The sequence below is a fragment of the Eubalaena glacialis genome, chromosome 13, assembly GCF_028564815.1.
Source record: "Eubalaena glacialis isolate mEubGla1 chromosome 13, mEubGla1.1.hap2.+ XY, whole genome shotgun sequence".
In the NCBI taxonomy this organism is placed as follows: Eukaryota; Metazoa; Chordata; class Mammalia; order Artiodactyla; family Balaenidae; genus Eubalaena; species Eubalaena glacialis.
This window is the reverse complement of record NC_083728.1, coordinates 19,277,082-19,852,903: the sequence shown is the minus strand read 5'-3', so window position 1 is coordinate 19,852,903 and position 575,822 is coordinate 19,277,082. Positions and strand designations below refer to the sequence as shown.

General features: G+C 46.3%; 5 protein-coding genes, 1 non-coding gene and 2 pseudogenes across 17 annotated transcripts in view; 5 read left to right on the top strand and 3 right to left on the bottom strand.

Annotated features, from left to right (window-relative positions):
* The first annotated feature begins 238,237 nt into the window (after window positions 1-238,237).
* Window positions 238,238-238,665, top strand: LOC133103588 (small ribosomal subunit protein uS8-like; annotated as a pseudogene).
* A 41,583-nt stretch (window positions 238,666-280,248) lies between these two features.
* On the top strand, window positions 280,249-367,947 carry TOP1 (DNA topoisomerase I). The gene is made up of 21 exons (XM_061208138.1): window positions 280,249-280,670; window positions 280,996-281,020; window positions 310,380-310,482; window positions 324,239-324,362; window positions 325,607-325,662; window positions 328,195-328,290; window positions 329,295-329,370; window positions 332,729-332,841; window positions 338,193-338,308; window positions 341,657-341,778; window positions 342,706-342,828; window positions 344,914-345,101; window positions 345,364-345,508; window positions 357,779-357,922; window positions 358,864-359,049; window positions 360,139-360,207; window positions 360,750-360,864; window positions 362,156-362,283; window positions 365,165-365,259; window positions 365,482-365,631; window positions 366,670-367,947. The coding sequence occupies exons 1-21, from the start codon at window positions 280,638-280,640 to the stop codon at window positions 366,770-366,772; spliced, it is 2,310 nt and encodes a 769-aa protein (XP_061064121.1). The 5' UTR covers window positions 280,249-280,637; the 3' UTR covers window positions 366,773-367,947.
* Window positions 367,948-377,301: 9,354 nt separating this feature from the next.
* Window positions 377,302-412,100, top strand: PLCG1 (phospholipase C gamma 1). 4 transcript variants are annotated; one of them, XM_061210075.1, is made up of 33 exons: window positions 377,302-377,603; window positions 377,827-378,148; window positions 397,256-397,408; window positions 397,495-397,588; window positions 397,730-397,777; window positions 399,968-400,052; window positions 400,147-400,230; window positions 400,454-400,488; window positions 400,735-400,807; window positions 400,907-401,008; window positions 401,196-401,314; window positions 401,393-401,478; window positions 401,554-401,674; window positions 402,375-402,543; window positions 402,657-402,779; window positions 402,871-402,972; window positions 403,053-403,240; window positions 403,468-403,668; window positions 403,740-403,859; window positions 403,949-404,129; window positions 404,907-404,984; window positions 405,803-405,906; window positions 406,085-406,181; window positions 406,437-406,506; window positions 406,954-407,111; window positions 408,441-408,537; window positions 408,630-408,854; window positions 408,929-409,077; window positions 409,921-410,035; window positions 410,153-410,314; window positions 410,423-410,511; window positions 410,610-410,794; window positions 410,965-412,100. In XM_061210075.1, exons 2-33 carry the CDS (start codon window positions 377,932-377,934, stop codon window positions 411,005-411,007), a joined length of 3,873 nt encoding a protein of 1,290 aa, XP_061066058.1. In that variant the 5' UTR covers window positions 377,302-377,603; window positions 377,827-377,931; the 3' UTR covers window positions 411,008-412,100. The 4 variants fall into 4 exon arrangements, with proteins under 4 accessions (XP_061066058.1, XP_061066057.1, XP_061066056.1 ...); XM_061210074.1 differs by having other exon boundaries at window positions 410,607-410,794; XM_061210073.1 differs by having other exon boundaries at window positions 397,730-397,810; window positions 406,927-407,111.
* Window positions 411,169-412,792, top strand: LOC133104141 (biogenesis of lysosome-related organelles complex 1 subunit 4-like; annotated as a pseudogene).
* Window positions 412,793-421,659: 8,867 nt separating this feature from the next.
* ZHX3 (zinc fingers and homeoboxes 3) lies at window positions 421,660-555,761 on the bottom strand. 4 transcript variants are annotated; one of them, XM_061210250.1, is made up of 4 exons: window positions 555,639-555,761; window positions 481,718-481,820; window positions 423,923-426,922; window positions 421,660-422,011 (listed from the first exon to the last, which is right to left on the bottom strand). In XM_061210250.1, the coding sequence occupies exons 3-4, from the start codon at window positions 426,768-426,770 to the stop codon at window positions 422,001-422,003; spliced, it is 2,859 nt and encodes a 952-aa protein (XP_061066233.1). In that variant the 5' UTR covers window positions 426,771-426,922; window positions 481,718-481,820; window positions 555,639-555,761; the 3' UTR covers window positions 421,660-422,000. The 4 variants fall into 4 exon arrangements, with proteins under 4 accessions (XP_061066233.1, XP_061066232.1, XP_061066231.1 ...); XM_061210249.1 differs by lacking the exon at window positions 555,639-555,761 and adding an exon at window positions 546,977-547,111; XM_061210248.1 differs by lacking the exon at window positions 555,639-555,761 and adding an exon at window positions 535,210-535,272.
* Window positions 516,116-516,222, bottom strand: LOC133104580 (U6 spliceosomal RNA). Its single transcript, XR_009703642.1, has one exon. It is a non-coding gene; the product is annotated as a U6 spliceosomal RNA (small nuclear RNA).
* A 691-nt stretch (window positions 555,762-556,452) lies between the features above and the next one.
* LPIN3 (lipin 3) lies at window positions 556,453-573,366 on the top strand. 6 transcript variants are annotated; one of them, XM_061209764.1, is made up of 23 exons: window positions 556,454-556,577; window positions 557,241-557,293; window positions 560,153-560,293; window positions 560,384-560,582; window positions 561,458-561,508; window positions 561,697-561,792; window positions 562,743-563,008; window positions 563,214-563,297; window positions 563,823-563,943; window positions 564,111-564,453; window positions 565,350-565,449; window positions 565,590-565,750; window positions 566,158-566,251; window positions 566,322-566,391; window positions 568,009-568,101; window positions 568,178-568,224; window positions 568,947-569,058; window positions 570,035-570,183; window positions 570,379-570,465; window positions 570,916-571,068; window positions 571,301-571,415; window positions 571,504-571,607; window positions 571,800-573,366. In XM_061209764.1, the coding sequence occupies exons 4-23, from the start codon at window positions 560,391-560,393 to the stop codon at window positions 571,942-571,944; spliced, it is 2,583 nt and encodes an 860-aa protein (XP_061065747.1). In that variant the 5' UTR covers window positions 556,454-556,577; window positions 557,241-557,293; window positions 560,153-560,293; window positions 560,384-560,390; the 3' UTR covers window positions 571,945-573,366. The 6 variants fall into 6 exon arrangements, with proteins under 6 accessions (XP_061065749.1, XP_061065747.1, XP_061065748.1 ...); XM_061209765.1 differs by lacking the exon at window positions 557,241-557,293; XM_061209763.1 differs by lacking the exon at window positions 560,153-560,293.
* EMILIN3 (elastin microfibril interfacer 3) overlaps window positions 572,758-575,822 on the bottom strand; it is a 6,222-nt gene continuing 3,157 nt past the window's right edge. The window contains exon 4 of the mRNA XM_061209767.1: window positions 572,758-575,716. Within this exon, the coding sequence (XP_061065750.1) occupies window positions 573,930-575,716 (1,787 nt within the window). The 3' untranslated portion in view covers window positions 572,758-573,929. The remainder of the gene's footprint in view (window positions 575,717-575,822) is intronic.

Genomic DNA, 575,822 nt, shown 5'->3' with positions numbered 1-575,822 from the left:
GTCCCCCTCCTGGCGGGTGTGGTGGCCGAGCCCCGAGACAGGACTCGGCGGGCCCCGCCGCTCCCCGCACACCCCACCCACAAATGCAAAAGATGAAGGGAGTGGGGAAGGAATCGGCCCAAAGGCTCTGAAGCCCTCTCCCCAGCCAAACGCAGTGAACCCTGAGTTCTCCGAGGTTGGGGGCTGAGGCCAGCCCAGGACGGTGCTCCGGGTGGCTCTTGGCTGCTGGGAAACCGGCCCTGTTTTTGTTTGAACGTTTTGTAACGATTAAGCAGATCCCGGCGTCAGCCAGCCGAGGAGAGGCTCAAACAGGCATAAAGTGCGACCCCAAGTGGCCACTGTGCGCAAAGGCGCGCCGAATCGCGGGGCCCGCAACTGGAAGTCTCGGCCGACGACTCGGACCCAGCTGGTTGGGTCTTCCCAACCCGCTCAAACCCAGCCGGCCCGGAACGCAGACTGTGTGTGTACCGGAGCCCAAGACAGGTTCCCCTAGAGCCACGTACAGGTTCTCGGGTCGGTCCTCGGACTCAGCCGCGAGTTCCACGCTGATCTCCCCCCATGAAACTCCGCGCCCCGGCTCCGGGGATCGGGGGGCGGAGGGGCGGGGAGGGGTGCTCGGCGGCGGCTCCCTGCTCGAGAAGATCCTAGGCCGAGTTAGGCGGATGGCCGAAAGCGGAAACGCCACAGCGAGGGGCCCCAGGGCTGTCAGATGAGAAACCTCCCCCGAGCGCAGACGGGGACCCCTGAGCGCACCGCACTACGGCATCTAGACAGTGCTTGGGCGCTGCGCACCTTCCGTATCGGGTACAGGATGGCCCGAAATAAGAGCTTCCTAGACCCCGGCCCGGACGCAGAAACCGGATAAATCGCAAATTCGCTGTACCCGGAGACCCGACCCGCCTCCCGCGTCGGCTTCTGCTCTTCAGCTTTGGGCGCGAGCAGCGAAAAGCAGGAGAAGCGCGCACTGGGTGAGTGTGTCCAGCCGCCGCCTGTGCGAGACCAGCACGACTGACGCAGCGCGTAGGGGTCAGGTGGGCCCACTAATGCGGACGCGGCCAGATGTTTTTTCAAGTGTTAGAAGGTAAAATATTTGCCTCCAATTAATTTTGAAAACTGGATTCTCTTGCGCTCTCGGTAAGGCTCGAGTGAGGTATGATATTGGGCCGCCTATTTTTAATAAAATGAATATATTTGAACTAAAACTTGGCCTGAAAGGTTTGGATCAGCAACTGTAGTGCTGGAAGAGCCCGTCTTCAACCCTCTGCGAGAAGCGTGCTCTCCGCAGAAAGGATCAGGCTGTCTCCAGGGAGAGCTTCCCGGGCGGCCCATGCCGCCGCCCCGCCCCTGCTCGGAGCTGGGCGCTGCGGACCAGCACCCTGCCGGTCCCTGCCGCGTTCTCACGCAGCCGGAGCGTACTCGGATCGCGGCTCAGCAGGGGAACGTTTCGAGGCTACGCTGGGTCGGCCGTCTCGGTTCTACGCAGACTATGGCTGAGGCTACAGGCGGCCAGGTCCGGACAAACGCACTGGCCTCTCCCGGTGCCGCTGAACCCCAGCCGGCAGCGCCCTCCTCCCCGTGGACACTGTGGCCTTCTGCGAGTGCAGTGAGGCGGCCGGGCCGGTCTGTGCCCTCATTGTGTCCCCTCTGGGCTGTCTGACCCGTGATGTCGAGGACCAAACCTGAGTCTCGGGAGTGTGGCCCATCGAGGCCCTAGGGTTCCTTCAGCCCCAGCTCTGAGGGTTCTAGCCTCCTGCTCCCCTGCGGGCAGCCTGCCGCGGTCTCAGAGTCTCTAGCACTCGGGCTTTGTCTGGGCGGCCGCGTTCCTCTGTCCCTGTGCCTCTGTCTCGGGTTTCGGTTGCTGCCTTCCCCTGGGCTCTGACTGAGATATCTGTCCATCCTTAGGTCCACCTTCCCCAATAACCCGTTTCTTTGCCGCCCTCCCAGCCTAGCCAGTCCCTCTTCTACCCACCCTACCCCCAACCACCTCCACCAAAAACTGTTGGAAACTGGGTAAAAGTGAAGCAGACGCTCAGGTTGCTCCGGAGTGAAAGCCGCTGCAAAGCAACCGACCTCACGCTGGGGCCCCGGCCTCGCCTTCCTGGCTCCTGCTGCGCTCCGCCGCGCGGTCGCGGCGTCCCAAACCCCTTGGCATCCCTCTCCCGCCTGCCGACGCCGGCGCCTCCTCTCCGAGCCTGGGGGCTGTAAAGGTCAGCGTGCCGGGCTCCCGGTCGACGCGTACCCGGAGGCTACACCCCATCCCTGAAAGACTAGTGGGGTAATGGGTGGGGGGAAGAAAAGAAGAAAAGAGAAGGGCTGGTGGGAGAAGTGGAGAGTCGAGGAAGAGAAGTGAAAAGGAAGGAGGGCAGGAGACACAGGAGTAGTGCCCCAAGCCTCTTCTGAAGGGAAGCTAAGGAGGACTGGTGGCGGCCAGAGACCTCTTCTGAAGTTTGTTGTCTCTAACCCCCCAAACTCTAATTTGAAATTTTCACCCCTTCTCCCTACCCACCCCAGGTTGAGCCAGAGGCGAGGCATCTGAGCGCACCACCTTGGGATTCTTCAGCTACCGATGGTGATCAAGGAGATGTCCGAGCCACAGCGGAGCCTCGGGGCACCCCGTGTGGGAGTGGGTGAAAAAGTTACTCCCTAAGGGAACGAAGGGTCTACTGCCATTCGCCGGCTTCGAGGTTCGCCGCGCCGCTCCCGGCCGCCCCTGCTCAGCCCTCCCGCTAACCCGAAGAGTGGCGCGCTCTCCCGTGCGCCTCCAGTCTAGCGCGGCGCTCCCAGCAGCCGCGTTCAGCCCCGAGGTGCACCGTACACCCGTCGTTTCCAGAGAGCTGCAGGTGTTTGGTGTGCGAGTGGGCGTCTCTGTGCGTGCATGGGTGCAGTGGGAGGCAGTGCGGGAGGTGTGTGTGGGGTGGTATGGGTGGCGGGTGTTAGGGAAGCACGGCACGCGGAACGCTTCGAATCGCAGAGCCAGCAACTCCCGGCCTCTGCGCCAAGTGCGTTGCAGGATCGTACTATCCCGGGTCGCCAAACGGAAGCCGGTGGTCCCAAGGGCCCCAGGGTGAGTTCTGCCAGGGAGGAACCTGAGTTAGGGGACCCCCAAGAGCCTGCCTTCTGCGTTTGCATCACCCAGATGTCGGATCGCCTGTCTCCTCCAAGGAGCCCTGAAATCTCGGCTACCTGTCCCGAGGCCCTTGGGAGGAGGGGATTCTTTCGCTGCCGCTCCCTCTGAGCTTCCCAAGGTCTTTGGCTTCCAAGAAGAGGCAGAAGATAGTTCTCCCTTCCTCTTCCTCTTTCCCAAAGGCAACTGTCACTTGCAATGTTCCCTGCTTCACACAGTGGCCATCAGATTCTAACCCAATGCTTCTTAATAGGTATTCTTGGGCTTCTGGATCCTGGTGGCCTTAAGCACCCAAAGGATACAGCAGGTCCCAGTAGGGAGCCAGAGTTACCTCAACTCTGCAGAGCCTTTCCCAGCTCCCTCCCTTGAAGACCAGGGACACCCAACGCCCCCCCGCCCCCACGCACACTCACACTGGGAATGGGAATTTATTATTAAAACTATTTTACCCACTTCTTTTTACTTTGTTTTAATGCGAATTCTAGAAATTTTTTGAATGACATATGTGGCTTATATTCTATTCCTATTGGACAGTGCTGTGTTAGACAACCACTGGGCAGTATAGCTTCCAATACAGATGGGATATTTAATAATAATTTCCAGTCCCAACTGTACGGAGATTTTCAAAGCCTTTATCATTCACTTTCTCCTTCAATTCTCACAACTCTATAAGGTAGTGACTATTACTATCTTTATTTTACAGGGATATGTAGGCAGGTAGGCAGGTAGGTAAATACAGATGTATTGCAGTGTCCTAAGAGTTTTATCAACTCATTCAGTCCCACAGCTGCCCTTGGAGGTGGGGAGGATTATCCCCATCTTACACAAAGAAAGAAGCTCTGAGAGGTTAAGTGATTTCTTTTAGTGACACAGTGGCGACAAGCTGGAGCTTCTGGCCCTAAGTCCAGTACTCTGAATACTATGAAGCACGTGGTCTTGATCTCGACTGGGTGGCATCCCAGGGACCCAGGTGTCAGCACAGCACTTCAGCTGCTCTCTGGGTCAGGATCTCCAGCTCTCCGCAGACTTAGTGGTTCCTTTCAGGTCACAGTTGAGCCTCTAGCCTTTGCCAAGTCTCTGCCGAGGGCTCGATTATCAAGGCAGTGATGAACGTGTCCATCCTCTGGTCGATGGCATTCAAACATCCTTGGGCTCACTCTTGTTCTCTTCCCTCTTCCCTGACTGTGTGGGGCTGGAGGGTGGGAGTTAGAAACCAAGGCGGGATGCAAGCCAAGAGAGAAAAAGTTTGCAGAGTCCTCTCCAAGGTCCTGTCCTTTACCCTTGGCCTCAACCTGACCCCTAATCTTGGCCTTGATCCTTGGTCCTGCCTCTGGCCTGAGTTGGAACTTCAGCCCGTTTGACCTTCAGCCCGCATCCAGCCATATGGTGGGGTGGGGGGAGAAGATGGCTCAATGCTGATGAGAAGTTCACTGTCACTCAAGGCCAGTGAGGGATGACCAGCAGGGCTCCCTCCCCCTACTCCCTCCCCATGACCCCAAGGGCAGCATTAGAGACTCTGAAGCCTCATCATTGCTCCCCAGGACTGAGGCCCTCATTCCCCCACAGCTCAACCATCACTTAAGACCGCGGTTTCTCCATCCAATGCCTTCACCCTCATCCAAGCCACCCTCGTCTTTTGCTTGGATGACTACAGAGGCCTTGGTTCAGACTTTCTTCTTCTCCCCAGGACAGTAGAGCCAGTTTTCATGTTATATGAATCTGTTCATTCTACCTTCACCCCCTACTCCTGGGCTTAACTACAGATTCCTTCAATACTTGGACAAAAAACTGAATTCCTTAGCATGGCCTTCAGACCCTGAATGATCTATCTGTTCCTGCCAACTTCTCCCACCTCATCTCTCACTGTACCCCCACCCCCACCCCACACACACACAATGCTCCAAGCACACTGCCTTCTGTAAGTCCTTCCACAGCCCAAGCTCTGTCTTCCACCAGGCATTTGCACATGCCATCCCCCTGCCTAGAATGAGTCAGTCCCTTGGTTCTGAGGACCTTAGACAGAAGAGGTGGTCTGTGGCTCTTCCCAGGCCTCAGAGGGACTTGGGATGTAGCTGGGAGTGGAGGTGGGGAGAAGAGCCCAGGAGCCAGGGTAAGGTCATGGTCACTCTGGGGAAATCACTCACACGAGAGTCATGCGGCAGGGCTCCCCTCCATCCCTTCCCTCTCCAAGCTGCATCAGCGTAGACCTCAGATTTGGGAGAGGGCTTAGGAGATAATACAAGGAGGTCAGGGAAAGGCTTTTGTCGACGAGTCCAAATGTTTTCTGCTTGAGAAAACATGTTGCAAAACAGATTCCTGAGCCACAGTCTGGCTTTATAGGTCTACATGGAGCCTAGGAATCTGCATTTTCATAAGTTCCCTAGGTAATTCTGATGTTTGGGGTCCAAGAAACACACTTTAGGAAATTATATAGAAGTTGACAGTTATCTCTGTATCTCATACCAGGAGGAACAAGATTACAGTTGTGGAATAGTGAATGAATGAATGAATGAATGAATGAAATTAACAACTAGACAAACACGGATGCTGCCTTGCAGTAGATATCTCAGAACCCTCAGGCCTTTCCTGAATACCCTTCAGCCCTCTCCTCTCCCTTAATTAACAATCATTCCTAAACCAATCCTTACCCTTCCTCTTTAGACCAAGGACCAACTCAGGAGAAATCTGGATGATCTGAGTGATTCCATCCCACTGGTCTCCCCTCTTCCCTTCTCCTCTATCTGGATGTTCTTCAGGGGCCCAGGGGTCCAGCTTCCCACCACATTCTCATCACAGCTTGGGGAGCAAGCTTCTGAGTACAGGGAAAGTGGGTGGCACCATCCCACTGCTGGAAACCGCCATCCAGGGCTGATGGAGGGAATAATGTTTGACTGCATCTGAGCCCAGGCTCATTTCAGCCAGGAATTTCTGTGGTTACTTAATCTCTTTCTTCCCCTTCTTCTTTTAAAAATGAATTATACAAGATATACAAGCCTACTTTCTCTTTGTAAAAAAATGCAACAAGGTAGTTTTAACAGATATGTCTAGAGCTACAGCTTTGCTTTTTATTTTTATTCAGCAACTTCTGCGTCCATACGTCGAGATCTACTTCTTGCTTTTTAACTCATGCGCGACAGTTCGTCCAATGGATGCTCTGTAGTTTTTTATCCAGTCTTGTATTTATGGACATTTAAATGCTTTCCCATCTTTCACGATTGCAAACAATGCTACAACAAATCACTTTTTACATGCTCCTTTTTGCGTGTGTACAAGTTATGTCTCTGCAATAGAGAGTAAGGAATGAAATGGCTGGACTGAAGGAAAGATGAACACATTCGTAACGTTAACACTGTCAAATTAGCCTCTAAGAAGATTGGATCTCTTGAAATTTCCACAGGAAATATATGAAAGTAACCTGTTTCCCCACAGCCGTGCCGACAATGGATTTTAACAAGGTTTTTCATTTTTTCGTGTCAATTCTATTTATGTCCATTCTGTGACCAGTACTGGGAGATGAGGCACAGGGGTGGGCATGGCATCTTTCCTCCCCTCCAGAGAATTGCAAACCTTGCCATTGCAGCTGGAGAGGCAGTGTGGTGATGCTGGCAGATCCCCAGCAAAGGAGCCCTTGGTTCTGTTGGAGGGGGTTAGAGGAGGGGTTGGCTGATAAGGCTGCACTTAACTAAGGCTTTGAAGGCTGAGCAGATATGTATGAAACAGAGAAGTACGGGAAGACCCAGGGGTAGGCCCAGCCCAAACAAACACACAGAACAGAGGTACCATCTCAGGCACTTGGGGGTGCTATTTCAAAGAGGCTAGATTTAGAGCTGCAGGAGCCAACACTTGAAGGGCCTTGAATGCCGTGCCAGAGTCAGACCCCATTCTTGACTAGAAGATCATCTCCACTTGGGCAGGCATTTTTCTTTGTTTGTTTCACTGCTGGGCACATAGTAGGCACTCAATAAATATCTGTAGAAATGAAAAGAAGCATCCCAAAGGTATTTAAGCAATGTGCTTAATTTCTCTTTCATCTCTCATGGAGACAAGGTGCCCTCAGAGCCCGGGACTGGGAGGCTGGCTCCATTCTGCACGCTGGAGAAACGGCACAGACAAGCCTGGCTCAGGAATCCATTCCTCGGTCTCAGCCCCCCATCCCGGCCCTGTGCCAGGTCCCTTTCACCTCCGCCCATTAGAGATTGCTTTTGGTTTCTGTGTTGACAACCCCTGTTTCTGTGTTTGGAGCGACTGTTCAGTGCCATTTCCTGATTTAATATCAGAGGCAGCACGGAGCAAGGATGCACACTTAGCAGTTTTTGCTCCAAGTATTTTTCAAGTTCCCTTTTGATGTAAGGGTTGGGTTTGCAGCTTCCCTGATCTTGCTGAGCAGGGAGGGACAGATGGGGGCTGAGGCTGGGAACCGGAGGTGGGAGGAAAGGAGAAGACCCAGAGAAGATTCATCCCGTGCAGCTGAGCTAAGAGACTCCAAGCTCCTTTCTAGAAAGGGGGATGGCGGAGGGCTCAGCAGAGACAGAGGGGCAGGTTAAAGGGTCTGCTGGCAGTTGTGGCCACCATGAAGCAAGGCTGCTATCACCCTTCTGTGTGGGTGTACAGATTTACACGTGTCTATACATTTATGTCTCTGTCACAAAAACAAAGGACTAAAAAGCTTAAGTAAGCTAACGTTATGCAATTCAAAATACCTGAAAATAAAAACAACATTGGTTCAAAGAAAAATTTAAGATAGATACAGCTCCCAGGGGCACTCAGGTTATTTTGACTGAGCATTTACCATACACGAGGTCTTCTGCAGGGCTAAATGTCGGGGACAACCTGAGGAACTCATCTTCTTCAGGTGGAAACTAATTTTCCAACTAATTGACTATGGTCAATGCAGTGATGGAAGCATGCACAGGGCAGCGCGCACACACACACACACACACACACACACACACACACACACACATACACACATACATGCTTGAGGACAGGACGTGGGAAGAGACTGGAGTCTTTGAAGGCCCTGACCCCCCACCTATAGGCACCCGTGTGACCTGCTGTTAGTCGCATATTTATCTCTCTGCCGTCCACCTCTGGGACGCTTCCCCTGACCCTCTGTGTCCTTTGGGGTGTCCTGAGGAACAAATGCCAGGACAAGATTAGACATGCAAGAGGTTTACTGGGGACATGCCTGTGAAGGATAAAGGATGAGGCAGCGAGAGCCTTCGGTCATGGAGGTGGGCCTGACATCTGGGAGAGGGGAGGGGCAAGGAAGGAGGGCAGGAGGGAAGAGTCAAAGACCACAGCAGTGTTCTAGAAAAGTTTCAGCCAGGCTGGTGGGGCATCCCTGGGCCAGTGTCATGCATCCTGTAGGAAAGGGCCAGCCCCGGCATCACGACCCCGTGCTCCATCACTGGCTGAGAGCAATGGAGAGGAAATGTAGCCTCAGCTCAAACACACTGGGGGATCTCGAGGGGTGGTGGCTAGGACTGTCAGTCACCTCTGCTCCCTGCAGCAATTTCTCCTGAAGGAGACTTAAGCCGGGCATTTCTGTGGCCACCACACCCTCCTTTTTCCACCCCATCAGGGCAGACGGCCCCAGGGAGTGAAACTAACACCAGCAAGCATCTTGTTGAGTGTTTGCTACCTGTGAGGGTCCATGCCACATCTAGCTTACAACATCTCAGTAACCCAATGTAATCTTACGAGATAGAAACCGTTATCATTATCCCCCGCCCCCATTTTATAGACAAAGAGGCTGAAGCTCAAATAAATGAAATCACTTCCCAGAGGCCATAGCTAGCAAGTGGCAGAAAGAACATTCAAAGTCGGTTTGACTCTAACCACTGCACTAGACTGCTTCGGCCAGGAGGAGGCTTGGAAAGGGTAAATGGGAGGCTCATTTCTCTCTTTGCACCCATCTCTCTTGCTGCTGATCCCTACGATGTGTTAACCACACAGTCCCCAAGAAAAACCCCTCAGGTCTCATCAGGGCCAATGCCAGCCCATTCCAGGTTAGCACTGGAGTACAAACATCCTGCCAGTCAGCTCCAAACAGAAAACCCAGAATGCTCACCTGAAGTAGGCACTCTCCAGCAGCCACATATGCCTTTTTCTAGAGCATCACCTCCTCCAGGAAGCCTCCCTGACTGACCCATGTTTCCATAGCACCTTATACTGACCTCCATCCGTGCATGTATCACACAGTGTCCAGAGTGTCTATTTTATCTGTTTCTACCACTTAACTGGGCTCCTCCAGGACCCAAACCGGGTCTAAGTCATGTTGTGGTCCCTAGCACCCAGCACATGGGGACCTGGAACTAGAGGGGTGGCAATACATGGCAAGGATGATCTGATAAATGAAGCCTGGTCCAGGGCATCGAGAAGACTCTCTTGGAGGATATGGGCCCCTTTTCCTGAGACCATAGCTTTGTCCTTGAGGGGTACAGCCTGCACTCCCCAGCTTGGCCGCCAGGGGCCTCATCAACCCCCAGGCAGTATTAACCCCCGGGCTTCTTGCATCTCTGCAGCAAATCCATCCCTCCCACTGCAGCCCCAGCATCTCTATAGGGACCAGGCCCTGGCCCTCCAAGACCTCAGCATCTGCTCAGCCGCCACTGGCCCAGTGGGTAGCCCCAGCCAAAGAGGAGAGTTATTTTTATTTATTTCTTCTTAACCATGAACTTAATTTAGCTGCTAATCAGGTTACCATGGTGACTTGCACTGGATTTATAGCAGTTTCCTAAAGTGTCTTTTTCGCACTCTTTGGGTAAATGAATAAAATTTGGGTGATGAGCAAAGCGCATAAATATTGGGTGTCCTAGAAAAAGGTCAGATGCTTCCGTTTTGTATTTGCCTTTTACCCGGCCTGATGTGCTTAAGAGAGATCCATGACTCTGGGCGGTCCCCAGGTTTCTCTCTTCTGCCCTCCCTTTGAGCCCTTCAGTGGATCCTTATTGCCAATCAGGTAGAGTCTAGATTTTTGCCTTGCTTTCAAGGTCTGCCCTTCTAGCCTCACCGCCCTAATGCTCTACATTCCTTTCCCGTGTGCTGCTCCCCGAGTGCTTGTGCCTCTGTTCCTTTGCCTGTGCTGCGCTCAGGACGGCTTTCAGAGATGTCTCCTCTGTCTTGGGAGTGATGGTGGCCTGGCTCACCTTGGGATCACAGTGTGGCATTTGAGGACACCTTTGAGCCCTCTTATTGGTCCCACTACCACCCTGGCAGGTATGCAGAATATCATGCTAGCCAGCCAGGAGCACAGGGCAGGGAGGCAGCAGAGAAAGGAAGTGAGGAGTTGGCATTTTGACAGTTTTCTGCACAGTCTGGAAGGCTCATCTAGTGTTCCAGCCCAGTGGCTGTGGGGTGGAGGGGACACAGTTCATCGCCCCTCACCCCGTGGGCTCAGAGGCACTCCTGCCTTGGAACAACCAGAACCCCTCCTCTCCCGCCTCCCCGTGGCTCCCAGAAGGGACAGTGTCTCCGGGCTGGAGGTCACTATTTCCAGGTTTCCCCTGAGGATCTCGGGGCTGGTTGCCAATCAGTCCCGGGATCAGCCACCGTCCATTAGTGAGCGCCCAGGGCTCAAGGCACCAGTGGAGCCACCAGGCGCTGGCGCCGGATCCTGCTCAAGGAACCCAAAGACACCTTTCATTATTGTCTTGGTCTTTGTTATCGGCCCAACAGGAGACCACTCTGGGGACCTCCCGGGTTGCAGGAGGAACAGTCCAGCCCGTGCTGCCGCCCACACTGTAGGCGAGGCTATGTGAGCTCATTGGGTTACCACCCCTCTCTGAGCCTCACTTCCCTTATCTGGAAGATAGGGCTGTAGTCATGGCAGATGTGCTGGCATCACTTCTGGCCCTCCTGAACTGGGCTCAGGGCTTTTATTTGCTTTGGCTTCAAGACTGAGGCCAAGGGAGAGGAAAGTTCGGTTTCCAGGATGCTTTTGGGAGGATGAGGTTAGCAGGCCTGGACATCTACGATAGTGACCAAGACAGGAAGGTCTGTGATGTGCCAAGAAAGCCCTAAATGGCTACAGTGACTTTGGCAAGCATGTTTGTCCATTTTCCTCCCCACAGGAGTTCTGCCCCAAATGAACATGACTCATGGGGTATCGGTGGGGAGTAGAGAGAGAGCCCCCTCTACGTGGGCATGGAAGGACCTGCGGATTCAGATACAGTGGCCCAAGGCTTGAGAGAGTCTGAGATTCTAATCCTAGCTCAGGGCCAAACTTGCTGTGTGATTTTGGGCAAGTCACTTAACCTCTCCGGGCTTCAGAAGAGTTTTTCTAGGAAAGTCAAATCCCACCCAAATGAGGGTAGGATTTTATACCTCCAGTCCCCTCTCCAGCATGTGACTTTGTCAAGCTGGTTCTGGCCCACGTCAAAGCAGTGGGGGACAGAAATAATGACTTTGTAAAACTCAAAGAGCAAACCCCCTTTGGCCATGGAGGGCTGCCTTACTCCACCCCAGCACACCCCGTAGGGTAGGAACTAACAGCCACCCATTCCCTGCAACGACTCAACAAGCATCGAGCATGGAAGCGCAGGCTCTGGAGCCCAACTGCCTGGGTTCAAATCCCAGTTCTGCCATTTACTAGCTGTGGTGTCCTTGGGCAAGTTAGCTAACCACTCTGTGTCTCCTCTCCCCCGTACATATAATGGAACTAATAGCACATATACCTCAAAGAACTGTTGAGAAGATAAAGCAGGTTAATCCACAGTAAGCATTTAATGTTGTGTGTTGACGTTATCTACCAAACATTTCCCCTGTCAGTTAGTTCTCAAAGCTGCTACTCTTAGCCCCATTTTACAGTCAGGGAAACCGAGATGCAGAGAAATTCAACCTCTTCTCTGGGTCTGCTGCTCTAAATCAGTGCATTTGTCACCAGACCTTGCTGCTCCCACATCTGCTCAATATGATCAATGCTCTCAACTAGCTTGTTTCGCAAAACAAGTTCTTATAGCCATGGAAATAGAGATGGGAGTGGGGAGTTCCTTAAGAAGGGCGGGCTGAGCCACTGATCAATCTTAACATCTTTAAAGGAGAGACAACTAGACATTAGGATGTGATACAACAAGGGTTGCACAACACCATCCACGAAGGCTTCTGGCCACAAATCAAATGCGACTCTGATCAGGCCTCTGGATCTGAGTTTCTGGGAAACACAGGGGACAGAGGAACACGTTAGATCACACTACCAAGAGGCAATCAGCCAGAACGTGAAACAGAATGCAGGATAAGTGACCTGTGTTCATCAAAAAACAAATGGCATTTTAAAAAGAGAAATACATGACATTTTTTAATGTGAGGAGAACAGCGGGACTATTACAGATGAAAAGAAATTTAAGAGACGTATCAGCCAAAAGCAATGTTTGTGGCCTAATTTGAGCAACCTAAATGTAAAAAGACATTTTGAGATAATCGGGAATATCTGAACATTGACCAAATATTAGATATTAAAGGAACTGGGTGTTTTTTTAAAAAAAAACTTTGGGGACTTCCCTGGTGGCACAGTGGTTAAGAATCCACCTGCCAATGCAAGGGACACGGGTTCGATCCCTGGTCTGGGAAGATCCCATGTGCCGCGGAGCAACTAAGCCCGTGCGCCACAACTACTGAAGCCCGCATGCCACAACTACATACCTAGAGTCCATGCTCCGCAACAAGAGAAGCCACCGCAATGAGAAGCCCACTCACCGCAACGAAGACCCAACGCAGCCAAAAATAAATAAATTAAATAAACTAATTTAAAAAAAATTTTTGTTAGGTGTGATAATAGTATTATGGTTACTTTTTAAATTTAAAGTTCATGTCTATTAGCAATGCCCCCTAAAATATTTATGCATGAAATGAGATGATAACTGGATTTATTTTAAATGCTCCAGTGAGGGATAAGGTAAGGAGTACACAAGGGTTTACTATAATTCTCTCTACTTTTGTGTCTGTTTGGAAATTTTCATAATGAAATGTTTAAAAGAAAAAGAATGGCAAAGGACAAAGACACATCACTGTATAGGAAGAGTTACAAGTACAGGTTTCAGAAATTCTGGTTTTGAGTGAGGTTTGGCCCCATAAAGACGGGTGGGACAGGGCAGACTCCCCAGTCCCTTGGACTTCAAAGAAGTGGCATGTCCCTTAAAATGAGCCTTTGCAGGCCACCCTGGAATTCATTCATTCATTCACTCACTTGCTCATTCATTCACTACCTCATTCACTACACAGTTCATTCATTCATTCATTGGCTCACACATTCATTCACTGTCCAGTTCATCCCTCCATCTATCAATTCATTCATTTGTTCCGTCACCACCCCTATTTGTTGAGAGCCTATAATGTGCCAGACTCTGAAATAGACACTGAAACAAAGGTGGTCATCTTTGTCCTTGTAGTGTTGACAGTGGAAAGCAGGGAAGGGATTCAACTTGTTAAATCTGCCATCACACAGATATATCTTCACAAACCATGATGAGTTTGAGGAACAAAGTGAATTGTGTGCCTTCAAGGAGTTTAACGTGGTGGGACATGACGTGGTCTGGGGTGAGGGATGGTCAGGGAAGGACCTTCTGTAACATTTCAGCTGAGACTTGAAGGATAAGAAGGAGATGGCCATGGGAAGAGTCCAGGAATGGGGAAGAGTCCAGGAAGGTGAAAGATATTCAGGCCAAGAGAACAGCAAGAGCAAATGTCCTGGGGCAGGAGGGATGGTCAGGAATGTGAGGTCCAGGAGGGTGGCTGGGGCAGAAGGCCAGAACAAGGAGCTTGTACCAGAGGAGAGCCTGTAGGCTGGGGAATGTCTGGGGTGTTCACCGCTGCTCTTGAACCAAAAGAAACTTCTCCCCCGGAAACAGAACACGTCCTGTCGAGACATAAGCCTTGGGCCAGCGGAGAAAGGCTCCTGCAAGTTACCTAGACAAGCACTGGGGAAGTTTGTGTTAAGTGTCTTCCAGCGAAAATACTCTACTTAAGAATGTTAATCTGGAAGCTGGGTGAGGAGGAAGGGAGGGAGCCTGCCCTGGGGCAGAGAAGAGGCTGCTACAAAGGGAACATTGGAATCGCTGAGTAAGTAAGACTCCCAATTAGAGATTGAAAAACCAGCGGTGAAGAGGTGGCCGGTGCCTCGCTCCAGCCCCTCCCTCCTTCAGCAACCCCACCAGGGGAAGGAAGTCCCAGCCAAGCCAACCGTGGGGACAGTTGCCCAGTGATTTATAGTCCTGAGACAAAGGCTCCCGAGGAAAGGCCCTGTGAACCTCAGACATGTTGTTGGAACAATTAGAGCCCATCCATCTATTTGAGTCAGCACAGTATCTGGAAAACGGGCCTGGGGCAGGGTTGGCATGGGCTGAGCTCCAGCTCTTCACCCAGAACTTTCTACGTGGTGAACAGGCACAAAAGCCTGAGAGATGAGGGACATAAGCCCCATTTTTCAGATGAGGAAAATGATGCTGGGAAAGATGACTTGCTCAAGGTCTCCAGCTAGGAGATTCAAATTCAGGCCCTTTGAGTGCCATCGAAGGCCACACTCTTTTTTGTCATATCTTACTGCCTCCCTGGCAGTTTCTGCAGCTGCCTGGGGTTTACGGTCCCTTGGGGGCTACAGGGCTTTTTCTCCAGTTTTCCAAGATTGGGCTGCTATTCCTCATGCAAGAGGTTTTGGCTCCCAGCTCCCAATTCACCCTAAAAAATCCAAGCTAGGGTATCCAAAGCCAACAGCAGCCTTCTCTCCTGCAGAAGCAGTGCTCACTTTCTCTTTTGGAACTCTGATTCTACAGGGACCTTGGAGGGGTCATGAGTAAGAGTCCCCTGCCTCCAAACCATCTGCAGTGTTTTGGGCCAACATGGGAAATATGGGTGATACAGTCCCCCACAGGGCACAGCCCTGTGAGCTGACCCCAGCACCTCTGCTTCAGGAGCACTGTATCTGATCAGCGATGTGATCCCAGCACAACACAATCTGGCCCAGAGAAAGCCCACAGCAAATGTTCACTGCATCAAAGAATGGACTTTTGGCCCTGGAGACATTGCAACAAACCCAACTTGAGAAAGAAAAATAATAGTGCCTATTAAAATGAAGAAATGGGGAAGTACTTATGGTATAATGTTCATTATAAAAAGAATACAAAGCCATATGATTTTTTTAAAAAGCCCACATAAATCCAGTACGATTTTAATCATGTAAAATAATGTGCGTGTATATGCATATAGCAAAGGTCCTAGATGAAAATGCAAACCAAAATATTAATAGTCATACCACTGTGCATTTGGTTCAGGCATGGTTTTATTTGTTTCTTTAATTTTGTTCCTAAATGTATTAAAGGAACATGTGCAATTTTCCAAATAATAAGGAAAAGCTGTAACTAATTTTTTTTTAGTACCATAGTTCTAAATAATAAAGTTTAGGGCACTGCCTGCCTCTCTGAACCCAGAGCCAGCTGCTGGGTGCCAGACAAGGGTTTGATATCCTTTGAGCTCAAGGAGAACTCCCCTGTGCCTGCAGAACCCAAACCATGGCACCAGGAGCTGCCCGTTCTCTGCCCAGGGCCTCGGGGTTGAGCAGGTAGAGGTCAGTTCTCACAGCCATCTGCCAGACCTCACCACAATCAAGTACATTTCCACGACTCCTTTCCCCAGAAGCAAGTCAGTAAATCAAAGCACGCAAGGTGGGCCCTTTCTGGTAAAACACAAAAAAACTTAATCTTTGGTCCAGAAGCAGTAGATTGCGGCGGCAAGTCAGCAGCCAAAACCATTCATCTTTGCCGCGTTCCCCAACTGGCCCGAGTAGTAAAGAAGATAATACCCCAGCAGAATCAGTGACCCACTACAAATTGGTCCTGAAAGGTCCACCAGCATAAATAGACTTTTGCTGATCCAACACTTGTTAGGAACCCCAACAAAGAGACTATTGGCTCATCTGATGAGCCGCTAGCAATGGGCCCTTGTAATGGCTGGTGATGGATGACCACCCTCCCTTAGAGGGGAAGATGCAGCTCCTGGTGTGGGGCCCTTTCTCATCTTAAATTTGTCCTCAATAAATCACAGGTGCAGAGGAGCCGGCATCAGTTTCATTACACCTACATGCTCCAGTATCAATCACGCCACTATGGTGGCCTGTCTGGGCGCAGTTCATTTCAAGTGGCTTTTTCTGTCCTGATTCTGTTTCCATCGCGATGCGTGCCTCCATGGGCGGGAGAAAGAAGCTTCTCCCTGAAGGCCTCTGCTTCTTGGGCCTCGGTACCTACTCCTTCCTCTTTCTCCATTAACTATTCTCCAGATGAGAGCCATTCTGAGCTCTGCACCCAGTGGCCGTTCAAAGATTTAGAATCAGAAAGATTTGTTTTCACATAATGGCTCAGATATTTGCAGACTTGGAGCAAGTCACCTTACTTGGCTAAGGCTCAGTTTCTTCATCTGGAAAATGGGGCTAATAACACCTATCTGCTGCGACCAAACACAGTGATATGTGTCACAAGCCTAGCGCCGTGCTGGGTCCAAAGTGTTGTTAGTCCCAGCCCATGCTCATTCCTGTCTTGGATGCTGGCTAGAAAGTATCACAGAGATGCCTGATCTTGCTTTCCTTTGGACCCAGACCCATGAGAAAATAGAAACTCCACTGTTCCTCTTCCTTGTATCCACCTGCCTGGACCATTCCTGGTGTCAGCAGAGGTGTGTCAATTACAGCTCAGAATTTATGAAGATGCGGCCACAGCTCGTTTTTTGTCTTGTTCCTTTCATTGTAGGCAGTTAAAATACACTTAAAACTAAGGACACCAGAGAGCTCTCAGACCTCTTCTTAAGGCACATAATCATATACTGTAATGTCGTTAAATGCATGTATAAGGCTCATCATAAAAGCTGTGAACTTCTGTTTTAAAGAATCATAAATGAGAATAAATGGTTTCTTTTTAGGCAGACCCTGTGCCTGTTTCCCACGGCCACCGGAGGCAGGACCGATGCAGCCTCCAAGACGGCCAGCAGCCTCCTCCGGAGGGCGTAGCCCGGCTGCCTCTTCTGTGAGTGGAGTGCTCAAGGCCCAGGGCAATCCTGGAAATCGTTAACCACAGGAGCAGATCTTCTAGCAGAAGGGAGGGGAGCCCAGGACCCTGCTGCTGGGCCGGTCAGGGATGTCAGAACAAGCTTTTCAAAAAGACACTTCCATTCACTCTAAACCTACAAGAGAGATGGAGTGGCAGAGCCATTTATTTGCAGAAGAGCTGGGGAGGGGTGGAAAGGAGAGGCAGAGAGGGAAGGAGGAAGAGAGGAAAAGAGAGAGGCAGGAGAGGCAGGGGGCAGAAGGAGAAGGTTCAGAAAGCAGGTAGGGGAGGGAAAGAGATAGAAAGGGATATGAGGCAGGCTTTACCCAAGCGCACCGTAGTTCATCAGCGCTGCACACTGGCTCAGAGTCTGGAGGAAGATTCTACAGAGCTGAGTGTATATGCGGTACTTCTCAGAGAACAGAATAGAATACAATAGCGATGCTGATGCTGATGATACTGATGCTGATGATGATGATATTGAGCACTCACTGTGTGTCCAGTCTTTGGTTTAAGTTCTTTACAAACACAGCCTCACTTACTTCTCCTAATGACCCTATAAGGTAGCTACTGCGTTTCATCAGTTCTAAGAGGGACACTTTCTTTTCCTCGTTTTAACATCTCTGAAATTGAGATGATTTTACAATCACTGTCAGCCTGGCAGCAGCCTTAATGTCATTGCCACATCAGGGAACACATCAAAACTTGCAGAATGGGTTTCTGTGGCTTAAAATTCTGAGGAAAATAGAGGAGTGGTTCTTAAAGAAATGCTACTAGTGATGTTTGTGATGTTACAGAAGATGCTACTGTGTAGAAAAACATGGACCATGACAATTCTGAGTCAACTTCGGAATATGAAGAAGCTTTAGGAATACCTTCACTTTAAGTGAAGTTGAATTTTTAAAGTGATAAAGGGTGTCCCCACGCCTGATGACAAGTAAAACATGTTTACTTTAGAAAATTTGGAAAATACTTCATAACAAAAAAGATATGATCATACAAAATCCAATTACACAGAGAACACCCCCTGGTTCACATATTTTACACGACTGACATTATACCTACAATTTTATACCCTGCTTTTTTTTCACTCAGCATAACAATTTCCCCATGTTCTTAGAAACTCTTTCACAACATCTTCTTTGTTGTTTTCAGTATTTTATTGAATGAATGGACCATAATCTACTTACCCATTCACCTAATGTGGGACAGTTAGCCAATTTCCAATGCTCTAATGCAGACTTATGTGTATAAAACTTTGCTTACATTTTTATTTCCTTGGGATAAATTACTTACAATGGCTTTGCTGGGTCAGATGAACTCGTATATTTTTGAGACTTTTGATAGAGATTGTCAAATTGCAGTTCATATTTTTAAATGTCTGTTTCAACCCATCCTTGCCAGCATTGAATATTAACATTTTAAAATTCTCTGTTAATTTGACAAATGAAATTTTTCTCTGTTTTAAATTAACATTTTGTTTACTGGTAAACATGAACTTTTTTTCAACCTTATTACATGATTATGTCTGTGAATTTGTGGGATTATAGCAGAGCACTTAAGAGCCTGGGCTAGATCAAGCTGCCTGATCTTGAATCCTGGCTATTTAACTTTTCAAAGCTTTATTGTTCTTCATTTTTTAATAGGGATGAGAAAAATAACACCTACTTCATTGGGTCTTTGTAAAGAATGAATGAGAGATCCCTTGTAAATTACACCTAGTAAATGTTCAATAAATAATAGTTACTTGAATTTCTTCTTTTGTAAGTTCTTTTTCAAACACTTTTTCTCCTAGCATCTTGATGTCTTATCAGTTTGAAAGAGCTCTTTTTATATGAAGGACATCAGCTCTTTGTCACATTTATTGTGACTATTTTTTAACTGGCTTTTAAAGGTATATTTTTTCTGCTTTGATGGTCACTGAAATGATCTTAGTGCCACCCATATCTAGTAAAGCAGCAAGGATGAGTTATTTCTATTAAATAAAGGTTTAGAAATAAGAATGGGGGTTGATTTCCAGCAATGTACCTCAGAAGACATAACTTCAATTCTCAGTGCTGCATCTCTAAGAGATGAGGTAGGAATAGGTGGGATTTATTGTACCCACGAGACAGAGCCCGAGCTGCGTGCCCAGAGAATGTTGCTACAGCTCTGACGTCTTGATGCCTAAACACGGAAACTGGCACTTCATGTCGGGGAAGGAAACAATGGAGCTTTCTGGAGCCCAGCCTTTCTTAGTTCTGAAGCTGTCCTTGTGTTCACAAGAATATTTCAGTTAAACAAAACAAAACAAACAAACAAAAAACCCTCTTACTCCAAGATTTCCATCCGTACTTCCGTGCACTCAGTATTTTTCTGTCAACGAGGGTTTCGAAGAGTAAGAAAGCCTCTGTTTTCATTTTTTATGTCTATTAAAAATAAACATGCTGAGAAGCTGTCTTTTAGTCTCTTTATCAAGCCCCAAACGACGTGTAGCCCTTGTCGACTCAGCATTGACGAAAGCAACCAGCACGATTTATAAGGCGTCAGGAGCAAAACTTAGTTAAAGGCCAGTTTCCCCTCCACTGATTAAAACAGGGTTTAGCCCAATGATAAGCAGCCAATCCCCTGGACTCAGCTACAGCGGACACGTGGGCAGGACGCTGTCCCCAGCCCACCTGCCTGGGCCCAGCTCATGGGACACCTGGTAAGCTCTGCTGCCAGGAGAGCTGGGAAGCCACCTCTTTATGGGTTGGCACAAACCAGACACATTTCATGCTGAGTCAATTTCATCAATACTTTTCTTGCTCTGGAAACTCGGGGCGCTGAGAGAGAGCAATGCCATGATACACAGCAAAGCAGCTTTAAATTCTAATGAGCTTCTCTGTGCTAATTAGTGACTTTGCTAACGGGAAGCTTTCTTTGTTAGAAAACACACCCTTGCCTTGAAGTGACACTAAATGCCAGCTTTTCCTCTCCCAAATGTATCTCCCTTCATCTTTTATTATCAAGCCAAAAAGGGAAGTACTTTGTTCCTCTCGCCCTGTTAGAACTAACAGATTTTTTTTTTTTTTTTTAATTTAAGTGTCTAGCATTGCATTGTGCCTGGTAAAAACTAGAAAGTGCAAATGATCCATTTCTCCTAAATCCCACCTGTCACCCTCTTGGCAGAAAACGGTCCAGGGGAGCTCTGGAGAGTACACGCATCGCCCAGCCACTTCTGGAAGAGACACAACAGGATGCCCCTCCCGCCCCCTCCCATTTCACGGTGAGATTTGGTAATTTGCAAATTGAGTAGCCATCATTATTTTCCAAGGAGGAAGCAGAGTCTCTCCTCCTCACTAGGAGAATGTGACCCAATCATTTGTCTTGGCAACGCATGGATTCTAGAGCACTTGAGAATTCTTAGCCATAAAGCTGATTACTAACACAGGGAGGATGGTTGGAAAGAAAAGTCTTTTTAATCTGGGAAGGAGGGGAGGGGAGGATGAAGGAAAGAAGGAAAAGACATAGAGCTCACTAGCGTGGTTATCAGCCCAAATCGGAGCTTCTTACGACTCAGAATTAGAACTCGGATATGTAAGTGGAATTCTTCTCCCTCTCACTTTTCTGCCTTGTTTTTGTCACTTTCCATCTGGGTCTCTCTGTCACTATCTCCATCTCCGCTCTTCTGTCCTTCCTGAGTACTTGATGAAGATACCCTGCCTGGAAATAATTGCATTCAAACCCCTGAGTCCCACTTAAAAGTCTTTGGGTCTGATCAAGATAAACCCCATCAGGCTTTTGTTTCCACTCAAAGTGCCCCATCATTTATTAGAAGAATTAAAGTATCAGTTTCTGTTTAAACATTAACAGGGTGATGCCAAATATTAGTCAGTTCCTAATAATTTTGAGGGATTAAAAAGATAATAAAAGTAATAGTCCATTACATTACCTACTTCAGCAAGATTGTAATGAACGTAATAAATTCTGGATCAGGGTTATAACAACTTCCATCTATTTAAAATGAATTTGTAGGGTTACTTTCATTAACTATGTATATGGGGGAAATGATCTGACATATTACTTTAAAAGAGCTGTAAAACCGATTAGGAGAAAATATGCTTTCCGGACAGGGATGCCAGCCACCAGGGACAACTGCATCCATGAGAAGAGGGGATCCAGCTGCCGAGACAGCCCGATTTTGTCCTCTCTGTTCTGCCCACTTGCTACTCCAAAGAAATGATGAAAAAATCAGCATTCATCAGAATGAACGAGGGTGAGGCAACTCTTTTTTTTTACCCGTTTCTCCTTTTTTTTTTTTCCTCCCCTGGTTCCCCTTAAGGAACCAGAGCTTGCTCAGGGAAGTTCTCTGGAAGGAAATAAACCCAAGGCCAGCAGCCCAGCCTAGCTCTGGGGCCCCCAGGGGAAAGCTGCCGCATTAAAGGGGCCCATGCCCTCATCGCTGGAGGAGACAGGGAGCGAGCACTTGGCTGCACCACAGAAATTACTGCTGCACCTCCAATGCCCGCTTCATTTATCAATTTCATAGCAGAAAAACCCATATGACTGCCTTGTTCGCTCGCTCGCTAAATCTAGTCACAGAAAGCTCCCCACCGCCAGTCAAGTGTGTTACGCAGGGGGCCTGGATAAAGTAACTTGAAATACCACTAATGATTTATAGTTAATTGAACCTCTAAGTGATTACAGCGGCAGGAATGAATGGCGCACACCCGGTTCGTTCCCTCGCCCACTCAGCCCAGCAACTCTGGACAGCCGGGGCTGGGGCGGGGGATGGGGGCTTCCGCCTGGGGAAGTCAGCGAGGACCACCGGCAGGCTTGAGGCTTCCTCCCTCATCGCATCCCCCAGCCACTCGTCTGGGTCCTGGCTAAATTGCTCTCGCTTGCAGTAAATGACTCCATAAGCACTGTATCAGACCATTGATCCTTTTTATTAGATTACCCAATTGTAAGGTTAATGCATTTGCATTTGGCAAACGAGTGGGCCAGCCTGAATCCCACACGGGGATCAGCGTTTCAATGGACACGCAAGGAGAGCGGCTCTGTCAACAGATTGATTTGTTGGTAGCATCAGCGGATGCTGATGTCCTTCCTCCATCCCACCCCTCCCCAAAAGAAAGTGCCAGGAGCATGCACTTCCAGGGCTGCTTCTTCCTCAGCAGAAGCCCCCCTCACAGCCAGGAGGCTAGCACAGCTGCCCACCCCAGTACTCGTGTTTCTGGAAGAAGGAAGGGTCCTGCAAAGGTTTTCTGTCGCCTCAGAAAGGGACGGAGGTGGGCAGTTCACCTGGGACCAGGAATCTGCCTGCTTCCTCTAAAGGAGGGAGAACCACGACTCAAAGCAGTGACCAAGGACACAGGCTTCAGAGGCCAAATATTCTTCTCTTCTGAACATGACAGAGTCAGACAGGGGCAGCCATTTCTACCTGAGTTTTTATAGGCGACGTGAATTTTTCTTGGTTTTTCTAAATGCATTAACCAAACACCATTGACGTAGTCCACTCTTGTAAGGATTTTCTAGCAAATGAATTTACAAGTTGGAAAAACACACTTTGTTGATCTAACATGAGCTCTACATTGGAGTGTATAGCTATGGTTTGAGGGAATTAAAAGTAACCCAGAGAAATCACCCCCAGAAAACCACATTCTTTTATAGATGGAAAAACAGAGACCCAGAGAGAGAATAAAATTGACCCGAGGTTCCCCAGGAAGTTCATGGAAAAATCTCCCCAGTCCCCCACCTTCCAGATCAGCCTCTGGTAAGAGGTGGCTTTGAGGCTGTGACAGTAAAGAAATAGTCTTTTTATACAAATGGCCTAAGACACAAGCTATATTTCATATTCAGCCGCATAAACTAGGTCTTTGTCTGAATTGTCCTGTGGAGTAAGATTCACTGTAAGTACTGCTTACAATATGGATTTGTTCAGCATCTTGCCTCTGAGGACGAGGAAGCTGGTTTCGCTGTTGCAGTTCAGTTCGCTCTTTCTACCGTTCATGTTCCATAGGTGGCCAGGGGGATGGGAAGCAGCCCATCACGTGGAGTCAGAAATCAGGGGTTCATTCCCAAGCTCAGCCACTTAGGGGCTACATTATCTGTCTGAGCCCCAGTGTCCTCATTTGAAATAATCCTTCCCTTGCCAATTGCTCTGAGATGAAATGGGATAATATGTTTAAAAATGACCAGCATGGATGTGGCCCTTATCCATGTAGAGCTCCTTATCCATAAGCTCCCTCCCTCCCAGTTTCATAGGAAAATGGTAATTTCCTGAGCCTTATAGGCAATAACTGATCGATGACAGGTAGCTGGGGACAGCTCACACCAGTGAACAGAGCTGCTTACCTACCTAGCTCTCTCCTGCTTTGTAAAAGAGACACAGACCCTTGCCCAGACTCTTACCTCCCTCCCCTGCTGGAGGCTAGAGGCTGAGCCCTCTTTGAATTGCCACTCAGATCCTCCCTGAGTCTCAGATGGTAAGGTCATTGTTAAAACAATGGTCTTAGTCACTAACATTTGTAGAGCCCTCTGTCATTTATCAAGTGCTTTTTACAAGCATTTAACCTCATCTAATCCTCCCAACAACCCTGTAAATTTCAAATGGTTATGCCCACTTTACAGACACAGAAACTGAGGCTTACAGAGGCCCAGGGACTGTCCACAGTGACACAGCTGGGAAGGGACAGAGCTGGGGTTTAAGCCTATGCCTGTCAGACTCCACGATCCGTGGTCTGTCGCTGTGCCCCCCTTCTTAGGACTTGGCAGTATCTTTGGGGCAGGGGACAAACCAGAGTTCAGCAGAGACCCTGGCTTTTCTTTCCCTTTCTTGCTTACTATTCCATTAAGCCACCAGCCCAGGGACAGGCTGTTTGTCCCAAGGAAAATTGAAGCTTCAGGTGTCATGGGGAAAAAAATGACTGAGTGAGCAACAGTTGACCTTGGTGAGTTATTGAGAAAGTGCCGAGGTGGCAAGGCAAGGTGGTGACAGGGCCCCAGGAGCCCTTAGGAAGGGAGCTTATCTGATGGTGAGTGTGATGCGGGCAGATGCTCCCTGGAGATAGTTGAGGCTGGTCTATCTGGCAAAGAGGACAAAGACAGGCCCCAGCTGGAATGGGCTATTTGTCCAGAAAGTTCCCAATGTTAGAGTTTGGTGCCCTACAAGCTTTGGGCCTAAGCAGGTCAAATTCCCATTCCCCATAGACCAGAGAATCAGCTGCAGCCTCTGTTCTAAGAGGACACACAGAATACCAGGATAGGGGAGGTGGGTGTCCGGCACAAAGTGGCCTGTACAGACATGGATAGACTCTAAGCGGGCCTGTATTTGTCTGCAGGGCTGTGTGTGTATGTGTGAGTGTGCAGGCACGTGACTGAGTGTGATGTGTGGGACAGTGTTTCTGTGTATAATTGTGTCTCCAGGAGAGGATGAGGTTGGTGAGCATGTGTGTAAGTGACTGTAGCTGGGCACACGGATGTCCACGGGACTGTCTGTGCGTCTATGTAGGTGTTATATCTCCCTGAGAAGTTTAATGGCTGCAGCTCAGCAGAGGTGAGGGACGGTGGGGGAACGGTTGGCCCATTCAATAGAAAGGTGACCATTCAGAGAAGTATGGGCTGCAAGACCAAGGAGGGAAAGGATCCTTTAGGGAAAGGATCCTCCCTAAAGGGAGTTAGGGAGGACTGCCTGGAGGAGGGGGTGTTTGCTAAACAGGACCTTCTTCCTGAGTTTCTGATGGGATAGGTCTGAACCAGAATTTTGAAAACCTCTATTATCAGCCAGAGGCATATTTAGTCTATTGTCCCCAGCACAGAAATGAGGACATCACCCAGGCCACACAGCATGATGAGCTAAAACAGTTAACCAGGCTTCTCCCTGGAAATATAAATGTGTGCTCCCCAGCAGGCTCTGTGTGTATGTGTGAGGAGACAGGTGTACACAGGACAGCCTGCCGGTCGCTTCAGACTCTTGGACTTGGGGTTTTCAAGTATTGTCTTAGGTGTTTCCTAGCCTGGCCTGACCTGGCTTTTCACGTACAACACAGAAGGGAAGACCCTTGCCCAGCACTGGGCACTGGCCTGGACCCTGTGGTGACTGAATCCCACTTCCAGCGCCACCTCTTACGGCCGCAGGATTTGAGACCAGCCCTTTCAGCAACGTGACCCTCAGTTTCCTCATCTGCCAAATGAGGATGATTATTCCTCCCATACCTGAGTTACGCACGTAGAGACTGGAGTCCCGACCTTTAGCGGTTGTGCGACTTCAGGCACATCACTAAGTCCTCTGAGTTTAGGATCCTCATCTGGAAAACAGGGATAATAACAGCAAATGAGATAATGTAAAGGAAAACACTTTACAAAAATTTTTTCAGTAGCATTTGCGAGAAGTCACCTGTGAGATGGAAAACCTCAGCCGGATTCTCAGTTCTCAGCCCCATCTGCCTCCACTGCCTGGACATTTCTCTGAGAATCTGGGCCTCTGAGTGTTGTCTTCAGGAGGTAAAGAGACCTAGACAGGGGCCTGCAGGACCCCAAGGACAGGAACGCCCAGGGATGGAGTCTGCTGGCCAGAAGGCACTGGCCCGTAGCTCCCTGGAGCCGCGCGGCAATGATTCAGGAAAAGGCTGACAAGGATATTAGCAGTGTGGGTTTTTTTTTTTTTTTTAATCCTGAGCCCAGAGAAAATGCACGGTCAGGAATAAAGGCGCCCAAGAGAACAAGGAGAAAGAGAAATAATCAGAATTAGCCAGCGGGCGGGCAGCAGGAGTAGGAGTGACCGAGCCCCACCAAGGGCTGGGAGCCCCTGCAGGACCCCTGGCTCAGGAGGCGTCCAGGGAGTGGGCAGGCCTGGCCAGGCATACAGGAGGGATGTTGGCTGCCCTCGCCAGGACCTGGGCCGACTGGAGCCCAGCGAGCAGGCACAGTGGAAGACAAAGAAGCCAGCGCCAGGTGAGTCCGGCTCCTCCTGGGGCTGCCGTGCACCCTCTCAGACCCCTTCAGCCATAAGGTGGTAGAAAGGGTCCCAGCGAAGGGTTTGAGTTCTGTGCTGGCCATTGTTCACAGGGCTCTGGATGTGGGCATCGGGGTTGGGGGGTAGCCAGGAGGCTGCTCAGATGCTGCAGAAAGGCTGCAGAAGCATCAGCAGGCAGGCCTCCGTGACCCCCTCCTCCGCCAAGGCTAAAATGAGACGACGATGACAGAGACCATGGCCCAAGAAGGTCACTGGGGTGCTTTCCCCGGCAGGTGGACCTTCAGTAACGATATTGCAGGAGGTGGTCCCAGTGCCTGCGTTAGGAGCAGAAAGGAATGGATTTTGATGAGCTGGGGCAGAGACACCCCCTTACATGGGTGGTGAAACTGACTGACGTCTTTCCTAATGGAAACCCGCTCTTCACAAATCATGTTAGACTATCAGATTGCTTAAGAAAAAACCCCGTCCCGAATGTGTGTGTGTGTGTGTGTGTGTGTTGGAGGAAAGGTCAGAATTAATGCTTCCACCCCTGATTCCACTGCAGATTCCAAATGAATGGAGTATAAATTAATGACAAAAGTGTGTGCTGTCCTGGGAGTGAGATGCTTCTCCACACCCCCCCACCCTGTCCTCGGGCAAAACGCTTCCTGACCCCGAGAGTCTTTTCTACAAATGTGATAAGGAAAACAGGACTGCAAGTCCCCAGCTCACCCTTGCCACGGTGGCAACCCAGCCAGCCCAGCCTTTATACCATGAAGACCTTCAAATGGAAGCTTTGGACAGTGTCTGAGTTCATAGCCCCATTATGCAGTATTAAATTTCGCATGTATGAAAAGTGTTCATTTGCCGAATGTAACATTTACTACACCACAATTTTGGTAACATCATTTTGGCCTTTTCTCCCCCAGTATTTTAATACATCAGCAGCCTTGATAAACGAAAGCATCAGGGCCTCTCTCACACTCTGATCTCTGAACCCCATTCCCAGTTCCTATAACGAAGGTTTCCTTCACTCTCAAGTTTCTAGAAGAGAGGTTCCCGTCTGCCAATTTGAGGTAAATCAGGATCTTATAATTCGTGTGAAATATAGAAGGGGAAGAGGGTGTGTTTCCCTGGAGCCTTGCTGATTGTCCAAACCTCTCTGCACAAAGCTCTAAATTACACTTCCTGACACCGGGAGCCCAGCACGCGTTCCCGAGAACCTCTGGGAGCTCTTGACATTACTGTCTCCTGCCAGAGCTGCCCTGTCTCAGGGTCAGTAACTGAGCAAATGCCCTCTTGCTTTTATACTCCTCCCCGGGATGCCAGGTCCTTGCAGCAATCATCTAGACCTCTCACCCCTCGCCCCCGGCAGCCCACTCTCTATGGGTCACCTATGTGAACATCAAACCCAAAGGACAGCCCCCCAAATTTAATTTATTTCTACCTAAACAAGTTCTTTTATCATAAAGCAATAAATTTGTCTTGGTGCTAGCAATTTGTTGCGGGTGACATAACATTGCAAATTGATTAATCGCTACTGTACACAGCAAAATGAGAAAAGCAGGGAATTATTATGAATAGCGTCCGTCTTTTACGGGAGGGATTCATTATTCAAAAGTGCTCACTGGTGCTTACATGTGCCCTCGGTGCAGATTACATCCATTTGCAGACTTCCCACATCATGCTTACACAAATCAACAAACGTGCATTTATTAAGACATAGAATGAAAGCCATTTAAAAGTGAAAAATGGCCTTTTGCATTCCTTTTCTTCAAGGAAGGCAAATCTGGGTGGGACGTTCCTGGGAAGCGGCCCCGCAGTGGTCACGTGAGTGTCTCCGGGTTCTGTGCACCCTGGCTCACGCAGGCGCTGCCAAATCTGCCTGCTCGGCCAGTGTCAGAGCAAGATCAGAAATACCCCACCACTGGTTCTGGAAGCCTTGCTCTGGCTCAGGAGACTTAAGTCATCACTTTTCACTGAGGAAGTGCAGCTGATGGGAGGGCTCAGTTCTCAGAAATGAGCCTCCTTATGTCCCCCACCCCCTGCCCCAAGAAGGAAACAAATATTAATTGAGCACCTGCTCTGTACCAGACACTATCCTGAATGCTTTATTTGCATTTAGTAAGGCAAAGCCCTCCACTTCCCTGAACTTCATACGGTTGTTGTAAAGACCAACTGAAATAACGCATGCACATTAAGTGCACACAGGTTAGCTGTGATTGCTATTATAATTTCATTTTATCACTCTCAAGGTCAGTATTACTGTCACCATTTTACAGGGGGGGAAATTGAGGCTTAGAAAGGCTGCAAGATGTGTCAAGTCACACAGTGAGTAAATGAGCAGGGCTGAGCTTCAATTTAGGATCTGGCTCCAAAGATTCGTGCTCCTTTTCACTAAACCATCCCCACAGCTCTCTCTCCTGGGAGTCGTAATATAGTGTGTTTGCTTCCTCTAATCTAACAGAGGAGGTCACACACCATCCACTTGGCAGCCACTCACTCTTTCCCTTGAGGTGCCCGATGGGATGTTTGAGAGGGTCTGGAGATTTCATGACCTCCCCCATCTCTTCCCCTAACTGTTGTCCACATCCTAGAGCCCGGTCTGTTTCTAAGTCTGGTTCCTTTCTCCTCCATCCAATTGTCCCATCCTCAAGGACTCTTCCTAAAGGAAGCGCATGACTCGTCCCAGTGAAGGCTGACGGGCAGCTCACAGCTCTCGTATTGATTATTCCTGCTGAACTCATACTTTGTTTAAAAATAGCCTGAGATCTCAACTTTCATATTCCAATTAGATTTCAAAGCAACTTTTATAAAATGAGAAAGGCTTCATTATTTCTCTGTTGCTTATAGAGCCATTAACCACTCCCCAGCCAGGCTAAAGGCCCTTCTCATCCCTGTTATCACCCATCAGATGAGAGTAGTTATTCATTCTTTTCCGAGAAACCTGCCCCAAACCACAGACCTGTCTCCGGGCACCCAGGAGCCAGGGGTGGTCAGGTTATAAGCCTGGGCGTGTGGCTGGAGCTGTGAGCCTGTCCCAGTGAACGCATCTCACAAGACAGTGTTTCTCAAAGGGTGTTCCTCAAACTGTTTTGCTGGGGCTTGTAAGAGTTGCCAATTCTGGGCCTCCCCCAAACCTGTGGTAGAATCATCTGGAGGTATGGCCTGGCAGTCTGAACGTTTGATAAACTCCCTGTATGATTTCTTTTGCCTGCTACGATTTGTGAACTGTTGCCCCAAATGCTTCCCAAACTCCCTGCTCAGTTTTTGATGCCATCAGATTGAATCATTGTTTCCTGCAAATTTTGGTTGACTCACTGATACGCCCCATTTTGTGTAGGGGAGACACAACCTAAAAAGTGCTCACTGTCTTCAGGCCCAGCTGACTCCCATCCTAGGTCCCTCAGGGCATCCCTGGGCTCCCAGCAGGACCAGTGTGCCCAGGCTGGGCTAGGCCATGGGTCACCTGCTGGATATATTCCATAAAGCTGCTCAGTCTGGGGCGAGGAGAGATCAGACTTCCAGACAGGATGGAAGTGGAAAGGGCATCTCTATGCAGTCCTGGGCTCTGTTTATAATGATCGGAGCCCCAAAGTTCTCAAGTACTTCTGTTCCTAGCTGTTATTATCACAGCCTGTCATTATTTTACGTGCCCTTGAGTATAGTTCTCACACCGTAGTACACATCAGAATCACCGGAGGGGACTTTGCTAAGACACAGACTGCTGGACCCCCTCCCTGATCTTCTGACTCAATAGGTATGGGGTGGAGCCTGAGAGTTTGCATTTCTAACAAGTTCCCAGGTAATAATGCTGATTCAGGGACCAGATTTTGAGACACTAGACTCTAAGCTCCATGTTAAGCTCCCTGGATCCCCAGGGTCCAGTACATAGTAGGGACGCAATTTCTGTTTGCAGAATGAATGAATGAGTGCGTAACTGATGGAGTAAATGATATGAGTCCTCTAACTGGGACTCCTCACGCCGCTACACTTTGTCTAGGTTACGCAGCATCTGCCAGACATCTGTAGGAGGGCCCAGCAGGAGTATGTGTCCTGGGACAAGGCTGAAAGCTCTTAACTGAAGGCTCTTAACTTCAAAACAGGGTTTGTGGCTTCCCACACCCACAGAAACAAGCCTGGCTCTCCTAAGAGGTCATGAAGCTATGCAGGGGATGAGACAGCGCATCCCAGCCTTGACAAGAGTAACGGTGATTCTCCCCACCTTGAAAAACGGGCCCTTCACTTCCTAGCTGGATGACCCTGGGCTTGGCCCTCAGACTCTAAAGAGTCCCAGTGTCCTCACTGGTGAAATTGGCCCTGATCATTATCTCCAGGCTAATTGTGAGGGTTTAGTGGGGCTGTGCATAAAAAGAGCTTAACAGTATCCTACAGGTTTGGGGAGCTTGGTCAATGTCTGTTCCCTCCCTCATTCCCCACAATCCCCAACCCCTGTGAAATGACTCCCCGAGATGTTTCGGGGAGTAATGAATTCCCTCATTTCAGCTAAATCACCCGTGATCCTGGTTTTGTAGAGACATACGACGGAACATGATAAATTGTTTTAAGCAGAAGCTTCATTCAAATATCCATTTCCCTGTCAAGTTAATTTTGTTTCGATGTATTTTCTAGTGGGTTTTGACTGGGAGCATAGATAGTACATAAACAGGAGAACATTATGTCTTTGGCTCGTTGTCTGAGTAACGGGGAGCTGATGGCATGGGGGAGGGAAGATCTAGAGATTGTAAAGAACCAGAAGCCCCACTCCCCAGCCATGACGGGGTGGTAACCTAGCTCTGAGGGTGCATTTTAGGTAGCCTGTATCTGTGTGCAGGACATAGCAGCACCAATCAAATGGCTGAGTTCCTCCAGCTGGGAGCATATTTCCTGGCAACACCCAAGAAAGTAGCCTTGTATACAGTCTCTGTATCCAGCCAAGGCCTCCAATGCATTGTCTCACTTCCCCTCTTAAACCCTAAAGACTTCAGGGTGTATTTCCGAAGAACAAGGACATTCTCTTACATAATCACAATATAATAGTCAAGATGAGGAAATTTACAGAGATGCCATACTATTATTTAGTTCATGGTCCATATTCAAATGTTGCCAACCCTCCCATTAATGCTGTTTATAGCCGTTTATTTTCTTGTCTCAAGGTCTGGTTCAGGAGCACGTGTTACATTTACTGGTCGTGTCTCTTCAGACTCCTTCGGACAGTTCCCTTCTCTTTGTCTTTCATGACCTTGAAATCTTTTGAAGAGTTTTTACCAGTTATGTTGTAGAAGGTCCCTCAGTTTGCTGCTTCTTGATTAGATTCAGGTTATGAATTTGGGGCTGAAACAACACAGGAGTGATGTGTCCTTCTCAGTGCATCGTATCTGTCCCATTCTTGGTGATCTTGACCTCAATCACTTGGGTAATGTGGTGATCCCAGATTTCTCCACAGTAAAGATATTATTTTCCCTTTGTTATCCATAGGTAATTTGTGGAGCAATGCTTTGACATATGTAAATTTCCTTGTACTCATTCATTTTAGTCTCTATTGATGATTCTTGCCTGAATCAATTATTACTCTGATGGTTGCAAAATGATGGATTTTTCTAAATCCAACACCTTTTTTCCATTTCCCACTTCCCATTCTACTGTAAGAATACAGTAAAAAGAGCTCTCCCTCCTTCCATCTATTTATGAATTCGTTTTTTGATTTCTGACTCTATGGACTCAGAGATTCTTCTTTTATTCGATGTGTTATAATCCATTGCTATCATTATTCGATGCTTGAATTGCATGATCTCTTTTGATCCTCGTGACAATTGGGTGATATTATCAGAGATGCCCATATTTTCACTTTGGGTCTTACAGCTACATCTGCAGGACCCTGCTTCCTGACTCCCAGGCCCAGGCTCTGTCCCTGGATACACTGCTGTTTGGGCAGCTCCCTATCCGCTCAATGTCCTTGCTGGGGAGACAGGAGACCACACATAGCTTCACCAAGCCCTGATTCTCCAACCTCCTTTCCAAGCCCCATGTGAATGGGCATTCAGGGTGGAAGGAAGTCTGATTCCCTCAGCACTCTCTTCCTCTGTTTGAGGCAGCTCAGTCGGAGGCAGGAGGCCTGTTACCTAATCTGTGAAATAGGTCAATCTACTGGGACATCATTGACATCAAGCTCCCAGGAACTCTTGGCATGGGCCGCTTTGTAAATCAGTGAATCTGACTGCCTGAGCTTGGCCACTCCTGAGTTCACCATTCAACAAATATTTGCTGAGCTTCTACTATGTGCCAGGCTCTGGGCTAGCCTGGAGGTACAGCAATGAGCAAGTTAGACAAGGTGCCTGTTTCACAGAGCTCACATTTGACTGGCATAGATAGCAATCAAATCATCCCCCAGGTAAATATCCAATGACGCAGGGATGGGGCCTCTGCGAGGAGGGATCATTATGTTGTGAACATGTCTAACAGAGGACTTTGACCTTGCTTCAGGCGTCAGAGAGAAGTAGTCAAGTTAAAATCAATGGATTACAACACACTTTATCTGAAGCCATTACTCAAAGCAGAGAAGAGGGTGCTGAGACTCAGATTGGTTAAGTAACTTACCCAGGGCTGCACAGTAACAGAATGCAGATTCGCATCCAGGTCCACTGACTCCCCCGCCCATGTTGTGCAGCTGTTTTGCCAAAATGGTTTCCAAAGGGTCTCCAAGGATTCTGGGCAAAGAGCCTGTGTCCATCTGTCCAACTTGGCAAACTTTGTCTTCACTGTGGCTCTGCAGGACCCTGCTAAGTTGCAGCAAGGAGGAACTGACTTTCTGTTAGGCCCAAACGTTCTCTAAATCAGGGGTTTTTTCTTTCTTTTAAGGACTAAAGCTAGGAAGATTGACTAAGCCTAAGTATTAAAACAAGGGGAGTAGGTTCAAGCTTACCACGCAACATCAGAGATCTGTAATTGTGCACCAGGCCGTGAGCTAAGCATAGAGGGAGGCTGAGAGTCACCCAGATGGGTCCAAGGCCAGAACCCATGCTCTTAACCACAGCACAGGGCTGTCTCCCAAGGGATGTCCATCTGTCTGTCTCTCTGAGCCTTCGGAGCAGCCAGGCAAATTCCAGGAGGGAGAAAGGATGCCCACACCTACCCTCACTGCTCAAAGCATCAGGAAGAGTCAAGGTTGGGGCAGCTCAATCTTATAGTCGCACGGTCCTATGCTCAGCACAAACACCCCCAGCCTCCAGGTCTCCTCTGGCTGGCCTTGGCCGGTCCTGGCTTGATACCTGATCCCCATGGAAGCTGACACCTCAGCTTGAGAGGGATCAGGACAGACACAGCTGCCGCCACGGGAGCCTCAGCCGACTTCAGGGAGAGACTCTGAGGACAATGGCCTGTGAGCTGTCCCCCCAGCTCCCTCTTTTATTTTAGCTCCACACCCAGGAAGATGTGTGTATAAATTCTTGCATAGAACAATAATGGCAGAAAAAGAAAAAAATTCAACTCAACTAACTTGGCTAAGTTTATACAGCTGGGAAACTGGGCTCAAAATTCAAGCTATCTATCTGCAGAGCTTATGCATTTAACCTTCTCTTCAATGAACCACCTTCCGATATAATCAGGTGTAATAGACACACGTCCAGTGCCTGACATATAGTAGGTTCCCCATTGTATTTGTTTAATGCATGGGTTCAAATGTGTATATGTCTGTGTTTGTGTGTGAATGAAAGTGTTTGTGTATGTGGGTGTACAAGCTGGATGGCATATAATGCAGATGGCTTGAATTGCCTATAAGGCAGAGGTCCTGAAGTTATTGCAGGAGATGCAGTAAGATCAGGAATAAGGGTTATTTCCTGCATCTCAGTTCTTGTTTTGTCTCATGCTTCTCCCTGTGGGGACAAGGGAAAGCATAAACACTGTTCAAATCAGTTTAGGACAAGGAGGTGATAGCTAAAACCCACCCTGGGCACGGCAAGTTTGGGTCCATTCTCCTAGCACATGCACCTTGAGGAAACTGAAAGATCATAGGATTTGGAACCAGAAAACCCTGCTTCACCTCCCAACCCCATCACTTACTTGGGTTTAAGTGACTCTGAGCAAGTCACTTTGCCCCTCTGAGCTGCTGATCCCACACCTGGAAGCGAAGATGATCATATGTACCTCTCGGCATTGTTATGAAGATGACGTATAAGGAAAATTCCCAGCACAGGTCTGATGCATAGCAAGCACTCAGCTTATGTAAGGTCCCTTCTTGCTCCTTGCAGATAGCAGCAGGGCTGTGATAGTAAAACCCTCAGGCGAGAGAAGGATGACGGTTCTCAACCTCAGCTGAACATTGGAGTCCCTGAAACCTGGACCCCACCCCTCAGAGGCTTTGATTCACTTGGCCTGGGTGGTGGCCTGGGAATCAGGGCTTTTAAAAGCTGCCCAGGTGATCCTAATGGGCAACCAAGGTTGAGAATCTCTCGTCCATAGGGTTTTCCTGCCATTCATTAAATGCCTCGTGGGCTTTGCCACTAGTCTGTCTGGTGTCTGCTTTGTCAGCTCAAGTCAAGGCAGAGGGGAGGAGGAGGAAGGTCATCCCATCCGAGGCTAAAACCCTCTCCCTTGAATTGGGATCTGGATTTCCAAATCAAAACTCAAGTGAAATAAGTCAGACACAGAAAGACAAATATTATATGATATTGCTTGTATATGGAATCTAAAAAAAAGGGTACAGATGAACTTATTTACAAAACAGAATAGAGTCACAGATGTAGAAAACAAACTTATGGTTACCAGGGGATAAACTGGGAGATTGGGATTGACATATACACACTACTATATATAAAATAGATAACTAATAACAACCTACTGTTTAGCACAGGGAACTCTACTCAGTACTCTGTAACGGCCTATATGGGAAAAGAATCTTAAAAGAAAAGAGTGGATATATGTGTATGTATAACTGATTCACTTTGCTGTACAGCAGAAACAAACACAACATTTTAAATCAACTCTACTCCAATAAAAAATTTTTTTACAAATCCAAAAAAAAAAGAAAACCTTAAGTATCTTAACCTAACAATAGAAACTTTTTTGTGTGTGACTGTATGGATATACAAGGTGTTGTAAGATAGAAACATGACGTCTTAGACATACATTAAGCAAACAGACTTTGCTAAAGAAAAAAAAAGACCATTAGACTAAATTATATTTAGTATCTGCTATGTTCCAGACACTTGACCTCCCGTCCTCCCAAATTCTCTCAATAATCATTGTTCACAACACCCTCTTGAGTGTGCTAGGGCCAGTAGGGGTAGTTATGTAGAATATGGGGGTATTCTCACCTCTCAGGCTTAAACTCCTGCTCCTTTATACCTAGGCTTCTCCACAGATTTCTGAGTTGTTTTGGAATTTGCATGTAAAATAAAAGCTTCCTACATAATTGAAATTATGGCCAATTGACCGTGAAATGGAAGAGTGTCCGTGACCAATGAGGTGTTGGGCTGGGGAAGATGTTGTGCTCAGAAACGGGGCCTCCGGAGCCCCAGGGCTTGTTCTCTGGCTCCCGGAGAGGAATCCTCCTGGAACCTTCATGGCTCCCAGCCAGACCCCCACCCTGACCTTGGTTCTTACTCTGGTAAGAAGCAGTTTTGTCTTTAGCACCACATTATTCTGTTATAATCTTTTCTCTCTGGGTTGAGAATCTTTCTAGCGGAGGGAATTTGAAGCAGGAAGGCCCATGTGGAATATCTCCTCTCTCAGGCCATGACTTGGCAAGCCAAGGACTTTCTGAGCCAGACTGGGGTGTGGGGTGCCCAGAGGGAGGGAGTGGGCGATGATGCTAGAAAGGTAGACACAGCCTAGTTACAGATAAAACATTTTAACTTTGAGGAGGCAGTGGAGAGGCATCAAAGATACTGGAAGAGGAGTCATATACAACCTGTGTTTTACAAAGATTGCTCTGCAAAGAGGACTTGAGGGGGTGCAAATAGAGGCAGCGGGTCGAACCAGTCAGCTTCAACAAAAGCCTAGCAAAGTCATCATGTTGGTATGGACAGCATGACGATGATGAAGGGGAAAGGATGGAGGAGACTGGGACATGACTAACGGGAAAATACGAAGGGAAAAACAACAAGTGCTATGTACTAGCCTCACAGCACTGGGAGGAGACACTGTTATCCCCATCTTGTTGAAAGGGACAGTGAGGTTCAAAGAGGTTATGTGTCTTGCTAATAAACGGTAGAGCCAGGAATTAAATACATTTCCATATGCGTTCTAGAAATGTTAACGAATAGATGAGTGAAATACTAAGGCAAGGGAGGGGACAATATTTTACTCTGATCAGACCACACTCAGGGTATTGCATTCAATTCTAGATCCACACTTTAAAGAGGGACTTTGTTTAGCTAATGGAATATATACAAAGAAAGGTGATGTGCGTGGTCAAGGGGCTGAAAACTATGCTGTATAAGATGAAAGTTCTGAGGGTATACAGGCTGAAGAAGAGCAGAGGCGGATGGCATGTGACCCTGCATTCAAATATCCTGGGTCCTCTTGGAGCCCAGGGAGTGGGCAGGAGCAAACTTCTGCAAGGATCAGCAAGGGCCAAAGTGGGCATGTTACAGACTTGGGCCTTTATCTTGAAGGCAATGGAAAACCACTGACAATGTTAAGCAAATGGTAGCACGTTTTCAGTTTCAAAAGATCACTCTAGAGGTGGATCCAAGAACACCTTATTCAATAAAATTGTATGTTTTCTTCATATGTATTCCAGTACATATCTTAGTGAGTTTATTACTCAAGATATCCCATTATTGTTGCTATAGGTGTAAAATCTTTTTGTCCATTATTTTATCTAACTGGTTGTTGGAATTTTGGGCTTTTTTTGTACATTTATTCCATATCCAGCCACCTTAATGAACTCGTTTTATTACTCCCAATAGATATTCTAGTTAATTCTTTTAAGTTTTCTAGGATGGTAAAAACATCTTCTGCAAGTAATGGCAATTCTCTCTTTCAATATTTATAATTTGTAATTTAGAAAATTACATTGCCTCATTGCATTTACTAGATTAAATTCTTATTGCATTTACTAGAACTTCTAAAACAATATTTGATATAACAATTATTTGCATAGTGGACTTTTTCCTTATCTTATTGCATTTGCTAAAACTTCTAGAACAGTGATTCTCAACTGGGGATGATTTTGCCCCCTGGGGGGATATTTGGCAATATGTCTGGAGACATTTTTGGTTATCACAATTAGAGAGATGTTTCTGGCCTCTACTGGGTAGAGGGTCATTCTTATCTTAGTCTTGATTTCAATGAAATGAAATTTCATGGTGTTTCACCATTATGTATGGATTGACTACTTGTTGTTTAAGGCTAAAATTCTGTTGAGTAACGAGTGGTTAAAATTGTGTTAACTAAGATTTTTAAAATCAGAAATAGATATTGAGTCTTATCAAATGTTTTTATAAGATGATAACACTTTTTTTTTACATTTGACCTGTTCTTACAATTATAATAATAGACTCCTTGGCTCCACTGACATTACTTTAGAAAATCATTGACCATTGTTAAATAAGCAAATCCCTGCTGCTTCTCCCACTGCAGCACATTATAAGTAGCTTGGTTGACCATGTGACCATGTGAGAAGTAGCTTGGTTACAAATTAGTGTCAGTAATTTGTAGTGTCTGCCTTTGTGGCTTTCAATGGGAACTCATGTGAAGCCACTATTTGCTTCCTCTGGTTTATAATGACTAAATACAGATACCATGAGCCTCTCATTGGCCTCAGCTCCTCTGAAGGATGACTGCTAACCTCTTTGCAGTCATCTCGGGATCCTCAGTACCACAAAGTGAATTTTTCATATACAAGCATACTTCATTTTACTGAGTTTTGTTTTATTACACTTCACAGACTTTGTATTTTTTACAAATTGAAGGTTTGTGGCAACCATGCCTCAAGCAAATCAACTGACACCATTTTTCTGATAGCATTATTTTTTATTTAAGGTCTGTACATTGCTTTTTTAGACATAGTGCTATTGCATACTTAATAGACTACGGTATAGTGTAAACATAACTTTTATATGAACTGGGAAACCAGAAAATTTGTGTAACTCACTTTAATGCAATATTTGCTTTATTGTGGTGGTCTGGATCTGAACCTGCAATATCTCTCAGGTATAACCATACTATAGAGACAGACAATATTGGGGTAGACAATCTCAAACATTTAGTACATTTAGTACAGTGGTATGTTTATATAATTTTAAAATATGTTCACATTGAAACTGTAGGTTCAAAATGTTTTACATAGAGGAATTCACATTCAAAAAATTTGGAAGAAATTGGATTATCAATGATAATAATTTTCTAAAGAGATAGTAAGGTTTAATTTATCATCATTCTAAAGAAAGTAGGGGAAGCAATTTGGATTCACAGGGGCTGCTAGTCTGGAAAGAACCCACAAAAACAGGAGCTCTATTTCCCAGGGTCATATCGTCTATGGGGAGGATGGGCTTATGCAAAGGAAAATGAAAATAGAAGGTAAGTGATGCACAGAACTGAGCAATGAATTCTGTGATCCTTCCACTTGGCACACCCAAAATCATCTATGGAGCTACAAAATCCAAAATACTTGACTTAAGTGGAGTCTCATGGAAACCTGTGGAAAGATCATACAGACTCGGGAAAGGAAGCCAAGAGGAGGTGAGATTGGTAACTTTTAGGGAGCATCTGACAGACCTAAGACATGGAAATGAGGCTGGAAATATTTTACCTAAATCTCCAAGGGTCAAGGAAGCCTTTACTGCAATAGATTTAAGTGAAATGTACATAAATATATTTATATTTCTGTACTCATCAATATCCTTACTTATATTTTTATCTACATGATCTGTCAAAGAGAAGTGTATGAAATGCCTCTGCCACTACTGTGTTTCATCAGTTTCCTTTGTATTGCTGACAGTTCTTATTTATAAATTTTAATGTTATGTTATTTGGCACATCAAGATTCATGACTATTTTTTCTTATTATGGATTGTTTCCATTTTAAATAAAATTATTTTAGTTTAATGCTTTTTACTTTGAATTTGATCTTGTCTTTCTGTGTCATTTTGATGTAGGGGTAAGTGTACAAAATTTGTAGGTGATTTCTGTTGTTTACTTGCTTGCTTGAATTCAGTCTAAAAGTCTGAATTTTGTATTAAAGTTTATTCTATTTAAAGACTGAGAATTCTAGTTCTTATTGTATTGCTATCTTATACTTTCTGGGTTTTGTGCTTTTCTTGCCATTAGTTATATTTTCCATTGGCCTAATTTTTAAATTTTGAAAAACCTTTAAAATATAGAAAAGCACTAGTAATAATATATCAAAATATTCCCATAAACTCTGTTCTCTTTGTTTTTCTTTTCTCCTCTGGTTAATTGAAGAGTATACCACTTTCTTAAGTGATTGTCTTTTCCTTGTAAAAACTATGCTTGAACCTGTACTTGTCTGTTCATCAGTGTAATGAAGTAAGTCATTTTTGTTGACTCACTCCTAAGAAGAGTGAGTCAGCATTTTAAAATTTACCCCCCATTCCTTCCTAACCCACTTTCATGTTTTCATTGATATGTTCTAGAATTTTTAGACTTTAGGTCATTAATGTTTAATTTTATGTTTGTTTATATTACGTTCCTCTTTTCCAAGAATTGTTTTCAGATAATTGCATTACTAAGTGACTATAGTTATGGTCCTTAAAATAACATAATACATTCAGTTCTATGTTTAACTGGTTTTAATATTTACTACCCTGACTTTATATGTGGATTTACTCATTCTTGTGTCTCCCTCAAAGTGGAGTATATCTTCAAGGATTCTATTTGCTTTGTTTTTGTATTCTAGGATGAGCTCATAAATGATACACTTTTGCACATACATCTTTCTGTTGTCTTCACAAATGAACAACTTGGCTGAGAATAGTGTGGTTTTGAATCATAAACTTTTCCTCTCAAAATTCCATAGATATGGTCTTATTGTCTTGTAGCTTTCAAAGTTACAGCAAAATCTGAAAGCAATCTGATCTTTGTCCTTTATAGTAAACTGTTTTCTTCCTGTATGCCTGTAGAGTTTGTTTATTAGTTCATATATTCAACAAATATTTGTTGAGCACCTACTGTGTATGAAACACTGATCTAGACACAGCAATGAACGGAACAGTTCGAATCTCTGCCTTCAGGGAGCTGACATTCTAGTGAAGGGAGACAGATGATAAACAAAATGAGGTAATAAAATATACAGCATTTCTGAAGATGACACATGCTAGAGGGAGGATAACATTGAGGAAGGGCATAGGGAATTGGACACGTGACAATTTTAATAGGGTCATAGGGAACGCTTTATTAGGGTGATATTCAAGTAAAAACCTGAAGGAAGTGAGGGAGCTAGTCATATGGATATCTGATGAAGCACATTCCAGACAGAAGGAACAGCATATGGAGAGACCCTGAACTGAGAGCATGCCTGGTATGTCCGAGAAATAATAGGAAGTCCACTTTGACTGGAGTAGAATGAGCAAGGGGGGAGAGCAGAAGCTGATGAGATTAGAGTTGCAATGGAGGTCAGATCCTATAGGGTCTAGTTAACTTGTTTATGTACAAGTCAGCCTTTACCAAGCTGGGGTTCCAAGGAAAATATGCACTGGGCATTGCTACTCTCTAAGAGGGAGATGTGGTAAACAAAGTTTCCCAATTAACTTGTCTATGGAATCCCTTTAAGATACTTAGGTTGTTGGGCTTCCCTGGTGGCGCAGCGTTGAGAATCTGCCTGCCAATGCAGGGGACACGGGTTCGAGCCCTGGTCTGGGACGATCCCACATGCCACGGAGCAACCAGGCCCGTGAGCCACAACTACTGAGCCTGCGCGTCTGGAGCCCGTGCTCCGCAACAAGAGAGGCCGCGATAGTGAAGAGGCCCGCGCACCGTGATGAAGAGTGGCCCCTGCTTGCCACAACTAGAGAAAGCCCTCACACAGAAACAAAGACCCAACACAGCCAAAACTAAATAAATTAATTAATAAAAAAAAAAAAGAAAAAAAAGAGATACTTAGGTTGTTCTTACTCTAATTCAAAAAGTTACATGCACCCCAATGTTCATAGCAGCACTATTTACAACTGTCAAGACATAGAAGCAACCTAAATGTCCAACGACAGATGAATGGATAATGAAGATGTGGCGCGCGTGCGCGCACACACACACATACACACACACAGTGGAATATTACTCAGTCATCAAAAACGAAATATTAACATTTGCAGCAACAAGGATGGACCTAGAGATTATCATACTAAGTGAAGTCAGACAGAGAAAGACAAATATTATATATGATATTCCTTATATGAAGAATCTAAAAAATAATAAAAATGAACTTATTTACAAAACAGAAACAGACTCGCAAACATAGAAAACAAACTTATATAGTTACCAAAGAGGAAAGGGAAGAGAGGGATAAATTAGGGGTATGGGATTAACAGATACACACCACTCTATATAAAGTAGATAAATAACAAGGATTTACTGTATAGCACAGGGAACTATATTCAATATCTTGTAATAAACTATAATGAAAAATAATCTGAAAAGAATATATATATAAATATATGTATGACTGAATAACTTTGCTGTACACCTGAAATTAACACAATATTATAAATCAACTATAGTTCAAAAAAAAAAAAAAGGAAAAAAGAAAGAAGATAAAATACTTAGGTTTTTCTTAAGGTTGAGAAAGTCTTCTTCTAATTCACCTTCAGTTGTTACTTTATTTGTTGTTCTGGTCTCTTTTAAAATCTGTTTTTCATTTTGAAAGTTTTTTTTTAATATTTTAAAGTATTTCATATATAGAAAAGAATATACCCAATGATCTCTTCTTTATGAAAAGCAATGATCTCTATGTTGGAGCACTGTTTTCTGCTTTCCATATATTTATTCTCTGCTTTTTTTCTTTATATTTTGCTAGAGTTTTTCAAGTTTATCCAAGAGTTCTAATTCCAAGTCCAATGTCTGCCTCACCTATTATTAGTTCAAATGCACAACTAAAATAAATTTAAAACCATTTATTTTGTGATCATATTTATCTGATCACATATAAATATGTTTTTTATATTAGGTTTTCTATTGTAAAAAATAATGGCTAATATTTATTAAAGGCCTGCCTCACCCCCAGATATTCTGCTCAGAGTTTTGTATGCTTTATTTCATTTACTGCTCAGATTGACTCCTTGAAGCAGGCACTATCTCCACTGAACAGATAACAACACTGAGGCATATAGAGATTAAGTGATTATTGGCTCTACTTTCTGCATTGCCAATTCTGCTTTGTGATACAGCTAATGTTGATGTTAACTTTGTTTCTTTAAATTTAGTCTTTTATTTATTATCTCATCTTCCATTTTATTTCTAACTCCTCTCAGCTTGCTCCCTTCACATCTCATGTTGGTGTACCATCAGCTCATTTTTCATTTCTTGTATCATAAGCTGCACATTTCCCTGCATTTCACTGAAGAGACCAATTTAGAAGTGTTCTAAAATGATCTTCAGTTTACTATAATCAGTGTTTTTCAAGTTCTTTCCCTGCATTGTGCGCACTGTGTTGCCTGTTTTATGATGAAGACTTTCTCAGATTTCATGTGCTTCCTGTTTTTCCTCTGAGTACTCATCCTTGAGCCGAAAAAAAAGAAAAAAAAAAAAAAAGAAAGAAAGAAACAAAAGAGAAGTCAATCCAGACATAAGATTTTTCTGGTAAATAAAATGAGATTTTTCTCTGGTCCCTCTTCACAGTCCAACCGGCTGCTGTTTGAATCACTGGACCCAGTACATATGCCGGAGAGCTGGCTCATATGGCATTCTCTCATCCTCTCTCCAACTTTCCAGTGTTTTCCAGTCTTGTATTTACTATGACTCAGCTCATGGGGAGTGAGACGCTCATGAACTGGCTAACTGGTCGTGAGAAGGTCACGTACTCCTGAAGAATCTATGTAAAGTGTAAATTCAAACTCCCATCCCTGAGCTCCCATGTCTGTCCCAGGGTCCACTCCTTCCCAAAGCCACCGTCACCTCCCAGGATGTCCATCAGCCACCCTCACGCATTTCCACCCTAGTGGCATGACAGCGCTGGGAGCCATACTGGTGGGAGAGTATTGCTGGGGTGGAGTAAAGGCGTTGAGAACTCTGACCTCCTTAGAATAAAATTCCCACGGAGTGAGGATGGGGAATATGAGGCTGCCTTCCACCTTATGTGGCTCCACTTTCTGCCTCAAGACTTTATCTGACTTTTGGTTAGTGGAAATTATATATATTATATATATATACATTTATATATTATATTTATGTGTAAATATATATGTATAATTAACATTCCAGGGTTCTAGTGCTGTTAAACATGGCAATATTTGTGTGTTTTAATAAACATTTCCATGGAAAAGTAGAGAAGACGAAACAGGCATGACCAACTCAAGCAGAAAGAGGCAAGCAAGCTCAGCGTAGGAGATGGCCTGAGCTTGCTCTCTGCCCTGGCCTCCTCCAGCCCTCTGGCCTTGCCCTTCCCTCACCTCAGCCCCAAGCAGGACAAGGAGTCTCTGACTCCCATCAGAGACAGGTGTTGGAGTTATCAGCAGAGTACAGTGGTTGAGAGTATGGACTCTGGAACCAGTCTACCTGGGTTCAAATCCCAGCCCCACCACTTACTAAATAAATGACACAGGACAAATTATTACCAAAAAAAAAAAAAATACTGTGCCTCAGATTTCCCACCTGTAAAAATGGAGATAATGATAAAACATCTTACTTTCATAGGGTCATTGTGAGGAGCAAGTGACGTAATATTTGAAAGGCACTTACACTACCACCTGGCACATAACAAAATGCTATGGACGTAGGTGACGGATTGATTGATGGATGGATTTAGAGTGGCCAGAATTGGTAACCCACGGGTTCCTGAGGTTTGAGCCAACTTTTCATCTCCAGGATCCTTCATGAGTGGGATTTAATGAAAATAACAACCCCCAAGCGCCCAGGATTTCTTTTGTGCCAGACCTTCAGTACTTTACCTGCATAAATCATTTAATCCTCACAACAGCCCAGTGAGATTGGTGCTATTTTTACCCCCATTGTACAAATGAAGCTTGGAGGTTTCACCGCTATTAAGCAGAGGAGCTGGGCTTCAAATGTGAGAAGTCTGAAAGGCAGAGCCACCTCTGTTTGAAGAGGAAAGAGACTTTGGGAGTTCAGAGACAGGCCACTCCTTTATTAAGAAAGTTCCAGGACTTCCCTGGTGGCGCAGTGGTTAAGAATCCGCCTGCCAATGCAGGGAACACGGGTTCGAGCCCTGGTCCGGGAAGATCTCACATGTCGCGGAGCAACTAAGCCCGTGCAACACAACTACTGAGCCTGTGCTCTAGAGCCCGTGAGCCACAACTACTGAGCCCGTGTGCCACAACTACTGAAGCCCACACGCCTAGAGACTGTGCTCTGCAACAAGAGAAGCCACCGCAGTGAGAAGCCCACGCACCACAACAAAGAGTAGCCTCCGCTCGACGCAACTAGAGAAAGTCCGTGTGCAGCAACAAAGACCCAACGCAGTCAAAAATAAATAAATAAATAAATTTTAAAAAAAAGAAAAAGAAAAAGAAAGTTCCAGAGCAACTTAAAGAGCCCAAAACCCAGCACACATCTGGTGCTCTGCAAATATTTGCTGGATATCTGTAGAGGGAGAGACTTGCCCATGATCAATGATTCTCAACTGGGGGCGATTTTGCCCCCCAGAAGCAAATGTCTGGAGACATTTTTGGTTGTCACAGCTAGTGGGGAGCTGGAGGCGCGGGGTGCTACTGGCATCTAATGGGTAGAGGGCAGGGATGTTGCTGAACATCCGTTAGTGCAGAAGGACCGTCCCTCACAGCAAAGAACGATCCAGACCCACGTGTCAATAGAGCTGAGACTGAGAAAAGCAAGGCTTTGGGATCAGCTAGATCTGTTCACCTTCCCCTTCTATCTCTGACGAGGCAAAGGAAACTAGATACCCCCAAATGCTTTAATCCCCCAGAAGGACTCCACACCTTGTAATTTACCTCTGTAAATAGGGCTCTCTGCGTCTCTCAAGAGTTCAGTTCATCGCATTGTTCCATATCTTTGGGACAACCCCAGAACTGCGCTCGGAGACAAGGAATTGTGAATTTCAAGAGTGGGGGCATTAGGAGAGGAATCCTGTCCTTTAGGGAAAAATTGAGCCGCTGAATAAAAAACTCAGCCGGCAAGCCCCTCGGAGCTGACAGAGGATAAAGCCTGGACTATTTTACATTTCAGAGGCTGCCAGAAAGAAGTGACTCTCTGCTGCTTCCACTCAACAGCTTTTGTTTTTGCATTAAAATGACAAGGGAGCTGCTGGGGAGAAGCCGTTGGCCGGGCTCCTGGTCCTTTCCGAGGAGGGAAGCTGGTGCCCCTCTGAAGCGGCTGCGTTAATGTCATGTCATTACACTGTATTGCTGCACAGGTTAATATAATTGGGTGACTATGTGTGAGCAATGATCCGTGCCGTGTTACAGCTCTGAAACAAATGACATTTAACCAGCCGGTCTGGAAGGCTCCTTGTTATCTACGCGGTGAACAATTGGAACGGAGAAGCAGACCTCTGTACGAGCAACTGATGAATTAGTTGTTAGGTTTCCTCGACAGCCGGGATTTATAAGAGCACAATTCTAACATAATTTATTAGATCTATAAACAGACAGATCCGATGTTTTTACTGAGATTACATCTTGTCACCCTCAGATATTGTGTCACTGACAGCCCTATTATAATTTAATTTTATTATTCTGATAAGGTGTGTGGTTTTTTTTTTCCTGAAAAGACATTTTCATTTTAGTTGGAAAGGAATTGGAAACTTTCATGTTGGCTGATTATCTGGTGGCCCCCAAACGCAGCCCCTTGTCCAGGCTGTGACTGCCAGCCTCTCAAGGGCAGGAAGGAAGTTTTAGTGTGAATGAGTGTATGGCCCTAGCCTGGGGTGTGGCAGGAGGAAGGTGAGGAATGGAATTGACCCTGCTGGAGGAGTCAGTGAGGCCAGTGACTGATCTCTTGTCCTAGAGTTTCTCACCTTTGCGGGTGGTCGGTCCCTCTCTGCGCCCACCCGTCAGCCCAGGACACGGGCAAGTCCATCCCACATCCAGTCCCCACTCACCTGAGGTTGAAGCTGGGGCCTCTGGCCATCTGGCCAAGGGGTCTCCCTCAGAGCTATTCTAAGCCCAGTCACAGAAAAGTGGACAACATACCTGCTCTAAAAGGCCCTTCTAGCAAAACCATCACAGCTCTGAGTGACCAGCACCTAACAGTACAGAGACAGCAGCTGTCCCAAGAATTGCAAGGGAAAAAGGATCTGAGGGCTGTGGATCCAGCCCAAACAGTGCAAGAAGGTAGAAAACCACCCCACTTAGAGGCAATCAGATGGGGGTTTATGTCCCTCGGGTAGCTGTGACCTTGGGCATTCCACTTCTCCTTTATGAGCCATTGCCCCAGCTGAAACACAGGAGTAATGACACCTGCCTCATGAGTCCTGGTGAGAATAAAATGAGAAAACGAACAGAGGAGTAAACGTGAAAGCCCTGTGCAAATGAAGGGCAACTTTGTTAGCAACAACATCTTTAAATTCTATTTTTTTTTTCATCTGGAAGGGATATATATATATATTTTTTATTATTGGACCACCAGGGAATTCCCTGTCATTATTTTATAATAATCTACATACAGCTTTAAATTTTACCAGGAACTTATATATGATATAATATAATGTGAGCACATTTTAATCCTCCTAAAAATATGGCAAGGGTGGGTGACTTTATTATCCCCATTTGAGGCATGAAAAAATTGCGGTTTGTGGAGGTTTCCCAGAGTTACTCAACTAGTTACAGGATTCTAACTCAAAACTGAGTAACCGGGCTTCCCTGGTGGTGCAGTGGTTGAGAATCCGCCTGCCAATGCAGGGGACACGGGTTCGAGCCCTGGTCTGGGAAGATCCCACATGCCGCGGAGCAACTGGGCCCGTGAGCCACAACTACTGAGCCTGCGCGTCTGGAGCCTGTGCTCCGCAACAAGAGAGGCCGCGATAGTGAGAGGCCCGCGCACCGCGATGAAGAGTGGCCCCCGCTTGCCACAACTAGAGAAAGCCCTCGCACAGAAACGAAGACCCAACACAGCCAAAAATAAATAAATTAATTAAAAAAAAAAATCACTGCTTTATGCCTTATCAGTTTGGCTGGTAAGAACCAAAGAATCACTTTGGTTCTTTCAACTTTAAAAAAAAAACAAAACAAAACTGAGTAACCCCATGTCCGTGACTTTGTACTTCGGATAAAATCAGGGCTTCCTCTGCTCTGGAAACCTGCTCATTCAGGATTGGAATGGAGCAGATCACGGTTCTGAGGACAATCAGAATGAAAGTTTGTCGCCAGCTTCCTCTTCTCTGGAGTTCGGCCACAACTTGCTCGAAGAGATGATTTTGGTCGGTTCACCAAGAGCCCGGGATGGGGGTACTCTCGGGTTTTAGCTCCATTTGCTTTCAGGACCAGCTTCTGTCCCCAAGGCTGGAAGCAATTCTTGGAGTCATCTGTAAAGACCCCATGCCTCGTGGGGAGAAAAGAAATTAATATCAGAAGTGGCAACATCTGAGTGGCAGCTTCATAACAGGCTTGAACCCTGACCTCTTGGCTACAGCTGGGAGCGGCTCAGTCAAGCACGTCATTGACTCCCAGGGTCCTGGAACCTGAGATGTGCATGTGGGCTTCAAGGTCAACCCAGTCCAGCCCCCTCATTTTACAGATGAGGAAGCTACATTCCAGAGAGGGCAAGGGGCTCACCCAAGGTCACACAGCGGGTAGAGGGGGGGCAAAATCAGGGCTGGAACCAGGCCTCCTGGTTCAGAGCTCTTTTCAACAGGGGTGCCCTAACAGGCACACTCTACTGTTTGATGCTTTTCTGAGATCCAGTAAAACGCAAGGTCCATCAAAGCATTGCGTAAGAAACATGCAGGCCGCACAGATCCATGAAGTCATTGTGTGCAGCAGCGGGAGTCATACTTGGGGCGGTGGAGGGGGGAGGCACACTCTGTCACCCTTCACCACCTTCGCCTCGAACCTCTTGCCTCACCCCTCCTGAGTTCCAGCCCTGTCCCCCTCCTATGTGCAGCCGGGTCCTAATCTTAAATCTTAATGCCAGGACACGCTGATTTTCTGGATCACTTCTCTATTCTCATTACAATTTCCCTTCCAGAAAATTCTGCCTCAGGCCATGCTGGTAAATGTTGTCTGGTCTCACCTGATCCTCAGGACCCTCTCCTAGGGAGTTTGACCCCAGTCCTGAAACGGCAGCTGGATGGGAGCAAAAGCAAAGCTTGCGAAACACAACAATTTCAGCTCAAGCATCACATCCTCAAAGAAGCCTTCCCTGACCCCAGCCAGCCATCTCCACCGAAGACCAGATCGGTTTCCGGCATCCTTGGCCAAGGAGCTCTTTTAGCTGTAAGGAGACATTGGTGTGATTTCTTGATTGGCATGTGTCTTCCCCACGAGAGTGAAGCTCTGAGAGGCCAGGCGATGAGTGTCTCTGTGTGCTGTGCCATCGCCAGTGCTCGGCCCCGTGCCTGTCATGAGGCAGGTGCTCAATAAATACCTACTTGATGAGGGAGGAATGCAGATTAAGCACTTCTTTGCCCACCCCCTAAAGAGAGGGGCTGCCATGGAAGATGGAGGATTCTGGCTGCCTTTGGGGAATCCGACGAGGATGTGTACCTCTGAGCAAAGGAATAAGGTGGCTTGGCTGAGTGGGCTTCAGAGTGGGCTTGCCTGAGAGAGCAAAGAGATAGCATCCCATCCCACTGCGCCCCCTCTCCTTAGGGATGAGTGTCTCCTACCTGCTTCTCAAGGTTGTTCTAGCTTAAAGGGGTTCCTGCTTGGAACCTGGCAACCCATTAAGGTAGAGAAGGTACAAGGCAGGAGAGGGAGTCCTGCGAGTCAGCCAGGGAAGAGCCCAGCCACCATGGGAAGCAGGAAGAGAGGCCACGGCATGCCCAGAGAAGACCCTTTGGAACATGCCTTTGGGTCCAGAGGGAGAAACATGAGCCTTGGGGCCCAGCACAGGGGCTGTGTCTCAATGCTGGAGTGACAGATCAGCGGAAACTGCTCAGAGTCACCGAAGCAGCATCTGCAGCCACTACTCTTGAGAAACAGCTGGCCTGGATCCCTGAGGACCCAGTTTGACTCACATTCCGGTCAAGAGTGGAAGGGATGGGCTGATGCCTCCAGGACCTGGGGGTCCTCAGCAATAAAGGCTACTGGACAAATTTGGCTAAGGACACAGGTACAATGTCATTGAGAATCATATTACAAGGTCTGCCCTCTAGGACAGCACTTTTTTTCCAAAAAAATAGAATGCAAGCCCCATATGTCATTTTACATTTTCTAGTAGCCACATTTTTTTAAAAAGCAGAAAGAAACAGGTGAAATTAATTTTAATAACATTAAATCCTATTTAACCCAATATATCCAAAATGCTATTATTTCAACATGTAACGAATATAAAAATATTATTGAGATATTTTACACTCTTTTTTGCAATGCACTGACTCTTTTACACTTACCATCTATTCCGTTTGGACTAGCCACATTTTAAGTGTTCAGTAACCACATCTGGCTAGTGGCTACTACATACTGGACAGCACCAGCTCTAGAAGCTCAAGTCAGCCTTCAGCCTGACAGTCCCATCTTGCAAGTGGACGTATCTCAAGGTTATCAGGGGTCTGAAGGCACCAAAGGTGAAATGCAGGGTGGCAAGAGCAGGTGCAGAAATAAAGGGTTTCACAAGCCGGAGGATGTTCACTCGGACCCACAATCCCCTGCATCAACAAAACCACGCTTTGCGCAAGGTGCGGTGGAACTTTCTCTGGCTGGGAGCACCCTGGGGGCACTGGCTTGGTGGCTGCCCTCTGGAAATGCTCTGCTTTCAGCTTGGGAAAGGGAGCTGTTTGAAACTGATCCAGGTTTTCGGCTGCCTGGTCCCCGCACCCCATCTGCCAAGCACAAGGAGCGAGGCAGGTGCTGGAAACACATCTGTCAACCTGCCCTGATGGTTTCTGGCACTTCCCCCAGCCTTTTGGAGCTTCTGTCCCCCACTCTGGAAGAAGCCGCACTCTCAGGGTTTAACAGTTCCTGGCACTCTCGCTGGAGGGCGTCCTGAGACACCCCCGGAGGTGGCTGCCCCAGAGGGCGGTCCCCCATTCTCAGGGACTTCTGTCTCAGTCTGCTCTGCCGCTTTGTCAATGCCCATCGCTCTGACAAGCCCCCCTCTGAGACGGCAAGTGTGATGCAGATCCCAGAGGTACCCACCAACACAGTGAAGAGTCCTCAAAGGGGCTCACGGGTGCAGCAAATCCCGACACAGAGCAGGACTGGAGTCTGTATGGCCAGCCACCACTGCCCTGCTTCTGCCTCCGTTTTCGCTTCTAGCACACAAGTTGTTTACGACTGTGATGAGAATATGTAAATACATTTCCTGATAATCAGTATCCATCAGCTGCTGGGTAGAACAAGATGGAGAGCTTACAGGGAAAACAGCGGGTGCGTTTAGCCAGGGTGAGATCAGGGCTCCGGTCCAGGTCAGGTCCATCACTACTTCTCCTGGCCACTAGGAGTCACCATCACTGGAAGTTCCTAAATGATTTTGACATCGTGTACTTTATGGGGGAAAAAGGTGTTCAGACTGGTTGTGCATGTCTGGGTGTGTTTTCTATGCCTGAAAAAAAAACTGCATGGATTAGGCAATCTTGGCGTGTCTGATTCCCCCCAGCCATGCTAACCCCCAGGTCAGAGCCTGGACTCGTGTAGGTGCTCAGTTAATATGCTTAAACAAACAGGTGAAGGAAAGGGGGGAGGAGGGATGGTGAGGGGAGGCAGGGAGAAGCCAAGAAAGTTTGGTCGGGGAGAGGGTGAGTGACAAGGAGACAGAGCTCTGAGGGCGGAGGAGGTGGACCAGAGTAGTTGCCCCACGTGCTGTCCAGTCCTGGGTCTGTATATTCTTCCTCTCTCTCCCTCTCCCTCTCTCTCTCTCTCTCTCTCTCTCTCTCAGCCTCCTTCTCCCAGTGCCAACTGGGTGGCATGGCATAGTGGGTGGGGCACCCTGGCCTGAGCTGAAGAGACTTGCTGACTCTTTGTTTTACCTCTTGAGCCATCTATGATTCTAAACGTGAGCTAAACGCAGACACCATATGCGGAAATATTCATTCCAATATCAGTGTTTTCTGTACAAAAGCATGTTGTTTTATGTGTGGGCAGAACTCCTCCTTGTAAACTGTTAAATATGATGTAAATGCTAATTTCTCTGCATCGCCCCATAAAGGAACCCCCTGTGAAGTGCATCTCATGGAAGGCCATAAAAGAAAATGGTCAAAATAAATTAGGGAGAAATGCGAGTGGAAGCATACGGGGCCTGTTTTGCCAACACGCAGCCATGTGTCCCCTCTCCCCACACTTTGGCCCCCAACAAGAGAGGATTTGCATAACTGCAGTGACAGATGCCCCTGCTTCCCAGCGGCCACCCGGCCTCGACAACTTTCGGAAAACAGTCTGCCAGAATTTGCTTCAAACAAAAACAATTTTTAAAAAAAATCACCAAGCATTTCTCCCTTTTGCAATTCTTTTCTTTTTTTTTTTTTACTCTTTTAAAAAATATTTTTTCTGATTATTTTTTAATTGAAATATAGTTGATTTACAATGTTATGTTAATTTCTGCTGTATAGCAAAGTGATTCAGTTATACATAAATATACATTCTTTTTTTGTATTTTCTTTTCCATTATGGTTTATGACAGAATATTGAATATAGTTCCCTGTGTTATCTTTTGCAATTCTTAATACCACTGTGGTTTTTTAAGGCTTTGGATTTCAGTCCTGAAAAGAAGAGACACCAATGAGAGAAAATGGTTGCAGGTGTGACTGAAAAGCTATCCTAGGTTTTGGGTTGCCCACCCAGGCTTTCAGTAACAACCGCCTTCTTTAAAAACCTCAAATGCATTTTGGCCACATTCAAAGGTGAGCACAGGCTATAATAAAGGATGGCAGGTGTCTAACCAACACAAACCTATTATTTCTCCATCAGTAGCCTTGCAGATACCAGCACTTCATTAACCAAGCCCAGCTCTGGATTTTAACCACAACCCAGATTTTGTCACACACAAAAGAATTCGAAAACCCGGGTCACAGGGCTATTTGTGGAATGAATATTAGTACATTCTTTGCAAATGCATGATGTATGAACTGTATATATTTCTTTGATAAATTGTTTTTAAATATTTCCTCCTTTTTATTAATTGAAGAGGAGCCTCATGTATCAATGCCATTTTTTCCTGTTTTTCACATAAATTATTTTCTTGCAATGTTCGTTTGTATTATTATTGCCGATATTAAGGCAAAGACTTTTTTTGCCTTGTAAACAAGATTTTGCTTACAGCTAAATGGAAAGAAGTGAAGTTAATCACATTGAAATAATAGGTTTAAAAAGGTAATTCAGTGGTATTGGAATGAAGTTTAATCTTCAGCAATAGAAACCGTGCTGAGAAAAATGGCAGAAAAACTTGTTCTGTAATTAAATGGTATTTATCACTGGCAGGTCAGCTTCGCTGGGGAAGAGGCTCCAGGACTCCACAGGGAAGGGGAAAGCAACTCAGGCAGACAACAAGGGCCCAGAGCAGAGCCTAGGGATGCAAGAGACCGCTGGGAGGAAGAGCTGGGTGCAGGGGGTACCTCCTGGGAGCAGGCTGTTTGACCTTGCCCATGTGTATCTCAGCTCACAGCAATGAGTCTAGCAAAAATGCCCAGAGCATCCTCCAAATTCTTCCAGAAAGGTCCCAACTCACAGCCTCCCTGGTCAACATTAACCACATGAGCTTGGAATTGAGACAGCCCTGGCATCAAATCACTCTCTTCATCTGTAAAAGAAGAATAATGAGGCACTAACCTCCTTGAGTTGTCACACCAGTAACCTGGGATGTTATGCGTCATGGACCATGCCTGGTACTGTAGCAATAATCATACTAATTATAGCCAAACGAATGAGCATCTAGACCTCAGGCAAAGCTAGTGCAGGTTGAGAATCTCCAGCCTGGTGAGGAAAAGCTGAGCTTCTCAAACAGATGGTTCTTGGACAGCTTTCTGCAAATGTGGGCAAACCCATCCACAAAGCACTGACCCCAGTGTAAGCTGAGGGCATCCAGCAACCTGCAGCGGAGAAGGCTGAGGGGTGGTTTCAAGATGGTTTCCAAACAGCTCTCGGCAAATGTGGTCAAGCCCAGGAACAAGGCAGGTCACTAGGTTGGACCTCATCCCTGATATCTCTTTCCAGACCCTGATTACCTCCTGAAGCTGGAGGATCCAAGCCCCAGATGGCTTTGTTGGGCTAAAACCATGCCATCCATGCTTTTGGCCTGGGGTCAAGCCCTGATTCTGCCACTTGCAAGGTCATGACTGTGGACAAGTGAGTGTCCTGAAATAGGAGGGAGTGACAGTGGCTGGTGGTGATGAGGATGACATTAGATAATTCAGGGAGAGTCCTTATTGTTCCAGAGACCAAACCTACAGCTTCTCATTCTATAGCTTCTTGCTACTTGGTGGATCTTCACTTGGGGACTTTGGGCCTTTTGACTCAAACTCAAGCTCATGGACACGATGCTCCCACCACTGCCCTGCAGAGTGACAGAAAGATCCAGGGGCAGAGGACGGTCTGGATTTGGGGAAGGACCCTCCAGGTCTTAACTCTGGCCTCTCTGTCTCTTCATCAAGACATTTGCTGGCAGGAAACCCAAGCATTTCTGAAGCCCCGTTTAGTGAATCCCTTTTCCACAGAGTCTGTTTGGTGTTTGTAGGATCCTGGGGCTCATACACTGTTAGAAGATGCTTTAAAAATCAACCTTGTCTTCATCTGGCCCACGTGCAAAAACACATCAGCACATTCTCCAGCATCGGGGCAGCCAAACCTGGCACTGCTCCAGCCTTAATCTCCAAGAAGCTCGAATTCGGGTCCTTTATTAGCTCTCCCATCTTTATCAATGTTCTGGAGCAAAGTGTGTGCAGCCAAAGTTATTGAATTTTCACTAAAACCTAAATACATGCACAACCTTTTTTGTACTTTCATGTTCAAAAAGGGTACAGACTTCTAACTGCCATCTCCTGCCTCTACCCATATTTTTCCTCATTACAGGCTGTGGTCCAAAACCAATACGAATTAAGTAAATACCCCACTGAGAGTTCCACTTTGGAGAATTGCCTTATTACAGTACAGATGTGGGCTATCTCCAAACCGCACCAACATCTTGTATTTTATTTTATACTTTTTTTAAAAAGAAAGAAATTAAAATCTGAATAGTATCCAGGAAGGAAGTGTTTGCACGGGTGAATGTTTGATTTCATTTTTCTCCCAGCACGCCCTCTTCTTTTATCCCATAATGGCCCTTCCCAGTTAATCTGTCTTGAAAACCCGCAGGTAGAGATGTTTATTGATACAAGCCCTACGTGCAACTGGGTTTACAGAGACCATTGAAAAGACATAAATAGTAAATTTCACTTGATGTCTACTTATTAATGCAACACCACTCTGAACATTTCAACAGAAAGAGGTTTTGCCAGATGGGGGATAAGTTTTACGTTATGGAGAGATATGGAAGGTAACATTTGGTTTCCATTCTAAATAACTGATACAGGCTGTCCCGATGATTGCATTTTTCAGGGCAAATCACCAAATTCAACATCAATTACTTTGTCTTTTAGCAGAATTTAAGGAAAAGAAAGTTGTGTGCTTTTGTTTTTAATGACTGAGATTTCATGGAAACATTGCAGCCTTCCATTTCATACAAACACAACAAATGACTTTTATAATTTTACAAAAGCAACTTTAACCATGGTTCACACAGCAACATCCTGTGCCCTGAAACCACAAATCTGACTTCCCAGCAGCTAGTAAATTGGAATCCCTAACGTAATGCCCACAGACATTTCTTCCCTTGGACCCACCCCGGATCTGATGTTGGTGGACAGAAAAGCAGGACAGAGAAACTTACATTTCCTTGATGCAGATCATGGAGAAATAGAGCAGGGGAGACATGCACTCTATAAGGCCTTTATGGTCCATCTATGGAACTGGAATAGGAAATCAATGACTCAGTCCAGACTAGGGCGCTGAATTCTTCCAAGTAATCGTTTTTTCTTTCCTGAAGTCCCCAGCCCCTCCTCTGTTAAAGACTTAATATCGCCTTGCTCATTTAGAGCATAATTGAGACTCCACTTTTATTTCATCATCCTTCCCCTTTCATTGATCATTGCTAATTTTCTGGCTCAGTGCCATCTGGGGAATGGGCTTCCCTAACCCCAACCAGAGGTGTGACCGGAGTCCTTTGGATAAAGTTGGGTTTGTGCTTTCTCTCACAAACCCTCAGCGGAGTAAGGAGCAGACCAGGGATGCAGGGATGCCTTATACCCTCAATCCTTCTACCCCGTTGCCTGCCCACCCAGATTTAAGAAAATATCTGCCCCACCCCAGGAGTCTGCCTAGCATCTCCGAGAACGTGACCTATGCATCCTCCACCACCCCCCACCACCACCGCCCCGTGCAGATAAAAACACCAGCACAATAAAGGAACGGATCCCTTCCCCCAACACAAGTGCAAAAAGAGTGGGTGGCCAAATACAGCTGTACCTCCCAGTAGCCAGATGTGAAAACAGCACATCTGTCTGCAGTTTCTCTGTTCAAACGGAATCACTGGTTCTTCAGAACATGTGCCAAGGAGAGATTTAGAACCAGAAAGTCCCATCTCCCCTCCTCCAGAAGCACCAGGCTAGAGGCAAGGAAAATTCATAGGGTGCACGTGGCAAAGCCTTGAACGTGCACTAACCACAAAGAGGTGGGCTTCCCTGGTGGCGTGGGTTGAGAATCCGCCCGCCAATGCGGGGGACACGGGTTTGAGCCCTGGTCCGGGAAGATCCCACATGCAACTAAGCCCGTGTGCCACAACTACTGAGCCTGTGCTCTAGAGGCTGTAAGCCACAACTACTGAGCCCGCAAGCCACAACTACTGAAGCCCGCATGCTTAGAGCCCCTGCTCCGCAACAAGAGAAGCCACCACAGTGAGAAGCCCGCGCACAGCAACGAAGAGTAGCCCCTGCTCGCCGCAACTAGAGAAAGCCCACGTGCAGCAACAAAGACCCAACACAGCCAAAAATAAATAAATAAAATAAAAATAAATTTAAAAAAAAAACTACAAAGAGGAAGGCAGCCTTACAGAAAGGATCAGAGGGAAGCAATTCCCAATACAGTATCCCAACACGACATTCAGCCATCCCAGGAGGGGAAAAAAAAAATGTTGCTGTGAGAAATGCGATAGAATTGTCAAAATTATATGAAATCAGCTTCATAGATTGTAAACCACAAGTCACACTTCTATTTGTTCTATAACAGGGTAGAAAATGCAATATTTTCGCCAAGATATGAAACAGAGGTAGTGATATCACAGGAAAAGACCTATCAATGAGTCATCCAAGTTATCTGCACAGCTCCACCCACCATTTGTTTCACCATATACCCAGGACAATAGAAGCCTGCTACAAAGTTTAATGAACCGAATCTAGCAAAGTATTTGAAGATTCAAAAGCAACGGGTGTGCTGGAGACAACTTATACCAGCCCACAAGAGCCAAATGTTAAATTTTCAGGAAATTTGCAAGTTGGTTAATATCATGTGGGTAATTTGAAAGTAACTATCATGTACACTGTGGAAATGGGCAAAATGTGTCTGTTTCCAGAAAGCAGGTGGTTAACCATTTACTTACACCACTGGTTGGAAGATTCTTCCTCTGAGTTCAGTCAGCATGATGACTGGAGTTAGTTTAGTCACGTTCTCTTTCAATGTCCCCAAACCGTTTAAGGCCCTCATTTTCTAACTAGCATAGCACATACCTGACCCACACCCCTGATTCAACAGACCACCTTGGCTTTGAGCAATTAGAGTAGATTCCCACTTCAGTTTCCTTTGTGTCAAAAGGTTTCACTGCCCAAAATCTTAGCTTAATAACTGGGACTGCTTCTGTGGATATCTGTCTGTTTCACTCTGCAGAGAGGGGTGACTTATGCAAGCTCACACAGTGAGTCCAAGGCTTGGGGAAAAAGACCCTGGGTCCTGAGCCCAGCTTGCTGTGAACTCGTGCGACCTGAAATAGATCCCTTTCTGCTGGGTGGGGAAGGAAATGAACTTCATGGTTTATCTCTAAGGGCACTGTTGGCTCTGACATTCTGACATGCAACACTGTGTCTTTGTCTAAATGGACTTTTCAGGAAGTATGGATAATTTAGGATCTGGAAGACAAGAGATGGGCAGATGCCATCCAATTTTGCAATAGAAAACATGGAACCCTAGTCATCAACCCTGGACTCCTCCTAAGCCTGAAGATCTCCTTATTTTCTGGATGACCCTCTTTTCCCTCATCTATAAAACGGGTCGTAATAACAACCACTCTACAACACTTTTGCATGAATTAAATGAGATAAACCATGTATAGCACTTAGCATCACACCAGCCCAGACTAAGAACTTAATAAACAGCAGCTATTAATATTACTATTTCCTCAGATAGTGGGGCTAAATTAAGAGACCAGGGGATTGTAACACACTTGGAAATCCCAGCTTTGACCTAAGTTGAGTCTACATTCGGGGCTGAATTGGGCCTGGGTTTCTAAGACAGACTGAGTACACTGGGCTCATAAGGCAAATTTGGGGGTAGACCAGTCAGGAGGTGATGCGTACAAGTCAGTCTGGGCTGAAATCAGTTAAGCCTTTTTGGTTTGGAGTGAAAAGAGCAAAAACATACACTAGAGAGGCCATGATGAGTTAGTTAGTTATTCAGGTCCTGGATCTGGACCAGGAACTCATGGTCAGGTCCTCTGGGGAGAGGTTTCAGGAAGAGGCTGGTGAGGCTGGACTCAAAAGAGACTTGCAACTGCCCTACTGTGAAACCCACATGACAAAGTGTGACACCCCCTAGCCTTCCCCTCACTTCTGCACCAGACCCAGTGTAGCTTAATCAATGGGGATGCCAAGGAATGGTACCCATGTCTGGGATACTGCACACGGGATATGGGCATTTGCATCCTTGCAGGGAGTGCCAGCAGAGGCGGAAGCAGTGAGACGCTCCAGCACTTTCTGATTCATGGGCAGCGGGTGTCAGCAAGAAAGGAGGGGCAGGAGGGAAAGAACTTAGCAAACTCCATCATGTGGGGAATGAGACGTATTCCTAAATACATAAGGGACTCCCCGACAAAACTGGGAGGACTTTTCAGGGGCCCATCGAAGTGGGGCCAGAGCCAGTAAAACATGGGCAAGTTTTGTTAATGTGGTCCCAGGTTTGACCTCAACCTGGGGTGACCTAGATAGATTCGGGCTCCACATCCTGTGTCTGGAATGAAGCAGGCATCCATTCGACAAATGCTTTCGAGATGTCCTTGTGGACAGGCAGGAAAATGTGAGCTGTGCCAGTGCTCTGAGGTGGACCCATGACTGACTGAATGCACCTGAAAGGAGACTGTCACCCTGGCTGCATAATTCAAACCAACTGGAGCACTTCAACAACCACACTGATGTCCTGCCTCTACCTTTGATGAGTTTTACTTAATAAATCTGGAATAAGGTCTGAACTTTGGACAGGTTATGTTGTCATCACAGGTGATGCTCTTAAGAAGCCAGGGTTGAGAACCAGCAGCCTAAAATGAAGTCCCCAGTATATTGGCCTCTATTTCTGATTCTTTCTTGGTCAATATTGAGTCAGTGGCTTCAATGAGGCTCTCAAGGTTTGAGGTTCACACGCTGGATGACCTGAAATTAGGAGAGATAACCAGTGGTCCGGCTAATGTCACCTAGAACCAACTAGATCCCAAAGCTCTACTTTTTAAAGTAGTAAGTTACCCATCACTGGACCAGTTTGAGTAAAGAGTGGATAAGCAGTCCTTATCCAATCCCTATCTACAGAGCACTTATCACATCTTGTCTTCACCATAAACGCATACAGACATGTACGAATAAGGTCCAGAGAAGGCAAATGGCTTGCCCAAAGTCTCCCCAATATGTAGCATCCCAAAAGGCCAGTCCTTTAATGAGTGCTGGGTCTTAACCCAGATGCTCTGACTGTTAGATCATTTCTCCAGACTCCACAGCCCCATGACTGTCTCTGCTGGGTCATAGGATGCTCTAGAGAGGATACCTTCAGTGGAAAAAGGGCCACAGGACCTTGAAGGATGCTGCCAGCCCTGGATGCCTGTGCTGTCGCTGAGGCCGAGGCTGCCCCAGGAATGCACCCTCCCCGGGGCTTGACTCCTGCCAAGGCACACCCACCTCCTGAGGACCTCTTCTCAGGAAGGAAAACCCAGTTATCATAAAAGGAAAATATGGAAATAAAATCTTAAGAGGATTTCATAGATGATATAAAATCCCTACAACTCTGGGTGACAGTAAAAAAGATCATTTAGAGCAAAAAAGCTTTCTAAGACTTCCTGTGGAATTGGTTGTCTCAAGAAGCTCAGATGATGGTCATATATAATGTGGTCAGTTCTGGCTCTCAATGGGAGGCAGCGCCAGCAGGGTCCAGGCTGAATGGGCTGTGGGACCCAGAGAGAGTAACTTGGAACTTCAGACCCAGGAAGCTCACAGAGTCATGAGATAATCCCCAGAACATAGAGTCTTATCTGCCTGACAACCTCCTGCACATCCTTCAAGCCTTAGCTCAGCCGAAGCCTCTTCTGGAAGCCTTCTCAAACCCCAACAGACTGAAGCTCTCCACGTCTTTCCAAGTCCTCCGGGACGTGCTTCCCTCACACAGCAGTGTTTCTCAGAATGTGGCCATGGAACGTCAGCACTGGTGTCAATGGTGGGTATCTTGTTAGAAACAGACTTCTGAGACCCACCCCTAGACCAGCCCTTTCAGAATCTCTGGGGGTGGAGCCCAGGCTTCTGCATCTTTAAGAAGCTCCATAGGTGTAAGTATCATTTCACCTAAGACCTGATGGCAGCAAGGAGCCTGGCATGTGAAGATCTGGGAGCAGTGTGTTACAGACAGAGAGAGTGACAAATGGAAAGGTCTTGAGGTGGAAAAAGAATTTGGATAACTCTTTTTTCCACCTTCTTGGAGGAAGAGCCAAGAAGGCTGCATGACTACAGAGAAATGGGTGAGGGCAAAAGCAATAGAGGTTGAGGTTGGAGATATACCAGGGGCCAGATCCCGGGGGGTTGGAGTTTAGACCATATTCTAAGTTTAGTGGAAAGCCATTAAAAGGCTTTGTTGAAGACTGAGTTATTGGTTGGTCCTAATTCTTTATTCCACTATAGTAAATTACCTCTCTGTACCTTTCCCATGGCCTCATGGTGATGAAGGGCACTTCCTTTCTTCTTGACCTTGGACTTGGCCACATGACTAGCTTTGAGCAATGGGATGGTGTTGGATGTGTTGGGAGAGAGTTCTGAAAGGTTCTTGAACCTTTAGTGTCCTTGTTTTTCACCATGAGAAGAACATGCCTTGAGTAGCCACTGGTCCCAGGAGGACAAGAGACACAGAGTAGACCCAGACCCAACCTACAGTCTGCAGCCAAACTCAGCCTAGGTCAGCCAAGCCTCAGCCAACCCTAAGACACACGAGCAAGAAGTAAATGCTTATTGCTGTGTAGCACTGAGTTTTAGGGTGCACTGCTATGCAGAATTACTGTGAAAATAACCATCTGATCAAGTCTTTAAGCAGGGGAATGTTTTGATTTGATTTCTATTTTATAACAATCACTCTGGTTGCTATAGGGAAATTAGACTGTGGAAGACATGTGGTAACAGGAAAAAAATATTAGAAGCCTGTTGCACTTTCCTGGGTAAGACTCTGCAGTAGGTTAGGCTTTGATGGTCTTGGTGGAGATGGAGAGAATTAAATGGGTTCTGGATGTACTTGGGAGATCAGAACCGACAGGACTTGCTAATGGACTGGATTTGGGGATGTGAGGTCAAGACAATATTGAACAATTCCAGGAGGAACCACATAGGTAAAGTGGTGCAACATGGCACCACTGGATAGAGTGAGGGAGGGAAATAGAGAAATGGGAGGTAAATGTTTTCTAGATCTTTTAGCTTATGGGACTGATTGGACAGTGGTGTCGTTTAAACCTAAGAGAAAGCAGGTTAAGGTAGGGGAACGAGGGGAGGAAGGCGGGGGAGGGGACGAGTAGCTCTGCTTTGGCCATGTTACATTTGAGATGTCCTATAGACACCCAAATGGAGGTGTAAGTGGGCCATTGGATTTACCGGTCTGGAGCTCAGCGGATTACTCAGAGCAGGAGGTGTAAACGAACAAAGCGACATCTGACCCCAGTGTGACATGGCTTTGCCAACGCTGTTCCCTTTGCTCTCTCTTCACTGGCCACCGAGCTCCTATTTCTCCTTTAAGGCCCAACCCAAATTTCACCTCCAGGCAGAGCTGGCACCTCTCTGTCACAGAGTTCGTGGTAAATATCTCGCATGATTCAAAGCAGCCTGCCACCCCCAGTGGCCCGCAAACTGAGGTTCTGTGTATTCCCAGCACCGAACCGAATGCCTGGCACACGGAAGATGCTCAGGGATATCAGCATTCTTCCTTCAAGGCATTGGGTTGGGTACTTTCAGAAGCAATAGTCCATTTAAACATCTCAACGGAGCAGCAGGTGTAACCGTCGTCCCATTTTAAGGTTAGTGAAACTGAGGCCCCTCATGGTGAGGGTCCTGTCCAACGTGTCTGCAAGCGGAAGAAGCCGGCTGTGTCTGATTCCGCCGCTGGGGTCCTTTCTGTGTTGCCTCCGCCCCAGGCCTGCCTCCCCATCCCCTCCCTCCTCCTTGGCAGGGCTCCCACGCTGCCTGTGCCTCCACACAGGATGTGCTTCCTGAAGTTCCTGGTCCAGATGGCCCGCGGAAGTTGCTCCTCATAAATCACCAGGTCTCGCAGAGCTGTGCTCAGCCACTTTCTCCTCTCCGTCTCCCCAGGTCCCGGTGCGTGGGCCCCATCTGCCCAGTCAGCAGAATGGTCTCCTCCAGCCCGGGGAGCACGTCTGTGGTCACCCTCCCCATCAAGGCCAAGAGCCACGGAGCAGACTCCTAGGAGCTGATGAGGGGACGCACAGAGCATCCTTAGGGACTTCGAGGTGACTCCGTGGAATGGGCAGGGGACAGGGAGAGCAGTGCTTGAAGCTTTGCCCCTGGGGGGAGGTGCAGGTGCAAAGGGCCGTCTAACCCACCTGCCAGCCGGCCCGGTCACCACTGGATACTCAGACACAAGACACCAGGAAGACACCATGGCACACCATGCCACCATGCCATCATGCCACACCATGCTTGGCACCGTAGCGTCCCCCCAAAGTATCCAAATCCAGATCAACAGCCTCAGCGATAACCCACTGAAGGGCCAACGCACCTTGGACAAGTCACTTCCTTTCCATGGACTTTAGTTTTCTTACTTTTAAACTGCAGGTAAGAATACCTGCCTCACGGCATTGCTAAGATGTCAGTGGAGATTCATGAGGTGAGTCCTCAGTACGTGGTAGGATGTAAACTGAGGCACCTCAGGGTATTGTCCCATTCAAAACCGGGGCACAAGTGGGGACAGCAGGGACCTGGCCTGACTGAGGTTTTCACAAAACCTCCTTCCTTTCCATTCGACCGCCTTTATCTCCTTTACATCCCTGGAACACGGATTGACCTGATGTTTCACTCTGCTGCCTAAAACCCTTCAGCGGCCCCACAGTTGCTTTTGGCAATAATTCTCCACCTTTTTTAGTGTGTAACTTGAAAATCTTGAATTTGCCGTAGCGTATTTGGTGGGTGTGGCAAAGTTGGCTAGCTGCCCACCACAGATGCCTGCTCCCATGCCATAGTATGGAGTTGCTAGAGCCTGGTTGCCCAGCCAGGATGACATTTTACAGTTCTTCCCACATCCGGATGGAACCAGATGACTACTTCTCACCCGTGGAACATGAATGGAAGTGATGTGCAGCTCCCCTCCAGGCAGAGGTGTTTAAGAAGCGGGCACCACCCCACTCCGCCTTCTCGTCTCCTATCTGCTAGTTGAAAGAGAAGACTAAGACATGAGGACATGGTGGAGCCACACAATGGAAGGTGCTTTGATCCCTGAATAACTCTGTGGAACAGAGCCCCAGCACCGCCAATCAGGAACTCACAGTTTGGACTCCACTCAAGGGAAAATTGTTTTAAGCCAATAATATTGTAGAGTTTTTCTGTTACAGCAGCTAATATTACTTTGAGTAATACAAGGGGGTTAAAAGACTAAAAATAGCATGAAACAAATCAATAATAATGATGATGTGATCGTGGCTACAATGTAACAATATCCCACAGAATCTATGAAGACAAACACCACTATCTGACTATTTAATGGGAGCCTTTCCAGTACCATGAATCCGTTTGATTAGATTTGGTGCCCTGACCATGCCCTCTTATATACGTACGAAGGAACATGCCTGACTATCTGCTACATATGTCCCTTCACATCTTGTCACATGACCCATCCACCCACTGGTAGCATCAGCCCCTGATTTGCATCTGAGCAGCCACCCTACTTATTCTCAGTCTATGGGTTCTACAGGGTGGCACCTAAGCCTGGCCAATCAAAGTTCTACATCCACTGGTGGCAGTGATGGGTTGAAGAGTGGGCACATGACCTACACAAGTCAAATCATCCATCAAGGTAAATATCAAGACATTTCCTGAGTATGCTGGGACAAACACAAGTACTCTTTTCTGCTAGACTCAACCCTAGAAAGAGACTGGCCACCATCTTGCAACCACAAGGAAAGAGCCAAAGGGAGGATGTTGCCAACATGGCAAAAGGCAGGACAAAAGAGAGAGTAAGTGGGTCTTGATTATATCAGACCATGGTCTTTTTATTTATGTAAATCAACAAATTCTCTTTTTTCCTAACTCCAACTTGAAATGGATTCATGACCCTTCCAACCAAAATAATCCTGAGTCTCAGATGGGCCACCATTTGGAGCCCACCTCTGAAGGATTAGAAGCTACTGCAGGGACCTGACCTGAAGGATGCAACTTGGATTCAGAGTCCTGCACACCCAGATCCCTTTCCAGCCCCTTCCCCATCTCCACTCCACTCCCCTATCCCCTGTGCCCTGTTCCCAGTCTCCACACCAATGATGCCAAATTCCCAGAGAACAGCAAGCCTCCTCATACCCTCTCATCTCTACTATTTCTGTTTCCACTGCCCTCACCCACCATCTGTGCCCACCTACCCTTAACCATCTTTTAAGCTTCCCTCAAACCTCACCTCCCCTGTGACCTTTTCTCTGAACAACTCGTTTTTAATTAATCAAATTCATTTTCTCTCTTTTTGGTTGTTATTCAAATCTATGTTAGTTCTCTACCAAAATAAACCTGGCCTTTAAAAAAAAATACCCAAAGAGACCTTGGCCCAGTTTCAGCATGAGGTCTCATGGAAACCACTTCAGGAAGGATGACACCCCCACAGACTTCCTGGGAAGAGGAGATTGAAATCCATCTCAAAAGACCAGAGGAGTGAAGAAAATGGGCATCACAAACTTGTTCCCAAGGTCTGGGCCTGAGAAACACTCAGAAGAGGCCACTTGCTGAAAAAATAATAATAATACCCACAGAGAGGAAGCCTTTTATTCAAGAGGAAGATTGACTCAGGCCCTCTACCCTCATCTCTCCCTCTTCTCCACTTTATACCCACCACTTCAGCCGTATTGCCTCTCTGCAGTTCTTCAAGCAACTGGGCAAGCTCCCACCTCAAGACCTGCAGTGGTTATTTATTGCTGTAAAATAAATTAACCCAATTGTAGCCGCTTAAAATAATTTTAAAATAATTTTTTTTTAATCTCACAGAGCTCCTGTGGACCAGGAATCTAGGAGTGGCTTAGCCAGGTGGTTCTGCCTTGAAGTCTCTCATGAGATTGTAGTCAAGGTGTCAACAGGGCCACAGTCATCTAAAGGCTGTAAGATATGCTTCCAAGGTGGCTTACTCATGGCCCTGCAAGTTAGTGGTGGCTGTTGGCAGGAAGCCTCAGTTCCTCCTCATGTGGACCTCTCTATAGCGCTGCTTGAGTGTCCTCACAACATGGCAACCAGTGATCCAAGAGAAAGCAAGGCCAAAACTGTAATCTCTTTGATGACTCAGTCATGGAAGTCACATTTCCCCAATCTCTTATTAATTACACAGGTCATCCCTATTCCTTGTAGGAGGGGACTACATAAAGGTGTGAATAAGGGGTCCCCCTTGGAGGCTGGGTAACACTGAGACTTTGCAGTTATTTTCTCTAACTGGTGCAGTCTTTTCCCACATATCCCTGTGGCCCATGGCTTGCTCTTTTTTTCCTCCTTCAAATCTTTGCTCAAATGTCACTTTTTCTAAAAGACCAGACTTTTAAAACTACAAGTCTTCCTCCCACCTAAGAGGATCCCCTAATTTCCTATTTCCTTTCTTGATTGACATTTCTTCATAGCACTCATAATCAAATATATATTTTTTTTGTTTGTGTTTTGAGTTTTAATTTTAGACTTACAGAAAAACAGCAAAAATAGTACAGAGAGGGCTCATATACACTTAACCCAATTTCCCCTAATGTTCATTTCAGTTGCATTTTGTTGTTGTTTGGTTTTGGTTTTGATTTTTTTTTTTCCTCTCTTCCCCCATCTGAATGTAAGCTCCATGAGAGCAGAGGCTTCTGTCTATTTTGTTCACTAATGTATCTCCAGTATCCAAAACATTGCCTCACTCACAGTAAACGTTCAATAAATATTTGTTGGATAAATGAAAGGACTATTCTAGCAACTCAAAGGAAAACCAACACTGGACTTTTGACCTTAAAGTTCTTAGCAGAACCACAGAGAATGTTTAGCATTGGCTGATCCATAGGACTTAGATGATTTAAATTCAGCTGGGAAAGGCTGTGAGTGAGAAAGTGAGACCTAACTCACTATAAAACAAAAAAGTAAAACAATAAACCTCATTTATTCATTCATTCTCCCTCTTTACTCTTTTTGGTATGGTTGGCTTTATTGTTGATAAAGTGAATTAGCTTTATATTTGTGTCAATAATCTAGCTCCATTTACCCACATTTCCCGGAAGAGGCTTAATTGGACTAAGCAAGGAGATGACTTCCGGAGAGTCTACGAGAATCACCCACCCTAAGGGTCCCCACTATAGCATAGTCGTCCCAGCACCCTGCTGACCCCTCCTTTGTAGGATTTCCCATCTGGAAAGGCCCTCCTCTCTCTCTTTATTCACTTGAATAATTATCCCGACAAAACCAGTGCAGGATGTGTGCCTTTCTTTCTTCTCCAAGTTCACCTCCACCTGTGTTAGGAAGCCTCAGTGAATTCTCACTGATGGATTGATGTCCTTCCCTGGACTCTGAACCTCTCCAGGCCCTGCAGACCCCATTTCCAGATCCTCAACAGCTCCTAACCCATCCAATACTGGGGTAACTGGCCAGGACAGGGGCAGTGAGTGTTTATCAACCGCCTACTATGAGAACAGTACTGTGCTAGGTACTCTACAGATATTTAACTTCTCTGTGACTAAGCATCACCTTTAAATAAAGGGAGGAGGTGCTTTTGAGTGAGGCTTCCAGAATTTGAAAATGATAGTTCCTGCCTTGAGGACTGTTGTGAAGACCAAATGAGGTGATGCAAAGGGCTAGCCTTATGCCCAGCACTTAGAAAACACTCTGTTGTGTTGGTTTAAAACAAGGACATTTTACAGATGGTAAAAATGGAGTCCAAAAAAGTGAAGGAACACGGCTGAGGTAGCATCACTGATATGATGAAATTTGGGTCCAGGTCTGCCTGGCACTAAGCTCTTGCCATGTCCACTATATTTGTCTCTCAAAGAATGGTATATAGACACCTGCATCCGAATCACCTGGGGAGCTGGTTTAAGAAGCAGAATCCCAGACACCATCCCAGACGTCCAGAACTGGAACATCTGTGTCTTTCACCCACTCCCCTGGTGCCCCGAACTTCATGAAGCCAGCCTGCCTCTCTGGAACCCGACATAAGCTGGGAGTTTGTGATTTTGCCCCTTGGGTAGTTCAAATGCAAGTCATGGGCAGCGTTCTCTGGAGCTTCCTGGGGCCTGGCAAAAGCAGTGACAAAAGTCTAATTGTGCTTCCCTGTGAAACAAGGCCCCTATGTGTCAGAGAAAACATTTTGTCAAGGTACTCGGGGATGCAAAAGAGATTTCTTTGACATGTCTGTCAATAGGATGAGAGTCAGAGCAGAGTGAGGAACATACATCCGTCAAATAGACCAACAGATCGTACCTGCAGAAATTCTGGGGAGCCTTGCAGAGACTCTCGGGAGGGCAGGCCAGGTGAGGGCTGCCCACCTTCCTCACCCTGGATCTCCACCCAGATCTCAGCTTCCTCTTTGAACCAGGGACTGTCCTGGGTGCTTCACAGACAGGACCTCACCTGACCCACATCAACTCTGAAGGACAGCGTGACGCCCATTTGACAGGTTGAGACGTTGAGGCTGGGAGAGATGAGATCACGTGTTCAGCGTCACACAGCAGAGGTGGTGGGACTGGGGATGAATTCCAGGTCTTAAGCGGCACCTTCCCTACACAGGCAGCTGCAAATCATGGACCTGGAGAGGAAGAAAGATGCAATTCTGGTACCTGCCATCACTCCCATTCCCCAGACCAGAAAGCCACACCTTCATCCACTAGGCAGCTGGCTCTTTTATCTCTGGACTCCAGGCTTGTTTGGGGGCACGTTTGGGGATCACGCAGACCCACATCAGTTCCTGGCCTTGGGTGAAGCTGAGGCTCTGTGCCACACAAAGGCATGAAGGTGCTGGATGAAATTCACTCCTGACCCTTAAAACTTTGACCCTTTAAACAGAGATCCTTCTTGTATTAGTTTTCTATGGCTGTTGTAACAGATTACCACTTAACTTAGTGATTTAAAGCAACACGAATTTATTATCTTACAGTTCTGGAGGTGGGAAGTCCAAAATGAGTCTCACCGGGCTAAAATCAAGGTGCCAGCAGGGCTACGATCCCTTTTGGAGGCTGCAGGGAAGAATTATTTCATGGCCTTTTCTAGCTTCTAGAGGCCACCTCCATTCTTAGGTTCGTGATCCCCTTCCATCTTCAAAGCCAGCAATGGAATCGCTCCCACAATGACTCTTCTTCTGCCTCCCTCTTCCATCTTTTTTTTTTAAATTTATTTATTTAATTTATTTATTTTTGGCTGCATTGGGTCTTCTTTGCTGTGCTTGGGCTTTCTCTAGTTGTGGCAAGCGGTGGATACTCTTGGTTGCAGTACGCGGGCTTCTCATCGTGGTGGCTTCTCTTGTTGCGGAGCACAGGCTCTAGGCACGTGGGCTTCAGTAGTTGTGGCACTCGGGTTCAGTAGTTGTGGTTCACGGGCTCTAGAGCACAGGCTCAGTAGTTGTGGCACATGGGCTTAGTTGCTCCGTGGCATGTGGGATCTTCCCGGACTAGGGCTCGAACCCGTGTCCCCTGCATTGGCAGGTGGATTCTTAACCACTGTGCCACCAGGGAAGTCCCCCTCTTCCATCTTTTAAGGACTCTCATGATTACATGAGCCCACCCAGATAATTCAGGATGAGCTCTCAATTTTAAGGCCACTTGATTAGCAACTTTAATCCCGTCTGCAATCTTAATTCTCCTTTTCTATGTAACCTAACATCACACGTTCTTTTTTTTTTTTTTAACGTCACACGTTCTTGAGATTAGAATGTGCACATCTCTGGGGGCGGGGCAGCATTATTCTCCCTGCTACACCCAGGAGACCCCATTCACCTCCCCATTATGCTGGGTGGGGGAAGGCAGGGAATAGGCTGAGGGAACAACTGAGCTACAGGTCAAAACCCTGTCTTTGGGGCCACTAGAAGAATCCCCTGTCACCCCATGCTTGGCCCTGTGCTCCAGCCTCCCAGACTCACCATTCAGTCTCAGCATCTGAATCCTGATCCGCCCCCAAATCTCCCCAGTTGGACCAGCCTCCCTGGCATCCTGACTCGCCCCACTCAGCCCTTGACTGGACAAGGTCCTTTCATATTTTTTTAAAATCTTTATTATTGTTGTTCATGCAAGTTGAATAGTGCAGATTAAGTAAGAAAAAAGTTCTTAATCTCTGCTACTCCAAGGATTTTTTTTTATCTTATTTTTTCATAAAAAGGAGATCATACTATAAACTTTATTTTCTAGTTGTTTATTTTCCGCTTAACCTGTTATGGAATTGTTCACCTGTCTGGCAAGCACCATCTAACTCATTCATAACAGTTGCCTGGGGTTCCAGGGATGGAACCAGATCCTTCTTGATGGACATACAGAATGTTCCAGATGATTTACACTTGCGGGTTCTGAAGTACAGGGAAGTTTCCACACCCCCAGTCCAGCCCTGCGGGGCCCACATAGGTCAGCCTAGCCCCCAATGCCTTCTCTTCTCACTCAAAGAGGATGGGGGGCAGAAGCTAAGGAAAGCAGACGGTGTCTCCAGGAGCAGAGAGAGGGCGGCAGTGTGGATGCTGCTGAGATGTTAAGTAAGATGAAGATTAGCCAATGCCCATTGGGTTTAGTGACCCAGAGTTACCTCTAAGTCCCTCACCTGACCTCAGGGAGTGAGTCCAGCTTCCTGGGGCAGAGGCAGCAGCATGAAAACCCAGAGCCATTTGAATTGGTACCTATCTGGCATGTACACTTGTCCTGATGCCTCATGCCCTTTCTCATTTCCCCTAAAACAGCCCTGCAGGTAGGTTCTGTTATTCCCATTATACAGGCAAGGAAACTGAGGCTCAGGGACATGGCTGCGAAGTCACAGCACCAGGGTTCAAACCCAGATGCTCAGGGCCCAAAGATAGGTCAACCGCCCCGGCTGGAGGGGTGGCCCAGCAGCCCCCTGCAGGCTAAATGGCTACACTGCTGCTTGCAAGTCAGCTGATACCCACCTATCGGCATTCTCCAAACCACTGCTCGTTTCTGCATTGGGTTTCTTGCATATTATCTTTTATTAATGAAAAAATAAAACAGGCCCATGGTTTAAAAATGATTCAAACTGGAGAGAAAAGTAGAAACCCTCAGATCTACTCTCTAGAGGTAACTGATATGAGCAGTTTGGGGGTCATTATGTACATTTTCTATGCATTGTGATGTGTGTGTGTGTGTATACACACGTTATAACTGCTCTGCCCACCCCTTTTATAACCATCCTCTATGCATCGGATGCTTTTAGGAACATTGTCTCATGTCATTCTTATGAGTATCCTGGGGCCTGGACACATTATTACCATCCCCACTTTACAGACGAGGAAACTGAGGCCCAGAGAGGCTAAACCACTTGCTCAGGCTCACACAGCTAGTAAGGGACAGGACTGGGATTCGAACCCAGGCCCACTGACTTCAGAGGGCAGACTTTTCCCAGTACCCTCCCACCTACAAAGAGAGGTGACCAAGAAGAATCATTCCATGTCCTTGAAACAAAAAGGCCCAGGAGGCCCGGGGTTGGGAAGATGAATTCATCTTTCAACATTCAGCAGCTATTAAGTACCTACTGCATGCCAGGCTGTGTGTCCCCGGCACCTCAGGGCTCCCATGGTGACAGCTCCAAGAAAGGACATCCCGATCAAGAGTCACCCCTGGGCCCTCCCCCTCCACACAGAAGGGTGACTTGAATGGTGGTGATGGAGCAGTGAGGGGGAGGGAAACATGTGTCAACTCCGATGGGCACAAGGAAGAACGAGCAGAGCTTCCTCGGGAGGGGGCCCAAGGGATGAGACCCACATGGTGGCTCCCCTTTCACTTATTTCTTCCTTTCAAGCTCCCAAGAAAGTGCTCATGGCAGATCTATCTGGGTCACAGGACCGAAATAAGCATTATTTGAAAAATCTCAGGCTGACAGCCTCGGAGGACGGACAGGAAAATTACCCCCTGGGAAAGGTAAACCTGAGGATGCTGCTGGATGCAGCCAGAGGGTTTGTCAGTCACCTCGATGGCTTCTAGAAGCATTCACTCCCACCCAGGCCCTTAGCGTGATGCCCAGCAGAAAGAGGTAGCAAGATGCAGACTCAGAGGAGCGGGGCCACAGGCCGACACGCTGGTGGCTTCACTCTTGCCACCAAAGGAGGCAGGACTTGAATCCAGGTCTCTCCAACCCCACTCCTCTCCCACCTCCTTAGAGCAGCCATGGGGCATTGGGTGGCCCATCTCTAGAAAGCTGGATGGCTCACTCGAGGTGTCCATGGCAAACAGAGACTCTATCCCCCATAGCAGGATGGTTTACCTGAGCCCAGCCACACTCTCTGGCCGACCCCTTGCTTCACTGGCATCAGAGGTGAGGTCACTCTGCAGGTAACAGGGCTCAGCAATGGCAACCAATGGTAAGGGACAGCATAGTGCTGTAGACCATGTAGATTGGAATCCCAGCCCTGCCACTCGCTAACTGAGAGCCCTTGTCATGTCCATTATCACTCCCTGAGCCCTTGCCATCTGCCAGGCCCTGTGCTTAGTCCCTTATTTGCAGTATCTCATTTTAACCCATGAATCAATCAGTCCTATTATTTTTCCCATCTTACAGATGAAGAAATTGAGGCTCAGAGAAACAAATAGCCTAAGGACACACAGCCAGTGCATAGCAAAGCCTAGACTTCCACCCAGGTCTTTCTGTCTTCCAAGCTCATGCTTGTGTATAACCACTAACTCTATTGCTATTGGAGAAATGAACCAGCACCATACAGCAGAAAACCCAAGTTGCACTTCTGGAAACCCAACCCAGCAGGAAACCCAAGCCCCTCCTGTGTCCACCTGGGCAGATGATCAGATGTCTCTGAGCCTCAGTTGCTTTATCTGTAAAATGGGTAAGCATCATGGCTTCCATGAGGGGCAGATAAGGTGAACCTACATGGAACCACCTCAGTAGTCAGAGACACCCCAAAACCTGTCAGTGCTGGCCGGCGAGCCTCTGCCCGCCCCCCTCCCCTCTTCCCGGCTTCTCCCTGTTTTCAGCACTGGCTGGGCCAGAGGTTGTGCAGGCTGAGTGGACCAGGCGCGGGCATTTTCCCTTCTTGCTGAGCACTGCGGATCGCACCAAGCCATTTCCTCTCCTTTTGTGTGTGTTTTTCATGACCTGCTTCCAACAGCTTTTTGCTGGGCGGCTGCCACCATTTACCCAGCACAAGAAAACTGCCTTTCTTCCCCCATTTAGGGTCTGGTTTTAATTTCTACAGTATTCTCTTTAATAACAATGCCTAATTAAAACATCTGTTAAAAAGTCTGTAACATTAACTTTACAGGGAGAATTTAATAGAATTATATTGGAATTGCAGGCATTTAACAGGCTTCCTAATTAGGCTTTTCATTTAAAAAAAAAAAAAAAGGAAAAAGAAGAAAGAAACATTCCACAAATTAAAATCCAGCCTCTTTTTTTATAGTAACGGAGGCTGATGGTCCAATGGCTGCAGAGGATGGGCAGAAGCTGGCAGAGAGAGGGGAGTCCCAGCCAACTCAGGATATGAAGTCTCTAGAATGGAGAAAGAAAGTGGAGAGGGGGCCTACACTTAATGGCCGTCTTGTGCTAGGAGCTGTCTCATTTATAATCTCCATTATATCCTGACACCAAGCATGGAAAATATTATTAGCCCCACTTTACTGATGGATAAACTGAGGCAGAAAGAGAAGTAATTTGCTCAAAATCTCTCTTTTCTCTCTCTCTCTCTCTCTCTCTCACACACACACACACACACACACACAGAGCCAGAGACTTCTGGTAGAGTCTTCCCTGTGTAATCTCTCTACCACAACACCCAGCCCCCTAACTTTGCATTAGAAGGGTTTTCTAGAGCTCTCTGTGGGGCCCCTATCTCTGATTCAGTCTCTTCTCAGTGGTGAGCATCACACTGCCTCCCATGGCCACACATGCTCTGCCCCCAGGGTCCTTTCCACAAAATCCCTGTCGGCTTGATGCTCCTGCCTGAGCTGCCCTGGCCCTGGCTGTCACCTGCACCCCTTCAACACCAAGCCGGGCGCTGTGCTTGCTAGGAACCCAGCCCAGTGCCAGCAGGAGCAGCCTCCAAGGGAGGAGTCGAGGGAAAAACGTTCCAAGTCATCATTCTGGTCTAAGTGAAAAGTCTGGTCCACGGACCAGCAGCATCAGCATCACCTGGGAGCCGGTTAGAAATGCCAATTCTCAGCCCCTCCCCCCTCCCCCCTCCCTTCCCCCACCTCCTTCAAGATCTTCTGAATGAGAATTTCTGAGGGTAGAGCCCTGAAATCTCTGTTTAAATAAGCTTTCCAGGTGACTCAAATGCCATTAAAGTTTGAGAGCCACTGATCTGAAGACATCAGGGAGCTCTTCTGTCCCCTGATACATACCCTTATCCTTCCCCAGCTGGACCCCAGAGCTTTGGCACCTTAACTGCCCCGTGCCCTTGACCCCAGCCCAGTCCCTTCCTTAGCGTCAGGGGAGTAAACCCTAAGGAGGGCTACTGGCCTAAGGCTGGCCGGCTAGTTACAGAAAACAAAGTGAGATTATGGGATTACCGTCTCCAAGTGAACCCAATGACTTTCCTAGAAAGAGCCCCCATCTTTCTTTCAGCCAAGCCAACTCAGCCAGTGCTCCACTGACCTCAGAAGTCAAGGAAAGGGAGTCCTCTGCAGCGAGGTTTTCAGATTCCAGAACATTCCTGTCTGTTTTCAACTCCTCATCCCACTGACCCACCAGCAGACATTTACCAAAAGCTGCCAGTAGGCCAAGCCCTGGGGTGGATTTGAAGACAAAAGAGACCCAGAGCAGCCACTACACAGCTCCCAGTGCAGTAGGGGTAACGGTCAGACAGACAGACATTGCAGGTTAGTGAGGCGCTGACTGACAGTGCCTTGCGGCCCATCCCCAGTGTGTGAATGGTTTGCTCTTGTCCTGATGCACAGGCAGTGAGTGCAGTGGATAGAGCAGGGATTTGGGAGTCAAAGGGAACTGAGTTCGAAGCCTGACTCAGCCACACTTGAGCCTCGTGATCTTGGGTAAATGGTGTTTCCTTGTTAAGCCTGGGTTTCCCCATCTGCACATGTCCAAGGCACAGAGTCTGTGCCAGAGTGATCTAAATCTACAAAGGCATCAAATCTATGAAGGTGGAAGGTTGACCATCCTTTCTCCCCACTGCAGGGGTCCAGAATACCTGCTGGAAGGATGGGGACAACCAAATACAGCTCGTGATACGGCCGCCTCTGCTCAACACAGAACCGGAACTATGTGGCTTGGGTGTGGACTTAGAGCTTCGGGTGAGGAGAGGCTCCGAGACCACAGCCCTGACTGTGGGCCCTGAGCCTCTTGCCCACACCTTAGGGATTTCACTTGGATTCCTCCCCCATCACCAAGCAGGCTCCCAGGCTCCTTTGTCACTCCAGGCCAGGAATGGCCAGACCCCTTCCCTGCGCTCCTCCAGCACACTTAGGGATTCTGCTAAGGCTTTCCTAACCACCAAGTGAGGACGCCACAAAAGAATAAGAAAACAAGAAGAGGAACTCTGGAGCACTGCTCAGCCACCTCTTCGCTGTGTGTCCTTGAGCAATTTAATTAACCTCTCTGAGCCTCAGTGTCCTCCCTCCATCAAATGGGAATGATGATAATATGTCTAACTCTGGAGTTGCTTTGAGGATTAAAGAAGTTAATATCTGTAATGTACTTAGAATAGTGGCCAGCACATAGTAAATGCTACAGAAGTGTTTGTTCAATAAGTAAGAAATGAAGGCATGAATCCAGTCTGGCTCCCAGCCCTGAAACGCCGGAGGTTATAAGTTCCCAGAACTTGAAGGCCCCTCTCCAGCCCTTTCTCCGTGCCAGACCCTAAGAGCCGGAGGCATCTCCCATGACCTGTCCACACAGAGCCAGTCCCTCACATGGGCCTGGGCAAGGTCCCTGCAGGAGGCAAGGGGCAGCTCCCGCCTGGGCTCCCACCACCCCCCCCCACCCCACCCCCACCCCCCCGCCCCATGACCGCTTTGGGAGGGCTGGAATTCACAGTTCAGCGCGTGGGCAGATTCAATTGGACCATCTCCTTGTGTGATGGCTTCCTCTGTTCAATTACTACTAAAATTCATCAAATGGAACTGAGAGGTTTTAACGCCAGTAATTGTGGTGCAAAACACTCTGTAATTGGTCTCTCAAATGAAAGTGGGGAGAACGCCATTGAAAATGAAGCCGGCTTGGCCTTGAACAACATAAGAGTGATGGCTCAGGCGTGCTCCCCACAGCCAGCTGGTCTCCGCACCCCCAAGCCTAACCCCCCACCCCCCTGCTGCCTCCATTGGGCTCCCTGGTGGGAGCCTCAGGCCTCTTTCTCCCTGCCTGTGTTGGGGTGCAGGCATGGGGTGGGAGGCAGTGGGGATGCTGGCATGCTCCTGCAGATCCATTTCCAGCCTGGTCACCCTTGGAACCGCAGGCCTGCAGACACGGGAAGCCCGCAGGCCTCCCTGGGGTGGCCTTTTTTTTTTCCCTTTAGATGTGGATAACCTCCTGCCTCCGGGCCTTTGCTCTGGTCCCTGGTCTCTCTGCCTGGATTCCGTTCCCCGCCTTCCCACCCATGTTGACTTCTCATTTTATCGATAGAGTGGAGCCTTCCTTACCTTCCCCAAGTAGAGTTAACAAGTTCAGCCTTCTAGGATAGGCCCCTCTATGATAGCCCGGATGCTACAACTAATAATAATAGTTACTCTAGTAAAAAAAGGAGAGACTTTTATTTCAAAAGCTGGCGGTGGAATTCCTATGGGTAGTTTGTCTGCCAACGTGACTGCCAACAATTCCTCCCTTCCCTATACACACCTGTTGCTCCTCCCGTCAAGACAGGAACCTACTTGCCCTCCCCTTGAATCTGGGCTGGCCTTGGGACTAGTTTCCATCAACAGAATGTGGCGGAAGTGATAATGTGCCAGTTCCAGACTAGAAAACTGTTCCCAAGAACTGGCTAGGTGTCAGCTCTCTCAGGGTACTGGCTCAGTTAAAACTTATAACAGCCCCATTTCACAGGTGGGCAAACAAAGGCTTGGAGAAGTTGCCTGTCTAAGGTCACCCAGTTAGCAAAAGGCAGAGGCTGGATCTGAGCCTGGGATGTCTGGTTCCAGGGCCCACGAACTTCAATCCTCTGAGATATCTTCTGTGAGTGAGCTGGACATTCAGCCTTTCTTATTTAATGTCAGAATTAATCCACAGGCCAGAGGACCAGAGCGACACAGCCACAACCTGGTCACATTCACATTGATTGGGTCGTTCCTGATGGCCCAGCTTGTGCCCTTGGGTCACATTATCTTATTTAATTCTCACAACAACCCCAGGGGGTAAACTTTTATTATTCTCTTCATTTTATAGGTTAGGAAATTGAGACCCAGAGAAGTTAATCAATTTGCCCAAAATCACCCAGCTGGTAAGTCATGGAGCCAGGTTGAACCTCGGCCTGGAGTGAGTTCCCTAGACTAGTACGTTAATGTGCATCTGAATCACACCGGGGTCTTGATTAAATGCAGGTTCTGGTTCAACAGATCTGGGGTGAGACCTGAGATTCTGCATCTTATTACTGTGATGATGATTATTATTATTTCTGTTGTTGTTGCATTATAATAACTGAGACCCTCTCAAAGACAGGGATGCTCATACCGCCCCCAACCGTGCCTCATATGTCAGCGGGGAGGCCTGGGAGTTTCTCAATAATGATCTGATGGGGGAAGGGAGGGCAGGAGAAAAGGAAGGATGAAGGACAAGGTGAGAAATGGATGCTGCCCCTTCTTGCCCACCTCCCTGCTGCCACACCTGCATCCTCACATTTCTAGTACTTTCACTATCACTAAAAAAGACTCACATGGCCAGTATTTTCACTACCACTGCTACAGCCCAAGGCAGGAGCCTCAAAGCAGTGAGGTGACCGGCCAGAGGACATAAGCCAGGGCACCCATCCAACCCCACGTCCTGCCCTCCTGTCCCGTGGAGGAGCCCGGGTTTGCTGATTCTCATCCCTCCCCAAGTCAGGGGCCAAGCTGGGATCCCGGGAAAGGACACACCAGGAAGCGCGTGGTTTTCGCCCCCGTGTCCTGCCACGGACCACAGCCCTCCTTTCCCTTGGCTCTGAGGTCCCAACTTCTCCTCTCCACGCGGGGAGACCCAGGTGGTCCATGGCTGGGGAGGCTGAGCCAGCAGAGGGGGCCATGAGAGGTGGGGAGCTGTGCCACCGCAGGCTGAGAACACACAAACACACACAGGCACACACTTTCCCATGGGAACCCAGCAGAGCCACCGCACAACCTACCAGCCGGGACCACCCCCGTGCTACTTTCTCAGGAAACCTGGATGGGCTGAGGACTCAGGGATTGGCGTGAGAGACAATTGGAGGCCTCCAGCGGGTGGGGGGAAACGGGCCGGGGGGCTGGGCAGGAACCACAGTTGGTGTTTTGTGGACAGAATAGGCTTTTGCTGATCCCAGCAGACCAAGTACCTCCTGTCCCTCCAGAGGACCCGGGGGCAGGAGCTGGCAGGAACCAACCAACCCCTGGAGAGAGGGGCTTGCTGGGCGGAAGTCAGAGACAGCAGAGGACAGAGAGCCCCAGACAGGGAGAGACACCAGAAGGGGAGAGACACAGAGGCTGAGCGAGACTCCATAGAGAGGAGAGGTCAGGATGGAGAGTTACAGGCACGGGGGTGGGGACCGGGGGAGGGAGCAGAGAGACTTATCAGGTGGGGAGGGGGGGTGGGGAAGCACCTTCTGGCCAAGCCCCCAGCTCAGCAGGTACAGAAGCCCTAGCCTCCACACCCCAGGCTAATCAATACCTTCTGACGACTCAGTCCAAACTGGCCAGAGGCTGATGGATAAGCCACGTGTCAATTAAGTGATGATATCTGTAGAACCTGGACACAGTGCCTACTAATTTCCTACTAAATGCCTACTAAGCACCTACTAAGCCCTAGTGCAGAGGAGCCGTGGCTCTCATTATTGTCCTTGTTTTTAGGGAGTGACAGGTGGCTGCACCCAAGGGAATGATGAGGTACCCCCAAGAAACCAGCCCAGAACAAGAGCCGACCAGAGCAGAGCCTGTCAGCTCTGAAGGGAGGGCTGCAGGGGTCCCTAGAACTCCAAGGATGTCCTCCTCCTCCCTCCAAGACCCCCACCCAGCTCCTTCCTTCTGCCTGGTCCACACCACCCGGACCTGGGAATCTGGCAGCTGCTCTCTGGCCGGAGGTGGAGCTTGGGGGCACTTCCTCAGGAAACGAGGCCCCGTGGAAAATGGAGCACACGATGGAGTGCTGCCTTCATGGGACCCAGAGGCTTTTTTTTCTCTGCCACTGAAAACACTTCATAATCAAAGGCACTCTGAATGCTTCCCCAGATGTCAGCTCAGATCGGCTCATTATTGTCAAGTAGGCAGAAGAATTTCTCTGTTGAGCCTCTTTCTTCCCTTTTTCTCTGCGACATCCCAATTAGCCCAGCTTGGTAAGCATGCCAGGGGCTTCATGCCTGTCCTGAAAGGCAAAGTGACCCATCTGAGTGTCCGGGCACAGGTCCCAGGCTCAGCACCCATCGCTAACCCTGCAAAAGAATCCAGGGGAAACAGGCCCCAAGGGACATGCTCTTCGCACATCTCCTGCAGCTGCGGCTGGCCTGGTACCCACCCACCAACCCCACCCACAATGGGCTGAGACTTGGCATCCACTTCACGATGAGCTGCCCGCCAAGGCAGAGTCAGGTCAAGGTCACAGAGTCAAGGAGGAGGTTTGAAGTGGTTAAGTGCCCTTCTCCATGACTGAGGACAAGGTTGGTATCTACACGCCCTCCTCATATCACCCCGTCCCCACCATCATCACCACCATCATCATCATCATCATTTATTACACACTTACTATGTGCCAGGAACTCTGTTAAGCCGTTTATATTACTTAGCTCAAGCCTTCTTTAATTAGGAACTATTATTATCCATACTGTACAGATGAGAAACAGAGACACAGAGAGGTTAAGTCACTTGCCCATAGTCACACAGCAGGCTCGTGGTAGAACCAGGATGTGAACTCAGGCATTCTGACTGCAGAGCTCACCCGTTTTACCACATCACCACAATTACACGCCTTCACATGTACACAGCACTTTACAGTTTACTCCTCAAAGTTGATATCCATGACCCTGTGAGGTAGGTGTGGGGTAATTCCCTCCCTACAGAAGGGCAAATTGAGATGCAGGAACCTGCGGGTGTCAGAGCTGGAGCTCTTAACACCTGCCGGTAGATCCCAGAGCCAGAGCGCATGCCTGGGCTTTGCTGTCCTGTATCCTGGGATGGATCTTGTGTCAAGTCCAGGAAGGTCCCTAGTCTTCGAGGATGCAGACGGCAGCCACAGAGCCCAGCCTGTCCTGATCTCTTCATACTTGAGACACCCGGCCCAAGCCCCCACCACCCAGGACTTTTTCACTGGTCAGGCCCCCAGCTGACGCCCAGCACACTGCATCCTTGGTCTCCTGGAGCAGGTTTCTGCTTCGTTCAGCATTCAGCAGATCAGAGGCAGAGCTATGAGGACTTTGCTCCTCTGGTGGTCTGTCCCTGCCACAGTACCTGAGAAGTTTGCAGAGCTCTTAGGAGGAGGATAGCCAGGGCTGGTGGGAGAGGGGCTACAGATGGGGTGCCCCCCCCACCACTGAGCTTTTGAAGGAGGATCTCTTTTGCAACATAGCAAAGGCCCCAAATATAAGTGCAGGAGGAACTGCAGTGACTTTAGCTTGGCCTGGATCCAGCATCCCCAACCTGTGAGGACAGGGGCCAGGGAAGCAGGGCAGTAGGAGTGCAGGATGCAGGGTGCCAGAGCCTGCAGAGGAATTTGATTGTGGCAGAGGCTACTGACTGTGGGACAGTTTGGGGCCAAGATCCCCCTGCCCCTCACTGCCTACTGCTAACAGCAGCAGCAGAGACATTTGGGGAGCCCCAGCCCCCAAAGGCCTGCAGGGAAGCATATACTAGGGAGGGGGAGGAGGGGAGGTGGTGGAAACCAGGATCCCCTATGGTGACAACTGGGCCCACTGCAGCCTTCCACCAAGGTGCCCATATTTCAAAAGAGTTTGTCTAACAACACCCTAAGTATTTTAAGTACTAATTCATTCATTTCCAGTTTTGTCTAGTCATAACCATCCGGAGTTCTCTGTCCAGACGGGTGACCCTATCAAACTGGTATAATCTCTGCCCAAGGCAAAGCTCAGTGTTTTAGGTAACTTGGGTGGCCTGATGGCAGCTTGTTGAAATATTAAATATAGTTTGAGAACACTTCCTGGCCGGTCTGTGACCGGATCTGCCTCATTTAGGGCTATTCCTCCAGGGAACCTGGCACATGCATGGCCTCGATAAATATTTGTGGAACGAATGAATGATCCCTCCGAAGATCCTCACAGTCATCTCAGGGTCTGGAAGCTCCAGATTGTTTCCTCCTGCCAAGATGAGCTCTTCCTTACACTGAAGGGCATCCCTGCTCCTTGCCCAGGAGTTCTCAGCAAAATCTGCCGTGAGTTTGCAGCATCATTAACTCTGCCATGGCCACAGAGAGGCACACGGGGACACGCACGCGCGATATAGCTGGACGCACATGTGCTTGTGCGGGACAAACACACACACACACCAGGAACAGCGCCGAGGGCTGTGAGAGCGACGGCAGCAGAGCCATGGCTCCCAATTAAAATCAGGGTGTAAAAGGGAAGAGAATTTATCTTTAAAACCACAAAGCCACGGAGAGGTCACTGAAAAAAGCCTCTAAACTTGTTTACGAAAATATGCAATTATGTACTAACTGTTCTGTGCTCATCGCACTGAGTACTTGTTTTTAATCTCCTCACTGTTAACCATTTAAAGTCAGAAAGAAAATGGGTCAGGGAGGAAAGCAAGCAAGATACAGAGGACAAGGTCATCGAGTAAATTCTAGCCTCTCAGCCCACTGCTGATGGCGCGTGGTGGGGCCTCAGTTTCCTCCTCCGAAAAATGGGGACAAGAACGCCCACCATTCAGAAAGTAACAAGATGACCTAAACAAACGTTCCTAGCACAGTGCCAGGCACAGAGCAGCCTGCAAACGTTGGTGGTTCAGGTTCTAACAGGAATCCCAATCTCCTCTCCATGAGCTGTCTGCCTCTCAGATGCTTTTACAGCAAGGGTCACAGGACCAAGTAACTCTTCTTTGGGCAAATTATGGGCTCACCTGCCACCCAAGGCCCCCAGTGGCCCCAGGAAAAGAAGTTCCCCAAAGGGAGGAATCTCAGAAAGAGGCCCTCCAAAATGACAGTGTAGGCTGACTAGGTCAGTCTGGCAGTGTATCTAAAAAGAAAAATAAATAACTTTCTCCCTGAGATGAAGTTCCTATTCCCTGGCTGCTCTCTTGGTTCTGTCTGTTTCAGGGGGTCCTTAGGAATTACTAACTCGTAGACCAGGAAGGAGCAAGAAATAAAACTTTTCTGAGTTTCTACTGTTTTCCAGGAATCACGGTATCTCACATCTAAGATCATAGCTTCCATGCCTCAGTTTCCTCATCTCTAAAGTGGGGAGAATGAAAGTAACTTTTTCATAGGGTAGTTATGAAGGTTAAATGAGACCATGCCCTTAACACAGTGCCTGACACAATAATCACTCCATAAATGTTTACTGTCATTATTATTCGTCATTCTCACAACTGCAAAAATAATATGTAAGGGCCCAGAGAGGTTAAGTAACTTGCCCAACTTACACAGCTGGTAAGCAGCAAAGGTGGGATTCGAACTCAGGCAACCAGGGTGCCACCCCCCCTATGCTGCTTCCACTTGATAAATGTCCACTGATCAGCTTCTATTACACTCCAGAGGCCTGAGCCCAGGCAAGAGGTCTGGGAATGGTGACTCGGGATTTTTTCACAGTGGATGACCCAGAGCACACAAATACTCACGGCGTAAGGGGATCAGGTTTTACAAATGGAGAAACGAGGCCCAAGGAGGAGAAAAGACTTTCCAGAACCAAATGGTAAATCTAGACTCAGACCTCTGTCTCCTTTCTTCCAAGCCCTTGCCTCTAAACCATGCCAGGGAGATCACTGTGGCTCTACCAAGGTTTGGCAGACCTTGGGTCATGAGCTCCCACATACTAGAAGAGTGATCTTGAGTGACTTACTTAGCCTCTCTGTACCTCAGTTTTCCCATCTGTAGAGTGGGGATGAAAAGTGACTTACCAGGTTATTGTAAGAAATAATGTAATATATGTAAAAGTTCCAGCAATATTCTAGGAGCTCCATAAAGCTTAGTTTAATTGGGTTAGGTTGGTGGGGGATTACTTTTGTTTTATTTTCTTATCAGGTGGCAGATGCTCACTCCTTGCTGGATAACCACCTCAACATGATTGATTTTTGCCTTCAAATAGATACCTCCCCTCAGCAGGGAAGTCACAGGCACTGGAGGCATCAGGTTGGGCTGTGGCTCACACCCTCTCGGCCTGCCCTTTTCTCCAGCCTTCCCTCTTTTCTTCCTTTTCCCATTGCCGCCTCATTTTTCTCACAAGCAAAGACCTTTTCTCTCCAGGCCCACGGCACGAACCCTGCACTTCCGAAGGAAGCAGGCGCTGAATAGATTTAGCAGGTTCTGATGAATGTCACGTTTATTTTGGTGCCAATGGAGTCACTGCATTTTAATGAAGACCCCGTCCGGCCCCCACCCCGGCCCCAGATGTTGGTGCTGGTGGGAACACCTCACGTTCCCACTGCCGCTGCACAAATGAGGTTGGGATAAGCAGGCGCTGGAAGGTGATGTCGGGTTTGTCCTGCCAGCTCCCTTCCTGGCTCAGGGATGGTGTTTCTTGGGGTTGGCTTTGCCAGCCCGGGACCGTGCAAGCCTCTTTGCCAACCTCAGTTTCCTCATCTGAAGATGATGTATGTACAATAACACTCCCAGCTGAGGGCTGGGCGCCATGGAGACCTTCAGTGCCTGTCTGCTGACGCTAATTGATTCCAAAGATCCAGGCCCAGGGACCGGGCCAGGAATGGATGACTGGGAGAACCGGCTGCATGGGAGGAGCTGAAGTGGGTGGCTGAGCGGGCCATTTTCCCGTGCCTGAGAGTGCGAGCCATAGACTGGACCCCTTCTCCCAAAGGCCCCACCCAGGAGGGGGACGCTGGCCTGGGAGGGAGGAGGGTACCCAGAAGGGCAGAGCCAGAGCGCAGACCTTCCTTTCATCCCAGCCTGAAGTGAAAAGGGAAATGACAAAAGACCCATAGACCTGGCTCCTCCCGTACCCCCACACCCTCATCGCTTTCAAACGCCTCTGGGCTGGAGACTGCTCCAAGGTGATGGAGTGACATTAGGTGGCAGCCCCTTGAGAAAGGCTCCCACACACACTGTAAAATAAAATCCAGCCTTCCTCTGCGTTTTGCTGAGCCTAGGTGTTCTCTGGGTTCCTATTGTCTGTGGGTTTTATGCTCCAGAAGCTTTTTTTGTCATAATCATGAACCAAAGCCTGCATGAAAACACAGAATGGCTAGAGGCAGAGGGGGGAAGTGTGTGAGGGGCAGGAGATGTCAGAGGGAGACACTGGGGAGCAATGCCTGGCGTCTCCAATGGAAACCAGATGTCATGGTTTGGGTCCCCAGGAGGAGACAGGGAGACAAGGATTCGAGGGCAAGTAGTATGTTTAGGAGGTGATCTCAGAAGCATCAGTAGGGGAGGGGGAAGTGAGTCAGGGAGAGGAAGGAGGGCAGTAAAGGGTGCATGGTCGAGAAAGTTGCCACCGTGGGAACTCGGGAAGCCAGTGTAGACTGCGCACCTCTAAGTTATCCCACTTAGGAACAATCCATCACTAGCTGAGGGTCCCCCCTGGGGCACTAACTCCACAGCACCCCTGACTCACCCTCAGCCAATCTGTAAAATGGCCTGGAGGGGTGGTCAGGACACCAGTTATCATGTTTATCTTAGAAGGAAGATCCCTGAGACTCAGTGAGGCAAAGAGCTGGGTCCACTCTTATGTAGCCAGGCAGCTGCTTTAAATGAAAGCTGTTTATCTTCTAAGACCCAACTCAAACCGGCCTTCTCCCTGAAACTTTCCTCTGCTTGCCCCATCCTCCAGAAATCACCTTCCCATAATATCTGGTCTACACGGCAGTTAGGACATTTGTCATGCTACATTGTACTGACCCTTTGCCTGTCTGTCTCCTCTGATACACTGAGGGCCACATGGAGAGTGGCCAGCACGTTGCAGGAATCTAGCAAATGCTCTTCCCTCTCTTCCACGCTCCCTCCAACCTCGTTTCACCAAAAGCTAGCACTGTGCATGAGACATGCCAATGCTTTATTGCATTGTACTGAACAACAAAGTAACTCTAGTAATAAAATTGTCCTCCGCGTTCATACCAGGGGTAAAAAGAGTTAGTCTAGATCTTAATGCATGGAGAGGAAAGAGGCAGTAAATCAACACAGAAAGCGCATTCCAGCGAGAGGAAACTGGTTGTGCAAAGGCCCAAAGGTAGGTTTTGAGGGGACCCCAAGTAATTGTGTGTGTGCAAGTGGGGAGACACGAGAGGTGAAGCTGGAGAGGTGAGCAAGGGCCAGACAATACAGGTTTCCAGGCTGAGGAATGGCGTTGCCATAATGCACACAGAGAAGGACTTTTCCAAAGGCTCCAATAGACCCAGATGAGTCTTTAGGACTTTGAGTGGGAGAGGATGCTTCTGGCCAGAACAAAGTCACAGCAGTTCAGAAGAAGAGACACCGTGCTGGAATCCTGAGCAGATGACAAGACCAAAGCCAGAAGCTTCTGTGATCACTGACCACTATAGGGGGTGGACAAAACACCCACAGTGGCAAATTCTAGGAGGGGAGGGGAAGAATTCAAACCATTTCATGGTCACTCAATGCTCAAAAAAGGAACTAAGGACTAATGAAACTTAAGGACCAATGAAACAGAATCTCTTAAAGGAGGAACCCAGGCCTCAGCAGCCACCCGGGGAGGATTTTAATTCACTGAAAGTGAGGGCAAAGGGCCCAAATCAACTTTGTTCCCAGATTCTAGATCTATAAATGGCAAAAATCAAATCAAAAGAACAGGGAGAAACTTTTTTTTTTTTTTAAATACATTCACTTTGTTTTTCAGACAATTAGGTGATGCATATTCATTGTGGAAGATTTGGAATGTACCAAAAACACATGAAAGAAAATAAAAATCACATGTAATTCCACCAGTAGATTTTCTTCTATTCTTTTTCTAATCATTATAAATAACATATATAATTTTCTCTAAAATGGGGATTATGACATAAACACAGTTTTACTGGCTTCTTTTGCCATTTAGCAATACATCACAAACATCTTACCCATATCTTTAATTATTAATCTATATTAATTTAATAGTTGCACAGTTTCCATCACATGGGCACCATATTTGATGTGTTCAATCCCCTACTGATGGACATTTAGATTATTTCCAGTTTTCATTATTATCCATGACAATGCAGTGAACATTCTTCTACAAACAACTATTCCTTAGGATAAATTTCAGAAAGCAAGATTACTGGGTCAAAGGGTGTAAATAGTTCTAGGGCTTATGACACATGCTTCGAAATCACCCTCCAGAAGACTCCTGCTCTCATGAAACACATAGTCTAAGCCCATATTGTTTAATATGGCAGCCACTGGCCATATGTGACCACTTAAATTTAAACCAATTAAAACTAGACTTGGCGGCTGCAGCCCAAATGATGGAGGCGGTAAAAGTGATTGCATTCTGGAGACAGCTTGAAGCTGGAGCCCACAGGATTTGCAGGTACAGTTGCAAACTATTCTAAATGCTACAAAGAAAAAGCACAGGGGTGGCGTGTATCACCAGTGAATCTGGAGAGGCAACCGCTCTACGAAAGTGACCTTGGGGCCAAGATCTGAGATCTGAATAGGAGTTGATCTGGTGAAGACTTTTACAAGTTCCTTGTCCAGTCGTCCACAGCCTCCTGACAACAAGAAGAGGGAAGGGAAGTTGAGTGGGGGCCGCTTCCTCCTGGGAAAAAGGAGAAACTTTGCCGCAATGAGCTGGAAACAGCCCAAAGAGCCGCGTTGGGTTACGTACGGATCTGCAACCCAAACAGCTTTGCTGTTATGGGCCTGTTTGTCATAGATCAGTTAGTGGGTAGATTGCTTTGGCTGGAAATGGAGATTTAGACAATGCCGTAGCGGATAATGGTGCCCGAACGCTGCCAGGGGCTAATCAGGACTCGGCAATGACTGCGGTTCGGATTGAAGTGCAAGCATTCGGAGTTATTACCCAAGGCTTGTCTCTGCAATTAGATGATTGCATAACCTTAATATGATCAATCTTGCCGGATGTGAATTGTGCAGCTGTAACCACAAAATAAGGTGGCATTTCTGTTTTCTTGTTGAACGCAAACATTATATATGCGCAAGTCATAATTTTATAACGGTCGCTTGTGGCAAGAAAGAGCTTTGTCAGTCAGAAGATGCAATTGAAAACTGTGTGTGTGTGTGTGTGTGCGCGTGTGTGTGTGTGTGTGTGCGTGCACGCAATACAAGTGCTTAAAGAGACAGTCATAATGTCAGGCTTCGCCTCAGGAAATAGTGCTTTGTGGGTTTTGCTTCTTCTCTTTTTTGCCTTGGTACACATCAATTTTGAGGGCAGGAAGTTGGGAAACTTGGACCCCTCTGGAGCCCTCCCGGGACAACACAGCTTGCCTCTCACACATGCATGGCTCAGAGAGTCCTAGGGAATCAGTTTGATATTCATCAGCAATTGCACAGCACACCCCGTTCATCAAGCTTCATTGTTCGGTGGGGACGTGAGCTACGACTTAGGCTCTTCCGATTCAAGATCCTTGCAGAAATCTTAGCCCAGCCCCCGAGGCCCGGCTCGAGGGACTACAGGGACACAGCCCTCAAATGCCCTCTCCACCTCAGCGGCTCTGGGGACCTGGAAGGAGTCGTGATGAGTGGGGAGACCAGTGTTGGTGATGAGGTATCTCCTCTGTCTGCTGGCCCTGTGTCCAGGGGGCACAGACTTCTGAGAAAGGGAAAAGCCTGGAGGCTGGGAGTTGTCTTGTTATGGGTCAGAGCTTACTCACATGGAAAGAGGGAGGGATGGAGAGGAGGAGATGGGGTGGGAGGCATGGCACAAAAAAGATATATTTAAGAAAGAAGTGGTATGATGGGATGTCAGGAAATAAAACCTAGCGGCCAAATGAGTGAATGCCTAAGACGCCTAAGACTCTGTGTGTGTGTGTGTGTGTGTGTGTGTGTGTGTGTGTGTGTGTGTGTTAGAGACATTGAGAGAGAGAGAGAGAGAGAGACCTAAGTGCTTTATCTGACTGGGGCTGTGATTTCATGGCTGGAACTAACAACAAAGCCAAGTGTCACGGGCCGAGTTCCCCGGGAGGCAGACACAGGGGAGGAGACTAGCGTGCAGGAGGTTTATCAGTGAGGACTCTTGGGTCCAGTGGGACCAGTACCCGTGGGAAAAGGAAGGCGGCAGGAGTGGGCAGAGGGAGGAATGGGCTGCGATGCAGTCCCAACAAGATGCCCTCCCCAAGGGGAGCTCTGAAGCTGGGATGACCTTTCAGAGTTGTTTAAAGTTGGGGCCAAGGGACCACGCCTTCATCCCCTGCACTGACCGGTCACTGGCTGTGGGCTGCCCCAGGGAGGGGGCGTGACCTTGAATGAGGCAACACTCCTCAGCCAGGGTAATTCCTGAAGAGGGCTGACAGCCAGCGGAGAGCTATCAGCTGACAACCTCTCCAGCAGCCAGAGGAATAGGTCTTTTGGTCCTGAATACGGGGTCTGGGTGGTGCAGACTATCACCAACACCGAGAATTTAGGAGTAATAAGAACTAAAATTGGGTGGAAGTCAGAAATGGTCCGGTGGGCCAGGAGGCAGGGGTTAACGATGGGCAAGCCGATGAATTGCTGACATCCAAGACGGGGCAGAGTCAGATTGGATCCCTCAATTCCAAGCCTCAATTTCCCCCAAACGACCACCTGTCTCAAACCTTTTCTAAATGGCCAAGCTGGGTGAAAGCAAAAGTCTAGAACCAGAGTGACCCCACCCAAAATCACCCAACCACCCAACCAGCATGATTGTCACACATGTGCAGAGCTCCAAGGTATACACCACACATGTGCCCTCCCTACCAATCTTTAAGACAGGCTTAGGAGCTAGAAACCTCAGGAGGCTCTACTGCAGTCAAAGGCATGGCTGGGCTCCTCCATCACCCGGGAGTGCCCAGCCTCCACCTCCAGCCCACGCCTCTCTCCTGAGTGCCAGACCCACCTACCCATTCCCCTGACGGACACCTCTGCTCAGACGTCCTCAGGACACTCAAACTCACATGTCCTAAACTGTCCTCGTCTTCCACCCTCAAACCTGGGCATCCTCTTCTGTTTCCCATCTCAGTAAATAGCATGGTATCTACCCATTTGGACAGGGCAGGGCACAGCATCCTTGACTCCTGGCCCCCCTTTATCTTCCCACATCCTACAAGTCCTGTGGGCTCTACCTGCTTCTCCAGTCTAGAATCCATCCACCTCTCTCTGTGCCCATCACTCCACCTTACTTTAAACCCCCCTTATTGCCTGGAAGCAATTCTAGTTACGTCTGTCTCCAACCTTGCTTGCCTGCTCAAATACCTTCTCTCTGTCCATCCAGAAGATCTTTCTAAAATGTGAATCTGACCACAACTCTCGTGATGTCTGCTCCGTTGCCTTCAGGATAAAGTCTGCCTGCCTTCCCACAACAAACACTCTTCCTGCTCTCCCTGTGGTTCCTGTATCACTCTAAACCCTCATCTCTAGATACTTCTCTCTCTCTCTCTCTCTCTCTCTCTCTCTCTCTCTCTCTCTCTCCTGCACAAACAGGCATTTTACACAGGCATTTATACTCTACATTTGTACCATCCAACACAGCATCCACTGGTCACACATGACTGTTGGCCACTTAGGAATGTGCCTAATCCAACTTGAGATGTGCTATAAGTGTAAAACCTCCACCAGATTTTGAACACCTAGTATGAAAAGAAAGGAAGTAAAATATCTCACTAAGTTGGTATTGATTCCATGTTCAAACGATGATACTTTAGTTCATTCATAGCAGTTTGGGGCAATTAATTCATTTTACCTGTTTCTCTTTACTTTTTAAATGTGGCTGCTAGAAAAAATTTCATTATACAAGTGGCTCTGATTCTGTTTCCATTAGATGGCCCTGCTCTAGCCCCTTCGGGATGGGAAAAACTTCCTCCCATCCCACTAACACCTAGAAGGTTTTTCAGCTCAGAGGTCAGGGTCAGGGTCTGGTCTTGTCTAAGAATTTTAACTGACCTAAAAAAAAAGATCATTTCAGGTCTTTGGCCTCTGTCTTTGTACCATTAAGAGGTAGCCACCAACAGGGCCTCCATTTTTTGGGTACTGGCAAGCCCTGGGCAGACTAAAAACAGAATAACCAAGAGAAGCTGTAGGCTTCTGCATTTAATGTCAAGGACAGTCCCTCTTACGGGTCGGGGAAGCTGAGCAAAGTGCGCTACAATGGGAAAAAACGAGCCAGTTCTGGCTCTGAGAATGATGTGTTCGGGTAAAATGAGTGTTATGTGGCTGTGGGTTCTGATTGCATTGGGGGGAAGGGAAATCAACCCCTACAGGTCAGAGGCATGGGGTCGCCCAAACATGGGGAGTAGCTGATAGCAGACTCTGGAGAGGATTAAAGAGAATGGCCCTTTCTCCCAGAGAGAAGGAAGAACAGACCTTCAGAAAGAGGGCAAGGCTCCAAAACCCCTTCAGAGTATCTTTTTTCTTATTATTCTTTCTGGGACCCCCTGAACCGTCATACCTTACGGAGTTTTCAATATTTTCTCCTGCATTGTCATTTCTATCAGGTGGCGTCCACACTGCAATCATGTCTGCCACATTCTAATCGCCTTGCATGGTGGGGATGGGGAGGTGGGGGCAGGGAAGGGAAGCCTGGTCTACCCGTCAGGATACTTCCAAGAAGCAGCCTCACGTCTATAGGGCCAGACCTCCCAGGACTCTGGGGATGAGCAGGGGTCCGTGGTGGCACTGGGAACAGCCAGGAGGAACACTGGGCAGGGAGCTGCAAACTGAGGAGAGGTTCAAGAGCAGGTGGGAGACAAATGTTTGTTTCCCCAGTTCACCCTGGAGGAAGATGATCCTGGGAGGGAGACTTGCTCCTATCCCACCTTGCCGCCCCATCTTCCTGGGCTGTGCTTCCCTCCCTGGCCACTGCTTCTCTCACTCATCTTCAGGACCTCCTCCAGGCATCACCTCCTCCAGGAAGTCTTCACAGATGCCCTCAGTCTGGACAAAGTGTCGTTCCTCAGTGTTCCCATAATACCCATTCCTGACTCCAATGTCGCTGTCTGTCTGCTTGACTCAATTCCTCAACAGTGGGCACCCTCCGGGCAGAAAGTTGATGTGATTTATCTTTGTTATATGAATGCCTATCTCCGGCTCTAATACACAGTAGGTGCTCGGTGAATGTTTGCTGAATATATGAAAAATACTAGACAGATCTTGGGTACAAGAAAAACATTCTACACTTGTCCACTCTTCAAGCCCCATCTGAGGTTCAGCACGCTATTGGCTCCAAGCAACTTCCCATCTCCAGCTCGACAATCTTCAGTTTCAAGAAATAAACCCCATTGTCTCCAAAGCTCTAGGACAGGAGGGGATGATGGGCGTATATCTGGAGCCCCTCTGGTGAGAGAGTTTTTCCTAATTCTCCCATCATTTAAACAAACTGGGATCCTGATGGATAGAAGAGCCATCTTTACAAAGACTGGGAAAAATGGCTTTTAATATCAGTTTTTAAGAAAGAAAGTATGGCCCCTATAAACTGTTAAACTTCACTTTATTGACCATAAATCTGTATTTTGCTCAATGCAAAAGTTTTTCATCTTGTACAGAAAAATGCTGAAACAGCGACAACTGCCGAAAACAAGAAGTTTTCTCTTACGGACAATTTATATGAAAAAGTTATTGAATTTCTGGTTAGGCAGGCCAGGCCAGGCATCTCTCGTAGCTCCGCCAACCCAGGTCCCGGCCACCGGGTGCCAGACGTGACCCATTGCTGATCAATGTCAAGAGAAAATTACCCAATTGTAAGTCTATTAAGTTGTGGACTCCAGGGGTTTCAAAGCCCGGAGCAAAGACATGTTCCTCCCTGACGACATTAAACTCAGGCTTTCTTTGCTGAAAGTGCAGCCAGCCTTTCTGCCAAAGGAAGGGAGGGAAAAGCTGATCTGGGGGAGCATCTACTAGCTACGAGGTGCTTTCACAATTATTGTCTCTTTTAATGCTGGGAACGACCCCAAGAGATAGCTTTATCAGGGTGGAGAGGGGAAGAGGAAAGATAGCTTAAGGGGAAAGAGTGAAACTAATTCCATATGCTCAATATTCAGTGAGCAAATATGGTAAAATCTGGAGCAAAACTGTTAGCAGCTTTGAGTTAAGGTGCTGCCTAGGAGGCTGGTCAGAGCAGAGATTTGGATTCAAATCCCTGGTTCATGAATTCACTCAGTAAACACTGGCAGATGTACTTTGTTCTAGGTGATGTGCTCAGAGCTGCCTTTAAAGAGCTCAGGGGCCGGTGGGGAGGCAGAGCTGAAACCCATCCCTGGAGGACATGGTGGTGAGTGCTGATTAAAGCCTGTCAGGAAGGATTTGGAAAGGTTTCCCAGAGCAGATGACAAAGACGCTGCTCCTACAGGATGAACAGAAGCATTTCAAGTGAGCAGAACAGTGGTGAACTGGGGCCACGAGTACAGTGGAGCCAATTATGTGTATCTCTTCCCAACACCACTTCAGGCACCATTTTAGTAGCTTGAGATCGACCGTGGTGGGAGTATTCACACCATGGAAATTGGAAAATGCTACAAATCAGGGTGGTTTTTTCCTAGAGACTGAGGAAGTCAATGGGTCAAGCCTTATGTCTGATTGGACTTGGAGGATGAAAGCCAGGGATGACGGAAAGGCAGGATGTGGAGACCAGAGAGTTCCTGGCTTAAGAGAACAAGTGGATGGTGTTATCATTTGCTATAAGATGAACAGAGGAGGAGAGGCAGGCTTAGAGGGAAAGGCACACTGCTTTGAGGTATCCGTGAGATACCCAAGTGGACGTGTCCAATAGGCAGTCGGAGAGAGCGTAAAAGCTCAGGAGAGAGGGCAGAACTGAAAGCACTTACCTAGGACAAGTTCCCCGGGGACATTTGAGCAGTGCACTCCTGCATCCCACTTATAAATGCTCCTCCATGAAATAACAAGCAGAACCCCAAGAACCTGCTCCCAACACCGTATTCTCTCCTCCTTCCAGATGCCCCATGGAGAACAGCATACATTACCTGAAGCCCCAAGGTCTTACTAAGAAATCTGAGGAAACCCAGAATCCCAGAGGCCACATCTGTGGTACCTTCATTTCCTTGCATCCTCACACACATTTATAGTAATTTCTTTTCCGAAAAAAATAAATCAAGGGGAAGTAATTCAGCAGTTAGCTTATGTAGGGGACCATCCTGGGCATTTCACGTGTGTTAACTCATTCACTCCTTACAACAATCATACAGTCTTACTTTCTCCATTTTGCAGATGAAAAGTTTAAGGGTCAACGAGGTCACTTGGTTCCCCTAAGGCCACAAAGCAAATAAGTTGCTCAAGTATGTTTTGAAGGCACATCTTCTTCCTAGTGCCTAAGCCTTAGCTGAGACTTCATGGCACCTGAATGCCTGTTACAAACTGCTGCTGGCGTGTAATGACATTGTCACTTTTCCACAATAAAATGAGCCTCATAATTTATATCCAGACATAATTGTCAGCTGCCTTGCTTAGGATGGACTGTTCTTTATTTTGAAATCAAGCCTTTCCTATGGACATGGGGTGTTAAAATGATTCTGCGGGAAGATGGTTTTTTGCCTTCTTTTTTCACTATGTCCTCACTTGACAAAATAAAAAGTTGTCAGCCTTGTTCTGGTTCTCCAAACTATTCTTTTCAACATTTCCTGGTCTGTGGGATCCAAAATATTGGGAAGAACTTTAGCACCCCATGCCAAAAACTTGATATTTTAAAAGGCAGGGGCAGAGGTAATTCAACCCATCACTTTTGATACCCTTTGAAGTTGGTGGGAACAGCAGAGACACTTAGGGATCCTTGCTTTCCTCCCAGTGGCCACTTCACACCTGCCATCCCAGGGTTCACACAAGAATGAATAGGCAAACATCTTTACATGCACCAGTGGCTGGCTCTGGACCCCTAACTGAGAGAGAGGAAAGCTTATCTTACAAAGACTGTTTTTTAATTCTTTTTCCAGCTGTTGAAACAAGATAGAGGGAATTAAGAGATGAATACTAATGGTGGAATCTAACAATATACCATTTATATCCTCTCTTCCCCAGACAAGTGCTCTACACAGAGCCCAGGGGAGGGGAGCTTTTCTCTAAAATCTTCGAGATCAACAAACAGAACTGTTTAGGGATCCAGGTCTGCAGGCTGCTTTTCTACCTCCCCAGCCAAAAGGCAGGAGCCCCACAGCACCCTGAGGTCTTCCTCCCTCTGTCTGGTGGTGGCTTTCTGTGCTCAGAGCTTCTCCTCTTCTTCTCCCTCCCTGGAGAAAAGAAGTGTCTGCATCTATGAAAAAAAAAAAAATGTATTGAGTCCTGCTATGTGCCAAGCCTGTGCTGGGCAATTTCAAGCATGCTATTTCGTTTCATCTTGTATGGCCACTGTGGAGAACAGTATGGAGGTTCCTCAAAAAATGAAAAATAGAACGACCATACGATCCAGTAATCGCACTACTGGGTATATATCTGAAAGAAATCTCAAAGACATATTTGTACCCCTGTGTTCATTGCAGTGTTATTTACAATAGGCAAGACATGGAAACCATCTAAGTGTCCATTGGTAGATGAATGGATAAAGAAGATGTGGTACACCTATATAATGGAATATTATTCAGCCATAAAAAAGAAGGAAATCCTGCTATTTGCAACAACATGGATGGACCTTGAGGACATTATGCCAAGTGAAATAAATCAGACAGAGAAAGACAAATACTCTATGATCTCACTTACGTGTGGGATCTTAAAAAAGCGAAACTCATGGAAACAGAGAGTAGAGTGGTGGTTGCCAGGGGCTGGGAGGTGGGTGACATGAGGAGACATCAGTCAAAGGGTACAAACTTCCAATTATACAATGAATAAGCTCTGGAGAGCTAATGTTCAGCACAGTGACTATAGTCAACGACACTGTACTATATATACCTGAGAGTTGCTAAGAGAATAGATTTTAAATGCTCTCACAACAACAACAACAAAAAGTAATTATATGAGGTGAAGGATGTATAAACTAACCTTATTGTGGTAATCATTTCACAATATATATGTGTATCAAATCAACACACCATACCCCTTAAACTTGTACAATGTCATATGTTAATTATACCTCAGCAAAGTTGGGGGGAAAGAATTGAAGTCAGAAAGCCGAGGTTTTAGTACTGACTCTACCACTTCTACTAGTTTATAACCCTGGCTATCTATACAACCTCTCTGAGCCTTAGTTTTCTCTCCTGTAAAATGGGGATAAGAACAGTGGCGTTTCATAGCATTACTCTCAGGGTTGAATTAAAGAATACATGTAAATTGCCTGGCACATTTGAGAAGGTCCTAACAGAGTCTGTGTCATACACTGTGCGAGACTCTGGGGATTCAAAGACAAGTAGGACACAGCTCCTGACCCCAAAGGATTGACAGAGGAGCATCAGTGTTTAACAGAGGGGCACCTATGTGCCTCAAAGTGTCACAAGGGCTGAGGTAGACACTTGGATGGGGATCTTTGGGGGCCACAAAGGAGGGAAAGGTCAGCATCGGGGGAAGGGGTTGGGGCAGGTTTTAGCAAGATGTGTTGAGAAGCACATCTAGCCAACAAATTGCTTTACCTGCTATGAGGAATGCAAATGCTAAGATATACAATAGAAAAAAATATTATTTTCTTTAAATACAATGGCTGAATATAACCTGTAAGTATATTTTCTCACTACAGGTCGCTATTCATCAACTATTCTCAATCACTGCCTAACTAAACAAATTATCTAGGTCTCAGCTAAGTACTCAGACAATGGAAGGACAAAGGCAGCAGAGCTGAGGACCCCAGTCAAAGGACACCAAGGACAGTGGCCCCAGCTGAGGACAGGTACCACAGACCACAGAACAGCCTAGCTCACAAAACCTCAATAAAGAAACCCCAGGCCAAGGTGTTAAGATTAGGTTTGCCTCTGTAAACCTTAATAGCAAACCCAAAACAATGGCAAAGATAGAAATTTCTGTCCCTCTCATAGAAGTCCAGGTAGGTAATGCAGGGCTGGTTTGGCCCTTTACCAAGACAGGGACCTAGGCTTCTCTCTGTTGCTCTGCCATTGAGGACTCATCCTTGTGGCCAGAGATGGAGCTCCAGACATCAGGTGCATGATGCAGGCCGGAGGATAAAGGAAGTGGGGAGAAGAACTAAGAACTTGCCCCACTTCTTTTCCACCTACATCCCATTAGCCAGACCAAGTCACATGACTAAGTCACATGTCTGCATCTAGCTTCAAAGAATGCTGGGAAATGTAGTCTTTCTTCCAGGCAGCCATGTGCCCAGTCAACAGTTCCATTAACTGTTGAAGAAGGGAGAATGAGTTGGGCTCAACTAGCAGTCTCTGCCAGCCAAGGATTTCTTGGCCAAAGAGAGATTTAAGGTCCCAGGCCCAGGAGGGCTCTGGCATACAGGCATCTAGAGGATGGGGTTGCCAGCATTTCTAGAAATGGCCCCCAACATTCCATGCCCCCTAATCCCTGGAACCGGTGAGTGTGATGAGATATCATTCATTATGTTCTATTTTATGGCACAGTTGAATTTACTTTCAAAAGGAAATTATCCAGGTGAAACCTAATCAAATCACATGATTCCTTCAAAGCAGAGAACTTTCTCCAGGTGAGGCCACAAGAGGAAGTCAGATTTCAAGATGGAGGGGCCACATGAGAAGCAAGGTAGATGGTCTTTGGAGCAGACAGCAGTCCCAGCTGGAAGGGGGGACACAACTCAGCCCATAACAAACATACACTCTGCGATAGTGCTTCTGCTGCCTGTTAATCAGAATAGGTTGTCTTTCTGGTCCGTGCCCTCTCTTGCACCTCACTAGCTGTTTTCACCCTCTCTGCCCTCCTTTCCCAACTGAGGCAGTAAGGAACCCTCTACAGAAGATTCCAGGTTTTTTGTTCACTGGCGTCATGGTCCTCCCTGGATCTTCCTAGCACACATCACCCCGCCAAGAAGAAACAGCCCAGACGTCCACTGCTGACACAGGTCACGGCCCTCCGTGTGGCTTCATGATCAGGCAGAGACGTGGATTTGGGGAAGGGGGTTTCAACAGAGCAAAACAGATGCCCTCAGGGAGGGGACTCAAGAGTCCTCAAGCTGGATTATTAGGTAATGGCTCATTGCATCTCAGTAAAATTTCCCGAAACCCAGTTACCAAATACTCTTGGCTACAGTTTTCAGAATAAAATCCAAACTCTTTTTTACCACATCCTCCAAGGCCCCTTCCCATTTCCCCCAAACCCAATCCCTGCCTTGTCTCTCTCCCTGAGCCCATTTTTACAAACACACACTCCAATTTCATCTGAGGGCAAGGACTGTGGCCCCCAGTTTCCTAGCACAGAGAAGGCCATGGTGGGGGATTAAGCGGATGAGTGGACAAATGAATGAATGACAGCAGAGTGAGGTGAGTGGTCCTGGTTTGCCAGTGCTGCAGGTGGTAACTCAGGGCCAAGAGTCCTTCCCTCTGCGTCTCCAGCCTCCCCTAGATCCTTGGAGTCCTCTCTCCGAGCCAGGGGAAGGGGAGAGAGAGAGAGAGAGAGAGAGAGAGGAGAACCTGGCGGGAGGTTTCAAGGCCTGAGCAATGTATATCACCGCCACCCATATTCCATCAGCCAGAATCAGACAACAGCCCACCTGATGGCAAAGAAAGCTGTGAGCCTAGGAGAGAAAGGAAATGGGATTGGGGAGGCACACTGCAGACGCTGGCAAGGCCCCAGAGTTTCCCATCAACACCTAACACTGAAATTCACCGAAACCCCCCTCAAATTGTCACCTGAGTGGACTCTTTTCCTTCCTCCTCTGCACCATTCCTTCAGGCCTCTAGCCCATTTCCCCCACATCTTGACCCTTCTCCATGCAACGCTAGTCTCTTTAGAATAAAGGTGGGAGGGCAGGGAAGGGCGGTGGCACCACTGTCCTTGGAGGGCAGAGCATGGACCCTGCCCCCTCTGGCCCCTCCACCTGCCGCCGCAACGTCGTCAAGCCAGGGGCTGGGCACACGGAGAAGCGGTCTACTTCTCTCACACCAAGGTCCAGACGTGCCTAGGCCATGTCACCAGATTGGCCGTGTCAGCGGAGATCTGGTCTCTGCTCCACAAGAATGTTCATTTTCTCCTAAGAGGCCTGGGAGGTTGGCTCACTCCCTCTCCACGTGCCCTGACAGCCCGGCGGGTGAGGGGAGGGTGGAGAGACTGAAATTTCACTTTCTCAGAAACAGCAGATTCAGCAGCTCTGGCTGCTACAGGAGACGCAGATCTGCACCGGCTGGATTTCTCTGGGTCTTTATCGCCACACAGAGAGCAAGAGCTATTAGGTCCTGTCCGGCGGCCAAGGACTCACCTCGTCTGGCAGGGGTGACATGATACCCCGGCCTCCAGGGTGGGCAAATGCCCCCTGCCCCCAACAGTCACAGCCCTGGGGTCCGCCCTGCCCTGCCCCTGGAAAGCGGTTCTTAGCCACAACAGACCCCCGTCCTGGTCAACCCGGGCTCCCAGAGAATCAAGTCCCTTCCAGAAACTGAGCCAAGTTTGGACCCCATAGGACAGGCTGTCATAGGGGCCCAGGGGTGCCGGAGACTGAGGCTTCCCCTCCACCTTTACCTGAGCGGTGAGAAGGGGAGGGAACCTTTTCCTCTGACTCTCCGCTCCTTCCTCTCATCCGGGGGGATGGGGGGGTGGCAGGGGGTGATGGAGAGTTTGAGCAGCTGCTGAGAAGGAACATCTGAGCAAACTGGAAAAGAATGGCTGCCCTGGGGATGCAGGTCCCGTCTCCAAACTTGGAATCCTTGTGCCAGTGTTAAAAACCCCAGGCTCCGGTCAGAGCTGACCCAGAACCTCTCGGATCCTTCCAGCTCTGGTTGGGACACTGAGGTTGGGTGAAAGGAGGTGGGAAACCAGGGAGATGGGCAGGAAAGAGCTGCTGCTGACCACGGCTGACCTCCTGCCCCCAGGATTCCATCTCCACCTGCAGCTGGGCTTCTGGTTCCTTCTGTCGGGGCTCCATGAACAGTGCTTCTAGCATGTCCAGCTCACCTTTGCCCTGGCCCCTCTGCGCACCTGCAATCCACCCTGCCAACCCGCCCAGCATCTTTTCCCTGCCACCTGAGAAAGGACCCTCAGGTCATCTGGGGCTGAGACAACCTCCTTTCTATACCCTCAGGCAAGGATCCACAGGGTCTGTCTGTTCAACCTACTTGCCAAGTCCACGGAAAGTCCTAGATGTTTTTCCTTCCTTCCTTCCTTTGATAAACTCTGAACACCTGATTTGTATACAATCCCATGCTCAGCTCTTGAGGCAAAAGCTGACCAGCGCTTCCTCTTTGCCCTCCACAAGCTCTTAAACTCCTAGAGAAAAAAGATAAGTGCCAAAATAATGACTATGACAAAGTAGCATTCAACACTTTTTGAGCACCTAGACTCTGTAAAATGTGTGCTATGATACAAAGATGACTATGACCCCCTCCCTAGGAGAGAAAAAGAAATATCAACACAATTTCTCACTCAGCTACAAATTCACCCCAAGAAACTATTGAGAGCAAAGACCCCCTGCTTCAAATCCTTCCAGGAGTTCACTTGGCAGACGAATGAAGGACACATGTACTGATGGTTGGGAGTTTGTAGCAGGTGTGGTTGGTACATTACCCACCTCTGTAAACACTGGAGGCTTCGTACTGCAGGAACTAGAGACGCTCTTCTGGAGCATCTTCTCTGGCCCCAGAGCCCGCTGAGGACCCTGGCGCCAGGTAGGGCAGGCCAGAAACACCAGGAAGCTAACGCTCTCCCACCCCCAGGTAGCCCTCCACAGTGATGGAGGAGAGCTGGTGGCTAGATGCTCCAGCTTCCTCCCTCCTGGGGGCGGGGTGGGGGCAGCAAAACTGGGAGGCGTGTCCCATGTGGTCTCCCAGAGGTTCCCAGAAGGATCGTGCCTCAGCTGCCCAAAGCAACACCCTGCTCATTAGCGCAGCCTGTATAGACCTCCTTCCCTTCCCTAGCTCACACTCAACTCCTGGCCAGAGCCTCCTGGGCCCACCTCCCAAGGTAAAGACTTGCCCCTGATGCCTTGTTTCAAGTGCTGCTTTGGGAGGATTTCAGTCTAAAGCAGCATTCAAAGCCTTCCCCACGTCCTGGTCTCCCATCCTGCTTGGCACCCCAGGAGTCCTCTGCCCAAGCTGGCTATGTCCTCCTCCTCAGACACACCAAGATCACTGCCCTGACCTTGGTCCAGGCCATGGGTGCAACCTGGGACCTCCATCCCAACCCTTCCCTGTGCCCCTCCCAAATGCTGTTCAGAAGATGGCTTTATTTCCTCCAAGGCACATTCGAGTGTCTCTTCCATCCCAGCCGCTCCTGTCCTGGAGCAGTAATGCAGTGTGTGTGTGTGTGTGTGTGTGTGTGTGTGACTGTGTTCATATATATATATATATTCATGTACGCGCATTCACTGGGTCTCCGTCCCTGCCTGCTGAGGGGAACTCTTTCTGTGCCAACTGGGTCCTGAATCCTCGTTGTGTAAATTGAAGAAATGCATGAGCGGGGGTTCAAAAATGCTGAGAAACACATTATTTCTTTATCTCTGAAATCCTTTCTTGAGGAAGAAGAAAGGCTAGATTCAGGAGAAGGATAGAAGTGGCCCGAGTCAGCAACGGCTCAAGTTGGAGAAAGTTGGGAGGTGGTTTGTGAGGGGAGGGAGAGAGAGATGGGGAGAAAGGGAGGGAGAGATGAAGAAGAAGAAGGAGGAGGGGGAGGGGAGGGCGAGGGGGAGAGGGAGAAGAAGAGGGAGGGGGAAGGGGAGGGGCAGGGGGAGAGGTTAGGGCCAATTCTCAACCTGAAATGATTGACTATTGAGGAGAAAATAAATAATAATTCTCTTTTTTGTGAAGTTTTACGTTTTGCCTTGTGGGAAACAAACCTTTCTTTGTTATTTTTTCAGACTTCCAGAAAAAGATTCGTGTTATTTGTGGATATTGGCAACACCACGGCCACAAAACAGGTCAGCTTTATGCAATGCCGCATCTTAAAATCTTAAAACGGAGGTTAAAAATCTCTACTTTAACCCAGAAACAGAGGCCCCCATTTGGCTCCTTTCCTCAGCCCCCAAGGGCAGGGCGGTGTCCATGCCGGGCCCAGGTCCATGGTCCCCAGGCTAGAGCTGGCGACACCCCCACCCACCCCACCCCATGGTCCCAGCCCTCTCCTACCTCAGCCCCCAGTCTGACGAGCCACCCTAATGGATTGACCGTGGCCTTTGCTGGAGGGGCTAAATATAAAACTTTGCTGCGCTCCTCTTGTCAAAGTTAAAAGCTTTTCACGTCTGTGTTAATGTTTTTTTCTGTCTGCTGGCTCCAGTGACAGATGCGGCATCTTGAGCTGAGTAACTGGAGAGTGAATGGCTGGCAGGGGCCGGGGAGGTAGGGCTAATTTATCTCAGAGAGTTTAAGCAGGATGACACGGCTGGGAACAGGAGGGGGCGAGGTTGTCACCTGATTACTGATTCCAAGATTTCTCCTCTGAGAGGGAGAAGGAGTGAGCGAGGATGAAGGGAACAAAAAGCAAATCAATAAACAGGTTAGCGTCTGCGTTATTATTAACTCTCGGCCTGTCAGCGCCCCATTGAAGCAATCGTTCGCTCGGGGCGGCCTCAGATTTAATGGTCAGTGCAATAGATTTACTGTAAATGTTATCAGAGGCAGGGCAGGGGCAGGGGCATGGGGAGGCCTTCATTGACAAATCACTGGATTGCGCCTGGATGCACGAAGCCATTTCTGAACGTGCATAAATAACCCATAGCTTAGGTCCTGGGTGGCAGTTCCTCTGTCTGATGTCAACGCTGCCACCTGCCTTTCTCTACTTCCTTCACTTCTGAAATGTTCCAGCAGCCAGGTTTCCCCTCAGTCTTTCCCAGGGCCTCCTGGTCTGGCCCTGGGCAAATCTGAAAAAGGCCGGGCAGGAGGTCTGCCCCGGGAGCTTCTGGGATCCAAGGAGAGTCAAAGAGCCAGGAACAACCCCAGGCTTCACAAATGGGACCATGGGTCTGAGGCTGCACTCGGGAAGTGAGAGACCTCTGAAAGGTCAGTGCTAAAGAAGCATTCCCTGAGCTCAGCTTCTAGGGGCTGGGGACATCTTCTTGATGTCGCCTTCTGATTACTCTCCCTGCTTCCTCTGATCCTCCCACCTCCAGTACTTACCAACAGCAAATGCTTTAGACCCCAAGGCTCAGGGGAGGACTTTGACTAAGTCCAGTCAGCAGAATGTAAGTTGCTGTCCTATCCTCTTGCCAGGAGCCACGAAGAACAGGTATCCAGGCATAATCAGAGTAGAGATCAGAGCCAGAGAGCACAGTCAAGCAGCCTGCTGTTTTCGAGAGCAGGGGCGCTATGTACAGTTGTTCAGGCTGTACACTGTACAAGTCTAGGGGCTGTCCTTCATGTCACAATCCATGTAAATGGCCCTCTCTGGGGTTGTGCGGCACGCAGACTTCACAGGCCCATGTAACAGTCCTAACAAAGAGGCAGCACCACCATGGAGGGTGCAGTGGAAGGTAGCAGCCACCCACACAAGTGAACTTTGAGCCTCTCCAGTAGATTCCAGCTGGAATCAGAGGGGACAGCCAGGCATGGGTATTTGGGAGGGTTTTAAAAGCCCCCTAGGAACTTGGAGCATTGAGAAGTGTTTCTGCTGACACTTGGATGAGAACAAGCCTGGGAGAACAGTCGCCTTGGGGGATGCAGACTTAAGTTTTAGCTGCACCGACCGTATTCTTTCAGACCAAGCATGGAGACCCAAGTCTAGCAAAGGGGTTTTGTTCTACTGATGAGGACAGAAGCTCGGATGCAAAAATGTTCTACTCTCTCGGGTGTTATTATTCCTAGGACCAGAAGAAGAACACCTGGCATCTGGACACTCAAAAGTAACACAGGGACTTCCCTGGTGGTCCAGTGGTTAGGACTTCGCCTTCCAATGCAGGGGGGCGGGGTGGGATTCAGGTTCAATCCCGGGTCAGGGATGCCTTGTGGCCAAAACACCAAAATATAAAACAGAAGCAATATTGTAACAAATTCAATAAAGACTTTAAAAGTGGTCCACATCAAAAAAAATTATTAAAATTGTTTAAAAAAAGGCAACACAAAGAGAGGGAGTCAAGGGAGGAGCAAACTCAGGACCCCCTCTCTCCTCCCCTCGGACTTGGAGCACAGAAGGCCTGTCTTAGCCTGCGTTCCCCTAAACAGAGTCCCTAAGACAAAGACACACAGAGAAGTTGTTTATCAGGGAGCTGAGCCAAGAAAGCAAAAGTGAGGGAGAAAAACCAGCCCCCCGCATGTCACTGAGCAGATTACTGGACCCTCCAGTTGGAGTGTAGGCTGGTTCCTGTAGTACCAGGGAGAGCCTCAAGCCTAGAAAAAAAGAGATGTGGGGCTTAAGGGACCAAGGAACTGTGTGTGCAGCTGCAGGTGGACTCCGGTAGGCCCATGGGATACGGGGCAGGACATCAATAGCATCCTCTGTAGGACTGGACTTCAGCATCCACCAGACCCCTACTCTTCTCCCATAGAAAAACCAAGTGCCTCAAAAATCCACTGCTCTGTTCAGGTGGACCAGCTTCCATCACCCATGGAAAGAGCCAGGTGACTCCAGAGTCAGAGCTGAGTGTCCCTTGAGGATTTCCACCAAGCTTCTGCCGAGGAAGAGTCTTTATCCAGGACCGTCCCATGGTGGCAAATTCGGGGGGAGGCTAGGGGGCACCTGCCATACCTAAATGGGGTGGGGTACCCTGAAGGTTGATTTTTCTTTTATTCCGGGACACTCTTGGTCGCTGACTGAGAGGACAAATCCCTGATTACATATGCAGAGTTTTATTATTGGTCAAATGGTGCCATTTTCATTCCTCAATTACCTTGAGAGGTTCCCATATCATAATCTAATACAGACATGAGTGATTTGGGCAGGGCACAGCCCAGGGACCTTCAGTCAGTAGCTGGTGGCACCCTCAAGCTTCCTCCAGGAGGAAGGCCACCTGCCGAGCTGGACAGTGAAAGCCACCCCCGGGACAGCTGTCGCCCAGGATGTTCCCTGCAGGCCTGGGGTGTGGCATCTTCCCTCTGTGGCTAATCTCCAGAGGGCCTCACATACCCTGTTGAGTGTCTCAGCTCTTTCCTCGGTGTAACCAATTCCCAATTTCAATTCCCTTAGAGGAGCTGGGAACCAGAGTGCTAGAAACAATTAATGTGGTCTCCGTTCTTCTGTCTGGCCCCTGACTGATCCAGAACGCTGTCGAAAATATTACCCTGGCCCCAACACTTCATGTCTCCGTCCCTGCTCTACGTGTTCTCTTTAGCAATGATCACGGTCCAACAGACTGTTATTTTTCTCTCATTCACTGTCTCCTCCACTAAAACAAGGGCCCAGAGTTTCCTCTTTTCGTTCATCACTATATCCCTAGTGCCTTATCCCTGGCACACAGAAGGTGCTCGATAAACACTTGTCCGTAAATAAATGTAGAACCTGCTGGCCACTCCATCTTGGACCCAGAGGGGGCTTGGGGACGGCTGTGCAAATCCCCAGCTGCCTGGCCAACTGCCCCTCCGCCTCCAGCCTGCATCCAATGCCCAGCCCTGGCCACCCACCCACCGTTAGTCTCCCGACCCCGCCATCTGTGTGCTTGCCCGGCGAGGCTGGATGAGCAGGTACTCACAGGGGGACACCCAGGAGTCTCCCAGGGCAACACCAGTGGCCTTTGCAACCCTGCCCTGAAGGAGACACACAGAAAGTCAGAGAGCAGTGGGGCAGGCAAGGCCTGTGGGAGGTGAACAGCGGGCTGCTAGGCGGTTCCCCAACCCGAGGGGCCCGATGTACACACGCGTGCAGACATACACACACCTCTACATGCAGGCACACCTACACACACACACACACACACACACACAAACCCATCAAGCTCTTTCTCTCTGCTCACCTGTGCCCTCTTCCCTTCTTAGCTGAGCTGGGCTCCACTCCACACACTGGTTTTATCTCTGTCTGCAGTCCCAAGCCCTCCCTGCCCTTGGCTCTGAGAACAAGTGTCCTCGGGCCCCTCCCAAAGCAGTGACCTCAGCCCTCGGCCTTGTCTGCCTGCGGAAGTGGCTGGGAAGAGTCGGAGGCCCCGGAAATGAACCCGTCCTCCCTCCCAGCAGGCCTGGTAGATCTCGTGTTTTGTCCGTGTGTTTGTGTGGCTGGGGAAGGTGTTTAGGTGATATGTATGTGGTGTGTGTGATATACATGTTCACACGTGCATACGTGGTGTGTATTGTATGTGTATTATTGTGTGTTGTGTGTACGTTGTGTATCGTATTGTGTATGTGAGTGGCGTGTGTCTGATCTGTGTGTTTGTGTGGTTTGTGTATGGTATATGGTCTGTGTGTCTGTGTGTTTGTGTGTGTGGTGTTATGTCTGATGTGTATGTTTGTGTGGCTTGGATGTTTGTGTGGTGTGTATGGTGTATGTGTCTGTGTATCTGGTGTGTGTGTTTGGGTGGTTTGGGCGGTATGTGTGGCATGCATAAGTGTGTTTGGTCTGATGCACAGAAGTGTGTGCAACTACCTGCAACTCATAAGATCCCAAGGGGACTCCACTAGGAGAGCCCACCCAGCTGAGGGCAGAACTGGGGTCCCGGAGCATCCCCAAATTGTTCAGTGAGTCCTGGAGCAGCTAAAGCTGTCATGGTGGTCTGGAGCCATGAAGAGAGCTGTTCTCTAAAACGGAGGGAAAGACACTCCGGGGGTGGGGGTGGACAAGCTGGGGTCCCTAAAAGGCAGGTGCAGGGTGCCACGGGGGCCCCAGAAGAAGATGGCTGTCTGGAAGAAGGGCAAGGCCAAGGAGGCCCACGAGACTCCCACTCAGAGGCACTTCTCCTGGCTTCCCCAGGGTTGGCACACAGCCGTGCTTAGTTCACCACCGGCGTGTCCCCACCTGGCCCTGTGGCACAGAGAGTGGGCAGTGCCACCCCGGCTTGCACTGGTGTGTAGGTGAAGGGGGGTGGCAATGGGGAAATGAGGCCTGCCCACAATCCCCTTTGCCGGTCCCCGGGCCAAAGCATCCTTTGGAGGGGATGGTGTCTGGGGGTGTGCAGCATCCAATGAGGGGGCCCATTGCAGAGCTGGGAGGCACAGGGAAAAATGGACACTTGGGTAAGAAGACGTAAGACCCAGGTCTTGGCTGGCACATTGGAGGCAGGCAGTGGCTTCCCAGCGGACAGTGAGCCAGACGGGAGTGCCGGAAGTGCTGGACAAGGTGACCTCCCCCAGCTGGCACTGGGCTCCTTATGGGCCCGTAACCCCCGCCAGCCTCCCAGCCCGAGTGGGGTGGCGCCTGAGCCAGACCATCCGTGGGGGATGTGGCAAACAATTACTTTCCTTATTGAATAACTGATTAATTATTCAGGAGCTGAATCAATTATTCATAGCTCATTTAAGGGAAGGGGGAAAAGCCACTGCCCCTTGACAGAAGCTTCTCAGCGCCTCCCAAGGCCCTGGGGACTGAGTCATCAGCAGGACAAACTGTCACAGCAGGAATGCAGCCCTGCTACGGCTGCTACTGCCACGGCCCTCCTCCTACACACACCCTCACTCGTGCGTGCACACGCCCGATGACACTTTCACATACACATACACACTCTCACACAGCGCCCACTAGATGCCAGCCGGGTACAACTGGAGAAACGGTGAGTGGAGACGGTCACATAGATGTGTAGATATATATCTGACCCTGTGAAAAAAGCAAAGAACATGTGATCACACAGAGGAAGAAGCCAGTTCCTGGGTCCATCAGGGCAGGTCCCAGGTAGGAAAGGACACTTGAGTTGAGTTGACAGACGACAAGGCAAGGAAGTAGGGAAGAGCATTCCAGGCCAAGGGAACTGCAGGAGCAAAAGTATGGGGGTGTGAAAGAACACGGGATGCTCGGGGAACAGGTGGTGGTCCAGAGTGGAGAACTATGGGGATGGTGGAGGGGGTGGGACAGAGACTGCGTGACCCCGAGCCTCGGGTTACCCAATGGGAAGCCACTGAAAGTGTGGGGATGCCTGGACGGATGCAGCTGGAGGGTTTGGAGGTCCACTGGAGGGAAGGGGGTCCCATTCCAGACACTGGTTTACCGACTCCCCCACCCCAGTTTTGTCCAGGTTGCCCCTTGGCAAGAGATGCTTCTAGAGATCCTCTTGGCTGGAGTCATGAGCCATGAGGCTTTTGTAAGTGGGGTTTCCCAGTCAAAGGGGTGGGCATGGCTCCAGAGAACCTTAGATTTTCAGCGCAGGGAGTGGGACTTACAGACCACTTTTAACAGATGGAGAAAGTGAGGCCCAGATCGCGGAGCTGACTGGCCCTTGGTCACCCAGAGCCAGGCCCAGGACTCCAGCCTGCAGCTCTGAGGCTGAGTGGTAGCAATGCCAATGGGGGGTAGGGGGTGGGATGCGGGTGTCTCTGGCTGTCTGTCCCACCTCAATCCAGGCCCTCCCTAAGCCTCGGGGGTGTGGTCTGCCCAGGTGCCTCTGCAGAAAGGTCTGAGCAGAAGACAGGCGGTAGCTGTCTCTCCACTCTGTCCTTCTTGGCCTTTAGCATCTCTGTCTTCCTCTCCCTCATTGTCTCTTGCTCGCTCCTGTGCTCCGTGTGTGCTGTGTGTATCCTTCTCCCTCTCTTTGTCTCTCCCTCCTTCTCATCGTGTCTTTGTCTCTGTCTCTCTCTCTCTCCGTTTCTTCTCTCTATAATGCTCTTTCTCTTTCTCCATCTACTACCCATCTTTGCCTTTCTTCGTCTCTCTCCCGTTCTCTCCTTTTCTCTTTCTTCTCCTTCCCTTTTCCCCTCTCTACCTTTCCCTTGCCTTCTTCTCTCTCCTTCTTTCTCTCCATCCCGAGGTCCGTCCATGGCTGGGACCCAGCCCCTTTCTTCCCCCAGCCCCTCAGCCTGACCACACCCCAGTGCCCCACACCCACTAATCAAATCTGTGACCTGATTCAATTACACCAGCAAAAACGCAGACGTGTAACCTTGTTAATATCACGTTTATTAGAGGGAGGGGAGGAGAAAATTAAGATAGACTTCGTGTTGCTGCTAATTAGAAAAATTGAGACTTTACATCTGCGTAGCACTGAGCAACATGTGGTGGTAACAGATGTGGGCTCGTTACACAGCTGCACGGGGGGGTGGCGTGCAGAAAATATTCCCAAGCCAGCCTCTTTCCTGAGCTGCAGCCCCCGCCGTGCAGCGACCCCAGGCCTGATGACACCCTCAGAAGCAAGAAGCCCAGGACCTGGGGAGAGAGGCGGCACAGCCCAGCAGCTGAGAGCCCAGCCCTGGACTCAGACCTGAATTCAAGCCTCCTCAGCTCTATTACATATCGGCTGTGTGACCTTGGGCCCGCCTTTAACCTCTCTGTGTCTTGATTTCCTAATTTACACAGATACTGTTGGCGCCAGCCTCACAGAACTGGGGTAGGGCGAATGAAATAAGGCAAGTCAAGTGCTGAACGTGAAGTTTGCACAAGCTCAGACCTCCCGTGCTGGCTGCAGTGCGAGGGGTCAGTTGTGCGGTCGTAGCCCCAGAGTCTCTGCAGTGTCCAGCCCCATTCCACAGGCCTCCACCTCCCCTAACCTGACAAAGGCCAATAGGAGCTAGGGCTCAGACTACCAGTCCTGGGGGCTTCGTGCGTCTGAAATGGCCCCATTTCAGAGCTCTTCGACCTTGGATCCTGGACTTCACTTGTAAGGAAACCATGGAGGAAGGGGAGGATGCAGTGAAATCCCTACTTCTGGGGGCCAGTTGGGGAAGGCGAGTAGGCCAGAAATAGTGCGGGGACAGGGTTATCAGATTTAGCAAAACAAACAAACAAACCAAAAAAAAAAAAAAAACCGAACAAACAAAAAAACAGAATACCCAGTTAAATTTGGATTTCAGATAAATAACAAGACATTGTTAAGCATAAATATGTCCCATGCAACATTTGGGATATGCTTATGCTAAACAGTGATTCATTGTTTATCTGAAATCAAATTTAACTTGGCATCCTATATTTTATTCAGCAACACTAGGTGGAAAGTCAGGGCAAGCTGGACCTGGGAGAGTGCCCAGGGCTCCCCGGAGCCCACTAGACACAGGTAACCAGCCATGGGTGGGGTAGGGGTGGGGTGGGGTGGGGTGGGGAGGGGAGAGGACCAGTAATCTTCCCCTCCCTGTGCCAGCCCCAGGAGCAGAGCCCAGGCCCCCCGCCTGCAGTGCCTCTGTCAGAGCTGAGCAGAAAAGGACTCTGGCTCCCGCTCACAGCATCCCCAGATTTCTTCCTGGTGATGGGCCCTGGGACCAGGAGAAGGCTACCTTCCACCTGCAAGGCAACCCGCAGTCAGGGCCACAATGGATGAAGCATGAAAGCTCATGAGATGCTGCCTCCTGTCTCCCTCTGCCCCTCCCTGCTTTTGTGGCACCCCCTTTGGCCCTGGGTGCCTTGAAGGGGTATCCCTGTAGGCAGCTAGGAGCACAGGCCCCACGGGAGCCAAGGTGGGGTTCCCCATCCCGTATCTGCAGGGCTGCACGAAAGGGACTCACAAAAGCAGAGGAAAATCCCTTCAGCGCATCATGAAAACCTCAGAGCCGAGGAAACTGAGGGCAGGTCGGAGGCTGGGTCACCTTTTCCCCAGACAGTGCCTTTCAGGCCTCCCAGGTCCTGGCCTACTTGTAGGGTCAGAGCCAAAGGGAACCAGGGGAGGTGAGGGAGACAGAGCGGGACCGAGGGATGCATGGGTGATCCAGATGGCTGTGCCAGGCACGGGTGCAGAGGCCCAGGCTGAGCTTCCACGGCTGCCTCTGTAACAGGGCTGGGGGTAGGGAGGCAGCCTGGGCTAAAGTCTCCCAAGGAGGGGCCACACCACAGCCAGCCCAGGCTGTCCTCACAGCTCCAAAAGGAAGAGCCTGGGACCCTCCCAGAGGGGAGCCCTGCCCTGGGCCCAGGAGGGGCTGCAGAGATTTATTAAATATGTGTTGGACCCCAGAGTCTAGCACAAGGTTTCATTTAGCAGACACTTACTATGTGCTGAGGACCATCCTAAGGACTTTACAAACATCCATGAGTTCATTTTCCTAACAAGTGTCCTCGCCATCCCCACCCACTGCCCGCATCTAATCTCCGACCTTCCCTGACACGCTCGAGGCCCCAGGAAGCTGACCTCCACCTGCAGCATCACCTCAAGTCCCTTGCCCTCCAGCTGTGGGCTGGTTTCGGGCAACGGGAAGCACCTGCACGAGATTAGGGATTCTAGCTGTGGCCGCATCCATTCCTCTATGGCTACCAATCTAGCTGGGCCCTGGAGTAGGGGTTCCAAGACTCTGACCCTCACAGGCCTCTGGAAACACCTTCCCTCCCTCACCCCTTCACCCTGGTGAGGGAGGAGGGAAAACTCTTTTCTGCTTTTGCTAACCCATGTGACCTCACCATCCCTTACTGCAGGGCTGGGAGTCCAGCTGTCAGGGTTAGAGCTTATCTGATCATTGAATAAATGAGACCTCAGCCCCTGGAGCTGGAAAGACTTGAGGCTGAGATTCCACTGCCTTGTGAAGCTAGGATAATGCAGGCCCAGGCCCCAGGCCTCAGAATGAGATTTATAAGACCCACGACCAAATCCAAGTCTGTTCACTAGGAGAGTCCTGGGAAAACCCCTGGCCAAGGCACGTGGTGAGCTTCAATCATCATTCTAGGCCAGTGGTTCTCAGCCAGGGCAATGTTGTCCCATAAGAGACACTTGGCAAAGTCTAGAGATATTTTTGATGATCAAAATTAAGGGATGGGGTGCTCTGGCATCTAGCGGGTAGAAGCCAGCAATGCTGTTAAACATCCTACAATGCACAAGACAGTCCTCCACAACAAAGAACTATCCAGCCCAGAACACCTGAGAAACCCAGGTTTCCCCACTCAGAGAACCACAGACTCTCAGGACTCTCAGAGAACACTGATCTTATTACAGATGAAGATACTGAGAACCCAAGAAGACCTGAAAGTCACTGCCCAGTTAGAAGTAGCCAGTATTCAAGTCCAATTTTACCTCTAGAGTAAATATTAGAGTAGATACTAGCCAGTATCCAAGGCCAACCTTTTACATCTAGAGCCTAACACGGAACCTGGCACCTGGACCCAGCCTCTCTCTGTTCCAAGTGGGCTCTCAGCTGGTCCTCAGCTGCATGCCCAGGCCAGGATGAGGTGAGATCTAGGATGGTGGGTCCTAGGGACCTCTTTTCCCTGGAAGATGAGTCCAGAGAGCTTTCCTTTGGTGAGTTCTCCCCTTCCTACAAGTGCTCCTGTCAAGAACACACACTCGTGCACTCATGCACACGCACACACACTTTCAGGCACATGTGCACACAAACCACATGAGCCGTAGTTACATCGTCAATAGCCACCAGCTCGTCCACATCCCTGTGTTGGCCTCAAAGGGATCTCCTTGGAAATCCCTGCTCTTTTTCTCCTGTCAGAAAGCCTTGTCAAGGGCAAACATTGATCCTTTGAGGGTAGAAGTGATTTTTGAAACAGTTCCCAGCCAGTAGTATTTATTCTGGTGAGCTCAGACCGGAACGGGCCATCTTAGGAGAGGTCTAAGAGGGAGCTGTATATGGAGGTGAAGGTTTTGCAGAGTGGTTCTGGAGGTGACTGATGGGGAGCCAGGGCCGTTCCCAACTGGGACCACGGGCACGGAATCCCATGCTGGGAATAGGGCTGGAGAACAAGGAGTTGGGTGAGGACTTGGTTGAGGAGAGTCAGTCCCCAGATGGCCAGAGACCGAGCGAGCCCAGGGCCAGCCCCCACCCATGGGAAAGGAGAAGCCAGACCCATGGCTCAGCCTATGGCCAAGAGTGGGACCAGAATATGAAGGACAGTTGAAGCTTTGGGGGCCATCCGGCATCTGTTCTCCTTTATTGGGATAACAACATCAGAATCTCCTTTCAGGCAATTGTGGTCATCCTCCGCTGTGATAACTGGAATCAAAGCCGTAGCACACATGAGGAGTCTTTTTTTTAATACTTATTTATTTATTTATTTGGCTGCGTTGGGTCTTAGTCGCGGCATGCTGGATCTTTCATTGCAGTGCGCGGGCTTCTCTCTAGTCGTGGCACGCGGACTTAGTTGCCCTGTGGCACGTGGGATCTTATTCCCCAGCCAGGGATCAAACCCGCATCCCCTGCATTGGAAGGCGGATTCTTAACCACTGGACCACCAGGGAAGTCCCGAGAAGTCTTTTTTGACAGTTGCCAAGGTACAGACGGTGTAAGGAAACAAACAGGCTGATAAGACAGCAGTGGAATGCCATTCCCCTCCTTAGGGCTGAAGGGAGACCTGGGACTATGGAGAGAGACTGTCCAGCAGGAGACAGAGTCCAGTGGGGAAAGTGACCACCAGAGCCAGTGCAACACCAGAGTGGGAACGGGGCATGGAAGAAAGACCCCAACCTCCCTCTTCTTCTGCCCTCTGATCTCCTCCATTGCTTCCCGTTGGCCAAACCCAATGGGAAGCCCACACGCAAATCTGGGTGTCAGCTTTCTGGGGCCCAGAGAAGGGCAGAGATAGGAACTGGGGAAAGAGAGAGGGCAAATGGAAAATAACCAGTGTACCTGTCCCCTGTGACCGAGAGATGGGCACCAACCCTGAACTAGGCCAATCAGACTTTGCTCTCCCATGACTTTAAATTCCACCGGAAAGAGAAAAACAAGAAAAAAATCCATTCATTCCCATAACGGTGCCTGTACCACAATCACACGCAAACCTCACAGAGGGGCCACAGTGAAGGAACATCAGCCAAAGCCCTCATCCTGTCCCACCCATTCTCCACCTTTAAGACCAGGCAGAGCTTACCAATGAGCCATGGATGTCTCCAAGCAGCTCCTGCTGATGGCTTTATAACGGGGTCACCTGGACACCTTAAAGCACACTAATAAGCCACAAGAACCCCCATGTAGGGTGCTGGCAGGAGACCACGCCATCACAATGGCCAGAGGGGAGTAGTTTCTTTTCCTACTTGAGTAGTTTCTTGAGTAGTTTCTTTTCCCCAGAAACTACTCAATAAATGCTTTTAGCATCTTTTTTAAATAAAAGAGGAATGAAATGTAAGGGGCATATGAACATTGCTCTCATTTTCAATTAGTCCAAATGATTGTGTTAAAAGCTATTAATAAACCACCATGAATGGAGGCCACCAGTGGAGGGATTCATCGGGGGGCAATTGGCAGCCCACAGCGGAGTCTTGCACCACTGCTGAGGACCCCTCCCTCGTCTCACCTCGCCTCCAAAGCCGCAGGGACCCACCACGTTCCCGTGCTGCAGGGAAGGGTAGGATGAGGGACTGCAAGCGTCTGCTAAGATCTGAGAAAAGGAAAGGATCCCCACACCCACAATGCTGCGCAAACCTGGGAAGAAAGGAGAGCCTGGTTTGGGGTTATACGAATAATTGGCCAGTTCTATCAGTCACCATAAGGAAAAATGACCACACGGGCCAAGCTGGATCATCCTGGGTGGTCCTCCCTTGTCTTCCAGGGTTGCTCCAGATTACACACAATTGTTTGCAACTCAGCAATCAATGCAGAACTCTCCCGTGCCCACTCTGGTCCACTAGTGGTGGCTGCCTTCATGCACTGTGCTGAAAGGATCCTAAGGCTTTTGTCTCTCACTGGGAAAAGTGGCTTAACTGGTTAGTGATGTCTGCCAGGGCAATGATTAGTGGATGGAGGCATGCTTGTCATGTATCCAGCATTCCTGTTGGGAGAGTGACTACGCTCTTTGGTCCATTCACCAGCTGGAGGTGGCTTCCCTTCCAACTACGCTCAACTGAACCAAACCCCTCCAACCTGCCCCCTCTCACCCTGTGCCTTGATCCCGGGTAGACAGAGCCCACAGGACAGGGATCCTGGATCATCATTGTCTGTTTTCAGGTCGTCTCCCCCACACAAGTGGCCCATGACGCAAACTAGCATCCAAAACAAAAAGGCCAGTAAATGCCCTGGCTGGACCCCAGAAGCAGGGCCCGTGCTAACCCTCACCCCTGTTATCTCACAGTCTGAATTTCACATCCAAGACTTCCACAGCCAGCCAGCAGAGCCCTCAACAAGAAGAGATGCCAAAGGATCCCGAAAGGTCCAAACAGATGTTTCCAGGATCTCCCTAACCAGGGCGACCAGGGCATTTCACGTGTTGTGCTTTGGCTACATCCCTAAGAAGGAAGAAGTAGCCCCTGCATGCTGCACTCAGACCTCACAGTTCCTGCATCCCTTTCTCCATCCCTCACTCCACTCCTCAAACCAGATTCCAAAACTGAAAGAAGGGCTGGCCACAGGCCAAGGCTTGGGGACCATGATGGAAGTAGACAGCCAAGCAGTGTAGCCCTCTGATGGACCCAGCCCCGGATGAACAAGAGCCCCATCCTTGGTTTCTAATAACTCCCACCTCCACCCCATGATTGATGGTGGGCACATGCATCATGCCCCCCCTTCTTCTCCCACGGAGGTTTTTTTGTTAGGTTTTGCTAAAGCAACCTGCAAATTAATTTAATATCCTCCTTTGGTTGGGAGCTATGAAACCGGGCTCGAGGCTGATGATGCATGAACCATCGGTGGCAAGTATTTAATCTCTGGACAATGGATAGAGATGTTAGTGCACGCCACACTAAATTCTATTTACGCTGCCTATTAAGGGCAGTCAAGCTGAAGGGAATCGGTGCACATTACAGGCCCTAATGGGAGAGGAAGCTCCACAACAGTACATTAAAGGCGGAAAATGAATTAGGAGAGGACTGCGGAGGAGAAGGCAGGCAGGCCGAGGGGCTGTCTGCAGATAACTCTTCCTGTCATCCCAGCGCACACACCCAGCCCCACTGCTCAGATGTGCCAAGGAGAGAAGCCACAGCGGTCCCCCTCAAAGACCTGATCTGTGGGTACCACCCACCCAGGGCTCAGGGATGTGGGAGCCACCATCCTGCGGGTGAAGAAAGAAAAGGGGCTGGAATCATCTCAGGCCACCGACACAGCCTCCCTGCCCATTCCAGGTGGGTCCACTTGGAGGTCTGGGGCACCCTCCGTCCCTCCAGGGTCACTGATACTTAGGGTCCTTCCACAGGCAGGAGGAAGCAGGCAGTGGCTGCTGCTGCTTTTGCTACGACGTTACTGGGCGAACCTTGGGAACGGCGGTTGTTGTGCAGGAGAGGAGACCTACAGGGACTTTGGGTGAGTCACGTGACCTCTTTGAGCCCCAGTTTCCTCTCACTTTCTCAAGTAAGGTGAGGGCTTGAGTCTTCCTGGGCTCACACGGCACCTCGGTCCTCTCCTTTTCTGTCTATCTATTTCCCCTAGAGTGTCTTGTTTCCCCAGAACCCAGCATATAGCTGTGCACAGAGAGGGCATCAGACAACGCTTGCTCGTTAAAGAAAGAATTTGCCCAAGGTCACCCAGCAGATGAGCCCCTCAGCCAGGATTAGCACTAGATCTGTCTGACTCCCATCACACCTCCATTCTCAACACCCCTCTTGTAAACAGGTGACTCCTGGGGTTCTTGGGGAAAAATCTAAGCTGGCCTTCTCTCCCCAAAGCCAGACAGCAGAGTGGGGACTGCAGGGGGTCCCAGCCTCCTGCTTCCTGCAAGGTAGAGAGTGTGGAATGTAATTTAGCCAGCTCAGATGTTGGGGCCTCAGAGAGAGGATACCAGCACGAGGATAATATTTCTGGGCTATCTAGTTAGGGAGGGGAGGCAGGGAGAGGTGGCACAGGCTGCCTCTAACAGGATGAAATGTTAGGACCCCACCATCATTGGAGGATGCCCACAGCCAGCCAAGCCCTATACCTCGGTCAGCTGCAAGATCTCCAGAAAGACATGGGGTACTGGGATGAGGGGTAATGACTCAAGGAACTGCCCAAACTACCAGAAATGGATGGGTTAAGCCTTCAGAACAAGCCCCCAGCTCCTGAATACATCCACAATCCTTAGGGTCAGAGCTTCCAGAATACACTCTGGCATTTCACACTATGCCTCTTCACATGTTGTTTCCTCTATTTGAAATACCCTTCCCCACATCTCCTGGCCTATCCCTACCTGTGCATTAGGACTCAACCTTCTCCTCCAAGAAGTCTTCCATGAACCCCAGAGGCTGAGTTAGATGCCCATCACTTATTCTGCCACAGTGTCCTGTGCTACCTTCATTGTAGCACTTACTGTCCTATGTCATTATAGTCAGGACACATCTCTGATTCATTCTGTATGCCCAGTTCCAGGTACTTGGTAGGGCACAGGGAATATTTGTTGAACTGAACTGAAATGACCCACTGATTCTAGCCAGCCATTCTGTGCAGATGTATTATAGCCCTTGTCATGAAGATTACATTTATACAACACCCTAATCATATACAAAAGCATTGGATTATTATAGGCTGTTACATATGACATACATACCACTATCACTAACTGGCTATATTTATCACAAACAGAAAGGATTACATATTAACTGTGGGGGAGGGGAGGTGGCAAAGCAGTACTCAGAAGTAAATTTGTAGTTTTGACTGCATCTTTAAGAGAACAAAGAGGACTGAAAATAAGTTATCTTGGTTGATTTCTGGGTAAATATGACAGATTAAAAACATATCCAACTTCCGAAACTTTGTTGCTATTGCCTTTCCTATTCTCTCCATCCTCGTGGGTTATGTCTTTTAAGAAAACCCCTTTGCTGTTCTTTTAATGGGGGGTTGGGAGGTAATTAGCACCTCTGATTTGGCTACATGGCAGCAATGAGAATGTGCCTTTCAGATCTCCAACTTCAGGGTAATTGAGCAACTGCCCCAGCTGCTATGCCCAGAATCTATCACCACATTCACTCCTGGCCCCCGGATGAACAGAGCAGAAATACTAAGGCAGATCTATTCCTAGAATATGTATATGTGAGACTCTCTTGACAGTTGATTTAGGCTCAAGAACTCCCCTTGGCTTTGCTGAAACTTTCTACTGCTTTTATCTGCTCAACCATCCTTCCTTCCCTCTCTCCTCCAAAATGGTTAGAACTGCACCATGGTCTGACAGCCCTCCCAGCCTCCTCCTTCATAGGTGCTTTCACCAATAAATCTCTTGTACCTTTAATCCAATCTTGGTGTCTACTTCTTGAAAGAACCAAACTAACACACTTGAGAAAACTAGATCCTAAGCCAGCAGTGGAGAAAACTGAGAATCAACCTGATTCACCTTGGAATTTCCAGAAGACTTCGGAATTGAAGGCATCAAGTACCACTGTGAGTGGGGAGTGAAAGAATATCTAAAAGAAGGGGAATCTGTACAAAGCTTAGAAAAGTACCTGGCTAGGAGTGTAAAATGGTGCAGCCACTATGGAAAACAGTATGGAGGTGTCTCAAAATATTAAACCTAGAACTACAGTATGATCCAGCAATCCCACTTCTGAACGTATTTCCAAAGGAATTAAAATCAGGATCTCGAAGAGATATTAGCGCTCCCATGCAGCACTATTCACCATAGTCAAGATATGGAAACAACCTAAATGTCCATCAATGGATGAATGGATTTTTTTAATGTGATGTACACATACAATGGAATATTATTCAACCTTAAAAAGAGAAGAAAAACCTGCAATATGCAACAAAATGAATGGACCTTGAGAATATTATGCTAAGTGAAATAAGCTAGCCACAGGACAAATACTGCATGATTCCATTTATATGTGGTATATAAAAAAGCCCAATTCATTGACGCAAAGAATAGAACTGTGGTTGCCAGGGGCTGGAGGAAGAGGGAAATGGGCAGTTGCTAACAAATGGGTATAAAATTTCAGTTGTGCAAGATGAGTAAGTTCTAGAGATCTGCTGTACAACATTGTTCCTGCAGATAACAATACTGTATTGTGCATTTCAAATCTGTTAAAAGGGTAGATCTCATGTTAAGTGTTCTTACCACAATCAAAATTTTTTATTTTAAAAATTAAAAGTACCTGGAACATAGTAGTGGTTATATAAATGTTTGTTGAATAAATATAAATAAAACTGGTTTAAAATATCTTTAAGTAGCAGTGAGATTCCCTAGAGCTTCTCCTCTACTCTTCCACAAAGAAGCAATTTCCCCTGCCCTATCTCAGCAGATGAATGGAGAATTTTTCTCCAGAGAGTATAAGACAGAGAATCTCTAGAAAAAGGACACCAGGCACTGCTGAGAGCAAGGTTCCGTACGGAAAATAGGGGGAAAAAAGTGAACTTACACACATTAGATGTTTAGACCTCCCTATGTTGTTCTCCCACTTGGCTCTCGGAACACTGACAGTCAAAACTTTACCTCCAGGTGGGAGACTGAAAGAATCCCCTCTAGGAGTCTACTCATCCCAAAAAGAGAGACCTAAAAATGATGCCCTCTGAGGCTGCTCTACCAAATAAGCCACAGATCACCCAATGGAGAAGCTCAGAGACAAGTCCCACCCAGACACTCAAAGTGTCCAGTCAGCTGGTTAGTTTCCCCTTCTTCAATGAGAATAGACAACTAAGGATCAACAGACATCTGAGAAAGGCCCCTAACATGGAAGATGGAAATAAAAGCAAATACATGCCGGGTGAGAAGCAACGAGGAGAAAACAGAAACTATGCTATTCAAAAAATATATGTTATCCTATTTATATGAAGTGTCCAGAACAGACAAATATAGAGAGACAGAAAGTAGATTAGTGATTGCCTAGTCCTGGGTAGAGATGAGAGGTTGAGGGGTGATAACTAAAGGGTACAGAGTTCCTCTTGGGGGTGATGAAAATGTTCTAAATTTGATTGTGGGGATGATTGCACAACTCTGTGGATATACTAAAAACCCTTGAATTGTATACTTACATGGGTGAATTGTATGTGGTCTGATTTATATCCCAATAAAGCTACTACCAAAAAATTACATATATACTATCTTATATATAATATATACAGAGAGATAAGAAAAGAGATTGCATCAAACAAATGCAGAATAATATAAAAAGGAGCATTCAGAACACATACAAAAGGGCCTTATAAATTTAAAATTCAGCAGTTTAAATAAAATACTCAAAAGAGTTTGAATATAAGAGGGATACTCCTCAGAAAATAGAGCAAAAAGACAAAATGGAAAATAGAAGAGAAAAGATGAGAAAATTAGAGAACCAGCCAAAGATGTCCAGACTCCAAATGATGAGCATTATGAAAAAGCAGGGCAGAGACAATAGAGGAAGAAAGTTACTAAAATTATTCAAGAGAATTTCTGAGCACTGAAGAATATGAGTTTCCATAGAAAGAGTTTAGAGAAAAGATGAAAATAGTCTTACACCAGGCATATTATAATGAAATGTTAAGACAATATCAGGTCTCTGGATACAAAGAGAAGATCCTTCAAGCTCTAGAGGGAAAAAAACAAAGCAGATCCAAAAAAGGATCAGAAATCAGAAATGCTTCAGATGCGTCAACAACTAGAAAACAATGGGACAGAATGTATTAGTTATCTATTGCATACAACAAACTAACCCAAAACTTAGCAGCTTAAAACAACAATAAACATTTGTATCTCACACAGTTTCTGTGGCTCAGGAATTTAGTAGTGGATTAGCTGGGTGGTTCTGGCTCAGGGTCTTTCATGAAGTTATAGTCAAAGTGTTGGCCGGAGTCATAGTCATCAGAAGGCTTGACTGGGGCTGGCGGATCTACTTCCAAGATGGTGCACTCACATGTCTGGCCAGCTGATATTGACCACTGGCAGGAGGTCTCAGTTTCTTATCATGTGAACCTCTCCAAAATGCTGCTTGAGTGTCCTCATGACACAGCAGCTGGCTCCCCTCAGAAAGAGTGATCTTAGGATTAGAAGCCACATGTCTTTTATGACTGTCATTTCCATAATATCCCACTGGTTACAAAGATCATCCCTATTAAATGTGGGAAGGGACCATACGGGGCATGGCTACCAGGAGATGAGAATTATTAGGGGCTGTTTTGGAAGCTGGGTACCAAAGACTTGCTTCAAAATTATGAAGGAAAATGAATTCCAAGCAAAAAAAAAAAAAAAAAAAAAATTGCTCCCAGCCAAATATTCATCAAGTCTGAGAGTAAAATAAGGATATTGTCAGACATGAGAAGTCTTTGTTTTTTTACCTCTCATGTATCTTTTTTTAAGACACAGCTAGAGAAGATGTTCCACCAAAATGAGTATATAAACCAAGAAAGAGGAAGACAAGATTCAGAAAAGGGGATATCCAACCCAGGAGTGAGTGACAAGGAATCCCCAGTAGGATGGGGAAGGGAGAGCCCAGGATGACAGTTGTGTGTCAGGCTTAGAAGGCATTCAGGCCAGATGCGATCAAATCAGAGCCACCAGAGAGACATCTTCCAGAGGAGATTGATAGAATATCTGTCTGTTTGAGTGTCTTCATAGGTGATTTAGGCAATTAGTAAGGAACTAGTGTTGAACCAATGATGAACACATAGCAAACCAAGCCTCAAAAAGACCAAGACAGATATTAACTCCAGCGAAATTAGAAGTTTTGTGGGGAAGGAACAGTAATAATAGTTTACTACCTAGCTCAGACCTGAAGAGTGTTTACATAGACATAATAATGTAAATATTAAATATCAATCTTAACACAATTAAGATATATCTATGCTGGTGGAGGGGCAGGTGAGAAGTATGTATGAGTGTGGAAGGAACGGGTAGAGGAAAGAAAGTTAAATCTTCACCTTCCATGGTGAGAAATCAAGATATAATGCCTACACCTGAAAAAGCAAGAAGTACACGTTTTGTAGAGACACAGAGGTAAATATCTCAATCTGCTGAAAGAGGCTGGTTGCCTCTAGGGGAGGGAACATGGGAGAGAAACTGCTGGAGGGGTTTGCAACACACCTTGTAGAACTTCTTGACTCTTTAAGTACAGGTAAAACTTGGACCAAAAAAAGTAAAACTAAAGAGAAAACTGAAACTACTTTCAGAAAAATAACAACAAACCATATCACAAAAAATCGAGACACAAAAGTAAAACTTGTTCATGGACACCTCCTCCTCCTATACTCTCACCTCGACAGTTCCTCATTTCATTTCCCCCTCCATCAGCCAGGCTTTGGAGTAAGACAGACTGGGATTCAGAGCATGACTTGGCCACTAACTCACTGTGTATTTGTGTATTGTTGGGTTAGGGCAGTTCAGTCCTATTTTCTTAATATATATTTTTTTCTTGTACATAGAAACACATAAACATATATTTTTCTATATATGTATGTAATATATATGTATATAATATATATATATAATATATATGTATGTATTAAGAAAATAGACCTGCCCAAACATAAGAATGTATATATTTATGTATATATTATATAGAAAGAAAATAAAATAAATTTATAAATATATTCTATATATACTATGTATAACCATATATATATATAACTTTATTTACATATATAAAGGTATGCACAGATTTTCAACTGTCTGGTTGAAAGTGCCCCTAACGCCAAAGTTGTTCACGGTGAACTGTATTTGGAGATAGGGCTTTCAGGAGGTAATTAAGGTTAAATGAGATCATAAGAGTAGGGCCCTGATCCAATAGGATTAGTGTCCTCATAAGAAGAGACCCCAGAGATCTTGTTCCTCTCTCTCTACACACATGCAGTATAAAAAAGGTGATCCTTAGATTGAAGAAATCTGGAGTCATCTACCCTTACATGTTAAATGTGAGGAAGCAATGGTAATATCAACATGCTCTGAGATTTTATTCCGTGCACTTTGCATACATTTTCTCACCTAATGTTCAGCAAGATGCTATGAGATTGCCACCATCATTATCTCCATTTCACAGATGAAGAACTGGGGCCTCAGAGATTAAGCAACTTGACTAAGGCCATGCAATGAGTTAGAGGCAGGGAAGGAATTCATGACAATCATAACATGGTAAGAGGTGTCTAAGTGAGAAATCTTACTATCCTGAGACCACAGTGCTGGAGGCCATATGTAGGTCCTTCATGACAGTCCCATCTGAGCCAAGCCTCCAGCCACCCCAGCCCAGGCACCAGACATGGGAGTAAAGACGCTATCTTGGAAATGGATCCCTCAGCCCTGGACAAGTCATCCCAGTTGAAGTTCCAGATGTCATGGAGCAGAGAAGGGCTGTCCCCACTGCTCCCTTCCAAAATTCCTGACCCACGGAACCTGTGAGCTGAATCAAAGGGTGGGTGTTTGACACCAGTAAGTTTGGGGTAAGACTCAGCAATAGAAAGTACAAGCAGCGGGGGTGGTGGTGGTGGGATGAATTGGGAGATTGGGATTGACATATATACACTAATATGTATAAAATAGGTAACTAATAAGAACCTGCTGTATAAAAAAATTAAATTAAATTAAATTTTAAAAAAAAATTGAGGGCTTCCTTGGTGGGGCAGTGGTTGAGAATCTGCCTGCCAATGCAGGGGACACGGGTTCGAGCCCTGGTCTGGGAAGATCCCACATGCCACGGAGCAACTAGGCCCGTGAGCCACAACTACTGAGCCTGCGCGTCTGGAGCCTGTGCTCCGCAACAAGAGAGGCCATGATAATGAGAGGCCCGCGCATCGCGATGAAGAGAGGCCCCCACTTGCCGCAACTAGAGAAAGCCCTCGCACAGAAACGAAGACCCAACACAGCCAAAAATAAATAAATAAATTAATTAATTAATTTTTTTTAAAAATTGAGCTTCCATAGAGAAAACAATGAATAACACAAAAGATAATTTAGACATAGAAGAAAGGAGAAAGTCCTAATAAAAGAGAGAGTAAAAAAAGATGGAGCAAATATGTTTTTCCAGTGATGAAGAGCTTGAACTTTAGGTAATTTTTATAAGATGTTAGTGATGATTTCTTAAAGAAAATAGATCAAAGTATTATTTCAAAGCAATTCAAATTGAATTCATGGAAAAGCAAAATGCCTTCTATCTGATTCTAATATTTTAATTGACTTTGCCTTTAAATAAAATGTTATTAACATTTAAAAAAGAAAGAAAGAAAGAAAGAAAGCACGAGCAGCGTCATGGGAAGAGGGACCAATCAAAGCCAAAAGAAAACGTATGACATCCTCCTGGGTCTATGTGGCTGTGAGGATCTGATCAATCTGCCATGTAAAATCAGGGGCACTGACATGTAAGAGGCTGTGGAGCCCTGTGCTGTGCCTCTGTCCTCATCGGGGGGAAGGGCTAGCTGTCTCAGGAAGCCAGCACTCTCTTGGAACTGAATTCAGGCTCCCTTTGATGTAGACAACTCTAGAGCATCCCAGGGTGACCCAGATGAGGTCAGCAGGCATCCCGGAATCAAGCCACGGGGGGGCGGCAGCAGCTCCCCAAGGCCTGGCTCTCCCTGGCTCCCAGGTGGCATCATCCTCAGGTGGTTTCTCCCCACTCCCACGACCCCATCCTAGCCTACCCCTGACCTTCAGTGCTGACCTTGTTGCCCCATGCTCCCAACTCCCCTCACTCTTCTGGGAAATTAGTAAATCTAGAAATGCCCTGGTCATTTGGACCTTGTCATCCCTGCAGCCATGTCTTTCAGGACTTGGCTCCAAGTGTCCTCCTCTCTGAAGCCCTTCCTCACAGCCCCCAGGGAAACAACCACTCCTCACCTTGCACCTCCTGCTTTCCATCCATCATAGAAATGTAATGTTGAATTAACGCAATTCAACAAATATGTATTGAGCATCAGCTAGATGACAGGCACCATGCTGGGCACTGGGACCCAATCATGGTCCCCACCCCTATAAGGACAGACTCTGACAATAAACATATTATTACATACAGTGTGAACACGCTAACGCCATCAAGTCCTCCATGCTGTCAGCCACCCGAGGGGGTCATAAGTAGCTACAGGGGTCAGGGAGAATACCCTGATCTGATGAAGGGACTTCTGAGACCTACACAGTGGGGAGTGAGACAAGCAAAGGCATCAAGGGATAGATGATGGGCAGCATGGAAAGGGTTCCAAGTGGAAAGGACATCTTGTTCAAAGACCTGAAGGTTTTGTGTTTTTTTTTAATCTGACTGGTTCCAAAAAAATAAAATGCAAAAAAAGAAATTGGTCCCAAAGTATGCAATTGAGAGTGGTAACAAATGGGACTACGGGGCTCAGTGGGGTCTCGTAGACCTTGGGAAGGACTTTTGCCTTTATCTAAAGGAAGTTGAAAGCCACTGGAGAATTTTAAGCAAGGGAGTGACAGAGGTACACTTCAGAAAGATCATGCGGGGTGCTGTGTGGAGAGAGAATTATAGGACCAAGAGTGCCAGTAAAGAGACCCAAAAGATGGTGATCGAGGTCTTCCAGGAGAGAGATGGTGGTGGGCGGCAGCAGGGTTGCTGGAGGAGATGGAGAGACGTGGACAAAGGCAAGGCATAGAATGCTTCAGAGCCTTAAAGGTGGAAGAGATGATGGACATGAGGTTGGGGGAGGTGAGGTGGAGGAAGATGAAAAATAATGATGGAAGTTTCCAGCTTGGGCCTTAAAGGGGATGGAGTGCTCTCCCTGAAATTCCCTTCAAAGAACTTATGGGCATTACTGTTTCACTAAACTGGGGTATTCCCACCCACAAGGCCTGGCCTAGAGAGACAGGGAAGGGACAAAATGGGAAGGGAGAAAAGAACTCACCAGGATGAGGCTCCTGTCTTTGAACCCCCTCCCTGCCCTGTCCCACTTCCAACCACCCATGGCCTGTTCCTTCAAGGACAACCTCTGTCACAGCTGCTGGCAGCTCCCACCCACCAGCTGTAGCCCCACTGCTAGAAATTAAGCTGTAGTGTTTACGGGACTTAATGAACAAAATCACTCATCATCCCAGGAACTCACTGACTATCTGGACATGACAACAGTTGAAATAAATTAGCCCAGTGCCCAGTGAGATCATCTTCAATCCAGTCTGGGGTCCTAGTTTACCCCAGACCCCCTGGCCCTCCTCTGGGGCCTCCCCTCCAACCTCCAGTCCCCAGGAACCCTTGCAATTAATAGCTAATTAACAAACAAAACAAACCTACCAGGTGGAACAACAGAAAGACATTCTCAGCCCACAAAAGCAAGTCATTATTTGGTGTGGGCAGGTCTGGAAAAAAAATCACTTATGAGATAAATCAATGGCTCTCCTCAGTCTTGAGGGTCTGTTAGGGTGGAGGAAGGCCCCTCAAGATCAGGAAAGTGATTTAAAGGAAAAATTAAGCCTCACCCATTTCCTCTACAGCTAATCACAAACCAAGACATTACAAAGTCTTCGTTTTTCCAGGCTTGCTGTAGTCACTTTAAGGATGAAGGTAAAGGGTTTACTTAAACAATACTTACTGTGCACCTATCATGAAACGGGGGCTAGAGAACAAAGCAAGACAGATGTGACCCCTGCTCTCACACATCTTTATATTCCAGTGGTTTGGAGACAAACAATAATCAAGAAAACAAGCAAGATGTTTCAGAGAGTGGTAAGAACTATGAAGATGATGTGATGAGGAATATTGGGCTAAGGGCTACTTCACAGGTAGGATGGTCAGAGAGGGTTCTCCAAAGAGATGACACTTGAACCAAGCCAGCCATGCTAGGAGCAGAGGGAAGAACGTGCGTGACAGGGGGTACAGCTAGTGCAAAGGTCCTGAGGTGGGAAAGATGTCAGCAGGGGGAACAGAGAGAAGGCCAGTGTGGCTAGACATAGAGAGTGAAGAGAAAAGTGGGTAGTGGGTAAGTTTGAAGAGACCGGATCTGGTTGGGCCATATAGGCCACCATAAAGGGTATATTTTTATTCTGAATGAACTGGAAACTTAGAGGGGTTTGATCAGGGAGCAACATGATAGGCAGAAATATAAGTGGAGGGTGCAGCACACACTCAGGGCCTTTCACATCCCTCCACGTTAACTCCTGCCTGACCCTTAAAGTCTCTAGTGTGTCCCAGGCCTTCGTGAACTATGACAGAGTATTCATTTCCAATAGGCATCGCTGTCACGTCCTACTCAAAATTTACTCATTCCACAGGTGGAGAAACTGAGACATGGCCTCTTAGTGAGTACTTTCCCAGTATGAGCCAGGGCTTTACATGCATGGTCTCATAGAAGCCTCACAACAGTCCAATGAGGTGGGTAGTATTGTCTCAGTTTAACACATGAGGAAACTGAGGCACAGAGAGAGAAGTTAAGTAAGTTGCCTAAGAAATTAGAAAGTACTGGAGCTGGGATTCAAACACAGGAAGTCTGAGTCCAGAGTCCAGTTCTGACACTACACCATATAGGCTTCATGGATTAAATCACTTCCCTGAGATTTTGGAGCCCACTCAGGCCTGGAATTCAGTCTCTTCATGGTCACCTGCATGCACCTGTCCAAGATAAGCCTCCCATGTGTCAGGAATTCACCTCTGAATGTCATAGGGTGGCTGTGAGGGTTAAATAAGGAATATATGCAAAGAAGCCAACACAGGGCCCAGCATGATGCCTAGCATTTAGCAGGAACTCCATAGATTTTTTTTTTTTTTTAAGAAAAGAAAAATACTTCTACTAATGTTAAAGTGAAGCCCCATTTTCTCTGAAGTGAACATGGTAGACTGGGCTGGGAGGAAGGGAGCTTATTCTCTAGTGTGGACCAGCAGAATAAACCCATCCCCAAAAATAGACCTTACTTTAACAAATGTTTTAAAGACTTGTTTTTAAAAATATATGCTTAATTTCATGAGTCAGTTGGAAACTGATATTTTTTAAAACCTTTAAACAGGGTCTCTTGTAGTATCTTAAAACTCCAGGGGGCCAAGCATTATGGTGCAGCCAAGTTATTGCCCTCTAGGACCAGAGAGCAAGTGTCCTTCCCACCCCCATCTGTGAGGCAATGCTGGCCCATGACCTTGGAGAAGCAGAGAGCAGCTCTTAAGAAGCAGCGAGAGGCTCTCCTGCTCTGCTAGAAATGTCTTGACAGAGAGCCTGATGGCTTGATGAGACTCATGCCACCAATGAGGTCCAGAGAGAAAAGGAGGAAAAGCTAGGCTCCCAGGGTTCATGACAGAGTGGGGCAAAAGCCGGGCATGGGATGGCTCTTATGTGCCTGGCTCACAGGTTTGCAGAAAAGCCAAGAATCTTCCTGCCAACCTGGCAAAATGAAGAGGTCTGTTTTCTCTCATTTGAAGGCTCTTCTTGCTCATATGATGAGTCCCAATTAAATTGGCACATCCCCCACCTTCCTCCTCCCCTCTGCCCTCCTCCTCCTTCCTTTCACCCCCATCTCTGGGCTCCATTCCCTTCCAGACCCTGCCATCCAGCCCCTGCCTCAATGCCTCCTTAAAAGGTCCTTCGGGGGCTGAACCAGTGCCTGGGTCAGTGGCAGAAGGCACAAGAGGCCACCAGCCCGACTCCCCTACCTCGAGGACAAGTCAGGGACTGTCTCCATATGCAAAACAGCAGGCTCCTGAATTCATAATTGGACTTTCCATAATGTAATTATGAAAGATGAAATGCTCCTCTCAATGAGAAGGCTGTAAATAGAATAATTAATTTTGTGTTTGCTTGAACAATTCTGTATTATGGACCTTACAGTGGAACTGAAATTAATTAAGTGCACCGGGATTTATGGAGGAGGTGAAGAGAGAGGGAAAAAAAGAATTAATCCGAAGTAAAAGATAGATGAGTCTGGGAGTATAATGATGTGTTAGCCTGGGGTATTCTTTAACAAATTTACCAGGCACATTCTGGGTACAAAAGGCATGTGTTGACAGAATTATCTCAACTAATACAGCTGCTGGTCAAAAAGCCAGTAAGCCGGAGGTGGATGGATTGGGCCAGCAGGGTCCCTGAGGGGAACCAGAGACAGGGACAATTTTTGACCTGGCCAGGAGGGGATATGAGCAGAGCGGAAAGAGAGGCACCTAAAGCAGAAGCCACCCCACCCACAACAATGCAGGGGACAGTAGAAAGGTCTTAGCGGTCACAGAGAGGGAAATCAGGAAGGCCAGAATGCAGGGACTAACCAAAGAAGGTCCTCAGCATCCCCAGGGCCCCTAGGTATGTTCACTCCGGCTCAGGTGTACTGGGTGGGCACCTGAATGTTATTCACAATATTGCCTAGAACGAGTTGTTTGCATATGTGTCTCTTCCACTGACCACAAGTTCCCTAAAGGCTGTGACGCAGTGCCTACCTTAATACATGAATGGAGAAAGAATGAACTTGCCTCGTGAGCTTAGGGATGAGGCTGAATTCCACTTCGACAGAGACCTGGCAAGTTAGGTAGTGATTTGACTGTTGATTAATGAATTGATTGGTCTTCAAAATGTCACCTGTGTGTCAGGCCACATGTTATGGGACAGTTTTCTAATTACTCTTTGGAACCCCTGGGTTGCTCAGGGGCTGGAGAGGAAGGAAGGGGGTCAGTTACCCAGCTCCTGGTTCTAGACATGTGGCAAATGGTATTTTCCAAAACCAGCTCCAGCAGTATTTCCAGTCCCACATGCTCTCTACTCCACCTTCTCCCCTTGAACCCAGACAGGAAGGGACATTCTGGGCCAGGTCATAAAAGGCATCGTGGCTTCTGCCTGTCTCTCTCTCTCTTTGGGTGCCTGCTGTTTGAACCCAACCTCCATGCTCCTCCAACTCTTCCTCCATGAGGAAGCCCAAACTAGCTCACAGGGAGAGACCACATGGGGAGGAACTGAGGCCCCCAACTAAAAGCCAGCATCAACTGCCAGACATGAGAGTGAATGACCTTTCAGCCTCCAGCCCCAGCCTTCAAGTCTCCCAACAGATATTGTGGAATAGAAGCAATCTATCCCCTCGGTGCCCTGCCCAAATTCCTGACTCACAAAAACCGTGAGACATAACAAATGATTATTGTGTTTTAAGCCACTACTTTTGGGGATGATTTGTTACACAGCAGTAGGTAACTAGAACAGGCCTCCACTTAACCAGAGTGGCACGCACTTTTATCTGCTCTTTATTTCAGAATCCCAAATCAGATTTTTCCTTTTAGAAAAAAAGAGGGTCTGTGGCTACAAAGGTTTGAAAACACACTGGTCTGATGGGAAAAAAAAAAAACGTACACACACACACACACACACACACACACAATAGTTTGGCATCTCACAGACCTGGGTTGAAGCCCAGCTCTGAGCTTTCCAGCTGTGTGACCTTGCACTACTCCTGTCACCACTCTAAACTTCCTTCTCTTCATAGATAAAATGGGGGGATGACAGTAATTCACAGAGTTATTGGAAGGATTTTAAGAGAACTATGAAAGCAATCAGCCCTGAAGCCAAGAAAGTGTTCCAGTTAAGAGTAAGGCTCCAGAGTCAGACGGACCTGGGCTCAGATTCCAGCTTGGTGTCCTCTGGTTTTGTAATTATATACAATTCACTTCTTTGGACCTCAGTTTGCCATGACACAATGGGAATAATAATTGCACCCAGGGGCTTCCCTGGTGGGGCAGTGGTTGAGAATCTGCCTGCCAATGCAGGGGACACGGGTTCGAGCCCTGGTCTGGGAAGATCCCACATGCCGCGGAGCAACTAGGCCTGTGAGCCACAACTACTGAGCCTGCGTGTCTGGAGCTTGTGCTCTGCAAGAGAGGCCGCGACAGTGAGAGGCCCGCGCACCGCGATGAAGAGCGGCCCCCGCTCGCCGCAACTAGAGAAAGCCCTTGCACGGAAACGAAGACCCAACACAGCCAAAAATAAATAAATTAATTAATTTTTAAAAAATAATAATAATAATTGCACCCAGTTCTTGGTCTAATGCAGGCAAAATGCACACGGTAAGTGCTCAGTAAACAACAGCCTGTCATTTGATTGATGCTCATCAACTCAAGTTCCCTCTTCTGCCTTCCCTGAGCCCAAACAGGCATCAAAGCAGCCACTAGTGCCTCTCAAACGCCTGTCTTTGAACAGCCAGACGTGAGGACTCAATGACTCTCCCAGGGAGCCTGAGAATCCCTGACCCTGTGTCGAGGCAGACGTGTGGGACAGAGCAGCGAGGGCAGTTCTGGGCAGTAGACACCTGTTCCTACGCCAACATTTGTCCTCTGCAAGCATTAAGACAGCAAACGGGAACTTCAGTGCATCTACTCCAGCTGTGTCTTGAAGCTGTTTGTCACACCACAGCCTCACGGCCCACAAGCTAAGTGATCTCACAGAGGCCCAAGCCAGGCAAGCGGAGGCTGGTCCCGGGCTGCGTTTGCATCTGGGCTACAGCAAGGTTCCAAACCACCAGGCAAGTTCCTCCTGTCCTGGACCATGACGCCAGGTGAGCATCGTGTTGCAGGTTCCCACCCCCCAGGGTGGTATTAAGCAGGCATTTAGATACCTGGCGTGGAGAAGGGTGATGGATGGCTTTATTAACCCACTGAGGCGAGGCTGCTGACAGTGAAGGACTCTCCTGTCAGGGGAAGCATCCCTTGCCTGCAGGCTCCCTCAGCAGCCTGCCTGACAGCCTGAGCCCCTGACGGATGGGCAGCTCCTATGAGAACCAATGGGAGAGCAGTGTGGGGACAGGCCAGCATCCCTCCAAATGCCAAGCCTCCTTCCAGGCTTCACCACCATAAAGCTGAGTACCACCAATTCACCTGGTCCTGAAGACCAGGGTCTCCCGACCTTAATGTCTGAATCGAGTATCAGAAAGCAGCAGTCACCTTGTTTTCCATGTAAAAGATGCCCCCTGGAGTTGTGCAATGCAGCAGCCCTGCTGGCATTTCTAAATGGCATCCTAACTCTATGCTAAACGTCTATGCCCCTGACCTCTCCCCACAAGCTCTGGATAATCTCAGTACTATTTTGGGTACCCACTTTGTAGATGAGGAAACTCAGGCTCAGAGAGGTGACTTGATTGACCCAAGGTCCTACAGTGGGATCAGAACCCAGATCTACCCCACTCCTCGAGTCCCTCAGAGGAGAGAACAAGAGTGAGGAAGCTTCTGCCCACTCCTATTTCTCCAGAGCCCCCAGGAACTCCTCCAGCCTCCAAGACCCCCCTTGCCCTAGGCACAACCCCCTCTGAGGCTCCCTCAGGGTCCCAGTAAACTGGCATCTCCCCGCCCAGGCCGGCATCTCTCATCACTGCTGTTCCTGGTCATTTCCGCATGTGTCTGGACTCCAGCAGCAGCTCTAGCTTCCTCACCCCAACTACCTCCACACGGGCACGACCAGAATGGTCCTCCTGTAAAACCCAAATCCATCCTACCCCACCCTCTGACACAGCAGGGCCTTCCCCAGCCCCAAATTAAAGCTCAAACCCCTCAGCCAACCCAATATCCTTCACAAACATGGCCTGCCCCATCCCAGCCCAGTTCCTGCCCTGACACTTCCCCACATCCCAGTCTCACTGACCCTCAGGCCACTTCTCACATTCATGTGGGCCATTCAGACCCTCCCCTCCACTCAGAAGGCCCTTCTCCTTTGGCACCTGCCCTACCCATTCACCTTTCTGACCCAGCTCCCCTCCCCTGGACTCCCACACACCCAGGCACTTCTCCCCCTGCAGGACCCCATATTGTGTCTGCACTTCCCTTCATCACACCCCTCAACATGCACGGTCACTCCCTCGCATCATCCACTACCTCCCCACTTTTCTGTGAGTCCTCCAAGGACAAGGACAATGTCTTTTTTTTAATTGACTTTGTTGGAGTAGAGTTGATTTACAATGTTGTGTTAGTTTCAGGTGTACAGAAAAGTGAATCAATTATACATATACATATATCCACTCTTTTTTAGATTCTTTTCCCATTTGGTCATTACAGAGTATTGAGTAGAGTTCCCTGTGCTATACAGTAGGTTCTTATTAGTTACCTATTTTATATATAGTAATATGTATATGTCAATCCCAATCTCCCACTTTATTCCTCCCCCCCCCACTTTCCCCCTTGGTAACCGTAAATTTGCTTTCTACCTCTGTGACTCTATTTCTATTTTGTATATAAGTTCATTTGTACCATTTTTTTAGATTCCACATATAAGCAATATCATATGATATTTGTCTTTGTCTGACTTACTTCATTCAGTATAACAATCTCTAGGTCCATCCATGTGGCTGCAAATGGCATTATTTTGTTCTTTTTTATGGCTGAGTAATATAAAGACCGTGTCTTATTCTCCATTCCACCACCCAGGAGCAACTAGATACTCAGGTTAGAACTCTCGGGATTTACTATTACGATTATTGTTTCAAATAAAGCCTCTGCTCCTGGCAGGGCAGCTCCAGAGCAAGCCTGGCTGGCCTCTGCCATTTCCTTCAGCCTCATCTTACCCCAAAGCCTCTCTTGCCATGTTCCAGCCATGCTGTCCTGCTTCTAGTTTCTTGACTCTATCCAGTTCGCTCCCACTTTAGAGCTCAGCGAGCACGTGCTCTCCACCTGGAATGTTCTGCCTCTCTCTTCACTTGGCTGACTCCTATTTATCCTGCCTAGCTCAGCTGAAATGTCACATCCTCAGAGGGGCCTCCCGTGACCACAGGGTTTAAATCAAGTGCCTTATTCTACATGAACAGGATAGGCTGCAACAGCTTGATTGCATCAGTGTCCCAATGCTTCATCATCTTCTCTCTCCCTTCATCCATAGCTTTTGCCTATGATTCTGCAGCCACTCTCACTAAAGCGGTGACATCAATGTCCCCACCACTGAAATCTAGGCTGGCCTTGGGACTTACTTTAGCCAGTAAAATAAAGCAGAAGTGATGCATAAACATCAAGAAGCATTGTGTTTTTTCACTTACCCTCTTGCTCATCTACCTTCATCATGAGAATGTGCCCAGGCTGGAGATAAGATATGTGGACAGAAAGGAGCCACCCCTGTCACCCCAGCTTATACCAGCCAGATCAGACAACCCACAGCCAACCACCTGATACAGGAGTGACCGAGGCAAGACCAGAAGGACAATCACACTAAGCTCTAGTTAACTGTAGACTCATGAGCTAAATAAATGCTCATTGTTTTAAGACACCAAATTTTGGGATGATTTGTTACCCAGCACTTTGTGGCAATTGAAAACTGATATCAGGAAACTGATATCTGAAATTTCCCTTCCTAGCAGGTCACAATTATGACTATGTATTAATTTGTGCATTTATCTTATAAATGTTTTTTCTCCATTAGACTATAAGCTTCATGTTGGAATGTAGCATGTCTATCTTTTACATTACTGAATTCCTTGGTCTGACATAGTATCTGGCATATAGGAGGTGCTCCAAAAAAATTCACTGAGTAAATTAATTGAGTTGAATGGGAGAATAAATGAATGCCCCCCATTCACTCCTCCTGTGGTCCTTTATCTTCCACTTCCCTAACAGCCAAGCCAGAGCCGTTTTCCAAAGCAACTCACAGCAGAAGGATTAAGTCAGAGCAGATGATACTTCACCCTTGAGCCCATCAGCCATGAGAACCTGAATCCCTGTGAGCCAATTAGAGCCTCTGACACAAGCTTTTATGATTCTGAAAGTAATGCCCATCTGTGAGAGGGCTCCCTGGAACACCTCGTTTTAGTCTTGGCAGCCACCCCATGCCACCAGCTCCAGGGAGTGGAGGGAGGGGAGATCAGGCAGCACATACTTCCTCCCCTTCAACCATTAAACTAGGGGCATATGGGAGAGAAGCACTCCTTTCCCATCCTCTCAAAGCTGGTATGTAGTGTACCCCTCTCAGGAAGGCTTGTGCAATACCTTCTCCTACATTGTTATCAGAGGTCAACCCCTTCCCTCCTGCCACGCCCACTGAGAAGCTGGTCTCTGCAATCCAAACCACCTTCCTCCCCTCCCAAATCTTTTTTGCCATGTTCAGAGATCTTACACTGAATGATAAGGCACCTCTTTTCATGAATGTCCCCCAACTCCTTTGGCTACAGTTTTAAGTCCTCCATATAAGCTATTCTGGAAGTGGACTGGCCCAGTATGGCTCTCCTGGCACCTGTACAATCAAGCAGGGATCAACAAAGAAAAAAGCAATTTCATTCATTCTTCTTATTCTCTTACTTATGGATATATTCAACAATTATTTTATTAAACACCTACTATGTGCCATGTTCTAGGGATACAATGGTATGTGAGAAAGACATGGGCCACCATGAAGTTTATAATCTAGTAGAAGAAGCAGTCAATGAACAAACAAGCAAATTTTTAAAAGGAAATATCAGATAATAAAGGAATTAAATTTAAGTAAGGTAACATAATAGACAGGACAGAATAGAAAAATAAAATCCAGGTCGGCTGCAGAGACAAGAGTAAATCCACAACCCACTTGGAAAGTCTGTTTGGCAGAATTTTTATCTCCATAAGCCAAAGAGAGAGCTGAGTTTGTCAATGAACCCAAAAGGAAATTATGCTTTCACTCAACATACATTTACAGAGCACCTACCGTGTGCCCGGCTGCTATAAAGTGGCAATGTTAAAACTTAATGTCTTCTGGCTCCAAATGAGGAAGGAAGAAAGAGAATAAAGGGAAATTAGCATTTACTGAGGACTTACTATGTGTCAGAGCTGTGGGATTTCACTCAATCTTCATAAGGCGTCAGGGAGGTAGTGACTAAGGTAATTCCCATTTTCCCACAGCTCAGGTAAGTGGTACAGCTGAGATTTGGACCTATGTGGGTGTGGCTCCTTCCCCCAGGGCATGCTCCTTCCCCAACCTCTTTTTAATTGACTCAAATCATCAGAATGAAAATCTTTATTTTTACCAGAATGGAAGAGCTTTATTCCAAGAAGAATTTATTAACAATAATAAAATAGATGATCGCTCTTAAGAGTTAAAGGAGCTCTCCACGCCCCTCTCCATCACCCAGCCAAATCCCCACCCCCCCCCCCCCCCACACAGTTTCCTCTTCCCCCGACAATATCTAGTCCTCAGGTATGACCAGTCTAGACGCCTTGCCAAATGTCCCCAATCAAGGAGCCAAGGTACATCTTCTACGGGGCACCTGCCTGAGTCTTTGGGGCAGATATTTTTTATGCAATGTTTCGTGCCATAAAGAGAGCAAGATTAAAATATCTTTTACAAAATGCATTAATTCCCAGGCAAAGATAAAAATTCCATTTGACTCAAATAGATTTTCCATGGTGAGTTAGCACTGCAACGAGGGTAATGAATGGGGGAGGTGGAGGCTTCCATCTCATAAATCAAAGGGGGGGTGGACAGGGGGCATGGAGTTGATGCAGGAGGGGAGCGGTGCTAGTGAAACCTCAACCTGCGAGAGGGACGCTCCCACCCCTCCCCCCAGTTCTTAATGATCTCATCACGGGTCCAAGATCAATTCCCAGCCTTGTTCATCTATCCCCTTCTGCATTCATTATTTTAATAGCATCCACATAGGGCCATTCAACATTTGTATCAGGCAAACGTTAATGGGAAGTTTGTTTGGGAAGCTCGGGAATCAAGGAGAAGCAAGCCTCTATGGTTGGGGCCAGGAGAGCCGAAAAGCGAGCAAATGTGGAGATTGGAGAAACATGGGAGGAAGAAAATGACAACCAATGGTTCTGTCCAAATCAGACCAATGTGACTGAGTCTCCCCTTCTCCCTACAGGGCCCCTCCAGCCCCCAGAACTCTTAGCAAACCAATGAGCATAAAACTTAGCCATGTGGGTTTGAATAAAAGGAGTCCAGACCTTTGAGCTGGATCAAAAAAACTGTCACTCTAATTCACCCCACAAATACTTCCCAGATGCTCATCTGAGCCAAGCACTGAGCTAGGCTTGAGGGATGCAGTGTGAACGAAACCAGGCTGGCCCTTAAGGAGCTTCAGTCTAGATAAATGGAGAAGCAGCTTCAGTTCAGGGCAATAAATGTTATGCTAGAAAGAAGCAAGGGAGGACATGGTCAGGGGCTTCCAAGAGGCAGTGATACTTGAGATGAAACTTGAAGGTCAATGGGAATTTTCCAAGCCCCACTAGGGTAGATGCACTTTCTGGGCAGAGAGAAAAGCACATGGAAATACATGCATGAGACAGGCTGGTGTGTTTGGGACCTGCAGGATGTTGGGAGTCCTGGAAGACACAGAACTGGCAAGAGGGTAGGAGAAACTGAAGAAGTTGACCAGAACGTTGTGTGCCAGGCTGTGGGATAAGGCTTCATCCTGTAGGTCCAATAGTGCTTCAAGCAGAGTAGAGACATAAAAAAAGAATTGTGTATTGAGAAGCCTCATACAAAATAGATGAAAGGACAGAGATTCAAGACAGGAGGCAATTGGGACACTTTCAATATTCCTCTTGGGAGAGGATGAGACCTGAACTAAGACAGTGGCTGAAAGATGAGAGAGGAGGGGTGAAGCTCAGGGGTATTCTGGAGGGAGATCTGAGAGTCAGGCCCCACTTGTGCTCTGGCACTCCTCTCTGACCCCCAGGCATCCAGAGGATGAGAAAAAACAGAACAAAGGAGGGGCTGAGGAGTTGAGTCAATGAGCCTGGGGCTGGAAGCTGAGTCCTAGGAGGAGTGATTGAAGAAATGAGGGACATGGCAGACATTTTCAAAGCTTCTTGGGCTTTTGCCTTAGAGTTCCCCCAGAAGCAGAATTTAAGACAAGGACTTAGATGCAGGTAGTTTACTTGGGAGGTGATCCCTGAAATGAAGATTCGGGAGAGTGAAGCACAGAAGGATGGAAAGCCAATACGAGCTGGGTTTGGTTGAGCTGGTTACCACTGTGGGCAAATGGGGTTCATTCCCACTGGGGACCCTCTGGGGATTGTGAGAATGTACCTCAGACCTGTCCCTCCAGAGAACAGGAAGCTGGGTATCTACCCACCGACTCCTGTGGGTTGCCCCCAGTGGTGTTCTCTCTCTTATGCTTGCAGGCTGCACCTGGGCAGGGAATGAAGAGACCCTCCCCTACTCCCCCCACCCCAGGCTTTGGAGAAAGGCCTGAAACCGGAGAGCTGGGAGACACGGTGAGCACTGAAAATGCAACTTTCTCGACAAATATCATATGATATCACTTATGTGTGGAATCTAAAATATGGCATACTTGGGGACTTCCCTGGCGGTCCAGTGGTTAAAACTCCACGCTTCCGCTGCTGGGGGCACAGGTTCGATCCCTGGTCAGGGAACTAAGATCCCTCATGCTATGTGGCACAGCCAAAAATAAATAAATAAAATATGACAAACACAAACTTATTTATGAAACCAAAGCAGACTCACAGACATGGGAAAAATTTATGGTTACAAAAGGGGAAAGGGGGTGGGGAGGGATAAATTAGGAGTTTGGGATTAGCAGATACAAACTACTATATATAAAATAGATAAACAACAAGGTCCTACTGTATATCACAGGGAACTATATTCAATATCCTCTAATAAACCGTAATGGAAAAGAATGTGCATATATATGTATAACTGAATCACTGTGCTGTACACCAGAAGCTAACACAACATTGTAAATATACGTCATTAAAAAGGGGGGGGGGGAGGGGACTTTCTCCACATGCATGGAAACCTCCCACAATATATACAGCTCAAGTCAGAGATGGGATGAAGGGGTATATCATGGGGCATCAATGGCATCTGCCACAGCTGTCCACAGGCAGAGGGAGCAAACAAATAAAGAATGGACCCAGAGGTAGAGTCAAGAGCCTCATTCACCATCCCAAACCTGGAGAAGGCAGAGGCGGTGTCGAATGCCCTTATTGCAATGGATGGCAGTCTACAACAAGGCATCCCTATGCCATCAATAACAAGAGCTACAATTTATTGCATGTGGATTTGCTGCCAGGTACAGGAGTAAGTGCTTTCCATGCATTATCTCACTTAATTCTAAAACAATCTTAAGAGGAAGGTCCTATTGTAATTCCCATTCTATAGAGGAAGAAATCAATGCTTAGGGTGGAATATGTTATTTATCCAAGGTCCCCAGACTAAAAAGGGAAGGAGCTAGGATTGGAACCAGGTCTCTTTAACCCCAGCCCCACAGCTCCATGTTCCTCCTTCAAGGGCACTTTATCCACGTTACTGGACAACTGGTGAGATTTGGATAAGGTTTGTAGATTAGATGATGTACTGTATGAATGCTAATTTCCTGGTTTTGAAAGTTCTACTGCGATTATGGTTATATGAGAATTTCCTCGTTTTTAGGAAATACACACTGATATATTGAAAGCAAGGGGACATCAGGTCCACAACTTATGTCAGACAATTCAGGGAAGTTATATGTTTATACACACACACACACACACACACACACACACAATGATAAAATAAATGTGGTTAAAGGTTAACTGTGAGGGAATCTGGGTAAAAAGTATACAGCAATTATTTGAATTATTTTTATAACTTTCCTGTAAATATGAGATCATTTCAAAATGTTTAAAGTTTTAAAAAAACCACCTAATCCCATGGAGACTCATCTGTCTTATTCTTCAAAAGAAGGATTAAAACAAATTTCAGTCCATTACAATGAGCAACAAAATAAAAGTTATTACTACACAGGAAACGCCTTTGAAGAACTTATCAGAAAAGGGTCTTGGCCCTGAAGGGTTTCTTGGATATTTGGATATTTTCTTCTCCTCAGGATCTTAAACTCCTTTGGTGGTTGAGCCTTGGGAATCAATGCTAACATCATGTCCCTGGCAGGGCAGGAAACAGAGCTGGCAGGCGTGCCAGGCGTGGCCATTGGGAGAATAGAATTTCAACCCACCCTTTCCTGCCTGTCCCATGCATGGGCACTTCAGCTCTTGGAATCTTGTCTCCTGTGGTTCTCAAGGCTGAATTTGGCCTCGAGGTTTCCCAGGTATGGTTTCAAAGGGATGGTAATGCTGAAAATGGCAGAATGCCAAGGGTTTGGAAAAGGGGAAGAAAGGGAATTATTGCTGGAGGGCATTGGGGGTGGAGAGCTGGGCTCCAGCCCTGACTTCACCAAGTGGACAATTCCCTCAGATTCTCTCAGCCTCATTTTCCTCATCTGTGACACGAGGAATCATAATACCTCGCTCACAGCCATCATCTACTCATGCACTCGCTCAATAGCATTTAGTGAGGACCGTCTGTGAGCCAAATGCTGGGCAAGACACTGGGAGTAGAAAAGTTAATTGAGAAGGCATGGTCACCCCCTCCTAGAATTTACCACCCAGAGGGAAGTGATTGACAGCAAGCAAGCAGATAAGTGATATCCTTATAGACTGTGATAAGTGCTGTGGATGAAACAGACTGTGACAAAGTATAAGGGGATGGCGACCTACTTGGTCAGGGAAGGCTTCTCTGACGAGATGACGCTTTACAGAGACTTGAAGGCTGAGGTACCAGCCGGGTGAAAAGGCATTCTTGAGATAATTAGAAATGATCCGGAAATGATCGTGAGATGATTAGCACCCCTTCCTTCCTCTTTTCCCCTTCCTTCCACCTTCATCCAAGGCAGGCAGCTATTCACAGAAGGGCAAGACCTCTTTGTGCAAAAGGTCAGCAGCTCCCTGGGCAGGTTGGGCTGGGCCCTCTGCAGGGACCCCCTCCCCCTCTGTCCCCCCACACACAGGACCTGTGCCAGAATTCGGAGAGAAAAATGTGAAACTCCCTTATCAGATGGTTGTCTGATACTGCCAGTTCCCAGTGGTGACACTGGGAGGATGTCAAGCAAACTGCCTTTACACTCACCCCTCCCACGCCACAGGCAAGGGCACCTCTCTGAATTGTCCCTCCGAGCAACTGACAGGAGTCATTGGATAAATACCCCAGCTCCCTCACCTCCGGGGCAGAGTCAGTCTGAGGTGTATCCTACGCTAACTCAGCACAGTGGGACTGAACCCCAGTTACCCTGCTCATGAACGCTTCCTGTACGAACCTCCTTCCCTTCCCTGTCTCACCTCCCCACTCCCACCACTGTTTGCTGGGATCACCTCCCAAATAAGCGATCTGCATTCACATTCTCGTCTCAGGATCCACCTCAGAGGGAAGCCAACATAACATAGTACCCAAAGATCATTCAGTAATCTGAATGGGATTGTGAGCTATTAACTTTGTGTGCTGCTTAAGGGCTGGGGCAACCTGTCTTTTAGCTCATATCTGTATCCCCAGCCAACATCTCACCTAGGGCCTGGGACAGAAAAGAAGCACAATAAATGAATTGTGACCTTGCAGAACTAGGCAAGTCCCTGCAAGGGCAGGCGCTGGACCCAACCCTTCTTAGGAGAGCCCTGGGGGATGTTTGCCAGCTTCCCCCCGACACCCCAGGGTCTCAGACACCTGGCCTAGGCATGAAGACGACCCCACTAAGGAGACCAAAGCGAGAGACACTGGCAAAAATCAGGAGAGTAACATGGATGGGCAGCACAGAGCCTTTTGTGCTGATGAAGCCCCTACTCTTTTCCCCTCTGCAGAGGCGCCCGGCTCCACCGGGCATGGCTCACCACGGTGAGTGTGCAAGCAGCCACAACATGGGGGCCATCGCAGTTAGTTCGGGAAAGGTACAAGAGCATGACAAATACATGTAATTTGAAAACTGGCCAGTCTTTTGCAATAATTTAGAGGCACTAGTTAGGAGCAATAGAAACCCCCCAATTACTGATGTTTAAGGCTGGCACTGTTGCTGGCTGAATATTTCATGCATAAATGAACTTCCACTAGGCCACCCGCTGCTTCTGATGAGGCTCTTTAGAGCTTTATTGCCCGGCGCCCAGCAGGGTCCCGCCAATGGGCCCCATGACGGATGATGCATCGTTTTGCGGCTTAAATAATGCAGTGCAGGACAGGCTCAGTGCTGGTGCACTTTATTTACATATCAATTGAGTGGCCACTCTGAATATGAAGAAATATGAGAGGGAAAGTCGCTGGCACTGAATATTTCATGGCTATGAGCCCCGCAGGAAGCGAATGTCCCCAGCCCAGAGATGGGCCTGGCCACGTGGGCTAGGGAGTACTGGCATTAATAGTCTGGGAGACGAGGCAAGAACAGTCTCCCCAGCCAGGAGGGGAGCTGCTAACTGGAATTGATGAGCCCCCCTATCATCTGGACACAGCCCACCGCTGCTTTTTCAAGTCAGCAGAATATCTGCTTCCTGCCTCTACCTTCTGGTTCCTGGAAACTTCTACAGAGAGGGAGTTGGTTCAAGCCATCACACACTGACTTCCCAAGCCACGGGGATGGAACAGAAGGAAGCAGGGGGTGGGAAATGGCATGGTCCGCTCGCCCTTTCTGAGGATACACAGGAAGATGAATCAGGAGACCCAGCCCAGCCCCTTCTCCCTCAGAAATGCCTCTGGGAACTCCCACTCCTGCAATCATTCACTTACCAATTATCTTATGATTCTTCGCCATGTGCCAGGCTCCGTGTTAAGTGCTGAGGATACAGCTGTGAAAAAGACACAGCCTCTGCCCTCACGGAGTTCACAGTCAAGCGCGAAAGACAGAAAACAAAATGGAAAATTATATTGATGGGATGTATTAGCTGTCTATTACTACTTAACAGATGACCCTCAAAACTTAATGGCCTAAAACAATAAGCATTTATTATCAATCACAGTTTCTGTAGGTCAGGAATATGGGAGTGGTTTAGCTGTGTGGTTTTCACTCAGGATTTCTCGTGAGGTTGCAGTCAAGATTTCATTAGGGCTAAAGAATCCAATTCTAAGGTGACTCTCTCATGTGTGTGGAAAGATGGTGCTGGCTGTTGGCAGGAGGCCTCAGTTCCTCTCCAAATTGATCTCTCCGTAAGGCTGCTTGAGTCCCCTGATAACATGGCAGCTGGCTTTACCCAGAGTGAGTAACTCAAGAGAACAAGGTGGAAATGGCAATGTCTTTTATGACCCACCCTCAGAGGTTGCAAACCATCATTCCACCATATTCTATTGGTCACAGAATAAACCCGGATACAATGTGGGAGGGCTACACAAAGGCATGGATACCAGGAGGCAGGGATCATTGGGGGCCATCTTGGAGGATGGTTACCACTTAAGGGCAGATGAAAGCATAAAGAGGGGCAGCTAGTCTGCTGCAAGGGAATCCAGTAAGACTTCTTAGAGGCAATGACATGTGGTTAGAGACTTAAAAGACAAAGTTCTCTCAGCAAAGAGGAAGAGAGAAAAGCATTCAGCAGAGGGAACAGCCTATGCAATGACCCAGAGCCATGGGGATGGGGAACCCAGGGAACTCAAACACAAAGTTCAGTTTGGCTGGAGCTCAAAGGGCATTGAATACCAGGCTTCATCTTGAGGGACCTGGGGAGACTTCAACGGGTTTAAGACTCCCCTCTGGGTGTGGTGGGCCCCAAGTCTGCTGCATCCAAGCAATGGTGGTGAGTCTGGGTGGCATTGAGAAGTTGCCCTGGAGACATGGGGACAGAACCCTGAGTCAGCCCCAGGATATAGCATACTCTAGAGGATCCAGCTTAGGGCTAGAGTTAAGTTAGAGTTAGGATTAGAACTGGAGAATTGGACAGAGGTTCTGTTTCAAATGCCAGCCCCTCCCCACCATTCACTTGCTGGCTATGTGATCCCTGGGCAAGTCACTAACCCTTAGTGGGCCTCGGTTTTCTCATCTCTAAAATGGGGATAATAGTAGCACCTACTTCATAAGGTTGTTGTAGATGTTGATTGAGAAAAGGCATCTGGCACATAGTATCCACTCAGTAAATTCTTGTGGAGTGAATTAGGCCTTCACCTGTGTCTATTACCAAAAGCAAGTTCATGTGCCCAACTGCACAGTGAGGCCAAACAATAACGAAACATCGGCGTTTGGAGCAGAGAAAGGTTCATTGCAGGGCCATGCAAGGAGAATTTGTGGCTCATGCCTCCCAAAAAAACCGGAACTCTCCAAAGGGTTTCAGCAAAACATTTTTAAAGGCAAAGTGAGGGAGGCGTGTAGTTGGTTGTTGCAAACTTCTTGGTGTAGGAATCCTTTGCAGCTGTCCACGTAGGTCAGGTCACAGTGTTCCTGTAAACCTCCAACAACACAAATGCTCTTCTCTGTTCTGCAACTTTGTATCTCTATGTGAATAGAAAAGTGTTATACCCTTAAAGGTCAGAGCCTTGAGAATGGGCTATCCTGTATATTTCAGGCTATAGGCAACATTCTTAACTCTAAGCAAAAGCAATAGAATGCAAAGGCTAAAGTAAGAGAAACAGACCTAATACGGAGTCAGATTTGTTCTTCCCTATTACATGTCAAAGTCCTTCTCTCGAGGACTTAGACCGCCCCCCCACACACACACCTCTCTGCACCACCAACCTTCTCCCCAGATTTTAAACATGACCCAATATTCTGCGCCTAAGAGTCTTGCTGCCAGGCTCCCCCACCAAATTAGAAGTCCCCAGGAATGGTCAAAGCCAGACTAACGCCCTGCTTTTGGACTGACCACACCCCAACAGGGCTGTGCTCAGCTAGGTGAGTTTTCTGACTTCCTTATGCTCTTCATTCTGTCAGTTTCCTTCATAGCAATTAACACGACTTGGGAGTTACTAGTTAGTTGTGTAATTATATGGGTTTTGCTGTTGTTTTGCATTGTTTTATATTTTGCTCTTACTCTTCATCTACCCACCAGAATTAAAGCTCCATGAGGTCAGGGACCTGTCTGCCTTGTTCATTGCTGTAACCCTAGTGCTGGCACAGCAAATGACAACAAAGCCTAGCAGATGAAACTGGAGAGTCTGAGCCAGACTGCCTGGGTTTGAATTCCAGCACTGATACTCTCTGGCTGAATAGCTTTGGATAATAGAGCAACATGGTTTTTCCCTCTGTAAAGTGGGGCCAATAATAGTACCTATCTCGCTAGGAGTATTAAATTATAGTATATGTAGAGCGCTCAAGAACAGTTTTGGAACATAGTAAGTGCTGTACAAGGATTTGTTTTCTAAATGGATATAGATAGGTGTAGAGAGAGAGAGACAGAGATACAATAGTAGATGCTCAATAAATATTTGATCAATTAATAATGTGCTGAGTTTAAGAAAGGGACAAAGTCTTAACTGGAGCAGAGTGTGAGATAGGGCTGAAGACCCTCACAAGGGTAAGTTCCTTGATCTGAACAAAGAAACCTTAAACTTGGAAAACTTAGAATTTGGTGACCGTGGGGAAGGGCAGCTGCAAGCATAGGCCTGGTGGGCTGGGGCAGGAGCCAAAACAGAGCCTCGGTGGAGCCTCCACCTGAGATTGCCAGCCTTTGTACAGCTAAATCATACATTATTGATTTGTCAAGCGTATTTGCATATAAATAAGCGTGATCATTCATGGAGGCCCAAACAGCACCGCCTCCCCTCAGTGCCATGATTATAGATGGATGGCCCTAGTTAGACACGAGCCAGGGACGCTGCTACTACCCCTGCCACCAAGTGAGCGGCTGATTTAAAACATTTATTGGAGCATGTAAGTGTGACAGCCTAGTGGTGAGTTTGGGATAACTAGTCTAAAAGACAAGATAAACGACTCCTAAACCTGGTATTGTGACGAAGATGCCACCCCCTGCATCCCCCTCCCCCCCCCCACCAGCTCAGTCCTGATGCCAAAAATATAGCCGATGATAATTAACTGGGAAATGTTCACAGGCGGGATTATGTTTCAAGTGCATTTTCTGAAGGACTTTAGAATTTTACACCCAAGTTGATTGTGTTCCCCTCCCCCTGGTGATTAGACTGGAAGGGGGTGTTTCAACTAGAAGAAAAAGCTGGGAATGCAGGGGGTGGTCAGACAGGCCCAGACAAGGTCTCCAATGCCAGGCAAGCAGGTGGCTGCAGTCAGCCTTCCCCGAGCTTGAAAGGAGACAGATCTGCGGGGTGAAGCATGTTGACCCGGGGAAATTATGCCTGCCATGTTAATTCATTCCACGTGGGAGATCGGCCGGGAGCTTGGAGGCTGGCATGGGCCCCCTCTGATGGATCAAGGGACCCAGCTGCTCAGCTATATACAAAGCTAGATTCTCATCATTGCAGGGAAACATACTACTTGCTAACATTTCATTTTAATTGTCCTAAATTACACTTACAGCCTGGTGGGGCCAGTCAGCAAATATCAAACATTACCTTGAAGATCAGCTTGGCCTAGAGAGGATCCTGTGGTCCCAGGGCTGGGGCTTCAGTGCTGTGCCTTTTTGTTCCTGCCACCCACCTCCCTACTTCCAAGAAAGGGGTGAGAGCTGCCCTGTGACCTCCAACCCATCCTATCAGCAGGTCTGAGGACTTCTTTTCTGAGATTTAAGATATGAGAGGGCCCTTTGGGATTTGCATGGGGCCCTCAAAGAAGAATCCAAAAGGGAGGCAACACAGCAGAGTCTGTGGTCAGCAGAATAATGGGACCCCCAAAGATATCCATCCTAATCTCCAAAACCCTACATGACAAAAGGGACTTTGCAGATATGATTAAAGATATTGAGATGGGGAGATTATTCTGGATCACCCAATGTAATCATAGTGGTCCTTATAACAGCGGCAGGAGTATCAGAGAGAGAGAAAGATTTGAAGATACTACCCTGTTGGCATTGAAGATGGAGGAGGGGCCACAACACAAGGAATGCAGGCAGCCTCTGAAAGCTGGAAAAGGCCAGGAAACAGATTCTCCCCTAGAGCCCCCAAAAGGATGCAACACCTGCCAACACCCAGTAAGACCCATTTCAGACCTCTGACCTTCAGAACTGTAAAATAATAAGTCTGTGTTGTTTTAAGCCACTAAATAATTTTGTTACAGCAGCCATAGGAAACTAATACATAGTCCCAGGTGTTCTCATCCTGGCCTCACCACATCCTGCTGTGTAACTTTGGGTAAGTGACTGAACTTCTCTCAGCCTCACTTTCTTCATCTCTAAAAGAGGGATACTAGAACCTGCTTCCTGGGGCTGTTGCAATTATTAAATGAATAAATACCTGAAAAGGGCTTAGCTCAGTGCCCAGAGTATAATATAAGCTCAATAAAAAACATTGACTCTTGTAACTGTGGTGTCATTATTGTCCCTCACTGCTTGTTCTCCCCAAGACTTTGTCAGTGAGAATAAAGTTGATAAGAAGATGTATATCACCAAACTAAAGATTGATTTATTGATCACCTTCTTTATGCAAACTACTGTGTCAGGAACTGGGAATAAAATAGCAAGCAAAAAGAGACCCAGCCCCTACCCTCATGGAGTTAATAAGATAGCAGGGGAGATGGACCAGATTAGATAATTCAATTATATTATATATCATAATATTATAATTATATGTTATATTTATATTGAATAATCTCCCAAACAAGTGCTGAGATTTAGAAGTGTGAAGAAGTGTTTAAAAGATGTGTCCCATCAGGGAGGTCAAGGAAGGCTTCCCAGAGGAAGCTGATGGGGTTTGAGCATATTTGGTCCTTTGAGACCACAAGAGCGTGGACCCCTCTGAGCTGCAGGAGGAAGGATTCTGCCTATATCCTCAGGGTCATTCTAAGGCCTCTGGGGTATCTGGGAGGAGTTAGGTCCAAGTTGAAGGCCTATAGGTTCCCACCATGGTGGATCCTGGGAAGGTAGAAAGGCCCTGGCCACAGGTAGCCCAAATAGGAGGTGGCCTGATCACAAGTAGCCTTGAGCTCTTTGGGGATGACTCTATCTCTAGGATGCTGGACCCCTATTTGACTCTATATATCAAGCCATATCTTGTCCTTAGGCCCTAACCCTGAATGCACAGGCCCTAGGCTGGCCCACAAACATCCAGGCCTGCCATAGTCATCTTGGGGTAGAGCCACCCTGCAGGCCATCCCTGGGCTCAGCCTGCCTTTAAGGAGGTCATGTCAATGGACTTGCCTCGCTTTGGAAAGTATCCTCAATCTCCTAATATGACTTGATCTCTTGGAAATTTAAAATCTCACCTATTGCTTTTGTAGCATAAACTATAAAAAGTAAAGCTAACCAAAATGCCCTGGCTAGTGAAGATGTCTAGAAGACAGTAATGCTCAATAGGAAAGAAGAGAGCATAGTGCCTCAAGGATGTGTCATCATCTCTGAGCTGGAGTGAGGGGAGTAGGAGATTTGTATACTTATCAAAGGAGGCATGAATTTAAAATCATGTGCAGCCTTTCAGTATAGCCCTTCAAGGAGCTTCTGTGCCTGCCAGATCCTTGTATCAGCCAGCTACTGCTGTGTAACAAACACCCTCAAAAATCTGAGAGGCATACAATAATAATCATTTATGTTTCACTTATGGCCCTACAGATCGTCTGGGATCTGGCTTCTCTAGGCTGCAATTGGCTGGGCTGGCTTCCAGGCCAGAGATTAGATTCTGCTGACATTCCATTGACCAAAGTCAAGCCCAAAGTCAAGGAATAAAGAAATGTATTCCACCCTTCATGAATCCAAAGCAAGGCCTATGGCAAAGTCCAATTCAATGGAGAAGATAACTATACTCCTTCCATGGACATGGGAGGGAAAAAGGGAAGGAGAAAAAATTTGCCTGACCACCATGAAACCGATCATATACGCCAAAACTCTGTCTGGGGATACTGGAATGCTCCTCTCATGGACCTCCCCTCACTCCATGCACAAGAATCTAAGCCTCAGACTTCATTCTGTGTATACACTAGCCTTTCTGCATGCGATCTGATTCCCATGATGACTCAAGTTGGCCATGTCCCAAAGCCCCTGGTCAGTACTTGCTTCCAGGCTTGAAAAGTCATCACATAAAATCCCAGGCCTGATCTGGGATTCCATACACATAGTAAATGTGCAAGAATAATTTACTGAATGAATGAATGAATGGATCAATCAATTAATCAATCCCAAGCCTACCCTTTGAACACTATTCATTGGCCTGTTGGATGTACATAAACTCAATCCCACCACCACTCCTGCCATATACACAGCTTGGCCAGGGACATGCTCCAGAATGCACCCATCCAAACAATGACTGTACAAGCTCCAGACCCTCTCTTTCTCAGCTTTCACAACACTGGCCATGTAGTTGGCAGAAATTCCAAAACAGCCTACAAATGTGGATGTGGGAGACCACATCCCTGGAATATTTTGTAAAAAAGCAAATATCGTGACAAACAATTAGAAATGTGGTGCTTTTATCTGCACTTTCAGTAGCTGTTCATATGTTCACATTAAAACAGTTGAAAATGTATAATTAAAAATCTGTTTCAAAATGCAGAGAACATGTAAAAATAATTTATCCATTCACAGATGAAAAACAAAAATAAATAAGTGTGAGCCATGGAAAAAAATAAAAGAAAGCAAACTCCATCAGGACGCAGACTCCAGTGGGTAGTGACTAGAACGAGTGTCCTATTACACACATGCCCCACATCCCCCAGCATGGAATCCAAAGGGTCTAGGCTGAACCTGCAGACTTTTCAATCCACCCAAATTGATGCTTCAGTTTTTCAGTATGAGAAGAATTGTGGGAACAAACCTCCAGTGACTATTTGGTGAAAAGCCCTATGTATGGGGCTCAGACCCAGATGAATGGGATGAAGAGCCAAACTTGAAGTCCAGCAGTAGAGATAAACAAGCACCAGGGGAAGAATATTAAACTGTAAGTGTTTGCAACCTCCCCACCCAGACTGCTAAAGAGAAGCTTATCCTTGGCTATTCTGACCCTCTTCCTCCTCTGCCACCTGGAAGATTCTGAGTTTGCCAGTAGTTTCCCTGGGATTCTTTTTTCACTCCCATTTGGGGAAATGTAAGGAAAAACCACTTAGGGGGGGGAAAGGACTTGAGAGAGAAAGAGAATTAAGGAAATCAAGAGCCATGAGTGATTTGGCTTAGAGAGACTTAGTTGGGAGTTAATTATGAGGGCAGCTATGAAGGGAGGGAGAAGTTGAAAGCCAGAGGAATGAGGAAAGAGAATTTTAAGTGCTGCTGTGAATTAGGATTTGGATCTTCTCTGGCATTCATTGAGAGACACTAATAGAAGATTTAAATTGCTTTAAATTCCTTTGACTGCTATATGTGATTCTTTAAATGCAACTCCAGGCTGAGACTGGGTCATGTGGGGCCTTGGATTTATTTGGGTTATATGAGTAAATATGCATTTCGTATACCCTGTGGAACAAGCTCCAATAGAGGTGTGGATACAGCATTTTGAGAATATAGAGAAGGGAGCATCCCAGGAGAGGAAGCCAGGCTTCCCAGAGGGGATAATGTTTGAGTTGATCCAGAAGGATATGTTCACCTTATAGGCATGAATTTCAAGGGCATTCCTGGTAGAGGAAATAATATCTGCAAAGATATAGGGTGTTTAGGGTAATGCAAAAAGTCTAGTGGGATGAAGAAGCAGCCAAAAACTCAGTGGGTAGACAGGAGCCACATGGTAAAAACGAATGACCTTGAATGTCATTAGGAGAAGCTCAGCCTTTATCCTGTGGTCAACAGACAGCCATGATTTTGAGTATGGAAGTGGCACGTCTCTGGGGTCACACACACTCAACCCTCTTGCCAGGGAGGCTGCAACCCCTAAAGCAACCTACCCTCTCTCTCCTGGACTCCATCCTCAGAAGAGTAACCAGGGGAAATGGAATCAGGCCTGAAGCTGACTCCAGAGGTTACAAAGGCACTTGCAAGAAGTTCACAGTTCCCAATGAAGAGAAAAATGCACTCTGGAAAATAAAAAAGCCATTTGTCATCTGAATTCATGTGCAGAGAACGCATTTCTTTCCAATGAGCATGTTTCACAAACTTGTTTAAATGGAAATGGATTTGATTTCAATGGCAATGCAGTCTTGGTGGCAATCTGATGTTTTATTTTATTGTTTGCAATTAGTGACAAGTGAGGAAAATATCCAAATCATGCCACATCACACAGGGTGTGTGTTATCCAAGTACTTGGCTCTGGTGCAAGGATGGGGGTTGAGGGATGCAGCCATGAAGAACTTGAACTCCCAGAAAAGAGGCTGAAAGACATGGTGTCATCAAGCTCTTAACAAAAGCAGAGGTGTTCTTTAAAGTCAAGAAGTACATACACACACCCATAAACACACACACATACACACACATATCCATAAACATGCACACATACTCATAAATACACACACAGACATACACACACCCATAAACACACACCTGCCCCTAAACACACACACACACACACACACACACACACAGCTTGCTCACTCACCTTATCTTTCTCCAGGTCTCAGGTTAAAGGTTGCCTCCTCACAGGTGGTTTCCCTGATGCCCTGGACCTTTAGGTTCTGTTGTGTACACTGTACAGCACCCTGTGCTATTCACAGTTAAATAAGTGAGGAGGAGGGAGGGCTGAAGGAAAGGTGGAGAAAGAGAAAAAGAAGTAAGCCTGAGAGTGCAAGGCCAAGACAGAAAGGGACTCAGAGACAAGGGGACAGGGGGAGAAGGAGAGAAAGACTCCACAGTAAATAAAGGGCAAGGCAATGATCACAGTAAGCTTTTCCTCATCCTCTGCCATCTGTGTGTCCACAATTGCTTCCTCTCTGGGATGGCACTAGACTTGCACAACCTTCCAGCTGTACCTGTGGGACAGCATCTACCTCATCACATTTCATCTTTATATCAACCCCAAGTGACGGGGGCCATCATAGTCTTATTTCACAGGCAGGGACACTGAGGCTTAGCAAGTGTATGTAACTTGCCCAGAGCTACATCATTAGTGAGTGGCCAGTGCTCCTGGCCCTCTAGGAGGGAACTGGCCCGATGTGGGCTGGGGCACAAAGCTGATGTTCAGTAAACATTTCCTGAAGGAGTGGGACCAGGAGTGGGATTCACTTCAGAGAAATTTGAATCCAGTCCTGAGCACAGCGGAGCTCGATCCTGCCTGCCCCATCCCACCACCAGCACCTGCCCCCGCTCACTTATCACCGTGTAATTGAAATAATGCCTATCGACAGGGACTCACAAACAACTGCTCAATTTTCCTCAAAATTCAATTAAACTTCGTTTATTTTGGGGATCGATCCAATTAAAAGAAGGAAAATTTCAGATGGTTTGAGCAACACCATCCATCTTCAAACACAGTGTCTACCCCAGTGATGTAATAATTTGCCCAATCAATGCTTTAAAAGCATTTAGCAGTCTTGATAATGAACTTTTGTCAAAACAGCCTTGCAGAGCAATAAGTGCCTGCAGATTAATATGAAGTCATAAAGGGCTAATGCCTCGGGGGGGAAGAGGGAGCATGAATCAGTGGGAGCCATGGCCTGGAGCTTCCACACCATCTCAGAACCAGGCATGGGCAATGCTTCCAGGACCCAGAAAATACCGAATGCACTTCCCCATTTCTGCTGTCTTCAGGTTCCTCTCCCTTCCACGGTCTCGGGTGCCCAATTCCACCAGCAGGGACCTGGGACAGCCTAGATCCAGACCATCACACTCAGGGCATGTAGGGCCACCCACCCTATTGGAAAAAAATGTCCAACGGAAGGATGCTTTGCTTGGAAGGCTTTGCTTGACCATCTCTGAAAGCTCTAGCTTCAAAAATGGTCTTTGAGCTGCAAGAGACTCCTTTTCTATTGTAGTGTCCTCTTTTGGGGTGGGGCAGATATTCAACTGATTCACTGTATGACCTTAAGCAAGTTACTTAAAGTCTCTGAATTTTAGTTTCTTCATCTGTAAAATGGGGATGATAGAATTTATTGATGCTCAGGGGAAAGAGGTTGGGTTGGATTTGTAGGTGATGAGGATGCAAAGAGTAATAAGACCCAGCCTCTGTCTTGAAAGAGTTCAGAAGCCTTGGGGAGAGACAGGTGCAAACAACCACAATGCAAGAAGTTCATGCTGCCAGAGATGTCTGAACCCAGCACTGGAAACACAGTACCTGAGATCAGAGGGGGCTTCACCAAGGCGGTGACCCTTGACCAAAGAGTTGGTATGTGCCAGGAGGAGAAGAGAAAGGAGAGAATCTGGGCTGAGAGGACTGCAGGTCAGAGGCGCGGAGGGCACATGTGAGATGTACAGCATGGCTGAAACGGAACCAGGAAATGGAACAGGATGGGTTGACTAAGCCAGATCCTCAAAGGTCTTATTTGCCAGGCTGAGGACATTATCCTATACTGGAAGGGAAATGAGGAGCCATGGAAGGTCTTAAGCAGGGGATGGGTATGAGGACAATTGCAGTCAGGAAAGTTCCTTCAGGCAAGCCATGAGAGGGATGGGTTGGTGGGCGTGGGACAGTCCTAATGAGTTAGGTAAGATACATGTGCTCATCACACAGCCCCGCTCCTCCAGGAGTCCCCCAACCCCCCTCTCCCCACACTGAACACACCCACCCCAACCTCCCTGGCCCCTGAAATAGTGCCCCCATCTCTCCAGGCAGGAAACCTAGGATTCCTTCTGCACACTTTCCTTTTCCATCCCTCATGATCTCTAGGATCCCTCAGAAAACTTCTACCTGAATGCTGGCTCCTGTGTGAAAGAACAGGCTGGCCCGTCCCCAAAAGGTAAGCTCACTTTAGTCCAACAAGGCATCCTTACCACTCTTAGAGGGAGGCCAGGATGTAAAGTGAGCCCGGCAACCAGGCCTGGATGGGCCCAGAGCTGTCCGTGGTTCTGGCTGCCTTGGTCCAAGGAAGAGGAAGGGAAAGATGATCCCCAAGGCAGGTCAGAAACCCTTGTGCGGGGTCAGGGGAGTTCCCCTCCAGAATCAGGGCTTGGCAAGGGACTTACTGGGGAGCTGGGCCAGTCTGAGCAGGGAGAGCCAGGATGGGCTGAGCTGGGTGAGCGCCTGGGCCCTGGAGTAGTCCAGGATCCCTCAGGGCTGATTCTCCATCTCCCACTCCAGTCCCTGTAGGCTGGCGGCCACCTGGGGTGGTCAATGCTCTCGCCATGGGGAGCCAGGCTGTGGCTCGAGCTCCCAGAACTAGCAACTCCTGCAGCATCTCCTTTCCAGGCCAAAAGCAGAAGAAAATTTCAGAGGTTGGCTAGTGCTTTAAAAGCTGGGGGATCTGGGTGGCCAAGGGAATAAAACTCTTGCTCCATTTGCTGGAAGTCATTGCAGCCCTGGAGGATGCCAGACCCTGACCTGCCGTCACAGAGGCCCAGGATTTGGAAAGAGGAGGATTAAGAATTAAAGGGAAGGGGGTGGGGGAGAAAGAAATGGGTGGTGGGGGGGGGGGAGCTTGTACTGCTAGATCAGCGGGAGTATTAAATGAAGTCCAGAAATGTCTTTTCAAAGACTCCTGCCATTAGGACTTAATATTAAATTTACTCCTTCTGTGCCTTAAAAAATAGCTAATTTTTTTTTCAAAAGTTGCTTTTGATGCCAAAGGTATGGCTTAGGCTGAAAGGCGCCGGCACATCAAACATCATTTGGGGGATTTCAAAAGGCTGTTTCAGCAGGATCCTGTTTTCCTCATCCCCCTCCTCGGCTGATGAAGTTTCTGAGCCCCCTGAAGTCAGACCTTGTGTTCTGGGCTATCAAAGGCCCCCGGCAACATCGAGTCTGTCTGTCTGTCCCAGCAAAACTTTCGCATAGAAAGCCTCCCTTTTACTCAGAGATCTGAGGGGAGAATAAAAAGGATGCTGATTTGCCAGGAAACAGGAGGGAAGCCCTGCTGAGCTGATAGGAATCTTCTGACCAGATTTGAATACACTTGGCCCAGACAAGGGGGTGGGAGAAAAATCCATTACTTTGGGGAAAAGCCTCGCAGGGTTTCAAAAGGAAATATGTAAATGTTGGGAGAAATCATTTGTGTAGGTTTGTGTGTGAGTGTTTCAGCCGTCCCCAAGTTTAACATCGTCAACCAGGAGCAAAAGCAAAAGCAGGGAAATTAAGTCACTGCTGTTCAGCGGAGGCGTGAGGGAGCTGCAGGAGGGCTCTGCAGCCTCCCTGGCCTTGCCCTGGAACTCCACAACCAGCCGGGTCTAGGGTCCAAGATTCAAACAGCTGGAAAATCCCTCACTGGAATCCCACAGGCACAGTGTCTAAAGGGCCTTCCTTTCCTTAAGGCTCCACACAGGATTCTGCAAGCTGATGCTCACAGAGGTACCAGACAATTCCCAGTGTCTAGATGGGAAGACTGAGGCTTGAAAGCAGAAAGGCACTGCCAAAGGGCCTCCTCTGGACACTGGCTGGGCCCTGCCCATAGGCCTTCTCCCCGTAGCCCCTGCACACCCCAGCACCTGGTCTGCTCCCTGAGGACTGCACCTGGGCAACTGTTTACTACCTCTACCCATAGCCTCTGGAGACACCCTACAATGGGATTCCTGCCATACCCGATCCTGGGGACAGGCAGCTCTGTGGCCTGGCCTTGTCCCCGGTCCCATGGGAACTGAACAATTATGTCCAGATAATTAGTCGGAAATCTCCCCCTGTGGCTTCAGGAGATAGTGTGCCTGCATTCAGGAGTCCTGGGTCCTGGGCTCAGCTTGGTGTTTTTTTGGGGGGGAGGGGAGGCCTCACTTTCTTCCTCCATTAAGGATAATTCCATCAGCCCTGTCTCTACTTCACAGGCCCACTATGAAATTCCATTTCGGTCAGGAGTAAAAGCTGTGGACAGGGAGTCCGCAGAACAGGGCAACAGGAGGCCCTCTTACTCCTCCAGCAGTTTCAGGCGCAAGCAGGCAAAAGGGAGGAAGTTGTTCTGAAGGTCGTACTGTGTGGTTGTTGCAAACGCACCTGAGTCCCTTGGACCCCCACCCTTCCACATCACCCCCTGGACCTTCACAGCAGATTTGGGGCTCTCCTCTTCATTAGGAGAACAGTTAAGGAAGAAAAGAACCCTGGGAGCTTGTTTCTTGGGATGGAGGTGAGGGATTCAGGTGGGAGTCAGGATCTGGAGCTGCCTGATCTGGACTCCTATTCTGAACTTATTACACAAGGAATTGGGAGCCAGCAAAGCTCAGCACTGGAAGCTGAGCATTGTCTTCCTGCTAGGAGATGGAGAGGAGAAAAGAGAGACGATAGCTCCTCATTAATGGTCTTGAATTAATATAAATTAGTCAAGCACATCTCGACTGCTGCCAGTCAGGCAGAGCCTGGGGCACTGGGGAGCAGCCCGAGGGTCCCTTTCCCCTCACATTCAGGCGACCATCCATAAAGCCGCTGCTGACCGAGCACTCTTCCCTCCCCCCATCTCGCCCTCCCTCCCCACCTCCACCACCAGCTCCAGGCTCCAGAGGTATAAAATAAGCTGGTGATGGCACCCCTGGGATGAGGGGCGGGGCCCCCCAGAGCCTGCGACCTTTGGAACGACCTTTGGAACATTACCTTCCAGATAATCGCTCTGCCCTTAGGAGTAAGGGGCGTCCTGAACTCAGCCACCACAGAGGCAGCAGACTTGCACATTTGTGCCCAGAGCCAAGATCACAAACAGAACAATGGCTGGTGCCAGAGCCCCGCAACCCTGGGCCACCCAGAGCCTTGGGACCACAGGCTGCCCAGTGCTCCGGCACATTTGTTTGAACACACGGGGCTGTGAATTCTCTCGCTGCAAGGAGCTCAGATCAAGCCACCCCTTTCTCATCCTCAGCAGTTCAGTTATAATTCGGGGCTGCAAACCATCCATCAGGTAGCACAGGGAGGCTTGGTACCAGCCAGGGGCACAGGGGTGAGAATCTGCAGGTAACCTGGGTCTCCTGATGCAGGCCTGACCCACCGAGACACGCTGGGACCACCTGGTTCAGGCCTGACCCACAGGGGCACGCAGGGCCATTCCCAGGACCAAGCAGAGGATGGGCTGCTTAGTCCAAGGCTTAGAGGTCAAAGGACACTCCCAGTATCCCTGGGAGATAGGACTTTTAACTCCATTTACAGATAAGGAAACTGACACTCGGAGAGGTCATGTCACTTGCCAGGAGGTCACACAGCCAGGAAATGGCAAAATTGGGTTTCAAACAGTATTGATAAGAATTAACTTTTATCGGTGTGATGATTAGAGCTTTACACACGATTCATCATACAGTTCTCCCAACTTCGATGAGACAGGACCAATATCGCCCTAGTTTTGTACACACAGAAACTGAAGCTCAGAGAGGCAGAGCTTCATTCCCCACGGTCACACAGCTGGTAAACGATGGAGCTGTGATCCCCACAGCCATCTGGCTCCAGAGCAACATAGCACAGACTCGGGCAGGAGACAGGCCTGCCTTTTCCATTTCAAATCCTGCCTTTTCCATTTCAAATCCTGCCTTTTCCATTTCAAATCCTGCCATTTACTAGCCCTGTGACTTTGGATGAATTGTTCAACAGACTCTCTGGGCCTCAATTTCCCTAACTTTAAAATGGAAATCGTCATGATAATACAGTAGTAGTGAGGTCTAAATAATTGATATCCATGGAACACTTAAAAGAGGGCCCGGTAGATACCAAGCACTGTGTGTCTGTTAGATGAAACTTTCTCCCGCACAACCATAATTCCACTAATTCTACAAGTATTAGCATAAAAACTGGCAACCTGGAGGACCCTCTTCTCCAGCCGGTCCCCTGCCCTCCTAGGTCTGAAGCTGGAGGGAGACACACGCCTGAAACATGCCACGGACCTGGCATCCGTAATGCTTCTGTCAGAGCAAACGAGGCCATTAACTGAGAGCTCTGTGATGAAATTGTCCCACGCGGTATTTATTATAGGGTCCTTTTCCTGACACCTCCCAGGGAGAGAATATTAAATATTTAATGCACACAAGGCTGCTCGTTTTTCATCCCCACTTCAGCACTCGAGTCGGCTCCGGTCTGGGGAAGAGCCAAAGTCCACCAGCTGGTACCCTCATGCCTTCCCTCCACCCCGCCCCAGCCCCTCTTGCCAGGGTGCAGGGCCAGACACAGGCTGGGATGGGAACGTGACAAGGACCCACGCCAGGACTCTGGGATCTGAGGCCCAGGTGGACCCCGGAAGGTTCTCCTCCATCAGCCACTCTCAGTGGGGGTTTGGACATGGTCAGGCGGAATCAGTGTGCCTCATCCAACGACTTGTGATTCAGGGGCCTCTGGAGCCTGGGATCCTTCCCAGCGCCCTGCCCATCTCCCCTCCACGTGCACTCCTGATTCCTCTGCCACCTGCAGCTGCTCCCCGAACCATCAGCCCTTCAGCAGGAGTGAGGGCTTCTCCTGGCTGCAGGAGCCAGCCGGGCCAGCGTGCTGGGAGCAGAAAGTGCCAGGGAGTAAATTCCTCCAAAGCAAACCTCGAACAGTGATGGCCATGAGTTGGTGCATAAAAGCCCCAGCTGCCTCGGTCCTCAGGTGGGCTAACCTAGAGGTACATGTTCTGCGCAGTCTCCCAAAGTCTCCAGTAGAACTGGGCTCCCGTTGCCCACAGAAGTAACCTGCCCAGTAACACATGTGTTTCCTTGTCCTCTCTCTTCTCACACCCCCTCTCTCCTACAAGCACATCTGGGATCACCCCCCAAACAAGCTGCCTGCCCCCTGCAACTCAGAGCCTGCTTCTGTAGACACCTAAACTACAGCCATGCCTTGGCCACGTGGGGTCCAATAAGAGAACGCAGGATGCAAGTCTCACGTATGTGCGTATTCGTCCAGTGAGTACTCACCTGCTCGGGGCCAGGCCCCATGCTGGGGGCTGGGGACGCAGTGAGGACCCCCAAGATCTGGCTCCTGCACCCCCAGGAGCTCCAGGCTATTTGGGGGCACAGTCCCGAGACACTAAGCGCAGTGCAAGGTACTCAGCTGTCACTCCCATCACCCTCAACCCAGCAAGCCCGAGCGAGTGATGCCACCCAGACAAGAAAGTGGCCCTTGTCTCAGCTCTCTCCTTCCTGGAAACATGGAGCTCCTCACCAAGGTGCATCCTGGCCACCCCGGTCCAACCACTGGACGAGAGCTTATCAATCATGTTAGTGTTGATTTCCCAGCATTCCTTCTTCCTCTGTTTCTTTTCCTGGTGATTTGTAGTTATCGGTGTTGCACTTGGGTGTATGTGATCTCTAGTGAGTGGAGGAGTGCCCCGGGAGAAGTGAAAGGCATTTTCCAAGCATCAAGGCATGACAGTGGGGACAGGCACCTGGATTTTCCATCCCCAGAACATTGACCAAAGACATGCTCCCAGGTGTCAGGCCTTCTGCTTTAGGCTTTAATGCCCACTCAGATGGGCTCACCAGACCCCAGGCAGGGGTCTCAGAGCCTGGCGGGGAAGGGGAAGACCTGATCGAGAGCCCACTAAAAGCCAGGCTCAGCATTTTACCTCTAGGATCTCCATCAGTCCTCACAACAACCTAGTGCAGAAGCTGTTTCCTTCCATTTTACAGATGAGGAAGCTGAGTCACAAAGGGATGAGGTGACTTGCCCAAAGCTACTCATGATTTGGGAGCCCCTCACACACCTTCTTCCCACCTCTATAAGCTGAGGAAGGGGGAAAGAGGTCAGTTTGTATTTTGTCCGGAGGGCACTGGGGAGTCAAGGAGGAGTAGAAAGCAGGGGAGGTACAAGAGCAGAGTTGCCTTTGGATCCATCGTGATTGATTCAGCCCATCGCTGCCGCGGTACTGCTGCCAGGCTGGGAGTCTATTTAGACCCATCCACCCCTCCCCCCTGCCCTGGTCAGGCCAGGCTCTAGGTTGAGAGACTGAGGTCTACAGAGGTTGCCACTGGGATGCACAGCACTGGTCCACTCTCCCTGCTGCAGGGCTGGGCTCCTGAGTACTCTTCTCCTGCTCTTTTTTTTTCCTTCCAGTTTTATTGAGATATGACTGACATACAGCACTGGGTAAGTTTAAGGTGTACAGCGTAATGATTTGACTTACATACGTCATGAAACGATGACCACCATAAGTTTAGTGAACATCCATTATCTCATATAGATACAACTTTAAGGAAACAGAGGAAAATGTTTTCTTCCTTCTGATGAGAACTCTTAGGATTTACTCTCAACAACTTTAGTATATAATGCACAGCAGTGTTAATTATATCTATCAGGTTGTACATTGCATCCCTAGTACTTATTTACCTCATAACTGGAAGTTTGTACCTTTTAACTACTTTCATCCAATTCCCCCTCCCTCACCCACTGCCTCCAGTAACCATAGATCTGGTCTCTTCCTCCACTCATAATCCTCTTTTCCTTGGCCAGCCATTCTCCAGTTTCAGTATCAGCTGAAATGTCAGAGAGCTTCCCAGACCCCCTACTGTGGGTTGAATTATGTCCCCGCAAAAGACAGGTTCAAGTTTTAAGCCCCAGGACCTGTGAATGTGACCTTATTTGGAAATAGGGTCTTTGAAGATGTAATCACATTAGGATGGATCATACTGGATTAGGGTGGGCCCTCAGCCAATGACTTCTTATAGTTAGAAGAGGGAAATCTGTCCCCAGAAAGGAGAATGCCAGGCAAAGGTGATGGAGTTATGTGACTACAAGCCAAAGAAGGCCCGGGACCACCAGAAGCTGGAAGAGAGAGCGTGTGGAGCCTTCACTTCAGACTTTTAGTTTCTAGAATGGCGAGAGAATACATTTCTGTTGTTCTAAGTCACATAGCTTGTTATACTGTGTTATAACAGCTCCAGGAAATTGATATACCCTCTAACTAAGGTAAGCCTCACCTGTATTCACCATCACACATCTTCCTTTTTTCCCCCTTTATACCAGTAATTGTGATCAATAGTTACCTTTCATTTCTGTGTTATGTTCATTGCCCATCTCACTCATTAGACTCTTAGTGAGTCCTATGAAGGCAGAGGCTCCCCTGTCTTGTTCTCTGCTATATTCCTGGTGCCTAGTCCAATGCCTATGGTGTCTGGTATACAGGAGGTGCTAAATAAATATTCACTTATTGACAAAGATTTAACAACTGTCTATGATGTACCGGTACTGCTCTAAGTGAACAAAATAAAGAGTCCTCTCTTTATGGAGCTTGTATTCCACTCAACAAGGAGCATTATAAGTAAGTAAATAAGCTATTAGAAGAGGGTAAAATACTCTGGGTAGGGGGAGGGAGAAGGGCAGGGTAAGGGAGATAGGACACTGGGGTGGAAGGGTACAATCTGCAAAATTAAATTAGGTGCTAAAGAAGAGCTCGTTGGCAGGTGACATTTAAGCAAAGTTTGATGGAGGTGAGGGAGTTGACTATGTGAGATTCTGGGGGAAGAACATTCCAGGCAGAGGGCACAGCCAAGGCAAAGGCCCTAAGGCAAGAATATGCTTGGTAGTGCAAGGAACAGAAAAGAAGTCAGTGTCGGTGAAATGGAATGAGGAAAGGGAAGAATAGCAGGAAAGAAAATCAAATATTTGTTGGGTGGATGGATGTGGATAGATACAAATGGATAGAGGGAAGGGGAGAGGGAGGGAAGAATGGAGGAATGGTTCACATCTAGGAATCAAAGACAAGTACTAACTCTATCCTCTGACCATATGTTAGGTTAATAATTGAGAAAAAAGGGAGCCCTTCCACCCAAAAAAGGTGGCCAATAGCAGACCAAATGAAGTCAGCTCTCCACATCCTTTACAGCAATGACACAGCGTCACAGAACAGGATGAGGATCCTAAGAAAGTAAGCTCAAGATTCTAGGGGACCCAAGGTCCCAAGCGAGGGCTCTTCCAAGGCCTATGGTCAGAGCCGCCACATACCAAGCTTCAAGCCCTCCCTTAGAGCTGCAAACCATGAGGCTGAACTGGTCCAGGCCCCTCGTGGCTAAAAGTGGGTCTATCCCAGAGGAATTGCTAATGGGGTGCCTTCTGATATGGAGTCCCTGAAGGGCACCCATAAAATTTATTAGAAATCACTGAACTAGGAAATGAAAGCAAGTTGGTTTATTAATATTAGAAATTTCTTCTTCCTCCCCCACCCCCAGCTCTAGCGGGATCAGATCAGTATCCCCAAGGGGACAGCAGAGGAGGAAACCCAGTGCTGGGAAACTCCTGGGTGAGGGTGTGATCCAGAGCCCCAGCGTCAGCAACATCATGTGAGAAAATCGTCCTGAAATCAGAACCCCTCCCCAGCCCCTTCCAACCTCTTGACACAACCTTATGAGGGATCCTGAGCCTCAACCACCCAGTTAAGGTGCCCCCAAATTCCTCATCTACAAAAACTGTCAGATACTGTGTTTGCTGTTTTAAACCCTTACGATGGGAGGTATTCGTTATGCAGCAGTAGAGGACTAATAGACAAGGAAACAGCTTTCAGTGTCAATGGGAGTTGGGAAGAGCTGCAGAGATGACATCAAAGCCAGGGTTTGAAGAACACAGGCCAAAATGGGGAGAGAGGGCCTTCATTCCAGGCAAAGGGAACAGCATGTGCTAAGGCATAGGTATTGGGGGCTTTGCTGGAAGCACAGGAGGCCCCACAACGGGTGGTTAGAGATGGGGTGGAGGCCAGGTCATGATGGGCAGAGTGGCCATACCTCCCAGTTTGCCCAGGACAGTCTTGATTTATGTCTGTGAACTGGGCATTCCATGCAATTTACTATTTGTCCTGGATAAAATCGTCTCGATTTAGACGATGCTGTTAGATATGGTTACCCTATCTATAACCATAGATGGATGAGCCCAGTGTGCAGGCTGAGGCATTTGGATTTGACCCTGGAGGCAATGCGGAGCCATGGAAGTGTTTTAAGCTGGAGAGTGACCAGATTGAAGTGTGTTCTAGAAAGATCCATTTGCAGAGAATTCACCAGTGTTCAGGATGAGCTCGTATGGAGGGTGGGCTGGTTTGGAGAGTGAGTGTGGACCAGGGTGGAACCAGATGAGAGGCCAAGGAGGAGATGGGGATAGTCCCTTGGTCAGAGCAATCAGTGACCATGACAGCATGCATTGAGGCCAGAAAAGGAATAACAGGGTCAAGGGAAGTTTAGGAACATTTAGGAGACATTAAAGACTTGGCTGCAGTAAGAGCTGGTGGAGAAGCCAGAGGGTGATTCTGGGGCTATCAGGGGGTATGGTCCCCACATTTCAGGGACCAGAGCTTGGTCTAAAAATAGATCTCAAATGAGTCACCTCAATTGCAGCCAACAAGGATTTGGCTGGGTTATTACTGAATTGCAGGGGATTTGGCCAAAGAGACTGAAACCACATGTAGTCTTGGCTCGTGCAGGCCCCACTGGATCCAGTCTCCTGCTAAGGGCAGTCCCGTGGCCCTGACGCATGAGTAATCTCATTTCCCTCTCACAAAAAGTCTGCAAGAATGTTATAATTTCTTTTTTTTTTTTTTTTTTCCATCTTATAGTTAAGGCATCATGCCTGGGAGAAATTGCCAAAGGTTTCTAGGATATAGGCTGTAGGCAGCACAGTCTGAATTCAAACCCACACCTCCCTAGATATTGCATATCAGCTGGAAAGAGATTTTGGGGTGAAATCCCTAGAAACACTCTCTTGCCTCCTCCCAGCTGGGATACCTTGGCTGAACTTGAGTCACCCTCCTAATAAAAATTCCCTGTTCCATCAGCAGAATGCTTCCAGCCCAATTAGATCAATTTTCTCTAAGTAGCAATAAATGTGTTTTCCTTTCAGAGGCCAGCCCGACACATTAAGCAGGCTGGGGGCAGCCATTCCCCAAGCCACTGGCTCCGAGTGCGTGAGGTCAGGGGTCACCGTGCCACCGCCTCCAGCTCATTAGTGGCGCCCATTCATCTTGGCTGGGGACACCAGCACTCAACATGGTGGCAGGACTCGGGGCGGGGGGTATGCAAGCCATTCATCAGGGACTCTGGTTCGCCGGAGACAAGAGCAGAAAAGCTGGCCTGCTCACCAGCCAGCAGGAGCCCCAGGCCCAGCAGCTGAGGCCCGGAGCTGCCTGGTTAAAGGTTAATCTGGTCCAGGATGTCTGTCTGTGGCGGCTGCAGCCTCCATGCAGGGAACGAAGGGGCCCCTTTCAGATGCACCTGGCTCCTGTCTGCTAACCGAGCTTCCCTTCCGGCCACCTCACCGACCCCCAAAACCCATCCAACCAAGGCCTACGGGGGCCTGGAGAATTAAGCTTCACTTGGGCCCCCTGTGGCCCAAAGACCTGCCTGGAATAGGCCCTTTGATTTGCAAATCAGGACTCTAGGAGTGGGCGAGAACTATGGCCCTGCTCGGCCTGGGCCATGGGGCCTCAGGCCTGGGGTTAGCTTGGCAGAAGGAATGAGACCTCCCTACTTTCCTGCATCACCCAGACATCCCCTGCCACCCTGCACCAGGCAGAGGCCCAGCCCTGGATGCAGAATTCCTATAGGGGCGTTGGATGAGTTTGCCAGGGCTGCCCTAAGGAAGTACCACAAAAGAAGTAACTTAAACAACAGATATTTATTGTCTCACAGATCTGGAGGCTAGAAGTCTGCGATCAAGGTGTCAGCAGGGCCAAGGTCCCTCTGAAGGCCCTGGAGAAGGATCTGTTCCAGGCCTCGCTCCTAACTTATGGTAGTTCTTTGGCTTGTGGCCACCTCATTCCAATCTTCCCATAGCATTCGGTACGTGTGTGTGTCTGTGTCCAAATTTTCCCCTTTTTATATGGATAACAGTCATATTGGATGAGGACCCACCCTCATGACCTTATGTTAACTTGATTTCCTCTGAGGTACTGGAGGTTAGGACTTCAACGTATGATGGGGGGACATAATCCGGCCTGTAACACCCTACTTTGGGCTACAGAAGAGGCAAGCCCAGGGGTCCGGATTCACTTGGCAGGTGTGTATGGAGCGCCCACCAGGCTTAGCACAAAGTTCAGGGGTCCAGTGAACATCTGGAGTCGGCCCCGTGAGTTCGCAGGTGGTAGGGAAGGCAGGCATTAATCCATCACACAAGCAAACGTTCAATTACATATGATGGTGGGTGCTTTGAAGCACAAGGGCGATCAGTCAGAAACTCGTGGAACCAGGTGGCACTGCAGGTAAGAAGCCGAGCAGGGGCTGGCATGGCAATGGCACAACCATTCCTGGCGTCGCTGAGCTCTTCATCCATCTGGTCGACCCCTACCTTCACATCCCCCAGCCCCCACCCAGCCTGATGCCTTTCCTGGAAGCCAGATTAATGGCATCTGAGCAAGGCTGGCCAGGAACCACAGCTCGGGGTAACCTTTCCACAGAGCCCAGGGGGTCTGGCAGAGGTCTGCTTGATTTATACCAACCCTGGCCGTGCCACCCTCCTCAGCAACGAGCCCCCCTCCTTTAGCAGTCCAGGCTCTGGCAACTCAAGCTGCTGCTCGGTCTAGACAGTGACCAGCAGGTCCTGGACCCAAATGTCACCTCCTCGGGGAACCTTTGCTGACCTAGCATCCCACTCCCCCCAAAACTTTTCTCAGTGCTCCAACCACAACTGAAACTATATAACGGATTACAAAATTAGCTGTCCGTGTCTGTCTGCCCTGGAGGCTGCTAGCTTTATGACAACTAAGACAATTTTCTCATCCACTTCCACATGCCCCAAATCCAGCCCTATGCCTGTGAACTAGTAGTGGTCTATGAACATTGGTGGAGTAAATAAACAAAACAGTTATTAAATCAACCTCCTACTCCTAAGCCACAAGCTGACCTGCAGGTTTGATGCAAATCTATACCACTCCTGAGGGCACCAGGAGAATGAAGATGAGGAACAAGAGGGGTGTTCGGGATGGAGGGCAGAACTTGAGCAAAAACAAGAGTGAGGAAGTACAAGGTGGGTTTAGAAAACAGTGAGCTTTTCAGCTTGACCAGAACAGAGCCTGAATGCTGGGCTTAGGTGATGCTCATAGGAACCACTGAAAATTGTTGAGTGGTGGTAGGGTCAGAGCCGGGCTGTGCTGATAAGAAGAGCTGGTAGGTCCACAAGACAAGGCAAAGGGTGGGACTGGCGCTCAGGAAAAGAGGTTTTTGTTGACACAAAGTTTTAAGAGCTGGCCCGCAGGAAAGGCAGTTGAGGTCACCGAGGTAGAGCAAAAAAGGAGGCAAAGTCAAACAGAATCTGGAGACACTTGTGGTACAGGGAAAAGGGGTTCAGTAGAGGCAGCATGATCAGGAAAGCAGAGAAGGAGTGATCTGAGAGGCAGCAGGAAAGCCAGGCAGGCCCGGTGTGCGCGGAGGGGGCCGTCACCTTTGCCCATGTCATTTTTGCATCTGCTCACTGCGTGGGGCAGGGGGACCTGATCTCAAAACCTGACCCCCATCAGGGACTAGTTGTAAAGCCTGGGCAAGTGCCTGCACCTTCAATGGTCTGTTTTCTCATTTGCAGATTGGAGTCGGATAAACCCAGTCCTCTGAGGAATAAGGTACATGGCACGTTGAGATGTCTAGAGCAGGTCCCAGCCACAGCCACCTCCTGGGGTTTCCAGCTACTCAGTCTTGGTGTAAACCAGGATGTCCCAACCTCAGCCCTGTAGACATCGGGGCTGGATAAGTTGTTAATGCCCTCGTGCATTGGAGGATGTTTAACAGCATCTCTGGGAATCAAAAATGTCTTCAGACATCATTAAGTGTACCTTGGAGGCAGTCCTGCCCCAGTTAAGTAAACCGTGCAAGACTACAAGCAACTCTTTGAGAAAAGCTGTGGGCAGGTGTCTCCTATCTATTGCCTCTGTCTCCCAGAGGAGGGCCTGTGTGTCCACACCCTTGTGCATTTGATCAATGAACATTCTTTGAACATTTATTCTGTGTCAAGCTTGTGCTGGGCTCTAAAGAGAGCAGTGAACACAACAGTGATTCTCGTCTCAGAGACTTTACAGTCAGTGGAAGAAACGATTTTGATAGAAGGAGATCTCATGGTATCATAGTCAGGATAATGGCCCCCAAAGATGTCCGTGTCCTAAGCCCTGGAACCTGATGCCCTGTTACCTCACATGGCAAAAGGGACTTTGCAAATGCGATTAAATTGAGGATCTTGAGATGAGGAGATTATCCTGGATCATCCAAGTGGGCTAAAGAGGGAGACAGGAGAGTCAGAATCAAAAAAGAGATGTCAGGGGTCAGAGTCAGAGAGAGAGAGATGAAGATGCTTTGTTGCTGCCTTTGAAGATGGAGGAAGGGACCAGGAGCCGAAGAATGCAGGTGGCTTCTAGAAGCCGGAAAAGGCAAGGAAACAGATTTTCCCCTACATCCTCCAGAAGGAATACATCCTTGCCAACACCTTGATTTTAGCCCAGTGAAACCTATTTCAAACTTCAGACCTCCAGAACGATAAGATAATAGACTTGTGTTGTTTTAAGCTACTTAGTTTGGTGGTTTGGTACAGCTGCAATAGGAAACAAATACACATGGTCACACAGTTATGCACAGAGAGATGTAGGATCTCAGATGAAAGAGCAGGGCTGCCATGTGTGGTTGTCCAGGTTGTGCACTACCCAAAAATAGCCAGCTAAGGAGGTCATTGGGGCTGAAATTTAGCCCACACTCCTCTCACCAAACCATAAGCCCTTGTGAGGACTATGGCTGTTGGGGGGTGGGGACAGGGGAAGGACACCTTTTCTAGTTCATACAAAGGCACTTTCTATTTAACAAAAGATGTGACCACGGATGGGGCACGGTTGGTGGTGTCCCTTAAATTGCAGAAAGGGGCTGCATATGTAACTGTGGCCCTGGCAGGAGACTTTGACTCTTCCTGAGGTAATCAGGAAGGCCTTCACAGAGGAGGTGACCCCCGGGCTAGATCTTAAACAACGAATATGGAAGGAAGGGTGAGCCATTCCAAGGAAAGAGATGACACAGAAGTCTGAAAGGGGCTGGTGCGCTTGGAGAACCAAGGAAGAAGCCCCACCTGGCTGGAGTGTTGGGTATGTGAGGGGAGAGGGCCTGGAGCTGTGGGGTTGAGTTTGGGACATTTGTGGAATGGTGTCAGGACGTGGCCGAATGCCCATGTCTGGAGTTCCAGTGCCAGGGCTGGGCTGTTCCACACCAGCCTCCTGATGCCGCTGGACCAGGTTCAGGACCCCCTCCCATCAGCCCAGTCCCAGAGACTTCTGCCCCATGGCCCTGAAGTGACTGTTCCACAACTCGCTTTTAGGGTCTAGTAGTGAGTCCTTTCCTGCAGTGCCCCCCACTTCCCAGCACTTAAGCCCAAGACAGGGATTGATGGTGCCTTGACCTTCCCTAATATATTGCCACAGGGGACGTGGGCCAGTCCTGCTGTCCCCATCAGGCCATGGCCCCTCCCTGGGCCCGAGTCAAAGAACAAGGAAAAACCATCAAGCTGGGAATGATACAAATGGCCGTAAGTAAGTTGTTTTCAGGAGGCAAATGGGCCTCCACAGACTAATGGTCGTCCATGTCTCCCTCCCCCTCCCTCCTCCACTCCCCCCCTCGAGAGCTGGCCCAGCTGGAAAGCTGCAGTAGCTCCAGCTCCCCCTACCCCAGCCCTTTTGCTGACAGTATAACCTTCAGGAACCTGAAATTCCTGAGTGGTCCCCAGAGCTCAATGCATCTCGAAAGAAAATTTGTGTAATGTCATTTCAGGCTGTCCCTAATCCAGAATTATTGAGGGGGGGGCTGGGACCTGGGAATTGCCTCTGACACTTGACAAATACTTGGCTTTGTGTAAATGGACAGGCTCCTGAAATAACTGCCTTTGGATGTCACATGAAGAGAAATTAATTCTTTATTAACTTCCGCAATGATAATCTAATAAACCCATCGGGCCTCCGGGCCCCAGCATTTAAAGTGCTTGGTGGTTTGGATGCAAATGTCTCCAGACCCCATTTTGTCAGGAATGTGCTCATGCAGAGGAGAAATAATCAGCTCTAGAGGTCAGATGTCAGCTCAGGGTCAAAACGGGTGACTTTCACGGCTCCACGCGGACCTGAGATTCAGGAGACCCAGCCCTCCCTGTGACCACCAGCTGTACTGGATTTTCGGGGACAGATCTCCATTTCAGATGTTCTGTCCCTTTGTTCCTAAAAGAGTATTTGTTGTGGTCATATGACTGTCTCCGGTTTGGGCTTAGCTTATGAAGTCACCGTAGCCCTCACGCATAAGTTCCAAAGGACCATTCACTCATTCTTTCCTTCAGCTCCTATGTGCCTGCCATGTGCCAGACGTGGAAATACAAGACCTCTCTCCTTGGAGGCTTACACTCTAGTGGAGAGGCAAACAACACAAGTGACTGTAATTGTAAGTTGGGGCAAATGCTATGAGGACAAAGTATATCTGGGAAAGTGGACAAATCTCATTTCTCCTCAGAGCTGAGCCTAGTCATCCTGTGGGTCCACAGAGTGACCAGCGGGTTGTCCAGCTGAGGGGCCTTCAGGTCCTTCAGGCCAGGCCTCTTTGGTGAGGTCCAGGCTCCACATCCCAGCCATGAGCACGGACAGAAACAGAGTCTGAAGATCCATCCTGTAGGCAGGAAGAACAGGAGAAGGAGGGGGAGGAAGGGAAATCATCATTGCTTCCAGAGCTGATGGAGGGCACACAGGTCCTCCCAGGGCAGGGAAACCAGAAACCTCCAGAATGCCAGGGGTAGAAGATCCCAGCCTGATCTTGTGTTTGACAGGTCCCTGCTTGCATACCTCCCACAACGGGGCCCAGAAAACTGCTGACTGAACAAGTTCTTCTTGAACAGACTAACGTGTGTGTGTGTGTGTGTGTGTGTATAAATGAAATTAGAGTGTGGCAAAAGCATATCACACACTAGTGGAAAAAATAAAGTGTTAAGGTACTAGATCAATGGTCTAACTATATGCGATCTCAGATGGATTTTAAAACTCAGTAAAAAAAAAAATCAAATAAGAACGCTAGGAGAAAAAATGTAGGCGAATGGAATTTAGGGGTAGGGAAAGGATTTTCTGAGCATAAAAACAATGGAAGAATTCACAAAAGAAAAGATAATGAATGTGACTACATAAAAATTTTAAATTTCTCTATGTTATAGACTCAAGCATGATAATCAATCCCCTTTTTTAAAAGGGGCAAAGGTCGAAGGAGATAATTCACAAAAGAAGAAATACAAACAGCTAATATGCATATGGAAAAAATGTTCCATCATGCTCATAATCATAGAAATGCAGGTTAAAGCAGCCATAAGTTGCCATCTTTCACCTATCAAATTGATTTTTTAAAATTTTAATGATATTCAATGCTGAGAATGGAAAATGTTCTCTCTCACGTCTGTGTTCACTGGTGGAGGTGCAAATCGTTACAACCCTCCCAGAAATCGGTCTCTATTACGTATCAAGAACTGTAAAATTCTTTATAGCAGATTCTTTAGTACACAAAGAACACAGTTTCAAAGGAGGAAGAGGTGGTGCAGATTAAGAGAGATTTACAAGATACATCAACCAAATATAAAATGTGGACTTCTGTTTGGATACTGATTCAAACAAGTTGGCTGTGAGAACACATTTTTGAGATCATTGGAGAAAGTTGGACCTAAGCAGATATTAGATGCTATTTAGGAATTATTGTTAATTATTTTAAGTGTGCAAATGGCAGCCTGGTTATGCTTTAAGAAGTTATTTTACCCATTTGAGAAGTAAAACTTAACTTTTACAGGGGAGATGACACAACATCTTGCTTTAAAATATTTCAACCAAAAAAAAAAAAAATGGGAAGGGATAGATAAAACAAGATTGTCAGAATGCTGGTCATTGTTGAAGCTATATAACATACAGGCATGTCTGATATACTATTCCCTCTTGTGTATATTTGAAATTTTTCCATAATAAAAGGTGGTTTAATATAGCACTTGAGCCAATCCTTCTATGAGATTCTATCCTGAGGAAATTATCAAAGATGTGCACAAAGATTTATGTACAGAGACATCAACAAGAAAACTGGTCATGAAAGAAAAAAAATCAGTCATAAGCAAAATGTAACAAGTTATGATACAGCCAAAGAACTGAATATTAGGCCACTATTGTAAAATGATATTTTTAAAAACACATATTGGTCTTTGGAAAATGCTCATGTGTTAAATGAGGGGGTTAAGGAGAAAGAGGATACAAAATTATATATTTACCATGTCCCAATTCTCTTAAAAATGAATATATTTGCACAGGAAAAAAAAAAAAAAAGGCCAGTGTTAACAGTGGTCATCTTTGGGAGGTATAATTACAAATGATTTTTATTTGCTTCTTTAAACTCTTCTGTATGCAACAAGGTGGAAAAATGTAATTATCTTAGGAGCTAGTGCCAAAAGTCCTCAGAGGAAAGAATCTGGCTTTGGAGAAATACCTTGAAAGCACATGGGTTAGAAGCTGAAGCCTTGAGGGCCTGGCCCAAGGGGAAAACTGATGCCAGGCAAGCTGAGTCTCAGGGCAGCATGGTCAAGGTTCTAAGAATCAGGGAAAGCCTGGAGAATTTAAACCAGAGGGAAATGCACAGAACTCCTAGCAAATGCTCTGAATGCCCTCCACTTATGCAACAGAGGGGTCTAGTTCATTTCATCCAGAGCGCTAAAAGATAATGTCTCTCTCCCTGCATCCCACCTGACATCTCCATAACATGTATGTTCCAAGTCCTCTATGATGCACAGCCATTGCTTCTACAATCAGAAGAAAACCATTTTTTTTCTTTTTTAGGGAAAACAGTCTTCTTTATGCCAACCTGGAACCTGCCTTTCTGGAGCCTATTGTTACCCACCTGGAACCATCTAGACCAAGTTGGCTCTGTTTCCCACTTGCAGCCTCAGGGGTGTGAAGATGGCACTTATTCCTCTGTGGGCCCTAGTTCCTCTGACCATGTGTTCCTCATATTGCTTTGGTTCTGAATCTCCTCCCCAGGTTAAGACCCTTGTCTAGGTGGACGCTGGGGGGCCTAGATCCTGTTAAAATTGTTGTACACACACCTGAACACAATGGATCTGACCAGTTCAAGGAAAATTGTGATTATCCCCTCCCTCAGACTAGACTCTGTACTTCTAATAATGCAGCCTATAGCTACGTTAAATTTTTGTTGACTCATATTGGACCACCAGGGAAGTCCCCTGGGTGGTTTTTTGATTAATGATTTGGATGAGGATTCTAGGTTGGTTAATCACACTGGTAAATGGCATGAAACTGAGAGGGAGGGTGAATGGGTTGGAAGACAGTTAGGATTTGACAATCTCTAGACAGGTAGGAGCTATGTTCAAACCTAACAGGAGGCAATGTAACAGTTGTGTCTAGAAAATCACCCATTAGGTACACAGAGGAGGAAGGTAAGATTTAGCAGCAGTCTTCCTGTTGGGGTCCCATCAGGTATTTTAAATACAAGGTATTTTAACTCAGTCGGTTACTAAGATATTGTCTATCAGTATTGAACCTATTCTTCTATACTCCGATTTTGATGCTGGAGCTGGGACTCTGCAAACCACATTTCTCCATGGTCAGAAGAGTCCATGTGACACATACGCCGCTGGGTATGAAATAGATAACTAGTGAGGACCTGCTGTATAGCACGGGGAACTCTACTCGGTGCTCTGTGGTGACCTGGATGGGAGGGAAATCCAAAAGGGAGGGGATATGTGTATACATATGCCTGGATCACGTCGTTGTGCAGCAGGAGCTAGCACAACATTGTAAAGCAACTGTACCCCAGTAAAAAATAAATAAATATTAAAAAAAAAAAAAAAAGAAGAGTCCATGGTAGACTCCAACAATAGGGGCCCTAGAGGGAGAATGGAAGCCTGGAGGAGGAAGAAGGGACATGCTCTTTCATGCTTTCTCTCTGTTCTTGTTTCAGTTGTTGTTCTGGGTAGCATGGCCCCAGCATGCTACTTCACCCTGGCAATGGCATTTCACCCCAGTAACAGAAACAGAATCTGGTTTGTAGTTTTTTCCTAACACTTGCAGAACCAGCCACATCATGTCCCCTCAGAGACACCAGCTGGCGTTTTCTCCTCAGAGGTCTGAGCCCCACCCTTGGGGCTCCTCCACCCAACTTCTAGCTTCTAATAATCTCAGGCTCTTCCCTTGTTCCCTCAGCCCTAGCTGGCTGCTTCTTGCAGTTCCCTGCGATGCCTTAGTGCTCACCTTTTACCCTTTCAGTTTTCTGATGACTGTTTTTTATACAAAATACATCCTGTTAAAATACCTCGTGTGGTTTCTGTCTCTTGATGGGACCCCAACAGGAAGACTGCTGCTAAATCTTACCTTCCTCCTCTGTGTACCTAGTGGGTGATTTTCTAGATGCAACTGTTACATTGCCTCCCGTTAGGTTTGAACATAGCTCCTACCTGTCTAGAGATTGTCGAATCTTAACTGTCTTCCATCCCATTCACTATCCCTCTCAGTTTCATGCCATTTACCAGTGTGATCAACCAACCTAGAACCCTCATCCAAATCACTAATCAAAACACCACCCAGGGGACTTCCCTGGTGGTCCAGTGGTAAAGAATCCGCCTTCCAATGCAGGGGACGTAGGTTCAATCCCTGGTCGGGGAACTAAGATCCCACGTGCTGCGGGGCAACTAAGCCCACATGCCACAACTACAGAGCCCATGCTCTCTGGAGCCCGTGCGCCACAACTAGAGAGAAGCCCGCGCGCCGCAACAAAAGATCCCACATGCCGCAATGAAGATCCCATGTGCTGCAACTAAGACCCGACGCAGCCAAAACAAAAGAAAACAAAAAACAAAAGCAAAACAAACAAAATAAACACCACCAGGACAAGGCCTCTGGGTACCAGTGAAGCATCTCCCAAGAGGCCTTCCTCACAGCTGGGTACTCACGAATCACATCATAGCTGAAACATGTAGAAAGCCATACGTGAATCATCCTGAAACTGAAATCCAGCCCAAGTTGGGTCCTGGCTGGTATCAGCTGGTACTGCCTGGGCTGCTTCTGGGGAGAATGGGCCTCCACAGTAAGAAACTGGTGTATCACCTGGAAAGCCATGCCCAAGATCTGGGACCACTGGGCCTCCTTCCCTTGAAGCACCTTCTCCCAGGTCCTGTGTTTATGCTGTTTACTCATTTCATAGCAAAGCAGCATCACAAATAATAGCAAAGGTTTATTTTGTAAATTGCATGTAAATTATATAATCTTCCCAGGAATGATTTTTACATCTAATTAGCACAAATTGTCTTACCCAAAAAAAAAAAACAAAGTTGCATCCAAGAACAGTATGTGGGTTTCAGTTACCTTAATTAGAAACATTTCTATTAAAATGAAAATAGGCAATCTTGCAAATCAAAGAGACCCCAAGGTCAGGCTGGAGGTCCCTGGCTTCTCTTGGGAAATCCAGGAGCACTTAGAGGAGAGATCTCATTGGGAAGAGGCCTCTGATTTGGAAAAGAGAGGGTCATTCAAGGTGATCTCACCTCTGGTGTTGGGGAGCTGGATCCTAGAAGGAAAAGAGACATAAATAGTGACCAGGCATGTCCTTTATGCCAAGCGCCCTGCACCGGGCTAGACCTTTCCACATGGCTAATGTAGTCCACTCCAAAATCTTCTCCAGGGCAGTTATCCTCCAAGCAAGGACTCCAGGACCCAGGTGTCTTTTATGTCAAGGTTCCATCCTCGGAGTCCCCTCCTTCAGGCAGCAGACAGAAAAGGAGAGGACATGTAGAGAGGGCACACTACCTCTTAACTCCCTCAGCCCACAGGTAGTTCCCATCACTTGTCCTTGCATCCCATTGGCATGAACTAGTCAGAACCAAGGGGCAGAGGGAACAGAGCCAGACCACATTCCCAGCGACCGTTGGTAAGTTCTTGAAAAGCAGAAGAGATAGGCACTGGTGAACCCCAGACATCTTTGCTCCAAAGCCCACCATAAGACCCAGGTCCTACCCATCCCCTTTTCCATGGACTGCAGTCTGCTCCTTCCCCCCTCAACCATTGGCTGGATTCCTGATCCGGACTCAAAAAGAACTCCACAGGTGGCCATTTGCCGGGTAAGCATGTCATTTCTGTTTCAGGACCAGCTGCCACAAGACCGCATTCACTCATTCACAGAGATGGTTGCAAGCTTAGCTCGGGCCAGACCTGCCCCCCACCACTATGCTTTGGACCCTTGTCAGGGCAAGGCTCCTGGTCGCCACCCCGCCGCGGCTCTACTCCCTCTGTCCTGCCTGCTTCCCACCAGTGAGTTCTGTGTTCATTACCTAAGGCTGCCATAAACGGAGTGGCTTAAACAACAGAAATTCATTGTTTCATGGTTTTAGAGTCCATGATCAAGGTATAGGCCAGGTAGGTTCCTCCTGAGGGCTGTGAGGGAGAGTCTGCTCCATGCCTCTCCCCTAGCTTCTGGGGGTTTGCTGACAGTTTTGGGGTTCCTTGGCTTGTAGATACATCACCCCAATCTCTGCCATCAGCTTCATTTGACCTTCTGCCTGTTTCTCTTCTCATCATCCTCCTTCTGTGTATGTCTGTCTCAGTGTCCAAATTCCCTCTTATATAAGGGTACAGTCATACTGGATTAGGGCCCACCCCAATGACTTCATTTTAAGTTGACTATCTACAAAGACCCTATTTCCATATGGGGTCACATTCTCAGGTCCTGGGGATTAGAACTCCAACATCTTTTGGGGGCGGGTACAATCCAACCCATTACGAGGTCTCAGCATGCTTTGAGGCCCTGGCTGAAAATGCCTTGACAGCCCTGGGCAATCTCACCCACCTAATAACCAGAGCGGGGGAAGAACGGGTCCTCTGATGGGAATAGGAGTGGCTGTGAGTGGCGGTCTCAGGAGAAGAGGAGTGGAAGCTACCCAGCTTGGAGCCCTGCAACACCAGTAGCCTCTTGATGATTAATAATTATTAATAAGTTATTAATAAAGATTAATGAGACCCTTCCTAAGAGCTTCAGGGGAGGCTGGCTCCTCACATAGAACGAATGGATGAAAACAACTCAGAGGAGGGACTTCCCTGGCGGTCCAGTAGTTAAGACTCCGCGCTTCCACTGCAGGAGGCATCGGTTCAATCCCTGGTCAGGGAACTAAGATTCCACATGCCGCATGGCGCAGCCAAAGAAAAATTAAAAATTAAAAAAAAAATAAAATAAAGTACTTAAAAAAAAAATTCAGAGGAAACCTACCCACTAGCCTGGGGACCGAGTGGCTCCTTATCACCTCCTGGGGCCTCAGAGGCAGACCTGGGTCTCTTTCCCACTCTGCCACTTTCTGGCTGAGACATCTTGGGCAAGTCCATGTCTTCCTCCCAGGATTGAGTGAGCATTGGTTAAAGGCATTTGCAAAGGTCCATGCAGAATAGATGCTCTCTAAGTGTTGCTGAGTCTTACAGGGAAGGCTGGAGCCTGAGCCCTGAGTCATGGGCACCCCCGGCTTAGCTCAGACTGACCAGCTAGGCACAGGAAGTGAGAGCCAGAGGGAAGGGCAGCCTCAGAGGTTCCCACCCCTTAGAGAAGCTGATGACCATGACGGACCCAATAGGTGAGCTAACAACAGTAAAAATGGTAACTCATCCCATTTGCCAAGAGCTTCTTAGGTGCCAGGGGCTGTGGGGTATAGCTGCTAGCATCACCTCCACTTTACAAAGGAGGAAACTGAGGCCTCAAGAGGTTACAAGACTTCTCCTAGATCACATGGCTGGGGGGTGGTAGAGTCTTAGCAGGTCACTCGGCACAGAGGCTGGACAAGACTTCTTTCTGCTCTCTCACGGCTGCCAAGTCCTGAGCCAATAACACCTAACGGACACAGCATGGCAGAGAAGTTGATAACACACAGAAACAGAGACATAGACAGACCAAACACACACATACAATGCCTGGGTTTCAGAACCCATTTAGGGCATAGGGCCATCACCCCCACTGTGCCCTATTACACTTTTCTCCTGATACTCCCAGAACCTCCCTTTTAGAGGTTCTCAGCAAGTTTATATTTGGGAATAATTGTAATGTAATTCAATACATAATTAGGGCAGAAGAGAAGACTGTGCTTTTAACTACCCATACATCCCCATCTCATTTAAATAATTCCTAATATATCCAAGCAGGCTGCCTTGTGCGGCACTGAAGTGTACTGAACTGAGGATAATGAAATAAGGGATGGGAGAGGGAAAATGCTATTTCAGAGTCTGAAGATCACCAATTAATGACATGAAAAACTGAAAGGGACTCCATTCACTTAATGTCCCTCGTGCAAGGTGCAAACGCAAGCCCCTCGCAGGCTCCCTGTTCAGCTCCTCCAAGGCAATTCAGACAAGCAGAGGGACAAGGACGGAGTAGGGGGTGGGGGGATGGCAGGGGCAGCCCCCAGGGGACTGAGCTGGTGCAAGGGCTGCCTCTGCCCCCACCCACCAACGCGGCCATTCTCACATCCCATCGCCCCTCGGTTCTGACCCAGCTCCCTCCGTAATGCCTCTACTTGCTCCCTAACACATTTATTGAGCACCTACTCTTTTATCCTAACAGAGATCTAGTAATAGACTCACAGGCCCTGCCCTAGTAAAGTAATCCATCCCACAACGCATCTGCTCAGCACAGCCCTCAGCGCCCCAAAGGATCTGGCCGCCAGCTGCCCTTCCATCTTGGTCCACCTGCCACTCACTGGGCTCTAACCTCACAAGCTGTCCTTTAGCTCTTCAAACAGTGCAAGCTCAGGGCCTTTGCACATGTTGTTCCTTCTGCCTGGATTCTGCCCCCACTCCTCCCTGGATGGCTCCTGTCCATCTTTCAGGCTCCACTTACATGTCACCTCCTCCAAGAGGCCTTCCCAGACCCCCCTGTCATTTACTATCTCAGCATCCCATTTATCAACTTCACAATATTAACCACAATATATAACTTACTTGATTCATGTCTGTTTTCTGCCTGGGAATATAAGCTCCATGGGGCAAGGACCATGTCCTATTTTCTCCTGTATACCCTGAGCCTAACACAGAACAAGCACAAAATAGGTGCCAGTGAACACGCTTTGCATGTGTTGAGTGGATGACGCTATAGGAAAGAAAGAAGAGGGAAGCACCACTGGCCCCGGGTTCCTGATTGATGCCTCCCCCTCCAGCCTCCTCCATCACATTTCTCTGAATCCCCCATCTCCTGGTGCTTGAGGAGGTTTACACTTCCTTCTGGTGGGCTTGCTCTCCGCCACCCAAGACCTCTGTGTTCCCATCACTAGTACCCCATCAGCCAGCTCTGGGATGACAATGTGGCTTCCTGATTCTCCAAACCCAGCAAGGTCCCACCACCATCATGAGGAGAGGTGAGGGGTCTGGGCCAGGGCTGTAATGGACCAAGCAGCCAGGCAGAGAGCTTCTGGCAGGAGCTGGGAGAGGATCGCAGAAGACAATAGTCACAGCGATGGGTGGAAGCCCAAGACAGCCAGGCCTCGGTGGCTGGGCTTTGGGGGTAAAGCGGCAGAGAACCTGCTAGCGGTTCCATGCTCCTAGTTGGACTGCTCTCTTAGCAGAAATAAGAGATGCTCCAGCGCCCTCACCCCCTCCCCCCATACACACACATTCCTCTTGTTTTCCCAGGACTGAGACCTCGGCCCACAATGCTAGGAATGAACTGGGTATCCAGAAAATGCTTGCACTGAAAGCCTCCATCAGCACAGTCCACAGGAGAGAGATTTCAAATGGGAGAAGGACGGGGAAGATTTCACTTTGCTTCCAAACGGCATCTCAGCAGCAGATGTGACTCACAGGATCTGGATTAGCATCCTAGCTCTAGAAGGAGCCGGGCGCAGGGATGATGGAGCTGTCCCACAACCCAGGATGGAAAACAGGCCAAAGTTGTCCCTGCCCAGGAACGCTGCTTCACCCCTGTCCTCACTCATCTGCCATCGCCGAGGTGCCACTCGTGGCTGGGGTGTAGGGCCTCTTGGCAAAGTCTCCTGGGCTGCAAGTTTCAACATGTGTGCCTTCCCTGACCTCCTCCTCTGGTCCTCCTTGGCCTGGGAGTTTTGGCAAGGACCTTGGGGGTCGTTAGCTATGTTCCTGGACAAACGCCAGGGCTGCACACACTCAAAGCACTGCCCACCTTGGGGACAGACAGTCTCTGCCCTTGTTGGCCTCTCTGTGGACCAGACAAAGAAGTCAGGGAGGGACAGGTCCATCTCAAGCACTGGGTCCTAAAGACCAGTGGACCCATCAGCCCCCATCATCCTGTTTCTCTGTTTGGAAAACATGTTCATCACACTGGCATCGCCCCCAGGCTCCAGGCAGCAACGGGAAGGGTTGGGAGCTCACACTTGGACACATGACTACTTAACTCCAGACCCAGGCTCACTCAATCCCTGGCTTTGCGGCCTTGGGAACATCACTTTCTCTCCCTGCCTGTTTCCTTATTTGTAAGTGGAGATAAATTCAGTGCTTCTTTCCAAGAGCTACTGTGAAATCAAACAAATTAATATTAGAGGGACCAACCATCCTGCTTTGCCGAGGACTATCCCAGATTTAACACTGAAAGTCCATATCCCAGGAACCCCCCGAGTTCCTGACAGCAAACAGGGATGGTCACCCTAATTAAATATATATATATATGACTAACACATGGTAAGTACTAAATAATATCTTTCCTAAAATCTTGAGCTGGGCACCAGTGACATCGCTTGCCCAGTGTGCCCCTCCCACTTGCCCTCTCCCACACCCGCTGGCAAGCTCACAAGATTGATTTGGGACAGGGTCCTAATTCAGTGCCTGGAGCAGGCCTTTCCAGGCCCGTATATGAGGCAACTCCTTCTCCCAATGGCCAGGGATGCCTGGAGGCGTCTGCCACCCGGAAACATCCTGTCCCATGGCCCCTCTTCTGGTGCCGGAGTCTTTCTGCTCCAAACAGACATGTCCCCAGGGGCCACCCCCGCAGCCCCGGAAGCACCAAGAGCTGTTGTTTGGCCCGCCCCGGCCCCTTTCACACTCAGGTAAAACTTTAACCAGAGGCCTTTGGCGGCAGCGCTGGGGCCCGCACTCCCATTCAGGGCGTGATAAATGACCGCTGTCACTGTGACATGAATGCTCATATTGAAAAGCCCTGCTTTCTGTCTCCCTCCCTTTCAGGCCGCCAACTTCTTCCCTCTTAAGTCACCGGGCGTCACTCACGTGTCACCCTGTCCTGAATGCCCCCCAGTCAGGGACCCTTGCTCCCTCTGCCCCTTGCCTCCCACCTGCCCCTCCCCTCCCCCTTCCTCTATGGTCTCTTTCCTCCCCTCCTCCATCCTCCCTCTTCCCCCTCTTCTCTGCCCGTCTCTTTCCTCTCCTCCCCCACCCTCCCATCCTCCAGCCCTGATTTGTCCCGTCCCAGGCCCTGGACTAAGGAAGCTCACGCTGTCGTCCCCATCATCCCTGTTGTTGTCACCAGGACGGTGGGTCACAGATGTAGGAACTCGTCACCCCTGTGTCTCACCTTCACTCTCTTTCTCAGGCACCGGCACTGCGAATACGGTCCTAAAGAGAAGGAAGGCAACACAAAACAGGGACCCCAAAAAGTAAATGAGAGGAGAACAGACTCGTAGAGCCCTAAACCAAGGGGTTTTACCCCAACAGCCAGGGCTATCATATCTGTGTCAGTCTGGATTGTGTTTCTCTGGGAAGAAGAACCAAAGGTTCCATCTGGTCCCCCAAAATGGGTGAAGAATTGCCACTCAGAGGCTCTGCTCATTCCAAGATGGCCCAGCAGCCCTGGAAATCCCAAACGAACTCCACTCTGAGTGTATTCAAACCACGCAGCTGGGACAGATAAACCCCAAGTCTGAGACCTCAGCCCAAGGGGGTTCCCTTGCCTCACCCCCAGTTTTTTTTTCCTGCATCTGTTGAGATGATCATATTTTGTCTTTTATTCTGTTAATGTGGTAAAATACATTGATTTTTGTTGTTGCTGTTCTCCCCTCCAGCTCTGTCATTTATTTGCATAACTCCTTGGGAGAAGCAGTAATAAGAGACATGTTACATCTTCAAAACAGAGAAGAGCATACTATACTTTAAGCATACCTGTTCAAAGAATTACAAAGAGTTATAATATATTCCACAATGAAGAAATGATGACCTCTGGGATTTCCCCAGTGGTCCAGTGGTTGAGAGTCCGTCCTCCCAATGCAGGGGGACCCGGGTTCGATCCCTGATCAGGGAACTAGATCCCGCATGCCGCAACTAAAAGAGCTCGCATGCCACAAGGAAGAGCCTGCGTGCCTGAACTAAGACCCAGCGCAGCCAAATAAATAAATAAATATTCTTAAAAAGAAAAAAGAAATGATGACCTCCTAATTTTGAAGTTGATCATTAAACTACCAGCCTTTTTATAATAAAACAAGAGTCCATACCAGAGGTTGCAAACTGGTGACCAGCAGGGTAAATATGGCTTGCAGTGTGTTTTGTCTAGCCCATAGTGGGTTTTTTTTTTAATATTTTATTATTTTTTTTACTTTAATTTTACTGGAGTATAATTGATTTACAATGTTGTGTTCATTTCAGGTGTACAGCTCCCTCCATAAGAGGCAGCCACACTGAAACAGCCAAGGACAACATGGGGCCAGAACCCACCACAGAAAGGGCATTACATCACATTCTCTAAGCCAGGAGAAATGACTGTTTTCTTCAGGGGAGGAAAATGGAAATTTGGGAGTAGGAAATGGCCGTGTGCCAACCTATCTTTGTCAGTGACCTCTTCCGCTCTGACGCCCATCAGCCACCCTGGTAGCTGAGGAAGCTAAGGATGGATTCTACGTGACAGGGTCCACTCAGTAAGCTACCTCATTTGGCCTGTGGATTAGAATGGTGCCTTTTATTTGAAGTTGCTCATTGCATCATTGAGGTGACTTTCAAGGGGCTTTTGTTTGGGGAACAAATGGAGCTGCAATGCCCAGGAGGTGAGGAGAGCTTGGGGTGTGCCGGGGGCCCCTCAGGACCACCTGCCGGCTGCATTTCCACAGCCACCCTGGCAGCAGAGTGTCCGGGGCTGTCTTGAGTCTATGTGCATGTTATGAACCCTGTGCATGATTGGAGATGGATGAGGGCATACGTGAGGCCATCGCTAAGTCGACTGTCTCCCAGAATTCACACAAGGCAGGGGCAAAAGAGGGGCTCCACTCACTCTGCATAGTGTCTGCCCCACACCTCAAATAGGAGAGGTTAAAGATGTACCAGATATAGATCTACCATAGGACTCGGGTGGCCACAGGTGGCTTCCCAAATACAGAGCTGAGGCAATGGACACAGGCCCATAAAATGCCCTCCACGGTAGGATTCTATGGAAATATTATTAAGGGAACACAGCTTGATAATATACCTTTCTTAGAGGGCTGCAGTGAAGATTAGCCTGTTACAAGGCTCTGAGGACTCCTACAGCAAACCTACTTGATTAACCCAGGGTTTCCCAAACTTTCTTGACCAACAGCTGAGCCCATTTTTGTGCAGAAGGACCGTCAATGTTCCCAGAAATACTGTCTTCAACAAGGCATGTTACCTACGTGATCTCACTCCCTACTGATAATAACTCTAGGATGTGAGTATAATTATGTTTCCATTAAACAGATGAAGGCCATGAGGTTCTAGAAGAACTTGCATTCAAGGGGAGGGGATTTAGACTCTACCTTCTGAAACGAGGAGTGTCAAAGAATTTCCATTCATATTTTAAAACCACTACATCCTCTCTATGGAGTCTAGCTCCTTCCAGCTTTTCATCTCTTGACATAATTAATTTTCCCATTGAACAAGCCAGTTGGAATTTGATTATTTGTTACTTGCAGCCAAAGGCATTCTGACAGACACAGATATTTTTAACAGATTTTTATGATACAATGTGGCAAGTGCCATAATCAAAATATTCACACAGTGTTCTGCTGAGACAGCAGAAAAAGAGAAAATCGGCTAGCTTGGCCTGGGGTGGGGGGGTGGGGGAGGGGAGGGCGTGGGCCAAGAAAGGTGATCCTTGAGCAGAATCCCCAAAGAAGGTTTGTTTACCAGGCAGCAAGGTGGAGAAGCACGAACTAGAACAGGAACAAAGCACTGTTAAGCATTTACTATATGAGATGTTCAGATACATCTCTCTGATGAGGAAACAGACTGAGACAGGTTATGTACCTTGCCCAAGAGGACATCACTGTTAATTGGCTGAGCCAGAATTTGAGCCTGGGTCTATTTTATTTCAAAGCCCTTATAATTATCCCCACAGCATGCCATCTCATTGCCAACAACCAACAACAAAACGGACATTTTCTGCTTCTGTGAATGAAAACCCCTTCAATGTCCCAAAGCTGGTAACTATTTCCTGGATTTGGTAAGGAGAATCTAACTCCGGTGGCATCAGAGGCTGTGATAGCTGGAGGAAAAGTCCTTAGAACCTTCTGAGATCTACACTTACTTGAGCCTAGAAGGTGTTTTCCACAGGCACAAATTCCTTAGGCTTTTAGGGACTTTGAGATCTTCCATTCCAACTATTACTTAAAGAGCGTCTGTGATTTTTATTACATTCTCAATGCCCAGTCTCAACCTGCCCTCATTGACTTTTACAGTATAATTTCAGTGTTTTCATTTAACTCTTTGTGCTGGAAAAAAGCAGGAAATTTAGAAAAACAAGACCTATGTTGAAATTCTGCACCATCATTTGATAGCCTGAGTAATCTCTCTCACTCCCAATTACTTGGTCATTTGATTCTACACAAATTATTTTAACAGCTCTTGGTTTCCTCAACTGGGAAATGAGGAAATATTCCCAATCTTGTAGGACTTGGAGGATTCAATGAGATAATGGTTGGCCCACAGAAGGCTCTAGATGCATCTCAGTTCCTATTTTCAATCCCTACAGTCTTTTCTTCTTACTTTCTGGAAGAACGTGTCAAATCAAAGGCAAACGATCTTCCCAATTTGACTTATTAGGAGCTCTCCAGACAAGGGCAGTGTTAAAAATATTTAACAACCAATACCACACAGGCATCATCAATCACACTACACATAATCAGTCGAAAGCCAAACTGTTACCGAACATAAGTTTGTGTGCCCCGATGCACAATGAGGCCAAACAAACTGAAATGTCGGAATTTGGAGCAGAGAAAGGTTCATCACAGAGCCATGCAAGCAGACTGGTGGCTCGTGCCCAAAAAGCCCCAAACTCCTCGAAGAGTTTCAGCAACACACTTTTAAAGGCCAGGTGAGGGAGGGGCATGGTTAGTTGTTGCAAACTTCTTGGTGTAGGAATCCTTTGCAGCTGTCCACGTAGATCAGGTCACAATGCTCCTGTAAACCTCCAAAAAGACAAATGTTATTCTCTGTTCTGCAACTTTTTATCTCTATATGAATGGACTCAAAGGTCAGAGCCCTGAGAATAGGCTACCCTGTATCCTTCAGGCTCTAGGCAACATTCTTTTACAAAAGGTACAGAGCCAGCATGACTAAGCACAGGCAACTGAACAGATCTAATATGGAGTCAGATTTGTTCTTCTCTATTACAAAACTACAGTAAAGATTGCTTAAATATTTTCCCTGTTCCTGGGAAAAGAAAGGAATTCTTCCTCCCGACTATACACTCCCCACCTAGAAATGAAAACTGGCCACCGGGGGTGATGATGATGCTAGTATACCAATTACAAATCTGAGATAGAGCTCAAGCCAAAAATTAACAATAGCTTGAACCAAATCATAATCATAGTTAACATTCATTGGGTACTTGCCATTTGCCAGCACGTACTCAGCGCTTTACATGCATGTTCTTTCTTCATTCTCATAAACATCCCAAGGAACAGGTATGACCATTACCTCTATTTTTCAAATGAGAAAACTCAGACCTAGGGAGGTTAAGCAAATTTTCCAAAGCCACAGGAAGCATGTGACAGAGCTGGGACACCAACAAGGGTCTGTCTGACACCAAAGCCTATAACCATAACCATTAGGTTCTATTGTCTAAATTTTTCTATGATTGGAAGCTGAGCTTTTTACTCATCCCGACCCCTGCCCCATGGCTGGATCCCTGCACCTCAAATAACACAAACTCTTCCCAGAGGCAGCCCTAAACCTCCATCGGTGTCTGTGTCTTAGGTCAGGTTCCACACAAGCAGACCTCGAGACAAGGATTTGGGTGCATGTGACTTATTAGAGAGGTACTCCCAGGAGAAACAAGTAAAGGACGGGAAGAAGCAGGTCAGGGAAGGGGAGGAAGCCACACGAGGGTGTGATTGCAGACAAAAGCCCCACCGAGGGTAGCATCAGCCTAATTCTGTAGGGGAGCTCTGGAGCAGAAGTTGCACCTCGGGGCGGTCCTGACCCAAAGCAGGAGACCTCCACCAGCAAAATGATGAGGATGGAAACTGTAGATTCCCAGAAATCTTCTGGCTCTCTGTTCACACGGGCAAAGTGACTCCAGTAGCCTAAAGGCAATTCTCCAAAGAAGAGAAAAGAGACACAAGTGCTGGCCATTGAAAACATACCCAATGGAGACCTCCCTGGCGGTCCAGTGGTTAAGACTCCGAGCTTCCAACGCAGGGGGAGCAGGTTCGATCCCTGGTCGGGGAGCTAAGATCCCACAAGCTGCACAGAGTGGCCAAAAATAAATAAATAAATAATTTTTTTAAAAAAAGAAAACATACCCAGTGGCCTCCAGGGCAGAAGGTCAGGATGAGCAATGAAACAGCAAGAAAGGTCCCAAAGGGATCAGGACAGAGAGTCAAAGTTGCCAGAAGTGGAACATTTTTCTCAGGCTGAGGACAGACCCTGCTCTGTTGAAGTTCGTCAGCATCGTGACCGCATCATCCTTGAGCTGAGCTGGGAACAGTGGGTTGGAGAACAGGCTGAGCTTTCAGGCACCAGGTAGAGTGGTCCTTGTTGGGTAGACAAGGACATCTCCTCTTTCTGAGAAAATGAGGACACTGGGTCAGTGCAGCATCTGGGGCTCCTCAGACAGTGAGTGGATGCTGAAGGACCAGCCAGTGCCAGACTGATAACTGAGTATGCACCCTGCAACTGCAGTCACGGTTAGGGGCCTGGTATTGCTGATTTTGATTTTATTTTACAAGAAGAATTGACTTCTATGTCTAGACTATGGCCTTAAGGTGAAACACTCAGGCAACTCTCTTGATGAGTAGTCCTGGATTTCTATGACAAAAAGAAATCTTCCAGGGCTTCCCTGGTGGCGCAGTGGTTAAGAACCCGCCTGCCAATGCAGGGGACACATGTTCGAGCCCTGGTCCGGGAAGATCCCACATGCCGCGGAGCAACTAAGCCCGTGCGCCACAACTACTGAGCCTGTGAGCCACAACTACTGAGCCTGAGTGGCACACCTACCGAAGCCCGTGCACCTAGAGCCCGTGCTCCGCAATGAGAAGCCACCACAATGAGAAGCCCGCGCACTGCAAGAAAGAGTAGCCCCCGCTCGCCGCAACTAGAGAAAGCCCGCGTGCAGCAACGAAGACCCAACGAAGCCAAAGATAAATAAAATAAATAAATTAATTTTTTTTAAAAAAAGAAATCTATTTTTTTTTAAAAAGTCTTGACAATTCTGCTATGTGATTTCAATATCACATTTCTATGCAATAGGGGTCTCAACTCAATGAAAATCAGATACGAAAGGGGGGAAAACTTTGCAAAATTGAAACTAAACTGAGAATTGCCTCATGATTATTAGTGAAGAATCACCCTCACTTCACATCAGTGACTTAACTTTAAAATATCAAGCATTAACCTTCAATCGACACTTTAAATAAATTTTACCATAGTTACTTTCCAAAGTAAAAATATATTAATAACATATGTTCAATGTTATATATCTTTCATACACCACGATTAACAGAAAGTATTTTGTAATTTTCCAAACTTGCTGTTTTTTAAATATTAAGCCTGGGGATGACGGGGGTGAGTAGAAGTCAGATCACAAATATCCAGCCAGGTCACACTAAGACTGGGCAACGTCCTGAGGGCTGGTGAACCCACAGCAGCGACCCTGCTTGTCCGGCAGAAAAAAACATCTGTCTGGGAGGTGTTAGGTTTAGGGCTCAAACAAGCATCCCTGAGTTCTTCCTGATATCTGCCACAGTGGCCACATGGAAATAGCCAGAGCCCCAAATTCAAATCAGATGGAACAAGGTATCAGCTCACATCCTAGTTACCAAAACCTGAACAACCAGTTATTCTTTCTTCTGTAGAGTGGGGAGGGGATCCTCCACACAATCCTGCATCCCAGCCACTTGGTACATCCCTGAGACCTGGGGCGGCATGGGTGTCTTTATGGAAGAGTTACCATATGCCAGAGCCTCCAAGAAATACTTCCATGATTTTATTGCATCATCATAAAGCCTTTGAGCGATTGGTATGGCAGGGACCGTGAATGCATGCCAATATCCATGTGTTCCTTTACATTTCCCAACCTCCCTTGCAGCTAGTTTGGGGTAATTAGACTGAATTTTAGCCAGTGACTGTAAGTAAAAGTGACAGAAAGCACTTCCAAGCCTACCCCCTAAAACCAAGGTCAGCAAATGCTTCCTGTAAAGGGCCAGGTAGTAAATATGTTACCTTTTGCAGACCTTATAGTCTAGATCACAACTACACAACTCTGCCACAGTAGAACAAAAGCAACCATAAGAAACACATGGGTGTACCTGTTCCAGTAAAACTTTATTGACAAAAACTGGCCAGAGACTACATTTGCCTTAGGAGTGTAGTTTGCCAACAACTGCCCTAAAAGATCCCACTAAATCCTCAGTGTCTGCTGGCTTAATACAGAGGATCCAGCAGAGAAGGCAGCCTTAGGAGATGGCAGAGCCACAACACGGAAGTGCCTGGCTCGCTGAGTCACTGCTGTAAGGGAGTGTGGATCCACCTAACCTGACTTGTACCGTGATGGAAGCAAGAAATAACACATACTGTGTTAAGCCACGGAGCTTTGGGAGTTGTCTGTTATAGCCTCTTGCGTTAATTCACCTAACAAAGTAGGTTTAATTGTTCCTTTTTTAGTATATGATGAATTGTCTGCCCCTTTCTAGCCCAGGTTACTGGCCCTGCCCACTTTTGGAGGAGGCTACGATTCAAGGACAACTCACCCAGTATGGATGCGACTATGTATTATCCCTGAACCGGACAATAGCCATTGCATACACACAACACTATGGCTAGCTCCACACCACTGGCCTTGGATAATTGTTCCTTTTGATAGCTGAAAAAATGAGGTTCAGAGAGGGAAGTGAGCCTCCCAGAATTATAAAGCAAAGAAACAGTAGAGTCAGGTCCAGGATAACCAACTTATCCTGGTTTGCCAGAACTTTCCTGGTTTTACCATTGAAAGTCCCACAACCCAGAAAACTCCTCCATCCTGGACAAACAGGACCAACTGGTCCTCAAGCTAGAACTCCAGCACAGGTCTGTCTGGCTCCAAAGCCCATTCTCACGGCCCATTCGGAAGGGGGTTGCGGGAGGCCCCATCTGGCTTGGCCCGATCCCTGCTGGGAGGCCCCTCACGCCGGTGCCCACTCGGGGTGCGCGAGACCTGTGAGGTGAGCATGGAACCGTGTCAGCTGCCCCCGGGCCTCAGGCCTTCTCCCTGCAGGCAGAAAGTCGGGCATGAATTTTAAATATACACTAGCTTGAGTGTGCAAGTCAGCCTTGACATCTATAAAATGGCAGTAAATCCTGCTTTTATGAGCTCTTGCTGCTCTCTGCTGAGTGTTGTATCACACTCACTGGAAGTTTACTGAGGGGAGTTAATAACCCCGGAATGCTGGGGCCTGCCTGGCTCTGGATTGAGGGGAGGTGGGATGCCAGCCGGTGATTTGGCAGGAGCTGTTAGCACTTGTGCCAGAGACGCCTCTGCCCCTCTGCTTCCCTGGGCCCCGCTCCACCCAGGTCCTGCCCACTCTTCCAACCTCCCCTTCATCCAACTGTCCTACCGGCTGCTCAGCGCCCAACTTCAGGCTGAGCTCAGGCAGTCGGGGAAGGACCGTCTGAGAGGGTGACCTTTGGGCTGAAGGTTGAGAAGAAGTTGGTCATTCCAAAAATGAGGGGAAAAGTGTCTCCAGGAGAGGGAACAGCATAGGCAAAGGCCCTGAAGCCCATGACACTTAACCCAGGCAGAGAAGGTTTTCCAGAGGAAGACAGGAGAAGGCCAGGACAAATCCTCTAACAATCACAGCCTAGAAGAGATGGACAGGGGAGGGACACCCAAAAAGGAGACTGAGGCAGAACAGTCAGAGAGATGAGAGGGAAAGCCAGGCAGAAGGGAACCATAGGTGCTAAGGAAGGAAGCATCTCAAGAAGAATCAGTGGTATCAGACACTACAGAAAAGCTGAGTAAGAAAGCAAAGAAAGGGGTCCCTTGGCCTTGGCAATGTCAAAGTGACAAGTATTTACTGAGTGTGTACCGTGTACCAGGCTTTGTGCCAAGCTCCAGGCCAAGGAAGCAAAGATAAAATAAAACACAGGGATGGGGGAAGACAGAAAAATACACAGATAATTACAGTGACATGTGTTCAGTGCTATGGGATCCCAGAAGAGGGGCAGAGTAACTCTACCTGGAGAGTTGAGGGGACTTCTGAGAGAAGGGCACATCTAAGGTGGGTTGTGAAGGGTGAATAGGAATTTATCAGATAGGTGAGGAGACAGAGGAAACATCATAGGCAAAGGCATCAGAGTGACATCTTTAGGAATGCAGGAAGGTCCCTGACCTGGGAGAGCTGGGTAAATGAGGCTGAGGTGAAAGGGAAGGGATAAAAGACCTCTCAGGCCCTGCCAAGGAGTTTGGGTTTATTCTCCAGGCAACAGGGAGGCGTGGAGGGAGACAGCATCAAATATGCACTTTCAAAACTAGTCACCACCTCCAGCTTTGACACTAACTTCCTGAATGACCTTGGACAAGTCCCTCCCATGCTCTGGGCCTTCGAAGTGAGGAGATGAGACTATCCTCTCCAGTTCTTACAGTCTGAGGGTTCTGTGGTTATTTTCAGAGTCAGCTGTTCTGAGAGGACTTTTTGTCTGTATGCATCTGATACAAATAAATTCATTGATCGGGTTCTGATTTTCAGAGTTGTAACTGGCCTTAAGTTTTTGAGAAAGACTCTCAGGGTCAGACATGCCACCAGCACATGTAAGAGGCTTTTTCCCAATTCCCTGGTGAGGATGAGAAGCAAGGACTCCATCATGGCCCAGGGGAAGGGCTGACATTTGGTGAGATGTCTGTATTTAACTCCCACCACTTGACATCTGTTTCCAATTAATCTGTCTGTGTTAAGAGGGATGCTGCCTGGAGCACAAAATTCAGGCTGAGTTCTGGAGAGGCAGAAGGAAGCAGCCAGAAAGGGTTAGTGCAGACCCTGGTCCACCCACTACCCTCCGTTGTACTGCAGTGGGGCTCTCACGGACCCTCAGGACACCTGGCCTGCAAGGTGCCTGAGGACCTACTCCACTCTCCCTTTGCAACTTACACTTCAGCAATACCAAGTGTGACGTGTTTGAAGAACTAAAAGAAAGCCAAGGTCACTGGACATACTGAGCAGAGGAGAGTGGCATGAAGCTGACGGACAAGTAGGCAAGGGCCAGATCATGCCAGGGTTTGTAGGCTGAAGGGAGGAGTTCTGGTTTATTCTAGGTCTGGTGGGAAATAACATGGCTCAATTTGCCTATTTGAGAGATGCCTCTGATTGCTCAGTGGGGATGGGTTGGACAGAGGCAAGAGTGGGAGAGGTCATCATGTCAAACTGTACTGGAAAAGGCAGAACTACAGAGACAGTAAAAAGATCAGTGGTTGCCAGGGGTTAGGGAGGTGGAAGGGATAAATAGGTGGAGCACAGAGGATTTTTAGGGCAGTGAAGCTCTTCTGTAGGATACTATAATGGTGGGCACAAGTCATTATACACTTGTCAAAACCCACAGAATGTACACCACCAAGAGTGAACCCTAATGGAAACTATGGACTTCAGGTGATGATGTGTCCATGTAGGTCCATCGATTGTAACCAATATGCCACCAGTGGGGGAATGGTTTTGGTTTTTTGTTTTTGTTTTTAATTAATTTGTTGTTTGTTTGTTTTCATGGGGGGTTTTTGGTCACACCATGCGGCATGCGGGATCTTAGTTCCCCAACCAGGGGTCGAACCCGTGCCTCCTGCATTGGAAGCATGGAGGCTTAACCACTGGACCTCCAGGGAAGTCCCGGGGATTTTTGATAGTGGGGGAGTTTGTGCCTGTGTGGAGACAGAGGGTACACAGGAAATCTCTGTACTTGCACTCAATTTCACTATGAACCTAAAACTGCTCTAAAACCTAAGGTTCATTCATTTAAAAACTTAAATTCACCTGTTTCTGTTCACTTTTTTGAATGCGGCCACAAGAAAAGGTAAACTTGACCACATAGCAATTCTGATAAGATAAAGAACTAAATTAAACTCTACATCATTTTAAATATGAAAGGAAGTAACCACGCTCATGACAGACAAATTTGGTTACTTAGGAAAAATTTAATTACTTATTACATTGGTAATGTGCCTGTAAGATTGATGTACAAATATCAATAGTTAAATTCAAATTAAAAATAAAATACAAAAAAATAACAGATCTAAACAGAAGAAAAAAGACAAGGTCATCTTTCCTGTGTGGTGCTCGTTATGTTTCTAGAGGCAAGCACTGAGTGGGAAGGGATGGTGGTTATTGAGACTGGGGTAGTGTTGGTAGAGGGGAAAGGAGAAGGCATAGCTGAGATGTGTTTTGGAGGGAGCTCTGGCAGATCTTGCTGATAAACTGGATGTCGGGGATGAGTGAGAGGAAGGGGAATATCAGAGATGATAGTGTTGGTTCTGGCTTGAGCACTTGGATAGATGATGGTGTCATTGCCTTGAATGGGGAAGACTTAGGGGAGGGAAAACTTCACAGCGGGGAGGGGGGAGCTGCGTCTCTCAAATAGGCAAACTGAACCATGTTATTTCCCACCAGACCTAGAATAAACCAGGACTCCTTTGGGACAAAGTTTGAGATGCTTGTAAGATGCCAAATGGCGATGTCAAGCCAACAGTTGGATGCTCGGGCCTGATACTCAGAAGCAAAGTCTGGGGAGAAGATCTAAATTTGGAAGGAACCACTTGGAAAAACTAGGTCCCTCCTCTGGGTACGAATCTTACCACAAAGAGACAGTCAGACAGACAGATGGACAATACACTCCCCTGCTCTCTCAGTTACAGCAAAACCTTCTGAATATGCAAATGTTCTCTCCAGCTTTGCGTCTTCTCTGCATGTCACAAGTTCTCTCCTCTTCACTCCCCTCCCCCCCCATCAACCCCCTTTCTTGGCTCTCCCACCTCCCAAACTTGCCAGGCAACAACTGTGGCGAAAACACCCACTGCAGACACTCTCCGTCAGTGAGCTGTGGGTCAGGATGTTTGCACAAATGCCTCACAGCATCATTTATCTTGAGGGACGTCAACTCGAAAAATGTTAGTTCATGTCACTGTCGGTGTAAATGCCAAAAATTAGCTTTCTTTCATCATAAAACGGAATAATTAACTTTGCAACTGTTTCCAAAACTGCTAATTAATGGGTTTTACCCACTTGATTTGTCAGGCTGCATCCCGAGCTGAACAGCAGCCGGGGCCCCTGGAGGATTCCCGTCCTCCCTTTCTCTCTGTCCCCGGCAGTTGGAGTTGGAAGAAGTTACGGGAAAACAAGTTGAGGGAAGCAAGGCCAGAGGAAAATGATGCTATTTTGGAGTCAGGAGTTTTCTTTTTCCTTTCAAAATCAGAATCTCCCACACCACTGTCCCCAGTTGATCTAAAAACTGTGGTGCTTAGCCTTAGTTGATGGGCTCACCGAACACTTGTCACCCAAACTTGAAGGTCAAATCAGATGCCGAGTCTCTCCTTCACCCAGGATGGTAGGGCCTGAGGGTTAAAGACTTAGGTCCTGGAGGTAGACAGACGTAGGTTTCAATGCCAGTTTGAGCTCCTACCAGCTGTGAGTCCTAAAGCAAAACACTTCCCTCCCAACTACCTCATCTGTGAAATTGGATTCATAGTAGACATACGTCATCAGGTTGTTGGAAGCTTAAAGGAGATGAAGGATGCAAAGCCATGGGCACAGTGTTTCAGATACAGTAAGTCCTCAACAAAAAGGGCTATTATTACATCTTTTACCCCATCCCCATCTACACTGCCCCTGCCCTGGCTCAAGGCTCCCCCTCTCTCACCCGGATTGTCGACTCTTTGCTGAGGGTCAGTCCAGCCTCCACCGTCATTGCTAAAGAAGTTTTCCCACCATGCAAATCTGAGCATGTGGTGGGTTGGATTACTGGTCCTAATTCGTACTCCACTATATCAGGATTAGGCATCCATACCCTTTGCCTGGTAACCTTGCAGAGCCTCCCACTGTAAATGGAGTGTACTTGCCCGTGCCATTGATTGTGTTAAGTATTTTTAATTTTTAATTGTGGTAAAAATACACATAAAATTTACCACCTTCTCTTTCACCAAGCTTCTACCAAGATTGGTCACTAATAGTTTTCACCTCCACCCTTCTCTAAAAAATTGCCATTGGCTAAACATAATCTGTCAGCTTGTGGCCAGTGATTGATTGACAAGGCAGGGGTCTATCAAAGGACCTGAAGGTGGGACCGATGCAGGGCTGCACTTTTGCCTCTGCATTGAACCAGATTGAAGTCTATCTCCAGCTACCACCACATCCTGACTTAACTTTCTTCATGATCTGCTTTATCCTGTTTCCTTAACTTCCCTTCTCCTAAGAGCAGTCCCCTGGTAAAATACTTTCACAATAAACCCTAGGAGCAGTAATACGTGGTTGTTGTCTTCAGCCACTGAGCTTTGAGGGGTTTTGTTACATGGTATTATGAACTGATACAACTAGAGCATATAATACAGGGAATACTCTTCAGCCATTAAAAACGATGATGGGATATTCATTGCAGCTCTGTTTACAATAGCCAGGACATGGAAGCAACCTAGGTGTCCATCATCGGATGAATGGATAAAGAAGATGTGGCACATATATACAATGGAATATTACTCAGCCATAAAAAGAAATGAAATGGAGGTGTTTGTAATGAGGTGGATGGAGTTAGAGTCTGTCATACAGAGTGAAGTAAGTCAGAAAGAGAAAAACAAATACAGTATGCTAACACATATATATGGAATCTAAGGGAAAAAAAAAAAAAAAAAAGAGGTCATGAAGAACCTAGTGGCAAGATGGGAATAAAGACACAGACCTACTAGAGAATGGACTTGAGGATATGGGGAGGGGGAGGGGTGAGATGTGACAGGGTGAGAGAGTGTCATGGACATATATACACTACCAAATGTAAAATAGATAACTAGTGGGAAGCAGCCGCATAGCACAGGGAGATCAGCTCGGTGCTTTGTGACCACCTAGAGGGGTGGGATAGGGAGGGTGGGAGGGAGGGAGATGCAAGAGGGAAGAGATATGGCAACATATGTATATGTGTAACTGATTCACTTTGTTGTAAAGCAGAAGCTAGCACACCATTGTAAAGCAATTATACTTCAATAAAGATGTTTAAAAAAAAAAAAAAAAAAAAAAAAAAAAAGATGATGGGGAGGTCTACATATTAACTCCAGAAAAAGTCAACAAGGCAATTTTGCTTGAAAAAAAAGTTGGTCAGGATAGAGCACGTATAGCAGCATTCTTTCTGCTAAAGATAGTTAACACATCCTTCCCTGGGATACTCACGTACAGAGAAATATCTGGCAGGGACTTCAGTGGTTAACAGCGTCCATTCTTGTGTGGTAGGATTATAGACACTATATGACTTTTGTCTTTGCACTTATTTTATACCGTTTGGTGTTTAAATTGAATTTTCTTTTTTATTTGAATTAAAGTTGTTTTTTAAAAAGCAACCCCAAAATTTACCAATTTAATCATTTTTAACTGTACAGTTCAGTAGTGTTGTTGTACACATTGTACAACAAAACTCCTGAACTCTTTTCAGCTTGTAAAACTGAAACTTTCTATCAATTAACCAACAATTCCCCATTTCTGTCCCCCCTCCCCCCTAGCAACTACCACCCTACTTTCTGTCTCTATGAATTTGACTACTCTAGGTACCTCACAGAAGTAGAATCACACAGTATTTGTCCTTTCTTATTTCACTTAGAATAATGTCCTCATGGTTCATCCATGGTGTAGCCTGTGTCCAAATCTCCTTCCTTGTTAAGGTTGACTAATATTCCTGTTGGTGTTGGGCTTAGCCATGTGACCTGCTTTGGCCAATGAAATGTTAGCAGAAGGATGTGATGCATGCAGGAGCTTTAAATGTGCTTGCATAGCTTGGCTTCATGTGCTCCAGTGAAATGCCATGTGAAGAGCATGCCCCAGATAGTTGTAAACTCTTCAGCTTGAATCCTGAAATGAAGACACAGAAGACTTGAACCCAACCGGAAGCCTGGAGTTCAGCCTGGCCCAACCAAACCCAGTCAAGGTTAACTAAAAGTCAGATGACCTGTGACCATAAAAATAAATGTTTGAGATTATTTGTTATGCAGCAAAAACTAACTAATGCAAAGCATGTTACTCCCTCTTCCTGCTTCATGCTATGAATACTCATCAAGACCTCCCTACCTCCAAGCACATGGACTTCACATCATAGCCTGGATCTGTGTTTCAAAATAACCCCTGTGGGTGGAGCGTGGGCTAAAGAGGCCAGGCTATGGGCAGAAAGATGGGGAGGAGGCTGGGACAATGATCTAAGTGCGAGTGGAGGAGGCACAAACTAAGGAAGGCCTGGTTAGTATGCATTAATCTTGGATGCATCTTGTTTCAGAATGTTACAGAGCCACAGAGCTGAGGCAGGGGCTCCTGATGACTGCTCCCTGCAACCACCCCCCCACCCCCTGCCCAGAGCCCTCTCTCCCTGGATGCATTAAATGTGTACTTCCAGAACAGAGATGGAGGCTCTTAGCTTAAGAGAGCTCTTGATAACCCATCTTGTCCCTGCCACACGTCTGCCTTCTCCCATCACAAGAGCACCACCAAGCAACTAACTCATAGACCACAGAACAGGAAGGCTCACAGACTAAATCAAGATACTCAAATCATGCTGTTCATTAAACCAATTAAGACACAAAGCAAAAACTCAAGAAAAAAAGATGTGAGGTTGGCTGGCACATTTAAGATGGGGTACAAGTGGATGTAAGGACAAAATGACCCTGGAACCCTGAGGTGTGCAATATCCTCTGTCACATCAGCCTGCCCTGTTGATGTGTGGTTCAGAGGATCAGAGCTGAGGTTTGAGCAAAGGGGTCCAACAGGCAGAAGGTGCCTGGGGTCAATCACACACATGATCTATTGAAGAGACAAAGCCAAGTACATATGCCTAGATACTGCTGCAGCTTGACCACTCACCTCTGAACAGCCATGGGTTTTACCCGCATTTCTTGGACAAACCATATGTGGGGGAAGAATGAGACCAGGATTGGTAATACCAGTGGGTGGCCAATTTAGGCACGACCTAGCTGTCAGACCAGAAGTGGCACAATCATGATTTGGTCTTTCCACCCATTCCTATTTATGGTACTCTTGCTTCTTTGACCATATAAGCCATTTAATTTATGATTAACAGGTTACTAACATTCTTACTATCTGTATTTAACCCATCTTATAAATTTTGCCTGAGTCTCAAAAGTTCATTCATGGTGTATACTTAACAAACCCTCTGAGTTTTGCCTCTGTTGCATAGGCTGTTAGCTTATGTACTATCTATGCCAAGCACTTCTTAGGAGGTTCATCCATCTTATTTGTTTTTCTTGTTCTTTATAGAAGAATTATGTATTCTCAAGTAATACAGTAAATACACATTACATTTCCCAAACCACCCACTTTCCTGTAACTCTACCACCTCCACCTTGGTCCAAGCCACCACCATCTTTCACCCAATCGGCCTCTTAACTGGTCTCCCTGCTGCCACACAGACCACCTACACAGCAACCAGAGGATGGCTTCTGAAAGGGTAATCTCCTCCTGCTCAGCCTGGCCATAAAGTCTAAACTCCTCAGCAGCATTAGCCTATTGTGATGCAGCCATAACAGTCCCTCCGCTCACTTCATGCCCCACCGTGAACACCTCCCCACACCATGCACTCTCAACACCAGCCCTGCCTGGAATGGGCTCCTTCCCACGTACCTGCTCAACTCCTACACTCCAATCCAGACCCAGCCCAGGTATCACCTCCTGTGATGGTTAGTTTTATGTGTCAACTTAACTGGGCTAAGGGATACAGAAAACTGATAAAACATCACTTCTGGGTGTGTCTGTGGGGTGTTTCTGGAAGAGATTAGCATTTGATTCTGTAGATTAAGTAAACAGATCTGCCCTCACCAATGTGGGCAGGACCCAGCTAATCCATTAGAGGACCTGAATCAAACAAAAAGGTAAAAGAAGGATGAATTCTAGCTCTTCCTCTTCCTGAGCTGGGACGTCCATCTTCTCCTGGCCATCAGAGCTTCTGGTTCTGAGGTCTTCAGACTCCAGGACTTACACCAGCAGCCCCTCAGTTCAGGTCTTAGGCCTCAATCTGAATTATACCACTGGTTTTCCTGTTTCTGCAGCTTGCAGATGGCAGACTGTGGGACTTCTCGGCCTCCATAGCCACGTGAGCCAATTCCTGTGATAAATTTCCTCTTATATACATCTATATATATCCTATTCGTTCTGCTTCTCTGGAGAACCATGATTAGTATACTTCCTCTGGGAACCATTTTTTGATTCTCTCCCCAGTAGATATTTGCAAAGGAAAGAAAGATAGGAGAAAGGTAGAGGGAAGGGAGGGTGGAGAGAGAGAAGAAAGAAGAGATGAGAGGGACGTCCCTGGTGGTCCAGTGGTTAGGAATCTGCCTTCCAATGCAGAGGACGTGGGTTCGATCCCTGGTCAGGGAACTAATATCCCACATGCCACGGGGCAACTAAGCCTGCACGCCACAACTACTGAGCCCACACACTCTGGAGCCCATGCACCACAACTAGAGAGCCCCCGTGCTGCAACTACTGAGCCACGCACTCTGCAGCCCGCGCACCACAACTAGAGAGAAGCCTGCGCACCACAATGAAGATCCCACGTGCCGCAACTAAGACCTGGTGCAGATAAATAAATAAATATTGTAAAATATATATATAAATAAATAAGTATTTTTTTAAAAAAAAAGAAGAGATGAGAGCTATAACCATCCCACAATAAGAGGGGCTAATTCCAGAAGTAATCATTGTCCTGCCCCTTTAGGTAATTAAGTAAAAGACTGAATGTCTAGGGGGAAAAAACTGCAGAAATGATTCAAACACAGAATGTGCAGTTGGACCATCTGCCATCTATGATCTTTGATCTTCCCTTGGACTCTCGGTGTTCCAATTATCTCCTGATGCAAAACTATCCCAAAAGTTAGTGCCTGAAAACAACAATCATTTTATTATGTCTCATGATTTTCATGGCAAGGTTCACCTGGACCATTTTATGCTCTATGTGGCATTGGCCGTGGTCACTTGGTGGTATTCATTCAGCTGGGTTGATCTGGAGGGTCCAAGAGGGCATCACTCACATGTCTCGACTTTGTCAAGGACTAGAAGGCTGGGCTCACCTGGGTGCCTCCCCTTCTTCAAGCAGACTCAGGGCCTGTCCATGAAGTGTGTCCAGCAGCGTGGTCAGATTTCTTAGATGGCAGCTCAGGCTCCAGGAGAGCAAGGTGGAAGCTGCCAGTCTTTTTAAAAACTAGACCCAGAACTGGCATAGCATCATTTCTTCCATACTCTTCTATTGGTCAAAATAGTCACAGGCCAGCCCAGAATCAAGGGGAGAAGAAATAGACATCATCTCTTGATGAAGGGAGTGTCAAAAAATTTGCAACTATCCACTAATTCCTGGTGCAGAACTGATAATTACACATCCAGAAAGACTTACCAAGACTGGGAACCATACAGAGAAAACAGCTCCTGAATCCCTGATCCACAGTAACTGTGAGAAAAATGGTATGTTTATTATTGTTTAAAGCCACTTAGTTTGGGGGTAATTTGTTACATAGCAATAATTACGAATATATACACCTTCTTCAAACTGTCTTTCTGTCCAAGACTGGGTCCTGAGTGGGAGGAAACCAGGGACTTAACTTGTGATGTATTTCAGAACAGGAGCTTGAAGAATTTTGGAAGTTATCAGACCAGATCTTCAAAGTCTGCTACCTCGGGGACAATTCTCATTCATGTATTCATTTAGCAAATATTTATGAGTGCCCACCAGGTGCCATGCACTAAGCAAAGTGCTAGAGACAGAAAGATGAGTAAAAGCAGACCTGGTCTCCCAAACTACAGGCCTCTCTAAGAATATCCCATTCTGGGCCCAGTCCTGCTCTGTAACCTGGAAGGTTCACCCCCCGCCAAGGCAGCCACTGTCCGATGAAAGTGGGCCCCATGCACCTTTGATTACTCACAGCCCGTCTTGCACTCTGCTCTTCATTCTGTTCCCTGGCTTCTGGCCCCTGGGTCCTTTTCTTGTTATCTGGCCCACCGCTTGGACTTCTGACTCTCTGACTTCTGGCTTCCCTTGTAAGTTCAAGCCGCAAGCCAGACCCAGGTGTTGCAGTTGATGACCTCAGCATCAGTACCAGGAGCCAGCCCAGGAAGTGCACCCCACCCCTCCGGAAGTAGTTCCAGCCTCACTCTCCCCTGCGCTTCCGTGGACCACTTCCTGCTTTAGATGAACACTGAGAGTTATCCTCGGCTGGGCTGGCTCTTCGCTTCCCTTCGGGCCCGTGAGCCATTGTCCCCAGCCAGCGAGGCGCGTCTCGGAAGCACCATCTCCTCGGGCTCTTTTTCCTGCTCTGTCTGGATTGGGCTCATTTACTAAAAATTAGTTGGGAATGAAAAAAGCCCCTAGTTTATTAGCGTGCTATTATTCCCCTCCTGCCATCCCCCTGCAGCATGATGGATTGCCTGGTGAGGGGACGCAGCCTCAGCCGGGGAGTCAGCAAGCTCCGCGCCGTCCCCGGCGCAGACAGATGGGGAGGCCGAGTCCTGACCGTGATTGATTAGCTCCGCAAAGCCTGTTGAGCGGAGTTCCATCAAGATTGATGCTTTCTCCTCATAACAGCATTTCCAAAAAGTTTCTATTACATTTTGATTATGTTTATAGCATCTCGCTGGTCCGGGGGAAGATGCAATCTTGTTCCCAATGTGTGTCTACGTGGGCCGTTCAGTGCCTTACACGGCCCTGCCTGCTTGGCCTCTGTCGAGGGCCCCTCACTTGCTGGCCAGCAGGAAAGATCTCCGTTGCCTCCCAAAATCAAGTTGGAGGAAGCCAGTGTCCACTCAGCTGGGGCCCAAAGTCCACTGTCATGGCAGCTTTGATATTCGAGGGCCAACCCCACGGTGGTTCTAAGGCCTGGGCCTGAAGGTAAAGAGGAAACCAGAGAGCAGAGGCGTTTCCTGAGACCTGCAGGATACTGGGAAAGGAACTGGGCAGCCCCCATTTGTTTCCCTGGTTCCCATGGGCACAGTACAGGACCTTGTCAAGTGTCTGGTAAACTCCATATTTAAATATTTATTTGTGTGTGTGTGTGTGTGTTTCATAGCTTATCCCACAAGGGATTTGAGTGATTTACAGGACATGGTGAAAAATGAATAAAGAATAAGAATTAGGACCAGGGAAATGCAAATCAGCCAAGAATGTTAAGACCAAAAAGACAAAATAAAATATATGTGCAACAATATATATATTTATCTTATTTGGTACCTATATGAGATGATAGATATACACTAAATTATTGTGAGTCACTTCATGATGTATGTAAATCAAATTATTATGCTGTATACCTTAAACTTATACCATGCTATTTGTCAATCATATCTCAATAAAACTGGAAGAAAAAAATAATATATATATTTGATATATGTATTTTTGATATATATTATGTATATGTTTGATAGATAGATAGATATGTGCATATATATATATCAAGTAAGATCCCACAGTCTTTATGCTGGGGCCTTTAATTAGGTCTGAGTTTCCTAATAGTGAAGGAGAAAAAGGAAACAAAACCAGTTACTTAGGTCTTACTGTCATTAATAAAAGAATGAAAAAAAGTCAGTTCCTCAAGGGACTCTTAGGGTTCCTTCAGTTGTGATTCTAAAAGAAATTTCATACTAGAGAGCTCTTAATTAGAGACTGTGAGAACTGTCTCTTAAGCCAGTTAAAATGTTTCTCAGCCTGACGCTATTGACGTTTTGGGATGGACCATTTTTGTTGAGGCGGGTCTGTCCTGTATGTTGTAGAGTGCTGGCCTCTACCCACTAGATGTCTGTCACACTCCCCTCCTCAGCTGAGATAACCAAAATGCATCCGGACATTGTCAAATACCCCTGGGGGTAGAGTTACTAGATTCAGCAAATAGAAATTCCGGATGCCCAATGAAATTTGAACTTCAGATAAACAACAAATAATATTTAAGTATAAGTATGTCCCGTGCAATATTTGGAACATACTTATACTAAAGAATTGTTCATTTTTTTAATCTGAAATTCAAATATAACTGAGAATCCTGTGTTTTATCAAGTAACCCCCCCACCCCCGCATGAGCAACATCTTTTGATGGGAAGAAGATCCTCAGAAAACTTTCCAACGTAATACACTGCAAGGTGCCCACTCCCTACACCAGATTTTTTTAAGTGTTATAATAGTGCAAATGTTGGGGGGGGGGTTTCCAGTGCTTCTATTTATTTACATGTAACCAGCAGTTTGTCTTCTGTTTCATATCTTTTTTTAACTGTGAAACTCCATTGTGAAATATCTTGCAAATAAGTTATACAAATTTTTTCACCAAAAAAACAAACCAAAACAGACCTCTGATTGATAACCACTGTGTTAATGCCCACAAAATAGCCCTTCGGGTAATGAAGCCAGGGGGTTCCATCAGGCTGTTTCTTGTAGCATCCATACAAGGATTCAAGAAGATAACTCTACAATAAAATTTTTAAAAGCAGTTCTTCAGTGTTCTAAATAATATCATCCTTCCACACCATTTTCTACTTGATGTAAGGTTAAAACCTAGAGATACTTCACTACAACCTGCCCCAAGCCTACCTACCCAGAATCCCTTTGCAAAAAGGCAAACAGGTGCGTTTCACCTGCTGGCCCTGAATGACCCCATGCTGGCTTCCTGTGACCACTGGGATTATCAAATAGACAAAAGCCATCTTTAGAAATAATCCATTCTTGGATTACTCAATCATAAAAACTGGTTAGGCATTTAGAAAAATAGCAAGTTGGATGTCTTCCTCACTCTCCATTCCAAAATAAATTCCAGATGTATCAAAACCCTTCAACATAGAAATGAAATCAGAATAGTACTAGAAAAAAATATGGGATAATTTTTGGAATTTCAGAATGAGAAAAGTCTTTTGGTGTAGCTTTCTGGACACAAGATCCAAGAGACATTGAATAAAAGAAAAGATTGGGAGATTTAACTACATTAAAAAATTTAACTCTCTGTATGGAAAACAGAAAAAAAGAAAAGTTACAAACTCAGGGAAAAAATATAAGCAACATAAAATAGAGACCTAATTTTTCCATTACATAAAGAAGGTTTCAGAAATCAATAAAGGGAAAAAATAGAAAACTAGGCTTGAAAAAAATGAACAGAGAGTTCCCAGAAAAAGAAATATAAATGGCTTTCAAACACATGAAAGAGTGGTCAACCTCTCTCAGATACAAATCAAAACTATAATTTTAAACATTTTTTTAATCTATCAGAAGGGCAAAGATCAAAATATTTAATAACATGCTGTCAGTAAAGGTAGGAGGAAACAGACAAAGACGGTGTTCTTGGGAATATGCATTGGTCCTCACCCTTGGAAGGCATTTTGGCAGTATGTATTCAAATTTTAAATGTCTAAGTCCACTTTCGATATTTACTCCGCAGATATTCTCATATACGGGTGCAAAGATGTACGTACAAGATGATTCTTAAAGCATTCTTTTTACAGCAAAAGTTTGTGAATAAACTAAATGCCCACCACTACAAACATCTTAAATAAATTATGGTACATCCATGAAAAGAAACACAATTTTAAAATATGGGATGGCTGTAGAACATGTAGTGATAAGGAATGATCTCCAAGATATATTGTTAAGTGAAAAAAAGAAGGTGCCAAACATGTTTAGAGGATGGTAAGAAAAAGGAGATGTATGAGCAAATATACCTTTCATATCCATATCTGTATTCTCGTGGAGCTAAGCACAAGAAACTGGTTATATTGAATTTCTCTGGGGAGTGACTATAGGGACCTGGAATGAAAGATGAAAACAAGACATACTTTTTTTTCTTTTTTTTTTTAATTGGGGTATAGTTGTTTTACAATGTTGTGTTTAGTTTCTACTGTACAGCGAAGTAGAGTTCCCTGTGCTATACAGCAGGTTCTCAATAGTTACCTATTTTATACATATTAGTGTATATAACTTAGTCTCAATCTCCCAACTCATCCCACCCCCCCTTCCCCCCTTGGTGTCCATACGCTTGTTCTCTACATCTGTGTCTCTATTTCTGCCTTGCAAACTGATTCATCTCTACCATTTTTCCAGATTCTACATATATGCGTTAATATACGATATTTTTTTTTCTCTTTCTGACTTACTTCACTCTGTATGACTGTCTCTAGGTCCATCCACGTCTCCACAAATGACCCAATTTCGTTCCTTTTTATGGCTGAGTAATATTCCATTGTATATATGTACACATCTTCTTTATCCATTCATCTGTTGATGGGCATTTAGGTTGCTTCCATGACCTGGCTATTGTAAATAGTGCTGCAATGAACATTGGGGTGCATGTGTCTTTTTGAATTATGGTTTTCTCTGGGTATATGTCCAGTAGTGGGATTGCTGGGTCATATGGTAATTCTATTTTTAGTTTTTTAAGGAATTTCCATACTGTTCTCCATCATGGCTGTATCAATTTACATTCCCACCAACAGTGCAAGAGGGTTCCCTTTTCTCCACACCCTCTCCAGCATTTATTGTTTGTAGATTTTCTGATGATGCCCATTCTAACCAGTGTGAGGTGATACCTCATTGTAGTTTTCTTGGACAAAAATCACAGCAAGATCTTTTTTGACCCACCTACTAGAGTAATGGAAATAAAAACAAAAATAAACAAATGGGACCTAATGAAACTTGAAAGCTTTTGCACAGCAAAGGAAACCATAAACAAAACGAAAAGACAACCCTCATAATGGGAGAAAATATTTGCAAATAAATCAATGGACAAAGGATTAATCTCCAAAATATACAAACAGCTCATGCAGTTTGTATGGGCAGAAGACCTAAATAGATATTTTTCCAAAGAAGACACACAGATGGCCAAGAGGCACATGAAAAGATGCTCAACATCACTAATTATTAGAGAAATTCAAATCAAGACATACTTTTTAATGAGCACTCTCTTGAACTGTTTGGCTATTTTTCATCATGTGTATGTATTAAATTTTCAAAATAAAACACTTAAAACAAATTTTAATAAAAATGCCCAATTGCCCTTAAAGAAATTTATCTTATGGAATTAACCAGAGATAGGTGCTGAAATTTATGCTCCAAAATATTTATTATAATATTATTTATAATAATGAAAAATTGGAAACGTCAATGTCCAACAATAAAAAGATTGGTTTAAATAAATTATGGTATATGCATACAGTATTTTTTTTTTTTTGATTTATTTTTGGCTGTGTTGGGTCTTCGTTTCTGTGCGAGGGCTTTCTCTAGTTGCGGCGAGCGGGGGCCACTCTTCATCGCGGTGCGCAGGCCTCTCACCGTCGCGGCCCTCTCTTGTTGCGGAGCACAGGCTCCAGACGCGCAGGCTCAGTAGCTGTGGCGCACGGGCCCAGTTGCTCCGCGGCATGTGGGATCTTCCCAGACCAGGACTCGAAGCCATGTCCCCTGCATTGGCAGGCAGATTCTCAACCACTGCGCCACCAGGGACGCCCCATACAGTATTTTTAATGGCTATTTTATAGCCATTAAAAATCACATTCATAAAAGATGACTTAGGACATGAGAAAATGATCAAGATACGTTATTAAGTGAAAAAAATAGGTACAAAATAATATGTACAGTGTGATCCTGACTTTTTCAAACAGACACACACTGAGAAATGTTTGTGAGATAGGAAGACTATTCTCCAAATGTTAGCAGCCATGTTCTCTGGGTGGTGGATTTGCAGGTAAATTGTATTCTCTTTTTTGTACTTTCTATATATTCCACATTTCCTATGAAAAGATATTAATTTTATAATAAAAAGCATTAAATAATTCCCACTGGCTTATTAATGTTAAATGAAAAAGAAATAAATTCCCACTAAGATGGATACCAATTTCCCTAGATCCTCCATGGAGCTTAGGGTCTGCCTTTATTAAACGAAAGGCTGCTATCTAGTGGGGACCGTTTGGGGACCAGCCTAATCTTGGGTGAAAGACTCAGACTCATCACAGTTGGAGGGCCATGTTTCAGTCCCATGAGATTCACATGAGGATGGAGGGAAGGGGAGGACAGAGATACTGGCCCCATGATATCATCTGAACTCTTCCCCACATGTTTTTGGCTAAAACCACTAACTCTATTTCCAGCAGAAAGCTAGAGCAGCTCCTCCAAATCCAGCAAACCTTCAAAGCCCATCACATCCAGGCAGTCCTCCCTGATACCACCTCCTCTGTTTCTTAGGACCGAGTGTGGCACCATTCCTCCAGTCCCCCGTTATTTACTGTACTGTATTTTATTTAAAAATAAAAATATTTTTAATTTATTAATAACAGCTACCATTTATTTGGCACTTCATTTTGTACCACACACTATACTAAACCCTTTACCTTCATTAGTTCATTCAATCTTCACAACAACCCTGTGATGAACCCTCTATAAATTGTACAGTTGAGCAAACTGACGCACAGAGAGACCCAGTTACTCACTCAGAATCTTGCAGACGATAATGGTGGCACCAGACTTAAACTTGGTTCAGTGATTTCAAAGACCATCATCTCCACTACTATGAAATGCTGAACTCTTTCACGATGTGCTTCTCAGAATCAGAGAGTTTTTCCACTGGGCAGTCCCTGCCAAATATTCACCTCTGACCACAACAACCGAATATTGCCTTGGGAAAGATGCTCCTCATTGCACGCAGCATCTCTCAGACTGTCATTCAAGATGTCCCATCCTTCCTGGTCACATGATCCCAGCTAAGCCAATCATGCTCATTCCCAGGACTTTGAGTCTCCAATGGGTGATGCAAGGATAGAAAGGGCAGGGGCCCCTTGATCCAACAGGTCTTTGATTCCTGATAACTGGACTCCATCCTCAGAGCTGAACCTATTGGCCTCACATGCTCCAGAAAATCCCTGGTTCTGCTTCGGTTAGCCACAGTTTGCTCAATTTAGTTTGTGACCCAATCCTACCTGAAAGGAAAAATTCAAGATTAAGAGACAAAAATTCTCAACAAAATAAAAAGTTAGCAGATCAAATTCAGCTACATGTGACCAAGTGGCATTTATCCCAGAGTGCAAGTTTGGCTTAACATACAAAAATCAATCAATGTAATGCACCTTATTAATAAAATAATGGATAAAAACCATATGATCATCTTAATAGTTGCAGGAAAAGCACTTGAAAAAATACAGTACCCTTTTATTAACAAACTAGAAATATTATTAACAAACTAAAATATATTTGACCGATTAGAAAGCCCATAGTTAGCATCATACATAATGGTGAAAAATAGGATGCTTTCCTCCTAAGATCAGGAACAAGACAAGGATGTCTTCTCTTGCCACTTCTATTCAACATTGTACTAGAGGTTCTACCCAGGGCAATTAAGCAAGAAAAAGAAATAAAAGGCAGACAGAAATAAAAGGAGGATTTTCCAGGTTGGAAAATGAGAAGTAAAATTATCTGTATTCACAGATGTCATGATCTCATATATAGAAAATCCTAAGGAGTCTACTAAAAATTATTAGAAAAAAATAATGAGTTCAGCAGTCTTGCAGGATACATGATCAATATACAAAAATAAATTGTATTTCTATAACTTGCAGTGAACAATCCAAAAATAAAGTTAAGAAAACAATTCCATTTATAGTTCTGTAAGTATTCAAAAAGAATAAAATACTTGGGAATAAATTTAACAAAAGAAATGCAAGACTCATAAGCTGAAAACTACAAGATATCATTGAAAAAAGTTAAAGAAGACCTAAATAAATGGAAAGATATCTGATGTTCAGATATTGTAAGACTTACTATTGTTAATATAGCAATATTCCTCAAGTTGATCTATAGTATCCCTACCCAAAATCTCGGTTGCCTTTTTTGCAGAAATGGACAAAGTGATCCTAAAATATATATGGAAATGCTAAAAGAGAAAAAAACAATAGAATAGACTAAATCATCTTGAAAAAGAAGAAAATTGAAGGACACACACTTCCCAATTTCAAAACTTACTGTACAGCTATAGTAATCAAGTTATTGTAATACTGGCATAAAAATAGAAATATAGATCAAGGGAATAGAATTCAAAAATCCAAAAATAAACCTTGCCATTTATGGTTAATTTATTTTCAAGAAGAGTGCCGATAATTCAATAAAGAAAGAATAGTCTTTTCAAAAAGTTGTGCTGGGACAACTGGATATTCACATGCAAAAAAATGAAGTTGGGCACCTACCTCACACCATATGAAAATTAACTCAAAATTGATCAAAGTCCTAAATGTAAGAGCTAAATCCATGAAAGTCTTAGAAGAAAACATAGGAGTAAATCTTCATGTCTTTGGATTAGGCAATTGTTTCTTAGATGTAACATCAAAAGCACAAACAACAAAAGAAAAATAAAAGTAAAAAGACAAACCACAGAATGGGAGGAAATATTTGCAAATCATATACCTGATAAGGGGCTTATATCTAGAATATATTAAAAACCTCTTACAACTCAATAGCAAAAAAGAACAAATAACTCAATTTTTAAGCGGGCAAAGATTTTGAGTAGGCATTTCTCCAAGTAATATATACAAATGGCCAATAAGCACATGAAAAGATGCTCAACATCATTAGTTATCAGGGAAATGGAAATCAAAGTTACAAAGAGATTCCACTCCGTGTGCACTAGGATGGCTATAACCCAAAAAACGGAATAACAAATGTTAGTGAGGATGGAGAGAAATTGGAGACCTCATATTGCTAGTGGGAATATAAAATGATGCAGCCACTCTGGAAAGCAGTTTGGCATATCCTCAAAACGCAGAGATACCATAAGACCCAGAAATTCCATCCCTACATAAAAACACAAAAGAGATTAAAAAAAAAAAACGTTCACACGAACATTTGTACACAAATGTTCATAGCAGCAATTACTCATCATAGCCAAAAAATGGAAGCAATACAAACATCCATCGACTGTTGAATGGATAAACAAATATGGTATATCCACATAATGGAATATTATTCACCCATTAGAAGGGATGCAGTTCTAAAACATGCTACAACATGGATGAAACTTGAAGATATTATGCTAGGTGAAAGAAGTCAGACACAAAAGGTCAGATAGTGTATGATTCCATTTATATGGAATAGCAAGAATAGGCAAATTCATGGAGACAGAAAATAGATTAGTTTTTGCCAGAGACCAGAGAAAGAAGCGAATTGAAAATGACTGCTAATGGGTATAAGATTTCATTCTGGGGTGATGAAATGTTCTGGAATTAGGTAGTGTTGATCAATGTACAACTTTGTGAATACAGTTGACCCTTGAACAACAAGAGTTTGAACTGCCCAGGTCCACTTATACACAGATATTTTTTAATGAACAAACAGTTTGAATATCTGCAGATTCCACATCCACGGATTCAACCATTCACGATCCAACCAACCGCAGATCACGAACTTAATTCATGGTCCATGGTTGGTTGAATCCAAGGATGCAGAACCCACAGATACACAGGGCCAACTCTGGGACTTGAGTATCTGCAAATTTTGGTATCCACCACGGGCCCTGGAACCAATCCTCCACAGATACTGGGGGATGACTGTATACTACAAACCACTTATACACATTAAAAGAGTGAACTTTACATATGTGAATTATAGCTCAATAAAGCTATTTTTTAAAGAGAGAAACAGCTCAATAAAAAAATCTCAACAGTAAAAAACAAACATTCCAATTAGAAAATGGCCAAAAGATACAAAGAGACATTTCACAGAAGAGGATATACAGGTGGCAAATAAGCACATGAAAAGATGTTTGGTACCATTAGCCACTAGGAAAATGCAAATTAAAACCACAGTGGGATATCACCTATAAGAAGGACTAAAACGAAAAGTAGTAACAACACCAAATGCTGGCAAGCATGCAGAGAAACTGGATCACTCATACATAGCCAGTGGGAATATAAAATGGTTCAGCCACCCTGGAAAACAGTTTGGTAGTTGGTTATAAAAACTAAACTTACAATAACTATATGATCCAGCAATTGTACTCTTGGGTATATGTCCCAGAGAAATGAACATTTATGTTCACATATAAGTGAAACTGTATGAAAACCTGTACATGAATGTTCATAGCAGCTTTATTAGTAATAGCCAAAAACTGGGAACAACCCAGACATCCTTCAGTGGATGAATGGTTAAAAGAACTCTAATGCATCTATATCATGGAATACTACTTAGCAATAAAAAGGAATGAATTACACACACACAAGCTCTGTGAATCTCCCAGGAATTATGCTGAGTATTTTTACAAAAAGCCAATCCCAGAAGGTTATATACTGTATGATTCCATTTATATAAGATTTTAGAAATGAACGGACTGTTGGTTGCCAAGAGTTGGAGACAGGGGCTGGGGGATGGGAGGAGGTGGGTGTGGTTATTTAAGGGCAACAGGAAGGATTCTTATGGTAATAGAAATGTTATCTATCTTGAATGTGGTGGTGAATTAACAAACCTACACATGTGATCAATTACACAGAACTAAATACACACACACACACACACACACACGTACAAGTCGGGAAATATTAGTAAGATCTGTGATCTGTATCAGTGTCAATATCCTGGTTGTGACTTTGTACTATAGTTTTATAAGGTGTCATCACTGTAGGAATACGGGTAAAGTGCACACAGAATCTCTTTATTACTTCTTACAACTGCATATGAATCAACAATTATCTCAAAAATGAAAGTTTAATTTTAAAACCCCTACCAAATATGACGGAAGAAAGAGAGGGAGGGAAGGAAGAAAATTAACGCTTACTATGGATTTACCATGTTCCAAAATCCAGGCTGTTTAATACCTGATTGGAGATAAATATTATCATTATTATTATCCCCATTTTATAGATGAGGAAACTGAGGCTTAGAGAATAACTGTCCCGTTCACAAAGACATGCTTTGAGGAGTCAGGAGTCCAGCCCTGCTCCCTGACTCTCCCTCTGCCTGTCTCCATCCTTTAGGCAAACACAGCCATCAATCACATGTAGGCAATGACTGCATTACTCAAGAGGAAATTGAAGCCAGACAGTAAGATGCAGTCCACAAAATTCATGATTTCTTCCCCCACCCCCTCTCCCTCTATTTGGTCCCTTTTTCATATGGATCGGGTTTTTATTTCTGCGTTTATTGCACACGCAAATTACAGATGAGAGCATCGACTACACAAGTCATTACTCAGAGTAGCATCTCCCCAACTGCCACCGGACGAGGACCGAACAGCTTGTGGTTAATTTGCTATATAATCACTGCCTGTGACAGGGGGGCAGGGCTGAGCCTGTGCTAATATTAGGAAAGGGGAAGCTGAGCGGAGAGAACTCCTGGGGCCTGGGGAGGAGGCACGGTATTGAACCAGGGAGAAAAGAAGAGAGCTGATGGGGAGCAGAGGGAAGGGGCTCTGTCCCAGTTAGAGGCGTTTCCTCCTCTACCAAGGAGTAGAATTGCTCTGTCCCATTAGTCGTGTCTCCATGAAAGAGCTAAGCACAATCTGCATTCTCCAAACCTCCACCACCTCAGCTCAGAGAAGGAATGTCTGTATGCACACACTGCAGCCACAGGGATGGGTCAGAGGCTGGAGGAAATTGACCAACAGGCAAGCTTTACACCCCTATGCTAATGTCCTAACAATTCAGTAAGAAAAAAGACCAACAATCCAATAAAAAATGGGCAAAGGATATGAACAAGCAGTTCTCAGATTAGGAAACTCCGCCCCGAAACATACAAAAAGATGTTCAACTTCAGTCTTAATAAAAAGGAAATGCAAATGAAAGCCACAATGAGATACCATTTATTTACCTATCAGATGGACAAAGATCAAAATGTCTGATCACACACTGAACTGGCTGGAGTGTGGAGAAACCATCGCTCTCAAAGGCTGGTGAGAGTGTAAATTGGCACAGTCTCCGTGGACGGCAATTCGGCACTCTGTCAAAATGTTTGAGGCATGTACCCATTGACCCATAAACCCTACTGCTAGGGCCTCAATGTTCTCTGCCTCTAACCAGGTAGAAGAAGAGGTTGGAGAAGGCAGACCCACTTCCTAACCTCCTTGACTTAAAATTAACACAAAGTATTCCTGTTCATAGCCCACTGGTAAGAATTAGTCATATAGTGCCACCTAGACACAAGGGAGTCTGGGAAAAATTGTTTCTATCTGGACAGCTGCCCCTAAGCACCAACTCTATTCTGTGAAAGAGGAAGCATGAATTCTTGGAGGCCATCTAATAATGCCACCCCTAATAATGATGATGATAGTAATAAGAAGAAGAAGAAATGCTAAGGATAAATAATAACAACTAGCAATCATTAAGCACTTCCTCTGGCCCAGTCATTGGGCTGAGAGCTTGCCAAGCATCATTCCCTTCAGTCCCCCATCCTCCCTATGAGGTTAGAAGACTTCTGCTCTGTGGTCAGATCCTGTTCCTCTCCGGCCCTCTGTAGAGGTCCTCACTGCCATGGTCAACTCTCACATCTATGCAATCCAGGCAGTCATGGTACCTGTGCCCAGAGCCTGAGGAAGGAGCAGGGAGGCCAGCTGAAGGGGGCTTGAGCCCACTTTAATCATAAAAAATGGTACAAATGAACTTATTTACAAAGCAGAAATGGAGTCACAGGTGTAGAAAACAAATTTATGGTTACCAAGGGGGAAAGAGGGGGAGGGATAAATTGGGAGATTGGGATTGACATATATACACTACTATATATAAAATAGATAACTAATAAGGACCTACTGTGTAGCACAGGGAACTCTACTCAATACTCTGTAATGACCTATTTCTACTCTTTTTTAAAAGAATCTAAAAAAGAGTGGATATATGTATATGTATAACTGATTCACTTTGCAAAAACTAACACAACATTGTAAATCAACTATACTCCAGTAAAAATTAATTTAAAAAATAGGTCACAGAGACTAAGACCCCAGCAGGCTGACAAGCTGGGCCTGGGTTCTGGACCTCTCAAAAGCCCCCAATTCAAAAAGGGTCCTCTTCAGTCTGCCTGTGCTGACCCACTATGTGCACATCTGCAACTGAGCCCTTCAACAAGACCTCCCTCCAGCTAGAAGAGAGCAAGCCAGGAAAAGTCATCACCATGTTCACTCTCCATAGCTTCCTATTCCTACAACAGAAAGCCCCCATACGATGGTTGTGAAAATATATCTCCTTATCATTAGGGACTGTAGCTTATCATTAAGGAAATGAATGATGGACCCATGGGATCCAGAGACCTGAAGGCAGGTGGAGGTTTGGCTTTATAATCAAAAGTAAGAGCCGATCCCCATGTCTGAGTTCTCTGGGCCAATGGTACATACAAATATTATCCCATTTTGCAGATGGAGGAACTTGACTATGTTAGGTCAGGAGCTTGCAATTATGGAGCTGGGTGATGGTTCGGGACTGGGGGCTCTCAGGGCACTTTGCAAGGGTACCTGAGCCTCCTGCTTGGAAGTACTGGGTCCAGGCCCAACACACCAGTCTTGATCAAGGGAAGTGGGGGAGTGGTCTGCAGCTACACATACAACAGATGGTAATGGCTGCCTCTCAGATGGTGGGTCGGTTTTTTTTTTTTTAATCGCATAGCTTTTTTTCCTTCACATTAGGAATTTTTTCTAAAAACATGAGTTTTACAACAACAGAGATGGCTGAGTGTTTTTGAGTGATCCAGAGCCCAGACTCAGTCTGTCAGCCTCCTGGAGTCTTGGCCTCTGGAACATATGAATAAAGTAAGTTCAAGCTCACTGCCTGGAAATAGTCCCTGGAGATGGGCTGCCTCCTCTTCCCCTGGGATTCTAGAGAATCTAGCTAGAGGAGCCCTGGGATTCTGGAGAACCATCCCCCTGACCCTCTTGTCCCAAATCCCAAGGACAGGCTGTAAGCCCAGGAGAATAGGGACTCAGGGGAACCAGGCCCCCGGTTAGGGTGAGAGCTCTGGTCTCCAAACATGCTTGAGTCTCCATGGGAAGGAACCAAGAGCAGCATACCCTCAAACAAGTGACTTAACCTCTCTGAGCCTCAGTTTCCTCATCTGTAAAATGGAGATAAAATATTGTCTGCCTCCTGAGGTTGTTGGGAGGATTGGATTAGGCTTGTAGAAGGGCCTAGCACAGGGCCTGGATCCCAGAACATTCCCAGTGAAGGTTAACTTTGATGATTATTTTCAAGCCTCAGGAAAGAGGAAGGATAATCAATGGTACAAAGGCCAGAGAAAATGAGACCTCAAAGCCCAGATGGAAGGGTCATGGATGGACCGGATGGGTCAAAGAAGCCCTTGACCTTACCCAGCAGGAAGGAGGGGCTGCTCTAGGTGGACTGGGGGATAGACTTGGGCAACTAAGCCCGCAACCCTAGCTTTGGTCTCACCTCTGCCCTTGTTGCCACTGCAGAGAAGTCTTCTTGTGCAGCCACTAGGTTGTATTGTCAATAAGAAAAATGGTGGTAGACATCCTTAAAGATGTGACGTTTCCTGTCCTATAAAGATGCCCTTTACTCAGACAGATGCAGATAATACTGAGAAGGACATCCTTCATGCTCCCACACAGCATGTCCGCAGCCTCTACAGAAGGAGCAGGGTAGGACCCACTGAGATGTGGTAATTGGACCATGTGAACAGATGCTCTTCGTGGGGATCAAGACATCAGTTTTGCAGGGGGACCTGGAAGCACTCAGGCTGGGGACACCAACTTCCAGGAGCCTGAATGCAATTCACTGACCTACAGAGGAGCCAGGGTGTGTTTCCTGGTGTGTGGGAATGGGAGATGTGCCGGACCCTTAAAGAGCAAGGTCCCCTGGGTCAGAATGGGACCCTCATCTTGACTGGAACATTGAACTACCAAATCCTAAGGGTCTTCCAGATGACAAAGCCTCACTGACATGGAGTACTTCCAACAACCCAGTGACCTGAGGATTATGATCCTCATTTTATGGATAAGGAAAAGAGGCTGAAAGAAATGAAGTTACTTCATTCATTCATTCATTCAAGCAATTACTTCAATATTGATCACCTAATATATGCCAGGTATAGTGCTAAGCATTGGGGAATACAGTCATACATGGGTCAGGCAGTGCCCTTCCCACATGGGGCAAACAGTCTAGGGGGAGACAAAAAATTTAACAAGTACTCAAATAAAGAAATACATCATTATTAATTATTCGATGTGATTGAGCAAAGGATGTGGGGTAGGTTGGAATGATTGGCTCCACTTCTCTGCCCTCTCTGGATCAAGACTTGTCATACAACATTGCAGTCCCTTCCGCCCATGGACTTTGGCCAATGGAATGTGAGTAGTCATGACATATGCAGGAATTTGGAATATGCTTCACAGTGAGCTTGTGCTCTTTCACTTCAGCCATAGCCATGAGATCATACCTTGGGTAGCCTGGTGATCCCAGGAGATGGATGAGAAGTGGATGACAGCTGAGCCACCAACTTACGAATGAAATAAATATTTACTGTTGAATATCACTGAGATTCTGTGCTTTGTTGTTGTTATTACATAACAATAGCTGATCAATGTAGACCACAGTGATAAATGATGAGATAGGAAGACAGGACATAAAAAAAGACTGGAGTTACCTTTTCTTTTAGAAGCTTTTTTCTTTATTTTTGGTAAAAATATGTAACATAAAGTTTACCATGTTAACCACTTTTAAGTGTACAGTTCAGTAGGATTAAGTATATTCATATCATTGTGAAACAGATCTCAAGAACTTTTTCACCTTGCAAAACTGAAACATAGTCTGTACCCAGTGAACAACTACTCCCCTTTTCCTCCATTACCTGGCCTCTGGTAACCACCATTTTATTTTCTGTTTCCATGAATGTGACTAATTTAAATACTTTATATAAATGAAATCATATAGGATTTGTCTTTTTGTGACTGGCTTATTTCACTTAGCATAACGAAGAAAGACTGGATTTAGATGAGAGAGGGGAAGAGAGTCAAAGTCTCTGGAAAAGTAACATTTAAACAGGAAAATGAGTAACTCCTAGACACACAAGAGCACAAAAGTGGGGAGGAGAGCCTTAAAGCAGCGGGAACGGCATATGCAAAGGCCCTGAGGTGAGAAGGAGCAGAATGCATTTCAAGAAATCAGAGAAGGACAGAAAGCAATGGAAAAGATGGTGGCAGGAGGTGAAATCAGAAAGGAAGTTGAGGAAAAGATCATGCAGACCTGGGGGCCGTGGCAAAAAGTGTGCATTTTATTTAAGGGCAGTGGGAAGCTGATGAAAGGTGTTGAGTGTGGCAGTGACCCAATCAAAATTCTTCCCGGCCTTCAAGTGGAGAATGGATTACAGGGGCAGGAGTGAGGAGAGGGAACCAGGAAGGAGGCTGCTGTTGTCATCCATGTGGCAAGTGGTGGCTCAGATTAGGAAAGTGACTGCAGAGATAGAGAAAAGGGGACAAATGAGAGATATTTTGAACATAAAATCCATAGGACCTGTTCAAAAATAGACCTACACATACATGTCCATTGATTTTTGACAAATGTGCAAGGCAATTCAATGGAGAAAGACTGCAAAAAAAAAAATCTTGATCCATATCTTGTACCATAATCAAAAATTAATTCAAAATGCATCATAGATTATACTTCATCAAAATTTAAAATTTTTCTGCTTCAAAGGACACAATCAAGAAAATGGGAATGTAACCCATAAACTGGGAGAAAGTATTTGAAAATTATATATCTGACAAGGGTCTAGTCTGTAGAATATATAAAGAACTTTTATAACTCAACAATAAAAAGACAACTAACCCAATGTTTAAATGGACAAACGATTTGAATAGACATTATCTAAAGAAGAGATACAAGTAGCCAATAAGCACGTGGAAAGATGCTCAACATCACTGGTCACTAGGCAGATGCAAATCAAAACCACGGTGAGATACCATTGCACACCCACTGGGATGGTTATAATCAAAAAGGTGAACAATAACAAGTGTTGGTGAGTATATACAAAAAATTGGAACCTCATACATTGCTGGTGAAGCCTGTTTGGGAATTCTTCAAAAAGTTAAGCGTAGAGTTACCATATGACCCAGCAATAAGTCCTCGTAACAACTTGTATGCAAATGTTTACAGCAGCACTATTCATAATGGCCAAAACTTGGAAACAACAGGAAGGTCCACCAAATAATGAGTGGATAAACAAAATGTTTACATGGAATATTATACAGCATGTATACAATCCATTCCAATGTGTGCAATGGAATATTATTCAGTAATAAAAAAGAATGAAGTACTGATGCATGCTACAACATGAATAAACTCTGCAAACATTATGCTAAGTGAAAGAAGCCTGTCACAAAGACCACATATTGTATGATTCCATTTCTATGAAATATCCAGAAGGGGCAAATCCATAGAGACAGAAAGTAGATTAGTGGTTTCCAGGGGTTTGGAGAAGAGAGGAATGGGAAGTGACTGCTAATGCATGTGAGGTATTTTTGGGGGTGATGTGAATGTTCTGGAATTAGAGAGTGGTGATGACTGCACAACTCTGTGAATATACTAAAAACCACCAAATTGTATACTTAAAATTGGTGAATTGTATGGTATGTGAATTTTATTTCAACAAAGCTGTAAACCAAAGAAAAGATCATAGAACTAAATATAAAACCTAAAACTATAAAACTTCAGAAGACTTCATAGAAGGAAAATCTGTGTAACTGCAAGTAAGGCAAAGATTCCTTAGATATGCCACCAAAAGCATGATTCATCTAAGACAAACAGTTGATAAACTGGACCTCATTAAAATTAAGAACTTTTGCTCTTTGAAAGATACTGTTAAGAGGATGAAAAGACAAGCCACAGACTGGGGAAATATATTTGCAAATGACATATCTGATAAAGGATTTGTATTCCAAATACGTAAAGCTATCAAAACTCAATAATAAGAAAATGAGCCACCCAATTTTTTCAAGTGGGTAAAAACTGTGGACACTTCACCAAAGAAGTTATATGGATGGCAAATAAACCCAGGAAAAAATGCTCAACATCGTTATTCATGAGAGGAATGCAAATTAAAACCATGATATGATTCCACTCTACTTCTATCAGAATGGAAGACTCACCATATCAAATATGGGCGAGGATATGGAGCATCTGGTACTCTCATACAATGCTGGTGAGTGTGTGTAATGGTAATGCCACTTTGGAAAAAGTTTAGCAGTTTCTTAAAATGTTAAACATATAGCAACACATGATCCAGACATTTGACTCCTAGGTGTTTACCCAAGAGAAACAAAAGCATATGCCCATGCAAATACTTATACAGGAATGTGCATAGCAGCATTAGCTGTAATCACCAAAAACTGGAAATAACCCAAATGTCCATCTACACGTAAATGGATAAACAAAAATCGTGGCACATTCATGGTATTCAATGGAATATTAGTCCACGATAAAAAGAAATGAACTATTAACACATGCAACAACGTGGATGAATTTCAAAATAATTATGCTGAGTGAATGAAGTCAGAAAAAAAGAATGCATTCTGTATACTTCCATTTGTATAAAATTCTAGAAAAGCAAAGTAATCTACAGGGACAGAAAGCAGATCAGTGATTGCCTGGGGATGGGAGGGAGGAGAGATTTAGGAAAGGGCGGGAGGGAGGATTGCCAAGGGACATGAGGAAACTGTTGGGGGTAATGGATATGTTCATTATCTTGAATGTGATGATGGTTCTCCAGGTGTACACATATGTGAAATCTTTTCAAAATACACACTTTCAATATGAGCAGTTTATTGTATATCAATTATACTTCAGTAAAGCTGTAAAAAAAAACAATTAACAGGACTTGTGGATGGATTGGGTGGGGCAGGTGAGGGGGAAAGAAACATCAGGTGTGACCCCCAAGTTCCTGGCTTGAGCCTCTGAGGAGGGATGGAGGTGCCATTTCCTTCTTTTTTTTTTTTTTTTTTGGCCACACCATGTGGTATGTGGGATCTTAGCTCCCCAACCAGGGATTGAACCCCTACCCACTGCAGTGGGAGCACGGAATCTTAACCACTGGACCGCCGGGGAAGTCCCTGGAGGTGCCATTTCCTGATGTGAGAATACTCAGGAGGGGAGAGAGTTGCAGGGCACTGGACAGAGGGATTGAAAGTTTCCCTGAGGATGAGTGCCTTGGCCCAGAAGGAGACTATAGAGGGAGAGAGAGAAAGAAAGAGAAGCAGAAAGCCTGAGAGATAGCGCCTGGAGAGCAAGGGAGGATGGAGACAGCGTCTGGGAAGGGGGGATGTAGGATGAGAACCAGACCCACAAAGTCCCCAGAGACCTTACAGGAGCATCTTGGGCTAAGGGTCCAGAGCAGAGGTATGCCCAGGGCTGGCCCCCAGGCCTGAAAAGGGGGCTGTCTTTGGAAGGACACAGGATGGAATAGGACGTCTCACTCCTCCCGTGGACCTGGCACATACATCTCCACGTTGAGATCAGTGTAATTATCCCCCTTAGACAGACAAGAAAACTGAGGGTCACAGAAGTGAGGGGACGTCTCCCAAAGTCACAGAGTTTGTATCTAACCCACATCTGGGGGCTCAAGTACTACTTTTGGGCAATGAGGTGCCCAGAATAAGGTTCACGGGGGGGCCAGGTTTAAACCCAGCACCCACTAACGCCCCCCAGGGCACAAGCACATCTGAGGCAGTTACCGTGAAGGAGGGAGCACAGCTAATTGCCTGTACAAATTAAGTCTAATGTGGTCGGTATCGACGTACTTATCTTTCTTTAATTACATTAATCAATTAATGAAGAAGATGGCTTCCTCTTATTATGATTTCCAAGGCCCATATGTTCTTGGGAGTCTGGCTGGCTTTCCTCTCGGGCTCTGGCTTCAGTGGACTACAGGGCAGGCATCGGTAGGAGAACCTGCCCCAAGCCTTCTCCACCCTGAAGCTGAGCTCCAAGAGGGGAGAGGCAAGAACGAAGTACTGATCCCGGAAGAGGTAACCAGTGGAAGAAGTCCAGACTCCTTATCCAGCATCCAAAGCCCCTCTCCAGCATTGTTCCCTCAACCCATGTTTACTGGCCTGGGCTGATTGATTTCCTACAAGCTACCCATGCATGCTTCAGCTGCCACACCCACATAAGTGATATTTCCTCCACCAGGAGGGCCAGCTCCCATCAGTCAGGGGTCCAGGGCAGGCCAGGAAGTCACCTCCTTCCCTGTGCCCTGTAGAAAGCTTGCCTGCAAGATCCTCCTTTATTCATTCATTTCTGATTCATCCATTTCTGATTCATCCATTTCTGATTCAACAAATATTTACAGTCCTTGCCATCGGGAAGCTTCCAGCCCTTTGGGACAGACAGACATTAAACAGATCTATGATTACATAGGGCAGTGGTTCTCAACCCATTAGAATCAGCAGGGGAGCTTTTAGGTACGATGCCCAAGCCCCACTCCAGACATGTTAAAGCAGAATCTCTACGGGTGGAGCCTGAGCATCAGTATGCTTTTTAATTCCCCAGGTGATTCTGATGTGCAGGCAGCACTGAGACCATACCTGAAATGCTGCCACCCAGGGTTGCTTTCCCCAGAGGTTTTTGAGAGTGTGATCAGCCAACGGTGCTTTTTGTAATTCTTTGTTTAGATGAGATGAGTTTACATTAGCTACTCTGAAGTGCTTCTCAGCTTCCTACTCACTCTGGTCATTTGTCTTTTTTTTTCATAAAAATAGGGACTTCCCTGGTGGCGCCGTGGTTAAGAATCTGCCTGCCAATGCAGGGGACACGGGTTCGATCCCTGGTCTGGGAAGATCCCGCATGCTGTGGAGTGGCTAGGCCCGTGTGCCACAACTAATGAAGCCCACACGCCTAGAACCCGTGCTCTGCAACAAGCGGGGCCACCACAATGAGAGGCCCGCGCACTGCATCTAAGAGTAGCGCTCGCTCGCTGCAACTGGAGAGAGCCTGCGCACAGCAAGGAAGACCCAACACAGCCAAAAAATTTTTTAAAAATAAAATAAAATAAAATATAAATAAATAAATAAATAAAAATAAAAATAATTAGCTTCTACTCATCAGGCCTTACTATGTGCCAAGAACTGCAGTTTACATTACTGATCTTATTTAATCCTCAGGACAACCCAACACTCATTATATCTCTTTTATAGATGAGGAAACTATGGCTTGGAGAGGTTGAGGATTTTTGCCCCCCTGTTAAGTGGCAAAGCCGAGAAAACACTGCTCTCTGCCCCACTCCAGTCTACCTTTTCCGAACAGTAATATTGAATACCAATCACACTCACGTAGCCATGGTTGAAACCTCCACTGTACTGTTCTTCTTCAATCATAAGATTTTCTTAATACTTCGTCCCTTTTTCCTGCCCAGACACCTGCTTTTTAAATCTAACATTCATTTAAAAAATTGTTTTTTAATTTTTTAAAACCTGATCAGTTTTGAACTGTTTAAAATCATCTCATAACCGCCCTAACATAAATCATGCCTTTTTATTTTTTGGAAATTGTGGAACTCGGTTGAATTGAAGAAATTCAAAGAGCAGACACATGAGTTTCCTCAGAGGAACGAAATTTAGATGGAAAGTGGAATTCAAATATACAACAACCTTAAGGTTCATATGGCCGAAAAAATGGAGCTCAAACTTAAAAGTGTGTGACCTCAAGTTCAACAATAATTCTCCAATATATTTGGAAGCCTGTTGCTCATAGCCAATGATGTCTTCATCAGCCAATCAAGCCAGCCATTCTAAGTGGCCGAACCGGTCAGTTTGGCTCCCCTGGAAATGTGCAACAGAATGGAGGTCATTCAAAGACAAGGTGATAACTAGCTGATGTCTTTAGCAGGAGAAATGTTTGACTGGTCTGTGTTACAGTCACACACAGACAGCCTAGGGTAACCAACGATCCCAGTTTGCCCAGGACTGTCCTGATTTTAGCAAAGGAAGTCTTATGATGCTGAAACGGTTGGTCAGCATCACAACACACGCTCGGCTCATCTCAACATGCACGGAAAGGAGTTGCCATTTCCCTTCAACCAACCATGGGCCTGATCCCAGGGCTCTGAGAGGTGGTCCGTGGCTCCCTGTGGGGCAGGATGTCCTGCCCAGGAATAGCGAAAGGGGTATGTCTTAGTTAAGGCTGCTATAACAGAATACCGTAGACTGGGTAGCTGAAACAACAAACATTTATTTTTCACGGTGATGGAGGCTGAAAGTCCAAGATCAGGATGCCAGCATGGTCAGGATCTTGGTGAGGGCCATTTTCCTGGTTTACAGATGGCCATCCATCGTCTTGTTATATCCTCACATGGTGGAGAGAAGAGAAAGAACTCTGGTCTCTTCATCCCCTTATAAGGGCACTGATCCCATTCATGAGGGCTTCACCCTCATGACCTAATTCCCTCCCAGAGGCCCCACCTGCAAATATCTTCACACTGGGGATTTAGGCGTCAACAAATGAACGTGGGGGGACACGAGCATTCAGTCCATAGCAGGGCACTTGGGGGCAGGAAGGAAACTGGCCTGAGTAGTGACCATGACTTCTGCTGACCACCCTCCCCTCTCCCAGATAAACTTGAGAGAGATTTTGCTCAGATGATTCTGGGGCAGGAACTCTGTGCCAGGCCAAGTTACCCTCTCTGAGCATTGCTTTTCTCATCTACCAAGTAGAAAGAATAATCATAACCTCAAAGAATTGTAGTGAGCAGTAAATGAAACAGAGCACATAAAATATCTCAGACATAGTAAGCACTCAGTAAGTGTTCATCACTGTCATCACTTTCATCCTCCAGGGCACCGAGGTGGTGGGGAGAGGCTGAAGGAGGAAGGGGAGGGGAAGGGTCCCACATCCTCCCTCAGCCAGGGAGCAGGAGACCCAAGTTCCCAATCCTATCTGTTCTCCCTCAAAACCAGCACCGACCTCTCCATCAGGCTCAGAAGCACCATACCTGAGGCCAACAATATTTTACGGATGCCCAACAATGTTTTCATGTCTTTTCATCTTCTTTTACTGTGGTAAGAACACCCACAGTAAGTTGATTTACCCTCCACATATTTTTAAGTGTACAATACATTACTGTCCACTCTCAATACAATGTCGTACAACAGACCTCTAGACCTTATTCATCTTACTTAACTGAAATTTTTTTATTGAATTATATTTGACATATAACATTGTATAAATTTAAGGTGTGCTCACCTGAACCTTTATGCCTGTTGATGAGTAACTCCTCATTTCCTCCTTGCCGCAGCCCCTGGCAACCATTCATTCTATGAATTTGCCTATTTTAGTTACCTCCTATAAGTGGAAGAATTCAGTATTTGTCTTCCTATGACTGGCTTATTTCGCTTAGCAAAATGACCCCGAGGTTTATCCACATTGTTGCATATTGCAGAATGTCCTTCTTTCTTAAGGCTGAATAGTATCCATTGCATGTATATACCATATTTTTAATTTCTTTTAAAATCAAAAGAAAATTAACTTTGAGTAGATCAAAATGTTTCATTTTTTCTCTCATCAGAAACAAATGAAATTTTTAGGGCACCTCCACCCCCGCCGCCGCAAAATCTATTATTTTGGGAGCAACCCAAAACGGCAGAAGTGTCCAGGGTCCACGGAAGTCAGAAGGCAGCCGTGCTCAAAACTTCACCTGTGCCTGCCTTTTTGATCCCCCCAACCCTGTCCTAATTCAGGCCGTGTTTGCCTCACCCCTGGACGGTGGGGGGGGGGGGGGAGCCTCCCAGCAGGTGTCCCAGCCTACTGTCTCAAATCCTCCACAGAGCAGCCAGCACAGTCTGTCGAAATCACAAATGTGACTATGTCTCCTCTCTGCCGAAGACATTCCACGGCTCCCCATTGCCCTTGGGACAAAGTCCAAACTCCCAGGCTTGGCACACAAGGTCTAGGTGGGCAGTCGCATGTAGACCTCCTGCCACTCCCCTCCACGCCCCCAACCTTCTTGCTCTCACACCTCCATGCCTTTGCTCTACCCAGAATGTCTTTCCTCTGCAAACTCCTAGTCATCCTTCAAAGCCCAGCTCCTCTAAAAGAAATTTCACACATTCATCATCTTGTGATTTTGAGTGAATGTCTCCAAGAGGTCAGGACCCATGTTTTCTTGGTCTCATCCCTCCATCCACCACCCCACTGCCTAGTTTAGAGCGGCTGTCCAACAGGGTTTGTAGAGGCAGCCATGACACTCCTGAGGTCACTGCCAGCATCTGGGCCCTCCTCTGCCCCACTGCACCCCTGAGCCCCTGCAGCCCTGCGGTTCCCAAGTGCTGAGGAACACCCCACAGTCCTGCCTACCCCTTCCTGGTCCGGCGTGCTGGGAATGCAGCATCTCAGGTGCATGGTGGCAAAGCAGCCCTAGGTGAGTGGAACTGTGAACTTCACCTACAATACCCGCTCCAGGAGAAGCCGTCAGCCAGCCAGGATTGGAGGGGTGGCTTTCCAAGCCAAGAAAATCCCAGGGGCCATGTTCAGAGAACTGGCCGGGGCCCAAGAGATCTGGTTCAGCCTTTGTCTGCCTGTGCAGCCCTCTGTGCCTCAGTTTCCCCATCTGCTAAGAGTGGATGCGGCTAAAGCCGCGAAAGAAAGGTTTCTTCCAAGTCTGGCTGCAAAAGCTCTCCCAAGGGCCTCCCATCAACCCAGACAGAATTACCAACACAGAGGGAAGAGTGCCACCTACTGACTCCCAGTACTGCGAACCACCAAAGAAATCACCAAAATCTGCAACCCACAACTTGAGGCAATCGCCTGCATCCTCCCCTTGCATGGAGCTAGGCCACACCCCCTCCGCTTGCATGGAGCTAAGGGTCTACCCTCCAGCCTGGCCAAGGAGCTTTGGCCGCACCATCCCCAGCCCCCAAACCCCAGGACAGCCAGGAGCTCCTGTGCCATCCTGCCCCCTGTGTCAGACCCGGCACCAGGGCAGCCCCCGGCTGCACCGCCCACCCTGCCCCCAACCCTGGGCCTGAGGCCGGAGGTGGAGAACAATGATCCCTATTGTGACTAAATTTCTCCCTGAAGATCTCATTCAAGATGTTAGAGGGAACGATCATAAAAGGAATTAATAGTTGATTCGCTGTATAATTTCCTAGTTCAATATACTTTAGTGCAGCAGCTAAATGAGCCGTCCCGGCCATTCGGTGGGGGCCAGAGAGCGACTTTATCACTGGGATCTCAGGCTGAGGAATAAAAGCAATTCTTCTAAAGTAATTGCGTCTAATTAAAAGAAACATTTAAAAAGTGTAACCAAAAGGAATTCATTTCAAATGGAAAATTAATGCTGAAAAATAGCCCTGAGCTCTCTTGTCACAGCTAATAGCCAGGCAGCCGCAGAATAATTAAACTGTTTTGAAATGTCTATACCATCCTCTTCAGGAGAAGATGGGCACGGCTGAGCACGTCGCGGGCATCGGCCAAGGGGGCGGCTTCCAGAGAGGTGGCCGGGACTGGGATTTGGGGTCAGCCACAGGCTTCCAGGCGGGGTGAGGACCCGGCCATCTTGGGCAAAACTGGAAGAGGTTGGTGCCATGGTTGGTCCTTCATAGGAGGAGCCCTGGGCATCTCGAGTGTCTGGGTATCTCATTAAATCCTCAGAAGAACCCTGCACATCAAGTCTTTTTAATTATTATGATGAATACTATCATCGTCAGTTCAAAAAGGGGATTCCCAGTGACAAGATACTTTGTCCAAAATCACAGCTAATATGGAGCAGAGTCAAAATTCAAACCTAGGTCCACATGCTCTGGTGTCCATATCACTCCCACTGCACTGGATGTTAGGACTCAGCTTTGGAAAAGAGGCCTTGTGCTTGCTCATGCTGTCGTTCTCAGCTGAGTCTTCACCTAGGGAGCTTTGGAAAGCCTGCCCCAGGCTCCACTCCCAGACACACTGACTTCATTGGTCTGAGGGCAGCCTGGACATCAGTATTTTTTAAAAGCTGCCCAGGTGACTGTCCAGTGCATTCAGGGTTGAGAACCACTGGTCTAACCCCCAGTTATCTGGCACATTTCACCCAGTGGGCATTCCCTGAAATCTTTTTTTTTCATAAATAATTTTTTTAAATTTTTATTGGAGTAGAGTTGATTTACAATGTCGTGTTAGTTTCAGGTGTACAGCAAAGTGAATCAGTTATACATATACATATATCCACTCTTTTTTAGATTCTTTGTCCATATAGGCCATTACAGAGTATTGAGTAGTGTTCCCTGTGCTATACAGTAGGTCCTTATTAGTTATCTATTTTATAGATAGTAGTGTGTATATGTCAATCCCAATCTTCCAATTTATCCCTCCCTTCCCTTACCCCCTGGTGACCATAAGCTTTATTTCTACATCTGTAACTCTATTTCTGTTTTGTAGATAAGTTCATTTGTACCCTTTTTTTAGATTCCACATATAAGCGATATCATATGATATTTGTCTTTCTCTGTCTGACTTACTTCCCACCCATTTCCACAGGCACGAGTTTGGCTTCAATGCAAAACAGCAGTGAGAATACTCCCTTTCAAGGTTGCAGCCAGGATGAAAAGGGCTAATCCAGAGCCCGGCACTTAATAGATGCTAAGTAAATGTTAGTTTCCAAATGGAGGGCAGCAAGAAGTCAGAAGATGAAATGTCCAGTGAGCCTTAACTATAGCTTCTGGCTCCATTAAAACCTAGGAAGAAAACTAAATCTGAATGATTTAATAGTGAAGATGATCTGGCCAAAAGCGTTTATGTTCCAACTTGAATTCAGACTGGGGAGATCATGCTGGCTTTAGAACCAAACCTGTATTACTGAATATACACAAAACCCACATTTTTTTCAAGTGCTTATAGTTATTCAAACTAAGCTCAGGGTTGCCTGTGATCAGGGATTAGGGGGCATGCTTTAATGAAATAGAAGAATAATTTGTAATAAATGAGTTGTTTATATGCTGACAAGCATTTCTAAAGACCTTGGGAAAGCTTGCAAAGTAGGTTTAAATATGCACCTAAACCTTATTTACACCATTACGATTCTTAGAAAACACCTTCTTTATACATATGCAAAGATCCCCAGCCCTCCTTTCAGAACTGCAAATAGATTCCAATTTTCGAAGATCAACAGCAAAGCACCCATCTGCTCTGCTAATGGTTAAACCCCTTAAAAGGCAACCCAGGATCTCTAAGGATGACAGAGAACTTTGGAACCAGGAGAAGGAAAGCACGACCCTATCTTCTGATGAAACAGGGTGACCCCAGGATTTTTGCAAGTGTGAGGGACCTTCTACAACATTCTGGTATTGCCAGACACACTGACTTCATTGGTCTGAGGGCAGCCTGGACATCAGTACTTTTTAAAAGCTGCCCAGGTGACTGTCCAATGCATTCAGGGTTGAGAACCACTGGTCTAACTCCCAGTTATCTGGCACATCTCACCCAGTGGGCACTCCCTGAAATTTTTTTTTAATTTTCATTGGAGTAGAGTTGCTTTACAATGTCGTGTTAGTTTCAGGTGTACAGCAAAGTGAATCAGTTATACGTATACATATATCCCCTTTTTTTAGATTTCTTTCCCATTTAGGTCACCACAGAGCACTGAGTAGAGTTCCCTGTGCTATACAGTAGGTTCTCATTAGATACCTATTTTATATACAGTAGTGTATATATGTCAATCCCAATCTCCCAGTTCATCCCACTCCCCCTTCCCCTCTTGGTAACCATAAGTTTGTCCTCTACATCTGTGTCTTTATTTCTGCTTTGCAAATAAGTTCAACTGTACCATTTTTCTAAATTCCACATATAAGCCATATTATACAGTCTTTGTTTTTCTCCTTCTGATTTACTTTACCCTCAGTTTCTTCTCCTGTAAAATGGGCTGTACTAACCATCTCACCCTGGCAGCAGCGTCATCCCAAGGGCCAAATTAAAATTCTATGTGAAACCCCCTAGACCAGCACCTTGTCTGGCAGACCCTAGAAGCACAAATAATGTTGACTGAATCTACTTCAGCAATTATGTTGGCCTTTTATCCTCTTAGATCTTTGGGCCCTAGTTGCCCCCTCTCCCCAGTCCATCCTCTGTGATCTCTGTCTCTCTCACATCCTCCTCTCTGCCCACACCTTCAAGCAATCCCTGGGCACTGCACAGATAGAACCAAAGGCTCAAACATGTGGTGGGGTGGGTGGTATTTAGAAGAGTGACTTTCCTGGGCTCCGAGGGGTGATCCTGAAAAACAGATGCCTTTAATGCCTTAATTTAAAGGCATTAAAGTAATATGCCCTTAAATGCATATTACTGACTAAAAGAAGTCCATCTGAAAAGGCTACATCCTGTATGATTCCAACCATATGACTTTCTAGAAAAGGCAAAAAGTATGGAGACAGTAAAAAGATCAGTGGTTAGGGGAAGAAGGAGGGAGGCCTAACCGGAGCACAGGGAATTTTTAGGGCAGTGAAGCTATTCTGTAGGGTACCATAATGGTAGATACAGGTCATTATACATTAGCTCAAACCTATAGCATGTACAACACCATAATGTAAACTATGGACTTTGGGTGATGATGATGTGTCCTTGTAGGTTCACCAGTTATAGCAAATGTACCACACCTTGCGGGACGTTGATAGTGAGAAAGACTCCTTTTGGTGGGAATTGTGTACTTTCCATTCAATTTTTCTATGAATCTAAATCTCCTCTAAAAAATAAAGTCTACATTTTTAAAAAAGGATGGAAGGTCCCTTCAGTACCTTGTTCCTCAGCAGATGCCAACAGCAGTAACCAGATTAGAGGAAGAGCTGTGTTGGGGGCTGGGGGGATGGGAAGGACGGGGGTGAAAAAGGTACACGCCAAGGCATGATGGCAAGAATAAGGATGCAAAACAAAAACGTCCAGCCAGAATGCCAAGGGAGTAGCGTTAGATCCATAGGCTCAGCCTGCCCTGGGCCCTCCCGTCCTTAGCCATCACCAGCCCTGGTCCAGCAAAGTCAAAACTTTCAGGAGGGAATATGCCTAATCCTCTAGCCCTCCCAGTCTCTGCCCGACACCTTCATTTCCCTTTATTTGCTCTTTTTTTTCCCTCTACCACAGTAAGCTCAAGTCATCCAAAACTTTCCCTTTAACACTGAGCCTCCCTAATTAAGCTAACATTATTAGAAGGTTGAAAAAAAAAAAAAACCCTCCCAAATTCTCTTTGCGTTTCAGTAGCTCTTTAATATGCGAGGCAACGAGAGATGAGCTTCTCCTAATTGCCAGTCCCTGGAGTAGCCGGTCAGAAAATGAATTGATGCGTTTTTTTCCTTATGAACAATGCATGTAGCACAAATTGTGGTGGCCGTCACCAGAGATTTAATTACAAAATATCATTACTTTCACACATCATTTCAGATTTGGCCTGATCAAATCAAAGTGAGGGCAAGAGGGAGAGAAAACTGCACTCCTAGCAGGGTCACTCATTCAGGGGTGGCTGGAAAGTGGGCGGGAATTGGCATTGTCGAAATGTCCTCGGGGCCGTTGCAGAGAAAGCAGCTGCCAGAGACACAAACGGAAAAGGAGATTCCTGGGGTTCAGTGTTTCAGCGAAGCAGAGGTTGTGGGCTGTGGGAGGGTCCCCAGGGCATGGAAAGGTCCCCCAAGGGAAGAATCAGGATGAAGAGAGCATCACAATTCTGCAACTCAAAGGTGCTACAGAAATTCCCTTCTGGACTTCCCCACTGGCGCAGTGGTTAAGAATCCGCCTGCCAATGAAGCGGACACGGGTTCAAGCCCTGGTCCAGGAAGATCCCACATGCCACAGAGCAACTAAGCCCGTGTGCCACAACCACTGAGCCTGCGCTCTAGAGCCCGCGAGCCGCAACTATTGCGGCCCGCGTGCCTAGAGCTTGTTCTCCGCAACAAAGAGAAGTCACCGCAATGAGAAGCCCCCGCACGCCGCAAGGAAAAGTAGCCCCCGCTCACCGCAACTAGAGAAAGCTTGCGCACAGCAATGAAGACACAACACAGCAAAAATAAATATATAAATAAATAATTTAGGGCTTCCCTGGTGGCGCAGTGGTTGAGAATCCACCTGCCAATGCAGGGGACACGGGTTCGATGCCTGGTCTGAGAAGATCCCACATGCTGGGGAGCAACTAAGCCCGTGTGCCACAACTATTGAGCCTGCGCTCTAGAGTCCGTGAGCCACAACTACTGAGCCTGCATGCCACAACTACGGAAGCCCACGCGCCTAGAGCCCATGCTCCGCAACAAGAGAAACCACTGCAATAAGAAGCCCACGCACCGCAACAAAGAGTAGCCCCCGCTCACCACAACTAGAGAAAGCCCGCACGCAGCAACAAAGACCCAACACAGCCAAAAATAAATTAAATAAATAATTTTTTTAATTAAAAAATAAACAAATAAATAAATTTTAAAATAGTAATAATACATGGTGTGAGTTTCATACGGTGACATTGCTTCTCCACATCATGTAGGGACTGTTTTACAGCACTGAGAACAAATATCGTATGGCTAACCAAAGTCATGGTAGATCTATTGCAAATATGGTCCCAATTTTCCCTTCCCTGTATCCACATCCCTTGCAGTATGACTTCGTGGCTCCTCCCATTGAGAGATGAAGTCCATTTCTGCACATCTTGAACCTGGGCTGGCCTTGTGACTTGCTTTGCCCATCAAAACGTGCTAGAAGTGACATTGTGCCAGTTCTGAGCCCAGGTCTCAAGCAGCTTTGCATGCTGCTGTTTGTTCCCTTGGAACCCTACTCAGCCACCATGAACACAAGCTTGACCTAGCCTGCTGGAGGATGAGAGACCACAAAGACCAAAATGAGTCATCCCAGCCAAAGCCATTCTAGACCAGCCAACAATCAGCTGACACAGGAGGGGGCCCCAGCCGAGAGGAGGAGAACTGCTCAGCCAAGCCCAGCCGAGATCTGCAGAACCACCAGCTGACCCAGAGAATTATGAGTTAGATCAATAGTTGTTGTTGTAAGCCACTAAGTTTTGGGATGGTTTGTTACATAGCAGTAGCTAATTGATACACACACACTTGCGGAGGGGGTGCCTCGTAAGAAACAAGAGAGAAACCTGTAACACGGTGTGATGCTGACATAGCCAACATGTGTGCAGAGTGATGCAAACGCCTAAGAGGGAGGACTTAGTTCTTCAGGGAAGAAAGAGGGGCCAGTTAGAGGAGGCTTTCTGGAAGAGAAAATATGAGCACGTTTGTCCCAGGAACTCACCAGACAGAAGAAAGAACACGGGCAAAGCATAACATCATGAAGAGAGAGGGGGCTTGGTCAAGAGCAGGGAGCTTCAGGCTCCTCTAGGACATGCAAAGGGGCAGAGCTAAAGGCAGAGCATCAGCTAAGGAGCACCTGGCTGGGAGGAGGTGGGGAGGCTCGTACGAACACCTGCTAGGGCTGCAGAAGATGAGGCGAGGGGCTCGGACGGGGGGGTCCTGGACAGACAGAGTCAGGGCTGGAGAGCCAAGGAAGAAGCACGACTCCTCCACCAGACCCACGCTACTCCTGGACATGATGTAGGTCGCAGGTGTGTCCTGGACCAACCATATGACAAGACCATTTCCCCCACTGTGGGGTCTTGGCAAGTCTGTCCTCTCTGAGCCTGTGGGTGTAGGATTCTCACCCCAGCTTCTCAGAGGTCCTCTCAAGGAGATCAGGAAATGAAGCCTGGGAAGGTGCCTTGTAAACTAGCAGACTCATGCAATTGGATGGGGTGGGAGTTATTCTCATTCCTCATTCTATGTATTTTCTCCAGCTTTATCCAGCAAAGGGAATTTTCCCCCCCAAAAAAAGAAAGGAAAAAAAAAAAAAAAAACACCTGCACATCAGTTGGAATCCCACAGGAAACATACAGCAATTGAGGGGAGTTTAATTTTTTTTAGGTTGAGCGGGACGCAGGAAAACTGACCAGGATGGTGCTGTACCTTAAGGATGACAGCAGTGGGGAGGCCTGCAGGGGAACAGTTACTGGGACAGAGAGGGGGAAGGGGCTACTGGCAGCAGCTGTGGCTCCTGTCACCAATCTGGTAGGGAGGGAGGTGGAAAAATCAATGCCCCAAATCTCACTCTCCTCCCCGCTCCAGTCTCCAGCCAGAACTCCCACTGGTTGGGCCCATCCAGAAGGCAGAAGGCAAGGAAGGTCACGATGCAGTCCTTACAGGTCAGCGGCTCAATGCCAGAGCAGGGTAGGAAAAGTGGACAGTGGACCCAGGGGCACATGGAAGACATCCAGCACCACCTCCTTAGAGGATGTGCAAGTTTCAGGAGGAAAAGAAGGCAGACACTCCAAGACCTGCCATGAAATAGGCCAGGGACAGGACTACCACCCCTGCATCCAACCCCTTCTCCATGCAGCCTTCAATCCAACGGTTCTCAAAGTGTGGCCTGGGGGCACCCCTAGGGGTCCCTGGGATCCTTTCAAGGGGTCCACAAGGTCAAAACATTTTCATAATAATCCTAAGATGTTATTTGCCTTTTTACTCTCCTTCTCTCACAAGTGTACGGTGGGATTTTCTAGAGGCTACTTGAGGCAGCCACAATCCCCTGAAACGACTGTTAATTCCTCCCTCTTCCAACTGCGTATTTCAGTGAGGGCAGATTTTCTTTATACATTTGAACCAAAACAAGTTACCACCAGAATCAAATGCAGAAGCAGATATGAGAATCTAGCAGTTTCTTATTAACCTTAATCTTTTCAAAAAATGTGACGTAAATTTATGTAAAAAGAACTTAATGTAAGACCATGCCCCTCTTCTCACGTATTTTCCCTTGTTTTGGAAAATATAGATATTTTCTGTTAAAAACGTGATTTATGCTGACACGTAATAGGTTGATTATTGTTATTATAAATGAATTAATAAATATTTTTAAGTTTCCATTTTGATTTCTAACACAGTAAATATTGATAGAGACAGCCCACATAAACAAAAGCTCTTTGAGGTATTCGATAATTTTTAGACATGTAAAGGGGTCCTCCGATGAAGAAGTTAGGTACCCACTGCTCTATGGGATGCTCAGAACAACTATCTATACTAACCACCCTGATTGTAACTAACACTGCCCACCTCCTGTTAGGGAGAAGGAAACTAAGGCTCGGAGACAGGACAGGATGACAACTCCCCAGTCTCACACGGCTGGTTGATGGCACAGCCGGGATTCCAATCTGGGCGGTCTGGCACCGCGGCACGCACACTCTCCCCCACGGCCCCACCGCCCATGAAGCAAGACGCCAGGGGAGTAGCACATGATGGTCCAGCACCTGTTCTGCCACCTCCTCCAAGGAGGGAAAATGACAGGGACTGATTGATCTCTATGATCAGCTACAAATGGTCCCTCCGTGTGGCCATGTTAATCAGCTTCTACCAGCCAGGATCTGACCAGTTTGAAAGGTTTATAGCAACAACGTAGTGCTGATTTATTTCACCTTAATAAAAAAGTGATCAAGGGAAACCTGCATCTATCATTCTATTTATCACTCGGAGTGATTTATGAACTAATTACACTTGCAGCGGCCGCAGGCTCTAAGGATGTGCCATGGTGGGGAGGTGAGGTCAGATTGGCCCTCGGCACTGCCTGGGACACACCCGCCCAACCAACCGCCCTTCTCTTCCAGCTTTGCTCCTCACGCCCAAGCAAGACTGAATTCTCCAAGGAGTGTCGAGGCTCTGAGAAGATGGGGGGAGAGGGGAGAAAGGAAGGAGCTGTCCTGTCCCAGCCATTCCCTCCTTCCTCGCTTCCTTGTCCCTGGAGCAAGCAGCTCTGCTACCCCAGCTTCCTCCCAGGTCTCTGGAGGGAAAGGGGGTCTTCAGACAAGATCTGGAGGGTATGGACGGTTTGGGGAGGGAAAAGATGAAAAGCCAACAGCCCAAAAAGGAGATTCCAGGCTAATGGGAACCTGCCAGAGGGCCTCCTTTCCCCTTCCTTGCTGCTCCGGGTAGGGCTGCAGGTAAAACATGGGACACCCAGTTAAGTTTGAATCACAGCTAAACAATGAATCACTTTTTAGTGCCAGAATGTCCCAAATATTGCATGGATGTCCCGTAAAATCTAGCAACCCCGGCTGCAAGGCCGTGAGGGATCTGGTTCAGTGTTCAGCAGACTGGAACCGTCAATACTCCCAGCGTCCATAGCCACGGACAGCCTCACTCTGCCCACCTGTTCTCTGACTGCTGGACCCCTCTGGGTCCTATGGGCTTCCGACGGGGGCCTCCGGGGGGATATGACTTCTCAGAGCTGGTGGGCAAAGACCCTCAAACTCCCTGAGCCTTATCTGTAAAATGGGGGTCCCTACCCTGTCCTTGTCCTTCACCGGCGTGCCACAGGGGTGGGAAAGGGGCTGTCTTGGGGTCGTCATGGTTGGGCTCCCACCCCTCTGTGAAGGTCGGGTTCCCTTTAGTTCTCTTGGGAAAATAACAGCTATCACCCCAAACTTTCTTTTTAATCATCTTCCCTGAAGCCTTGGGTTTGTAGTAGGATAAGTCAGAAGGTAAGCTGGCACGGCCTTTGTGGGAGAGCACGGTACAGTATCTATTGAAATTGAAAGGAAATGTGTGCAACCATCCAGCTCCCAGGCATCCAGAGGAGGGAAACACTGGACTCTTGCAAAAGCTGTAGGAACACGCGTGTCCACCAAGGCATCACTTCCATTAACCCCCAGAAAGATCGGAAGCTGCCTGAAATCCATCAGAAAAGAACTAGGTAAGTGGATGGCGATGCACGCAACCTACGCTGAAGTACAGGAAGGAGGAAGAGAAATTTACTAACCTGTCAAGATTTCCAAGAAACACTGCTTTTAGAAAAGAGCACGTTGAGGAACATTCTATACCAGGGTTTCTTGACCTCAGCTCTACGGACGTTTTAGACCCGATAATCCTTTCTTGTGGGGGCTGCCTTCTGCACTGAAGGATGTTTAGCAGCGTCCTGACCTCTACCCACTGGATGCCAGTAGCACCAACCCCACGAGCTGTGATGATCAAATACCTCTCCAGACATTGCCAAGCGTCTCCAGGGGGTAAAGTCATCCCCCAGGGAGAACCACTGGTCTAGGCGTCATCAGGGATATTTACGTGAGCAAAAGCAAACACCAAAACCAGTCTTTCTGTAGGGACTTGGGTAAGTTTGTGAGAGCACAGAGAAAGTCTGGAGGGCAAGTCTCTGGACAGGGAGCTGGGGTCACCTCTGGGGAGGGAGTGGGGGTGTGGGTGGGGGAAAGAGGAGGAGCACAGGAGGCTGTCACCTCCTTGTATTATCTGCCTGTTTGCCAGGCAGGACGTATGTGTTTCTCCCTTAATTGTATAACAGAGAGGATAGAGAGGGGAGAGAAAAGAGAAAGAAGCAAGGAGAGGGGAGGGCAGAGAAGGGGAAGAAGGAAGGAAGGAAGGGAGGGAGGAAGGAAGGAAGGAAGGGAGGGAGGAAGGAAGGGAGGGAGGGAGGAAGGGAGGGAGGAAGGGAGGGAGGGAGGGAGGAAGGAAGGGAGGGAGGAAGGGAGGGAGGGAGGGAGGAAGGAAGGGAGGGAGGAAGGGAGGGAGGGAGGGAAGGAGAGAAGGAAGGAGGGAGGGAGGGAGGAAGGAAGGAAGGGAGGGAGGGAGGAAGGGAGGGAGGGAGGGAAGGAGAGAAGGAAGGAGGGAGGGAGGGAGGAAGGAAGGAAGGGAGGGAGGGAGGAAGGGAGGGAGGGAGGGAGGAAGGAAGGGAGGGAGGGAGGGAGGAAGGAAGGGAGGGAGGGAGGGAGGGAGAGAAGGAAGGAGGGAGGGAGAGAAGGAGGGAGGGAGAGAAGGAAGGAGGGAGGGAGGGAGGGGGAGGGAACCCCAAAAGCCAGGTCTGGGCCGAGGTGCTGTGGGACCTCTGTGCTGTCTTTTCTTCTCTGGTCCTCAGTGTCCTCAAAGCAAAATAAAGGGGGCTGCACCCACAGGAACTCCTGCCCTGTGCTCAACCCAGGTGAGCCCCAAGGTGACCTCGCCCCTCCCTCGGGCCAGTCCCCTGCACGCAGCCCAGCTGTGACACGGAGAAAACAGGGCTTGGGGCCTCGCTCTCCCTCCCAGCAGCTGGAGCTGATTAGCCTCCTGGGGGAGAGGGGAGGACAGGGTCTGGTCAGCCGCCCAGCTCCACGCCAAGGACTCGGTGGAGGCTTGATTAAATAATTACACAGAACCCACTGAGTAATCACACCGTCTCCAGAAACAAGGAGCACCTTCAGAGGAGGACCCGTTAGTGATTTGGGGGCGTGTGAGTGTGTCTGTCTTCTGCCTATGAGAAAATTATCATCACAAGACCTCATTTGCAAAATGCATCCATCTCCCCCATCTCACTCCATCCCCTCCCAAACCCGGGTGTATAACATAACCCCTGTTCCACGACCGAGGACCCTGAGGCTCGGAGAGGTTTGGAGCTGGTTCAAGGTCCCAGGAGAAGGGTGGGGACAAGCCCAGCTCTGTCTGCCCCAGGGGGCTGGTGCCCAAAGGCGATCAGGAAGTCGGCACAGTCAGGACAAGGTTCACGACTGAAAGATCCTAAGAGAGATTTCCAGTTTTTGTTTGTTGTTTTTTGTTTTGTTTTGTTTCCCCACTGGGATTATTTCTCTCCTTTCAATTTTGGAAAACAAACCTACAATAAAACCGGCCCTGTGAGCCTTCCCAAGGTCAGCTGCTGCCAAGACAACAGCCCAGCGTGTCAGGTGAGAGGTGGGATGCCCCTGCAGCTACCCTGGTCCCCACCTGCCCAGGCCGAGGAGGGGGTGCTGGATGATGGGGAGCCCAGGCGTTCCAGGGGCTCTGCTGTCAGGCTGGGACCTCCTGGTCTTCCCCAGGGTGAGGGCCACGGGTGGCTGGATGGATGGACATGAAGACTCTGGCACCCCTTCCAGCCAAGTGTCTGGTTTAACTGAGCTCTCCGTGGCCCAAAACGGGGGTGCCCACAGCTGACTCTCTGCTGGTCCAGCTACCCGCCAGCCAGCCCCATTGACTGATTTATGCTGGAGCAGCCCAAATTCATTAATAGTGATTAGTCTCTCCTCAAGAAGAGGTTCGCAATCAAAGGGCCATTAAAATTAAGTGCTGGAGGAACGTTGGGGGGGCAGGGGGAGGGGCACGGGAGGGGGAGGGGAGGGGGAGGGGCAGGCAGAGCTGGGCGTCAGTACCCTCAGACTCTGACACCTCCTTGCCGCGGGACCTTGGGTCCGTCACACCTCGGCCTCATTTTCAAGGACTTGAGGCTCAGTTTTGCCATCTCTGAAATGGAGGGGCGGTTGTGACTACATGGTCAGTGATAACACGAGTGGAAGCACCCAGCTTGGGGAATAAGTCTTGGGAGACCCTAGGATGAGGCTCCCAGCACCAGGACCCTGGGGGAGTTAGTGGAAGGGGAGGGGGATGCCCCCTGCCAGGCCGGACCCCTGAAAGTGCCTCTTCTCACCGTCCAGCTGTGCTCACTCTGGTCCCTGGGCACCATACACGCCCCCCTCGCAGTCCCAGCATCCCCAGGGCAGGATCACCGCCCTCTCCTCGTCTCTGGGCTGGAGGAGCAGAGCCATCAACAGTCGTGTGGGAGGGGAGGGGGGGTGGCCAGGACACCCACCCCTAGACCCTGGAGGAGGCTGGACCAGACAGGGCGTCCCTGCCCTCAGCCCCTCACCTGCCCTGTGGTTTCTCGGAAGGCCTCAGGTGCAGCGAGGAGGCCAGGGGCCCACACCCCACTGACCCTCCACCTGCGTGGGTGACAAGAGTCCAAGCCATGGCCCTCAACTGGGCACCAAGGCATCCAAAGTGGAGTCCCACGCACGGGCGGCTGTGAAACGCACCCCCCTCTCAAGGCACAGAATTCAAATAAGAACAAAGAAAAGAAGCAAAAGAAGAAAACAGAATCCTGCAGCCTATCAGGTCTGGCCCTTCCCTGGGAGAAGGGGAGACGCCAAAACTCCAGAAAGGCTGAGCCCCAGGTTGATGTGGCCGCCTGATTCCTCTTGAGGACAGGAAATGGAATGTTACAAAGGCCCCTATTATGTGCCAAGCACTCAACCTTGTTGCTTCATCTAACAACCACAAGGACACCACAAGGTTGGAACTAGTCATTCCCATTTTACAGAGGGGAAAAACTCAGAAGGACAAAACAGCCTGTCCAAAATACCATGTCTGGGACAGTCACAGTGCCAAAGTCAAGATTCAAAGCCAGGAGCATTGGGTTCTGACTCCCTTCTCCTTCCACCCTTCCACTTGGCAACCAGGAGGCTGGTGATGACATCGGCGGTGATTACAGCTGACACTTCCCAAGCCCCTCCGAGACAGGCCAGGCTGCAGCTCCCGCAGATCTGGGTCACCCCATCCTCCCCACAAACCCATCAGGCCTGGACTCTCCTACCATTTCAGAATGAAGACACTGAGGCACAGCGAAGCTAAATGACTCGTCCAAGGTCACGGGATAGGACATGGCAGAGCCAGGACTCCACCTGACTCGCAGGGGCCAGCCTTGCCCTGCACTGGGACCCACTTGCACAGTGCTTGGAACAGAGCCACTGGTCCATAAAGAAATATTGGACAGAAGAGGGGATTGGTAGGGAGAGGGAAGGATGACAGATTAGCACAGCAGTAGAGGGTGATGGTCAAGAGGGGGTACCCAACAGCCAAACGGCTTGGGTTCAGATCCCAGCTTGGCCACTTTTTAAGTACAAGCTTCTTAATTTGTCTCTGTGTCCATTTTCTTATCTGAAAAAATGACTGTAATAATAGTTCTTACCAGCTAGGGTTCTTCAGAGAAACAAGGAAGTTACTCCACAGCCTGGCACCTGCTGAGAGCGCTATTCTACCGTGGATGAGTGGAGGGCAGGCAGCACCAAAGCTTTGGACTGGCTCACAGGCCAGCCCCAGGGTATCCTTATGAGGCCACCAGGGGCGGTCACATTCCACACTGCACAAGCCCAAAAGTGAGCACATCCTTAAATTTTGCACCCCGGGCGCCTGGCTTGCCTCACCCTAGTCCCATCCACCCTCGTCTGCCCACTAGTTTCTCCCTGAGCTCCCCCGGTCTCCTGGGGTCCTGCTGCCTCCACCCAGAGGATAGGTGCTCTCAGACCAGCCCTGCCAGGGTTTCCAGCCTGGTGACAGTAAGCTCCCCATCACTGAGAGGTTAGAACAGAGGCCAAATGGCCACATGGAGCACTTCAAAGCTTTGAGTAAGCTGATGGGGTGAGCATCACCGGAGTGAATGATCACATCGCCACCTGGTGGTCATGTAGGAGATGGGCCAGTTGGCCCGGGGAGGGTGGAACAGAGCCCCCTCCAGCCCCCACCCCCTTGCCCCGCCCAGGTGCTTCTCACAACGGGGGCATTTAGACAGTTAACAAATGTTAATCGAGGTCCTAATACCGAGCACTATTGATGAGTTATTTTCATACATTATATCATTGAATTCCAACAACTCTAAGGCAGGTATCGTTATCCTTTTTACAGATGAGGATGCTGAGGCTCAGAGACTCAAAGTTAGTTGCCCAAGGTCACACAGCCAGCAAGTGGCAGAGCCAGGATTGGAGCTCAGACATTCTGACACCAAAGCCTTCCCTCATAATCGCTAAGCCTCAGGGGATTCAGTGAGAAAGAAAATAGACGCCTCCCCTGGCCTCACAGAGCTTACAGCCTAGTTGGGAGCACAGAAATCACAGATTCATTTATTAGGTGTCCACTGTGCATTAGGTGCCAGGGATGAAGAAAGTAGCCAGGGTCCCTGACCGAATCAAGCTTGTGAGGAAGACGGACATTAATCCAATAATCACACAAATAAATATACAACAGTGTAAAAAGACCTGAAAGAAAGGTATGGGTTCTGAGACTGGACTTCAGGGTGCCTACCTGGCCTGGGGGGTCAGGGGAGTCTTCCCTGAAAAAGTGATGCATTGAGCTGAGATCTGGAAGATGTGCAGGCCTTACCTAGGCAAAGAGGCATGCATTCGTTCATTAGCAAATGAAAGCAGTGTGGCGCGTCCATCTATGTTTGCATTTTTTTGCTGTTGCACATATATAAATCCAGAAATAACACATGGAATATTTGCCTTTGCAACTTGCTTTCTTTTTTTATTTTTATTTTTATTTTTTATTTTTATTGGAGTATAGTTGATTTACATTGTTGTGTTAGTTTCAGGTGTACAGCAAGGTGAATCAGTTATACATATATCCACTCTTTTTTCTTTTTTTTTTTTTAGATTTTTTTCCCATTTAGGCCATTACAGAGTATTGCATAGAGTTCCCTGTGGTATACAACAGGTCCTTATTAGTTATCTATTTAATATATAGTAGTGTGTATACGTCGATCCCAATCTCCCCTTTATCCCTCCCCCACTTTCCCCCAGGTAACCATTGGATTGTTTTCTACATCTGTAACTCTATTCCTGCTTTGTAAATAAGTTCATTTGTACCATTTTTTTAGATTCCACATATAAGCGATATCACACGATATTTGTCCTTCTCTGTCTGACTTACTTCACTCAGTGTGACAATCTCTAGGTCCATCCATGTGGCTGCAAATTTGCAGCTTGCTTTCTTACTCCACATTGTTCTTCAGGTCTTTGCATGTCAACACATAGACCCATTCATTTTAACTAAGGAGGTTGTCATGCCATGGACACCTGCCATATGCACTATGATTTATCTATCCATGGTCCTGCTGATGGCATTTGTGTTGTTTCCAAATTTTCACGCCTAAAAACAGTGCTACAGCCAACATTCTCCAAGCGGATACATCTCAAAGTGCACGTATGTTAGAGTTCCTCTGAAGTAGGGGCCTGTATTCTTTTAAATACTTTTCAACATCATTTTGGTGGGGGTGAGGAGAAAATACATTTCTATTAATAAAAAATGTATCTTTCCACCATCTTTCCGTGCTGCCATAATGGTGTACGTGAGCGTCCTGGCTGATGCTCTCAAGAATATCAACAATGCCAAAAAGAGAGGCAAAGGCCAGGTTCTTATTAGGCCATGCTCCAAAGTCATCGTCAGGTTTCTGTGATGATGAAGCATGGTTACAATGGTGAATTTGAAATCATCGATGATCACAGGGCTGGGAAAATTGTTGTGAACCTCACAGGCAGGCTAAATAAGTGTGGAGTGATCAGCCCCAGATTTGATGTGCAACTCAAAGATCTAGAAAAACCTGCTCCCATCCCACCAGTTTGGTTTCATTGTACTGACAACCTCAGCTGACATCATGGACCATGAAGAAGCAAGACGAAAACACACAGGAGGGAAAATCCTTGGATTCTTTTTCTAGGGATGTTATACATACATGCAAATAAAATGCCTCAGAGGACTCTGAAAAAAAAATAAATAATAAAAAAATAAAATTTAAAACGTATACAAAAACAAATGCATTTACTAGTTCATTTACCCTGGCTGAAGCCACTTTAAGGTTCTGAAACATTTGCCAAAATGTTTCCCAAATTTCTGAAGACTTTGTTCTTTCTTCCCTTTTTTTGTAATATTTTTCCCAGATGGACAGCTCCTTAGAAGACATACTTAAAGGGTTTTAAATGATGTGGGGTTTTTTTTAATCACTCATTTATAAACAGGACTACCTTTTGCAAGCCTGATTTCAAGGTTTCAGCTGAGTGCTCTGTGGCCTTCAGGCTGGCGGGTCTCAGGCAGGTAACACCCCTGTAGTTACACCAGGTCACCGGGAGATGTACATTATCTGAGGTAGGTGGCTCCTTGGAGGTGGGGCTCACGTTTCTATTCAAGCTTTTGCACGTTGGACCAGTGTGTATGCTGCCCGGTCTGTGACGAGCTTCATGGGAAAACCTGAGTTAACCAGCACCCTACTTCCTGCTGACCCCCTTCATGTGTTAGGGTCCCTTCACCTGGCTCCAGGTGTATGTGTAAACTCCACATGAGAGGTTTCTAGAGCATCAGGTCTGACACAGACCTTGAGGTCCATGGTGGTCTGTGTGTGTGTGTGTGTGTGTGAATGTGGGATGTGGGGCGAGGGGTGGCTGCCCAGTTCTCATCAACCCCTTTTCTGGAATTGCCTCTGATTCTCAGAACTATAGCTAGGGAAGGGTGAAAGGGACTCTAAAGCCAGGCCTCACCACCTTCTCTACCAGATTCACTCACCGGGCACTCCCCATGGTCCACTCTGTCAGGACATAAACTGAGCGGAGCAGGGCTGCACAGAAAGTCGCATCCCAGGAGACAGGGTATCTGATCCAGCAGCAGTTCCAAAATCTGCCACCAGGTGGCAGCACAGCTCCTGCTCTAGCTCTCGTCTCTCAGTGGCTTGGGGGTCCACTGGGACCCTCAGATCTGCATCCAGACCCTGTCTTGTGGTTCCTCTGCTTGTCTCAGCTGTGTGACTCACTCTGAGTCCCCCTGCCCCCATAGGAAACCCCTCCAGCTGGCTAAGATACTATAGTCAACTGAGGCACAAGGAATCCTGTGCCCCTGAGAATCTGTGTTCCATTCCATCACACTGGAGGCATAGAGTGGGACTACCAGACAGCCCTGGAAAACCCAGGAGGGGATGTGAGGAGGCTCGGGCCAATGAGCAGCAGAGAGAGGGCTTCCAGAACCCAGTAAAGTAACCCTGGTCCCTGTCCCAGCTTCTGTCCCTTCCTTCACCTGTGGCCATAAGACCCTGAACCAAGGGTGAGTGGTCTGTGGCCACAGGCCAAGCCCGGCCTTCTCTGCCCACCATTCCAGGCAGTGCTGAGCTCACTGGCCTCAGCCCCTTACACGATACGCCTCAGCAAAGGGGGGCCCCATGCGAGGCCCCAGATCTCTGGACCAGCACAGGTCCATCTGATGGCCCCCAAGATGCTGTCTCTAGCCTGGATACTGACCCTTAGTACCCTGATCCCTGGTCAAGGCAGAGCAGCCTATATGGAAAGGTGAGCAAGGACAAGCCATATTGGAGACCCTGCCCAAAGCCTGAGGTCTGAAGCCTGAGGCACGAAGCCTGAGGTCTGGCAGGTTTCCAGCTCCACACTCACAGCTTCCAGGACAATCTGTTCATTCCACACATGGCAATTGTAATTGCATGATATGTGTGTTTGTGTGACCTTTGAATGTCCCACTACCCTCCTAATCTGTAAGTCCCATAAAAGAAGGGGCCAAGTTCACCCCAGTAATCACTGCACTGAGCACAGCGCCTGGCACAGAGTAGGTGCTCAGAAAAAGACTGTGGAATAAGTAAAAGAATAAATGGATATCTTCCCAGAGAGAATGCGAAACACCTGTAAATTGTTTTACAATTGTTAAGGCATGTCCCACAGGGATCTCATTTCATTCTCCCCATCAACCCACAGAGTAGATACTATTATTATCCCACATCACAGTGTATTCCTTTCCTATCACTGTAGTAATAAATTACTATGAACTTAGTGGCTAAAACAACACAGTTTTATGGTCTTACAGTTCTGGAGATCAGAAGTCCAACACAAGTCCCATGGACTAAAATCAAGATGTCTGCAGGGCTGCATTCCTTCTGGAGGCCCTGGGGAGAATCCATTTCCTTGCCTTTTCCAGCTTCTAGAAGCTGCCTGCATTCCTTGGCTCATGGCCCACTTGCTCCATCTTCAAAGTGGACAATGTCCCATCACTCTCACTGAAGCCAGGAAGGGTTCTCTGCCTTTAAGGACTCCTGTGATTAGATTGGGACCACCCGGATAATCCAGAATAATCTCCCCATCTCAAGGTCTATAACCTTAATCATGTCTGCCAAGTCCTTTATTCAATGTGAGGTAACATATTCACAGATTCCAGAGATTAGAGCATCTAATCTCTTTTTTTTTTTTTTTTTTTTTTTTTTTTTTGGTGGGGTTAAGTATTATCCAGCCTAGCACATACAGATTCAAAATCAGAGATGAATTGACCTCCCCCTCCCAGCGTGTGACTAATGAAGTGGGTTCAAACCCAAGTCTTTGGGGCTATAGAATCTGAGTTCTTTCTCCCCTTGTTGCCAATGCAAATACTCAGGGTCTCTGGACCAGTTTTTAGGAGGCAGAAAGGCAGGACACACCAGCCCAGTCCCCTTAAGAGTAAATACAGACTTTTATTTATATTTTTTTTTAAAAGTGCTTGTCTAGACAGTGGGAGAACGTGGGAAAACGTTCTCTTTATTTCCCTTTATTGTCATTGTTTTAACATAAATACAGTTGATCCTTGAACAAGGTGGGTCCAACAGAGTTGAAAATCCTCTAGTAACTTTGTAATAATTGACCCTCAGTAGCCGCAGTTCCACATCTGGGGATTCAACCAACCTCCAATCAGGTAGTATGTTATTTAGTGGAAAAAATCCGCGTGTAAGTGGACCCACGCAGTTCAAACCTGTGTTGTTCAAGGGTCAACTGTGAATCATTTTCAACCAGAGGGAGAAAGGATTAACCCACCTGACTGTCTGGAGTAGGGGAGTGCGTCTGACATTCCCGTCTCTGGACTTAAGGCTGCTCCTCTCTGCAATTAAACAAATGGCCAGCAGATGGCGTGCCAGGCTCACAGCAGGCTTCTCACCCCCGGACCACCCCTTTTCTGGGGGTGCAAAGGCGGCAGGTGTGGAAGAGGTCTTCCCCTTCTCTTCTCCAAAACCGGTGCTAAGAGGAAATGCCCAAGGGGTCCCAACAGGTCAAGTCAAGGGCACAAAATCCAGGGACTCACGCAGCTTCAGGGCAGCCAGTTTGGGGACCTGTGCTACCTCCTGCCCCATCCTCTGAGGCAGGTGCAGGGACCAGAATTCAAGCCTGTGAGTTGAATCAGAGGGTCAGTCTTGGCTTCAGGGCAGCAGAAAGGAGGAGCAGCTAGTTTACAGGACACTTAAGATGGTCAGGCACCTTACATACTTTTATACACATGTATTATTTCATCTCATCTTTCCTGTGGCCCTATAGGGGACCTGGCATTAAAAATAGTGACTTGTGGGGGGGTGGGATGAATTGGGAGATTGGGATTGACATATATACACTACTATGTATCTCAATAGATAATTAATGAGAACCTACCGTATAGCACAGGGGACTCTACTCAGTGCTCTGTGGTGACCTAAATGGGAAGGAAATCTAAAAAAGAGGGGATATACATATACGTATACATATAACTGATTCACTTTGCTGTACAGCAGAAACTAACACAACATTGTAAAACAAATATACTCCAGTAAAAAAAATTTTTTTTAATGGTGACTTGCTGGGGAGATAGTAGCAATGCCAATCTCTCCAGATTCCAACAAAAATAAGCAGAGCAAATTAGCAAAAGCAAAACCCAAGGACAACATTTGTTTCACAGTTAGATGGCAAAGGTATCCCCATGAACACCAAAATAATATGAGTGGAGGAGCTCAACCCCCAGTAACCACCTGTATGTTATCAGATGCCCTGGGGTTTCCCCCACCCTCACCCCCAGGCTGCTCCTAGCTTGGCCTCCAGCCTTTGGCATCCTATCTGTTGCCAGCAGAGGGAAGCAAGGGGCTATCTGAGGGGGAAGAAAACCCCCAAATAGCCAGCAGGTATTCAGTGGAAAGCATGGAGGGACAATTCGAGAAGAGTGACTGAATCTGGGAGGGGTTTTGCCCACTCCCATAGTAAGCGAGGGCAAGAATCCTCAGGAAGGACTACGAACTCTCAAAGATGTTTGGTTCCCTTCCAGGACAAGGTCCCACACTGCAGAGGAAATGCTCTGGAGTGGGATCAAAACGGAGGAGGACTGATTAAGACAATGGAGAGGAAGGAAGAAGATCCAGATCAAAGTGGCTGGAGGAGATGGAGCCGGGAGACCTCAGAAAGCAGGCCACCAATTCTGTGTGCACCACATGCAGACAAGAGGAGCGGGAGCTCTTGAGGTTAGAAATGCATCCCAAACATCACCTTCAAGTTCCGGAAAACTAATTTCACATAAAAATGAGCAACAGAGAAGTCTGGAGGTCAAATCCCATACATAGTTAATTTAAGCAACAGGAGATTCAGGAGCCAAATAGCATCCCTAGAAATAGGATAAAGCATGCCAGCAAGACATTTCTTCAGGACAGATCAAAACCACAGCCTTCTATTTCAAAATGACCTTAAAGACATTTTTTAAGTATGCAAGATGTGAAAGAACAACATAAACTACAATTAGAGAACCTTAATTAGAAAACAGAACTCAGGAAAGAATTAGAAATACAAGGGAAAGAAATCATTTTAGAAATGAAGGCTAAAATAGAAGAAACACAAGAGCAAATTAACCCAACCTTAAGATAATGCCTTAAGAGAAAAAGTTGAAAAGGAAGAAATAGTATAAATCAACAAGAAATGAAGACAGAGGTTTTCTTTAATATTCTAGAGAAAATGACAAATATTGTAATCAGGCAAAGACACTTCAACATACAAGTAATAAAAGTCCCCGAAGAAGAAAACCAAAGCAAGTGAACAAAAAACTAGAAAAACAAAACAAAACAAAACAAAAAACAAGAAAACTTACCGAAATTTTTAAAAATTAAAATGACAAATTGAAGGAGCACACTGCATACCTGAAAATATCAACCCACAATAATCAGACATATTCAAGACATTCTCATAAAATAACTGGACTTCAAGGAAAGAGAAAAAAACTCCTCCAGGCTTCTAGGTAATAATAATAATAATAATAATTGACTTATAAAGAAAAATAAATTAGATTATTATCAGGCTTTTCAAAAATAATGTTTTATGCTAGAAGAAAAAGAAGTCACATACTTAAGATATTCAAGAAAGGAAAATGTAAGTTAATAATTGTATGTCCAGCAAAAGTGATTTGTAAGTAAAATGGACTCAGACAAATAATGATTAACATAAAAGAACTCAGGGAATATTGTTCCCATGAGCCTTTCCTGAAGAATCTGCCAGAGAACAGGTTTCAGACAACCAAAATGACTAGAAAGACGGGAAAAAAGGACTGGTAGTGAACATTAAATATATAGTTACTGGAACAACTAAGACTCAATGGGAATTGAATAGAGATGGTACCGTGTGTAATGTCTATGTGCTCTGACAATGTATCTACAAGACCACTATTAAAATATGGAGAATGGGAAGAGGATATACCAAGAAAAAAAATGTTTTTAACTGTTTCCAATAATTATGTTGGTGGTGGTATTCCTGTCATAATTTTGAGACTGCTGTGTGCGTAATGTGGGATAAAGCATAAGTAATTATGGAATATTCTAATTCTACCATCCACTATACCCTTGCGAATGTGACTCTCAGCATGGAAGAAAGAAGAGATGTAATACAGAAGTGATTAAGTAAAAATCCTAAATGTGAATTGGAAGTATCAGTTTGAACACAGGGTTCTGTCTTCTGGGATTTTGGCTAAGGAGTGTGCATGATAAAATATATTTCTTTGTAATCAAACTAGTAGCAATGTGTATCCCTAGCACCTGGATAGTGGTCATGAAATACCATTTCCCTTTTCTTTCTTTTTTTAATTTTAAATAAAAGGCCTTCTTGGAGAAAGAAGATGCCAGGTCTGGAGCAGAAAATGTAGTAGATGAATCTGGTGCATCTTGTCATACAGAAAGACGGAACCTCTCAGGGACAACTAGGGTTGTATCGAAAAGACTCAAGAGCCAGCTTGAAGAAGCTCTCCCTGGCATGGGACGATGGAACAGGACAAGTTGAGCGTCAAAAAAAATGATACTTGTAAATGATTGTAATCCATCAAATATGCTAAAATCTCAGAGTTCATAATGACATTGAAAAGGAATTAATTGGTCCTCTCCTTCCGAGGATGATAAAGAACCAATTCATTTTCTTGAAAACTGATGAATAATGGGAAAGAAGCAAGCATGTGTCCTGCCTTTCCTATATGACCTGTATCACTGAGCAACAAGAGTAAATGAAAGGAAGCATCCCCTTCTGAAAGTCTCTTTCCAATTGATAAATGAAAAAGAAAGATTGGGATTGGAATGTTGCCACGTGCAACCCCAGTGAATTCAGGGACTAAGACCATTGACAGACAGCTGCTAAGACAGAAAGAGAGAACACCCAACATTGTGTGCCGCCAGAGGAAAGCACACAAGCCCCCCGAGGAGCTAGCCAAAAGGATTGAACCCAGGTCTGATCAAGTCTCTGGATCCAGCTGCCAACTTCCAGGAAGCACAGAGGACCCAGGAACACACTGAACGGTACTGTTCGGATAAAGTCAGCAAAATCCAGACTGTGGGAAACTCTACAAGGCAAACGGTGTTCCTTCAACAAATAGCTTGTAAGGAAAAGAAAGGGTCCAGGAGCATCTCTAGATTAAAGGAGACTTTGAGGATGTATCTTTTTTTTTTTAAGAGGCAAGTCTAACAATGATATCTAGGGATACACACTTGAGTGCTAAAGTGTTGCAAGAAAATGATTACTGTAAAAGTCAGGCTACTCATTCGTTGCAGGGGGGTGAGAGGGCTTAGATTGGAAAGAGGCACCTGGAGAGAGTTGGGGGAGAGGAGTGCTTGCAAAGTTCTATTTATTAACTTGGGAAGTAGTTACAAAGATATTTACCATAAGATGACTCATTAAGCCATATATTTATTTTGTGTGGTTTCTGTATCTGTGTTTACTTTACAATAAAGGGTTTAAAAAAAAAAAAAGGCTGAAATGAATGAATGAATGAACCACCCTAGGAGGTCTCCCTGTTCCCTTTTGATGGATGACAAAGGGACAACTCAGAGAGGAACACAAGTTTGCCCAAAGCCACACAGCTGCTAAGCTGCCCAGCTGGGCTGGAAACCCAAGTGAGATTCTTCTGTTCTTTTGACAAACAGTTGCTGACACCTGCTAAGTTGGTTGCTGGGCAAACAGCTGAGTTAAAACAGTCTGGCTTCAGATCCACCTGCCCTGCACGGGAGTAATGCAGGGGGTGTGTGTAAGGGACACACACGGGTCTTGGTACCCAGCTGGGTGTGGTCACAGCACACCCCAGGGCCCCTCCCTTGTGCAGGGCCCACGTGGTGCTCTCAGAAACTGTGTCCACACAGCTTTTCTCACCCCAGACTCTGGACATAGAAATGCATTTGATCTCACCCGACCATCTGATGAAGTTTCGCTTCTGTTTCTCAACACCTCCCGGAGCGTTCTGTCCCCTGGAGAAGGGAGAGGGTCTGGGAAAGGGTCCTGGCCTAAAACTAAGAGGCCAGCTTGCACCCCTCCCTTGCTACTCCACCTGGGAGGGCGCCAATGAGTTGGGGCAAATGGGGAGAAGATGGAACTGTGCCGTCAGCTCTGCAGGCTAGAGCCCCTCCCTTATTTGCCTTGGTATCTGTCACCCCAGCATTTGACACTCAGTCTTGTAGAAAGCAGGGGCACGATACATGTTTGTTGAATGAATAAATGAATGAATTTGCTATATCACTTTTGATCTATTTTATACAGAGTCTAAGGCTCAATCAATGCTTTTAAACTATATCATCCTAGGGACCTCCCTGGTGGTCCAGCAGTTAAGACTCCACACTTCCACTGCAGGGGGCACGGGTTTGATCCCTGGCCCGGGAACTAAGATCTCACACGCCACGCGGCACGGCCAAAAAAAAATTTTTTTAATAATATTATCCTTAGACCCACAGACATAGAGGACAAACTTACGGTTACCAGGGAGGAAAGGGAGGGATAGATTAGGAGTTTGGGATTGACATAAACACACTGCTATGTATAAAATAGATAACCAATAAGGACCTACTGTATAGCACAGGGAACACTACTCAGTGTTTTGTAATAGCCTATAAGGGAAAAGAATCTGAAAATATACATATATATGTATATATATATGACTGAATCACTTTGCTGTACACCTGAAACTGTCACAACATTGTAAATCAACTATACTTCAATTAAAAAATATATATATGTATATGTCATCTTTCACTCTAAAATGGGAGTTATGATAATGCCCACCCCTAGGGTCATTGAGAAGACTGAACTAGTTAATAAATGTAAAACCCGGACTTCCCTGATGGCGCAGTGGTTAAGAATCCACCTGCCAATGCAGGGGACACAGGTTCGAGCCCTGGTCCAGGAAGATCCCACATGCCATGGAGCAACTAAACCTGTGCACCGCAACTACTGAGCCTGCAGTCTAGAGCCCGTGAGCCACAGCTACTGAGCCTGCGTGCCACAACTACTGAAGCCCGTGCTCCGCAACAAGAGAAGCCACCGCAATGAGAAGCCTGCGCACCACAACGAAGAGTAGCCCCCCCTTGCCGCAACTACAGAAAAGCCCATGCGCAGTAACAAAGACCCAACGCAGCCAAAAATAAATAAATTAAATAAATTATATATATATATGAAACCCTTAGATTAGGGTCTGGCAGGTAGTGAGCCCTCAATGAGTTATTCCTGTAACTGAAAGAAGTTTGTCTAAGGTTAGGGCCCAGTCAATGTGAGATTAGGGATCAGTATGGGGCCAGGGTCAGAAGTCAGGGGGCAGACAGAGCTAGTTTAGCATGGGGTTTGGATTAGAGGAACAGTTTGTGGCCAGTCAGCAGTCAGATTTTTAAATTAACCATCTGTGTGTTTATTTATCCCCCACATTGTTCCAGAAGGACTCAAGGCAGCTCTTAGGAACCCCAACTGCAGAAATCAGGAAAGAGAGGTGGAAGCAGGTATGCTCCTGGCCTGGGGCATTCATGCTGATACCCCAGGGCCCTCTCAGCAGAGAACCACGAGTGGGTGACCAAATCCCAGGACTTGCTGGCCGCTCTGAAGTCCACACTGACAGCCCAGGGTCAAGCAGAACCGACCTCTCAGAGTTCTAGTGAGAAGTCCATGAGTTACCCATCAAAGTACAGGCACACAGTAAGTTCTCAATAAACGTTTACTATTATCATCAGAGAACAGGGCTGAGGTGGACCCAGAGGGCCTGCCTTGAATGTGCAGTGAGCAGTGGGGGGTCAGCATTCTCTCACTGGCCAGACCAGTACAGCCTCTCCCCGTGAGCAGAGCACCGCCCCCCAACCCTGCCAACGAACCAGAGCCAGGAGAAGTGGACGGTCAATAGGATCAGACTGGGATGGCCAAGTCCACTCCATCAGGGCTGCCCTGACCAGCAGCTACAGGGATGCCTGAAATCCATCGGCTCTGACCTCCTCCTCTCCTTGGAACGTGCCTGGATGGGTCCTGCCAGGTCTGGACTCTGCCAGACCACACCCCAGCCCCAGGACACCCCTTTTCTTTATGTTGTTGAATATATTTGGCCAGACAAGGAAAAGTCCACAGGGCATATTTCAAATGCTGTGTGTGTGTGTGTGCGTGTGTGTGTGTGTGTGTGTGTGTGTATTTGGGGGTTGTATCAGTTTCCTGTTGCTACTATAACAACTTAACCACTTGAACAATACATAGCATCTTAATCCTGCAAGTCAGACCTGAACTAAAATCAATGTGTCAGCAGAACTCTGCTCCTCCTGGAGGCTCCAGGGTAGAATCTCTTCCTTGCCTCTTTCTGCCTCTAGTAGCTTCTTGCATTCCATGGCTCATAGCCCTCATCCATCTTTAAGCCAGCAACTGTATCACACGGTTTTGCTTCTGTCCTCACATTTTCTCTGACTTTGACCCTGCCTCCCTCTTATACGACCCTGTGATTTCACTAAGCTCACCTGGATAATCCCAGCTAATCTCCCAATCTCAAGATCCTTAACTTAATCACATCTGCAAAATCTCTTTTGTATGAGAGATAACATATTCTCAGGTTTCGGGGTTTAGGACAGGGACATCTTGGTGGGGGACATTATTCTGCCTAGCCCAGGGGCTTAGTGTTGTACTCCTAGGATGCTGTGACTCCTCTGCTCTCTGTTCTACCCACTGAGGGGACTTTGGAACCAAGAAAACAGCCCCTCTTCTCAGTCCAAAGAAATGTTGGTTAAATGTCCCATCAGAAGACAAAGAAAAGAAGTGAAGCATCCCTTTGGATCCTTCTAGAGATTGGACAAGAAATTAAGCTCACCTCCCTGGGGTCCCAACATATACCTGTGATACCAGCCAAAGGGACAGCCAAGAGTAAGGGACAGTGGCCAGTATCAAGCTTCTCCCGCTGGGGAAATCCAGGCTGGGAAAGACTTCACCTCACTTCCGAGCTCACTTATGATTAGAAAGATCATTTCGTTACCAAATGAAATGGTCAAAGAAGCAATGGCCCGGGGACCAATTTGAAAGCTGCCTTCCAGCTCGCAGGCAGTATAAACCAGACCAAAACAAAAAAGTCCCTAGAGTGCCCAGGGTCCCAGATTTGCGTTCCCCACCCCTCCGCCGCAACTTTATCTGACTTGCTGGCTCTGGGTCTGGGTTCTGAGTAACGGAGACGGTGCAGGAAGGACGAGGCAGAGGTGCTCCGGAGAACTTCCAGCCCCAATCTGCACAAGCTGCCACAGCTTGGACCCATCAAGCATCCCTCCTGTAAAAATGGTTCTTTTAGCTGAAAGTCATAAATCTCCTCTTGTTTTGGTGACAGCTTGATTGTTGCCTTTGCTTGCAGGAGACACACACATAGGAAGCAGTCAACCTTCACAGTCAGAAAGGGGAAGTCGGTCAAATGCCAAGATCAGAACCTGGTCTGTTAATCCTCAGGCAGGAGTGTGGAGAGGAGACCCTGCTGGGACCACGCAAACCCAGGGCACCACCAGGTGTCTTGCCTGGGGGGTGTCCTGTCTCTACCTGGAGCCTTTGCACTTTTCTACTCCTAATGGACTTGGCTGGTCCCAGCATTTAACTCTCAAAGGCAACCTTATTACTCTCATGTCCATGTTCCAGAGGTGGCCACCTCACCGTATTCCTCAAGAACTGACAATTCAAGAGTAAAAAGGTAAAAAAAAAAACAAAAAAACAATTAGAAAGGTAAAGAGATAGGGACAGAGGGGAAATGGGAGAAGGAAAGCTGAGAGCAGCCAGAGGTAAGATTAGTGCAGACAGCAGAGCTCAAAGTCCTAGGCACAGATATGACTCAGCTTCTTAGCAACCATTGTGAAAAGGGAAACAAAGTCCATCATGTGTCATAAGGCCTGTCAGCTAAAAGCAAAGTCATTTCCCCCCCACAGAAAATGCCTATTCCTAGTACTAAGATGTGGAAGAAATTTATTCTGAGGTTCCCATGGAGAGGCCACCATAGACAGAATGAAGGAATACTGTCCTCAGCAAGATCCTGACCGTAAATCCAGCAACCAGTTTCCTAGGGCTGTTTCTTATAACCCTTCTTGATGAAGGCCCAGAGTATAAGGCTGAAGGCCTACAAAATACCTGTTCAGATAAGGGTTACTAAGCATAAACAGTTCAGTGATGGAAGTGGTCCATTATGAGTGTATGTGTTTGACAGATGTGTCCATTTTTGCCTCTGTGCTTCCTGCAAGTCAGCAGCTGGATCCAGAGGCTTGATCAGGTTTGAGTTCAATCCCTTTAGCTAGATTCTCAATGGGTTTGTGAAACGCTAAACATCGGTGAGTGTGAACTATCAACAAATACACACAGAAATATGGATGAATTTCACCAACACAACATTGAACAAACGAAACCAGACACCAAAATGTGTACACAGTATAATTTCAAATACAGTTGACCCTTGAACAACGCAGAGGTTAGGGACGCCAACCCCCAGGCAGTCAAAAATCCTTGTACTTCTGTCTCTGCCTTGAAGACAAAGGAATTGATAAAGGACTCGCTCAAGTGCAGGAAACTGAAAGAGTTTAGATAGAATCAGGACTCAAGGCCTAGTTTTTTTATTCCACGTACTGTGATCTCTAATCAAACACAAACTTTTCCCCACACTTCATTAATTTAAAGATCTGTAAAATGAAAATACAGGTACCATATTTATTGAAAAAAATCCGCATATAGGTGGACCCGAGAAGTTCAAACCTGTGTTGTTCAAGGGTCAACTGTATATAGAAGTATAAATACAGATAAAACTAATATATGCTGCTGAGAGTCAGGGTAATGGTTAACCTTGGGAGGTTGTGGGGAATTCCCCGGCTGTCCAATGGTTAAGACGCCACGCTTTCACCGTCTTGGGCTTGGGTTTAATCTCTGGTTGGGGTACTAAGATCCTACAAGCTGCGTGACACAGCCAAAAACAAACAAACAAACAAACTTTGAGAGGTTGTGGTTGGAAGGGCAAGAGGGCTTCTGGGATGCTGGCAATGAGTGTTGATTACATGGATGTGTTTCATCTGTGAAAAATTCTTGTGGTATGGGCACCTTTCTCAATGTATGTTACACTTCAATAAAAAGTTTTTAGGTGGTATCAGGTCATCGTCGTATGAATTTTAAATTAGGGGTACTGTTTGGGGGGACAGGGCTTCAGGCTGTGATCACAGTTAGAACTCATTCCAGGACTGGAATGTGGGCTCAGCTGGGATAAGTGTCACTGTGGACACAGGGTCAAGACCCAGCTGTGGCTAGATCAGGACTGATCCTGGCATGAGGGCTCAGTCCCTCAAAGTCTTCAGCTTGACCACTGCCTTTCCAGGGTCTGACCACTTGATGTCTCCACTCGACAAATTGCTAATTGAGGAGAAGGCTGGATAGAGTCGTTTGGACCCATAATGTCCCTGAGCTGGATTTAGGTTGGGAATGACTAGAAAATGACAGAGGATGAATCCGAGTGGACCAGAGATGGCTCATCTGGGGCTGAGGGACAGGCCCTGTGGAACAGTGGGCAGCAGAGGGGACCACAGAGGGAAGGCCAGCTCAGAAGCCCCCAGCTTTGTCCCCTATTCAGTCAGTATTATTTCCTTCCTTCCTTCCTTCCTTCTTTCCTTCCTTCCTACCTTTCTTCCATGTTTAATGAGCTCCTGCTCTGGACCAGGCACTGAGGACACAAGGGGGGCAGATGGGCCACAGTCCCTGTCTTCACGGAGCTCACATCACCCTCACACCTCCTCTCTCCCTGCCCAGCATCCACTGCTCCCACTAAAGCCCAGAAGAACCGCTGATATTAGAATCCACCTCCCAACCAGCTCCTCAGCCAGGACCCCCCTTCTTGTTTATCTGTCTTTCCCACCAGGATGGATATCCAAAGGGCAGGGGCCTCATCTGTCTTCCAGACCCTCGTGTTCTCTGGTTCTGGCCCAGAGTAGATGACCAATAAATATTTGTTGAATGGAAGTGGGAGAGCAATGAGGTGGTCACATCATCCTTTCAGAACCAAGCAGAGCAGGGGTGCTTTCTCTGAGTCTGGGGCATGAGGCTCCCAGACCTTGCAATTCTGGAAGAAGCCTCTGACAGTGCTTTCTGTGGGGTGGACGTGGGCACGTGAGTAGGTCTGAGAGCTGGAGGTTTCAGGGCCAGGAGGGCTGCAGGGGAACAGAGAACCAGAACGGTGCTGTCAGTCCTGCTCCCGGAGTCGGGTGCAGTTCCACTTCCCCTTTTTCAAAAGCAAACACAGGGGGAAGGAAGGGGCCGGCTTCCACACCACCCTTTGATTGGCCCAGGTACCTGGCTACAGGAGCAGGAAATATGAGCCAGCAGAGATTAAGTAGGAAGCAGCTGGGGGTGTGCCCTGCCTGCCTCCATCTCCACGCAGTACCCCAGCCACCTCCACCCAGGCTTGGCAGAGGATGAAGGGTAAGTGGACCAGCTGGGTTGGGACCTGCTAGGGTCGTGAGAAAGAGACTTGGGGAATGAGGCAGGGCATAACTTTGGGGAAGCAGGCTGGAGGGAAAGGGATGAAGAGCGGGAGCTGCAAGCAGATGCTCCCCGGAAGAGGGAGGAGGCTGTGGGAGATTGAGACACAGATTTGGATGGTCACGTGGATCTGGACGGTTCCCCTGGACCTTCAGAGAACCAGTTTTGGACCACTTCCCGCGGCATCAGAGATGGGGGTACTAGGATGGGACCTTCAGCACCAGGGTCTACTGCCCCACACACATCCAAATAACATTTCCACGTTGGCTGTTCCATTGGAGTCTAGAGTAGATCAGCACTGTCCAATAGAACTTTCTGCAGTGAAGGAAATGTTCTATAGCTTCTGTAGGTTTTCCAATATGGCAGCCACTACAATATGGCAGCAGCTACCATATTGCACAACACAGCTCCAGGCTCACATGTAAGGTGAACAAAGCCACTTCCCACTATTTCTTTTTTCCCCTCCCTCTCGTTGCATTCTCTCACATCCTACTCTTCTTCTTACGCCTCAAGCTATCAGTCAATGACGACGTGGTAATGCGTATGAATTTCACAGGCCATAAACTCGTGTAAAGCAAATATATAAAATAATTTATTTTTCTATCATTGAGTGTAACATCTGTCTCAAGTACCCATCTTGTAGCAGAGATTTACTCTCAATAAATTCAGGTTAAATGCAGTCCAGTGAAGATTTCCTCCTTCTTTTCCCACAGAATACATCTAAGTCCATATCCTATTCATTTAATCTTTTCTTTTATCTCCAAACTTCATCTCTGGATTCTACTATTTCTACCCCTCCTGCAGGGGCAAGTGAAGCAGGCATAGAATTCCTTCTCAAAGACTCATCCCAGCATCTAATGCCACTGTCCCCCCGCCCACATACTCCTGTGCTTCCCACCCTTTGTTAACATTTATTGAACACCTCCTATGTACCAGGCATATTTTTTTTAATAATTTTTTTTAATTTTTAGTTATTTTTTGGCCTCGTTGGGTCTTTGTTGCGGTGTGCGGGCTTCTCGTTGAGGTGGCTCGTCTTGTTGTGGAGCATGGGCTCTAGGTGCACAGGCTTCAGTAGTTGCAGCACGCAGGCTCAGTAGTTGCGGCATGCGAGCTCTAGAACGCAGGCTCAGTAGTTGTGGCGCATGGACTTTGTTACTCTGCAGCATGTGGGATCTTCCCGGACCAGGGCTTGAACCCATGTCCCCTGCATTGGCAGGCTGATTCTTAACCACTGCACCACCAGGGAAGTCCCCTATTCTAAGCACTTTAAAACCATTCACCCGTTTAGTCTTCCCAATAACTCTCTGAGGCAAATATTGTTAATATTCTCATTTTGCAGATTAGAAACAGAGGCACAGAGAGGTCCTCTGAAAAAGTTCACACAGAAAGTATTCTTGGGCTAGGACTTCAAAAACCAGTATTACATATGCATCACCCAGCAATCCTACTTCTAAGAACCCATCCCCAAAATAGGCTGCCAAAATCCTGAGAGTAATTATGCACAAGACCTTTTGTTATCATACTCTTTGTAATAGCAAATGGCTAGAAGCTATCCAAATGTCCATCAACAGGGAATTAAATGAATAAATCGTGGTACTTTACATGATGGAGTACTATGCAGCTGTGAAAACGGAACAAGTGCTATCTCTACACATTTTAATAGGGTGAATTTCAGAACATATCATTAAAGACATGCAGACATATTGTTAAAGACAGCAAAAACTTCAGAACATATATACTGAAAGAAGTATATATGGTATGCTACCACTTATGTAAGAAAGAGAGGATATAAATATATATACATATATATGCTTATACTTTTTAAAATTAAAGAAGAGGAAATTCCCTGGCAGTCCAGTGGTTAGGACTCTGCTTTCACTGCTGTGGGCCCCGGTTCAATACCTGGTTGGGGAACTAAGATCCCGTAAGCCATGCGGTGCAGCCAAAATAATTAATTAATTAATTAAAATAATAAAATTAAAGAAGAAAACAAAAAAATCTTTAAAACATTATTACCTCTCGAAAGAAATGTATATGGTATGCTACCAGTTATGTAAGAAAGAGGGGATATAAATATATGTACACATACACATATGCTTATACTTTTTAAAATTAAAGAGGAAAACAAAACAATTTTTAAAAATGATTACCTATGGGAAAGGGAGAGACCAGAGTGAAGGGAACAGGTATAGAATCTAGACTTACCTGAATATACTTTATTTTGAAGATTTGGCTGTGGAATGGTATCATTGTTCTACATAATTATTAAAGCAAAATTGAATTTCAAATAAAGTAATCCCTAAAACTTGGAAATAAAATGAAAGAAATGCATCAAACTAGAAATTAAATTGATAGTGTAACCACTCAGAGAAGAATTATTTCAAATAATTTTGATACAGTAATCTGTGCATTCTTAGATTGTACATAAATCTAGTGTTATTGCCATTAGAAACCAACACTCTCAGCATAAGAGAAAAAAGATACAAATATAAAATCAAAAAAGTTAAGCAAAATCTCTATAATCTGGGGCTTCCCTGGTGGCAGGGTGGTTAAGAATCCACCTGCCAATGCAGGGGACACAGGTTCAAGTCCTGGTCCGGGAAGATCCCACACGCCCCAGAGCAACTAAGCCCGTGCGCCACAACTACTGAGCCTGCGCTCTAGAGCCCACGAGCCACAACTACTGAGCCCGCATGCCTAGAGCCCGTGCTCCGCAACAAGAGAAGCCACCGCAATGAGAAGCCCGTGCACTGCAATGAAGAGTAGCCCCCACTCACCACAACTAGAGGAAGCCCACGTGCAGCAACGAAGACCCAACGCAGCCAAAAAAAAAAAAAAAAAAAAATCTCTGTAATCTAAATTAAAATTTAAATTATCAATGTGAACTCAAGACCTCTTAAAATTTTTTATCTCTATCCACTGAAAAGACCTGGAAACAATTACCAATGCAGTAGTTATGAGCACCCCTAGAGAAAAGATTGTGAAAGATCTAAACATCATTTCCCAAGGACCAGGGGTCCTTGGAGAAATGGCCAATTCAAGGTCTGGGGCAAAAAAATGTACAAGATGAACTTGGAACATCTTGCCATTCTAGAAAGCAAGTAAGCTACAAGGTTATGTCAAAAGGACTCAGAAGTCAATCTGAAGAGGCTCTAGCTGGCCAAAGATAAGACACTTTGAGCATCAATAAGGTTTAAAATCAAACAGGTTTAAAATCCATAAGTTCATAATGATACTCAGAAAAAAAGAAGAAGAAGAAAAAGAAAAAGAAAATCTTATTGCATTCCCTTTGAGCATGTTAGGGAAGCAACTCAACATTTTGGAAATTGGTAAATAAAGGGAAAGAATCAAGCATTTTTTTTCTACTTTTCCTATATGAACTGAATCTCATTGTAACCAGCTAATTGATTAGAGGAAATTTCTCTTGATAGACATATTTCTCCTAATAAGTGAAAAAATTTTTTTAAGAATTAGAATTTTGCATTTTGGGTTTTGCAAGCTTTAACAAAACAATGGGTTTAGGCCATGATCATTAATGGCTAGGAATTTCACTAAAAGAGAGACAAATACATACAACTTCCTAGTGGAGGTGTACAACATCACCTGTGAAGTATTCTTGCTAAAAAACCATTTAACCTGACTCTACTAAGATACTAGTCACATGAAATAAAGGGGTCAGCAGATATGTGAAACAACACCACAGGGATGCAATCAGCCAAATCCAGACTGTAGGAAACTCTACAAGACAAATACCACATTTCTTCAATAAATAAATTGAAGGCAGAGAAAGGGGGAAATCTCTCCAAGTCCTGTCTATTCCACTTCCCACACTTACAAAATAAGAGAGAGATGGTGGAAGAACCTATATATTAAGAGACTTAAGAGATATATGAATCAACGCAATATGTAGACCTTGTTTGGATCTTGATTCAAACACATTATACATTTTAAAAATATACAATTGGGCATATTTGAACGCTGATGGGATATTTGACAACATTATAAATTCGTTGTTGACTTTGTAGATGTAATAATGGTATTGTGGTTACATGTTGAAAGTTCTTATCTTTTAGAGAGACACGGGGAAATGTTTACAGATGAAATGATATGGTGTGTGATATTTGCATCAAACCCATACAGTGGAGGGGCTTCCCTGGTGGCACAGTGGTTAAGAATCTGTCTGCCAATGCAGGGGACATGGGTTCGAGCCCTGGTCCGGCAAAGCAACTAAGCCTGTGTGCCACAACTACTGAGCCTGCGCTCTAGAGCCCGTGAGCCACAACTACTGAGCCCAAGTGCCACAACTACTGAAGCCCGCACATCTAGAGCCCTAGAGAAAGTCTGCACGCAGCAGCGAAGACCCAACGCAGCCAAAAATAAGTAAGTAAATAAATAAATAAATAAATAAACAAATAAAACTCATACAATGGAGGAGGGGGTAGATGGGCACATAGTTAAGTTCATCCATGAGTTAGTAACTGTTGAAGCTAGTTGATGGGTATGTGGAGGCTCATTATATTATTCTCTCTGTTTTTGTATACACTTAAAATTTTTTATTATGAAAAATTTTTAAATAAAAAAATTTAAGGGAAAAAGCTCACACTGATTACTTTCTATTCTTTCTGCATTTCTGCTATAAAAACCACCTCTGAGGCCAAAGGTACTAGTCTGAACCTGAAAAGATGATGGGATACAAGGCTGTACAAAAAAAAAAAAAAAAAAGACATACATTGATTAATACTTCAAACTATTTTTTAAATTGAAGTGAAGTTCACATAATATAAAATGAGCTACTTTAAAGTATACAGTTCACTGGCATTTAGTACATTCACCATGCTGTACAATCACCATCTCTGTCAAGTTCCAAAACATTTGCATCCCCCCCAAAAGGAAACCCCATACTCATTAAACAGTCATTCCTCATCCCCCAGCCCCCGGCAACCACCTGTCTGTTTTCAGTCTCTATGAATTTACCTATTCTGGATACTTCACATAAATGAAATCAGAGACTATGTGACCTTTTATTTCAAACTATGTTCAACCACACATGTACTAAGCTCTATTATGTACCAGGCACGAGCTCAGCGCTAGAGATAAGATGGTGAAGACAGGCACATGATCCAGACCTTCCTGGGGCTTCAGAGACCATTATGCAAATAAATACAAACAATTAACTAATTACAGGAGGATTTATTTTTATAAACTTATTTATTTTATTTATTTATTTTTGGCTGCGTTGGGTCTTCGTTGCTGCACGCGGGCTTTCTCTAGTTGCGGCGAGCGGGGGCTGCTCTTTGTTGAGGTGCGCGGGCTTCTTATTACAGTGGCTTCTCTTGTTGCGGAGCACGGGCTCCAGACACATGGGCTTCAGTAGTTGTGGCATGTGGCCAAAGTAGTTGTGGCTTGCGGGCTCTAGAGCACAGGCTCAGTAGTTGTGGCTCAAGGGCTTAGTTGCTCCATGGCATGTGGGATCTTCCCAGACCAGGGCTTGAACCCGTGTCCCCTGCATTGGTAGGCGGATTCTTAACCACTGCGCCACTAGGGAAGTCCCAACTACCTAATTACAAATGTGCAAATGCTGCAGAGTTGAAGAACAGAATCTACAGGGAAGGTAAAACAAAGGCGGGGGGGAGGTGCAGATTTAATCTGCTGAATGAGGGAAGGCTTCTCTGAAGAGGTGACACTTAAACTGAGCCCTAGGGACTTCCCTGGCGATTCAATGGTTAGGACTCGGCACTTTCACTGCTGAGGGCCTGGGTTCAATCCCTGGTCAGGTAACTAAGATTCCACAAGCCGCTTGGCATGGCCAAAAAAAAAAAGTTAATTTAAAAAAAAAAAAAAAACTGAGCCTTAAAGAATGACTAGGGGGGAGCCAGGGGAGGAAGGATGGACAAACCTTCCTGGCCAGGTCAGAGGGCAGGCATTGGAAGCTCTAAACAGAGGAGTCATGAAACTTGATTTGCTTGTTTTTGTTTTTGTTGGATTTTTTATTAACTAAAGCCCATAGTTTACATTAGGGTTCACTCTTTGTGTTGTATAGTTCATTGGGTTTTGACAAATGTCTAGCGACGAGAGTTCACCATTAGAGTATCATACAGAATAGTTTCACTGCCCTAAAAATATCCTGTGCTTGACCTATTCTTTCCTCTCCTATTCCTCCCTGCCCCCAATTGATCTTTATACCCACCTTACGGTTTTGCCTTTTCCAGAAGTTCATATTGTTGGAATCATATAGTATGTAGCCTCTTCAGACTGGCTTCTTTCACTTAGCAATATGCATTTAAGGTTCTTCCATGTTTTTTCATGGCTTGATAGGTCATTCTTTTGTGTGTGGCGGTGGGGAGTAAAATACACATAACATAAGATTTACCATTTTAAACATTTCTAAGTATATAGTTCAGTGGAATTAAGTATGTTCACATTGCTGTGCAATCATCATCACCAACCAACCCAAAACTTAGCTCCTTCATTATTGCTGAATAATATTCCATTGTATGGATGTACCACAGTTTGTTTATCCAATCACTTATAGAGAGATGATTTGTTTTTAAGTAAGACCACTGACTTCCATGTAGAGGACTGATTGGAGAAGGACTACGAATGCAGGCAGGGAAGCTGGGGAGGTGGCTGAAGGTGTAGTCCAAGCAAGAGATGATAGCAGCTTCAACTGAGGTGATCTCAGCAGAGGTGGAGAGAAGTGGACAAATATGAGATGATGAGAGGGTGAAATTGTCAGGACTTGAGGATAGATTGGATGTGAGGGTTCAGGGAGAGGGAAGAGTTAAGGATGAGGTCCAGCCTTGCAGTCTGGGGGACTGGGTAGGTAGGTGGTGGTGTCATTGACTGAGATGAGGAAATGAAAAAGGAAGGATGGATTTGGGAGAAGACCACAGGTTCAGCTATGGATCTGATGTTTTGGATTTAAAGTATCTGAGAGACGTCCAAGTGGAAATGTGAAGTGACCCATTGATTTATGGGGCTCAGACTCCTTTCCCCTTTCTTATCAAACAATCTATCCCACTGGCCTTAATTCTATTCCTGAACAGGCCAAGTTTCCTCCAGCCTCAGGACCATGGCATTGCTGTTCCCTTTGCCCAGAATACTTCCCCTGAGATGGCTACATAGCTAGCTCCTTCTTAACACTCAGATCTCAGGTCAAATAGCATCCAATCAGAGAATCCTTCCTTGGACCCAAGGTAAAGTCAGCATAAGGAGTGAGTTAGAGATCCACCTGGGCCAGATTTTGCTGCATAAAAAACAACTTCCTTCTTGTGTGTTGATTTTGAAATGTAGAGAAATATCGAATTAGTATGTTGTGTAACAGGAACTGACATAGTGTTGTAGGTCAATTATACTTTGAAAACAAACAGACCCAGCAATCCCACTTCCAGGCATATACTCAGAGAAAACCATAATTCAAAAAGACACATGCACCCCAATGTTCATTGCAGCACTATTTACAATAGCCAGGACATGGAAGCAACCTAAATGCCCATCAACAGAGGACTGGATAAAGAAGATGTGGTACATATATACAATGGAATATTACTCAGCCATAAAAAGGAACGAAATTAGGTCATTTGTAGAGACATGGATGGACCTAGAGACTGTCATACTGAGTGAAGTAAGTCAGAAAGATAAAAACAAATATCGTATATTAACGCATATATGTGGAATCTAGAAAAAATGGTATAGATGATCTTATCTGCAAAGCAGAAATAGAGACACAGAGATAGAGAACAAACGTATGGATGCCAAGGGGGAAAGGGGGAGGGGATGAATTGGGAGATTGGGATTGACACATATACACTATTGATATTATGTATAAAATAGATAACTAATGAGAACCTACTATACAGTACAGGGAACGCTACTCAGGGCTCTGTGGTGACCTAAGTGAGAAGGAAATCCAAAAAAGAGGGGATATATGTATACGTATTGCTGATTCACTTTGCTGTACAGTAAAAACTAACACAACATTGTAAAGCAACTATACTCCAATAAAAATTAATTTAAAAACAAAAACAAACAAACAAATTCATAGAAAAAGAGATCAGATTTGTGGTTACCAGAGGCGGGGGTGAGGGAATTGGATGAAGGCAGTCAAAAGGTACAAACTTCCAGTTACAAAATAAATAAGTGCTAGGGATGTCATGTACAACATGATAAATATAATGAACACTGCTGGATGTTACATATGAAAGCTGTTAAGAGAGTAAATCCCAAGTGTTCTCATCATAAGGAAAGATATTTTTTTCTACTTCTTTAATTTTGTATCTATATGAGATGATGGATATTTACTAAACTTATCGTGGTCATCGTTTCATGATGTATGTAAGTCAAATCATTATGTTGTACACCTTAAACTTATACAGTGCTGTATGTCAATTATATGTCAGTGAAGCTGGAAGAAGAAAAAAGAACAGCTTCCACAAACTGAGTGCTTACAAAAGTAAACATTTATTTCTCACCCAGGGGTCTGTGGGTCAGCTGGGGTTCATCAGGGCTCTCCTGGGCTGGGCTCCAGGCTGTGGGGTGAGTGCAGAGCTTCCCTATGTATTTTCTCATTCTGAGTCCAGGCTAAAGCAGCCCCCACTGTCTGGGACTCACGGTTCTCATGACCGATGACAGCTGCTCAAGAAGGAGGAATGGAGACACTGGGTATCTTGGAGCTGGCCCCTGTCACTTCCACACATATTCTTTTGGCCAAAGCAAGTCACATGGCTAATTTCAATATCAAGAGAGTGAGGAATTGTATTCCTCCCATGGTGAGGAGGGCTGGGGGAAGTAAATATTTGCTGAACAATAATACAATCTACCACCAGACCCAACTCTTTTCTTCCTAGATGGCCATGTTTATTGAGTAATCTTCCCACACTCTTACGAAATACCACCTTCTATGAATGAATGGATGGATGGATGGCGGAATGTGCCTTTCAAGGCAGGAAGATTCTCCTCACTCTTCCGATGAGAAACCTGAGGCTCAGAGAAGAGAAGCAGCTTGCGCAAGATCACAGAAACCACACGTGGCCAGCCCACACTGGCTGGCACCTTCAGCTCAGTTCCCTAGACACGGTGAGGGAATGAGGGGGGAAAATGCTATTCTCTGGGCAGCAGGGCCGCAGCTCCCATTCTGGCCTCTCACTAAGGCTTGGCGGACTTGCACATAATCGAGGACAAGTACACAACGGGGTCTCCTTGCTGAAATTCAATCTCAGGTCTCGCTCCAAAGCCAGGTGGGACCTTGATTCATCATTTCGGGGTCTCAGAGTCCTGAAGGCTAAGTGTATGCTGGGGGAATGAGTCATCGGTGCCTTTAACTGCTGATTAAGTGTTCCGTGAAATTCTGCACCCCATCCCAACAATGCTCACCCTTAAGGTACAGACAGTCATCTGGATTTCTGAGGGGGCCCTGCAGTATCTACCACGGAGAGGGACGAACAGTGGCGCTCAAACACTAGGCACAGGAAGAATCTGGAAGGGCATGTCTCAGATAAACAGTGGGTGCCTCAGAAAAACAGTGAGCACTTCTTTCAAAGCAGGATTACTCAGGACTTTGGCCCTCGGCTTTATATCTGTATGTAATGTTTGAACAGTTTACAATGAACATATAAGTTGCTTCTGCAATAAGAGAGGAAAAAGCCGTCTGGAAATATTTTCAAGTTCATACTAGCGTGCAAAAAGCAACCCCTTTCAGGGTGGTTGGGAATTCCCGAAAATTGTCCTTCAGAATCCTCCTCCCACACATTGTCAGAAGCCTGTTTTCAGAAACACTGAGTCAATTCCCAACCACTCCTGTAGTCAGCAAGCCAGCGAGTACCTACCACACACCAAGGGCTGAGTGAGCCACCAGGGGGACGGGTGACAGGCTGGGGAACAGGTGGGGCCAGAGTCAATGAGGTCTGCCTCCATACACAGCTGACACAGATGGAACCGGCCCCTGGGACAGACACAGTGCTAAGTGTTCCACATGGATTATCACGTTTAATCTGCATGACATGTCTATGCGGTCAGAGCTATTATTATCATGTTTTATAGCTGTGGAAACTGCAGTGCAGAGAAGCGAAGGAACTTGCCCAAAGTCACATAACTAGCAGATGGCGGAACTGACATTCAATTCCAGAGTCTGTGCTCTTAACCGCTACCCGACATTGCCTCCCCGTAGGAACCTGCCTGAATTCCACAGGCAGGAAGTTGCAGAGTCAGAATTTAAACCAAGCAAGGCTCTTCAGCCTCCAAAGAACATTCTTTTCATTGATGAGGCGTCCTTCTCCCTTCCAGCCCTCCCCGTTTCTAGACCCACTGCCAACATGCTGGGTGACATGGGTTGCTTCCCTGAGCCTCAGTTTCCGTGGCTGAAAATGGCAAGAACATTGCTTACCCCAGTGAGCTGGAGAGGCATTTGTGGGAGAGGACACTTCCTCCCCTGGATCACGCTAGGCTCTCGGTTTAGATATATCTGTGTTCTTCCTGCTTTCCAGGAGTTCAGTGCAGTTGGCCAAGAGGACACGGGAGCAAGCCCATTCCATGAGCTCTATGGGTGAGAGGGGCACTAGGTGCTATGGGTCCAGAGGCTGGGCACTGGATGAAATGTCAAGGGTTACTATGTATCCAGAAAACTCAGCTGAGGGAAAAACTGAAATAAACAACCCCCCAGGAGGAGGGGAGTTTGGTTTGTCATCTTTCCTGTTTACCCAGCCTGGCCCAGTCCCAAAACCTCTTAATCTTGTCAAGATTTTGGCCCTTCACCCCAGGAAGGAGCCGCCAGGAGGCCCACAGCGAGCCAAGTCTTCAAGGAAGTGATGTCTTCCGTGGGTCAAGAAAAGGGAAGAGGCTTTCTGGGAGCAAGGAGAAGGCAGGGACAGAACCAGGAAAGGTCCCTCCTTGAGCCAGTGGAAAAACTGAGGCTTAGAACAGGGCAAGTTTTCTTGGTTTTCTGGTGGCAGGGTTGGGGCAGGTAGCCTAGCTCTGGTCTGCTGGTACAACGTCTTCTCCACCGCACAACACCGACTACTCTCTCCTTTCCTGCTCTAGGATAGCCCAGGCAGGGGGAAGCTGCCTTCACTCCCCCTCCCCACAACTTTTTCCAGCAACATCTCCCCATCACTGCACTGGGGACTTTGAAAACAGAGAGATGGGTCCTGTGGGTACTGGAGGAGGAAATGGTATCTGCAAAGAACTTGGTGTGTTTGACCATGTAGGAAATGGGACTGATAGACCTTCTGAAACAAAGAACCAGAACTCCCTAAGCACCTACTGTGAGCCCATGTGGGGTCCAGCACACTCAACGTGTCCCATCATCTAATCATTTTCCCTTACTCTGGGAAATAGATCAGGTCCCCACTGTGCAGATGAGGCACCTGAGGGCCACAGGGGAGATGTTTCCTGCCGACTCTACCTCCACCCCCTAAATCTCTTTCAAGAACCAGAGCTGGCTGTTCACGTCATCTTGGGCATCCCCATTTGTATACCCCACATTCTTCTCACCCTCAACTTGAACGATCCTAAACTCATCATCTTCCCTCCACAGCCTTCTGTTTTCCCATCACAACCTCACTATTCAAAACTCGGGGGAGGGGCTTCCCTGGTGGCGCAATGGTTAAGAATCTGCCTGCCAATGCAGGGGACACGGGTTCGAGCCCTGGTCTGGGAAGATACCACATGCCACGGAGCGACTAAGCCCGTGAGCCACAACTACTGAGCCTGTGCGTCTGGAGCCTGTGCTCCCCAACAAGAGAGGCCGCGACGGTGAGAGGCCCGTGCACCGCGATGAAGAGTGGCCCCCGCTTGCCGCAACTAGAGAGAGCCCTTGCACAGAAACGAAGACCCAACACAGCCAAAAATAAAATATAAATAAATACATAAATTTATTAAAAAAAAAAAAAACAAAAAAAAACCCGGGGGACTTCCCTGGCGGTCCAGTGGTTAAGACTTGGCACTTCTACTTCAGGGGGCATGAGTTCAATCCCTGGTCAGGGAACTTAGATCCCACATGCCACGTGGCGTGGCCAAAAAATGTAAAAATAAATAAAATTTAAAAATTAAAAACAAAACGGGATATCAACCTTGGCTCCATCCTCTCCCTTGTCCCATCTCCAAGTAGTAACCCTGACCAGCGGTCCCATCTGTGACTCTTTTGCCAGACACTGGATTTCCTTAATTTCAGGGTTCACGGAGTAGTCCAAACTTCTCGATGACTCCAACAGCTCCTGGATAGATATTCTCCCTCTACCTTATCCCTACATCCATCTACGCCCCATGCAAATATCAGGGTCATCTTTTAAAAATGCAATTCTGGGCTTCCCTGGTGGCGCAGTGGTTGAGAGTCTGCCTGCCAATGCAGGGGACATGGGTTCGAGCCCTGGTCTGGGAGGATCCCACATGCCGCAGAGCAGCTGGGCCTGTGAGCCACAGTTACTGAGCCTGCACGTCTGGAGCCTGTGGTCCGCAACAGAGTGAGGCCCGCGCACCGCGATGAAGAGTGGCCCCCGCTTGCCACAACTAGACAAAGCCCTCACACAGAAACGAGGACCCAACACAGCCATAAATAAATAAATAAAATAAATTTTTTAAAAAAAATGCAATTCTGCCTAGCTTCACCTAACTGAAAACCCTCCAGTGGTGTCTCATTCCTCTCAGCAGAAATCCCTTACCAGGGCTTACCAGGCCCCCCAAATCTTGGCCCTGGCTGCCCTCTCTGGTCTCACATTGGGTCACTACCTACCCTCTGCCCCCCAAGCGTCAGACATCCTGGAATACTCACAGTTTGTCTTTCACTTCCAGGCCTGGGCGCCTGCTATTTTCTCTGCCTTCCCCTGCCTAACTCCTTCTCATCTTTCACATGTCAGTTTAGTCACCACTTCCTGACCGGCCTCTCTTGAAGCTTTGTGAGCTGCCCCTTCAGTGAATTCCCAGAGTGCCCTGTACTTCCTCCACTGGGCTACCCACCCCCTCCCTCTCCCATGTTCCTGTTTCAGCCAACAAAGCCTGCCCAGCATCTCAGAATGTTGGAGCAGCACCCTCCAATGGAAGCATAATGCATGCTTCATGCATAACTCTGCATTTTCTAAAAGGCACATTTTAAAAAGCAAAAAGAGGACTTCCCTGGTGGCGCAGTGGTTAAGAATCCGCCTACCAGTGCAGGGGACACGGGTTTGAGCCCTGGTCTGGGAAGATCCCACATGCCGCAGGGCAACTAAGCCCGTGCGCCACAACTACTGAGCCTGCACTCTAGAGCCCGCGTGCCACAACTACTAAGCCTGCGAGCCACGACTACTGAGCCTGCGTGCCTAGAGCCCGTGCTCCGCAACAAGAGAAGCCACCGCAATGAGAAGCCCGTGCACCGCAAGGAAGAGTAGCCCCCACTCCTCCCAACCAGAGAAAGCCCGCACGCAGCAACGAAGACCCAACGCAGCCAAAAATTTTAAAATAAATAAATAAATAAATTTGTAAAAAAAAGTTTTTTAATTTAAAAATAAATAAATAACAGCCTTTAAAAACACAAAATATTTTTTAAAAATAAAAATAAATAAATAAAAAACAAAAAGAAACAGGTGAAGTTGATTTTAATAGTACATTGTAACCCAATATTTCAAAAATTGTATTATTTCAATATATAAGCCATATAAAAACCTTTGATTTTCTTCTTAGACTTTGAAATCTGGTGTGTGTTTTACCCACACATCTCAATTTGGAAGAGCCACTTTTCAAGTGTTCAGTATCACCATGGGCTAGTACAGTTTGGGAGGATACTTTAAAGCTGCTTGGCCTGTGTCCTGTTCTGAGGACACTAATTTTGAGAAGTTCTCATAGGCATTCTGTAGAAAAAGGGATTCTAAGTCATATAAGTCTTCAAAACACTGACAAAGTGAAGCCCAGTTTTTATGCTTCCCATCTCCCAGAGTCTTAACTGTGCGAATGTAAGATGTGATACTAGAAACAGACCAGAGAGCCTGGAGCATTTGGCCAACTCCTTTGAGCTCAAAGCTCTATTTTCGTAAAGCATTTCTGGGGATTAGTGTCCAGTGGAATGTTCTTTAGTAATGCTGGTTTAGCCACATCCCTGAGTCAGTCAATCCTGGGATCCCCATGGGAAGAATTCAGGGTTCAGGAAGCCCCACCTCATGTGCCTCTGAGCCTGGAGCTCAGGAAACACCCAAAACCTGATTACTGAATTGACTAATTAACTAATTCTGGGAGGTTGCATAGGGCAGGGCTAGAATCAGTAAGCAAAAATTGCAGCATATTTGAGCTCAAGCGAGAAAGCTTTTGGGGTTTTGTGTGTGTGTGTGTGTGTGTGTGTGTGTGTGTATGTTTTTAACAGCTTAAGGCTCACTTGCCAGATCTTCCTGGAAAATGCAGTAGGTAGCCTTATAAGATGATGATTTCTCCATCTAGGAGTGATCAAGGCTGGAGTTCTGGGGTGGGGGGGAGCAGGGTCCTCCCCAGAGTCTCTAATTTCCCTCCTTCAGAACTAAACAAATAAAATAAAATCAAGAAGAAAGAAAGTAAAAAACTGCAGTGACATAAGATCTTGAACTTTAGAGGAAGTGATCAGATGTGCATGCATGTTCTGGGCCCTTTATTAAGAACACACTTTGGGATTCTGGAGGCCCAGTGGAGGGTTAGTTTACAGCCAAAGCCCCTTTGAGGCCACAGGTCTTTGGTTTAATTCAGATTTTTGATCCATTTTATACACAGTCAACGTCTGCTCAATGACTAATTGAATCAATCAATCAATCAAAATGTGTGTCTAGGGGGTAGACCAGAAGATGGTCTGTTTCTCTTAAAATTGTTTCTGTGGGACAAAACCAGGCAAGACCAAGACGTGCTGTTAGAAGTCATCAGGATAGTGGTTATGTTAGGGATAAGGAGAGGAAGAAAGCACACAGGGCAGGGGGGTTTCAGGGTGCTGGAAAATTCTGTTTCTTGATTGGGTACAGGTTATTCAGATGGGTTAAGGTGGTGAAAATCCATCAAGCTGCATACTTTTGATCTGTGCACTTTTCTGCATGTATGTTACACTTTGGTAAACAGTTTTATAAACTGTTTTTGTGATGATCTACTACTTTATCACACTAAGAGCAAAAGTGTGATTGTGATTAACCTAAATAAAATTATCAGGCCGGTCTGAGATTTGAGCTGAGGAGGAAGAGGTTAACCAACAGCCAGGTGTTTCTCATGTTGGCTCTGAGCAATAGTTTTGCTGGCTCAGGGGGCAGCTAAAGTTTAGCCAAGCTGCAGAGGGGCCCCAACCCTCCACAGACAGGCAGCAGATGGATTCAGACCAATCACCTTGGAGCCTCCAGGTGCCCATCAGTAGTATACCTGGAAGAACCTGGAAGAACCTGAAAGCTAGAGCCTTTAAAGGTTGGAGTCTGTGCCCCCAGGCCATGCACGAGGCCTGGCCCAAAGTAGGTGCTCAACTGGGTATCCCTTTCTTTTCTCTTACCTGGATTTCAGGTATGGCATTCCCAGAAGTGCCAAGGCCTTCTGCCAGAAGGGGCTGGAGCGCCAGCAAGGATCACGGAGGCTGGCACAGCTGGGCTGAGAGTGGAAGGGGAAATGAAACCCTTGCATGGCTCACATGTGCTTAAGCAACTGCAAAGAAGCCACCTGTGGTCAGTTGAAGACATGGAAGGGGGAGAAGGAGGGAACTTCAGAGGAGTGGGGGAGGTGATGAAGACTGTGCCTTTCAGGTGATAGAGAGGGGGGAGGTAAAAAAAAAAACCCAGCAGTTGAGAATAACAGGCAACACACCATGGGGTGTAGGTGGGGGCAGAGGTAGGTTTCAGGCAGTGGAGATAAAAAAGGTCAAAGAAAACAGCCGTTTATAATAGGCAACACAATGTGGTACAGAGGAAAGGAAGCCTGGACTTAGAGCTGTGTGGTGTTGGCAAAACACATAACCATGGAGTTCTCTCATCTGTAGAAATGGGACAATAATAGTTCCTTCCTCTTGGGGTTGTTGAGAGCATGAAATCAGTTGATGCGTGAAAAGGATTATGCAAATCTTGTGGCTGCTGTTCATAACAATAAGGATATTGGTAATAATGTGGTAGGGAGACGCTTCTGATTCTGAAAGCAGATCAGGGAATTGACTTGGGAGCCAACAACAACCAGAAATCTAGAGGGGAAGAGAGAAGGAGAAGAGAGAGACCCTCTAGAGGAGGGGTTCTTAATTGGGGTGCATTTGAACTTCTATGCAAAAGGCTGTATTTAAGAGTATATGTGAACAATTACATTAGAATGGATAAACAACAAGGTCCTACTGTATAGCACAGGGAACTATATCCAATCTCCTGGGATAAACCGTAATAGAAAAGAATATTAAAAAAGAATGTATATATGTGTATAACTGAGTCACTTTGCTTCACAGCAGAAATTAGCACAACATTGTAAATCAACTACACTTTAATTTAAAAATCAAAATGTTTCAAAAAAAAAAGAAGAGTATATGTGTTTTTTGGAGGGAGACGGCCCATAGCCCATATCAGTTTCTCAAAGGGGTCTAGGATCCCTCCCAGGAGTTTAAGAATTACTGATCTGAAGAATTACTGAACTGAAGGCTTAAGAGAGAGAGGCAGATGAGACAAGTGGGCCACCGTCATCCATAGATGGAGTGAGTCATCTTCATGACCTAAGACATGGGCTTAGGGGGTGGAGAAGAATCTAAAAAGAAGACACAAAGGAGAGAGAGTTTGTTGGAATGAAGTCTCAGAGAACGAAGCCAACTCGCAGTGGGGATAAGGTTGGGGGGAGGGGTAGCTCAGTTTTCACTGTGGCCCAGAGAAGGCTCGAAGACGCTGTTGGCTGAGTGAGGGGATGGATGGGCAGGAGCGCAAGCCAGCAGCTGAAGATTCAGGAAATTAATGGGGCAGAATGCAGATGGGGGGGGGTGGACAAGATCCTGATTATAGATGTGAACTTAGGCCTTCTCAGTATGTAATTGGTCTGAAGATTAACCCTGACTGTGTGTCTGGGGAACTGTGGAGGGACTGAGTGGAGAAATTCTTTCCATTAGCCTGGTGTGTGATGGGAAAAAACTGTCAGCCACTGTACACTGTTCTCCATCTGAAATACTCTGGCTCGCATGAAGAATACTCTGCTAAGGGGAGGGACTCTTAACTACTGGCTCCATGGCTGTTAGAGGGATTCCCCCCACCCCCAGAGTGGGGTGAGCAGAGACTTTGCTATCTGACAGTTGTGGGTTTGTATCCTGATTTGGCCATTTCATTCATTCATTCATAAAACAAACATTTCTTAAGCATCTACTATGTGCCCAACTTTCTACCAGGAGCTTGATATGCAACAAGGAGTAAGAGATGACCCTTGGGCTCAAAAGTCTTACATTTAGTTGGTGAAATGGACAATGACAGTGGAGAACGATAGGTGCTGGGGATATGCCCAGGTTGCTATGGGAACAGAGAGGCAAGGCACTCATACTTCTCCAAGCTTCAGTTTCCTTATCTGCAAAATGGGAATCATGTTACTCACTACAGGGAGTTTCCTGGCACATTCCAGGTCCTCACTTGACACATGTAGGAGCTCACTGCAGCCCATGACTAATTAATTTTCTGTTTGTTTGTTTGTTTTGTTTTTTTGTTTTCTGTGGTAGTTTTTACTTAATATTATTTTTTAGCTATTGATAACACAGCATGGCAGAAAGATTACATCAGCAATGTGATATAATACAACTGTTTGCATTGAAGCCTTATACCTTACTATTCCCTAGGCTATTTGGAGTGTCCCCCCCCCTTGCACGAAAGCACAACTGTGATGCCTCTACTGCCGTGACTAACTAATTTATTCAACAAATATTAATTGAGCACCCCATGAGTGCCGGGCACTGCTGTAGATACTAGAAATTTGGCATTAAACTAAACAGAGAAATAGAGTAGTCAGGAAAATTCTCACTGAAAAGGAGATATTGGAGGTATCTGAAAGAAATGAGAAAGTAGGCCATGGAGATATTTGGGGGAAGGATGTTCCAAGCAGAAAGATCTACAAATGTAAGGGTGTGAAGGGCGGAGGGTGAGTGGTAGGGAGGCCAGTGAGGCTAGGGAGGGGTGATGGAGGTGGGGAGCACTCGCAGATGAGGTGGAGGGACCAGGGAGGTGGGCAGGCAGGGGAAGGCCTTGGGGGCCACTGTAAGGACTTTGACTTTTATCCTGAGTGAGGTGGGAGCCACTGGAGAGGTTTGAGCAGAGGAGTGACAGGATCTCACGTTTTCAAAGGACCACTGTTTTAAAAGATCACTTGTTCTGAGGATGTCCTATGGGAAGACAAACACGGAAGCAGGGACACCAGTCAGGAGGCTCCTGCACTAAACCAGGTGGAGATGATGGAGGCTTGGGCTAAAGCGGAAGCAGAGGGAATAGGGAGAAATGTTTAGCCTCTGGATATTTAAGGTGGTGTCCATGGGATTTGCAGACAGATTGGATATGGGGGGTAGGTGAGCAAGAGAAAGATCCAAGGACTCCTAGGCTTGGCCTGAGCCTTTGACTGTGATGGGGAAAACCAAGGGAGGGGCAGGTTTGGGAGGAAAGATGGAAGTTTGGTTTAAGGTGTTGTGTTTAAGAAGCCCATTGGAGGGAATTCCCTGGTGGTCCAGTGGTTAGAACTCGGCGCTTTCACTGCCAAGGGTGCAGGTTCCATCCCTGGTCGGGGAATTAAGATCCCACAAGCCACAGGGAAAGAAAAAATAAAGAGAAGCCCATTGGAAATCCAGATAGGGCTATAGGGTAGGTAGCCGGATATACAAGTCTGAGGCTGGGGCAGGGCTGGGGGTGGGCAAAGTCCTGATCACAGATATGAACTTAGGACTTCTCAGTACGTAACTGGTATTTAAAGCCACAAGAGTGGATGAGATACGAAGAGGGAAGTTCTGAGGACTGAGCCTAGGGATTCTCCAACATCCAGCAATGATGGCCTCACCTACTTTTCATTTGGGGGTTCCAAGGCTCAACTTGGATATTCTGTAAGGTTTTGTGCAAATATTTCCCCAATGTTCTGTCTCCCAGTTCTGAATACACATGCACAACAAGAAGCAGGAAAGTCTGCAGAGGAACAAAAAGTCAATTTAAAATACACTGTGTGGCCATTTTCCCCCAAATAACAGGAGAGCCAAGCTCTGGGTCTGTAGGAAGATTTGGAGTCTTTAGCTTTCTGCCATAAAATGCTTCAGGCTGGGCTTCCAAGGAAGAGTCTGCCTGGCTTCCCAGCCCTGAGGGCTCTCTCATGAGGTTCCTAGACCACCGTCTTGTAACTGATGGTTTACTTGTCTAGCTCCTCTTCTGGACTGTGGGCTCCGCCAAGTGGAGGCCCTGTCTAATTCATCACACGACTACTACCAGGACCTAGCACCAAACAAGCATCAAGAAATGTTAGCGGAAATTAACCACATGGCAGAATCCAAGGAGGAACATCCATCCCCCAGGTTCTGGGTGTCTATTCTGCCGAACCCGTTCCCTGACACCTGCAGGTGAGTCCTGGAAAGGGAGAGATAGATCCTGCAGGGCTGCACTCTACCCTTTGGGAGAAGAATATTCTCGGGGGCCTGGGTAAGCCATCCTCAAAAACAAGTTCTCTGAGTCAATCCTTAAGCGAGTTCTGGTGGGAAAGGGTCCAGAACCCTGGAGGGAAGGTTTAAGCAGCCTATGGCCTCTGAGAAGCAAAAAAGGGGTATCTCCTCCAAAGGGACCTGCCTCTTTATCTGACCCAGAATTCCTGGGATATCAACTCGATTGTGCCATCACTTTGTCCAAGGAATAGAATGAACCAAAAGGCCCTCTTCTGGACAAGTGTGTGTTGTCCATCAAAAAACAGACAAACAAAAACTCTCTTAACCCCAGGTTACTCTGGTTACTGCACTGTGTTCCACCTCCTGTATATAGCTAAACCTCTTCAACAACTTGTCTAAACTTGTTATCCTTCACTTCATCACTCAGGCCCATCCCAAAAATAAGGCTTTCCTTCCAGGCCCTCCTAAATGACCTCATCTAGACTAATCACTTCAGGTACCACTTCCAGTTCCTCTCCTGAGCTCCAAACCCATGTATCCAACCGCCTACTGGACATCTTGACCAGGCCACCCCACAGGCACTTCAAACTCGAATGTACAGAGCTGAATTCATCATCTTTCCCTCAAACCAGGTCACCCCCCAGTGTTCCCTGCCTTTGTGAATGGCACGCCCATCCATATCCTCGAATCCTCCCCTCTCTCTTTCTCTGACATATATAATCAATCCCTGATACATCAACCCTCTGTCATGAGTATCCCTCAAATGCAGATATACTCCTCTCCATCCTCATGGCTCTTCTGCTGATTGGCGCCATCATCAACATCATTTTTGCCTAGATGTTGACATCAGCCTTCTTAACTGTGGCCTAACAAGTCTCCAGTCTTGACTATTTCAAAGCCATTTTCTATACTGTAGGTAGTATTTACTAAAATGCATATGATTATGTTCCTCCGTTGCTTACAACTCATCAGTGGCTCCCCATTGCTCTCAGGATAAATTGCAAACTTCTTAACCAACACAAAACACCCTGCATGAGTTGGGCCTTGCTTACCCCTTCAGCCTCATCTCTCACTACCCCTCCTCCCAGTCTACCCCTCAGCCACACTGAATTACCAGTAGTTCTCCAAACAAACCCTGCCCTGCCCAATTTCCAAGTTTTTATTCCATTTGTTCCCTGGGCCTCTAGTGATCATGTCCCTCACTTGTGTTCTCTATCTTCCCTAACTTTCACTGGCTAGCTTCTGTCCCCACCTCAGGGCAGGCCTCAAGTTTGAATGTTATTTCCACTGGGAAGCCTTTGCCTGGACTCCTCAATTCTGGCATGACAGCAACCTTAAAGGGCTCCTATAGCAAACATACTGCACATTATCCCCAAAGCATTTATCAGAGTAAGTGGCAATGACATGTTCTCTTGTCTGTCCCACCTACCAGGCCTGAGCTCCTTAAGAGCAAGGACTTTGTCTGTCTGATTTGTGGCTGAATCCTTAGCACCAGCCATGGTACCTGGCTCACAGTTGTTGTGTATTTATGTGTGTGTGTGTGTGTGTGTGTGATGCAGGAAAGCCAGGGAAGGGGCAGATGCCATGAGAACCTGGGGGAAAGAGGGACAGATAATTACAGAAGTAGGTCTTGGCAGACTCCACAGAGACAATAGCCACTAATGGGATGGGGAGGACAGGATCAATTCAAGAGGCTCCAAGGATTTGAGCCTGCATGACTGGGAGGCGGATGGGTAGAGCTATTCACCAAGCAGGGACCATAGAAGGGAAAGGTAAACCCAGGGGAAAAGTTGAACTCAGGAGCAGAGGACTATTGGAGACCATCAGGGGGACACATGCAGTAGGCAGCTACAGATATTTCTGTAGCTCCAAAAAGAAGTCAAGTCTAGGGATACCCATTTGAAAAGCTATCTATAGGAGTCAGCATAGAGTCAGTAAAGCTTCCAGGAGGAGAGTGGATAGAGAGAAAAGAAGGTTGAGGACAGAAGTTTGGGAATGCTTACTCTGTCATGGGAGAAGAGGAGGCAGAAATATGGCATTTGCAGAGATAGGAGGAAAACCAAGAGATTTCATGGTCATTGGAGCCAAACAGAAAGGACCCAAGAATGTGCCCAGCATCACTGAGTGTTGCAAGAAGGTGGAGGAGAATAAGGCTAATCTATTTGCAAACTAGGAAGTCTCTGATTAGAATGGAAGTCAGATCAACAGTGTTTAAGGGGTTGGATTATAAAGCAGAAAAGGCAGCAAGCATGGACTATCCTTTCCAAATATTTCAAACATGCCAAGGGAAACAGTGACCTAAGGACCTTGGAAGGCAGTACAGGGATTCAGAGACTGGGCTCCATAGTCAGACTGGGCTCAAATCATAGCCCCACCATTCCATAGCTGTGTGACTAAGTTAAACTTACTCAATCTTCCTAAGCCTCAGGTTCCTGGTCTGTAAAAATGATGGAACTAGTAGTACCTGCTTGATAAAGGTTATTGTGAGGATTAAGTGAGATAATGTATGGGAAGCACTTAGTCCAGGGCAGAGCACATGGTAAGTAATCAATTAATGTGAGAGATTATTTTTAACAAGGTCAAGAGGGAAAATTGGGAGGAGGGAGCAAGTGGAGAAGCTGCCATGCAGGAGGGAGAGAAGATGCTGGATGTGGAAGGGATGGGACAGAGGACTCGAAGGGCTTGCTGGGGGCGTGGGGAGGTAGATCTCTTTAAAACCTGATCTTGGTGAAGCTGTCACCTGCTGGTTATTGAGCGAGGCTGCCATCTCTGTGCCATTTTCTTGGGAGGGTCATGCTGAGTCAGCTTGGGGTTTCACTCACTCCCAGACTTGTCCAGGATTTCCTGGAGCCCCAGTTTCTGCCTCTTTGCCTCCCCCAGCCCACTGGTTCTCCATGTGGAGGCAGCTGGACCTGAGTAGCGGCAGGATGTCCCAGCAGTATACCCTGTGAGAGGGAGATTCAGGGACAGCTGCTATCCTAAGTTCTCCTTGGGCTGTACCCTGGACACACGTCAGTATCCTGCTGTCCCCTTCATGGTCTGCATCTTCACAGTTATTCCAAATGACCCCCCACCCCCCATAGTTAATGATGATTCTGAAACACTTGCAATGGTCTTCACGGGCCTCCTGGCTAATCTGCCTGTCTCCAGCGTCAGCTCTGCCAAACTGTCCCCACCCTGCTGCCCATGGTTGTTCTCTCACCTCCTCAAAACCCCATCATAGCTCACCTTGCAGTAGCTCCACTGTCACTGGGGGAGGCCTCTCCACTTGCCCAACCTCCTTCTCTGGTTTATCTTCACATGGACCCTCTGCTCCATCCTGACCAAAGCTGTTCCTGCCCATGACTCCCTGCCTTGGCCCAGGTTGCTCTTCTTCCTGCAGTACCTTCCCTTCTCTTCCACAGACCAGCCCCTCCTCATCTTTAGAGAATGGCATCCAACCAGAAGCCTTTCCTAATATTGCCCCCGCTGCCACCACTGGTGAGTTGGATGTGCCTCTCCCACCCCAGCATTCCCATAGTAACCACTGCTTCCATGTTATTCTTTGTTCCTTATGGTAACAGTTGGGGAATATGTTTGTCTTATTATCAGACTAGGAACTTCTCCAACATGAGGATTAGGTCTTATTAATATCTGTATCCCCAGGGCTTAGCATAGTACCTATCTACCACATAGTCCCCGCACCCTCATTTCTCAGGGAATACTGGTTGAATGAATAAATGTCTTCATCACAGAAAGGATGTCTTCTGGCAGGAAGACAAAGAAGGAATGTGAAAGTGGACTCCCCAGACGGCCAGGCTCCTACATCCTTATTGCCTATCCTCTCATTCCACAACTCCAGGGTTTCTGGTTGTTACTGGGATTGCCAGCCTGAGTCTCCTTTCTGGGGTGTCAAGCAGGTTCCTTTCTAAGCATCATCTAAGTCTTAAAAGGGCAGCGGTCCTTAGGCAAGGCACCCACAGGAAGGGAGAACTACCAGAAGACACTGCTGCCCAAGAATTGCCAAAGTCGAGACTGTGCAAGCATCCAAGTTCAAAATGCCAGGGGGCATCCAGGTGCCATAACATGAGGGGCCCAGGTCCAGGACCAAAGAGAAAACAGATGCCTTGAGAGTGCCCAGGAATCAAGTGTAGATTAGGACTTAGTATAACTTAGAGCTCTTGGTCTTAAGTGACCCATCAGAGATCTGTTAAGCAAAAATGGGGATTTATTTAAAGGTACAAGAACAGGGGTGAAATAAGGCCTCAGGAGATAGTAGGAACCAGGGCCCTGAACTCCATCAGGGTCTTCTATTCTCTTCCTTCTCTCCTCCTTTCCTCCCAGCTTTTTCTGGCCCTTCTGGCAGAAAATACCAGCAGGGCAGCTCCCTGATTTACATACTACTCATCAGTCTGCAAGGAGAAACACTGAACCACTTTCTCCTTCCTAGTTCCAGAGTCTCAAGGAAGTTGATCTGAGTGGCTCAGCTTGGGTCACACAACTGTAGCCAGAGGGACAACAGCATAGTTGTGTATTTGTGTACACTGTGCAGAAGGACAGGTTCCCTGAAAAGCAGAAGTTGTTCAGACAGCCCTATATGTGTTCAGTTCTGGGAGCCAAGAGTTGGGCTAAAGTAATAAGAACAATCCCAAGAGAGTCAGAAGCAAATGAGTATGGACTGAATCTTGAGTGACAATCTAGAGCAGGTGGCCTGAGGGCTGGTCATTCCAACGAGCCCAGTCTTAAGAAGTAGTCTGGGGAAAAAAAAAAAAGGGTTTCTGGGCTTATATACATTTTGGAGATGCTACACGCCATGTGTATCAGCATATGGACAACTCTGGGAAGTCCTGTGGGAAAAGAACTGTTTAAATCATAACAATGTATGTGTTTGTGTATGAAGTCCTTCTTTTAGTGGAATATTGATAAATCATCCACCTTTCACAGTGTGTACATTGGAAACAGGCCTGTCCTCTTCTAGTGATTTTTGTGGGGGCTGGGATGGTCCATGAGTGAGTGGTCTTGATTTAAAGCAGTGTTTCCCAAGCCTCATTTATGTCTCTGACCTTCCCGGAGTTTGTCTTATATGTTCCCTCTGTGCCATTCCGTGATATTTTTATTTAAATCAATCAACCAACTTTTTTTAAAAGCCCCATCCTAAACAGTGATATCCTTAAAATCATGGATTTGATATGATGGTTAAATCTTTTTTCTCATACACATGGAAATATATACATAACGATTAAAATGAAAATGTCTGTACAGGCATTACCTATAATCTTCTCAAGTACTAAGGGTAGGTGGACCATATCGTGGGGATGCCAGATTGAAGTATCAGGAATCAGAGAGGGGTCACGTGGCCTTGGGTAAGCCAGCCAACCTCGGCGCACTGCCAGCCACGTATGCTGGCAGAGAAGTTCAGCCTGTGACAAGACGCCCAGATACCTGCATGTTTGTGCACGGGGACCATGCTTGGGGTGCCATTTTGGCGTGTGTGTTCTGTTTTCATGCCTACCCAGATCTTCCTTGCAAATGAATGCAGATTCTCCCTGGCTTGGGAGGGTGGCAGTGGAGTAGTGGTAGGAGGCACTGTTATGCCTTAAGGCAGTCCTCAACTTACTTTGGCCTTACTGCAGCAAACAGGTAGGAGTTATATGCTTCACCTGGTGGCCTGGGGCTGATTCTGAGATGGAAAGACTATGATGAAAGACACCAAAAGCAAGGTGAAACTGGTCCTGGCAACTTGTTTCAGAGAAAGAGAATAACTTTGGAGTCAAGCAGACCTGAGTTTGAATCCAAAACTCAGCACTTACTAGCTGTGTGTTCTCAAATTTAAAAAACAAAAATCTCTTAAAATTGCACCATTATCACCATTATCCAGTTGAGGAAACTGGGGCTCAGAGAATTTAAGCAATTTGCCTGAGGTCACAGAGCTAATAAACAGCAGAGTAGAATTCAAAACTAGATTGGTTTGACTTCCGCATGTGTGGTCCTAACCACTGTATTACCCTGCTTTCATTCCCTCATTGATTGCACATCTCTTTCGTAGGATCTGTGGCTGGATGCTGGCGATCAAGTGCTAAGCGAGATAGACAAGGTCCTAGCCCTCATAGACCTGGCATTCAATAGGGGAGAGGGACATAAAATCACTAGTTACCCCCCTTAGTAATTTAATAACTGTGATAAGTGTTACAAAGGAAAAGGACACTATGAGGGGCACTTGATCTGGGTGGGGAAGGAGGAGTCAGGGAGTGTGGAAGGGAGAAAATGGTGCTAAGATTGAACTTTGAAGCATTCACAAGAATTAATTTTTCTTAATGAATTAAGAATTAAAGTGTTTACCACTAGATGTGATAGAGGTGATTTCAGTGGCCCATGGAACACTTTTTGTATTCTATTTGTAAATGATTTCATAGGCATTATTATTTCATAGCTATTATTGCTTAGGATGAAGCTAAAGAAAGAAGGGGGATCAATTAAAATATTAAGTAATAATAGCAGAAGTGGTAATAGGTATGGAAAAAAAAATTCACAAAGGTCACACTTGAATTAAGCAGGTTATTCAGGATCTTGGCAGCTGCTTTAAGAATTTTGAACTTCGTACTAAGATGAAGGGACGTTTGCGGAAAGGGGATAATGGTTAGATCTGGTGTTGAAAGAGCACTTTGTCTACTGTTGCAGAGCAGCTTGTGAGAGAGCCAGAAAGGAAGTAGGGATCCCTGTTAGGAATGTATTGTAAGAATTCAAGCAGGAGATAATGCAGACTTCACAGGTGTGTGGGCGGGGGAGAGAGGATTGAAGAGATGCAATCAGCTGGACTTCTGAGAAACGGAGATGAAGATGTCCAGGGTGGAGCTTTTCTAGCTGGGTGGCGGAGGAAGATGGTGAGTTCAGCCTTAGAGAAGCTTGTGAGGTATCCAAAGATGTCAGGTAGGTTAGTAGGTTACGTATCTCTGACACAGTTTAACTTTAGTAAAATAGGCGACCTCACGGAGCTATTGTGTGAATTCAGAGCGGAGTACACAGTAGATGCTCCATAAACGGCAGTTCTTTCTCCAATTCCTCCCCCCTACGCCCCATAGCGCGTTATGGACACAGCCGGGTACAGAGCCAGGTCGTGTTTACCCCGCGATATGATTCCCTTTGGCCCCTACCCAACTCCTTTCCTTAGCACAATTCCTGGCTCAGGGATGTCTGAAGAATGAACGAATGAAATCAGGCCTCTTGTGACCCAGGGCTACATGTACCCGGCTGAAAACTGGAGCTAAACCAGACCTTTGGCGGGTTGAAAAATTAAATTTTAAGAAGTGGGCCTGGACAAAGCCTGGGGTGGAAGCTCCTCCCGCCAAGCAGCGTCGGGGTCCGGTTAGCGAGAGAAGAATAGCTGGTGAGAGCTCGGGGCCCCTGCTGCCAAGGTATTTGCAGCTCCCGGGAGATCACGGACCGTGCCCTACCGCTGTCCCGCGGCGGCCTTTAAAGGCCCACCACGTGGCCGAGCTGCCGGCCCCGGTCCGGAGGCGGTGTCCGGGCTGCGCCTGCGCACTGCCTAGGGGAGGGATCTGGGATCCGAGAAAAGGCGCTGGGAGAGGAAGAGAAGATTTCACAGGGTGGGCGGCCGTGGGCGGAGTCAGCTCCTTATGCAAATCACATCGGCGCGCGAGGGCTAGGGGCGGGGCTTGCGATGCAAAGCCGGGTCCGCCTTTGGAAGCGCGAGGGGGCGGGTCCCGCAACCCTCGGCCTCCTTCCGGAGTCTCTGACGTCACGGACGTCGCGTTTAAAAGCGGCCGCGCAGGCGCAGTGAGCCGAAATGCGAACTTAGGCTGTTACACAACTGCTGGGGACTGCTGTCGCCGCCAGCCCGGCAGCAGTCAGCCTCGCCGCCGCTGTCGCCGCCTCAGCCGTTCCGGGAGTCTCAGGCCCTCCCCGCCGCCGTTTACCCGCGTCTCCGGGAGCCTCCCGGAGTCCCCGTCCGCCCGAACAGGCCGGCCGCGACCGTCTGCGTCTCCTCGGCGCCCCTCGCCGCCCGCCGCGCTCGCCGCCTCAGCCGTTCCGGGAGTCTCAGGCCCGCCCCGCCGCCGTTTACCCGCGTCTCCGGGAGCCTCCGGGAGCCTCCGGGAGCCCCGTCCGCCCGAACAGGCCGGCCGCGACCGTCTCCCACTCCTCGGCACCCCTCGCCTTCCGCCGCGCTCGCCGCTCCGGCCGACATGAGTGGGGACCATCTCCACAACGATTCCCAGGTACTGCCCGGCCCACCCGGGCCCCCGGCCCCGCCCCGACCCTCCACGACCCCCGGTGCAGGCCCCGGCCTCGGCCCGGCAGCCGCTTTGACAGGCCGGAGCCCCCCGCCAGGGGTGGCCGGCCAGAGGAGATCGGCTCCCCGGGCCCCGGGCGGAAGGCGCCAAGTTACAGTTTAGGGGGGTTGGCTGGCCCTTTAGGCCGTTCCCGGGGCCCCCTCATCCTGGGGGGCACAGGGTGGGCCCGGCCCCCGGCAGCGCGCGCTCGCCCGCCGCCCGCGGGGTGAATGTGCCTGTTATTTCATAGTCCCTCGTTTTCTCTCCCCAGATCGAGGCGGATTTCCGACTGAATGGTGAGTGTGCCCCCTCCCCGACCCCGGGCCCCCCGGCCGCCGGCTCAGCGCCCGGCCCGAGCCGGGCAGAGGACAGACATGGCGTCCCAGAGACTAAGTCCCGGCTCCTCGCTCACCGGCCCCATTGTTCCCATCGGGCCGCCTCTGGACCCCCTTTCCGGGGACCCCAGCGCCCCCAGATCGCGGCCCTCCCAAGAGGGGGCAACGGAGACCCCGCGTCGCCCGCCGCCGGGCCTCTGGCAGCCTTTCCGGGCCCGGATTCCTCCCGGGAAAGTCGCCTTGTCGACAGTCGGGACTTAGTCTCTGCGCCATTTTCTTTTTCTCTCTCCTCTCCTTTCTGTGCCTATGTCTCTTTCTCTCCCTCCCTCGGCTCCTTCCTTGAGCTGCCCAGAAAAAGCTTTCTGCGGAGCAAAGCCACGTAAATCACAGACCTCACCAGGGGGAAGGTTGGGAGCCTGAATTGTTACTGTTTTTTCCCAAGGAGAACTTTATTTGGGGTGTTATTCCCTCTTACTGCTTCTTGTTTGTTTCCTTTTCTGCTTCCAGAATGAAAGATACCCTTTGGCAACTGTTGATTTTTTTTTTTTTTCTCCCCTTCCCTGGTAAGATGTTTATGGTAGGAAATAGGGCTCTAAAGCTAAAGCCCTTCTTTGTGGAGTTCTTTATATTTTGAGATTGCTTTCCCCAAGTTGTGTTCTTTGCAAAGGTAGTGGTACCTGCCTTCAGAAAGTTTGCAAGTTCTCTATTGGCCATCCATTGTAAATGTTGGGCTCAGGCATGTTGATTTTTTTTTTTTTTAATTAAAGTATTGCTAACTAGAACTTCAGTGGGGCTGTGGTTCCGAAGGCACTGTTTTTTTTTAGAAATGCAGTTTAGTGTAGTTGTCAGGAGGAAAGGTTGCTGAGCATCTCATCTGGCCTGGTGTATTAGGCTTTTCTCGTGGGCTGTGGGGTAGAAAAAAAGATTTTATTTATTGAAACAAAGATGACCAGCACCCACCCCTGCTTCCTGTTCATTCTTTTTCAGAAGCCGCTGTTTTTCAGGAATCGAGAGCTAGCTTGCTTTTGCCTGACCTTTATGTTTTGTACCCTTTTCAGCCAAATCAAGGCATTTATTCTTTGAGTATTTCCACTTCAGTTACCGAGTGAAGATTCCCCCAATAGAAGGCTCACCCTGCGAGCTTTTCAACAATCCTGTTGAAGGAGAAGGTACCCTCTGTAGTGTGCTGGGAATTCCCACTGATTCTGATGGTACATAATCCTGCTCAGTTGAGTTTGGGTTCTGGGAACCTATCCAATGGGAGAAGCTGATGACTAGGTTTTCTGATGTTGTAATCAGCAGTCCATCGTGTTAGCCTGCTCTACTGTGAGCAGCCTTATGTTCAGATTTTGAAGTAGGGCGTCCAGCAAGAGATGGTACTCTGCGAGGAGAGAATCTGGTTAAAGTGTAGCATTTCTTGAGCACCTAATATATGCCAGGCACTGGGCTTAGTGCTAGAGCTGAACCTTTGGCCACAAAGTGCTGCTCTTGCCTTCAATCCAGTCTATCTGGGGAGACATAATTAGTTAATTACAAGGTCGGTGCTGGGACAAATCTATACCCAAAATGCTTTGGGTGACTAGGGGATTTAATTTTGTCTGGAGGTGGGGAAATTTCTCAGAGGAGGTAGCTTCTGGGCTTGGTGTTGTGCAAGGCTAGGTGCTGAGTGTCAGGAGTTGGAGTATTTCTTAACTATGTTTAGTCAACCTGTCAGGGTTTTAAAAGCAGGAGATGAGGCCCCTGCTGTTCAGAAAACGGCAGAGTGTAGATATGTTTCTTTGGGATGTGGGAGCAAAGAAAGGAAGTGGCAGGTGAGGATGTAAGAAGTCCTTTTGACCTCTCTTGGCGGAAGGTAAGATCTTAATACAGAATAAGTGTTCTTTTGACTCTCAGACTGGGCTGAGTAAGTAATGTATCTAGTAATGAAACAAAGTGTAGTCCTTTCTTCTCAGAAAGTTAACCTCCATGGTTCTCACCTAGGTTGTACAAAGGAACTGTTGAATATGTGAATGATTGTAGGCTGGGTAGGTTATTGCTCTTCAGTGCCGTTTTTGTAGAGACCGAAGTAAACTGGCTTTATTGACTTTTAGAATGTGTTTTTTCACTTGTAATAGCAATAATTGCTGATATTTATTGAATGTTTACTGTCTATCAGGCATGAATCTCGGTTCTTTCCATTGGATCATCTAGTTTAATTCTTGGAAGAACCCTTATGAGTTGGGTACTATTATCTCCATTTCCATAGATAAGGAAACTGAGCCTTAGGTATATTTACTAGCTTTCCCAAGGGCAGTGAGTTGGCACTACAAAGCTCACAAGCTTAGCCACTATGCTATATATGATTCTAGTATGAAGAAATTAAAAGCTGCCTCATCTCTACTGTCTTACAGAGCTGAAAAAGGCAAGAGGGAAAGACTTGATAGTTTGTTGTTTGCTTTTTATCTAAACCTGCTCCTTCAAGAGAACAAGCACTTTAACTGCTTCCCACCACACTGAGGGTCTGACAGTGGAGTATTATCTTTGTAAATATTGTCTAGAAGAAAGATGTAGTATTAGTAGCTGTATGCTTGCTCTGTTAGTAATACATTAGTAACTAGTGATTGATTTATGTAACTATGAAAGAGTTTTTAAAAGATAAAAATCAATGTTTAATTATGCTCAGACAAGTTATTGTTGATCTTTGTATTAAGAGTTTGCTTAAACATGATTTTAAGTGGACCTAACCCATCTTACAGATGAACTGTGCCAATAATGTTAAAACAAAACTCCCTCATTTGCCTGCCCTCGTCCCCTAAGAGCTAAAAGATATTTTGCCTTTGGAGTTCATTCTTTACAATAGTTAAAACTGTTACTGTTCGTATAGAATTTAGAACATTCCGGCCCATACTCAACTGCTGGGAAAAATCTGTTATTTGTGAAATGTGTTTATATTTAAAGTATTGCTGGGAGTTTCAGGAGCAGAAACCATAATCTCTTATACCTAAGAAAAAAGGCTTCTTTTTCTAGGTGTTGGTAGCACTCATTGAAGTGGGGCTGAGTCATTAGCACAGTACTGTGCAGACTACTGAATTATCTGTAGTGTTGATAATGGTAATATCAGGTTGGGGGTCAGTGGTCCTATTGCTGTTTCAAGAGCTTGATGTTTTTGCCCATCTACTCTGGAGTAGTAGGGTTCTTTCCTCCCTGGCATGAGTAAAGTATAATGCTTGGTTTCATCAGTGATTATTCTCAGAAATGTTACATGGGCTCATTGTTTGGCATTATCTTGTGTTGATTCTAGTAGCTTAGTGGATTCAAACTGGATGATGGAATTAAATATAAATTGTTTCTGATGCTAACAGATAGTTATACTTCTGTGCTATTGGGCACTGGTTGGGGTGGCAGGTGGGAAAACTAATGATGTGGCTATCTGAAAATTCCCATCACATTTTAAAAACCAAACTGATGGCACCTTCAAATGAAATCTGGCACGTCTTCCTACTCCATCCAGAAACACTTAAGCTCTGGGCTCCAGTGTTGTCCTTCCTTCCACTGCAGCCAGATTTCTTGGGGGCACCTTTTCAGAATTAGTGAGCTGCTGTAGAATCTTTATAGATGAAACGGAGTTGCTTGTCAACATGTGCTTTTTAGATTACTAGCATGTCAGAACTCACAAACAAATTTTAGATTCCGACGTTACTGGTAAAACAAGAAAATCAAGTACTTACTAAATCAGAAATACCTCATGGTTTAAAAAGTGAAAACTGGATAATATTGCTTGTGTAATTAACTCATACTTGTCTTTGGTAAGTAGATAAAGTAAAATGGAAAATAGGAAGTCAGGGTCAGTTCCAAAATCTCATTTTAACCAATAGTAGCAAAAAAAGAATTGAGTCTGGCTTTTTTCCTTTAACATCAGCATAATAACGGGGAATTGTGAGAATTTGAAGATTCATTAGTTTGTTCTGGGTCTCAGTGAGTCAGTATCCATTTATACAAGTGCCAGGGATTCTTAACATGTCTCAAAGCTTATATTCTAAAATTAGGCTTTTGGGGGTTTTTGTTTGTTTTCGGCGTGTGTGGGGGCATGCAGAAAACATGGCTGACTTCTGAGCTTGTGAAAGTGTGTTGTATGTTAATCACAGTAACAGTTACCTGTTGCTGCCAATGGTATCGGACATGATTCTGTTGTGCTTTCTGGGTGTATTTCATTTTAGGAACTTTCAGACATACTGCATTGTTCATGTTATTTCCTAGTAGTTGGGTATGAGTGCATACGTATGTTATTGGTCTTTAACAGCTTTTGCCATACTTTCAGTGCAGAATACTGATTTTCTTCAAACCCAAAGTTATTTCTCCAGAAGTGTTTTGTGAGGGATTGCGTGTTTTCCATATGAAACTATGTTGAACTCCAATAAAGTTCTAGGTTCACTGGGAAAAATGGATTCCAGTGTAATTATTTACTTTTGAATGAGGCTATGGAAATGCTTGAAATGAGTATTTGATGTGGGATCCTGAGTTAAAAAACTGTCTTGAAAGAAAGGTAAAATATGGTCCATTCATTGCATTTGGAGACGGAAGAGAGTCAGTTCACTAACTTTTCTGTATCCTGTGGTTAAGATTATCTGACTGCCCCTTAATTATTTTTGAATTCATTAACTTTGCGAAATGAGGGCATTTGGGCAAGCAGTTGAGAATTTGGCTTCTTAAGGTAAAAAGTTTGGGATGGGAGAAGTTCCCAACTGGCCCTTTAGAAGTGATTGAGATATTGTGTTTAAAGGAGGCTTTTAGATTGTGTTTAAACTTTGAGTAGTAATAGTTGGAACAAGTCTTTTCTGTTTCCATGCCTTGTAAATCTGAGGTTTGTGAAGCAGCTTTCCATCCCCATGGCTTCAGGCCAGTAGCTAAAGTAGGAAATGTAAAATAGAGGCCATTGGTATGGAAGAAGTAGCATTTGCCAACCTTTGCCCTTCCCCCACCACCTGCCTATCTAGGTGTGGGCAATGTGTAGTATGCTGTGTGTTGATAGCATAGGGCCTGGGTACCGCACAGGGGGATAAAGATGGGGGAGTGGTGATGGTGGGTGTAGCCTTGGCTTTATTAGGTGGGAAGAAGCTTAGAGTGGAATATCTGTTAGATATTAATGGTATTTTGGGTAGTGTTGTAGGAAATGACTAATAGTTTGCTAAATGATTTTAGCAGCAGTAGATATTGTTTAAAATGATATTTATTCTGTATATTCAAGAAAGATTCTAAATATTTTTCAGACTGGGAGAGAAGTGACTCAAATATATGTCTAGGGTATACAGACTGTAATATCATCAAGCTAGACCACCCATTGTCAAAGTTTGTATTGTGTCTTTATCTGTCATTTATGTCTCTAAGGTTTAGTTAAGAAAGAAACGGCAAGGGATATTGGCAACTTTTTAAAATTTCTTTTGGTAGGTACTCGTTTTTAATTTGTTGCCTTATATTTTTAGATCCACTCAGTTATCTCCCTGCCAACTTTACCTTTCTGTACTGTTCTTGAGAATTTTTCTGAAATGTATAGTAAATATTTTTATTTACATCTCCCTTCTGCCCTCCCCATTAGATTGGGTAGAGGTGCATCTCTACCAGTCTGTCTGTTAATTCCTTTCTGAGCCTTTGAAGTTAACTTTGTTTCTGTGGATTTAAGGAACCAAAGAACTCAGTTCATTAGCATTCCTGAGACACACCTAGATAAGCTTCAACAAAAGGTGTTAAAGCAGTCAGCATAATTGAGGACTTTAATTCACTTGTCTTTGTTGTTGATGTTGCTGAGAACAAGTTTAATAGATCCCTGGGTATTATGACATTTTCCTGTATTATAAGAAGAAAAACACATCCGCCAACCCTTGGTCCAATATTCTTTGTATTTTTCTCAGCACAGCCTAGGAAAGATAGAGGGCAGGAACCTTCTTGGAGGAGATATCCTTGGCTATTTGGAGTTTACCAAAAAAAAAGTTTTAAGTTGAAGGTTATTCCTACACTAGAATACACTAGAAGTGTACTCATTGCCCCTTAGTAAAAGTCCAGATTTTAATCTTGCTACCAGATACGAATGCCTAGATTTATAAAGTTTTGTAGGCAAAGTACTGGTTGGGCAGAAGACTGATCTAGCAGATTTCAAGATCAGTGGATTAGGGAATCTCATTGGCGAAGACCCCCTTGCTTTACCCAACTCCTATAAGGTAGCCCCTTTATTTCTTTGTAGTCAGCTATCTGAGCTCTTGCTTGGCAGCAGAAGGGGAAGTGGGAGGAAGGGAACTAATTTTGAGAGTTTGGTAGACACTATGTTTTTGTATTCATTAAATCTAATTGGGAGATTGGGATTGACATATATACACTAATATGTATAAAATGGATAACTAATAAGAACCTGTTGTATAAAAAAAATAAATAAAATTCTAAAAATAAAAAAAAGAATAAATCTGAATTTAATGGGAATAGTATAGATTTGTGGGAAAACCTTCTCATCTCCCCCCCCCTTTTTTAAATATCTTTTAAAAAAATATTTATTTATTTATTTATTTTTGGCTGCGTTGGGTCTTCATTGCTGCATGTGGGCTTTCTCTAGTTGCGGCCAGTGGGGGCTACTGTTTGTTGTGGTGCGTGGGCTTCTCATTGCAGTGGCTTCTCTTGTTGCGGAGCATGGGCTCTAGGTGTGCGGGCTTCAGTAGTTGTGGCACATGGGCTCAGTAGTTGTGGTCGCAGGCTCTAGAACCCAGGCTCAGTAGTTGTGGCACGCGGGCTCAGTAGTTGTGGCGCACGGGCTTAGTTGCTCCGCGGCATGTGGGAACTTCCTGGACCTGGGCTTGAACCCGTGTCCCCTACATTGGCAGGCGGATTCTTAACCACTGCGCCACCAGGGAAGTCCCTCTCATCTCCCCTTTTTGGTAGCATACTGCCTTAGTCCAGATTCCAGAAACCCCAGTCAGGTGGTAATTGGTAAGCTTCTAATAAGATGTCACAGCCGGGACGTGCCTGGTAGTCCAGTGGTTAAGACTCCATGCTTCCACTGCAGGAGGCGTGAGTTCGATCCCTGGTTGGGGAACTAAGATCCCATATGCCGTTCAGCGCAGCCAAAAAAAAAAAAAAGATGTCACAGGCTGCCCTTAATTATAGGCTGTTAGAGATAGCCTTAGACCCCTTACATCTTCAAGAGATGCTATGGTATTAAGGCTGAAACCAGATTGCTATTGAAGTAGGGGAATAAGTGATGAAGAGGGAGGCTCTGGGGAGATACAATGCTCTTGAGCAGCTGTGGTAAAATAGAAAGTTGGAGTAGAAATCAGAACAATCTAGATTAAGTCCCTGTTCTTACTATGAAACTTGCCCTGGCCGCTATACCTTGTTTTCTTCTTCTTTTTTTTTTTTTAATCTTTATTGGAGTATAATTGCTTTACAGTGTTGTGTTAGTTTCTGTTGTACAACCGTCTAGATTGTCACAAAGCATCAAGCTGATCTCCCTGTGCTATGCAGCAGCTTCCCACTAGCCATCCATTTTACATCTGGTAGTGTATATATGTCAGTGCTACTCTCTCACTTCATCCCAGCTTCCCCTCCCCCCGCCCCCGTGTCCTCAAGTCCATTCTCTGCGTCTTTATTCCTGCCCTGCCACTAGGTTCATCAGTACCATTTTTTTAGATTGTATATGTTTGCGTTAGCATACGTATACCTTGTTTTCTCATCTGTAAACAAGGATGATATTTCTATGCTTCACAAGCTATTGAGATTTAAATGAGTATATGAAGGTGTCTCTCTACCCACATTTTAAAATTTAAACTTTGATCAGACAGCTTCTGCTCTGAGATGGATCTTTATCTTGAATGTTAGGTTTGAAGTAGTGAGTTGGTGGCTCTTTCCTTCCCTCACTGGTATTCTCTGTTAACATTTTAAATCTTCCTGACATTTACACAGTGAACAGTAACACATAACTAGAGTTGGTAGATAGAGTCTTTACCTAACTGAACTGCATAGCCTATGTGGCTCTCTTCTGACTATTAAGCAATCACCGTAAAATAAAAGATGGTGTATCTATATCTAGGTTTGGACTAAGTAGGAGCCAAATGTATAGCTGGTTCTTACTTTTCTAAGAATAAGTCTAAGGCAAGGTGGTTACTGCTGAAAGAACTTCTTCCAGCATTAAAGGTGGGCTTAGAAATGAAGGAAGTGTATTGATGTGGGTAATTTCTCAGCCTTTTAATAGAATTATGGGTTTTCTATTAAAGTCACCCAGAGCTTATATGTCATTTATACCTCAATTAAAAAAGAAAGATAACCAGGGATTTATCTTTTAGATACATTTAATCAGTGAAATGCCTAGTTTATTATTTGTGGTTTTTGTTGTTTTTTTTTTTAAACCACAGAACTCAGTATGTCTTCCGTCATCATGGTTCTTCAAAGGGTACTCTTTTACTACCTGCCACCCCAATATATATATATATAATTTTTTTTTTTTTTTTTTTCCAGCTGCATCAGGTCTTCGTTGCTATGCACAGACTTTCTCTAGTTGCGGCGAGTGGGGACAACTCTTCCTTGCAGTGCGTGGGCTTCTCATTGCGGTGGCTTCTCTTGTTGCGGAGCATGGGCTCTAGGCGCGTGGGCTTCAGTAGTTGTGGCACACGGGCTCAGTAGTTGTGGCTCACGGGCTCTAGAGCACAGGCCCAGTAGTTGTGGCACACGGGCTTAGTTGCTCTGTGGCATGTGGGGGGATCTTCCCGGACCAGGGCTCGAACCCGTGTCCCCTGCATCGGCAGGCGGATTCTTAACCACTGTGCCACCAGGGAAGTCCCCACCCCAATATTTTTAAACTGAGAAGACTCAAAGCACCTGAGAATTACTTTTATTTTTCATTTATTCAGATGGTTGCTTAAAGTGACCAGCTCAACTTGCTGTGAAATAGTAATTCTTGGGAATAAGTGCCTTAGATAATAAAGCTTAGGTATGAGAACTTAAGTAGCAAACTCCATGTTAACAATTGTGCATGAGTATAGGCATTTGGAGGATTCCATGGAAAAAAATTTTAGTAATGGCTGATAAGTCTAGGTAATGCTGATTATTGAATTGCCTTGAATATTTAATTTGGAAGTACTAAAGATAAACCAAAGTTAGTTAGGGATGTGTTCACTAATGTACATTAAATTAAGCCAAATGGATCTTAGTAGAGATCTTATACCATGGATCAAAAGGATTATCAGAGTAGCATCACAACAGGAACAGACTTCAAAATTAATATTCAATTAAAGGTAGTCCAGAGAAAATAATTTTGTAGGATCAAAATTACAGCACAGGGTCTAATTTTAAAGAGTCTCAGAGATAAAGTCTTGAAAAGATAAACATCTCGGGAACAAATGGTTCTTAAAGTACATAGGAAAAAAAACTGAGAAGGTGAATATTAATACTGCATGGCTCTATTGCCCTCCGTATGTTAGAGTGTCAGAAATAGGATTGGGTTTAAAAGTCTTCAGAGCTTAGACCTCTTTCTCTTATATCATTTTTCTCTGATTAAGAATGTGAATAGCGTTGGGTGGGGAGGGGATCCATGTGTCTCCCCCCACCCACCGCCAAATCAGGCAACCATAATATAGTGGAAAGGATATTTCAGTTTGAGCTCTTGCGCTTCTGCTTAGCGGCGAGGTCTTTGAACAAGTTAATCTCTGAGTCTTAGTCCTTTGCATCTAAACTAGGTCTAATACTGAGGATTAAATAGCATGTGAGGATCACTTTATTTATTTATTTACTTATTTATTTTAAATTTATTTATTCATTTATTTTTTGCTGCGTTGGGTCTTTGTTGCTGTGCGCGGGCTTTCTCTAGTTGCAGTGAGCGAGGGCTACTCTTTGTTGCTGTGCGTGGGCTTCTCATGGCGGTGGCTTCTCTTGTTGTGGAGCACGGGATGTAGGCTCACGGGCTTCAGTAGTTGTGGCTCACGGGCTTTAAAGCGCAGGCTCAGTAGTTGTGGCTCACGGGCTTAGTTGCTCTGTGGCATGTGGGATCTTCCCGGACCAGGGCTCGAACCTGTGTCCCTTGCCTTGGCCGGCAGATTCTTAACCACTGCGCCACCAGGGAAGTCCCGAGGATTACTTTAGTAAAGGTTAAAACTTAGAACAAAATTTTGAGTTCCTTGCCAGTCTTTAAATTAAAAAAAAAAAACCACCCAAGCACCTTTTCAGAGATTGCTTCATTAGTCTTCTGTACAAAGGGAACATCTTCAATTTCTTTAAATTTGGGTATTGTGAGATTTTACTCAAGGGAAAGGGTCACTAGGGAGCTTTGAATATGATACTGTTGCTGTGAATCTGAGATGGGCGGGCTCAAGAGGGTGCCGACTGGCCTTTGCTTTGTAACTGTGTACAAACCACTTTGTTTCTCATAGCGCTTTGCCATTGGGATGGTGCAGTATTTAAGAGATCTACTTAGGAAGCTAAAACTTTCATGTTTAATTGCAAATGGAAACTTTAAGTTGCCATATTCGTTTATTTAAACATTCACAAAGTAAATACCTGTAGTGACTGGATACAGATGAACAAGACAAACCCATAGGGCTCTCAGAAGGAACACTTTGAAGTTAGTAAGTTGCAGGTCTGTATTTTTACTTCCTCTGTTAAGATTCCATGTGTTTTCATCAGTGCAAAGGCTCCTGTTGTACCAGGGTAAGTGGGAACGGAAGGTACTTTCTGGCAGCTAATGCTTCACTATCAGTGAAAAAGAGTGATGTCTCCATTTATTTCCAATCCTAGGAGATTTTTTTTTTCTCTTCTTGGAAAGTATTGGAAAACCTAGGACCTTAGATTTCCAAAGATGTCCAAACTCATAACTGTTCTGGAAAAAATAATTTTAGGATACCTATAAGCTCATTAAAACTTTTTCACCTGGAATAGAAGAATAAAAGTTTAGTTTTAAGTTCTGTGTATTTTCCATTATCTTTTTGTATCAGATACCTGTTTTGCATGAATTTTAGGAAATTAGTTTTCAGGTTTCCCCGAACAGGTACATTTGTCATGGTGACTAGAAACGTTCACATTCTGTGCAAGAGATTCATATGACAGTAGCTAATCAAGTATTGCTTGAAATAGTTTAAATCCTTGAATTGCATTGCCTAAAATAAAAGCTGTGAAATCACCATCTTATTAAATTTGAAGAACTGAAATCTTAGAGGTTAGACTCAGGACTTAAAGTCCTGGGAAACTAATTTTATGAAACATTTCAAATATATTACCATTGTTAACGCCTTCCTAATCCATGAAGTGTCTTGATACGGGCAATACATGAAAGCTGTTAAACTCCTCAGAGGAAGGTTCAGAGTACATAGTAGTGTTATGTATAGTGATTTGAACACTAGAAAACTGATTGAGACTAAACGTTAGCTTTACTCTGCCTTATTCTTACAATCAGTGTGTTTTTGCAGGAGTAGATGCAATGACAGTAGTTCTTGCTATTTAACATCGAAATTTTCACAGTTCTAGTTAACCAGGAAAGAACAAAAAGGGGGAGGAGGAATACAAATTGGCTAGTCTTTGTAACTGCTGGCTTGTTACACTTGACTTCCAAACTGAAAGCTCTCCAAGGCCACACAGCCCAGCTCTGAGAAGTCTCCCAGTTAGCTCCCTTTGCCTACAGAAGTCCACGACAGACCGGGTGGGCTCAGTGGAGATTCAGCTGATGATGGTTTGACCATAATTAATTACTCTTTCCACTTAAAAATCAAATCACCTTCTTCCTCCCTTGAGTGCAGTGTAATATAAAAATCGCACTTCCACAGAAGTTTATAATCTTTTTACAGATGTTAGCACCCTCCTAATCTCAGAATGTCGGGAAAGTTGTCTATGAGCAGAAATGTGCTTGTTTTCTCTTTGGGGAAACAGATTCTAGTTGGGCAAACAAGAAGCTAAAAATTTTCCCTCAATAGTCCTGAAAATGTTATAGAACTTATTTAGGACTGGAGCTAACTTCTAGAATTTAGATGTCAGGTAGTGTTTGTGTTAAGCTCAAATTTTTAGGGGAAGAGTTTAAAGTTATAGTACAATATGATGAAATATGTCTATAAGTGACTGAAAACAGTGAAAGTGTTTGCATAAATAAGACTAGCGGACTGTCAAACAGAATTCATCCTGATTGCACATGTGTAAATATGCATGCCAGTAGGTGCTGTTGTACAAAAGTGAAGATAATTTTGCTCAGTACATTTATTGAAAACTTAATTTTTTTTTTAAAGGCCTTCTGCAGCAACCCTGTTTCCCAGAAATAAAGTTCAGTGTGTGTTCTTATCCCAGAAGTCTATGATCATGTTTTGTTCTGTTAAAATATTCCTTTTTACCCTGGAATGCCTCCTTAGTGTTTAGAATTTGGTACAGTTTAGATAAGTATATCATCTCCATTTTCCTGTCTATTTTTAGGAAGGCATTAAGTATTGTAAACTCCTTGAGAGTTAGAAACATCTCAGAGCCTGTTTCAATATTGAAGGCATAGTCTTAGATACTCAGTTTCCTTTCCAGTGAAATCTGTCTGCAATCAACACTTAACCCCAAGCCAGAAGTAACCACTTTTCTCTGGCTTTCACTGAGCCTTTGTTGTCCTCTTCCAATTTTTCATTCTAGGCTGGAGAAATTTATGTGGTTGGCTTATTACTTAATAGGAAGTGGGCAAGAGCACGATCTCATCTTATATGGTCCATACAGATGCTTTTAACAAATGTTTAGTTGTGAAATGGGATCCTTCCTCTCTCCTAGCTCACCAACTGGTTGAAAATCAAGTGAGGAACATTGAGAGCTTTACACTAAGTTTTCAGTTCTTAAGCTAATTTGGATAAGAATTACCTGGGAGTGCTTGGTAAAAACACATATTCCTAGTCCTATGCCTTGAAGTTGATTCTGTTGTGGAGCTATTGAGAAATTGGCATTTTAAATATATCTTTAACAATTCAAAATGATTCTAATACAGGTGACCCATAAGTCACCTTTGGAGAAACTGATCTATCTGAACTATTTTATTTGGCTAAGATCTGTTTTGTTTCATTTGATTAAGGTACTCCATTGGTCCAGTTATTAAATTTACAGAATTTTTAAAAAGGCACCAGAACAGTGTTTTCCATATGTTTATAAAAGCTTATTACTTATCCCACTCTAAATAAATATCTTCTACCTTTCAACGAGCATTTAGATAAATAGCAGAGATAGTTAACTGCCTTTGCAGCTGTTTAACTATGTGTCTCATCAGAATCCTAACCCTTTCTCCTACTTCCATGTTTAACTAGCCATTATTTGATCCTGATGTCATCTTTTAAGATTGGTTGACTAAGTGGAGCACAAAGAGTGAGAGGTAGTTTTCATACTAGTATTCCTAGGATGTTTAAGGCAGGGCTTGAGAACGTTACGTGGAGAATAGTTTAGTGGAATGCTGTGGGTCTAACCTGTGGAGGTCACTATCTTTAGATTAAACTAGGGGTCTTTAGTTACTGATGGCACTGATTGAAATGGGAGGATTTGAATAGAGCAGTGGTTCTTAAAGTGTGGTTTCTTGATCAGCAGCATCAGCATTGCCTGAAAACTTGTTGGGGGAAATGCACATGCTTGGCCCTCATGCAAACCTACTGGCTCAAGCTCTGGGAGTGGGGGCTCACTGTCTAGGTTTTACCAAGTCAGCCAGGTGATCGATACACACTGAGGTTTCAGAACCAGTGGAATAGAGTAAGATTTGAAGTTCACCTTCTCCTGTTGCGCCTCTCACATTTTTAGGAGGCATGAAAGACAGCTGACGAAGTCCACGCGCTCACCAGTGAAACACAGGCTTTGGAGCTAGATGAACTTGGGTGCAACTCTCGGTAGTTGGGTGGCCTTGAGCAGATTATGACTCTGATTCACATGAAGCCTATAACTAGTTTTGTGGTAATTCAGCCTCTTAAACAGTGTTCCTTGTTTTTTCACAAGGCCCATGTCTGGGCCTCAATACTTGTTTGATACTTACACTTCCTTATAGTTAGGAATTTGGAGTAATTCAAAATGGGAGCAAAAAAAAGGAGCCAATTACATGATTAGCACCAGAAAAGCTTCTAAAGAGCATATATATATTCATGCTTACACTTTCTGTAGCTAGTTACCCAGAGAATGACCCGTGCATTTCAAGCAGTCAGTAGTGATAGTCTAGACAAAAAGGGCCCCTTGGCTGAATTAGTAATAGGATGCATGAAGCAACGCATCAACACACTTGATACCTTTATGGCCAGACAAGGTGTGGACTTGGGACCATTTGAGGCCCACGCCCACTGGAAATGGGCAGCTTAGGCTGAGCTGGTGGGTTCCTATGCAGCATAGTCAGGAGGTTTGTAGTCACTTTCACTACTTCCCAGGCATTAAGGGCCCACTTAATAGAAGCAAAGGAAGGCAAGCCTGCAGGAATGAGCCTGTCTTAATTGAGCTGGCCTGAGAAGGTACATTTTCAGGTTAGACAAGTCCTTTTTCTCTTTTAAGTTCTGCCTCCTAGGAAAGGAGAAGCATTTTCAGTACGAAGATGTTCTTGTGAAAACATTACTCACTACAGAAGAGTATGTAAAATGCAAGTAACCCTCCTAAGGATCTTGTACTGGTTAATTACTTTCAGAGGCAAAAGTAAAAAATTCCAACTTTGTCTTGCATTTAGAGAACAAAGATGAGTTAGTAAAATGGGACTTCCTTGCCATACTCTTGAAGCTTAAAATAATTGCTCTATCTGATTTAACTTATACCTTAGTGGACTAATACCTTAGCTGAAATGTTCTCTGGGCAGCACTCATTGAGTCTCTGATTCCCCTGGAACTCTGCAGAAGTGGCCTGCTTTTGAGATGGCAAACTTCGGCTGACCTTAAGGAACTACACAGCATAGTGTCTTGCCGTGTAGGGAGAAGGCCCCTGACTGGGCTCCAGCAGAGGAGTCGCTGGTGGAGTGGAGAGTGCTAGGCAAGGCATCAGGACACAGGAAGTCTCAATCCTGGTTTTGTCAGCACTGTCCAGTAGAATTTTCTGTCATGATGGAAATTGTTCTTGATCTGTGCTATTCCACATGGTAGCTGCTGGCCATATGAGACTGTTGAGCCTTTGAAATGTGGCTAGTGTGGCCAAAGAACTTAATTTTCAAGTTTTTTTTTTTTTAATTTAAAGTAGCTACATGTGGCTAGTGGCTTCATATCGGACAGCACAGCTCTAGGTAAAATTTAGATAAGAGCAAAGAGATTTGGGTTTAGATTTTACTTGGAATATGGGAGGTTGGGGCTCTTGGAACTTCAAAATCCAAAACAGGTATGAATTTGTGTTATGAGTTTGAATAGCGAACTTCCTTCTGTATGTCTACATTGCCTTATCCTGGGTGACATGCTAAGAGGATTTATGACTGGTAAGTAAAGTTGAGTTTACCAAAGCAGTTGGAAAGTTCAGACAGTTTTCCATTTTACTTGACCCCTTTAGTGCTACACAAAGGTGAACATTTAAGGTACCTGTGGATTGAATAAATTTTCATTTTATCTCAGCAACCCTATGAGATAGGTCATGTCTGTTTTGTAGTTGACAAAAACATTAACTTATGTTTACATATAATACCTCTATGGATCACTGTCCTTTAAAATGGTTGGTTTTAGCTCACAACTTAATTTGAAATTGCAAGTTTTTAGTACGTTGCTATAACAAGAAGTTAATTCATATTTGTTCCATTGTAGTCAGTAATAAGTAAATGTCTGACTATAAGTGGTAGAGAATCTAAGATTGTCCAGGCAAGCAAATAGCACCCAAGATTTTAACTCACCCAAGGTGCTGCTTATAGTAAAAGCAGATCAGAACTCAACTTCTCCACCCCATTTGGGGTCTTCCTGTCATTTGCATGCTCACAGTGAACATAGTGAGTGAGTGTTGACTTACTTATAAGTAATCTAGTCCACCATTAGCCAGACAGTCTTAGTCTGGTGGAACAAAGTGGGATTTTATAGCCTTGACCACTGGCGTACAGTGAGCGTATGAGGTCTTAGAAAATAACTTGAGTAAATTGCTTAAAGACCAGGGACAAATCCAGTTTCCTTCAGCTTTAGCTTCAAATTATGATCTGTTATTTTTGGGGGTGGGAAGACAAAATGGAATTGGGATAAAATAAGTAGCTGAATTTTGAACATTTATTATCTCCACTTTACTTTTGAAGAAACTGAGGCTCAAGGCTATGTAGTTAGTAGTAAGCCACACAGCTGGGAGGCTAATCGAAGCCTGTCTGATGCCACAGCTTGAGTTCTTAAATGTGACACAAAACAAGGTAAAGGGGAGCCTGGGTGACTCAGTTGCCTCTTGGGAATCCTGGGTTGTAGTGGAGTGACCTGTGTGGTATCAGACCAAGGACTTGCATTTCTTAGAGCACTTGCCTTCATTTACAGTGGATCCTTATCAGACTAATATCATTGACTAGAAGGCTCTGTTACAGTTTAATGTGTAATCCTTTCCTTATTAAGGAAGGCTTGCCGGCTTGTGCAGCAGAGACCCCTGGATAATTTATTTTTTAGCAGTTCACCTTGTGCTTGGAGCCAGTTACTCCAAAAATCAGTAAAACCTCTGTTTATCTGAGTACTCAAGAAAAAGGATCTTTTTGTTAACCAGGGATTTCCTAGACACCCCACCCCCCAACCCCCTTATTTTAGAAGGATCTCTGAAGTCCGCTTATTTACTAAGGGGTTTCATTGGAGGTGGTTAGGAGTGTGAACAAGTGTGATGTTGTTACCACTTCAAGGGGGATAAATAACAAATTTAACTAGCTTGCTGCTTAAGAAGCAGAATTAGCAGCGGGCTCAGCCTTGGCCTCCCCTTCAGAGTTCTCATTCATGTGACTGACTCTGTCTAGTTTTGTAGAGCAAGTAGATTTTAACCACTTTTAAATCAAGTATGGCCATTCATGGGCTGTTTGAAAGGAGGAGAGAAAAGGGAACCAGGCTGAGCATGGATACCATTTAGGGGAAAGCCTTAGGTAAAGCAAGGAGGATATTCTTCATTTACACACCGAGCTTCAGAATGGCACTGCTCTCTCTACGGGGGCATTGGGGATAGTTTCTAGTCACTATTAAGTAATTGCAGAGTTCTGCAAAATGTGCCTTCTTTTGTATGGCCCATGGTGTTTATATTTTTTTACTGGTTGGGGAAAAATTATTAAATACACCTGAAACTAATATAATGTTATGTCAGTTATACTTCAATTTAAAAAAAGAATATTATTTCATGACACAGGAAGATTATATGAAATGCAAATTCCAGTGTCCATAAATAAAATTTTATTGGAATGCAGCCATGCTCATTCATTTACATATAATCTGTGGCTGCTTTTGTGCTACAGTGGCAGAGTTGAGTACCTGCAACAGAGATTGAATGGGCCGCAAAGCCTAAAACTATTTATTAACCTATCCCCTTAGAGAAAAATTTTGCTGACCCCTGGCTTGGTGAGTAGTGCCAGTTGCTTACCTTGCTGATTCGCACTTGTGTGTATCACAGGAAGCTCACGGGACTCTTTTCATAAAACTTGGTAGCCTCTGGCTTCCAGAGGAATCTGTATAAGCCAAGTGTCAAAAGTTTACTGTGAGCTTGCAGCTTCATTAAGTCTTATTCTATCTTTTTTCCAGTCATTCATCTTCTCTACTGAGTCCCAGTGGCAGGACTCAAGTTACCTCTGTCTCTAAGCACGTCTGTGCCCGATATCCAAACAACAAAGAAAATTTCTATTCTAAAGCACCTGACTACCCTACTCCTTATCTAAGTTGGGGTAGCTGTGTCACCCCTTATGTAGCTCTTCCTTCTTCCTTTCATATAGGGGCTGGGAAAGTAGCAGGTGAAAACCTCTTCCTCAATTGTAGAGCCTTAATATTCTCAGCTGTAAATTAAAAAAAAAAAATCCCCAGGGACTGACTCAGCACCTTGTGCCTGCCTTTTAAAGGAACAGAGAGACCCAATTGAAGTAGAAGCTGAAAATAAAATCAGTAGCATGTCCATTATTGTAGGTGGCTGGTATTTGGTATTAATCACTGCTCAAAGGACCAAGACATGACAGAGCAGCGTTTTTCAAAATATGATTATAGATTATAGTCACCTGGAGAGCTTGTGTTAAAATACACATATTTGCGGATGATCTTATTTCCAGGTCTCATACATAGGAAAGTTTGAGAACCACTGCTCTTAAGCATTTAGATTTTTTTCTTTTTATCCTAATTCGTTTGAACTAACACAATTTTTAAAGATCATAGAATTCTTGAGACTGTAAGTGTAAGAGATCAGTAGAGGTCATTTTACAGATTAGAAAACTTGAGACCAGAGTAGAGAAATAAATTACCTAGGACCCCGTCATGACATTGCATGTTTTTTTATTTTTAATGTAATCAATTGGTCCCTGGGAATGAAAGCCAGAGGAAGAGAGGAAGATGAACTTGAATTTAAGGAGCATAATGGAAGGAGTAGGATGGGAGAGAAGGTTATAAAACAAGTTAAAATAGGGTGCATAGACAGGAAGGGACTGAAAAGACAGATTAAGGTAGTTGTAGTGTTGTAAAAGCATAAAAGGAGTCCAGTTTAAATGAGGAAGTGGACTGGAAGAGAAAACATCCTATGACCATTTAACCCTTTTTTGTATGAGATTGAGGCCTAAAGCAAACCAGTTGGCTGCTTCATGTTGTGCCTTTTCCAAGGCAAGGGCATGGAACAACATCTGGCCACTAATCGTACAGAATTGCTGATGTTCAAGAACCAAGATAGGTCCACTTAGGTGTTTTTAAGTCAGTTTGTGGCATTTCTTCTAAGCATATAGACACTTGGGAAGATGTTGTGATTGGTTTTAGAATTTGAGATTGTGTTGCAGAGCTGGTAAAAACAAAATGGAAAATGCTAGACTTCTATCTTCGAGCAACTCTTAGTCTTTTAATGCATTATACTACTAAGTTTCTGATGATGAAATTTTACCAAGTATTGAACATTGAGGAGAAAAACTTAAGTACTTTGCAGAATATTTGGCAACCTTCATCTGATTGTTTGACCCTTTCTTTGACTTGGCGTCTATCACTTCTTATGAAGGTATCTTCCAGCTGCAGTACTGAAGTCTGATTCTGGAACTTCATGGGGCCAAGTCCAGGGAAACTTGGGAGACCCCTATGGAGACCCTTTTTTTCCCCCTCCCTTTCCAAAATTACTCATTTAACAGCTGCTGGGTTGGGGTGATTATGATGCTTATTATGGGACTTCCTGAGACCAGAGACTTGGTACTGTTTTGCCACACCTAGAACAATGCCTGACACAGAGTTGGTACTCAGTAAATATTTGAATGAATGAATATTGTGAACCCCAGCTTCTTTAAGGAGAGAAGAAGAAATACTTTCATCTGCATTTTCTCGCTGGAGTTTTTTGTGTTATTAGCTTGAGAGTACTAGGTCCCTAATGAGGAAACCCCATTAGTTTCAATAATGAACAAGTCAGTTCATGACAAAAGGTCTCGTTTATATACAATACACATTTGGGGATACACATTTGGGGAGAACAAATGATAATTTGGACTTTAAAAATTGGAAATGTTACTAGTGCCTTTCTTTAGAGCTGAATTCTCCCAACATTTTTCTTTTAAATTCCAGAGCTCTTTGAACTTTTAGCCATAACAGCCCCTGTCTTGCATACTTTGAAAGGCTATTAACTATGCACTGGAATTTTGGACATGTTGTCAGTGAGAATCACTGTAAAATAGTGATAAGGACTCTTCCATGGGCTGCAAATTGAAATCGGCCACCCATTAAGATGGATCACAGACTGGATTTCCTGGATTGAAACTAGATCAACATTGGTAAAGTCTGAATTTAGACAGCTGTGTGGGGAGAGGGAAGGGTAGAGTTCTCTCACCCCTTCAACCCATCCCCCTTTCAGTGACAGGCTCTCGGTCTTCATGACTGCTTTTAGTTTGGCATTAAGTTCCTGAGGAGATTCTTGCACACCCCTGATACTGACCACAGTCCGGATGCCAGTCTTTATCATTGAGGCCAGCTTGTTATCTGTCCTAGACAAAAACAGTCTCAAAGTGTTAGAACGTACTGGATGTAGAGTGTTAAGTAGAAATGGGGATTTTGTTAAAACTCCAGCTTCTGGGGATGTGGTATCCATGGGTTTAAAGGTCAGGGAGGAAGGAGAAGATACAAGGATTTATCCCAATAGAAGTGATTTAATAAATGAGCAGGTGATGAATATCTTCTTTAGAAAATTAATTTCTTTTTTTTTTTAATATTTATTTAGGCGGCGCTGGGTCTTAGTTGTGGCACGCGGAATCTTTAGTTGTGGCATGCAGGCTTCTTAGTTGCGGGATGCATGTGGGATCGAGGTCCCTGACCAGGGATCGAACCTGGGCCGCCTTCATTGGAAGCACAGATTCTTACCCACTGGATCACCAGGGAAGTCCCTAGAAAATTAATTTTTTCACCCAAATCGTCCCACTGTCCACTTTCCTAATGCACTGGCTATATATTTGTGTGTCAGAGATGAGCAGAGATTATCTTTGACAATGTTGTTTGAGGGCCTCTTTGGGGAAGGCATCTTTTGTTTGAATAACTATTCCCCACCCCCATCCTCCGCACACTTGACTATCTTTGAAGGAAGAGCCCATCATATTTTACAGCTACTGCTTTAAGTCTCAAAACCTGTTGTCAGAAGTCAGTGTAAAGAGGTCTGCCTCAAAGCTTGGCAAAGAACCCTTCTTTATACCAGAAAAGTCTCTGCTTTTGTTTATAAGGAAGCAAAGGACTCTCCTGCCCTGATCTGATTACCCTAATCATTTAGAAGAAGGTTGGAGTGGTAAAATCCTTAAAGATCATGGAGCAGTTGATAAAATGGTCAGAAATCTTTGCCAATTCCTTTGCCTTTTCTCTCTTAACAAAATGTAAATGTTTGTGCTTGGGTTGAATTGTAGTTGCATTAGTGACTTATACAACTACATAAGTCACTATGTAGCTTGCAATAAGCTTGGTAACACTGTTAGCCACCTGCTGATAACCGCTAAACTCATGCACATATTTCTACCTGGGGGTGTTAACTGGTTTAGCAGTGTATCCCTTAAAACCAGTAGGTATTTTAGGCTTCTGGGTACAGGATTGTTAGATCAGGCCAAAGTTTTACTTCTTTCTTCGTAAGCGGCATCCAGGAAAGAAAATCAGACAGCGTTTTATTTATCGTTGGCTGGTCAGGCAAGGTGAATGGGCATGGTTGCCGCCTTAAATGCATGTATAAAACCTGAACCCTAAGTTATTTGGAATGATTGGGTAGGCTCATTTCAGTTTTATGTAAATTAATCATGAAGAGGGGTCAGTAACAATTGTACCTTATTGACAGTTGTGAACATGTTTGGAATTTTGTGGAGATTAGCCAGGAATTCTGTTACAACCATACACAAAGAATCTGATTGACTTTTGAAGTTAAAATTCTTTCAGGTCACTTAAAATTTCTGAGCCCCAATTTCTTCATCTATAGGAGAGGTGAGTTTACCGAGATCACAGGTATCAAGTCAATGATGAACAGATTTGAAGCTCTTAATCACTGACCTATGCTGCCTCCTTATAGACCCAGTAGTTAAGTGACTTTTACCCAAGGTCATACAGTCAGTGGTAGAACAAGATTTGAATCGGATCTTTTTCACTCTATTGAACCTGTCTGCTTCCTTCAGAGGTTGTTTCCAACCTTCTGTGCTTGTCTGTTATGTCTCTAATCATCATTAGGGTTTAACTACGATCTTTTGTTCTAACGGTATCGTTCTTGAACTTTTTTTCTTTTTTTTCTGGCCCTGCCGAGCGACTTGTGGGATATTAAGTTCCCTGACCAGGGATTGAACCTGAGCCCTCGGCAGTGAAAGCATGGAGTCCTAACCACTGGACTGCCGGGGAATTCCCATTCTTGAACATATTTAACAAAGTGTTTTATGGACTTGGCTTCCTTTTTCATATAATTTGTATATGTGTCTGGTTTCCCTGTGAGGAGTGAACTCTTCATCTTACACCTTGATACTGATTTGGCTACTTGGGGCTGGTTCTGTACCTGGTTTCCAGACCTGCAGCTTCATTGTCATCCTGGGATTAAGCCAGCTTTCAGGTACTTTATAACAATTGGATCAAATTTTGCTGGATTTATTTGATACTGAAGTTTCTTATTCCTAGGTGTTTTGTTTCTCTTCTGTCTAAGCAGAGGATTGGGACTCTAAAGCTACAAGCAGTAGAAGTGTATCTATATCTTTTTTAAGAAACTGCTTTTGGGACACATGGCTTTAGAAAAGCAAATTAAATATAACTCTGGGATTTTATTTTCTTGTATGCCCTGACAAGAATCAACTCTACCATTTCCTAGCTGGCAGGAAGTACATCGCACTTAATTTTGCTCAATCATGAGAAGATACATTTCTCAGTAATAACAACAACAACAACAATAATGATAGTAATAATAGGTAGTTGACTTGCATGGCTCATCTGCCAAGAATTCCCTCTCTCTGTCTCTACCTTGCTAACTCCCTCTTAGCCTTTAGTAAGACTTAGTTCAAACACTGCCTCCTCCAGGAAGCCTGTGTTAACGCCTCATTGCCCTGTTGGATCCAGGCTCTTTATTTCTGTTCTCTGGTGGAATCAGATTGTTTCTCCTCATTATATTACTTTTCACTTGGAAACAAAGGAGGCAGGTAACCCAAATTCATTATTTTTACTCTTAAGACTTGTTTCAAAATGCTCATAATCCTACTACCTTACTACCCTTTCTAAAAAATAACAGGGCAGAAAAGTAGAAAATTCTACCATGGTGTAAGAGACAGAGGTAATGACACCCGTGTGTTTCATGTGTAGACATTTAGGAAAATGTCTGTTACCTTTTTAAATATAGGAGCATCATGATGCAATACAAACACTGTAGCTTTAAGGTCAATCATTTGACATCTGAGATTTTTGGAGATAGGAAAGGAATTTTAATCCATTTTAGCAAGTCTAAAATTAAGGTTTCTTCTCTGATGACCTAATTTTCTCTGCCTTCACATATACATAGACCAGCATAAATTTTCTGCTTTCAAAATATATCTTTAGGCTAAATTCCTAGATATGGATTGCTGGGTTAAAAGAAAGTATGTGAGTTAGTTCTGCTGGATATTGCCAAATTCCCCCTCTATGGGGGTTATACGAACCATATGCACCTTTTCAGAGATGTTAAGAAGCAAAAATGTGTATTAGATTTGGTGAAATCAGTACTGCCCAGAGTTGTGAAAACTAGAGGTAATACATAAAGCATACTACCTTGTGCAGAATGCACCCTTAGAAAGGGATAACTATTACTCTTGTGTGAAATTGGGAATATTTCCTTATCATAAGAGTAGTAAGAAAATTGAATGAGACAGTGGAAGCACTCTGGCATCGTTCAGCACCTATATTAGTGCCCCTTTTTTCTTGCTTGCCGATGGCTGTTTGGGTTCATATCTTAATTACCTTCCTGGATTGTAAACTCCTTGAAGGCAGAGTGTCTGATGAGTCTTGAGCAGGATGCTTTCGATTTAGGAATACATTCAAAGTAGTTGTAAGCTGAATCAGCCCTCAGAATATAATTCTGAATCTAGTAGTAAAAGGTTGTTGGTTTTTTGCTTTTTGTTTTTGTTTTGCACATTATCCATCAAGTCATTGTGTAATGCTAGCCAGCAACTATTCCTGCAATCTGAGAAGGCACAGATACTTTTACCTCTTTTGTCATTTGGAAGTCTCTTTACTTAAAATCTTTGTTAACCTCAAGGAACATCTTAGGTGACAATAACAGAAAATGTTGATTCCTATTCTCTCTCTCTGTTCATTGACATATCTATTCTTAGGGAGTAACTCTAGTTAAGTTAGAGTGAAAGGAATTAGTTGTTAACGTCTTCTCAAGGCTGCCGTATTTCAGGGATCGATCTTCCTCCCATGTCTTTATCTTGACTTTTGAAGGCTAGGGTTTGAAACACCTGTCATCAAGAGGTTATTGGGTGACCAGAATTCACAATGAATGGGGTTTTCTGGTGACTTAATATACGGTGGTTTGCACCTTTCATTTCTAATCTACCAGTCAAGTTCAAAACAATTCTTTTTGCATTTAACAGATGCTTGAAGTGGCAAGATCCTTTCTCCAAAACATTTTAACAATATCTATTCTTAGATGAATTCCAGTTAAGGGAAAGAGTATGTACTAAAAGTAATCTTCAAGTCCATTAGTATGCTGTCTACAAACATTTTCACTATGGGGGATGTAGATTATTGTGCCCATATCGGCATCTCTTCTGACCAGCATCTTTAGATGTCCCAGTGTTACCTTAAATACAATATGACTTCAGTTAGTTTCATCATTTCCTCACTCTTTTTGTTCTCTTCATTTTTGTTCTGCACAGCTTTCCTGTGTCTTCTTCCAAGGCACCTTGTTCTTGTCACCTCGACTTAAAGTCTTTGAGTCTTCTTTGACTCTTCCCCTGCATTTATTGATTACACATACCAGTGAGTTCCTGGAACTGGATTCTACTTCCTCTTTTTCAACATGCTTTTACGTTTTCTCCTTTCTTCTCAATCCGTTTGTGTTATCACTTTTTTCTAGATTGCTTCAAAAACACTAGCTAGTTATTTTGCTTTTACCTTCTACCCACACTGCCCTTCAATTAATCCTCCTTAAGTATAGCTTTTATTTTGTTCTTTTTCTGCTTGAAGTAGCTCCTTGTCATCCTGAGAGTAGGACACCCTGACTTGGGTTAATTTCATCTATCAGACTTTATCTCTTACTGCTCCTTAACACAAATCCTCTCTTGAACTAGGCTAGTCTTCTCCTTGCTGTACCCTTATATAAGAAGAAAAAATAAGGGATTGGAAGGGACAAAGCTTAAAGATAGTGTTTAACTTTCTATTATGAAAAGTTTCAAGCATATTTAGGTAGAGAGTAGTATAGTGAACTCCCACATATCTTATCTGCTCACTTCAGTAACTATCAACCTCTTGCCAATCTTGTTTTCTCTATTCCCATATTGCTCCAATTTTTTTTTTTTTTTTTTTTGCCTGAGAGTATTTTAAAGCTAACTGCAGACATCCTTCACCTGGAAGTACTTCCGTATGCATCTTTAAAGGTTATTTATCTATCAGTTTACATAGTGCAGATCATCTCTATGGTGGTTTCCGTGTCAGTTGGTAATTTAGCTTGTTTACACACTTTTGGTGTTCATGAGATGCCTCATTCCATTTTGCCTCCCTGTCATTTCTCCTCAGAAGGCCCAGCCTGCCATGTGGAACTATACTATAGCTATTCAAATATTTGAAGAAGTTGTCACATATTATTCTTTTTGGTACCTGTCACAGCACACATAGCACAATTTGAGCATATAGGAGACATGTAATAACATTTTAAATTAGGGGCACTTGGGGTTCAGATCTTTGACCTAGGTCTTATTTGCACTAGTGGAATTTTCAGCTACAGCTTTAAGTTTCTTACCAGACTTTTTGGTTTTATGTTTTTAGATTAGCAATTGAAAGAATTGGGGACCTGGCTTTAAAAATCAATTCTGAGGTTTTGTGCACTTAAAAAAAATAATGTTTTGGGCAGACTGGTTATCTAAAACCTACCTGGAATTATTTTCAACTTATCTTTTACTTAGTTTTCTTTTTCTTTAAATTTAGTGCTTTTTAGTGAGCTAATAATACTTTTTCCTTGTGTACACCAGTACTTGTCAAAATAAATTTTTAAAGCTTGGTAATTTAAAAAAATAACTTCTATTTTTTATTATAAAAGTGACTCATCTTGGGAAAAAATTGGAAAACAAGGCAAAGTATACACACAAAAACTCAAATTGCTCATAAATTTACCACCCAAACTACTTTTAACATTTGGTGTCTATCTTCTGGTCTTTTTCGGACATGTTTATGTGTTTGTTGAATTACACGCAGAGTAATTTTTTTTTTTTTAAATATATTATGTCCCTGCCATATGCTTGCGCCATAATAGCAGATCCTAATGTTCTGTTTCTTGTTTGCTAAATCTGGCCTGTAAACAAAATCAAACAACACAGACTTCATTCTAGGTTGTAGTGCTGGTGGCATGTTTTGTCATTATTATGGTTTTAACCATAAGTGCTAGTTGGGCGCAGAAATAGTGAGGGTATTAATTATTGTCAAGTGAACAGGGGCCACCAACTTTGTATCAGATTGACTCAGCATTTTAAAATTTTAGACTTGAGATTTTCAGAAGTTGGAGGGTTCTTTATGCTACATGGAAGACTGGGTTCAAGTCCTACTTCTGACACCATATGATTTTATTTTCCCATCTCTGTGGGATGAGAATTTCTTACAGCTAGGGGTACGGTCATGCAAATTTCTGTTTCCCTAGGGCCTGGCACAGAATAGATACTTAATGGATTGTGCCAAATGTGGCTTCTTTTTTTGCTGTGAGCCAGGAGTAGTGTAAACACACTACTATACATTATTATATACACTATACATTATTATACATTATAATAATGTATAATAATTGAGAGCCTATACATTATTGTTAGTTATCTATTGCTATTAAACATGTTATCTCAAAATTTAATGGCTTAAAATAACAAACATTTGTCTTACACAGTTTGTGTGAACCAGGAATCCAGGAACAGCTTAGCTGGGTGGTTTTGGCTCAGAGTCTGAGACTGCAGTCATCTGAAGGCTTAATTGAGGACCCACTTCCAAGGTGGTTCAATCGCATAGCTATTGTCGGGAAGTTTCAGTTCCTCACCACATGGGCCTCTCCATAGGGCTGCTTGGATGTCCTAACAGTATGGCGACTGGATTCCTCCAGGGCAAGGAGAAAGATCCAGTGCCTTTTATGACCTGGTGTTAGAAGTTGCACACTGACATTTCCACTTTATCCTGTTTTTAGGAGTGAGTCACTAAGTCCAGCCCATATTTAAGGAGAAGGAAATTAGGCCACACCTTGAAAGGAAGAGTATCAAAGAATCTGTTGGACATATTTTAAAACTACCACATGTGTTGGATACATAAACTTCTAATTGATTCATATTCAACATTGGGGTGACCTGTCCCCAGTGAGCTGCATTTTTAGTATGCCCTTGGGTTAATTCTGATACACTAAAATTTGAGAGTCATAACCTAAAAAAGTGGAGAGAGATACCATGTCCGTGGATGCAAAGACACAGTAATGTTTTGATGTCACATCTCTCCAAATTGTCCTATGAACACAAACTCCCAGCTGGCTTTTTTTTTTTTTTTTTTTTTTAAAGAAATCAACCAGCTGAATCTAAAATTTATATGGAAATACAGAAGACAGAATAGCCAAAACAATTTTGAAAAAGAACAAAGTTAAAGTACTTATATTACCTGATATCAAAACTTACTATGGAAAAAAGCTCTACTGTGAAGCTTTAGTAGTCAAGATAGTGTGTGTGTGTGTGTGTGTGTGTGTGTGTGTGTGTGTAGGATAAAATGGGGTCCAGAAACAGATCTATGATTATGTGGTCATTTCATTTCCAGTAAAGAGGCCTAAGGCAATTCAATGGAGAAAAGGCAGTCTTTTCAAGAAATGGTGCTAGAACCAGACATCTTTATAGATTAAAAAAATGTTCCCTGTTCCTTACCTCTGTAAAAGTCCTAGAAAAAAAGAATATTCACAATACACATGTCTAACCAAAAATTTGTAATGGATAATGTATAAAGAACCCTTACAACTTGGGAATAAGACAACTTTTTTTAAGTGGGGGAAAGATTTGAAGAGATACTTCACTGAAAGAGATATGTGAGCGGCCAATCTGCACTTGAAAAGTTGCCCATCATTTAATCAGGAAACTGGATTAAAACCACAGTGAGAGGGACTTCCCTGGTGGCGCAGTGGTTAAGAATCCACCTGCTGATGCAGGGAACACAGGTTCGAGCCCTGGCCCAGGAAGATCCCACATGCCACAGAGCAGCTAAACCCGTGCACCACAACTACTGAGTCTGCACTCTAGAGCCCGTGAGCCACAACTGCTAAGCCCGTGTGCCACAACTACTGAAGCCCGCGCGCCTAGAGCCCATGCTCCGCAACAAGAGAAGCCACCGCAATGAGAAGCCTGCACACTGCAATGAAGAGTAGCCCCCGCTCATTGCAACTAGAGAAAGCCTGTGCGCAACAATGAAGACCCAACACAGCCAAAAATTAATTAATTAATTAATTAATTTTTTTTAAAAAAAGCGCCACAGTGAGATACCACTGCATACCTGCTAGAATGGCTAAAATTAGAGACTGATAATACTAGGTATTGGTGAGAATTTGTAGCAGTTGGAACTCTAATCCGTTGTTGGTGGGAATGTGTAATGCTACAATCACTTGGGAATACAGTTTGGCAGTTTGCTATCAGATTAAACATACACTTACCGTATGACCCTATAACTTCACTATTAAGTACGTATCCAAGAGAAATGAAAACACATCTACACAAAGACTTGTGTATGAAAGTTCGTAACAGATTTATTCGTAAAAACCAATGCCTGAAAACAACTCAGATGTCCATCAACAGGTGAATGGATAAATAAATTGCAGTGTATCCACACAATAGGGTACCATTCTAATAAAAATCTAACCAATTACTGATACATCCAGCAACATGGTTGAATGTCAAAAATATTTTGCTAAGCGTAAGAAGTCAGACACAAAAGAGTAAATTCTGTAATTTCATTCATATGAAACTAGAAATGTAGACAAATCTAATCCATTGTGCTAGCAGATCAGTGGTTGCTTCAGGCTGGTAATGGAAAATGGGGATTGACTGGGAATGGGCACAAGGGAGACTTCCGGGGATGATGGAATTGTTCTAAATTTTGATTGTGGTGGAGATTATATCTGTGCATATGTTTGCTAGACTTATCACACTGTATCTTTGAAATGTGTATATCTTACTGTATAGAAATTATACTTCATTAAAGTTGATTTAAAAACAGGTATCCCTTACGGTTTGAATTTTCCAGAAGTTACATAGATAACCATCTGATCTTGAAAGTCAGTGTTCAAGATTTATCCCTTCAAATCATTTATGGCTTAGTCTTCATAGTACCAGATCTAGGAGAAGAACACCAAACTGTTGCTTCCTTTTACGGTAGAATTGGCTCCCCTCCTCTTCCTGCTTATTTGTAACACGTCGTGGTTTTAGAGGCAGGGTAATGGGATGTCTTGTCTGGGCTGCTTTGTGAAATCTTTCCCTCCAATGGAATGTGCTGTTATGGCTACCATGCCGTTTAAATCTTGACCAGCTTGTCAAGGTAGGTGGGCAGGAGATATAGCTCATGACTGCTCTTTACTGACTCATCTCTTATGGTTACAGATTCTCATAAACACAAAGATAAACATAAAGATCGAGAACACCGGCACAAAGAGCACAAGAAGGACAAGGAGAAGGACCGAGAAAAGTCCAAGCATAGCAACAGGTAAGGGTTGAACCAGCAAGTCCCTCATCATACAGCAGTGGGTTGGCTATGGCTTGGCTCACCTGCAACAGGCCTTAACTTGAACCACAGGTAAATACCATGGATAGCAAAGTCAGCAGAGACTTTGATTCCAGAGTTGTTAAGAGGATGGCCTTGATAATTCAGGCCTTACTGGGGATGCCATTTTTCAGATCAGGATGTACAAAGCAACTATGGTGAATTGTTAACACATGATGGCATTTAATCAAGTGTCCAGAGAGCTTGCCTTGATAAAAGGTGACTGGATTGGAGACTTGATAGATATACATTTTTCTTCTTTCCATACTTTAAAGGGTATAAATTTAAAAATTCTTAACTTAGGCTTCCATGGTTTGTAAGCCCCTGAAATCATATACAAAAGGTTGGGTATATGAGATATTCCTGGAGAGAACATTCCTAGCTTTCGTCAGGTTACCAGAAGAGTTCAGCTCTCACAAAAGCCAATAACCACCAATGTAAATGAAACTCAGTGGTGCTGCCCTCTGGGATCCAAAGGAATCAGAAAGATGTTTTCTTGTTCATTTTGCTTCCATTTTTTTTGGTGTAGGAGACAAGTGGTTAAGCCCAGAGACTTAGGGTATCTTTGGATATAGGACCACTTATTGAAAATGAGGACTTAAACTTCCATTTTGAGTTAAAGGCAGTTGTTGGTGAGAAAGCCATAGGGTATTCTCATAGTGGCCGAAGTTTTGTTAGAGCGAACATAAAGTTCAGTCATTTATTGGCACAAGTGCCTGTAGCCTAGAGTCTCTTAGAACTACTTCATTAGGTTGGCTTATTGTCTGTAGACAAGATATTTTCAACATAAATAATGGTCAAAAGTTTCTTGTCCAATATATACAGAAATCTTCTACAAATAAATAAAAATTAGGCAGATAATCCAACAGAAAAATTTATGAGAGGACTGAGTAAGCTCTTCACAAAAGAAGATATCCACATGGCCAATAAAAATACTAGAAGACGCTCAACATTATTCATCAGGGAAATGCAACCTCAATATAATATCCTACACATTGTAATAATGGCTAAATATTAAAATAACGCTAATACCAAGATCTTACGATGACGTGGATCAATCCCATTTCTGATGGGACTATAAATTGTTAAATCATTTTGGAAAACTACTTAGCAGTGTCTTCTAAAGTTAACATATGTATACCCTCTAACCTAAGAATTCCGTTCCTGAATGTGTTCTCAACAGAAATGTGTGTATTTGTGCACCAAAGGGCATGTACAAAGCTCTCCAGAGCTGCGTTGCTTTTAATAGCCCCAAAGTGAAAATCTCCTAAATGCTCGTTAATAGTAAAATGGATAAAGTGTGGTATATTCACATCTTAGGATACTATATATAAATAAATATGAAATAACTACTGTTAAAGTAATAAGCATAGGTGAATTCCACAAACCTATGTTGAGTGAAAGAAACCAGCCAAAAAATATATATTGTATGCTTCAATTTACTTGAAGTTCAAAAACAAAAAAATTAATCAAGACCTTTAGAATTCAGGGTCATGGTTATCTTTGGGAAGGAAGGAAGGGTAGCAATTGTAAAATGGTATGAGGGGAACTTCTGGTGGGGTATCAATGGTATTTTTCTTAACTTTGGTAATCACATATTTATCGTTATTTTGTGATAACTGAACTCTGCACATACGATCAGAATATAATTATGTGTATATGCTACTTTTATTTTTTAAAGTTATAAAAAAATAAGGCTTATCAAGAAAAAAGATAAAGTGAGAATTCTAAGTCTGTTCTTTTTATGAGTAATGAAAAATTTTTACATATTTTAAATGAAAATTTTAAATTAATAAGTCTTTATGAATCATTAAAATAACCAGATTAATTTCTCTAGTGAGGATGTTTCTTCACAAAATCATCTATCACTCCTGTGGTCAGTCTTTTTTTTAATTTTTAAATTTTATTTCTTTTTTTCTTAACTTTTTGGCAGCGTTGGGTCTTCATTGCTGCACGCAGGCTTTCTCTAGTCACGGCGAGCAGGGGCTACTCTTCGCTGCGGTGTGTGGGCTTCTCATTGCGGTAGCTTCTCTTGTTTCAGAGCATGGGCCCTAGGGTGCGTGGGCTTCAGTAGTCGTGACGCGTGGGCTCAGTAGTTGCGGCGCACGAGCTCTAGGGTGCATGGGCTTCAGTAGTTGGGGCACGTGGGCTCAGTAGTTGCGGCGTGTGGGCTCTAGGGCGCGTGAGCTTCAGTAGTTGTGACACGTGGGCTCAGTAGTTGTGGCTCGCAGGCTCTAGAGCGCAGGCACCGTAGTTGTGGTGCATGGGCTTAGTTGCTCCACGGCATGTGGGATCTTCCTGGACCAAGGATCAAACCCATGTCCCCTGCATTGGCAGGTGGATCCTTAATCACTGTGCCACCAGGGAAGTCCACTCCTGTGGTCTTTCCCCACCACTCACTCATTTCTTACCACTTGATTATCTAGTTTCCATTTTCATTAGTCTAGTGATTTTAATTTTAGTAGTTGAATCCAGTCTCAGTTCACATGCATCTTTTCTTCAGTTTGTAGGTGTCCAGCCTATATTAATATCTACCAAAGTAGATTTGAGAGCAAAGAATATTGCCAGTAATGAAGAAGTTCATTTCATAATGATAAAAAGGGACCAATTAATCAGGAGGAAATAGCAGTTGTAAATGTTTATACACTGATATCAGAGCCTCAAAATACATGAAATAAAAACTGACAGAATTGCAAAGAGAAATAATTCATATTTATAGTTAGATTTTACTACCTCTTTCTCAATTGATAAGCAGAGAGAAAATCATTAAGGATATAGAAGACTTTGAACATCATCAACCAACCTGATTTAATTGACATTTATAGAATATTACGCTCAACAGTGAAATACAAATGGAACATTTGCCAAGATATACCATATTCTGGGCCCAGGCCTTCTCCTTGAAACCAGCTTCCCTTGGCTTTCCACTTTTCTGGCCACCTTTTTCATCTTCTCATTCCAGTTCACAGAGTGATTCTCTAAGTCTTTGGCTCTCTTCCTCTGCCACCTCTCTTGCCATTTACCCTTCTCTCACGTTCCATTCCCAGTCTCCCTGAACTTCTTTTCAGTTCCCCAAACACAGCATGTCTTCTGAATACTCCAGGTTTTAAAATATGCTGTTACTGATTCTGGAATACTCTGTTGCCCTCTTAAGAACATTCTTTTAGTTGCAGCATAGAGTTTACTTCTTTCAGGTATCCTTTCTGCCCTCCACCCTCATATTAAAGTGCCATTTTTATGAGTTCTCTCGCACCTTGAATATATCCCTATCATAGTAATTACCAGTTGTGGTGGTGTTGTAATTGTCTCTTTACTTTTCTGTGTGCCTTATTAGACTCTTGAGGTCCCTGCGAACAATGTTGGGATCTGTTGTATTCATTTTACATCCTCAAGGCTTAGTATAGTACCTGGCAGATAGGTGGTACTTAGTAGTGTATGTTTATTGAATCAATGAGTGGTTGACCTACGGTTACACCAGTTACCATCTTCTCTCTCCTTTTCACGTATTCTCAATTCTATAGGATGGTTCCCTTTGGCCATCCCACATTTCAAATACCTTTTTTTGTGTGTGTGTGGTGAAATATGCATAACATAAAGTTTGCCATTTTGAAGTGGCATTAAGTACATTCACCATATTGTGCAACCATCCCCAGTATCCATCTTCAGAACTTTATCATCATCCCAAATAATCTCTGAACCTCTTAAATAATACCTCCTTATCCCCCCTTGCCCCCATCCATTAGCAACTTCTATTTTCTATCTGTGAATTTTTCCACTCTAGCTACCTCATGTAAGTGGAATCTTAAAATATTTGTCATTTTTGTGTCTGGCTTATTTTCCTTAGCATAATGTTTTCAAGGTTCATCCATTTTGTCAAATATCAGAATTCCATTCCTTTTTATAGTTGACTAATATTTCGTTGTATGTCTACCACATTTTAAAAAATTCATTCATCTGTTGATGGATACTTGGGGTTGTTTCTACCTGTTGGCTATTGTGAATAATGCTGCTAAGAACATGGGTGTACAAGTATCTGTTTGAGTCCCTGCTTTCAGTTCTTTTGGGTGTATACTTAGGAGTAGAATTGCTGATCATGTCAAACAAGAATTATCTTGCTTGCCATCTTTATGATGTGCTAGTTGATGTGAAGTGCCAAAAAATGTGAGATAGTATTGACCATGAAGAACTTCATCATCTGAGGAAAATGCTTATAGATCAGATGAAGAAAAACTAATTTTCATGTTACCTGAAATCTGTCCAGAAAGACTTTAAAAAGATAGAAGTTATTATTTAAACCATAAGCTTTTTTTTTTTTTTTTTTTAAAGTTGAGAATTATGTTTTATTTGATGGACTTGCTAAGGACTTAAGCCTGGAAGACAGCCTCTCAGATGACTCTGAGGGACTGCTCTGAAGAGGTAAGGGAGGAGCCAGGATACATAGGAGTTTTTGCAAGAAACCAGGTAGTAGGAACATCAAAAGATTATTGTTAATTAAAGAAAAACAGGGACTTCCCTGGTGGTCCAGTGGTTAAGACTCCAGGCTTCCACTGCAGGGGGTGTGGGTTCGATCCGTGTAAACCATAAGCTTTTAAAAATGGATCTCTTACTCTCTGACAAATCTTACTTCACCAACCATAATTTGCAATTGTGATGGGAGAAAAGATTAGGTAGAAGTGGCATAAAAGGCTTTGGGACATAAATTTGGCCCTCTCCTGTTTTACCAGAATCTCCTTTTTAAAAATAAAGGATGTAATTTTGGCATAATTTTTCTTGAAAAGTCCACAATGGTTTCTTGCCTGTATCTAGGAGAAGGCCTCTGGTCTGGTCTATCCACTTAGGTCTCATGAGATCTTGACTAGGTTATCTAACCTTCCTCAACTGAGCTTTTTCGTCTTCCTTAGTTTCCTCATATTAATACATGCTTCAGAAGGGACCCTGGGAGTCAGTAAGTATGAAAGCTGTTTAACTGTGATCTGCTCTACAGATGTGAAGAGATAAGATTTTGTACATCTATTAAAAGCATACTTTTCCAAGATTATAGCATAGGCAATCAAGAAATTGTTCTACGCAATTTTGTGCCTTTTAATATTTTCTTCATTTCTAATCAGAATACTTGAGAAAACAGTAACCTATTTGCCAAAAGGCATTGGAAGAACCTGCTCTGAGTTTCTGTTTATATATGACTAAATCTAGCCCTGGATCTCTAATTCACATGTGAGTAAGTTTAAGACAGTTGAACCAGATGCTGTGTTGTAAGCAGACTTTTAAATGCTTCCTGTTTTGACCTCTCCTGACACACTACCTCTTTGCAGCACAGCAAGTGTGTTGGTTATGGTCCAGTAAAATCCTGTACACTGTGTTCCTTTTTAAGTGACTTCTGATCTTAACGGTAGTTTTGGGTTTCTTCATTTTTCTTCTTAGCACATTAAGGAAACCTTGAGGATTGTTTAATCACCTCTGAAGCCCAGGATAATTAAGATGTAGCATGTTCTGTTCCAAAATGCTGCACTTTATTTTAACACTTTGCTCATCAACCCTGCCTAATTTTGTGGCTATCTATTATGAGGAAACAAGTTCTACAGTAATGTGTATCTATATTCCCTCCTTCTCTGCTAGATATTAGCATCAGTCATTTTTCATTAGGCTACACTTAGGACCCAAATCCAGGAGGCCTCTTTGTCCTGCATAGTAATATGTACTGCATATTTGGAGTGTCAGAGGATGGGAAACAAGCCTTTCAGAGATAGAATGGGATTTAGACCTACCTCTTAGGAGATCCCATCTTATTCATATGCTTTCTCCTTTTATTATTCTAATTCAAGGTGCAAAATGGGGGAAGGGGTGTTAAAGATCATTCCACCTCATCTCTTTTTTGTGTGGACATGAGTCTGAGGTGACCTGCCCAAAGTCACATGGCAGGGTGGTGGCAGAGCGAGGATGAGAGACCAGGGCTTCTGAGTCCTAGTATGATTTTTCTCCCACTACATTATTCCTTCCAGTAAAAAACAAAACAAAACAAAACAATCTCCCTCCCTAAGAGAGGTTAGTTGTGTTGCTAAACTATCTGTGTTTAAATATGAGCATCTCTTTCTCATATGCATATTGTAGGCAGCTTAGGTTTTAAAATGCCAGATCATTTCCGGTGCTGCCTCTTTCTTTGGGCCCCAAATCCCTAAAGTTTTTGGCATTAGAAGTATTAATCTCATTAAATTCTGACCCTGTGAAAACCCCATCTCTGACTCTTTGGCCTATAACATCACAGGAAGTTTCTACCAAAGTCAAATAAAAATAATTTCTTCTGATATTTGTCTCTGATACTGCTTCTTTCCATTAGCGTTGATATTTAGCACTTGAGGTCCTTTAAAGCAATATATAAATCCTCTCTAAAGAAATAAAAGGAATACTCTTACTAGATGCTAAGGAATCACTGGGCTTGTAGGACCTCACCAGATACTTCTCTTGAAAGGTTGCATTCTTAGCATAAATTATCTTTAATACTAGACCTCATATATACAACATCATTAAAAGCAATTGGGGGGGGAGGCTTGAATTTAGAAAACAAAGGACTGTCACATGTGAAATATAAGATTTCTCCTGCTAGCTTTTGACTGTGTGCATCTCTTGTCATTTTTAAACCTGACGCTCAGGGTGGAGTGACAATTTTGTGGAAGGCCAGGGAAGATAGAAAGAACTACTGTGAAACAGTAAGGGAAGTGCTTTTCCAGCCACATGGGCAGTGCTAATTTATACAGTCAGTGTGAGAATAAGGATGCTTTTGGTTTCTGCTTTCCCTGCAGTTCCAAATCCTACCTGAATTAGAGTTGAGAGAACATAGGCTCGTAGGGAAATGCACTGGAATTAAGCAACTGGTTCTCAGATTAGGGGCAGTTTTTCTGAAAGTAATCACATTTAAAAGATGTGTTTACTGCTTTTTTTGTGAGCTGTTGCTGCAGCCCTCCATTTATCTACATGTCCCTATATCAACCTGTCTGGGGGAAATGGACAGTTAACATAGGTAAATAGAGAAGATTGGGTAGTTTAGAAATGAGAAAACTGAGTACCACCACCATTCACATGGGAGTCAATGTGATGTAGTGGAAAGCACACTAAAATAGAAGTGGAGAGGCTAGGTTCTATCATTTACTAGCTGTGTGTCCTTATCCAAGCCGCTTAACTTCTGGGTCTTTTCCCATTTTGGTTGAGTGTTGATAGCAATACTAGCCTGGTCAAGCTTTCAAGTGTGTTGGGGGAGAATCCAATGTAATTATGCAGATAAAAGCTCTTTGGAAACTGTAACATACTCAGTAATTGAGATTATTATGATTACCACAAAGCCTGGTAGAATATCATTCAGATAAATTGAAGCTGTTGATTTTGGTAGTTGAATCTAATTTAGTAGTTACTTATTGATAACATCTATTTTGGTGCCCTGGTTTTCAATGATATCTAGCCCTATTATAATGACCTACAGTCTTTTTTTTTTTTTTTTTTTTTAAAGATTTCATGGTGGAAAGGGTATTTGAGCTAGCCATGGAAAGATGGTTAAGATCTTGACAAGGGAAGGTGATGGCTAGAAAGAGTGACATTCCAGACAGCGAGAAAAGCATAAACAAAATATGGAAGCATTGTAATGTACTTTGCTCTGGGTAGAATCCACTTAGGTGGATGCCTGGGTTAACAGGATGGGTTAGAAAACGAGGGCTCCAAAAAGTTGCTTGAGGAAAAACTATTAAATGCTATTTCAAGAAGCTGGGACTTGATTCTAGGGGAGCAAGAAGCCTTTGAAAATAGTTGAGAAAGGGAAATATAGGACTTAGCCACAAGTGGCATGAGGGGGTCTAAGAAAAAGAATTCCTAGCTTGGATAACTGTGTGACTGTTTACCCTATTAGTAGAGATAAAGAACTTAGGGGAGGGATGGGAGTTCAGAATGTGTATCGGCTTTGGCATCTTTGGGCACATCCCTTTATCTGCTCTGGCCTGCAAACAAAGGATTAAATAATTTCTAAGATTCCACTCAACTCCCAAGTTTTAATAATTCTTGGGATTTCATTTAGTAACCTATAATGGTGGATGAGCATTGAGAAATCTTCATTTCTCAGAGCCTTTCAGAAACTAGCTGCTGCATTTTTTCAAGAGGCAACTTTTGAATTTACCTCCTAGAATGTTTAATTGAACAAACATTATTTAAGCTCTAATTGTCTGCTTTCCTTTGAAGGGTTTCCTCCTTTCACAGCTTGGAATCTTTCTAGGCTCTCCCATAGGAATCCCCTGTGACTCCATTGGCTGCAACCTGCAGGGGTCTGCTGCCTTGAGGAAGTGGGCAGGTTGCTGGAATGAGTTTGTTCTCTTAGCCATTAGTGGCTAGGTCCTATTCGCAGAAGGTAAAGAGGCTTCTTCTCCCCTTAGCAGTGTTTCGTTTTTGCTTTGTTTGGGGAGTAAGGCACCAGAGTGGTCAAATGCATGACTGCCTGAGTTTAAATCCTAGTTATTGTTCGTTAGATGTATTTCCTTGGGCAAGTTACTGAACCTTCCCGTGTCTCAGTTTCCATATCTGTAAAATGAAAATACTTACCTCAGTTTTGTAATGGGGATTAAATTGCTTAGAAGAGTGCCTGGCACTTAGTACTGTTTAAATATCTGTTAAATATTTTTATTGCTGATAGAGGACAGACCATTGTTTTAGTTTTCTTTAACAAATTTAAATCGTTTCCCATAGCCAACATCCTAGCTTCCCAGAATATCAGACACAGGGTTTTTTCCTAAAGAGGCAGCAAATGCCTTCTTGCAGAAAGAAAATATTTTCACTCTTGGCTTTCTACTGCCATCCCCCTACTTCCACCCTGTCTCCCATTCTTCTTCCTAAATGCCTAGGGGAACCCTGGTCAACCCTCTCTTTTGTCTGCTCAGGTCCAGCAAGAGTCTCACTCGAGAGGTGACTTTGAATCTTCCCATTTACTCTGTTTGGCATTGACTTTTGCTTGTCTAGGCTCTGATGTTAGGTAGATCTTTTCCCCAGACAGACATGAGCCCCGAGCCAAGGAGTCGGCTTCTGTGTATAGCCAGTAATTGGATGTTTTCTCTGTGAGTTCCTGATGATGAAATTCATATTTCATCCAAGAATATGACCATTTCAGAGGTTCTAGGAATGCCAGCTACTGTCTGTATTTTGGCCTTCAGTGTACCCCAGACTAAACTCATTCTTAAAATGTATTTGTTCTTCAGATCTTTGGGTTTCCTTACTGTGGTCATTATCAAGCTTTTCTTCTAGTTTATTTTTCTTATTTAGCCCCACTGAAGTTTCTTCAATATTACAGTCACCTGTACTGTTGCCCCAAACTGGCCAGTATTGTAGTCCTCAGTTATATTTAAAACCCATTTTGTGACTTTTACATATGGTGTCTATTGTGTATGGAAAAGTAGCAGGGTCAGTATAAAGACATGGGTAATGGCTCTTTTTTTTTCTTTTAAATAGATTTATTTATTTATTTATTTATTTTTGCCTGTGTTGGGTCTTTGTTGCTGTGCGTGGGCTTTCTTTAGTTGCGGTGAGCGGGGGGCTACTCTTCATTGCGGTGCGTGGGCTTCTCACTGCGGTGGCTTCTCTTGTTGCGGAGCATGGGTTCTAGGCACGCAGGCTTCAGTAGTTGTGGCACATGGGCTCAGTAGTTGTGGCTTGCGGGCTCTAGAGCTCAGGCTCAGTAGTTGTGGCGCACAGGGTTAGTTGCTCCGCGGCATGTGGGATCTTCCCAGGCCAGGGCTCGAACCTGTGTCCCTTGCATTGGCAGGCAGATTCTTAACCACTGCGCCACCAGGGAAGCCCTGGGTAATGTCTCTTAAAACAGGTAGTCAACATATGAACTCCTCTTCTGCACTGGACAGAACTTCCATCATCTCACTATCATAAGTGGAAAGGTGCTGCCCTTTAAGCCAGTGTGAAAGTCAAGCCAGTTTTAAGTCTTTTGGAAAAAGAGGTACATATTAGGAAATCCCAAATGGTGATGAGTCAGCCTAACTGATCCAGATTGGCTGCATTTTCTACCACTGGCCAAATTCTGCTTCTAACTTCCATGGCACAGCCTTAGACATGCTTCTGTATGATAGGACTTTGACCCTCAAGTGCATCTGCTACTTACTTCAGGTAGATTCCTAGGAAAGACTACCACTGAGGCTCGCTCTTTGGCAGCACTTCTGTCGGTGTGGGGTTATGGATGAGGGGTAGGACTCCCGGTGCTCTGCTCTCTATTTCTGGAGGCAGGGACAGGAACAGCACCTGACACGTAGGTATGATGTTAGCATTGTGTTCAAGAGACTTAATAGGGCTTCATAAACCCGTATTTCTGATAGTCCCCAATGGAATGCATTGTACCACAAGATGTTCCTTAACCCTGAATCACCGGAACTCAGTTAGTCTAAAAATCCAAACTTGTTCTCTTATATCTAAACAGTTGGGAATAGAGGAGAGTGAGTTGCCTTTGCAAAGTCAAGTTGATAGTTTCATCTCATTTTGGTCTTTGTGATTAATTATGACCTACAAAGGGGTTACTACTCTAGCAGGAACTTTGAATTTCCTGAATAGATTTCCCTCTGGTTAGCAGGCAGAGGAAGTACTGACTTTTTTCACTTTCCTGGGGTGGCCTGGGTACTATCTCATTGCCCTGTCATTTGTTGACTTCTTTTCCCTGATCTCTGTTTGGTGTGGTAATGAATAGCAAAGCAGAAAACTGGAGGCCTATGTGTATACTTATGGTGCCCATGCTGTGATTGCCAGAAGGCCAGAGAGCCAGTTTTCTAGTGAAACAGACTAATGTTCTAAGAATTGCTTTCATTGAGAAAGAGAACAAGGGGGGTGGGGGGGGGTGGTGTGGAGGTGGAGCATAAAGGAATAAGGAATATAGAGCATTCCTAAACTTAGATTCGTAAGTCAGCCATTTAGAGTTTCTTGGGAAGACAAAATGAGAAGTAGCTGTCCCAAGGGTTTTATCATTTCAGATATCCTAGATCTCTATTCTAGAAAGTTTCCACTGATGGTAGAATAAAGTTTTGATCTTATACATCAAATCTCAGACTGGACATGCATTTGTCTCTAACAACACCAGGCTACCCTTATGTGGTATGTATCAACTTCATGGAATTGTAATGATATTGATTTAGTGGAAAGTGCTCTGAACTTGGAGATGGAAATACTCAGTTTAAATCCCAACTGCCCTTCTTTCTAACATTGTAACTTTGAATAAGACTTTGAACCACTGGCTCCTCTGTTTCTAAATCAGTTTAAGAGGATAATAAAGCCTACTTCACACAGGTGTTGTGAGGACTGAATGAAATAATGTATGTGAAAGCACTGAGCTGCACAATGCTTGCTTAGATTTTTCTTTTTTCTTAGTCTAGGGGGGATGTATATCCACCCATTAATATTATGGATGTAATTGTTCCACATTTTTTGCTTTTAGGCAGAAACTTCTGTAGATGACCATTAATTCCTCTTACAGTTAATGTTCAAAACAAAACAAAAACTGAAACTTCAGTGCTTGTATATAGAATAGTAAGCTCAGATATTTTGCTGGTAGTATCAAAACCATGGGCCTATGATTTCATATATGTAAACTCCTAAAGAATCGCAGTCTTGGCAACTTTGTTTTTTCACCATTCTAAAGCTGGAAGAATTAATGAGAACTGGAAGTAAGAGTGTTATTGTAATCGGGAGCCATTTTGTACAAAATAAAGGATAAATTTGTTTATAAAACATTGCGTTTTGGTAAAAACAGATTATGAGAGAGAGCACTTTGAGTAGAGTGACATCATAATAATGCTGAGAATAAAAAGCATGGTGGGAAAAATCGATCATCATGTGCTTCCAAGCATACTAGAGTTAAAAAGAAAAGTGTGCTCATATAGAAATTTGTTATTTTTCAGTGTGTGGCACATCTAAATAACAACGTAATGAGACCAACATAGAGGGAGGAGTATATCAACCAAGGAGAGTGGACATTGCTTTATTTCCCATCTGTGGTAGTTCTGGGTCTCCCCTAAATCTGTAGTCCTGTTTATACTAGTCCCCCTGCCCTCCTGGCTGGATTTCCTAGAGTTTCTGCTGATTTATTATCCAAACTCCTGTCTTTAGTTGGGGCTCCTTTTGTGCCCAGAGATGTGAGTGATAGCGATGCTCTCCTGATCCACATTCTGGGGCTCTCACCTAACTGGTTGCCATCATTTGTTTCTCCCTTTTTGGCCTTTGATGTAGCTGAGTATGCTAGCCAAATCTCTTTAGAACAAACTTTGTGGGATGGTTGTAACCTAATGAGCTCATTGCTGGTAAAATCTATTTTTTTTCTCCTGGGCTGAAGGTGGTAAATGTGACAGATAGGAAATACAGTTTATGGTGGGAAAGGCAAGAGCCGATGCTGCCTATAGGTTTGACTGTCTCTGTCATCTGGGGTTGCTGTCAGCTGTCCTGTGTCTGGGGTGACCCCCAACTCATAGCACTTGAATTCGTGCTCTCTTTTGTTAATTTGTGGAATATATTGGCTGCTGAGGTGAGCAAGTTTCCTAAACCTCCTACCCAGTGTACTGAAGAAAATAGTCATCCAGTGTTCACCTTAAAATACAGCTTGTGATTTTTGCTCTTTAGTCTTTGTCTACATGCATATTTTTATATAACTGCAGTCATTTTATATATTCCTTTTTTCCATTTGTGTCATAAACATTTTCCATGTATATTTGTAGGACTCACAAATTATAGCATAACGGCTACATAACGATAATGATAACTGTGATGTATAGCTTTGATATATTACAGTTTCCCCCTCTTGTTATTTACCAAGGCTGTATCTGGTTTCTTGGTGCTTTTTTGTTTGTTTATTTGTTCTTGTTTGTTTTTTGTCATGGGAGGCATCAAAATGAACATCTCTCTGTAATGTTTTACCCAGAGAGAAATCTCCAGGAGCGAGACCCAGGATATGAACACTTTAATGGCTCTTGTTTTATAATGTCATATTTTGTTTTCCAGGGAAGCGGCACCTTTTTACAGTGCTACCAGTGTGCCCACAAACCCCTTTAAAAGCAAGGCTTTAAATGTTTAGCACAGGAAATGCCCTTGCTTTTAGATGGATCTTTTCTTATTCTGAGGAAAGAACCAAGCAGGATTTATAAGCCCTAGCTAGAAAAGCTAGAAGTGACTAGCTTTTCCTAAGCTGGCAGGAAACATTGACTGTATTGGGCTGCTGACTGCACAAAGCCCTGGCGTGGCTACATTTGTGATACGTCTCACATCTGGCACTGAGCCACCAAATGATTTTTGGTGAACTGTTTTTACCTCCTCACATCAGATGTGAGAGCTCAAGTTGGAGCTTTCATTATAGTTTTCTGCTGGTAGAATGTTGTAGAAATACAGTGGGTTTGCTGTATAGTCTTAGTAACTTAAAAAAATGTCCTGGTATGTTTAGAATGACTATGTTTTTTCTATTTGATTCCTTTGCTCCTTCGAAAACATTAAAACATTAAGCAAGATAAAGAAAGTCTGATGTAGCCAAGAGCCTCTACTTGAACCTTCTGTCAGGACTATTTATTTAAAGCATTGTAAGTTTCCATGGTTCATGTTATCTCAGGGTATCTTGTGAGTTAATCTTGTGATATGAACCCTGTGGTCCCTACTCTGTTTGTCCCTTCTCTGCTAACTGTTTGTGTCTTATTTTTCACAGTGAACATAAAGATTCTGAAAAGAAACACAAAGAGAAGGAGAAAACCAAACACAAAGATGGAAGTTCAGAGAAGCATAAAGACAAACACAAAGACAGAGACAAGGAAAAACGAAAGGAGGAAAAGGTACAGAACTTTCCAGTGGGGAATGAAGAGGTGTGGGATGTACTTTTCATTTTGTTTACCTGTAAAAGCAGGTATTGAAAGTACCTTCATTGACTAGTAAGATTCCCTGGGCTTTGAGTGAAAAAGGTCTGTGTCAGGAGACGTCAGAGCCAACCAGAGTCTTAAACTATGAAAACCAAAGCCCTTTACCACTGTATTTCATGCACCAAACCTATCCATATCATTACCTTACTTTATATGGCAAATGGATAAATTGAGGGATGTAGGGTTTCTGGGAAAGTCAGTTTTCTTTCATGGGGAAAGTTAATTCTGCTAGCCAAATCTCTGTAGAACAAACTTTGTGGGATGCTTGTAACCTAATGAGCTCATTGCTGGTAAAATCTGTTTTTTTTCCCCCTGGGCTGAAGAAGGTGGTACATGTGACATGCACATCTGGCTGTGAATAAGTAGTAGTACTGTGCATAGACTTTTTAAAAAAAGTTTTTATATTAGTTTCTAAAAAGGTAATGCTGGATGGACTTGCTAAATTCAGACAATATGAAATAGGGAATAATAGTGAGAAATACGTCTCCCTTTTACCCTCAAATCACTGTCGTCTATCTTTCCTTTTCTGGAGACAGCCACTGTACTATTTTTTGTATTCTTCCATTGGTACCCTCTGTGTGTGTGTGTGTGTGTGTGTGTGTGTGTATGTGTGTATGTGTATATGTATATGTATTCCTCTGTGTGTGTGTGTGTGTGTGTGTGTGTGTATGTGTGTATGTGTATATGTATATGTATTCCTCTGTGTGTATGTGTGAAGATTTTTGTAATGTCTGGAAAGTTGAAGGAGGGCAAACGTAAATATACTTTGCCTAAATCAGAGAAGATAGGAAATAAAGTACTCCTTTTTGTTTTGGTTTGGTTTTTTATTTCCTGTCTGCACTGCCAAGGGCAAATCCTTGAGAGGTGGAGTATATTTATTGAGGGAGAGGGACCTACCATCATTTAAAGGTAAAAAGCCACCATTTTGAAGGGAAACATTTCTCAGTAAATTGGACAGTTCATCTGAAGAATTGTAAAAAAGGAGTCTTAGAAGAGTGTCAAGACCTTTGGTCCACCTGTTTAGTTTTGCTAACAAGAAGAGTCAGTCTGGGATCAAGATGCCCCAAGAGTGGAGGCCAGATCATCTCAAGTAAGGTAGAGGCTTCTTCAAGTTTAGTCTTTTTAAGGTACTAATCAGTTACTGTTGTTTTACCTTTCAGATTAGAGCCTCTGGGGATGCAAAAATAAAAAAGGAGAAGGAAAATGGCTTTTCTAGGTAAGATTCCTCTGCTGCCTTGGCTTCTCTTTCTCTGTGTGTGTCCAGTAGGCCAGCTGCCCACGTTACAGTGTTGTCTGATCTTACCTAAAATGCACTGACTGGCCATCTCCAGGTTTTCGAGGAAGTTGGCAGTGAAAGGACTTGGTCTAAGCCAATGTGAGCATTTCTAGAGTGCCATTTAGTGAGACTGACCAGCAGATTTTCTAGAAGGCTGTTTTGAGTGGAGAAGGTTGACAGAAAGAAGCTTTTTTAAATTGAGATATAATTTAACATTCCATAAAATACACCCTTTTAAAGTGTACAGTTTATTGGTTTTTAGTATTTCACAAGGTTATATAACCTCCCCATTATCCCTATCTAATTTCAGAACATTTTCATCACCCCCAAAAGAAACTCTGTACTTAGTAGTAATTTTGGAGTTTCCTGGAAAACCCCTACTCTGAACCCCTACTCTGAATTGCCCCTATTCTGAGGCTCATATATAGAAACTAACTTGATCTGCATTTTAGGGACCGGTGTAGATTTGAGTAGAAATATTTTATCTCTTTTCCAGAAGGAAAGGAAAATACGCACAATCTAGAGGTCACTTTTCCTTTACTTTTTGGGGCCATTTTGATTCTGTTTTCCTCATCAGCCTCAACTCCCTAAAATAAGCCCGAATGTCTCCTCTGGTTTCAAGAAAACCAGAACTTACATGATCATATATTCTCACCTGCTCCACTGAATGGCAGGATGGCTTTACGAGGCGTTGTGGGGAGTATTTGCATTACTGTCCAGGGCAAAGTGTTTTGACAGTTTTGCTTCCTTGAAACTTTGAACTTTCAGTTTCGTTTGAGAACATTTTTGAAAATTGTGCCATTTACTCTGGGTCCCTTACACCAGGGAGAAGCAAGTGCCCTCTTCAGGCATGTTCTGTAACTGCTCTAGGAATGCAGAATAGTAAAATTCAAGAAGCATTAGAGCTGTAAGCTGGGCATTCTGATTTCTTAGATAACAGTGACTGAACACAGGGCAACTATTTTCTGCCAGGAGACTGCCTTGAACTTTTATTAAACTAAGATATGATTAGACTCTCTGGACTTGGTGTGGAGTCCTGGGTTCAGTTTCAGACTTTCTGGGCTAGACGGTCAGAAGCATACCCTTCGAGGCAGTGGTCTCTGTGTTCACTTTGCTGGACTGCTCTCTAGCTTGCATCTGTATCGTGGTAGAGAATCCACATGCTTCACTGGATGGAACAGTTTTCTGGTAATTGTTTTAAAAATTCTTTCTTCAGGCCTAGTAACCCTTCCCAAGTGTTTTTAACTTCACTCATGACAGTACTAGGATCTAGCATTTACTTAACTAGTTGGGTAAATGGCAGCATTTCTTTCTTTCTGGTGCAAAGCTTTTGGAGATTTTGGACACTTGGGGCTGTGTCAGCGGTTTCCGTCGTGGGGAGAAACAGCTATAGAGGTCAGCATTTGGGGAGTGTGCATAAATAAGGAAAGAAAGCTAATCTGTTTAAACATTCAAATTCATTTGCAAGCAAGGGGATCCAGAAATGTATTTATTTATTTATGGTTGTGTTGGGTCTTCGTTGCTGCACGCGGGCTTTCTCTAGTTGCAGTGAGCGGGGGCTACTCTTCGTTGCGGTGCGCGGGCTTCTCATTGCGGTGGCTTCTCTTGTTGCAGAGCACGGGCTCTAGGCGCGCGGGCTTCAGTAGTTGTGGCATGTGAGCTCAGTAGTTGTGGCTCGTGGGCTCTAGAGCACAGGCTCAGTAGTTGTGACACACAGGCTTAGTTGCTCCGCAGCATGTGGGATCTTCCCGGACCAGGGCTCAAACCTGTGTCCCATGCATATATGGCAGGCGGATTCTTAACCACTGCGCCACCAAGGGAAGTCCGGTCCCATTGGTTTTTTAACTTGTTCCTTCCTCTTTTTGGTTCAAGATAGTCATCTAACAGAATCATCTTTTTATATTCAGAAGGCAGAATCTTAACAAAAATAGGACAAGGTACTCTTCTGTGTATAAAGTAAGTAAACCAAAGGAGGAAGTTGAACAGTGAATAGATTTGGCTTAGAATGACTTCAGTTTGTTTTGGGCCTCAAGTTTGTGGAATACATTTTTATTCCTTTTTTTGTGAAAGCTGTATTTTAGCTTTTGGAGCACTAGAATAATCAATTCACATCGCTTGAGGGATCAGATACACAGACCCCTCAAATAAGGGGAGGAAACAACTTAGGTTTGTTCCTGTTGTGGTGTGGGTTCCGTTGGCGTAGACAGCTAAGATGTAGTGGAAAGAATCCTGATAATAAGGAGTCCGGATCCCGAACCTTGATATCGCCTCTTCATCTGTAATTGAGATCAATACTGTCTACCTCACAGGGTTGTAGTGAGAATTAAGTGAGAAAAAGTGCTCATGGAAAACCTTTTAATATGTACACATGTATGTTGTTATCCTTCCACTAGCTACTTCCCCCTACTTTGCATTACTTGATATAATGTAGATGTTCCACCACTCATTAACTAGCAATTTTTTTCTCTTTAGTCCACCATTGATTAAAGATGAACCTGAAGATGATGGCTATTTTGCTCCTCCTAGAGAGGATATAAAGCCATTAAAGAGACCTCGAGACGAGGATGAGTGAGTATTTCTTATTACTTTAATTTTTTTAAACAAAAAGGAGTCGTTCAGACAATAATACACAGAACAACTGCATTAGTTGACTTTTACTCATTAGGAATTTGTGATTAATAGACTGGGTGACTGATTTCTCTTTCAATTATGAGAAATAGGGTTTCCTAAATAAATAAGTAGTGTGCTTGAGGCTTAAATGGAGAATATATATTTACACTTTTCTTATGTTTTTTCTTATTAAAAAGGTAATGCATATTTATTGTTGGAATTTCAAATAATCCAGAATTCACAAAGAATATTTAAATTATTTAAGTTACTTTAAGTTTATCATCACCTACCACAGATAAGTTTTCATTGCTGAAGCAGTTTTTCCTAGGATCTGTGCCTGTTAGTACCTTCTGAGTGAAGTTTCCATGTATAGAAGTAGTAAAATTGCTCTTACTTGAAACAGTTATTTGAGACTTACATGTACCTCTTTCTCAGGTTCAGTCATTGAGGTTAAATCCTGTTCATTATTTTCAGTCTTGCAGAGTTTATTATGTTTTGGGAATCTACAAAGGATTTATGGTAGAAGATGGATGGAAAGGGAGGAGGGAAATACTTAATGAGCTCATTTGTATATATTCAGAATTCATAGAGAATTTCTTTCCTCCCCTTTCTTTTCCAGTTATTACTTTGTGGTAGCCATTGTTGCCCTGTGTGTGTGCTTCCCAGATTTCTACCTTCTAGTGTTGTCTATTTTTGTATGTATCCCCCTACTCCACTTCCCTTCCAGGCCTGCGTCTAGTATAAAGTTGTTTTGTTCTATATAGGACTATAACTATTGGTCCTTGGTCTGGCCTTCTTTACTTTCTCCATTCCTGTTCTTGACTGTAGAATGCCCAGCCAAGAGTAATAGCAGCCACGCCTGCCTTGGAGGCCGCCAAGAAGAGTTTGGAGGTCCTAATCCTATTGGTGAGAACTACTGAGTCACAACTGTGTTAACTGCGTATTCATGTTCCCCTTTCTAGTGCTGATTATAAACCTAAGAAAATTAAAACAGAAGATACCAAGAAAGAGAAGAAACGAAAACTAGAGGAAGAAGAGGTTAGTAAAGAGACTTAGGCCCTTTGGGGCTTGAGTTTGGAATAGGGAGTTTTCCATAAAATAACTTCTGAAGGCCAAATGGGTTTTAGGAATTTATTGCTCTGTTGTAGAGGAAATACTGGGAAAAATTCTTAAGTGTGTTACAGTGGCTGCGGCACTGTTAGTTTTAAGATCTCAGCCTTCCTGGGTGTCTACCCATAGCTATGCTGCCAACTGACATGTTCTTGGAGAAGCTGTGCTGTCTTCTTACATACAGGGGAAGTATTAGCAAGAAATCATATTTTGGCTTACAACCCAGAAGAGTTTTCCCTAGGAATGTTTTTTAGTGCTTCCTCATATCTAACAAAGCTTGCTCGTCACTCATTTTGGGTAACTCTCCCTATTTAAAGTCCTTTAAATGGGTGTCCCTTGGATACAGGATTAAATCCAAGCTCTTTACAACTTCTTCCGATCTGGCCCCTGCATCTTGTGCCTCTTCTCTAATTTACCTTGTTCCAGCCTCACAGACCTCCTTTGTTTCTTTCCACACCAGATTCTTTTGTGCTTCAGGGCTTTATGTAACACATGCTGTTCCCTCTGTCTGGAACACATATACTCTTCCTCTTTTCTTTCTTCTCCTAGCTTATAACCTTCCTTAAAATCTCAGTTTCAATTCAGTTACTTTTCTAAGGGTTCTATTTGATGCTTGTGGTAGATTTAACATATACTAATATGGTTCCTTCTTTTGACACTGTCTATTTCTTGGACTAGAAACTGTGGGTGAGTAATTCAAGAAAAAGATGTCAGAAATTCACAGGGGTCTTAATCTTGCACTCTCCTAAGAGAAGAAGGGGTTGAGTAAGTTATTAGCTTTGCTGCATTTGCGTTTAGCCATTGTCTTGGACAAAATGGATTCACAAGTATAAAGTCGATAGCTTGAAGTATTGTCAGTAAAGATAGTGATAGTAAGGGGCAGTGAGTCTTAAAAGTGTAATCTATCATAGTAGTAATAATGTTAATAATTCAAATTAAATGTACTAGATGCTTACAGTGTGCCAGGCACTATTCTTCACGCTTTATAGGTATCATTTCATTTAATCCTTACAACAGTCCTTAGAGATAAATATTGCTACTATTATCTCCATTTTACACATGCAGAAACTGAGGTACGGAGAGGTTAAATCATTTGCCTGAGGCCACACAGATACCAAGTGGTAAAGCCGGGATTTGATCCCATGTGGTTTGATTCCAGAGCCAGCACACTAGCTGCCATGTTATCCTGCTTCCTGTGGGACTTTGCTGATCCTCCAAATCCACAAGAAGGCAGAAGGAGTGTCTTTAATGAAATCATATTAAGAATATGAATGAGTAGGTGAGCCATAGAGAGATGATCAGGGCCTGCATTTAGGGAATTGTAGCTTTTCTGACAACTAGCCTGTTCTTGGCAGAAGCTCAAGTGTATAAGAGCCAACTCAAGGAATTGAGAGTGAAATGTTGAGTAGTGAGTATGATAGTCACTCCACTTTCATGTAGATTACCAGTACAGACCAGTCAATAAAGAAATGTAAAACTTTAGCTCTCCATGCGTTCTATATTGCCTTTATGCTTATGTTGCATTTATGTAAAATAATACCTTTCTCTGGGTTTCACAGAGGTTAGTAATAACTGTTAAAACCATTTGGGAGAAAGAGTGGTTGACTTCATTTATTTAATTGTCTTAGCAACTCTCTCCCTACAGGGGAGGGGAAAAAAAGCAGGCTGAAAGACTAAATTAATACCCAGTCTTATTGTGGTAGGGACCCCAGATGGCAAGATCAGTCATTAAACCTCACTTGCTGGCTATGGTGTTTTTCATTTCTGGGAATTGTTCTGAAGTCTCCTAGTGACTGATAATCCCGTTATGAGGCTTGAAAACATACGATGTAGCCAGTAGTTTCCTGACGAAACCATCTGCATGCCTGTTCAGAAGCTGTTCAGAGAATGTCTTAACTGAAAAATATTTCCTTTTCCTGTGGTGTGTTTCAGCCTAAACAGTAATCATTATCTGAATTAATGCGATTCTCTAGTATTTTCTCTTCCCAGACATACTTACACGTTTATATTCTCCATTCCTATTTTAAACTAGTGTAGTACTGTAGTCTTTCCCCTTCTTTGTACACTGGAGGCCATTTGCTTTCCCTGAGTTTATCTGATTACCATCCTATCATGTGTAGTCCTAGAATGTTTATATATTCCAGCCATTCCCGTGAGTCACATTCTACTATTTTTCTGGTAAACTTGGACTTTCATCATAGTCAATAGCAGCTTTTTGACCTTGAGCAAGTGACAAAACCTGTTTCAGAGTTTCCTTGACTATAACTGGAAGAGGTCAAGCCAAACTATAAAGTTCTTTCAAGTTCTGCCATTCTGTAACTGATATTAAGATGACTCAAAACCATTTTTCATAGCTATATAAAACTTGCTGAATAAAGACTTAAATTATATTGAATAGTTAGGACAAAGGAAAATATTCTTCAGAAGAGTTTCGATTCCGTTAAGCAGGACCCCTACCTGTTGAATAGCACATTTTTGTCTGGATGTGTGTGTGTGTGTGTGTGTGTGTTTTGAGGTTTATCACCTGTATTGATGGATTTTACTTGTTTATGTTTGTTCTTTTTCTGTGCTACTGTGACAGCTCATCTAGGGTTACAGTTCAAAGGAATACTATCATGGGAATTGGTAATTGTTGTAGGACTTCCCGAGTACTTGCTTGCTTACTGCTTCATGACTTTGTGTATGCAAATAGCAGTAATAAAGTATTTCCCCCCCAGGCTCAATCAGAAATTTCCTTTCAAATTGTATATTTAATACATTAAAAGTCTCCTGTACCTGTTATTTGGTGGTATTAGAAAGGTGTAAAGATGAGTAGATTTTAAAATAAGTGAGGATAATACCCTGGGATTACTCTGTCCCAAACTCCACTGAGGCTAAAAAAATACAATTTCCCAGGCTCTTCCCTTACAGAATGAATGTTTTTAACTACTTCCTCAGGTAATCATGTGTCTGGGAGTTTTAGGAAATACCGCTTTAGAGAAAAGTACCAATAAATTTTTATTCGTCTATCAAATTGAGAGTATTGGACTCAAGAACTTCTCCAGTTCTCATATTCCATGATTCCAGTTTTTCTGTCTAATGGCTCCCCAAAACTACTTCGAGCAGTGTAATTGGTCCTTTTTTTTTTTTTTTAATTGTCTTTTTTTTTTTTCACTGTATTTTATTTTTACAAGAGATAAATAGACTGACACCAAGCATTGTACATGGATGACCACAACAAAAGCAACAATGATTGCAATTAATTTGGTCCTTATTTAAAGTGCTTTCTCACCATGTTTCTTTGTAGGATGGTAAATTGAAAAAACCCAAGAATAAGGATAAAGATAAAGATAAAAAAGTTCCTGAGCCAGATAGCAAGAAAAAGAAGCTGAAGAAAGAAGAGGAACAGAAGTGGAAATGGTAATATTTCAGCACTGGGTTAAAATGTTAGCTCTTTTATTCTACAACCTAATGAAACAAGAATATTGAGTATTAAAATGAATAGCTTGATATTTGTGGGAGGAGGGAAGTACTTAAAAGAATCTCTCTGGAATAACATTCTGAAATAAGTTTTGCAGGACCTAGTGAGAACATTAACTACCTCTTACCCTACTGGATCTCAATACTATGTCCCACCCTATTAAACAGAGTGAACTATAGAAGTCCTATATATATATATATGGAAATTTGGCATATGAATAAAGTTGTATTTAAAATGAGAGGGAAAAGATGGATTGTTCTATAAATCATGTTGGGGAAATTGCCTATTTGTTTAAAAAAAAAAAAACCTCCACAAGAAAACCTGGGTGAATATTTTTATAATTGTAGAATAACGAAGACCTTTTGAAGCAAGACATATAAGCAGAGCCATAAGGAAAATATTTATAAATTTGATAAAATTAAAATCTTCTATATGGCAAATCAACAAACTCATGCCATTAAAAAAAAAATCCTAAAGGAAAATATTTGCACTACAATGGGCTAAGATTCCTAATATGAAAAAAAAGGTCTTTTAAAACAATTAGTGAAAGGAACAGTCTGATAGAAAAATGAGGAAAAGGCAACTCATTAAAGAAGATAAATGATTAACAAACGTCTTAAAATATGGTGAACCTCACAAGTAGCAAAGAAAGATGCGAAGAAAAATAATAAATGAAACATCTTTTTGTTTAATGTGTCTCAGATTAGGAAAGATTAATAAGTATCAAAACATCTAGGGTTGTAAATATGAGAAAACAGGCATTCTTCTTCTCTGTGGGGAGTGAAGATTCAGACAGTCTTCAATGGAGGACAGTTTAGCAATAACCGGTTATTTCTAGATGTTTAGAGTTTTGAAATAAACTTGTATTTTTAATACTGGTTGTTCTTAAAGCTTTGTATTATTTAGCCACTACATCTATACTATACATGATTTGTTTATGTTGAAAAAATTCCAATGATTCAGAGGTATACGAGTTAGAAAAAAATGACAGTTCCCTTTCCTTCTTTCTCCCGTTCCCATTTTTCTTTTCTAGCTTTGAGGTAACCACTATTTGTAGTTTGGTATGTAGAGTTCCAGACCCATTGGTATGCATTTACTCTATGGCTTTTGTAACAGAGAACAGTAATCTCACCAGTACCTCTGAGCAAAGGGGAAACATCAGTGTCCAGAGAGGTGGCTGAGAGGAGCAGAGCTGCAGTGGCAGAAAGGCTCAGCACAGCTGTGCAATCGGCATTGTTGGTGTGGACATATGTGGGGTTAAAAAAGGAAAGTGTAAAGGAAAAATACAGAGCAAAGGAACTCTGGGCCTTTCTGGGGTCGGTCAGAAAACTAAAGAACATGTGTTTTTATTTTCCTCATTTTTATTTCATTTTTTTCCTTTGCAATTAATCAAAGTTTTTAGTGATGGAATATTGAAGGGTTTTTATGACCTTTAATAAAAAAATTTTTTTAAGATGAAATGAAGTGATTCTATAAATCAGGGGTTATTATTGGGAGTGGTGAGTTAGTAATTTGTCAGTTTGTTATGTCTCTGGGTTCTGTGGTTGGGTGCTCAGTAAGTTTGTTGAGTGAACAAGGTACTTTCTTTGTCATCACAAGCTCTCTGCTGCCTTCCCCCTTCCTTTGGAGCCCTGGCTCTTATTGGGCCTGGAAGCAGATGTGCTCTTTTTCTAGTCCAGCCTTTTGTGTGTGGAATTAGGTATCCTTGAAGGGTCTAATAGCCTAATTTTGCTTCTGTGGTTGAAATTCTTGTCAGTGTTACCACACTTTAATTCTGAGAGACTTGTGACCTATGGTTTTTATTCTTGTTTTGGTTTAAGTGGGACCATTGAAGATGGTAGGTTTGGGGCTGAGTAATCTTTGCTACAGCCTCCAGTGCATGTGTTTCTCAAGTCTGATTGTTAAATCGTGTGCATTCTTAAGCACAATGCTTGAAGGTACCACTGTAAGTTTTTAGAAGTAGAGAACAGGAATGACTGGCCTCTTAACCTATTGCTTGCCCTTTCCTGCTGTCACTGTAGGCTTGCTTGTTAGACTCTGAAGTCGGTGGTCCAGTCCTCAGTGACTGTCACTGAGAGCCTAGTCAGTGAACTTAAATGGCAGATACTCTCATTTTTACTACCTCTCTTGCTATCTCACTAAAAGAATTAACACCCTTTACCAGTTTGGCAAATGTGTAGATCTTTTGCTTCCCCCCCAGAGTCATAGACTTGTTCATCCTGCCAAAAAACAAGCCAACTTTGAGCCTTTTCTCCCTCCTTGGTAATTTTGGGAATGCGAAAATGGTCGGGATCCCTGTGGGTTTCTTTACTGTGTCACATTTTCTCCATAGAAACAATGTTACAAGTGGTGGCAGTATGCTCAGGCTCGTTCACAGAAACCTATTAAACCCAGCTCCCCCTATTTTTTAAAATTTTTAAAATTTTAAATTTACTTTATTATTTTTAATTAATTAATTAGTTTGTTTATTTATGGCTGCGTTGGGTCTTTGTTGCTGCACACAGGCTTTCTCTAGTTGTGGCGAGCTGGGGCTACTCTTCATTGTGGTGCGCGGGCTTCTCGTTGCAGAGCACGGGCTCTAGGCACGTGGGCTTCAGTAGTTGCAGCACACGGGCTCACTATTTGCGGCACATGGGCCCTAGAGCATGCGGGCTTCAGTAGTTGCAGCACACAGGCTCAGTAGTTGTGGCATGTGGGCCCTAGAGTGCAGGCTCAGTAGTTGTGGCACACGGGCTTAGTTGCTCTGTGGCATGTGGGATCTTCCCGGACCAGGGCTCGAACCCGTGTCGCCTCCATTGGCAAGAGGATTCTTAACCACTGCACCACCAGGGAAGTCCCAGCTCCCCCTATTTTTAACTGTTACCCGTTGTAGCTATATAGGGTTTCAGCTCTGCTTTGAGTTGAGTGTACTTTTGTGTCAGGGTTGGCCTGTTGAAACACAAGTCCCATGTTTATTCTAAACAGATGATTCTTCATGAGAATATCTAGAAACTGGGGAGTTTGTTGATGGTGTTAAGTGTGATTAAGTACATGTTTTTCTTAACTTCGTTGGTGAACCGTTGATGGGGGCCTTAAAAGGCCAACACTACTATTTTTATTTGTATAGTAGTAGTTGCTGATCCAATGATATCAGCATGTGTCATAGGATATGTTCTTTCTTTCTGTTTAAACTGAGGTTTAGTGTTGCGTGCATCTCTTAATTTGCTTAAATGGTTAAGAAGTTACCGTGAGCCCTCAGGATGAATGTGACGGAATAGAAAGAATTATAAAAAGTTGGACTCTTAATTAAAAAGCACTGGAGTTGGGAATTCCCTGGTGGTCCAGTGGTTAGGACTCTGCACTTTCACTGCTGTAGGCCCAGGTTTGATCCTTGGTCAGGGAACTAAGGTCCCACAAGCCGTGCTGCGCGGCCAAAAAAAAAAAAAACGAAAACAAAACAGTGGAGTTGATGAGAAGAATGGAACCAAGTCCTAGGATAAAGGAAAACATGGTGCTCTGGATCCCCATACAGTTACTCTGTGACTGCTATAGATAGGCTTCTTGCAGTTTCTCTCATCTCCGTACACACATCCATCCATATATACGTATTTTCTCTGATTTGGAGAGTAAAAGATTCTGGGGGAAGTGTGCAGTTAAGTGGTATTATAATACATTCACTTTGTTGTGCAGTGATCCCCACCACCATCCGTCTCCAGAATTCTCATCACCTTACAAAACTGAAACTCTTTTTTAAACAATTACCCTCCTTCATTCCCCCTTTTTCTCGCCCTCAGTAACTACCATTCTACTTTCTGTCTCTGTGAATTTGATTAATCTAGGTACCTTGTATCAGTGGAATCACAATATCTGGCCTTTGGTGACTGGATTATTTTACTTAAGAAAATGTCCTCAAGGTTCATTCATGTTGTAGCATGTCAGAATTTTCTTCCTGTTTCAGGCTGAGTAATATTCCATTGTATGTATAAACTACTTTTTATTTATCCACTCACCTGTTAATGGATGCTTAGGTTGTTTCTACCTTTTGGAAGTTGCGAATAGTGCTGCTGTGAACATTTGTGTACAAATAATTTGTTTGAATGCCTGCTTTCAGTCCTCTTGAGTGTATTGCCAGGAGTGAAGTTTCTAGATCATATGGTAATTCTATGTTTAACTTTTTGAAGAACCGCCATATTGTTTTCCACAGCAGCTGTACCAGCTTCATTCCCACCAGCAGTGCACAAGAGTTCCAGTTTCTCCACGTCCTCATCAACACTTGTTATTTCTGGTTTGTTTTTGTTTTTAAGAATAGCTATCCTAGTGGGTGAGAGTGCTATCTCATGGTTTTGATTTACATTTTCCTAATAATCAGCACCCTTGTCAAAAATTATTTGACCATATATGTTGACCTTGGTTTTATAGTAATGGTATTGTTACAGCACAGTTTTTGATACATGTAATTTTTATTTGATGTTTCTGAACTTTAAAACATTGGTGTTGGAAGATGGCAGGAAGTAATAGAATATGCATAACTGGCCTCCAGAATAATTCTGTAGAACTGTAGGACTTTTCATTTTAAGATAGAAATACCGAAGATTAAAATCTGTGAAGTTTTAAAGTATTCTATGTGTAAGACAACTGACTGACTCTTTCAAAAACAAAATGGTGGTGGTGGTGGTGAGAAGGTTTGTCTAATTCTAGAGAAAGAAAGACTTGGAGACATATCAACCAATTGCAGTGTGTGGTCCTTAATTGTATCCTAGTCTATAAAATACTTTTTGGATATAATAGGGTTGTTTTTAATATGGTCTGAGTATTTGAAGGATAGTAGGGAACTATTACATGGGATGATAGTCATTATGTACTTTCTCAAAGGGTTGTTTTCCCTTACACCTTCACCTGGCATCTCCATTCCCAGGAGGCCTTTTCCTATGTATCAGCTGTAATAAATAATACCTCTGTCATGTACACCGTTGTGGCTTACTGTTACATCATTGTGATAAAACAGTTGTTTCCATATCCATATCCCCTACTTATTGCTGAATAATGATCTCATGTACTCAGTATCTTTGGACTAAACTGCTGAAATGTATTTTCCTCCATTCACCTGATTATTCCATCATATTTGTTGTGAGTATTGGCTTTTACAAAGTGAAGGATGCTGGTTTTTTTGACCCAGGCCTTGAATGTGGGGCCGAGAGTCATTCCAGAGCACCAGTCAGTTGAGCAGATAATTATTTCGGCATTTAATAGGTGATAATCTCTATATTAGGTGACGTGATCACTAAATGAGGTTGTACTTTGTCTTTTAAAGGTGGGAAGAAGAGCGCTATCCTGAAGGCATCAAGTGGAAATTCCTAGAACATAAAGGTCCTGTATTTGCTCCACCATATGAACCTCTTCCAGAGAATGTCAAGTTTTACTATGATGGTGAGTTGTTCCAAGGTTGTCCAATTCTTGGCCAAGGAAAGAGTCTGCTTCTATTTAGGAATAGAAAGTGAGGAAGGATCTTGTGCTGTATAATCCTTTTTGTTTGTTTCATTTTGTTTTATCGTCATCGTATGGTTTGGGGAAAGGGCTATCAGGTGTTTACTTAACTCTTAAAGGCCCATTTGGTGCTGAAAAAGTGCCGTGAGAAAGGGGCTGTCTTATCTCCCTTGTCTCCCTTTGAGACATGGTCCCAAAAAGGTTCATCTACATAGGTCACAGCACTTGGTCCACAAGCCTAATGTTTTTATCTGAACTTTACTTCTAAGGAGCTACTCTTCTTAAGAGTTACTAGAAAAGCCTGACTTGAATGGTAGTATTTTATTTTAGTGACATAATGCAAGCGGACAAGCTGCTCATTGCTAGAAATAGTATTTAGTACTTGGTTGAGGATTAATTAGTCTGCCATCAACATCTAGGTAGGGCTAATAGGTGTCTATCACTCACTCTACACAGCACAACACTATGCCTTTGCCCTTTATGCAGTCAAGTCTGATGAGCCGCTCAGAAGAAATATCCTGCCTAGTTCTCTTAGAACCCTCAGAATTGTCTATTAACTGTCACTGGTATTTCTGTCCTTGGGTTGAAAATTTTGAGAGTAGTCTTTGATGCTCCCTTATTGGCATATAGCAGTACGCAGATGGTAATACTCAACTGATTTCCTGCATTCCGAGAGTTTTCTCCAGAAATGGCTAGAGCATTATTCCTCAAACTCTCATGTGCTTTAGATTCACCAAGTGGATCTGGGCCCATTTAATTGGTGTTGAGTGATATTGGGTGCTTCTGAACCAAGTGGTCTGCTGACCAAACTTTGAGAAACACTGGGCCAGGAGAACTGCTGAAAAGCATCAGTGGTGAACACTCAGAGTTCTGGTATATCTCTGTGTCCACGAGCAGTGGCCTCAGGCCATGGATGCTTATAGGTCAAGGGTAGTAGTTTATACTGAAAGGCCGGATCTTGCAAGTGAGGAACATGTCAAACTTGGCAAGCTGGAATTCCTTTTTTTAAACTGTATTTATTCAGCGTGCCTGTATTCAGACACCAAGACCCAGCAGCGACAATACTGACGAATCCCTGATCTCATGGACTGTGCCATCTAGCAGGACCTTATAGCCTCAGTGACAAATGCTTACATCAGATAAACATTCTGACCTATGTTGACTGGACAACACAGGACAAGAGTACAGAGTTCTACTGTCAGCCCTCACAGTGGGTCATTCCTGGAGACTCTTAAATGTGACTCAAAGCTAAAACTCCAATGAAGAGAAAGAGCCTTTGAAAATCATAAAAGTTCAGGTATTCTGTAACCCTAGTATGGGTTTACCAAGAGCTTTAGAAAGCTCAACTGGTAAAGCCTAACTTTGAGGTCCAGAGTGATTTGAAGGAAAGCTAGATTCCTTTCTCTAGCCTTTGGGTTTCTCTTACTTTCCAAGATGGGAAGCCAAGGCCTGAACTAATATCACTGGTCACCATGGTCCCTTCCTGCATTCTTGCCCGGTCATCCTTTATAGGAGCTCCAGCTCCAGGGCTCTCACATTTTCTCATTTGCTCTTTCTCAGATTTCTTCCCTTTGATTAGGTAAAGTCCCACACTGCAGTAAGTCAAGAAGCTGTATTTGACTTACTAGTCTGGAGTGATACTGTCAGTCCTGCCTGCTCTCTAGGGAAAAGAATTCTCAGACTCCTTTAGCGCTTGCCAGGGAGGTGGGGAACAGACTGGCTGAAGCAGTGAATGGCCTCTAAGAACCTCCAGTTTTCAGCTCTGACACAGCAGTTTCTTATTCCTGGAGCTCAGCCTTTTCTACAAAGCACTACCGTTGTCAGGAGCCTTTAAGTCATCCTCCTACCCTTCTACTGCTGGGAGCTGTCATTTCATCTTTTGACAGCTCATCTAAAACAGGAGGCGTCAAAATTGCTTTCTCTGTTGGGACAGAATTCAGTAAAATTTCCCAAAGAGTATACCAGACATACCGGAGAACAGTTTACATTCTTTCTTGCCTTCTATTTTATTTCATTTATTTTATTCTTAGTGACTTAATGGTTTCCTTTATATTGGAAGCATGTTACATCTTAACTGGCAACACTGGTTCCGACTTGAGTGGGGGAATTCTAAAGAAGTGCAGGAAACTCTTGAAAGCCAGCCTATCCTCCCCAAGGTGTAGTCTTTGGAAGGAGCTGGAATGTTGAGAGGGGAAGCCGCGCCACCTGCTGGCCTTTTAAAATTACGAATTTCAAGCAGGTTCTTTCTGTCTACCCTGAAAGTTTCAGTTTGGAGCTGCAAGTCCCTGTATCAACCCTACAATCAGGGATAATAACTTTATAACCATCATGAGATGAAATGTCTTCTGAGTTTTGAAATGAATGGATTTCTGGTTAAGTTTTAGTTTTCTGTAATAAATGGGAAAATCCTTGGTGAATTATTAGTACCTATGTAATAGTAAGGCAGTGGAGAAACATGTATGCCAAGAACCCCAGTCATCCCTGTGTTCTGGATGAGCCCTGTTTCCCTGAAAGAGGCAACCTCATAATGCCTGTGTTCCAGGGCATCTCAAACTCTAGTGTATACACAAGCCACTTGGGGGTCTCATTGAAATGTACTTTCTGGTCAGTAGGTCTGGGGTGGGGCCTGAGATCCTGCACTTCTAACAAACTCCCATGTGATGTCAATACTGCTGGTCCATGAACTATACTTTGAGTAGCAAGGTTCTAGAGGAATGTCTTACTTAGATTTTTCATATGGGATATCTGGGCTTGCCTGCTGTGAATATATATTTTTAATTCATATTCCACCCACCTAACTTTAAAGAAGAAAGATGCCTATTTCTTTTCCCCACAATTCCTTTCTTCCACTCCCTGCCCTATCCCTTCCTCCCCTTCTTGAACAGAAGCTGTTTAGCTTAGCAGTGGCAGGAGTCCCTCTGAGGATTTGATTTTTAAAAACCATTGAAGAGGTGTAAAGGACCCTGCTTGCTGAAAGGAAAAGGAAGAGTGACTGGGCCTCCCCCAGGTCATCCCTGTCCTGAGCAGGCTCCTGGGAACAATTTACTGGCATAGTCTCCAGAGAATGACCCAGGTAAATATCTGATACAGAGAAGGTGAATTCGTACAAGTAGATACAAATCAATATACTACTGTCTTTGTTGTTATTGTTGTTACCACATGTCACCAGACCTTTACATACATACCTTTGGAAGGTAAACCATTATTGAAGAAGACGTCTCCAGAGCCTCAGTGTTTATACTCAGAACATGAATATTACACCTCATTTTTTGGAACCACTTTTTTCTCTAGGTAAAGTCATGAAGCTGAGCCCCAAAGCAGAAGAAGTAGCTACGTTCTTTGCAAAAATGCTCGACCATGAATATACTACTAAGGAAATATTTAGGAAAAATTTCTTTAAAGACTGGAGAAAGGTATTGTAGCCTATATATTGATATCCTAGCACCTTACAAAAATACTGATCCACTACTAAGTAATAAATTGTAATTTTACAAAAAATTCCCTGATGTACAATTTGAGTTTTATGAATTTTATTGTATTAAAAAGTTGGGGGAGGGGGTTCTGTTCATTTACTGTATTATATAGGTTTTCTGTCCAACAAGAATACCTATATTTCTTTCCTGTCAGCTGTCATAGGCCTGTAGGGGGTAGTTTATCAGATTAGGCCAAACAGAAAACCTCAGCTCCAGCTGAGCAAAGCAAAGTTTGCCTCTGCAGGACTGCCCTCTGTCTGCTATTGCAAAGAGACATGCATTAATGTTGTCCTGTTCCCTCTTGATTCATGCTCGTTAGCTTTAGGTACTTTCTGCTCTTGAAACCACATATCTATCCTGTATCTGCCTACGTGATTTTAAACAATTTCCTTATTCTCAATATGGATAATATGAACAGAGGCTGAGCTGAAGTTTACCTTCTGAATAGCTCTAGAAGTAAGATTTAACAAGTGAATAGAGCAAGGATGTTTCTAGGAGAGAATGAATGTGGGAATATTTCTCCCATTACTAAAATGAACGATGTGTATTCATGTTTCCCCAGCTGTGGTACTCATATGCTTAGGGGATTGGGGCAGTGTGCCAAGGAGTACGAGAAACTACATAAGAGTGTTTACCCTTTTCAGTGTTAAGTTATTTTGAATGTTCTTCTATTGAATACATATTTATAACAGAATGAAGTAAGAAACATGTTTCTTTTTTTTCAAAACTCACAAGTTTAGATTGACTACCTCGCCAGATACCCTTTGACTGAAAACATGATGCTTTGCTGTAACTGCAGAAAAACCAGAGGGCTTTTTAGTTTATTTACCTTCTTCTCCTTCTGTCTCCCCCTTTTCTTTTAACTAGGAAATGACCAATGAAGAGAAGAATATTATCACCAACCTCAGCAAATGTGATTTTACCCAGATGAGCCAGTATTTCAAAGCCCAGACAGAAGCTCGGAAGCAGATGAGCAAGGAAGAGAAACTGGTACTGCAGAATTTCTTAAACCTCTGGAGAATTTTAGAATAGTGATCAGTTTATCTAATTTTCTTCTTGTTTCTTACAAAACAGTTTTGACTTTAATGATTTCACATGGCTCTGTACTAAAGATGTAGGATTCTCAGCCTAGTGAAGTCTAGAATTTCTTAAGGGTTTTATGTAGACTGAAAATTGTGAATAAGCACTATGTTTAATGGCTCAATATGAGAACCCTGGTGTTCTGTTGATCTAAAAACCAGCCAGTAGCTCCAATAATACAGTATTTAAGGATGGGCAGATCTGACCCACAGTGGCTCCTGGATGTTAGGGATTTAAGACAGATAAAATCATATTGGCCATGTGTACACACACACACACACACACACACACACACACACACTCTCCTTCTTTGATGTATTTTACTCTGGAATCTAGGCATGCTCATCCATCTTCATCTTCTAGCCGTGGCCAACCTCATTCCTGAAGGATCTTTCTAGTATCCAGCTGGGATGTCACTTTCTTCTAGAATACTGGTAGGCAAGCTATAGATAGGTTGCTTGTTTTTGTAGAAAAGTTTTATTGGAACATGCCACACTGCTTGTTTACCTATTATCTATGGTTGCTTTCATGCAACAGTGGCAGAGTTGAGTAATTACAGCAGAGACTGTATGGCCCTCAAGCCTAAAACATTTTCTATCTAGAATCAGAGGTCTAGGAGTTAAGGATTTTAAGGAATTCTTTGCACTTCAAGGCCTTGTAGTTTCAGTATATTAAACTTGCATGTTTATATAATTTAGGCCGTTGTCTTTATATAACTCATGGTTTGAGGGTGCCTATTTGACCTTCAGTTTAAAAAATTAGGAGTTATGGGCTTCCCTGGTGGTGCAGTGGTTGAGAATCTGCCTGCCAATGCAGGGGACACGGGTTCGAGCCCTGGTCTGGGAAGATCCCACATGCCGCGGAGCAACTAAGCCCGTGAGCCACAATTACTGAGCCTGTGCATCTGGAGCTTGTGCTTCGCAACAAGAGAGGCCACGATAGTGAGAGGCCCGCGCATCGCAATGAAGAGTGGCCCCCACTTGCCGCAACTAGAGAAAGCCCTCGCACAGAAACGAAGACCCAACACAGCAAAAAATGAAAATACAAAATAAATAAATTTATTAAAAAAAAAAAATTAGGAGTTACTATAGGGATAAGAATGATACCTGCACCAGGCTTTTTAGTCTCAGTCTTTTCTCCAGTATTCCCAATTAGTGAAATTTGGTTTATTTTTCACTTCAGGGGTGTTTTTCAAATTAAAAACCACTTTAGGGAGGGTTTGCTTTTGTTTTTTTTTTTAATATTTATGTATTTGTTTTATTTATTTATTTGGCTAAGCCGAGTCTTAGTTGTGGCACACGGGATCTTTGTTGCCACGTGCAGGATCTTCATTGCGGCATGCGGGATCTTTTAGTTGCGGCATGCAGGATCTGGTTCCCTGACCAGGTATCGAACCTGGGCCCCCTGCATTGGGAGCGCGAGTCTTAACCACTGGAGTGCCAGGGAAGTCCCTAGGGAGGTTTTATAAGTAACACCATGTCAGAGCCCTGCCAAGGACACCTGTTGCCAGCAAGTTGTGGATTTTTATCTACACACAAGGCAGCAGGACTTAACTTAAATTGAATTGCTGAGTATAATATGAAGGAAGAGTCAGCAGAGGGTAAGGAGGCTCCAAATCATTCCATCTTTGGAGCAAGGATCACAGTATAAAATATATGTACCCATGTACTAGGAAAGAATCCATAACAGGTTTCTTTGCACTTGAAAACCCACGTGAAATACTGTTCACATGGGAATTTTATTGTATTTAAGCTTGAAAAATCTCTTTGGTTTTCTGGGAATTCCCTGGCAGTCCAGTGGTTAGGACTCTGCACTTCCACTGTAGGGGGCCCGTGCGGCCAAAAAAAATCTCTTAGGTTTTCCTTTATCTGAATTTGTTTCTTAGTGATTTTTAGACTTTTCTCTACCTTGACCTGTTCTCCCACAAGAGCTAAGAATGTATGAGTAGAGCATAGTAATTTGAATCCCTTTTGAGTACTTCCTTGCCATCTCCAGAAAATCAAAGAGGAGAATGAAAAATTACTGAAAGAATATGGCTTCTGTATTATGGATAACCACAGAGAGAGGATTGCCAACTTCAAGATAGAACCTCCTGGGCTTTTCCGTGGCCGTGGCAACCACCCCAAGATGGGCATGCTGAAGAGACGAATCATGCCTGAGGATATAATCATCAACTGTAGCAAGTGAGCACAGTTCATCCTTTGGCTGGAAATGAAGTGGAGGGCTTCCTTTGTTCTTGGTAGTTGGGAATTTTTCCTACATTACAGAGGACTGTTTGGGAGCAGCATGGTATTTCTATGTATAGATCTCCAAGTGTTTATCACGTATTGACTGGTGAGGAGGAAACTTGGAAATATATGCTCAGCAGATTTGTCCACTTCAGGTTATGAAAGGTGAAAATTGCTCATTACTTCTCACCTCACTGCTCTCGCTTTATTTCCACAGAGATGCCAAGGTTCCTTCTCCTCCTCCAGGTCATAAGTGGAAAGAGGTCCGACATGATAACAAGGTTACTTGGCTAGTCTCCTGGACAGAGAACATCCAAGGTTCTATTAAATACATCATGCTGAACCCTAGCTCACGAATCAAGGTAAGGGGTAGCTAAGAGCTGCACCAGTTAGTGGGGCTGATAATCTCTGTCTTTTTGTTGAAATCTAATGTTCTCAGCCTCTAGAATCACTTTGACAAATTGAAAAACATCCCCACAAAAAGAAGGTAATTTCATAATTAGCATTATCTGGTGATGTCCCTAAGATGTATCCATTTTTTACATCACATTGTAATCTTATTTATTAATTCACAAATATTAACTGAAATCCCAGTATGAGCCTGGCACAGTGTATGCATGGTGCTAGGAATTGTGTTGGTAAACAAGATGGACACAGTCCTTGCCTTCACATTGTTTACTGTCCAGTGGTCAGAGTGCAATGAAGAACGTGGTAAATGTGTATTGGCTTCTACAGCTAGTTCTCTTCCTCAACTTCCTTGGCTCTGAAGAAGGGAATGTAATTACTCTGAATCCAGAAAGAGGTTGTAAAATCTAGAGTCTTACATACTCTGTCTTCCTAAGGTTTCATCTGGGTAGATTCCACCAGGACCAAGTGCGATAATGTATGTGAAAGCATATCATAAACTGTTGAGTACCCATGTATTGCTATTTGTTGATACTGTTATTGAAAGGAGAAAACTGTCTTGGAAGGGCAGTCAGTTCTTGTTAGCCTGCTAGGCATACCTGCTTGGGCAAGTCCCTCAGACATACTATGGAAATGTGAACGGCAACTTAAAAGAGAGATGGGCTCCACAGAAAAACAGTCAAGGAATTAGTTCTGTAGAGACTGACTGTTTACATGCAGGGGACTGAGGCTAAAGACCCTCTTAATCTTGGTTTATAGCTTATTAAACACTTGTTAAGATTTGAAAGCCACAGCTCAAAAGGCTGTGTGTCTTTTCAAGACTAAATGCACATTTGCTAGCTTATAGTCCTGTGTTCTAATGAAAAATACCCATGTATTATATATTTTCTTCAGTGTAATTGGAAAATGTCACTGTTTTTAGTTTAGAGTAAGTATAGAATCAGAAAGAGAACCCCCGTGGCAAGTAAAAGTCAAGTCATTTAAAGAAACATGTTGTATTCCTCTTCTGAAATACCACCAAGCTGTAGGGCTACCAAGGTGAATAAACAATGGTTTTAGCCCTCAAGGAACTTATGGGCTGCTGGGCAAGTCGGATAAGAAGTCAGTTGTATTGGAAAGGTAAATGTTGAATGCTTCAGATAAATGGAGTAGTTATTCCCAGCAGTTAGAGATTAGAAACAACTTTATGAAGGAAATTTTGTTACAGTTAGGTCTTAAAAGAGAGGTATTTCGAACAGAGAGAAATGTGTCATTATGGACAGAGACGAGGGGTATGAAAAGGAGTAACAGGAAGAATTGTCAAGTGATGGTTGCACAACATTGTGAATGTGCTGAATGTCACTAATGGTAAATTTTGTATTATGTGTGTTCTACCACATAAAAAAAATTTATCAAAACAAAAGATTTTGGATTACTGTTCAAGTATTTTCACATAAGTTGACATTTGATTCTGTTAATAACCACACCAGACATGTACTAATGCCATCATTTTACAGATAAATTTAATCTGAGAGGCCAAATTGTTGCCAGCCTTAAATGCCATGCTAAAGTGACTAGACCATGTTCTGCATTTGATGGAGAACCACTGGCTTGGAACAGAGGAGTGTCTTGAGCATAACCCGACTTGAGCAAGATTTACAGGCATTACACATAATCAAATCAATAAATACAAACTGTTGTAAATGCTGCAAAGGATACAGGGTACCTATTTGAGAGTATGCCAGGGCACCTGATCTGGCTTCTGGGGTTTAGGAAAGGCCTTTCTGAGAAAGTAACATTTAAGATGAGACTTACAGAATGAATAGGATTTATCCATGGAAAGGATAGGGGAATGGGCATTCCAGACAAAGAAAACAGCCTTTTGAAATCCCTGAGGTAAGAAGGAGCTGCGTGTTCTTGAGGACTGAAAGACGACCACCGTAATTGGAGTACAGTGAGCAAGAAAGAGGCATGATGGAGAGGAGACTGGAGAGAGGGATGCAGGCCAGATCTTCAGACTCTTCCTTAAAAAAAAATTTTAAGTTTTTTTTTTTTTTTTTATGTGGACCATTTTTAAAGTCCTTATTGAATTTTGTTACAGTATTGCTTCTGTTTTTTGTTTGTTTTTTAATTAATTAATTTATTTATTTTTGGCTGCGTTGGGTCTTCGTTGCTTCACGCTGGCTTTCTCTAGTTGTGGGGAGCAGGGGCTACTCTTTGTTGCGGTGCGCGGGCTTCTCATTGCGGTGGCTTCTCTTGTTGAGGAGCACAGGCCCTAGGTGTGCGGGCTTCAGTAGTTGTGGCTCGCGGGCTCTAGAGCACAGGCTCAGTAGTTGTGGTGCACGGGCTTAGCTGCTCCGCGGCATGTGGGATCTTCCCGGACCAGGGATTGAACCCATGTCCCCTGCATTGGCAGGCGGATTCTTAACCACTGCGCCACCAGGGAAGCCCTTGCTTCTGTTTTATGTTTTGGTTTTTTGGCCACAAGTCATGTGGGATCTTAGCTCCCTGACCAGGGATAGAACCTGCAACCCCCTGCGTTGAAAGGCGAAGTCTTAACCAGTGGACTGCCAGGGAAGTCCCTAAAATTTTGTCTATTATCCAAATCCAGTAGGAAGCCACTGGGCTTTAAAGAGGGGAATAACGCCAGATTTGTGTTTTAGAAACCTGTGATATAATTGATCATTCTGACTGCTGCTCTGTGGAGACTGGATTGGACACAGACAGGAAGTAGGGAGACCAGTAGGAGGCTGTTGCAGTACTCCAGGCAAGAAATGGCAATGACCTAGACAAGATGATGGCAGTGGGTGTCGAGAGAGGGGAACAGATGCCAAATACATGTGTGCTCTTACAGGCAGGATTAGAGTCGATAGTAGGAGAGTCTCTGAGGGTTGAGAGACTTGTTAGACAAGCTGGGGGAGCTCCTCAAGGGCAGAGAGCCAGCCAGTTTTTATTCAGACAATATCCAGATAACTGCTGTGCACTGTAAGGATTTGTGCAGGTTTCTGAGTGACGGTTATGGCAGTGAACCTAGAAAGCCACCTAGATGTAGGCCCTGCCTAGAACCTTATACCCAGGACAGAGTGGCTCACTCTAGCAACTGGGTTGGGATCCTGAGTCATGAAAAATGGTTAAAGCTTTGGCAAGTGGTACTGTTGAGGGGAAAATAAATGTGATTTCTTAAGCTTTCTGTCAGTCTTCCTCGGTTATGTCCCACTCAGCAAAACAGATCTTCAGAGGTCGAGGTTTTGACAGCATGTTAAATGGTTTTTTAACTGCACTGCCAGCAGGAGAAGCATTCTCTTTTTAGATAAAAATAGAAAAATACAAGTAACAGGGATTTTATTTTCAATGAAATATTTCAAATATACAAGAATAGATATAATGAACACTCATATACCTACCATCTGGCTGTGTCAAACCTTAACACCATGTCCTGTTTCTTCAGTTGCTTCATTTCATAAAAAGTATTCTGATAACCATAGCTGAAGCCCACTAGGTACCATTCATCTCTTTCCCTAGAGAATACTATATTGAATTTAATGTTTTCATTCTTGTGTGTATTTTTGTATTTTTACAGTATATTATGTGTGCATGAACAATATGTAGTATTGTTTTACAAGGTTTGATTTTAAATGAGATATGTTATTGAGATCGTTCTGCAACTTATTTCACCCAGCTTTGGTGTTGAGATTTTATTATCTTGATATACATTTCTAATTTATCCATTTTATTTGCTACACGGTATTCTATTATATAAAAAAGTATCTGTTCTCTTGTCAAGAGAGACTTCGGGTTTACAGTCATTAGCTAATATAAATAGTGCTGGCATAAACACATTTTCCTTGTGTATACAGACGAAAATGTCCCTTAAAAATTCTTTATTAGATATTTCCAAATTGTTCTCTAAAGTACTTGAACCAGTTTACATCACCACCATCCTCCCAACATTGAGCACAAGTTTCTCTTTTTTCCATATGTTTCTAAGATTTTGCTTTTTATATTTGGATCTTTGATCCACTAGAATGTATTTTTGTGTATGGTGTGAGGTTGAGATCTAATGTATTTTTCCCAAATGCATAACCAGTTGTCCCAGAACAATTTAGTTGTGTTACCCCTCTGTCATATATCACATTTCTACACATATGTCATATTGTTTCTGGGCTCTCTGTCCTGTTTCATTTGTCTGTTTCTTCATCAGTAGCATACTGTCTGAACTACTGTAGCTTTATAAAGTCTCACTATTGAGTTGGACAAGTTTCCTTCGTCTCATTCTTCAAAATTGTCTTGGCTCTGCTCTTCCACATTAATTCTGAGATAAATTTGTCAAGTTCTAATGAAGACTATTGAGACTTTTTTTATAAGATTGCATTGAAATTATAGATTAATAGGGAGAAAATATTGAGATTATTTTATTGAATCTTCCAATCCATGAACATGTTATACCTCTCCATTAATTCATGTCTTTGAATATATCCTTCAATATTGTTTTGTAATTTTCTCCATAGAGGTATTATACATTTTTTTAAACTTTTCTTAGAGACCTTATAGTTTTTTGTGCTATTGAGTAAGTATTTTTCGTTGTTACATTTTTGTTTGTTATTACTGGAGTGGTAATGCTGTTGATTTTTTTAATATTGATCTTCTATCTGGCAACATTGCTGAACTCTTATTCTAAAAGTGTCTGTGTCTTTTTGGAGTTTCTATATAGTGACACTATTTTTATATTTTTAAAAAACAATCATCCATAAAACCTTAACTTCTCACTAGTCAGCTATTGTCACAGTCAAATACTCGATTAATTTCTGTACTCAGTACCTTCTCTCTGGGTTTACTTGTTGAAATACATCCTTTACCGTTTATTTAGTGAGTTTACATAGGTGGCAAATTTTTTTTTTGTTTATCTGAAAGTTTCTTTATTTTCATTCTTATGATCTGTCTTTTCTCCAGTAAAGGATGCATCTTTATTATTGGCGATCTATGGTGTATCTAAGTACACATGTATTTTTAAAGATACTCAGACTAGACTTTCAATTTGAGGACAAAAGCATTTTTATTCTGGAAAACTCTTGGCCATTATTTCTTCCATAGCTTCTAGGCCATTCCTCTAATTTATTTGTCTCTTTAGGTCTGGTCTTCATTTCAGGGGAGTTCTAGAGACTTACTTCTGTTCACTAATTCTCTTTTTGATTATATCCAATCTAAAGTTTATCCCTATAAATAATTTGTTTTTGATTATATCTTTTTGATTATATCCAATTCTCTTTTTGATTATATCCAATCTAAAGTTTATCCCTACCTATAATTTGTTTCAATTATTATTTTTGTTTTCAGGATTTCTAATTATTTTTATTCATATTTACCTGATTTCATTTCATTTCATTTAAGACATGCTTATTTTATCATTCTTTTGTCCTTTAGTAGATGTTATATTTTTTTTTTCTCTTGAAAGTCTTTGTTCTTTAAAATGTTACCTGAAGTGAATTCATGTACTAATTATTTTGTTGGCAGTTCTTCTAACCCATTTTCCTCATATATTTTGGAATTTGTTTGTAAACCCTTTTGAATGGGAAGTAGTTTTTGTCTGTGTATCATTCCCTTTTCCTCCTCTTTGCTCTCCACTTCTCTGCTCATTCCTCCTGTCTTACAGCGAGTCTTCTAACCCAGCTCAGCCCACGCTAACACAGCCCCTGGCTTCAGGTTGCCCCTTCTTGCATGGAGCACTTTCATTGCTACATGTTTGGAGTACAGTGATGATTAAAGCATGAATTCATTGACCTGATCTGACAAAGGTCTGTGAAGAGTAAGATTTTGTCATAGAGGGTGAAGGGTGGTAACTGGTGGTTTTACTTCATGGGGGACTTTAGGTCCAGTTTATGGGAGGCTGCCACCATCATGGGGCTCTGCTGTACACCTTTCTGCTCAGCCTCCAGGGATTTCTCCTGAGATTCTTTGCTTGCTCTTGTATCTGTATTTTGCTCATTCACTTCTCCCATGTAATACTGTTACACCTTTCTACTCCATCTCTGCTCCTTCAAAAAATTTAACTCAAGCATGATGTGACTTACAGATTTTTGACAATTTAAAAAATTTGGTTAGTCAAGGGTAAAAAAGAGCACAGCTGAAATGTGTCCCTTTGATGTACCCTGTCCTTGCCCCCTTTCTAGAAACTTGGATTGGTCTGCTTGTGGTCATAGCCAGCGTTTACACTACTTCTGGTCTCCTAGGTCATTGAAAGGATCAGGACTTTTGAGAGCCACAGTAACACATGCTCCAGCTACTGAAAAGACTGTCCTGAGCTCATTCACATCTTTATATACTCATCTTGGTTTGTTCTGCTTTTCCACCCAGGATTCCCATTATACAGACATCTTCTTGCAAGTGTTTCCATTTCCGTCCTCTTCCACTCGGTACCTGGTGCCTGTAGAATCTGAAATAGCAGGGAAATGACGGTCAGCTTTCTGGAACCTGTGTTTTCAACAAAACTCTCTGATCCCAGATAAACCATGGATCTAGAGGTTGCAAAAGGACTGCTTATAGTACGTTCTCAACTGCGAAGTCCAACCCCTGCCAAGCATTATCTGGTCTTGTAACCTGGGGAAGTAGGCCTTAGTAAAAGTAAGACTCTTCAAACCAGTCTTAACTTTATGAACAAAATTTATCATTTTTCTTTTAAATGAAGTACAGCAACCTTCAGTATCATTGTTGCTATCACATTGCATTCAGTCATACCAAGATATTCTCAGTGCCGAATACCCACTTCTGTTTTTTCTCTCTTTAGGACCTAGGGGTTTCAAAGATGTATGTGTCTACAACCTTTTAAATGTAACCATCTGGGGATACAGGGCTGGATTGAAGGAAAATGTCTTTGTAAAACTTTATAGTTTTGGGAAGCTCTGATTTTGGTGAGTTTTATTAGAAGGAGAAAATAAGATGTGCTTATTTTTTTAAAAATTGCATTCTGAACCTGACTTCTTAGTATACAGTTCTAAATTTTTAAGTGTAAGAGCTAGAACATTAACACTTCTAGATGATAATCATGGTAGAACATCTTCATTACCTTAGAGTAGATTTCTTAGGACACAAAATAAACACTAACAATAAGCAGTTGATACAGTGGACTTTATTAAAAATAAAAACTTACGTTCAACAGAGGACACTGCTAAGATAATAAATACACAAGTAACAGACTGGGAGAAGACATTTGCAACATGTATATCTGACAAAAGACTTATATCTCAAATATACAAAGAATTCCTATCCCTCAATAATAAAAAGACAAAACATCCCCATAAAAAAGAGCAAAAGACAGATGCTTTAGAAGGTAGAGGATTGGCCAGTAAAAAAGCACATGAAAGAGTAGTCAGCATCACCAGTTATCAGTGGAATGCAGATTTAAACCACAATAAAATACTAATTCCAGTTCTAGGTAATTTTGCTGCAAATAAAATGAAAACATATGTCCACAAAAAGACCTATACAACAGTGTTCATAATGCTATATTTATGCGAGTCCAAAACTGGAAACATCCCAGGGGTCCATCATCAGAATAAACACAGTGTAGTGTAGTCAAACACATTAGAGATAGTCATAGAATATACCAGCAAGGTAAAAGGAGTGAACTGCTGATAAATACAACAACATGGATGAATCTTTAAAACACGGTGAGCAGCCAGACATGAGAATCTAAACTTTATGATTCCACTTAAATAATATTCTAGATTAGTCAAAGCTAATCTATGATAATAGAAATCAGATTAAAAGGTCAGTGGTTGCTTGGTGATCAACTGGGAAGGGTCCTAAGGGAACTTTCTGGAATGACAGAAATATTCTCTAACTTGATGGGGTATAGGTTACATGGGTTATGGATGGTCAAAACTGATCTAACTGTATACTTAAATCTGCATAACGTAAAATCTTTTTAGAAGATTTACTCAGTGAAAGGTTGAATAGGAAGTATTGGAAGAAAATATACTACTTTTATCTGAAAAGGATTTGAATCTATAAAGAACTCTACAAATCAATAATAAGAAGACAAACATATTTAAGAATGGGCATGTATGGAAAGCTGGTTGGATTTTATTTTTAAACATAGTATAAACACGTAGGGCCAATTTATTGTCTTTTGTTTAAATTATGTGTGGGGTTCAGATTGCTGTTCACTCTCTGGATTCTGTTTAGGGAAACTGAAGGGCACAGGGATATGCATACTTCCTAGAGGCCAGCCCTCTCCTGTTAGACCTAGACAAGGTGGCTCTTCCCACCACCCCCATCTCTGTGTCCTTATTTGAGAGAATCCTGGATCCTTGTGCCAGGAGCCTAGCCAACCTGTGAAGAAAAGTTGGTCTTGTGGTTATCCCGTGAATGACTTACTTGTTAGGTTTTCTAAACTTTGTTTCAGTGGTATGACTAAGGAATGAGCAAATGTAACCCTACTGGACTTCGAAGACTCAGACTCAGGTTTTGGTAGGCCTGTGTGTATCAGAATGATGGGAGAGAGCCCACTTCTGAGCTGGAGACTGTACTGTTGAAGATGAGCCTTTTGTGTCCCATCTCTCGTGGGTGTGTATATAAGAATGATTGTCAGGGAGAATTATTACTGACTTGAAATTTATTACTTACATGAGGAAAGTTTCTACCACACCTTTTTCTTATTTGCCCTCTTTTATTTTTCTTTTTTAAGATGTGTAATTGCTTTTTTTTTTTTTTTGGCTGCGTTGGGTCTTTGTTGCTGCCCACGGGCTTTTCTCTAGTTGCGGTGAGCGGGGGCTACTCTTCGTTGCGGTGCACGGGCTTCTCATTTCAGTGGCTTCTCTTCTTGTGGAGTGCGGGCTCTAGGGCGTGCGGGCTTCAGTAGTTATGGCGCACGGACTCAGCTGCTCCACAGCATGTGGGATCTTCCCAGACCAGAGATCAAACCCGTGTCTCCTGCATTGGCAGGCGGATTCTTAACCACTGCACCACCAGGGAAGTCCTATTTGCCCTCTTAAATGTCAGAATGTACTTAGAAAAACCAGAGAGAAGTTTTCAGCTTCCCATTGTCAGTATATAGAACTTGGATATTTCTCCTGTATCACTCAACTACTAAACCACCCACCCACAACAACAGGTAGTTACTGAGCCTCTTTTTTTTTTTTTTTAAACATCTTTATTGAAGTATAATTGCTTTACAATGGTGTGCCACCCTCCGCTTTATAACAAAGTGAATCAGTCACACACATACGTATGTTCCCACATCTCCTCCCTCTTGCATCTCCCTCCCTCCCACCCTCCCCATCCCACCCCCCCAGGTGGTCACAAAGCACCGAGCTGATCTCCCTGTGCCACGCGGCCGCCTCCCACCAGCTATCTGTTTTACACCGGGTAGTGTATATATGTCCATGACACTCTCTCACCCTGTCACATCTCACCCCTCCCCCTCCCCATATCCTCAAGTCCATTCTCTAGTAGGTCTGTGTCTTTATTCCCGTCTGGCCACTAGGTTCTTCATGACCTTTTTTTTTCCCTTAGATTCCATATATATGTGTTAGCATACTGTATTTCTTTTTCTCTTTCTGACTTACTTCACTCTGTATGACAGACTCTAACTCCATCCACCTCATTACAAATACCTCCATTTCATTTCTTTTTATGGCTGAGTAATATTCCATTGTATATATGTGCCACATCTTCTTTATCCATTCATCCGATGATGGACACCTAGGTTGCTTCCAGGTCCTGGCTATTGTAAACAGAGCTGCAATGAATATTTTGGTACATGACTCTTCCTGAATTATGGTTTTCTCAGGGTATATGCCCAGTAGTGGGATTGCTGGGTCGTATGGTAGTTCTATTTTTAGTTTTTTAAGGAACCTCCATACTGTTCTCCATAGTGGCTGTATCAATTTACATTCCCATCAACAGTGCAAGAGGGTTCCCTTTTCTCCACACCCTCTCCAGCATTTATTGTTTCTAGATTTTTTGATGATGGCCATTCTGACCGGTGTGAGATGGTACCTCATTGTAGTTTTGATTTGCATTTCTCTAATGATTAATGATGTTGAGCATTCTTTCATGTGTCTGTTGGCAATCTGTATATCTTCTTTGGAGAAATGTCTGTTTAGGTCTTCTGCCCATTTTTGGATTGGGTTGTTTGTTTTTTTGTTATTGAGCTGCATGAGCTGCTTGTAAATCTTGGAGATTAATCCTTTGTCAGTTGCTTCATTTGCAAATATTTTCTCCCATTCTGAGGGTTGTCTTTTCGTCTTGTTAATGGTTTCCTTTGCTGTGCAAAAGCTTTTAAGTTTCATTAGGTCCCATTTGTTTATTTGTGTTTTTATTTCCATTTCTCTAGGACCTGGGTCAAAAAGGATCTTGCTGTGATTTATGTCATAGAGTGTTCTGCCTATGTTTTCCTCTAAGAGTTTGATAGTGTCTGGCCTTACACTTAGGTCTTTAATCCATTTTGAGTTTATTTTTGTGTATGGTGTTAGGGAGTGTTCTAATTTCATACTTTTACATGTACCTGTCCAATTTTCCCAGCACCACTTATTGAAGAGGCTGTCTTTTCTCCACTGTATATGCTTGCCTCCTTTATCAAAGATAAGGTGACCATATGTGCGTGGGCTTATCTCTGGGCTTTCTATCCTGTTCCATTGATCTATATTTCTGTTTTCGTGCCAGTACCAAACTGTCTTGATTACTGTAGCTTTGTAATATAGCCTGAAGTCAGGGAGCCTGATTCCTCCAGCTCCATTTTTCGTTCTCAAGATTGCTTTGAGCCTCTTGTTTTGTAGCCAAACAAGCATATACAACTAGTCCACACACAGCTGTGGGAGAGTGCTGATGACTCATTAGCGTAGCTTTCATTTCTGAATGTTAGGAACTAGAAGTAGAAGACGTTTCTTTCTTTCTTCTTCCCTTCCGTTTCTCCCTTTCTTTCTCTCCCTCTCTCTCTCTTCCTTGGGTCTTCTTTGCTGTGCGTGGGCTCTCTCTAGTTGCGGCAAGCGGGGGCTACTCTTCGTTGCGGTGCGCGGGCTTCTCATTGCGGTGGCTTCTCTTGTTGCAGGGCACGGGCTCTAGGCGCGCAGGCTCAGTAGTTGTGGCTCGTGGGCTCTAGAGCGCAGGCTCAGTAGTTGTGGCACACGGGCTTAGCTGCTCCGCAGCATGTGGGATCTTCCCGGACCAGGGCTCGAACCCGTGTCCCCTGCATTGGCAGGCGGGTTCTTAACCACTGCGCCACCAGGGAAGCCCCAGAAGACATTTCTTGCTCCATGTGCCCTACACACCTGCGTGCTCAGAAGGCCAGGTACCTTGATCGCAGTTCTTATGCCTCAAAGACCACCTGTCTATGTCATAGGTAGAAATCACTGCAACTCTCTTTGGTTGTGGGCTGGGGGAACTAAGAGCTGAGATTCTTGAGTTCTCAAATTCTGTCCCTGTGTTCATGTCATATAGTCTGTTTCAGGCCTTGTAATATTCCCTGGCCCTTTTGGATTTCTTGGATTTTCTTTATTTTCCTTCCTTTTCTTTCTCACTTGACATTATTATCAGTCCTTGCTTGTGAATCTTTTTCCATTCAACAAGGTAACGGAAATCTTCTTCCATCACTGTTGATTAGATTGTCTTTTCACACCCTTTTTAAAACCTTTCATTGGCTTTAGAATCAATTTTTAAACCTGCCACTAAAAGCTCTAATGTTAAAAAAAAGTCTTCCCAGTAACACTGTTGCCCTGAATCTCATTAAGAATACTTTTAAATGCAGAAGTTAGAAAATGGTGAATAATTATAGCTGTTCCTGGAAGTCATTGTGTTCCTTAGTAATTACATGTTGTTATCTTTGGTTCTGCTTCCTTGACAGTTCCATCAAATTGTGAATGATTGTCTTGAATTTAATGAAATTCACTCCTAGCAGAAAACTGTTGTTGGGTCACAGATTCAGCAGCAAAGCTGTGATGCTGATGTGGGAATAGGGATGTTTATACCCTTTGTGTTGACAGAAGTTAATTTTGGGGACATGTCATGTGGGCTTTTCTTAAGAACATAAACATTTCACAAAATGAAAGCCAGAGGCTTTCTTAGCAATCAGACAGGAGCCAGTTCTGCTTGTCAGGGAAATGGGACAGCGTGAGTTCTCATCAGGTATATGCCTTGCTTAACTGAAGCTCAAGTTCCTTCTCTTGGTTCAGAGCTCTGAACTTGGATATTCAGTAACTGTCTTTACTCCACCGTCCCTAAGCAATCCACCTTTGGCACTGGGTCTTTTGCAGGGTGAGAAAGACTGGCAGAAATATGAGACTGCTCGGCGGCTGAAGAAGTGTGTGGACAAGATCCGGAACCAGTACCGGGAAGACTGGAAGTCCAAAGAGATGAAAGTCCGGCAGAGAGCTGTAGCTCTGTACTTCATCGACAAGGTGAGAGCATCTTCCTGTCACGTCGTCTACCGTGTTCATCTTAACAGAGATGTGGGAAGCATTTACTCCTCCAGGCCCTGTGCTATAGGTACTGCTGGAGAGGCAGTGACAGCCCAGACACCTGGGGTCCTGCTCACCTGATCTCTGGTCCAGTAAGGAAGGTGGAAGTGGAGAGAGAGGTGTTCAGTGTCTGATGCTGTCTAGATACAGTCTGCCTAATAGGAGGATCTTCATGAATCTGAATGTGCCAGAAATACTGACATTTTCAAACTCTTTCTGACAATGCACCACCCCCCAAAATTCTATTTTATATCACAACCCAACACATAAATATGTTTGTGTGTAACTGAAACAAATGTTGCACAAAATAATGCTTAGCCTTTCTATGAGCAGTGAATTCTGATGTTTTTTTCTTTCTTGTTTTTAAAAAGGATGGTTATAATCCTTAAATTTGGTTAAATAATCTGCCAACGTATCACAACTACAGTTTAGAAGTCAGTGCTTTGAAGATCAGTTTCTCAGCACTCTTTTGGAAGAAAAAGATTTCATGTTTTCCCCCGGTTTTTCACTGAGTATATTTATTTTAACACAAGTTCTTAATTGTCTTAAAAATTAAGCAAAATTACGAGACTAGCTTTTTGAGTCTGATTGCCCAGAGTTTTAAATATGTTCTTTCCTCTATCCCCATTTGAAAGGACAAGAGTAAACAGAAGCTTAGATTTCTGGGAAAGTTTAATATCCCTTGATGATCCACACTTCATTTTATAAGGGAAGAAGCAACAATGCAGATCCGGAATTCCCAGGCCTTGCAAACTGATGCTCTGTCCCCGAAGAGAATTGGGAGGCTTCTGATTTTGGTTTCCTACAGAGCCTATGATGTTGATGTTTCTTCATTCATGCTTATCTTTTTTTTTTTTTTTCCTTCTCTCATCCCTGGACAGCTTGCTCTGCGAGCAGGCAATGAGAAGGAGGAAGGGGAAACAGCGGACACTGTGGGTTGCTGCTCACTTCGTGTGGAACACATCAATCTGCACCCAGAGTTGGATGGTCAGGAATATGTGGTAGAGTTTGACTTCCTGGGAAAGGACTCAATCAGATACTATAACAAAGTCCCCGTTGAGAAACGAGTAAGTTAATGTGGCCTGAGCTCCCTGGCCTGTTTTTTCATTCATTCATTCAACAAGCATTTGTTGAGTGCTTTTTCTGTGCTCTGTGCTTTGCTGAACACTAGAAGAAATGGCTTGAAAGAGAGTGGAGAGGTATTGTTTGGTGTCCTGTGTACCTCCTTTTAGTCCCTGCCCCTCACCCCTCACCCCATGCTACTTTACTGGGAATGAGGGGCCATCTCCTGTGGCAGCATTCAACAGAGAATGCTATAGAGAGTTGGCCCTCACAACGAACTGCACATTAGGTTTATCCCATCACACTGTTTTAATGATCTAACCACACTTCAGTATTCCCTGGTCATGTTGCAAATTTGTCATTTTCGTAGCATTGCTCAACTTTCCCCCAACTCCTCATTCAGCAAAAAGGTAGCCCTTGAGTCCCCGGATCTCTGAGCCCATAGCTGAAGAGGGTGCTGCAGCACCATGGTCCCCCAGAAGTACTGGGCTTGAACTGGAGACCTTACAGAGTGTAGTACCCCAGTAGTCCAGCCCTTCAGCAGTCTGATGTTTCATCAGTAATTAGGTTTTGCTGGCTGTGGAAATGTTCCAGATTAAACAAAGCTAAAGAGATCTGACAGTTAAATGTAATATCTGAGTTTAGGTTGGATTCCATACCGGGGAGGAAAAGAACATCATTGGGTCAACTGACAAAATTGGAATATGGACAATAGATTGGATAAAAATGTGTCAGTATAAATTTATAAAGCTGAGAAGTACTGTGTGTATATAAGGGAATATCTCTATTCTTAGGAAACACACTGAAGTATTCAAGGGTAAAGGGCCATAATTATGTAAGTACCCAGAAATGGTTCTGAACGAATAATTGTGTATATACACATATAAATGTGGAAAGGAAATGAGTGTATGTGTACACTGCACAAATAGGAAATGAGGTAAAATATTAATGGTAGGTGAATCTGGGTAAAGGATATGGGTGTTTCTTTGTACTCTGTGGGGTTGGTTGGTTTGTTGGCAAGTTTTAAGTTGCAGTTATTTCCAAAGTAGAGGTTTCAAAAATAATAATAATTAGGCTCTGCTTATTTCTTTTAGGTTTTTAAGAACTTACAACTATTTATGGAGAACAAACAGCCTGAGGATGATCTTTTTGATAGACTCAATGTGAGTGGGCAAACTGCACTGGGTTGAAGAGGGGTCCAGCCAGAGCCTCCCAAGCTCCTAAAGGAGAGGTTTGCCTGGGAGTGACTGGGGCTCTCCCCTCGGCCTGTCCTGGGACACCCTGTATACCCTCCCTTCCTCAGGCACACAGCAAATCCATGGCCGAAGCCCTGGGATGGGGTGGACGAACCCTGCCTGTTATCCTCTGGCTCCTGCAGAGCCTTCCCTTGGCTGGATGCTCAGCCACCTGTGCTAGAGACCCAAGACCTGTCCCTGAAATCTTATTGGGGAAGATCTTAATAGGGAAGGATACAGTTGCTTTATTGGCCTGCTTAAGACTGAAGTGTGCTTCTTTGGGAGGTACATGCAACTCTGTATTCTGGAATTCTTCTCCCGTTTCCTAACTTCCCACTGGCAGGACAGTAAACTTGGCAAGGTGTAATTGCACTGGCATAAATGTCCTGGAGCTTGCCAGAAGGGCCAGGGTGGTATGTATGGCTTTTACCTAAATCCCAACATCCTCTTCGTTGCTTTGTCTCCTCCAGACCGGTATTCTAAATAAACATCTTCAGGATCTCATGGAGGGCTTGACAGCGAAGGTGTTCCGTACATACAATGCCTCCATCACGCTACAGCAGCAGCTAAAGGAACTCACAGCTCGTAAGTATTGCCTGACCAGATAGGGCCCATAGCCTTACCGATGATGACCACTATCCTTACTCAGCTAAGTCCTAGATCTGTTCTACTTTTCCTCCTTAACATTGTGACTGGAAACTTTTTCCCTCCATACCTCTAATAGAGGGCTAAGGCTTAGATGTATAAACAGATCAGTGCTGTTTCCCCTATTCCTACTCTAGCTTCTAGAATAGGTTTATGAAACGCTGACAGGGGCTTTCTATCTGCTCTGAAAATGCCTGCATTTGTGTTTTATGTCTATGTTATTTAAAAGCTCATAGAATGAAGATAAAGTGCTACGATGTTCTGTTAAATTGGAGAGAGTAAGGTTGTCATGGCTACTAAAACAGCATAGGAGCAAATCCTTTCCCTGAGGTTTCTTTTTTTCCCTCCTAAGAGTAGGTAGTATTCGGGACTTCGCTGGTGGTCCAGTGGTTAAGAATCCGCCTTCCAATGCAGGGGATGTGGGTTCGATCCCTGGTCGGGGAACTAAGATCCCACATGCTGCAGGGCAACTAAGCCCACGTGCTCTAGAGCCCACGCGCCACAACTAGAGAGCCCCCATGCTGCAACTACTAAGCCCACGTGCTGCAACAAAAGAGCCTGCATGTCACAATGAAGATCCTGCATACCACAACTAAGACCCCACACAGCCAAATAAATAGATAAATAAATAAGTATAAAAGAAAAAAAAGAGTAGGTAGTGTCCTCCTAAAAAGTAGCTGCAGAAAGTATTACCGAGATCCACAAGCTTTTTTCCTCTGGAGCCTAGTCACTGCTGAATTTCCACTGTCCTCTAGAAATATGTCAAATGGTATTAGATAATGGTATTCAAAAAGCCAAAGATGGGTATGTTGAGGGTCAGTATTTTAGGGTGGGGTGAAGAATGCTATATGACACAAGTAAAAACACTTCTTAGATGACACTTTGTATTTTTCTTTCTGAAAGATATAGTGCCTTGTGGTTTTAAAATGTAAAATTTCTGGTCCCTTCATTTTACCCTCCTCCACAGGCTCTTTCTGTCCCAATTCCCATATTTTCTTCAGGCTATTTTGGGTGGGTGGTTAGATGGGGGAGGTGGGCACTGAGGCAAGCAGATGATTCTCTTGACTCTCAGATTTTGACCTTGTGCCTTGGGGGAACCTGAATTGATCATCTGAATGAGATGAGGACCAGTAAAACCTTTACGTGAGGATAAAGCACTGGGGAAAGGGACATTGTGTGTTCTCTCTTCTTATACAGATGGACTCTTACTACCATGTTTCTTTCTTTACAGCTGATGAGAACATCCCAGCAAAGATACTATCTTATAACCGTGCCAACCGAGCCGTTGCAATTCTTTGTAACCATCAGAGGGCACCACCAAAAACTTTTGAGAAGTCCATGATGAACTTGCAATCTAAGGTATTTTGGATGTGGATGGTGGGGTAGCAAAATGAAGAGAAGCATGTCTGCTATGGGCATTTATACTCCACCCTTCTGGCTGGGATATCAGAAAGGTTCATGCTAAATAAATGGAAATTTGGTAGTAGCTATTGCTGATCAAGATACTGAATATCAGGTACTCATTGTTCAGCAAGTCTTTATTCTGTGTTGAGAAGGTAAATTTGATGTACCCTCTTTGAAATACTGCTAATTATTATCCTTATACATGAGGATAAACATAGTCTTCACAATTCCTTTCCATAGCCCAGAAATACAACTATTTCCAAATTAGATTGTTTTAAATTGAAGATGATGAAACAATATTTAATTTCCCCCTAATCCTAGCACAACGATTTTTATTTCTACACATTCCACATGAATCCTGTTTTTATATAGCTCATCATCAAACATCTGTTGAATACAGGCTGTGTGCCAGAGCTGCTGCCCTAGAGGGAGAGGGTGATGTGCAAACAACTAGACGCTGTTCCTCTTCCACGTGCCTCTCTCCTTCCTCCAGCTCTGCCTGGTACTGAGCTTTTAAGTGGCAAGGCACTTAACATTTGATGATGTGCATTTCTGTTTTACCAATGGCTACATAACTAATCCATTCTAATGTATTAATCCACAATGAGAATTTGTAGATATTTCACTACAAAGCAGACACATGGGTTACATAGTAAACCAATTATCTTGAAATATGTTTACCAAAAAGTCTGATATAGTAATAGATGTCCTTCCTTATTAACTTATTAAGTTAGATCTTAGGTGGGTCTAATAATTACTGTAAATGTCAAGGTAGTCATGAATATAAATGATACTTTGATTTCTGCAGCAATTATAATATGAAAATATATGAACTAGCTATGGGTGATAAAGTCATAGATACTACTGATATTACTGTGTTTAATTGCCCACACTCATAACTGAAGAAGAAATGATGAGTTTCAACTAGAGGTTAATTAAACTACAGATTGATTCTTTTCCATCTGCATTCACAGAATACTGTACTTGGACAACTGGAGTTTAAAAACTACTGCTGTAGAGTGAGGCTGCACACATATTTTCAGGCCCAGGGTGTTTTCCTTCTGTTGAAATTTCTTCCAGATAGATACCCAGGTGTAGTACATACAGGTCAAAAGACACACACAACCTGCAGTTCACGCTACAGATGCCATCTGGCTTTCCTGAAGGGATGGACACATCCACAGTAAATAAATGTGTGTCCATAGACATCTCAAATCCTTGGATCATGTGACTGGCAGGCAAAGAACCTGTACAGACTGCCCATCCTAGCAGCTCTGTTAATGGCAGTCATCTGGTGCCGTTTACTCTCCTCATGTGTCATTTCAAGCCAGAAATAAAAGCATGACTATTCAGGTGGTATTTACCTAATTCAGGAGACCCCTCCCTGGAGCATGAGGAGGCCTTTTGTTGGTCTTACTCTGGAACCACTGTTTGGCACCCAGGCTGCCTGCCAGACGAGCCCTCTAAGCACAGGAACCATCTCCTGTGTGCCCACAAAGCAAACACATGCCCCTGTTTGCCAAGTGAATCAATGGAGTCTTTGATGCTTTGAGAGAATTTGACATAGCCTGCCAATTTAGCATTCACAGAAATGGTTAAAAGATTGTGGTTTGTTGCATTTCTGGCCTAAGAATCTGGCTAGTGGTGTCTGTGATGCTTTTGTGTCAGTTCCTTCAGCTTGACTTTGGACAACATAGATGTTGGAAGTAAGCCATTCATAGTAAAACACATTTAATGATTCTCTCACAATGGTGACCTCTGTTTCCAGTCTTAGGCTGTGCGTGTAAATCTAACAGACAATTCCAGGCTGAGAGCAACAGCTCAGTGTGTATGAGTCAGGCATGTATTTACTCGGCAGAGGTTCCCTTGACCTTACAGGTTAGCAAGGTAATATAACAGGTCAGGGGTTCTCCTGCTCCCAGCAGTGTGAGCTCACTGCTTTGGGGCTCTAACTCCACAGTGTTGCTTAAGTAAGAAGAACTTAGAACTGGTTCTTTCAAGCAAGAAAGACTGGAACTGCCTTTTTCTCTTCCTTTAAAGACTGGGTCCCCATGAGATTTCATTTGGAAAAAGAGCTCCACAGCTAAAAAGTTTTCAAATCTGCTTTGGGTGATAACCATTTTAATTTCCTTCCCATCTCAGTTTTCTCTCCTTTTAAAAACAGAATGCCAAAGCCAGGCCATGCCATGTATTGGCTTGGAACAGACTAAGCTAAGCTGTTTGGCCTCCTGGGTACCTTTTAATTGCCATTTTCTAGTCCCTCGGATATTCTCTTCAGTGCATCCTTCTTTCTTGAGAAGTTGGCAGCTCCTTCCCACTCTGGTAGAATCTGAGGAATGAGCTGCGCTCAGTAGATGCAAGGACCCTATCTCAGCTTCATAAAGAGTATCTCCTGCAGTAGTAGTCTTGGAATGGAAGCGACAACCTGGCACAAGAGCCATTTGATAAATAGCTCTCACCTGTAGCCCTCCTCTCCCAGTATCTAAAACCAAAGTGTTCTCTGACTGAAAGATTAGCACCCACATTCCCAGTCCCAGTGGGTTCTTTTCCCTGAGCTTCTGGATTAATGCGGGCCCTGGGTCACTGCCTATAAAACCCTCATTTCTTCAAGGGTGACTGAAGAACGTAAATGGCCAACTAGCATTTGAATTCAGCACCCGCTGCACATCTACTCTGTGCCTTCATGAAGCCACCCCTAGTTGTTTTGACCTGGCAAACCACCAAGGCAGCCTGCCTGGTGTAGACAACTTCTAGGTTTCATCTTCTCTTGAGGAGCCCTTCTTTGTATTCTCTGGGCTTACTTTATTCCTAAATCTTATTGTTCTTCCCCACCCAGATTGATGCCAAGAAGGAACAGCTAGCAGATGCCCGGAGAGACCTGAAAAGTGCTAAGGCTGATGCCAAGGTCCTTAAGGATGCAAAAACCAAGAAGTACGTGCCTGGTGTGATACAAAGCTGGGGGTTGGTTGTGAGAGAAAAAAGGGCGGAGCACCAGCCAGAGGCCCTAGCTTTTCTAGGGTTTCTGAGTGATGTCTTTTAGAAATCCCTGTACCTGGGGCTTTTCTGCTTTTACTGCCCCTGGATGGCACCATGGGGTTGCAGTGCTCTTGTCCAGAGGCCAGGCCTGGCTCTTGATGACTTCCTTTCTTCCAGGGTGGTAGAGTCAAAGAAGAAGGCTGTGCAGAGACTGGAGGAGCAGTTGATGAAGCTTGAAGTACAAGCCACAGACCGAGAGGAGAACAAACAAATTGCTTTGGGAACCTCCAAACTCAATTATCTGGACCCGAGGATCACCGTGGCTTGGTAAGCACCGCACCCTTCTTGAACTCCACCTGCTGGCTTGAGAAGGGTGATGGGGGTTCCAAGAGCATTGTCAGCTTTCACATGCAGTTCCTACGCTGCACACTTAAGAGTCCTCTGGGAAACCTCTGTCTTCTGCTGTGCCCACTACAAATGCATTGGAACATCCTGGACGGTCCTAAATGGTCAACACTGTTACACCATCTTGGAGTGTGTTTATGTCTGTTAATGCAGGTACAGTCCCTACCCCTAATGGAACTTTAGGATAAGAATGGAGACTCTTAGTCCTTATTGGAGGAAAGATACAAAAGAGCCCACCCATCTACCTACACTTTAACTTTTCAATAAAATTTTTTTTTTTTTTTTACAAGTGAAGGAAGTAAGGTATGAACAAGGAGAAAAAAAAATGAGAATACAGATCTGAGCAACCTATGCAAAGAGTTTGCACTACTGTTTGCTTGTTTCCCTGGACCACCCCCCACCCCCCGGCCCCAACATCCAAAATAAATGGCTTTTTTGGAAGATGCTTATTAATTAACTTGAGTTATTAGCTTCTGGGCCTAGGAGGAGCAGTCATCTCCTATGGCCCTGCTCCTCTGGGCCAGGGGTTCCAGCGAGCTCTTGTACCCTTTCTACTCTTTTTGCCTTGTTTGGTGCTGGAGGTTTGGTTAGCTTGACAGGCAATAGACTGCAGTGGTTAAGAGCATGGACTCTGGAGCCAGACGGCTTGGGTTCACTTTTCAGCTCCATGCTAACTAGCTGCATGAGAATGAAAGCAAATTACCTAACTTCTCTGCCTTAGTTTTTCATCTGTACCTTTTTCATTTGTACATCTATAATAGCATCTACTTTAAAAGTCTTTGTCAACATTAAATGAGTTGAGCACATGAAGCTCTAAGAAACATGTCTGGTACCTCATTAACTCTCATTCTCACCAGATGGATGTGAAGGAGAAGGTGGCACATCCAAGCCTCAGCCTTGGGTCTGGCCCGTTTGTTCCCTGAGACACACTAATCCCCGTTCTTTCTCCCTTGTCTGCAGGTGCAAGAAGTGGGGGGTCCCAATTGAGAAAATTTACAACAAAACCCAGCGGGAGAAGTTTGCCTGGGCCATCGACATGGCTGATGAGGACTACGAGTTCTAGCCAGTCTTGAGGGGCAGGGATCTGTGAAAAGGAACAGTGTGGTTTGGGGCAGATGGATAAACTGTGAGCCTCGACTGCCCTCGCACCTGAGGGAAAGAGGCAGCAAGTCTTAACAAAGCAACATCTTTGAGAAAAGATAAACCTGGAAATATTATAAGGGAGAGCTGAGCCAGTTGTCCTATGGACAACTTATTTAAAAATATTTCAGATATCAAAATTCTAGCTGTATGATTTGTTTTGAATTTTGTTTTTATTTTCAAGGGGTCAAGTGGATGGGAATTTGTCAGAGTTCTGCCAGGCAAATTCACTGTTTCACTGAAACATTTGGATTCTCTTAGCTACTGTATATGAAGTCCGATTATATTGGTGCGTTTTTACAGTTAGGGTTTTGCAATAACTTCTATATTTTAATAGAAATGAGTTCCTAAACTCCCCTCTCCCCCATTTCAGGAATTTAAAATTAAGTAGAACAAAAACCCAGCGCACCTGTTAGAGTTGTCACTATCTATTGTCATGGGAATCAGTTTTCATTAAACTTGAAGCAGTCGTGACATCGGCAGTGTTTTGGTTCAGACACCTGTTCACAGAAAAGCATGATGGGAAAATATTTCCTGACTTGAGTGTTCCTTTTTAAATGTGAATTTTTATTTCTTTTTAATTATTTTAAAATATTTAAACCTTTTTCTTGATCTTAAAGATCGTGTAGATTGGGGCTGGGGAGGGATGAGAGGGGGTGAGCGAGTCTAAGGATAATGAAATAATCAGTGACTGAAACCATTTTCCCATCATCCTTTGTTCTGAACATTCTCTGTGCCCTTTCAGATACCCATCTTTTTCATTTTAAACCCCAGTCTTTCACTTGAAAGATTTTATTGTATAAAAAGTTCCACAGGTCAAAAATTTAGAGGAAAATGAGTATTTGGTCCAAAAAAGGAAAAATAATCAAGATTTTAGGGCTTTTATTTTTTCTTTTGTAATTGTGTAAAAAATGGAAAAAAAAAACCACATAAAAAGCAGAATTTTAATGTGAAGACATTTTTTGCTATAATCATTAGTTTTAGAGGCATTGTTAGTTTAGCGTGTGTGCAGAGTCCATTTCCCACATCTTTCCTCAAGTATCTTCTATTTTTATCATGAATTCCCTTTTAATCAACTGTAGGTTATTTAAAATAAATTCCTACAACTTAACGGAAACTTGGTGTCTGCCTCTTTGTCACCCAGGGCCCCAGGCCAGAGTGGAGCTCTGGGGCTGGGACTTGGAGTGGGATGTGGTCTGCCTGCTCCGGTGGTGCCTTCCTCCCCAGGAGCTGGGGCTGGGCCAGGCCTGGAAGGGGCTGCATCTGTCCTGCTGCCGTGGGTGTGGGTCAAAGGGGAGGGAGCCAGAGTCCACATCCTTAGAAAAAGGCAGGCCCAGGAAGTGAGGGCAAGTACAGAAAATCTACAAGAACAGGTGGGGTGCAAGAACTATATTTGGAGCCTAGGGTAGGTTTATTGAGCAAGATGGAGCAAGTGTATTCAGGAGGCAGATTTTGGAACACTTTCCATGTGTGCTGGCAAGAAGCAGTAGGAGCTTCTTTGGGTTTGCTTATGTGGCTAAGGTTACTGTCAGGATGGCAGGAATGAAGGGTACTAAGCCAATCAGAACACTGGATCCCAGAAGCTCTCTCCCAGATGGAATGCAGACTTCTTTTGTTGATTGAGAGAGGGAGTGGCCTGTGACCACTTCTCTGTGCTCTAGTACCTGAGCTGGCCAGGGTCCCTACAAAAATTGTTTTTCCATTCATCCTAGGTTACAGCTAAGTCTGGAATTAGGTTGAAAGGTGAGGTCTCCTGGTCAAATGGAGCAGGGGGCAGGCAGGCCAAAGTGGTCAGAATTGGTCACTTAGCTAGCCCTAAGCCTTCTAGCTTGCCAGCATGCACAGGTATATTCTGGGAGGAGAGCCATCTCCTTGACGGTCTCTGAACTTCCTGGGGCTGGGCCCACTGCAGAGAATCCTGAGGGGTCCTTGGCAGCCTGTATGTCACTGGCCAGTGAGGGAAGCAGCATTCACCCCAGGGAATAAAGGAGGTTATGTAGCCACCATTGCTTTGGAGCAAGAGATTGCAGCCAGGCATTTTTGAATTCTATGGTTCTGGGGTAGCTAGACCACTGAATGTAAGGAACAGTAACAAGAGAGGCTCGTCCAGTGCCTTATCAGTACACTTCAGCAGGACCTGCCACAACCAGAGGACAAACCTTGGACCACAACTAGAAACCGGGGACAGGCAGCCTTACAGGCAGATTTTACTGATGAGCAGAAACTTGTGCCCACCTTTCCCGGCAAGGACCTTCCTTCTGCTGAGGGCAGGTGCAGGGCAACTAGATACTGGTCAAGAATGGTTGTGAAGGACATCCTGGGTGGTGGCAACAAGGCTGGGAGAGCAAGCCAGAGAATGGGAAGCTGACCTAGCCACTGCGATGAGGGAAGAGTCTAGACAGGTAGGTGAGGGCCAGGTACGAAGGGCCCCAAAGGATGCTTGAACACGGAGTCAGGAGACCCACCCCTTCCTGTTCATCTGGCAGGTAGGTTCCCTCCTCCCACTTCCAGCCTTGTCTGGAAGCAGAGGCCAGATGTGCAGGGTCTGACCCACTCCCTCCTGTCAGGCTCCTCCATGATGCTGGAGTCCAGCTGTGGGCAAAGGGAGACCGCTTCCACACGCTACCCCAGCCAGACATCCAGGTGCTTGCTTGGCTCCTCCCTCACCCGCCACGTCTGGTCAGCCCGTCCTGTCGGTTCTCCCTGTCAAGTCTACCTCAGGCCTCTCCCACGTTAAAAAAAAAAAAAAAAAAAAAAAAACGAGAAAAGAAACCACAACTCCCAACCCTTTCCAGCCACCACCCCCTCCCTCTCTCTGTTTCACAAGCACCTGGAATGAGTCATCTCTACCACCCGGTCACTCCCCCACCCACTGCAACTAGCTTCTGCCCCATCTTGCCTCCGGTTCCCCCTCCGCTCTGATCACAATCACCCATGAATGAGCAACCAAACCACTAAATGGGCTCTGCTTCTGCATCTTATTTAAACTCACTGTGGCACTGGACACTTGACCACTTTTTTTTAACTACTATTGATACCTTACATATCATAAATCCACCCATTCCAACTGTACAATGATTTTTAGTAACTTTAGTGAGTGGTGTAGCCATCAACATAAATCAGTTTTAGAACTTCTTCCCCCCAGTAAGATCCCTCATGCCCACATACAGTTAATCCCCATTCCCACCTCCAGCCTCCACTAATCTACTTTCTCTATAGATCTGTCTTTCCTGGACATCTCACATAAATGGAATCATACAACGTGTGACCACTCCCTTACAGCACTTCTCTCGGGTTTCCATGGTGCCACCCTCTCCTGATTTTACCCCTCCCTCTCAGGCTGTTGCTTCTGTTTCCTCCTCTATCAGGTCCTTAACTGCTGTGGTTCTCTTCTCAGCCTAGCTGATTTCATTCACCCTTGAACATGATGACCCCCATGTCTGCACCTCCAGCCTAGACCCCCTTCCTGAGCTCCAGATACATACTGCACTGCCAACTACGGCTCAGTGGGGATGTCCGTGTTCAATCTCAAGTCTCTAGAACCGAGTTCAGTACCTACCACTCCAAGCCCACTGCACCACCATCCACTCTGTCCCCCAACTGGAACCTAGGGCAGCCGTCATCCTTCACATCTTTCTCTCACTTCCACAACCAGTAAATCACCAACTCTGATATCACCTCCTAAATACCACATACACCAAATATAGGTGTATTCTCCTCCACAGAAAACTTAAAAAGAAAAAAATTTTTTTTCTTCTGAGGAAAGAGTTTACTTATATTTCAGTCCTTACAAAATCCCTCATATATTGCGTTATTCTCTCAACTGTTTCGAACCAAAAAGCACTTTTTGGAGAAAACACATTATCCTGAAATGACCTCAGTCAAGCTAGTTTTGGATGATTATAAGTAGTCCCTTGACAAAACCAGTAAACAAGGAGGCAAAGAAATTTACCACAGACTCGGTAATTATTTCTCACAATCCCAAGTATTACATGTAAACAGGCCTCTTCAAGATCACTTTAAATAGCAAAACGGGTGTTGATTTTTTCAAGTTTGAAAATGGTACTGCAGTTATGTATGTATGTTTTTAAAGAGTCTTTTAGAAAAACACTGAAATATTTATAGATAACATTATAGAGCTAATATTTGTGTCAAAATTATATGGAAGGGGTTAGTGGGTAGAGTCTGACACAAAACAAGAGTGGCTACCAGTTCATAATTAAAGCTGGCTGATGCTATCCTGGATGCATTTCACTATGCTATCCTGTCTCCATTTATATACATTTGAAATTTTCTGTAACATTTTTAAAGCAATACAGTTTAAGTGGTGATTATGTAGATCATTAATATATATCTATGGGAGAAATGAAAAGAAACCTGTTTTAATGTTATACAAAAAGGTAATTATGCTTAGGTTAAAATTTCTAGTGATAGTATCACATACTGATTCAAAAAGTATTTTCTCTGCAACAACACAGATGAATCTCAAAAACATTATGCTGAACATAGACCCAAGGGTACATACTCTATGATTCCATTCACATGAAATTTCAGAACTCACATAACTCACATAATCTGTAGTGACAGAAAGTAGACAGTGATTGCCGGCTGGGGGCAGGGGAGATTGACTGTAAAAGGACACCCAAACACTTTTTGGGGTGATGGAAATGTTCTATGACTTAACTGGGTGGAGGTCACATGAGGGTATACGTTTGTCAAAGCTCACCAAACTTTACACTTAAAATGGGTGCATTTTAGTTTATGTAAGTTATTCCTTAATAAAGCTGATTTTTCAAAAGTGCTCTTTCTCGACTAAGAAGATGACGTGCTTTCAGAAATTATACTAGATGACTCAAAAAGTGGCTTTAATGGCGACAACTATATAGAAGTCGAAGATTCATGTAAAGAGGGACTTCCCTGGTGGCGCAGTGGTTAAGAATCTGCCTGCCGATGCAGGGGACACAGGTTCAAGCCCTGGTCCGGGAGGATCCCACATGCCGCGAAGCAGCTAAGCCCATGTGCCACAACTACTGAGCCTGTGCTCTAGAGCCCGCAAGCCACAACTACTGAAGCCCGCGCACCTAGAGCCCGTGCTCCACAAGAGAAGCCACCGCAATGAGAAACGCGCGCACCGCAACGAAGAGTAGCCCCCACTCGCCACAACTAGAGAAAGCCCGCGCGCAGCAATGAAGACCCAACACAGCCAAAAATGAAATAAATAAAATAAATAAATTTAAAAAATAAAATATGTAACTAAATAAACTTATATGTGGACATCTGAATCATGCATCTCTAAAAATATTTATCAATACATTTTAGTTGCAAAAATAGCCACAAACACCTGGAGTGACCTTATTGTGAAAACAGATGATTGACTGTCTTATATTTGGAGCTGCCATATCTTCAGGCATACCCCTCACTTTGCTCTGTCCCCACAGCCACCAACAGGTCTAGTAAGGTCAGCTGTCCCTTCCCAGTGCTCCAGGGGCCCTTATCACACTGAACTGTCATCTGTTGACAAACGTCTGTTGGCATTTCTCTCTCCACTACTGGAGTGGGAACTCAGTCTGATTCATTCTGCTGTCTCGATGCTATAGAGGAGGCATCAGGAGTGTTTGTTGGAAGAAGGGAAGAAAAGGTGGAAAAACAGCAGGTCCGGCCTGGCCTGTGCCAGCGGCTAGCAAGGGCACTCCCCTTCTCTGCCTGCAGCGAAGCAATTACAGTATCCCTGCCACCTCCCTGAAGAAGGGACATCTGGAGTCCAGCTCTCCTGCCTCAACATCTGGGTCCCATTAGAGGAGCCCATCAGCAAAGGGGAAGCAGAGAGAGCAGAGTCCTGGCCTGGTTTCCCCCCGAGGGACAGAAAACATGAGGTTCTGGAGCGGCTGAGAGTACCTCCCAGGTGAGCAGAGAGTAAGACAGAAAAAGTGTGAGGCCCAGTGACTAAGGTGGAGCCAGTGGATGGATACTGGGGACGAGAGCTCAAAAGACAAGACTGCAGGTTGTGGGATGGAGTTCAAAGTGCACTAAGGTGAATGCTTATTAAGTAGCAGCTGTATGCTTAGGGGCAGACTGGCTGACTCAAACGCTTGAGAAGGGCTGGTCAGACATCTAACATAAGAAACTACTGAAAAAAATAAAAAATAAAAATAAAAAATAAAAAAAAAAAGAAACTACTGAGTAAAAATTTTTTAAAGTTTAAAGAAAAGGGATAAAGTTTCATGCGTGGATCAGATTTGATGCTGCAAGTCTATAAATCTGCCTACCTTCAACTGTGGAAGGGGCTTCACTAAGCTATATTTTTATACCTTCTATATTCACTTGAGGTCATTACAAGGAACAATGAAAACTGTGTCGGCATTTGCTGTTAATCTGCTGAGAACATTCTCCACTATTTCAATCAAATAAGTGTCCACTTGAGAAACTTCTTTTATAATTTAAAGCCAGGAAAAATTTTCTCCCCCAAGGAATCAATTATCAGAATAGAAAGGGTTTTTGCTTTGGCTACCAGGAAGCTCAGCCAACATTCGATTCTCAATCACAGCTGCCATGTTAACCCATATTAACCAAATTACATTCCTCCTTCGGATAACAGCATATCCCATTTCTACAGTACAATATTTTTGCCTTTTAAGAAATGTTTAGAGTACTTAAAAGACTAAGAAAGAAGACGTTTATGATGGGCACAGTGATGTGCCACTCAGATTCCCCTTCAAGGAAGCACTTGTTTCCGGGAAACCTGTGAGCTCCCTAAGACCACCGTGGCTGCAGACAGCTGTCTGGCCAAGGCTGTGCTCTTCCCAAGACAGCCCACATTCAATGGCTGATTGAGGTGCTGCAACAGAGCTCCCTGGGGGGGCTGGCTGAGGCTGTCACCAGGCCTGAATCACAGCTTAACTTCTCCCTGCATCCCCTCCTGTTTCCTTCCCTCCCTTCCACAGTGTTGATCCCAAGGGCACTCCCTAAAAAATGTTCTGCACACTAACCTCTGTCACTGCTTCCCAAAGCCTGCTTCCCAAAGAACCCAACCTGTAACAGTATTTAACCAAATAATTGAAAATAGAAAACACATCAGGTAAGGGTATTAAGAAAGGGGTAAGAAAACACAATAAAACGTTCATACATACATGGAAGGCAACATAGCATGGACCCTGGATGGGTTTGCCACCTCTTAGCTATGTGTTCACGAGTATGCCTCTTAATCTCTCCATGCCTCAATTTTTTTTCTGTGAAATGGGGATAATGAGAGAACTTATCTCAGTGCTGTAATGAAGAGTAAATGAGCCAATGGGGGTAAAGCAGTTATACTACATACCAAGTGCTGTTCTAAGTGTCTGCTAAATAAACACCTGTGGGGTCAGGCCCACAAGGCCAAAGGGGCAACTCGGCTGGGACTCCCCCCCAAACTCCAGGTACAGGTACTGGCGTAGCCGGAGCATGCTGAAGCATGAGTGTTGACAGAAATAGGCCCAAGCCGGGCTAGCTTTGGTGATGTCATCTGTGTGGGTCTTGCGTGGGTGCTGGGCTGCTCCCTCCCAGCCAGCGCAGCTGCAGGCACTGCCAGTAACACCCACGTACCCATATATATGCTGAGCTGGGGGAAGCCCATACCAGTCACACTCTCTGCGCACCCTGGTTTCCCTGAACCTACTTTGGCGGAGGGAGGCACCTGAGGCCTGAGATGCTGGCTCAGAAGTCCCAGGAAAAAATGGGGCCCTGTTTCCTGATTAAGAGCCTGGCAGCAGACTGAAAATTTGAGATCCTATTGGCAGGGATTTCTGGAGCCCCCGGAGGCCCGGACCCAGAGGCAAAAGCAAAAGCAAAAGCAAAAGCAAGGAAGCATGTCGGGAAGCTCTCAGAAAATGGAAAAATGGAGATTTTTAAAAAGCATCACCACCCACAGGCTGCCCAAGTTGGCCCAAGAAGTAAATGAGGGCTGCAGCACTTAGGAGGCCTCCTGGAAAAACGGATTAGATCAGATAAGCAGGCAGGGGCCCAGTCAGCCCCAACCTGTCTTCCTGGCCTCATCACCTCCCGTGTTCCCTCTCATTTAGTAAACTCTAGCCTTCTTTCTATTCCTAAACTTACTAAGCTCTTTCTGGTCTCAGGGTCTTTGTACATGCTGTTACCTCTGCCTGGAAAGTACTTTCCTCCAACCCACCTCTAATAATTCACCTAGCCATCTCCTCACATCCTTTAGGCCTCTGCTGATATCTTCCTTGTCTACTACATCTCAAGTAAGTCTCCCTAATGTTTTAGCTCATAGCCCTCTGTTCTTTTTCTCCATAGCCTCCATCATAATTGTCCCTACATAACAAAGTGTTTGTCTAACGTCTGTGAATTCCCGGGGCGCTGGTGCTGAGTTTCTCTTGGTTCTCCTGACTCATGGTTCCGACACCTAGCACAGAGAAGCTCAAGGCCGTAGACAGGGGCAAGCACCACTTCAAGCCCCAGCAAGCCTAAGCCACACGCTGTGAGCACTCAAGTTCTGCACTCAGGTTTCCTGAGCCCAGGGCCAGCCACTCCCAGAGCCAGCCACGCCCAGGGCCTCCCCTCACCCTTGCTGATTAGCCAGCTAGCCTCCGTGTCCACTGACCACCAGCACCTACTGAAGCCAGTGGCTTTCCTGTGAGGCAGAAAATGCATGGCGTCAGACAGATTTGGGTTCAAATCCCCACTTGTTAGTTATGTGGCCTTGGGGCAAGCTGTAGAACTTCTCTGAATCTCAGTTTCTCATCAGTAAATTGGGAAAAATCATCCCTGATTAGAGTAATTATGAGGATCAGGTGTGACAACATGTTGTAAACCTTGTAATGCTGGGCCGGGCATTGGGTCAACTTTCATTCCCTCCCTCCTACTTTAAAGGCCTGTCACTAGGTGGCAGTCCATCTCAGCCACTCCACCTCCCCTTGGGTGGCTGAAGCCTACGAGCACAACACCTCAACTGCAGGCTGAATTCTCAGCTCCTTGGGGGCTGCACTTGAGGGGCGCAAAACACACACACACACACACACACACACACACGCTACCACTACAGCAAGACAAAGTCAGAGGTAGCCCCGGACACTAGTCACCACCCAGCTGGGTGGACTGCCCGAGCACACACTTACAGGTACTCACACATTCCTGGAAGCCTGGATCTTTCTCTAGCATCAACTGGGTGCTCTGCTGAGCCTCTTACCTCTGACGTGCAGTACGTTGTCCTGCTCTGTCTGGCTCTGCCTGGCTCAACATCCGTCAGACAGGCTCCACTGTGACCGCAGGTGTCTTTAGTTTGGGTGGTGTTCCGTGACAGGGGCAGCTAGATTGCAGGGGTGAGTCTAGGGAGCGGCTGCTGGAAGACAAAGAGTGGGAATTATTCAAATAACCAACAAAAGGCCTTGTGGCTGGAGAATGGAGTGAAGGGGAGGTGGTGAGAGATGAAATGGGTGAGAAAGGGGCCAGACCACGTACAACCTGCTGGGCCAGGTAGGGAGAGTGGATTTTGTGTGCCATGGGAAGTTATGAATGGTTTGAGGCTGGAGGTAGGGAATCATGATTTAATTTCATTTTAAAGACTAGAGCATAGAGAACAGATGCAGGCAAGACCAAGGAGGCTAAAGAGTCTGGATGAGAGAAGATGGGCCTTGAGCTTGTGGGTGGAGCGGAGATATCCGAAGGTAGAGTGAACTGGACTTGATGGATTGCTGTGGGGTTCAGGCAGAGAGAGGAATCAAGGGTATCTCCAGTGGTTTTGGCCCAAGCATCTTAGAAACGTTTAATGCCACGTTCTGAGAATGTGAAGGCTATGGGAGAAGAAATTTGAAGAGGGAGGTGAGATGTCTGCGTTACGTGGGGACGTGGAGCAGGTAGTTGGATGCGGGGGAGATACAGCTTTGGCACTAGGGTGCCTGGGTTTGGCGGAGGAGGGGGGACAGGGGAGCTGACGCCATGGGAAGGGTCAGGTCGCCTTGGGAACTGACTCAGGACCCACCGCAGAGGAAGAGAAGCTTCTGGAGGTCGAAAGGCAGCGGCCAGAGAGGGAGGAGGAAAACAAGGGGAGTCGGGCCGGGAAAACCAAAGCTCCGGAGAGCATCTGCAGGAGGGGCGCAGTGAGGTAGGGCCTGAGCCCGCGTCCTGCCGCGGGGAGACGCAGCGTGGGGTGCGGAGGACACTGGTCCAGGCAAGGGACAGAAGCGAAGACCACTGGAGGGCTTGCAGTGGATGCTCAGGCCTGGGGGACTACTCCGAATAACGGGACCCCACAAGGCCACACTGGCCACTGGGCCGGGACAAACGTGGGTCCAACAATCGTAGGAGCTGCCCCCGGGCCGGCCCTGGGTGGCCAGAAGGGAGAGACTGGACAGGCCGGCTGTCCATCAGAGCCTGCCGACCAATCCGCAGGAGGCCCCGCCCCCGCCCCTCCCCGGAGAGGGAGCGCGGAGGACCCGCCTCCGCCGGCGCCGCCGCCGCCGCCGCCGCCGCGGGTGTGAGGCGAAGCGGCCTGGCCTGGTTCCCTCCTCCGGGCAGCCCGCCCAGGTACTGGGTTTGGCTGGCGGGCCCGGGGGGCGCTCCGCACCCTCACCTCTCCTCCCGGTCGCTGCGCGGGCGGCGCTCCGGAAGCGGGCTTGAGGGAACTGCTGCGGCCGGGCCTGTGCGGGACAGTGGGCTGGGCAGCCAGCTGTGCGTGTGCGACTGACGGCCGGGCTGGCGCGAGGCTGCCGCGCGTGACGGGGCCGGCCGTGGCCACCAGGCTGTGTCCGGGGCCGCGTGAGGTAGCTCTGCGGGACGGAGGGACTGGCATGTCGACCCCGGACGGCGCGCGCGCCCCCAGCCGGGGGCCTGTCCGGGGGTCGCAGGGCGCAGGCGCGGTGGCGGGCGGCGGGCGGGGGTCCTCCCACGGGCGCGCGGGCGCCTTTGTTCCAGGGGCGCGGGCCGAGGCGGGGCCTGCAGGCCGCCCCGCCCCCCGCTCAGGCCCCGCCCCGTCTCCGCTCGCAGGAGCCGCCGCCGGGGTCTGCTCGCCCGCCGCATCCGCCGTCGCCGCCAGCTCGCTCCCGGCGGGCCTGCGCCGCGGCCGTCTGTGCCGCCCCCAGAGCCGGAGCCATGGCGGGCGCCGCGTCCCCCTGCGCCAACGGCTGCGGGCCCGGCGCGCCCTCGGACGCCGAGGTGCTGCACCTCTGCCGCAGCCTCGAGGTGGGCACTGTCATGACTTTGTTCTACTCCAAGAAGTCGCAGCGGCCGGAGCGGAAGACCTTCCAGGTCAAGCTGGAGACGCGGCAGATCACGTGGAGCCGTGGCGCCGACAAGATCGAGGGGGCCAGTAAGTGCGCCCCCCCTCCCTGGGGCCCGCCGCGCGCGCGGGGGCGGCGGGGGTCTGCGCCCGGCTCCCGCGCGCCCCGGGCCGCCGCTGGAGAGAGACTTGGGCAAACTTTCGGGCTTTCCCCCCACATCCTGTGGGCCCCGCCTCCGCCTCGGCCCGGGTGGTCACCGGGGGCGGGGGGCATCCGGGTCCTCAGTCACCTGACAGGACACCCCCTCCCCCAGCCGGGGGGGAGTGTTCCAGGCTCTTTGCCCAGAGGCCTAAAAATCCTAGCGGGTTGGAGACCAGCGAGGCCGGCGTCTGGTCCCCCACAGCCCGGGAGCGGTGTCGGCCGAGGCGACGGGAGCCGAGGCAGCGTGCCCCCCGCCAGCCCCAGAACCGGGGCCAGAGCAGATGCGCGCCCTTTCTCCAAAAAGAGCAGTCTCCGCGAAACTCTGGGCCTCCCGGCTGGGCTCATACTTGGAACGGAACCTTTGGGTTCCCTGAGTAGAACTTAGGCAGTTGTTACGGGAGGGCTGGTTTTGGAGCGGAACCGGGCCTACGCATCTCCTTCACGGGGAGAGGGAGGAAGGTGGTCCCGTTCGGTTTGGAAGAGCCTGAGGGGAGGCAGTGGCTGCTTTTTCCCGCCGCTTCTTTTGTCCTGAAGCTGTATTTTGGAGGTCTGTGTGCGTGGGCAGACACCCAAAGCCGGGGCACGGAGAGGGGCCAGGCTCCCCTTGTCCTTGGATGCACATTCTCAAGAGCTGGGCCCCCAGAAGGCCAGCCTCACTGCCGTGTGTCAGGTACTCTTCAAGAGCACGAAGCCAAATTGGGGTCTAGCCCTTTGTGTCCTGTGGCCTGTGTCCCGTAGCTGGAGGGAGCCAGGAGTGGCTACTCTTGATTTCCTGCCTCTTTGCCTTCCCAGGCCTGACCTTGGCTGCTTTTGCGAAGGAGGGAGGTGGGGGATTTTGAAAAACCCCAAATCCTTCAGAGTGTTATTCCACTGAGCGCGTGCTTGTGCTGTGGCCGGATGGGCCCCCCGCTCTGCTCTCCGTTCCCCCGCCTCCAAGTGTGAGGGGCGATGTGTCTGCAACCCCAGGCTGTGGGTTGCTTCCTGCAAGGACCCCCAGAGACTGATGTTAGAGCCAGGTTCAGAATTAGGTCCATGTGAAGGAAGGGGGTTCAGGAAGTGACACCCCCAAGGGAAGGTCCCACAGACCTCCTTGGCTGTGGTGTACCTCCCTGTAGATGGCTGAGAAGATTGGGAGGAAGGAAGGTCTTATGGTGAGGCAGCCATCCTCAACTACAGACTCCAGATCTGACACAGCTGCCGAACTTCCACACGGCAGCCGCCTTCCTCGGTGCCCCCATCGGCCCTGTCAGCCATTGGGAGAGAATTTTAGTGATTTGAGAGACTGGATTCCAAAGTGGAGGAAGGACAGACACTGCAGAGAGCTGGGATGGTCCTGGGAACGTCACCCAGGCATCAGACTCCAGGCGCAGCCCCTTCCATGTTTCTGTGGTGCTCTGTGTGCTCTCCTGAATTGGTAGCACGGGCTGGAGGTTCCCAGATAGACTTCTCCTGGGTAACAGGCTGCATTTCAAACCGTGCACGTGACCAGCAGGCAGTAAGTGCAGCACAGTGGTTGAAGGCAAGGTTGGATTTGAAGCCCGTGTATATTAGTTGTGTATCCCCTGCAGCTAGCTACTTCTCTGAGCTTTAGTTTCCTCATCTGTGAAGTGGGAGTAATAACACATCCACTATATTTGGTTGCTCTGGGGGTTAAATGAGAAGATTAATGTAAAACAGCTAGCACAGTGCCCGATGCATTGTAAATGTTTAATAAATGTAAGCCGTTATTAATGGTACCAATAATAGAGTATGACTGCTCTCCTGGACTGGGCCTGTGTGGCTGCAGGAGAGCGTGAGGGTGTCGGAAGGGAGGAGGATGGGGCCCCAGTTCCCATTTCACTTAGATCACTACCCGGAGATGGGAGGGTATGGTTTTGTTTTGCCCTGACCCAACTACTCAGCTACCCACCTATCAGTAGAACAGTGGATAGAGTAAGTATAAGGAGACGTGCACATCTGACACATGGGTGGGTAACTTTCTCGTTTGTAAGTTGGGGCCTGTACAGAAGGCATGGGTGTGGAGAGGCAAGAGGCTAGTCCACGATGTCTCAGGTGTTTGGGGATGGAGGCAGGAATGCAGAGGACCTGATGACCCCAGCCCCCAAGGGTGGCTCAGCCAGAGAGGTACAGATTCAGTGATCTCATCAGTTAGCTGGGATTTGAGAGGCCTGGAGCGTGGGCAAAGGATGTAGAAGGGGCTCTGGCCCTTTGATTTTGGAGGCCCGGATTGAAGGATTCTGGGTGAGAAGGCTAGTGGACCCTCGTGTGGAGTTCAGACCTTGCAAACAGAGCCTCAGGCTGAAGCTGCCCCATTGCTGCCTATTCATGGGTGCACCTCGTTGTCGGGTTCTGATCCCTGCAGCCCCTCTCTGTAGGTTCTGAGGAAGTTTAGACTGCCAGCAGGGCCCCTTGCCATCTGGCCTCTTGCCCAGGTGCCTCAGGTGTCTGGCCTTTTCCTGCTGACCCTGCCAGGGTACCACGCAGTGCCTGTAACCTGGCCAAAGATAGAGGGACACTTCTGGGACCCTCAGGGTGTCTGTGGCCCTGAGGAGAGACTGGGGTTCAATGAAAGTGCACAGCACTCGTGTAGAGCAGGGGTCCCCAACCCCTGGGCCATGGACTGGTACCAGTTCTGGGCCTGTCAGGAACCGGGCCACACAGCAGGAGGTGAGCGGCGGGCGAGCGAGCGAAGCTTCATCTGCCGCTGCCCATTGCTCGCATTCCCGCCTGAAACGCCCCCCATCAGTGGAAAAATTGTCTTCCTCGAAACCAGTCCCTGGTGCCAAAAAGGTTGGGGACCGCTGATGTACAGGACCTCGTTCTGGCCTAACTCTGTGCCCTCTCACTTTATCCCGCGCTTGTGAGACGGGGCTGGCAGGTGCTCACTTCTCTGGTGGGAGTTTGGCTTACAAGAGGGGTGGGGAAGTGCCTTGGTGCTAGTTGTCACGGTGGTGTGACAGGAACCAGGTCGACGCTGGGCTTTTTATGTTGCAGATACTGACTTAAATGAGCACAAAGCAGTTACAGACTTCCTGCTGAGTGCTACAGAGACTTTGCATCATGTTTTCTTGGCTGATCCTCTAAAGGGCCTGGAGTACCACCCCACTTTACAGATGAGGAAATAGAAATGTAGGGAGTGAATTGTGCTGCCATGTGACAGCCTCAGTTGGCTCTCCAGTTGGTGGCTGGCCGGCCAGTCCCAAAAGGACTCAGAGCCCCGGGGTTGTGCTGTGAGTGGTCTCAGGCCCCCGTTCCTGTGGTCTGCGTTGCTCCTCTGAGGAGAAGCCTTTGTGTTCAGACTGTTTCTTACAGACAGCCTCAGCCTCTCTCGGCTCTGGCTCTACACTTTTCCCTCTGGTGCCTTCTGGGATGAGAGGTTCAGTCAGGGGTCATTGTGGGTACAGTGGCTCAGGCTCCATGTTGGGCTCTGAGTGCCAGCCAAGCGTATCTGTGGGGACTTTTGCAGCCCCAGCCTTTAGTCTTTGATTCTTCCGTTGACACCCTCCTAGACGCCAGGCTTTCTCAGGTGGTGAATGAAAACAGGCCCTTGCTCTCAGGGAAACTAAAGGGGACAATGGAATGGTACCTTTGATGCCAGGGGTGGGGGGTGGCAGAAGAAAGCACACCGCCTGGAAAAGACAGTCAGGCTCACAGGGTAGGTGACATTGGTACCAGCTGTCTGAGGCCTGACCCCTGTGGCTGTCAGACTGCTGAGGAGACAGACCACAGGGCCAGCTCTGAAGGCTGGGCCCAAGGTGCCCGAGGAGGGCAGGCCTGTATCACTGGGGATTTTCTTTGTGCTGGCTGGTTGCTCCCGGTGGGAGAGGGGTGAGAGCACGTGTCCGGATCTCCAGAGCTAGCCATCCTCGCCTGTGCGTTTCCTGTCTGACTAGTTTTTCCAGGGGAAGTCAGACCTCTTAGTGTTTCCTCAGCCCCCCAGGCTTGCCCTGATGTGTGGGTTTCCAGACCAGCACGGCCAGGCCCCCTGTCCAGCTGGGGCTTTTTCTTTCCTGTGAACCTAGGAAAGGGCCCTGCTTCACAGATGCCTGGAAGAGCTGAGCACAGCAGCGCTGGGGCCCCCAATACCTCTGCCTTCTCTGTGTGTGTGCACGTGCCCACACAGATGTACGCAGATGCACAGGCTTGAGTTACCAGTTAGAGATCTTGGTCACTAGCTTGTTTTGGGTAGCCCCTTAGAATGAGGGGCATTTATTTGCTCAATAAATACTGTGTGAACACCTCTTATTTGCCCAGTGTTAGGCACTGAGGGTTCAAAAGATGGATAAGACTTGGTCGGTGCCATTGAGCGACTCCCAGACTCCTGGAAGAGACAGATTTGGGAACGTGTAATTATAACCCCATGTCTCATGTACCATGATGGAGGTCCATACCGAGAGCTTCCTGAGTGCAGAGTAACAAGCTCTGCTCAGCAAGCAGGAGGTCGAGAGGAGAGAGCTGGGAAGGCGTCACACGGAAGGTGGCCAGGGAGCTGGGCCTTCCTGAGTGGTTGAGGAACTTGCCTGTGCCCTGGCTGAGGCCCTGGGGATAGCTGTGCAGGGGTTGGGCTGGGGGCGGCGTAGGGAGGGCCATGGCCTGCTGTACCTCGTGGGTTGTGCTCTGTGCTATAGGCACAGCTGTCACCAGAGGCTGAAGCGGGACTGTCCTGTGTTTGTCTGGGAGAGGTGGAGGAGGGAGACCAGTGAGCCACTGCAGTTTGCAGGAGAGACCTGATGAGCACAGCACAGCCTCCTTGCGAGGCAGGCGGGAGGCGGCAGTGATGGAGGGGAGGGGAGGGGCTGGGTCTGGAGGGAGGAGGCAGTGGAGCCGGAGTAGCTTAGCATTTGGGCTCTGAACTCTGACTGCCTAGGTTAAAATCCTGTTGTGCAGCTTACTTGCTCTGTGACCTTGAGCGTGTGACTTTATCTCTCTGGACTCCTTGTTTATAAAAGAGGGATAGATTACATTTTTCTCATAAGGGAGTTGTGAGGATTCGGAGAGAATCTGTAAGATGCTTCGCATAGAGTGTAGCACTGTGTAAGTGCTTCACGCATGGGAGCCCTGACGAGGAGGAAGGTGAAGATTAAGTTGCCCAGGAGGACCTGTTAGTGGAAGGGAGCAAATGTACCTGTGGTATTGAGGGGGCTGGCCACCAAGCGCTTGATTCGGAGACAAGGAGTCCACCTAGCCTCTTTCTTGAAGCTCTCGGGAGCCCCTCTGTCATCAAGGCTCTTTCCTGCCGCTGACTTTTGCAGGGTGCCAGGGCAGTTGGCTGTGAGCAGCTGCTTTGGTATCATATGAAGATATCAGATTGGCCTATTTCTGAGAAATGCTACCTGAGCGCATTGGTGGGAGACCCCTGTCTTCCAGGAAGTGCTGTAACGCCAGCACATCAGTGTGCTAGGGCCTGCCTTTGCCTCTCTCGTCACCATCCCTGTCGGCCTCCGTTAATTCAAGGCATCTCTTCCCACTCTGTGCCCTCTTCTCTGGGATGTGGCTTCAAGGAGGTCAGTGGTGGCTAAGTTGGAGGGAGGAAGTGAGGCCTAATGTAGCAAAGGCCTGATATTAGGGGATAGGAGACTTTTTCCCCCTCTCTGCTCCCTCTCTTAGAACTGCAGAAGTCAGTGGGGACTTTGTGGGGAGTCCCAGGAGAAGTGGAGGTGGGGCAGGAGGAGGGGAGTGTTCTGGAGCTCCTAGTAGAGTGCTTTGTTCAGAGAAGCATGGAGCCTGGGCTTCTCTGGGGGAAAGTCTTTGAGAGCAGCATGGTAATAGGTGATAAGACTCTAGGCGGAGCCCAGGGTGAGGAGTGGCCTCCAGCAGCTGTAGCCAGAATCAGTCAGATTTGGGTCTGAGTCTCAGCTCTTCCTGTGACCTTGGGTACAAGTCACTTTAACCTATCTCAAACTGATCTTCAGCTGTAAAAATAATTTCTCCCTCATGGAGCAGTATATTAACAATGGTCAAATGAGATCCATATGAGAGTGAGAGATTTTACGTGAGAGTGCTCAGCACAGCATGTGGCTCTCGCGGGTGCTTAACAACTATTTGTTTCCTTTGCTTTCAGCATAACTAACTACAGAGCTCCAGTTCTTCTGTCCACTATGAAGCTGGCTGCCGTGGCTGCTCTGACAGCCTGGGCTAGAAGTCTGTTTCCTACTTCTTTTCTTTGTTGCCTCCCTGAGTCTGTACACAGAGGTCGGGGGCAGGAGAAAAATTGGGTACTTGAATAGTGTGTTAGTTCATGGAGCATTTTCTCATCCATTATGTTGTTTGAGCTCCACCACAGCTCCAACTGAGAGGCGGGAATGCTAGGCTCTCCCTTGTAGATGAGGAAACCAAGGCCCCAAGGCTAAGGTGCCCCAGCAGGTTCATGGCAGTGCTGGGACCAGAGCCTGGAACTTCTGATTCCCACTGCAGTGTTCAGTTTATTCCTCCACTCTGGGGAAATGACAGTAAGGTGGGTGTTCTGCAGGACCAGAGTTGTTTTACTTTATGTGGACAGAGCTCTCTGATCTCTCCTCTGCCCTCTGGGCAGATGTGCTGGTCGACGCGCCCAGGCCCCCTTCCTGGCGCACTGGACTCAGAGCCTCCATCGGGACCCTCTGCTGCCCTCAGCTTGCCACAGCCCCCATTGAGATGCTTCTCTCCCTGCTGCGGGGGCGAAGGTAGCAGAAGAGCCTCGCCCTGACTTGCTCTTACTGGGCTATGGTGACAACCACACTGAGCCTCTGCCAGGGCAGTGGGAGCCTGGGGCTCTGGGCTCTAGGTGGCCTGAGAAGGGCCTCTCCAGGACCCCGACGACAAGCTGAAGCACGTGCCTTCGTCCACGTGTTCCTTCGTTCATCCCACATTTAGTGTGGTCTTAGCTCCTGTGTGTTAGGTACGCTGAACCAGACATGATGACTCCAGCCTCTGACTTGTTCACTGTGGCAGTAGATCTCTAGCGTAGTGAGCTTTCCATATCACCATAGCTACTCTTTCCTTGAAGGAAAAAAAAAAAAGCCCTGAAAACAACTTTCTTGGGCCCTGTGGCACACTGAACAAGTGAGGTGCCACTTGTGCCTCCCTGGCTTTGGACTCTGGCATTTGCTGACGCGCCAAGCACTGTGGAGTCTAGCGGTAGACATAAAGGTTAAGGCACATACAGCCAGAAAGAAAAAATGACGACGGGGTCCAGGCGCGCTGAGAAGAAAACAAGCCGAGCTTACTCTGTCGGTCTGGGGAGATGAGGGTGTGCTGCACTCATCTCCATGGCTGACAGCAGCCGAGGCTTGGCTCTCCCGTAGGCCACGTGTGTGCACTGTGGCGAGCCACCCCGCTGTTTCCGGAGGGGGGCCTTGGCGGCTCTGGGTCTGCCCCCAGGGGCAGAGCCTGAACACGCGGGGCAGATTAGGCCGGAGGAGGGTTTGGAGAAAGGAGGCCGGGGAGGAATTAGTTCCTCTGACTTGGGCACGGGGTACAGTGAGGGTGGCTCCGCTGTTGTGGCAGGTAGGCTGCAGCCCTTGTGGGTCAAGAGGCTGCCTTGGCTGGGGTCTCGGAAACAGGGAACTTTGTGTTCACACTCCGAGGTATCATAGCTGTACCCTTGCCTAATTGTATCTCTCCACCTTCACCCCAACACACATACCCCTGCTTGAGCTGCCCCCGAGCCACAGCTTCCTGCTGTCACCCCAGAGTTAGAGCCACTCGTCACAGCTGGGTGTGCTGGGGCCTCCAGAGGGCGCGGAGACTGAGGCCGCCTCGAGAGAGTGCCCTCAGCCCTAGAGGAGAGGGAGGAAGTGTGAGAAGGGGGAGGTCCCTGGATACGTTGGGGCTGGGGAAGAGGCGGTGGGGACGGTGCAGGTGGTTGCTTTGGTGGAGGCTGAGGTCCCAGGAGATGCGGCTCAGAGAGTCTCCACTTGCATTCCTGCCTCAGTTCTTGATGGTCTCCCTCTCCTCCTTGTAAGACTAGTTCCTTCTGAGGAGGTGCTTGGCTTGCCTTTGAGAGGCTGCAGTGGCTAAGTGCCCAAGCACAAGTACTAGCTCTCTCCCCGACTTGTCACCTCTAGGAACCAAGCCCATCCTGGGGGAAGCAGGGAGGGCTCCTTTTTATAGCCCACATGTAGTCTTTGTGTATAGGCTCTGCTGCTTCCTTCTGGGCCCTTCCCGGTGTTGGCCGGTGGCCCTGGCTTCAGCAAGACTCAGGATGCAGAATAAATGGGGCAGGGCTTTCTCCTGCAGGAGACTGGCATCTCCCTTGCTGAGCCAGGCCTGGCACAAAGCAGCCTGGAGTTAGGAAGCAAGAAAAGGAGGTGACCCAGTCCTTGATCCTGGGAAGCTTGCGATCTGGAACGTGCAGGAAACCGTCAAAGCCCAGGGCCGGCAGGAGACAGTTGTGCCTAAAGTGCTGTTGGCTGAGCGCGGGGCTCCAGAGAGAATCAGCCTGCCACTGTGGGTCGCTTCCCCTGCTGGCTAGCAGGCTGGCGTTGGCTAGAGGATCAAGGCGTGGGCCCGGTGAGGAGTGGACGGTCTGACCAAAGCTCCAGGCCCTGGTGGCAGACATCTGACCAGACTGGTAAGGCGTTGGGCCACGGAGAGTTGGACCGCTTGTTTTTGTGAGACCTAATTCTAACTCATCGGGGGTGGGCCATTCACATTGGGGTTGGCTTCCTGTTTTCTTGGACACCTGGGGACATGGCTGAGCTGAAATGTCCTGAGGGAAGTGGTTGTTTGAGGGGCTCCCCCCAGGTCCCAGTGTCCTTGGCCTGGCCTTGCCCTTGCAGGGGTAAGGCATTGACCATACTGGGACTCTGGCTGTGTAGCTGTGGGTGTGTGGTGGGTGAATGCAAACCCCATGGGATTGTGTGACTTCAGCCTCAGGCCCAGAGAGTGTGGGCCCGAGTTCATGGAGTGACTGACCCTAGGAAGGAGGGGAGGAGTTGGCCACAGGTCCCAAAGGCTTCTGCGCCTACTTGAGGGTAGGAGGTCAGCTGGGAAGTCGGGTAGCAACAGGGGCGGGGGGTGACGAGTCCCTCTCTGAGGCTCTGCAGACCACTTCCCCCTGTTTGTTCTCCGGTAGCTCTCCTGTTCTGACCCTAACACAGTAATTGAGTATAATGTGCCTGTGTTCGCCTGTCAGTTCCTAACTGGGGCTGGCCTTTCTTGGGAGCTCTTAGCATATCCAGCAAGGAGGTTAGAAAACAGTATATATCGCTTTGTCAGGGATTGCTCAGCGCCTCTTGAGGCCAGCAGTAAAATACAGAGAGAGTCCCCTCCAGTGAGAACACCTGATGTCTAGACTGTTCCTTGAGGGTGTCCTGGTCCCTGGCCTTAGAACTGGCCCACACTGGAAGGGTGAGGCTCTGCAGGCAGGGGTGGGAGGCTAGCAGGCAGCTGTCTGTGCTATAGGAGGTGAGGCCAGGAGCTGTCTTAAGAGGGTGGAACCAGGGAATTAAAATCAGGAAGGGCAAGTCCCAAGGTAGCCACTCCTCTCAATAGAGGAGGTGATTTTGAAGAATCTGAGCTGGGCTTCCTGGGCAGGCAGGGAGTGGGTGTTCCCTATCACCTCGGAGTGAGGTCAGAGAGTAGGTCACATACTGGGGCCTTGGCTCCCCGGGAAGCAAAAGGAGGACAGGAGAGTGGCTTGGCTTGGGCTGGTGTTGCCCAAAGGGAGTGGCCCACTGAGGAGAGGCTGGGCCAAGCAGCTCTAAACCCGGAGAGCAGGTGGGTGTACAGGAGAGGGCGTCTGAATGAGCAGGCCTGTGACTTACTGACCCTTGTCATTGTTTAGAACGTCTCCAACCTAATCAGGGTTGACTTTGTTGGGGGTTTGAGGGCTGGCCCCACATGTCCCCCAAAGAGGGAAGGGCCCATGGTGACAGTAACAGAAACCAAAGAGGCGGGGAGCCAGGGCCGGGGTGGTGAGACAGCATGGGGGTCAGCGAGCTCCACAGGGGAAGACCTCTGCCATCCCCCTCCCACCTGTACCCCAACTTCAGCCCCTATCACTCAGCCCCCAGCCGGAGGGCCCTATCATTTCCTTTCAGGAGAGGGCCCCAGATTTTTTCTTTCTTCTCCTAACACAGTCCATTTCCTGCTAAGCACTGGGGCATTGACGCCAACAGGCATGGTTCATGCCCTCAAGGAGCTTATGCTCCAGTGGAGAAGACAGTCAGTCAAATAGCCTTAAAATACACAGCGTTCCCACTCATCTAGGTACTAGGTAAATGTGGTTGTGAATGATATTAGAAAAGCCAGTAGGACTTGTTCAAGGATTAGATTGGAGGGGGTGAGAGAAAAGATGTTAAGCATGATTCTAAAGAGTCTAGTTTATGCACCTCTTTGGAGGTGATGCCGTTAGCGGACCCAAGAGGTGTGGCAAGAGGCCTCGTTTTGGTGAGGGGTTGACTTTGAGGCGAACAGGTGGAGACGGCAAGTAGGCAGTTGGTTTGAAGGGTCTGAAGCTTATAGTCAAGGAGTAGGCTAGAGCTGTGTTTGTGAATTGCCTGCATGACACTGACTGGGGAGCAGGTAGAGCATCGGGAGAGGAGAGGCCCTTGGCATGGGCCTTGACGAAGGCCAGCGTGGGGATAGGTGGGGATAGACCTGGAGCCCAAGAAGAAGCAGGAAATCAGGAGAGGTTGTGAGGAGAAGTCAAGGGCAGAACTTCCAGCAGGAGGGAGGGTGTGGACAACGGTGTTGATTGCTCTAAGGGTCAGGAAAGAGGAGGCTAGAAAAGTGACTTATGCTCAGTACTCTGGTTCTCCAGGTGGCCTGAATGTACCATGAGGAGCGTTTAATTGGGCCTTTTGAGATCCTGGACACTCCGATACCCAGCCCTGCTGGGCCCTCATCCTCTTCCCTGTAGCTGGGGGCCTGGCAGACGCAGGCCTTCTACAGAGAACTCGGGCAGCACCAGCCTGCAGAGGGGGCAGAGGTCAGCCTGCAAGGGACTGCCTGGGGGGTCATGTGGGCTCGGGCAGAGAAGCTGGGGCAAGCCCCCTGCTGCACCTGCCCCCACTGTGGTGTTGATGGCCAGCGGAGGCCCACCTTCCCTCCCGTCTCATCCATGAAACTCTGAATGCCCTTTTCCCCAAACGCCCAGACTGCTGCATCGATGCCTTGGCTTCTGTGATCCCCCCTGGCAGACCTGGGCAGGCCAGTCCTCCAGACCTGCCTTCTGTGGACAGAGTGGTCCGAGACTTCCCAAGTCCAGCTCCTCACTTTCTCTGGCTCTCGGTGCCACAGACACCTCCCTGTTGTTCTCCTCTTTGCAGGACCTCATAGTTATCTGCTTCCCCATCTGTTTCCTCCACCGGGCAGGGGCTTTCTGGCTTTCTCAGGGGCAGGAACTCCAATGCCTTACTGATCTCTGTTTATCCAGGACCCACCCCAGGGCCCGAGTGGAGTAGACAGACTTGTCTTTGAAAGTTTGATCCCGGTGATGGAATGAAAGAACAAGCCCAGTAGATAACTGCTCATCTCTCTCCCAGCTTTGAGTTCCTTGGGTGGGGCCTTCTTGCCCTTCCTTCCTTTGGGGCCAGGGCATGCTGTTCCCACCTTTGAAATGGATGGGATTAATTTTGCATCTTAGGGAAGAGGGCTGCCTGCCTGAATGGTGTGAAGGCTTGCTGGGCTGCCCTGCTTTTTCTCTGCAAACCCAAGTTCAGGGTGGGTGCTGCTGTGGGGCCGCTGCAGAGGGTCCCAGTTCTACATGAACTACCACGTGACCGTGACAAGACCCTTGGGAGCCTCCATTTCCTCATTGCTCCACAGAGGAGGTTCACCTAGAATCTAGACTCCAGATGATTCATGAACTGGCAAGGATCCTTTACAGCTGTGACCTGAAGCAGTTAGTATGTAGGAGTGCAGGGTTCCGTGTAGGAGGATCCCACAGATCCCCATCCAGCTGTCCGAATGGCCTTTTCCTGTTTATCAAGGTGGGAGAGGGTCCGGCTGCTCTTCTCGGTCAGGTGTTTGGGGAACGGTGATGGATGAAACCCCAACCGGGAACAGATGCTGAGCTTTGCCCTGGGTGTGCCCTGTACTCCAGAGTTTGGCTAGGGCTTCCCTGTTGCATCTGGGAAGGGATTTAGTCCTCTCGCCCCTGCTGGTCTGGTTTGAAGGTGCTGCTGCACAGGATATGGGAAGGAGATAAACCCCAGCCTCACCTTCCCTTTGCTGCATGACCCTGTGACCCTGGGTCTCTGAGTCGGGATCCGTCCTTTGTAAAATGGAGGCTGAGAGCTCCCCACCCCTCCGCTCTCACCTTTCTCCCTGGGAGCTGCTCTGGACTGTTTCTGTTGGGCGGGGGTCGGGGGGACTCTCACTATTCCTAGTCCTTGAGCAGTAGGTGTCTGGCATGGAAGCTGCTGGCCATCCCAGGCCCTGGCTCCTGCTGCATCAGACTCCTTTCCCACCTGTGCCCAGGTTCTGTCTTGTCTCCTCTTTGGCCACCTCCATCCTTCTCCTTCCAAGCTGTGAGACTCTGTCAAAGCTGTATATTCCTGGCCGATCCAGGCACCCTGGGGTGCAGAGGCCTCTGGCTCCCTGTGTAGGGCAGCAGAGGTGCAGGGCTGGGAGTCAGCTGGTTGGCAGTGCGCTTCCCTTTGTGGCTTCCTTTCTCCATCTCAGCATCCTCTGGGGGAGAAAGTTCAGCTCCATTTGTGCTCTCTCCTGCCCTGATGTGTAGTTTCTTTGGAGGGTGGTACAGGAGGTGGCTGACTTGCGGGATGGGGACTGGGAATGACCCATCTGTTTGGTCCAGGCTGTATGTGGAGAAGATGTGGTTGATGAGAGATCGTTTCTGGGAAGATCTGTACAACTCTCCCGACCCCTGGGACCTGCTCTTTTGAATCTCCTGGTGGCCTTGGCTTAGAGCCAAGCAGGGCGTGGTGCTCAGAGAGCCCTGCCTCTTCTCTTTTGTTTTCCCCAAAGCACCATTAGCTTCGCACGGTTCCCACCGGCTACAGGAACCTGTGTACAGGAACCTCCCAGTGTTTTCAAATTACTCTGGCCCCCAGGGGCCGTGCCCGCCCCCCGCCGCCCCCCCCCCTCCCCGTCTGGTCCTTCTTTCTTCTCTCCACATGGTCACCCCACTGACCACTGCATTTGCATATTTGTTGGAGCTCCTCAGCCTTTGTTGCCCCACGGCACCACCTCTTCCAGGAAGTCATCCCTGATACCATCTTTGAGCATCTGTGGCCTCTTAGATAATTAGCTCTGGAGTCTAACTCTCGTGTGTTCATTCCTGCTTCTAAGCGCTCTGTAAGCATTTTGAAGCCTCCCCAGGGACCTGGGTTAGGGGAGTGGAGAGGAGGCAGATGTGGTTTCTTCCTTGTGGAACTCACAGGTCAGTGGCCTTGACACCAAGGAGGCAACAGACGGTGTGACCAGAATGCGGAAGCACCAAGTATGCCACTGGACCAGGCCTGATGGAAACTTAAGTGAGAAGGTGGGCCTGGCACGTGCAGAGGCTCAGAGGTAGGAGGAGCGCTGGGAGCGGATGTGGGGCTGGGGTCTCTGGATCTCATGGCTCTGACTGGACTTGGGCCCTTTTGAGGAGTGCTGGGCTTTGCCCACCTTCCTCCAGGACACGCTGCAGGGCTGGGCATCCACAGCCCACTGTCAGGGGCAGTGAAAACCCCAGGGGAAGGGACCTGTCAAGATAACATTCACTTACCTCTTTCAACCTTTCTAGATGTTTTTAAAAAAACTTTCGTATTTATCATGACTTACAGCTATTTTAAGTTGTAAAAAGTATTTACATGCATTTTTATACGGTTAGTTTTTTTTTTAGTTAATTAATTTTTGGCTGCGTTGGGTCTTCGTTGCTGCGTGCGGGCTTCAGTAGTTGTGGCATGCGGGCTCAGTAATTGTGGCTCGCGGGCTCTAGAGCGCAGGCTCGGTAGTTGTGGCGCACGGGCGTAGTTGCTCCGCGGCATGTGGGATCTTCCCAGACCAGGGATCGAACCCGTGTCCCCTGCACTGGCAGGCGGATTCTTAACCACTGCACCACCAGGGGAGTCCATATATGGTTAGTTTCTATTGCAGTTTCCACCAATTAATTTATGCACTTAAAGGGAAGACTCTCTTAAGAGGAATATTTTGGTGAATGCATGTTTCATGTCCAGAAATTTGTGATGTGTGCCATTTCCTTTTTTTGTGTGTGTGGTGGTGGTGGTGGTTTTCTTGCCCGTATCTTCATCATTAGGGGGTTTAATTTTCAGTATGTCCTCTTGTCCCTTTCTAGCAAAATCACTTTGCTGACTCTCTGTGTAGTTCTCTGTCTGCATGTGAAGGGTTTATGGCAGGCTCACCCCCACTAAGGCCTTCACTTTATCCACAGGCTACCTAAGAGCTGAGAGACTTGCCCGAGGCCCAAGCTGTATCCTTGGAAACAGGATTTGAAACGTGGTGTTTGTGATTTCAGATCTGTTAGTGTTCTCTTCTGGTGCCCCACCCTATGCAAGGTCGGGGTATGTGTAGTGCCGGCACGTGTTGGCTAGTACGTAGGTGAGATGCTGTGACTGCAACAGGCCCGGTGCTGAGGCTCAGGAAGCAGCCTCTGGCTTAGAGTATGTCATGTCCATGTGCACTGATGTGAACTCGGAGGCTCCACGAGTCCCACTCTTCCCCCATGGTGCCCCATCCCTGTGAGACCCTTTTTGGAGCTGGGGAAATGGCTACTTGGGTTCTTTTCCTTGGGCCAAGGCAGCTGTGGGCCAGCTTTACCTCGCCTAGGTTTGGGTTTGTCCCCGGCAAAGCCCTGGCAGTGGCCACTGTTGTCTCCCCTGCTGCTGGCTCACGTAGGCCCCATGTCAATGGCACTAGGCACACAGGCAGGGGGCTTCAGACTTCACTGGGACTGGTGGCTCCTGGCAGGGCCCTTATGCAACCCAGTGAGGTAGGAGGAATCCCCAGTTTACTGATGGGGAAACTGTGGCCAAAAGAGTGCGGGACTGGGCTTCCCTGGTGACGGCAGTAGTTAAGAATCCACCTGCCAATGCAGGGGACACGGGTTTGAGCCCTGGTCTGGGAAGATCCCACATGCTGTGGAGCAACTGAAGCCCGTGCGCCACAACTACTGAGCCCACGTGCCACAACTACTGAAGCCTGTGCACCTACAGCCTGTGCTCCACAAGAGAGGCCACCACAATGAGAAGCCTGCACACCACAATGAAGAGCAGCCCCCGCTTGCTGCAACTAGAAGAAAGCCCGCATGCAGCAACGAAGACCCAACGCAGCCAAAAATAAATTAAATAAATAAATTTTTTTAAAAAAGAGCGGGACTGCCCAGGACCTCACAGCTAGAATTTAAGATCTGTGTGGTTCTCCTCTGCTGGGCCTGGGCAGCCTTCAGGAAGTGGATGGTCAGGGCAGGCTTCCTGAAGGAGTGGGAGGAGGCAGCCTGGCCTGTGAGAAGGTCCTCAGCCCTTAGGGCTGGCATGTGAGGCCAGTCCCTGGTCCAGGTGCGGTGGTCCCTCATTAGCCCAGAGCCTCTTGGGGAGGGCTAGTCTATTTCTTCATGAGAGTTTGTGGGCGATTAAATGCCAGGGACTGAGTCCCCCTCACCGCCCAGGCTTGTCACTGTCTGCCATGGCCTTGCTTGGAATGGTAATACCCATGCTGTTCCTGGGGGCCTCTGCGTGGGCCTTGGGGACCTGGTCCTTAGAGGAATGAGCCCTCCATGGCTCCTAACGGGCTGAGCTGGCTGGGTTGTGTCGATGGACCCCCCAGGCCCTCTAGGGTTTGGGTGAGCTTGCGGGTGGGCCTTTGTCAGAAACGAAAGCCCTACTCCCTTCTGCTACACATCAGCCCAGCCTGGCTGCAGGCCCCTGGTTGTGGGATCCTGCCCTTGTCCTCAGAGAGTTCCCCCATCTCACTTCCCCATCTCCAGCCTAGCCAGGACCTCCCAGTACCGCTGGCTTTACTTTTCCCCATGTCCCTTGAATGTTATTCTCCATGGTTCTATGTGGGAATGAGTGCTGGGTCGTGGGTTTCCTGCTCCTCTAAGCAGTTTTCCTCCCTCCCCCAAGCTCCCAAGTCCTGAGAGGGTCTCTCTTCCTGCCCTTCCTTCAGATCTGACCCAGACCCTGCAGGGCAGAGGCCGTGCCTGTCCCAGGGGGTCTCCTTCCCTTGATGGCAGTCCCTGGGCAACCGGTCCTGGCTCTCAGGAAGAGGACCCTGCTGTATTTATTCTGGGAGGCGGGCGGGTGGGGCTGAGGTGGGAGGTCCCACAGGATGCAGCTTTTAAGAACCTGGTAGCGCCTCTCACCCTGGTGTCTTGTCCTTCCAGCCTGTGGTTGGAAGGGCCTGAGGGCCGGGCTGACACCTCCAATGGGGAGAAGTACAAGGGGCCTTGTGTGGCCAGCAGGAGCCTGGGAGACTTGGGCGCCTGGCCCGGAGCCGTTGTGTGCCTACCTGGTCCCTGTTTTGGGTGGGAGCCTCTTGCTTCTGGCATGGCCTCACTGGAAATGTACTCAGGAGCACGGGGCAGGCCGCAGGGCACCTAGGACCCACTGGCAGTGGGTGTTGTGTGTACGTGTGTGTGCATATGCAGCACACGTGTGGGGTGCTGCAGGTGGCCTGGCAGCAGGCTTCAGACTGACCCTGCAGTTGCTTGCCGGGCGGTAGCCACATCGTGGACTAACTATCTCTGATGACTGGTGGGCAGCTGCGCGGAAGGGCCCAGGCCGTGGACCACACAGGCCTTGTCGGCCTGTATGCATTGTGTGTGTGAGGTCCTTTGCCTGTGTGAGAGGTGTGGGAGCGGGGTGACAGCAGCTCTGCACCGGAAAAGCATGCTGGTTTCTGTTTCAGAGGGCAAGGTTTGTGGTTATTCTGCAGTTTCTGATCTGGGCATTTCCTCTGTTCAGCTCCTCCTTCCATCTTTGGGAACCCTGTCTTCTCAGGCTGGGTCTTTGTGACCCAGTCTCCTTCCCCATCCCCCCTCTGTTTTTACCTGAGCATAACTCTTCATTTTAAAAACCACTCCCATTGTGCTACCCCTCCCCCAAGTGGTGTGCCTGCTTTTTCCGTCGTTTGTTCAGTCATTCAGCAAGCACTGGGTGGCCTTGCCCGGCCTGGGAGAGATTGAAGAACAAACACACACGTAGTGCCCCAGGGTGTCAAGGGCGTGATTACTGCAGGAAGGCTCTTCCAAATTGGGTCTTTGGTGGGAGAGAGTGGAGTCTGGGAGGTAGACAGCCCCTGGCTAGGGACCAAGGTGAAATGGGGGACAGGAAACACGACAGTTCTTGCCCTCAGTCCAGGTTAGGTGGGATGGAGCAGAGAAGATGGGAGGGCAGAAGTGGCAGTAAATCACTGGAACCCCATCACAGGGGGCCTTGAAGGCCGGAGAAGGAGTGGGTTCTCCATAGTGAGCAACCTCAAGGGGGATCAGAACAACGTCTTATACAGATTCGTAGGCTCAAGAAGGATGGCTAATTGGTGCGAACTGGGGGGCAGGACAGCGGGGACCCTCAGCTGGAGGACTAGGCCTGTGAGGGTTGCTGAGGGCATGGGAGCAGGGCCCAGGGAGAACTGGCAGTGTTCTGGCAAGGGAGCTGGGCTTGGGGCTGGAAGCGATGCCACTGTTTGAGGTGGGATAGGTGGGGCACAGCTGTGGCTAGAGGGACAGGAAGAAGGCCTTGGGATTGGGCCTCTTAGAAAATTCCAGCCGGGGTGCTGTGCGCTTCGGGCCAGGAGGGCTCTGGGGGTAGGTGGGCCAGGCAGCATGCTGGCAGCGCTCCTGGCTCCAGATCTTCCGGGCCAGCCTGGGTCAAGAGCATTTGAAGAGGCTGTAGAGCCAAGGGAGCGCTCAGAGTCATTTCTGGCGGCTAAGCCAGGCTTCTCTCTTTTGACCTCCCTAAATCTGTCTCTTTATCTGGCTGGAAAGTCTGCCCTCTGTGCAGGGTCCCAGCCAGCACCCGGGGACAGGTGAGTGTGCAGCCGGGCCCTCTCCAGGCCTGGGGTCACAACCTGTGTGCCTGCTCCGACTGCCTGTGCAGACCACAGACCACCGAAGATGACAGAGCCGAGGGAGGGGGAGGGAGGCTTGAATGAGTGCCCACCATGTGCCGCCTACAGGACTGGGCGCTCTGGGCTGTTAGGACTTTTGAGCTTAGCAACACCTCCAGGTGCCGCAGTCTGTTTCCTGCGTTCACAGAGGGAAGCAGTGGGGTCAGAGTGGTTGTCACTCTGCTGAGGTCGCGCAGCTAAGGTGAGGTGGAGCCGGGAGTCTAGTCCCAGCAGGCCCACCCCAGGTCCCACACTGGTCTTTTCTGCCACCCTGCCTTCTAGAGAAATTCAGTCAAGCTCTTTGCTCTAGAGATAGTAAAACTGAGATGGAGGGAAGTTAAATGAGTCACTCAGTGTCGTCTCTGAGTTAGCGGCTGAGGCAGTTCATCTGCCGCTCTGACCTGGGTGCTTCCCCAGTCTATGCCGTGAGGCCAGAATGGGAGCCATCCGTTGACAGCCGCTGCTCTTGCTGGGACTTGCTCAGGGATATTTAGGGGGTGGGCCGTCAGGCTGCACCAGTTCTCTTGGCCCAATCCCTACTTCCTCCTGTGGACCCTGAAACCCATTTGGGCCTGCCCAGCCCCAGGCCTGCCCTTGGGACTTTACGATTCAGTTTGTGTACTTTTGTGTCAGGAAATGGTCCTCACAGAACAGCCGTGGGTCCCCATTTCTCTTTGTAGAGTCCAGCTCTTTCCCGGGTTAGAGTGACCCGCCTGTATTGTCAGCGAGGGAAGGTACACGGGACGGAGATTCCTGTGTCCGCAGACGCTCAGCTTTTAGCAGAGCTCTGTCCTTAGACGCAGCCCAGTTCTCTTCTGTCCCCCAGTAGGACTGAGTGGTCTTGACTCTGCCCCCCTTCCCGGGGTTGGGGGGGGGTCTCTCTTTGTGGTCCTCCATGAGGAGAGTGTGGGAATGAGTGGGGAGACCAGGCTGCCCTCGTTTCAGTGCTGACCCTGAGAGACCTCAGCCTGACCTTGACCTCTTCCCTGCCTTCCTAGTTGACATTCGAGAAATCAAGGAGATCCGCCCAGGGAAGACCTCACGGGACTTCGATCGCTACCAAGAGGATCCTGCTTTTCGACCGGACCAGTCGCACTGCTTTGTCATCCTGTATGGAATGGAATTCCGCCTGAAGACCCTGAGCCTACAAGGTGGGAGCTGAGGAGGTGGAGGAGGTGGAGGTGTTAAGGGGAACAGCCCCTGGCCCCAGGCTCAGCTCTTTACCCCTTGCTCATAGCTACGTCTGAGGACGAAGTGAACATGTGGATCAAGGGCCTGACTTGGCTGATGGAGGATACATTGCAGGCGGCCACACCCTTGCAGATTGAGAGGTAAGAACCCCCCCAGACGTGGTTAGGGTTGGGGCGTCGGGCTCTAGGGAGCAGGGCAGGGACTCAGGCCTCTGTGCCCAGAGCCTGCCTGCTGGTCTCCTCCCTAAGCCTGGGCCTCACTTCGGGCTTCTCTCCCTCCAGGTGGCTGCGGAAGCAGTTCTACTCAGTGGACCGGAATCGTGAGGATCGGTGGGTCCTGCACTGTGGCCCTAGCCCAGCAGGGTGGGTTGGGGCCGCCAGAGCAATAGCCCACCTCCAGGCAGCTTCCTGGAGAACCAGAGGACCTGCCTCAAGCAGGGTGGGCAGGCGGTTCTGGCACAAGGAGCTTCCTGCAGAAAGCCCCCTGATGGCCTTGTGCGAGCTGGCGGGAGAGGCCAGGGACGATAAGCCACGTGCCCTGCCACTGTGGGCAGAGACAGGCGGTGCAGAACTGGCTCTGGGTGTCCTGTAGTGTAGGGGGGGTGGTGCTTTGAAGCTCACGGCTTTGAGGCCATGGTATGACTACCAGAGGGGCTACAGAGAGGTGCAGGACAAAAGCTGGGTGATGGATGAGAAGGACCGTTGACTGGGAGAGAGGTGGACACCACGGAGGGTGTTGAAGAGAAGCATGATGTGACCCGGGTTCAGTTGCACAGAACTGCTAGCTGTGCTTGGAGAGTCCAGGGCAGGTGGAGTGGAGAACTCAGGGAGCAACTCTAACGCTCTGGGTGAAGAAGACTGGGTCAGGGTGGGGTATTAGGAAGGGGTTGGATTTTGGCTGGGCTGTATTTTGAAGATAGAGCCCAATAGCATTTCCTAACTGATTTTGGGGTGAGAGAGAGAGAGAGTTGAGGTTTATGGTAAAAAGCTTTTTGGCGTGAGCATCTGGAAAGGTGGACTTGCCATTGACTGAGATGGGGAAGGCCGTGGGAGGTGCACATTTGAGTGGGTGAAGTCCTGTGATGCCCTTAGATGTTCAGGTAGAGATGTTGAGCAGGCAGGTGCGTAGAACGAGTTCAGGGGAGAAGTCAGGCTGGAGCTGGTACCTGAGGAGCACATAGGTGATTTGGAAGGCCACGAGGCTGGAGATGCCTGGGGGTAACCTTGGCAAGAAAAGGGAAGGAGGCTGGTGGCTGATCCCAGGCCCATGCTGCCTCAACACTGGGGACTGGGGAGGTGAGGAGAGGAGCCAGCCAAGGGAAGTGGCTGCTCGAGAGTTAAGAGGAAAACCGGAGGGTGTAGAGCCCTGGAAGCCCAGGGAAGAGGGGGGTGGTCAGCTGTGCCAGGCCTTGTCACGTGTGGGGAAGACTGAGAGGTGCTCCTTGGACTTGACAGCACAGAGGTCGTTGGTGACCTTGAGGCAGGCAGTGGACAGTGGGGATGGGGTTCAGGAAATAAAAGGAGCCTGGGTCTCTTCTTTAAGGCACTGCTGTGAAGAGGAACAGAGAAGGGGCAGTGGCTGGAGAGGAAGCAGGGCAGACAGGTGTTTTGGGGGGAGTGGTAACAATCTGCGTGTAATGCTGATGGCAAGGAGTCCACAGAAGGAAAGCTTGATGACGCAGCAAGTTTCCTGACCTGCCCAGTGAGGACCCTTGCGGCCCCACCCCGGGTGACTGAGACCAGGCAAGCGCTTGCTGAACAGCACTGGCTGATAGACAGCAGGACCGCCCAGGGCTGGGCTGGACCCCTCTGGGAGTCTTGGTGCTGCCTGCCAGGCCCTTGGGCAAGAGAAGGAGGGGTGCCCACATTCCCCTCCCTGCCACCACCTCCCAGGAAAGAAGGCCTCCCTCTCCCAATCGTTTTCATCCTGTTGCCAGGCACAGCATTGTCCTCTGCCCCATTCTTGGGCAGGGGTGCTTCCCTATCAGACCTCGGGAGTGTGCCCCATTGCCAGCAGTGGTATTGGGCTGAGAAGGATCTTCCCCCTCCTCCCCTTGGAGGCCCCGACTCCCAGGGGCAGTGGGCGGGAGTCCTGTGAGCTGCCTGCCCCTCTCGGGGAGTTTGAGAGTGAGGTGGAAGGAGCCTGGAGGCCCCACAGTAGTGGCTGCCTCTCTCTGTCCCTGGGAGAGCTGAGGGCCCAGACGTGTGGGCTGAGCGGTACTGGTGGGAGGGCGGCCCGAAGATGGGCTCCCCTTGCCCCGTCCTGACCCACTTTACTGAGCCTGGTGACCCCTCCTTGCCAGAATCCTAGACTTGCCTTTGCTCAGCTGAGGAGACCGAGGCCCAGAGAAAGGAAGGGACCTCCCTTGGTTACCCCATGGTTCTGAGCCAGCCTCACCGTCAGGACTGCAAGTCCCAGAGTAGTGTTGTTTACCTGTTCAGCCCCAGGTGGACTCAGCCCACAGGTCAGAAGTCGTGAGAGGTGGGGTGAGGCCACTGGCGATGTCCTTGTTTCCTCAGTATATCAGCCAAGGACCTGAAGAACATGCTGTCCCAGGTCAACTACCGGGTCCCCAACATGCGCTTCCTCCGAGAGCGGCTGACGGTAAGGGCCGGTGGGCCATCTGCAGGCAGGTGGGGAGGCCGGCTGCCCCAAGCCCTGTGGGAGGCCTGACCGGAAGTCCCACTCTGCCTCGCAGGACCTGGAGCAGCGCACCAGCGACATCACCTATGGGCAGTTTGCTCAGCTGTACCGCAGCCTCATGTACAGCGCCCAGAAGACGGTGCATGAGCCACCTGCCCCCACCGCCCCTGCCCTGCTCTCCCACCCCAGCCCCGCTTGCCTCAGCCCTGCTGCCCTGCTTGGGAGCGATTGGGTGCCATTTCTCCAACTCTTCTCCTCGTGAGGCCTGCCCCTTTCTGTTGCCCCAGCCTTTCTTCCTGAGAGCCCCTTCCCCATGTGGCCTCCCAGGGGCTCTCGTGCTGACCTGGTTCTGTCTCCTGCAGATGGACCTCCCCTTCCTGGAAGCCAGTGCCCTGAGGTTTGGTTTGAAGTGGGGAGGTGGGGTTCTCCCCGGGCCCCTTCGTCCCTCCCCTGGTTGATTCCCGATGCAGGTGGGAGGCAGCGGGAGCAGGGGAGCCCTGCTGGCCCATTCTGGGCGGCTGTGCTGGCCCATTCCGGGTGGCTGTGCTGGCCGGGAGCTGGGCCCTGCCTTCCCAGGGGCCCCTCATTGTCTGTGGCCCACGCTAGCCAGCTGGCCGCCAGGCATTTCCCTTCTCTCCCGCAGGGCGGGGGAGCGGCCGGAGCTCTGCCGGGTGTCCCTTCCTGAGTTCCAGCAGTTCCTTCTCGAGTACCAGGGGGTAGGACTGGGCTGGGGTTGGGCCAGGGTGCCGGCTGAGAGGGGCTGGGCTCACCACGGGATGGAGGCCCCTCACATGCCCCACCCTCCCACCCATCAGGAGCTGTGGGCTGTCGACCGGCTCCAGGTGCAGGAGTTCATGCTCAGCTTCCTCCGAGACCCCTTGCGAGAGATCGAGGAGCCTTACTTCTTCCTGGACGAGGTGAGCCCTGCCCCTCAGCCTCCATCAGGGAATCAGGGAGCAGACGGGCCTGCTGGAGCCCGGCCGGGTCCCTCCCGCAGTCCGTCGTGCCCCCAACCTGGATTGAGCACTCTCTCCCATGTCACCCTGTGCCGTGGCCCAGGGCAGGGGCTCATCTTCTCTTCTCTCCGCATTTGCTCCTGGGCAGTTCGTCACCTTCCTGTTCTCCAAGGAGAACAGCATATGGAACTCACAGCTGGACGCCGTGTGCCCCGACACCATGAACAACCCTCTGTCCCACTACTGGATCTCTTCCTCGCACAACACGTGAGTGGCTCCCTTGGCCCATGCCCGACCCCGGGAGGTGGGTCTCGCCTGACCACCCCGCCCTGCTTCCCTGTCCAGGTACCTGACCGGGGACCAGTTTTCCAGCGAGTCCTCCCTGGAAGCCTACGCCCGCTGCCTGCGGATGGGCTGCCGCTGCATCGAGTGTGCGTGGGGGCTAGGCGGGGGGAGGGGGGCGGGGGAGGCCTGCCCGCTTTGACTCTGGTCACCTTGCTCCCCAGTGGACTGCTGGGACGGTCCAGACGGGATGCCAGTCATTTACCACGGACACACCCTGACCACCAAGATCAAGTTCTCAGACGTCCTGCACACCATCAAGGAGCATGCCTTTGTGGCCTCAGAGTGAGTGGCGTGGCTCGGCTCCAGCTCTCTCCTGGGTCCCCTTGAATGCGCTGCCCTCCTCCCTGCCTTCCGCCTCCTGCCACCTGCTGGAGCCTGCCTTTCCCGAGCCATTCACTTCCTGCACGCTTGGCCCACCTGCTCTCTCCGTGGGTCCTTCTCCTCAGCCTGTGGAGCACAGTCAAGCTCTTCTCATCCTCAAAAATTAATTCCTTAACCTGGGCTCGCAAGGCCATTGTCCTGCCAGCTCCTTTCCCGTCACAACCCAGAGAACTGTCTGTGCTCCTTGTGTCTCACTCTGCAGTTCCTATTGTTCCCCGCAACACGTGGTCACTAGTCTCTCCCACCTCACTGAGGGGGTCATCGGGGTCCCCCAGTAGCTAAATTTGGAGGCTGCTTGTCACCTCTCCTGACCTTGGGTGTAGGATGTCTCTGCTGCTGGGGCAGCCTCCATGACGAGATCAACTCTGGGGACACCTGTCTTCAACAGTCCCAGCCCTTGGTTTCTGCTGCACCCGAAAGTGCCTCTCTAGACCCCTCTGCTACCCCCCACAGTGGCCAGGGCCTGCCTCTTCTCTGGGGTGGCTCCCCTCTAGAAAGGACCTTGGGCCCTAGGCTCCTAACACCTCACTCTGTGAGCATCTGAGCCGTGAGCCCTTGGAATTGCAGGATCTGTGTTATGCACTGGTCCCCCACCCTGCAGGTACCCGGTCATCTTGTCCATCGAGGACCACTGCAGCATCGCCCAGCAGAGGAACATGGCCCAGTACTTCAAGAAAGTGCTCGGGGACACGCTTCTCACCAAGCCCGTGGACATTGCTGCTGACGGGCTCCCCTCACCCAGCCAGCTCAAGAGGAAGATCCTCATCAAGGTAGGGCTTTGGGGGCCCCACTCCTCCGCTCTAGCTGTGGGTCCAGGCCTGGGTGAGGAGGTCGGGCTCCGGGCCTGGGCCTGGGAAGCCACGTCGTGGCCTGTCCCCCACAGCACAAGAAGCTGGCTGAGGGCAGTGCCTATGAAGAGGTGCCTACGTCCGTGATGTACTCTGAGAACGACATCAGCAACTCCATCAAGAACGGCATCCTCTACCTGGAGGACCCCGTGAATCACGTGAGGGCTGGGCCTGGCTGGGTCTGGCTGGGCCTGGGGGGCAGGGTGGTGAGGGGGCTCTGTTCACAGGCCTCGCTCCCGGCTCTTCCAGGAGTGGTATCCCCACTACTTTGTTCTGACCAGTAGCAAGATCTACTACTCCGAGGAGACCAGCAGTGACCAGGGCAACGAGGACGAGGAGGAGCCCAAGGAGGTGAGGGGCTGGCCCAGGGCTGGGGGCCGGGCTGGGGTCAGAGTCACCGAGTGTCTCTGCCGTCGCCCTCTGCCTTGCAGGCCAGTGGCAGCACAGAGCTGCACTCCAATGAGAAGTGGTTTCACGGGAAGCTTGGGGCGGGACGGGACGGGCGGCACATCGCCGAGCGCCTGCTCACGGAGTACTGCATCGAGACCGGGGCCCCCGACGGCTCCTTCCTCGTGCGCGAGAGCGAGACCTTCGTGGGCGACTACACCCTCTCCTTCTGGTAACCCTCCCAGCGCGTGCACACGTGGATCCGACGCCGGCAGGGGTGGCCAGGTCCCACAGTGCGTCACGCGCACACGCACTTGCAGTTAGCGCGGAACCCCTAGAGGGCCACCCCCACCTGAGCCGTCCTCAGGGCATCTCCTGCCTGAGGCCTGGTGCCTCGCCGTGGGTGGAGCGTGGCGTGTGGCCCGGCCTGCTGCTCACTGCCTCCCCGTGTCCCCTCAGGCGGAACGGCAAAGTCCAGCACTGCCGGATCCACTCCCGGCAGGACGCAGGGACCCCCAAGTTCTTCCTGACAGACAACCTCGTCTTCGACTCACTCTATGACCTCATCACACACTACCAGCAGGTGCCCCTGCGCTGCAACGAATTTGAGATGCGCCTCTCAGAACCCGTCCCGCAGACCAACGCCCACGAGAGCAAAGAGTGAGGGAGGGGACGGGGACGGGGTGGAAACCCGGGGGTGGTGGCCGGGGCTGACTCGGGCCCGTCCACAGGTGGTACCACGCAAGCCTGACCAGAGCGCAGGCCGAGCACATGCTGATGCGCGTCCCCCGGGACGGGGCCTTCCTGGTGCGGAAACGGAATGAGCCCAACTCCTATGCCATCTCCTTCCGGTGAGGAGGTGCCCCTGGGGGGCTGGGGCAGTGCGGGCACGCCTGGTCCGGGCTGCCCTGACCCTGTGTGGCTGTTCGGCCCCTGTCAGGGCTGAGGGCAAGATCAAGCACTGCCGCGTCCAGCAGGAGGGCCAGACCGTGATGCTGGGCAACTCAGAGTTTGACAGCCTCGTGGACCTCGTCAGTTACTACGAGAAGCACCCCCTGTACCGCAAGATGAAGCTACGCTATCCCATCAACGAGGAGGCGCTGGAGAAGATCGGCACAGCGGTGAGAGCCTGGGAGGCAGGGCGGGGCAGGCCGCACCTGACGGTCCCGGGGTGCTGTGGATGTGGGGAGCAGAGAGGCCCGGGGGGCTGCGGTGCTGCTGGGAGGGACAGCTAGCCCAGCTGGGAGCCAGGAAGGCATCCTGGAGGGAGTGGCCTCTGAGTGGCGTCTACAAGGACAGGCACGAGCTGGCTGGGTGAAGAGGTGGGGGCAGGCGTCCAAGCAGAGAGATCCCCGTGGGCCAAGATGTGGGATGCGGAGGTCCTAGAGCTCACACAGGGAGAGGGTCTGCCCAGGGCTGGGCGCAGACCAGACTCTGTCCCCAGGGCAGGGGCGCATAGGCTACAGAGGCACGGTTGTGGAGGGAGACCAGTGAGGGAGGAAGGCAGGGCTGTGGGGCGGGAGCCACAAGGGCTCTGGGCCAGGGGTGTGGCCCTGGGGAAGAGGAAGGGGTCCAGCGCAGAAGGTCCACTTGAGACTCTTGTCCTTGGACCTGGGTGGCCTAGGCGAGGGCTGCCGCCTGCTGGGGCTGGGGTGTGAGAGAAGCGTGCTGGGGGCCTGGGGCAGGCGCAGGGGGGCTTCAGGAACCGAGACTTTGGAGCCGTGGGCGCGAGGGCAGAGAGAGGAGGGGTGAGGCCAGGCCCCTGAGGTTGGGGGACCCTGGCGGACCAGGTGCGTGAAGGCGGCAGACTTGGCCCGGTGAGGAGAGGAGGGGACACGGAAGCCAGGAGCCACTTTCCCCTCTGGGCGTTAACAAAGCCCCTTCTGTCCCGTTTCCAGGAGCCCGACTACGGGGCCCTGTATGAAGGCCGCAACCCCGGCTTCTACGTGGAGGCGAACCCCATGCCGACTTTCAAGGTGCAGCCTCGGGCTCTGGGCGCAGGCAGCTGGGGAGCGTCTCTAGCTGCCTGGGGCTTGCATTCTCTGCTCAGGGCCCTTCAGGGAGAAGTGTGGTTTTCCGAGGCCCGAGAGGGGGTGAGAGGTGTGCGGTTGGTGTACGACCGCGTCTCTCCCAGGGCCAACCCCTCCCCAGCCCCGTCCCTGGGGGTCAGCACCGACCCTTCCAGACTGCTCCCCGGTGACCCCCGTTTTCTCCCTGGGGGCAGTGGGGTGGGGGTGGGGCACGCTGGCCGGAAGACGGTGTTCTTTGCCCCTCCCTCCCTCCCTCCCTCACCTTGTGGAGCTCTGTCAGGGCTTTTTTCTAAGGGGTAAGGGGCTGTGCCCTTTCCCTCACCCCCTTTCCTCAGCAGCCAGGGAGCCTGGGAGAAGATTCCTTCTCCTACTTTGCAGATGAGGAATGATGGGGTCCCAGGCACACCGCAAGGCTTCCGGTCCCAGAGGAGGCACTCAGCACCCGCAGACACTCCCTTCCTAGCCTCCTGGCCTGGCTCCTGGGGCCCCGGGCAGGGGCTTGCAAGGTTCTCCCCGGACCCTGAGGAGCTTCCCTGGCAGAGGCCCTGCTCTCCCGTCCCATCTGCCCTGGAGCCTCCCACAGGCCCGGGCTGAGGACCGTAGTGAGGCTGGGTCACTGGCGGTGGTGCCTGAGCCCCAGCTGGGCAGCCCCAGCGCACGTGCCTGCACACGTGTGTGCACATGTGCGTGCACACGTGAGGCTGCAGGTCAGGAGAGGAGTGGGAGGGCCTGTCTGCTTTGACCGGTGCTTCTCTTCCCCGCAGTGCGCCGTCAAAGCTCTCTTCGACTACAAGGCCCAGAGAGAGGACGAGCTGACTTTCACCAAGAGCGCCATCATCCAGAACGTGGAGAAGCAGGAAGGAGGCTGGTGAGCCAGCTGAGAGCCCGTGGTGCGGGGCCAGGCATCCTGGGCGCCGGCGGCGCGGACAGTGAGAGGGGCTTGGGCGGCACGGGCCCGCACGGGCCCCGAGGTGCACCTGCGGGGCTGCTCTCCTCTGGGGGGTTTGGGGTGGCCGCTAGGGGTCAGCATGCTGCGGCTTCCCCAGGTGGCGTGGTGATTATGGTGGGAAGAAGCAGCTGTGGTTCCCGTCAAACTACGTGGAGGAGATGGTCAGCCCTGCGGCCCTGGAGCCTGAGAGGGAGGTGAGACCAGAGCCCCGTTGGTGGGACGGGGCTCCTGTCCCCAGACTCCCTTCCTGTGCACACGCCACCATGGGCAGGGTCAGCGTGCCTGCGCGCGCACAGCCCCTCACGTGCGGTCCCGTCTGCCCCGCCGAGGCCGCGGTCTCTGATGAACGTGGGCCACGCTCGTGCGTTCACACGCCCACGTGTCAGATGTATTTCCCGCGTGTGGGCACAGTGGGCTTGCTGACTGTCCGTGGGCTTTGCCTCCCGCAGCACTTGGACGAGAACAGCCCCCTGGGGGACTTGCTGCGGGGGGTCTTGGATGTGCCGGCTTGTCAGATAGGTGAGCCCCCAGCCCTTCCTCTGCCCCTTAGGGTCCGCAGTCCCTGGTGGCCCTCTTCAGGCCCCAAGGGAGAAAGCCGATGGCCGGACCCCTAGGGCTGCCCTCACCCTGAGCTCTCCCTATTCCTGGATGCCCTCTTGATGCCCAGGCTCCCTTCTTCACCCCTGGCCTTGACCCCTGCGTGCTCGCCCCGCGCAGGCGCTGTGGACGGTGCCGCTGGCGAGCTGACGCCCACAGTCCTGATGGGCTGGTCCCTGGGTGTGACGGAGGCTTGGGGACAGGGTGGGGAGGGGCACGCGGCCTGGGGTGGCGGCGACTCATTGCTGGGCTACAGCGTCCTCAGCTGTGAGGCGGGCCTGGCAGAGCAGTGCCGCCTCCTCACGGGGTGCAGGGTGGGGACTCAGGCACGTCTGTCCCCAGCTCTGCGCTCCTCTCCTTCCGTCCCAGCCATCCGTCCTGAGGGCAAGAACAGCCGGCTCTTCGTCTTCTCCATCAGCATGGCATCGGTGGCACACTGGTCCCTAGATGTGGCTGCCGACTCACAGGAGGAGCTGCAGGACTGGGTGAAGAAGATCAGGGAGGTGGCCCAGACCGCCGATGCCAGGGTGAGAGCCTGCCGGTGGCCCTCGGAGCAGTGGGGCAGCCCCGGGTGGGCAGCCCCCGCCCCCACCGCTAGGCAGGGATCGGAGGAAACACACGTGGTCAGCGGTATGGCATGTTGAGGGTGTGTTGAGTTTGAGGTACCTGTGGGATGTCCAAGTGGCCCTGCTCAGTGGGCCTTTGGATACCAAGGGCAGAGGTGAGAGGACAGGTCGTGGGCTGGAAGCAGGAGTGGGTGCCCAGGGGCTTAGGGATGAGGTGGTATAGGTTGGGAACCGGGCATGACCTTCGAGGATGTAGGTTTCAAGAAAGAGAGGCGGGGGGGGTCTGATGTGCGGAGGGCGGCAGAGCAGACAGGCAGGGTCAGAACCTGAAAGTGCCCGTTGGAGTTGGTAGCAGCCGTGTCAGGTCATGGCTGGGTGGGATGGCAGTGGGCATCACGGAGCGTGGAAGGCAAGGGCGCAGCCTCTGCGGGGCAGGATGGTGGAAGAACGCGGAGCCCAAGCTGGGTCGGAAGGACCAGCCTCTGGAGGAGGGAGGCTCTTCCACTGAGTCTGGGACAGAGGAGGAAGTGCTCGCCAGGGTGTGGGAACTCCTGCTCGATGCCACCCCCAGTCGTTTGGGGTGGGGTAGAAGGCCCGCAGTACACACCTGTGGCTGCTTTGGAGAAAGGACACCCACGAGCCAAGCCGAGAGGGCTGGGTGCTGAGGATTTTGTCAGAGCAGGGCCCAGAAGGACAAGGCAGGAAGGCCAGGTGGTTGAAGGGATGGATCCTGAGGCCTGGGCTGAGAGGGGAAGGAAGAGTCAGAATAGGAGCCCCTTCTGGAAGGAAGTGGGCCTCCAGGGGTCAGAGGACAGGACGGGGGCACTTGTGAATGGGCTTCCGTAGCTGAAGTCTGGCCACAGCGAGTAGTAGGTGGTTGTGTTGAGTGAGGGGAACTAAGGGGTGAGGCTTCTGGGCCAGGGCGGGTGGAAGGACGACGGTCCTTAGGACACAGAAGATAAGCCCGAGTCCCCAGTGAGGTCACAAGGAAACGGGGAGGCGGCCTATGTGCCTGATGGAGGCTTGGGTACTGAATGGTCACAGCATCACTGCGGGTGCATCCAGCTCAGGGCCCTGGGGTGTCACTGGGGCCTGGGTGGTGGTAAGGATTCCACCCTCCTAAGTCTTGGAGGGGCAGGGAGGAGAGAGGACGTTTCTGGGGTGAGACTGGGGACAGACAGTAGGGTCTGGAAGGTGTGGGTGGGCATGCCCCAGGTGGCTGGGGGCTTCCCTCTCCTGGCGGGGGGGAGGGAGGGGTCCCGCCTGGGCTCAGGGCCTGTGTGTCACCAGCTCACTGAGGGGAAGATGATGGAGCGGAGGAAGAAGATCGCCCTGGAGCTCTCCGAGCTTGTCGTCTACTGCCGGCCTGTTCCCTTCGACGAAGAGAGTAAGGGTCTGGCCCAGGGGCAGTGCAGGGGTCTGGCCCCCAGCAGCGCCCGGGTGGGCGGGCTCTGTGAGCGCTCTCCCTGTTTGGCCCAGAGATCGGCACAGAACGCGCCTGCTACCGGGACATGTCGTCCTTCCCGGAAACCAAGGCTGAGAAGTACGTGAACAAGGCCAAAGGCAAGAAGTTCCTCCAGTACAACCGGCTGCAGCTCTCCCGCATCTACCCCAAGGGCCAGCGGCTGGACTCCTCCAATTACGACCCCTTGCCCATGTGGATCTGTGGCAGTCAGCTGGTGGCCCTCAACTTCCAGACCCCAGGTGAGGAGGTGGCCCGTGGGGCGGGGTCCTGCCGGGCGGCTGGGCTGGAGTCCACTGTAACCCGGCTCTTCCAGACAAGCCTATGCAGATGAACCAGGCCCTCTTCCTGGCCGGCGGGCACTGTGGCTACGTGCTGCAGCCGAGCATCATGCGCGACGAAGCCTTCGACCCCTTTGACAAGAGCAGCCTCCGCGGGCTGGAGCCGTGTGCCATCTGCATCGAGGTGGGAAGGGGACGCTCTGCTGGGCTCACTCCAGCGTCAAGGCCGGGGTGCTGGTTAACGCCATGGGGCAGGGGGCACTGGACTGTCCTGGAGCTCGAGGAAGATGTAACTGTCTTCTGAGGTGGGCGTGTAGCTACCAGCCTCCCCCGTGGGGCTGGGCTCTGACCAGCACAGGCCGGAGGCAGCTGGCTAAATGTGGACAGTTCTTGGCACTAAGGAGTCAGGCTATCCAGTAAGGCCAAGCCATGGAGAGCCACCGCCTGGCAGGAGTGGGCAGAAGACAGGCAGGAAGCTAGTGCCAGTGGTGAGCTAGCGGCCCACCGGCGGGAATCGGCTAGACAGTACTTACTTCCTGGAACGGGGCTTGAGTGAGACGGAGGCCCCCTGCCGCCCCTCGAGGCCCCGGGGCTCGCTCTGCGGTCGCGCCCTTGAGGCCCCCGGTGAGCAGCAGTGATGTGGGCAGCTTGGTGCTGTGGGGTTCAGGTGTGGGGCCTGCGCGGTCTTGGAGGAGGAGTGAGGACAGCGTGGGGGGAGCCAGGTTTCTCCTGGAGAGGAGCTATTTTTTTGTTCTAGGGGGAAGTAATTTTAAAATTTTCATGTTAAAATAGACTTGGATTTCGTGTGGAGTTGATTGCAAAAACTCACGTGAAAATTTTGGTTAAGGCTAGGACTTCTTCAAATGAACTTTTGCTGCGGCAGCTGCTCTTACAGCCCTGATGACTTGAGGGACTTGGTGGGCAGTGTTCTTGGGGCCCAGCAGAGGGCGCACTGCCTCCGCTGGGTAGTGGGGACTTGGCATGAGTTGGAAGGACCATCCTGGGCCCATCTTTGCCTGCCTTACAGGTGCTGGGGGCCCGGCATCTGCCGAAGAATGGCCGAGGCATCGTGTGTCCTTTCGTGGAGATTGAGGTGGCCGGTGCTGAGTATGACAGCACCAAGCAGAAGACGGAGTTTGTGGGTGAGTCTCCTCTCCCCGCTCACCGTCCTCATCCTCCAGGGCACTGAAGGCCTCTCCGCACCTGTGATCCGTCCTCTCCTGGCAGTGGCCTGAGGCCTTTTGCCCTTGCTTTCGCAGTGGACAATGGACTGAACCCCATGTGGCCAGCCAAGCCCTTCCACTTCCAGATCAGTAACCCCGAATTCGCCTTCCTGCGCTTTGTGGTGTATGAGGAAGACATGTTTAGCGACCAGAACTTCCTGGCTCAGGCTACCTTCCCGGTGAAGGGCCTGAAGACAGGTGAGGACCCTTCCTAGAGACTGTGCCCCCACCCCGAGATCTGGCTTGTGGGTGAGGGGGCTTTGCTCGCCTTCCCCTTGGGCTCAGGGCCAGGCTTTCTCCTCCTAGGATACAGAGCGGTGCCTTTGAAGAACAACTATAGTGAGGACCTGGAGTTGGCCTCCCTGCTCGTCAAGGTCGACGTTTTCCCTGCCAAGGTACCTGCGGCCAGGTGGGGCGGGGCAAGTGCCGGGCCCAGCCTCACCGGGTGCCTGGCAGCCGCTGACCCCCTGTGTATCTGCCCCTGTTGAAGCAGGAGAACGGCGACCTCAGTCCCTTTGGGGGTGCGTCCCTGCGGGAGCGGGGCTGCGACACCTCGGGCCAGCTGTTTCACGGCCGGGCCCGGGAAGGCTCCTTCGAAGCTCGCTACCAGCAGCCATTTGAGGACTTCCGCATCTCCCAGGAGCATCTCGCCGACCATTTTGACAGTCGGGAACGAAGGTGAGGGCGTAGAGGCGAGGTGGCCAGTGTGCAGCCTGGAGGAGGGGGCCTGAGAGATGGGAAGGAGTGGCTGATCCGCCTTCGGTTTCTCTACCTCCTGTTGGCCTGTGGGCTGTCCCCCTGGGCTGCAAGGCCCGCTGCTGGTAAGGACACTCTCCCCTTCTGTCCAGGGCCCCGCGAAGGACTCGGGTCAATGGAGACAACCGCCTCTAGCTGTGCCCCAGCCTCGTTGAGAGCAGCGGGTGCTGTGCACCTCACGGAGGGCCGTGGACTGGGTTCCTGGAAAGCTGCCTGAGTGGCAGCCTTCCTGGCCTTGCCGCCTGGAGCCTGGATTCCAGCAGTGGACGCTAGACGGAAAGCATGCCGTTAATGAAATGTATCACTCACTATTCGGGGCCTCCACGCCCCAGCTCTGGGTGAAGGCAAAAACTGTACTGTCTCGCATTTAAGCACACACATCTGGCCCTGCCTTCTGGAGATGGAGCCTTCCATCTGTGGGACCAGGACCACGGCCGCAGCCTCTCAGAGAGAGAGGCTGCCTCAGCCGGCAGCACGGGAGGCTCTGAGGGGCCACTGACATTCCTGAGAGGAGGGAAGGAGGAGCAGCTTTGCTGGGCTAGGGCGACGAAGTTTACATAGTCCTGTAGCTTTAAAACCACAGCCCGGCAGGGAGGGAGGGTAGGTGTTCCCGCCAGGGCGGAGGAGCACAGGGCCTGCCTGGAGAGGAGGACACAGCACAAGGGCACGTTGCCCACGACCAGGAGCACCACCCAGCCTGACAGACGCGGGGCCGCGTGGGAACATAGTGGCACTGGGCAGCTGGGCTGCGGAGGGTTGCCCCGAGAGGGCCAGCGGAGGAGGCCGAGCCCCGGGGTGCCCCCTGGAGCGGGGACAGTGACAACGTGCCCAAGGCCACAGCAGCACCTCGGGGCCATGGGAGGACGAGGGCCCCGGGGCTGGACGTGCTGGGCTGTGGTGCCACCTGCCTGCGGCCTGGACGCAAGCCTGAAGCACCCGCTCACCAGGGTGGACCTGTTTGTGGGCGCTGGACATGCTGGGTGGCGACTCCTCCCGCGTGGTCAGCGAGGACGTGCCTGCATTCACGCCACGGCCCCCGAGATCCACAGCAAGGCGACAGCTTGGTCAGGACGATTGGCGCCAGTGGGGCCAGAATGGAAAAGCCGGTCACCAAGGCAGAGGTCAAGCTGGGCACTGTCCCCGTACGTTCAGGAAACTCCTGCACACAAGTAACGTGTCCTCCCTCAGCAAGGCACCCTCCGCAGCCCCAGTAGGCTGGCTGCGAACCCCAAATCAGACTGAAGACCACTTTCCCTGTTGCATCGAAAGACCTTGGATCTGAATCTGCCGGATGACAGTGCAAGGGGATGCTGTCTGAGATGATCTCAAGTATTTGTGAAATCAATCAAATCCTGTTTGTTTGTTAATAGACGTACATGATGTTGGAGTATGGAATTTTAAAGTTTATTTTTTGCACACTCTATTTCTCACGATCTTCATTACTTCACATAGGATGTATGATTTTCTACGTCTTCCACTTTGACCTGAAAGCTGCTTGGTGAGGGGATTGGGGAAGCAGAATGAACTTATCTGTGCACTGTGGCAGAACTGTTATTTTTACGGATTTTACAGCTCAACTAACAGTGTTACCTTTTCAAGATTTATATATACTCTTCAGAAGAACCACTGAGCCGTTAAAGCCTTGTTGTTATTCGATCCTAATAGTGATTCAGTTTTCTATAGCTTACTTTTAGGATAGACGGTAAATTATTTAACATTATATTAAACTTTCCATATCATGGACTGTAAACCGAAGGAAATTATACAATTTCTGAGAAAACGTATTGATTTATTTAAACTAATTCTGAAGTTGTATTTGAAAGTACGACCTCACAGTCAGCTGTCCATAGCAAACATGTCTATATATGGTTGCCAACGTTTGGTTTATAATTTAAATGTTAATAAAAATTTTAACTTTTATTGGAAAAGCTTTCCTTCTGAAAAGGACTTTAAAGAATAGAATTATTTTCCTTCTCGATGGTATTGTAATGGCGTTTTGCTCCTCCCGCTCCCCACCCTTGGAGGGAAGCGTCTGAGAGGAGAGCAGTGGTGGGCTGCCTGCCCCGCTGGCAGGGCTTGATTTGGGATGTTAAGCACCGTCAGGAATGGGCGAGGTGGGGTGGGGAAGTGGGGAGGAGAAGACAGAGCAAAGCCTGTTCTGGTGATGGAGGTTTCTTTAAAGGCAAGGAGAACACAGGATGCTTTCCCTCAGGAAGGAAAGAGGGATTAAGGAGCTGCCGGCCTCGTGGGGGACAGGCAGCTGGGTGCTGAAGGTCACTCACGGCTGCGCTCAACGGCAGTTTCTGTCCAGCTGGTGAGAAGACCCAAGGAAGGCGATGGAAGGTTGGGGAGGACAGAGGCCAGGGTCCAGGCCCGTGGGCATGAAGGTGCTTCAGCATAGCCAGCATTCAGCTCACGCAAACCCGCTGCCCGCACCTGGGCGCAGGGCTGGCCGTTTGCTAGCTCTGTAGCCCTCTTAAGATCTAACTAACTGCCAGATAAATTATCGTGTCCTTTACCCTTTAACTTGTGTGTTCTTCTGGAGGCTCGGCAAAGCCTGCTGCTGTCTGGAGACTTGTCACCTAGGGATGCTTGCCTGGTGGTTATTCTGCAGTAGAAGCAGGTGAGGAGTTTCTGTTCACCTCCCAGGTCCAGCAGATCTTCCCTCTGGGCTACGGGGAGGTGTGAGGCCACGCCCTCCTCCAGCTCTTCCACCGAGGGTGTGGCAGCATAGAGTGCAGCCTGCCTGTGAGCAAGCCCAGGTTTCTGTGGGCAGCCAGCTTTCACGGTGACCAGGAAGCAACCAGAGTCCCCTTCCCTGTTCCGCAGAAACCTCGCCTTAAAAAAAAAAAAAAGCATTCAAACATACATTTCTGGGTGCCACTCTGGTTGCCTCTGTAGCTTGCAGACAAAATCTCTGTGCCTAGAACACGGTTGAATGGGCCCTGCCCTTCCCTTCCTGTGGCTATTTTTGTAATGGTCTGTGCTGGTGTGGATCGAAAATTATGCTGTACAGAGAAAAGAGCTGCCTGCCTGATGGATGGGTGGGGACAGGCATAGTAAGCCAGCCGAGGAAGCCTGAGAAGATCTGTCTTTGAAGAGACGCAGGTAAGTGTAATCGGTTGGTTGGTTGGTAGAATGGTCATTGGCACACCACCCTGGTGTGATAATGCAGGTAGGTACCCAAGCATGGTCGCTGGCCTTGGAGAGGCCAAGAGTTTTTTGAAGACAAGTCCAAGGTGGATTTAGTTGTCAGTTCAGAGCATCCCTTTTCTGTATCACAAATCAGACCAAGACATACATTCCCCAAGTTCTCAGATTTGGGGCCGGTCCTGGTCCACTGTAGACCCCCTCTGAGTACCATCCACCTGGAGAACTGGGATCGCAGTTTAAAATGTCTCCTGTCGTCTCTGAACTAGATCAGCTGGAGCGCCCCTGCTCGGGTTCTTGCTGGCCCCTTGGCTTTCTTCCTGGAGCTTTGTGGTCTGACTCAGAGGAGGATGGTCTTTTCCCTCGGACAAGAAGGTGGTAGGTGGGAATTAACCTAGGCGTTTCTGACCCGTGTTTTCCCAGAGTCTTATGGGCAGGAGAAGAAAGCTTTTCTAACCAGTGACGGAAGAGGTTCTGTGCTGGCTGTTGGGTAAGGAACCATCTGTGCCGTCATGTGACTTCCCTGGCTGTGGGTGTAGACCACCTTCGTTTTCCCAGGACATCCCTCCTTTACTGGCTCTGCTGTCTCAGGCAGCCTCACTGACCTGAGACACACCTCCTCTGGGCTCTCCTACGATAGCCAGGTGACTACCTTTGCCTTTCACTGCAAGTGTCTTGATCCTTCTTCCTAGTGGAAAGCAGGACAGCAAATTGGAGCAAATGCACAGATCAGCGTCACCTCGAATTCCTGCAGACATGACAATGGTTGAATGACCCAGGAGGCCCAGTGTTGGTGGGGGGGGGACTGGGGGGAGACCCTCACTGGGGATGGGACGTCCTGGCCCACGGTGGGGAGTGGCCTGCCTCACCACGCGCACACAGCGCCGCCTACAAGGACAGGCTTTCTGCAGCCTGAGCAGAGGGCTCAGGTCAGGGAGCCCCCTCCACGGTCTGTGGTCCTCAGCGCTGAGGGCAGGGCCTCCCTCCGGACCCGAACGTCATCACCCACGGCTGCGCCTAGGGCTAGACACTCACTGGCCTCCCGGCTTGAGCGCATCATCTCTCACCACCTCGGTTCTGTTGGGCGAGAAAACAACGCTTAGTACCACCAGGTCACCCCACCGAACGAGCTCATGGAACAGAACACGGTCGTCCTCCGGGCCACGTCAGCTGAACTGATCGAGTCCTGTCTCAGCCTGAGAGTCCTCAGTGGGTCTTCCAGGGTCAGTCTGGGGTTCTGTTCCCTGCTGGAGGCCACTGCAGCTGCCCCAAGGACACCCACAGTGACCCCTGGCTGCCACTGCTGCCCACTCCGTCGTCCACGGTTGGGTCCTCGGCGAGCTGCTGCCTGTGTCTGCAGCCACCACGGCGTCAGCTGACGGGCTTCAGGGTTCCACACTCAGCTGGTCTAGCTCCCGAGTACTTGCTTTTTAGGTTCGGCACAAAGCTGCTTCCCCAAGACTTAAGCTGGCCTCCAGAGGGCCAGGTCAGGAACGGGGCCTGGTGTGCCCCTGGATGTCCTGCCTTGGTGTGTCCCCGCCCCAGGGGCTTTGTCAGGGGCCCCTTCTCCCGTTGGGACAGGCCCTGAGCGTCACCCCAACAAGATTCAATTGCTTTGAACATTAGAAGTTGGCCTTTAATCCTATTCCTTCAAGGCCCCAGGGTCCTTAGACATATTCGCCACCCTCTCCTTAGCAAATGACAAGCTTATCAGTACCCTCCTCCCAGAGGGCTGATGGCTCCAGGTCTGACTCAGTTTCCCTTTGTCTAGCATAAATTCTGCCACGCTGCACTTCCTTCCCCAAGGAGGCACTCCAGTGACCAGCGCGTGCGAGACGGGCGAGCTGGAACTTTCCTGGAGTGCCTGAGGGAAACTGCCCCACTCACCCCTCCACGTTGTGGGTCTTGCCCACAGGGTAAATCAGGAGATAGAAGTGTTCTCAGCTTTCTTTGATTCCCCCACAAAATAGTCAGCAGATGAGAAATGTGTTTACGTTTTTATTTAGGAGCAATCGAAAGATTTTCAGTACCATTTCGGCCCATTTCAAATTGTACAAGCAGTTTGTCCCTGTTCCCCTCCCTTATCCAAATCCACAGATACAAAATCTAGGAAATGTGCAATTTGCATCTTAGAAATAGCAGCATCCCCACAGGGGACCTTGTGAGGCCCGGAGACTCAGCCCGGAGAGGGCAGCCCACTCCTCCTGCCCCGGCACAGCCCCGGTCCAAAGGCAAGTTCCATCTTTCTGTTAAAAACATTTCCCCAGGGCGAAGAACCCCCTTCCAGCCAGGCCCGGTGACAGCCAAAGTGTGCCTGTGCCTCTCTCTCGGTTTGGTCTCTCACATGCAGCCACTGCAGGAGGAGGGGCCCTCTGGACAAACAGAAGCCGGGCAGTGGCCTCTTAGCACCAAGACGATGGCTTCTTCGGCATCTCCGGGAGACGGGAAGCGCACCACAAGCCAGCTGCCCCTACCCTCTCCAGCCTCCCTTCCACAGATACCCTCGCCCTCAGGGAACAGAGGGTCTGAGCTGAAGACCAGACCGGAAGTGGGTGGCAGAAAACCAGGAACCTGCAGGCCTCTGGCAACCTCCTCCCGACTTGCACAAAGGCCGCGCCGCTCAGTACCCTTTCAGTCAACCACGTGGTGGGGGGGGAGGACGAGGTCTCTTTTCAGCAACAACGACGGCACAGTCCGGCCCTCCCGACGCACTGAACAAGGCGGTGCTGGGGAGCAGGGTGGGAACCCGCTGCCCGGGGGCGAGCACCCCTCCCCGCCCGCATCACCCAGTGGCCTGCCGACCAGGCTGCATCCGCTGAGGGTGGCGCTGGCTCTCCGGGCCACGTCTGCAGCAAACCGCGGGACAGGGCAGCGGGCCGGAGCCGGAGCCGGGGATGAATGACAGTCTCTCTCTGAACACAAATTACAGGATTAGCAGGCACCCCTCTCCGGGTGCCTGCTCTGTGGCTGACTCCTGAGAAAGACCACGGGCCTGCAGCTTTCTGTGCTCCACAACTCCAGACGGCCTCCACCCGAGACATTCCACCTCCAACTCCGGTCACATCGGGGGCCTTCAAACCACTCATTAAGGGAAGGAACAGACGTCATAAAGCATTAGCCAAGAAAAGCTACTCAACATACACGCGGCGCAGCCCGGCTCCCGAATTCAGGAAAGGGCGCTCACGGCAGGTAAGCACGCAGACCCCTCTCAGATCCCCGCTTGCCACCTGCCCCAAGTGGACAGCAGGAGAGACTCCCGCAGCCGGAGGGAAGACAGCCCCTCCACCCCGTGGGGCTCTGGCCCGAGCACCCTGAGGGCTGTGAAAGCCTGGGGCCCAGGACAGCAAAGCAGGAATCCTCACGGTCCCGCACACCACAAGATAGGACAGTCACAACGCGAGGCAGCAGGTGCTGGCCCCGACCCTGTCCACAGGGTCAGCGGCGCCTGCTCACCCCCCCACTCTGGGCCCCCACCCCTGCTCAGGTAGGATGGTTGGTTCCCGCGGGGTCCAGGCTGTCGGTCTCCAGTCTGGCTGAAGGACTGGGGCTCCAAGCAAAGGAGAGGCCGGACTGACAGGCAAGTCACCGGTTCTTCAGGGTTGAAGAACCACAGAGCGTGCCTCCCGCCCCCTCCAGGGGAGTGTTCCGTCGCTCCTCCTCCCGCTCGGACTCTGGGTCAACCTGGGGGAGCTGCCGTCGGCCCTCGGCCCCCTCCCCAGCGTGACGGCACTGGGAACACACACAGATTGCAGCAGAAACGAATTCCAACCGAGGTCCGTGGGTTCCATCTAGACCTAGAGCTGGGCCGGGCAGCAAGCCCAGCGGCTCTATGATCCCCACCTCCACCCTCCACTCACTCGGCCCAAGTCAGCATCCAACCCTTGGCTGAGAGGTTGCCTGCAGCCACCTCAGCCCCAGCGTTGTTGCACGGCTCGGCTACTATGAATGGACCACAGGAGACAAAACAGACTGAAGCCTTGCTCCGGGAGGGGCCCGTTCACGAGAGGGCGTGGGCTCCACACTCCCCACTTCTTTGGGTGTTGGAGCTCCTGTGAGGGCAGGTGCTCCCCCTGTCACACGGAGATGGCCCCCCAGTCCCGGGCAGGAAGGCTGGGAGGGCCTGTGCTCCCGAGAAAGGGAGCGAAGGAAGCCGGTTCAGGAGAGCTGGAGAGGGGCCTCCAGTGGGAGTGGGGAGGATGGAGCCCCGTTACTCTCCTGACCTGGGCAGGCTGCCGGCTTCCGCCTGGAAGGGCTGGCCACGCAGACCTTTACGTGTCTAGAGGACTTTTCTTCTCCAGCACATAACTGAGCCTTGCCAATCAATGGGATACAGGACAATCTAGACATAATACAAAAGGTGAGTCAAACCAATAACCTGCCCCAGGTAAAGTCTGAGCGAGGAAAAAGGGGGAAGAAACTTTAGGAAAAGCCCAAACTCCAAGTTTGGTTTGTGTAAGATTTTCTTCTTGGCTGGTTCTCCTCTCCTGCAAAGTGCCTTTATCCGCTTGGGCTGCGATGTCTGAATAGACAAAGCCACTCCAACCCAAGGATTCCGGTCCGAGAAGAGGGCAGGAAGACAAGAGGCAACCGGGCCCAAGGCAGGGCAGCACAAGCAGGGAGCTGTGGGTGAGGAGGTGCACCAAAAGGGCGATGCTAAGCCTCTGCGGAAGGCAGCCTGGCACATGGGGGAGAGGGGGTGTCACAGGACCTGCCATGGGACCACGGACTGAGCAGGACAAAGCCCATGGCACGCACATCTCGGCCTGGGGAACGTGCTGAGACTTCCCGGGGGGACGGCCTCCCAGGGCCGTGAGCGCATTCGGGAGCCTGCAGGTACCACCGACCCTCGCCCACCTCCCACCTTTGCTTCCCGACAGCAGGGCGGGCACTTGGCTGCAAAAGGAGCTCCAAGTCATACAGGGCCACCCACCCCAGGTGCCACGAGTCCTCCAGCCAGGCTTTCCACTTCAGGAGCCCACGACTCAGGAAAACGAGAGCCCGCCTTCCAAATCACAAAGCTCCTCAACAGTCAAGAATTAATATACGTAATCAAAGTATGCAAAGTATCTGTATCATAAATCCAGGTTTCCTTTATCAGAATGGTGATCTGGGCTCACCTATTAAAACTGGATCTACAACCCCATGTAAAAAATATAATAAACCAAACATGTACAAGACACAGGCAACAAGAAACACTGACATATTTCACCATCTCTGATGAGTCCAAGTGCATACAGAGAAGAGGGGAAAGATTAGTCACCTTACAAAACGAGCTTTTTCTTTGGGAGAGACTAACCCCACCCTACTTCCCTCAACTCTAGAGCCCACAGACTGCCCTCTCCTGAAGGCAGCAGCACAGTCTAACCCTGGGTGGGGCACAAACCGTGGTGACCTCCCTGGCCACGGGGCCGGCTGCGGCCGTCCTGCATCCCCACCGCACTCAGGCACGCGCTGGCTCCGGGCTGCTGTGGCTGCGTCTCTGTAGCCGGTTGGCTGTGTTCCTGGTTTTGCCCCCAGGGCCCTGGGTACCTGCTGCGACGTCCCTTTAGGCACCTGCTCGATGAACCAACCATTTCTGTCTCCATCACCTCATTCCTTAGTCACTCGGGTCCGAGAGCAAAGGAAGGAGGAGGGTCTGTCCAGCCTGGGCAGTCTCGCCGTTTGGGGGGTGGCCCTGGCTAGCGGGCAGGCTGACGCCTGTAAGCAAAACCTGCCCGCAGGCAGCACCGTGACGCTTCCACCTTTTAAGGACGAGCTGGTGCTGAGGTCGGGGCCCTACGTCCTGCGTGAACCTGTCCACCATGTAATTTATGTTTTCTGTTTCGCTGTTTGGGTTGTAAATGACGTGAATACAAATAAAATAACCAAGAAACTCCTCTGTAAAGACACGGCCCTCGGCCGGGGCACGCAGAACTCTGGGAGTGATGCCGGCAGGGTGGTGTCGCGGACACTCGGAGGTGGCTTCGCACGGGGCCACCCCGGCCTCCCCCGCAACTCCCCGACACGGGCTGCTCTCCCCAACACCCACGTGCCACGTCAGGCGTACGCGTCACGAGTAAAGCATCAAATGAGTATCTGTGCTGTATATGGATACATATAAATTAATCTGCATGTACATAACCACTACAGGAAAAGTTCTAGGTGTCTGTTCTCTGAAGGAAGGCAATCACTCGCCATTCTGGGCAATTCCGCAAAGAGGCCTTGGGGCTAAATATGGAAAGGATACAAAAACAGGCTGCCAAACTTGCCAAGTCCTCACAAGTCACCTGTTTGAAACAAAGAAGAGGTGGTCCCTAACAGGACAGGGCAAGCGAGAGGAGACACTTTAGAAGAACAATGGTGCAAGGGCTTTTGGTTTCCGAAGAAAAGCCTCTCCTGGAGGCAGGAGGTGCGACCCCCATCTCTGTGCTCGTAGCCAAACCCGCGAGGTGCCTGCCCGGTCCAGTTCCCGGGGGGGGGGGAGGGGGAGAAGGACCATGCCGAACAGCCCCCACCCCCCAGTATTTCTTGCCCAAAGCCCCTGCCCTCTCTCTGGGGTCTCCGAGGCCTTGGTGCTCTGGGAAGCAGGTGGTTTCTGGGAGGTGATGCACCTTTGCCAGCCCCCTCTTTACCTGCTGCTCTCAGGGCAGCCGGTCTCGGGGAGATAGGGATTTACCGTTTAGCACAGCTTTGTAGGCAAGTTTCTCAACGTTTCAAAGGCACCTTTTCCTGTGACTTTTCTCAATTAAAAAAATGGATATGCGGGTTAGGCTAAAGTAGACAGAGATCCTGTTTCCAAGTTTGGGGATATAAATATAGAACTTTAAAAACGTCCTCACAAGGACCTGTCCAGCGATGTCCAGCACGCCAACCAGGCCCCAGGCACGGGGGCCAGGAGGACTCTGGGTCTTCTGCTGGGAACCCCACATGCAGGTCTTTGTGCTGAGGGCCACCCGGCTCCGATAATTCTGAGAAGTCCCCGAATCCCGCCAGCTCTCAGTCTAACCAGGCGAGCGTGGGCCTTCCTTCCCAAACCAGAGATGGCTCTGGAGTGAGGGTGGATAGAGGGCAGAGAGAGCCCCAGCGGCTGTGCGCCTTCACTCCCATCCCCCATCCCTGTTTCGCTTGTCAATTTTCCTCTAAACGTGTCTAGACTGAAAAAAAAAAAAAAAAAAAAAGGCGGCACATAGGTCAGTACATTAAGCTTAATAACAAATGTTTCTTTAGTTGATCTGATCACTGAAGAGTTATGGTCCATGATTCAAACTCCCATGAAAAAGCAGAATTACTGTAACAACTTACGAGAGTGGTAAGCATCAAACACTAATCACATAACCGGTCAGTTTTCTGAACTGCGGGTAACAGCGGGTTCTGCACCGATCATCCCGTAAGGCGAGGCAAACCTGCTATGCAATGTTGCTGGTCACCGCTTAAGGAGCAGAGGTCTATTCAAAGGTGCCGCCTTCCTGGAGGAGCGCAGAGGGGGCCCCAGCGGTTGCAGGTGCGGTTCTGAGCGTGTGATAACCCCGGCCTGACCGTGGAAGGTGCGGGAACACGCAGCCCAGCGATCTCCAGAGAACAGACACGGGGCATTTCCAGAGATGATGTAAAAGACCATGTACTGCTTTGCTAACCAAAGTTTCTATGTAATGAAAGTGTTTATAATCTGATGTTTTATTAAATGTGTATAGGCAGATTTATATGTTAAAAACTTGATTCTGTGTCTATGAATATGAAATCTGAACTATTTATCCACTGGAAGGCAAAGGAAAGGTCCTACATTGTGGGCGGAAGAACTGACAGACGCTCCTCCCTGCTCGCTGGGGTGGCGGGCCGGGTGGCGGGCCGGGTGCGGGCGGCAGCAGGCTTGGCCGCGTGGAGACCTGTGTGAGCCTGGCGGGCTGGGTACGGCAGCGGCCCATGGCAGCAGAGAGGGGTCAGGCCCTTCCACATGGAGGGCGGCCGCCCCGGCCAGGCCTTCACAGCCGTCGGTTCCGGTTCAGTCAGTTTCTGAGGAGAAAACACAGGCCGTCACCTCTGCATGCATCGCCAGAATGGCCCGTCCTCCCACATCTGGGGACTTAATCCCACCGCCCCGGCCTTCCCACCAGCCCCTCCCTGCCTTCCAGCCCGAGGGAAGGTGGGGAAGGGCGTGTGGGCTGAGGACAGGATGCTGGCTAAACCCGGCGGGGCACTGGGACCACCCAGGGACCACCCGAACTGGGGCGTGGAGCCGGGGCGGGAGCCTGACTTCTCTGGGCCGGGAACCCTCACCGTGCACCGCCCTCCCCCATTCCCGGCTCTCCAGGGAATGCTGCTGGCACACAGCAGTGGCTGGTCTACTTCCTAATGTGTGTCCCAGCGATGCACTCCCTTCATTTGTCGGGGGGGCCGTTCGGAGAGGCCCTCACCCTCGATGCTTACAGGTGGGGCCCCGGTGTCGAGGCTGGCTCAGGAAGCTGCGAGAAACCAGCTACAGACAGACAGACAGACCCTCCCTATCCCCTCGGGTACCTCCCTCAGCCAGAAGAGGGTGACGCCACGATGGCACAGCCGCCCTGGCCACTCCTGTTCTGTCCCACCTAGGACACCAGCTCCTTGCTTAGTGTTGGAGCTACCAGCTGAGGGGAGCCGGTGGATTTAAACCCATTCATCCCAACTCCAGGTTAGCATTTTTAATTGTGGTCTAATATAAATCACATAAAACCTACCATTTTAACCATTTTTAATAAGTCTACAATTAAGTGGCATTAAGTACATTCACAATGTAGTGTAACCACCACCCTATTTCCAGCTACAAGAGTGTAATTAAAAAAATATATATATATATAATTCAGTAGAATTTCAATTAAAAAAAAAAAAACCTAAAGAAATCAGTTTTTCCTAGTGCCCAGCAATCTGCCATTTTGCTGGCAGAGCCAAAGCCAGGGGTGGGCAGGCCCGGTGCTGGAGAAGGTGCCTGAGGCAACCCGCCCTGTGAGCCCACACCTGTTCCCTGGTGCCCATGATGCTCCCTGCGGGGACCTCACTGACTCACAGGGGATTGGAGGAAACAAGGTCGAGTCCAGAAACGCCGGCCCTGGAACCACCTTCTAAAGGTCCCAAATCAGGGAATCTGGGACTCCAGATACTTCCTTGGTTTCCACAGCCTCCCATGAAGAGCTCAGCTACCTCGCTCCTGGCCAACCTGTGACAAGGCCACCCAAGAGGAGGGTGGGAGGGAAGGGAGAGGCCAGGAACTCAGAGATCAAGACCCGAGAAAATCAACACCCAATAACGTGATTTGTCTGAGGCTTCAAACTGTCTTCAGTAAAATAATCTTCTAAAGCTTTCTTTCAAGTACTAATGTCCTGATCCAGAGAAACTGAGGAACAAAATTCAAGCTTTCGATTCCATGTATGTCTAAGAGGGAAGAAGATTTTCCACTACCTCTACATCAGGAAGAATAATTGAAATGCAAATTACAGGATTTTTCATCATTTAAAAAAAAAAGCACTTCATGTATCTAAGGTCAATTAAAGGCTCCCTCTGCTTTTGTTCACCAATTTGGGTTGAATTTCCTCGTAAGTCCTATTCTCTCTCTTACCCAGTGGTCGTGGTTCTATCTGGCTCAGATGACATTCTGACCTATTCTCCTTTGGCTAAGAAATGACTAGAAAAGTGTGGGCCCTTGGAGGTTCACTACACTCCTTCCCCTGTGCAGGTTTAACAAACACGAAACGAAAAACCAACCGTCAACCCTTTATCATATGATGATGCCCCAATGGATTCTGCTGCCAGGTGCCCCCTGAAGCAGCCAGACAACATGGTCCTGCTGCCAGACAGCCTTAGAAACAGCAGATGCCCTGGCACTGGATTCAGTGCCTGCCACAGGTGCCCCCCAGACCCACAGAGGACGGCATAGCCCCACAGGCTCCTTACCCAGCTGAGGTCCAGCCTGGGGACTCGGCGTGGCAACGGGCTCTGAGCTGACCTCAGGGGCCCCGGGCTCCCATGACTCACTGTTTTCGGACACCTCTGAATAGGTGTCGCCCATCCCTTTGTGAACTGCTGCAGGGTCGCTGGGGCCCTGGCCCTCACCACCCGTGTCGGCCATGGCCCGGGTCTCCTCGCCCATCTTCTCAGCAAACCACTGCTTGACCTGCTGGGCGCTCATCTGGGTCTTGTTGCAGAGGCTCTGCAGGTCCTGCTCGTACAGCATCTTGTGGGTCACGTAATAGTCTTGCAGCAGCTCCCGGTTGCCGGGGCTGATGACCAGCAGCCCGGGGGGGAAGTTGCCCCGTCTGTAGTCTTCGTACCACTTGAGCTGGCCGTTCTTCAGGGCGTACCTGCTGTCCCCGAACCAGCGCACCACCTCGGGCCGCGGCAGGCCCGTCTGGGCCATGATGGAGTCGTAGTCCTGGTTGCTGGGCCACTGCGTCTGCAGGAAGAGCTGCCGCAGCAGGTGCCGCTGCTGGGCCGTCTTCCTGTAGCTCACCTTGCCCGGCAGCTGCTCCGCTGGCTTGCTGGGCGTGTCGTCCTCGGGCTCACAGGCGCCCAGCCCCGGGAGCTCGCCCTTGCCGTTGGCCTCCGTGACGCGCAGGTTCTTGAGGTTGATTTTGATGGGGCTGACTTTGCGTTCTGCCAGCACATGGCTGCTGGGCGCTTCCAGGGAGCCGTCTTCCCCTGGGACCCTCGGGTCCCTGGCCGAGCCCTCCTCCCCCTCGTCCTCGGCGGCCTCCTCCTCCCCCTGAGAGGTGCCCTCCTCAGCCTTCTTGGCCTCCTCGGCACTCACTTTTTTCCGTCTCTCTGAAAACCAGCCATCAATCTCCCTGCGGGTCATTTTGGTCTCAGTCCTCAGGCGGTCCAGTTCCTCGTCGAGAGGAAGGGGGTTTTGTGCAAAACTGTTCTCCAGGGCTCTGAGCTGCTCGGGGGCCCGCTCCTTGTATTTGGTTGGTGTGAAGTCGGGGGTCTGGTGCCAGGACTGTCGCTTGGCAGAAGGGGGGGTAGCCGGGGTGGCCGCTGTCAGGAGGCAGGTCACCTCCGGGGCCTTGGACGCCAGGGAGAAGGGCACCTCGGGCACAGAGTCGACGAGGAGGGCGCCGTGCTCCCCGGCCAGCCCGGCCCTGGAGCCCTTCAGGTTCCGGCAGTGGTACCTGCGGTCGCTGAACCACTTCCGCACCTCACGGGTGCTGAGGCCGGTCACTTTGGTCAGATGCTCAACTTCGCTCTGTCCTGGGAACTGGTTCCGACAGAAGCTCCCTTTCAGAGCTGACAGCTGTTCGTGAGATTTCTTGTTTTTGTAGATGCTGGCATCCAGGAAGGCTTGGGAGGTGATGCTGGGGCACGCCGTGAGGAGGGACTGGGCAGCATTCACCACCTTCACGGCAGACGTTGTATTTGAACACACAGTGTTAATGGGCGCAACAGCGGGCAGCTTGGGGACAGATGTGACTGCCAGGGGGAGAGATGAGCTGGGTGCCTGCAACCCATTGGCCATCAGTGGCTGAGTGACCAGAAGTCCCCCGGCTGTGCCCTCTGGCTGGCCCACCACGTGGCCAGGCAGAGTGGGCTGGACGAGATGCTGGACGTTGCCGCCACTGGCAACCAGCGGGGTGTTGAGGACAGTGATCGTGGGCTGTGGGACAGACTGAATGACCGTGTTGAACATCTTTTTCCGGGCGTCCTCAATCTCCTCCGGGGACCAGCTGATACCTTGCTTCAGCCTCTGGGCGGTGAACCAGATCTTGAGCTGTTCTTCCGGGTACTTGGTGACCACAGTCAAATAGCAGAGCTCGGCTTTGGTTGGGTAGGGGAACTTGTGGAAGGAGTTCTTCAGAAAGCTGTTGGAGTCCATGGCCGCGTTGTACGTGGGAATGCTGCTCAGGGGGATCATCACTTTGGGGAGGGACTTGGCCGTGGGCAGGGGCTGGTGGGCGTGGTGCTGGGCGTGCGGGGGCGGCTGCTGGAGGGAGAGGAACTGGGCGATGCCCGCGGGCAGCACCGGCACCGTCCCCAGCAGGGGCCCGTTGGCCGAGTGCGGGGGTTTTGCGGAGTTGGTAGAGGCCTGGCTGACCGGGGCTGCCCCGTTGACAAAGGCGTGGTCCCCCTCTTTCACCTCCATGTCCCCGGCCGAAGGGTTCGGTAAGGCCTCCCCAGTAGGCTGACTGGGGACGTTCTCCTTGAGCGTGTGAATTTTTTTGGCTTCGGCTTTGCCTTTCATTATCTTCATGATTGGAGTTTTGGTGATGATGATTTCCGCCTGTCCATCCGTCCCTTCCATGTTTGGCTCCCCCAACGGGTCGGGAGGGCTGGTGCTCTCGGGGACACTCTGCTCCACGACAACATGATTGTCTGGCTTGGCCACATTCCACACAAAGCTGGCTTCCCCCGAGTGACACTTGGCATTGTGCAGAGAAAGCCCCTCGGGAGTTTTTGCCAGAAAACTGCATTCAGTGCATACAAAGTTTGGGTCTTTGCTAAAGTCTGTGTGCTCTGAGCTCAGGTGTCCCACAAACCGGGTTATGTCCTGGGATCTGAAGTCACAGCATTTACAGGCATATGTGTAGCCGTCCAAGGTGCTCCGGTGCCCGTTGGCCAGTGCGGCGCTGTCCGGACTGCTGGCGCCCTGGGTGGCCTCGCCGCTGGCGGTGGGAGCTTCTGGGGGCGGCTCCTGCGGGGGCCCCTCGGGCACGGGCTCCGCGGGCGGGGCCTCGGCGCCGGGGTCCTGCAGCACCACAGTCTTCACGGGGATCATGCACGGGGTGGTGGACTTCCTCTTGCTGGCCATGGCGATAGCCGCGCTGGGTGATCAGTGGGCGACAGGTCCTCCTGTTGGGGGCCTCACAGCACAGGTTCCAGCTGCTCCATGAGGCCCAAAGAAACAGCTTCCAAGGGTGGCTTTTTCAGTTGTTTGCAGAAAGCAGGTTTTCCCTATTAAACCTGAGGAGGAAAAGAGAAACGGTGAGCATCCCTCTCTCGGGCTGTGTGTGTATTTCCCAGATTCCCAGGCACACTCCACTGCTTGCCTTCGATCACCCGGGCCTTTTCCCAAGGAATCCAACATCCAACCTCGGATGTGACTTTTGAGTCAGAAGCCCCCCCAAACACTCAGAAAATAGTGCCCTGAGGAATGACGCGGGGACGTCCCAACACCACTGGACAGACTTCAGCCATGTGTTTCTGTGTAGTGTTTCCCCGTTTCCTCGCATAAAATAACTCAGATTCAAAAATGACAACAACAAAAAAAACCCTCTTCTGGACCTCCAAATGAATTCTGACCGTGTCATAGCGAGAACAAAAGATCCTAGTGTAATTCTTGTTTAAATGTTTGGGCCCACAAGGGTTTTCTTTTCATAGCCTTCCCACGTGTGAGAGCAGGACGCCCACTCCAGGCCCAGAGGCCAAGCCCACTGCAGTGCGTGCACCGGGGAGGGGCACTGATGCCACAGGAGTGGGGCTCTGCGGGCCGTCCCTGCCTGCTACCCTGTCACCCCGGCCCCCTGTTGCTCAGGTGAAGGCCGAGGTCGGAGGGTCAGGGGATCCACAGACGCGGTTTGTGGCCCATGAACCGTACATCTCTCTCTGGGGCAGCAACCCCACAAGTAGCCTCACCTTGGGTGTGCACGCTACCCTTGACCTTGTATTGGGCTTACTTTTTATTTTTTTCAGTGCCTTTATTAGTCCTTTAAAAAAAACCCAAAAACCAAAAAACAAAAACCCTTAAATCTTTGTTCCATTTCAAATTTATTTCAAAAACTGGGATGACTGATTTATTTACATGTAAAATACTACTATTACTAATTCTTTCATGAGATGCCAAGAGAAAAGTATTTCTGTGATCTCTATTATTAACATACCACCACAATCATCATTACCTTTCTTTTAGCAAATTGCAATGCTGATAATGACTAAAATAATAGTAATTCTAATACCAGAATCATGTTATCATCAGTGTTTGGATTTGATATAAAAATGTAAAGAAAATTAAATACTTCTATTCAAATTCTTAGTAAATAAACACAGCAAACTATTTTTTCTGATTTTAAGACTAGTCCTGGTGATCATGATGATAAAAAATAATTACTCTTAAAAAAATAGTTGGTGTGACATAAGGATAAACAGATACCCAGTGTACCCACTTGTCACCATTTCCCCCACTGACGTGAAATGTCATGCATGTTTTTTTAACTTAATTTTTAATAGTAAAAAAATATATATCAATAGAAAATGAAATTTAAGAAAGCCACCTATAATCTTCCATCTAGTCCAGATATTTTATACACATTTTTAATCATTAATGGGCACACACTTGTGTTTTGGTTTTTTTCACTAAACATTTCATCATCAACAGTGTCATTAAATCAGCTTCGTAATTATAATATGCAATAGCTGCCTAATAATGTACCACTATGGACTTAACCTCCTCTGCTATGAACTGGCTTTCAGCGTGCCACTCTCATAGGTGACAGTGAAATGACCTCTGGGCATATAGGATGTATTTCTTCTATCATATTATTTCCTGAGGCTGAGCGCACAGAAACGGGTAATTTACCAGCTCAACAAGTATCAACATTTCTAAGCTCTTCTATCTGTATATTACCGGCAAACATTTTAAATCAAGTGCTTTACCACCTGATTAGATTCCAAATCAGGAAAACTAATAATAATACAGTTATGTTTCCAGTAAGCCAATCAGATTTTCAGATAAGACACTGAAGACATCAAATAGAATATCTGAATGTGCAAGTGACATAAGAAAAAACAGATAAATCAGACTTCATCAAAATTAAAAAACTTTTGTGCTTTAAAGGTCATCATCAAGAAAGTGAAAAAGACAAGCCACAGAATGGGAGAAAATATTTGCAAATCACATATCTGGTAAGGCGCTCATAACTGAGTAATAAAAAGACAAAAACCCAATTTAAAAATAGGTAAAGGATTTGAATAGACATTTCTCCAAAGAAGACATACAAATGGCCAATAAGCATATTTAAAAAGTGCTCAACATCATTAGTCATTAGGGAAATACAAATTAAAACCACAATGAGATACCAATTCACACCCACCAGGATGGCTATAATCACAATGACAGATAATACTACAGGTGAGGAAGGGGGGGAAACTAGAGCCCTCCTACGTTGCTGGTGGGAAGGTGAAATGGTGCAGCCATTGCTGCACTTCAGAAAACAGTTTGGCAGTTCCTCAGAAAGTTATATATACAGTTACCATAAGACCCAGTGATTCCACTCCTAGGTATATACCAAATAGAAATGAAAATATGTCCACACAAATATTCAGAGCATCCTCATAATAACAGCCAAATAGTAGAAGCAACCTCAACGGCCATCAATGGGTGGACGAATAAACACAATACGGCATGTCCCTATGACGGACTACTGTTCAGCCATAGAAAGGCATGAAGTACTGACACATGCTACAGCATGGAAAGAAACATCATGCAGACAGACACAAAATGCCACATATCATGTGACTGCATTTGTATGAAACACCCAGAATAGGTACATCCATAGCGACAGAAAATAGATTAGTGTTTGCCAAGGGCTGAGGGGAGGGGAGCATGAGGACTGACCACTAATGGGGATGAGGTTTCTTTTGGGGGTGATGCAAATGTTCTAAAATTAGGTAGTGTTGATGGTTGCATAAAACTGTGAATATACTAAAAACCACTGAAAGGACTTCAAAAACCCAAGAAAGGTGGAGGACAGAAAGTTTCCGCATTCAGTTCTGTAGAAGAGGGTCATCATTCTCACTTCTAAGGTTACAGGTGATGCCATTGATTTATGACTTCCTGATTTGCCTTCCTCTTCCCGACTTCTGCCCTGGGGAAAGGGGAAAGGTGAAAGGCAGTGGCTGTGAATATCAGGTTTGAGGCGAGAGAGGGAAGAGAACCGAAGACCTGGCAGCTAAGGAAGCAAGCGTGCTCACCAGGAGGCCAGGGAGCAGCGGAGCTGAGGGGCAGGGAAGTGCAGGCCCAAGGTACACAGCAGCTGACACTCAGGCCCAACTGACATTTGCTATGGGGACTGGGCTGCACCAAGGAAGAGTTACATTATGTCCCTCGTATTTTATTTACTAAGGCTGAGAAGGGGACAACATGAAGATGCATTTGATTTGGGGAAATGGTCCCAATGTCATTCACAACTGAGTCTCAGGGTAGCCCCAAACTGCCTTTCAAATCAGTGATGGAGGGGAGCGCCACTGCCTACCATTCTCTGAGTGAGTCAGACATCCATCATCCATGATGAAGATGACTAAACACCAGCAGCGGGGGAGGGGGGAGGAGGGGCAGCCGTTGCCAAAGGTCACTGAGTGTTTAATACCATAGGGAGTGCTTTTAGCCACACCCTCTCATTTTACTCTCACAGCAAACCCCAGAAGGGGAACTATTATCACTCCCGTTGTACAGACAAGAAAGACAAGGCTCAGAGAAGTGCAGTAACCACCTGAAGGGCGCATAGCTAGGAGGCAGCAGAGGCTGGCAAGCTAGTTACGGAGCCTGCCCTCAACCACTCCACACGCTGAGCTCTCCGAGCAACCACAACATTGCTGGAAGAAGGCCTGCATGACTTTCCTGAGCTGTTATTTCCCCCTGGTGTTTATTAGGAAAGATTTCAAACATTCAGCAAAGTTGAAAGAATTGTTCCGTGAATACCCACATACTCACCACCTGGCTACTGCCACGGGGCTACTTCCAGCAACATGACCCATGTAGGTAAGCTGGGGTTGGTCTATTTGTCATACATTTTTTTAAAGGGTATCCAATAAAAGCGGTGCTTAAAGGGGAAAGCTCTAATTATCTAGAAACCACTCCTCCAGAAGGCACTCATGGACCGCGCCTGACAAGCAAGGCAGTAATTACTGTGAGGAAACACACTGTTTGCCGAGTCGAGCCCCGAGTGAGGTGAGCTGTATAAATGTGAGGTTCTGTGCTGCCAAAGAGACTCGCAGCAAAGGACCAGATGACAATTGCAGGTTCTTCATTCTTTGTACAATCCTTTCTACACCCTGTCTCGAAAGTTTCTGTCTTATAAATGGATTTTTTTTAATGAGGAAATAAGACTGAAAGTACATAACTTTCCCCCCAGAATCTGTCTTTGGAACCTGGGAATTGCTCAATTCCCTAAATTAACAAAGCTGCAGCTAATTGTCACTGTACTTCAACACTGCAAAATATCACACATATGGGGGCTAGAAATGAGTTTGTAGATCAAATTCTTAAAGTGTTTAGCTTTAAATTATAGATAAGTCAGGAACTTTCTGTTGTTGTTTTAATTCTCAGGAAGGAACTGAAAGGACAATAAGAGTTCAACAAAAGATTTCAAATGTTTAGAAGGCTACTGTCAGTAGACGCTTTCCAAGTGTTATGGTGGCCGGGCCTCGGCCCTCCTGGACATGCAACCCACAATTTATTGATAGAAACAGGAATAATGGGAGAAGCTGACAGAGTTACAGAAACATAATCAGAGATTTCAATGTACTACTCGTGGTTCTGAAAGCTCAAGTAGACAACAAGAAAGGATGTGAAGAATGAGACTTCTGTAACGAGGATGATTTGACAGATTTGGGTAGTCTTGAATATTCCACAGTAATCAACTTCATATTCTTTTAAGAACATTCATGAGACATATTTAAAAGTGGGTCATGTGGTATAACGGATCACAAGGAAACCTCAACTCATTCCAAAATAAAAATTTGCGGTAGCATTCCCTTTTCTTTGTAATTGTTAGCAATACAGATTTATGTTGAAATTTATCCTTTTTCCTTTCTATTTCAAATGGTGCTCTATGTAGAGTTTCTCTCAGAAATAATGAAGAAAAGTGAAAATCCTTCCTATTCTCCCCAGAGATAGCCACTGTTAACAATCTAGGGCCCATTATTTCAGATATGTTTTCTAGACATAAGTTACTACAACCATTTTTTTAAAAACCAAAAAAGGAGTTGTATTTTCACATTCTGATCCTCTTTTTTTCTTCCCACAACAATGTAGTTCCAACATCTCTCCATGTCAGAACCTACAGTTTATCTCACTCTTTTAAACAATGTTCCAATTTATGCATGCATCATAATTTACTTAACCAACCTAGCTCTTAACAGACATTTGCATTTCGCCAATTTTTTAAACTCTTACAAAAATGGCTCAATGGCTATCCCTGCAAATACTTCTGCGCATTTGAAAATATCTGAAATTCTGAATTTCTTATAAGTACAATTGCTGTGGCATTTAAAATACTGTCAGTAAACTACAAAATTGCCCTCTAAATAGGTGGTACTGATTTTCACCCCCATCACCAGAGAATGAAGTGATCTAAGTGTCACTGCATGTCATCACTACTTCTAGTCTTTGCTAATACATACATGAAAAACTGGTCACTACTGTTTTAACTTGCATTTCTTTACAGGCATGGCTGAGAATCTTTTCACGTGTTACTGACATTTTGTGATAAATTTTTTGTCCATTTTTCTATGGATTTTAAGAGTTCTCTATATATTAAGGAAATTGGCTCTTCATCATCTATCAGAGGAAGCTGTGGTTTATACCAACATTGCAAGGATGTTTTAAAACTAGGAAATCTCTAAAAATCATTAACATCATTAATAAATTAAAGGAGAGAAACCAAAACAGCACTTAATAGGATTACACTCCCGTTTTTTCTTGTGGTAAAAAACACATAACTTAAAATTTACCATCTTAACTACTTTTAAGTGTACAGTAGTGTTAACTACACCCACACTGTTGTATGTCGGATTTCCAGACCTCTTTTCATCTTGCAGAACTGCAACACTATACTCACTGAACAAAAATGGGTCCCCTTTCCCCTTCCCCAGCCCCTGAAAACCACCATTCTACTTTCTGCCTCTACAAGTTTGACAACTTTAGACACCTCGTGTAAGTGGATCCATGCAAAACTTGTGTTTCTGTGACTGGCTTATTTCACTTATGTCCTCAAGGTTCACCCATGTGGTATCATGTGACAGGATTCCCTTCCTTTGAAGGGCTGAATAATATTCCATTGTGTGTGTATACATATACATACATATATATACATTGTGCATGTGTATATATATATGTGTATACATATATATGTGTGTGTGTGTGTGTGTGTATATATTCTCCACATTTTCTTTATCCATTCATCTGGTGGTGGACATTTAAGTTGCTTCCATATCTTGGCTATTGTAAATAATGCTATGAACATGGGTGTACAAATATCAAGTTCCTGCTTTCAATTCTTCTGGATATAAACCCTGAAGTAGGTTTGCTGGACACATGGATTTACTAAGGAATCTTCATAATGTTTTCCATAGTATCTACACCATTTTACATTCCCAACAGTGACAAAGGTTCCAACTTTTCCACACCCTCACCAACACTTATTATTTTTGTGTGTGTGGTTTTTTGTTTTTTTTTGGGGGGGGGGCGTGGGGTAGATAGTGGCCATCCTAACAGGCATGAGGTGATATCTGATTTGGTTTGACCTGCATTTCCCTAATGATTAGTGATGTTGAGCATCTCTTCATATGCTTGTTGGCCTTTTGTATAGCTTCTTTGGAGAAATGTCTAGCCAAGTCCTTTGCCCATTTTTAATCAGGATGTTTTCTGTTTTTGTGTTGTAAGAGTTCTTTATGTATTCCAGATATTAACCCATTATCAGATATATGGTTTGCAAATATTTTCTCCCATTCTATAGGTTGCCTTTTCTTTCTGTTCACTGTTTCCTTTGATGCACAGAAGTTTTTAAGGTTAATAGAGTCCCATTTGTCTATTTTTGCTTTTGTTGCATGTGTTTTTTGTGTCACAGCCAAGAAATCACTGCCAAACCAATATCATGAAGCTTTTCCCCTATGTTTCCTTCCAGGAGTTTTACAGTTTCAGGTCTTATGTTTAGGTCTTCATTTTTGACTTAATTTTTATATATGATGTAAGGTAATGGTCCAACTTTATTCTTTTTCATGTGGATATCCAGTTTTCCCACATCACCATTTGTTGAACATTTGTTGAAGAGACTATCCTTTCTCCACTGTGTAGCCTTGGCATCCTTGCTTAAGATCATTTGGTCATATATGAGAGAGTTTTATTTCTGGGCTCTGTATTCTGTTCCATTGGTCTGTACCTGTCTTTATGCCAGTACCATACTGTTTTTATCACTGTAGCTTTGTAATATATTTTGAAATCAGGATGTGTGAGGCCTCCAGCTTTGTTTTTCTTTCACAAGATTGTTTTGGCTATTCAGGGTCCTTTGAGATTCCATATGAATTTTAGAATTTTTTTTTCCATTTCTGCAAGCAAATGTCAATGGGATACCGATAGGGATAGCACTGAACCTGTAGATTACTTTGGGTAGTATGGACATTTTAACAATATTAAGTTTTTCAATCCATGAACATGAGATGTCTATTTACTTGCATCCTCTTTAATTTCTTTTGGAATTGTTCTGTAGTTTTTAATGTACAAGTCTTTTGACTCCTTGATTAAGCTTAAGTATTTTATTCTTTCTGACACTATTGTAAATGAGATTATTTTCCTAATTTCCTTTCTGGATTTTTCCCTGTTAGTATATAGAAGCTGATTTTGTTGTGTGTTGATTTTGTGTCCTGTAACTTTGTTGAATTCCTTTGTTCTAACAGTTATTTTGGTGGAATCTTTAGGGTTTTCTATCTATATGATCATGTCACCTGTGTACAGAGACAATTTTACTTTTTCCTTTCCAAGTCAGAAGCCTCTGCTAAGACTTCCAGTAGTTTAAAAGAGGTGGTAAGAGTGGGCATCCTTGCCTTGTTCCTAATCCTACATGAAAAGCTTTCAGTTCTTCACCATTAAGAATAATGTTAGCTGTGGGCTTTTCATATATGGCCTTTATTATGCTGAGGTAATTACCTTCCATTCCTAGTTTGTTGAATGTTTTTATCATAAAAGATGTTAAATTTTATCAAGTGCTTTTTCTTCATCAATTGAGATGATCACATGGTTTTTGTCCTTGGTTCTGTTAATGTTGTATATTATATTGATTGATTTTCACATATCCTTGCATTCCAGGAATAAACCCACTTGGTCATAGTATATAATCCTTTTAATATGCTGTTGAATTCAATTTTCTAGTATTTTGTTGAGCATTTTTATATCAACATTCATCAGGAATACTGGTCTGCAGTCTTCTTTTCTTGTAGTGTCTTTGTCTGGTTTTGGTATCAGGTAATGCTGACCTCACGAGTTTGGAAGTGTTCCCTCCTCTTCAATTTTTGGAAGAGTTTGAGAAGGTTTGGTGTTAAAATTCATCCATTCATTCATTCATTTTTTTAATAAATTTATTTTATTTATTTATTTATTTATTTTTTTGGCTGCGTTGGGTCTTCGTTGCTATGCGCGGGCTTTCTCTAGTTGCGGCAAGTGGGGACTCTTCTTTGTTGCGATGTGTGGGCTTCTCATTGAGGTGGCTTCTCTTGTTGTGGAGCATGGGCTCTAAGCATGCAGGCTTCAGTAGTTGTGGCATGCGGGATTCAGTAGTTGTGGCTTGCAGGCTCTAGAGCGCAGGCTCAGTATTTGTGGTGCACGGGCTTAGTTGCTCTGCAGCATGTGGGATCTTCCTGGACCAGGGCTTGAACCCGTGTCCCTTGCATTGGCAGGCGGATTCTTAACCACTGCACCACCAGGGAAGTCCCATTCATTCATTTATTATTGAGGTACAGGTGAATTCAATTTTTAAAATGTTTGGTAGAAATCTCCAGTGAAGCCATTTGGTCCTGGGCGTTTCTTTGTTGAAAGGTTTTTGATTACTGATTTAATCTCCTTACTAGTTATAAGTTTGGCCAGATTTTTTATTTCTTCATGATTCAGTCTTGGTAGGTTGTATGTATTGTGGAATTTATCCATTTCTTCTAGGTTATCCAATTTGTTGGCATATAATAGTCTCTTATGATCTTTTTTATTTTTGTGGCATCAGTTGTACTGTCTCCTCTTTCATTTCTGATTTTTGTTATTGGGTCTTCTCTCTTTTTTTCTTAGTCTGGCTAAGCATTTGTGAATTTTGTCTGTCTTTAAAAAAAAAAACCTGAACTCTGTTTTGAATATTTCTACTGTTTTTTATTCTCTATTTTCCCTCTAATCTTTATTATTTCCTTCCTTCTGCCAGCTTTGGGTTTAGTTTGTTCTTCTTTTTCTAGTTCCTTGAGGTATAAAGTTAGTTGATTTGCGATCTTTCTTCTTTTTTTAATGAAAGTATTTACCACTATAAATGTCCCTCTTTGTACTGCTTTTGCTGCATACCTAAGTTTTGGAATGTTTTTATTTTCATTTGTTTCAAGGTATTCTCTAACTTCCCTTGTGATTTCTTCCTTGACCCACTAGTTTTTCAAGAATGTGTTGTTTAATTTCCTCATATTTGTGAATTTTTCAGTTTTCCTTCTGCTATTGGTTCCTAGTTTCATTTCACTGTGGTTGAAAAAGATACTTGATACAATTTCAATCTTCTTAAATTTCTTAAGACTTGTTTTGTGTCCTAACATGTGATCTATCCTAGAAAATGTTCTGTGTGCACTTGAGAGGGTGTATATTCTGCTGTTGCTGGGTGGAGTGTTCTATATATGTCCATTAGGTGCAATTGTTCTTTAGTGTTATTCAAGTCTAAATGACCATTCTTGAAAAGATTTAGCAAATGAAGGAAATAAAGGAAAAAAGAAGGAAATGTCCTTAGATGAAGGATTTCTCCCAGAAACCACAGCAAACATTCAAGTCAGGAACAAGATAAGGATTCCCACTATTATCATTTGACACAGTAATAGGATGCTAGATGGTAAAAACTCTTGAGACAAAGCAGTGTTACTTGCATATGAGGGGACTGTCTAGTAAGAAAACCCCCTGAAAATTTATTATAACTAATAAGAGGACTGACAGGATGATGAGATATATCTGCAACACACACATATCATTAAGTTTCCCATATGCCAAAAGTAATCAATTAGAGAAGGAAATGGAGGTGGGGAGAGAATGAGCCCATTCACGTTAACAAGCAAATGTGGAAAAGACCTCAGAATAAACCTTATATCACCTCACACCTGTCAAAATGGCTATCATCCAAAAGTCTACAAATAGCAAATGTTGGTGAGAATGTGGAGAAAAGGGACCCTTGTACACTGTTGGTGGGAATGTAAATTGGTGCAGTCACTATGGAAAACAGTATGGAGGTTCCTCAAAAAACTAAAAATAGAACTACCATATGATCCAGCAATCTCACACCTGGGCATATATCTGGAAAAGATGAAAACTCAAATTTGAAAAGATATATCACCCCAATGTTCACAGCAGCACTATCTACAATAGCCAAGATATGGAAGCTACCTAAGTGTCCATGAACAGATGAATGAATAAAAAAGATGTAGTGCGTGTATGTGTGTGTGTATGTGCATATATATATGTGTGTGTGTGTATATGTATATACACACACACACACATATGTGACAGAATATTACTCAGCCATAAAAAAGAATGAAATTCTGCCATGTGCAACAACGTGGATAGACCTAGACAATATTATGCTTAGTGAAATAAGTCAGACAGAGAACGACAAATACTCTATGTTGTCACTTATATGTGGAATCTAAAAGGTAAAACAATCAACTCTATATAACAAAACAGAAACAGACTTACAGATATAGAGAACAAACTAGTGGTTACCTGTAGGGAGAGGGAAGGGGTAGGTAATATAGGGGTATGGGATTAACAAATACAAACTACTATGTATAAAATAAACAACAAGGATATACTGTACAGCACAGGGAAATATAGTCATTATTTTGCAATAACTTTAAAAGGAGTATAATCTATAAAAATACTGAATCACTACGTTGTATACCTGAAACTAATATAGTATTATAAATCAACTATACTCAATTTAAAAAATTTTTTAAATAAACCTGATAAGATATGTGCAAAATCTATATGACAATAACTAAAAAACTTTAATAAGAACAAAAAAGACTTAAATAAGTAGAGAGTCATAGCATATTCCTAGAGATAAAGATTTGGATTTATATAGATGTCAGTTCTCTCTAGATTAATCTCTAAATTCAGAAGAATTATAATCACAATCAAAATTCTATCAGGTAAAGCAAGTATTGTAAAATGTTAATGGTAAAATCTAGGTGGTGAGTATATGGATGTTCATTATAAAATTCTTTCAGTTTTTCTGTACGTTTGAAACTTTTTATTTAAAATACGTTGGGAGAAATGCATCACGATTTTTGATGGAATTTGACAAACTGAATCTGAAATTCCTCTGGAAGGAAAAAAGTACAAAATAGCTTTAAAAGTTTTGAGACAGAACTATTTAGAGGAAGTTACTTTACATCAAAACATATTTTAAGGCTAGAATGCTTAAAATAATGTATGATCAGCATAAGAATTGATAAATGGATGAATGGATCATTTACATACACTTTGAATACATGGGATTTTCAGGCTATGAAAGCAGTGCTATTTTTAAATCAGTTGGGAAAGAGAGGCAAATGAGTAAGTATTAGGACAACTGAGTTCAACACATTATAAAGAACAATATTTTTCAAGTGAATTTAACAGAAATATAACAAGCAAAATTACAAACATACTAGAAAAAAAAAAGAGAAGTTTTTAGTTGTGCTGAACATTTTAAAGTTCTTCCTATGCAAGACTCAAAACCTAGAAACCACAAAAGAAAAGGTTGATTGATTTGACTACATAAATATTAAAAACTTTTGAATAGTGAAGGAAGCCATTAATAAGGGTTAAACACAAGTGACATAGTGGGATAAATTTTATAAAGCACATTATAAATAATTAATATTTACAATGTATAAGACAAAAATATAGAAAAAGCGGCAAAGAAAATGAACAAGCAAAATACACAAGCTATAAACTAGGAAAGATGCTCAACCTCACTAGTAATCAGGGAAATTGAAATTAAATAAAAAATGAGATTTTTTTTTCCCCATTCTTCACAGATTGGCAAAAATTGGAAAGACAGACCAGACAGTATTCATGCACCATTGGTGAGAGCATAAATTGGTGAAATTTTTATTAAGGTCAATCTAGTAACAGCCATCAAATTTTTAAAAGGCATATCCTTTTATCTAGCCATTTCACTTCTAAGAACCCACACAGTCTGATGAAGTACTAAAATACAGGCACATGATCACAACGATATCAATAAGGTCATTCATTGCATCATTTCTTAGCATTAAAAATGTCCATTAGTAAAGTAGTGATAAAACAAAAAACAGAACATATGTACTAGGAAATGAAATGCAGCCACTGAAAAGTATTAAGACCTATGTGTACTGATGTAAACATATCTCCAAGACATATTTAAACAATAAAATACGTAAATATACTGCATAATAAAATACATGATTTCATCGTATAATGAACAATCTATCTAGACTTGTATTTGTTTGAATATGAACAGGATTTAGAAGAACAAAGGATAAATACTGATCCATTAAACAATAATGACTTTATCAGGAAGGAGAAGAGCATTTACTTTTTTTTTTTTTAACTTTATGCCTTCTATATTGTTTGAATTTGTTACAGTCACGCGTTGCTTTTAATTTTTAAAATAGCAGTAAGGATTAAAATAAATAGAATGAATAGTGCCAGTGAGCAGTACACCCTGCAAATAGGGTAGCCAGCATACAGAATGGTTGTGAATTGCTCATTTACAGCTGGGAGGTTTCAGTGTGATGCGAACCATTCTGTGCACAAGAGGTCCAAGAGGGGGAATGCGAGCGGCGTCCTGATACCCCAAGGCCTTGTCAAAACGGAGCCCTATTTTGTGCCACTATCTTATCATTTACTTAGCAAACTTGCCTTGCTGAAGTCATTCAACTGGAACAACAAATGATAACTGCCATGGATTTCCCTGTACCAGAGAGGTGGAGGGAATCGGACCACTCACTGTTTTCAAGTATCATTTTCAAGTCATCAGTGGATTTGACCATTTTGTTGAACCCTTGCCATCCTGAAATCCGTACGGGCACAATTTGATTAGGCAGAATCCTTGGAAGTGCAGTTTTTACCCTTGAAAGTAGCCCGAGTTACAAACATCCTAAAAATTACATATCTGTGTGAAGTCACACATAATAGCTGAAAAATTTAGTGAACCCTACACACTGGAAGAGTCAAAAAGTTGTATGGGGGCCAGATGTGCAAGAAAAATGAAACAAAACACCCAGAAGGTTCTCGTGTGAATTCAGTCCGGGCTGTAAGTGACAGAACGTATAAATACCTTTTAGAGTCGTCGTTTGGCATGAATCAAGTGATCCCAATAGCAGCAGTGGCTGGTACTGTGAACCACTGCCATAAACTCTGAATTAAATCAATGGGTTCCATCTCCAGAGACTTCTGAAGTATAAGATAATACCACACAAAAGTGGATCAATTTGCACTAATGGCGCCACCGCTATGCTAGAAAGTCTGAGAAATTTCCATGCCAACCAGGAAACTGGATTTACTTCAATTCTCTCTCTCAAAGTGCTTCATAGCCTGCAAAGCGCTTTCATCTCTCTCAATTCATCCCAGTAGCCTCCTGAGTTGGTTATTATTGCCCCTGTGCCCATAGCACTGAGGAGCTGTTGAGCAAGGAAGGGGAGGTGACAGGACCGAAGTCACACGCAGATTCATATGTGAGCCTGATGTTCTAACTCCTATGTTCTTTTTTAGGCCACATTCACTCTGAATACCAACTGAATAATAAACCCACTACCTTTAATTATTTTTTACATTAGTTACATTATTAATTGCATAATTTTGGGCCTTCCTACAGAGGGCTCAAAGATTTTTACAAGCTGAGTTTGTCCAGTGTTGTTATTTTTAAAGATTAAAATGACTTGACAGGGCTATCATGATCCTTAATATGTATAACATTTTTAGACTGACAGAAGAGGGGAGGGATTACTTACTCTCGAGTATGACTAGAGAACTCTGTTACAGTGGGGCTAAGTGATTAGACCGAGGTTAGTCAGCAGGAACCTACAACAAAAAGAACACAAGGGAGACCATCCATCCTCAGGAATGTGTATGGGCAGGACCCTGGCAGCCCAGCAGATCTGCTGGCTGGAATTGTCAGATTTCTGCTGAAACAAAGAAAGGAGTTACAAAGAACTGAAGTCTGTCTCTGAGCCCAAGGCCTCCAGTGTCAAAGCCACGTCAAGCCCAGAGCTGGCTTCATTTTGCTCTCTGGATACTTACGGGTCACAATACTTCCTGCATTTAGTAATCACCATCCAGCGGAGGGCTCAGGGCCAGAGCTCTCTACTTATTTGTCCCCCTCAAACAATTCTTGTTTCTGTCAAGTCACCAACAGAAATAGCCTGCTCCCGTCAGATGTTATCACCTCTATAGTGAACAGTAATTCACTCTTTCTCAAGCTCAGAGAGGCGATGATGATAAAAAATACAGTGGCCTCGGAATTAAAGGGACTTTAGAGACCACATATTTCAATCGCTCTTCTTTGCATGAATCATCTTGAAAGTATCACTACTGTGGTGAGCATGAGTCCTTCAAGGTGGTCAGGCTGGCCTACGCTTGACTATCTCCAGAGACGGGGAGGTCAGCACCTACTGGGCTTGAAAACATGTCGGAAATGGCTCCTCGTAGTCAGCACCCCCAAAATTACCTTCCTGTGTGTTTTACTCACTAAATTTAATTTTTCACTCAAAAATATTTGAGGACTTACTATGTGCTAGGCACTGGGTATGCAAGGATTTTTTACAAGATGCCACCCCTGTGCTGAAGAAGCTTATCACTTATTGTAGTTATTAGGCTATTCATCTGTAATCTGGGGCTTACTTTCCTTCTGCACACAGTGGATTTCCCTGCCCACCTGCAGTTGGGTGTAAACAGCGAAATGTAAGCAAATGTGTCATCTCTAGGGGAAAGCATTAAGAGAAAGTACATGCTTTGCTTCACTGTTTACTCTCTGGCCCGGCAACTGGCAATGTTTCAGATCATGGTTACTGTTAGCCTGGGTTAGGGAGAACAAAAGCTGACCTGCAATGTACACATAACGTGAGCAAGAAATAACCTTTGTTGTTTTAAGCCACTGCAGTTTTTGGAGTTGCTTGTTACTAGAGCATAATCCAACCCATCCTGACGGATACACAGTATAAGGGAAGCCAGACAAATAAATCAACAAAAATCAAATGACAAGCCAAGTGTTGCAGTGGAGGCATCGCAAGATTCAGTGAGGGTGTAGGAAAAGATTCACCACCACCTAAGTTTTCCGGAGGAGTTGGGTAAGGCTTCACAGAAGGGGCAGACTTTGAAATAGACATTGGAGGATGAGTAGATACTGCCAAGCAGACATGCTGAGAAAAAGGTGTTCTAGACAGAGGAACTCTTTATGCAAAGCCACAGAGGAAAGAGGGGACATGGTTGGAGAGCTACCGAGGAGTTCAGTTTTGCTGGCATATGAGTCTGAATGTGGTGGATTTCCCATGAAGCTAAAGAAGCTGAAGCTTCAGGGACCCTCACTTGATGGGCACTTTCCAAGGAATGTATCTATATTTTTATAAATTTATGTTTATATTCTAGACACTTTTCCCCCCCTCAGGAGACCCGCCCTCCTAATGTTCAGGTTCCACCAAAGCTGGGTCTGCTTCTGATGGGGTAGAGGGGAGTAGGAGATGACAACAGGTCTACAGAGAAGATCTGAAGACCTATTAATCTTCCACATGACACCTTTTTCAACATTTGAAAAAAGGAATCATGTTCCCTAAGAGTCTTTTACCCCCCAAGCCAGTCATTCTCATTCCTGCACTTGGGGTCATGGGTTGGAATGTCTGGCGTCATCTCAATTGCTCTTCTCTGAATGTGCTCCTATTTGTCTAGAGCCCTCTTAAGAGTGGCACCTGAATCCAAATCGAATTCTCCAGATGAAGTCTGAATGTATTTATCACTTTTCTTAATGGAGTTTCATGCATCATACTTAATCCTTCCATAAAAGTTGTTACCCAGTGATGCCAGATTATTTACACTGTGAAATTCCCCAGAAAAATATAAGCATTGCTCTTGGATTTAATTCACCCCCAATACCAGTACCAAAATACAACACTTGATTGTTTCCCTTTAGGCTTGGCAGACTGTGAAGAACAAGTTTGATAGAGAAAAGAAAGAAAGTTAATTCATTTAACAAATGTTTACTAAGCACCTACCCCATGCCAGGCACTGTCCTAGATGCTAGAATATGGGTAAGACAAAAAAGAGATATAAAATTCTCTGCCGTCCTGGAGTTTACATTCTAGTTTAGGGGACAGACAATAAACCAAATAGATAAGTGAAATTGTGTGTTAAAGAGGAGTAAGTACAATGGAGAAAAATAAAGCAGGGAAGGGGGACAAGGAATGTGGTAGGTGGGGAGGCGATGAGGTGGCCATGTTAAATATGGTGGCTGGAATGGCTTTGCTGAGAACATGACATTGGAGCAGGGACTCAGAGGTGAGGAAGTGAGCCCTCTGGAGTTGAAGAGTGTCCCAGGCACAGGCACAAGCTGGTGCAAGGACCTTGAGGTGGGAATGTGTCTGGTTTGTTCAAAGAACAGCAAGGAGGCCAGTACAGCTGAGTGGGAGTAGTCAAGAGAGAGCAGGAGAAGACAGGGTCAAAGAGGTGAGGAGGCAGACTGTGCAGGGCCATTGTGACGACTTGGGTTTCTCTGAGATGAGCAGTGCCCTGGGGGGGCTTGGAGCAGAGGGCTGATGTGATCTGACTTGTGTCCCACCGGACGCATCTGCTGGCCGTGTTGAGAACAGACCGCAGGAAAAGCAAGAGGAGAAGCAGAAACCTGTCAGGAGGGTATGGCAGCAATCCAGGCAGGAGATGACAACAGCCTGGACCAGGATAGTACAGATGGAGGTAAAGAGAGATGTCTGGATTCTGGACACATTCTGAAAGTAGAGCTGACAAGATTTCCTAAGGATGGAGCATGTGAACATCGCATCCACAGGAATCAAGGATGACTCTGAGGTTTTTGACCTAAGCAACTGGAAGGGTGGTGCTGCCATCAACCAAGATAGGTTTGAACCTGGGAAGCTTACTATCAAAAGCCAAAGCAAATGCATACTGAGACTGGAAGGTCCCTTTCTAGGTGGAAAACTGGACTGGGCTGGTTTGGACATAAGAATTTCAGAGAACTAATGGGTCAGGCTGCTAATGAGCAGGGAGGCTGTGCAAGGCCAGTGTCCCAGTGAAAACTCTGGTGTCTGCCGAAACCTGCTCGAACCCACAGAGAAACTATGAGAAGCAGGGTGGGGGCTGGAGGATGAGGAGGTGGGGACAGGGGGAAGCTGGGGACAAACCGAGGCTACTTTGAAAGCCAACTAGTCAGAACCGGCACATTTCAAAGTTAATCATGTTACAGGGAAATGTACTTGAATCCCCAATGCTGTTCCAAGTACAAAAGTAAATTACTTTATTAAATTTAAAACTAAAAATTCAAGAGAGCAAAATAGGAAATGGTTTGTTTTGGATATGGTTTTACTTCTGAATTGCATTGGTTTTGTTTTAACTGAACTTTTCCAGCGTGGGTCAGAGACTTTACAGGCTAGATAGCTTGCAGGCCAGTGGGCACGCCTGAGCCTCTCAGGAACATTCATCTAAAGCGAACTCTCTGGCTCTCCCCCCTGGGGGCCCTGTTCTCCTCTCGCCTCCCAGGCTCAGCCTGCACCGTGGACTTTCTTCAGTGGCCCCACTACAAAGCCCAGCAAGAGCTCACACACGAGAAAGGATGCTCCATTGCACTCAGAGTACGAGAAATACTCATTAAAACCACTCTGATTCTCCTTCTTTCACTTACTTTGGAAAAGCTCGAAACATGTGACAATGCACTGAGTTGGCAGGGGAGTGAGGAAATTAGGCGCTCTCACACACGGCTTGTGGGAGTGAGAACTGGTAGAACCTCTACCGAGAATATTTAACAATAGCTAACAAAATTACAAACGCTCACTCGCTTCGATTCAGCAAGTCTGCTTCTAGGAACGGAGCCTACAGATGTGCTTGTCCGTGAGCGCAGTGTTGCAGGTATAAGGTGTCCACTGCCAACCCTGCAGTAACAAAGAGCTGGAAATAACCTAACTGCCCCACAAATAGGGGAAGGGGAATAACATGCACCCGTGAAAAAGAGTGGGGCACACTTTTTACACTGCTGTGGATTAAGCTTCAAGATGTCTTTTTTTTTAAATTTTTTATTGGGGTATAGTTGATTTACAATGTTCTGTTAGTTTCAGGTATACAGCAAAGTGAATCAGTTATACATACATATATAGCCACTCTTTTTTTTTTTTTTTTTTTAGATTCTCTTCCCATTTAGGCCATTACAGAGTATTGAGTAGAGTTCCCTGTGCTTTACAGCAGGTTCTTATTATTCGTATTAGTTATCTACTTTATACATAGTAGTGTGAAGATGTCCTGACATATGCTGTCTTTTAAAAAGCACAGTGCGGAAGAAAAAACATACACGTCCTTATGTATACACGCACTTCAAATCTCCCCAGACCAGGACGTGAGAAACTAGTAACAGCGGCTGCCTCTGGGGAGGGGGATGGGGTGACAGGGAAGCTTTTGCCTGTGAACCGTTTTAAATGCCGAACAATGTGAAGGTGCTAGATATTCAAAACAAAAGATTAAAATGTGAATAAATATATACATGGAAAAATGTTAGCCCCTTTCCTAAAGTATGTGAGTTGTTACAAACAGCAACAAGTGAAGCAGTGAGTGGCTGCTGGGGCTGGGCGGAGGGCCTTGAAGAATACGTGACTGGGGCCCAACACCATGTAGAGCTCCTCCATAGTTCAAACTTCTAATCAATACAGATGGGCTTGTGTTTAACTTCTGTAGTGGTGCGCAAGGGCACATCACTTACAGCTAAACAGAATACCTGCAGCTAAATATACTCCGCCTGCCTCCAGCCTAAAGCCATGGTTGTAAAGTGACTTCGAAGCATCCAAGATGGAGGAATGGGACAGTACATGCAGAGCAACCTCTTTCCCAATCAAAAAATCCTACAGCAACCTGTTATCCAGTTTCCATTTGAGTACCTCCATGGTCTGAGAGCTCATTATCACTTACAACAATTCATTAAAAGCTCTTTTCTTAGTTGGACCTGATTCCCAGGTTTTAGATTTGTCTTTTGAACAGGCACAGAACAAGTCAACACTCTTCACTATGTGAGCAGTCAGCTCTCTCTATACATCAGCCTTTCACGCAGTTGAAGGTCGTCATTTCATCCTTTAGTATTCACCTCTGCAGTGTAAGCATCCCGAATTCAACCCACTCTCTCTCTAGTGACCTGCTTTTTGAATACTCTCTCTTTTGTCTATGTCTCTCTCAAAATGTGGCAATTAGAACCAAACAAGCATTCAAGATTTAGCCCAAACAGAAGAGAATTAAACCAGGCAGTGTTTTAATCATTCTACTACCACTGCTAATACTACCAGAAATCTATCCAGGGAGAACTTCTATTTTCTTTTTCTCCCCACACAAATGAGGGATTTGAGGCCCAGAGAGGTGAGGTGACCCAGTGGGACAAGGGAACACCGTTGGAATTTGGTGGGACTGGGATTCTTTCATCACGAGGCCATTGGAGTACACATTTTACAATTCTGATAGAGCAGTTAGTGCTCTGCTTTCTTCCCCTTTGAATTCTACCTTCTCGTCTTTTTTTTTCCTTACAGTTTTACTGAGATGTAATTGACTACAGCACTTCCTAAGTTTAAGGTGTACAGCCTAACGATCTGACTTCCCTACAGCATGAAGTGGTGACCACAGTAAGTTTAGTGAGCATCCATCATCTCAGACAGATACAACATTAAAGAAAAAGAAATTTAAAAAAAATTTTTTTCCTTGTGATGAGAACTCTTAGGATTTACTCTCTTAACAGATTCCCTATATAACATACAGCAGTATTCATTGTATTTATCATGTTGTACATGACATCCCTAGTACTTATTTATCTCCTAACTGGAAGTCTGTCCCTTTTGACTGCCTTCATCCTATTCCCCCTCCCCTCACATACCCACCTTCTCATCTTAAGGAGGGAATGTTTCGGTTTCTTGTCTTCGTTATAGCCATGCCACATGGATCACAGCTCTGTGGCCAACGAGGCTCCTGTGGGCTCCAGAGGGCCTGGGTGGGGATGGCATCTGGGGCCCCTCCATGCCGCTAACACCTCTCTCCCCAGGGATAACAGCCCTTGCGAGATCTTCTCTGAAAACCCTCTTTAAACATCTAAGTCAGCCCAACCTCCACCCTGAACAGTCTTCTAGCACAGCGCCCTGTCTCTCTCATAACACTTATCAAAATTTGTCATTGGCTTCTTATTCACATCTTTTCCTGCTTACTGTCTCTCACAGTTGGCTGTAAGCTCGATAAAGTCGGGGCCTAAACCCCCAGTGTCCTCAGCATCCAGCTCAGTGCCTGGCACACATTATTATGATTTTCAGTGAGTGAATGGATGAATAAATGGGAGCTGAGAATGGGGTTAACAACTCTAATACCAGACAGAGCTGGGTTTGTGTCCCAGAGCCCTGCCACTGTGAACTGTGTATTCCTGGGCAAATGACTCAATTCCTCACTGGTAAAATGGAGACAATAACGCCTACCTCACAGAGCTGACATGATATTCAGTGAATTGATGAGTGCACATAAGCATTTAGCGTGTCGCCTCGTTCACAGTAAGCACTCAATAAATCACAGTTACTGCAGCAATTGTGGCTGCCCTAATTCTACCACCTTCCACTCAGAGGCTGGCCACTGGAGGATGACAATTAACTGGAATAGCAAAAGGTACATCCGCTCTTTTATCCTGTTTGCTTTTTTTAAAAGATGTGTTAAAAAAACACATAACACAAAATACACCAGCTTAATACTTTTAAGTGTACAGTAGGATTAACTAGACCCACCCTGTTAAACAACACATCTCCAGCACTCTTTTCATCTTGCAAAACTGAAACTCGATATCCAGTGAACAACAATGGGTCCCCTTTCCCCTCCCCCAAGCCCCTGGCAGCCACCATTCTATTTTCTAAGAGTCTGCCTACTTGAGATGTGGAGCTGTGCAGTATTTGTGTTTCTGTGCCTGGCTTATTTCACTTAGCATTATGGCCTCAAGGTTCACCCAGGTTGTACTATGTGACAGGATGCCCTTCCCTTTTTAAGGCCGAATATTTCATTGTATGTGTAGACCATGTTTTTATCCATTTATCTGTTGACAGACATTTGGGTTGCTTCCACCTTCGGCTAGTGTGAAAATGTTGCTTCATATAAACAAGTGTGTGCAGATCTCTGAGATGCTACTTTCAATACTTTTGGATAGAGATCGCTTTTTTTTTTTTTTTTTTTTTTTAAAACTCCCCACAAACAAATCATGCCAGTGGAGCAGCAATAGTCACAGAGGTCATATCTGCCTTCACCTTTCTGCTCCTGTCACCAAGTTATCTCTGTCCCAAGCTCACTCCCTAGTCCTTTCTGATGTCCTCCAGGTTCCTCTATTTTTAAGTGAATTCCATAGGTCAAAATTTGAATTTATATCTTTGTCAAGAAGAGAGGGAAGCTATTAAGCCTCTCCTTCTCCCCTCTGTTGGAAAATCTCCAGGCCCCTCCTCTGGAGTAGGGCCCTGCCCCAGGCCTAAGCAGGACGGAGCTGCAAGAGGCCAGGGCCCAGGCCCCTGGAACAGTGCAGGGTTGTGGCATAACCTCAGTTGGTCCAGTACAGTTTTAATAATGTTCAGTTTATGAGTAATTTTTCTCCCCTGCGCCATGCAGGATCTTAGTTCCCCAACCAGGGATCGAACCTGGACACCGGCAGTGAAAGCGCCGAGCCCTAACCACTGAACTGCCAGGGAATTCTCGATGAGTAATGTTTTGAATGCTGCTAGTATCTCATCAGGAAGTTATTCGTTTCCCTTGACAGGTAAGATTAAATAACATTCACTGGGTTTAACAACCTTGTGACAGAGCCAGGGTATTTGTATGCAAACCCACTTCCAATCTTATGATGTCCAACCAAAGGGTCCAACTGGATGTGATCAACAAAGTTCCACGTTTTCTCATAACTCTTCAGGATCACTTTCACATTATTGTCCCGAGGAGCAACAGAACAGAGGTGTTGAGAGCCAGATGGAAGACACATTAGGGGCCTTCTGGGGGCACGTGGCTCTGTTTTGAGGAACCGTAGGGTGCCAAGGTCACCCAGGGGTAAGGAGGAGCAATAGGCCTCAGCACTCACGCCTTCTCTAGTCTATAAAGCAGTAATAAGAGGGGCTATAATTGTGCAAAATATAAAATTCCCACAACTATTTACTCACAAACATCGTCAAACCAGGAATAAAGTACACACATCTCCCCACTCCCACCTCAGCCCTCCTCCTACGGAACGTGCGTCGGTGCGTGCACACACACACTCACCACTGCTACACTCAGGAGAGTGTTTGAGGAGGTGTGACTTCTGCTGCAAACTAGTAAACATATTTATTTTCTTGCCATGAGATTTCAGGAGCCTAAATCAAAAGTTTCTAAGAACTCCTCTTGATGGTGTATATAAGAACTGCTGTGATGTGCCTGCCATCATCTATTTGCTTATCTGTTTTTAAACGAAAGGCTGCTTTAATATTACACGGTGGTGGTATTTCTATGATAATCCTGGACAACAAAAGTTCATCTGACTTTACTTAAAATATGACTTAACTCTCATAAGAACAGAGATCATCCCCTTAATTGGCCCTCGCCCACGCCTCCTCCGCACAGCCAGCTCCCACTCTCACACTTACTCAATTTCCTTGCTCAGTCAGTCCTTGGCACACTGCAGGCTCCATTCCCTCCTATTCTGCCCAAACTACTTGCACTAAGGTCACCAGTCAAGTGGCTCTTTCTGACTCCCGGGTGGCGAGTCTCAAAGTCATTCAGGACCTAAAGGAGGTTAACACCCACACCTCGAGAAGCTCTCCACAAGGGAGCAAACTCACCCCTGCCTAGGGCTTTGCAATCTCCTGTACCCAAGTGACTTCCAAATTGCCCTTGCCAGCCATAAAGTACTTGTCAAGCTCCAAATCTATCACTTCCAACTGCCATTGGTTCTTGTAGGTTTTTTAAAACTAGACACAGTTTCTACCTCCCTTATCTTGGCATTCACCCCTCAAAACAGAACAAAACAAGCAAAACAAAAAAATTCAGTCACCATGTTCTACTGCCTAGATCTTCATCTCACTTCTCATCATTCATCCAGATTCCCAAGCACGAGATCTGATCTCCAAATCACTCCTGTATCCTTTATGCAGCCCTCTCCCATCTTCCCCTTATCCGGCTGCCATCAAATCTTATACATGGAAGAATATTTCAAATCCGACCTGTCTCCATTCCTCCAAGACACAGCCCAGTGGTTACGTGCGTTTATGTCCTGGTTTATGTCCTGATTCTGCCTCCTGTGAGCTTGGGTACCCTGGACAAGGTGCTCATGCCTCCTCTGTCTCCATTCCTCCTCTGCAAGTGGAAATAACAGTCTCAATCTTTCAGAGTTGTTACAAAAATGAAGATCTGGGTATAACGGGTGCAACACCATGCGTGACACCTAGCAAGTGCACCATAAACGATGGCTATTGGCATCATCCTCGTGTCTTCTACCCTAATTCAGTCCCTCGTCTGCCCTGGCCTGGAGTCCTAGAACAACCCTTCAGGTTCCCAGCCCTTAGTTCTTTCCCCCTTCAGTCCACTTCTAACATTGCCACCAGGCTCAACATCTGAAAACACAAATCTGTTCATGTCACTCCTTGGTTTCAAGAATTTCTGTAGGCTTCTTACTTCCAATCAGAGGATTCTACACGTATGTCGTTCGATACTTTAGCCACCAGCCACATGTGGCTATTCAGCACTTCAATTGTGGTGTGTCCAAATTGAGATGTACTATAAGGGTAAAATACACACTGGATTTGAAGATTTAGTATGAAAAGGAATGTAAAATAACTCACTAATAATTTTCTTTAGTAGAACAGAGTTCTTCATTTAAAGCAGAGACAGAACAAACGCCAATTCGGTACCTTTTAAATCACTTTTAAATTACCTTTTTATATCAACATGCTTACATTTTTTGGTAGTTTCTTATTTTTCTTAGTCCCTTACTCATGTCTCCTTTTTCTCTTTTTCCATCTGAAATGTCTATGGTCTCAGAAGTAATTACATCTTTTATAGAAGGAGAGGGATTTTTAAAAAATATTGTGGTAAAATAATGTAAAAAAAAGTACGTATTTACATATAATACAAAACTTATGTTACACATAACATAAAATCTTAACCATTTTTAAGTATACAATTCAGAGGCATTAAGTACATTCACACTGTTGTGTAACCATCATCAACACCATCCAGCTTCAGAATTCTTTTTATCTTGCAAAACAGAAACTCTGTCCCCACTAAACAGTAACTCCTAATTCCCTCTCCCTTTAGTCCCTGGAAACCACCCTTCTGCTTTCTATCTCTATGAATTTGACTACTCTGGGTACCTCATATAAGTGGAATCACATGGCATTTGTGCTTTTGTGACTGGCTTATTTCACTTAGCAGGACGTCTTCAAGGTTCATCCATGTTGTAGCATGTGTCAGAATTTCCTTCCTTTGTAAGACTGAATAATATTCCCTTGTATGTATATAACACATTTCATTTATCCATTCATCCTTCAATGAACACTTGAGTTGCTTCCATCTTTTGGCTATTGTAAATAATGCTGCTATGAACATGGGTGTACAAATATCTCTTTGGGTCCTTGCTTTCAATATTTTGGGGGTATATACCCAGAAGCAGACTTACTAGATCATATGGTAATTACATGTTCAACTATTTGAGTAACTTTCATATTGTTTTCCATAGTAGCTGCCCCATTTTATATTTCTACCACAGTGATGAGAGTTCTAATTACTCTACATCCATGCCAATATTTGTTATTTTCTGGGTTTTCTGATAGTGGCCATCCTAAGAGGTGTGAGATGGTATCTTACTGTGGTTTTGATTTGCATTTCCCTAATGATTAGTGATGTTGAACACCTTTTCAGGTGCTTGTTAGTCATTTGTATAACTTCTTTGGAGAAGTGTCTATTCAAGTCCTCCGCCCATTTTAAAATCAGGTTGTGCTTTTGTTGTCGTTGAGTTGCAGGAGTTCTTTATATATTCTGGATATTAACCCCTTATTAAATATATGATTTGCAAATATTTTCTTCCATTCCACAGGCTGGGCTCCCACTCTGTTGAATGTGTCCTTTGAAGCACAGAAGTTTTTAATTGTGATGTAGTACAATTTATCTATTTTTTTCTTTTGTTGCCTATGCTTTTGGTATTATGTCCAAGAAAGCCCTGCTAAATCCAATGTCATAAAGCTTTTCCCCTATGTTTTCTTCTAAGAGTCTCATAGTTTTAGGTCTTCAAATTAGGCCTTTGATCCATTTTTAATTAATTTTTTTTTTAAATAATTAATTTATTTATTTATTTATTTTTGGCTGTGTTGGGTCTTCGTTTCTGTGCGAGGGCTTTCTCCAACTGTGGCGAGCGGGGGCCACTCTTCATCGCGGCGCGCGGGCCTGTCACTGTCGTGGCCTCTCCCGTTGCGGAGCACAGGCTCCAGACGCGCAGGCTCAGTAGTTGTGGCTCACGGGCTTTGTTGCTCCGCGGCATGTGGGATCTTCCCAGACCAGGGCTCGAACCCGTGTCCCCTGCATTGGCAGGCAGATTCTCAACCACTGCACCACCAGGGAAGCCCTAATTAATTTTTGTATATGATATAAAGGTAAGGGTCCAACATCACTCTTTTACATGTGAATATCCAGTTTTTCCAGCATCATTTGTTGAAAAGACTGTCCTTTACCCATTGAATGGTCTTGGCACTCTTGTCAAAATCATTTGACTTCATGTGAGGGTTTATTTCTGGGCTTTCTATTCTCTTCCAATGGTCTGTATGTCTTCGTTAATAATTTTTAATACCAAGTACATGTTGAAACAATATTTTTGATATATTGGGTTAAATACAATCTTAAAATTAATTTTATCTGTTTCTTTTCACTTTTTCAATGTGGTTCCTAAAACATTTTAAATCACACATGTGGCTCGCATTATATTTCTATTAGACAGTGCTGCTCTAGATGCTCTGAACTCAGGCCACCAGGCAAAAGCTGACGCCGGGGGATTCAATGACAGTCTGCAAGCTCCCTTCCTTTTGTGTTTATCATTACAGTGCTTAGGGAGCAGGAGAGAAGTGTGGTTGAGAAGTGAGGTTTTTGAATCAGGGAAGCTCAGGCTTCAGTCTTCAAGACCTGCTCTGTCCAATACAACAGCCACTAGCCACATATGCCCACTGAGTACTTGAAATGTGGCTGGTGCAAACGGAGATGCACCAGAAGTGTAAAATTCAGACTAGATTTCAAAAACTCGGTACCAAAATAAGTGATGTAAAATATCTCATTAATGACCTTTATATTCATTACATGTTGAAATTTTAATACTTTGACAGTTGGGTTAAATAAAATATACTGTTAAAATAAACTCCACTTGTTTGTTCATTAATTTTTAATAGTTTTTTAAGAGCAGTTTTAGGTTCACAGAAAAACCTTGTGGCAGATGTAGAGACTTCCCATATACTCCCGGTTTCCACACATGCGCAGCCCCACCCATCGTCAACACCCCCACCATATGGTACCTTTGTTACAACTGATGAACTTACAAGGACACATCAGCAGCAGCAAAGTCCACAGCTTACATCACAGTTCACTCTTGATGTTGTACATTCTATGGGTCTGAACAAATTTATAACAACATATATCTACCATTACAGGACCCTATAGAATAGTTTTACTGCCCTAAAAATCCTCTGTGCTCTACCTATTTATCCCTCCTTCCCCCCAACCCCTGGCAACCACTGATCTTTTTACTATCTCCACAGTTTTGCTTTTTCCAGAACGTCATATAGTTGGAATCATATACCATGTAGCCTTTTCGGATGGGCTTCTTTCACCTAATAATATGCATTTAAGCTTCCTCCATGTCTTTTCAAGGCTTGATGGCTCATGTCTTCTTTATTTTTTAAAATGTTGCTCCTAGAATTTTAAAATGACTTATGCAGCTCACATTACATTTCTGTTGGATACTTGTTGGCTTGGCACGGGCAGTTTTTCAGAGGCTGGCATCTCCCTGCCTCTCCAGCCACTCAGGTTCATGGCTGGCCGCCCCGAGTTCCCTGCCCCATGACATGCCAGCCTCCTCGCCTTCACATGTACTAGAGTCTCCTCACTAGACTTTACCATCCTTTTCCCTGAAGACTAATTCATATTCAGACCCAGTTCAAATATGACATGTTCAGTGAAGCCTTTCTAAACTTCCACTGCACCTAAGTCACCTTTTACAGCACTTTGCACTTCATATTGTAAAATTTTTTTTTTTGGCTGTGCCGCATGGCTTGTGGGATCTTAGTTCCCCAATCAGGGATTGAACCCCGGGCCCTCGGCAGTGAAAGCACAGAGTCCTAACCACTGGACCACCAGGGAATTCCCATACTATAAATTTTTATGTGCCTGACTTTCCCTTTAGATTTGAGCTCCTTGAAGTTAGGGACCATGTTTTGTTCATCTTTGGGTCCTCGATCCCTAGCACAGAGCCTGACACTCAGTAGGCATTCACAGATGTTGAATGACTAAATGAAGAAAACACTACAAAATTCAGATTATCCTCCAATAAGAGACAAGATATCCACTTAAACATCAGACAGCTCAGAAAAGTATCTTAAATGCAACAAACCAGGCTGCAAAAGTATATCAACCAATAGTTAAAACTATTCACAAGTTAACATTTGTTTTTTAAGTCAAATCAACATCGTAATAACATTTATAAAGCGTGTCACAATTGAGAGATGGCAAACCAGTCCCTAATGGTGAGTGGATTCTGATTGGCTTGGAAATGGGGGGGGACTAGCTATGGAAACTGAATGGTTAAAACCACATTCCATATCCATTAGCTGACAGCCCAGACCCTACCAGAATAGAGGCCCTGAAACTGAGCCTTTGATGTAGTTTCCAAAGAAAGCCACCAAGATGATTAAAGGGTTGGAAAATGAGATTTATGGGGAATGGCCACAGGAACAGAGACAGTTTTGCCCAGACAAGAGAAAAGGCCAAAGGGTGACTTAATAACCATCTTCAATCATTGTTACTACACAGATGATGGTGACCAGATGGTCTCCATTTCCACCAAAGAAAGAATACACTGAAAATGGACTTAAGCTGAAGCATAACAAAAGCTGTCTAGTTTTAAAGAAGGAACTTAATGGCTAAGAACTAGCTTACAGCAAAGCAGACCCAGGGAGTGCGTGCTATAGTCTTTATTATGCTAAGAAAGCAGCAAGTGGGTAGAGTTTGTTCAGGCCTTCAACAATCCTTTGTTGAGGGCAAATCCTCAACTGGCTAATCATCAAACGAATCACGTAATGCACAACCATAGGAATAGAAAAGAAATAAAGATACGAAAATTGAAACACAGCACCCTCTGGTGTACATAACTGTCCTCCAATCAAGGAAGATTCTTGACATATGTATTTCTCAAAATATAGGGTACAAACCATGACAGAGTCCAGAGAAACTTATACCAGACTGGTCCTAATGTTCATTTAATCCCTACATCCATATGTATCAAGCACCTCCTCTGCACTTCCCCTTTGGTACCAGGAAGGCTCTTACACAGGCAACCTCACTTCTGTGAACACTGAACACGGCTGCATCCCAATCACGTGAGAATGCTGAACCCAGACTCTGACACATCACCTGGCACATGAACATCTCATGCTCTCATGCTGCACGCCGTTCAGGAGTACATTACATGCAGCGTTAGGGAACAGCCGAACGGGGTGCTCCTCTGACGTGTCCCTCTGCTCGGCCACGGTGTACACGGCCCTTCCTTTCCAATCCCTCTTTGTCTCCTGAATGCCAACAGGTCACTTTTTACATCTTCCTAGGCTATATGCTCCAGAACCTTCCAAGCTCAAAAGGTTTGAGAATCAGTCAGGGATGTTTTGAGGTCCTCCCCGTGTCTTCAGTCATCTTGGTGCTGGGTGGAACCTCATTACATGACACGTACACTTCATTCATGTGACTCACTACTGCTAAAGCAGCTGGTGTGTCCTTGATGAATAATAAATCACAGGCCCTGTGTCCGAGAGCCACAGTCCAGTGGGGGAGATGGATAAATACAGGTGTAAATCGTTGGAGCTCAAAGCTGTAAGTGCTAACAGAGCAAAGAAAAAAGGCAATGGAAACACCAGAGAAGTACTATCTGGGAGTTCCTCAGGACATGAGAGCAGAACTGACATCCTGTGGGAGCAGGTCTCAAAGGGTGAGAGGCATTGTCCAGGCAGAGGAGGCAGGAGCAGGTATCACTCTAGGTGTAAAGATCTAATGGTCCCCAGGCATGTCACCACTGGGAGAACAGAGCCATGTAACACACTACTCCTCCTGTCCCAGGGTCTCCTTGAGGAGGCAGGAGAAATGCACCCGAACAACCTGACCTCTGTACACTACACAAAGCGCATGCCTAAGTGGCAACAAACAAATAAACAAAAATGATGCAGACCAGGCACTGGTCTGATGAAGGTGTGAATGGGCTCGAGTGGAGAGTTCTGCAAGGCAAGGCGTCTGGCTGGAAAGCTCCAACAGGAATTCCCCTGACACCCTCCTCCGCCCCCCTCCGTCCCAGCGAGTCCCAGCCTTGCTTGGCGGCCCTCTCCCTTACAGCACTGGCGACAACGCACTGTGACTGTGCGTACAAGCTTCTTCCCCCACGAGGCCATGGGCTGAGGCAAGAGCAGTCATCCTTTTATCACTATGCCTCGATCACTCCACACACATGGAGCTCAAACAAACTGGATGAGTACACCCAGTCATCAGTTCATACGTGTGATAGGATTTAAAAGGGCAGAGCCTGGACCTATTACCCCAACACCTTCCCCTATGCAGTTCACCTTGTTTTGTTCTTCCTCGTAAGCTATCCATCCTCACCTGGTTCAGGCTTTCCTATTCTTTCATTCTATCCTCACAAATCAACCCTGACCCTCCAACTGAGGAAAAGGAGCACATATCTGTGTCCCCAGTTAAGAGTGACCTATGTCGGGACTTCCCTGGTGGCACAGTGGGTAAGACTCCACGCTCCCAATGCAGGGGGCCCAGGTTTAATCCCTGGTCAGGGAACTAGATCCCACATGCTTGCCGCAACTAAGAGTTCACATGCCACAATTAAGGAGCCCTGGAGCCGCAACTAAGACCCAGCGCAACCAAATAAATAAATAAATAAATAAATATTTAAAAAAGAGAGTGACCTATGTCACATGGAAAAGCCACTAAGCCAAAGAGGTGACAGGGAAGTGGCTTCCCACACACCCAGAAGAATGTGAGATTACCTCCTCACAAGGGAAAAAGAGAAACCCAACCCGATTACAGTGTAAAAATAGGTCACTGCCTGAATATAGCCCTTTGGGTTACTGGCAGCCAAGCCCCTTTTGCCTCTGACTCCAGTGTCACAAGAAAGCGGCAGCACCATCTTAGAATAAGGGCTCCACGGCCAGCTGCCAGCCTCGGCCTGACCTTCCCTCTGGCATTCTAGAACTACTGGGCGCTCAGCAAGCCTCTGTCACGGCTGACGTGGAATAGCCAGAGTTGGCAAGTTTTGTTTTGAACAAACTAGGAGGCAATTCAAGGTTGTGCTTATGACAAGTCTCTTTCCCCTGTATCCAGCCATGCTTTCTTCAGAAGGAAAGAAAGGAGGACTTTCAGTAGCTTGCTTGTACCTAGGCGGGGCCAACAGCAGCCTCTCTTCCATGACAGAGTTACAATTATGATCACCGTAATGCTTTACTTGCAGCAAATTCTCTAGGTGTGCATGACTGGAAGGGGTGTCAAAATTTTGGTTCTATGGCAAAAAACTGCTGTGGATTGCTTTAAAAAAAAAAAAAAAAGGCTGAGAATTACTGATCAAGAATCAGTGGTAGAACAGAGAAGGTGGGAGTTCCCTGGTAGTCTAGGAGTTAGGATCCCCGGCTTTCACTGCCGTGGCCCAGGTTCAATCCCTGGTGGGGGAACTGAGATCCCACAAGAAAAAAAGAACACTGACTGACTGCCACTGGGTTAATCACTGTGGTGACATGCGAGGGGTTACCTGATTGGGCTTAAACACTCAAGGGCCACCCCTGGAGCTGAGGCAGGACCAATCCCTCTCTACCAGAAGACAAAAACATTGTTTGCTATGGGAGGACGTGGGGAGGTAGAAGGCATGGGGGAGGAATGGGGACAATTATAAAGTCCTTCACACATCACCTGGTATTGAATTTGACTCAGATACCCAGTATCGAGGGCAAATGTGAAAGTGCATTTTGTGTTTGTTTGTTTGTTTTGTTTTTTGGCGCACGGCAGGTGGGATCTTAGTTCCCTGACCAGGGATCGAACCCGCGTCCCTTGAGCTGGAAGCGCGGAGTCTTAACCACTGGACCACGAGAGAAGTCCTAAAAGTGCATTTTGAGTGATACTTTATCATTTAACAAAGAGGAACATTTATTCCTACACAGAGACAAATTCCCTTGGAGGTAAACTCAGGAAACATATGTCTTGGAACTCGACGTAGGGGAAAATAGGTAAAGGTGAGGAGAGCAGGCTAAGTTTGGAAAGATGCAGTGAAACCCACTCGAACAGGCCATTCTTACATTGATCCTCCAGAAGGCAGAGGACACGACAGTAAATCAAAACCAACTGAAGTTATTTCAGCAGAGGGCTGAGATGAAATGGTCCAGATGCTTCTCTTCAAATGATCTAACTTACTACAAATAGAGATTGACTTGTCTTAGACTCCTTCTTATATATCAAATTTCTAAAAATTAGCTACAACACTTTAAAAACCTGACCCCTAGAGTTTTTCAAGTTATTGTCATTATCAGATTATCCTCTGAGAGTGCGTTTGTATGTACATGTGTGTACCTGTCACTTATTTTAAATAAAATATTTGAGGGCTACTAGGTGCTCCGCTCTGTGCTAACAGGGTGGAAATGGGAGGATTCAAGGCCACATCTCTGCCCTCAAGGAGTACAACCACCAGCTGAGTAAAATTACTATTTGTCAGGCACTGTGCTAACTGCTTTACATTTATTTCCTCATTTAATTTTATCTTCACAATGATCCTATGAGCTAAGTATCATCAATGGATTTTCCAAATTAGGAAACCAAAGTTAAATGGCTAAGCAACTTGACTCAGCTCACACAAGCAGCAGGCAACAGCTGGGACTCACACCTAGGTCTCCCTCATTGCAAAACTACGCTCTTAAGCCACAGCACAAACATCCCGTAAGAGTGGACAGACAGTACAAGACAGTACGTTAGAGTGAAGGGCTCAGTGCTGGGACGCAGAGCTGAGCGCCTCCGGATTCTGGGGAAGCCAAAGAAGGCACGTGGTGCGAGGATGAGGATGAGCCATCCCATGCTGCTGTCACTCATGTGAGCTGATGCCCAACTGCCAATACACCATCTGTCCCCTGGCCTCGCACCCATGGCCACCTCCTGTAGTATTTCTTCACTCTTAGCCATTGATAAAAATGGAAGGCCAGCAACATTTGTGCAGGCCTTAGGATGTTTCATAGCTATCTCCAAGGATGGAATCAGTTCTTCCTTGATGTGCAAAGATTTCCTCTCTGTTCTAGGGATAAGACCACATATTGAGGAATTAAGTTTGAAACTCTTTAGGCAAATACTAGATGTTATTTCCACTGCTGATGATTTGTATAACCCTAGCCCTAGCTCTAACCTCTTGGCACTGTGGCAAAAAGTAAATGTAACATAATGTCTGAACAAAATGTGATACTACTTCCTCTGTGCTGGTCTCCGTGTACCAGAAAGTGGTGGGAGTGAATGCAGGCAGTGTCCCTTCTCATGCCTCAGCAGCCCCTTTACCAGGCAGCCAGCCGACTTCTGGTTACCTCAGGGCAGGGCAGAATTCCCAACCTCCAGACTATGGTTCCAGGGCTCTGATGTTCCAAGTGAGGGAGAAATATCTCCTCCTAAAACAGCAGGGAATCAGAAGCATATGGGATTTCTGCTTCCATGGGATTAGGGGAAAGTATCAACACTCTAGCGCTTCTTCAATGAACAGGATGTGCTGGTACTACGGCTCCTACTCACTCTCATGTAAGGAGCAACACTGAGATGTGATCTGGAACTAGGATTGCTGCTATCAAGGCAATGGGAAACAATTCTGTTTTCAGGGTCACATCTGGGACCCTGGAATCATTTCCAGTTTCAACCTACATTGGACTGATCACTGTGTACCAGGTTCTGAGCGAACATCTCCTCATAGCTGCAAACAATCCTAGGAAATGGACATTATCTCTACCTTACTTGTGTGGACGCCAGGGCTCAGGGAAATAGTTATGTCTATGGTCACAGAGCTGGAGTGTTATAGTTGGGGACCAGACTGAATCTCCTGATGCCAAGTCCAGTGTTCATTCCATGTTATACAAGGTTTGGGGCCTTGGGATATTATTATTATATAAACTGGGGTTTGGATGGTCATCCTCATTATAGCCAAGCTCTCACTTTGCTTTCAAAGGAGAAAGAATAAATCATGTTGAAGGGGGCTATTAGAAGGCCAAGGGCAGTAAGTATTGCAGTGAATGGACATGAGCCGTGTGGAAACCCTGGGGTGAGAATCAGCTCTGAGTGAAGTTGGGATGGAAAGACCTCAGAGAGGTGAGGCCACCCACTGGGCAGGAGGAGCTCTGGGGGTTAACAAAAGCCCCTAAAAGCGCAGACATGGAGAGGAAAGCACAAAGAAAGGGACTCGTGTGGGAAACCCCTTACAGCAGGGCTTCTCAACCTTGGTACTAACATTTTAGATCAGATAATTCTTTGTTCTGGGGGCTGCACTGTAGGATATTTAGCAACATCCCTGACCTTTATCCACTAGGCACCTGTGGCACCTCCCATCTTGCCCCTTGTGACAATCAAAAAAGTCTCCCGACATTGCCAAACATCCCCTGTTGAGAACCACTGCCTTAGACAATGATGCGTCAGCAACTGCAGGCTGGCTGGCAGGGGGTCTGGGGAGGAGCAGAGAAAGAAGGGGAGGCCACGAACCAGGCAGGGAAGGGAACAGATGTGTGCCCTGAGTGTCCTCTCGTTAAGCCCTTCAGGTACGGCCTCTGACGACATTAGGACAAATGGGGCCAAACATGACCCCAGGATGAGGTCCCTTTGAAGGGTGCCCAGCAGGACCCTGGCTGGGAGGAGAACATTTGCAGGAGAGAAAGGGTTCTAGACTAGGCAACTTGCAAAGGGCACCCTTACTCCCATACTCTCTTTTCTCCTTTCAGTGAACTGAAGCAAGAGAGGATGACACGGGGAAAGCTACAGGAGCCTGGAACTCCCAAACCTATTTGGGAGCTTTAAGGGGACCTCGACTAGGAGGATGAGTGAGCTGTGATTTGCCTGTGACGGCAACACCATCCTTCCCCCCAGAAGCCATCCCCTACTCCCGCACCTCTCACCCTTGGACCACAGTCGCCCAGGAAAAGCGGAAAGGAATTGGGATACTTATCCTGGGAGACAGGAAGCAAAAAGGAGAAAGGGGGTGAAGATGAAAGAATTCTGAGGTTCAAGAGAGATATACTGACAGAGTTCACAAAGGGGACCATGTTTCTCAGCGAGGTAACAACAAAGTAGAACTGGGTCTGGGGGTTTGAGGAAAGGAAAGAGGCAGAGAAATTAATATTTACAAAATGTCCACCGAGTGCCAGTTCTGGGCAAGGCCCACTGCATGAGTTACACGTTCGGGTTTCACAGCATCATTCAATACCTATGAGCGGTGTGGGTATTACAATCTTTTTAGAGCAGAGGAAAGTAAGGTGTAGGGAGGCGAGGAATTTCTCTTTGTTCCCGGCCGGAGGGGCCTCCCAAAATGACCAGAGGCCCCAGGCGTGGTTGGCGGGTCCCCCTCCCCCTTTGCTGTGCCTCCCCTCGGCTCCAGGGCCCACAGCCTCTTGCTCCCCTTGCTTGCCTGCCTGCCTGCCTACCTGCTCCACTGGACTGAGACTGTCAGGGGCTGTGTTTTGGGTTCTGCATGTCCAGCATCCCCTTATGTGCCGGGCACGGGCCTGCATCCTCGGAGGAAGCAAGCAAGAGTTAATGCGGAGGCAAACAAAGAGCCGCGAGGCCCAGCTGTGTGAGCTGAGGGCAGAAGCAATGAGCACACCCGTTACATAAGTGCTTCTCCTGCTCTGCTCAGGCCCGGGAGGATAGCGGGGCTCTTGCCTCCCCTGTGCTATATATAATCTCTGTTTTGGCAGAGGAGCTTGCTACAGTTCCACAGCTCACTCACAGGAGATACTCATGTTTTCTTAAGAATCCAGCAAATTTTCTTTGACTAGTGATGCCACAAAATAATAAGACAAACTTGGCGTAAGATTTAGACACTTTTCCCACATTCCCAGCATTTTTCTCTCTCAAAAACAGTATTTCTGGTTCCGCTTCAAGAAGCAAAGGAAGGGTGAAAATAAGATGGCAAAGAGACAGCTTGCAACATCCCATAATTACAGCCTTTGATGCTGGAACCTCAAGGCTCCAATCCCAGATGGGACAGTGTTTCCCTTTTCGAGGCTCCAATCCCAGATGGGACAGTTACCCTTTGGTAACTAAACAGGGGCTGATCCATTAACCAAGAATATGTCCCCCCCAATACCTTTTTTTCTGGCTGCGCAGCTCGTGGGATCTTAGCTTCCCAACCAGGGACTGAACCCAGGCCCTCAGCAGTGGAAGCATGGGGTCCTAACCACTGGACCGCCAGGGAAGGCCCCAAGAATACGTTTTTGATACAGAGTAGGCCAGGTTTGTTTCTGATTCTTTCTCACCTGCCTCGTAAGCCCTTACCCTGGAATCCATGACCTCATGACTATAGAATGACTATTTCATAGAATCATTCATTTGTCCTGGGACTTAATTGAAGATAAGTTTTACTTAGTAAACCCCTTCTTTAGCTGTAGTAGATTTACCTGAAAAATGTTTTCTGAGACCTTTAAAAACATATATTTACTAAAAATCACCACATTAACTTCATGTTAGTCCTAAAAGGTTCTCTAATTACTGAAAGCCATAGTTCGTTATTCTAATACTAACTGTTATAACGCATACTCACTTGAACATTAAAACATGACATTTCCTTTAAGTATATTCAGTCCTTTAACTTTTTACCAATTTGGTTGGGACTTCCTCCAGACCAGTTCTTCCAAAATGGTGAATTTTTAAGAAATAAAATCATGAACCTGATGTTTTCATAAGATGACAGGTTAAGAAGAAAAACAGGCTTTTAAAATATTAATTTTATTAACATTAACACTAACATCTAAGTATTAGCAGAGCTATTATTTATAAGCATAGCTCCTATAGCGAGTATGTAGACATTGTTTGAGACTTGCTGACAGCGGGCAGCTCAGTTCTAGCAGGTTCTATTCCAAAGTGGCCTGTCACTATAGTGGGAGTCAGATAAACCTGAGTCCCAACCCTGACTCAGCAACTTCCTAGTGCAGGTCACTTGGGTCTTGGGTGATGTATTTAACCTCCCAAACCTCAGTTTTCTTTTATAAAATGGGAATGGTATCAGTGTATATAGGGTAAGGTTCACTTCAAAAAGTAAACAAGACAGTCTATGGGAAAGCATCCTGGACGGGCATGTTGACAGTCAGGCAGAAGTCTCAGGCTTCCTGCCTCCTCACTCCCTGCACTGTCCCATCACCAAGGTGGCCCCTCTGCACGGTTTCTGAGTACTGACCTTCTCCTCTCGCCTGCAAACAGCTGCGGTGACTTCAGTGACCTACACTGCGGGCACACACACATGCCCCCTTCCCCCTATTAGCCTTTAGACACACAGATCACTGTCTTCAGTGATTCCCTGCAGCATAAAGTCCGCCCACTTGAGCCTGGTGTCATGGTCCTTTCTTAGTCTGGCCCAACCCACCCTTTCTGAGCTCATGGTCCCTTGCAAACCCAAGTCTTCCCACTCCAACTCTGCCCATCGCCCTGCTTCAAAGCTCTTACACAGCCTCCACGGCCTACAGTATAAACTCCGAACTGCTTCATGTGGCATCTGAGACATGTTATCTGGTCCCTGCCCATCTCCAGTTTCACTGGCCACCACTCCTTTGCCTCCTCATACTTTATAGCCAAGCAATTCTACTTACAGTACCAGAACCCTATGTTGTCTCATCACTCTTCAACTTTACACACACTCCCCTTTTTGCCCAGAATACCCTCCTCCTCTCAACTATTTGGCAAAGTCCTAGACAGTTTTCAAATGGCCCCACTTCTGTGACAGTCTGTCAAGTACTGACTGTGTCTCATACCTTTGTCTGTTACTGCACCTGCCATGTTGTAATTATTTTTCATGTTTTCTTGTAATTCACTAGACCACTATAAATATCTTCTTTGGGGGGTGAACCCAGGACTTGGTCTTACACAGAGTAGTCACTCATGAAATATTTACAGTGTTGAGCCGAAAAAGCTTCCAAGCTGGTGGGAAGAGCCACTGAAATGCAGGGGCTGCGACCTACCAGAGCAGCCTGCCGCTGTGAGAGTAGGCAGAGGGAGAATTTAACAAAATTCCCATTGAAAATGGTAAAATGGTGGTGACTGCCAGAGCTCAGAAAAAGAAACCCTTTTTATGTGGTTACAATTCTAACAAGTCAATTACATTTACCTAAAGCCAGTGGAACTCCAAACTGTATTTTTCTCCCCATAGCCTCATTCTTTCATAAAGTTCCCTTGCTCTGTGCAATGATCGTGGGCAATCGCGTTTGCAGTTTTCGGCGATGCCAGTTCATGGCTATGTTTTTCTGTTCACTGAACTGGCTCATTTCTTCAGAACAAACTGTTCTGCACTGAAGCAGGAATTGGCTGGGTTCTAACAAAAAGATTTTTCCCCCCTGACAGTGTTTTTGCAAAAGACCCAAGTCAATTTATAGCCAAGTAACAAAAGGTCAGAAAGGTTAGTCAAGCAATGGGCGTAATTCCTGTGTGTCACAGCCAATAAAGGAAATGGGTGGGAATAAATAGTATGCAATTTTAACCTGAAATTATTTGTGCAAAACTATTATTGTGAACTATACAAAGGGACCCATGGCTTCCAATACAAAGGATTTCCCACTCTGATTTTTTTTAAGACACATTTACCGTGGAAGAACTGAGATGACCTTGAATTGCTCATTTGCAAGTGGAAAACTGTCAAAAACTTTTTCACACTAATTTATGAAAAAACTTGGTCACTGTTTTGCAGCCCTGAAATAGAAATATTCACATAAAAAATTAAATATCTCCCAGTTAAATCACAATTAAATACAATCTGCAGGGCTGAATTTAATACAAAATCTTTGCCAAAAGAGAAAATTAACCAAAAGAGACGCTGAGAAAAGGGCTCTACAAAGGCCATAGTTTATCTGTTTTAATCATGCTAGAAGTGTGACAAACTACTGCATTATTCAACGAGCATAAGAACAACAAGAAATGCCTGCCTTTAAAGCAGACACGAAGAGCTGACATCACAGCCAAGCAAACGGAAGACAGATGAGTAACAGCCTGCACTGGGCGGCCAACCAGGCCCAGGCTTGTGGGTCTGCGGAGTAAGGAAGCCTTTCAAATTTCAAGGCCAATGGAACCCCCCCCACCCCGCCATCACGATGTCTATAGTAGTCACCATTTAAAACAACCTAATCATCCAAAAGATGAATGGTTAAATAGAACACTGTCACAGTCCTGGACAAGATGCTGTAAACCATTTCTCCCCCAGCCTCTTTGCTAAGTACAACTATAAACCCTGGAAATAATACAAGAGGCAACCAAAGGAGAAGTCTGAAAGGGGGGAAAAGGAAGGTGAACAGGTTAGGGATCCCAGGGCTAAAGGAACAACACAGCAGCAGGGCATCTTATGACTCCCCTATCCAACTGAAGAAGGTGGCCCAAGCCAAATGTTTCCCAAGCCCCAGTCTAGCAACATAAGGCAACTCAGGAAGGCTTATCCTTCCCTATGACAGAATGGGAGTTCTGTGGACAACACCAGGCCAGCTGGTAGCACCAACAAGGAGGATAGTTCAGGAGCCCACTGATATTAAAACAATCTGGGAAAACACTCTCCCTCCCTGCAGGGCCCCCAGGAAGTACTCTTTATTCCAGCAGGATGGAGACTCCTTTCTTCCACCTGAAGGCACCAGGCAGCATGGCCTGGGGAAACTTCTTCCTTCCATCAGATAGCACCAGCAGGGCCCAGTGGGAGCCCCAGCTGCACCAGATAAACCAAGCAGACCAAAACAGTAACAGCAAAGGCTCTGAAAAGTAAATCATCATTGGAATCACAGCCCACAAAAGTAGATCCCAACCTGTGTGCTAAACCTAAAGAGAGTGACTTCCTGGTAAAACAAAAGGTTTAAACAGGACCCAGAGTTTCCTAACATAATAGACAAAATGTCCAGAACAGAACGGAAAATCCCCTTCCTACCAAGAACCAGGAAAATCACAACTTGAATGAGAAAAGACGATCAACTGACACCAATACCACGATGAATCTGATGTTGGAATCAGCTTACAAAGGATTTTAAAGCAGCCCTCACAAAAATGCTGCAACAAGCAATTACAAATTCTCTAGAAATAAATGAAAAAATAGAAAATCTCATCAAAGAAACAGAAGTTATAAAAAGGACCAAATACAAATTATAGAACTGAAAGGCATAATAATAGAAATAAAAACTTGCTAGATAGGCTTAATAACAGAGATGACAGAGGATAAAAATCAATGAACTTGAAGACAGATCAGTAGAGCTTACCCAATGTGAACAAAACAGAGAAGACAGACTGAAAACAAATGAACAGAGCTTCAAGAACTTGTGAGACAGTAACAAAAGATCCAATGTTCATATCATCAGAGTCCCAGAAGGAGAATAAAAAGAGAGGGGCTGAAAGAGTATTCAAAAAGATAATGGCTGAGAATTTCCCAAACCTGGTGAAAGACATAAACCTACAGCTTCAAGAAGCTGGGCAAACCTCAAATAAGTTCAAAGAAATCCATGACAAGACACATGATGATTAAATTTCTGATAATTAAAGACAAAGACAAACCCTTGAAAAATGAGAAAAACAACCCACTGTCTATAAGGGAACACCAATTCAAATGAAACAGATTTCCCATTTGAAACCACAGAGGCCAGAAGGAAGTAGCACAATATTTTCAACGCTGAAAGAAAAGAACTGTCAACCATGAATTCTATATCTGGGGAAACTATACCTCAAGACTGGAGGGGAAAAGACATTCTCAGACTAAGGAAAACTAAAAGAATGTGTAGCTAGAGGACCTACTCTTAAAGAATGGCTAAAGGAAGTTCTTCAAAGAGAAAGGAAATGATAAAAGAAGAAATCTTGGCATATCAGTTAGGAATAAAGAACAGAAAAAGAGAATGAGTATATACAAATAGACTATCCTTCTCTTCATGAGTTTTATATCATATTTAATGACTGAAACAAAAATTATAATACCACCTGATGCTCAAGACAATTATATTTAGAAGTGGGGATTAAAGGGACCTAGATGGAAGTAAGGTTTCCACATTTCACTCAAAGTGGTGAAACGCTGATACCAGTAGACTGTTATAAGTCAAATATGTATCTTGTAATACTCAGAGCAACCACTAAGAAAATGATACAAAGAGATACACTCAAAAACATTACAAATAAGATAAAATCCTTTAAAACCTTCAAGTCACCCAGAGAAAGGCAAGAAAAGAGAAACCGGAAGCAAAACAAATAATAAAATGGCAGATTAAAACCCTAATATATAAATAATTACCTTAAATGTAAATGGTCTAAATACACCAATTAAAAAGTAGAAATTGTCAGAATGGATAACTATATGCTGTTCACACGAAACTCACTTCAAATTCAATGAGATAAGTAGGCTGAAAACAGAGTGCTGTCCATACAGTAGATGGAATATCAATAGCTCTTTTAAATTGTGCTTATGAATAATTTTCATGATATAGGAAAATGTTTAAAATATTACATTTTATAAGACGTGATAATTAAATAAGTAAATATTTTCAAAACAAGACACAAAATGTATATATAGCATGACTTCACACTGTATGTAAACAATTTATAAATAAATGCCTCAAAAGAATGCATGTTAGGGTACCACTAGCAAGAATCTCAATTATCTTCATTATGCTTTCTTATATTTTTCAGATTTCTACCATAGAACGAATGGCTTTTATAATCAGAAAACAACATTATGTTTTAAAACCTCTCTTCTATTAAAGATAACTGCTGCGTTCTGAAGAACCTAGGGGCAGGACAGGAATAAAGATGCAGACGTAGAGAATGGACTTGAGGACACGGGGAGGGGAAAGGGTAAGCTGGGAAGAAGTGAGAGAGTGGTATGGACATATATATACTACCAAATGTAAAACAGATAGCTAGTGGGAAGCAGCCACATAGCACAGGGAGATCAGCTTGGTGCTTTGTGACCACCTAGAGGGGTGGGATAGGGAGGGTGGGAGCGAGATGCAAGAGGGAGGAGATATGGGGATATATGTATATGTATAGCTGATTCACTTTGTTATAAAGCAGAAACTAACACACCATTGTAAAGCAGTTATACTCCAATAAAGATGTTTAAAAAAAAAAAAGATACAGTTATCAAATAAAAAAAAAAGATAACTGCTGCTGCCTGGGGAGGAAGAACTAATATTTATCATTGGCAGCCACCATTAACATGGCTCTTTCTACTGGTGAGTTGGCTGCCTCTCCCTTTCCTGCTCCCCAGAGGACCAAAGGTACAAAGCAGAAGGCCTGAAAGACTCAGAAAGTGTTCTCTCTGCAAGCTTTGTACATGGGATCCAGGAGATGGGGGTAGGAAGGGGGAGGGAACTGACAGATAGGGACAGCAGAGCAGGACTGTTAGAAACCTGCCTCATGTCCAGTGGTCTCCAGAGTCACTGCTGTAGGTCTCCACAGGCCTGACCACCGAGTTGGGTCCCATGTTTCTTCACTCCATCACCCAAGGCCACACGAGCACGTCTTGGTCCTCACAGCCCAACAGAGCCTAACACGAGGATCATCCCACCACGCTGGAGGCCACAGTACAGAAGAGGAAATTCTTCTATTTGATATTGCCAAGTCGGTATCAATTTAACACCCCTGTCTTCCTTCCTTTTTCAAAGTCTCTCTCTAATTTTATCCAGGAGCCCAGTGATAAGCTTCCTACTATAACAGACCCAATCCTTTTTCTGGCATTTCAAGTAAGAAAACTCAAAGTAATCTTCAATTCTTCCTTACCCTTTATTTGTATATCCAATCTATTATCATAAAGTAGATTCAACATAGAATGCAGAAGGTAGCAGATATAATGATTTCTAAGATTCCCTATTAGAGATTTGTAATTCTTTTACCAAAGATTACCTTTACCCTTTCTCAATGCAATGAATAAACAAACCCTCTTAAAGTCAAAGTCGAAACCAAGCCTCCTTCACGTATAAGATGCTTCCTTGTTGATTTAACAGGCAATGGGACCATTTCAAGACTTCCCACTGTTATGACCAATTCTGGAAAAGTTGCCTTTTTCTCTTACTGAGGACATGGAATCCCATCTCTATGGCCATATAGGATAACTCAAAGCCAACCTTGATTTTACAGCACTTTGCAAACTCTGCAGGACTATTTCAGTGCCTCCACCTTTGCCATCTCCCATATCTGAACTATGCACATGGTGAGGTAACACAATTTTACAAATACTTGAGCACGTATTGGTGACCATGTTAACTTTTTAAATAAACTTTTGATTTGCCTGTTGTCTTGCTTTTTTGGGGCTAGAGTGGAAAAAGCATGGACTCTGGAGTCAAAGAGTATCCCTATTACTTATTAGCCACATAACTTTGCAGCCTCTTCATCTATAAAATGGAAATAAGTATGCATACCTCCTATGAGGATTAAGTAATATATTACTTATAAAAGTGCCTAGCATATCACAGGTGCTCTCTTGGATCCATTTAACATTCCTACCTTAGTTTCTTTTTTTCCAACTACTTCTCGTTTATGATTTATGCTTTATGTTTTTATGGACCTAAATGAGTCACCTTAAATTCTTATGGAACAAAAAAAAGCACATAAAAATACAACATAAAAACAGTAGACACTCTGCTGGGAAGTAGGGGTGGGCACTGACTGGGAAGGGATATGAGGCAACTTTCTGGGTAATGATACCCTCGTAGGAGTTTGGGTTACACAGGTGTATGCATTTGTCAAAACTCAGCAAATGTACAGTTAAAATTTAACTACAATGAAATGTACCAATCTTACCTCAAAAGAAAAAACAAACTATAAACAAATAATGACCTCTACTTAGTGATATGCATGCCGAAGCACTGAGAGGGAATGCATAAAAAATAGGATGGACAGACGGCTGGACAGAGAAATAGGAAGCACAGAGTAAAATGTTAATGGTCAAACCTGGTGGTGGGTGGATGGCTGCCCACTGTAAAATCCTTTCAGTTTTGCAGTATGTTTGAAATTTTTCATAATAAAATGTTGGGGAAACATATGCTATGGAAAAGAATGGAAGGCACTCAATACACATTAGTTCTCTTCCCGAACCCTCTCCCTATCTTCTTTCATCCATTTGTTCATTTACCTGCAAACACTTCCTAGGCACACACCGCAGAATCGCCTAGTACAAGTTGCTTAACCCCAAGCCCTCTGAATACGTTTCCTCATCTGTGGAATAATAACTACATGTGCCTTATGGGGTTTCTGTGAGGATTAAGACGATAAACATGTAACGCTTAAGCTCAGTACCTGCCCTGTAGCTGGTGCTCAATAAAAGCTAGCTATGATTATGTCAGTATTACATAAAGAGCCCGGGCATTATAGTGTATTATTCTAGTAGCAAGTAGTGGCTAGAAGCCCTGACCCCTAACTGACTGCTTGGGTTCAAATTCCAACTCTACCACTTTGTAGCTTTGGGCAAAATCCTTAACCTTTCTGTGCCCCAGTTTCCTATTCTGTGAAAAAAGGATAAGTGTTCTCTTTCATGGGGTTATTAAGACAATTCAACATGATAATGTATACAAAATGCTTAGACAGTGGCTGGAACTGTAGAAGCACTCAATCAATGTGAGCAAACTCACTATGCTGGATATTTAGAGAATATGAAGATGAATGGAATGCATAAGTCCCTGACACCTCAAGGAGTTGATTATCCAGGAGAGGAGAAGGCCATGTCAACAGAAGCATCACAAAGTGGTGTGTGATGTGTGCCATAGGGAATGTGCTACTATGGGCTTGGGATACCGGAAAAACAGACTGATGATAATGAACAAGGAAGACCAAGGAAGGCCTCAAGGTAGTGGCACTGGATGATCTGGGACCTGAAGGCAGAGAAGGGGAAGAAAAAGGTTGGTAATGTGAAAATACATGATACAGAGAGCCTACTAGAACTTAATAAAAGATAGGTAGGGGCGGGTTAAAAGATTTGAGGCTGGAAAGAGATTGGGATCAGATGGCAGAAAGCTCTACTGATGAATGTGGACTTTGTTCTGCAAAAGTACTTTGAAAAAATGATCATCCATTCATATATTCCCTGGGTTAGAAGAGGTGAGTCTTCAAAATTAATTGTTGACCAAAAAAAAAAAAAAAAATTCTTGATTTTTCTATCTGATAAATAACAAATACTGCTAATCATTTGTCCACTGCACTCTTTATATAAAGTAACTAAAAATTCATTACAATAACTATTTTACCAATTCAAGGCATCTCTACTGGATAAGAAGGCCCAGAGCCTCTGGAGGGAGGGCCAGGGAAAAGCTTACTAACAGTGTTGTGGAATCAAGTTAGTTAGCACCACTCTAACTGGTTCATTGCTTTGAGGTTCAGTTTGGAATCTGACCCAAGAGATTAAATTCAGGAAGGGAGAAAAGTCCAGGCAGCAGCAGCGAAGGGCTGGCTCCCTTTGGATGCTGCCAGCTGGCTGCGCTGCGCCTCTCAGAGCTCGCTCTGCCTTGGTAAACACATTTCTGATGGCCGTAGGCACTGAGCAAGCCCGCTAAGCCTTACCCAAGTGTCTGCAGCATCAGAGCCCGAGGGGAGCAGCCAGGTGACGGGGAAGGTTTTAAGATTAAAGGCGGCAAATGCTGCTTCCAAATTATGTAATTTAAATATATGAACCACACATGAAAACACCTTTTCTTTCTAGCACTATTGGAAGGAAATTAAAATAACATAAAATATATACAGTGAGGTTTAAAAGTTACGGGATTATATATAGGGAAACTTTTATCTTAGTGTGAACCAGGTCCTTTTAGCGGAGGCACCTTTGAGTGGGCTGGTGCACTGGCTGGTTCCGGCTCGGAGGCACAGTCTCCTGGCCTGCGGGCTCTATGAGGAGCTCAGCTGTCTTGCTCCTGTGTTCTCGGGGCCTAATTCAGTGCCTGGCCTGCAAAGGGTGCTCACAAAATATCTGTTAACTCAATAAGTAAATGATCTAGTCCCCAGCTTTATAAGTTCAGAAATATGATTTGTTTTAGTTCACTGAGATTATTAAATTCCTAATTGAGTGGGGGTAGAATTGGTTTAATTCCAACCAAACTCAATGGAGACACATTAGATCTCACCCCACCCCCCCATTTTAGAGGGGGTATAGCTTTCCAGGAGCCCCACTGCTTCTGAAATTTACCCAGAATTGTCCTTTCCTAACATGAGGGCACCTGGGAAACAGAATCCCTAATCAGGTGGTTGCCTGAGGAACAAATTTAGAACTTCTAAGAAGGTTTTCAACCTACATATGTAGCAAGCCCAGCTTTGCAGCAAGCAGAATGTTCACCCCAGGCCACTGTGGCACCTCGCCTCCTGTGGACAGAGCGAGATGTACTCTGACGGAGTCCAACCCTCCAAACCCTTCCCAGGCTCCATGCAGACTCCCAATCTGGTGTCCCTTTGCAGCATTCTTCATTTGAACAAGTCATAAACCCCTCGCTTTTAAGAATTTTCTGTTTATAGGGCTTTAATTTGGCCTCTAATGACCAAAGAGGGGCTTTCATCTCCATATGCCTCCAGAGGGTCACTTGGATCTGGTCATCTCCGCATGGATGTGTACCAAGTTTCAGGCCATTTTGGGCTCAGCAGCAAATGCTGAGCAGTATCTTCAGAGAACCCCAGGGTACTAAGTGATACCCACCCATGGCTCTGTTTAAGACTGGTTTGGATTTGTTTTTTCCTTAAGTGCAGTATCTCGCCATTGTCTAATTTTCTATCCACTTGGCCTCATAAAATTTTCAGAAAAATTTCCCATCAGCATAGCTTTTTACTACTGTACCCTTTAAAAAGGTCTAGGAAATTCAACATATCTGGAATGAGCCTCGAGGCAACACTGTGAGAGGTCATCATTAACATTTACCCACTTGGAGAAGAGACCATAACTCTAAGCTTTCTTTCCTCTTCTTAAGACAGTTTCTACCCAGAATCAAACAGTTTCTCTATCCCATGATGGCTTTTTACTTAAAAGAAAAATGAGATAGAGAAAAAACAGAAAATTTAAAATTTTGAGCTAATTTTAGACTTACAGAAAAGTTGCAAAAATAGTACAGAGAGTTTCCTTATGTCCCTGACCCAGCTTCCCCAAATCTTACATAACCATAGTAACTGAACAGAACCAGGGCATTAATATTGGCACAGTACTATTAACTAAACCAAAGATCTTATTCATATTGCACCAGTTTTTTTCTACTAATGTCCTTTTCCTGTCCCAGGATCCTATCCAGGATCCCCACTGTATTTCGTCGTTATTTCTTAGTCTCCTGTGGTCTGTGACAGCTTCTCAGTCTTCCTTGTTATTCATGCCCTTGACACTTTTCAAAAGTATTAATCAGTTATTTTGTTGAATGTCCCTTGATTTGGGTTTGCCTGATGTTTTCTCATGATTACACTGAGGTTATGCATTTCTGGCAAAAATGCCACAGAAATGATGTTGGGTTCTTCTTAGTGCATCATATCATGGGGTTCATTGATGTTGCTTGTCTTATTACTGGTGATGCTGACCTTGATCTCTTGGCTAAGGTGCTTTCTGCACTGTAGAGTTACTATCTTTTCTTTCCTTTATAGATAATAAATAAGTTGAAGGAGTTGATTTGAGACTATGCAAATTTCTGGCAAAGGTTTCTTAAAGGATTACTGGCTCCCTCATTCACAAGCCTGCTCGCTTTCCTTAAAAACTCCAAGAGGTTAGTTGATAGTATTTCCCCTTATTATGTGTCATGCAAACACTTTGTTATTACTTTTTTGTTTGTTCAATGAGATTTATTTTTCTTCTACTTGTAAAAATAGCACATCTTCATTGTCAAAGAAAATATGGCATGTTCATAAACATGGCTTTAGAGATTGGTACCTATTATGGACTGAACGTTTGTGTCGCCCTCCCTCCAAATTCATGTTGGAATTCTAACCCCCAATGTGATGGTATGAGGACATGGGGCCTTTGGGAGATAATTAGGTCATCACAGTGGAACCCTCATGAATGGGATTAGTGCCCTTACCAAAGGGACCCTAAAGAGCTCTCTCACCCCTCTCCACCATGCGAGGCTACAAGAAGAAAAAGGCCATCTGCAACCCGGAAGAGGGCCCTCACCAGAACCCGATCATGCTGGCACCCAGCCACCAGGACAGTGAGAAAAAAATGTCTTTTGTTTATAAGCCACCCCTATTTTGTTACAGCAGCCTATACTAAAATAGCAACTCTATATATAAATGTAGATATAGATATAGATATATAGATACCAGTGAACCTCTTTTCCTCTTTTAATACCACTGGAGTCAGATACCATGGGCTTATTCATTAAGTCCCAGCCCCACCATGGACTTCAGGAAAGTTACTTAATTTGCGTGCTGGTTTGCCCAGCATCTGTTATTTGCTGATGCGATGAGCAAAATTAAATAACATTTTTTGGGAAGAACTATTCAGAAAGGTAGAGGTAAAAATTTTATGGTCTGTGTTTAATGGAAGGCAACTGAACACAGTCATGGGGAAAGTGAGGTCACACAGTAGACATCTGCAACTCCAGATGCCACATGTGGACAAAGGTTCAAAGTGTTCACTGCTGAATTCCTTAATGACCGGAAGGACTGCTACCTGGTCCCCAGGATTTGCCTGTTTCCAGTTTACCAAGTGAGGCTCCAACAGACTGTAAATTTATCACTTATTTGCGTGGCCCAAATACAATCAGGAAAAGGTTATTACCTCTCCCACTATTTTCCCCCAGAACAATAACAACAACAGGAACAGCTAACAATGGTGGAACACACGACTCGCACTGGACGCTGTGCCTTCTAAGCCCGTTACGTGCACTAGTTCATTCAACTCTCATCACAGTCCTTGCTAGGAGGTATTATTATTGCCTCCAGTTTACAGTTAAGGAAAATGAGGCACAAAGAAGTTACAAAAAGTAACTTGCTCAAGGTCACTCAGCTAGTAGCTGGTAGAGCCAGAATATGAACCCAGGCAAGCCTAGTTCCAGAGCGCAGGCTCTTAGCACTATGCTCTCCTATTGGCAGAGAATGCAAGAACACATTATCATCTAGAAGAGAGAAACAGTCCATGAATTCAAGTTCCGAGGGAAGCTGAACTGAGCAAAAGATTCACATGACAGACGAAAACCACTTCCAGAATGGAAAGACCTGAGAGAAGAAACAAGAAGGGGCTCTCAGGATCGCACACATAATTAGCAATGAAAGTGGGTCACAAGACAACAGCCTGGAAACATCTGAAAACAATGCGTAGAAATGGACTCCAAGTTGACAAGTTAAACAAGCAGGTTATGTGAAAGGGAATCCAGCAGTTACTTTTGATTTTTTTTTTTTTTTTTTAAGTAACAGAAGCCCAGAGACAAGGCGATCTAAAATATAAGACCTCAAAGGAAAAGAGATGAGTGAATCAGAATACTTCAAGCTGTCATCTCTAAACAAACAAAATGATGCCAACCCCCTAGGCCAGATGCTCTTGTCATTCCTCTACCACCAAGATGTCTCCAAGAGCTGCGGTCAACAGCGCTGTCTGCATTTCCTCAGCTGGTCTGACTCCAGTGTGAGCTGACCTCCGTACCCTGTGGACTGAGCACGGTGGGATCACTATCAATTTTCTAACTGAGAAAACCAGTGGCTGAGCTTCTCCTTATCCTTATCCTACTGGATCCTCTGGGTGAATGGCCACTGCCGGCCACTGCCCCTCGTAGGAAACCATCTCTTCCACACCACTCTTTTCTGCTTCTCCCCTACCTCTTCCTCTAGCATCACCTTGGCATTCAGGCCTGGTTTGCAATCCCACTTACTAGCTTAGTAACAATGCCTTCGAGCCTTAGTTTCCTGGCCCGCGAAGTAGGGTAGTAATAATTTCTACACACAGGGCTATTAAAAAGATAAAGTAAGCCATCTGAAAAAGCTCTCACCACCCCGTGCAGGACATGTATTACAGGGCTCAGTACATTTTGACTTCCTGCACATAAAGACTGGTCTTGGCCAGGAGGCCAACCTAAGCCCTTTTTTCTGCCTACATGCTCTAACAGGGGGAACTTTATATCTATTCCATGGCTTTGACCTCCTCCTTGGAGCAAGTATATCTCACAACCTTTATCTCCAGCCCCTACATCTCAACTGAGTTTCCAACTCATATTTCCAATTACTCCTAGATATGTTTTCCTAGATCTGTTGACAATTTTTTAAACTCAGGAAGTCCTAAAATGCTGTCTCTCTCCAAAGTAGTCTCTGCGACCCCCTCCACAACATCCACCCCGTGACATAAGGTAGTCGATATTTCCACCGTCTGTTATTACCTTCCCTAAAACAAACAAACAAGAAAACCCTCTAAGTCATCCTCTAATCCCAATCTCACCTGAGTCAGGAACTAGTATTTTTAGATTCCGCCTCAAAACACCTCATCTCCTCCATCGCCGCTGCCTCCACCTTGTTTAAGTTCTCATCATCTCTTACCTGGATGACTGCCACAGCTGCTCAACTGACTTCCTCCCTACAGTCCGTGCGTCACATGACAGCCAGAGTTATCTTCCTAAAAACAGGCTTGAACAGAGTACTCCCCTGCTTTAAAACCTTTCTGGTGGGGCCGCAGAAAGCCGAAACTCGTTGGCCAGGCATTCGAGGTGCTTCGCAATCTGGCCCCAGCATCCCTTTGTCCAGTCTCATCTCCAGCCACTTAGGTACCTTCAGGCTTTTGCCCATTCACTTTATCCTCTATCCCACAAAGCCCTACTGGCACAGTAACACTCAGCATTCAGGATGCCTTCGCTGACTCACCAAACATCATCCCCTCCCTCCCTGTGTCTCCAGGACACCTGACACATCACATCTTTCGCCACTGTGGGTTTGCATGCATGCCACCTCCTCAACCAGAAAGGGACCTTGAAGGCAAGGACAGAGCTACCTTTCTCTTTGTATCTACTGCACCTAGCTCAGTGTCTGTCCAGCTCAGAGTGAGGCTTAAGTGGTTGTTAACTAACTTAATCAAGAATAACAAAATACTTATGAGTATCAGGCTGAAACCTAGAAGAATTACTGCACCTCACAGAACAAATGTAAAATGTGAAGGGTAAAAATATCTGGGGTAGATGAGAAGTACGAAGAGGGGATGCCAAAACAGGGAGAAACTGAGTTTCCTTATATGGAAGGAAAGGAAAGTTCCTGCTTTTGCTTTGATGATAGTAAATAAATTTAGGGAACAAATGTTATTTTTAGCACTAAGAGAATTGTTCATGTTTAAATTTTGTCTTAAAGTTAAAAAGAAGAAAAGGACACTCCAGGACTTCCCTGGTGGCACAGTGGTTAAGAATCCGCCTGCCAATGCTGGGGACACGGGTTCGAGCCCTGGTCCGGGAAGATCCCACATGCCGCGGAGCAACTAAGCCCGTGTGCCACAACTACTGAGCCTGTGCTCTAAAGCCCGCAGGCCACAACTACTGAGCCCGTGTGCCACAACTACTGAAGCCCACGTACCTAGAGCCCATGCTCTGCAACAAGAGAAGCCACTGCAATGAGAAACCTGCGCACCAAAACGAAGAGTAGCCCTCGCTTGCCGCAACTAGAGAAAGCCTGCGCGCAGCAACAAAGACCCAACGCAGACAAAAATAAATAAATAAATAAATAAAATTTATTAAAAAAAAAAAAAAGGACACTCCATAAAACAGAAGGCGTAACAGGAAAGAGACAACTAAGCAATACAAAAATTAAGAAACGAATTATACATAGAAAACATAACAAATGCAAAAGCAACCATAAATTAAGGATGCTAAATTCACACATAAGTTATAGAATCTTCAAGATTGGTTGAACAGAAGACAAAATCCGACAACATTCTGCTTGAAATAACAGAGCTCTGAAATAATAATGAAATTAGAAAATATAACAAAATCACTGCACAAGAAATGTATAGACTATTAAAAAAAAGAACAGGGCTTCCCTGGTGGCGCAGTGGTTGAGAATCTGCCTGCTAATGCAGGGGACACGGGTTCGAGCCCTGGTCTGGGAGGATCCCACGTGCCGCGGAGCAACTGGGCCCGGGAGCCACGACTGCTGAGCCTGTGCGTCTGGAGCCTGTGCTCCGCAACGGGAGAGGCCGTGATAGTGAAGAGGCCCGCGCACCGCGATGAGGAGTGGCCCCTGCTTGCCGCAACTGGAGAAAGCCCTCGCACAGAAACGAAGACCCAACACAGCCAAAAATAAATATTAAAATAAATAAATAAATAAATAAAAGATTACTATTTAAAAAAGAAATTAAAAAAAAAAAAAAAGAACAGAGGACAAGCATTGCTTTAAGTATTGTCAGAAAACAAAGATTCTAAAATACTTGACCAACATCTTTGAAAAAATAAATAACTACACCCCCGCCCCCAAAGCAACTCGCCCCTGATGGTTTATTAGTGGATCATTTCAAACTCTCCAGAAACAAACAAAACATATTATTGAAAACATATCTAAAAAAGGTCATGATATAGATTATCTAGTTCATTCTATGAACCCAATTCTAAAACTGGCAGAGAAAATGAAGAGAGAAAACTACAGATGAAGCGTACTTAAAATTTATGCTCAAAAATTAAAAAAAAAAAAAAACAGTAAATAGAATCTAGGAATAGGTTAAAATTTTAAATTGTGTCATGTCATCAGATACCAAAAATTCATTTGTTAAACTCCAACAGATATTCTTAATTTCAAAATTCTAAAACTAATAATAAAGGTATACTTTCTTACCCTTTTTAGAGTATCTATTTAAAACCAAATGTCAGCAGTATACTTCAAGGAAGAAATGAGACATGCAGTCATTAAAAACAGGCACAAAGTGAAGCAGCATTTTATCATCACTGTTAATTAATACAGGATCAGAAGTGCCTTCCAATACAAAGCAACATGAAAACGAATAAGAAATACAAATACAATAAAGGAAGAGGCAAAATTTTTAATATATATAACACCACTGTAACTTGCAAACCCAAAGGAATCACTTAAATGGTTACGATGAGCTTAAAGTGACCAAAGTCATCACCAGTATAGAAAAATCAACACTATTTCTGGTCCTCAAACTTGACCGCAGTGAAAATCACCCTGGCAGATTTTTAAAATGCCAATGCTTACAACTCACCCCAGACAAACTGCCTCAGCATCTCTGGTGGTGGGACGAGACATCAGTAATTTATAACGCTTCTAAGTTGATTCTAATGTGCAGCTAAGTCGAGATACCACTACTCTATACGTAATTATCTAAGTGTCTAAAAAACGCAACGCAAAACCATTTGTAATATTCGCAAATGGGAAGAGAAAGATTGCTGTAAGGCAACAGGAGTGCAAAAGAAGAAGCCCGAAAGGGGACATAGTTAGCTCCTGTGCCAGAGTCTCCAGTCCACTGCAGTTCAGGCAAAGAGGCAGGCAGCCGCCCAAGTTATTGGACGGGGACATGACCCATGGCAACAACGGAACAGTGGCAGCAAGAGATAATTAGTCTCAGTCCAAGTGCTACTGAAATCAGAAGCATGCATGAAGATTTAACAGAGGCTGAGGAGGTTCAAGATTACTTGCATATCTGTGTGAGGTCACATGTGAGATCAATTCCTAGAAATGCAATTGCTGAGTCAAATGGTATGTGCCTTTGAAAGTGAAAGATTAATTTTAAAAGATCTTAAAGGTGAAATAGAAAAAGCATGATGTGTAGAATAAACAAAACATCACATTTGATAGGTAGGAAGAGTGGAGTGGGAGAAAGGAGGGAAGCTGGAGCTAGGCGAGGTGGCTCAGTGCTGCCAGGGAGTAGGTAGGGAGACTGACATCACAGAAAATTCCTGGTGATTCCAATTTGGCTTTGGCCTTCACATTCACTTTGCCCCCACAGCAGAGACCTGAAGGAGAAGGCGGCCAGGAGCCACGTGGCTACCTGGGAGGAGAAGATTCCACGACTGACTGAAGAACCGTAAGGAGATCAGTGTGACTGACGCAGAGTCGGTGTGAAGGTGAGCACTAGAAAATGTGTGCACAAGTGCACTTGTAATAAACTTGTCTTATGCCGTTTTTAGTTTAGAGGATTGATATACAAGGCCATTAAATAGTTTTTACTCCACCTTCCAACTCAAAGTTAAAGAATGAGAAAACTGGAATATACCTTCTATCTAACAGTAGGCCTGCCACAATCCACCATGAGACAGGAAGTTCCACAAGTGACAGTTGTGAGGAAATTCCCATGGGCTGGGTGGCCCAGGCTTGTGGGGAGGGAGTGATGTTGCCATGGAGTTGTCCAAGTCAGGCTGCTGTGCACAGAACTTCCATTATATACCAGCAATGACCCTGACTCCATTTCCTCCCCTTTCTTTCCAAAAAGTTCTACTCAGAAAGGTTCTTAACTTTATAATGATAAATAAGGTAGTAAATTTCCTTTATTTAAAAAACTTTAACAACAAAACCCCTCAAAATCTAAGGCTGTGAGTGGCTCAATAACAGAATAAACTGAGTTCCCAACTCATATATGTATATGTATATGTATATATGTATATGTATATACATATATGAGTATATAACTTTACTAGGGCACATCTAGTTCATCAAGGGGAGGCTATGCTTATTTACATTAATTATTGGCCAGTCAGCTTTGTCTGTAGTATTACTTTTCATAGTCCAGAGAGCAGTACCACACATCCTATAGCCTGAGAACATGGCTTGGATAATTTGGTATTCAAACCAGTGTTTTTCAAGTCAGTCATTTAATAAAGCAGAAGTATGTTTTGCACTCAGACTAAAAAACTGACCTTGAACTAAACCTGCACATCACAAGAGACACAACACACAACTCTACTTTTATAATACCCAGCGGTCAACCTAAGATATAACAGGTTCCTATCAAGTGATCTAAGAAGTCACCTAAATTGTATATTCAATACAGATATTTTTAGATTAATCCAAATGATTAAAAGAATCATTTGATCAAAGAGCTCAGCAATAAAATCAAGGAAAGAGAAAATAAAGAATGTTTAACAGCAATACAAAGATTAAATACAGCCATAAAGACTTAGGCATGACAAAGTAATGGTAATTGATATGGCAAGAAACCTAAATTCAGAAGTGTACTATTTACCCAGGAAACATACTTTTTCCTCACTTCCTTGGTTTCTCCAGTTTCTCTCTTCTCTTTGTGCAGCCTCATATGCATCTTTAAAGGTTCACTTGTTGCTTCTGCAGTTGTATCCAGTCCTGCAAAAGAAGCGACATATCCTCACTTCATGAGAAAAGAGATAAAGTGTATTCTAGGATGCTGAGCTATCCAATCTCATCAATCTCCTTTCCTAACTCATTTTCACCAGAACTATACACAAACAGAAAAACCAAGGGGGTGGGGAGAGTAAGAAGAGGGCACTAAAATACAAACAAGCAATTTTAAATGATTAAAAATGCTAGTAGTAACTGAAAGATATCAATGGAAAAAAGGCAAACTTGATTGTCTCTGATGATAGATCAGAACAAGATGATTCATTAAAATCTCTTTCCACCAATGAGTTTCCATCTTTCTCTCCTGGCTAAGTTTGAGATGGCTTAGCAGAAATGATCAAATTCACTGATGTGTGGGACTTCCCTAGTGGCACAGTGGTTAAGACTTCTCGCTCCCAATGCAGGGGGCCCAGGTTCGATCCATAGTCAGGGAACTAGATCCCACATGCATGCCACAACTAAGAGTTCACATGTCACAACTAAGGAGCCCGCCTGCCGCAACTAAGACCCAACGCAACCAAATAAATAAATAACTAAATAATATTTTAAAAAATTAACTGATGCGTAGCCTTACAACTTCAAGGGTGAGTACCATTAAGGATGTGCTATTTTCTGATGCTCTTCCATTCAAAGCCCTGGGGTTTTCCTGACATGGATTCTAGAGGTAAAAAAAATGGTCTAGACTGAGTTCCGGGCTAAGGAGCTATGTTGTCTTCATCTTTTGTCTCTGACCCTTATCCCTATGTCATCCCATTCTACCCAATGACAGACACATGGTAGCTCTTGATGAATGAATGAGACAGTAACTGTTTTCAACAAATGACCAGAAATGCTTCACATGATCTTAAAATTACTTGGGAAGCAGTTGAAAAACCACTGCTTTTGAGTTCTTTATTTCTTTCCCAAAGCATTCTCTTTGGTTGAGATGCCCAGTAAAATGGCCCTCAAGTGAGTATACCAGAGGGTCTCAGAACTTCGAACGGTGCATGGGTACACGAGAGAGTCAGGGCTATGAGTATCTGAATGTAAACAAGTTTGCCCCTCAAAAAAGCACCCTGGGGACTTCCCTGGTGGTCCAGTGGTTAAGAATCCACCCTCCAATGCAAGGGATGTGGGTTCGATCCCTGGTCAGGGAACTAAGATCCCACATGCCGCGGGGCAACTAAGCCCATGCGTCACAATTAGAGAAGCCGCACGCCGCAAGAAAGACCCAGCGCAGCTCCGAGTGCTCTTTCCCCATCATTCTTATGTCTTTAGCATACACCTGTCAAGTTTTTACTCTGTGTCAGGCACTGTTCTAAGAGCTTTAACTACATTAACTAACTCAACCTTTATAACAACCCTATGAGGTAGATTCTATTATTCTAATTGCTCAGAGGAGGAGACGAAAGCACAGAAAGGTTAAGAAAATTGTGCAAGGAAATGCACTATATGCTGCCATTCACAGGCAGGGGTTCCTGGGCACACATGATCTTGCAGGAAGCTGTAGTCTCATATACCGATTTCACTTTCTTCTATTGCTCTTATGGTACAGTAGTAGCTCAATAGCTAAATTAGCTCTTGTTGGAAAACTGTCCTAATTAATAATTTATTAAAAACTTTAAATTCTCCACCACTTAAAAAACTGACCTTTTCTTAATTTAAAAAATCATCCAGTGAACATCACAGAGAGGAACTCTTCCTAATTCTGTGGAACTCAGAAGCAATCATGATTTTCAGCTGCTTACATTCACCCACTACTTCAGATTATTACATTTATTCTAGATATTTTGCCATGCTTACCAGATCCCTTCTAACTTTAAAATTTCAAATCCCTCACTCAAGCAAGGCATTTATTCTTTGCTCTCTAGTTCAGTTGATTGGGACCCGATGCTAATGACGCCAAAAGCTTTGGGTTCAATCCACTGCAAACCACTTCGCTTTGTTTGCTTCAAGTCTGCAAACCCTTAGCCTGGATGGCACGTTGTGGGTCATAAGAGGAGCCAGGTGGAAGCGTGCAAGACAACTAGCATAAATAACATCTGCTTGAGAAACAAGTCCACATACAACACAGGGGCAGGAGCATGACCCTGAGGCAGAAGCATCAACTCCATACATAAAGAAAAGCTTCATGATCACTGGCAAAGCACTTCTACCTTTCTGAGTAAGATGCCCTTCTCAAGCTCAGATCTTTTTGTCAGAATCTAACCTAAAGTCCCTCCTTCAAAAAACAAAACAGGTATAAGATTAAAATAAGAAACTAAGGTTTTTAGTTTTTGCACAAGATGTGCTTGATCTGAAAAAAAAAATTTCTTATTCCTGACACCAATTCCACTGACACTAAAAAGCACTCGTAATGGCTTTCGAAAGTGTCACAGAAGTCTCTAGCAGTGCAACACAGCAAACCACCAGAAAAACCTTACTGCAATTCCATATGTATATCTCACATTCTTTAAAAATTACTCCTAATTTTCATAAAACCAAAAGCTGCTCCACCTCCAAATAATATAGTTATTTTAAACATGCTTTTTCAAATTAAATGAAGAGACCAAATCCTATCAGTCCAGATCACATTTTAAAACAACCAAGGGCCCACTCAAGGTAGAAGTTTTAACAGCTTCCACAAGTAAAAAAGAAAAGGCTATATTCCTTAATTGTTATTCTACGAAGAAACCCACTTGGGATCATCTGTCTTCGTGTTTTCTTGCCCACAGCTGGAAAGAACTTTCCCAATGTACTAATGCTACAAAGCACATGGATTCCAACAGTCACAAGGTAACTATGACAGCAAAGCCACAGTTATTTATGAGATCACAAAAACTATATGATGCAACTTTTTAAATTTGAGGGAAAATTCACATAACATAAAATTAACCATTTTAATGAGTACAATTCAATGGCATTTAGTATATTCACAGTGCTGTACAACCCTCACCTGTATCTAGTTCCAAAACATTTTCGTCATCCCCAAATGAAACCTTGTACTCATGAAGCAGTCACTACCATTCCCCCTGCTCCAGCCCCTGGCAACCACTAATATGCTCTTTGTCTCAATGAATTTATCTATTCCGGATATTTCACATAAATGTAATCACACAATATGTGACCTTTTGTGCCTGCCTTCTTTCACTTAGCATGATGTTTTGAGGTGTTTCCACATTATAGCTGCATCAGTACTTTACTCCTTTTTATGGCTAAAAAATATTCCATTGTATGGATAAATCACATTTTGTTCACCCATTCATCCACCGATGGACATCTGGGTTGTTCCTACCTTTTGGCTACTGTGAATAGTGCTGCTAGGAACATCTGTGTACAAGTACTTGTTTGAATACCTGTCTTCAATTATTTGGGGTATGTACCCAGAGGTAGAACTGCTGGGTCATATGGTAAGTCTATATTTAACTTTCTGAGGAACTGCCAAACTGTTCTCCACGGTGGCTACACAATTTTACATTCTCGCCAGCAAAGCACAAGGGTCCAACATCCTCACTAACACTTCATATTTTCCGTTTGGGATGTTTTTAAATTATAGCCATCCTTGTGGGTGTGAAGCAGTATCTCATTGTGGCTGATTTGCATTCCCTTAATGACCGATGACGTTGCACATCTTTTCATATAATTGTTGGCCATTTGTATATCTTCTTTGGATAAATGTCCAATGAAGTCTTTGCCCATATTTTAATTGGGTTGTTTTTCTTTTTGCTGTTGAGTTGTTAGAGGTTTGTTTTTTTTTTTAATGTATTATGGATACTAGGTCCTTCTCAGATTTGCATATTTTCTCCCATTCTGTAGATTGTCTTTCCACTTTCTTAATAATGTCATTTGGTTAGGACCTATGCAGCGGGGAGAGGAAGCACATCGAAAGGAGGGCCTCTGGAGTATGGGTTTCCAGAGTGTGGAGCCGTGTGGCTGACAGGGTCTTGGTGCTCCGGCAGGGTGTCAGGCCTGTGCCTCTGAGGTAGGAGAGCCAAGTTCAGGACATTGGTCCACCAGAGACCTCCCGGCTCCATGTAATATCAAACGGCAAAAGCTCTCCCAGAGATCTCCATCTCAATGCTAAGACCCAGCTCCACTCAACGACCAGCAAGCTACAGTGCTGGACACCCTATGCCAAACAACTAGCAAGACAGGAACACAACCCCACCCATTAGCAGCAAAGACGCTGCCTAAAATCATAATAAGGCCACAGACACCCCAAAACACACCACCAGACATGGTCCTGCCCATCAGAAAGACAAGATCCAGCCTCATCCACCAGAACACAGGCACCAGTCCCCTCCACCAGGAAACCTACACAAGCCACTGAACCAACCTCACCCACTGGGGGCAGACACCAAAAACAACGGAAACTACGAACCTGCAGCCTGCGAAAAAGAAACCCCAAACACAGTAAGTTAAGCAAAATGAGTAGACAGAGAAACACACAGCAGATGAAGAAGCAAGGTAAAAACCCACCAGGCCAAACAAAGGAAGAGGAAATACGCAGTCCACCTGAAAAAGAATTCAGAGTAATGATAGTAAAGAGGATGCAAAATCTTGTAAATAGAATGGAGAAAATACAAGAAACGTTTAACAAGGACCTAGAAGAACTAAAGAGCAAACAAACAATGATGAACAACACAATAAATGAAATTAAAAATTCTCTAGAAGGAATCAATAGCAGAATAACTGAGGCAGAAGAATGGATAAGTGACCTGGAAGATAAAATAGTGGAAAAAACTACCACAGAGCAGAATAAAGAGAAAAGAATTGAGGACAGTCTCAGAGACCTCTGGGACAACATTAAATGCACCAACATTCGAATTACAGGGGTCCCAGAAGAAGAAGAGAAAAAGAAAGGGACTCAGAAAATATTTGAAGAGATTACAGTTGAAAACTTCCCTAATATGGGAGAGGAAATAGTCAATCAAGTCCAGGAAGTGCAGAGAGTCCCATACAGGATAAATCCAAGGAGAAACACGCCAAGACACATATTAATCAAACTATCAAAAATTAAATACAAAGAAAAAATATTAAAAGCAGCAAGGGAAAAACAACAAATAACATACAAGGGAATCCCCATAAGGTTAACAGCTGACCTTTCAGCAGAAACTCTGCAAGCCAGAAGGGAGTGGCAGGATGTATTTAAAGTGATGAAAGGGAAAAACCTACAACCAAGATTACTCTACCCAGCAAGGATCTCATTCAGATTCCACGGAGAAATTAAAACCTTAACAGATAAGCACAAGCTAAGAGAATTCAGCACCACCAAACCAGCTTTACAACAAATGCTAAAGGAACTTCTCTAGGCAGGGAACATAAGAGAAGTTAAAGACCTACAATAACAAACCCAAAACAATTAAGAAAATGGTAATAGGAACATACATATTAACAATTACCTTAAATGTAAATGGATTAAATGCTCCAACCACAAGACACAGACTGGCTGAATGGATACAAAAACAAGGCCCGTACATATGCTGTCTACAAGAGACACACTTCAGACCTAGGGACACATACAGACTGAAAGTGAGGGGATGGAAAAAGATATTCCATGCAAATGGAAATCAAAAGAAAGATGGAGTAGCAATTCTCATATCAGACAAAGTAGACTTTAAAATAAAGACTATTACAAGAGACAAAGAAGGACACTACATAATGATCAAGGGATCAATCCAAGAAGAAGCTGTAACAATCGTAAATATTTATGCACCCAACATAGGAGCACCTCAATACATAAGGCAAATGTTAACAGCCATAAAAGGGGAAATCGACAGTAACACAATCATAGTAGGGGACTTTAACACCCCACTTTCACCAATGGACAGATCATCCAAAATGAAAATAAATAAGGAAACACAAGCTTTAAATGATACATTAAACCAGATGGACTTAATTGATATTTATAGGACATTCCATCCAAAAACAACAGAATACACTTTCTTCTCAAGTGCTCATGGAACATTCTCCAGGATAGATCATATCTTGGGTCACAAACCAAGCCTTGGTAAATTTAACAAAATTGAAATCAAATCAAGTATCTTTTCCGACCACAACGCTATGAGACTAGATATCAATTACAGGAAAAAATCTGTCAAAAATACAAACACATGGAAGCTAAACAATACAGTACTAAATAACCAAGAGATCACTGAAGAAATCAAAGAGGAAATCAAAAAATACCTAGAAACAAATGACAATGAGAACATGACGACCCAAAACCTATGGATGCAGCAAAAGCAGTTCTAAGAGGGAAGTTTATAGCAATACAATCCTACCTCAAGAAACAAGAAACATCTCAAATCAACAACCTAACCTTACACCTAAAGCAATTAGAGAAAGAAGAACAAAAAAAAAACCCAAAGTTAGCAGAAGGAAAGAAATCATAAAGATCAGATCAGAAATAAATGAAAAATAAACGAAGGAAACAATAGCAAAGATCAGTAAAACTAAAAGCTGGTTCTTTGAGAAGATAAAATTGATAAACCATTAGCCAGACTCATCAAGAAAAAAAGGGAGAAGACTCAAATCAATAGAATTAGAAATGAAAAAGGAGAAGTAACAACTGACACCGCAAAAATACAAAGGATCATGAGAGATTACTACAAGCAACTCTATGCCAATAAAATGGACAACCTGGAAGAAACGGACAAATTCTTAGAAAAGCACAACCTTCCAAGACTGAAGCAGGAAGAAACAGCAAATATAAACAGACCAATCACAAGCACTGAAATTGAGACTGTGATTAAAAATCTTCCAACAAACAAAAGCCCAGGACCAGATGGCTTCACAGGAGAATTCTATCAAACATTTAGAGAAGAGCTAACACCTATCCTTCTCAAACTCTTCCAAGATATAGCAGAGAGAGGAACACTCCCAAACTCATTCAACGAGGCCACCATCACCCTGATACCAAAACCTGACAAAGATGTCACAAAGAAAGAGAACTACAGGCCAATATCACTGATGAACATAGATGCAAAAATCCTCAACAAAATACTAGCAAACAGAATCCAACAGCACATTAAAAGGATCATACACCGTGATCAAGTGGGGTTTAACCCAGGAATGCAAGAATTCTTCAATATACGCAAATCAATCAATGTGATAAAACCATATTAACAAATTGAAGGATAAAAACCATATGATAATCTCATTAGATACAGAAAAAGCTTTCAACAAAATTCAACACCGATTTATGATAAAAACCCTCCAGAAAGTAGGCATAGAGGGAACTTACCTCAACATAATAAAGTCCACATACGACAAACCCACAGCCAACATCGTTCTCAATGGTGAAAAACTGAAAGCATTTCCTCTAAGATCAGGAACAAGACAAGGTTGTCCACTCGCACCACTATTATTCAACATAGTTTTGGAAATTTTAGCCACAGCAATCAGAGAAGAAAAAGAAATAAAAGGAATCCAAATCAGAAAAGAAGAAGTAAAGCTGTCACTGTTTGCAGATGACATGATACTACACATAGAGAATCCTAAAGATGCTACCAGAAAACTACTAGAGCTAATCAGTGAATTTGGTAAAGTTGCAGGATTCAAAGTTAATGCACAGAAATCTCTTGCATTCCTATACACCAATGATGAAAAATCTGAAAGAGAAATTAAGGAAACACTCCCATTTGCCACTGCAACAAAAAGAATAGACTACCAAGGAATAAACCTACCGAAGGAGACAAAAGACCTGTATGCAGAAAACTATAAGACACTGATGAAAGAAATTAAAGATGATACAAACAGATAGAGATATACCATGTTCTTGGATTGGAAGAATCAACATTGTGAAAATGACTATACTACCCAAAGCAATCTACAGATTCAACGCAATCCCTATCAAACTACCAATGGCATTTTTCACAGAACTAGAACAAAAAATTTCACATTTGTATGGAAACACAAAAGACCCCGAATTGCCAAAGCAATCTTGAGAAAGAAAAACGGAGCTGGAGGAATCAGGCTCCTGGACATCAGACTATATTGCAAAGCTACAGTAATCAAGACAGTATGGTACTGGCACAAAAACAGAAATATAGATCAATGGAACAGGATAGAAAGCCCAGAGATAAACCCAAGCACATATGGTCACCTTATTTTTGATAAAGGAGGCAAGAATATACAGTGGAGAAAAGACAGCCTCTTCAATAAGTGGTGCTGGGAAAACTGGACAGCTACATGGAAAAGAATGAAATTAGAACACTCCCTAACACCATACACAAAAATAAACTCAAAATCGTTTAAAGACCTAAATGTAAGGCCAGACACTATAAAACTCTTAGAGGAAAACATAGGCAGAACACTCTATGACATAAATCACAGCAAGATCCTTTTTGACCCACCTCCTAGAGAAATGGGAAAAAAAAACAAAAATAAACAAATGGGACCTAATGAAACTTAAAAGCTTTTGCACAGCAAAGGAAAACATAAAGAAGACGAAAAGACAACCCTCAGAATGGGAGAAAATATTTGCAAATGAAGCAACTGACAAAGGATTAATCTCCAAAATTTACAAGCAGCTCATGCAGCTCAATATCAAAAAAACAAACAACCCAATCCAAAAATGGGCAGAAGACCTAAACAGACATTTCTCCAAAGAAGATATACAGATTGCCAACAAACACATGAAAGGATACTCAACATCACTAATCATTAGAGAAATGAAAATCAAAACTACAATGAGGTATCACCTCACACCAGTCAGAATGGCCATCATCAAAAAATCTACAAACAATAAATGCTGGAGAGGATGTGGAGAAAAGGGGACCCTCTTGCACTGTTGGTGGGAATGTAAATTGATACAGCCACTATGGAGAACAGTATGGAGGTTCCTTAGAAAACTAAGGATAGAACTACCATACGACCCAGCAATCCCACTACTGGGCATATACCCTGAGAAAACCATAATTCAAAAAGAGTCATGTACCACAATGTTCACTGCAGCTCTATTTACAGTAGCCAGGACATGGAAGCAACCTAAGTGTCCATCGACAGATGAATGGATAAAGAAGATGTGGCACATATATACAATGGAATATTACTCAGCCGTAAAAAGAAACGAAATTGAGTTATTTGTAGTGAGGTGGATGGACCTAGAGTCTGTCATACAGAGTGAAGTCAGGAAGAGAAAAACATATACCGTATGCTAACACATATATATGGAATCTAAAAAAAAAAAAAATGGTTCTGAAGAACCTAGGGGCAGGGCAGGAATAAAGACGCAGACGTAGAGAAAGGACTTGAGGACACGGGAAGGCGGAAGGGTAAGCTGGGACGAAGTAAGAGAGTGGCATGGACATATATACACTACCAAATGTAAAACAGATAGCTAGTGGGAAGCAGCCACATAGCACAGGGAGATCAGCTCAGTGTTTTGTGACCACCTAGAGGGGTGGGATAGGGAGGGTTTGAGGGAGACTCAAGAGGGAGAAGATATTGGGCTATATGTATATGTATAGCTGATTCACTTTGTTATAAAGCAGAAACTAACACACCATTGTAAAGCAATTATACTCCAATAAAGATGTTTAAAAAAAAATAATGTCATTTGACACACAAAAGTTGTAAATTTTGATGAAGTCCAATGTATCTAATTTTTTCTTTTGTTGCTCATGCCATTAGTGTCATTTCTAAGAATCCATTACCAAATTCAAGGTCATGAATATTTACCCTTATGTTTCCTTCTAAGAGTTTTGGCTCTTCCAATTAGGTCTTTGGTTCATTTTGAGTTAATTTTAGTATATGGTGTGAGGCTGGAATATAACTTCATTCTTTTGCATGTGGCTATCCAGTATCCCAGCACCATTTGTTGAAGACTGTCCTTTCCCCCACTGAATGGACTTGGTACCCTTGTCAAAAATCAATTGACTATAGATAAATGGGTTTACCTCTGGACTTTCAATTCCATTCCATTGATCTATGCTGTCCATCCTTATGCCAGTACCACACTGTTTTGATTATTTGATTATTATTTTTTTAAGGTAAGAAGTGGATTTATTTAGAGAGATACACATTCCATAGACAGAATCCGGTCCATCTCAAAAGGCGAGAATGGCCCTAGGAGAAACATACTCCATAGACAGAGTGTGGGCCATCTCAGAAGGCGAGAGGCCTATTGTAGCTTTTTTAAAATTGTGAAGCATGAGTCCTTCAACTATATCTTTCTTTTTCAAGATTGTTTTGACTATTCGGAGTCCCTGGCAATTTCATATGAATTTTAGGATCAACTTTTCCATTTCTGCAAAAAAGGCTGCCTGGATTTTGGGATAGATTTCATTAAATCCATAGAGCACTTTGGGTAGTATTGCCATCTTTATATCAAGCCTTCCAGTCCATGGACATGGGATATCTTTCCATTCTATGACATAATTTTAAGTTACCTTAAAATGTCCTTGATAAAGTAATGACATAACTTCCTTTAGTTGTCTGTCTACGTATATCTAGGTAATCTACTAAGTACAGCCTGGAGTAAGTCACAAATATGAAGTTTATATTTACCACGGAGAGTATTCAGTATTCATATTCCAGAGAAGGAATGTCAACTATTCAGGGTCTTGCCGTTTGCTTTTGTCTATGCAAAAGGTTAGAACTCAAGGATTTTCATTTCCTTGATTTACAGTTAATTTTCATCTTCAGTTCCTAGTAGAGGAATTGACACACATGAATCTTGTATATTCCCTGATAAGAGTAAGTTGTTTAGTAGACTTCATAGAATGGTATCATGAGCTCTCTTTCATATAGTTCAAATAAAAAAAAAAATGATCGTGAAACATTAGCTACTTTGCCAAAAATTGTGCTCAAACACCCTTGGTTAGTTAGAGCTTAAAGTATCAACTATAATTGGGAGGGAGGGGAGGAAGTCTTTAAAAGTCTTTTCTCTAAAAAATTTTTGCTAAAGACTATGAGAGAACAATTGTTTGAAGTTATAAATGTAACTTGGGCTGGACACAATCTGTTCTTTGCACTCACCGTCAAAATTAGAACTGAAGACAATATAGTAGCCCAGGAAAAATAACTGTGGCTTTTTCTAAGAGTAGCAATTTCAAAGAATTTATAGATTCCCCAAAGTAAAAGTCATCTTAAAACCAGTAGACTATTAGTCTGAGGTGTAACGATTGCTTCAGTTCCCATGTTTGGTGTCAACTTTTTGAAGCTTCCATTTATACCTCCTCTCAACATATGGGTCACATGGGACTCATGGTCCAAGGTGCTCCAGTAAGATCAAAAAAGCCTTTAAGAATCAAACTGCCTATAACAATAAATCAATCAGAAAAAACCATCTGGTGTTGAGATAAACTAGCAAACAAATCCTGGGAAAAAGAAATCCAATTCCATGTATTTTGTCATCTATAATAAAACCAAAGGCAATAAAAATATCTTCTGGCAGGTGCTCAGGGTCAGTGCCTTGGCAGGGAATGCTAACTAAGGCAAAGTTAGAAGGTCTAGTTTTTAACCAGATAGTTTAAGTTGAAGAGGGCAAAAAATAAGGAGGCAAGGGGAAAAAATAGACCCGGGCAAGAAATGGGGGCCAGATAAGCAGGTAAGAACCTGACACACTGAGGTAACAAACAACAGTCCAGGGTGGGGACAGCTAGCCTGGGGGGTACATGGAGTGGACAGCTTGCTGGCTGAGTTCACTGCCGAACATCAGAGGATCCTTTCAGCACAGTTATCAGCAAAGCTGGTCAGTATAACATCCGCAGTAGACTCACTCTCATGGCATGACTTTTGCTACAAATTCTTCTAGAACTGGAAAGCCCTTATCACATGGCAAGTGGAGAGGGCACCCTCTCCTTTGGTCCTGCCACTGCCTAATGGGGGTCCTATCTTCAGAGATCACACCATTTCCCACCCTCTAAGAGCAGTTTTCACACACTGACTGAACAACTGTACTTCTCCCTCCATGCTTCCTCAGCTCTATCTGCACTCAGTTCATCTGACCCTGTGTCAAGATTCAGGGGAAAGGCAGGAGAAAGAGGCAGTGCCCGAGGAAGTGGGATAAAGGCCATATTTTCCTTGGTGGGAATAGGACAGATGGAAATGAACTCTACGAGGAGTGAAATGGGGAAGGGGAGTGCTGGGCCCTTCTCTGTCCCAGAGAGAGACATCCTGGGCCTCTCAAACCCAGAACTCACAATTTCTGCTCTTCCGTAATAACGCTGAATACGTGAATGTGCGATAGCCCCTTGGGTCTGGGAGGTGTTTCTTCCCAATTATCAAATCACATGCCCCAAGAGGCTGTGGGGTTTTTTATGTAGCTCTACTGGCAGAGCAGTCAGGGCCACATAGCAAGTGCTTCAAGTCATCCTGCTCCCCTCACCCCAGAAACCCCAGCAGAAGGGAGCCCAGATGGGCACTCGGGCAACACCTGCTGCAGGGCCAGCTGGGGTGAGGAAGCACCCCACCCCACTCTCGGTGTAGTTAACACTCAGCATCCTGAGTAACCTCAAACAACTGCTGTGATTTGGATCTAATGTGGTAATGGCTCTCTTGGTCCCCAACTGGGTGCTCTGAGCTCTTTCACTGCTTAGCTTTTTCTTTTCTTTCTTTCTGTAAAAGGAGTGTTCAGTTAATCTGCAAGCCTGCCATTCTGTGCCCAGGAGCTGAACTCCTGGGGCGTCTGCCCTGGACTTGGCAGGCCCACTTTACTTTTGTTCTCTGATCTCTTTATGGTGGTCTTAGTTACAAGCTCCTGGAAACAAGCCCTGATTTGCAAGCACTGCTAGTCAAGAAAAGAGAAGTGGGGGGTTAGGGAACAGCTACAAACTCAGCATCCCTGATTTTAAAAGAGTCCAAACCCAGATACATCCTACATGTCTGTCAACATGAGAGTGGATAAACAAATTGTGGTATTCATACAATGGAATACTACTCAGCAATTAAAAAGAAAAATGTTCCCAATACACACAATGCGGAAGAATCTCAAAATCATGGTGAGCAAAATAAGGTAGACATGAAAGAGAATATATTATATGATTCTGTTTATGTGGAGCTCTAGAAGAAACAAGATTAATTTATGGTGGTAAAAATTATAACAGAGCTTAACGTTCAGATGTGAAGACTGACACGAAGGGAGCATGAGGGAACTTTTCTGGAGTGACAAAAAAGTTCTATAGATTGTTGAGGTGGTATTTACATGGGCAGAAACATTTGCCAAAACTTATTAAACTATACAGTTAAAATCTGCACATTTTGCTGTATGTAGATTATATCTCAATTTTTAAAAATAAAAAGTTCAAAAGGCTTTATTAAAAATGGCAAAAGGGGGCTTCCCTGGTGGCGCAGTGGTTGAGAATCTGCCTGCCAATGCAGGGGACACGGGTTCGAGCCCTGGTCTGGGAAGATCCCACATGCCGTGGAGCAACTAGGCCCGTGAGCCACAACTACTGAGCCTGCGCGTCTGGAGCCTGTGCTCCGCAACAAGAGAGGCCGCGACAGTGAGAGGCCCGCGCACCGTGATGAAGAGTGGCCCCCCGCTCGCCACAACTAGAGAAAGCCCTCACACAGAAACGAAGACCCAACACACTCAAAAATAAATTAATTAATTAATTAATTTTTTTTAAAAAATGGCAAAAAGATAGTTTTCCATCATGTTGCACCTATGTGGCTAACATTCTGAGAAAGAGACAAGATATTCAAAGTACTCAAATATATTCCTATAGACAAAACAAAGATAAATCTCTCAAAGTAACATGAAATTTATATCAATGCATTCATTTAATTCTTAAGATTGAATTAGGTGTAAAGAAGTCCCTCAAATTTCTCTTATTCAACATCCAAGTTAAATATTTTAAGAATGCTTTAGAGCAGAAAGTATAGTGTAGAGGATAGAAAGACAAAAATAATGTGTGAAAAAAATTTCCCCTGATTATAAGAGCAATACACATTTAATATAGGAAAACTGGAAAATACAGAAGATAAGACTATAGGGGAAGAAAACTCACATAATCCAAATCATAAGCATAAAGAAGAAAATTAAAAGTCATCTGAAAAATATTCCCTACCCAAAGCTAAGCACTGTCAACATTTTGATACACACACACACAATTTTAACCAAATTGGGATCATAGTATACATATTGTTACTATTTTTTCACTTAAATTTATGTAACAAACATTTTCCATGTCATTGAGCATTCTTTGCATTTTTTGTTACTACTGAAATTAAATAGTTTCATGTGATTATTGGCCATTCTTATTTCTCTGTGAGACAGCGTGGCAATTTAAAAAATAATACTGATCATTTTTCCTGATTATAATATAGTTACTGCTGAAATGTGGAAAATACAAAAGAGCATAAGACTATGGTGGGGGCTTCCCTGGTGGCGCAGAGTGGTTAAGAATCCACCTGCCAATGCAGGTGACACGGGTTCGAGCCCTGGTCTGGGAAGATCCCACATGCCGCAGAGCAACTAAGCCCGTACGCCACAACTACTGAGCCTGCGCTCTAGAGCCCGCAAGCCACAACTACTGAGCCTGCGCGCTGCAACTACCGAAGCCTGTGCACCTACAGCCCGTGCTCCGCAACAAGAGAAGCCACCGCAATGAGAAGCCCGCGCACCGCAACAAAGAGTAGCCCCCGCTCGCCACAACTAGAAAAAAGCCCGCGCGCAGCAATGAAGACCCAACACAGCCAAAAATAAATAAATTAATTAATTTTTTAAAAAACAAAAAAAAAACTATAGGTGGGAAAACTCACATAATTCAAATCAAAAAAACAATCGTTACTGTTAATTTTTACTTTTCTTTGCACATATGTTTTTCTTATAGAATTGATATTCTAGGTAAGTCCGTTTTAGAGTATATCTTTTTTCACTTAGCATCATTAAAAACTACATAAGCATTTTCCCTATGTAATTAAAGTCTTTCTAAACATTTATTTTTGTTAGCTTCATTTTGTTTGTAGAATTTTGTTAGCTGCATAGATGTACCAAAATTTAACGATTGCTCAGTGTCAGGCACTTGAACGTGTACATTTTGCTTTTTTTTTTTTTTTTTTACTTTACAATGTGGAGATAAATATCTCTGTACATAAAATATTGTCTTAACCTATAATCATTTCCTTGGGATAGACTGCCAGTATTTTAATCCCTGGGTCAAAGAGTATGAACTTTTTTAAAGGCCCATATTGCCAAAATGCATTGAGAGTTATATCAATTTGCATTTCACAAGCAGTATATAAGACCCTTGCTGGCATTAAATTCTTTCTCTGTCCCTCACATACACACACTCCCCATTCCTTATTACTCCCTACCCTACCTCCCACCATATGCCCCCAAAAAACACACCTTGCTAATTTGATATGTGCAAATGGTATCTTACAACTTTAAATGCAGTTTTCACTAATGGAATGAAGTCATTTTTCACTTGGTTAAACTGCCTGTAGTTCCTCTTCCATGACGAGCCTGCTGAATTCCTTGGATATCTGATGCTTTTCAGAGGTAAACAAAAAGTGTTTGGGGACTGCTGGTTCATGACAAATAATACGGTATTAGAAGTACTTCTCCCCTCCTTTAAAATGTCAAATATAACAGACTATTTAGTTATTTATTGTAACAGTAGGAATGTATATTATAAAAATATAAAAGTAAGAATAAGTCCACAGCAGCACAGGATAAACAGGAACAATGCCATCAGGAGAAGAGCAAGGAATTGTGGGCAAAAAAAAAGCCATCAGAACTGAATGATGGCAGTGCTTAACCATGCAGAGGAACCTCCAACATGAACCAAGCAAAAGAAGAAAGCTTTTAAAATGTGTGTGCCCAAGAGAAGCTTGGTGGAAAACAAACCTAAATCCAGAGATGGCAGAAGCTGGATGTGGGAGTGGAAGAGCACCAGGGACGGTCAAGAGAATAACTGAAGGTCTATGGAACAGCTACATCCTCCATTGTTCTCAGAAAGGCTAAGCTGTGAGGGCAGCTCTCTATAAAGTGGGGATCGGCAGTAGGGGACCACCCACCTAAGTGCCAGCACTAGAGGATGAAGAAACCGCACCACAGATGACAAGGCACACACCCACCGAGGACTCTAGAGGGATCTCCTGGCCACTCAGCAGGGCCTGTACTCTGAACTTACTCCTGAAAGAACAATTCTCAGGCAAATGCAAATCAAAATCACGATGAGATATCACTCCACACCTGTTAGAATGTCTATTATCAAAAAGACAAGAAATGACAAGTTTTGGTGAGAGTGTGGAGAAAAGGAAACCTTGTGCACTGTTGGTGGAATGTAAACTGGTGCATCCGCTATGGAAAATAGTAAGGAGGTTCCTCAAAAAACTTAAAAATAGAACTACCATATTGTGGTGTGCTCCAAGGACAAAGAACAAGATAAACTCAAAGGGCCAATATTGTCAGAACAAAGAGTTACAGGACTCCTATCACTCTGTCACAATGTAACCATTGCACTGTCCCAGAGCCCTCCCAAGTAGCATGCCCTGTCCCTTTCCCATCCCATATAAGAAAAGACATTTGTCCCGTTTTTCTCCCACTCAGCACACTGAAAGTATACATACTCTGACCAGTCAGCAGATGACTTGCAGGTTCCCTGGCTATAAAAACAGACAAGCAACCCATGCTCATTGTCGACTTTCCCTGGCTACCAGGAAGTCGGCCCGCTGTTCTTGCAGCGACCCTTCTCTTTAATAAAACTCTATCTTTCTTACATTCCGCCTCGTGTCTGGAAATGCTTTTCCAACCCGCGCTCAGATCACGACATTTTGGTGGCCCGTATGGGGATATCTCTTGGGGGGAATCTCCTCCCCCACCTCCTCTCCTCAATTCTTGGGACCCTCTGTGAACAGGCAAGTTGCTGGGGAAGCAACAGAGGAACTCTGGCCAGGGCCACAACCTGGTGTGTTCTGAAGACTCCACGGCTCACTTCGCCCCAGTAACTACCGCCCAGAACTGGTGAGGGTCCCTCTGTCTTCCTTCTGGCTGAGGACTAGGCCAATTGGTATTGTGCGGGCACGGGTCAGGCATTTAAAAGCCAACAGGGCACCTGCCGCTTGAAGACTCCCGTGAAAGGATGAGGGGGTCACGGAACAGACCAGGCTGTTAAAGCATCTGCCCCCAGCAAGACAACTTCCGTGCACCCGTGAGGCACATATGGGTTCAAGAAAAACCCCTCGCCTCGGCCACCGCCTTCCTGGCAGGACTACGAGGCCAACTGCTCAGCCTGTCTTCTCTGCTACTTTCACTTTTTTCTCAGTCCGGATTGATTTACAGGAGCCTAGGTGTTGCCTCTGAGCCATCCCAGGAGTGCCTTTTCACATTTCAGGTAATCGCCAAACGCTGAGTCACCCGGTGGGTCCCGGGAATCTCTCTCTCTTTCTTCCCCTGCCCGAGTCGCACGGTGCCTCAGTCACATGGTTTGTGCCTCAGTCGCACGCTCAGGGGTCACCTCTCACGGTCGGACGCGATTGTTGGGACGGTCAGCCCATTTTGTGCCTTAGTCGCACGGAGAGATCACTGGGACAAAGGGGACACCTTTCTGTCAGCCGGTGACTCTCAGGACCCCCTTTCTACGGCATATAGGCTAAGAACAGGTTCTGGTACGTCTTGGGAGCCTCCCTCAGACTCACCCCTCGGCAGTATCCTCAGGAACTGGAAAAAATTTGACCCTAAAAATCTCAAAAAGAAGAGGCTCACTTTCTTTTGTAACACGGCTTGGTCCCAGTATAAAGTGGGGGACCAAGAACAATGGCCCCTTAATGGCACACTAAATTATAACACGATCCTCCAACTTGATCTCTTTTGCCAGAAAAAAGGAAAGGACTCAGAGGTTCCTTATGTCAAGACCTTTATGGCCCTTAGTCAGAATCCGGATCTCAGGGACTCATGCCGCATGTGTCTTTCTGTTGCCGCCTTATCCCCCCGACCCCCTCTGTCTCCCTCTCCAGCAGATCTCCTAGATGACCCTCTACTCGACCTTTCCTGTCCCCCACCCCATCAACCCCCTTTGCTTCAGCCCCCGCCCCCTCACCTCAACCCACAGCTCCCCGACAGGCACCCCCTTATCAGGGCGAAAGCCACCTCCCCCCTCCCCACACAAGATCGAGGACTGCCCAAAGCCAGGAAACAGATTCTGATATGTTTCCCTTGAGGGAAGTAGCAAATGGAGACATGGGCACTATTGCAGTCCATGTTCCCTTTCCCATGTCTGACATTTCCCAAATTCAAAACAAGTTAGGTTCCTTTAGTCAGGATCCCACCACTTTTATTAAGGAATTTCAGACCCTCACTATAGCCTTTGACCTGACCTGGCAAGACATTCATGTAGTCCCGACCGCTTGTTGTACTCATGAAGAGAAAAACAGGATATGGGCATTAGCCCAAGCTTGGGCAGATGAGGCAAAGCTCTGTTTCCAAAACCCGAATGGATGGGGACCCATTTTGGGCTGGCTAAATGACTCTCTTTGTAACTACACCCTCAATTCTAATCGGACTAGCCTGGAGTGGAATCCCTGTTCAGAGGAAAATAAATATGATGTACATGAAGGTAATTTCACTTTGTGCTGGGGAAATTCAAGGAAAATGCGACTAAGAAATGTATTAATGAAGACCATATTCCCATAAACAGCTCGGCCCTGGGAACTAAATATGTGGGGATCGGTGTGACCACCGGACACTTACTTAGTTTAACCTCCCGGCAAGATTCTCCTCCAAAATATAACATAATTCAGCTAACATTCAGAAATTTGTTATGCCAATCCTCCAGTCACACTCATAATCTGTCAGAGCCCGGATTCTCCCCTTTATGTATAGATGATTACTTCCTTGGAGTTTGGCCTTCCCAATATAATCCTAGGCCATGGGACCCCAGTCTATTCCCAGAGGAAAACTACCAAAAGGTCAGGGCCTGGCTCTGGGGACCCACAATGGGGGTATCTTTGAGGGGCACCGGATTTTCATTTCTATGCGGTAACGGGGTCTATCTGGATCTTCTCACACTTTGGAGGGGCTCCTGCACAATTATTGCTGCGGTCCCAGAGGCGACCATTATGACTACAAAGGATTTAGCTTCCTCAGGAGGCATTCCCAACCTTGGGTCCTTCCTCGAGGAGGCCATAAGACCTGTCCGGGAGAGACAAAAACGAACCACTGATTGCGGGGGACATGCTTATGATAACCCAATTCTTGATCGGCCCAAAATAATACATAGCATCTTTAGAGGGCTCTCCTGGTTTGCAGGCATACCCCTTAGAGAGGAGTGTTCTCCATCTCACCATCATGGTCCAGGAACCTTGGAAGGCTACGGTAGCAGCCACTGAGGAACAGCAGTCAGCCCTAGGCTCTCTGGCCAAGGTAGTTTTACAAAATAGGGGGGCCGTGAATGTCGTAACAGCTGACGGGGGGTGGTGTGTCTGTGCCCTACTAAATGGAACATGCTGCTTCTATATTAATACCTCTGGCCAGGTTGAAGAAGACCTTCAGATTCTAAAGAAAAACATCAAATTAATAGAATATTTAAAAGAGAGAGCAGGACAGGGCCCCAGCTGGCTTTCCAGCCTCCTCTCCTCTATGGGGATCCAGATATGGACATGGCTATTGCCCTTGTTGGGACCATTAATCCTGATAGCCCTTGTTTTGTTGTTTGGTCCCAGCATTATTTTTTTTTTATTTTTATTTTTTATTTATTTATTCTGGCTGTGTTGGGTCTTCATTGCTGTGCACGGGCTTTCTCTAGTTGCGGTGAGCGGGGGCTACTCTTCATTGCGGTGCACGGGCCTCTCATTGTCGTGGCTTCTCTTGTTGCGGAGCACGGGCTCTAGGCATGCAGGCTTCAGTAGTTGTGGCGCATGGGCTCAGTAGTTGTGGCTCGTGGGCTCTAGAGCACAGGCTCAGTAGTTGTGGCGCACGGGCTTAGTTGCTCCGTGGCATGTGGGATCTTCCCGGGCCAGGGCTCAAACCCGTGTCCCTTGCATTGGCAGGCAGATTCTTAACCACTGCACCACCAGGGAAGCCTGGCCCCTGCATTATTAACGCATTATCTAAGTTCATCTCCTGACAGGTTCAAAGGATTCAATTCCAGATGGTGCTACAACAAGGGTACCAGCCATTTGGCACATGGACCACATTGGAACAAGCCGTCTTATCATTCCATGGGCTCTCATCTCCCTCCATAAATATACCCTGACAGAGAGCAGGCATCAGGAACCCAGGGCCCCTACGATGCTCCCACCCAGAAGGAAGTAGGCAGAGAGATCGTTGCCCCTTCTTAAAAAAAGCGTTCCCGAACACCTGAGAAGGGGCTAGGCAGGTGGGTAGACATGAGCAGGGTATCCAATAGGGCCAAAGAATTGGCCCTGTAAATAAAGAGAGGGGGCAATGTGGTGTGCTCCAAGGACAAAGAACAAGATAAACTCAAAGGGCCAATATTGTCAGAACAAAGAGTTACAGGACTCCTATCGCTCTGTCACAATGTAACCATTGCACTGTCCCAGAGCCCTCCCAAGTAGCATGCCCTGTCCCTTTCCCATCCCATATAAGAAAAGACATTTGTCCCGTTTTTCTCCCGCTCAGCACACTGAAAGTATACATACTCTGACCAGTCAGCAGATGACTTGCAGGTTCCCTGGCTATAAAAACAGACAAGTGACCCATGCTCATTGTCGACTTTCCCTGGCTACCAGGAAGTCGGCCCGCTGTTCTTGCAGCGACCCTTCTCTTTAATAAAACTCTATCTTTCTTACATTCCGCCTCGTGTCTGGAAATTCTTTTCCAACCGCGCTCGGACCATGACACATATGATCCAGCAATTACACCTCTGGGTACTTATCCCAAGAAAACGAAAACATAACTCGAAAAGATATATGCATCCACATACATAGGACACTTAGGAAACCACCTAAGTGTCCATCAATGGATGAATGGATAAAGAAAATGTGGTATCTTTATATAATGGAATATTATCCAGCCATAAAAAAGAATGAAATCTTGCCATTTGTGACCATATGGATGGACCTTAAAGGCATTATGCTAAGTGAAATAAACCAAAGAAAGACAAATACCATATGATCTCACTTATATGCAGAATCTAAAACAACAATAACAACACCAAGCTCATAGATACAGAGGACAGATTAGTGGTTGCCAAAGGCAAGTGGGGGCGGGGGGGGGGGCGGTTGGTGAAACTGGTGAAGGGGGTCAAAAGGTACAGATTTCCAGCTACAGAATAAACAAATCATGGGTGTACTTATTTACTTATAAAATAGATAAGTACATCGTGGTGACTATGTTAATAATTGCACATTTGAAATTTGCTAAGAGAGTAGATCTTAAAAGTCCTAATCACAAGAAAAAAACAACTTTTGTAACTATATATGATGATGGATATTAACTAGGCTTATTGTGGTGCTCATTTCACAATGTACACACATATCAAATCATTATACTGTACACGTGAAACTCCTGAAACGTAATGTTATATGTCAATTATATCTCAAAAAAATTAAAATATCAATTGCCTAGGCCCCACCTTAATCCAATTAAACTAGCATTTATAGAGGGAATGAGGAGCTGGCACTTGTATTTAAATGCTCTCCAGATAATTTAATGCACCCTTAGGACTGCAAACCTCTGACCTGGATCCTTATTTAGAAATGTGAACAGAAAACTAACTAAGGGGACTTCCCCGGTGGTGCAGTGGTTAAGAATCCGCCTGCCAATGTAGGGCACACGGGTTCAAGCCCTGGTCCTGGAAGATCCCACATGCCTTGGAGCAACTAAGCCCATGTGCCACAACTACTGAGCCTGCGCTCTAGAGCCCGTGAGCCACAACTACTGAGACCGTGTGCCACAACTACTGAAGCCTGTGTGCCTAGAGCCCGTGCTCTGCAACAAGAGAAGCCACCGCAATGAGAAGCCCGCGCACCTCAACAAATAGTAGCCCTCCTCACTGCAACTAGAGAAAGCCCGCGTGCAGCAACAAAGACCCAACGCAGCCAAAAATAAATAAATAAATTTACCAAAAAAAAAAAAAAGAAAGAAAGAAAACTAACTAAGAATAAAACACTAAGAAAAACAATAGATTGAAAAGAGGCACCAAATTGAATAGAGGAACCAAGCCCAGAGGAAACAGGGTTAACAAAGGAAACAAAATAATTTTAGTGTTCTCTGAAAGATCTATGAAGATACCATTTCAAAGATAAGATACTAAGGCGGGGAAAAGCACTACTAAAAGTTACCAGTGGAGAATAAGGAAACAAAACTACAAAAAAAAAATCATTTTTTAAATCCCTCAACAGCAAATCCCTGTACAGAAAAATGAGCATGATCAAAGATGGAAGGAGTGATCTGGAAGGCTGAACTGATAAATTCTCCCAAACCAAGGGATAAGAAATATGGGGGGGGGGATAAATCTAGATGATCCAATGTATATCTAATATACATCTAGTTTTTTAAAAGGGAGAGGATGGAGGGGAAAAAAATATCAAAGAAAGAGCAGGACCAAATTTCTCTGAGTTGAAGAAGGACCTGAGTGCGAGGTTGAAAGGGTCTGCCAATGGTTTATAACAACACTGAAAAAAGAAACACCTAAACACAACTTGGTGAAATTTTTAAACTGCAAAAATAAAGAGACCCTGACAATCCAAGATGGGGAAGGATGGCGGGGGTGCGAACCATAACAAAAGGAAAAGTGGATTTGCACCAGACTTCTCATCTATAACACCAGATGCTAAAACACAAATGAAACAATTTCTACAAACTTTTGAAGGAAAAAAATCATTTTAAACTTAGAATCCTAGATCCCCCTAAAACCATCATTTAAGTATGAAGGCAAAATGAAGACATGTGGGGGTGTGCAAGAGCTCCATGAAGTTCACCACCCATGCATTTTGGAAGGGAAAGAAGTATAAGAGACATACTTAAAGTATAAGCTTATAAAGTATAAGACTTATACTTAAAGTTGTACCTTAGCAAAATTTAATTTAAATTTAAGAAATAAGGACTTCCCTGGTGGCGCAGTGGTTAAGAATCCGCCTGCCAATGCAGGGGACACGGGTTCGAGCCCTGGTCCGGGAAGATCCCACATGCCATGGAGCAACTAAGCCCGTACACCACACACAACTACTGAGCCTGCGCTCTAGAGCCCGCGAGCCACAACTACGGAGCCCACGTGCCACAATTACTGAAGCCTGCGTGCCTAGAGCTCGTGCTCCGCAACAAGAGAAGACACCGCAATGAGAAGCCTGCGCACCGCAACGAAGAGTAGCCCCTGCTCACCACAACTAGAGAAAGCATGTGTGCAGCAACGAAGACCCAATGCAGCCAAAAATAAAAATTTAAAAAAAAAAAAAAATTTAAGAAATAAAAGTCAAATTGAGATACAAGAAGCAGTGTTGATCAAAGAAATAAGTAAAACTTATAGTTAAATCTCAACAATTATTGCTCAAATATAATGTGAAGTGCAATGCAACTGCTAATAAGAATTCTTGAAAGAGCACAGGCATAATATAGAAAATTAATCAGAAACTTTGCAAAAAAATCTGGGAACCAAAGGAGTAGGAAAAAAGAAGCAGACATAGGTTAAAGTCTTTTCTTATTTGTGGAGGAAACATAAATGCTACTTAATTTTGATGCCTACAGAGAAAGTTGGGTTCAAATAAAAGGATAACCTGGCTCCAGGAACAGGATGGATGGTGCCAAACGGAAGTGAGAGGGTTCAAAATAACGTTAGCGAGTCCAAGGCCGTGTCACACAGCCTTGCAGACCAAACTGGCGATTTAAAAATTTTATCCTAAGTGCAATGGGAAGCCATTTAAGAGTTTTAAGCAGGGGAGTAAATCCACACTTGATTTATGTTTCCAAAAAGATCACTCTGGTTGAAATGTAGAATGCATGGGAGAGAGACAAGAGAGGAAGCCGAAAAGGAAGGCAGAAGGCTACTGCAGAAGTCGCAGACAGTGATGACAGCGACCTGCATTAGGGCGCTGGCAGGGGAGGTGGGCTTTCTGTGTGTTGGAGGTGGGATCCGCAGGCCTTTTGGTGGAGTGGGCATGAGGGACAGAGTGGTTAAGCATGACCCCCAGGTTTCTGACTTTACCACCAAGTCCGCGAAGGTACTATTTTACCAAGATGGGGAAGACCAGAGATCAGCAAGTTGTCAAAGAAACACTAAATACCCTTTCAGTGCTTTTGCTCTGGATCCTGCGGTAATACTGCAGACACTAAGGGCAATCACATTTCTCTTCTCATCCTCCCTGCCAAGTAACAGTCTTCCTCAAGCACCTATTTTATGCATATTAAACACTGTGGAGGCAATGCCGCAGAGATCCATTAGACACATTTAGGCGCCTCTAACGAGGTCAACTCTAAATGATGGCCAAGCATCAACTCTAGAAACCTAGGTCCATTACATGCAGTAAAACTGGACAAATAAGGAACCTAATAAAATGTACAGTGTCTCGTGACTACTTCTCACTAACGTTCCCTAAAGATGATTATTTTGATAAGCTAGAGATTGGTACAAGTAATAACACCCACGATTCAGTGCCTCACCAAAGATACTTCACAACTCTTTAGGTATCCCGTGTGTGTGTGTGCGCGTACGTGCACACACATATGCACGTGTTCACACGCCAATGATTTTCTATACCCTGGAAGTGAGATATTTCCCCTAACCTGCATCTGTCCAGCTGTAACAGAGCTTCGGAAAGTCCATAACATGGAGCTCCAGCTATCCGCTAACTATGCAATTGAATGACTTCCTATAAAGGCAAGGTTGCCCACCACTAAGGGCAAAGGCAAGTACATCTCCTGAGGAGGCAGTGAATGAATATTAATATAACTCATCTATGGTCACTGTGAGTCAAAGACACACAAGAGGAATCGCGTTCTCCAGTCTCCAACCTAGACGCTGTTCAGAACATAGCTTCTCTTAGGAACAGTACGTGGAAAGTCACTGAAAAGTCTTGGGTGGGAAAAGGGTGAGGAGAGAGGTAAAGGGACAAATTTTGTTCTCTGTACTCGTGTATTTTTTGGCTGTTACAAGTGTGAATTATTTATCCAAATCTAAAGAGAAAAAAAAGGAAAGGTTATTACATGAAAACCTCCATTTCTCAAACCTTTGTAATAGAAGAAAGTTTCCCCAAAGTAACAAGAAAATTGTACTTGCTTCATAATGTTACAATTACCGAATAAGGAATGCCCTGGTGGCACAGTGGTTAAGAATCTGTCTGCCAATGCAGGGGACACGGATTCGATCCCTGGTCTGGGAAGATCCCACATGCCGCGGAGCAACTAAGCCCGGGAGCCACAACTACTGAGCCCACGTGTCGCAACTACTGAAGCCCGTGCACCGCAACAAAGAGTAGCCCCCGCTCGCCGCAACTAGAGAAAGTTGGTGTGCAGCAACAAAGACCCAACGCAGCCAAAAATGTAAAAAAAAAAAAACGGCAATGTTTATTACATAGTTACTTCAAAAGGAATACAGCTGTAGATCAAATAAATGAATTCATAAACATCTACTTGGTACTTTACAAGGCACCAAGCATCATGCCATGCTAGACTCTCTTCTCTCAGATCACTCATTTTTCCTTGCTGACCTTCTCTGCTCCAACTGTTTCAAATTCCACCTTCCATGCCAACAATCCCCAAAGCCAGCTTTCCCTCAACTACAGAGCCAGCTACGCATCAGATATCTGCTCTCAGATGGCCCACTGCCTCCCGTGTTCAACATGTCCCAAGCCAGAACCATCATCTCCCTCAGACCTGATCCATTTCCTTTATTTCACGTTCGACTGCAACTTTAGGGCCACTCAATCATGAACTCTCCATAATGGTAGTTGCTTTCTGCTTGGTGCTATCATATCTTTCGCCTAGAAGAGTGACTGGTACACAATAGACACTTAATAAATATTAGCTAATTTAAAACATGGTTAAAACCATGTGCTATAATGGTAATTACAAGTTTAGAAAACTAAAAAGATCCTAGGATGTTTCTCTAGCCAGTGCCAGAGTTTACTGGAAGGGCTACAAACTGGAGGTCCAGAGGCAGAAACTGGACTGTGGAAGACAAGTCTTAGTTGGCCAGATGATGCTTGGAAAAACAACTATACTTAGATAGGGCCCAAAAGCTTCCCATAGGTAACTACCACTCCTGTCTTATAAAGACAAATTCCCACCTTTATTTATTTTTTTAATCTTTTCTTTTCTTTTTTTTTAAATTTATTTATTTTATTTATTTTTGGCTGCGTTGGGTCTTCGTTGCTGTGCGCGGGCTTTCTCTAGTTGCAGAGAGCAGGGGCTACTCTTCGGTGCCGAGCGCAGGCTTCTCAATGTGGTGGCTTCTCTTGTTGCAGAGCACGGGCTCTAGGCGCGCGGACTTAGCTGCTCTGCGGCATGTGGGATCTTCCCGGACCAGGGCTTGAACCCATGTCCCCTACAATGGCAGGCGGATTCTTAACCACTGCACCCCCCACCAATAGAAAGGGAAGTCCCCCCACCTTTCTATTATATGCCCATGACCCCTGGTCTATAGTTAAACATTCTCCATCACCAGAGGTGCTGGACGTAGGCTTGAAGGCATTTCTGCACTATAAGGGTGACTATCCTAAATTATCTTTAAAGCTCCTCTGAATTTCGGGACTCCATAATTATGCTTATTTATATATGTTACTTATGTATTTATTTGCAATTATTTAACATTAGGGTGTTAAAATTGAATAAACACAAATATTTGGAAAGTTTTAAGAAATCAACACACTTTTTAGACATGCTAACCAATGGAACCTAACAAATAGTCTTTTTTTTTTTTTTTTTCAAAGGACCCAGGAATAATTTTAATACTAAACATATGTTGAAAACACTGCAGGTATCTAAATCCAAAAGATCCATCACATGTGTCACCACAACAAACTTGGCAGGTTCTTCACAAACTTAGATACCATTCTTTAGGGATTAGGCTCCGTCTCCATTAACCTGAATCAATCTCAGTCCTGGAATTCAGTCAGTCCCTTCAAACAGTTGTGTCTCATTTCAGGAGGTGGTGGTATAGACAGGAGTAAATGCCCACTTCTTAGGTCTCTGTATGATGTGAGTAATCCTGCATTTAATAAGGGGCATTTTCAGTCCATTGGCCTGGTCTCAAAGTTATTCACATGATGGCATCGTGGAGCATTCTTACTTATAGCTGATTGTAAACACTTTCAGGGAAGAATCAGGAGTAAAACACAACTGTCTTCCTCTCTTGACAGAGCACTATAGACAGAGATCTGGGAGGGCTGACTTTAGTAAGAATTCTTATTTTTCATTGACTTTTGTCAATTTTCGCAAGATCCCATCTGCAGCTTCCAGAGCAAGTGGGGTGTCCCAGCCATCCCTTCATAGTCACCAGAAACTGTAGGGGAGAAAAAATATCTTTTTCCTCTACCGTTCTAAGTTTCCAGCTGGGTCTCCGGGCTCCCTGTCCCGCAGCACAGGGCGGCAGTGGGGCCAAGAGGCATCCACTGAGGAGACGAGTGCCTGGGACTCTCCAGCTCCGATCCAGACCCGGAGCCGGACAAATACTCTTGAGTGCATAACCAAGAATTATTTTCAATCATCACCAGGCTACTGGTGAGTGATAATTTAGTTTCAATTGTGTTGTTTAATGTAACTGTGCTTCCAATTTCAAGTTCATGAATGACTCCAAAGTCACAGTCAACCAGAGAAGAGATAAAGGAGCTCCTTGTTTTATTCCAAATTTGAATTTAAAGGGCTGGTTACATCATTGCACAGATACAGATCAGTGTCTCCCTCAGTACGTCTCATTTATTCATAAAGAAGGCATCTGTCTTCCTTTGGATAACGTATCATGGAGGTATTGGATATATCTACAAAACATTCCAAAATTTGCATTCTTCTTTTCAGCTGTTTTAACAATGTCAATTAGTGCTGTCACATTTTTTATACAATCCAAGCTGATGAAAGCTTTTTGCCCCTTAGATTACAAATGCCATAGGGAAATGACCCCATCTTACTTGTTCACTGTTATTATCCTAGTGTCTAGCAGTAGGTGACAAAGAGTAGGTGGTCAATAAAAGTTTGTTGAATAAATAAATTTAATTATGTAAGTATTCACCTTTATCCTAGGCGTAATTTTAGCAAAAAGACACCCATAGACTAAAAATTAGTAATGAGAAGTCCAAACACATTTTGAGGCACAGGCAACACTGGAATACGTAAGAGGGTTTCAAGATGACCAGTTTGAAAGGAAAGCACTCATGTGTTTGACAAAGTTCTGTTATGGCTGTTGGAAAATCTGCTAAATCTGTGGTCACAATTTTGAATGTTATTAAGTTACTAAAACTCTACAGCCTTCCTTTAGAAAGACTGTTAAGTCTAAAAAGAAATAAAGGATAAACAGCAGCTTAATTTGTTGAGTGCTGATTACATACCAGATACTGTGCTTGGCACCTCACACACTTATTTCATCTAATCCTCACCAACACCCTATAAAACAGATTCTCATTACCTCCCTGTTATTGATGAGGAACCAGACACAGAGCGGCCAAGGGACCTGTCTTATGTCACACAGTGGCAAGGCAGGAATTTCAACCCAGACTATGGCTTTTAACCACTTGGCTACCTTGGCAGAGGCAATGTTACACTGATCATAAAATTACCAGAGCAGCTATGAGGACCAAACGAGCACATGGAAAAGAGATTACAGGCACTCAGTAAATACTACTTACCATCTCCCTTCCTGGTTCTCCTCTCCCACTTTGTGAGTCTAGGGGCCTCCCATCCTGGCTCCTTAGGCAATGCTCCCTAAGTTGTAATTTGGGAAGACAAGCCATGACCCGATAATTTGCTTCCTCCCTGCCTACAAATTTGGGGAGCTTTTGGATATTTTAAACAATTTGTAGTATTGTTTGATGCAGGCCACTGAAAAGGAAGTAGACATGTTACAAATAATTGCAGAGGTTAAATACACCACCTCGGGTCACACAGTAAGTGGCAGAACTGAGATTTGAACCCAGGCTTCTTTTCCCCCGTGTAGTGCTCCTTCTATTACTGAAAGGGGAGTCACATAACCTCAAGGTGGGCTACCCACATGAAAAAGGGAAGAGAAAAGAATTTACATAAAACTTTAAGAATGTGTGGAAGTAGATGAGAAATGCTGCCAGAGAAAAGCAAATCCAGAATAATACAATTGATTTTGCAGAAGGAGGGTTTTAGAAGTGTCTGTAAATTGGTATTGTACTAAACCAAGTTAGTACAGATTTGGAAAAGATGGCTGGATCAATTTTTAAAATATCCTCTCTTCTAACCAAAGATGCAATAATTATGATAAAAATGACTACATTTGTCTTTGTTACTAACTTAGCAAGCACAGAGCATAAGCATTGTATGAAAGCAGTGGTTATGTGAAAACAATAAAAGATAGATTAAGAAATATATCTTCGGGCTTCCCTGGTGGTGCAATGGTTGAGAATTCGCCTGCCAATGCAGGGCACACGGGTTCGAGCCCTGGTCTGGGAAGATCCCACATGCCGCGGAGCAACTGGGCCCGTGAGCCACAACTACTGAGCCTGCGCGTCTGGAGCCTGTGCTCCACAACAAGAGAGGCCGTGACAGTGAGAGGCCCGCGCACCGCGATGAAGAGTGGCCCCCGCTTGCCGCAACTAGAGAGAGCCCTCGCACAGAAACGAAGACCCAACACAGCCAAAAATAAAATAAATAAATAAATAAAAAATTTTTTAAAAAAAGTCTACAGCCTGACACAGACGTAGAGAACAAATGTATGGACGTCAAGGTGGGAAGGGGGGGGGTGGGATGAATTGGGAGAGGGGGGTTGACATATTAAAAAAAAAAAAAAAAATCGTTAAAGGGAAGGCACAATTGCTGCTGCACCTGTGCTTGCATTTGAGCTGCTGAAAGAACAAAGAGACACCTGACCGATCTTGGAAAACCATCACAGAAAGGGAGGAAATTAATGGGTGAACTACAGCAGCAACTACAGGTCGCTCTGTACCTGTCCCCCACAGGCTCAAATGACAAACTCAGGGCTAAGGGGCTTTAAGAACCCAGAGAGAGAGGGTTTTTTGATATTCAGTGAGCTGCATACCTTCCATGGTGGTGGCCACACCTACTATTTTCAAAAAAGGAAAAGGTGGGAGGGATAAATTGGGAATTTGGGATTAACAGATTCACACTACTATATATAAAACAGATAAACAACAAGGACTTACTGTACAGCACAGGGAACTATATATATATATATATATATATAGATAGATCGATAGATAGATACACACACACACACACACATAACTGAATCACTTTGCTGTACACCTGAAACATTGTAAATCAACTATATTCCAATCAAAAAATAAATAATAAAATCAAATCAAAATTCCTTCTGTTGCCATTGGGGGGAAAAAAAAAGGAAAAGGTGACCAGGTCACAATAAGCTCTACAAAATAAGTAAGTGTCGATATTTTTTTCCTCTACATTTTGACATAATAATCATTGCTTGAAATGACCAAAAAAGTCTTGGCCACAGTGTTACCTGCCTTGTACAAAGGGCAAAAGAAAAGTACCTGTCCCCTGAGCTAAGAGAGAGAAAGCTTGGAGAAAAGGGGGGTCAGGTGCTCATGACCTCCCTGCCTTGTGTTCTACAGACTCACTTGCTAAATCTGTTACTGAAAGGCTGCCAGCTACATGAGGATATTTCAGCTTAGGAATGTAATTTCAACAATGCATCCATTTTCTCCAAATTCCAATAGAGTAAAAAAATTTGGATGCTCCATAATATTTCTTATAAAAGAATTTTATCAGGAACATTGTATCTTATAACCAATGTTTAAAAAACTAAGTATCCATTTAGTTTCTCTTCGGGTAACTTTCTGGTATATGAAGGTATACCATACCAATAAAAAAATTTTTAAAGTGCTCGGTTTACATGAGCACTTTTATCAAATGTCCAGATGACAAGAAACTTGAAAAGATACGACTAGTCAGGCTGGAATAAAGGGTCCAACCAAACATGCACAGAGAGGTACATACCACTTGGAAGCTGGTGAAATAGCATCACTCTTGTTTTCTTCATTTACTTAGTGAGGTAGGAGATGAACCTCTGAGTATGGGGTCAAGTATCTGTATCAGAGAGTATCTTCTGGGGGCTCTGATGGGCACAGCACAGCTATCCAAACACTGAAGGATTTTTTTCTCATGAACAACTCTTTCCCAAAACTGGGCCTTGCTACTCAAAGTATGACCTGATAGACCTGCAGCATGAGCATCACCTGGCAACTTGTTAGAAAGACGGAATCTCAGGGCACACCCAGACCTATTGAATCAAAATCTGCATTTTAACCAAACCCCCAGGTAATTTGTATGCATACCACAGTTTGAAAAAAGCATGGGATTAGGGGATTACTGTCAATGTGGAGGGAGGTTTCCAGAGCTCTTCCGTGGGCCTCCCCTCTTCCTCACTTTTACTAATGACTCACATGAAGATACTGAAGAGCCTTCATCAAATCCCAAGTGACGCTAATCTAGAAGGGAACACTCAATTGCACAAGCACCTCCTGCAGCAGGCTAGGCTTGATGGCAGATCACGTGAAAAGATGTAAGCAACCAGCAGTTTGCTAAAGAAAAAAAAAAGGAGTGCACACTTGACTGTATCACTGCAAATCAGACCACTTCTGGAGAACAGGCTGCAGATCTGGCCACATATTCTAAGTGTGACTGAGAGCAAACTGTGGTCACAGACAATGGTGAGAACCCTACTGGGAGGGAAAGGGATCCGGAGAGTGTTTCATGAGGAATGGCTGACCTAGAGGACATTAAACCCAACGAGGAGGCGACTAAGTGGGGACATCATGGTTGTAGTCACACATTTAAAGAACTGTCTCAAGACATTTCATTCTGCAAATGTGTTTTTGAGCATCTGCTATGTGCCAGGCACTATGCCAGGAGCTAAGGACAGAGCGAAAACCAGAACTGCTCTTTGATTTTCTAAAGCTTCCCGACTAGAGGAAGAAACTTGTCTGTTGTTCCAGAAAGCAGAACTGTGGCAGACGCCAGGCAAGTGGAAGGGCAAGGGCACCATACAAGGAAGCCCCTCTGGCCAGGGGGCTCCACCTTCGTAAAGAGGGCACAGATGAAAGTGGCCAGGCCCCACTGGGCTGAGCAGAATGGGTTAGGGAGGGGATGCATGCTTCCCAGGGAGTAGCCCAGGGGACTCCCGGGCCAATGCTATATTCCAGGGATACAGGATAACCGGGGCCAATATCATTAATCAAATACAAAATTTGTTCAGAATTACACTATATTCAATTTAGCCAAGAACAAATTTTTTAAAACTTAATCACAACTTAGGGTTTCAGCTAAATTTTGTATGTAAATGTAAATGGTGTCTAATTTCTCTTTTAGCAGTAGTTTTTTAAACCTAGGATTTAATAAAAATCCACATTAACATTTTAAGCAACAACTCTGCTTAATGACTCATTTTAACTGTAATCTTACTTCTCTCAGTGACCCTTAGAACTACTCTATTTAATGTCCCTTGATATACCTTCAGAGTTGCTCATCCCACTGCTGAGAAATTATCCTAAAAAAATAACAATTCCTTTCCCTCTGCCACAAAGAACAAAAGAGGGAGGGGATGGCGAAACTAGATGCATGGAGATTCAAATGAACAATGTTTATAAGGAAAAATAGTAAATAAACCACTTAAATGTTCAACAAAACCGCCAATCTTTTTATGGCATGAAGCAGGGGAAATAAATAATATCTAACAAGTAGGAGAATGTTTAAGGTGAATTGAAAAACTGTTTTAAATAATCATGAAGGTTATATAGCAACATGGAAATATACACCTAATGACAAGAAAACAACATAAACTTGCACAATTCTAGCCATGTAAAATCTATGCATGCATGTAATGAAAACTAGGGGAAAAAAAGAAAAATTTAAAGTTTACTTTCTAGGTTGTTAGAATTCCTCTTTTTTTAATTTAAAATTTCAATTTCACTGTTGACTGTTCAATAAATAATTTTACAATGAATGTATCAGGAATCAAAATAACTTTAACTTATAAGTGTAATAATTTGTATATCAGCAAGAAATGAAATCACAAAGGTGACACACAGTTGGAGCTCAATGTTCAATTGGTTCTTTGTCTTTTATAAAGCTATTTTTCATAAACAACTAAAAGTAAAAGAAAATGAGATCCATGTTATGAACAGTGCTTAACATTTGTGGAAAGTAAAAAGGACTTTGTACAGCAGCTGCGCATGAACCTCGGGTAAAAGCAAAACTAAATTTCTGGATTCTATTTTGCTTTTCACCTTATTTGATCTCAGTTAACATCGTTCACGCCAAGTTGAATTTTTTTCCTCCTCTTTCCCCTTCTCTTCAAGTTCACAGATGTGAAGGAAAAAAAAAAAAAATACACAGCAGCTCTTTTACAGTTCCCCCCCGGTTCTCCCAGCAATGCCATGAACGGTGGCTTTCTGGAATGGGCTCAGAGAAAGTCAGATGTGAGAGCTATCTGGCTACCATCTGTCACCACGGGGATCACCAGGACTGAACTGATTTAGGGACAAGAGATTTGGGTTCAAGTTTTCCACATCTATAACATATAAATACTTCTACTTACCCTGCAAGGTGATTGGATCAGGAGAAAGTACCTAGCACGTGGCTATGGTAAGAAATGCTTACCTTATCCTTTTTTCCCACCTTGCACTACACACACACACACGCACACATACACACAAGTTCTGTCCATCGTGAAGTCGCGTGGTCCTTCTGTCTAGTATCTTTCTGTTGCTCTCCAGGTGCACTCTCCACCCTTCCCTACCTTGCTCCTGCCCCCGCAGACTGATCTTTATGGATCCCATCAACAAGCCCCTGTGCCCTAGACTTCTAATTGAGTTTGTCCAATGCTGAGTCCCAGAAAGAGGTCAGGGAAGGAAACAGGGGGGTGGGGGCACAGGGCGAGGAAAGGGTGAGGTTAGGAATTCGAATATTCTACTTCTGCCGGCTGTATCCCTCAACCAGAAGTCACTGCTCCTCTCAAGGTGACCTCTTCTAAATGACAATCTCTTCTGGCTTCTGATGGCCACTCCATCCACTTGTCTCACTGCAGCTAGAGGTGGTATTAGTTCCACCATTACCACAACTCCGGGTTCCTGCTCTGTCCCTTGAGATTTCCTCTACATCCTATCCACACCTTTTTTTCTTTTTTTTATTTTATTTTTTTTTTTAACATCTTCATTGGAGTATAATTGCTTTACAATGGCGTGTTAGTTTCTGCTTTATAACAAAGTGAATCAGTTATACATATACATATGTTCCCATATCTCTTCCCTCTTGTGTCAAAAATATGGAACGCTTCAAGAATTTGCGTGTCATCCTTGCGCAGGGGCCATGCTAATCTTCTCTGTATTGTTCCAATTTTAGTATATGTGCTGCCGAAGCGAGCACCTATCCACACCTCTTTAACTCTCCCATAATTTCCCTAAATTGAGAATACCAGCTTTTCCTGTTGGGACTCTGACTAATAAAGTCCTATCGATAGCATTCCATCTACAGCATTTATACCTTGAATCACAGGGAGAATGGGCAGTTCCAGAGCTCATCTCAGGCTGAGAGGCACACACAGGCAGGACCTGATGATTCTAAGATACCTGACTGGCAGGACTAGCCTGTGCTCCCCCACTAGGCCTGAAGTAGTCCTACAACTGAGCCCCTCTCCTCAGACCACAGGGGAATTAACATCAGTTCCTAAACCCTTGGGGCCCTGTGAACTGGGGGTGAGATTCTGGGCAGACCTAGATTTTAATTCCTCAGTCCAGGCTCACTTAAAGAGTTCCAGTTTTCATAATTCAAAAAGTCATGTACCACAATGTTCACTGCAGCTCTATTTACAATAGCCAGGACATGGAAGCAACCTAAGTGTCCACTGGCAGATGAATGGATAAAGAAGATGTGGCACATATATACAATGGGATATTACTCAGCCATAAAAAGAAACATAATTGAGTTATTTGTAGTGAGGTGGATGGACCTAGAGACTGTCATACAGAGTGAAGTAAGTCAGAAAGAGAAAAACAAATACCGCATGCTAACATGTATGGAATCTAAAAAAAAATGGTTCTGAAGAACCTAGGGGCAGGACAGGAATAAAGATGCAGACACAGAGAATGGACTTGGGGAGGGGGAAGGGTAAGCTGGGACGAAGTGAGAGAGTGGCATGGATATATATACACTACCAAATGTAAAATAGATAGCTAGAGGGAAGCAGCCGCATAGCACAGGGAGATCAGCTCGGTGCTTTGTGTCCACCTAGAGGGGTGGGATAGGGAGGGTGGGAGCGAGATGCAAGAGGGAGGAGATATGGGGAAAAACAATAAAAAGAAAAATAAACAAAATAAATAAAATAAAGAGTTCCAGTTTTACCCCAAGTTTAAAATGGTGTCCAACTCACCAATTTCTTAGGGACTGGGGGAGGGGAAACAGCAGCTTCCCAAAGTCCCATCCTTCCAACTGTGCCACTGTCTCAAGTGTGGAGTTGGGAAATAGGGCACAAGAACTGACTCTCCAACACCAAATGGGCTATTTTAACCTCTGAAAGAGTGGGAAAAGAACGTGGAGTAAACAGCTCCCTGCTACCCTCATACATTTCTCTCCCTCCAACTCCCAGGAAAGGAGGACACTAAGGCTCACAGAGGGTGAGTGTGGAAGACAGAGCCAAGACTGATCTGGGTATCAGATCCCTGTATTCAGTCCTGGCTGCTGGTCCAACCTTAACGACAGTAACCATACTCTCCCCTTTGGTCTGTGCTAGCCAGCTGCCCAAAGGCAAATCAAAGGTTTAGTCCTAGCCCACCATGACAGCATTAGACTTTTACCGGTTTAAGATGGACTTATGGGGTCTGAAGTGACCCTAGTCATCCCAAGGCTAAGTTCTCTTTTTCTTGGGCCTGGAGACACAGAACTAAGGACCTCAGTTCTCCTGTCAGCACCCACCCACTAGGGGCCCTGGTGAGTTGCAAAGAACCATCCAATTCTTTCTTTTCAAAATTTACTTTTTAATTAAGAAGACCAGAGAGCTAAACGTGAGGCACAAGAGAAGGGCACGGTACACAGAGCTTTACCCAGCAGAAAGGTGTCAGAGAGGGAGGATAGTGGCATAGGAGGAGCTCAAGGTCTGGGTCACACTATGATATGTGAAACATGGGCAAGTCCCAACCTTTCTAAGACTCCATTTCTTCACCATTAAAATGAGGTCAGTAACAGTGTCTACTATTAATGATATCATTATTAACTAGGGTCGTTGTGAGTATGAAACTAAATGATATGTGTAACAATCCCTGGCACAGTGGCAGGCATGCTCTGAGGGCACAGTCAATGCCAGCCTTTATTATCAGACCCAACTAAACTTGCTTAAGCCTCCTCTGGCGAGAAATCAAATTCCATGCCTTACTGGTATTTTACCTGCACCCTAGGACTTAAAAGCCTTTGTTTTCTTTTAAGGGAAAGTATATTACAACATTATCAAATGTAACAAAATGCTTTCCTGTTACGTAAGACCACTGAGATAAAAAATATTCCGTTAAATAGACATTTTAGAACCTCCACTCAGAGGCGGGTTCCACGAGGGCGGGTTTCAGCTGAGAGTAAGTTTAACAAGAGATGGAGCCACCAGAGAAAGCTAACAAAACCGTGGGATGCTCTATTAGGACCACAATACGTAGAAAAAGGAAGGAGGTTACATCTGAAGAAACCAGGAATCCATAGTCTATAAAGAAGGGCTTGGGCAATAAAAGGGAAGATAGCTGTCTTCAAGTACTTAAAGGGTTGAACATGCTATATGTGGTGGAAGAGGCTCACTAAGTAAATCCAAAGGGTCAAAGACTGTAGTTTCCTGTGAGGAAGAATGTTCTCAGGCTAACAGAGAGGTCCCCCACATAAGAAGGGATCTCACTGGTGGGCACACTGGAAAACCCTGCGTCCTTTCCTATCTGAGCATCTGTAATCCTAATGTCTTGTCTGGACACCAGAAATAAACATAAGTGGGAATCAAAACAGTGGAGTTCGTCTGTGTGCAAGCATTTCTCATCCTGAGAACAACAAACCCTCAAGAGAGTAATGTGGGGACTCAAACTTAGTCCCTTATTACACACACTTAGGCATTCTTATTTCATTTGAGAGATGTCTAAATTTAAAAATAAATAACAATCTTACAGTGTTTTTTCTTAGAAAATAATCAGCCCAACACTACATCCAAAAAACACAAGTACAACCTGCAGCATTATTTTGAGTAATGAAGCTAAGAGTTCCACTTAGTCAAAGGCATCTCTGCTTTTTGCTCTGTTAGTCTCAGAAAACTAAACACAGGAAAAAAAATTTAAAAAGATTCTAAAAATCCAGCCACTGGGAAGAAAGTGATTCGACATTTTCTTTTCTTTGTTCTACCTGCCAAAAAAGATAAAGTGGGTTTGGAACTGAGAGAAACGATAAAAGGAAAGAAAGGGTGAAGAAGACATTTGAAAGAGAAGCATGAGAGTTTAGTGACATTAACCAACCAGAACCTTACTGAAATACCAGATGTGTGATGTGCATACTTTTCTGTCTCTACCCACCTCTTCTTTTTCACTCCTGGTTAGCAGGAGGGAAGGATATAAAGGCAGAAGCACATCTTTCATTCAGCCCATTTGCTGCCTTTGAAGGTGATCACACTTGAGCCCAGGAGAACGTTAGTGCTCATCACCATAGAGGCAGCTGGAATGTCAAACCCAGAATTGTGGAATCTCAAAACGTGAGGCACCTGTGACAGGTTTCAGGGTGGGGGCAAGGGAGCGGAGAACCAAGTTACCAGGCAATGCCGGTCTTCGGAAGCTCTTCTGAAGCAATTCATATTCGTAAATCCTCAGCTTTTTTTCCTTTCAGAAGATGGAGACAATTACTAATTCTTTGGAGCTAAATGAATTCCTTCTGTTCACAGAAGACATTATACCAGACTTCACAGCCCTCAGACCCAGTGAGAAATGAATGATCTGCTAAAGGACATACAATCAGGTGTAGATACCTTCATTATAAAGTGTGGCTTTCACCTGAACTGGAGAAAGCAATCTTCGTCCTAGATCACAGGGTATTTCGTTGTAATCTTATCCTTCCAGTACTGTTAGACTGGGTAGACTAATAAGTAAGCAGGGTGCTAAGTGCTACCATATCCACTTTATGCTCCAGGAGAAGTGGAAATGGAGGAGAAGCGGCACCTAACCCAGCCTGAGGGGTCAGGGAAGGCTTCCTGAAGGTGGGGGGCACCTGACATGAAGCTGAAAGGCAAGTAGGCATTGCCCTGATGAAAGCGGGGAGGGCTCTTTCTTTTCCAAGAGGCACAGAGGAAATCCAGGAGGACCAAGGTCAGAAGCCTGGGTAATGCTATCGTTTCAGAACTGGTCTAAGGACTTGGGGACCACAAAGGGACCAGAGAGACAGAGGGCTAAGGAGAATTTCAAGGCAGGAATGGCTCACAGTGTGACTGGATGCAGCTCAAGCCAGGAGAGGGTCAAAGGCCTGGACTTGGCTAATCATAAAGGGCCTTAAGTGCCCTTCGCCCTAGACATTTCAGGGAAGTGGCAGTGACAGAGGCCAGAGCACAGAGGCTTGAGTTGAGGAGGTGAGGAAGTAGAGACTGTGGATAAGGCTACTCACAGGAAGCTTGGCTGAGAACAGGGAGGGAGCTAACAGGAAATACAGCATCAAATTTTCTTTGCCAGCCTGAACCTCTGCTCTGAGCTCCAGACTCGCTTCCGTCTTGAATTCCTCCTTTTCCCTTACCCACCGCATCCAATATACCCTGTGACCTCCCTTCCACCCATTCACCATACAACAGCCAGAGTAGTCTTCTTAAGCTATAAATCAGACCATCTTGCCCCCAGGCAAAGTGTACAACGGTTTCCTGCTGCCCTTAGAATAAAGTCTCACCCCCTGGCCATGGCCTGTACACGCTTGTGCGATCCGGGCCCCGCTTCCCTCCCCAGCACCTTCTCCCGCACGCTCCCTCCTGCTCAGCATGGACCAGGCTGGCCTCTGTTCAGTCCCCAAACCCTCTAAGCACTTTTCTGCCTTAGGATCTTTGCTCAGGCTGCTCCCTCTGCCTGGAATGCTCCTCTCTTGCCCTCCCTCCTCCAACCCAAGCAGCCAAAGGGTGAATCACCTATAAAGGAACAGCTGCCACAGAGGTGCTCCCCTTCCCCACCCCAGGGGTTCCCCCCTCAAGCCTACTTCAGAGTCCAGGTTCTCCGGTTCTCCAGGTGGGGTATTTCCTGGCTCTCACCGCCAGGGGCTCTGATGTCAAAAACCTCAAGTCCTAGTTCATTTCTCTGCGGCCTATTAATTGAGTGTCTCTTGTCAAGGCACCACCTCACAGGGTCTGCCTCCCCAGCTGTTAGGAAGCTCATCTCAGAAGGTGTGTAGACACCCGGGTTCTCGCCCACCTGTCTCCCCCCGCCCTGGGGGCCTCTCTCCTACCTTTGTGGTGCCCCGCCTTCATGGGGAACAGTCCTGGGCCCCTCAGCCCTTCCCCCTTCCCCAGCTCTGTCTCTCAAGGCAGGAGGAGTGGCCTCTGCATTCTGTCCTAGGCTCCACAGGTCCTGCCTCACTCTTTTCAGCCCCCTCCACCCTTCTGTGCACACTAAAACCCACACACCCCAAATTCATCTCCATCCAGTAAATGCCTCCTCTCAACCATCTCTCCTTTGGCCTTAGTCACCAGCTCCCATCCTAGGCCTGATGCATCAAAGCCTCCCAATCATCGACTTCCTCTTCCCCCACCCTGCTGCCTGGACATCGATACCCAGGGCAACCATGGAAACCATGGTTTGAAGACGGCAGAGCATCCACCAGTCTGGGCCCCCCCCACCCCCATGGCTGACTGGATTTGAAATGAGCATGAAAATGTTTTAAGCCACTGAGATTTCAGCAGGGTTTACCTGTTACAGGAGCTAGCATTTCTCTATGTAATACAGGCTGAATTTAGATAGTTGAAGAGAAGGGGATAGGACTCTAGTGGTAAAGAAGAAAGGTTTTACAAATGCCTGGCTCTAGGATTATTCATGGCCTGATGACACCAGCTCCATTTATATACTCCTTATCCTCTTCAAAATACTTTAAAATACGTTTTCTCATCTGACACAACCATCATCATCATCACTTATCATTGGTGGTGTTATAATTAACAGTTTACGAATGAAGAAACGGACTGAGAGAAGTTAAGGTGTGTCCAAGGTGCCATCGCTAGTAAATGGAGGAGCCAAGATGGACCACAGGACTCCTGACTCATAGTCCACTGGCATCTCCCCTGCAGCATCCAGTCTCTCAAAGCCACACGCCAGTGCTACGGGAGACACTCTCGGCTAAAGTACACAAGGGTGCTGGAATAAAACAAGGAAAGACAGGGAGTCTGGCAGAACTGGTTAAAGGCAGACTGGAGGACTTTATAAACATCAGACTGCGGAGTATAACTTTCATTCAATAGACAATGGGGAACAATAATCAGCCTCCACTTTCAAGCTCCACAGCAGTAATGTTATACCTTCACCTCTGTCTTCAAAGACCTTACTGCACCCTCTCCCCTTGGCTATCAGATGTTGCCAGAGGTCCACTTTACAAAGAAAATAGAAGCTTTTATGAGGGCAAAACTTCCAGCCCCCTAGCTTCTATAGACATATCTGTATCCCCAAATAGCCTTTCCCCTTTCCATACCAAGTGAAAGAGGCATCCCTTCTCTGGTAAAACTACTGACCCTGTGCACATCCCTCTATCCATGGAGGATACCTTGATCAATCATTTGTCCTTTCTCTCCCTTCTTCCTTTCTTCTAGCTCTGTCTCTTCAGCCTCTGAACATGCTAGAACCCCTCCCATCCTAAAATCATCCCTTCTTCAGGAAGTTCACAGCCCCTTCTTCTCCTCATACGTCATAACTGAGCTCCTTAAGAAGCAGCAGCAGCAAACATGCATCTCCACTTCATCACCCCAGGTCCTCTATTCCACCCACTGTAATGAATTATGACACTGAAACAGTCACCTCTAATGATACCTCCTAAGAGCTAGGTTCAATGGACAGACAGCAACATTTCTCTCGACCTTTATATGGGACTTGACAGTGCTGCAATCCTGAAATTCTCCCTTGCCATGATTTCCATGATCCACTCTCTCCTGATCTTCCTCCTCTCTGCTCCTTCTTGGTTTCCTTTACTGGCTCCTCTTCCTCTGCCTCTCCCCTAAATGTTAGTGTTTCCTAGGGTTCCATTTTGATACCTCGCCTTACCTTACAAACTCTGTTCTCTCTGTCTGAAATCACCCACAAACATAGCTTCAACTGATAGCTATAGACCGGTGACTTCCAAATTTACATCCCTTCAGTCCAGACCACTCATGTGATCTCTCCACACCCTGGCTACATTTGCCTGCCAGTATCTCCCCATGGATTCCATGGGCACCTCAAATTCAACACGGCTAAAACCAAACCGCTAAGCATCTTGCTTACCACACTTGTTTCACATCTTTCTGCACCGATAATGACAGCATTTGTTGAGTACCATATCAGTCTTGGTTCTCCAGGAAAACAGAACCAAGAGGATGTGTGTGTGTGTGTGTGTGTGTGTGTGTGTGTGTGTGTGTGTGTGTGTATACACATGCAAATTAAGAGATTTATTTTAAGGAACTGGCTCTCATGATTGCAGGGGCTGGCAAGTCTGAAATCAGAAGAGAAGACCAGCAGGCTGGAAATGGAGGCCAGAGTTGATGTGCAGTCTTGGACTTAAACAGGCACTCTGGAGTCAGGGTCCAGCCCTCTCACCTCTACATCCACAGCACCCTACACAATGCCTGACACACAGCAGAAGCTCCATAAATGTTGGCTAACGACCAACTGGGTATAAAACAAAATGCTTTTATTCATTTATTTATTTTTGGCTGCGTTGGGTCTTCATTGCCACGTGCAGGCTTTCTCTAGTTGCAGCGAGCGGGGGCTACTCTTCATTGAGGTGCGCGGGCTTCTCATTGCGGTGGCTTCTCTTTGTTGCGGAGCATGGGCTCTAGGCACGCGGGCTTCAGTAGTTGTGGCATGCAGGCTCAGTAGTTGTGGCACACAGGCTTAGTTGCTCCACGGCATGTGGGATCTTCCCAGACCAGGGCTCAAACCCATGTCCCCTGCATTGGCAGGTGGATTCTTAACCACTGCGCCACCAGGAAAGTCCCTGAAATGCTTTTAAATGCGAATGGGACAAAAGGATGTAGAAGGCACTGAATTGTGATGAAGAAGAATCAGGAAACTTGAACAAGGGCTGGGCTGTAAATCAAGACACAGCCCTTCCAGGGCATTCACTTGCCAGAATTACCTGACCACTATCCCTACAACCAAATGGGGACCCTCACACTGAAAGTAGCACATCAGTTCCAACTTGAATGTCTTAACAACGCTGTGAAGTTGGTGTGGCCAAGAAAAGGCCACATTTTATGAGTAATTTGAGGCTCAGAAAAACTAAGGGTCATGTCTAGGTTGCTACAGAAAACATCTACAATGAAAGGTCTTAGTTCTTCAGTGACAGGTATAAGGGGACCATAAAAACAACAGAAGGTCAGAACCAAAAAGGACCCACACAGTTCAAAACTCTTTATCAAAATCTGCAAACACTAAAAATATCTTCTACTACTTACAAGGGATACTTTTTATTTTATTATGATTATTATTCAGATACATTTTTGTCTTACTGTACTATAATTCCATGGTATATATTAGATTATTAGCACTATCATGTATACATTGTTGTAGTTATATACTAAATATCTAGAAGCACATATTGCTTTCTGAAATACTGCCAGTATGTATTAAATCTATAGTTCTTTAGGGATGACTAAGTAGTCTGTATTAACCCCAGGCACCAAAATATCGCTGGTTTTCTTATTTATTATTAATAAACATTAGAATTAGTGAAATATTAATAATATATAGTCCAAATATTACATTTGGTGATTCTCTGAAGCCATGGAGTAGTGGAAACTCTCCATTACCTATTCCTACTGAACAAAGCTGATTACCCCCACCTCTATTTGCATATATAGTAACTTGACCTTTTCAAAACTCTTATTTATGTACTGTTATTTAAGTATGATAAAACTCTTATAAACCTTTTTAAAAGGTGTTTTAGTCCAGTTGACAGAAAAGAGGGGCAAACGCTTAAGGTCATGTAATTGATAAAAGGCAAAAGCAGGACTAGACACCGGGCCTTTCCACCTCCGCCTACTGTTACGCTACAAAGCTACGGTGGCTTCCTGGCCATGGAGCTGCCAGACTGTCAGTGATATGAGGCCAGAGGGAGACGACGTCTGACTTGCTCCCCACAGTGTCTAGCACAGTACCTGACACACAGTAGACACATAAAAAGTACATTACTGGTGAGCAACTGAATTCATTTTCTTAGAGTTGCTTTAGTCACCTGCATGGTAGATTGGGACATACAGCATTGCCAAATATCTTGGCTTTTAAAATGCTACTGGCATTATCAGGAATAAGCAAAAAATACTATCTTTTCAAAACTGTGTGTTGATTCCCAAGGGGATCAGAATTCTGAGCCAGGGCCCCATTTCAGCACAAAAGGTAGCAAGTTGTATGTTTTTCAGCTTCCTAGAAAATTAAGTGTTGGCTTGATGGAGCAAGTGGAAGATTGAAAATAGAGTCTTCTCGTGGGAAAGAAAAAACTGCATGGTCTCTGGCATAATACAACCATTTGCAAGGCTGGTACAATGGTCCAGCTGTCGCTAACTTACCATGGCAAGAAATGGGCTTGCTAAAGGAGTGTGGATTCACCCAGAAGGACACACATCAACACGACAGAATCTGTGGCACGAAGATGCAGATCTGAGGCAGGACAAGCCCCGCAACAAGGAACACAGAGGCTTGGGGCAGGAAGAGAAATTCTGGGCATGGCTTCACAGCCTTCCTGTAAAACCCCGTGTGCTCAGCCATGCTAGAGCAAGGGAGAACAAGAAGAAGCTGGCCGCCTTCAGTTTATTAGGGTGTTCAAGAGGCCTCCTAACCCGGCAGACTATTCCTTTCCTATGAAGTTCTCACCAGTATCACTTAGAGCTCCATCTTCCCCCAGTTCCTAAACCACACATCCAAACATATGCCTTCCATTGTCATTCTGATTGTCTAGTCACCACCACAGCACTGTATTTCCATTTCTTCAGGGATTTGAGATATCCACTGTGATTCCAAGATTACCTTTAAGGGCTTCCATAAAAGCCCTTCTCCATCATACATTCCTTAATGCTTCATATTTTACTTACAGAGACAAGTTATCCAAAATAATTAAGGCGTGAGGCATTCTGGATGAGTGAGTCATTTAGATAATTGAACGCAAATTCATTAAGCACCGAAATATTTCTATAGTCCTGTTAAAATAAATGATGCCTTAGTAAACAGAGAATATAAAAAACAGTTCAAAATTCTATCCAACTTTCAAGATCCAGTCTGATTACAAACATTCCCTGAAAGCAGCCTCCAACCCCCGCTTGCCACCTCTACCCACCACCAGAAATAACCTCTTTTGCTGTGATCCCACATTTTGATTATACCTCCTTTGCAGCACACTGCATGGTCTGCTTGAGGTTAAAGATTTAAATGCACCTTGTCTAACTTAAAAAAAAAAAAAGTTCCTGGAGACCAGAGACCTTCTTTTTTAATACCAAGGTGCCTAGTTCAAGACAGGCATACAAACACTTCACAAACTGAGATACTCTTAGTGATTCAGACGCTGTAAAGGGCACCATAACACAGCAGAGCCTTCAAGGGTTCCCGAACTCTGGAGGGCAGGAAAGTGTGACATTAGAGAACACGTTAGTATCATTAAAATCCTCTTTGGCCTCTGTCAGTATTTCTCAGCTTTAGAGAAAGTGTTTTTCTACAAGGTAAAAATACTCTAAATTCCTGTTTGTTTGGGTTTTTTTCCTAAAAGGGAATTAGTTAATCTCAACTTGCAAACAGAAAGCTCTGGTGGAGCTGGCATTGCTAAACCTCCACTGGTCTCAAGATGTGCATTCGAATGGCTGTCTGCAGTTCAGCAGGGAGATGAGACAGCGCATGGAAGGACGTGGTAAGTGACAGGAATATAGCCGAGATGCTATGCCATGTTTGACATCCAGTTCACCAGTTTGAAAGCCAGATTCCTCAGTCTGGAAATAAGGAACAGAGCACGCGATCGAGCAATTCAAGTTTCAGGCTCAAGGTCCAAAGCAACCACTTCTAGCAGGGTAACAACATTGTTTTCCCAAAGCTTTAGTGTTTGGGCATGACAAAACAGGTGGTAAGTATAGTTTAATATTCCAAACACTCAACTCAAACCCTCCTCACCAGCAACAAGGGATTCTAAGTGGTCAGCCCAGGATGGTGAACTCCAAGTCCCCTCCCCAGCAGCTATTCTCTTGCAGGATTCCTTTTCCTTGTCGTGGAAACAAACAGAATTTTCTTCATAAAAATAGGGAGAATGGGGTGGTAGGGTTGCTGGTATCATGATATTAAGTATCTAGGCATGTTCGCAGCCCCTCAGGGATAATAACTGCTCTTGTCTTTGCCTTGTCATTGAGTAAAGGGTTTTTTAATCCAGTATCTTCAGAGACAGAACTGCGTCACATAAGTTAATTGTACTGATAACTGAAGCACTAAAACATGCAAGATTAGAACAGAAAGCTTTCTAAATTCAATCGCATTACTTCCTTCTCAACCTTTCTGAACTAATCAAACCATAATTTGACCTATTCCTGCTGAACAGGAGAGCAATTATGATTAATTAATGTATTCGGAGACCACACAGGCAAACAAGACTGTTTCCTCTATGAATGTCTCCAAACTGCTGTACTTTGAATTATTTTGTGGAGAGTTTTTGTCTCTGTCATCACCAGCTGTCTCTTCCTGCTTTCGTCAGGGGGTTTGAGACTCCAGGAGGGTCTCTTAATTCAGTGCATCTGATATCAGCTAGACTTGGAAAGGCAAGCTATTAAGAGTCACCGGCTAAAGCTCTCTCTCACCAGCCTCACTTCAGACCCAGGCAGTCGGCCTCCAGACCCCGTGTTCTTACCCAATACAGCCACATTTCCCAAACTTGCCTAATTATAAAGGACTACCAGGTGTGTGTGTGGAGGGCGGAGTGTTAAAATGCACATTCTCAGACTCCTCTCCTAGAAATTCTAATTCAGTGGGTCTGGGGTGGAGCCCTGGAATCTGTGTTTTTAACACAGACCCTCAGATGATTTCCATGACCAGGTTTAGAAACACAAATCTATATGCCATCCATGCTGCCCACCTGGAATTGGGATTCCTTTAGAAGCATAATGAACCTGGGCCAAGGCCAACTTCTTCCAAAGAGACCTTGCAACCAACAGAGCTTCCAGGTCACTGCTCTGCCAATGCCCTGATCTTTTGCGGCTCCTGCAGGCTGGTCATCACACCTCTTCTCATTGCCGGTATGTCATTCACCGAAGATTTGGCACGCCTTCCTTCTCTCCACCCCAAATGTCCCTCCACCCTTTTAATGGCTTGGATAACCACATGGATGACCCAAACAACACTCCAGCCTCAGTTACTTGACCTCCTTCACTGAGTTCGCTTCACTTCAGCCACTTATGTCTGTGGCAAAACCCAGGCGCCTGTCATGTCCAGTAATTAATTGCTCCAACTATGAAATCTTCCACTCACATGTTGCTCTCTAACCACATCCTCCTATTACTCCATCGCACCAATACATCCATTGCTTGATTTCATCCACACCTCTGGTCCTTTTCTCATCTACGTGCAGCAGAGACCCCCTTACCGCTCGTGTTAATCACTCCCTGCTCAACACCCTCAGTTCCTCTGCTCCACTGTCCTTCCGCTGCACACTCCCAGCAAAACTCAACCCTGGCTCAGTCCAACTATATGTCTTCTTTGCTCCTAAACCCAGGCAGCTGAATGCTCCTGGCGCCCTGATCAATCCACTGTCTCCTACCTCAACGGAGCCCTGCATACTGCCGAGAGGTCATGGACGTTGCCCCAAGTTCACTCTTCCTCTTCCTGACCTCAACTGTATGTCAAATCTCCTTGTTTTTCCTCTGACCTCTTCCCTCTTACTCTTAGAGGACAACCTCACCCTCTATTTCACAAAGATGATGGAAGTCATCAGACTGGCACTTGCTCTTGAGCCATCCCACCAGAAAATGCAACTGTGCCCAGATATTCCATCGTAAGGGCTGCCAAGCCCATCCATGCCTGTGCTGGGCCTACTGTTTGCTTGGTTATTTGAAGTAAACTCCCTGGTGATAGTCATAACTGAAGTAAGCTGTAACGGTGGTGAATGGGGAAAAAAAATAGCCAGCCTCTCAAAGGATTCCTCTACCCTGAGAATCTTTTTAAGATTGGGAGGAGTTTAAAAAGAAAAAGAAGAAAACAAAACTATCTTACCTACAAGCATTGAACAAGTTTAAATACAAACATAAAGTTGCATACATCAATAGAATGATTATAAATCCCAAGCCAAGTAGTTAATTCCCTGATAATTTTTATAAACTCAAAACCAGAGTCAGTGAAACACTACTGTTAGTTATGGTTTCTGTCTTTCACTCTTAACCAAACTCTAGTTTGTGGATGGGGCTAAACGTCTTTTCCTAACTTTTTTTTCCTCCTTATAATATTAATATTGATAGCTAACATTGACTGTTTTTTGTGTATAATTATGCTACTCACAATGACCCTGTGAGATAAGAACTATTATTTTCCTCCATTTCCAGCTGAAAAAAACAGACTTAGACATGTTAAGGAATTTGCCCAAGAGCTTGCAGCTAGAAAGTGGCAAAGGTAAAAGTAAAACACAGAGTCCAAACACAAACTAATCTCTGTGCTTTGGCACAGTGGTTATCAACAGAAACTTCCCAGGAAATGCACCACCCTAACCCAAGCATTTTTTTTTATACTCCAATATATGCTCAGAAACACAAACATGAGGAACCACCTAATATTAATATCACTGCATATTCCACATTCATTCACTCATTCTTACATTCATATCAGAAGGCAGCAACGAATCAAAGGGAAGCAATGAATTCTACAGTCAGATCATACAGATCCAAATTCTAGCTCCACCACTTTCTTAGCTGTGTATTTTAAAAATTACTTCTCTAAGCTCAATTTTCTCAAAACAAAAAAAACCCCAAAATGATAATATAATAATATAATGATGGTAATATAATAATATAATGATGGTAATATAATAATATAATGATAATATAATAACCATCACCACCTTAGTAGGTTCTCCCAGAGATTTAGAGATAATGCACGAACACGCTTAGCCACGGACCTGGCACATAGTCTCAAGCAAGGTTAGCTGTTATAATAATTCTTATCATTCAGAAGGTACTGGGGACCTGCAGCTGGTGGAGTCTAGGCAGAGCACGGTGCCCAGACTGGACCATAAACAGGCCAAGGCTGTCCCTGCCCTCTTGGTCTTGCAGTCTACTGGAGTAGACAATAAAGAAGGAAACAAACATATGAATGAAATACTTGGAATTTTAGTGAAGTGCTAGCAGGAAATGCACACGTACTGAGAGGGGGACAATGGGGGGAGGAAGCTACTGTAAAGGGGTGATCAGGGAAGAGGCTCCTCTGAGGAGGGACATTTTCGCTGAGCCCAGATGTTGGAGAAGGACCTTCCACGAGAAGAGTCAGGGGAACAGTGCCGGGCAGAGGGAAGGGCTGTACAGAAGAGGAGAAGAACTTGGCATTAAGAGGAACCGATGATGCTCCCACCTGACAGGAGCGCAGCGAGCGAGGAGCGGAGCAGAGAGGAGACAGAGGCCAGCACCTGAGTAAGTGTGCACGTGGGTCTGAGGGCGGTGGGAAGCCTCGAAGTGGGCAGGGGGTGAGCGGGGTGACATGGGCTGGTAGGCTCACTGGCTGCTGGCCGGAGAACGGGTTAGAGAAGGCAGGAGTGGATGCTGGGAGACCAGGTGACAGGCAGGGACAGTCATCCAGCTGAGAGAAGACGGTGGCTGGATTAGGAGGACGGAGGGAAGGGAGGATCTGAAGTATCTGGAAGCTAGGCCGACAGGCCACGCCGACAGACTGGAGGCAGGGTGAGGGATCGGGAAAAATCCAGGTCGACTTTCAGGTCTCTGGCGAAACAATGAATGGACAGTAATGACATTGAGACAGGGAAGGCTCAGGGCAGGGGAAAGCTGGATGAGAGAGGGGAGAGGGGTCAAGAATGAGGAATACAAATTTGGAAGTTTGAGAGGGAGATTGAGCAATCGATTTTGGACACGTGAAGTTTGAGATCACTGTGAGGCTGCCAGGAGAGAGAGAAGGGGGGTAGTAGGTAAAAATGTAAGTCTAGAACCAAAGAAAGGTCCAGGCGGGAGGTGTTACTGAGGTAGTCATCTGCATCCAGAGGGTAATCAAGCCCTGGGAATGGATGAGATCACTTAGGAAGAGACTATGATGAGAGAAGGGAGGTAGCCAAGCGAGAAAAGAGAAGAAGTAATACCAAATCAGGTCGGTAATCTAAAACGAAACGTGGTAATGTAGCCCGTACAAAACAACACAGAACTGCCCCAACTATGTGCTTGATAAATGCCCGTGGAACAAAGAAAAATTAATTCTTAACACATTCCCTTTAGGCCTTAAAAGAATAAAATTTTTCATTTAGGATTTTTTTTTCCCCAAGTTCTCATATGTTTGAGGCATAAGAAAAAAGATTTTGAAGGTTTGGATTGTGTTCAAAGGAATTCTTTTCCTTTAGAGCAAAAAGCAAGGATTCTTTTCAAAAACTCACTGAAATTAAAGATTGCCTACTTGAAATTTAAGCTTTTAGAAAGCTTACACTCACACTATATTCTCTCTGTAAAAATTCTACCCCAATATACAATTTTTCCCTTCCTTATAATGAAAATGCAATTATATGTTCTACTACAGATGTCATTTCATCCTGAAAGATGAAGCTGGTACTTTCAAACAGTTCAAGAGTCACGTGAGAGTTGTAAAATGCTCAAGAGATCAAGGATTTATTTTAAAATGTTTAAAAAAAAAAAACCTTAAGTTACCTGCTAGGCCATCCAAAAACTGATAACCAGGGAATTGAAAAGGATAAAACTGCCAGGAAAATAAGTAAATATAACAGCTACTCCTCAAATGAAAATGCATTAAAGCTGTAATTATATCTCTGGGTATCTATTGACACAGAAAACTCACTATCCTCTTGAGGCTAATACTATCACTAAGAACTACCACACTGAAATCATAGCAGTAAACACAACTGAGATACTTTATACGTTCCAAAGATTTCCAACGTTACACAAGGTATAATGCATAAGAAGGAGAGTCAGTAACATCTGCCAAAACTTTTCCTTCCCTCAACTGTTCAAGTTAAATCAAGACTGTAATTCTTTTTAAGATCATAAGCCTCACTTTGTAAAATTCTTCTCCTCAGATATGTAAAGGAGAGGACTATCCTGACTTTTAAAGGATTGTTATCCCACTTTATGATATAGCAATCTAAAAGCCTAGGAGGAAAAAAATAAATGGTTCTGATGAACCTACAGGCAGGAAAGGAATAAAGACGCATACGTAGAGAATGGATTTGAGGACACGGGGAGGGAGCAGGGTAAACTGGGACGAAGCGAGAGAGTAGCATTGACATATACACACTATCAAATGTAAAATAGATAGCTAGTGGGAAGCAGCCGCATAGCACAGGGAGATCGGCTCGGTGCTTTGTGACCACCTGGAGAGGTGGGATAGGGAGGGTGGGAGGGAGACGCAAGAGGGAGGGGATATGGGAATATATGTACATGTATAGCTGATTCACTTTGTTATACAGCAGAAACTAACACACCATTGTAAAGCAATTATACTCCAATAAAGATGTTAAAAAATAAATTAATTAATTAAATAAAAGCCTAGGAGGCTACCAGGAAGGTTACATGCATGGGTGAGTAATAAGCATTCATTCATTCAACAAATATTGATTAAGCACCAAAATGGGTCAGGTCCTGTTCTGGGCCCTGAAGATACACCAGTGAAAAAAGCCTCACACTTCCAGATTAATCGAGGGAAAGAGACAATAAACCAACAAATAAATAGGTATTTGCCAAGTGGTGGTAAGTGCCATGAAGAAAAGTAAGGTTGGTTAAGGAGGACAGGGGAATGGGGTGTATCCTCCACAGAGTGGTCAGGGAAAGGCCTTAAAAGGTTACGTTGGAGCAGATCCTGAGGGAAGAACCATGGTATCCAGGGAACAGAGTTCCAAGCCGACGCATAGCAAATGCAAAGGCGCTGAGGCTGGCGCATGCTTGAAGTTTTTAAGGAATAGCAAAAAGATCTGTCTGGCAAGGCTGGAAGTGAGGACAGAGAGGTAGCCTCATAGACCACGGCAAGGACTTCAGATTTTACTTTAAGATACGAAGTTGTTGGAGCTCTCTAAGCAAAGGACCTAATCTCCTTTTTAAAAGGCTCAAAAAAGGAACAAGTTCTTATAAAAACAAGACATACCTCTCACAATCTATTTATAAATGTAAAAAAGCAGACAATAAAACAATCTTATGGTACAGTAGCATTTCTGTAAGAAAAAAAATACTTACATATGGGAACAAAAGACTAACGGGATAAATACCAAACTATGGTTTACTATGGTTTGTGGGATGGTGGGTTTTTTCTTATGCTTTTCTTAGGTTTTTTTTTTTTCCTAGTTTTCTGCCTTAAACATGAGTTATTTTTGTAATTTTTGATGTTATCTTAGAAAAGAAAAAAACCCACTCCCACATGAGACTGCCCTAGTCTGAAATCTTATTTAAATATGACCAAAAAAAAAAAAATGGGGACCATTTTCTCCCCAAATTACCCTGCTTCCCATGCAATGTTTTCCTGTTACGAAGCACTGTACAAATCAAGCACCACGCAATGTATCAAGGTCACAAAACCAACTTGGTTAATATGTTTATCATTACATAGCAGCTCTGTCCTCTACAGCAACTTTGATACCATCTTTCCAAGGCAGCAATAGAAGGGCCCTTTTCATTAATTTCCTAACACTCTTAGTTACTACTACGCCGCTTCTGGATTTTTCCACTGTATGTCTCTTAGAAACAAATTAAGCCCGAATAAGTTGTTCCAGCTAATGAAGTGCGCTTTTGGCTCTTTCCCCATGGTTGAGAATTATCCGGCAAAATACCAATTGTTTTAGGACGCATTTTCTCTTAGTTTTGAAATATGCAATACGAAGTTACTGCAAATAAAGAACATCAAGATAACAGCATACAAGAGCATGTATAAATGGAAACTACTGTAATCCTTCTTAAAACTGAGGATGTGTGGAGGTCTCATGAATAAACATACTATACGTCCACATGACACAGATAAAGACGGAAAGGAGTGTGCCCTCCCTCCTCCTCTACACCCCCCTCCCCCCCCCCCCCCCCCGCCCCACCACATAACATTTTCTCGCAGGGCAAAAGCCCAGGGCAATCACTGCTCAGAAATGCAAACCACGCAACTCAAAATGACTCAAGCTCTCAAAACACTTTCCACCTAAGCTCCTCATCCCACCCACTCCTCAATCACTTCCGACAGGCTTCTCTGAATGGAAATCCCAAACTGGGAAGGTTTAGCAAGCCCCCAAACTCTGCTCACATGCCACCTGCGGCATCCGGGGACCCAGAGCCCAGCTTCGCTGCCTTCTCGAGGGCAAACACCGGTCCCAGGATGGAGGAGTCTACTGCACCCCGAGTGGCTCGAGTCCCGGCTCAGCTGCCTCCCTGGCCGAGCGGACCAGAGCCTGGGGCTGCCCCCATCCCCGCAGGACGCAGCCGGCCCGAGGGACTTGGAGCAAGTGGCTCTCGGCCGCCCGGCATCTCCGCCCCACGTCGGTCAGGCCGCCCCCCGCGCTCCCCTCCCGGCGCTCGGGCGCACACGCGGTGCTCACAGCCGGCGCACACGGGGACACGCACCCTCACATGGTCCGGCGGACATCTGCGGACACCCCCACTGCCCCGCCACAACCCCCTCGTTGCAGCCGTGTGGCCCGCGGGGGCTACTCGGACCCCCGGGAGCGGCGGCGGCGGCACCCTCACGCCTCCAGGGTGCCCGAGCCAGCAGTGAGGTCGGGGGGGGGGGGGTTGATGACAGATGGGGCGGAGGGAGGGGCTTCGGGGGGAAGGGGCGGAGCGTCCCAGCCAGGGGGTGCTGGCGGCTGACAGAAAGACCCGGGGCAGCCGGCGGGAGGGGGTGGCGGACACTGCGGGCAGGGCCGGGGGCCAGGTGTGGTGGGAGGAGCTCGCGCAGACACAGGGGGCTGACAGGAGGAGACACACACACACACACGGGGACTGACAGTCGCGGAGGCACACGGGGCCGGCGGGCCGCGGCGGGCGCTCACCTGGCAGCGGCAGCGGCGGGGGCGCCCGCGGCCGGGCTGCTCTCCCCGCGCTCCGGGCCTCCCTCCCGGCGGTCGGCCGGCCGGCCGGCCGGCGCAGGCCTCGCGGAGGCGGCGGCGGCGGCGGCGGCGGCGGCGGCGGCGGCGGCGGCAGCGGCGGCGGCGACGCCGGAGCCGCGGACTGCTGGGCGGCGGGGACGCAGCTGCACCAACCGACTCCGGGCCGCTCGGCTCGGCTCGGCCGCACTCGGAGGCGCTCGGTTCCGCTCGGCCCCGCTCGGCTCGGCTGGGGGCGTGGCCCGAGGCCCCCCGCCCAGGTCGCCTCTGGCGCCCGGGGGGCGGGGCTTTCGTGCGGGCGCGAGCCCCCTGACGTCGCAGAGAGCGGACCTTACCCCGGGCGCATGCGCGGGCGCCGCTCCCGGTTCTCCCCGCGTGGAGGCTGAAGGGGGCGGAGAAGGAGGGGACCGGGGGCGGATGCTGCGGCTCCGGAGGTTCCCGGCTTTTGTACTCCGTATCCTGGTCCTTCTAGAGGACCACCTGAGGAAAGCCACGCCAGGCTGTACTTTCAAAAAGATGCAGGCAGGGCAGGGACCCTGGCCCTTTCCCGGCCCCTCTCCTCCCACTCCCGTGTTTCCCAACGAGCATCGCCTGGGAGTTGGTTTTTCTTTTATCCCACCAGCACAGCACAGCAATTTTTTATCTCTTCTGTTTCTTAACAACGACGACTTCCGATGACTGCTTTCTTAACATTAAGTCTTCAGGTACTTGAGAACTTTCAAGCATCAGTTAGCCCTCTCAGGTACAATAATGCTCTTTTTTCACAGCTTCTGTTGTGGAACCTGTAACTCCTGAGGTGAGGGTGACCCTTTTCTGAGTTTTTGTCACATGTTCCAGGCACCTTTTTTGTTATGGAGTCCATGTCTGTAGCAAATATGCCCAGAAAGTGGTCCCCACCTTTAGAATCTCTCTAGTCTGACATACTTAGGTTGGAATCCCGGGTCTGCATTATACTAGCAGATTAATAATTGGCTGAGTGACTTTGGACATGCTATTTAATCTCTCATCCATAAAAGAGCAATGAAAATATCAGTAATGAAGCCAATAGGAATGACTGAAAGGATTAAATAACAGCACACGTGCAGCTTTCTGCACAGTGCCTGGTGTTCAATAAACAACACTGACTTTAACTTCGGGTTGCATTATAACCTTCAGATCCTGAAAACCAGTGAACATAAACATAAGTGCTGAGCAATATGTCCAACTTGACATGTCCAAAGCCAAACTGTGAAACTTGCCCCTCAACTTGCTCCTTTCACAGTCTTCCCCACCTCAGTTAAGGTCAATTCCATCCTTCCAGTGGCTTCCACCAAACCTTGAAGTCACCCTTGACTCCTCTCTTCCTATTATATCCCACATGTAATCCAGTAGCAAAGTCTGTCAGCTCTACCTTTAAAATACCCTCATTTGAGCCCTCATCTTCTCTGTCCTGGAATATTGCAATAACTTCCAAACTGCTCTCCCTGATTCCACTCTGCTCTCATAGAGCTTGTTCTCAAGCAGCCAGAGAGATTCTTCTAAATCCTAAGTCAAAACCTATTTCCCTCCTCTAAAGCCTCCAATGGCTTCCCATCTCAGTCAGAGCAAAAACCAAAAAATTTTTTTCAAGGGCCTCCAAGATCCTATTTGATCTCCCCCCTCCCACCCTCCTTACACTCCCCCACCTCTCTAACTGCATCTCTGTCCACTCAACCCCCTCACTTCTTCCAGTCACACTAGCCTCCTTCTTGCTCCTGGAACGTGCAGGCTCACTCCTACCCCAGGACCTTTGCACTGAGTGTTTCTTCCCCCAAGATATCAGAAACACATATGCCCTTAATCCAAATTTCTATTCAGAAGTCACCTTCCCAGAAAGACATTCCCAGAACACTCTCCTAAAACATCAAGTCCCAAGCCCCATCATTCCCATCATCTTGCTTTACTTTTCCTCATAGCCCTTATGAGCTCAATAGCATCTGTAATGTTCTGAGGGCAGGAACTTTGTGTTATCCACCTGCAGCATCTGGAACATGGCCTGATGTGCTTAGCTGTTCAATAAATATTTGTCGAATGAGTAAGTATATATACAGTTAACCCTTGAACAACACAGGTTTGAACTGCACATGTCACGGATCTTTTTCAATAAAGACATACCACTGACTCTGCCTATGCTATTCCCCTGCTGAAAAATCACCAATGAGATAAAGTTCAAGTTCCATAGCATGACACACACACACACACACAAAAGACATACCACTGTACTACACGATCCATGGTTGGTTGAATCCGAGGATGCGGAAGCAGGGGTACAGAGGGCCAATTATGGGGCTTGAGCATCCATGGATGTTGGTATCTGCAGCAGATCCTGGAACCAACCCCCCACAGATACTGAGGGACAGCTGTATATAGGATATATTACTCCCGTTTAAAATTTCATTTATTCAACAAACTTTTTCAAGCATCTATTCTGATCCAGCACTGTGGGATACAGAGATAAACAACGCACTCTCCCAACCACTAAGAACTCAGTATTTCAGAGGAGCCAGACATGGAAAGAAAGAATTCTGGAAGAAAATATGTAACACTAGATGTATGTGTCAACTGCTTTCGGAAGCAGAGAGAAGGACATCATTCGTACTATATAGGAGACCATGGAAAGACTTCCCAGAGGAGGTGACAGTGGGGCTGGGTCTAAAGAGTAGATGAGAAGAGGACGCCAGGCAGAGGAAACAGCATGCACTTGACACCAGTGTTGGGAGGTATGTGGCAAATAATGTTTATCCAGGGAGGCAAATCATTTTCCTTCAAAAAACATTTTAAACGAATTCGAGGTGATCCGTATAATAATGTCACCTGCACTCACTCACATTCTGAGGAGCTTTCTCAAGCAGAAAAGAAACTGCCAGAAGTATAGTTGATGCAATAGAATTACAACCCGACCTCTATTCTATAAGACCAGGATAGTGACAGACCCCTTAGCTTAATCAACAGTACATAGTTCATTTCAGAGCGAGGGTCATATCGCTCTCCATGAATCCTTATGTTGCCTTTAGAAAGAATCCCGGAGGCAGTTAGTTTAATATAGTATGTAAGTAAGTAGGATTTAAATCCAGAACTCCTGAGTTTGAATCCTGTCTTCCCCACTTACTTGCTGTGTGAGCTTGAGTAAACTGACTTAACCCCCTAATGTTGTGAGAATTGAGTGAGATAATCCACATGTTGCTGTTACCACGGTGTCTGATGCATGATGAGAACTCAAAAGTTAAAAAGGAAGTCCCATTAGTCTTCTTAAGAAAAGTTCTGAATCCAGCTATGCCAACTTATTGCCTCTCTGCTCTAAATCCACCCTTCCTTGCCTTGCTTTGTGATACTGGAGTAGAATTCTGTCAACATTTCTTTTTTGTCAGTGGCACAATGTTTGGCTTTGTCAGTAGAGAGTGCTAGAGGGACGCTGCTAGACCAGAGGTGAACTCGAACGTCCATAAAAGCCTCCCAGCTCAAGGCATTGTCTGTCCCCACCCATCACTCTTTTTCCCAGTAAATATGTATTGTGCACCTACTATGTACCTGGCTGTGTGTTAGGTTCTGGGTATGCGGCCTTGAATAAAACCAAAGACCTTCATGGAATTTACAGTCTAGTATGTCAGGCAGACATTGGTCAAATAATCAAAAACATAAATCTTACATGGTGCATGGTACCATGAGACCCAGAAATAGGAGGCTTTGGATAAAAGATGTTTAGGGAAATAGTTGGTGTGAGATCTAAAGGGGAAAATAGGGGTTAAACTGGATGTATTGGTGTGCTTGGGCTGCCACAACAAAATACCATAGACCAGGTGGCTTAAACAGCAGAAATTAATATTCTCACAATTCTTGAGGCTGGAAGTCCAAGATCAAGCTTCCAGCCAATTCAGTTTTGCTGAAGACTCTCTTCCTGGCTTGCACATGGCTGCTTTCTCGCTGTGTCCTCATATGTGTGCATGGGGAGAGAAGAAGAGTGAACTTTCTGGTATCTCTTCTTATAAGGACACTAATCCTATGGGATCAGGGGCCCACTCTCATGACCTCATTTAACTTTAATGACTTCCTTACTCCAAATATAGCCACACTGGAAGTTAGGGCTTCGACATATGAATTTTTTGGGTACACATATGTTTAGTCCATAACACTAGGAAAATACGGGAAAGAAGAGTGCTCCCTGTAGAGGAAACAGCACATGCATAGGCCCTGTGGCTGTCAAGGGCACATGGTGATTAAAACAAAGAGGGAGAAGGCACACGGACAATGAGGCAGATAATGGGAGGAGATCAGGCTGGAGAGGTGGACAGTGGCCAGATCATGCAGGGCCTTGAAGGTAATGGTAATAAGTTGAGTTGTATCCTAAGAGCCCTTCAGTAAAGGTGTAGGGACAACGTGCTGGGTGCAGATCAGAATGGAGGGCTCAGAATGGATGCAGGGAGAAAAATAATGAAGCTGTCCAGAGTGTCCAGATTCAGCCCAGGTTATACAGATGGGCACTGGTTGGCCTGGAGGAGACACTGGCCAGCCAAGCTGCCCAGGACCAGGGAAGAGAACTTGCTTCTGGCCCAGGTGAACAGAGGCCTTGGACTACAGAGTCATCCCCAGTCACATTCTCAGCTTCTCTACAGTCCTGGCTTCTCCCCTCCCCTCTTCCACCTGCTAGACCCTGTGCCTTATACCACCTCAGTCAGGACAGCCCACCTCTGTGGCTGGTTCTGTTTCCCTAGCCCTAGTCTGGCCCAGCCTGCCTTCCTCCTTTTCCCACATTGGACCACAGGACTAAGATTCAACATGCTGCCCTCTAATGTAAGTTGGTGCAGCCACTGTGGAAAACAGTATGGAGGTTCCTCAGAAAACTAAAAATAGAATTACCATATGATCCAGCAATCCCACTCCTAGGCATATATCCAGACAAAACTATAATTCAAAAAGATACATGCACCCCTATTTTCATAACAGCAGTATTCACAATAGCCAAGACATGGAAACAACCTAAACGTCCATCGACAGACAAATGGATAAAGAAGATGTGGTATATATATACAATGGAATACTACTCAGTCATAAAAAAAAGAACGAAATAAAGCCATTTGCACCAACACGGATGCAACTAGAGATTATCATACTAAGTGGTGTAAGTCAGAAAGAGAAAGACAAACACCATATCATATCAGGACTTCCCTGGTGGTGCAGTGGTTAAGAATCCGCCTGCCAATGCAGGGGACATGGGTTCGAGCCCTGGTCTGGGAAGATCCCACATGCCACGGAGCAACTAAGCCCGTGAGCCACAACTACTGAGCCTGTGCGCTAGAGCCCGCGAGCCACAAATACTGAGCCTGTGTGCCACAACTACTGAAGCCTGCGTGCCTAGAGTCCATGCTCGCAACAAGAGAAGTGCACCGCAGTGAAGAGTAGCCCCCGCTCACCGCAACTAGAGAAAAGCCCACGCACAGCAACGAAGACCCAACACAGCCAAAAATAAATTAATTAATTAATTTAAAAAAATACATCCAGTCTGATTTTCTATGGCTTTAGAATCTTTACAAATTTTTTTCTTTCTTTAAAGTGGTTGCCCAAAATTAACACTTTGTGGGTTTTTTAAATATCATAGATACTCTACAGGCCAAATATTGCTAATGTATTTGAATCAAACTGATATTTCATAGTAAAATCACAAACCATACATGTTTATTAGAGTTATTGCCAATAAACTCCCAATTAAATAGAAACAAAAGTAATTTGAGTCACAGAAGGAGAAGAGAGAGTGGAAAGAAAAAAAATATTTGAAGAGATGATAGCTAAGAATGTTTCAAAATTAATAAAAGATATTCACAGGTTCAAGAGGCTCAGCAAATAAATAATACATTGACTACTATATAAAGAAAACCACATCTTAGACACAACATAGTCAAACTACTAAAAGCCAACAACATAGTCAAACTACTTAAAAGTAGGCAGAAGAAAAAGTAAGACATATTTCAGAGAAACAACAATTAGAATGACAACCTGCTTCTCATCAAAAAGAAGATAGAAGACTAAAATGATATCTTTAAAGTTTACGGGGGGAAGAAAACTGCCAACCAAGAAATTTTGTACTCAGTGAAAATAGCTTTCAAAAATTAAATTAAATAAAGACATTTTCAGACAAGCAACTTGGAGAATTCAATGCCACAAGCCTATACTACAAGAACTAAAAGTTTTTCAAGTCAAAGAAAAACAATTCTAGGTAGAAGCATAGATCTATAAGACAAAATGAAGATCATAGGAAAGGGTATATATGTGGATAAATATAAAAACTCTAAATTTAAAATAAATTACTATTTAACGCAACAACAACAATGTACTGTGGATTTGTAACATGCAGAAGTAAAACATATGACAAAAATACCATACAAGATAGGAGCAGTAAAGGGAATTGCACTGTTATAAGGTTCTTACATTGTGTGGAATATTGTAAAATACTAATTCAAATTATTACGCAATAAGTTAAGAATGTATATTATAATCTCTAAAGCAAGCACTTAAAATATGTATTAAAAATGGTTTATCTAAAATCCAATGGGAAAGGAATTGAAAGCAGGGTCTCAAAGAGATATTTGTACACTCATATTCATAGCATCATTAGCCTAAAGGCATCCAATAGCCAAAAGGTAGAAGGAACCCAAATGTTCATTGACAGATGAATGGAAAAACAAAATGTAGTATATACATACAGTGGAAATTATTCAGTCTTAAAAAGAAAGAAAATTAAATTCTGACAAATGCTACAACATAGATGAACTTTGAGGATATAATGTTAATTGAAAATAAACCAGTCACAAAAAGACAAATACTGTATGACTCCATTTATATGAAATACGTAGAATGGTCAAATTCATACTGATAGAAAGTAGAAGGATGGTTGCCATGGATTCCGGGGAGGGATGAATGGGAAGTTATTGTTTAATGGATATAGCATTTCAGTTTTGCAAGATGAAAATGGTTCTGGAGATTGGTTGCACAAAAATGTGAATGCACTTAAAACTAGTAAACTGTACATTTATAAATGGTTATAACAGTAAATTGTGTGCTATGTACATTTTACCACAATTTTAAAAATCTAATACAGAAGATAAAATGGAATAATAAAAAACATTTGGCTGATCCAAAAGAAGGAAAACAGGAACAAAACCCAGGCAGGACAAATAGAAGAGAAACAACAAGATTATAGATGTAAAAGATTTGGAACCATACCTGTAAGTGTGTTAAATGTAAGTGGACTAAATATTCAAATAAAAAGAAAAAAATTGACAGGCTGAATTTAAACAAACAAACAAAAAACAACACTCAACTATCTGATGTTAATAAGAGACACACTTTATTATAAGGACATATAGGTTTAAAAGATAAAAGAATGGAAATATTCTAGCTAATATTTAAATAAGAAATAATACTTATACAAATTCTCTCAGAAAATAGAGGAAACACTTCCCAACTTATTTTACAAGGTCAGCATAATCCTACTACCAAAACCTGGTATGAACATGACAAAAAGAAAATATCACAGACCAATATCTCTCATGACCATAAATGCAACAACTCTTAACAAAATGTTAGCCAAATCAAATCCAGCAATAAATAAAAATGGTAATAAATCACAACTAAGTGGATTTTATCCCAGGAATGCAAATTGGTTTAACATTTAAAAACTACCAACCACATTAACAGCATAAAAGGGAAAAATAATTTGATCATCTGAATAGGTGCTGAAAAAGCATCTGATAAAATTCAACATCTACTCACAATAAAAACTCTCAGCAACCTAAGAATAGGAAAGAACTTCTCAATCTGATATAGGGTATGTAAAAACTCTAGAGTTAACACCATCCTTAATGGTAAAATATTGAACATTTTCCTCCCTAAAGTCAGGAACAGAGCAAGGATATCAGCTAACACCACCTCTAATCAACATTTTACTAGATGTCCTAGCCAGGGCAGTAAGGCAAAAAAGAAAAAGTCATAAAGACAGGAAAGAATAAAATAAAACTATCTTTATTCAAAGATGACATGATTGTGTAGCTAGAAAATCCTAAGGAATCTCAAACAAACTTTCAGAACTAAAAAATGACTGTCTTAGTCTGGCTGCTATAACAAAATAGCACACGGTAGCTTGTAAACAATAGAAATTTATTTCTCACAGTTCTGGAGGCTGGAAGTCTGAGATCAGGGTGCCACCATGGTCAGGTTCTGATGAAGGCTCTCTTCTGGGTTGCAAAATCAATATACCAAAATCAACCTTATTTCTATACTCCAGCAAGAATCAGAAAAGAGTTTTTAAAAAGAATAGTCAAAATAGTTTTGAAATAGCGAAAAAAAAAAAAAAAAAACCAAGTATCTATAGATGGATCTTACAAAAAACATGTAAGACCTCTATGGCGGAAACCACGAACATTTTAATAGATATTAAAGAATAAATGAATAATGGACAAAAATACCATGTTAATTAGATGAAAAGACCCAATAATGTAAAGCTATCATTCTCTCCAGTTGGTCTATAGAGTCAAAGCAATCCCAGTTGATTTTCATATGGAACACGACAAGATGATTCTAATGTAAAATTCATGTGAAACTGCAGAAAGCCAAGAACAGCTAAGATACTCTTGAAGAAGTACAAGGTGGGAAGATTTACTCTATCAGCTAATAAGACTTATAATAAAGCTCTAATAACTACGACAGTATGGTATTGGCACAAGAGTAGACGAAAACTAATGGACAGAAGAGAGACACCCCCCCCCCAAAAAACCCCAGATTAATAATAAAGATAGCACTGCAGAACAGTGTGGGGTAATGATCTTTTGAATAAATAGTGTTGAGTCAATTTAATATCCATATGGGAAAAATGATATTGGAACCCTATCTCACACCATACTGAAAAGCCAACTTCTGATGGATTATGGACCTAAATATGAAAAGTAAAACAATAAACATGGCCTGACACACAGAAGAAACTCAATAAATGAATGGGTGTATATATGGGATGCGTTATTCCAATTTAACTTCATTTATTCAATAAACAAAAAACCAATTTCTGTTGGATTATGGACTTAAATATCTAAGGTAAAACAACACAGATTTAGAAGATAACATACAATAATATTTTCATGACCTCAAGGTAGAAAAGGTTTTCTTAAACAAGACAGAAAAAGCACTAATCACAAAGGAAAGACTGATAAATTGGACTTTTTTTTTTTTTTACAGTTAAGAGCTTCTGTTCATCAAGAAACATTATTAGCAGAGTGAAGAGGGAAGCTACAGAGGAGAAAGATTTGCAATGCATATAACTGACAAAGGGTTTATATCCAGAATATACAAAAAAAAAAAAAAAACCTACTATAAATAAATAATGAAAAGATTGCCCAATAGAAAAGTGGGCTAGAACAGGCTCTTCACTTCACATCAAGAAAATCCAAATGGCCAACAACATGAAAGGTGTTTAGCCTCCTTAGTAATCAAGAAAATGAACCACAGTGAGCAACTACTACAGACCCACCAGATGCTAAAAGTACAAACTCTGACAGTACCAACAGCTGGTGAGAACTGTTGGTGAATGTACAAGGCGAGCTCGTATATATTGCTGGGGCACAGTGTACGTGTATAATCATTTTGGAAAACAGTTTGGCATTATTTTTCAGAATTAAGCCTAAGGCATACTTAAAACCCAGCAATTCTGCTCCAAAGTATATACCTAAGAGAAAAACATGCTCAGGTAGAGCAGTAGATACGTACCAAAATGTTCACAGCAGCATTATTTATAATAGTCCCAAGTTGGAAACAACCCAAATGTCAATTAGTAGTTGACAGGATAAATAAATTGTGGTATATTCACCCAATGGAATGCTATATGCTGCACTAAAAGTGAATGAACTACAGCTGCACACAACAACATGGAAGACTCTGACAAATAACGTGGAGTGAAAGAAGCCAGACAGAAAAGAGCACACACTTAATGATGGCCTTTATATAAAACCCATAACCAGACAAAACTAAATATGCCCCTGCCCCCACAGACTTCCTCCACTCCTGTACGTATGAGATATGAGAACAGCAGTAACAAAAGATGAATTTGAAAACAAGTTGAGGAATCATTCTTTTGCCCTCAGCCACAATCAGCCCACTGCTGGAATATCTCCTGTTTGGAGGGATGATAAGAGAAAATGACTGGGAGGTGAACTGAAGGAAATTATTGACATAGCTCTCTGATGTTGGGGTGGAGAATGATAGAGTCAGGCACCCTTCTGTCAGGGTCCATTGTGATGGCCTCAGTGACATTTTAATAAAGTCACTCAAAGTTAGGGGACCATAATGACAAATTTCTAGTGTGTTAAACCTTCACTGGAAACCTGGAGACCATGATAAGGGCTAACAGGTATGGATAGTTTCTGAGGTGCAAGGTGCAATGGGGCCATGCAGCTTTTGCAAGATTCCCAATAACAAATACAATTTAGTTTGGTATACGTTCTTCCAGATTTTTTCAGGGTACCTAAACATTTTTTTGTTATTATAACTATGGGATTATATTACACACACTGCTGAAATTTTTTTTCCTAACTTAATAGGTGTTCAACATCTGTTGAACTTCATACTTTGTGGGGAGATGGATATATTCAGTAGCTTGATAGCGGTGATGGTTTCATGGGTATCTACACATGTCAAAACTCAAATTGTACGCTTTAAATATATGGGGTTTATTGTATATCACTCATATCTCAGTAAAACTGGGAAAGCACTGTACTTTAAATCTCTTTTACTGTTTTCCCTACCTAACACTTTACGTTTCATCCATGCTGTTGGATGTACATCTAACTCATCATTTCTCAGTGCTGTATAGAATTCCAAGGTCTGCCTCCACCATGGTTTACTAACTCACTTCTGCCTCTTGCTCACCTATCTTGTCTTCTTATGTATCTGAACAAACTTTCTTTAAAACATATTTCAAGGAGTAAGATTGCTGAATTCTCTGCCCCATGCATACTTACTTTTGCTGAAAACTGCCTGTTAATTTTGCTTATTTTATGGAAGGACTGAGCAAGTTTCCATTTCTGCCAGCTGAGCATGAGAGTTCCCAGTCTCTTCACCTGGATTTCTGACCCTTCATGCAGCAACAGGACAGAAGGCATGGATGTCGTTCTCGGTGCCCAGCCCCCCACCCCTCCCCACACTCAATTTGGTATAGACTTCATGGTTGCTGACAAATAATTGTTCAGTGTGTGACACATGGCTTTGGCCATTCCCTAGTGTTTAACAGATGGAATTTCTATTTTCACTTGTTTTTTAAATCCTGTTTTTGGGGAGAGGTGCAGGTGAGAGACGGGAGCTCTGTAGCCTGTCTTTCCAGGGCACTCCCTGGCAACCTTCAAAGGTCCCACCTACATGAAGGAACTGGGCCCCTGTGCTTAGGCCAGTGTTTTAAGCTGCAAGGAATGTGGTGACTCAGCTGGTCGTCCAGGGACACCTCGGTGAACAAGGCAGAGGGAAGGAAGTCATTACACAGACAGCTGGGTTGTAAAAAACAAAAATACTCCACACACCAAGCTTTACAAAGCAGTGTGGCTGTGTGTCCCGTGACTTAACGGGACTGCTTCTGCCACATGGCCCTCCAGCCCACAATATGTGGCCCCCAGCTCATGACACGTGGCACCCAGCTCAGAATATGTGGCACGCAGCCCTTACTCACTGCTGGCTGCTCCTCAAGCCGCTTGGAAAGCTGACTGGGTGGGGACCCCAGGAAAATCCATGACTGTCTTCTCCCTTCCACCCTCTCCTACTGCTTCCTGCATCATCTCTTCTCTCCTTGCTCCTTCCTCTTGAATTCTCTTGCCCTTAAAGAAATTTAAAAAATATGGAATTTAGTATTCAGTGGGAGACTTGGCAGAGATACAGCAAGATCCAAACACTGACCCCCTAGGAAGGCCCTACTGTGTCAGGCAGATACTGGCAACAAGTCATGTCACCTGTACAAGATCCAGAGCACGGTGAGAGAGGCCAGAGGGAGACAGGCCAGAAGCAAGGGATGGAGACTCCAAGGTGGAGGCAAGACCATTGAAGATGTGGACTCTCACCCAGGCTTCTTTATTGGATACCTACTATGTGCCAGACCCCATTCTTGGGATGTATCAGTGAAGACAGATCTTATCTTCATAGGACCTACATTCTCAAAGGGGGAGACAGATAAACATCAAATATCAGAAATAAGTCAATTATATAGCATGTGCATGGGTGGTTAGTGTTACTTTAAAAGATCAGAACAGGGAAAGATGCATGGGAGTGGTCACGGTAGAAAGGTGACATCTGAGTGCTCCTAAGCGGGTGAGGGAGTGAGTCACGTGGATGTCTGGGGAAAGAGCCTTCTGAACAGAGGAAACCTCCAGGGCAAGGGGGAGTGTGCCTGTGTGCTTAAACATCCATGAGGTGGTAACCCTGGTGGCTGCAGAGTAAGTGCCTGCGGGGAGTGTAGTGGGAGGGCACAGCAGAGAGGTGGGAGGTGTGAGGGTGGGAGCCATTGGAGGGTCCTGAGCAGAGATCTAACCCGAACTGACATCCCGCTGTCAGATGGCTTTGACCGCTGAGAGTCCAATGCCAGCAGAGTGCAAAATGAAAGTGCCAATCTTGCCGAAGGTGTAGAGTTTATGAAGTTGATGAGAGTGACGTTGAATACAGGTAGAATCATACAAAGCATTAGAAGATGACGGCCTGTCATTGTTAACAGGGCAGGAATTTCAGAAGAATAAGTAAGGGTTATGAGAAGGCTTTGGGGAAACCAAAGGAGCCCAGAAGCAATTTTTGATAGTTGTGCTTTTTCAGCAAATGCAATGCTCCATGAAGGATGTCATACCATGTAATCTATACCCTGCTCCCAAATCATTTATTCTTTAGTCATACTAAAAATTAGGCTAAAGTGGTATGCACAACAAAAATTTTATTAAGTATAAGATAATAACATTTTGCTCAGTATACGTTTGAGTATATATTAATAACTGGTTTCCTTTTCTTCATATGTAACAATGCTTCCCACTTTACTAGGTTGAGTAAAGATTAAATAAGAGCATTCACTCACTAACACATGCAACTAATACTTATTACAGGTCTTATTCTAAGTGACAGGCACCAAGTGAGGCTCTAGGGTACAGTGATGAACAGAAAGTACCCTCATGAAGACATAGCATTCATCAAATGGTATATATATAAAGTTCACGTAAAAGACTAAGATGAAAAAGCACATGATGCTATGAGAGCCTATGTAAGGGAAATTTAACCTAGCCAGAAGGTGTATTAGTTAGCTATTGCTATAACAAATCACTACCACCTTAGGGCTTTAAACAACATACATTTATTATCTCAGTTTCTGTGAGAGTCGGGAATCTGAGCATGGCTTAGCTGAGTCTCTGCCTTAGGGACTCACAAGGCTGTAATCAAGGTGACAGCTTGGCTGCATTCTCATCTGGAGACTCAGTTGGGGAGGAATTGCTTCCAAGCCCCCTCAGGTTGTTGGCAGGATTCATTTCCCTGTGGCTGTAGAACCGAGGACCCTGGCTTCTCGCTGACTGTCAGCTTCTAGAGGCCACCCAGAGCTCCTTGCCATGTTTGCTTCCTCTACATGTCTGTTTACTTCATCAAGTGAGCAAGGAGAGTCTCCAGGGCTAGTCTGCTAGCAAGACTCTTTTTTTTAGTAAATTTATTTATTTATTTATTTATTTATTTATTAATTATGGCTGTGTTGGGTCTCCGTTTCTGTGCGAGGGCTTTCTCTAGTTGTGGCAAGCGGGGGCCACTCTTCATCGCGGTGTGCAGGCCTCTCACTATCGCGGCCTCTCTTGTTGCGGAGCACAGGCTCCAGACGCGCAGGCTCAGTAGTTGTGGCTCACGGGCCCAGCTGCTCCGCAGCATGTGGGATCCTCCCAGACCAGGGCTCGAACCCGTGTCCCCTGCATTGGCAGGCAGATTCTCAACCACTGCGCCACCAGGGAAGCCCCTAGTAAATTTATTTATTTATTTATTTTTGGCTGCACTGGGCCTTCGTCGCTGCACGTGGGCTTTCTCTAGTTGAGGCAAGCGGGGGCTATTCTTCGTTGCGGTGCACGGGCTTCTCATTGCGGTGGCTTCTCTTGTTGTGGAGCAAGGGCTCTAGGCGCGCATGCTTCAGTAGTTGTGCCACGCGGGCTTAGTTGCTCCACGGCATGTGGGATCATCCTGGACCAGGGCTCAAACCCGTGTTCCCTGCATTGGCAGGCGGATTCTTAACCACTGTACCACCAAGGAAGTCCAAGACTCTTATGTGATGTAATGTACTATGGGAGGTGACATCCCATTACCTTTGCTATATTCCACTGGTTAAAAGCAAGTCACAGGCCCCACTCACACTCAAGAGGAAGGGATTACACAAAGGCATGAACACCAGGAGGTGGGAATACAGGGGGTGACCTTAGAGTCTCTCTGCCACTGAAAGCTTTCCTGAGGAAGGAACAATGGAGCCGGAATCTAAAAAATGAGTTAACTATATGGACAGGAGAGGGAACCACTGCCCAGGTAGAGAGAACAATGTGGGCAGGACAGTGCATATAACATTTACAAAGGATCTAGCTCAGTGACTACCAATACTGTGTCACTCTCCTGCTCAGCAACCATCAATGGCTCCTCAATGCCCACGGTTTTGCCCCATATTCAAGGTCAGACAGGCCATCTCCTTGCACTCACTTTCATGGTTTCACTCACCACTTCCACGGCTTCACTCACAACTTCCACCCACTTACACTGTGCCTGACCCTCCTGTACATACTCCATCTATATATAATTCAAGGCCCAGCATCAACTGATCTCTAAACAATATTTTTGAACATCTATTATCATTCTATTTACGAACGAAATTTAAATCTTTTGAACATCCATGCTAGACCCTCCTTGAATTGAAAAGCATACTGAGACATGATTCTGGATGCCAGATGGAGGGGAATGGGGCCAGAAAGTATATCTAAATAAAAAGAGGAAAAATAAGAGGTCCCCTTGCTGAAGGTCCAGCCCATGGGACAGCTGGTAAGTCCTGCAGGGATTTTAGAACACACAGAAAGCTCCACTTCATAGAGTGGTTAATGATCTTTTCGTTTTCTTCCCTAGGCTAGAAATCACAAATGGATTCCAAAAGAGTTCCGTCAAACTGACGTTTTTCCGGGAAGGACAGTTGGAGCGGGGAACTGCCCAGCCGCAGCCCACACTGCCAGGCAACCTGGCCAGGCCGGGCCAGTCCTCGGCTGGCACCAACGGCTTGGTTGGCAGGAGTAGGGGACAGCAACGGAAGTCTCCTGCCCTCCAGCCTAGGGATCCCTGACCGCATCCAGAGCCTGTCCCTGAAGGGCCTGGGAGAAGAGGCCCCAGTAGCACCGCAGCCTTAGCCACATCAGCAGGGAAAGAGAACAAGGAAGGGAAAAGCAACCCAGATCGCAGCCCAGAAGCTAGCTTCCTCCAGCCAGCAGCTGCAGGAGGGGCTGAGTCTGGGGGCGAGGCCGGCGTTGGGGGCGGACCATGGGGGGCGGGCCGGTAGTGGTGGGCGGGGTCGGGGGTGGCTGCTTCCCCAGCCCCACCCCTTAGCCCCGGAAGGAGCAGGCCTTGGACGCTGCAACTCCACCTGCCCAAAGCTGTGATTGGGGGCTGAGTCTCTGCAGCTGCCTTGGAGGTCAGAAGCAGGCTGGATCTAGGGGCGACGGAAGGCCTGACACCCCATGGGTCTCTCCTCGCCGCCCTCCCCTCCCCTACTATCTTCCCTAGTGCCCGCTCCACATGGAAGCCGGAGGGCTTTTTCTCAATATCCATTAAAGCTTCTTCCTTTGCTTTGAGGGCAGAGGACCCTGCACTCCCTCTCCCAACAAACACACTATCTGATTCCTCCCCCCGCCCCCTACTCACACTGTCACAGCTTCCGTCATGAACTATCGAACTTCCCTGGTGGTCCAGTGGTTAAGAATCCGCCTGCCAATGCAGGGGACACGGGTTTGATCCCTGGTCCGGGAAGATCCCACATGCCGCGGAGCAACTAAGCCCGTGCGCCAAAACTACTGAGCCTGCGCTCTAGAGCCCGCAAGCCACAACTACTGAGTCCGAGTGCCACAACTACTGAAGCCCGCGGGCCTAGAGCCCATGCTCCGCAACAAGAGAAGCCACCTCAATGAGAAGCCTGTGCACGGCACCGAAGAGCAGCCCCCGAGAAAGCCTGTGCGCAGCAACGAAGACCCAACGCAGCCAAAAAATAAATTAAAAAAAAAGACTGAACTATCCCCAGGTAGCTCTGCCCGGCCTCTGTACAAACTAGTCAGTACACTTGTAACACCGTTCCCACCCTTCTTCATCTAACTAATTCCAATTTATTTTTCAGGCTTAGATAGATATCTAGTCGGGAAAGCTTTCCTGGACCCTCCCATCCTGCTACCTTACATCACAATTGCCTGACTGCCTGTCTGTTCTTCTTCTTTCCCTTTCCCCTCCCCCCACCAAGACTGTGCCGTCGCTGCAGCACCTCCAGTGCCTCACCCAGGCATGGGGCTCAGAATGATCATAAATGCCCTGCCTGGCGGTCCTCTACACCTCTATATCCTCTATACCTCTGCCTGGATGGGAGGCTCCTGCAGTTACTTCATGTCTTAGAACAACAGGTCGCAAACTAGAAACACTTTGGTGTAGGGGAAGGGAGCTGGGCCCCACCCTCAGAGTTTCTGATTCAGTAGGTCTGGAGTTGGGCCTGAGAATGTGCATTTCTAACAAGTTCCCAGGTGATGTTGCAGCTGCTGGCCCAGGGACCACACTTTAAGAATCATGTCTGGGACTTCCGTGGTGGTACAGTGGTTAAGAATCTGCCTGCCAATGCAGGGGTCACAGGTTCGAGCCCTGGTCTGGGAAGATCCCACATGCCGCAGAGCAACTAAGCCTGTGCGCCACAACTACTGAGCCTGTGCGCTAGAGCCCGCGAGCCACAAATATTGAGCCTGTGTGCCACAACTACTGAAGCCTGCGTGCCTAGAGCCCATGCTCTGCAACAAGAGAAGCCACCACAATGAGAACCCTGCGCACTGCAACGAAGAGTAGCCCCTGCTCGCCTCAACTAGAGAAAGCCCACATGCAACAACAAAGACCCAACACAGCCAGAAATAAAATAAATAAATAAAATAAATAAATTTATTAAAAAAAAAAAATCATGTCTTATGACCTACAGACTAGGAGAAGATATTTGCAAATGACGCAGGGCTTAATTTCCAAAATATAGAAACAGCTCATACAACTCAATATCAAAAAAACAAACAACCCAATCAAAAAATGGGCCGAAGACCTAAATAGACATTTCTTCAAAGAATCATACAGATGGCCAAATAAATGCTGGTGAGGGTTGGAGAAAAGGGAACCCTCCTACACTGTTGGTGGGAATGTAAATTTATGCAGCCACTATGAAAAACAGTATAGAGGTTCCTTAAAAAACTAAAAATAGAGCTACCATATGATCCTGCAATTCCACTCCTGTGCATATATCTAGAAAAGATGAAAACTCTAATTCAAAAAGATACATGCACCCCAATGTTCACAGCAGCACTATTTACAATAGCCAAAACATGGAAGCAACCTAAGTGTCCATCAACAGATGAATGGATAAAGATGTGGTATACTCAGCCATAAAAAAGAATGAAATATTGCCAATTGCAGCAACATGGATGGACCTAGAGATTATCATGCTAAGTGAAGTTAGACAGAGAAGGACAAATATTATATATCACTTATATGTGGAATCTAAAAAATAATACAAATGAAGTTATTTACAACACAGAAACAGACTCACAGACATAGAAAACAAACTTATGGTTACCAAAGGGGAAAGGGGGAGAGGGATAAATTAGGCGTATAGGATTAACAGATACACACTACTATATATAAAATAGATAAACAACGAGGATTACTGTATAGCACACGGAACTATATTCAATATCTTGTAATAACCTGTAATGGAAAAGAATCTGAAAAAGAATATATATATATATATATATATATATATATATATATATATAGAAAACCAAATCACTTTGCTGTACACGTGAAAGTAACACAATATTGTAAATCAACTATACTTCAATTAAAAAAAAAAAGAATCACATTTTAGAGCATCAGTTTCTTCACTGGTAAAATAGGATAACTACTGTCCCTCCTGTACTAGGTTTTGTGACAATCAAATGAGACAATGCGAATGAAAAACTCAGCATGTTGCCTGCACCCAGTAGGTGCTTAATAAGTGTTTGCAATTACTACAGGGAATGGGCAGGAGAAACGCCAGGCAGGGAAAACATGAGAAGGGGCAGAGGTGGGAAAGGGCCCAAGCAGGGCAGCTGGCCTGGCAGAAGAGCAGGGCCTAGCATAGCAGCCAGGGAGTCCTAGTTGCTCTATGGAAGCAGCTGGGAGCCACACATAGTTCTGGAGCAGGGCAGTGACAGGTGGAAGCTGTATGTGGCAACATTAAGCAGGAGGCCATTGCAAACCCCATGTGCTGAGTACTCCTTGGCTGTTTGACCAGTCATAGGGATGCCAGATTCAACCAATAAAAATAAAGGATATCCCATTAAATTTGAATTTCAGATGCCAATGAATATTTTTTTTAGTATAAGTATGTCCCAAATATTGCATGGGACATACTTACACTAAAAAATCTTTTGCTATGTATCTGAAATTCAAAGTTAACTGGGCATCCTTTATTTTTATTTGCTAAATCTGACCATCCTGGCCAGACATCAACTGCCTGTCGCCCAACCTACGAGTCTGCCTCCTGCAGGGAGCCCGTGCAGGTTCCTCTGCTTCCCTTCCCACCTTCAACAGGGCCACCAGGAGTGGTTGAGGAGACACTCCTGCAGCCAGTCTTGCTGCCCATGACAAGTGGCCACAGCTGCAGACCTGGGTGAATGTGTCCTCCCACTTCATGCCAGGTTCACCCAGCAAGAAAGCAGTGGGGCGCAATAAATAATCATTGGGTCTGAGACTTAAAGAACATATGGCCACCAAGTTCTATGAAGAAGGCAGTGCCCCCTACACTGATGGGTTACTCAAAAAACAAACAGTGGTGTAAGCCCCGCCCCCCTGCCCACAACCGGTGAGGGAGAGGAGAAAATTGCCTCTATCCTTAACACCAGAAATGGGCATACACAAGCGCTCATGCTGCTTGCACGCTCCAAGGACGCCTTGGAAATGGTGATGTAAACCGCTGCCTAGAACAGGGTGGTCCCTGCCTCGTACATTTCAGTTGGGTATTAGGACAAGTCATACTAGAGGCTGCCTGTATTCCCCACCACCGTAAGCATCAAATCCCAGATGATTCATTGTTCTGGAAACAAGCCTGTCGGAAATCCAATTTCTGCAACAACCTTTATGTCAACTTTTTTTTTTCTCTAAGAAGGAACAATGAAAACAATGTGTACTCCATTTTTTTTTTTAATGTGATAAACATTGTTGAACACCTAGTGTTTGCCCTGCGCTGTGTTCAGCGTTTTATTTAGCTCTGTAGTTCTCAGCCTTGGCTGCACATTACAATCACCTGGAGAGTTGTTTTTTTTTTTAATTTCCACACCCCAGGCATCAGTATTTGCCAAGGGCGTAGTGACTTCAGTGTGCAGCCAAGGTTGAGAACCACTGATTTAGTTCATCCTGTTTAATCCACACAATACAATCCTGCAAGGTAGATTTTATCTCCATCTTGCAGATGAGGAAATTGAGGCTCAGAGAGGTAGCGTTACTATGGCATCTGCAGCCATAACCCCTGATCTGTCCTTCCTTCCCTCCCAGCCTCCCTTGAAGGATACCTGATGTTTCCAGTTTTTCACTGTTGAATATAGTAGCTATATACAATGCTTCCACAGACATGTTTGTGGCATGGCTCTGCCGTCTGGCCACCTTAAAATAGCTCTGCTCCCATCAGAGCTCTTCTGAGATACCAGCCAGGCACAGCCTGGTTTCAGGACTGACACCAAATGACTTTTGCTAAAGCAAGGACAACTGAGGCCAGTCACTTCCAGACAGGTCGTGTCATCTTGAGTCAGAACAATAGCGGACACTTCTCACTCCCTACCGCCCAGTACTTTCTAAGCCTGACTATTTGCCATTGTGCCCCACCCCTCCGAGCTTTTCCTGGGTTCCCGCCCTCTTTACAGCAAACTCCCTCACCTCCTGACTTTCCTCGGAGCATCTTCTTAGCAGGGGCCGTCCATCCTCACAGGTTGTGGGAGACGTCTTTGGTACAGGACAAGCCACCAACCACAGATCCAAAGGATAAAACCATTCCCTGGCCCAAGCCTCGATCCTTCAAATCTTCGCGCACCCGGGCTTACCTGTTTCCCTCTTGGTGCCTGCCGGCGGAGAGGATGCGCAACTGGGCGAGAAGGCTGGTCATCGCCTGTCCTCTGCTGGCCAGTGGAGGTATTGACCCCGCTTCCGCTCCACCAGGGCATCAACTGGATGGAACGCAGACTGGGCATTTATTGAGCTCCTGCTGTATGTATGTCAGGACTGAACTGGACACTGGGGTGTAAGGATGAAGGCGACCTGCTCTCACGGAATTCAAATTCAGAGAGGCTGACAATAATCAAATAGTTATTCAAGCGAATATGAAATTACAGCTGTGGGCTCTGTGAGTGTATAATACGAGGGTCCGGTCCAGCCTTCGGGGTGGTGGTGGGGGTGGGAGTCAAAGCTGCCCCCGAGAGGGGACTTTTGAGCGCCAGGTGCCTCACAAAGTCATTTCAGGTAATCTCGAAAATCCTGCAAGATGGCTATCCCCTTTGACAAAGTAGAAAAATGGGGTCAGATTGGGGAAAGAATTTACCAGTCACACAGCGAGCTAGGAGCAAAGCCAGGAAGGTTTAGGTCGGCTCGATTGGAAAGTCTCTGCTTTTCCGCCGCTCCTGGAGGTAGGGCTGGTGGCGAGCCACTGGGACGTTCCTTCGAGGAACGCTAGGGCGCGGGGCGGGACGGGCTGGAGCCGGAGTGGGCGGAGCCTGGAGCCTGGCCTCGCCCCGAACTCTATTAGGTGAAAGGACGCCCTTGGGCGTGGGGACTGGGCGGGGGCGGGGTCTCTTTGGGGGGTGGAGTCTAGACGGGACTTGCAGAGGCCGCCCTTGGCTCGTGGAAGGGGCGGAACCGGGATCTCACCCAGTCCTAGAGGAGCCGGAAGTGCCTAGTGAGTGCGGGGCCGAAAACACCTGCTGATCCTGTGCACTCAGGTAGAAGCGGCAGCTCCGGGGCCCGGAGTCCGGTGGGCAGCTCCTCAGGTAGGGTCCATCTAGAGCCAGAGATGAGGTACCCCTCCCCCGCCCCACCCTGCCCCGCCCCTCTGTCCTGCCATCTGACCCTCATTCCTTCCCGTTCCCGGGCCTGAGGGGCCGGCTTCACTTCATCCCTCTCCCCGATCCAGGGGCTGGGGGGGCCCCCCGGACATGCAGAATGTGGGATCGGGAGAGAATGAGATGTAAAAACCTCTCAGGGGAAAAGTTTCACCCCAACTTCACTCCAGACTAACTGAGTCACCTTGAGGAAGACACCCACCCTCTCTGGTACTGAGTGTCCTCAGTTGCAAAACAGGGTCTGACCCTTGCCCACCTGCCCTGAGACTGGGCAGGTCAGATGAAGTAGCCGTGAAGGCTACTGGGGATCCTGGGTGGAGCTGTCTCCCTTCCCTGTGGTCCTACACGGAGAGCCACATCCCCACCCCTCCCAGAATCTGGGAGCCCAGAAAGGCTGAGGGCTGACAACCAGGGCAGCTTGTTCTGGCTTTCCTGTGGTGGGATTGTGTGCAGGCCTGGGAGGCATGTGGATGTTCCCAGAGTAGGCTCTGAGGCCTGGGCACCTCTTGAGGCCCTCCTGGAGCAAACAGCGGGGCCACCATCATGCAGGACCTTGAATGCCAAGTTAAGAAGTCTAAACTCTCAACTCAGGGCAGGGGCAGTGCATTGGAGTCTGACCTGTCGTGCCCTCAGGACCAGCCCGGGTGAGTGGGGCTGTCACGGTTCCAAAAACGATGCTGCTGCTGCTAGGTGGCGTGGGTGGGCATTTACTGCATGCTACTGCTTTACACGAATTATGTCATGAATTCCTCATGCATCCCTTATGTTATCCCCATTCCAGAGGCCGAAAATGAGGTTCAGAGAGGTGAAGTGACTTGCACAGGGTCACAACTAGTAAGTGTCAGGGAGGGGATTAGAATCCAGACAGTCTTGTGCCTTAACCACAGTGCCTGCTGTCACCCAGGATCTGGGCGTTGGTCATAAAGCCTTGACCTAGGCCCTTGGAGGAGAAAGGAGGGGCCAGATGAGCAGGAAATTGGGGAGTAGGACTCAGAGGGCTTGGGAGGGAGGGGTACCCATGAGTCCTGAGAGAAATTCAGCTGACCAGGTTCCCCAGGGGAAGATGAAGTGTTTGATTTTAGACATGTTAGTTTGGGGGTGAAGGGTGGTATAGGGGAGCCAAGAGGAGCTCTCCTCCATCTGGAGCAGACCAAGGAGGCAGAGCTGGTCCTGGGGGCAGGAGATGCCTTCAGGGATGGGTGCAGGTAGCGGAGAGGAGCCCAGGGCTTGGCTCACAGGAGTCCCCCTCCCTCTCCACAATGCTAAGCAGGCAGAGATGGGGGCATCCACTCGTGGGGTGGGAGGAGCAAGGAGAGGAATGAATTCTAGGCTCCCATGACATTAGAGCTGAGAAGGTCTAAGAAATCCAAGCCTCGTTTCATAGAAGGGGAAACTGAGGCCAGCAAGTTACTTGCCCGAGAGTACTCCATGGGTAGATCAGAGTAGGACCCAGGTGCCCCCAGGTGCTCCCTTTGCCATTCAGCTCTTTCTGCTATTTCAGTGGCTCTCAACTGGGGGCAATTTTGTCCAGCAGGGGACATTTGACAAAGTTTAGAGACAATTTGGTTGTCACAGCTGGAGGTAGGGTGCTACCTGGCATCTAGTGGGTAGACTAGGAATGCTGCTAAATGTCTTACAACACTCCTGCCAACCCTGCAACAAAGAATTATCCAGCCCCAAGCAGCAGGGGTGGCGAAGCTGAGAAGCTCAGTAGTAGATGGAGCTGAGCCTGTCTCCTCTGCCCCCTCCCCATCCACCCACCCACCCACCACCTGCACTTTAGCTCTCAGCACAGCAGATAGCTCAGACTTGGGCTGCCAGCTGGGCAGAACTTTGCCCCCACTCCCGGTGTGCCCCTCCCATGCGTGCTTCTTTATCTTCCTGGAAGCTTCTGGAGTCTTCTCTGCTTTTCCTGGGCACAGTGGTCTAGAGCCCTGCCTACCACATGTCTCTCCTTGTCAGTCGGTCTGTCTCCCCAGACCCATATTCAGACTTTGGTGTTAGGGACAGAGAAACCAAAGTGGGAGTTTTCACCTATCACATAGCAGGTGCCTTGCAGATAAAAGATGTATTCAATTTGAGTGACATTTTCGGGGTCCAAAGAGTTTCATTTTTTAACCCAAATTTTCACTTTAGCAAATCTCACAGGACCTTATGTTTGTGAAGCTCTCCGTTTCTAACCAGCTCCCAGGTGATGCTGGGCCCTGGACCACATTCTGAGTGTCGAGGCATTACAGGGCTGTGCAGAGGTGGGCTGGGGGCTGGGCGGCCCTCTCTGCCGACAACGGTGGTGTGGTTTGGGGACCATGGAGGGGAAGGAACCATGGTATGGAATCAGGAAACCAGGATATGAGTCATCACTCCCTCCCCCCCATCTATGGCCTATTAGCTTCATAAGGTTTGGATAAGTCACTTGACTTTTTTGAAGGGTGATCTTGCGTGGCAGGCAGACCTCCAGGGGTTCTGATGCAAGGTCAGAGGGAAGTGCCCTGTGGAGCTGGGATGGTTTTGGGTCCTGGCAGCCAGAAGGGCATAGGCCACTGGCGAGGCCAGCAGGGAAGGGGCGACGAGCTGAAACTGGCGGGGTGGGCACCATGCCAGGGTAGAGGTGGCTCTCATTATGGCCCTGGCTCTTCTCTGCAGCTGCTACAGCTCCTGCCTCTGGCTCACCCAGCTCTGCCTGGTGTGGGAAAGCTGGAGGGACCAGTCTGGCTGGGGGAAGAAGGAACAGCTTTGATGGGCCAGGGGCCAGCCCAAGGCCTGAATGTGGGTCTGAGGAGTAGGGGTCGGGGGCTGAGAACTATGTCCTAGAGACACTGGGGTCAGGTTGTAGCCATGGACGGGCTTCCCACATGTCCCAGGGAGACTGGGAAGAATTTTGGAGTTTGGGCCTTAAATTTTGTAGTTTGGGCCAAGCTATAGGGGGTGCCCTACTGCAAGCATCCGAGAGCTGGGCAGAGCCTTAGGTACCTGGGGTACCCCCACCCCTGGTCCCCCATAAATTAGCCACAATAGCCCAGCAAGGTCCCTTCCAACTCCTAGGACCAGGAGGCAGCAAGACAGCTGAACCCACTTCTCAGATGGAAAAACTGAGGCTCCCTCCTCCCCACTTCCTGGAAAGAGATCAGCCTTCAGGACTGTCACCTGTTACCCAGCAGGGCCCTGGGCCTGATCTATCATGAGGCTGCCCCTCGTTGCACCCCAGGGAGGGGTGCCTGTCCCCACAGTTGGGCCATCCCAGTGGTTCACACCGAGGGCTCTGCAATCACACAGGCCTGTATGCGAACCCTGGCTCCTCTCCTGGCTAGTGGTGAGGCTGTGGGCAAGTCACTCCACCTCTCTGAGCCTCGGCTGGCTTGTCTGTAAACAGGGATAATGAAACCTGCTCGGCCAGCCTGGCAGGTTGTTGTAAAGATGAAATGAGCCACGGTCATTATCATTACTCATGGCATTTAGAGGCTCACAGCGCCCCGATGGCCTTATCCGGTGCCCTGATTTGACAGATGTGGGCAGCAGCCCTTGGAGAAGGGAGGCAGCCATCCAAGAGCCCCACGGCCGGTGGGGATTAGAGCCCACGTCTTCAGGCGCACCTCCCACCCCATCACTGTTGCCCCTCTGCAGAGGCTCCCCGAGGACCACACGCTGTAAGCCTGGGGTCCCAGGGGTCAGGCTGCGGAGCCCCGTACGGAGGGCGGTGGCCAGGCCTTGGTCCCAGCTCCGCCCCCCTTTACCAGCACAGCCATGAACTACGTGGGGCAGCTGGCGGAGACTGTGTTTGGGACGGTGAAGGGGCTGTACCAGGGCCTGAACCCGGCCACGCTGACGGGGGGCATCGATGTGCTGGTGGTGAGGCAGGCGGACGGCTCCTTCCGGTGCTCGCCCTTCCACGTGCGCTTCGGCAAGCTGGGCGTCCTGCGCTCACGGGAGAAGGTGGTGAGTGATGGCGGTAGAGGGACCTCTGCAGGGCGCGCTCAGGAAGCTGGGGTAGTCACTGCAGTCCCAGGACACGAACCAGACCTCCCTGGGCAGGGATGTGTCCTCTGGACAGGCTTCCCTTCCTTTGTATTTTCTTGGAAGGTTTTGAGTTGGTTTGGGGGTTTTGGTCCAGGAGGGCCCCTATTTTCCCCTGGAAGCAGCACAGCGGGGCAGCCTTCTGTACTGGGGCCATCAGACCTGGCTTCAGCTTCCTGAGACCTTACCTGTGTGTTCCTGGTAAGTCACCTCACCTGAACAAATTGATACTCTCTCATTACCTGGTGATTAAATAAGAGATGATAACACTGTCCCAGGGCGAGGCATGGGGGTGATACTCAAAAATTACCTCCTCACTCTTAGGAAACCGGCACCATCTTCATGGGGCTCAGCTGAACGTGACAGATTTTTGTTAGCACTGAGTTCTGGTGTGTGAATAGAGATTTGGTGGGCCCAAACCCCCTTCACACTGGGGTGACTGTGAATCTTCCAGAATCCTAATGGGAGAGTGTAACCTTGCAGGAGACAGTATGCTAAGTGGTTAAGAGCTTGCGTTGTGGATTCAGACCTTCTGGGTTCATAGTAATTCCCAGAGAATTACCTAACCCCTCTGAGCCTCAGTTTCCTCATCTATAAAGTGGGGATAATGATGGGAGGTACTGCCAGGGGTTGCTGTGAAGATTAAACAAGATGGTCTATGTAACACACTGGACAAAGTGCCCAGGAAAGGGTCATTCTTACTGTTGTTCATGTTACCCACAAATGTTCGGGCACTCTCCTGCGGGTTGGGGACACACAGTGACAAGATTGGATCATGTTCTTGTTCTTCTGGGCAGTGGGAGAGAGAGGAACACAGAAACCAAGGCATAAACAAGAATACTGAGATGGTGAGCAGAGACCCTCAGAGTGGGGAGCAGGGGGGCTCCCCGAGGTCTGGGGGGAGAGAGTTCCAGAAAGTGCAGTGCTGGGGCAGCAGGGAGCCTGTGTCTCCAGGACCAGCTGGGAGTCCAGTGGACTGAAGCATGGGAGTAAGATCCGACGGTGGGGACCCCCATCCCACCACGCCCCATTACAGGTAGACATCGAGATCAATGGGGAGCCAGTGGACTTGCACATGAAGCTGGGGGACAGCGGGGAGGCCTTCTTCATCCAGGAGCTGGAGAGCGATGTGGTAAGTGCCTCTGGGCCTGCCTGGCCCTGTCTCTTCACTAGTGCTCCCTCCAGGCGGGGCCTGGGGATTTGTCACTGTCCCCACCGTGGGGAGGACCCCATCGGCGAGGGTCTGAGGCAGGGGCATCAGGATGTGCTGGTGGACCCTGGGGAGGGATGGGGGGGATGGGGGCAGGAAGGGCTGGCGCTTCTTTTGGGGAAGTTTTCTCAGAAGAGGACACTTGAGCTGGGCCCCTGAAGGGGGAACAGGAGGCCCTCCCTGGACAGCTTGGAGAGGAGGAGGGTGCCGAGCAATGGCCGGGACCGGAAAGCATAAGACGGCTTGTTGTGGCTCTGGTTCCGGCTCGGGGCGGCTGGAACATGGACGTGTGGGAGCGGGGAAGGAGCAGAGCGGTGTTTGCAGAAGGGAGGCAGGGCCCAGCAGAAGCCAGTAGGGGTGTTTAAAGTTTTGACAAACTTTAATTGAGCCCCTACTGTACTGTATGCCAGACACCGCAGTAGACCTGGATGAGGGGTGACCCCTGCCAAAAAAGAAGGTTCCCAGACTAGCCTGGGAGACAGACATGTAAACGACAGATGAAAGAACTATTTGGTTATTGCAGCGAAGGGGGTTGGAACTGAGGCTGAAAAAAGTCAGGGCAAACTTCCTGGAGGAGGTGACACCTGGCTGAGTCTTAAAAGGGGAAGTAGGTGTCTGCTGTGGTAAATGTGGGCAGGGGAGATGAGAGGCTGATGCCCAGGTTTCTGTCTGGACTGTGTGGTTGCCGTGGGCTGCCAGAGGTGCAGGCACCCCTGGGATTGGGGCCGCTTTATCTCTGTTAGGGAACTTTGAGGCCAGCAACAGTTACAAGGCCATGCTACCGCTGGCTCTGTCCAGCCTCCAGGCCTGTTTTCCTGCCCCCTGTACCCAAGCTGCAGACCCCTCAGCCCTGCCCCTGGTCTGCTCCACAGGAAGACATGCCTCCCCACCTGTGCACATCACCCATCCCTTGGGGGGGCCTGTCTGGGTTCCCTTCGGACTCCCAGCTGGGCACAGCCAGCGAGCCTGAGGCCAGCATCGCGGGCACAGCCTCCACGGGGTGGAAGAAGAAGCGTCGCAGGAGGAAACCCAGGCGGAAGGAGGACACGGTGGCAGCCGATTCTAGTTCGGAGGAGCTGGAGGCAGGCACTGGGAGTGAGCTATCCCTGCTGGAAAAGCCGAGGCCGGAGCCCCCAGGGTATGTAGGGGGTTGAGGGTGTAGGAATGCCACTTGGGGTTCAAGCACAGTGTCCTCTGCTGACGCTGTGTGACCCTGGGCAAGGTCCTTGACCTCTCTGGCCTTTAGTTGCTTTGCTTCATCAAGCCCCTGATGTCCAGGCTTCTATGCCCTGCCCAGGTTGCCTGTCCTATCAGTGACCATTTATTTCCCTGTGGTCCCGCAGCAGTGTCCAGCCAGAAGGAGAGTCCTCACCGCAGCCGAAAGACACCTACCCCTACTCCGATGGAGAGTGGCCCCCCCAGGCCAGGTGAGAGTCCAGGTGGGCTACAGGCAGAGACTCAAAGCCAAGGTCTCAGAGGGCTCTCCATTTACATTTTTCTGATGAATAATGACATAGAACATATTTATTGTGTTTACCAGTCATTTGTATGTCTTTTCAGTAAAGTGTTGACATTCAAGTCTTTTGCCCATTTTTTTTTATTGTGGTAGAATACACATAACATAAAATTTACCATTTGAAAGGGCACAATTCAGTGGCATTTAGTATATTCACAATGTTGTACAACCATCACCCCTTATCCAATTCCACAACTTTTTCATCACCCTTAGTGGAAACCCTACACCCATTAAGAAGTCACAACGTTGCTCATTGTTTCGTTTTGTTTTGTTTTTTCTACTGGATTGCCTTCTTGTTGATTTATAGGAGTTCCTTATACATTCTGGATCCAACACTGGCATAAATACGTGTTGCAGAAAAAATTTTCCCAGGCCAAGGAGGGCGGCAGGGGGTGGCAGGCTGGCTTGGGGGCCTCTGAGTTCTTGCTTCCTGCAGCCTCTCAACGGGTGGGCTAACATCCCCCAAGAGTGACTCGGAGCTGGAGCTGCGGACCCCCGAACCCATCCCCCTGAGAGCTGAGTCCCACATGCAGTGGGCCTGGGGGAGGCTGCCTAAGGTGAGTTCCCCTGTGTCAACCCTCCATCCTTACCTTTCAGGGGCTCCGTGGCCCCTGCGGGTCAGGACTGGAGTGACTTGAGACTTGGGCCACCTCCCTGAGGCCTTGTGGGGTGTGGGGAGCAGGCCCTGCACCGCCCCTGTCTTCCCCCATTTGTTTGATTGAAGGTGGGCAAAGCTGAGTGGCCCGAGTCCTCAGTGGTCCCTGATGGCAGCTCCAAGACGGCCTCTCCACCTCAGGGGGCGCCCAGCACCCCCTCTGCCTCTGTGGTTGGCGTGGACCCTTTGGGAATTCCAATCCTGCAAACAGGGCCTGGCACCGACCTTCTTCACCCTGACACGGAGGTGCCTGCTCTGGTGGGTCCCCCTCTCCAACCCCCTGAGAGAGAGGAAACCAAGACTCAGAGTTCCGGGGATGTGGGCCTCCCTCCTCCCTCTGAGTCGTGGAGCTGGGCTGCTTTGGAGGCCCCTGCTTGCACAGGGCAGCCAGAGGGGATCTCCAGGAGGAAAGGTGAGTGATGGCTGGACCCCTCCCACTGCTTCCCTGGCCTCACGTTATCCCCTGGGTGGACTCTGGAATTTCAAGCATGTTTGAGCACCTACTGTGTTCCGAGCACTGTTTCTGGCTCCGGCCCTCATGGGACTCACCGTCCAGAGGGGCGGACAGATGACAGACGCATAACAGGAAGAGCATGATGTTGGGGGGCGGGACGCAGGACAGAATCATTGGTTGGGACGGGGGCTATTTAAATCATGTGGCCAGGGATGGCCTCTCTGCGCGGGTGATGCCTGAGCTGAGACGTGGGCCATAAAGATCCAGCCAAGTGAGGACCAGGGGAAGAGAATTCTAGGCAGAGGGAACAGCAAGGCCATGAGGAGGGAGAGAGGTTTCATGTCTAGGAACTGAGGCAGGTGGTGTGTCTTGAGCGAGGCCAGGGAGAGGGTTGGGAGGGGAAGCTGGCACCTGTGCTATCCAGATGGGTAGTTACTGGCTATATGTGGCTATTTAAAATTAAATTTAAATGAATTAAAATTAAATAACACTTGGAGGACTTCCCTGGCGGTCCAGTGGTTAAGACTCCGTACCTCCACTGCAAGGGGTGCGGGTGCGATCCCTTGCTGGGGAACTAAGATCCCATATGCCACACGGCGTGGCGAAAAGAAAAAGGAGAATTAAATAACACTTAAAATTCTATTTTTCCATCACACCACATTTTAAGTATGCCCAATAGCCTTGTGTGGCCAGCAGCTACCCTACTGGACAGTGCAGACATAGCACTTTTCTAGCATTGCAGGAAGTTCTACTGGACAGTGCCACCTTAAGGCGTTCAAAGGCAGGGGGACGCACAGTGATCACAATAGTAGTCCTCACGGGTTAGGTACAGATGTCCCCTCCTCTGCTCTCAGGCTCCCTGAAGAGAAGCCAGCACCTGGGCCCCAGTGAAATCTACCTGGATGACTTGCCCTCCCTGGATTCTGAGAATGCAGCCCTTTACTTCCCCCAGAGGTGCCTGGGTTCTGGACACCAGGGTGTCCTGGGATTGGGGCCTGTGGGGCTAGGAATCGGCTATCAGGAGCCTGGGAGGGCTCCAGCCCCTCCTCCCAGCCTCCTTGTATTCATGTCGCTATTGGCCCCTTTGTCCCCAGCGACTGTGGGCGGGGGGCCAGGAAGTGGAGTGAAGCCGGAAGCCAAAAGTCTCTGGGAGGCTGCAACCCTGAGCGGGAGCCAGAGCCCGCTCCGGACACAGCGGACACAGTAGTGCTGTCCCTCTCTGGGGGCCTGGCTGACAGCGGAGACATCTCTGTGGGTATGCTCAACTGTGGCCCCACCACCCCTCCAAGGACTGTCACTGAGCCCAGGGGACGGGAGAAGAGAGGGAAGACCCCGGGGTGGGGGTGGGGGTAGCAGAGGTGTGCATGAGTCTGGGGTTTGTGGAGCCCACCCTCGGCCAGCAAGCGCTGGGCATCTCCAAGACCCCATGAAGCAAATGCTAAATCATGCTAAGCTGTGACTTATCCTGTGAATCCAGGATGGCTAGTGCCTGGGGTGGGACCATCAGGTGCTAAAACCCCAGGTAGCAAGGAGCCCTGCTAAGTCGAAGACCCAAGTTGCAGGAGGCCTGAGCAGCAGAGGTGGGGCAGCTGGGAGGGGCGGGGGCAACGGGTCACGTGGGATGTGCTGGCCTCACCCCTCGCTCTCTGCCTCTGTGCCCAGAGAAGTTCAACCAGCACATCGTCTCCTACCAGGACCTCGCCCAAAACCCCGGCCTCCTGGACGACCCGAACCTGGTGGTGAAGATCAACGAGAAGTGGGTACCAGGGCTGGGCGGCTGGATCGCCCCACCCTCCACGGCCCTAACACCCTTTCTGTCTCTCCAGGCATTATAACTGGGCTGTAGCCGCCTCCATGATCCTCTCCCTGCAAGCCTTCCAGAGAAACTTGCCCAAGGTAATGGTTATGGCACCCCTGGGCCTCCTGGGGGACGTGGCCATAGCCTTGGGGTCGGGGGCCCTTGGCAAGGAAGTGGAGGGTGGGCAGAGATGGGCCTGGGGCTGCAGGACCCACTCTGAGAGAAGAGACCCAGGTCCTCTGAAGCCTTGCCCCAGGCTGTGTGGACGAAGCACCCCCCCGCTTCCCTGGTTTCCTGGCATGGCTGAATCCATTTGGATTGGATTTAGACTTTACTTCAAAGGAATTCAGGACAAACCAGAGGCGACAGGGACATGCCTTCAACAGGAGGTTTTTGGATCTGCGAGACAGTCTTGGGACATGGAGGTCCTACCCCTCACTTTCCTCTGAGACCCTCTCCAGGCTGGGCTGCAGGGGCTTGCTTTATCAGCACACAGTTGTTGAGTACCTACTATGTGCCAGGCCCAGACTGGGGACAGTCATGCCCTCATAGGAAGACAGTTAATCAAAGACTCAGCCAAATGAATATGAAATTCAACTGTGAGTACTGGGAAGGAGAGGTCTGGGGTGCTTTGAGAGCCTCCAACAGGGGGTCTGCTGAGCAAGTGCCCACCGGGTAGAGGTCTGAAGGATGAGTAGGCAAGGGGTGGGGAGCAGCATGTGCAGATGCTCAGAGGTGGGAAGGAGCAGCCTCTATAGTCCCTCCCAGAACCTCTATCCTGTGCAGGGCTGGCCTGCATCTGCCCCTTCTGCCCCTCTGGGAGCCATCCAGTGCCCCACCCTGGTCTGGCCCATCATTATTGGCTTGGCTTGCCCAAAGAACGTCACTCACCTGATGTTGACAGCTGGTGCCTCCCTTTGGTGATGCCCAGCTCTGTCCTCTGGCTGGCTCTGGGTTTGAGCAAGGACCCAGAGCTTGTGGGAAGAGAGAGGGTCCCCCCATGCTTGCCTTTCCTCACCTTACCCAGACAGACCCACCACCTAGGGGAAACTCCCCCAGCCTGTTCCCAGCCCCAGTGGACACCCTGGCTGTTTTCCTCCTGACGGGTTCTCCATTCTGTGTTTGCAGGAAGCTGATATGTCTCCTAGGTGGGCCTGGGCCCTCCCTGGGTTTATCTAGCACAAATCTAATCAGAATTTTTCACAGGGTCATGTTGTCCCCACCAGACAATGACGGTAACAAGCAGAGAGGGAGGCTGTTCACGGGATAGATCACTGACCTTAGGAATTGCCCATGTTGGTCTTGGAGGTTGAGGGTGGTACTGACTAGAGACTGTCCCTGCCACCAGTTGGTGGCATCATGCAGGGAGACCCAGATCTTGAGAAACTCCCAAAGCGCTGCCTTTAGCTACTGGAGTAGGGAGACTGATCCACAAGATCTGGAGGCCGGGCCAAGGGTGGGCTAGAGCTGGAGGGGTCACGGTTGGGGTGGAGTGGAGGCGGGCAGAAGTGGCCCTTGTTCTCCCATGCTTATCTCCTTGAATCAGTGCTCAGAATCCCAAGATGGGGGTGAGTATGCTTCTTTAGCCTCCAGACGTTGCTAGCACCTTGCTGTAGGGTCAGCCCCAGACTCTGGGCCCGTGGGGGCCCCAAGGGCAATGTAAGGTGGGTTTGTGTGGTACAGGAAAAAATGCCATGGCCTTCATCTGCCCGCAGAGCACCGTGGACAAGCTGGAGAAGGAAAAGATGCCCCGGAAGGGAGGGCGGTGGTGGTTTTCCTGGCGATGCAGGGACTTTCCGGCCAAGGAGGTGGGTGGTCATGTCCACAGGGCGGGGCCGGCACAGGCAGGAGGCAGGGTTCACTAGATGGATATTCTCCCCACAGTGCAGTGCCCAGAGGGAGAAAACCACAGCGCAGCAGCAGCAGCTGGGGTGAGCTGGATCTCCTGCCTGGGGCTCTGCAGCTGGAGCTCAGCCTGGGAAAGATCACTGTGGGAGTGGGGGTGGAGCCAGAACCCCTCCCCTGCCATGGGTCTTTGTCACTCTGCAATCACTTCTACACCTCTTCTTTCTCCTGGGACATGTCCCCATGTCACAGATGGGAAAACCTAGATACACCAAAGTTCTCACAGCCGGGAAGTGGCAGGGCTGGAATGGGTACCCAGACTCCTGGCCCAGACAAAGGGCTACCATACGAAGGCAGAGTAGGGCTTCCTCTCTCCACCAGGGGCCAGCTGACCTTGCTTCCTTTTTTCATGTCTGAAGTGACCCAGAATGTCCAAGGCTGGGTGGGGGGTGATCAAGGACGGGCTGACTGCCTCCCACAGCAGGTGGGATTGGCCACGATGCAATTCTAGATTTTTCTGGTACACATCCCCAAAGCAGGTTCCAGCATCCTGGCTATGGAGAGCGGTCTGGGGGCTGGGCGCCCCGGGTCTCTGCTCCAGCTCTGCAGTCACCGTTCTGGGTGTAGACTACTGGCCTATATCCTGATGTCTGCTGCCACCCCCAAAATGGGTGGCACCTAGAGGGAGGGGGTCCTTAGAGGGGCAGGGACGAGCAGCAGACTCCTTGCGGCCTGGGTGAGGGGTGGGCATCTACAGGAGTGAAAGCCTTGGCTGGGGGAAGTGGCTCAAGAGCCGGGCTGCCCGCAGGGAGAAGACCGAAGCCCCGAGCAGTGAGGACGATGCCCCCTCCCCGCCCCTCTCGCCTCCGGCCCACACTCCTGCCTACAAGAAGTCCCTCCGCCTCTCCTCCAATCAGATTGTAAGTGTGTGCAGGTGTGGGAGTGGCGGGCCTGAGATGATTGTGTTCCCAAGGCCCTCAGGGCCCGGCTGAGGAATGGCTTGTGTTTAGCAAAGCCCAGAATCCATCCCTGTGGCAGCCCCCTGCCGGCCTCTGCTTGCGTCATCCGGGGACAGCTTTCTGTGCCGCTTCTTCACGTGCCAGCCCATTCTCTGTTGGATGTTCTCGCTAGAAAAGCCCCCTCTTATGTCATCTTAAAATACCTACCTGCGGTGGGTTGGCTGGCTCTGGTCTGCCTTTGGGAGCTACAGGAACCAAACGGCTGATGACAGCCTCTCAGATTCTGGCAACCCCAGGCCCCCAAGTCACACCTTTGAGTAACTGTGGCTCCTGTACTGTTTTCTTCCTGAGTGGAACTCTGTGGTCGGAGAGGTGCCCAGGAGAGTCTGGCACACCTGGTACAGAGTGGCTGCCCTCTGTGTGGTTCCCTGGGGCTCACACCCAACTCGGGGTCCGCCAGGTCACAGGCTGTGGCTAAGAGCTGCCCTGATCCTTATCTTTGGATCAAGGACAGGGCTAGGTCTCTCTTTGGGGGGGGATGTCCCAGGTACCCTAGCCCCAGGCAGGAGGCTGCCTGTGGAGATCCCCACAGGGCCCCCTCTGTGGAGTGGGGTGTCCCTCTGCCCAGAGCAGTGCTGGCCCCAAGGCTGACCTGAGAAACCTGGACAGGGTCATGGGCCAGGCTTGGTCCATGAGCCCCATCTCAAAGCTCCTGTGCCTGGAGCTTTGCAGGCCCCACCAGCACCCCTCACTTCCTCCTTGCGGCCACCTTCTGCCCACATGGCTGTCTCTGATGAACTCAGGAAGGTTCTTGAGTTGGGAGGAACAGGAGAAAGAGAGGCCCGTGGAGATGGAAGGCCACAGTTCTGGGGGGGAGGCGGTGGGCGGACAGCGGCCAGCTGCGGCAGCTCACAGTTCCCCCCTTGCCTGGCCTCAGCGGCGCCTAAACCTGCAAGAAGGTGCCAACGATGTGGTCTTCAGCGTGACCACCCAGTACCAGGGCACCTGCCGCTGTAGGGCCACCATCTACCTGTGGAAATGGGACGACAGGGTGATCATCTCAGACATTGATGGCACCATCACCAAGTGAGACCCGGTCGGCCGTGGAGGGGGAGAGGGAGGGCCTGGGGACTTGCCTCCCTCTGTGCTGGGGGGTGGGGGGACAGGGAGAGAGGCCCTCCGCTCCCAATGGGCCATCCTGGGACGGGGGCGGGGCCACACCCACAGAGCAGGAGGGCCATGTGGGGCTGCCTTGGCGTGACCGTTACTCTGTGGGTCTAGGTCGGATGCCCTGGGCCACATTCTGCCCCAGCTGGGGAAAGACTGGACACATCAGGGCATCACTAGTCTCTACCACAAAATCCACCTGTGAGTGCCTGGACTGGGCTGGGGTGGGACCCCAGGGAGGGAGTAACAAGATCTTAGAATGGCCTGGCCTCAGCCCCGGGAAGCCAGGCTTGGGGACCCACAGGGAAGGAGACCGGGGCAGGTCCCTGGTGTGCTGAGACCTACTGGTCCTCAGTTCTCCTGTGAAAGACTTGTCTCTTGGGGCTGTGGTCGGGCTCTGAGTCTAGCTGCTGGCCTTCCTGCCGTAGGCAAAGCCTACAGACTTGCCCGAGTCCTCACCTATCCTGGTCCACCTGGGCCTCAGGACTCTGTGCACGCGTCTTCTACCTCTCAGGCCTGGCTCAGCTCTTCTCCTAAGTCCCCTCCTTGCAGAGGCGCCAGGGTTGGGCTGAGCTGGCCGAAGCCCAGAAGGCGAGATGGGGATGGCTGGTCTCTGACGGCTCTGTGCTGCCCCCTTGTCCCGCCCCCCAGAAATGGGTACAAGTTCCTGTACTGCTCGGCACGGGCCATCGGCATGGCTGACCTCACCAAGGGGTACCTGCAGTGGGTGAGCGAGCGGGGCTGTGGCCTCCCCGAGGGCCCCATCCTGCTGTCTCCCAGCAGCCTCTTCTCCGCCCTGCACAGGTAACCGCCCTGCACAGGTAACCACCCCGCATAGGTAACCTCCCCACGGGATGTGAGCCCACAGCCCAGCGGGGGGTTGCACAGGCCCACTGCCAGCCCGGCCCAGCCCAGGCTGGGCCGGCATCAGCCCTCGCTCAGGTGTCCACTGGGTCAGACCCTGTAGCACTGTCACCTCACCCTGCCATCCTCTGGTCGCTAACCCCTTCCCTGCCCATGGCCCCGACTGCCGCAGGGAGGTGATTGAGAAGAAGCCGGAGGTGTTCAAGATTGCCTGCCTGAGTGACATCCAGCAGCTCTTTCTGCCCCAGGAACAGCCCTTCTATGCCGCCTTTGGGAACAGGCCCAATGTGAGTGTCCCCTCCATGGCGGGGGTGGGGAGCCTGAGCCACCTTCTCCACACCTCCCAGCCCACCAACCCCTCCTTGTCTCCTGTAGGATGTCACTGCCTACCGGCAGGTCGGCCTGCCTACATCCCGCATCTTCACAGTCAACCCCCGGGGAGAGCTCAGCCAGGAGCTCATGAGGAATCACAAGTCCACGTGAGGCCAAACCCTGCCACGTGCCTACACACCCCAGCCTCTCCCTGGGACCCAGTGCCACCCCACCCCACCCCTGCCAGGGACCCCCTCCCCGGTCCAGGGCTCCCAGGCAGGATGCAAGGTCTCCACCTGCTGTGATGGGGCCAAAGCCCGGCAGCAGCTGAGGCTCACTCCAGCACCTCCTGCCCGTAGGTACGAACGGCTCAGCGAGGTGGTTGAACTCCTCTTCCCACCTGTGGCCCGTGGCCCCAGCACAGACTTGGCCAACCCTGAATACAGCAACTTCTGCTACTGGCGGGAGCCACTGGCCCCTGTGGACCTCGACGCCTTGGTCTGAACGAGCCCTGGCTGCTCCCCAGAACTGTGTGTCCCAGGGCATGGGGGTTGGAAGTTGGATGCTGCAGGGCCAACCCACTGAAGGGGAGGAGGGGGCTGCGGGCTAGTTGTGGCCTCTCCTGTCCCCTGCCTTTACCAGCTGAGCCGTGCTACAGGCCTCAGCGTGGCCCTGCCCTGTAGCCATTAAGTGACTGGGTCCTTGCAGGGTTCTCCATACCCTTGATATCTGTCCCTGTCACCCTGGGACCCTGCCTCAACTCCTGATAGGACAGAGACAAGAGGGAAGCCCCTATGAGGCTTGAGACCTGTGAGCCCAGGAAAGGGTTGGTGGCAGCCAACAATCAGGGAAGAAATTTTCCCCCAACCCACTTCGGGGAGCCTGGACCATACCCTCTGAAGCTAGACCCTACATAGCCCTGGCCCCTTCCCATAGCTCTGGAGCCAGACATCACTGCTCTCCCATGCTGGTGCCCTGATATCTCAGCACATCCCAACCCCAGATACTCTAGGGCCCCTCCAACATCTGGGAAGCGGGGATCCCAGGGCAGTGCCAGGGCTGAGGGGGTGTGGCTCCCACTTGGCTTAGTACACACCCAGCTGCCATCCCTGCCCCTCCCCATACCTCCACTGAGGACACAGCCCCAAACCCTGCCAGGGCAGGTGCCTGGCCTCCCCCAGCCTTTGCCAGTCATTTCACTGCCCACACAGCTGCTGAGTAAGCTCCTGCCCGAGGAGCTGTGGGAAGCAGGGCTGACACCCCACTGCAGCCTTCCCGCCTACTGCCTTTGGGGAAGAAAGTTCCTTTAGACAGGCTAAAAGCTTTAATCCAGGCCTGCCCTCCCCCAACGGCACCAAAGTGGAGGGCAGAACACCAAATGTCAGGAACCCAGAAGGTGGGGCTGCAGGGACCTGCAAAACAGCACGGAAGGGCCCGAGCTGCCGTGGGGAAACTGAGGCTGGGAGCCTCAGCAGGGATGGGCCTCTGGGGCGTACATGGGCCAGACGAACGCTTGTGTCCTCATGTTTTCACACCTGAATTTCTCACCACTTTGTGAACATCTGGGCAGGGCTGGGGTTTTCCAAGGATGTTGGAAACTAGGCCTGGAGCCCTTTCCCTCCAGCTGTGGCCTCCTGCCCAGGGTCTGGCCTCATTCAGGCCATGATGTACATGAGGGCCGCCCTTTGGAGAGAGGCCCTAACGTGGGGTGGGGGGAGATTCTCCCCCAAGTGGAAAGGAGAGGATCATGTGGGGACCAGAGTACCCCAAAAACATCTTTGGGGAGGGGAAGGAAAAGGATAAATTACAGTGGGAGGCATCTCCAAGCAGATCACTTGGACCCCATCCTTTCCTCTGGGAATCCACGGCTGCCTAAGCCCTCACCTAGGGAGAGAATCAAAAGGAATAAAGAGAACTCTCCACTGAGTCCTTGTGTTTCCGTTCTGTCCTGAAGGACCCTGTAGGGTCCTTAGTTCAGAAACAGCATCCTTGAAGCTGCCAGGTGGGAGGACAGTGCCAGTGGGCACTACCTTCCTGAAGAAACCAAGCCCAGGTGGCTGAGAAGCCAAGGGGACAGGGGGACCAGAAGCCTCTAAGGGCTTGGAGCTGTTGTCCATGGGCAAAGGGAGATGCAGAGAGACTGCTGTCTGAGAAGGGACCTGAAGGTCTGCACAGATGGTAACTGGTGTGTCTGCAGAACAGCAATCTACAGACCGTGGATGGTGCGGTCTCTTGGGGCCACCCCGGCCTGCAGGCATGACGTACTGGCCTTGACCGCGATCCTGAATTGCCCAGTTGGTGCAGCACCAAGCGTGGATATTGGTGCCTGGACAGTCAGGTGGAGCTGGACCAACACTGTTCCTTCAGGGCCCTCTGAAATGGCATCCGCGCTGGCCAGGGGAGGCTGGGAGGCACTGCTAGGCAAGGCTGGGCTCTGGGGGAGGGTGCCCAGGGTTGGCGGGATCTGGGGGTTGGCCTGTCCAGCCCACCTAGTCGGCCTGCCCTGCCCGGACCTGCTCGGCCAGCTGGGCCCGGCAGTCCAGCAGGTCATCCCGGAGGCGGGCAATGTCCTTTGCGTGCTGGGCCAGCGTGCGGTTCAGCTGGTCCACGTGGTCCCACAGGCCCTCCCTGGGCCCAAGGGACTCAGCCGCCAAGCTGTCCAGGCCCGCAGCCAGCAGGCCCAGCCTCCCACAGGTACCTTCCACTTGCGCCACCCTCTGGTCGAAGTGGCCCACCGCGAGCTGCAGTTCCTGGGCTGTGTCCTGGCAGCGGCTCAGCCCGCCAGCCACACTGGCCACGCCGGCCTTGAGTTGCTCCAGCTGCCCCCGCAGGCTCAGGACCTGCCTGTGGCCGGCCCGAAGCCACGAGCCTTGGCTGCTGACCTGCTCCTGGATGGCGTGGACCTCAGCCTCCACCTTGCGTTCCCGCTCATCCAGGGATGTGTTGGCGGCCAAGAGGGCATCAGAATACTGGCTGACGGAGTCACTGAGGCCCGTGAGCGACTTGCTCACAGAGTTCAGATTGACCTTGAGCAGGGTGATCTCGCCTTGGAGGGAGCCGCCCGTTGCTTCTGCCAGCTGCCCCTGGACCTCAGCCACGGTGCCATTGAGCTGCTGGAGCAGGGCCGCATGGCTGGCCACCTGGCGTAGGAGGGCCTCGCTCCGGCTCTGCCAGGCCTTCACTTCGGCCACGAGATTGTCCAGGATGGCTGAGGTGGTCCTAGGGGTACACGAGGCCTCCAGTGAAACCAGCCGTTGTTCCAGCACGGCCAGCTCCGTCTGCACAAGGGGCCGAGCCGATCTGCCTGGAGGAGCGCTATCGTGGCTCGGCTCCCCAGCCAGCGTCAGCAGGCGTTCCTCCAGCCTCTGCACGCGCTCTTCCAGCGTGGTGTGGAAGCCACGCACACCCCAGCCCCCCTCCTCCATCCCCAGACAGCAGCCCCTGGCTCCACCCTCTGTGCCGTTGACGGTCTCCAAGCCCTCCAGCAGCCCATCCACGCCCCCCTCGAGCATGGCAGCAGAGAGCCGCGTGAGGTCATTCCCGTCGGGGGGGCTGTGGCCCCTCTGGGCCTCGGTCACTGCCTGCAGCTTCCTCTCGAGGCTGTCCACGCGGGTACTGATCAAGGCCAGCTGGCCACAGCAGCTGCCCCTGCCAGCCACGCCCAAGCCCTGCAGCCGGGTACCCAGCTGTGAGAGCTCCCGGCGCAGGGCCAGCTCCCGGCCATCCAGGCTCTGGTGCAGCCTCCGGCTGGCCGCCTGGCCCTCCTCCAACTGCTGCCGCACCTCCTGCACCCGTAGGTCGCACGCATTCTGGACACCCTGCAGCTTCTGCTCAAAGCCATCCAGCAGGCTCCCCCAGAGTCGGTGCAGCCGTCGGTCCACATACTCGTCCAGCAGCGCCAGGGAGGTGAGCGGAGACGGGGGGGCCTCCCGCAGCCGCTGCAGGTGAGCCTCGTGGCCGAGGGCCAGTCCACGCACCTCGTCCAGCAGCTGCACCTTGGTCCGGAGTGTGCTGCTTACCTCTGTCACCTTGCTCAGGATCTCATCCAGAGGAGGAGTGAGTGGTCCTCCAGCTCTGTCTCTGGGGTTCACAAACCCCTCGGGGATGACCCCGAAGCCCACAGGGGCAGCAGGAGCACTGGGGCCACCAGTCACCCTGTTGGGGTCTTCGTGGCTGGCCACCAGGCCCCTGAGGGTACCATATGCTTGTGCCAGGCGCTGGACATCACCCTCCAGGCGTTCCAGCCGTTCACCAAACAGCCCTGGGCCTTTCCTTCCTGGGAAAGAGGAGGAAAGAACCCCAGGGTCATCACTGGCCTGGCTCTCTCAGCTTGTCCTGTTGCCGGGCCACCCGAGAGGTTTTCTGGTCTGAGCCAACCTTGC

Bases quoted from the DNA above. Each gene is read 5' to 3' on its own strand.
- ZHX3 (XM_061210250.1), bottom strand. From the start codon at position 426,770: ATGGCCAGCAAGAGGAAGTCCACCACCCCGTGCATGATCCCCGTGAAG.
- TOP1 (XM_061208138.1), top strand. From the start codon at position 280,638: ATGAGTGGGGACCATCTCCACAACGATTCCCAG. The intron at 345,509-357,778 runs GTAAGGGGTAGC...GGTCTTTTGCAG, and splicing joins ACCCTAGCTCACGAATCAAG to GGTGAGAAAGACTGGCAGAA. The intron at 360,208-360,749 runs GTGAGTGGGCAA...TGTCTCCTCCAG, and splicing joins ATCTTTTTGATAGACTCAAT to ACCGGTATTCTAAATAAACA.
- PLCG1 (XM_061210072.1), top strand. From the start codon at position 377,932: ATGGCGGGCGCCGCGTCCCCCTGCGCCAACGGCTGCGGGCCCGGCGCG. The intron at 404,985-405,802 runs GTGCAGCCTCGG...TCTTCCCCGCAG, and splicing joins ACCCCATGCCGACTTTCAAG to TGCGCCGTCAAAGCTCTCTT. The intron at 408,538-408,629 runs GTAAGGGTCTGG...TGTTTGGCCCAG, and splicing joins TGTTCCCTTCGACGAAGAGA to AGATCGGCACAGAACGCGCC.
- LPIN3 (XM_061209762.1), top strand. From the start codon at position 560,391: ATGAACTACGTGGGGCAGCTGGCGGAGACTGTGTTTGGGACGGTGAAG. The intron at 561,793-562,742 runs GTAAGTGCCTCT...TCTGCTCCACAG, and splicing joins AGGAGCTGGAGAGCGATGTG to GAAGACATGCCTCCCCACCT. The intron at 563,298-563,822 runs GTGAGAGTCCAG...TGCTTCCTGCAG, and splicing joins GAGTGGCCCCCCCAGGCCAG to CCTCTCAACGGGTGGGCTAA.